At 42.7% G+C, this 576,716-nt stretch overlaps 2 protein-coding genes across 3 annotated transcripts; one reads left to right on the top strand and one right to left on the bottom strand.

The window, feature by feature from the left end:
* Positions 1–91,855: 91,855 nt before the first annotated feature.
* Positions 91,856–570,654, top strand: AFF3 (ALF transcription elongation factor 3). 2 transcript variants are annotated; one of them, XM_075852633.1, is made up of 19 exons: positions 91,856–92,124; positions 255,882–256,002; positions 262,426–263,238; positions 416,317–416,353; positions 422,466–422,517; positions 447,036–447,087; positions 456,795–456,835; positions 497,277–497,439; positions 502,277–503,284; positions 506,692–506,807; positions 507,909–508,092; positions 519,686–519,813; positions 521,628–521,691; positions 528,286–528,422; positions 530,008–530,079; positions 561,062–561,155; positions 563,765–563,814; positions 568,884–569,098; positions 569,921–570,654. In XM_075852633.1, the coding sequence occupies exons 1-19, from the start codon at positions 92,072–92,074 to the stop codon at positions 570,043–570,045; spliced, it is 3,525 nt and encodes a 1,174-aa protein (XP_075708748.1). In that variant the 5' UTR covers positions 91,856–92,071; the 3' UTR covers positions 570,046–570,654. The 2 variants fall into 2 exon arrangements, with proteins under 2 accessions (XP_075708748.1, XP_075708749.1); XM_075852634.1 differs by lacking the exon at positions 91,856–92,124 and adding an exon at positions 184,128–184,215.
* Positions 316,496–318,009, bottom strand: LOC142742650 (protein kinase C delta type-like). The gene is made up of 5 exons (XM_075852636.1): positions 317,951–318,009; positions 317,669–317,807; positions 317,371–317,562; positions 316,985–317,113; positions 316,496–316,839 (listed from the first exon to the last, which is right to left on the bottom strand). Exons 1-5 carry the CDS (start codon positions 317,995–317,997, stop codon positions 316,756–316,758), a joined length of 591 nt encoding a protein of 196 aa, XP_075708751.1. The 5' UTR covers positions 317,998–318,009; the 3' UTR covers positions 316,496–316,755.
* Positions 570,655–576,716: the final 6,062 nt, after the last annotated feature.

Here is a 576,716-nt window from a genome sequence, read left to right as displayed (position 1 = left end):
GTTACAAGGCTTAGAACTTTAGCAGCAATTTCTCATATTTTAAAGAAAATTTCAAAAGGCCATTTTTTCAGGGACTAGTTCAGTTCTGAAGTGGCTTTGAGGGCCTTATACATTAGAAATCCCCATAAATCACCCCATTTTGAAAACTGCACCCCTCAAGGGTATTCGAATCAGCATTCACAAAGTGTTTAGCGTTTTTAACCCTTTAGGCATTTCACAGGAATTAAAGCAAAGTAGAGGTAAAATGTAAAAATTTTTTTTTTTTTGCGGAAATTCATTTCTAATACAATTTTTTGTACCACAGAAGGTTTTACCAGAGAAACATAACTCAATATTTTATTGCCCAGTTTCTGTAGTTTTTAGAAATATCCCACATGTGGTCCTAGTGCGCTAATGGACTGAAACACAGGCCTCAGAAGCAAATGAGCACCTGGAGGATTTTGGGCCTCCTTTTTTTAGAATATATTTTAGGCACCATGTCAGGTTTGAAGAGGTCTTGTGGTGACAAAACAGTGGAAATACCCCAAAAGTTACCCCACTTTGTAAACTACACCTCTCAAGGAATTTATCTAAGGATATAGTTAGCACTTTGACCACACAGGTTTTTCGCTAAATATATTGGAATTAGTCTGTAAAAATGAAAATCTACTTTTTTTCTGAAAAACATAGACATTTTTAATATTTACAAGGAATAACCAAGAAAATGCACCCTAACATTTATAAAGCCATGTCTCCCGATTACGGCAATACCCCACATATGGTAATAAACTGCTGATTGGACCCACAGCAGGGCTCAGATGGGAACGAGCGCCATTTGGATTTTGGAGCACAGATTTTGCTGGAATGGTTTTTGGTGCCATGTCGCGTTTGCAACCCCAAAGGTGACCCCATTTTGGAAACTACACCTCTTAAGGAATTTATTTAGGGGTTTAGTTATCATTTTGACCACACAGGTTTTTTGCAGAATTTAGTGAAATTAGACCGTGAAAATTAAAATCTACTTTTTTTTCTGAAAAAACATAGAAATTTTACATTTTTACAAGGAATAAAGGAAAAACAGAATTACAACATTTGTAAAGCATTTTCTCCTGATTACGGCAATACCCCATATGTGGTAATAAACTGCTGATTGGACCCATGGCAGCGCTCAGAAGGGAAGGAGCGCCATTTGGATTTTGGAGCACAGATTTTGCTGGATTGGTTTTCGGTGCCATGTCGCGTTTGCAATGCCCTGGAGGGACCAAAACAGTGGAAACCCCCCAAAAGTGACCCCATTTTGGAAAATACACCCCTCAAGGAATTTTTCTAGGGATTTAGTTAGCATTTAGACCTCACAGGTTTTTTTGCAGAATTTAGTAGAATTAGGCCGCGAAAATGAATATCACAATTTTTCCCACTAAAATGTTGAATTTTCAAATTTTAACAAGGGATAAATAAGGAAAAAACAACCAATTTTTGTAAAGAAATTTTTCCCGAGTACGGAAATGCCCCACATGTAGTCATACATTTTTTCATTAGAAATGAATTAACCCTTTCAGGACTGATCAATTTTTTGCTTTCTTATTTTCGTTTTTCACTCTCCGCCTTCCAAGAGCCATTACTTTTTTCTTTTTCCGTCAGTAGATTGGTGTGAGGGCTTATTTCTTGCGGGAGGAGTTGTACAGGGTGGGCCATTTATATGGATACACCTAAATAAAATGGGAATGGTTGGTGATATTAACTTCCTGTTTGTGGCACATTAGTATATGGGAGGGGGGAAACTTTTCAAGCTGGGTGTTGACCATGGCGGCCATTTTGAAGTCGGCCATTTTGTATCCAACTTTCGTTTTTTCAATGGGAAGAGGGTCATGTGACACATCAAACTTATCGAGAATTTCACAAGAAAAACAATGGTGTGCTTGGTTTTAATGGTACTTTATTCTTTCATGAGTTATTTACAAGCTTCTCTTTGTTTACAGCCATTGACATGTCGCAGAGGTTAACAAGTGAGGAGCGGATAGAAACTGTGTTGATGTCTGGTGAACGCAGTACCCGGGTCATTGCAGCAGATTTCAATGCAAGACACCCTACGAGACCACCCATCTCCCATGCTACAGTTTGCAAACTGCTTGCCAAGTTTCGTGAAACTGGTTCAGTGTTGGATTTGCCAAAATGTGGACGCATGAAAACTGTCACTAATGAAGAAACATCAGTGGCTGTCCCAGCTTCATTCAGCAAGAGCCCACAGCGTAGCACTCGCCGCATGTCACTGGAGAGTGGCATCAGTCGAACCTCCCTTCGGCGGATATTAGCTACTCACAAATGGCACCCTTACAAACTCCAGCTGCTGCAGCATCTCAACGAGGATGACCCAGATCGGCGCACTGAATTTGCAGAATGGGCAAAACAAAAATTGGAACAGGACCCTCAGTTTACACAGAACATTTTGTTCAGTGATGAGGCAAACTTTTATGTGAATGGTGAAGTTAACAAACAAAACCACCGCTATTGGTCTGACACTAACTTGGTCGTGGATTGGTCATCGTGGGCCAGTTGAATGGCCCCCTAGGTCTCCCGATCTGACCCCCTTAGACTTTTATCTTTGGGGTCATCTGAAGGCAATTGTCTATGCTGTGAAGATACGAGATGTGCAGCAACTGAAACTACGGATACTGGAAGCCTGTGCTAGCATTTCTTCTGCAGTGTTGCTATCAGTGTGTGAAGAGTGGGAGAAGAGGGTTGCATTGACAATCCAACACAATGGGCAGCACTTTGAACACATTTTATAAGTGGTCAGAAACTTGTAAATAACTCAGGAAAGAATAAAGTACCGTTAAAACCAAGCACACCATTGTTTTTCTTGTGAAATTATCGATAAGTTTGATGTGTCACATGACCCTCTTCCCATTGAAAAAATACAAAATGTCCGACTTCAAAATGGCCGCCATGGTCAACACCCAGCTTGAAAAGTTTCCCCCCTCCCATATACTAATGTGCCACAAACAGGAAGTTAATATCACCAACCATTCCCATTTTATTTAGGTGTATCAATATAAATGGCCCACCCTGTAGTTTCTATTGACACCATTTAAACTACCATATAATGTACTGGGAAACTGAAAAAAAAATATTTGCGGGCTGAAATTGGAAAAAAATCTGATTCCATTATTTGGGGGTTTCGTTTTTACAGCTTTCGCCGTGCGGTAAGAACGAAAACTTTACTTTACTCTGCGGCTCAATAGAATTATGGTGATACCAAATTTATATAGTTTTTTTTATATTATACTACTTATACAAAGAAAAATCTAATTGTTAAAATAAAAATGTTTTTGTTTCACCACATTCTGAGAGCCGTAACATTTTTATTTTTCGGTTGATTGAGCGGTGGGAGGTCTTATTTTTTGCGGGACGAGCTGTAGTTTTTATTGGTACCATCTTTTGGTACATAAAAAGTGATCAAAAAGTTGTATTACATTTTTTTTGGAGAGCTAAGTTTACAAAAGAAAAACAGCGATTTTGGCAGTTTAAATTATTTACGTTTTTTACGGTGTTCACCATGCGTGTTAAATAATGGTATATTGTAATAGATCGGCCTTTTACGGACGTAGCGATACCAATTTTGTTTATTTTTTTTACATTACTTTAGAAGAAAAATGGGAAAAGTTTTTTTTTTTTTAACTTTACATTTTTTCTTTCTCACTACTAAAAACTTTAATTCTTCTACACATTTTATTAATCCCCTTAGGGGACTTGATCCAGCGATCATTGGATCGTGGGTACAATATACTGCAATACTAATGTATTGCAGTACATTGTTATTTTTACAGGCTTCTGTAACAGCACGATCGCTTTTCCTGTCCGTTAGTCCCGGGTGTCAGCACGTGAGCCCACTCCATACATCAACCCCCGCACCATGACATGCAATTAAGTCATAGTGCGCAAAGGGGTTAATGCACAGCGGATGGTTCAAAACGAATATTGCAATTTTCCACTGATATGCCACTTTAGTGCATAATATGTTGTGCCCAGTTTGTGCCACTGAAGACAGATACCTCATAAAACGTTAAGCGAGTTCTCCCGGGTATGGCGATACCATATATATGGGCGCAAACTGCTGTTTGGGTACGCTTGCTTGGTAGTAGATGTTTGGGGTTTTACTGGTGTTTCAGTTTATAATGAGGGGGCATATGTAAGCTGTGCGGAGTACATCAGGGCATAATAAGAGGGTATAATAATGCGGTAAATAAATAGTAATTCATAGATATGTGGCCGGTGTCGCACTGATAAATGGCGCCCGATCTTATCCGCTTTTTGAACACTGCGCATTTTGCATCGCGATATTCTGAGAGCCAGAACTTCTTTATTTTTTCTCCACCGGAGCGGTGTGAGGGCTTATTCTTTGCGGGACAATCTGTAGTTGTCATTGGTACCATTTTGGGGTACATGCGATTTTTTTGATCACTTTTTATAAAAAAAATTTGCAAGCCGGGTGACCAAAAACAAGCAATTCTGACAATGTTTTTTAGTTTCTTTTTTTGCGGCGTTCACCGTGCGCTATGAATGACAATTTTACTTTATTTGCAGGTTGACACGATTACGGCGATACCATATGTCTATAGGTTTCTTTATGTTTTGCAGCGTTTGCGCAATAAAATCACTTTTTTATCAAATAATTTATTTTCTGTCACCATATTCTGAGAGTCGTAACTTTTTTCGTTTTTAATCAAAAAAGCTGTGTAAGGGCTTGTTTTTGTGGGACCGGTTGTAGTTTTTATCGGTACTATTTTCAGGTACATATGACTTTTTGATCCCTTTTTATTCTCTATTTTGGGAGGGGTGGTGACCAAAATATAGCGATTTTGGTGTAGTTTTTTTATTGATTTTCTTTGGGGTGTTCATCGTGCAGGAAAAATAACAATATAGTTTTATAGTTTGGGTCGTTACAAACGCGGTGATACCAGATATGTGTACTTTTTTTAACATTCTTTTATTTATTTTTACATTTGAGTAATCAAAACAGCAAAATAGCAAACATACACTCCCGGCGAAAAGAGTACTAACAAAAGAAAACAAAATGGGCAGACACATTTCCAATTCACAGTGTACAGCAATCCTCTGACCTAGCAGAGTAAGGAAATACATTACAGCTGGAAAATAATAGTATACCAAACATATACATACTAAAGCACAACACATTGAAATAAGAGAAATGCAAACGAGGAAGTGAGCACCACAGCGACCAGAACCACCCATAATCGCAGCTCTGTGATAAACACACCATCACAGAGAGAGGATAAAAAAATGGAAATTTAACCAAAACCCAGATAACTCAAACCGCTACTATCTCCTAACCCACCAGAACCGACTCCCCTCCCCGGACAGGCTTCCCCTCTAGTACCATCAATTTGTACTTGTGCTGTATATATGTACTCAGCTTGGTTCTGTTACTGTATATGTGTACTGAGCTTGGTTCTGTTACTGTATATATGTACTGAGCTTGATTCCGGTGCTGTATTTATGTACTGAGCTTGGTTATGGTGCTGTATGTATGTACTGAGCTTGGTTCAGTTACTGTATATATGTACTGAGGTTGGTTCAGTTACTGTATATATGTACTGAACTTTGTTCTGGTGCTGTAATTATGTACTGAGCTTGGATCTGGTATTGTATTTATGTACTAAGCTTGGTTCTGGTGCTTTATGTATTGACTTTTGTTCTGGTGCTGTATATCTGTACAGAGCTTGATTATGGTACTGTATATACTAGTCCTTCTCAATGAATTAGAATATCATCAAAAAGTTAATTTATTTCAGTAATTCAACCCAAAAAGTGACACTCATATATTATATAGATTACACACAGAGTGATCTATTTCCAGAATTTTTTTTTTGTCAACGTAGCCGTCTACCAGGAAATTTTAAAGCACTTCATGCTTCTCTCTGCTGACAAGCTTTATGGAGATGCTGATTTCATTTTCTAGCAGGACTTGGCACCTGCCCACACTGCCAAAAGTACCAATACCTGGTTCAATAAACACAGTATCACTATGCTTGATTGGCCAGCAAACTCGCCTGACCTAAACCCCATAGAGAATCTTAGGGGTATTGTCAAGAGGAAGATGAGACACCAGACCCAACAATGCAGACGAGCTGAAGGCCGCTATCAAAGCAATCTGGGCTTCCATAACACCTCAGCAGTGCCACAGGCTGATCGCCTTCATGCCACGCCGCATTGATGCAGTAATTCATGCAAAAGGAGCCCCGACAAAGTATTGAGTGCATATACTGTACATACTTTTCCGTAGGCCAACATTTCTGTATTAAAAATCATTTCTGAGATTGGGCTTATTTATCATTCTAATTTTCTAAGATACAAAATTTTGGGTTTTCATTAACTGTTAGCCATAATCATAAACATTAAAAGAAAAGAATTCTGGAAATAGATCACTCTGTGTGTAATGAATCTATATAATATATGATTTTCACTTTTTGAATTGAATTACTGAAATAAATTAACTTTTTGATGATATTCTAATTCATTGAGAAGGACTAGTATGTACTGAGCTTGATTTTTGTGCTGTATTTTTATACTGAGTTTAGTTCTGGTACCATATTTATTACTTTGCTTCTTTTAGTGCACACAGTGAATATGCATGCCTATGAGGCTGGATTCACACGAGCACATTACATCCGTAATGGACGGAACGTATTTCGGCCGCTAATCCCGGACCGAACACACTACAGTGAGCCGGGCTCCTATCATCATAGTTATGTACGATGCTAGGAGTCCCTGCCTCGCTGCAGGACAACTGTCCCGTACTGTAATCATGTTTTCAGTACGGGACAGTAGTTCCAAGGAAAGGCTGGGACTCCTAGCATCGTACATAAGTATGGTGCTAGGAGCCCGGCTCCCTGCACTGTGTTCGGTCCGGGACTTGCGGCCGAAATACGTTCCGTCCATTACGGACGTAACATGCTCGTGTGAATCCAGCCTTATGCTGAATGTGCACAAATAAGTCTATAATGAATGAGTGTAATATAGTGAGTACAGGTAGATAGGTATGTCATTTATCTGCATGTATATATACACTGCAGATTTTATACAGGATGTGATCAGGATTTTTATAAATCCTATAAACTTGTATTAAACAGATTTTATGTGAACATAAAAATAAGTTTTTTTTCTTTGCTATGTTTCCTATATAACCCTGTAGGGCATGTGGGGGTACCGTTTCACTTTTCGCTTCAGGCAGCAGAAGGGCTAGATGCACCCCTGATAGTTGGTTTGGTTTGTAATTTCCAAATGTGTGTTATTCACCTTGCCTGGTTCATGCGCCGCTTCCCGGACAGTGTCCGCATTTCCAGACGCTTCTTTTCCTCCTGCTCCCTTCTTCTGCTACACCTGGTACTTGTGGTTCTTCTCCTTGTCCTGACCTCCGGCTATCTCCTAGCTACTGCACTTAGGGTGACTAATTCCAGCAGTGCTACACCCAGCCAATTCGAGACTATTCTGGGGTGCACGACTGGGAATCCTCTTGGAGCGATGTCCAAACCTCTATACCTCGAATTGCAGTTTCGAGAATCCACTATCCGATACGTGACTTATAACAATCTGTAAAGCAGTGCTAGATCTAATGAAAAAAATTCCCCACCTGCACCTCCTCAAGAGCTCCTTAGCAGTCATAGTGGCTGCCTGTATGATATGTATGCACCTGCTCAGACCAACTATTCCAGTTTCTTTTTATTGATCTGATTGACATAAAAATATGTATGTGTAAACCCAGCCTAATACATTGTATTTCATGTGATTTTGCTTTGAAGATGTTTTAAAAGGGTTCTCAACTTTCAGCCACCTCCTATATACAATGCTTCAGACTGTGGTTTAGAGTTATACTCTTGCGTAAAGGGCCAAAAGGACACAGTCTGCGGAGGAAGTTGAAGATATTTTGATTAACTTAGTAAAGAGGATGGCTGCAAGGTTTGTCGTACAGTACAGAAATAAATGGTAATCAGATTCCAATATATACGGCCTTTGCTGCAGCCATGGACACTAATGAGTTCTCTTGAGAACAGATTCTTTGTGAAATCATTCTACCTTTGCAACCTTCTACAGCTTGATAGAAAGGAGGAAGAATGACAAAAGGGCTGCAAGGTAAATATCAAAAGGAGACTATTAAAATTGTGAATAATATGTAGCAGAAATGATTAGAGCAAAAATGAGCAATGAATGTATACCGTGCAGCCTGTATCATCATACCTTTGGCCTTCTCTGGTGCCCAATTATGATACAACCATGCAAGTAGCCCAGCATAAACCAAGTAATAAAGTGTTTGTGTTGGTAGTATAATAAAAAAAAAACCTGAAAGGATAGTCATAACTGTATAGCAATATTTTATAGAATTCCTGGATAGTACTTGTCAGTCAACAATCTTCTAGTCTGTGCTGATGTTTCCTTTGCTATAATGGGAATATACTAGAAGCCGTGATAATGATTTTAAGGGGATATATTTAGTATGAGGCAGGGGCGTAACTTTAGGTGGTGCAGCAGTAGCAGGCAGACCTGGCACCGGAGCCTGAGGGGCCCAAAATATCCCTCTGTGCCACAAGAGAAGACCAGTACTATAAATTATGAATGATAGTTGGGGGGCCCTGTTACAGATTTTGCATTTGGGCTCCGAAGCTTTCAGTTACACCTTTGATCCGAGGTCAATTTTTTACCAAATTTTTGCTACTACATTATTTTACCTGGGCTGCCAGGAGTAAGTAGCTAGAATACTTAAGGGTAAGAACAAACATGGCAGATAATTTGCACTGCGGAATTTGCTGCAAATCTGCAATGAATCCACAGCAAAATCTGCATGTGTCACATGCAGATTTTGCTGTGGATTTTGCCCATGGTTTGCCACAAATTTCACCCTGTGCATTGCAATAAGTGAAATCCACAGTGAAAATCTGCGGCTTTTCCACACAAGAATGAGTATGCTACAGAATCAATAATCTGAAGCATGCTCTCATTTCCATGCAGAATTTTTTTCCCAGTGTACATGTGGATTGGGTTTTCAAAATAGCTCAAACCTTTGTATTTAAAAACAAACTTTGTAAGATTTTAAAATTAGTGATAAATGTGTTTTTATTTGTTGCTCTGCATAGCTTTTTTTGTGTGACAAATTGTACATTATTTACTAATATTTAGTACATGTGCATTAGTGTTTGCAGCATGTATCCTGTCTGCTATTGCTACCAGTTATCAGCCTATATCCAGTGGTCCGTTACCAGCCTGCTATTGCTAACCGCTACCAGCTTGCATCCAGTAATCTGTTACCAGACAGCATCCAGTAATCCGCAACCAGCCTGCATTTGTAATCCACTACCAGCCTGCACCCAGTAATCCGCTACCAGCCTGCATCCAGTAATCCGCTACCAGCGTGCATTCAGTAATATGCTACCAGCCTGCATCCAGTAATCCGCTACCAGTGTGCATTCAGTAATCCACTACCAGCCTGCATCCAGTTTCCTGCTGTCCACCAGTGATCAGCTAACAGTCTGCATCCATCTACCTGCCTGTGACCAGCTACCTGCCTGTGTCCAGTTATCCGCTGCCAACCGCTACTCTCACTGGGGAGGTAGCCCAGTGGGTCCACAACCCGCTGGTCGTTACACCGACATGTAGTTCATCCACATCGCGGCCGCTGTGTGTGTCTGTATCCTGACAAAAATTGATGGCCTTCCACATTCAAAAAAGCTAAGCAGAAGCAGCAATTCTATCTGAGAGTCTGGATTACAAATACAACTTCAGTAAAGGGGGTTTTACACTAGGCGATTGTCGTGCAGACAAGCGTTCATAGAACGCTCGTTGCCGATAATTGCCCTGTGTGACACGAGCAAATGAGCGCTGATGAACGAGGTCTCGTTGATCGTGGCTCACTGTACAAGCCGCTTATCGGCCGATGTAAAAGGGCCTTAAGTTCATATATCAAATGCGCTTAGCACTACTGATAAGCATTAGATGATGGCTCTTGTCTTCTGCAAGAGCTCTGCTCAAATCTATCGTGGTCCGTCCTGTGGTCTTCACTTCACTTGCCAGGGAAAAATAAAGAAAAAAAAACTCTTTATAATGGTAGTGCAGAGAGGTTGAAGATAAGTGCGAATACAGTTATAGACAGGGTGGTCATGAAGAACAGTTTTAGTGTACTGTGATATAGTGCCATGGGACATGTGAGTCTGGCTGGAGTAGGGACACTGGGAGTAAGCTGTGGGTGCTGTGCTGGCCCATGAGGTTCTGCTAGGGGGAAGTGGGAGATTTGCCTGACCACCAACTGGGAATAAGCAAGAAGCTGCCACGAGCAGGTCACTGAGTTTTTAAATAATAAAAAAAACAAAACAGATGCAAGTACTTTATATTTGGAAACATTTGCAGTATAGACACAATGCCAAAGAAGGCCTATAATGAGAAAAGCCCTTTAACAATACAAGTTATACGTGCTGTCACTAACTGTAGGCAACAAGGGTAGCAATGAATCCTGTGTAAGAATCAGATTGAGACTAGTAAAACAGAGATGCAGAGTCTGACAGATTCCCTTATCTTAACCCTTGACCCACTTACAGGGGTTGGGGCTCTGCTGCAAGTGAACCCCCATTTTGAAGTCCTCAGAGTAGTTTCTAATTGGTGACTGCTGGCAGGAGTGGGTGAAGTAGGCCTCGATTCTTAAAGAATGCAGTCCCAGGGGCAGGACCAAGAGACAAAAAAATAGTTTATTCTGCAAATGAACACTCCAGAGCGACAAGCCAAAAGATAATACAGCAATCAGGAACCAGAACATACCCAGAAGCCAAGATAATGGACAGTTGATACGATGAATGACAGCCTAGAAGAAAAAAGACACCAAAATAGAAAAAGAAGGCATAACTAGAACCTAAATAAAGTTCTTAATAACCTCATCAGGTTGAGTCACAGGTGAAGCATTGTATTAATATGGCAACATGCAGGTCCAGCTTTATGTTGGATGATGCCCTGTGCAGTAACTTCTGCTGGTGCCCTGCTCGGTGTACAAAGATCTATACCAGGGCTCAGCAACATGTGGCACCGGTGCCACAGCTGGTACGTGGAGAATGGTTCGCTGGAGCACTTCCCTCCCCGATGTCATTATGCACTTGGTGGCGCTGATCACAAGGAGAGAAAGCAGCACTCCATTGTGTTTGTAGCCGCTGAACACAATGCAGCACTGCTTTCTCTCCTGGCGATCAGTGCCGCAAAGATGGAGTTCAATAGCCGCTCTGCAAAAGAAAAAGTTTGCAAAGTTGGCAGCTCTCCCCTACATGCACTCCCACCCACCCCCCCAAGCTGGGGTTCAGTAGCCGTGGTAACTCCTATGTGCGCCCCCCAAGCTGGTGTTTAGTAGCCCTGGTCTGTCCTATGTGCACCTCCCTAAGCTAGTATTAGTAGTCGCGCTCCCTCTCCGGTGTGCAGCGCCCCAAGCTGGTATTCAGTTGCTGCAGTCTCTCCTATGTGCACCTCCCCAAACTGGTGTTCACTAGCTGTGGTCTTTCTACTTTGTATGGGAGCACGTCAAAAATGCGGGTGGCTGTCCGTGGCCGGCCGGGCTCATAATCGCAGGCCATGATTATGGGCATGGGCAGGGGACCTAAGAGTTTGTTTAATGATTTACCGGACTTGGAACACACAGCACAGCTGCTCAGCTCTTTATTTGCAGGAAGTCCTTCCAGAGAGGTTACTTGGTTTGACACCACATGTATTTCCTAACAATAGCAGATTTACACGAACGTGTAATACGTCCGTGCAACGCGCGTGTTTTTCACGCGCGCCACACGGACCTATGCTAGTCTATGGGGCAGTGCAGACTGTCAGTGATTTTTGCGCAGCGTGAGTCCGCTGCGTAAAACTCACAACAGGTCCTATATTTCTGCGTTTTTCGCGCATCACCCACCCATTGAAGTCAATGGGTGCGTGAAAATCACGCGCACCACATGGAAGCACTTCCGTGGGACACGCGTGATTCGCGCAACTGCGAAATCACGCAGCCGCACATCCTATGTGATGACACACGGAGCTGTTAAGTGCCTTTTGCAAACGCAAAAAACGCCGCGTTTTAAATTCACCCTAAATTTGCAACAGGTGTTTGATAATACAAGTTGAAGAACACTGATGAGAGTTGTGTAAGACTAACCGTACATTGACAGCCTTATAATAGTTACCCCTGGTTAAAGCAACCTCTGTTTTATACATGTTCTTAAAGGGTTTTTTTAGTCCTAAGAAATGGATAGCCTATCCTCAGGATAGGCCATCAATACCTGATCAGTGGGAGTCCGACTAAAGCACCCCCGCCCATCAGCTGTTTTGAAGGGGCCGCTGAACTACTTCCTCTTCATTTCAACGTGGTCGTTATGTGAATCGCTGACACACTAGTAGCGGCAGTTCAAAGTAGTACAGCCTTCTCCCATTCAAATGAATGGAAGAAGGCTGTAATAATGTGAACGGCCGCTACAAGTGTGTCGGCGATTCACAGTACGAGCAGGTAAGGAATGAAGAGGAAGCAGAACTGGTACGAGTGCCACGGCCCCTTCAAAGCAGCTGATCAGCTGGGTGCCAGGAGTCGGACCCCCACCGATCAGGCATTGATGGCCTATCCTGAGGATAGGCCATCAATTTCTTAGGACTGGAAAACTCCTTTAATGCCTGCCTGCCTGCTGTCGCAGCTTTGCTCTGCTCTACTAGCCATTGTTCGATGCAGAAAGGCAAATGTAGTCATGTGACTTTATTTACACATTGGCATAGCAACATATTTAAGTAATTACCCATTAAGGACATGTACTAAAGGGACCATTTCCTTCCTTGCACCACTCAACCTTAGGGCTTATTCAGACGAACGGGATATATGTCTGTGCAACGCGCGTGATTTTCACGCACGTCACACAGACCTATATTAGTCTATGGGGCCGTGCAGACATGTGCGTGATTTTTACGCAGCGTTGGTCCGCTGCGTAAAAGTCACGACATGTCCGTTCTTTGAGCGTTTTTCGCGCATCACGCACCCATTGAAGTCAAACGACCAGCGTGATTCGCGCAACAGCTGTGAAAAGGATGAATGAAAACAGAAAAGCACCACGTGCTTTTCTGTTTACAAACATCCAAACGGAGTGTCATAATGATGGCGGCTGCACGAAAAGCATATGCTGCTGCCACACGGAGCTGTTAAGTGCCTTTTGCGCAGGCAAAACGCCGCGTTTTTTGCGTGTGCAAAAAGCACACGTTCGTGTGAATCCAACCTTAGGGCTGATTCAGACGAACGTTGCGTTTTTGCGCGCGCAAAAAACGCGGCGTTTTGCGTGCGCAAAAACCACTTGACAGCTGCGTGTGTCATCCGTGTATGATGCGCGGCTGCGTGATTTTCGCGCAGCCGCCATCATAGAGATGAGTCTAGTCGACGTCAGTCACTGTCCAGGGTGCTGAAAGAGTTAACTGATCGGCAGTAACTCTTTCAGCACCCTCGACAGTGAATGCCGATCACAATATCGAGAAACCTGTTAAAAAAAAAGAAAAAGTTCGTACTTACCGAGAACTTCCCTCCCGGCCGTTGCCTTGGTGACGCGTCCTTGGTGACGCACCTCTCTTGACATCGGGCCCCACCTCCCTGGATGACGCCGCAGTCCATGTGACCGCTGCAGCCTGTGCTTGGCCTGTGATTGGCTGGAGCTGTCACTTGGACTGAATTGTCATCCCGGGAGGTCAGACTGGAGGAAGAAGCCGGGAGTTATCGGTAAGTCAGAACTTCTTTTTTTTTTACACGTTCATGTATATTGGGATTGGAAGTCACTGTCCAGGGTGCTGAAACAGTTTAACTCTTTCAGCACCCTGGACAGTGACTATCTCCTGACGTCGCGTACCGGAAATTTTTTTGCCGGGTTCGGCCAAAACGAGTTCGCCGAACCCGGTGAAGTTCGGTTCGGTTGTCCGGGTTCGCTCATCTCAAAGACACTCCGTTTGGATGTTTGGAAACAGAAAAGCACGTGGTGCCTTTCTGTTTACATTCATCCTTTTGACAGCTGGTGCGCTGTTTCAGTCGGTTCCTGCGACTTCCGTGCGACCTGCGTGGTTTTCACGCACCCATTGACTTCAATGGGTGCGTGATGCGCGAAATACGCAGAGATATTGAGCATGTCGCGCTTTTTGCGCAGCGGACAAACGCTGCGCAAAAAGCACGGACTGTCTGTACTGCCCCATAGACTTGTATTGGTCTGTGCGTGGCGCGTGAAAACCACGCGGCCCGCACGGACCCAATACACGTTCGTGTGAATCCCCCCTTACAGTGCGAACAGTATAAAGTGAGGGGATTGCCTGCAGCGGTGTTCTCAGTATGTATGGCACATGACCACTCAGTGATCACAGTTCCAGCTAGTGTAAACAGAGACTGGCGCGGGACTGTGGACTGGTGCCACTGGAGCAGCAGGGGATTAAAGGACAGGTGTCGCAAACTTTTTTTTTAATATATATATAAATTAGCTTTTAGTGTGTTATTAAAATAAATTTTATTTATTTGTGTGTTTGTGTTTTACTTTTCTTCTTTTTTCTAACTTTTACCTCACTATGGGGGCTGCCATTTTTTTTTCCATCTCTGTATGTGTCGATTAACGACACATACAGAGATGGACTACGGAACATACATCCCCATAGAGAATGCGAACGGGAGCCGTTCCATTCACTATGGTTTACGCCATCTGTGTGGGAACGGCGCATGTGCCGCTCCCACACAGTCCAAAAGGAAGGTCTTCGGCCGAGCGACATCCGGCGCCATTTTCATGTGGACCGGAAGCCACGGCCAGACAGTAAGATGACTACTTCCGGTCGTGGCTTCCGGACATATGTTCAGAAGCAAGGACTAGGAGCGGAGGGAGCGGACGCAGCGACGGCAGCGGTGGCGGCAGGAGCAGGTAAGTTATGTTTGTGTTTGTTCATGTTTTACTGTGTGATTACCACTGTACGTAAGCCCACTACACTGTGCATTCGCTCAAAAAATGGCGGCACAAAGTGTAGGAGGTTTGAACATTCAACCCCCTCCTTTCTCCTGGCACTAGCCAGGATAAAGGAGGGGGATTAATTGAGCACACTAGAGCGAGTGTGTTTTCTCAAATTTTGCAGCATAAAGCAATGTGGTTGCTTTACCACGTTGCAATGCTGCAATTTTGGGAATTGCTCCCTCTAGTGACCAGCACAAGGAAATGTTATAAATTAGAATCTAATTTATAATATTTCCTGATTTGTGAAAAAAGTAAAAAAATTAGAACAATGTCTTATCATTTATATACTAAATGTTTAACTAAAAAAAAAAATTTTTTATGGCGACACATTCCTTTTAAAGGGAGAGAATTAGCTTTTTTTCGCTAAATGATGCCATTTGCAGTTGAAATATTTTTTTTTTTTTAGAAAGCCCGGATAACCCCTTTGATCAAAACCAGACCCAAAAATTAATTCAGACCCCAGACCAAACTAAAAAATTCAGACCCTCTCTATTTGCTTCCCCCTCCTAAATCCTTTTTAGCAGCTCTTCTTCGGGTCCAACCACAGCTGTACAGAACATTACAAAGCCATTAATGTCTGGTTTAAAAAAAATTGCGGTGTCGTTTAGGGAGGGGCAATGGGGGCATGAATCCGCCCCTGCATTTTTGGGACAGTGGGCAGGACAAAAATTTGTGATAGACCTTTACAAATAGGCACAGTTACGCCAAATTCAGGCAACTATGATATAGCCATTACAGATTTGGTGGCCATTGTCAGGCCGCTAGCTGCCATGGCAATCCATCAGCTGCGATCGTATTGCAAGGGCACCCCCTCCCACTTTTAAACCACTTAAGCATTATTGTCGCTACTCATCATGGCATCTAAGGGTTAAAGAGACGGGATAAAACTTGTATTTGATATATATTCTAGCCAAAACCCACTGGTGACAGCACGGACCATAACGGACCCGTAGTTTTGCGGACCGTAAAACCAATACGGTCATGTGCATGAGGCCTTACTATTAAGGTGTCTACCCCTAGCAAAATGCAAAACAATCACCCTGCAAAGTGCAACCATGCTTCCAAGTCTTGCTCTAACATACTTGCGAACAGTCCCAAATTTGCAGGGAGTGTCCCGAATTCACAGAGTCAGTCCTGGCAACTGTTACGTTCAATTATATCTGCATCTTCAAGACGCAGATACAATTGAATACTATGGCAGAGCAGAAAACAATCCGCTTCCTGATCTGCCATTCACTCCTCCTGGAGCGCCGGAATCCCCAGCCAAAGCATCGCCGAAGCCCTGGCCCGGCGCTTCCGCTCATAGACGGAGCCCCTGACTTCACTGTCCATATAATGGCAGTGACATCAGGGGCACCTCCTGCAGCGTAATTCCCGGCCAAAGCATTGCTGATGCTCTGGCCTAGGATTTCGCTCATAGAGGGAGCCACCGTTGACGTCGCTGTCAATATATGATGTCAAGGGCTCCTCCTTGAGAGCCGGAATCCCCGACCAAAGTTTTGCCGATGGCCTGGCCGGGGATTGCCTGACTTCACTGTCCATATAAGGGCAGTGACGTCAGGGGCACCTCCTGCAGCGGAATCCCAGACCAGAGCGATGGCAACGATCTGGCTGGGGATTCCCCTCCTAGAGGGAGCCACAATGGCTCTATCTACAGGGTAGGGTGGCATAATCTACAGGGAGGCTGTGTGGCACTATCTACAGGAGGGGCTGTGTGGCACTATCTATGGGAGGGGCTGTGTGGCACTATCTACAGGGGGCTGTGTTGCACTATCTACAGGGAGCTGTGTGGCATCATCTACAGGGCGGCTGTGTGGCTCTATTTACAGGGGGCTGTGTGGCACTATCTACAGGGGGCTGTGTGGCATCATCTCAGGGGGCTGTGTGGCTCTATTTAAAGAGGGCACTGTGGTATTATCTACAGGGGGCCATGTGGCACTATCTACAGGGACACTTTGGCATTATCTACAGGAAGACGTAAGGCAATATCTACAAGGAGCACTGTGGAGCACCAACTACAAGGGGCACTGAGTGTGGCACTATCTACGCTGATTTTTATGCTGCCAATAGTGGTCAGCACATATCGCCTAGCCCTAGTGATAAAAAAAAGACATCATCTGCCTGTAGACAACCAGATAACCAGAGAGATACTGGGCACCATAGTAGTTGTCAGCCAAACTAGTGTTGAAATATTATTTGTATGTAGAAATTCTGGAAAGAAAGCCACGCCCACTAGCCACACCCACCATATAAGCCATGCCCTTATGAGATACACCCACCAAAGACTCCACACCCTAAGGGTATGTTCACATGCAGTAGTTTCAGACGTAATTCGGGCGTTTTACGCCTCGAATTACGCCTGAAAAAACGGCTCCACTACAAACATCTGCCCATTGCTTGCAATGGGTTTCACTGTGTTCTGTTCCCACGAGGTGTAATTTTATGCGTCGCTGTCAAAATACGGCGCGTAAAAAGACGCCCGCGAAAGAGAAGTGCAGGACACTTCTCGGGACGTTTTTGGAGCCGTTTTTCATTGACTCCACTGAAAAACAGCTCCAATAACGGCGGTAAAATACGCAGCAAAAAACGCGAGTTGTTACAAAAACGTCTGAAAATCAGGAGCTGTTTTCGCTTGAAAACAGCTCTGTATTTTCAGGCGTTTTTGAGTTTGCGTGTAAACATACCCTAAGGGTATGTTCATATGCTGAGTCAAAAACGGCTGGAAATTACGGAGCTGTTTTCAGAGAAAGCAGCCTCTGATTTTCAAGCGTTTTTGAAGCTGAAAATGAAGCTTCTTTTTTTTTCTTTCCTTATCAAAATTTTTTATTAGAAAATAAAACAGAGCAGATAAAACATTTCACAAAATTGCAAAAGTTTGCACGCAGTGCAATATAATAAAGTCAAACTGTATATGAACAATGGTAGGAGGTAGCCTCCCAAACATCAAAGTGAGGGCTCATTTACACGAGCGTGTTATACGTCCGTGCAACGCGAGTGATTTTCACGCGCGTCGCACAGACCTATATTAGTCTATTAGGCCGTGCAGACAGGTGCGTGATTTTCACGCAGCGTATGTCCGCTGCGTGAAACGCACGACATGTCCTAGATTTGTGCGCTGTTGAAGTCAATGGGTGCGTGAAAACCACGCATGTCACACGGAAGCACTTCCGTGGGACAAGCGTGATTCGCGCAACAGCACTGTAAAGGATGAATGAAAACAGAAAAGCACCACGTGCTTTTCTGTTTACAAACATCCAAACGGAGTGTCATAATGATGGCGGCTGCACGAAAATCACGCAGCCACGCATCATACGCTGACGACACTGAGAATAAGAGTATCCCGGTTGGAGGATCCCATGTAAATAGGACAGCACATGAGAAGGAGCAGAAGTCAAAGACAGATAATGTTCCAGAGGAGTCTTATCCTGTAGCAACACAAGACAATCACCCATGGAAGATATGAACGCAACTGAAAGTAGGGCCACCACATTGATCGTCTTCCCGGGCAGGCCTCCGAGACAGCAGTAAGCAACAAAATTGCACCATCAGGTGTAAGGGTCTGAGACAAATATCCACCATCCGGTCTCCCCCAACAGAGGAATGTGTCCACACCCACCGCCGGAGGGAAGGAAGAGTTATCAAATAGAGGAGTCAAAGGACCTGGACGGTGAGCAAGATCCAGAGAAACAATGATCCGTTCCCAAACTACAAGAAATTGACGTGTGAGGAAAGACAAAGAAGACGTTGGTCGCTGGGAGACAGTCAACCAAGGCAAGGAGGATAATGCAAGGGAAGACATACCCTTCTCAATGCGCACCCATTGCTTACCCGCATCTGAGCGGAACCAGTCCACCAATCTCATGAGTATCGCAGCTTGATGATACCGTTTAAAGTCTGGCAAACCCGCAGCCACCTTCACTTTCGGCCAGCTAAGGACAGAAAATCGAATGCGAGGCTTAGAGGAGCCCCAGACAAATTTGGTTATGGCCCTATGCAAGGTCTGGAAGAAATCCGCTGGTACTACAATAGGGACGGTCTGAAATATGTACATAAATTTGGGCAATATATCCATTTTAACAGTGTTAATACGCCCAAACCACGACATGCGGTTCCCTCCATACGCCACCAAGTCCCGTAAGGTACGCTGTAGGATAGGTGTGTAATTCAATGCAAACAAGTCAGACAAATGTGTGGGGATATGTATCCCTAAGTATTTTAAGGACCTGGATTGCCACTTAAACAGGAAATCCCGAGCGAGATGAGCAGCAAGAGGGTCGTCTAGAGATATATTCAGCGCTTCCGAGTAATTAACTTTAAAATTACTCAAATGACCAAATCGCTCAAACTCCCCAGTCAAAGATGGCCAGGAAATCATAGGAGTCGTGATGTACACAAGAAGATTATCAGCATAGAGCGCTATTTTGTGATGCTGCGTACCAACACATATGCCATTGACGTTCGGGTTCTTCCGCAGCGCCACGGCCAGGTGTTCCATGACCAAAACATATAACAGAGGCGAGAGTGGGCACCCCTGTCTCATTCCATTAGTAATAGACAAAGAGTCGGATAAAAGACCATTGACTCGAACACGAGCTGTAGGCCTGTGGTATAATGCCATAATCCTCTCCACCATAGTGGTGCCAAGGCCAACCTGAGTCAAGACACTACAGAGAAACACCCAGTGCACCCTATCAAAAGCCTTTTCGGCATCGACAGAGAGTGAACACATCGGTATCTTGTGTGCCTGGCAATATGATGTTAAAAGAAGGGTCTTGTTAGTATTATCCCAAGATTCTCTACCACGCACAAACCCCACCTGGTCATCCATGATCAAGCCAGGCAATAATGGAGAGAGATGAGAGGCAATCAATTTCGCAAAGAGCTTCACATCGACATTAATCAATGAGATGGGCCTGAAGTTTGCGCATATCGTTGGATCCTTACCCGGTTTTGGTAAGAGAGTAATATGAGCCTCGAGAGACTGACAAGAGGAAGACACAGAATTAAAGACTTTCGTCAAAAATGGAGCAAGTTGGTCTTTAAATGTCTTATAAAATCTATTATTAAACCCGTCAGGGCCTGGACTTTTGCCCAAGGGAGAATCTCCAATTGCACATTCCACTTCCGATTCCAAGAAATCCTCCTCAAGTCCCAAAGCCTCCCCATCGCCCAAGGATGGCAAAGCAGTGTCATGTACATAATGCTCAATTTTGCCCTGTAACGCATCAGCCTGCATATCATGAAAATGGCCTTTGAGATTATACAAGGCAGAGTAATATTGTCTGAAACAGCCAGTAATGCCGACCGGATCATGAACCTCAACGCCAGTGGGAGATGTAATTTTAGGAATGTAGGACGCTTGTGTATGGGGATGTAAAATCCTTGCCGAAGACCTGCCACATTTGTCTGCAAATTCGTAGGAATGCTTCCGCATCCGATCCCGAAACCTAGCATGTGATTGGTCTAGCAGAGAACGCAATGATTCTCTCTCTGTAGTAAGGTCCGAAAAAACCTGTGAGGAAGGAACGCGTTTGTGACAGGATTCCAAGTCCCGTATCTGAGTAAGGAGCCGTGCAATGGCTACCCCTTTTTCCCTCTTTAATCGTGCCCCCTGCTGTATCAGGACACCTCTAACTACACATTTCAATGCCTCCCACTTGAGTGGTAGAGGAGTGGAGTCCCGCTCATGTACATAAAAAAAAACTTTAAGCGTGTCCTTAAGAGCCGACACACATACCGCGTCGCGCAATAGATTGTCATTAATTTTCCAAGACTGGAAATTGGGCACCGAATTGGGAAAGGTAAGCGACAGAAATACTGGGGCATGATCCGACCAAACCATAGGACGCACCTCAGAAGTAGGGTGCCAGGTAAGCAAGTGGTGGCTAACAAGAAAGGTGTCTAGTCGACTGTACATATTGTGTAAGGGGGAGAAATAAGTATACTCTCTTGCCTGAGGATGGAGAATCCTCCACACGTCAATCAATGGAGTGCAGTGTACAGGGTGGGCCATTTATATGGATATACCCAAATAAAATGGGAATGGTTGGTGATATTAACTTCCTGTTTGTGGCACATTAGTATATGGGAGGGGGGAAACTTTTCAAGCGGAGTGTTGACCATGGCGGCCATTTTGAAGTTGGACATTTTGTATCCAACTTTAGTTTTTTCAATGGGAAGAGGGTCATGTGACACATCAAACTTATCGAGAATTTCACAAGAAAAACAATGGTGTGCTTGGTTTTAACATTACTTTATTCTTTCCTGAGTTATTTACAAGTTTCTGACTACTTATAAAATGTGTTCAAAGTGCTGCCCATTGTGTTGGATTGTCAATGCAACCCTCTTCTCCCACTCTTCACACACTGATAGCAACACCGCAGAAGAAATGCTAGAACAGGCTTCCAGTATCCGTAGTTTCAGTTGCTGCACATCTCGTATCTTCACAGCATAGACAATTGCCTTCAGATGACCCCAAAGATAAAAGTCTAAGGGGGTCAGATCGGGAGACCTAGCGGGCCATTCAACTGGCCCACGATGACCAATCCACTTTCCAGGAAACTGTTCATCTAGGAATGCTCGGACCTGACGCCCATAATGTGGTGGTGCACCATCTTGTTGGAAAAACTCAGGGAACGTGCCAGCTTCAGTGCATAAAGAGTGAAACACATCATCATGTAGCAATTTCAGATATCCTGTGGCCTTGAGGTTTCCATTGATGAAGAATGGCCCCACTATCTTTGTACCCCATATACCACGCCATACCATTCATTTTTGTGTTCCAACAGTCTTGGAGGGATCTATCCAATGTGGGTTAGTGTCAGACCAATAGCGGTGGTTTTGTTTGTTAACTTCACCATTCACATAAAAGTTTGCCTCATCACTGAACAAAATGTTCTGTGTAAACTGAGGGTCCTGTTCCAATTTTTGTTTTGCCCATTCTGCAAATTCAGTGCGCCGATCTGGGTCATCCTCGTTGAGATGCTGCAGCAGCTGGAGTTTGTAAGGGTGCCATTTGTGAGTAGCTAATATCCGCCGAAGGGATGTTCGACTGATGCCACTCTCCAGTGACATGCGGCGAGTGCTACGCTGTGGGCTCTTGCTGAATGAAGCTAGGACAGCCACTGATGTTTCTTCATTAGTGACAGTTTTCATGCGTCCACATTTGGGCAAATCCAACACTGAACCAGTTTCACGAAACTTGGCAAGCAGTTTGGAAACTGTAGCATGGGAGATGGGTGGTCTCGTAGGGTGTCTTGCATTGAAATCTGCTGCAATGACCCGGGTACTGCGTTCACCAGACATCAACACAATTTCTATCCGCTCCTCACGTGTTAACCTCTGCGACATGTCAATGGCTGTAAACAAAGAGAAGCTTGTAAATAACTCATGAAAGAATAAAGTACCGTTAAAACCAAGCACACCATTGTTTTTCTTGTGAAATTATCGATAAGTTTGATGTGTCACATGACCCGCTTCCCATTGAAAAAACTAAAGTTGGATACAAAATGGCTGACTTCAAAATGGCCGCCATGGTCAACACCCAGCTTGAAAAGTTTCCCCCCTCCCATATACTAATATGCCACAAACAGGAAGTTAATATCACCAACCATTCCCATTTTATTTAGGTGTATCCATATAAATGGCCCACCCTGTAGTCTTCAAAGCCAACAATTGCGACTTAGGAACAGCAGACCTGCCCGAGGAGGTATCAAATCTGGAATCAAATGTCAAATTGAAATCACCTCCCACAATTAAAACACATTCCGAAAACTCCTCCAATTTCCTCAAAAACAATCGGCACATTCGAGCCTGATCCTGATTAGGGAGGTCAAAATTAGCCAAAGTGAAGATCTTATTCCGTGTGGACAGTTTAAGAAAAACATAACGAACACCCGGGTCAACAAGGACATCTATAGTCTTGTTAGAAAGTGATTTGTGTAGACATATACTAGCACCTTTGGACTTGGATTCCGGGTTGGCACTGTGGAACCAAACTGGATAATACCGATTAGTAAACTGTGGTGTATGGCCCACCTGAAAATGAGTTTCCTGTAGGAACAAAATATGCACCCGCTCTTTGTGCATGTTATACAGTATCTGCGAGCGTTTTTCAGGGACATTAAAGAGGCTCTGTCACCAGATTTTGCAACCCCTATCTGCTTTTGCAGCAGATAGGCGCTGCAATGTAGATTACAGTAACGTTTTTATTTTTAAAAAACGAGCATTTTTGGCCAAGTTATGGCCATTTTTGTATTTATGCAAATGAGGCTTGCAAAAGTACAACTGGGCATGTTGAAAAGTAAAAGTACAACTGGGCGTGTATTATGTGCGTACATCGGGGCGTTTTTACTACTTTTACTAGCTGGGCGTTCTGACGAGAAGTATCATCCACTTCTCTTCAGAACGCCCAGCTTCTGGCAGTGCAGACAGCGTGTTCTCGAGAGATCACGCTGTGACGTCACTCACAGGTCCTGCATCGTGTCGGCCACATCGGCACCATAGGCTACAGTTGATTCTGCAGCAGCATCAGCGTTTTCAGGTAAGTAGCTACATCGATTTACCTGCAAACGCCGATGCTGCTGCAGAATCATCTGTAGCCTCTGGTGCCGATGTGTCCTCGCTCGTCTGACACGATGCAGGACCTGGGGAAGTGACGTCACAGCGTGATCTGCCAGAAGCTGGGCGTTCTGAAGAGAAGTGGATGATACTTCTCGTCAGAACGCCCAGCTAGTAAAAGTAGTAAAAACGCTCCGATGTACGCACATAATACACGCCCAGTTGTACTTTTACTTTTCAACACGCCCAGTTGTACTTTTGCAAGCCTCATTTGCATAAATACAAAAATGGTCATAACTTGGCCAAAAATGCTCGTTTTTTAAAAATAAAAATGTTACTGTAATCTACATTGCAGCGCCTATCTGCTGCAATAGCAGATAGGGGTTGCAAAATCTGGTGACAGAGCCTCTTTAAGCCCTCTAACATTAAAGGTACAAACTTTCAACTGTGCCATCCCCACCACACTCAAAATGATCAAGCCAATAAGAGGTACTACAGCAGCGAAGACAAAGACAAGACAGACAAGGAAGGGAAACCACGACAACAAAGACAAACAAACGGGCAAAACAATCACCCACTCCTTAACCCCTAACTGCCCGTCGTTGCGGGAGGTTACTTCCCGCACGAGGACGTACAGTTACTGAGTTTTTCCCGGTGCACACTGTCGGCGACAGTGTGCACCGGGAACCGGGAGGTCAGCTGTCACCGACAGCTGACACTCCCCTCTTGCCGGCCAGCAGTCCTTTGCCGCTGATTTCGGCGAATTAACTCCTTAAATTCGGCGATCGGGTGCAATCGCCGAATTTTGGGGGTTTCTAACATATCGGCAGACCCCGGTCCGAAATCGCGGGGTTTGCCGATAGTTACTATGGCAAACGGAAGCCAAACAATGGCTTCCGGGTTTGCCATGGACGGTAGCCCATCAGGACCAAACTTCGGCTGGTCCTGATAGGCTTCCTGTCAGAGTGACAGGAAGTCACTGTGTCGTTCCCGATGGCACACTGTCGGCGACAGTGTGCATCGGGAACTTGGAGATCAGCTGTCCTCGACAGCTGACACTCCAGTGTTGCCGATCAGCGGCTCATCGCCGCTGATTTCGGCAATTAACCCGTTACATGCGGAGCCCGATTGCGGGTTTGTAGCGCATCAGCAGCCCCCATGCAATCGTGGGGGCTTCTGATGCTTGTGATGGCACCCGGGGGCCAGACAACGGCCCCCAAGTCTGCCATGTATGTCAGCCTATGAGGATCAGCCTCTGCTGATCCTCGTAGACCAACTGTCAGAGTGACTGTGACGTCACACTGACAGTTGGAATACATTACACTACAAAGGTGTATTCTAGCAGCGATCAGAGCTGCAGGTCAAAAAATGAAAGTGTAAAAAGTAAAAGAAAAGTTAATAAACAAAAATATAAAGTGTAAAAAGTAAAAAAAAAGTTAATAAAAATGTTTTATAAAAGTGTAAAAATAAAAGGTTTTGTTTACCTATAATAAGTCATTTATTATAGGGAAAAAATGAAAACGTTAAAAAAAAAAGTACACATATTTGGTATCACCGTGTTCGTAACGACCCAAACTATGAAACTATAATGTTCATTTTTCCGCACGGTGAACGCCGCAAACAAAATAAACGTAAAACTGTCAGCATCGCTATTTTTTGGTCACCACCCCTCCCAAGATATAGAATAAAAAGTGATCACAAAGTCGCATTTACCCCAAAATGGTACCAATAAAAACTACAACCCGTCCCGCAAAAAACAAGACCTCCCACAGCTTTTTTGCCCGAAAAAATAAAAAAGTTACGGCTCAGAATAGCGTGTCTCAGAAAATAAATAATTTTATAGAAACGTAATTTTATTGTGCAAACGCTGCAAAAGGTAAAAAAAACTATACACATATGGTATCTCCGTAATCGTACTGACCGGCAGAATAAATTTAAATGTCATTTATTGCGCACGGTGAACGCTGTAATAAATAAAGAATTTAAAGCGCCAAAATCGCTGTTTTTTGGTCACCTTAGCTCTAAAAAAGATCCTGAGGGGCCAAAATGCTCACTATACCCCTAGAAAAATTGCTTGAGGGGTGTAGATTCCAAAATAGGGTCACTTTTGGGGGTTTCCACTGTTTTGGTCCCTCCGGGGCGTTGCAAACCCGACATGGCACTGAAAACCAATCCAGCAAAATCTGCACTCCAAAATCCAAAAGGCCCTCGTTCCCTCCTGAGCCCTGCTGTGGGTCCAAACATCAGTTCACGACCACATATGGGGTATTGCCGTAATCGGGAGAAATTGCTTTACAAATGTTGGGCGGCTTTTTCTCCTTTATTCCTTGTAAAAATGAAAAAATTCTATGTTTCCACAGAAAAATAGGTGATTTTCATCTTCACAGATTAATTCCACTAAATTCTGCAAAACAACTGTGGGGTCAAAATTCTAAGTATACCCCTAGAAAAATGCCTTGAGGGGTGTAGTTTTCAAAATGGGGTAACTTTTTGGGGGTTTCGACTGTTTAGGTACCACAAGACCTCCTCAAACCTGACATGGTGCCAAAAATATATTCCTAAAAAAAGGAGGCCCCAAAATCCTCTAGGTGCTCCTTTGCTTCTGCGGCCTGTGTTTCAGTCCATTAGGACACTAGGTCCACATGTTGGATATTTCTAAAATCTGCAGAATCTGGGCAATAAATATTGAGTTGCGTTTCCCTGGTAAAACCTTCTGTGTTACAGATTTTTTTTTTATTACAAATGAATTTTGGCAAAAAAAATTTAATTTGTAAATTTCACCTCTACTTTGCCTTAATTCCTGTGAAACGCCTAAAGGGTTAAAATACTTTCTGAATGTGGTTTTGAATACCTTGAGGGGTGCAGTTTTCAAAATGGGGTGATTTATGGGGACTTTCTAATATATAAGGCCCTCAAAGCCACTTCAGAACTGAACTGGTCCGTGAAAAAATGGCCTATTGAAATTTTATTGAAAATATAAGAAATTGCTGCTAAAGTTCTAAGCCTCGTACCGTCCTAGAAAAATAAAAGTACGTGAAAAAAAATGATGCACACATAAAGTAGACATATGGGGATGTTAACTAGTAACTATTTTGTGTGGTATTACTATCTGTTTTACAAGCAAATACATTTAAATTTAGAAAAATGCAAATTTTTGCAAATTTTTGCTAAAATTTGACGTTTTTCACAAATAAATATTGAATTTATCGACCATATTTTTTCACTAACCTAAAGTGCAATATGTCACGAGAAAATAATCTCAGAATCGCTTGGATAGGTAAAAGCGTTCCGGAGTTATTACCACATAAAGTGACACATGTCAGATTTGAAAAAATCATCTGTGTCCACAAGGCCAAAACAGGCTGTGTCCTAAAGGGGTTAATCTAATCAAGGAGAAACAAACCAATATACACCGGATACAACCAGTTAGTCCCTAAGAGGAGAAGTGTCAGGACAAGGTCTAGCCAGCGCCCCGCGCCCCCCAACCCAACAACACATAGAAAACATAGCTAAATAAAGATATAAAATAAAAAAGGAAAAGAAACCAAGGTATGTGGAATTACATCCCAAGATAAATGGCAAATGGCATATGGCATTATCAGGACCATAGAGAAACCCCAACAAAGAACCACCCGAAATACATTCATTGTCAGCATTAGGGCATGACCACACGTGGCGGATTTCCTCCGCAACTGTCCGCATCAATGCCGCACAGAATCTGCGTTGCAGATCTGCGGATCTGCACAAAATGTGCAGAAAATTGATGCGGACTAGCTGCTGCGGACTGCGGGAAAAGTGCTTCCCTTCTCCCTATTCAGTGCAGGATAGAGAGAAGGGACAGCACTTTCCCTAGTGAAAGTAAACGAATTTCATACTTACCGGACGTTGTCTTGGTGACGCATCCCTCTTTCGGCATCCAGCCCGACCTCCCTGGATGACGCGCCAGTCCATGTGACCGCTGCAGCCTGTGCTTGGCCTGTGATTGGCTGCAGCCGTCACTTAGACTGAAACGTCATCCTGGGAGGCCGGACTGGAGACAGAAGCAGGGAGTTCTCGGTAAGTATGAACTTATATTTTTTTGACAGGTTGCTCTATATTGTGATCGGTAGTCACTGTCCCGGGTGCAGAAACAGTTACTGCCGATCGCTTAACTCTTTCAGCACCCTGGACAGTGACTATTTACAGACGTCTCCTAGCAACGCTCCCGTCATTACGGGAGCCCCATTGACTTCCTCAGTCTGGCTGTAGACCTAGAAATACATAGGTCCAGCCAGAATGAAGAAATGTCAAGTTAAAAAAGCAAGACGCATCCGCAGCACACATAACATGTGCATGACAGCTGCGGACTTCATTGCGGAAATTAGAATCTCCATTGAAGTCAATGGAGAAATTCCGCCATGAGTCCGCCACTGCTCCGCAACAGACAGAGCATGCTGCGGACACCAAATTCCGCTCCGCAGCCTATGCTCCGCAGCGGAATTTTACGCATCGTCTAAACGAACACTGCTAAATTAAAGTGGAAGTCAATGGAGAAACGGCTCCGCTGCGGATTAACGCTGTGGAGTGTCCACAGCGGAATTTAAGTGAAATTCCGCCACGTGTGAACCCAGCCTAAATGTACATACAGGCAAATACAAAAGAAAAAAAAATAGATAAACATTCACGTTGAAGTAAATCCTATAGCCCATTGGCAGCAAGCAACCACTAGCAAGTGGCCAACCTGTTATCCAGAAATATCCACCTAGAACTAAAAAAAAAAGAAACAGGCGGCATTCTCTACATTTAAACACAGCAGACAACAGCCTCATATGATGGATACAAAAAATAAAATCCAACAGCAGACCGCAGAGGAGACATCGGGGAGGCATCACATTGGGTTAGCATGACGACCACCATGACGCCCCATAGGAGATGCAGGAGAGCGACCACGCCTGCGTATTCGTGGACGTGGAGGTGGAGGAGGAACATAAGGCCAATCAGGAAGAGAAACTCTAGGCAAATGGAGAGCAGCGCAAAAATCCGGAACATCTCCCGGGTCTCTAACAATCAGCAACACAAAGGGGTGACCCCACGAATAAGAAATCTCATGCTCTCTCAGAGCATCCAACAAAGGACGCAGCACTCAGCGTTTGTCCAAAGTCATCCTGGACAAGTCAGACAGCAGTTGAATCTTGACACCATTCAATAAAACTTCGCCTTTATCACGGGCCTTCCTCATGATCTGCTCTTTGAGAGAGAAAAAATGAACACGGCACAGAACATCTCTAGGGCTATCAGGATCCGGATTACGAGGACCAAGAGTCCTGTGAGCTCTATCCAGCTCCAGAGGATCATCAGCAGGGCGCTCCAGCAAGGAGTTAAACAGGGACTGTAAAGCGGGTATGAGTTGCCCAGGAGAAACATCCTCGGGAATGCCCCAAATATTATTACGACGATTCTGATTTTCATGATCCTCAGCCAAGTTAAAGAGCATATGAATCTGATGGGAGTGTTGATCCAAACGATCGGCATGTGAAACCTGATGCTGTGAAACAGTTGAAATATCTCCCTCCATTCACTGCACTTGATCAGACAATTGAGAGATTAGTGGTGAGAGATTGTATCTCTGATTTATAAGTTGTCTCCAGGCAGTTTACATAATGCTCCATGTCCTGTTTAGTGGGCAATGCAGAGAGCTGTAGTCTCAAGTAAACCTACAAAAGGACCTCAAAATAAGGTACAACAGGACAGAGGAGAAACCCCAAGCCAACTAGGAAAACAACCTATAAGCGCACGAGCGCCAGGGATATAACATCCCAATAGAATCTGAAAGTAAATACCATGGATAATAGGAAAATATATACTTTTATTAATGTATCACAATACATGGTATAACAATATCAAATGTATTAAAAGACTGTATATGGCGGATCATATATCAAGAGGAGTAACAAAGCGGTAAGTATGACAAAATACCATGGGAAGCACAGAAAACATAACCAAAAAATCCCCACATCTTAATGCGACCATACCAAAAGCACAGATGACAAAAAATAACAGAGAGAGAGAGACTCTATATCGATGTGAATGAAATACCCACATGGAAAGAGTACATGTCATAAGTCTGCAAGGAATGAATAACGTGCTTTGCACATCGACATATTAGGTGAACATAATATTGAGAACATAACTCATGCAAATACCTGTCGACATGATGGAAGCAGGAGATGAGGGGAAATGGCACAGGAACGCCTCGACGCGCGTTTCGCCCACGACCGGCTTCGTCAGGAGGCTACCGTATATACAGGACCGGGGGTTTATATACCGCCATATGTAAACCGATCATTGATTAATTCATTGGTGGCATCTGTGGGGTGCACGTATGGACGGCGCTCGCAGGCCATGATGCGAGCAATGCATCATCAGAAAGCGCCATGCTGTCTGCGGTGTGACAATGCGTCTCACGGCATGAGACGCACGTCACCATAGTAACGCAGACAAACAGAGTGAGGCACCCTGAGATACAGTGCCCACAGCGCATGCGCCGGAGAGCGTCTGGTACACATATACCAGCAGAGACCATCAGGGAATACAGGAAAGAGACTATTTTATAGCGTTCATACAAACATTGGCAGAAGAGAAATAATAATGAATAAATAGATAAATAACTATGTGATGAGCAAGCCCAAGAGGAGAATTTTAACAAATATTATAAGTGACCTAAATCGGTACAAGTATATAATAATAAACCTCTATATAGTATATGTATCACTAAATGGTTTTTTGATACAGAGTTCATCACAGACATAAACCAATTAAATAAATATATAGACACATGAAATAAAAATAAATATAAACTAAAACAAATAATTTTTATGTATAAAATAAATATGAATAAATATATAAATTAAAATTAAAAATGAAAAATAATAAATAAAAAATAAAAAATAAATAAAAAATAATAAAAAATAAATAGACTGAGAACGAGTATGTACCTACAAATAAAACAACAAAGAATAAAGTGGAACATAGAAACAGAAATATATATGTTGTGAGTAAAGTATAAGACAGTGCTATATATGGAAAAATATAAATATAATAATTAATTATAGTGAAAAGATGTGTATAAATATGTACAGAAATATATATCATATATATTACAGCGAAAAATCTAAATACAGAAATAAATCAAAATAATCAAATGATCAAAAATTAAAACAATAATATATAAAAAAAAAAATGATTTTGAAGAAAAAATTATAAAAGAATTTATAATACACAAAAACAAAAAATTGAAAGGTGAATAAGCAGAATGATAACGCAACACAAAAAGGCGTTAATATGTGAAAAAACAACCCTACATACGTAATATACAATAAATGCATAATAATAAAGTGAAAATGCACAATTGTGAACAATAATTATAAAATAAAGAATATAATAAAGAACAAAAAAATTTATTTAAAATATAAATAATAAAAGCAGTACAAAATAAAATATAAAAACTAAATGTACAAAGCAAAAAGGCCAGAAGTACGGACAGCAAGCCCAACAGATGGTCATTCAAGGTCCATACGATGAAAGATGTATTGCCCACATGATGGTAGATGTCACCAGTAGAAACAGCAGCACTAAAATATAACACAGCTGAAATTAGTAACATATCACAGAAAAAAAGCAGAATAGCGGTCCCCCAAAAGCTAAAATTAAAATTCGCGCTAACTATGATGGTTTATAAAAAAGGTTTGAAGCTAGTGGCCTCATTGAGACCAAATGGTGTGGTAGTGTTAAGCAGGGTAATCCATTTCATTTCTTTCCTTAAGAGAGCCTTGCGTACATCTCTGCCTCGACATCCCAATTTAACCCTATCGATCCCTCGAAATCTTATACCGCTAGGGTCACAAGAGTGGTATCGATAGAAATGTCTGGGAATCGGTTGAAGTTGGTCAATGTCTTTAGTGCTACATGCCGTGCGAATCTTACTGACATGTTCAAGAACACGTGTCTTGAAAGATCTACTCGTCATGCCTATATAGATAAGATCACAGGGGCATGTTGCAAAATAGATCACAGCCTCAGTTTTACATGAAATGTTATACACGATCTTGTATTCCTGAGCTTTTTTGGAGTCATGAAAGGTAGATGACCGTAAAATAAATTTACAGGCCATACAATTACCACAATTGAATGATCCCCATGGTGGACCACGGCCACCAAAAGGGCTCGTTGGAGTCTTGGAGATATAATGACTTGATGTCAAAAGATCCCGCAAATTTTTGGATCTCCTCCAAGTAATAGAGGGATGTCTAGACAGGCAAGTAGATAGATCCAGGTCCGTTAGTAGGACATTCCAGTGTTTCTGCATAATATTACGGATCTGGACCCATTGGGAGTTGAAAGTTGTAATAAACCTAACATTAGGATCAAACATCACCTTAGATTTAGGTTTACTCACCAATAATCCCTCACGGGATGTGTGTTTAGCCCTCAGATATCCACGTCTAATGTCCCTCCGGTTGTATCCACGATCACGAAAACGTGCTGACATATCTGAGGCCTGATTTTCAAATCTACTCATGTTCGAGCAGATACGCCGAGCTCTTAAAAATTGGCCTGTAGGGATAGCACTCTTGACCTTTGAGTAATGGGAAGATGTGGCATGGAGGAGTGCGTTGGTCGCGGTCTCCTTCCTGAAAATGTCTGTAGAGACAGTATTATCAGCATCCTTGGATATCAAGACATCAAGAAATTCCACCGACGACCTACTATATTTCCATGTAAGCCTGATGTTTAGATCGTTGGTGTTAAGGGAGGATAGAAATGATTCTAGATGGTCTGTGGAGCCTTGCCAGATAAACAAAATATCATCTATATATCTAGACCAGAGGAGTACGGCGTCATGTCCAGGAGTATTGAGGACCACCTCTCTTTCCCACAGCCCCAGGAACAAATTGGCATATGAGGGCGCACAAGTAGCCCCCATTGCCGTACCCTGGAGCTGTAGGAAAAAGCGGTCCTTAAAGGTAAAAAAGTTATGAGTAAGTGAGAACTCCAAAAGGGTTATAATGAGTTCCACAAGATCAGAATCATAGTTGGTCATACTCAGGAAAAATTTAGACGCACGCACCCCCTGGTCATGACAAATCGATGTATATAGCGACTCCACGTCACATGTAACTAGAATCATATCATCATCCAGATGTAGCCCATCCAAACGGCGAAGGACATCGGTGGTATTCTTAATGAATGATGGTAAAGTCTCTACACATTTTTGTAGATAGAAATCAATAAATCTGCAGACACTTTCGCAAAGACCACCGATGCCCGACACGATAGGGCGGCCAGGAGGATTGTTGGGGTCCTTGTGGATTTTAGGTAATAGATAAAGAGTCGGTATAATAGGACAATCTACCACCAAACCCTCCTTAAGTTTAAGACCAATGATGGATTCATCCACAGCTCTTTGTAATATATCATCTAGTTCTCTCTTGAAAGGGATGGTAGGGTCCCCAGAGAGACGGTGATAGCAAGTAGTGACTTTAAGCTGACGAAAAACCTCACCCTCATACATCTGTGCAGGCCAGATCACAACATTACCCCCCTTGTCAGCAGGCTTGATCACGACATCCTTGAGATCACGAAGCTGTTGAATAGCTTCTCTCTGAACGAAGTTAAGATTGTAAGAGCGATCAGAGTCGGAAATAGATTCCAGATCACGTTTCACGAGTTTAAAGAATATGTCAACTGGCGGACATATAGAGAGAGGGGGGAAATGTTGTGAGCGGCGGCACAGATGCACCGGAAATAAGGGGTCAGTGACACCCTCTTGTTCGTCAAGGAGTGATATAAGAGCATCGAACGCCTGCCTTTCAGCAGGTGTGTATGATGAATCACCACACTCACGCCTGCTGAAATGTTTTTTAAAAAGTAATTTGCGAGAGAATAACGCAAGATCTTTAATAGCGGTGAATAGATCGAATTTGCCAGTAGGTGAAAATGATAGCCCCTTCTGTAACACTTGAAACTGAGGGGGGGGTAAGAACGTAAGAAGACAAATTAATCACCTTCAAAGTCTCCTGTTTTTCTTGTCCCTGTTGAAAATCACTCCTGTTTTTCTCTTTACCGAAGGGGTTCTTAGGTTGTAAATAGGGTCTCCGTCTCCAGGAGGCCGGGGTCTGTCTAAAAAACCGCATTCTTCCTCAGAGGTCAAAGATGTCGAAAATGAAGAGCGTGAAACTGGTCTGCCCCTATCTCTTTGTTTATTATTCCAGCGATACACTCTGTTAGATTGAAAATCGCTCAGATCTCGCTGAAATTTCTTAGTCTTGATATCCAAGATGCTTTTCTCCCATTTGGCGAGATCTTCCTCCAGAGACTTGTCAAAGATAGCAAGATCATCCCTAGTGAGGGCAAATTGGATTTTGTCTTTAAGGAGATCAATCTCTTTTTCTAATGACTCGAGCTTCCGCCGATCCGCACCAATGAGCAATTCGAGTAGCGTGCGTGAGCATTTAGTTAGAGTCTCTTCCCATTTGGAGACGAAACTAGGATCATCATCCTCCAAAGTGGGAAAGACCTGCAACCGCAAACCTCTAGGTACAATCTCTCTCTGTAAATAATTCTCGAGGGCAACTTTGTTCCACCACACTTTCGTACGTTTTTCAAGAAGTATTCGAATATTAAGCTTCAAATCCCTAATATCACTGTTGTCAGTGCTCCCTGCTACTCTCTCTCCAAATATAGATCCAAGACGTGTAATCCAGTCTTTATCACGTTTTCTAAAATCCATATATCCAGAGGTGCTATCTGTGAACACAGACACAATTGAATAGTAAACCTACAAAAGGACCTCAAAATAAGGTACAACAGGACAGAGGAGAAACCCCAAGCCAACTAGGAATACAACCTATAAGCGCACGAGCGCCAGGGATATAACATCCCAATAGAATCTGAAAGTAAATACCATGGATAATAGGAAAATATATACTTATATTAATGTATCACAATACATGGTATAACAATATCAAATGTATTAAAAGACTGTATATGGCGGATCATATATCAAGAGGAGTAACAAAGCGGTAAGTATGACAAAATACCATGGGAAGCACAGAAAACATAACCAAAAAATCCCCACATCTTAATGCGACCATACCAAAAGCACAGATGACAAAAAATAACAGAGAGAGAGAGACTCTATATCGATGTGAATGAAATACCCACATGGAAAGAGTACATGTCATAAGTCTGCAAGGAATGAATAACGTGCTTTGCACATCGACATATTAGGTGAACATAATATTGAGAACATAACTCATGCAAATACCTGTCGACATGATGGAAGCAGGAGATGAGGGGAAATGGCACAGGAACGCCTCGACGCGCGTTTCGCCCACGACCGGCTTCGTCAGGAGGCTACCGTATATACAGGACCGGGGGTTTATATACCGCCATATGTAAACCGATCATTGATTAATTCATTGGTGGCATCTGTGGGGTGCACGTATGGACGGCGCTCGCAGGCCATGATGCGAGCAATGCATCATCAGAAAGCGCCATGCTGTCTGCGGTGTGACAATGCGTCTCACGGCATGAGACGCACGTCACCATAGTAACGCAGACAAACAGAGTGAGGCACCCTGAGATACAGTGCCCACAGCGCATGCGCCGGAGAGCGTCTGGTACACATATACCAGCAGAGACCATCAGGGAATACAGGAAAGAGACTATTTTATAGTCTCTCTCTCTCTGTTATTTTTTGTCATCTGTGCTTTTGGTATGGTCGCATTAAGATGTGGGGATTTTTTGGTTATGTTTTCTGTGCTTCCCATGGTATTTTGTCATACTTACCGCTTTGTTACTCCTCTTGATATATGATCCGCCATATACAGTCTTTTAATACATTTGATATTGTTATACCATGTATTGTGATACATTAATAAAAGTATATATTTTCCTATTATCCATGATATTTACTTTCAGATTCTATTGGGATGTTATATCCCTGGCGCTCGTGCGCTTATAGGTTGTTTAGCTGTAGTCTCAAGCCCTGTAAATCATCCCCAAGCACAGCAGAGCCAACTATATGAAGAGAGAAATGAGCATCCTGATCCCTGGGAGAGATGGTAGGCAGCAATGCAGGCCCCAGCACACGCGGGGAGGAAGAAGGGGAGACCAGGACCTCATGACAAGCACCATGTGGTGAGTGGTCCAGAGCAGGAGGCGCCATGACAGCCTCAGAAGAGCACATCTCTACCCCAGCCAACCGGCAAGGAAACTGCCGAAAAGAGGGTACAGTCGGTACCTGATGTAGCAGCGGTGGCCGCAGATGACATCTCCTCTGCAAGCGGAATCCCAGCTCCATCTCGTCTCCCCTCCAGCGGCGCCATCTTGGGAGGCGCTCCAGCAGCAGCGTCCATGAGGAAACGCTGAATGGAGCCGGCTGAAGACATCTGCCTTGTATAATAAGGAGTCCCAATTGTGGCGTTGGATTTCCTGACCATCAGGTAAGTGTAATTCTGCTTTTTAATGTGCTTATGGTCGGGTTAGGGAAGCGCAGGAACGGAGCTCTCAGGCAGCACGTCTGGTCAGCGCCACGTCCAAGCCACGCCCCATGAAGCTTCTTTTAAGGCTATGTTCACACAGAGTTTTTCCCCGAGTTTTTGGACGCGGAAACCGCGCCGCAAAACTCATCAAAAACAGCCCTAAAATGCCTCCCATTGATTTCAATGGGAGACGGGGGCGGTTTTCTCCCGCGAGCAGTAAAACCGCCTCGCGGGAGAAAGAAGGGACATGCCCTATCTTTGGGTCGTTTACACCTCCGACCTCCCATTAACTTCAATGAAAGGAAGAGAAAGCGTATTTCGCAGCGTTTTATGCCCGCGGCGCTCAATGGCCGCAGGCGAAAAACGCAGCAAATAACGCAGCGAAATTCGGCGTGCAGGGAGAGGAAAATCTGCCTCAAACTTCAAAACGGAATTTTGAGGCAGAAATTCCGCCTGCAAAAAACTCTGTGTGACCATAACCTAAGGGTATGTTCACACACAAACTCAAAGACATCTGAAAATACGGAGCTGTTTTCAAGGGAAAACTGATTTTCAGACGTTTTTTAAGCTGCTCGTGTTTTTTGCTGAGTTTTTTTACAGCCGTTTTTGGAGCTGTTTTCAATAGAGTCTATGAAAAACAGCTCCCAAAATGTCCCAAGAAGTGACATGCACTTCTTTTTTGCAGCCGTTTTTTTACGCGGCCATTTTTCATAACAGCCCGTCGGAACAGAACGCCGTTTTTCCCATTGAAATCAATGGGCAGATGTTTGGAGGCGTTCTGCTTCCTATTTTTCCTCCGTTTTTCGGGCGTTTACGGCCCGAAAAACGGCCGAAAATAGGCCGTGTGAACATACCCTTAGGCCTTATTCACACGGACGTGTCTGTTGTGTGCGCGCAAAAAAAGCTGCGTTTTGCGCGTGTAAAAGGTCCGTGTGGCATCAGCATGTGGTGCGTGGCTGCGTGATTTTCGCGCAGCTGGCATCTTTATGACACTCTAGTTTTATGTTGACAAAACATAAACGTAAAACTCACGACATTTCTTATATTTGGCCATGTTTCGCGCCGCACACAATGGGTGCGTGCAAATCGCACACGGAAGCACTTCCGGGTGCTGCGCGTGATGCGCGCTACAGTAGTTAAAAGAATGAATGAAAACAGAATGAAAACAGAAAAGCACCAAATGCGCCAAATATAACGGCACCGATATCTAAATAACGGAGGGAGGCAGAAAAAAAATGTAAAGTGCCCCAGAGTTTGCGCAGCCCTCCCCATTACATGCTGCACTCGGCTGCACATGTATGGGGAGGTGAAAGGCTCTCTTTAAAATCATTGCTTTCCCATTCTAGCATATCCAAACATTCATTTTTTTTTTTTTTCAACAATGTTCCATATTAGCAGGCACAAAGAGCTCAAAACAGTAAGAAAATACTGTATATTTCTCAAATGTAGCTTTTGCTAAGATCTGAAGAATCAACCTGAAGAACTGTTTGGATAATGTCCAAGATACTTGAAAGTACAATTTGTTTACTCAGCATACCCAAGCATAATACAGTGAAAATAGTAATTCATTTTGATCTGTCCAATATTGAGAGAGTGAATAAGCGGACCATGGAGACTGCAAATGTGCAATGCAAAGGTTTTTGATTTTTTTTTACCAACTTTCAAAATATGACTTCCCCTTTTGGAAAATAATAGCAGCACCCCATGTGAAATGAAAAAAAAATCTTTTTATTCACTCACACAATGTTTCAGTCCCTGGACTGGAACCTTTATCAAGAGTGGCATGTATAAATAAACAGATCAATGTTATCCGATTTTATTGAAAGTTTTAATTATTTTTTATGGTTGTTAGAGGGACTAAGATTAGGTTTCTGTAGGCTAGCACTTCTATATTGGTAATCCAAAGTTCTGCTTTCCTCAATTTTGGCTTCTAAGGCCCAGTTCACACTGAGTTTTAAAAAATGCTTGCAGGAAAAAAAAGCGACATGCCCTATCTTCGGGCGTTTACGCCTCTGACCTCCCATTAACATCAATGGGAGGCAGAGAAAGTGTATTTCGCTGCATTTTTGCCCGTGGCGCTCAATGCGCGCGAGCAAAAAACACCGCAAACATGGAAAGATGTTTTAAGCCACTCACGATTTTCACTGCGTTTTTCGCTGCGTTTTTTACGCCCGTTTTCTATAGAGTCTATGAAAAATGGCTCCAAAAACGTCTCAAGAAGTGACATGCACTTCTTTTTCACAAGAAAATTAGAATATTACATAAGCCCAATTTCAAAAATGATTTTTAAAACCGAAATGTTGGCCTAGTGAAAAGTTTGTACAGTATATGCCCTCAAAACTTGGTCGGGGCTAATTTTGCATGAATTACTGCATCAATGCGGCGTGGCATGGAGGCGATCAGCCTGTGGCACTGCTGAGGTGTTATGGAAGACCAGGTTGCTTTGATAGCGGCCTTCAGCTCATCTGCATTGTGGGTCTGGTGTCTCATCTTCCTCTTGACAATACTCCATAGATTTTCTATGAGGTTTAGGTCAAGCGAGTTTGCTGGCCAATCAAGCACAGTAATACTGTGGTTATTAAACCAGTTATTGGTACGTTTGGCAGTGTGGGCAGGTGCCAAGTCCTGCTAGAAAATGAAATCAGCATCTCCATAAAGCTTGTCAGCAGAGGGAAGCATGAAGTGCTCGAAAATTTCCTGGTAAACGGCTGCGTTGATTCTGGACTTGCTATAACACAGTGGACCAACACCAGCAGATGACATGGCTCCCCAAACCATCACTGACTGTGGAAACTTCACACTGGACCACAAGCAACTTGGATTGACGCCTCTCCACTCTTCCTCCAAACTCGGGAACCTTGATTTCCAAATGAAATACAAAATTTACTTTCATCTGAAAACAGGACTTTGGACCACTGAGCAACAGACCAGTCCTTTTTCTCCTTAGCCCAGGTAAGCCGCTTCTGTTGTCTCTGGGTCATGAGTGGCTGGACACAGGGAATCTGACAGTTGTAGCCCATGTCCTGGATACGTCTGTGTGTGGCGGCTCTTAAAGCACTGACTCCAGCTGCAGTCCACTCCTTGTGAATCTCCCCAAGATTCTTGAATGGCCTTTTCTTGACAATCCTTTCAAGGCTGTGGTTTTCTCTCGGTTGCTTGTGCACCTTTTCCTACCACACTTTTTTCTTCCTCTAAACTTTCCATTAATATGCTTGGATACAGCACTCTGTGAACAGCCAGCTTCTTTAGCAATGTCCTCTTATGCTTACCCTCCTTTGTGGAGGGTGTCAATGACTGTCTTCTGGACAATTCTCAAGTCAGCAGGGCAATAATTGCCTGATAAGACCTTGTTCACATCTACGCTGGAGGCTCCGTTGGGGCCCTCCATTGCAGATCCGGCCGATTTTACCAGAAACAATTGCATAGAATGCTGCACTATTGATTCTGGTAAAACCACGGACAACCCGACAGAAAACCAACGGAACCCATTAAAGTCAATCGGTACTGTCGGCTAATGGTGGTGTCCATGCTGCAACGGAACCGTTGATCCCGGTTTTCCTCTGACAAAGCAGAACAATGGAAATATCCGATGCAGGTGTGAACATATCTTAACACTTATATGCCTTCATATAACATACTGTATATTTTAAAGAGTACTGTAGGGAAGCCTAGTGGGTTTCTTTTTGTTTTATTCTGGTAGTGGATTCTTCATCCGTGGTAGTTGGTTCTCTCCTCTCAATAAAGAACCCTGGGGAAAAACCATTTGTAGAAATAAAAAATATTTATTTTGCCTTATGCTGAGACCCATAACTTTTTTTTCGTCAATGGAGTGGGGTGAGAGCTTATTTTTTGCAGGTTGAGCTGTCATTTTTATTGGTACCGTTTTCAGGTACATACGACTTTCAAAACACTTTTTATCCATTTTTTTTTTATTGGGAAGTGACAAGACAAAAAGGAGCAATTCTGGCATTGCAAATTTTTTTTTTCTTAAGGCGTTCATACGGCAGGTTATAGATATTTTAATAGCTTGGACTTCTATGGTCAGCAGCTGTAACCTGTTCCCTCAGTGAGCTAATAATCCGTCCTCATCTCTGCCTCACTGAATACAGATTTTACAAGTGAATTGAGAGTAAATATTAAGTGCAGATGACAGGGGGGAGTGGGAAGTCTGATAAGTGGAGAAAGAAGAATTTTCGGTAATAAGATATTTTACAAAGTTTCTTATCTTCGCTTGTACTATTGATTTATGGGGGGAAAATTTGAAATGACGATTACACTTTAAATTGGCATTAGAAGAGTAGCAACATCTACTGGAAGGAATCCTATATACAGGGCATACATGCTGCATCATCTGGCACAAATTATGTATATCATCCCTTATAACTTACGACTGTACTCCCAAAATATATTGCACCAAAAAGAAGAACCAAGGAGTCTCTAAGTCAAAAATTACATAATCTTTTTATTGGACAATATTACACTGTTTACAAAAAACAAGTTTCTAAAAATGAATCACAAATAAAAGCATGGCCGCCACATGGGTCAATATACATCAGATATGGTCATATATGTAAAGACACATTACAGTATACCTCAAAGACAACAATATAGGTAGTGTGATGTAGATGGAGTGAGGTATACAGGCTACAGGTAATATGTTTAAACTGCTTCAGGAAAACGGTAAGAGGGATGAGACTCCCATGTATGAAAAAATACAATAGAGAACAGGACTAGGAAACAACGTGTTATAATGTCCAAAAAAGGAAAGTTCAAGTGTATATAAATACCGGGGAGTTGTTCATACATATATAAGAGAGCCCAAATACCATGAACCAGCAAACAATGAACCAAGGAGCACTATCAAAGTACTAACCCATGTAGCTGAGACTCCAAAAATGGCGGCCGGCCCCAACGCGTTTCGGCTTCCGCCTTCGTCTGGGGGTGACATCTACAAGTATGTCCCTCCTATTTATCTAGCCTAAGGACCAATCAAAAAATGATTGGCCAGGTGAAAGCATTATATAATATAAATACCTCAATCAGCTGTGGCGTCATGTCCGCGTTTGTCAGTAGACAAACATCACATGGTGTGGGCATCATGTGATACGCGATGAGTGCGCCGCGTGATGATGTCACAGCGGCGCCCTTCATCCCGCGCACATCAAGATGCCGACTCCTAGTGAGTTGCCAAGGACGCCAGCGCATGCGCACTAGATTGAGGCATATTGATAATAAATCCACCAAGTGTAGTATGTACGTATAGAGAAAGATTACACATCGTGCAGTGAGAATTAGATGTTCAATGTTCATAAATGTTTATAATTATACAAAAACCATAGTAGTCTATGAATATATATGGTTTTTGACCCAGAGGGAATACCCATATGATATATCGCACAAAATCTTCAAGAAAATGCATAATGGATTAATATTAAAATACATGATTTTATATTAAGACATAAAAAAGAAATTAAACGTGAATTAGACCATTATGTCACAAAATATACTGTGTTAAACAATACAAATTAGTGTATATACATATATCTTTTGTAGTGAAAAAAGAAGATAAATAAATAAGTAAGTGTTATATATAACAGACAAAAATTATATACACATACATCCACATACATCCAAGTATATATCTCAAACGCATAACACCATACCATATAAAGTAAAAATAGAGATAAATATATATACTCTATAGTAATAAGCGTTTATTGTCATGCTCATATATCTGTATGTGCATAAATCATAAGCACATATAGTCAGGTGAAAGGATATATATATATGTATATATGTATAGAAATTTTCTGTGTGTAGGAGTGCTAACATAATAAGTACTTAGGAGTATAGAAATATATATTTCAATACTAAAGTGCAATAGTGCAAAAAAATCCATAAAATCTACAAAATTGTTTAAAAATTATACATTTCATTATTTTATTATTATTCTACGCTGCCATATATAGATTCCTATAGAAGTAAAACAACATCTGAAGAACAAATTGTTCTATATATATCAATCACTGTAACACAACGCTTCAGCATACATTGTTGTCTTTCACTGTATAAACAATGCATCACTGTATATCGATGGTATTTCATACACGTCTACATCTAGTAGACTAGGGAAGAGAAACTAGGAGAGAGAAAAAGGAACATATGTTAAAATCACACAAAATAATAATACATCACGAAATTAGTTAAAAAATGATGCCACACATACACAGTGATCAGAGAAACGCGGCATACCCATGCGATTCGTTTAAGCCTCTCGGCTGCATGGTCTTCAAAGTCCAAATCCATTTACTTTCCAATCGTAATAATTTCTTCATCAAATCTCCACCTCTTATATTTAATTCCACATGGTCTATTCCTCGTACCTTTAGTAGTCTAGAATTACAATTGTGATACTGTTTAAAATGGCGTGGAATCGTTTTCAATTTTTCTATTTTATCAGTATCATGGACCTCCTTTGCAGATTCAATATCCCGCACATGTTCACGTACTCTGATTCGAAAATCGCGTGTCGTCAATCCTATGTATATTTTATTACATGGACACACTGCATAATATACCACCCCGCGTGTAGCACATGTAATGTGCCATACAATTTTGAATATTTTACTATTCTCAGAATCAGTAAACTCTTCTGCACGTTCAATATTGGGACATGAAATGCATCCTCCACAAGGGGAACACCCCCATTTTGGGCCTTTGGTCCCAAAGAATCTAGTTCCCTGTGCAACTGGGGTATAAAAACTTCGGACCAAATGGTCTTTCAAGTTTTTGGCACGACGATAGGTTACAGATGGCTGTATAGGCAATATCTTATTGAGTATCGGGTCAGCTTTCAGGATCGGCCAATATCTCTTTAAATGATCTTTCATCTCTTCCCACCGGGAATGATATGGCGTGATAAATCTCACCTCGTTAATTTTATTTTCTCGAACCGCTGGTTGTAAAAGTTTGTTTCTCTCCGTTTCCTGAGCTCTTTTTTTCGCTTTCCTGATGCACCGATTGCTGTAGCCCCGATCCATAAACCTATATTCTAAATCCTTAGCCTGTTTCCTAAAATCTTCCTCTCTGGAACACGTACGCTTTAGTCTAAGGAATTGACCTGTGGGAATGGCAGCAATAGTTTGTTTAGGATGTGCAGAAGTAGCGTGTAAAAGAGAATTCACAGATGTCTCTTTCCTGAAAAGATCAGTTTGGACATCACCATTTTCATCACATTGGATTTTGATGTCCAAAAAATCTACTTGTTTTTTGTCACATTTGTATGTGAGTTTGATATTCTGATCATTCAGATTTAATTCTGCCATAAATTGCTGTAATTGTTCAAGAGTCCCCTGCCAGATCAAGAAGATATCGTCAATGAAGCGGGCCCAAAAAATGACTCGGTTCATTGACGTACCGTGATCTGACAGGAACAAATTTCTCTCCCACAGCCCCAGGAACAAATTGGCATATGAGGGTGCACAAGATGCCCCCATTGCCGTTCCCTGGAGCTGTAGGTAGAATGACTCATTGAACGTGAACACATTGTGTGTCAAGGCAAAATCTAATAGTACACCAAGCAGTTTAATGAGCCCTTCCTCCAAATTGCTCGTACTCAAGAAAAAATTGGTAGCTTTTATCCCATCGTGGTGTCTAATGCTGGTATAAAGCGATTCAACATCGCAGGTGACTAACCACATGTCGACATCTAGATGGGTGCATTCCAATTTCTGTAAGAGATCTGATGAGTCCCTGATATAGGAGGGTAAGCATTCCACTAGTGGCTTAAGATAATAATCTATAAATTTACAGATGTTCTCTGTAAAGTTACCTTGGCCAGAAATAATCGGTCTTCCTGGTGGAGTCTTTATATTTTTATGTACTTTTGGCAAAAGGTACAATGTCGCTACTACAGGTATTGGAACAAGGAGTGCATCATATAAATCCTTAGTCACAACTCCATCATCCATCGCTTGTTTTAGAATTTTGGCCAGTTGTTCACTATAAGAAGAGATAGGGTTGAATGTTAATTTTTTGTAGCATTTTTTGTCTCTTAACTGACGATTCGCTTCGTTTACGTACATCGTCCTCGGCCACACAACAATGTTTCCCCCTTTATCGGCGGGTTTGTAAATGACGTCTCTAAGATTTTTTAACTTATAGAGACTTTCTCTTTCATTTTTAGATAAATTGTCATTAACCAAAGTTGTTGGTATTCTATCAAATTCTTTGGACACTGTTTTCACGAATGTATCAATTGCTGGGCATAGGAATAGAGGTGGAAATTTGGCCGATTTTCTTTTTATACAGTCAGGAATGGCTCTTACCTGTATGTCATCTTGTTCGCCCATAAGTGTTTCAAGATCTCTTAGTGTAGTCCTTTCCTCAACAGTGTCAAAGATCTGATCCTCTTCCTTATAGTGCCATCTCTTGAACATCAAGGTTCTGGCAAACAGGTTCAGATCTTTTATGGCTGTAAAAGCATCAAATGGTGCAGTCGGTGAGAAAGTCAAACCTCTGCTTAATACATTTATATCAGTTACAGAAAGTATATGTTCTGACAAATTGATTACCTTGGGATTTCGATCCAAGGATTCAGCAGGTCTATTAGCTCTCCTTTTATTATAGCCACTATCTTTGTAATCAAATTTACGTTTGGATCTAGTGGGTCTTTGACTAAGTGTGAGGGACTGTAGTGTTGTTACTTCATTCTCACTTTGAAGTGAAGTAGATGACATAGAGGATGATCTGCTCAAATTTCCCTGACGTTCTTTTCGTCTCCAACGATACACTCTGTGTTGAGATGCATCATTTTGATCTCTTGAAAGTTTTTTGGTCTTCATGACTTGTATCTCCTTCTCCCAAATCTCAAACTGTTTATCCAAATCATGGCTAAAAAGTGAGAGATTTTCTGGTGTAGTGATCTCTTTCAATTCAATATTTAGTGCCTCAATTTCAACATCTATAGTTTCTAATGTTCCTTTATTGAGACCTATCAATAGATTCATAAACTTTTTAGAACATATATTACAGGCTTCTTCCCAATCAGAGATGAAACTCTCATTATCTATAGGGAAGGAGGGAAATAGCTGTATACGCAGCCCCCTAGGTATTAACCCTTTATGTATGTATTGTTCAAGAAAAGCTCTGTTCCACCAGGTTTTTGTTCGTCTATGAAGTAAATTCTTGAGTTTCCTTTGTATGTCTAAACTATTTCTCTGATCACTGGTGCTAGTATCTGTGGACTCATTGTTAAAAACAGATTCAATCTTGGACTGCCAGGCACGTTCTCTGGCTTTGTAGTCCATCGGGATTGTGATGCCCAATTCTGTAATAAATACAGACAAAAATACAATAAATCCTATATACAGGGCATACATGCTGCATCATCTGGCACAAATTATGTATATCATCCCTTATAACTTACGACTGTACTCCCAAAATATATTGCACCAAAAAGAAGAACCAAGGAGTCTCTAAGTCAAAAATTACATAATCTTTTTATTGGACAATATTACACTGTTTACAAAAAACAAGTTTCTAAAAATGAATCACAAATAAAAGCATGGCCGCCACATGGGTCAATATACATCAGATATGGTCATATATGTAAAGACACATTACAGTATACCTCAAAGACAACAATATAGGTAGTGTGATGTAGATGGAGTGAGGTATACAGGCTACAGGTAATATGTTTAAACTGCTTCAGGAAAACGGTAAGAGGGATGAGACTCCCATGTATGAAAAAATACAATAGAGAACAGGACTAGGAAACAACGTGTTATAATGTCCAAAAAAGGAAAGTTCAAGTGTATATAAATACCGGGGAGTTGTTCATACATATATAAGAGAGCCCAAATACCATGAACCAGCAAACAATGAACCAAGGACCACTATCAAAGTACTAACCCATGTAGCTGAGACTCCAAAAATGGCGGCCGGCCCCAACGCGTTTCGGCTTCCGCCTTCGTCTGGGGGTGACATCTACAAGTATGTCCCTCCTATTTATCTAGCCTAAGGACCAATCAAAAAATGATTGGCCAGGTGAAAGCATTATATAATATAAATACCTCAATCAGCTGTGGCGTCATGTCCGCGTTTGTCAGTAGACAAACATCACATGGTGTGGGCATCATGTGATACGCGATGAGTGCGCCGCGTGATGATGTCACAGCGGCGCCCTTCATCCCGCGCACATCAAGATGCCGACTCCTAGTGAGTTGCCAAGGACGCCAGCGCATGCGCACTAGATTGAGGCATATTGATAATAAATCCACCAAGTGTAGTATGTACGTATAGAGAAAGATTACACATCGTGCAGTGAGAATTAGATGTTCAATGTTCATAAATGTTTATAATTATACAAAAACCATAGTAGTCTATGAATATATATGGTTTTTGACCCAGAGGGAATACCCATATGATATATCGCACAAAATCTTCAAGAAAATGCATAATGGATTAATATTAAAATACATGATTTTATATTAAGACATAAAAAAGAAATTAAACGTGAATTAGACCATTATGTCACAAAATATACTGTGTTAAACAATACAAATTAGTGTATATACATATATCTTTTGTAGTGAAAAAAGAAGATAAATAAATAAGTAAGTGTTATATATAACAGACAAAAATTATATACACATACATCCACATACATCCAAGTATATATCTCAAACGCATAACACCATACCATATAAAGTAAAAATAGAGATAAATATATATACTCTATAGTAATAAGCGTTTATTGTCATGCTCATATATCTGTATGTGCATAAATCATAAGCACATATAGTCAGGTGAAAGGATATATATATATGTATATATGTATAGAAATTTTCTGTGTGTAGGAGTGCTAACATAATAAGTACTTAGGAGTATAGAAATATATATTTCAATACTAAAGTGCAATAGTGCAAAAAAATCCATAAAATCTACAAAATTGTTTAAAAATTATACATTTCATTATTTTATTATTATTCTACGCTGCCATATATAGATTCCTATAGAAGTAAAACAACATCTGAAGAACAAATTGTTCTATATATATCAATCACTGTAACACAACGCTTCAGCATACATTGTTGTCTTTCACTGTATAAACAATGCATCACTGTATATCGATGGTATTTCATACACGTCTACATCTAGTAGACTAGGGAAGAGAAACTAGGAGAGAGAAAAAGGAACATATGTTAAAATCACACAAAATAATAATACATCACGAAATTAGTTAAAAAATGATGCCACACAAACACATACACAGTGATCAGAGAAACGCGGCATACCCATGCGATTCGTTTAAGCCTCTCGGCTGCATGGTCTTCAAAGTCCAAATCCATTTACTTTCCAATCGTAATAATTTCTTCATCAAATCTCCACCTCTTATATTTAATTCCACATGGTCTATTCCTCGTACCTTTAGTAGTCTAGAATTACAATTGTGATACTGTTTAAAATGGCGTGGAATCGTTTTCAATTTTTCTATTTTATCAGTATCATGGACCTCCTTTGCAGATTCAATATCCCGCACATGTTCACGTACTCTGATTCGAAAATCGCGTGTCGTCAATCCTATGTATATTTTATTACATGGACACACTGCATAATATACCACCCCGCGTGTAGCACATGTAATGTGCCATACAATTTTGAATATTTTACTATTCTCAGAATCAGTAAACTCTTCTGCACGTTCAATATTGGGACATGAAATGCATCCGCCACAAGGGGAACACCCCCATTTTGGGCCTTTGGTCCCAAAGAATCTAGTTCCCTGTGCAACTGGGGTATAAAAACTTCGGACCAAATGGTCTTTCAAGTTTTTGGCACGACGATAGGTTACAGATGGCTGTATAGGCAATATCTTATTGAGTATCGGGTCAGCTTTCAGGATCGGCCAATATCTCTTTAAATGATCTTTCATCTCTTCCCACCGGGAATGATATGGCGTGATAAATCTCACCTCGTTAATTTTATTTTCTCGAACCGCTGGTTGTAAAAGTTTGTTTCTCTCCGTTTCCTGAGCTCTTTTTTTCGCTTTCCTGATGCACCGATTGCTGTAGCCCCGATCCATAAACCTATATTCTAAATCCTTAGCCTGTTTCCTAAAATCTTCCTCTCTGGAACACGTACGCTTTAGTCTAAGGAATTGACCTGTGGGAATGGCAGCAATAGTTTGTTTAGGATGTGCAGAAGTAGCGTGTAAAAGAGAATTCACAGATGTCTCTTTCCTGAAAAGATCAGTTTGGACATCACCATTTTCATCACATTGGATTTTGATGTCCAAAAAATCTACTTGTTTTTTGTCACATTTGTATGTGAGTTTGATATTCTGATCATTCAGATTTAATTCTGCCATAAATTGCTGTAATTGTTCAAGAGTCCCCTGCCAGATCAAGAAGATATCGTCAATGAAGCGGGCCCAAAAAATGACTCGGTTCATTGACGTACCGTGATCTGACAGGAACAAATTTCTCTCCCACAGCCCCAGGAACAAATTGGCATATGAGGGTGCACAAGATGCCCCCATTGCCGTTCCCTGGAGCTGTAGGTAGAATGACTCATTGAACGTGAACACATTGTGTGTCAAGGCAAAATCTAATAGTACACCAAGCAGTTTAATGAGCCCTTCCTCCAAATTGCTCGTACTCAAGAAAAAATTGGTAGCTTTTATCCCATCGTGGTGTCTAATGCTGGTATAAAGCGATTCAACATCGCAGGTGACTAACCACATGTCGACATCTAGATGGGTGCATTCCAATTTCTGTAAGAGATCTGATGAGTCCCTGATATAGGAGGGTAAGCATTCCACTAGTGGCTTAAGATAATAATCTATAAATTTACAGATGTTCTCTGTAAAGTTACCTTGGCCAGAAATAATCGGTCTTCCTGGTGGAGTCTTTATATTTTTATGTACTTTTGGCAAAAGGTACAATGTCGCTACTACAGGTATTGGAACAAGGAGTGCATCATATAAATCCTTAGTCACAACTCCATCATCCATCGCTTGTTTTAGAATTTTGGCCAGTTGTTCACTATAAGAAGAGATAGGGTTGAATGTTAATTTTTTGTAGCATTTTTTGTCTCTTAACTGACGATTCGCTTCGTTTACGTACATCGTCCTCGGCCACACAACAATGTTTCCCCCTTTATCGGCGGGTTTGTAAATGACGTCTCTAAGATTTTTTAACTTATAGAGACTTTCTCTTTCATTTTTAGATAAATTGTCATTAACCAAAGTTGTTGGTATTCTATCAAATTCTTTGGACACTGTTTTCACGAATGTATCAATTGCTGGGCATAGGAATAGAGGTGGAAATTTGGCCGATTTTCTTTTTATACAGTCAGGAATGGCTCTTACCTGTATGTCATCTTGTTCGCCCATAAGTGTTTCAAGATCTCTTAGTGTAGTCCTTTCCTCAACAGTGTCAAAGATCTGATCCTCTTCCTTATAGTGCCATCTCTTGAACATCAAGGTTCTGGCAAACAGGTTCAGATCTTTTATGGCTGTAAAAGCATCAAATGGTGCAGTCTTTTCTTGAACAATACATACATAAAGGGTTAATACCTAGGGGGCTGCGTATACAGCTATTTCCCTCCTTCCCTATAGATAATGAGAGTTTCATCTCTGATTGGGAAGAAGCCTGTAATATATGTTCTAAAAAGTTTATGAATCTATTGATAGGTCTCAATAAAGGAACATTAGAAACTATAGATGTTGAAATTGAGGCACTAAATATTGAATTGAAAGAGATCACTACACCAGAAAATCTCTCACTTTTTAGCCATGATTTGGATAAACAGTTTGAGATTTGGGAGAAGGAGATACAAGTCATGAAGACCAAAAAACTTTCAAGAGATCAAAATGATGCATCTCAACACAGAGTGTATCGTTGGAGACGAAAAGAACGTCAGGGAAATTTGAGCAGATCATCCTCTATGTCATCTACTTCACTTCAAAGTGAGAATGAAGTAACAACACTACAGTCCCTCACACTTAGTCAAAGACCCACTAGATCCAAACGTAAATTTGATTACAAAGATAGTGGCTATAATAAAAGGAGAGCTAATAGACCTGCTGAATCCTTGGATCGAAATCCCAAGGTAATCAATTTGTCAGAACATATACTTTCTGTAACTGATATAAATGTATTAAGCAGAGGTTTGACTTTCTCACCGACTGCACCATTTGATGCTTTTACAGCCATAAAAGATCTGAACCTGTTTGCCAGAACCTTGATGTTCAAGAGATGGCACTATAAGGAAGAGGATCAGATCTTTGACACTGTTGAGGAAAGGACTACACTAAGAGATCTTGAAACACTTATGGGCGAACAAGATGACATACAGGTAAGAGCCATTCCTGACTGTATAAAAAGAAAATCGGCCAAATTTCCACCTCTATTCCTATGCCCAGCAATTGATACATTCGTGAAAACAGTGTCCAAAGAATTTGATAGAATACCAACAACTTTGGTTAATGACAATTTATCTAAAAATGAAAGAGAAAGTCTCTATAAGTTAAAAAATCTTAGAGACGTCATTTACAAACCCGCCGATAAAGGGGGAAACATTGTTGTGTGGCCGAGGACGATGTACGTAAACGAAGCGAATCGTCAGTTAAGAGACAAAAAATGCTACAAAAAATTAACATTCAACCCTATCTCTTCTTATAGTGAACAACTGGCCAAAATTCTAAAACAAGCGATGGATGATGGAGTTGTGACTAAGGATTTATATGATGCACTCCTTGTTCCAATACCTGTAGTAGCGACATTGTACCTTTTTCCAAAAGTACATAAAAATATAAAGACTCCACCAGGAAGACCGATTATTTCTGGCCAAGGTAACTTTACAGAGAACATCTGTAAATTTATAGATTATTATCTTAAGCCACTAGTGGAATGCTTACCCTCCTATATCAGGGACTCATCAGATCTCTTACAGAAATTGGAATGCACCCATCTAGATGTCGACATGTGGTTAGTCACCTGCGATGTTGAATCGCTTTATACCAGCATTAGACACCACGATGGGATAAAAGCTACCAATTTTTTCTTGAGTACGAGCAATTTGGAGGAAGGGCTCATTAAACTGCTTGGTGTACTATTAGATTTTGCCTTGACACACAATGTGTTCACGTTCAATGAGTCATTCTACCTACAGCTCCAGGGAACGGCAATGGGGGCATCTTGTGCACCCTCATATGCCAATTTGTTCCTGGGGCTGTGGGAGAGAAATTTGTTCCTGTCAGATCACGGTACGTCAATGAACCGAGTCATTTTTTGGGCCCGCTTCATTGACGATATCTTCTTGATCTGGCAGGGGACTCTTGAACAATTACAGCAATTTATGGCAGAATTAAATCTGAATGATCAGAATATCAAACTCACATACAAATGTGACAAAAAACAAGTAGATTTTTTGGACATCAAAATCCAATGTGATGAAAATGGTGATGTCCAAACTGATCTTTTCAGGAAAGAGACATCTGTGAATTCTCTTTTACACGCTACTTCTGCACATCCTAAACAAACTATTGCTGCCATTCCCACAGGTCAATTCCTTAGACTAAAGCGTACGTGTTCCAGAGAGGAAGATTTTAGGAAACAGGCTAAGGATTTAGAATATAGGTTTATGGATCGGGGCTACAGCAATCGGTGCATCAGGAAAGCGAAAAAAAGAGCTCAGGAAACGGAGAGAAACAAACTTTTACAACCAGCGGTTCGAGAAAATAAAATTAACGAGGTGAGATTTATCACGCCATATCATTCCCGGTGGGAAGAGATGAAAGATCATTTAAAGAGATATTGGCCGATCCTGAAAGCTGACCCGATACTCAATAAGATATTGCCTATACAGCCATCTGTAACCTATCGTCGTGCCAAAAACTTGAAAGACCATTTGGTCCGAAGTTTTTATACCCCAGTTGCACAGGGAACTAGATTCTTTGGGACCAAAGGCCCAAAATGGGGGTGTTCCCCTTGTGGAGGATGCATTTCATGTCCCAATATTGAACGTGCAGAAGAGTTTACTGATTCTGAGAATAGTAAAATATTCAAAATTGTATGGCACATTACATGTGCTACACGCGGGGTGGTATATTATGCAGTGTGTCCATGTAATAAAATATACATAGGATTGACGACACGCGATTTTCGAATCAGAGTACGTGAACATGTGCGGGATATTGAATCTGCAAAGGAGGTCCATGATACTGATAAAATAGAAAAATTGAAAACGATTCCACGCCATTTTAAACAGTATCACAATTGTAATTCTAGACTACTAAAGGTACGAGGAATAGACCATGTGGAATTAAATATAAGAGGTGGAGATTTGATGAAGAAATTATTACGATTGGAAAGTAAATGGATTTGGACTTTGAAGACCATGCAGCCGAGAGGCTTAAACGAATCGCATGGGTATGCCGCGTTTCTCTGATCACTGTGTATGTGTGGCATCATTTTTTAACTAATTTCGTGATGTATTATTATTTTGTGTGATTTTAACATATGTTCCTTTTTCTCTCTCCTAGTTTCTCTTCCCTAGTCTACTAGATGTAGACGTGTATGAAATACCATCGATATACAGTGATGCATTGTTTATACAGTGAAAGACAACAATGTATGCTGAAGCGTTGTGTTACAGTGATTGATATATATAGAACAATTTGTTCTTCAGATGTTGTTTTACTTCTATAGGAATCTATATATGGCAGCGTAGAATAATAATAAAATAATGAAATGTATAATTTTTAAACAATTTTGTAGATTTTATGGATTTTTTTGCACTATTGCACTTTAGTATTGAAATATATATTTCTATACTCCTAAGTACTTATTATGTTAGCACTCCTACACACAGAAAATTTCTATACATATATACATATATATATATCCTTTCACCTGACTATATGTGCTTATGATTTATGCACATACAGATATATGAGCATGACAATAAACGCTTATTACTATAGAGTATATATATTTATCTCTATTTTTACTTTATATGGTATGGTGTTATGCGTTTGAGATATATACTTGGATGTATGTGGATGTATGTGTATATAATTTTTGTCTGTTATATATAACACTTACTTATTTATTTATCTTCTTTTTTCACTACAAAAGATATATGTATATACACTAATTTGTATTGTTTAACACAGTATATTTTGTGACATAATGGTCTAATTCACGTTTAATTTCTTTTTTATGTCTTAATATAAAATCATGTATTTTAATATTAATCCATTATGCATTTTCTTGAAGATTTTGTGCGATATATCATATGGGTATTCCCTCTGGGTCAAAAACCATATATATTCATAGACTACTATGGTTTTTGTATAATTATAAACATTTATGAACATTGAACATCTAATTCTCACTGCACGATGTGTAATCTTTCTCTATACGTACATACTACACTTGGTGGATTTATTATCAATATGCCTCAATCTAGTGCGCATGCGCTGGCGTCCTTGGCAACTCACTAGGAGTCGGCATCTTGATGTGCGCGGGATGAAGGGCGCCGCTGTGACATCATCACGCGGCGCACTCATCGCGTATCACATGATGCCCACACCATGTGATGTTTGTCTACTGACAAACGCGGACATGACGCCACAGCTGATTGAGGTATTTATATTATATAATGCTTTCACCTGGCCAATCATTTTTTGATTGGTCCTTAGGCTAGATAAATAGGAGGGACATACTTGTAGATGTCACCCCCAGACGAAGGCGGAAGCCGAAACGCGTTGGGGCCGGCCGCCATTTTTGGAGTCTCAGCTACATGGGTTAGTACTTTGATAGTGCTCCTTGGTTCATTGTTTGCTGGTTCATGGTATTTGGGCTCTCTTATATATGTATGAACAACTCCCCGGTATTTATATACACTTGAACTTTCCTTTTTTGGACATTATAACACGTTGTTTCCTAGTCCTGTTCTCTATTGTATTTTTTCATACATGGGAGTCTCATCCCTCTTACCGTTTTCCTGAAGCAGTTTAAACATATTACCTGTAGCCTGTATACCTCACTCCATCTACATCACACTACCTATATTGTTGTCTTTGAGGTATACTGTAATGTGTCTTTACATATATGACCATATCTGATGTATATTGACCCATGTGGCGGCCATGCTTTTATTTGTGATTCATTTTTAGAAACTTGTTTTTTGTAAACAGTGTAATATTGTCCAATAAAAAGATTATGTAATTTTTGACTTAGAGACTCCTTGGTTCTTCTTTTTGGTGCAATATATTTTGGGAGTACAGTCGTAAGTTATAAGGGATGATATACATAATTTGTGCCAGATGATGCAGCATGTATGCCCTGTATATAGGATTTATTGTATTTTTGTCTGTATTTATTACAGAATTGGGCATCACAATCCCGATGGACTACAAAGCCAGAGAACGTGCCTGGCAGTCCAAGATTGAATCTGTTTTTAACAATGAGTCCACAGATACTAGCACCAGTGATCAGAGAAATAGTTTAGACATACAAAGGAAACTCAAGAATTTACTTCATAGACGAACAAAAACCTGGTGGAACAGAGCTTTTCTTGAACAATACATACATAAAGGGTTAATACCTAGGGGGCTGCGTATACAGCTATTTCCCTCCTTCCCTATAGATAATGAGAGTTTCATCTCTGATTGGGAAGAAGCCTGTAATATATGTTCTAAAAAGTTTATGAATCTATTGATAGGTCTCAATAAAGGAACATTAGAAACTATAGATGTTGAAATTGAGGCACTAAATATTGAATTGAAAGAGATCACTACACCAGAAAATCTCTCACTCTTTAGCCATGATTTGGATAAACAGTTTGAGATTTGGGAGAAGGAGATACAAGTCATGAAGACCAAAAAACTTTCAAGAGATCAAAATGATGCATCTCAACACAGAGTGTATCGTTGGAGACGAAAAGAACGTCAGGGAAATTTGAGCAGATCATCCTCTATGTCATCTACTTCACTTCAAAGTGAGAATGAAGTAACAACACTACAGTCCCTCACACTTAGTCAAAGACCCACTAGATCCAAACGTAAATTTGATTACAAAGATAGTGGCTATAATAAAAGGAGAGCTAATAGACCTGCTGAATCCTTGGATCGAAATCCCAAGGTAATCAATTTGTCAGAACATATACTTTCTGTAACTGATATAAATGTATTAAGCAGAGGTTTGACTTTCTCACCGACTGCACCATTTGATGCTTTTACAGCCATAAAAGATCTGAACCTGTTTGCCAGAACCTTGATGTTCAAGAGATGGCACTATAAGGAAGAGGATCAGATCTTTGACACTGTTGAGGAAAGGACTACACTAAGAGATCTTGAAACACTTATGGGCGAACAAGATGACATACAGGTAAGAGCCATTCCTGACTGTATAAAAAGAAAATCGGCCAAATTTCCACCTCTATTCCTATGCCCAGCAATTGATACATTCGTGAAAACAGTGTCCAAAGAATTTGATAGAATACCAACAACTTTGGTTAATGACAATTTATCTAAAAATGAAAGAGAAAGTCTCTATAAGTTAAAAAATCTTAGAGACGTCATTTACAAACCCGCCGATAAAGGGGGAAACATTGTTGTGTGGCCGAGGACGATGTACGTAAACGAAGCGAATCGTCAGTTAACCCCTATCCGCACCAGGACGTAACTGTACGTCGTTGCAGGAAGTTACTTCCCGCACGAGGACGTACAGTTACTGAGTTAATCCCGGTGCACACTGTCGGCGACAGTGTGCACCGGGAACCAGGAGGTCAGCTGTCGCCGACAGCTGACACTCCCCTCTTGCCGGCCAGCGGTCCTTTGCCGCTGATTTCGGCGCATTAACCCCTTAAATTCGGCGATCGGGTGCAATCGCCGAATTTTAGGGGTTTCTAACATATCGGCAGACCCCCGTCCGAAATCGCGGGGTCTGCCGATAGTTAGTATGGCAAACGGAAGCCAAACAATGGCTTCCGGGTCTGCCATGGACAGAAGCCCATCAGGACCAACCTTCGGCTGGTCCTGATAGGCTTCCTGTCAGAGTGACAGAAAGTCACTGTGCCGTTCCCGATGCACACTGTCGGCGACAGTGTGCATCGGGAACTTGGAGATCAGCTGTCCCCGACAGCTGACACTCTCTAGTGTTGCCGATCAGCGGCTCATCGCCGCTGATTTCGGCAATTAACCCGTTACATGCGGGGCTCGATTGCGATCTCCGCATGTAGCGGGTTTGTAGCGCATCAGCAGCCCCCATGCAATCGTGGGGGCTTCTGATGCTTGTGATGGCACCTGGGGGCCAGACAACGGCCCCCAGGTCTGCCATGTATGTCAGCCTATGAGGATCAGCCTCTGCTGATCCTCGTAGACCAACTGTCAGAGTGACTGTGACGTCACACTGACAGTTGGAATACATTACACTACCTAGGTAGTATAATGTATTCTAGCAGCGATCAGAGCTGCAGGTCAAAAAAAGAAAGTGTAAAAAGTAAAAAAAAAAGTTAATAAACAAAAATATAAAGTGTAAAAAGTAAAAAAAAGTTAATAAAAATGTTTTATAAAAGTGTAAAAATAAAAGGTTTTGTTTTCCTATAATAAGTCATTTATTATAGGGAAAAAATGAAAACGTTAAAAAAAAGTACACATATTTGGTATCGCCGCGTTCGTAACGACCCAATCTATGAAACTATAATGTTAATTTTTCCGCACGGTGAACGCCGCAAACAAAATAAACTGAAAACGGTCAGCATCGCTATTTTTTGGTCACCACCCCTCCCAAGATATAGAATAAAAAGTGATCAAAAAGTTGCATTTACCCCAAAATGGTACCAATGAAAACTACAACCCGTCCCGCAAAAAACAAGACCTCCCACAGCTTTTTTGACGAAAAAATAAAAAAGTTACGGCTCAGAATAGCGTGTCCCAGAAAATAAATTATTTTATAGAAACTTCATTTTATTGTGCAAACGCTGCAAAACTTAAAAAAAACTATACACATATGGTATCGGCGTAATCGTACCGACCGGCAGAATAAATTAAAACGTAATTTATTGCGCACGGTGAACGCTGTAATAAATAAAGAATTTAAAGCGCCAAAATCGCTGTTTTTTGGTCACCCTAGCTCTAAAAAAGATCCTGAGGGGCCAAAATGCTCACTATACCCCTAGAAAAATTCCTTGAGGGGTGTAGATTCCAAAATAGGGTGACTTTTGGGGGGTTTCCACTGTTTTGGTCCCTCCGGGGCGTTGCAAACCCGACATGGCACTGAAAACCAATCCAGCAAAATCTGCTTCAAAAAATCCAAAAGGCGCTCCCTCCCTTCTGAGCCCTGCTGTGGGTCCAAACATCAGTTTACGACCACATATGGGGTATTGCCGTAATCGGGAGAAATTGCTTTACAAATGTTGGGTGGCTTTTTCTCCTTTATTCCTTGTAAAAATGAAAAAATTCTATGTTTCCACAGAAAAATAGGTGATTTTCATCTTCACAGACTAATTCCACTAAAGTCTGCAAAAAAACTGTGGGGTCAAAATGCTAACTATACCCCTAGAAAAATGCCTTGAGGGGTGTAGTTTCCAAAATGGGGTCACTTTGGGGGGGTTTCGGCTGTTTAGGTACCACAAGACCTCCTCAAACCTGACATGGTGCCTAAAATATATTCCTAAAAAAAGGAGGCCCCGAAATCCACTAGGTGCTCCTTTGCTTCTGAAGCCTGTGTTTCAGTCCATTACCATACTAGGGCCACATGTTGGATATTTCTAAAATCTGCAGAATCTGGGCAATAAATATTGAGTTGCGTTTCTCTGGTAAAACCTTCTGTGTTACAGATTTTTTTTTATTACAAATGAATTTCGGCAAAAAAAATGAAATTTGTAAATTTCACCTCTACTTTGCCTTAATTCCTGTGAAACGCCTAAAGGGTTAAAATATTTTCTGAATGTGGTTTTGAATACCTTGAGGGGTACAGTTTTCAAAATGGGGTGATTTATGGGGACTTTCTAATATATAAGGCCCTCAAAGCAACTTCAGAACTGAACTGGTCCCTGAAAAAATAGCCTTTTGAAATTTTATTGAAAATATGAGAAATTGCTGCTAAAGTTCTAAGCCTCGTAACGTCCTCGAAAAATAAAAGTACGTGAAAAAAAATGATGCAAACATAAAGTAGACATATAGGAAATGGTAACTAGTAACTATTTTGTGTGGTATTACTATCTGTTTCACAAGCAAATACATTTAAGTTTAGAAAAATGCAAATTTTTGCAAATTTTTGCTAAAATTTGAAGTTTTTCACAAATAAATATTGAATTTATCGACCAAATTTTTTCACTAACATAAAGTACAATATGTCACGAGAAAACAATCTCAGAATCGCTTGGATAGGTAAAAGCATTCCGGAGTTATTACCACATAAAGTGACACATGTCAGATTTGAAAAAATAGGCTGTGTCCTGAAGGCCAAAACAGGCTGTGTCCTAAAGGGGTTAAGAGACAAAAAATGCTACAAAAAATTAACATTCAACCCTATCTCTTCTTATAGTGAACAACTGGCCAAAATTCTAAAACAAGCGATGGATGATGGAGTTGTGACTAAGGATTTATATGATGCACTCCTTGTTCCAATACCTGTAGTAGCGACATTGTACCTTTTGCCAAAAGTACATAAAAATATAAAGACTCCACCAGGAAGACCGATTATTTCTGGCCAAGGTAACTTTACAGAGAACATCTGTAAATTTATAGATTATTATCTTAAGCCACTAGTGGAATGCTTACCCTCCTATATCAGGGACTCATCAGATCTCTTACAGAAATTGGAATGCACCCATCTAGATGTCGACATGTGGTTAGTCACCTGCGATGTTGAATCGCTTTATACCAGCATTAGACACCACGATGGGATAAAAGCTACCAATTTTTTCTTGAGTACGAGCAATTTGGAGGAAGGGCTCATTAAACTGCTTGGTGTACTATTAGATTTTGCCTTGACACACAATGTGTTCACGTTCAATGAGTCATTCTACCTACAGCTCCAGGGAACGGCAATGGGGGCATCTTGTGCACCCTCATATGCCAATTTGTTCCTGGGGCTGTGGGAGAGAAATTTGTTCCTGTCAGATCACGGTACGTCAATGAACCGAGTCATTTTTTGGGCCCGCTTCATTGACGATATCTTCTTGATCTGGCAGGGGACTCTTGAACAATTACAGCAATTTATGGCAGAATTAAATCTGAATGATCAGAATATCAAACTCACATACAAATGTGACAAAAAACAAGTAGATTTTTTGGACATCAAAATCCAATGTGATGAAAATGGTGATGTCCAAACTGATCTTTTCAGGAAAGAGACATCTGTGAATTCTCTTTTACACGCTACTTCTGCACATCCTAAACAAACTATTGCTGCCATTCCCACAGGTCAATTCCTTAGACTAAAGCGTACGTGTTCCAGAGAGGAAGATTTTAGGAAACAGGCTAAGGATTTAGAATATAGGTTTATGGATCGGGGCTACAGCAATCGGTGCATCAGGAAAGCGAAAAAAAGAGCTCAGGAAACGGAGAGAAACAAACTTTTACAACCAGCGGTTCGAGAAAATAAAATTAACGAGGTGAGATTTATCACGCCATATCATTCCCGGTGGGAAGAGATGAAAGATCATTTAAAGAGATATTGGCCGATCCTGAAAGCTGACCCGATACTCAATAAGATATTGCCTATACAGCCATCTGTAACCTATCGTCGTGCCAAAAACTTGAAAGACCATTTGGTCCGAAGTTTTTATACCCCAGTTGCACAGGGAACTAGATTCTTTGGGACCAAAGGCCCAAAATGGGGGTGTTCCCCTTGTGGAGGATGCATTTCATGTCCCAATATTGAACGTGCAGAAGAGTTTACTGATTCTGAGAATAGTAAAATATTCAAAATTGTATGGCACATTACATGTGCTACACGCGGGGTGGTATATTATGCAGTGTGTCCATGTAATAAAATATACATAGGATTGACGACACGCGATTTTCGAATCAGAGTACGTGAACATGTGCGGGATATTGAATCTGCAAAGGAGGTCCATGATACTGATAAAATAGAAAAATTGAAAACGATTCCACGCCATTTTAAACAGTATCACAATTGTAATTCTAGACTACTAAAGGTACGAGGAATAGACCATGTGGAATTAAATATAAGAGGTGGAGATTTGATGAAGAAATTATTACGATTGGAAAGTAAATGGATTTGGACTTTGAAGACCATGCAGCCGAGAGGCTTAAACGAATCGCATGGGTATGCCGCGTTTCTCTGATCACTGTGTATGTGTTTGTGTGGCATCATTTTTTAACTAATTTCGTGATGTATTATTATTTTGTGTGATTTTAACATATGTTCCTTTTTCTCTCTCCTAGTTTCTCTTCCCTAGTCTACTAGATGTAGACGTGTATGAAATACCATCGATATACAGTGATGCATTGTTTATACAGTGAAAGACAACAATGTATGCTGAAGCGTTGTGTTACAGTGATTGATATATATAGAACAATTTGTTCTTCAGATGTTGTTTTACTTCTATAGGAATCTATATATGGCAGCGTAGAATAATAATAAAATAATGAAATGTATAATTTTTAAACAATTTTGTAGATTTTATGGATTTTTTTGCACTATTGCACTTTAGTATTGAAATATATATTTCTATACTCCTAAGTACTTATTATGTTAGCACTCCTACACACAGAAAATTTCTATACATATATACATATATATATATCCTTTCACCTGACTATATGTGCTTATGATTTATGCACATACAGATATATGAGCATGACAATAAACGCTTATTACTATAAAGTATATATATTTATCTCTATTTTTACTTTATATGGTATGGTGTTATGCGTTTGAGATATATACTTGGATGTATGTGGATGTATGTGTATATAATTTTTGTCTGTTATATATAACACTTACTTATTTATTTATCTTCTTTTTTCACTACAAAAGATATATGTATATACACTAATTTGTATTGTTTAACACAGTATATTTTGTGACATAATGGTCTAATTCACGTTTAATTTCTTTTTTATGTCTTAATATAAAATCATGTATTTTAATATTAATCCATTATGCATTTTCTTGAAGATTTTGTGCGATATATCATATGGGTATTCCCTCTGGGTCAAAAACCATATATATTCATAGACTACTATGGTTTTTGTATAATTATAAACATTTATGAACATTGAACATCTAATTCTCACTGCACGATGTGTAATCTTTCTCTATACGTACATACTACACTTGGTGGATTTATTATCAATATGCCTCAATCTAGTGCGCATGCGCTGGCGTCCTTGGCAACTCACTAGGAGTCGGCATCTTGATGTGCGCGGGATGAAGGGCGCCGCTGTGACATCATCACGCGGCGCACTCATCGCGTATCACATGATGCCCACACCATGTGATGTTTGTCTACTGACAAACGCGGACATGACGCCACAGCTGATTGAGGTATTTATATTATATAATGCTTTCACCTGGCCAATCATTTTTTGATTGGTCCTTAGGCTAGATAAATAGGAGGGACATACTTGTAGATGTCACCCCCAGACGAAGGCGGAAGCCGAAACGCGTTGGGGCCGGCCGCCATTTTTGGAGTCTCAGCTACATGGGTTAGTACTTTGATAGTGCTCCTTGGTTCATTGTTTGCTGGTTCATGGTATTTGGGCTCTCTTATATATGTATGAACAACTCCCCGGTATTTATATACACTTGAACTTTCCTTTTTTGGACATTATAACACGTTGTTTCCTAGTCCTGTTCTCTATTGTATTTTTTCATACATGGGAGTCTCATCCCTCTTACCGTTTTCCTGAAGCAGTTTAAACATATTACCTGTAGCCTGTATACCTCACTCCATCTACATCACACTACCTATATTGTTGTCTTTGAGGTATACTGTAATGTGTCTTTACATATATGACCATATCTGATGTATATTGACCCATGTGGCGGCCATGCTTTTATTTGTGATTCATTTTTAGAAACTTGTTTTTTGTAAACAGTGTAATATTGTCCAATAAAAAGATTATGTAATTTTTGACTTAGAGACTCCTTGGTTCTTCTTTTTGGTGCAATCTACTGGAAGGAGCTTGTTATCCATTAAAGGGTAACTAAACTTCCAGAAAATGTCTGACATGTCATTGTGACATGTCAAAAGTTTTGATCGGTGGGAGTCTGAGCATTGAGAAGTGCTCGGGTGTGCGCCGACCCCCTTCGTTTCTGAACGGCTTTTCTCGCAAAGTGGAGCAGTTGGTGTACGGACTCAATAGAAAGTCTATGTGCCCGTATACCAACTGCTTGGCTTGGAAGTTTTCTGAAAGTTTAGCTACCCTTTAATTGGAGCAGAAAGAAGACAGACCTGGGGGCCTTCATTTGGCTGTAGTGACAACCATCGGCACCCTGCAAATGCATCACGAGGGGGCCATGGGCTGTCCAAGGGGACTAACCCCATCTTTCTAACAGCTTAGATGCCAAGGTCCCTATTGACCAAAATATCTAAGTTGTTAAACGGCCATGATCAGAGATCTCTCTCTTCCTGGCGGTTAGTACAAAGTGTCAGCTGTAATACGCAGCACATGGAGTGGGCTCAACTTGTAAGCCCGCTCCATACTTCAACCACTACTCCTTGACGTACAGTGTTGGCATGGTACATCAAGGGGTTAATACTATATCTCTGCTAACCTCAAAGTACACATATGTGCATGAGTAATATAACAAGAAAAAAAATTCTCACATATTTCTTAAAAATGTAGGCAGTTTTACTTTTATTTGTACAGATTCTCTTCTTTAAAATGTTATTGAATAGAGTAGAATGACATACTAAGTTTGTATAGCCAGGGAATTTAAAGCGTTGTTTTGACATTAGTAAGGGGTTACACTCACACTTGCTGTAAAGGTCATACAACCTTACAAAGCAATATAAAAACTGACTTATAGTTTGCAAAAATTTACAGCACATCACTGCCTTTGATAAATTGTTCTTACTGTGCTAGCTGGCAGCTTGTGTCAAGGAAAAAAATAAAACCAGTCATGAGAAACAAGAAGAAAGTCTGAGCACCTTTTTAGGGTTTAGCCTCTAATAGCTATATTTGCCCTTTAGAAAGAGCGTTCGCAGATTACTGCTTTAGTACACTATGTGTTAGTTCTATTTTCAGTCGTCAGTGTACAAAAGAAAGTGATTCAAAAGACTGAGAAATAACATAAGGTGAATTGAGATGGAAAAGGCCCAAGATGTTCCCTGAGTACAAATGAGCATCTGTGCACAAAAAGAAAATAACTGCAAAGATTTTTTTTTCATTTTTTTTTCTGGGAAGTGTCACGATGAGAAAAATGATACAGATAAAGCTTGAGCGGAGATGTTGGTAAAGAATGTCCTGTCTTCACCGTGGTTCTGTTAGCCTGGGGACATTTTTAATTAGGATGAGATTGCGGTTCTTTTTCAGGGAACTCCAGACGACATGCTGACTTTGAAATCACAGGCCGTGCCGATGCAGGTCTTCACAGAGGTTGGGGGAGGGGGACCAGTTTACATGAAAAATTGCTAGAATAATCAAAAGTAGAATTAAAGCACTGCTAGGCAATTACAAAGCACAATGATGAGCCCAGAATCCCTTTGCACATTACAAGAAGAAATAAAGTGGGATACAGGACATTTTTGTAGAGTGACTAAAAGATAAATAACTCCAAATATTTATACAAGTAAAACATGACAAATATAAAATTCAATAAAAACCGCTAACAGCAAAGTATATAGGGAAACATAAATTTTTGTGACTTTACTATTCATAATATGCGCTTAGGTTTTTAACTCTCAGTCAGTCAATACAAACTTACATCCAAACTACTCTTATTAGGATAGTGTAATGACAGGGTAGGGAGACAGGCAGGTGAGCCCTAATCTACCCGCCACTCAGTCCCTGCCTACTTGCAACGACCCGCCCTAGGCGACGGGGTACAACTGGGCGACGGTCCCTACACTCAATAGGTGCACGACAGACAAACAGACAAGGGCACAAAGAAGCCGGGGAAATTGGGAAGTTGCCCACGGGAACATCGTGAGCAACAAGCGAGGTGAACGAGCCGAGTCAAACCAGGAGATGAGCGAGGTACAAAAACGCAGAGCAGAAGAGTGGTCAGTAAAGCCAAGGTCAATAACAAGCAGAGGGTAGTAGTTCAAGAAGCTGCAGCAGGGCCAGGAAACAAGCATAGAAGAATCACAAGCAAAGGAGGAACAGGAAAGGCAGGTATAAATAGACAGAGGGTGGGAGCTAGCTCCGTCTCGCCAGGCTGTGATAGGCTCTCCCACTCCTAAGCCTGCCATCCTGAGTGGTGGAAGATGGAGTCAGTCTCACAGACATAGAAGCAGGTGCAGACTGATTACCTATGGGCGTTGACACAGAAGCTGTGTCTGGCAGATCCTTTACAGATAGAGGCTAAAAGTCCAGGATACAGTTTATCTTGTACAAGATGTGCAGCTGCATGCACGGTTGAGGAAGGCATTTATGCACGTATGTCATGCAGGTTGGGACCAACATGGGCGGCACATGACAAACTGTACCATGCTTTTTAAAGGTGGTCCTGGTTCTTATGCTTTCCATTCATCTCAATAGGTATAAAATAGTAGATGACAAATTAAAGCCTCAAACACATGACAGAGGTGTGCAAGATGATACAGTTAGGTCCAGAAATATTTGGACAGTGACACAATCTTCATGATTTGGGCTCTGCTTGCCACCACATTGGATTTGAAATGAAACAACTGAGATGCAATTGAAGTGTAGACTTTCAGGTTTAATTCAAGGGGTTGAACAAAAATATCCTGTGAAACGTTTAGGAATTGCAACCATTACAGCCTCCACTACTTCCAGGAGAGGGTTCTTCACTTTTGTAGATGTTGTGAAGGGGTTTTTCTTCACCATGGAAAGGATTCTGCGATCATCCACCGCTGTTGTCCTCCATGGACGTCCAGGCCTTTTGGAGTTCACGAGATCACCAGTGCGCTCTTTTTTTTTTCAAGAATGTACCAAACAGTTGATTTAGCCACTCCTAACATTTGTGCTTTCTCTCTGATGGATTTCTTCTTTTTTTTTAGTCTGTTTCACTTGCATTGAGAGCGCCTTTGACCTCTTGTTGTGGGTTCACAGCAACAGCTTCCAAATGCAGATGCCACACCTGGAATCAACTCCAGACCTTTTACCTGCTTAATTGATGATGGATTAACAAGGGAATAATCCATGCAGACCATTAAATAGTTTTTACAATAGTTAAAAAACATATAATAAAAGACAACCTCGGACAAGAGACTCCACCATAATGTAGGTAGCGAAGGTAGCGAAACGCGCGTCGGGGTGTTTCCTTGGATCAGAGACTGTCATCCATCAGCATGTCCACCATAGGTAAACTATCTAAATATTGAATTCTTTTGTTATTGTGGTATTTTTAAAGATCCTATGGTGTAACCTGAGAGACCATATTCTAGATACCTGGTCTCCTGTGTAAACTTTCAACTATATTATGGGTCTTCTCTATTGATTAATAACTTCATTACATTATGGCGGAGTCTCTTGTCCGAGGTTGTCTTTTATTATCTGTTTTTTAACTATTGTATGTAATTGTGGGGAAATATAGGGGGGGTTATTCCCGTAACGGGACAATAAAGATTTGTATTTTGGAAATTTTTTGGTCTTTTTTGATGTTTTCATGTCTTGCCTGATTATTCGAAGCTTTGAATACATTTTTGGTGGATACATTAAATCATTTTTGCGATAATTGTCCAATTACCTTTGGTCTCTTGAAAAAGAGGCAGCTACATATTAAAGAGCTGTAATTCCTAAACCTTTCCTCAAATTAGGATGGGAATACCCTCAAATTAAGCTGAGAGTCTGCACTTTAAGACCATATTGATTATATAACTGTATATTCAATATGTTTTGGTAAACAGCTAAAATGCCAAAACTTGTGTCACTGTCCAAATAATTCTGGACCTAACTGTGTATGGCAATATGCCGGAGTCCCTGTATTAACCCCTTAATGACCGCCCACCGTCTTTTGATGGCTGGTGGTGCATGTGCTTAGTCTACAGCGACGTCTTTTGGCATCGCTGTAGAAGAGGCTGATGGGCGCTGATCCTCTATCAGGAGCTGCAACTAACAGCTCCTGATCTTAGAGAAGCCTGCTGAATAAAGCTGGGGTCTGAAAACATTTGTTTAAACAGCAGCAAGATCAATGTGAATTTCCTTCTTTGATTGCGTCACTGGAAACCCGGTGACGTGATCAAAGAGCAGGGAATCCCTCTGCAGTCAGCCCTGGGGACCTAGAAAGGACCTGTGCAGTTTGCCTGCTGTTAGGGCACACTATATGCTGCCCTAACAGCAGCCTGTGTCATAGTGACACAGTATAATGTATTAGCATACAGGAGTATGCTAATACATTAAAAGTAAAAAAATAAAGTTATAAATAAAGTTATCCCTTAACCCCTTGCCTTTTTGGCCACTTTTGACCTTCCTGACAGAGCCTCATTTTTCAAATCTGACATGTTTCACTTTATGTGGTAATAACTTCGGAATGCTTTTACCTATCCAAGCGATTCTGAAATTGTTTTCTCGTGACACATTGGACTTTGTTACTGGCAAAATTTGCTCGATATGTGCAGTATTTAATTGTGAAAAGCACCAAAATTCAGCGAAAAATTGCATAATTTGCATTTTTCTCAATTTAAATGTATCTGCTTGTAAGACAGGCAGTTATAACACAAAAAATTGTTGCTAACGAAGATCCCCCATATGTCTACTTTAGATTGGCATCGTATTTTTGAACATCCTTTTATTTTTCTAGGACGTTACAAGGCTTTGAACTTTAGCAGCAATTTCTCACATTTTCAAGAAAGTTTCAAAAGGCTATTTTACAGGGGCCAGTTCACTTGTGAAGTGGCTTTGAGGGCCTTATATATTAGAAACCCCCCAAAAGTCACCCCATTTTAAAAACTTTACCCCTCAAAGTATTCAAAACAGCATTTAGAAAATGTCTTAACCCTTTAGATGTTTCACAGGAATTAAAGCAAAGTAGAGGTCAAATGTACAAATTTCATATTTTTTTGCAGAAATTAATTTTTAATCCAATTCTTTTTTATAACACAGAAAGTTTTACCAGAGAAATGCAACCCAATATCTATTGCCCAGTTTCTGCAGTTTTAGGAAATATCCCACATGTGGCCCTAGCGTGCTACTGTACTGAAGCACCGGCCTCAGAAGCAAAAGAGCACCTAGTGGATTTTGGGGCCTTATTTTTATTAGAATATATTTTAGGCACCATGTCAGGTTTGAAGGGCTCTTGCGGTGCCAAAACAGTGGAAATCTCCCAAAAGTGACCCCATTTGGGAAACTACACACCTCAAGGAAATTATCTAGGGGTATAGTGAGCATTTTGTGAGAACCATAACTTTTTAACTTTTTTGTCGACGAAGCTGTATGAGGCTTGATTTTTGCGAGACGAGCTATAGTTTTTATAGGTACTATTTTTGGATACGTGCGACTTTTTGATCACTTTTTATTCCAATATTTATAGTGCAAAGTGACCCAAAAACAGAAACTCTGGTACAGTTTTTTAAGTTTTTTTTTTATGCTGTTCACCGCGTGCAATAAATAATATAAGGTCGTTACGGTCACAGCGATACCAAATACGTATGGGTTATTATTATTTTTTCAATAATAAAGGACTTGATAAGGGAACATGGCGATTGTGTTTTATTTTATAACTTGAAACTTTTATTATGTTTTCAAACTTTTATTTTTTTCACTTTTTTTTACATTGTTTTTATACTTTTTTTTCACTTTTTCTCAAGTCCCACTAGGGGACTTGAAGGTCCAACTGTCAGATTTTTTTTTTCTAATACATTGCACTACCTACGTAGTGCAATGTATTAGATCTGTCAGTTATTCACTGACAGCAAGCCGATTAGGCTTCGCTTCCCGGCGGGGCCTAATCGGCTTCCGTAATGGCAGAGTAGGAGGCCATTGTGTCTCCTGTTGCCATAGCAGCAGTCGCCAGTCCTGATTGCCTGTCAGGGCTGGCGATCTGCTAGCAACCGCTTAGATGCAGCAATCACTTTCGATTGCTGCATCGAAGGGGTTAATGGCAGGGATCGGAGCTAGCTCCGGTTCCTGCCGTTACAGGTGGATGTCAGCTGTAAAATACAGCTGTCTTCCACCGCTGATGACGCCGGATCAGCTCCTGAGCCGGCGCCATCTTGTCTGCGGCTACAGAAGCCGATCAGGCTCCGCCGTCGGGCGGATGTTGACCGGCTTCCGTGCTAGGCAGACCAGGAGGCCGGTATTAGGCCTCCGGTCGCCATTGCAGCCACCGGAACCCCGGTATTTCATTGCTGGGGTCCCGATGAGCTGCAAACACCTTAAATGTAGCGATCGCGTTTGAACGCTGCATTGAAGGGGTTAATGGCGGGGATCTAAGCTAATTTCGGTCCCCGCCATTACAGCCAGATGTCAGCTGTAAGATACCGCTGACATCCGGCGATTATGGCACCGACTCAGCTTCTGAGCCGGTGCCAAACATTTGGTGTATGGATACGGCAAATTGCGGGAAGCACCAGCTTTCCATGGCGTACCAATATGGCAAATGTCGGGAAGGGGTTAATGGGATTTAAAAAATCTATATATTTTTTTTAAAAAGTCCAAAAAAATATAATTATTTTGCATAAAATATATTTTATTGCCCCTACACTAAATAAAAGAAAAACCTACACATATTAGGCATCTAAACTACTGTAATAACCTTAAAAAATAATCCAACTCATTATTTAGCGTGAAACGTGAACGGGATAAAAAATAAACAAGAAAAACGATGAAGAGAATCGCGTTCTCATCAAGGGGGGCTGTATGGCGTTAGCGCCATACAGCCCCCTCTGTAGATAATGCTATACAGCCACCCCTGTAGATAACGCCATACAGCCCCCCTGTAGATAACGCCATACAGCCCCCCTGTAGAAAACGCCATACAGCCCCCCCTGTAGAGAACGCCATACAGCCCCCCCTGTAGAGAACGCCATACAGCCCCCCTGTAGAGAACGCCATACAGCCCCCCTGTAGATAACGCCATACAGCCCCTCTGTAGATAACGCCATACAGCCCCCCTGTAGATAACCCCATACAGCCCCCTCTGTAGATAACGCCATATAGCCCCCTGTAGATAACGCCATGCAGCCCCCCGTAGATAACGCCATACAGCCCCCTCTGTAGATAACGCCATACAGCCCCCTCTGTAGAAAACGCCATACAGCCCCCTCTGTAGATAACGCCATACAGCCCCCTCTGTAGATAACGCCATACAGCCCCCTCTGTAGATATCTACAGGGGGGGGGCGTAAAAAAGGCACTATCTACAAGGGGGGTGGGGGGTTGTGTGACACCCAGGGGAGGGGGGTCCCCAGTCAAAAGTTTGCTATGGGGCCCAGGCTTTCCTAGTTACGCCCCTGGACATGTAGTCATGGAAAAAAGGGGGGAACCAGCGCAGTGTACCAGGATATAAAGTGAATCACAATACCAATATAAGTAAATTGATGTAATCGGTCATGAGGATAAATAACCAAACATGACACCCACTGTAAAGGGTTAGAAAAATCCTGATATAAACAATACCCGCAAGGTGCAACTGGGCTGGAACACAGGAAAAACCCAGACAGGACTAGTCACGCACCACCGCATTTCACCGTAGCTTTTGATTCTCTTCTTATACCCTCATCACCCCTCCCATTTGCCCCTAGTCCCATATCAGTTCGCACTGAAAACCGAAAGTCGGGCCACATCAAGGATGTCATAGTCCGGCGAAGGTGTGTCAGGCTCATTAGTATAGGTTACATAAAACAAAAGCCATAATTGGCTCACAGGAGCCACTTGACTAAACAAAGCCGTATAGTGTCCGGGACAAACCATAGGCACAAAAAAGGATTTTTTGATACATGTTAGGCAGAATACAATCGTTGTTGATTGACAGACACCAAACATTATAAACGAACAATAATCTAAGTAGGGAACATATAGTTCCTTTTAATAGATAAATGTGTATTTTCCATACAGAAAAATCCAGCTAATATATATACATGTGTCCATTCAAATCATGTATAAAAAAAGCGTACAAATAGACTTGTAGCATGAAAACTGAGTGGCATCCTTCATGTTATAAATATATATGTATACGCTGCTCATACCCGTACCTTTCATAGCTTCACTGGTACTGCCGCCAGCCCTTTCCAAGTGCATGGGTTTCTGCCAACCCCATTCCGATGAATGGGACAGTCGCAAAAATTTCTGCTACAAACCTCTCGTGTGAACTCACACTTAAAAGAACAGGCCTGTGTCAGCTGTTCAGCGGTTGATCACCTGCAGCTGATCACTTCTGATTATTTAAACCTGCTTAGAACTGACACCGACTGGCCTGAGTAACAAATTTCTTGGATCCTGTCCATTTGTAAATGCGTTTATTTGCTATTTTGGATTTTAACTGGACTGCTTCCTCACTACCTTGGGATTTCTGCCTCTCCCGACATGTATCTGTCTTATCATGTTGAATGAACTCTGCAAGCCTTGACATCGGAATTATACAACCACAATTGTGTTTATCTATTCTGGCACCTTGCTTCGTAAATACCATCTATTTAAAGAGTCTTCCGGGGACTCAACCTGGGGATTCCCTGCATTCCATACCCTCTGCGAGGGGCATTTTGAGGTGAAAATTCTCTTAGGACCTAATAGCCAAATCGAATAGTGACACAGTGGGTCTATACAGGTCCCAAGGCCTTACCAATAACCGTTTACTCAGGTGATGGGTAGTCACGATCTGTGGGTATGTGGACCCACTGGGCTGTCCGCCGTAGTCGTGTAGCAGCTGGCCAAGCAAAGTACAAAGTCTATAGTTCAGATAAAGGTACCTGTGGCAATACAGACCGTAGCGATGGCAGCAGGCAGACAACAGGTACGGTGAAAGAAAACCACCGAAAAAGGCCATACTTACAAATGGACACAGCCAGGTCAGAAACGCTGATGAAGGAGTGAGCAGGTGCTTTAAATAATAATAGCCACTCCCACTGGTCTTGAGGGGAGTGGTGTGTGTGGTGCATGGGATGTGTAGTAAGAAATAATAAATGAATAGTGTATGTGCAAGTGTAATACTATAAGTGAAATATAGGGGGCAGTAATGAGTGAAGTGCCTCAATAGAAATAAATGGATAATGGGGTGCAAGTGTGTGAAACATGGAGGGATAGTGTGTACGTCATGAGGCACAACGTGTATAGCCAGGTAGAAGCCTATTTGTGACGCCTTGATAGTTCATAGAGCGGGCTACCCTGCTTGCTATGCCAAACAACAACACACCATGCTCTCCCAGCATCAAAGACCCGGCTGTGTCCAAGAGAAGCGAATATACGTAGTAACGAAAAATACCTGGGGTATTAGTAATCATTTTGGCCTAAAGGACGCAAGCTCGCAATCCATGACAAGGATCCCCAGACTTGCGAGTCCCTAACTCCTTAAATGGAACATAATGTTCCTGATGCACAGACAGAACCGATAAAAACAAGGGGACATATACAAAACCACCGAAAAAGGCCATACTTACAAATGGACACAGCCAGGTCAGAAACGCTGATGAAGGAGTACGGTGAAAGACAGCGGGTATAGCAGGCGACACAACATGACTCCAACTCTGTACAGCACAGGAACACGGTGGCACGGGATACAGGATACAAGTAGCAGGAACGGGAACACTGGGAACTGGAAAACACTCAAGGGACTATTGCAAAGACTAACACGGGTAGGTACAAACAACGCTCAGGCAATGAAGGAATGGGCAGGGCCCTTCTTATAGTCCAGGGTGATCTGGGAGCAATCAGCTCAATCTCACATATGTGTGCGCTCTGGATCTTTAAGGCTGGACTGAGCTCCGGCCGCATGAGCTGGCATCACTGGAGAGAAAGGTGTCAACAGGATGAGAGGAGTTCGACCACGGACCACGACGTTACATGGTTCCTGCTGGGATTCCATTACCAGACGCCACAGCACCAAGACGTCTTCTGTCTAGTGTAAGATGTCACGCAACAGGGGGACCAACAACTAGAGATCAACCAAGCCCTGCATACGATTTCTGCGTAACCATTCTGCCAAGGTTTACACTAAAAGTGATTGCTCAATTGATCCATTTAGTTCCAATATCTGCTGTCACATCTGGATTGTCTCTGCACCTGCCTAGATACAGTGGAGGTCCTAAGACGTGTAGTGGCTTTCTAAACCTCTGCACCATTCAGTTCAAGGTTTTGGCACATCAGTTCTCCACAGATCGAGCAAAGGTGGTGTAAATGATATCACTCCTGTTAGGAAAGGCTCTTGCCTAGGCCACTCCCACAATTGGAACGCAATGACCTGTTGATGTCCTTTCTGTCAGCCTTCTTGTTTGCATTTAAAAGTTGTTTGAAGAACCAGGTCAGTCTTCATCTGCAGCATACGCAGTCTTGTGATTTAAACAAGGGACTTTATCTGTGGCCAGTATGCAATACATTTTCGGACTCTGGCATCTGAGTTGACCTGGAACAATGAGCCTCTCGTAGCAACCTTCTAGGAAGGCATGTCCAGTAGAATTAAAGGTGAACTTCAAGATTTGGAGGATTTGATCCTGTTAGCCACCAGCATTGATATTCACTCTCGAAAAAGGCTCAGGGTACTGGAGCATGCTCAGCAAGTTCAATTGGCTCCTACATTTTATTGACCCCTCCAGTCTGCTACTACTGCACACTTTGAAGAAATCATCCTAGTTGAACATCTAAAGCCTTCTGAATCTGAGAATTTTTTATCATCATTAGTAAAATCTCGGTTTGTACTGTGCTGGTAAAGAACATTTTTGTCTGCAATTGTCCCAATAAGCTGTGAAAACTCGGAGAATTGCTTTGTTTGTTCACATGTCTACCCAAAGCACCAACTTAATGATTGATGCCTTCCTTGCTGGAAATTTAATTTACCAGGCCGTGGTCAAACTTTATTGCATTCCGCTGAACACTGCCATCCATGGAATAAATGTAGAGGGGTTTAGGAAAAGTGTTACCTGTGCCATTATGTTTGTCACCATTCCTTTGACTCTGCAAGTGGGTGCACTTTGTCTTTTTTTACATCATCCAAAAGGTATGCTAATGATTAATTGTCCATAGATATCCTTCATTGGGGTCCTGGAAGCTTCCAAAAATGTGTCTCTGTAAAACCTCTTGTTACTGATCCCCTTGCTTTCCGTTCCGAACCCTTGCCGGGTCTTCCAGAAAAACTATAAAAACTATGCTGATGTGTCCTGTAAAGAGCAAGCAGAAGAACTTCCAACGTCCATATGACCTTTTCTTTCCCTGAAAAGGAGACCATGTACCAGTACATTAAGAAAATCCTTAAAAGAGGGTATATTTGATGGTCTCCACAGGGTTAGGATCTTCACAAGTCTATATCTGAGGGGAGCCTACAACTTCATATGCATTAACCAGTGGGATGATTGGAAAACAGCATTTAATATGACTTCTAGAGTATTTGATCATGCCATTTGGACTGTGCAATGCTCCTGTGGTCACAATGTCGTATAGGTACACACCTTTTTGGTTGTGTACCTAGATGACATTTTCATTTTCTCCCTAGATTTCTAGTCACATTGTTTTCATGTAAAGACTGTGCTTCTGTGGAAGTGCCTTTTTGAGGAGTCACAGCTGCCATTTCTGCGATATATTGTATTTGCAGATGGGGACATGTTTATTATTGCCAGTTTATCCATCACGTCTCCACCCTTGTGGCTCCCATCTCGACTCTGACTCCCAAGTTAGCAAATCCTAAAGTATAGCCGACTGAAGCGGTGAAAGCTTTGTAATTTGTACAACGGATACGAAATCTCGCGAGATTACGAGTTAAACGAGATTTCGTATCCATTGCTGTAAATCTCACAGAAAAGATTCAGAAGTGTCAGGATTCTGAATACACATGACGTCCAGGCTGGATGGTCATGTGTATTCATTATCAGGACACTGTAGTAATGTTAGGGCTTGTGTATGAGGCTGCACATAGCGATATAACTATATCGCTAGTGCAGTGTAAATGAATTGAGAGGAGTGCATGATGCCGATTGGTCAGCGTCATGCACTCCTCTGTACTACGCCCACTTGGTCGAAAGTAAAAGTACGCCCACTTGGGCATTAAGAAATTTCATTAGCATAAACTAAAATCGCTCATAACGTTGTGAAAAAAGATCGTTTTTTTTTAAATAAAAAGCATTACTGTCACCTACATTACAGCACCCATCTCCTTATGTAGGAGATAGGGCACTTATAATGTGGTGACAGAGCCTCTTAAAGTACAGGATCATTTAATCCATATCAATTAGATTTCAGTTTTTATTTTTAGAACAAATAACCTGCATTGTTTTTTATTTAGATATGCTTCACATGCGGAAATGTAAGAAGTATATATTTTTTTGTAATGCACATGCATGGTGAATTGCCATCCATCTTGTCCTGCCTGGTGACTTTAAAGAGGCTCTGTCACCACATTATAAGTGCCCTATCTTCTACATAATATGATCGTGTTTTTTATTTAGAAAAACAATAAATTTTGACGGAGTTATGACCTATTTTATATATTGACTTTCTTAATGACCGACTGGGCGTGTTTTTACTTTTTGACCAAGTGGGCGTTGTAAAGAGAAGTGTATGATGCTGACCAATCAGCGTCATGCACTTCTCTCCATTCATTTACTTAGCACATAGTGATCTTGCTGGATCATGATGTGCAGTCACATACTCACACATTAACGTTACTGAATTGTCTTGACAGTGAATAGACATCGCTTCCAGCCAGCACGCGATGTCTATTCACAATCCCGACACTTCGGTAATGTTTGTGTGGGACTTAATGACAGGAAGTGTGATCTCGTGAGATCACGCTGTAAATGGTATGGGAGCTTTCCCAGGGCATATTTCAAATATACACTGCAAATACAGTGTGAACTCCCCTTTTAAAATGGGGGAGTTTTTAACATGCTGTTTGAGGAGCGAAAATACCCGGTTTTCGTTGTTTCCAGATTTAAAAAATACTAATCACGCCGTTGACAGCTGAAGTGGAGAATTGAGATGTCCTGCAAAATATAACAATTTCAACAACTATGAAATATATTGTACTTGCTTTTTCAGAGTGAACAGTTATCAATACTGAGTCCCTGCTCGCATTAAAAAGCCCCCACCGTTTCACTATTCCTTTTATGTATACACAGAGCTATAAATTCTATCCAGATTTGTGTCTATTCATGCTGTAGATATTATTCCATTATTTATAATGCAAGAACAACAGGGGCCAGGGGTACATACAAACTATACACAGCCCAAATCAATTATTTTATTACTTAGCTTTGCAGAACATTAGTTCTAGTTTGGGACCACTTTAATCATTACATAAGGGAACTGTATGAGAAGCAACTATATAATATACTTATCAGTATTGCTCCCTTTTTAATAGTAAGCTTTGCAACAACCAAGTAGGCTGCACAACAATGCATATCTACCCACAGCACCCTGCAGGTGTCATCAATAGTATACAGAAGCAGGTTATGGCACCTGTATTTTCTCAATGCTCTGCTGACACAGCGCGTGTGAGCATTGTAATGACAGGACACAGTCTTCCATAAACACTGCTCTGCTGAAAGGCTTCTTCTCAGAGAAAAGTAAAATTATTAATAGCAGTTTATTGCTTTTTGTAATTCTCTACACATAAATAGTTATTTTAGTTGCAAAATTTGCACACATCAATATCCAAATATGCATTTAACTACAACCCTTTAACCCGTTAGTGACCGCCCCATAGTGTTTTTACGGCGGCCACTAACGGGCTTTGATGCGATGCAATAGCCTTTTTACGGCGCTGCATCAGAATAAATAAACAGAGCAGGGAGCCGTTAAATGTCCCTGCTCTCAGCTGCCAGAGGTAGCTGAGGGCTGGGGGCATCCTTGCTCGAACGGATGAGATCGATATTAGTATCAAGCTCACCCATTTAACCCTTCAGATGCGGCGCTCAATAGCGTGCGCCGCATCTGAGTGGTTTTGGAGAGAGGGAGGGAGCTCCCTCTCATCCCACTGACACCTGGCGATAAGATCGCCGAGTGTCTGTCTTCTATGGCAGCCAGGGGGGCCTTATAAAGGCCCCCAGGTATGCCTGTAGTGTATGCCTGCTAGATTATGCCTCTGGCATGACCTAGCAGACGCCTGTCCGTTTTACACGGTCAGGCATAATACACTGCAATACAGAAGTATTGCAGTATATTATAAATGCGATTGGAGGATCGCATAGTCAAGTCTCCTAGTGGGACTAGTAAAAAAGTAAAAAAGAAGTTTAATAAAAAGTGAAAAAAAAAGTGAAAAAAAAATATGAAAAACCAACTTTTTCCCCTTAGAAACGGCTTTATTATTAAAAACCAAAAAAAAGTAAAAAAAAGTCACACATATTTGGTATTGCCGCGTCCGTAATGACCTTACATAATTTAATCCGCGCAGTGAACATCGTAAAAAATAATATAAAAAAAATGCAGCCTTAAAAAAAATGTGATTAAAAAGTGATCAATAAGTCGCATCTACTCCAAAATGGTACCGATAAAAACTACAAGTCGTCCCGCAAAAAAAAAGCCCTCATACAACTCTATCGGCGAAAAAATAAAAAAGTTATGGCTCTTCAAATATGAAGACACAAAACACATAATTTTGAAAAAAAGTGTTTTCACTGCGTAAGAGTAGTAAAACAAACAAAATCTATATAAATTTGGTATCGTTGCAATCACAACAACCTGCTGAATAAAGTTATTGTGTTATTTATACCACACGGTAAACGGCGTAAATTTAGGACGCAAAAAAGTGAGGCGAAATTGCAGGTTTTTTTTCTATTCCCCCCCCCCCCCGAAAAAAAGTTAATAAAAGTTAATCAATAAATTCTATGTACCCCAAAATGATGCTATTAAAAATTACAACTTGTCCCGCAAAAAACAAGACCTTATACAGCTATGTCGATGCAAAAATAAAAAAAGTTATAGCTCTTTGAATGAGACGATGGAAAAACGTAAAAAATGGCTTGGTCATTAAGGTCTAAAATAGGCTGGTCATTAAAGGATTAAAGGAGTTATACAGTTAGGTCCAGAATAATTTGGACAGTGGCACAATTTTCATGATTTGGGCTCTGCATGCCACCACATTGGATTTGAAATGAAACAACTGAGATGCAATTGAAGTGAAGACTTTCAGGTTTAATTCAATTGGTTAAACAAAAATATCCTGTGAAACGTTTAGGAATTGCAACCATTTTCTACACAGCCTCCTCATTTCAGGGGCTCAAAAGTAATTGGACAAATTAACATTACCATAAATAAAATGTTGTTTTTTTAATACTTTGTAGAGAATCCTTTGCAGGCAATGACTGCCTGAAGTCTGGAACCCATGGACATCACCAAACACTGGGTTTCCTCCTTTGTGATGCTTTGCCAGGCCTTTACTGCAGCGGTCTTCAGTTGTTGCTTGTTTGTGGGTCTTTCTGCCTTAGGTTTTGTCTTAAGCAAGTGAAATGCAGCTCGATCAGGTTGAGATCTGGTGATTGACTTGGCAATTGCAGAATATTCCACTTCTTTGCCTTAAAAAACTCCCGGGTTGCTTTCGCAGTATGTTTTGGGTCATTGTCCATCTGTATTGTGAAGCGACGTCCAATCAACCTTGCTGCATCTGGTTGAATCTGAGCAGAAATTATATCCCTGAACACTTAAGAATTCATCCTTCTCCATACTTTCTTCCTCCCATCATTCTGCTACAGGTTGATCTTAGTTTCATGGTGTTCCAGAACTGGGCGGCTTCTTTAGATGTTGTTTGCCAAAGTCTAATCTGATCTTTCTATTTTTGAGGCTGATTAATGGACGTCCATGCCTTTTGGAGTTCACGAGATCATCAGTGCGCTCTTTTTTTTCAAGAATGTACCAAACTGTTGATTTGGCCACTCCTAACATTTGTGCCATCTCTCTGATGGATTTCTTCCTTTTTTTCAGCCTAATGATGGTCTGTTTCACTTGCATTGAGAGCTCCTTTGATCTCATGTTGTGGGTTCACAGCAACAGCTTCCAAATGGAAATGCCACACCTGGAATCAACTCCAGACCTTTTACCTGCTTAATTGATAATGGATTAACAAGGGAATTACCCACGCAGCTCATTATATAGCTTTTGAGATAATTGTCCAATTACCTTTAGTCCTTTGAAAAAGAGGCAGCTACATATTAACCCCTTAACGCACCTTGACGTAATTGTACGTCGAGGTGAGCAGTAAGTTTGCGCACCTTGACGTGCAGTTACGTCTGTGCTTTGACAGTTAACCGCCGCGCGGCGCTACACCGCAGCGGCGGTTAACTGTGCAGGGTGTCTGCCCTGCATTCCCCGTTGCCGATCAGCGGCCCATTGCCGCTGATTTCGGCAGTTAGCCCCTTAATTGCGGCGTTCGATTTTGAACGCCACAATTAAGGTGTTTAGCGCCGATCGGCAGCCCCCACGTGAAATCACGGGGGCTGGCGATGGTACCCATGGCAACCGGACGCCGGACAATGGCTTCCGGGCTGCCATGTACAGAAGCCTATGAGGACCAGCCGGAGGGTGGTCATCGTAGGCTTCCTGCCAGTGTGACTGTGACGTCACACTGACAGTTGGAATTCATTACACTACGTGTGTAGTGTAATGTATTCCAGCAGCGATCAGAGCTGCAAGTCTAAGTGTCCCCTAGTGGGACAAGTGAAAAAAGTAAAAAAAAGAATAAAAATGTTTTTCAAAACGTGTAAAAATCAAAGTTATAAGTGATATAAACAAGAACTGCTTTTTTTCCTATAATAAGTCCTTTATTATAGGAAAAAAATTAACATTTTAAAAAAAGTACACATATTTGGTATCACTGCGTTCGTAACGACCCCAACTATAAAACTATAATATTATTTTTCCCGCACGGTGAACACCGCCCCAAAAATTTTTGGTCACCACCCCTCCCAAAATATGCAATAAAAAGTGATCAAAAAGTCGAATGTAAGGGGGCGTGGCCAGGTACTGATGTGAGCGGTCGCACGGAACTTCGGCTCTGACCAGAGACCCCTATTATTTATCCTGCGGAGGAATTACTGTGGCCACCATTCCTTATAACTTGCGGAGGAAGGGTAAGAGACCCACGAGGAGCAAAATGGGTCCGTCAAAAGCGTCAGGAGCTGCGGAGAAGTTGAAGGAGTTTGCCCGGGGTGCGGTCCAAGATGGCGCCCGCGGCGAGTCCTCACAGCATGGAGAAGAGGGGCCGGCAAAAGTTTCTGGAGGGCAGTCGGAGTCACTCCCTGCGGCTGAGGTAACAGCACAGCCTGGTCTGACATTGCAGCAAGTATCGGAGACGCTGCTGGCGGCGATATTAGAGACCAAGACCTCGGTCACAACAAAAATAGAGGAGGTTAAGGTGGATGTGGGTCTCCTGAGGCAGGATTTGCACAACTTGAGGGACCGAGTCGCACATGCTGAAACCAGGTTGTCGGATATGGAGGACCGTACAGCTAATATACCCCACACACTTCGGGACCTCTCTGGCAAGGTGGATTTATGGCGCCAGAAAGCGGATGATTTGGAGAACAGGCTGAGGAGGAACAACCTTCGCATCATAGGCCTACCAGAACGAGCAGAAGTATCCCGCCCGGACGAGTTTACAGAGAAATGGCTGAGAGATATGTTTCCAGATACCGTGTTTTCGCAGGCTTTTGCAGTGGAAAGAGCGCACAGGGTTCCGGCGAGGCCGCCACCCCCTGGAGTGAACCCTCGACCATTCCTGGCGAGATTGTTAAATTGTAAGGACCGGGATATGGTCCTGCAGGCAGCCAGACGCAAGGGGGCTATTAAAGTGGATAACGTCACGGTGTCGATTTTCCCCGATTTCTCTCCGGAACTACAACGTCAACGCGCATCGTTTGTGATGATTAAACGAAAGCTGTGAGACCGACAAATTCCATATTCTATGGCTTATCCGGCCCGCTTGAGAGTCGTCGATGGAGATCGAGCGGTATTTTTCGCCAACCCTGAGGAGGTGGATGAATGGTTGCTGAGGAATAAGAGGTCGCCTAGAAGATGAAGATTTTCTTGGGGACTTAAGCGCGGGCATGGTGAATATGTATCCTGAACGGTCATTTGCTGTCTTGCATGTGGGGAGAGGTTATACATGGGGGGGACAATGTTTAAAGTTTCCTTTCATAATGCTTTATCTTCCTGTAATATGCCTATAAGGGGATCCGGAGTTCAGAATGGTTCCAGATCATATATTACTCTTGTTACGATATGTGATTGTAGTAGGTTACCGAAGTGTTAATAGGGGGATTCTGACCAACGGGTTGTTGTTCCTCTAATTCTGTGGCACAGTAAAGCACATTATAGGGGGGAATCTGCTGGAGTACGCAGCCTGATTTGTGATTCCACTGTGTATATTCCTTAGCGGTGGAAGCTACCCCTTTCATATATAGTATATAGCTCTTGAGCTCCTGTTGAGCTCCTGATGGCTAACTGGGTTTTTATGTGGTTCATGTTTTTGATCTCTGTTTTACACTATGTCAGACAACGAGTACCTTACATTTTGAGAGCTGCATATCAGGGAATGGCACTACCTAGGGAGAGGGGGAGGGGGGAGAGGGAAGGGCTGTTATTAGTACATAGAGAGTTTTCTAAGTATGGCGTCACTTAAGTTCTTGTCCTGGAATGTGAGGGGCATGGGGACTCCAAGGAAACGGAATATGATTTTCTCTGTGCAAAGAAAGTGAACCCACATATAATTTGTCTTCAGGAGACGCATCTGACAGCAGACACAGTACAGTTTTTAGGTAAGCCCTGGATTCAGTGGAGTAGACACTCTGTTAGAACTTCTGCCTCTAGAGGGGTATCTCTATTAATACATAGAACTCTTAGGTGGGAAGTGATGCATACCAGAATTGATCCTGAGGGGAGATACGTATTTGTGCATGCCAACATTAATTCCACACCTTATGTCGTAATGGGGATATATAACCCACCGCCAGGGTCTCTGGCACTACTTAGGGAGGCGGTTTCCTTTGCTTCCGCATATCAAGAAGCCAGAGTGATCCTCCTAGGAGACCTGAACCTTATAATGGATCAGTCTATTGATCGGTTCCTGTTGAGGGGAGAGGGTGACGCAAGACAAGGGGTCTCCCCATTAGCCTCATTAATGGAGGAGATAGGTTGGGTAGATCTATGGAGAGTTAGTCATATGGGACTTCGTGAATTCACATGTCACACACCACAATTTGATGCATTGTCTCGTATAGATTATATTTTTGGCACGTCCTCTGTATATAATTCTATGGAAAGCATTGAACATCTCCCCAGAGCAATTTCTGATCACAGTCCGATTCTCCTGCAAATGTCACTACCGGAGGTGGGTAGGAGGGGGGCCCTTAAAATTCACCCTTTTGGCTCCAATTAATCAAACCAAACGATAGGATCCCAGATCAGCTAGATGTCTTTCTTGAAGCACATAGGCAGGAGCAGAATGGGTTACTACGATGGGATACGCTGAAAGCGTATTTGAGAGGCTGCCTGAAATCATCAATATCATTTGTGAAGCGCTCCTCGGCCCAAAGGGAAAAGGATTTGGCGGGAAAGTGTGGAGAATTGGAGGCCGTGTTTGTGGGTGATCCCTCCCCACAAAACAGGGAGGCTTGGCTCTCGGTGGGGAGAGATTATCTTTTAGTACTGCAGGAGAAGGCGGACCGTAGAATCTTCTTCACTGGCCAATCCTTTTTTGAATTGGGTAACCAATCCGGCAAACTCTTGGCTCATGTGGTGAGACAGAATACCATGTCTCCTCCAGTGTTGAACATTCGAAATGCTCAGAATGTTTTGGTCCATACCTCCCAGGAGATAGTGGCTCAATTTGCAGACTTCTATAGGGACTTATATACGTCTAGGGCTGGGCACTCAATGGAAGAGTTGGGGAAATATTTGGATGACATGCAGTTTCCACAGTTGTCGGAGGAGGGTTGTGAGTTACTCGAGTCCCCCTTCACAGTGAAGGAGATTTCTGAGTGTATATTGGATATGACTAAGGGTAAGGCCTCGGGCCCGGATGGGATTCTTCTGGAAGTATATATTCAATACATTGAGGTTATGTCAGCCCAACTTCTTTCTCTATTTGAGGCGTGCTTATTGGCGGATGACCTCGCGGATTCTATGAAAGAAGCTACCATAGTAGTTATTCTAAAACCAGGCAAGAACCCAGAGGATTGTGGTTCTTACCGCCCCATATCACTGCTTAACATAGACTATAAGATACTGACTAAATTAATGGCCAATAGACTAGCGCGGGTCATCAATGATGTCATACACTCTGATCAGACCGGTTTTATACCAGGGAAATCCACTTCGGATAGTATTCGTAGAGCTCAGGTGGTTACTCAGATGGGGTGGTGGGAGCAGCAGGATTGGGCGCTGGCATACTTGGATGCAGCCAAGGCATTTGACTCTGTAGAGTGGACATACCTATGTGAGGTGCTCAGGAAATTTGGGTTCGGGACTACCTTTATCAAATGGATTACGATCATATATAAAGAGCCTCGAGCCTCGGTAGTGGTTAATGGGATTTTGTCCCCCTCCTTTTTGCTTCAAAGGGGTACGAGACAGGGGTGCCCATTGTCCCCCCTATTGTTCGCACTTGCCATAGAGCCCCTGGCTATAGGGATTCGAAGAGATATGGCCTTTCAGGGCATTCGGATCGGACCGCGAGAAGACCACATAGGACTTTACGCTGGCGATATGCTGCTGTTCCTGGCCAACCCGAATGCCTCATTACCTAGGGCTATGAGATTGATGGAGGTGTTTAGCAGTTTTTTGGGCCTGCATGTTAACTGGAGTAAGTCCTATCTCATGCCTCTCCATTCTAACAATTGTGGGTGGGGCTCACATTTTCAGGGTCTACAAGTGTTGCAGAGTTTTAAATACCTGGGAGTTTGGATATCTAGGGATAATTCACACTCATACGATATAAATGTGTACCCCCTACTTTCATATTTGAAAGATAAATTTGCAGTCTGGAAATCACTCCCCTTATCAGTGGCGGGTAGAATTAACCTAATTAAAATGGTAGTGCTACCTAAATTGCTATATGTCTTGGAACACGCGGACACAATGGTTCCTAAAAAGTTCTTTAATTTGGTCAACTCTATATTTACTCCATTTATCTGGGGAAAGAATAGACATAAGCTCAAAATAGACACTCTGCAGAGGCCCAAACAGAGGGCGGGAGCGGCCCTACCGGATGTGTTTTTGTACTATTTGGCAGGTCAACTTAGATATATTAGGCTGTGGATGTTGGATGATCCATTGCCCAATGCCGAACATCATCTAGCACATTTTCTCAGAGTACCTAACTTATGGCCCGTTTTAGAACCACATGATTTTAGCCCTAAGCATACGTTACCGTTGATTAAACTGGCGAAGCAGGTGTGGGCTCATGCAAAATCACTGTTGAAATTTAAAGATACGGTAGCGGAGTTGCCGTTGTGGTCCAACCATGGGTTACCTCACTTTTTGGGATTTCAGGATCATGCATTCTGGGAGGGTTTAGAGGTGACACAAATGAAACATTTGAGTACTGGAGATGGACACGCGTTATCAGCAAGGGAGATACAAGATACATTCCAGGTGCCAGAGAGGGATACATTTAGATGTGTACAGCTGCACCACGCTCTCAGGGCCCAATTCAGACACGCTCAGACTTTGATATCTTCCCTACCCCTTATAGGGGTGCTTCGAACACAAGGCCCGCGGGGCCTGATATCAGTAGTCTACACGTTCCTGCTGTCTCAAAGGTTAGCACATGCGGGATATGCGGTGGAACTCAGATGGAAGGGGCTGATTCTGAACCTGACTGAGGAGGATTAGCTTGATGCAATGTCTTCACATCTTGCGGTTTCACCAGCGGCTAATAATAAAATGACGCAGCTATATATTATCCATAGATGTTATATAACTCCTACCAGGCTATTGCATATGGGCAGATCTTCCTCGGCTAGTTGTAAAAGATGCCAGCATGGTCGGGCAGACTTTGACCATATGGTGTGGCACTGCCCGGTAATAGCTAAATTCTGGAGAGGGGTCACGGACTTTCTCTCATCAGTAACAGGTAAACGAGTCCCCTGTGAGCCTGGGCTATGTTTGTTGGGTCTGTTCCCACCGAACTCCTGGACACACTATGAAGGTATATTTCTACGGGAGACCCTGTTCATGGCCAGGAAGGCTATTGCACTTCGTTGGATGGGAGATCTTCACCCAACGGTTCCACAATGGAAATCACTGCTCAACTCAGTAATACCTTACGCTAATCTAGTATACAAACATCGGGGATGTCCGTATAAATTTCTGGAAGTGTGGGGTAGTTGGTGCTCATCGCCTCTTGCATCGTTTAATGTAGGTGACCTCAGGTCCTCCCTAAACAGTCTTGGGGTTTAATTGAGTAAGCAGGGATGGGGTAGCGGGCCCTAACTGGGGGGGGGGGAGGTTCCATAGGGGGTTGGACGAGATCAGTCCTGGATTGTACAACTATTTATAACAGGGTTGTATATATTTGCATTGCTTTTGTTCCTATAAATGTAATGGTTATACTCAGTAACATACCGGAAAAGGATGTACCAAATCTTATTCTCACTGTGTAACGGAGATCGATGTTGTTGTTTGTATGATTATGTTACATTGAAATAATGGGTTTCTTGCATGTCACCCAAAATGTTATGTTTATCATACCTTGTGCACTGTGTATTTTCAATAAAATGAGTTTAAAAAAAAAAAGTCGCATGTACGCCAAAATAGTACTGATACAAACTACAACCCGTCCCGCAAAAAACAAGCCCTTACACAGCTTTTTTGACTGAAAAATAAAAAAGTTATGGCTCTCAGAATATAGTGACACAAAAAATAATTTATTTTCTAAATAAGTTATTTTATTGCGCAAACGCTGCAAAACATAAAAAACCTATATACATATGGTATCGCCGTAATCGTATCGACCTGCAGAATAAAGTATAATGGTCATTTATAGCCCAGGGTGAACGCCGTCAAAAATAAATAAAAATCATTGTCAGAATTTATGGTTTTTGGTCACCTGGCTTGCCAAAAAATGGCATAAAAAGTGATCAACAAAATCGTATGTACCCCAAAATGGTACCAATGAAAATTACAGATTGTCCCGCAACATATAAGCCCTCACGCAGCTCCGGTGGTGAAAAAAGAAAAAAGTTCCGGCTCCCAGATTATGGCGATGCAAAATGTGCAGAGCGTTCCAAAAGTGGATAGGATCGGGTGCAATTTATAAGTGCGACACCGGCCACATATCTGTGGATTATTTATTTACCCCATTATTATACCCTCTTATTATGCCCTGAAGTACTCTGCCCAGCCTACATGTGCCCCCACATTATAAACTGAAATACCAGCAAAACGCCAGAGCTACTACCAAGCAAAATATGCGCTCCAAAAGCCAAATGGCGTCCCTCCCTTCTGAGCCCTACAGAGTGCCCAAACAGCCATTTACGTCCACCAATATGGCATCGCCATACCCGGGAGAACCCGGTTAATATATTATGTGGTATTTGTGGCACAAAATGGGCACAACATATAGTGCACTAAAATGGCACATCAGTGGAAAATTTTAATTTTCACTCTGCACCATCCGCTGCGCATTAAACCCTTTGCGCACCATGACTTAATAGCATGTCGTGGTGTGTGGGGTTATATATAGAGCGTCTCACGCATTGAGCCCGCGCCATACGCTGCGGGTGTCAGCTGTGTATTACAGCTGATACCCGGGACTAACGGACAGAAACAGCGATCACGCTGTTACAGGAGCCTGTAAAAATCACAATATACTGCAATACATTAGTATTGCAGTGTATTCTACCAGTGATCTAACGATCGGTGGTTCAAGTCTCCTAGCGGGACTAATAAAATATGTAAAAACAAAAGTAAATAGTTATTATTAGTGGAAAAAATTTAATAAATATTTAAAGTCCAAAAAGAAACCCTTTTCACATTTTTTCTCTAAAGTAATGTAAAAAAAATAAAAAAAATACACAATTGGTATCGCTGCGTCCGTAAAAGTCCAAGCTATTACAATATACCATTATTTAACTCACACGGTGAAGGCCGTGAAAAATAAAGAATTTTAAACGGCAAAATCTCAGTTTTTTGGTAACCTTGGCTCTACCAAAATTTTTTATAAAAAGTGCTCAAAAAGTCTGCAAAAAATAAGCCCTTACACCACTCTATTGACGGAAAAAGAAAAAAGTTGTGGCTCTCGGAAAGCGGGGAGGAAAAACGAAAAAGAAAAAAGCAAAACATGGATCAGTTCGGAAAGGGTTAATTACTTTCTAATGAAAAAACATTTATGACCACACGTGGGGTATTGCCGTACTCGGGAGAAATTGCTTTACAAATGTTGGGCGGCATTTTCTCCTTTATACTTTGTGAAATTGAAAAAATTCAACATTTTAATGGAAATAATGTTGATATTAATTTTCACAGCCTAATTCTAATAAATTCTGCAAAAGACGTGTGGGGCCTAAATGCTCACTATACCCCTAGATAGATTCCTTAAGTGGTGTAGTTTCCCAAATGGGGTTACTTTTGGGGGACTGTTTCGGTCTCTCAGTGGCTTTGAAAATTCAATATGACACCCAAAAACTATTCCAGCTAAATTTGTGCTCCAAAAGCCAAATAGCGCTCCTTCCCTTCTAAGCCCCGGTGTGGGTCCAAACAGCAGTTTATTACCACATGTGGGGTATTTACGTAATCAGGAGAACTTGTTTTACAAATGTTGGGGTTCTTTTTCTCCTTTATTCCTTGTAAAAATTAAAAATGTCTAAGTTCTTACAGAAAAAAAGTAGATTTTTACCTTTACAGACTAATTCCAATGAATTCAGCAAAACAACTGTGGGGTCAAAATGCTAACTTTACCCCTAGAAAAATTCCTTGAGGGGTGTAGTTTCCAAAATGGGGTCACTATTGGGGGGTTTCCACGATTTTCATCCCTCCAGTGCATTGCAAACGCGACACGGCACTGAAAACTATTCCAGCAAAATCAGAAATCCAAAATCCAAATGGTACTCCTTCTCTTCTGAGGCCTGCTGTGGGTCCAAACAGCAGTTTATTACCACATATGGGGTATTGCTATAATCGGAAGAAATTGCTTTACATATGTTGGGGTGGTTTTCTACTTTATTCCTTGTAAAAATTTAAAATTTCTAAGTTTTTTCACAAAAAAAGTAGATTTTCATCTTCATATACTAATTCAAATAAATGTAGCGAAAAAACTGTGGGTTCAAAATGCTAAGTATAGCCATAGATAAATTCCTTGAGGGGTATAGTTTCCAAAATGGGGACACTTTTGGGGGGTCTTTACTGTTTTGGTACCACAAGACCTATTCAAACCTGACATGGTGCCTAAAATATATTCTAAAAAAAGGAGGCCCCAAAATCCACTAGGTGCTTCTTTGCTTCTGAGGCCTGTGTTTCAGTCTATTACCGCACTAGGACCACATGTGGGATATTTCTAAAAACTGCAGAATCTGGGCAATAAATATTGAGTTACATTTCTTGGGTAAAACCTTCAGTGATACAGAAAAAATGTATTACAAATGAATTTTCGATGAAAATTTGTAAATTTCACCTCTACTTTGCTTTAATTCCTGTGAAACGCCTAAAGGGTTAAAACACTTTCTGAATGCTGTTTTGAATACTTTGATGGGTGCAGTTTTCAAAATGAGGTGACCTCTGGGGACTTTGTAATATATAGGGCTAGAGATGAGCGAACCGGGACAACCGAACCCGGTTTCGGTCCGAACATCGTGAAAAGTTCGGTTCGCAGCGAATCCGAACTTCACCGGGTTCGGCCGAAGACTTTTTGACCGAACCCGGCTTATGAGTCACTGATTTTCCGGTACGCGACATCAGGAGATAGTCACTGTCCAGGGTGCTGAAAGAGTTAAGTGATCGGCAGTAACTGTTTCAGCACCCTGGACAGTGACTTCCGATCACAAGATACATCAACGTGTAAAAAAAAATAGAATTTCCTACTTACCGATAACTCCGTGCTTCTTCCTCCAGTCCGACCTCCCGGGATGACGATTCAGTCCAAGTGACCGCTGCAGCCAATCACAGGCCGATCACAGGCTGCAGCCAATCACAGGCCAATCCCAGGCTGCAGCGGTCACATGGACTGCCGTGTCATCAAGGGAGGTCGGGCTGGATGCCGAAAGAGGGACGCGTCACCAAGGCAACGGTGACGCGTCCCTCTCTTGACATCCAGCCCGACAACCCTGGATGACGCGACAGTCCATGTGACCGCTGCAGCATGTGATTGGCCTGTGATTGGCTGCAGCGGTCACATTGGCTGAAACGTCATCCAGGGATGTGGGGCCGGATGTCGAGAGGGACGCGTCACCAAGGCAACGGCCGGGAGGCCGGACTGGAGGAAGAAGCAGGAAGTTCTCCGTAAGTACGAACGTCTTTTTCTTTTTTTTTTACAGTTTGCTCTATATTGTGATCGGAATTCACTGTCCAGGGTGCTGAAAGAGTTACTGCCGATCAGTTAACTCTTTCAGCACCCTGGACAGTGACTATTTACTGACGTCGCCTAGCAACGCTGCCGTAATGCCGGGTGCACACATGTAGCCACCCGTCATTACGGGAGCTCCATACATGATTTATTATGGGCTTTCTTGAATTACAGGTTCGGTCCGAATCGAACTTTTTCAAGAAATTCGGCGAACCAGCCAAACCGAACTTATCATAAGTTCGCTCATCTCTATATAGGGCCCTCAAAGCCACTTCAGAACTGAACTGGTCCCTGAAAAAATAGCCTTTTGAAATTTTCTTGAAAATGCGAGAAATTGCAGTTAAAGTTCTAAGCCTTGTAACGTCCTAGAAAAATAAAAGCACGTTCAAAAAACAATGCAAACATAAAGTAGACATATAGGAAATGTTAACTAGTAAATATTTTGTGTAGTATTACTATCTGTTTTACAAGCAGATACATTACAATTTAGAAAAATGCAGATTTTTGCAAATTTTCTCTAAATTTTGGTGTTTTTGACAAATAAATATTGAATTTAACGAGGACATTTTTTCAGTATCATAAAGTACAACATGTCACGAGAAAACAATCTCAGAATCGCTTGTATAGGCAAAAGCATTCCGGAGTTATTACCACATAAAGTGACACATGTCAGATTTGCAAAAATCGCCTGTGTCCACAAGGCCAAAACAGGCTTAGACACTAAGGGGTTAAAGAGCTGTAATTCCTAAACCCTTCCTCAAATTAGGATGTGAATGCCCTCAAATTAAAGCTGAGTGTCTGCACTTTAAGCCAATATTGATTATATAACTGTATATTCAATGTTTGCTAAACAGCTAAAATGCCAAAAATTGCGTCACTGCCCAAATAATTCTGGACCTAACTGTACATACCTTTTTAATGGGAATGATTCAAAGCAAATTTTTAAGTAGCTACATTTGCTGATTGGGTTATGCGGGGACCAAAAATGATTAGCAGTGTATTCACTGCAGTAAGCGGAAACGCAAGATAAATTGACATCCTTCGGATTTTAAAATATGCACCGCAGGTCAACTTATGTGCAGAAAAATTCTGCAATGTGTACATGAGATTAGTCTAAATCTTATTTACTTTGCTGGTACTGTATTATGCTGCAGATCTGTCGCAGGAAAATACGCACGGGAAATCCACACGTAATAAGCATCGTGTATATTTGGCCTAAGACTTTTCAAATGCAGAGCTTAAAAAAGGTGCAAAAGTATGGCTGATCATAGCAGGCATAAAAACAAATAGAGAATTCCAGATGCACCAGTTTTTTTTTTAAATGCATGCTCCGTTTAATAAATTAGGCAAATTTCTCACCAACTGCCCTCTCCAATTTCATTGGTACAAAATACACAAAATTAAATTAAAGAGGCTCTGTCACCACACTATAAGTGGCCTATATTGTACATGATGTGATCGGCGCTGTAATGTAAATTACAGCAGTGTTTTTTATTTAGAAAAACGATCATTTTTGACAGAGTTATGACCTATATTAGCTTTATGCTAATGAAATAAAAAAATAAATACTTATCCTTGCCCCCGTTGATCCAGCGCTGACGCTCTGTCGGCACTCGGCACTCCTGGATGTGGTTGTTTACATGCATGTAGCACGTAAACGCTGCAGCCAATAAGAGGGCTGCTGTAAAATCTGCAGCAAACCACCATGCGGATTTCAACTCTCAGGCCTTGTTCACACAGTGCAGATTTTCGGCAGATTTTGCATGCATTGTTTTAAAATCCTATAAGGCCTTCCTTTATATATTTCTTCTGTTTGGGTTCCAATCCCGGTTTTGGCTTAAAAAAAATATGTGAAAAATATGCAGCAAATCTGCACTGTGTGAACAATGCTTTACAATAGAGTAGCTGAACTTTGTGCAAATTCCATAACTGTGGTAAATAGAGCAGGCTGTGTGTGAATGGGGTTTTCTACACCCCCATTACTTTTCATTGTACTGTATTTTGCCATAGAGCAAAAAACCCTGACAATATCCTATATATATATATATATACCACACGTGAACGGAACCAGACAGGGGTTGTTACCCACCAGCTTTCCCAAAGTTTTGCAACTTTACAGGATTTACATTTTCCAGATTTCCCAGAAGTGGTCAACAAATAACTGAAGAATAAGGCTATGTTCACACGGAGTATTTTGCCGAGTTTTTTGACGCGGAAACCGCGTCGCAAAACTCGGCAAAAACGGCCCGAGAACGCCTCCCATTGATTTCAATGGGAGGCGTCGGCGTCTTTTTCCCGCGAGCAGTAAAACTGCCTCGCGGGAAAAAGAAGCTACATGCCCTATCTTCGGGTGCTTCCGCCTCTGACCTCCCATTGACTTCAATGGGAGACAGAGAAAGCGTATTTCGCGCTGTTTTATGCCCGCGGCCCTCAATGGCCGCGGGCGAAAAACGGCGCGAAAATCGGCGTGCAGGGAGAGGAAAATCTGCCTCAAAGTTCCAAACGGAATTTTGAGGCAGATATTCCTCCCCCAAAATACTCCGTGTGAACATAGCCTTAGAATGTAATTTTGCACTAGACAGAAGAGGATACCTCCGACATCACTTGGGACACGACCGTATTTTTCATCCGTAATTACGGACCCATTCATTTCTATGGGCTACGGACATTGGACACCTTGCCATACTTAAACGGATGGGTGTCCGTTCCATAGAAATTATCCGTAAAATATAGAACATGTCCTTTTCTTGTCCGTAATTACGGCACGGACTCCCCATAGAAGTCTATGGGCGCTTGCGTAATTACGAGGCTGATTTGAATAATACATATACACTGGAGTATTTCTCTGACAGGAATGAGTGTGCGAGCAGATAGCTGTCCCATTTCCCGCCCCTAGAAATGTGCCCTTTTTTTCACATGAAGATGGAGAGACGTTAGAGGGTAAAGATGCTGGAAGGTTGTACCTGGCAGTCTGGCAGCTGCTGCTACTTCAGCACAGGGCGGGAGGGAGGGACTCGTAGTCAGTGCAAGGAAGAGGGAGAAGGAGCAGAGCTGCCGCCTGACAGGAGAGCATCCTCCAGAGCTTATTGTCCACTGCTTCCAGCCAGGGACACAATAGGGTGCAGAAGAGACTACAGGCCCTGCAATACACAGACTGTGCTGGACAAGTATCCCTATTTTAAGGCTGCACCATGTGAGCAGCATCCCAGTACTACTTCATTCGGACTATGGACACCTTTGACTGGTCGCTGCTGCAGGAATGGGAGCTGACTGACTTGTGGTAGGTACAAATATCATGGCTAGTCTTTGTCACCTTTGTGTTATACAGCAAGCCAGACATGTTTCTCTATGTACTATTGCCGTGCGCCTCACTCCACACACTCTCTGGTGGAAGGAGAGGAACGAGAAGCCCCGGACGCAGGGAATCGTATTCTACAAATGCCATTGGTGCCTCAGGTAAACGGTAGTCCTAGAATGTTAGTAGTGTTTGGGATGTGGCAGCAGGGGGCGCTGTGCTACTGAAATAAACGTGATCAACCTTCAGTTAGTTCTGACTAGTAAGTTGACTTTTCTGCGGACTTGGGTATATTCGGTGTGTTTGTAAATGATGAATACTACAGAATTGTGTATTTTGTTGTGTGCCATACTCCTTAAAACGTTGCAGGTGCATGGTATAAACTCTTTTGTTTGTAAAGAGTGTATGCCTTTTTTTTATCAATACTTGCCAACTTTTGAGAAGGGACATCAGGGAAAAAAAAAGCGGTGAATGAAGCGACATACAAATGTCTTTCCTTGTGTCCCGCCCATTTATAAAGGACACTCCCCCAGCCTGCGCCATTTGAATCACAAATAGTGTATTTGACCACCTTCATCACACATTAAAATTAATACAGATCCCCTAAACTATTACAGACCCCAGATCAGACCCACGGGCGTAGCTAAAGGCTCATGGGCCCGGGTGCAAGAATTCAGCTTGGGCCCCCTACCCCTCCCCAACACCACCATCATCAGACCCCTGCGCGCGCCTCTGCCCAGATGCCTTGCCCAACAGCCCCCATAGAATAATGCCCCCACACAATATAATGCCCCATACAGTATAATGCCCCCATAACAGCCCCATACCGTATAATGCTCCCCATATCAGCCCCCACAGTATAATGCCCCCCATATCAGCTCCCCATACAGTATAATGCCCCCCATATCAGCTCCCCATACAGTATAGTGCCCCCCATATCAGCCCCATACAGTATAGTGCCCCCATACAGTATAATGCCCCCATATCAGCTACCCATACACTATAGTGCCCCCATACAGTATAATGCCCCCCATATCAGCTCCCCATACAGTATAATGCCCCCCATATCAGCCCCCATACAGTATAGTGCCCCCCATATCAGCCCCATACAGTATAATGCCCCCATATCAGCTAGCCATCCAGTATAGTGCCCCCATACAGTATAATGCCCCCCATATCAGCTCCCCATACAGTATAATGCCCCCCATATCAGCCCCCATACAGTATAATGCCCCCCCCATATCAGCTCCCATACAGTTTAATGCCCCCCATACAGTATAATGCCCCCCATATCAGCTCCCCATACAGTATAATGCCTCCATATCAGCTCCCTATACAGTATAATGCCCCCCATACAGTATAATTCCGCCATATCAGCCCCATGCAGTATAATGCCCCCATCTTATCAGCCCCCATGCCATATCAGCTCCCCATACAGTATAATGCCCCCCATATGAGCTCCCTATACAGTATAATGCCCCCCATACAGTATAATTCCCCCATATCAGCCCCCATGCAGTATAATGCGCCCATCGTATCAGCCCCATGCCATATCAGCCCCCCATGCAGTATAATGCCCCCCATATCAGCCCCATACAGTATAATGCCCCCATATCAGCTACCCATACAGTATAGTGCCCCCATACAGTATAATGCCCCCCATATCAGCTCCCCATACAGTATAGTGCCCCCCATATCAGCCCCCATACAGTATAATGCCCCCCCATATCAGCTACCCATACAGTATAGTGCACCCATACAGTATAATGCCCCCCATATCAGCTCCCCATACAGTATAATGCCCCTCCATATCAGCCCCGATACAGTATAATGCCCCTCCATATCAGCTCCCATACAGTTTAATGCCCCCCATACAGTATAATGCCCCCCATATGAGCTCCCCATACAGTATAATGAGCTCCCTATACAGTATAATGCCCCCCATACAGTATAATTCCCCCATATCAGCCCCATGCAGTATAATGCCCCCATCTTATCAGCCCCCATGCCATATCAGCTCCCCATACAGTATAATGCCCCCCCATATGAGCTCCCTATACAGTATAATGCCCCCCATACAGTATAATTCCCCCATATCAGCCCCCATGCAGTATAATGCGCCCATCGTATCAGCCCCATGCCATTTCAGCCCCCCATGTAGTATAATGCCCCCATCTTATCAGCCCCCATGCCATATCAGCCCCCCATGCAGTATAATGCCCCCCCATATCAGCCCCCCATACAGTATAATGCCCCCATCTTATCAGCCCCCATGCCATATCATCCCCCCATGCAGTATAATGCCCCTCCATATCAGCCCCCAATACAGTATAATGCCCCCATCTTATAAGCCCCATGCCATATCAGCCCCCCATGCAGTATAATGCCCCCCATATCAGCCCCCCATACAGTATAATGCCCCCATCTTATCAGCCCCCATGCCATATCAGCCCCCCGATGCAGTATAATGCCCCCCATATCAGCCCCCCATACAGTATAATGCCCCCATCTTATCAGCCCCCATGCCATATCATCCCCCCATGCAGTATAATGCCCCTCCATATCAGCCCCCCATACAGTATAATGCCCCCATCTTATCAGCCCCCATGCCATATCAGCCCCCCATGCAGTATAATGCCCCTCCATATCAGCCCCCCATACAGTATAATGCCCCCATATGTGTATAATAGAAAAATAGCATAATTACTTACCTATCCCCGTTCCTTCGCCTCCTCCGGTGTGTGCTATGAGTGACTCAGCGCAGACAGGCGCGATGATGTTGCTACATCCCGCCAGCCTGCGTCGAGCCGCTCAGGGCACAGTGAATGCTGGAGCAACACGTCTTCACACGACCACCCAGGGGGACGCGACCCACAGTTTGTAATATATTGTGTTGTTTTGTACAGTTTGCGGTGGAGGAGGGGGGGGCTGTAATTTAACGGGCCACCCCTCCACCGCAAACAGCACAATACATTACAAGACAACACAACGCAACACATTACAAGGCACACAATACATTACATTACAAGACAACACAATACAAATACAGACTGTGCAGCTCACCTGGAGTCCTCCGCATCGGCTCTTCCACTGCACTTGCTGGAAGACGTGTCGTGTGACAACACGGTCACACGGTACACTAAGTGTACCATGTGACCGTAACCAGGAAGTGCCGGCTTCACGGCACAGAAAATGTATGCTGTATGGCAACGGGGGCCCGTGGGCCCCCCAGGCTTAGGGGCCCGGTCGCAACTGCGACCGCTGCGTCCCCTATAGCTACGCCACTGATCAGACCCCCTAAACTAATACAGACCCCAGAACGGAATTCCTAAAGTAATATAGACCCCAGACCCTCTAGGCACGTACAGACTCTAGACCCCTAAAACTAATAGAGACCCCATAATCTACTAGAGATCCCAGACCAGACCCCCTAAAGTAGTACAGACCCAACCCACTAAACGCAGACCCCAAACTAGATGCTGCTGATGTCTGGGGCAGCCCCAGGGGGTAATGAGGACTAAAGGTACAAGGGGTGGTGAATATGTTTTAAAAAGGATGCAGAAACGGGAGATTGGTCTGCTCTTCCAGGAGGTCCTCTCTTTTTCTGGGAGTCTCCCGCACATTCAGAGAGAGTTCGCAAGTATGGCCTTATCGAGAGCATTAGTTTGTTAGTTTGCTAATTATACTGCATTGCATTAAACCATAACACTTTCTATTGTCTAAAAAGAAAAATGGCAGCCACAGCTATCTGCAGGTTCCCAGAAAATGTTCCCATCTTTCTGGGTGTACTTTGTGTGGAGTGCTGACATTTGCCCCTCTGTAGTTTCTCTAAAGAAAATGGAACGATTCCATTGATTGAAGAGGTAGACAATCTAAAAAATATGACTGTGGGTAAAAGTGGACCATGTGACATCACTGCTTAGTAGTCATGTGATCAGGTGACCATCCATCATGGTTTCTCGCTCTTTACCTGTATTTGCGGATGTAAGGATCACTCACAGGGCCTTTATCACATGGAGACAAAATGGTGACCGTGCAGATTACACAGTACAGAAGGAGAGGCCATAGACAATGCGGCCAAAGAATTGCATCACATGTTTACACATGGCTTCAGTTTAGGTATAACACCTACCAGGGGCCGGATAGGGGCAGATGTTATATGAGTGAGTGAATTATTTTCTCATTAGCAGCTCATTTATGCCTATTAAATACATTTTTATTTCATTTTAAAAATGCAGTGTTCATGGGGGGGGGGGGGGGGGGGGTGAGGGCACAGATAAACCTCATTTCAGGCAGACGGGTTCCCCAGCACAATTTATTCTACTTTTCCACACTCTGAGAATGTAGCCCCCCATTTGGTTAACTTAAGAAGCATCATCTGGACCCATACGATGACGCCAATTCCATGGTTAACTGACCTCAAAGTCCCAAACACCCTACACTATGGCCATCAGATGCAGTTTCACAGCCCACTGACCTGAGAGGTCGAGCTGCTACTTCAATTTAACATCCCCAGACATTGAGCAGGCTACGGTTCCTCCATAGCATCCAGCCTCCGTATCACCTAGGGCATGTAGCATGTTATGTAGATTCTTAATTCCAGAAGTACCCCTCTATCACGGATAATCTGCAGTCCATAAGGAAAAGGCTCCTGGCCAAACACAGCAAAGATTGAGGCACAAAGTCTACATAGAAACACCCTTTGCTGTGTCAAAATTACCTCTATTGAAGAGTACTTAAAGGGAACCTGTCATATTGCACATGTTGTCCTATCTGGAGGCAGCATGTTATAGAGCAGAAGAAGCTGAGTAGATTGATAAATAGTTTTTCAGGATAACTTGTAATATAGTTATTTAAATTCCTGCTCAATGTGGGGTAAAGAGTCTAGTGGGCGGTCTCAAACATTGATTGACAGCTTTCACTCTGAGTGGGAATACAGAATTAGCTGCCAATGACTGATTAGAACCGCCCACTGGACTATTTAACTGTAAAAATGACAGGTTAACCTGTATCTTTTCCCACATATCAGTCTGCTCTTCTCCTCCTGCTCTATAACATGCTACCCACAGATCAGACTACATGTTTGATGTGACAAGTTCCATTTAAACCAAATAGCAGAGCGGGTGTACCGCTTCTAAGATGTTTCAGTGGCACTCATGCTTAAAATTAAACAATTGCAAGACCTGCAAATTATGTATTTCTTTAAAGAGATTTGCTACCATCACTGAAAACTTGGAAATGTAAAACACAAGTAGTGGATTTGTTGCAGGTTTTACACAGCAAATCCGCCTTGATATATTGCAAAGGTTGAAACATTTGTCACCGAATGTGAACAGATGTGAACATCTGTAACAGAATGAGCATGCTGCAGATGTGAAAATCTGCGATGTGCTCTGACTTCTGTGCAGAGAATGTTCTGCAGAATGTGGATGAGATTTAACCCCTTAACGACAAGCGACGGATATATCCATTGCAAGCAGGTGTTAGTTCCCACATAGCTTCGGATATATTCGTCTCTCTGATCGGATGGGTACTGCCATTGTCCCCCCGCGATCAGCGGCAGGAGCACGGCTGTTATACACAGCCGGGCTCCCGCCCCAACTGCCGGAATGGAAGAGCGCTCCGATTCCGGCAGTTTAACCCATTGGATGCTGCTGTCAATAGCGACAGCGGCATCTAATGTGTTTGACAGAGGAAGAGAGCGCCCTCTGTCACCCCATCGGAGACCCCGCAAACATGGGGCGCCATCAGGTTTCCATGGCAGTCGGGGGCCTAACAAAGGCCCCCAGGTCTGCCTTCAGCATTTGCCTATTAGCCCATGCCGGAGGCATGGCCTAATGGATTGCCTGTCAGTTTTAAACTGACAGGCAATAATGCTATTGTATACAAATCATACCAAAGCATTATATAAGCGATCAGCAGATCGCATGGTGAAGTCCCCTAGTGGGACAAAATGAAATAAAACAGTTAAATAAAGTTTATAAAAAAAAAATAAAAAATATTACAGTAAAAATAAAATAAAACCACTTTTTTTTTTTCCCAAAAAAGTGGTTTTATTTAGTAAAAGTGTAAAAAAACAACAACACATACACATATATGGTATCGCTGCGATTGTAAGGACTCAAAAAATAAAGAAAACACATTAATTAAACCGCCGGGTGAACGGCGTCCAAAAAAAACGTAAAAAATAAGGGCAAAATTATGCCACATATTGCTACATCGTCGGAAAAATAAAAAATTTATGGCTCTTGGAATGCAGCAATGCAAAAACAAGTAATTTTTTATTTTTTAAAGGGTTTTTGTTTTGCAAACGTAGGAAAACAAAACCTTTACATATTTGGTAACCCCGTAATTTGGCAGACCCATAGAATAAAGGTAACATGTTATTTATGCCGCATAGTAAACATTTATAACGTGAAAATCAATGCTGGAATAGCTGTTTATTTTTAATTCTTTCCTAAAATAAAGTTAATAAAAGTTAATCAATATATTATATGCACCCAAAAATGGTGCAACTGAAAAATACAACTCGTCCCGCAAAAAAATAAACCTTTATACAGCTATGTCGACGGAATAAAAAAAAGTGACAACTCTTAGAATGCAACAGTGAAAAAAATAAAAATATTTCTTGGTCATTAACCTGCAAAATGGCCTGGTCATTAAGGGGTTAATCAAATCTCATCCAGATGGTTGGTACTGTAATCCGCTGTGGATTTTCTGCATTCAAATCCACAAGGAAAATCTCCGTCCTCTGTGCAGGGGGCCTAATGCTGCTCATTAAAAATTGACTAGCCTAAATAATAAAACTAACCTGGATAATATTAAAGAGAACCTTTCACTAGCCCATACATGGCCATCTGAGTGCACCATGTTATAGGCACTTTAAACTACCTGTCTAACCTCCTCCGTTTTTGAGATATAGGTGCCGTTAGATTTGGCGCCCGTATATAAATTACCCCCTGTACTGGAGGGAGGAGAACATGCGCGCCCGCACGTGCACAGCTCCGACTCCGCTGCTACAGAACAGAAAAGGAGAAGAAGAATTCACATTGGATTTTGGGTCCACGCTCTTCTCAATGGTCCTTTAGACCTCTTTTTTTAAACCACACAATGGACGATGTAAAAAAAATATGCAAAAAACAATGGTGGACTTGCTTTTTTTCCAGTACCCACCCAAAAAAAAAATCATAAAAGTTAATCAACAAATTATACCGTATGTTCCTCTAAAATTGTTCTGATAAAAAATATGACTCGTCCTGCAAAAAACAAGCCAACATACAGCAACATTGAAGAAAAAATGAAAAAGTTATGGCTCTTGTAATGCGGTGACATAAAACAATATTATTTGCGTGAAATGTGCTATTATTGTGCGAAAGTAGCAAAACATAAAAAAAACGATACATATTTGGTATAACAGTAATCATACCGAGCCATAGAATAAAGGTAACAGACTACTTATGCCGCACGGTAAACAACATACATTTTTTTTTTTTTTTCAATACCCCCTCAAAAAAAGTTAATAAAAGCTAATCAATGCAGAAAAGGACACACCAGGGTTGTCCACTCTCGCATCTTATGTTCAATATTGCTTTAAAAACTTTGTCAAGATTTCTTGCTAGACAGGAGATCTTTAATGTAATATCAGTGGTTCGCAAGCGGCTACACTTGGCGCTTTTTGCAGATGATGTTTTTCCACAGGAGTCTTACCTCGGGTACTTCAGATTCTTATTGATTTTGGGACATTCTCAGCCTTTTAAATAAATAAGTCAAAATGTAAGATTATATTTCTTGGAGGACAGGTTGCTAGAAGAGACAAATGCAGGTAGAGAAAAATGGATCTTTTCAAAGGCGCTGCTGTGTGGTGAGAATAATGTGGAACGAAGTCCCGGGGTATTGGTAATAAGATCAATTTATTAAGAGTGGCTACGCGTTTCGACGACGAACAATCGTCTTCCTCAGGCCATGTACATATCAGAAAGAACATATCTTATATAACATGTGGGTACAAATTAACATAATTGAAAAAAACCGCCAAATCTGACGGGGTCAAGGTGCGATCTTGACGTCACTCCCGGCTTTTTTACTCCACAGTGTTCCCATCGTGGGGCTCTAAATGCATAATGTATTTTGACAAACAAATTAAATGTTTATTCATAAAGATGAGGTACAGTTAAAGAATGATAGAAATAAATAAAAAATGAATGAAAGAAAAGGGGTAAGAAATGTAACTGGGTTTAGAGTTTTGGAGTGAATGAAGCCGGGACGCGGCCTCGTTACCAGGACAACCAAAAAGAGATCATAGCAAAGGAGCGAGTTGATAGAACTGTGCTTGACGAAGGTAAGATATTGCACCTATTAAAAGTTGTTTAAAAAGATATGTATTACTTAGATAAGAGAATGCACATGAATGCCGTATCAGGTATCGGCATTGCATATATGGCTTTGCTGATAAAACATTGGATATAGGTATTGCGTGTATGGATGTGCTGATAAAACGTTAGGTAGCTAAATTTAGCGTGGATAGCAACCTGGTTCGGTCCTGATTTAAGTTAGGGTATGCAGCATATTTTAAAACTTGAATGTAAATTAGTATGAGTGAGTTTGGACTATATGAAGCCGGGACGCGGCCTCGTTGCCAGGACAACCAAGCGGAGATCATAGTAAGGGGACAGATTGATAGCACTATGCTTACCATGGGTAAGTTATTGAACCCATTAAGAAGCATGTATTATTTAAATAGATAGGAGGATGCACCAGAATGCCGTGTCGGGCATAGGCATTCATATACGGCTGCGCTAATAAAACCTTAGGTAGCTAAATTTTAGCGTGGTTAGCAACATGGGTCGCTTCTGATTAAATTAGAGTATGCAGTATATTTTAAAAAATGGGGGGGGGGGGGATGTAAAATGATATAAATAGATTTCGGAGTGTATGAAGCCGGGACGCGGTCTTGTTACCAGGACAACCGAGCGGGGATCATAGTAAAGAAGCAAATTGATAGTGCTATGCTTACCGTAGGTAAGCTATTGGACCTATTAAAAGTTGCTTAAAAAACTTATATTATTTAAATAAGAGAATGCACATGGATGCCGTATCGGGCATAAGCATTCTTACATGGCTGCGCTTGATGAAACGTTAGCTGACTAAGTTTTAGCGTGTTTAGCAACCTAGTGCGGTCCTGAACGTAATTAGAGTGTGCAGTTTATTAAAAACTGGAATGTAAAATAATAGGAACTTATTTTTACCCTACTGTACATGAAAAGAATATAATTGCCGTTATATAACTCGGTCAGTATTGCGGAAACATAACTCAGTAGGATCCAAGGCAGAGTGGGCAATACATATTGCCGGTAAGTTAGTAAAAAAGGCTCAAGTAAGGTTAAAAAATATATATATATATATAAATATATATATATGCGCGAGAGTTCCGGTGTTTTAAAGGAAAATATTAGTGGACTATATATAAAAAGATGCCTGAATAAATAAATTGGGTAGACAGATTAACAATGTTTAATGATATGTGGTAATTAGGAGATCATTCAGCCTCAATTATTATCTAAAAAGTTTGGGGTGTAGGTTAGTCCAGTGATGATTCGGAGATGTCATTCAATCCTCTTGGATGTAAGGTCTGTAATTTAAAAATCCAAAAATTTTCCCTCTGTTTAAGTTTATTAAATCTGTTGGGAACGTCGTGATGTATCTCTTCAATGGGTGTAACTGTAATTTGGTTGAATTGGCATTTATGTATGTGAGCAAAATGACGAGATACACTATGTTTCAAGAAGCCTGTGTTCACATTGAATCTATGTTTGTTAATTCTGGATCTGAGTTGTTGTGTCGTTCTTCCTACATATTGGAGATGGCATGTACATTCTAATAGATAAATCACATATGTACTGCTGCAGCTTAGGAATGATTTGATTGGAAAGGACTCTTTTGTAACTGTCGATGTGTATGAGAATTTTTTATTATCAATACTATTACAGCATAGACATCGTGGGTGGCCACATTTGTAGGAGCCATTGGGTCTAGAAAGAAACGTAGATGCTATTGTTTTGGGTTTACGAATTCGGCTGGGGGCCAGAATATTTTTAAGAGTTAATGATCGTCGAAAGGTGATGCTTGGATGAACGGGTATCGCATCTTTAAGGTAAGGGTCACTTTTTATGATGTGCCAATGTTTATGCAATATTGACCTGATTGTTTTATTCCCTTGGTTAAACGTTGTGATGAAATTGGTATTATATTTATTTACTACTGGTTTTCTCTGTACGGGGATTAAGCAGGAGTCCTGGGATAATAGTGAAGCTTTTAGTCTTGCATCTTTGATAAGTTGTGGAGGGAAGTGCTTTTCTCTAAATCTCCCCTCTAAAATATTGCACTCTGTTTTAAAATTTTCGTTGGTACTACAATTTTTACGTACTCTTCTAAATTGGCCGAAGGGTACATTGGTTAACCACGGGCGATAGTGGGCACTTTTGAAGTCAATATAGCTGTTTACATCGACGGATTTGAAATGAGTTTTTGTGATAAAATGCTAGAAGAGAATTGCAGGGTAACTTCTGTGACATCCCCATAGCTGAATCCTTTATTAAATATTTGGGAAATCGGATGGGACAAACCTTAGAATCTATCTATCGCCTTAATTACCCCCCACTGTTCACAAAAATTATGCAGGAACTTCAGAGATGGCATACCCTCCCACTCTCGCTCCTTGGTCATAACTATTTGTTAAAAATGATGAGTATTTCAAAATTATTTTACCCAATGCAAACTATTTCCTTGTTGATTTGTCATGCAGATATAATGAAGCTTAACAAAGCAATGTCTTAATTCTTATGGCAAGGGAAGGGACCACAAATTCATTGCCATAAACTGATGGCCTCAAGGGGAGATGGAGGGATTAAATTCACAGATATCAGAAGTTAAAATTTAGCGTGTATTTCACAACATATTGTAGATTGGATAAAGGGCTCCACTAACTTTTCTGACCTGGAGCTTGAGTCAGAGTTTTGCCGCCCATGGGATTTGTGTACATTGCTTAATACTCGATATAGCAATCTTCTTCCTACAATTAAACACCCAGTGGTCATTGGAGATACCATTGTGACATGGAAGACGATAAGGTCTAAAAACAAATGATCTTTCCGTATTTTGAAACATTTAGGCTACATTCACACGAGTGTGCCCAATTTATATACGTAAAAACCGCAGCGTATTTCTTGCTTTCCATGTCCATGTGCCATCAGTGTGCTTTGCGTGTGGCATGCGTTTTTCACTTCCATGCAAGCACTTCTTTTTTTTTTTTACTTCATTTTATGTGAACCACGGACAACACACGAACACATTAAAACAAAACTTCTCCAAAGAGAAGTCTATTGGATACACACCCTAAATAGCCTCAGCCCAACAGGTCTTAACGAAAACTGTAACTTCTGAATCTTTCTATCTTCCGTTTTGTTCTAAATTTTTATATTCCATATATATATATAAAAAATAAAAAATAGATAGTTCATGAGAAAATAATCTAGAGCCATTACTTGCTTTTTTTAAATGAAACATAAAATCGAGACGTATAAATCTCCATATTGGATTAAATATAAATAAAAATACAATATAATTCTTACAGTAATAGAATTCCGATATGCGCGTTACATTACTACTCATTTTATCTATTGTATTTGCTACAAGTCATATATATTGTAAAAAAGACAAACATGTGTATATGTACATTCTAGAGATATTTATAAAACAAACTATCTATTGAATAATAATACGTACCAATAAATATACAGATACCTAGATATTTTCAAGCCAGTTTTTAAATGTTCACTACACATATATTTCACAATATATAAAAAAAACCAAAAACTTTCACTTACCTCATTAGTTCTAATCACAAGCTGTAAGCCCTCAATATGAACCGGCACTGAATGTAACTCCACATGCTTGACAAAAACGGTGGACCCCGAAACGTTGCATCAGCACTTGGCCCAACTAGACGCCTCACCTGTCTTCTCACGTGAACCTCTGGAGGATTCCTCTCTACAGATGTACCCGGAATAAGGAAACATCTACCGGACGATCGTACACATGAGGACTCCAGCATATTGGGTGACTTTTTCTATTGCACACTAATTCTTACGTGTGTTTGCTATGTATACAACAATTGTTATCTAAGGAAAATATATATATTTTTCCATCTTAGAAAAGGGTTGTCATCCTTATTTTGCGTGCATTTTTAAATTTTTTACCCTGTTGTCAACACAACTGTCTGCCTGTGATTCGTCCTACCCGACCTCCAGTGTAGCAGTTGCTCCCTGGTCTGCCTACGCAATATGCCTCCTGTACAGATGTGTTCAGCAAGAAGGAGGCTGAGACCTTGCCTCTGCATCGCCAATACGATTGTGCAATCGAGTTGCTTCCTGGGACTTCACCTCCTCATGGACGAGTATATCCTCTGTCTCTGCCTGAGACTCAAGCCATGTCGGCATATGTGAAGGAAAATCTCGAGAGGGAATTTATTAAAAAGTCGACTACTCCAGCCGGAGCCAGATTTTTCTTTGCATATAAAAAAGATGGGTCCCCCCGGCTTTGCATAGACTATTGTGATCTGAATAAGATCACTATCAAAAATAAGAACCCCTTGCCACTGATCTCCAAGCCCTTCGATAGAATCCATAGATCCAAGATTTTCACAAAGCTGGATCTACGTGGGGCTTATAACTTGATTCGTATCCGTAAAAGGTGATGAGTGGAAAACCGTATTCAACACCAAAGACGGTCACTACGAGTATCTCGTGATGCCCTTCGGATTATGTAATGCTCCAGCTGTGTTACAGGAATTTGTGAACGACATATTCTAGGATCTATTGTATGTCTGTGTGTTGGTGCATCTGGACGATATCGGAGGCATGTGTGCCAAGTCCTGTCACGGTTAAAGGGGAACAACCTGTACGCCAAATTGGAAAAATGCGCGTTTAAAAATAAATCCTTACCCTTCCTGGGGTATATAATTTCCAATCATGGACTCCAGATGGATCCAGAAAAAGTAAAGTCTGTCCCAGATTGGCCTCGTCCCCATGGTCTCCGTGCTATACAGAAGTTCCTAGGATTTGCAAAATTCTATTGTCCGTTTATCCCTAATTTCTCATCACTGACTGCTCCTATCTCTGCCCTCGCCAAAAATGGGGTGAGCACAAAAAGTTGGACCCCTAAAGCAGAATCTGCATTCATTAAGCTTAAAAGGTCCTTTACTTCTGCCTCCGTTCTTCATCATCCTGATGTTTCTAGGCAGTTCTCATTGAAGATGACGTACAGTTATGTCATATGTCGGTAAGGGGTTAAGAACTCTTGAGTGTAACCCACCTGGTCTCTAAGCCTTGTTCACATTCATTTTATTTACCTTAGCTTGAACCATTTGAACCATATCTTTTCTTTTCAATTTTCTTTTTATTGAAAGAGTTTTTTCAGTAATAACATTGAACAAACAGATAAAGCGATAAAGCGAGTAAGGGAGTACATATGTCCATAGTGTATTAACACATATTTTTATGAGGGTAAAAAGGGAAGGGAAGAAAGGGGGAGGAAACAGGACACATTAGAACGGATATACAAGACAAGCAAGTAAATCTGCACATTTTGAACGTTTCAAATCAGTAGTAAAGCATGAGAAAGTGAGAAAGGAATAGAAAACGTTGCAGAGTTAGCAACTACTTGGAGTCTGTTACGAGACCTCTATACTGAGAAGTATGCTTGAAACATATATACATTAAGCCAATTCAGTATATTAATTGATGTATTATCGGTATTGGCACCGCCTACGTCAGCAACTCCTTCTGTTTTACAGTGAAGGAAATAAGTATTTGATCCCTTGCTGATTTTGTAAGTTTGCCCACTGTCAAAGACATGAACAGTCTAGAATTTTTAGGATAGGTTAATTTTACCAGTGAGAGATAGATTATATAAAAAAAAACAAAACAGAAAATCACATTGTCAAAATTATATATATTTATTTGCATTGTGCACAGAGAAATAAGTATTTGATCCCTTTGGCAAACAAGACTTAATACTTGGTGGCAAAACCCTTGTTGGCAAGCACAGCAGTCAGACGTTTTTTGTAGTTGATGATGAGGTTTGCACACATGTTAGATGGAATTTTGGCCCACTCCTCTTTGCAGATCATCTTTAAATCATTAAGATGTCGAGGCTGTCGCTTGGCAACTCGGATCTTCAGCTCCCTCCATAAGTTTTCGATGGGATTAGGGTCTGGAGACTGGCTAGGCCACTCCATGTCCTTAATGTGCTTCTTTTTGAGCCACTCCTTTGTTGCCTTGGCTGTATGTTTCGGGTCATTGTCGTGCTGGAAGACCCAGCCATGAGCCATTTTTAATGTCCTGGTGGAGGGAAGGAGGTTGTCACTCAGGATTTGACGGTACATGGCTCCATCCATTCTCCCATTGATGCGGTGAAGTAGTCCTGTGCCCTTAGCAGAGAAACACCCCCAAAACATAATGTTTCCACCTCCATGCTTGACAGTGGGGACGGTATTCTTTGGGTCATAGGCAGCACTTCTCTTCCTCCAAACACGGCGAGTTGAGTTAATGCCAAAGAGCTCAATTTTAGTCTCATCTGACCACAGCACCTTCTCCCAATCACTCTCAGAATCATCCAGATGTTCATTTGCAAACTTCAGACGGGCCTGTACATGTGCCTTCTTGAGCAGGGGGACCTTGCGGGCACTGCAGGATTTTAATCCATTACGGCGTAATGTGTTACCAATGATTTTCTTGGTGACTGTGGTCCCAGCTGCCTTGAGATCATTAACAAGTTCCCCCCGTGTAGTTTTCCGCTGAGCTCTCACCTTCCTCAGGATCAAGGATACCCCACGAGGTGAGATTTTGCATGGAGCCCCAGATCGATGTAGATTGACAGTCATTTTGTAGGTCTTCCATTTTCTTACTATGGCACCAACAGTTGTCTCCTTCTCACCCAGCGTCTTACTTATGGTTTTGTAGCCCATTCCAGCCTTGTGCAGGTCTATGATCTTGTCCCTGACATCCTTAGAAAGCTCTTTGGTCTTGCCCATGTTGTAGAGGTTAGAGTCAGACTGACTAATTGAGTCTGTGGACAGGAGTCTTTTATACAGGTGACCATGTAAGACAGCTGTCTTTAATGCAGGCACCAAGTTGATTTGGATCGTGTAACTGGTCTGGAGGAGGCTGAACTCTTAATGGTTGGTAGGGGATCAAATACTTATTTCTCTGTGCACAATGCAAATAAATATATATAATTTTGACTATGTGATTTTCAGTTTTTTTTTAAATATAATCTATCTCTCACTGGTAAAATTAACCTAGCCTAAAAATTCTAGACTGTTCATGACTTTGACAGTGGGCAAATTTACAAAATCAGCAAGGGATCAAATACTTATTTCCTTCACTGTATATACAGAGCTAAAGAACCCATTAAGTAACTCTAAAGTGGAGCCCTCAGATTTGTATTTTTCAAATTTACTTTTAGCCTTTTTACAGTACAGTAGGTGAAAGACATGTGGGGTTTATTTTAGTCATTTATATTTGTTACCTATAGGAATAAATCTTGTAGTATAATTACCCAAAGTATATTTTAACTACTGTGCATTCGGAAGGTCTTCAGACACTTTTACTTTTTTTTTTTTTACTTTTTTTTTCGTGTTGAGGCCTTGTTCTAAAATAAAAAAAATTCAAGTCTTCTCCCAACATTCTGCACTCAATACCCCATAATGACAAAGTGAAAACAGAATTTTAAAAATTTTTTGCAAATTCATGAAAAATGAAAACCTCAGTTTCGCATGGACATAAGTATTCAAACACTTGAAATTTCGTTTTGGGCGCCTCCCATTTCTCTAGATCATCTTTGAAATGTTTCTACAACTTGATTGGAGTCCACCTGTGTTAAATTAATTTGATTGGACATGATTTGGAAAGACACACCCCTGTCTATATAAGGTCTCACAGCTGACCATGCATATCAGAGCAAAAACCAAGACATGAGGAGGAAAGAACTGCCTGTAGAGCTCAGAGACAGGATTGTGTGGAGGCACAGATCTGTGTCACTGTGCGGGGTGTGGTCCCACTGGGCCGTACCGCATAGCGGGGTAGCAGCTGGCCAACAAGGTACAAAACAATGTCTATAGTTCAGAACGGGTACCTTAGGCAATGTAGACAGTGGCAGGAACATGACTTGGCTTTCACAGCAGGTGACGCCGTGGATGCAGCGGGAAGACACAACTTGGCTTTCACAGCAGGTCACGCCGCGGATGCAGCAGAAGACACGACTTGGCTTTCACAGCAGGTGACGCCGCAGATGCAGCGGAAGACACGACTTGGCTTTCACAGCAGGTAACAATAGTATGGGATGCAGGGTACAGGCAGCGGGAACGGGTAACACTGGGAACTGGAAAACACTGGGAGACCTTTAGCAAGACAGACTAGGGTATACAACAATGCTCAGGCAATGAGCCAGTGGGCAGAGCCCCTTTTTATAGTCCAGCAGCCATTTGGGCTGATAATTGATTTTAGACAGCTGGACGCGTACTGGCCCTTTAAGGCCGTGCACGCGCGGGCGCGCGCGCCCTGTGGGAAACAGCATGAGGACCCGGGAGAGAGTGCCGGCGTCTGCCAGAAGGAGGAGGACGCCGAGCAGAGAGGTGTCTATGGCCGGGATTGTCAGGGGGTGAGTTAGAACGGCGACCCCCCGGCCATGGACGTAACAGTATCCCCCCTCTTATGCCCCCTCCTCTTGGGACCAAAGCAGGAAAGAAATTTCTTCACGAGGACAGGGGCATCAATGTTCTCCTCTGGTTCCCAAGACCTCTCTTCTGGACCAAATCCCCTCCAATCCACCAAGTAAAATGTCCTGCCTCCTACTTTCTTGGTGGCCAGGATCTCCCTCACTTCGAAAGTTCAGGATGAAACGCCAGGAGCCACTGCGGAACTAGGAGTCCTGGAGTAGCGGTTCAGAACCACGGGTTTTAGCAAAGAGACGTGGAAGGAGTTAGGGATCTTGAGGGTAGGAGGCAGTCGAAGCTTGTACGACACAGGATTGATCTGCTGAAGAATCTCGAAGGGTCCAAGGAACCTGGGGGCAAACTTGCAAGATGGCACCCTCAGCCGGATATTCCTGGAAGACAGCCAGACCTTAGTACCTGGAAGAAACTGGGGAGGTTCTCGTCTTCTAGTGTCTGCCTTTCTCTTCATGCGGTCTACCGCCAGCAGAATAGCAGATCGTGTCTGCTGCCATATTTGCAGAAAGTTCCTGAAGGTAGAATCGGCTGCTGGCACCTGAGACATAGTAGAGCCGGGCAGGGGTATTCGAGGATGTTGGCCGTAGACTATGAAGAACGGACTGGAGGTGGTGGACTCACTGGTATGGTTATTATAAGAGAACTCCGCCCATGGGAGCAGCTGCACCCAGTCATCATGTCTTCTGGAAACAAAGTGCCGCAGGTAGTTCTCCATAATTTGATTAATCCTCTCCACTTGCCCATTGGACTGAGGGTGGTAAGCTGAGGAGAAGTCTAACTTTACCCCGAGTAGGCCGCAGAGTGCTCTCCAGAACTTAGAAGTGAACTGGACCCCTCGATCCGAGACAGTATGCAGAGGTAATCCATGCAGACGGAAGATGTGTTGCATGAAGAGATCAGCCAGTCGAGCGGCAGAAGGCAAGCCAGTCAGGGGAACAAAATGAGCCATCTTTGAAAAACGATCCACCACCACCCAGATCACACTGCATCCCGCAGAGAGAGGCAGATCTGTAACAAAATCCATAGCAATATGCCGCCAGGGGGCATCGGGCACAGGCAGAGGTTGGAGCAGACTGGCTGGTCTGGAGCGGGCAACTTTGTTGGCTGCACACACCGTACAGGAGGATACAAAGTCCAAGACGTCTTTGGGCAGCGTGGGCCACCAGAACTGATGGGCAATTAGGTCTCGGGTCTTACGGGCACCTGCATGTCCTGCCAGCTTGGAAGTGTGACCCCAGCGAAGGATTCTTCCTCTGTCTGCCAGCCGTACGAAAGTTTTTCCTGGAGGAATGCCTTTAACCTGCAGAGGGTTGACAGAGTAGATGCAGGAAGGATCGATAATATTCTGTGGGGACTCCACAGTGTCCTCTGTTTCAAATGACCTGGACAAGGCATCGGCCCTCACATTCTTGTCGGCAGGTCGGTAGTAGAGTTCGAACCGGAACCGTGCAAAAAACAAGGACCATCTGGCTTGACGAGTGTTCAGTCGTTGAGCCGTCTGTAGGTAGGTCAAGTTCTTGTGGTCCGTGAAGACCAGGATAGGATGAGCTGCGCCTTCCAGTAGGTGTCTCCACTCGTGCAGAGCCAGCTTGATGGCCAGTAACTCCCGGTCCCCAATCGAGTAGTTGCGCTCTGCAGAAGAAAACGCTTGGAGTAGTAACCACATACCACCGTCTTGCTTTTCGAACCCCTCTGGAACAATAGAGCATCGGCACCAATAGAGGAGGCGTCCACCTCTAACGAAAATTGCAGGGACACATCAGGATGGTGCAGAATGGAGTCAGACGTGAAGGCTTTCTTTAAGGTTTCAAATGCGATCTCCGCCTCTGGAGTCCATACTTTGGCATTCATACCCTTCTTAGTGAGGGTGGAGATGGGGGTTGTCAGAGAAGAGACGTTGGGGATGAACAGTCTGTAGAAGTCGGCGAATCCCAGGAAGCGTTGTATGTTCCTTAAGCCTTGGGGACGTGGCCACTCCAGGACAGCCTTGACCTTTTCAGGGTCCATCTTGAGACCCTGATCAGAGATAATGTAGCCCAGGAAGGGTAGAGACTTCTCTTGGAACACACACTTCTCCAACTTGGCGTAGAGATGATTCTCTCTTAATCTAAGCAACACCTGGCGGACATGGCCCTGATGAGTCACAAGATCTGGGGAAAAAAATCAAGATATCATCGAGATACACCACAACACAGACATAGAGGAGGTCACGAAATATGTCATTCACAAATTCTTGAAATACTGCAGGAGCGTTACACAGGTCGAAGGGCATGACCAAATATTCGTAGTGTCCATCACGTGTGTTAAAGGCAGTCTTCCACTCGTCTCCCTGACGGATCCGGATTAGATTGTAGGTCAAGCTTGGAATTTTTTTTCGCCCCCCATATACGATCGAAGAGCTCAGAAATCAACGGCAAGGGATACCTGTTCTTCACCGTGATCTGATTGAGACCCCGGTAATCAATGCAGGGTCGAAGGGATCCATCCTTCTTTTTGACAAAGAAAAACCTGGCTCCGGCCGGGGATGAAGACTTTCGTATGAAGCCCCTCTCTAGATTCTCTTTAATGTAGGCCGACATAGACTGGGTCTCAGGCAAGGAAAGAGGAACTGAGAGTAACAAGGAGGTAGCCCTGTCAATGACTGAGGCGAAGAAGGCTGGGATGGATGGACATGGCCCAGACAGCGGTCTAGACACTTGGGGCCCCACTGAAGAACCTCTCCAGAGTTCCAATTCAGGACTGGGGTGTGAAGACAGAGCCAAGGCAAGCCCAGCAGCACGGGGTTGACGGCCTTGGGCAGGACATACAGAGAGATCAGCTCGGAATGAAGAGCTCCCACCTGGAGTCTCAACGGCTTGGTCACAGACAATACTGGGTCAGGCAAAGGCAGTCCATCTACCGAGGCAACGAACAGTAGGCAAATGAAGAAGATCCACAAGGTCCTGACAGATGAAATTGGCTGCGGAGCCAGAGTCCAGGTAGGCAGAGACTGGGTGAGGTCTCCCGCCAGCGACAATGGTCACAGGAATGAACAGCTTGGACGAGAATTCTCTATCAAGTGCAGTAGTGCCCAGGGTTGTCTCTCCAACCAATCCCAGACATTGGGGTTTCTTAGGCCTCTGGGGACACAGACGCACGACATGACCAGCAAGGCCACAATACAGACAGAGTCCAGAGGTGCGCCTGCGCTGTTTTTCCTGATCAGACAGTTTAAGCCGATCCACCTGCATCGGAACCTCGGGCGCAGCAGAAGAACAGGGCAAGAGGAGTTGCTGGAAGTTGGGCGCCAGTCTAGGAAGCCGTCTCTCATGAAGAATCTCTTGGGATCTCTCTCTGAGCCTTATGTCCACATAAAGTAACGTTTAAACCAAGCACACCATTGTTTTTCTTGTGAAATTCTTGATAAGTTTGATGTGTCACATGACCCTCTTCCCATTGAAAAAACTAAAGTTTGATACAAAATGGCCGACTTCAAAATTGCCGCCATGGTCAACACCCAGCTTGAAAAGTTTCCCCCCTCCCATATACTAATGTGCCACAAACAGGAAGTTAATATCACAAACCATTCCCAGGTTATTTAGGTGTATCCATATAAATGGCCCACCCTGTAGAATCAGATCATCCAGGGCAGCTGGGAGATCTCGAGCAGCCAGTTCGTCTTTGATCTCAGGCGATAGGCCATGCCAGAAGGATGCAACCAAGGCCTCATTGTTCCAAGACAATTCACCTGCCAGAGTCTGGAACTGGATGGTGTATTCGCCCACGGAGGCGTCCTCCTGACGCAGGTTAGAAATAGCAGTGGCTGCCGATGAGGCTCGTCCAGGCTCCTCAAATACAGAACGGAACAACCGCACAAACCCCAGGAAGTCTTTGGTCACAGGTCCCTGTCGTTCCCAGATTGGATTCGCCCACATCAGGGCCTTGCTGGCGAGTAGGGATACAATAATGGCGATCCTGGCTCCGTCCGAAGGAAATGCTTGGGCGTGCAGAGTGAAGTGGATTTGGCATTGGTTCAGGAACCCCCTGCACGAACTTGCGTCTCCATGAAACCGTGGTGGCAATGGCAACAAGAACCGAGAGTCCGAACTGGGGCTGCCAGGAGGTGTAGCAGGAGGTTCGATCGGAGGAGTTTGACTAGGAGCGATGACGGAAGAAGCTAGCGCACCAAGATGCTGCGCCACGGAGTCTACTGCCACAATGAGTTGATCCTGTCGCGCTGGCAGATCCTGCAGGCCCGCCTGCATGGCTTGGGAGTATGACAGGCTCTTGACTTGGCCAGCGGGGTCCATGGCCTGAGCGTACTGTCACGGCGCGGGGTGTGGACCCACTGGGCCGTACCGCGTAGCGGGGTAGCAGCTGGCCAACAAGGTACAAAACAATGTCTATAGTTCAGAACGGGTACCTGAGGCAATGTTGATAGTGGCAGGAACACGACTTGGCTTTCACAGCAGGTGACGCCGCGGATGCAGCGGAAGACATGACTTGGCTTTCACAGCAGGTGACGCCACGGATGCAGCGGAAGACACGACTTGGCTTTCACAGCAGGTAACGATAGTACGGGATGCAGGGTACAGGCAGCAGGAACTGGTAACACTGGGAACTGGAAAACACTGGGAGACCTTTAGCAAGACAGACTAGGGTATACAACAACGCTAAGGCAAGGAACCATTGGGCAGAGTCCCTTTTTATAGTCCAGCAGCCATTTGGGCTGATAATTGATTTTAGACAGCTGGACGCGTACTGGCCCTTTAAGGCTGTGCACGCGTGGGCGCATGCGCCCTGCAGGAAACAGCACGAGGACCGGCGTCTGCCGGAAGGAGGAGGACGCCGAGCAGAGAGGTGTCCATGGCCGGGATCGTCAGGGGGTGAGTTAGAACGGCGACCCCCGGCCATGGACGTAACAATCTGGAGAAGGGTACAACATTTTTTTCTGCTGCACTAAAAGTTCCCAAGAGCACAGTGCCCTCCATGATCTTAAATGGAAAAAGTTTGGAACAACCAGGACTCTTCCTAGTGCTGGCCACCCCACCAAACTAAGTAATTGAGGAAGAAGGGCCTTGGTAAGAGAGGTGACCAAAAACCCAATGGTCACTCTGGCTGAGCTCCAAAGATCATCTATGCAGATGGGAGAAACTTCCAGAAGGTCAACCATCACTGCAGCACTCCACCATTCTGGGCTTTGTGGCAGATTGGCCCTCTCCTCAGTAAAATACACATGAAAGCCTGCATGGACTTAGCAAAAAAGCATCTAAAGGACTCTCAGACTGTGAGAAACAAGATTCTGTGGTCTGGTGAAACCAAGATTGAACTTTTTGACCTCAATACTAAGCGTCATGTCAGGAGGAAACCAGGTACTGCTCATCACCTTCCCTGGTGGTGGCAGCATCATGCTTTGGGAGTGGGGGTGTTTTTTCGCAGCTGGGACAGGGAGACTGGTCAGGATTGAGGGTAAGATTAATGGAGCAAAGTACAGAGATATTCTTAATGAAAACCTAAACCAGAGTGCCCTGGACCACAGCTTGGGCCAAACGTTCACCTTCCTACAAGACAATGACCCTAAGCACACAGCCAAGACAACACAGGAGTGGCTTAGGGACAACTCTGTGAATGTCCTTGAGTGGCCCAGCCAGAGCCCTGACTTGAACCTGATTGAACATCTCTGCAGAGACATAAAAATGGCTATCCACCGACGGTCACAATCCAACCCGACAGGGCTTGAGAGAATCTGCAGAAAAGCAATACACAGAAGAAAGGGGGACATAGATATACTAAAAAAAAAACACTAAAACAGGTCATACTTACTTAATGGGTTGGTAGACACCAGTTCCCAACAGGATGCAGACAAGTAAAAAAATGCTACAGAGGGAGAGGGCTCAGGTGCATTAAATAGTGATATCCACTCCCACTAGTCTTGAGGGGAGTGGCTGCTCCAAAACCCCAAATTCAGGTATGAAAACCTTGTGGCATCATACCCAAGAAAACTGTTGGCTGTTATCACTGCCAAAGGTGCTTCAACTAGGTGCTGAGTAAAAAGATCTGAATACTTATGTCAATGCAATATTTTAGTTTTTCCTTTTTTTTAAATTTGCAAAGATTACTAACATTCTGTTTTCACTTTGTCATTATGGGGTATTGAATGCAGAATGATGGGGGAAAACTTTAATTTTTTTTTATTTTAGCACAAGGCCTCAACAAAATATAATGTGAAAAAAATTTAAATGGTCTGGAGACTTTCCAAATGCACTGTATTTGCTCACTGCTCATGGACTATAAACGACCTGACTGTCCACATCTATCTCTGCAGAGACATCCTGCGGAGTTCCCTAGACTTCACGCTCCGCCAGAGCTCCGTCACCTCACTGTCTCTAGACTGCTGAGATGAGAGTTTTACCTGGAGCCCAATCTGCATGGTCTCTGGGCATGTGATCCCTGTGGCATCCAGTCACAGCGATCACAAAAAAGTTTGTTAGTAAACAAACTTTTATAGTACAAATCATCTCCCTCTCCTCACAGCCTGTCAGAGTATGTCTTGTCCTAACATCACGCAACCCATTACACTTTCCCTTTCTTTTTTCCCCCCAATAATTATATTATGTTCTATCGATCTATCTATCAATCGATCGATCGACCGACCGACCGACCGACCGGTCTGTCTGTCTGTCTGTCTGTCTATCTATCTACCCCTTAATGCATCTTGACGTAACTGTCACATTAAGGCACCATGAAGTACAGTTATGTCATAGTGATTTTCTGTCACCATGTCAAAAGAACTGGTGACAGAACAGTGATATCGGCTGTCACAGGCAGCCGATAGACACTGGGACTATTAGGGAAACAATCGCGGCGCCGCCCGCGATCACTGTGATTGGTCAGTGAGTAGTAACTGATCAATCACAGCATTTCAGCATATATTCAAGAAATCAGCAGCACAGCAAAAGATATCCCCGGTCCAAGGGAAACAAGTTGTAAACAAAGCGAGGAAAGGAACTGCAGCACTCAAGATTATCCAATAAATGTGTTTTCACCAAGCATAAAAACACTTGCAACGTTTCAACCCAAGCATGGTTACATAGATTCAGTGCACACTTTATATAGTACACAGTACGTGACATTATTTCCTGTACACAATTACATATAAACAAAGTGTTTAATACAATAAAAAGATATTGTAACGTCGGGGTAGGGAAACAGATAAGTGAGCCCTAATCTACCCGCCACTCAGTCCCTGCCTACTTGCAACGACCCGCCCTAGGAGACGGGGTACAACTGGGCGACGGTCCCTACACTCAATAGGTGCACGACAGACAAACAGACAAGGGTACAAAGAAGCCAGGGAAATGGGGAAGTTGCCCACGGGAACACCGTGAGCAACAAGCGAGGTGAACGAGCCGAGTCAAACCAGGAGATGAGCGAGGTACAAAAACGCAGAGCAGAAGAATGGTCAGTAAAGCCAAGGTCAATCACAAGCAGAGGATCAGTAGTTCAAGAAGCTGCAGCAGGGCCAGGGAACCAACAGAGAAGAATCACAAGCAAAGGATGAACAGGAAAGGCAGGTATAAATAGACAGAGGGCAGGAGCTAGCTCCGTCTGGCCAGGCTGTGATAGGCTCTCCCACTCCTAAGCCTGCCATCCTGGGTGGTGGAAGATGGAGTCAGTCTCACAGACATAGAAGCAGGTGCAGACTGATTACCTATGGCCGTCGACACAGAAGTTGTGTCTGGCAGATCCTTTACAGTACCCCCCCTTTCATGAGGGGCCACCGGACCCTTTCTAGGTGGACCTGGTTTATTGGGGAAACGAAGGTGGAACCTCCTGAGCAATACCCCAGCGTGAACATCCCGGGCGGGTACCCAAGTCCTCTCTTCAGGCCCGTATCCCCTCCAATGGACCAGGTACTGGAGGGAGCCTTGGACCATCCTGCTGTCCACAATCTTGGCCACCTCGAATTCTACCCCCTCAGGGGTGAGAACAGGGACCGGAGGTTTCCTCGAGGGAGCCAAGGACGGGGAGCAGCGTTTAAGGAGGGAGGCATGAAACACGTCGTGTACTCGAAAAGACGGGGGCAACTCCAGTCGGAAGGAGACAGGGTTAAGGACTTCAATGACCTTGTATGGCCCTATAAACCGGGGAGCAAACTTCTTGGACGGGACTTTAAGGCGCACATTTTTTGACGATAGCCACACCAGATCCCCGACCACAAACAAGGGGTTAGCAGAACATCTTCTATCTGCCTGAGTCTTTTGTATGCTCTGGGACGCCTCTAGGTTCTTCTGAACCTGGGCCCAGACTGTGCACAGTTCCCGATGAACGACATCTACCTCGGGATTGTTGGAACTACCAGGTGAAACGGAGGAGAACCGTGGATTAAACCCAAAATTACAGAAAAAGGGGGAGACCCCTGACGAGTTACTGACCCGGTTATTAAGGGATAACGCGGTGAGGGGAATGAATGAGACCCAATCATATTGACAGTCAGAGATAAAACACCTTAAATATTGTTCTAGAGACTGATTAGTCCTCTTAGTTTGGCCATTAGTTTCTGGATGGAAGGCAGAGGAGAAGGACAGATCAATCTCCAACTTTTTACAGAAGGCTCTCCAAAACAATGAAACAAATTGTACCCCTCTGTCAGAAACAATATTGACAGGAACCCCATGGAGACGCAGGATGTGTTTGACAAACAAGGTAGCTAACGTCTTAGCATTGGGTAGTTTCTTGAGGGGCACAAAGTGGCACATCTTACTGAAGCGGTCTACTACAACCCACACCACCGACTTTCCTTGAGATGGAGGCAAATCGGTGATGAAATCCATGGAGATATGGGTCCAAGGTCTCTGGGGAACGGGCATAGAACATAGTAAGCCCGCTGGTCGGGACCTGGGAGTCTTGGACCTAGCACAAACTTCACAAGCAGCGACGTAGGCCTTAACGTCTTTGAGCAACCCAGGCCACCAATAGTTTCTGGCAATGAGGTGCTTGGTACCCAGGATGTCTGGATGGCCAGATAGTGCAGAGTCATGATTTTCCCTAAGTACCCTTAGCCGGAATTGCAGGGGAACAAACAGCTTGTTCTCAGGAAGGTTCCCGGGAGCTGAACCTTGATCAGCCGCAATTTCAGAGACTAAATCAGAATCAATAGAGGAAATGATTATACCTGGAGGCTAAACACAAGCAGGATCTTCCTCCGAAGGAGGGCTGGCCATGAAGCTACGCGACAGTGCATCAGCCTTAATATTTTTAGACCCAGCCCTATAGGTGACCAAAAAGTTGAATCTGGTAAAAAATAACGGCCATCGAGCTTGTCTCGGGTTTAGCCTCCGGGCAGATTCTAGGAAAACCAGATTCTTGTGGTCAGTAAGGACCGTTACCTGGTGCCTAGCCCCCTCCAGGAAGTGGCGCCACTCTTCAAATGCCCATTTAATGGCTAATAGTTCGCGGTTGCCAATATCATAGTTACTCTCAGTGGGCGAGAACTTCCTGGAGAAGTAGGCACAGGGGCGGAGATGGGTGAGGGACCTGGTACCCTGGGACAAGACAGCCATCACTCCCACCTCGGATGCGTCAACCTCCACGATAAATGGCTCCATTTGGTTGGGCTGAACCAGCATTGGGGCCGAGATAAAGCACTTCTTAAGGACCTCAAAAGCCTGGACAGCCTCAGGAGGCCAGTGGAGGAGATCAGCACCTTTGCGAGTGAGATCCGTAAGAGGCTTAGCGATGACCGAGAAGTTAGCAATAAATCTCCTGTAATAATTAGCGAACCCCAGGAAGCACTGTAACGCCTTCAGGGAGGCAGGTTGGACCCATTCCGCCACACAGCCTGGACCTTGGCGGGGTCCATGCGGAATTCATGAGGAGTGAGGATTTGACCCAAAAACGGTATCTCCTGCACCCCAAACACACATTTTTCGGTCTTAGCAAACAGTTTGTTTTCCCGAAGGGCCTGGAGCACCTTCCTGACATGCTCAATGTGGGAGGACCAGTCCTTGGAAAACACAAGTATGTCATCAAGTTACACTACAAGAAATACCCCCAGGTAGTCTCTTAAAACCTCATTTATGAAATTCTGGAAGACCGCGGGAGCATTACACAACCCAAAGAGCATGACGAGGTATTCGAAATGAACTTCGGGCGTGTTAAACGCAGTCTTCCACTCATCCCCCTCTTTGATGCGGATAAGGTTATAAGCCCCCCGTAGATCAAACTTAGAGAACCATTGGGCCCCCTGAACCTGATTGAAGAGATCAGGAATCAAAGGAAGGGGATACTGGTTCCTTACAGTGACCTTATTCAAGTTTCGTTAGTCAATGCATGGCCTAAGACCACCATCCTTCTTCCCTACGAAGAAGAAGCCAGCACCTACCCGAGAAGTAGAGGGGCGAATGTAACCCTTGGCCAGGCATTCCTGGATATACTCTCTCATGGCTTCACGTTCGGGACAAGAGAGATTAAATATCCTACCCTTAGGGAGCTTAGCTCCTGGTACCAAATCAATTGCGCAATCGTATTCTCTATGAGGTGGTAACACTTCGGAGGCCTCTTTAGAGAAAACATCAGCGAAGTCCTGAACAAACTCAGGTAGAGTGTTCACCTCCTCAGGGAGAGAAATAGAATTAACAGGAAAACATGACGTCATGCATTCATTACCCCATTTGGTAAGATCCCCAGTATTCCAGTCAAAAGTGGGATTATGCAACTGCAACCAGGGAAGGCCTAAAACCAAATCGGATGATAATCCCTGCATCACCAGTACAGAGCACTGCTCCAAATGCATGGAGCCCACAAGGAGTTCAAAAACAGGGGTATGCTGTGTAAAATAACCATTAGCAAGAGGAGTGGAGTCGATACCCACTACCGGGACAGGTTTAGGCAAATCAATCAATGGCATAGCTAGAGACATAGCAAATTCCACAGACATAATATTAGCAGAAGACCCTGAATCCACGAAGGCACTGCCGGTAGCAGACCTACCACCAAAAGAGACCTGAAAGGGAAGCAAGATTTTATTACGTTTCATATTTACGGGAAATACCTGTGCGCCCAAGTGACCTCCCCGATGGTTACTTAGGCGCGGAAGTTCCTCCGACTGGTTATTCTTACGCTTAGGACATTTGTTCACTTGATGCTTGTCATCCCCACAGTAGAAGAAGAGACCATTCTTCCTGCGGAACTCTCTACGTTGTTGGGGGGACACGGAGGCCCCGAGTTGCATAGGTACCTCCGAGTCTTCCGTGGAAGAACGAAGCAACGGAACCTTGGGAGGCATCATGGGGGAGTCAGAGGAGAAAACACAAAAACTTTCAAGTCGTCGTTTCCTGAGACGTCGGTCAAGTCGTACCGCTAAAGCCATAACCTGATCTAGGGAGTCAGAAGAGGGATAGCTAACTAGCAGGTCTTTCAGGGCGTTCGACAGACCCAATCTAAACTGGCACCTTAAGGCAGGGTCATTCCACCGAGAAGCTACGCACCACTTCCTAAAGTCAGAACAATACTCCTCAACAGGTCTCTTACCCTGACGTAAGGTCACCAGCTGACTCTCGGCAAAGGCAGTCTTGTCAGTCTCGTCATAAATGAGCCCGAGAGCAGAAAAGAAAAGATCAACGGAGGAAAGTTCAGGGGCGTCAGGAGCCAAGGAGAAGGCCCATTCTTGGGGCCCGTCCTGGAGCCGGGACATAATTATACCCACCCGCTGGCTCTCAGAACCAGAGGAGTGGGGCTTTAAGCGAAAATAGAGCCTACAGCTCTCCCGAAAGGAGAAAAAAGTCTTCCGGTCCCCTGAGAACCGGTCAGGCAACTTGAGGTGGGGTTCAAGAGGTGAGGTGAGGGGCACTACCTGGGTAGCATCAGGCTGGTTGTCCCTCTGAGCCAGGGCCTAGACCTGTAGGGAGAGGCCCTGCATTTGCTGAGCCAGGGTCTCAAGGGGGTCCATAGTAGTGTCAGGGACCAGGGTAGACTAGGTATATGGGCTTGTGATTATGTAACGTCGGGGTAGGGAAACAGACAAGTGAGCCCTAATCTACCCGCCACTCAGTCCCTGCCTACTTGCAACGACCCGCCCTAGGCGACGGGGTACAACTGGGCGACGGTCCCTACACTCAATAGGTGCACGACAGACAAACAGACAAGGGTACAAAGCAGCCAGGGAAATGGGGAAGTTGCCCACGGGAACACCGTGAGCAACAAGCAAGGTGAACGAGCCAAGTCAAACCAGGAGATGAGCGAGGTACAAAAACGCAGAGCAGAAGAATGGTCAGTAAAGCCAAGGTCAATCACAAGCAGAGGATCAGTAGTTCAAGAAGCTGCAGCAGGGCCAGGAAACCAACAGAGAAGAATCACAAGCAAAGGAGGAACAGGAAAGGCAGGTATAAATAGACAGAGGGCGGGAGCTAGCTCCGTCTGGCCAGGCTGTGATAGGCTCTCCCACTCCTAAGCCTGCCATCCTGGGTGGTGGAAGATGGAGTCAGTCTCACAGACATAGAAGCAGGTGCAGACTGATTACCTATGGGCGTCGACACAGAAGTTGTGTCTGGCAGATCCTTTACAGATATATAATAAAATTTATTAAATAAGTGTTTTTATGCTTGGTGAATAAAAACCAACACATTTTTGGGATAATCTTGAGTACTGCAGTTCCTTTCCTCGCTTTGTAAGTATTGCAGCATGGTTACCTGGCAAAAAGAGTCGGGCAGCCATGCTAGATGATTGACTGTTGTCAACAAGAGGCCTAACAATGGCCTCCTGTCTGCCAAGTACGGAGGCCTGTTACCAAGGTTTTCATGAACAGTTACATTCCCCACAAGTTCTGCATTGTTAGAAATTAATAGATCCAAAAGTGCTTCACTTCTTGTCGGCAGTGATGGTGAATGTTATTCATTTCTATGGCATGACCGTAAATATGTAAAGCCCAAAGTTTTCATAAATCAGTTTGAAACTTTTTTTCAGCCCAATAAACCATGGCAGCTCTTTCTTCAGAGGTCTTTTGAAATCTTCTTTGATTGGGGAATGTGATGTGTTAAAAAACTGTGTGGTCAAAAACAGACTTTTGACGGAAATTTTATGTTTTTGTAAAAAAACAAAGAAAAATGATCACACCTTTCCCAAAGACGTAAGAGGGAAAATATTCATTATAAAGTTTTGTTTTTTTCATTTTTTTTATTTAGTATGATATGCAAATTCCTGATTTCAAATGCAGAACATATCTATGTTAATAACATTTCCCCTTTCATCTTGGCTGATATTACTTACTGTCCACTTTTAAATTAGTCTAGTTTAACACTTGTATCTGCTTTGCCATGTTTGCCCCCGATCTTTGAATATTGCAATCTTTTGGAGCATGCTGGGAAATAATCAAAGTAGCTTCTCTATGTTGGCCCTGCTGAGATGAAAGCATTTACCAGCAGACCAGGTTTAGATATGGTGCATCAAACAGGGCTTATTAAAGGAAAGTGCTGGTACATTGTTAGCTTAATGCGTATTAAATCTATACTGTCAAGTATGCAGGTAAATGACATTAAGATAAGAGCTTCTGTATTGTCAGGTTTTCATTGTCAAGATCATGCAAAATTGACATTTTCATACCATTACATACACTGAATGGCCAATTTATTAGAGACACCTTCCCTTTCACGATCGGAGGTTCCCTGTATGGGAATTAAACACATGACCCCAGAGGGCACCATAAAATCAAGTGAGCACGTTTTCTGTGGATTAGTTTCATGGTGAATCCACATTAGAATGAGAAAATTGAGCGACTTTGAGCGAGGCATGGTCATCGGTGTAGACTAGGTGGGGCCAGTATTTTAAAAACTGCCAAGCTTGTGGGGTTTACTTTTGCAAAGGTGCCCAGAATATACAGAGAATGATGTGATCAAGGAAAAACTTTCATCAAAAGGGGATCCTGTGGACGTAAACATCTCATCGACGAAAGGGGTCAGATGAGGATGTCAAGTTTTGGATCTGTTTATTTATTTTTTCTATGCTTCTAGTTCCTAGTGTTTTTCTGGTGTTGTGTGAGGGACAGTGTCTGCAGATTAGGTACTCCATTACGGACAGTGTTTAAGACAGTGAGGGTTAGTGGTTAGGTCCAGTCCATAAAGAGAGATCCAGGAATAGTTCTAGAGCGAACTAGAGTTAGGGTCAGCTTGTTACCATCACCCATCATCTGTTTGTTACCATCATTCACATGTTACTATAACCCATTATCCATTTTTTCCCATCATCTGCCTTCAACATCATCTTATTATCATCCCTGTCTTCAATCGGTGAGTTCTTGTTTCCTATGTTCCTGTTGCCTGCTAGTATTGTGATACATGCTCCATATGTTTCTTTCCTTTGACAGTTCAGTTGGCTCACAATTTGACCCTATTGTAAGTCCTGGGTATAGGAGACGCTAAGTCCCTAGGGAAGAGGATTGCTATAGGTAAAGCCTAGTTCTGTCGCGTTGTGGGTAGCCGGTGACATTACCCTCTCCTCTTATGTGAAGACTTTTAGTGTATCTGGGCCTGAAGGTGGAGAGGGCTTCTGCTCATCCTCCAGCACAGCCCTGCCTACCTGCTTCACTATTTCAGCAGCATTTAAATCCCTCCTTCATATGCACTAGATGCTCCTCACCACAAAGGATTACACATACTTCCCTCATCCGCATAACATCATGGTCTGACTATAGTGCACCCACGATTTTATAATTGTCTTTAGTACCTAACTTTCCTCCACCTAATGGACCATGAATGATTCTCTGCTCAGTTACTCAGAGGTCCAACTGATAAACTGAAGGAAAAGTTTGATATTAACCAACACAGCAGTCTATCTTTGGGAAGCTCATAAAGTGGTCCTAAGGGGTCTATGTATAAAAGCAGCAGCTAGGAAAAAATATGAGAGAGCTAGAAGCTACAGATCAGAGACTTGAATCTTCCTTTAAAAGGTTATTCCCAGAATCAACAATCTACAGGAAAGGTGATAAGTGTCCGATTGCTGGGACCCCACTGCTAGGACCCCAAAGATCATTAATTGGGGGTCCTGAGCCCCAATTCCTCCTCAGTGCAAGACTGTAGTGAGGAGAACTTTAAATGAGTCTCTGACAGACAGCTGAGTACAGCGCTCATCTGTTTCCGTCAGTCCCATAGACAATGAATTGAACTGCAGGGCACATGTCTGTCCTCCACTCCATTTAAGCTCCTCCTCACTGCAGGGGGAGTGCATTAAGGAGCAACAGGGAATCTTGGACCCCTTTTTAGTGATCAGTGGGGGTCTCACTGGTGATACGCATCGTGTGCATTGACCCTAAAGCATAATCCTGCTGATATTTCTCTACATGTTTATTTAACTAGGGCCCAAACTGAATTGGACCACTGTCTAAATGATCACGCATTGAGTTATAAACCTTATATTCATCTGGCTTGGCAACCTAAAGTGTAGCTAAACGTTTGACAAACTTCTGACATGTCATAGTGACATGTCAGAAGTTTGGATTTTTGGGAGTTCTATCACTGAGACCCCCACCAATCACTAGAACGAAGCAGCTGAAGCGCTTGTGTGAGCGCTCAGCCGCTTCGTGTCAGTTAGGCTTTTACCGGAAATAAATGTATCAGTTCAATAGAAAGTCTATGAGCCCGTACTCCGATACATCGGCTTTCCGGAAAAAGCCAAACAGACACGAAGCACTGTTGTAAGTTATTGAATCTACCATGGGCCATTACCATGTGGTTGCATTTTTTTTGTTTAACCCCTTCCCGACATTTGTCGTAAGTATACATCATGGAAAGCCAGTGCTTCCCGCAAAATGTAGTATACTTACGACAAATGCATGGCACCGGCTTCCCCGGATGTCAGCTGTATCTTACAGCTGACATCCTGCTGTAAACGCGGGGACCAAAGTTAGCTTCGATCCCCGCCATTAACCCCTTAAATGCAGCCGTCAAAAGCGATCGCTGCATTTAAGGTGTTTGCAGCTCATCGACACCCCACCAATGAAATAGCTGGGGTGTCGGTGGCTGCAATGGCAACCGGAGGCCTAATACTGACCTCCCGGTGTGCCTAGCATGGAAAACTTCCAGCCCCCGCCCGGAGGCAGGGCCTGAAAGGCTTCCGTAGCTGCCGGCAAGATGACGGCCGGCTCAGGAGATGAGCCGGCGTCATCAGCGGTGGATATCAGCTGTATGTTACAGCTGACATTCACCTGTAACGGCAAGAACCGGAGCTGGCTCCGATCCCTGCCATTAACCCCTCAGATGCGGCGATCGGATGCGATTGCTGCATCTTTGTGGTTGCTAGCAGATCGCCAGCTGTGCTATGCAATCACACGACTGCCGACAGCTATTATGACAACAGGAGACCTAACAATGGCCTCCTATTTGCCATTATGGGGCGCCCGGAGGCGAAGCCTAATCGGCTTGCTGTCAGTGAATGACTGACAGATCTAATACATTGCACTACGTAAGTAGTGCAATGTATTAGAAAAAAAAATCTGACAGTTGGACCTTCAAGTCCCCTAGTGGGACTGAAGTAAAGTGTAAAAAAAAGTGAAAAAAAATATAATAAAAGTTTTAAGTAATAAAATAAAACACAATCGCCACATTTCCCTTATCAAGTTCTTTATTATTGAAAAAAATAAATAAACCATACATATTTGGTATCGCCGCGACCATAACGGCCCAAACTATAAAACTATTATGTTATTTATTCCACGTGGTGAACGGCTTAAAAAAAAACGTAAAAAATAATTCCAGAATTTCTGGTTTTTGGTCACTTTGCCCTACGAAAATTGAAATAAAAAGTGATCAAAAAGTTGCATGTATCCAAAAATGGTGCCTATAAAAACAATAGCTCGTCTCGCAAAAAAAAAGCTCTCATACAGCTCCGTTGACGAAAAAGTTAAATAGTTATGGTTCTCACAACATGGCGACAGAAAAAATACATTCTTTTTACAAAAGTAATTTTATTGTTCAAAAAGTTGTAAAACATAAAAAAGTGCCATAAATTAGGTATCGCCGGAATCGTACTGACCCGCAAAATAAAGTTAACATGTAATTTATAACGCAGGGTGAACGCTGTATAAAAAAAACCCTAAAAAAACTATGCCAGAAATGCTGATTTTTGGTAACCTTGCCTCTCAAAAAATAGAATAAAAAGTGATCAAAAAGTCGCATGTACCCCAAAATGGTACCAATAATAACTACAGCTTGTCCCGCAAAAAAACAGTTATTATACCACTACGTCTATGAAAAAATAAAATTAGTTAAGGCTACAATAAGTCAGGAAATAAAAAATATGCAGTTGTGCAGATCAGAGGGGAACATTGCGTCTGTTTCAAGAGGCGATTTATCGGGGCCCTAAAATTAGGGAACAAGGAAGGGGAGGGTCCAAACATATCTGCTAGAAGCGAGGGCGCCCGTATTATACCAGGACAACACTTCCTAGCAAAATTCCCCAAACTGCAAGACACCATTTATCAGTGCGACACCGGCCTGTGCAGAAAGGATTTTTTTCACAGCGTAACACACATCTATGGATTATTTTATTGTTTACCCCATTATTATATCACCTGACTATGCCCTTGATATACTCTGCCCAGCTTACATATGCCCCCACATTATAAGCGGAAACACCGGCAATACTTAAACAAAACTACTATCAAGCAAAATCTACGCTCCAAAAGCCAAATGGCGCTCCCACCCATCTGAGCCCTACAGTGTGCCCAAACAGCAGTTTACTTCCACATATATAGCACTACAATACCCGGGAGAACTCTTTTAACAATTTTTGGGGGGTGTGTCTACAGTGGCATAAGCTGGGCACGACATACTTGCCACTGAATTGGCATATCTGGGGAAAAATTTAAATTTAAATTTTGCACCATCCGCAGCGCATTCATTTATGGAAAAGACCTGTGGGGTGAAAATGCTCACTACACCCCTTAATAAATGCCTTGATGGGTTTAGTTTCTAAAATGGGATCACTTCTTGGGGGTTTCTTTTATTATTTCCCATCTGACCCTCTGCAATTGTGAACAAATTCTGTGTAAATCGCCAAATTAGGCCTCAATTTCGCATGGTACTCTCTCACTCCTGAGCCCTGTCAAATGTCCAGGTAAAAGATTAGGGCCCCATGTAGGGTGATTCTAAAACCGGTAAACACAGCATAATAATTAGAGAGCTGTCTTGTTATGGTGGCACAAGCTGGGCACTACATATTGGCATATCTATTGAAAAATCCCATTTTCACTCTGCAATATCGAGTGCACACTAATTTATGCAAAACACCTGCGGGGTTAACAAGCTCACTACACCCCTAGGTGAATACCTTGAGGGGTGTAGTTTCTAAAATGGGGTCACATTTTGGGGGTTTCCACTGTTTTGGTCCCACAGGGGTTTTGCAAATGCTACATAGCGACCAGAAATCCAGCAAAATCTGTACTCCGAAAGCCAAATGGCTCTCCTTTCTTTCTGAGCCCTGCCATGTGCCCAGAAATTAGTTTATAACCACATATGGGGTATTGCCATACTCTGGAGAAATTGCTTAACAAATGTTGGGGTTCTTTTTCTGCTACGTCTTATTGGAAAATATTTTTTTTATTTTCACTGCCCAATTCAAATAAAATCTATGAAACACATGTGGGGTCAAAATGCTCACTACACTCATAGAATAATTCCTCAAGGGGTGTAGTATCCCAACTGGAGCCCCTTTTGGGTAGTTTCCACTGTACTGGCACCTTAGGGGCTTTGCAAAAGCGACATGGTGTCAAGAAACTAATCCAGCAAAATCTGTGCTCCAAAAGCCAAATGCCGCTCCTTCTCTTCTGATCCTTGCCATGTGCCCAAACAGCAGTTTATGACCACATATAGGGTATTGCCGTACTCCAGAGAAGTTGCTTTACAAATGTTGGGGTTCTTTTTTTACTTTATTTGTTGAGAAAATGAAAAACTTAGAGCTAAAACTACATCTTATTGAAGAAAAAGGATTGTTTTTATTTTCACTGCCCAATTCTAATAAATTCTATGAAACACCTGGGGGGTCAAAATGATCACTACACCCATAGATGAATCCTAAAGGGGTGTAGTTTCCTAAATGGAGTCACTTTTTGGGCGTTTTCACTGTTTTGGTCCCTCAGGTGCTATGCAAATGTGACATGGCCGCCGCAAACCATTCCTGCTAAATTTGAGCTCCAAAAGCCAAATGGCGCTCTTACAATTCTAAGCCCTGCCGTGTGTCCAAACAGCCGTTTATTACCACATGTGGGATACTGTTTTACTCTGGAGAAATTGCTTTACAAATTTTGTTGTGCTTTTTCTCATTTAGTCCTTGTGGAAATTAGAAAAAATGAGCTAAACCTACATTTTCTTTGAAAGAATGTAGATTTTAATTTTCACGGCCTACTTCCAATAATTTCTGCAAAAAACCTGCGGCGTCAAAATGCTAACTATACCCCTAGATAATTTCCTCAAGGGGTGTAGTTTCCAAAATTGGGCCACTTGTGGGGGTTTCCACTGTTTTGGTCCCTCATGGGCTTTGCAAATGCGACATGGCCTCTGAAAACCATTCCTGCTAAATTTGAGCTCCAAAAGCCAAATGGCGCTCTTTCCCTTCTAAGCCCTGCCGTGTGTCCAAACAGCCGTTTATTACCACATATGGGGTATTGTTTTACTTGGGAGAAATAGCTTTACAAATTTTGTGATGCTTTTTCTCATTTAGTACTTGTGGAAATGAGAAAAAATTAGCTAAACTTACATTTTCTTTGAAAGAATGTAGATTTCCCTTTTTACGGCCTACTTCCAATAATTTCTGCAATAAACCTGTAGGGTCAAAATGCTCACTATACCCCTAGATAATTTCCTTAACCCCTTCCCGCTCCTTGACGTACTATTACGTCATGGCAGCTGTATCGTTCGCGCTCCATGCCGTAATAGTACGTCACGGGAGTAACGGCCGTTTCGGCCGTCCTCCCGACACATACAGGAGCTGTGACGCTGCTGTCTTGTTCAGCAGCTGTCACAGCTCCTACAGCGGGGACCGATCGCTGTGTCCCCGCTGATTAACCCCTTAAAAGCCGCGTTCTATAGAGATCGCGGCTTTTTAGGGGTTAAGCTGCCATCGCCGGCCTGCTACGCGATAGCGGCCGGCGATGGTGACTATGGCAACCGGACCCCAAACAATGGCGTCCGGCTATGCCATAGACGGAAGCCTAGTGGGTCCTGACAACGTCAGGACCCACTATGCTTGCTGTCAGTGAGTAGCTGACAGTTCTAATACACTGCACTACGCATGTAGTGCAGTGTATTAGAATAGCGATCAGGGCCTCCTGCCCTCATGTCCCCTAGTGGGACAAAGTAATAAAGTTAAAAAAAAGTTAAAAAAAGATGTGTAAAAATAAGAAAATAAAAGATTTAAAAGTATTAAAAGTAAAAATCCCCCCTTTTCCCTTATCAGTCATTTATTATTAATAAAAATATATAAACAAACAAATAAACTATACATAATTGGTATCGCCGCGTCCGTAACGGCCTGAACTACAAAATTATTTCATTATTTATCCCGCACGGTGAACGCCGTAAAATAAAATAATAATAAACCGTACCAGAATCACAATTCTTTGGTCACTTCACCTCCCAAAAAATGGAATAAAAAGAGATCAAAAAGTCGCATGTACCTAAAAATGGTACTGATCGAAACTACAGTTCATTACGCAAAAAATAAGTCCTCGCACGGCTTTATTGATTGAAAAATAAAACAGTTATGGCTCTTAGAATAAGGTAACACAAAAAGTGAATGATTGTTTATAAAACGTATTATATTGTGCAAACGCCATAAGACATAAAAAAAAACTATAAACATCTGGTATCGCCGTAATCGTATCGCCCCGCAGAATAAAGTGAATATGTCATTTATAGCGCACGGTGAACGCTGTAGAAAAAAAAGAATAAAAAAACAATAGTAGAATGACTGTTTTTTAGTCACCACGCCACCTAAAAATAGAATAAAAACTGATCAAAAAGTCGCATGCACCCCAAGAAAACTACAATGCATTCCTTAAGGGGTCTAGTTTCCAAATTGGGGTCACTTTTGGGGGGTTCCCAATGTTTTGGCACCACCAGACCACTTCAAACCGGACATGGTGCCTAATAAAAAAGAGGCCTCAAAATCCACTAGGTGCTCCTTTGCTTCGGAGGCCGGTGCTTCAGTCCATTACCGCCCGAGGGCCACATGTGGGATATTTCTCTAAACGGCAGAATCTGGGCAATACGTATTAAGTTGCGTTTCTCTGAGAAATCCTTTTGTGTTATAAAAAAAAATGGTATAAAGAGGATTTTCTGACAAAAAAAAATATGTAAACTTCACCTCTACTTTGCTCTAAATTTCTGTGAAACACCTAAAGGGTTCATAAACTTTCTAAATGCTGTTATGAATACTTTGAGGGGTCTAGTTTCTAAAATGGGGTGTTTGATAGGGGTTTCTAATATATGGGCCCCTCAAAGCAACTTCAGAACTGAACTGGAACCTAAAAAAATAAATAAATGAGGCAATACTTCGCTTCTTACATTATACTGATAATGAGCCGTGCCCACCCCGAGATGACCCCAGTTTTGACCGTTTGTATAAACGGAGACCCCTATTAGACCGTTCCAGTGCCCGGTTTTCCCAAGCATACACCCCCGAGAAGTGTATTTCTATTGATGAGTCCCTGGTACATTTTAAAGGGAGGGTTCAATTCCGCGAGTACCTGCCGGGTAAGAGGGCAAGGTATGGCGTGAAGATGTCTAAGCTGTGAGAGTGCATCAGGGTATACCTACAGGTTTAGGATATATGAAGGAAAGGCCACCCCCAAAACAAACTGCATCCTGGACTACAATAGGTACATGGGAGGGATGGACTTGTCAGATCAAATCCTGAAGCCCTACAGCTCCATGCGGTGTGGTATAAGAAGCTGGCCGTGCACATCATACAGATGGCTTTGTACAATGCGTACGTGCTGCATCGATGTGCAGGCCAGACGGGAACTTTCCTTGAATTTCAAGAGGTGATTATCAAGAACCTAATCTTTAGGGACCAAGAAGGGGGGGCACCCAGTACTTCTGGAAGCGGGGACACACGCATCGTACCAGGGCAACACTTTCCAGGAGAAGTTCCCCAAACTGGCAAGAAGGGAAATAGTCAATAGAGGTGCAAAGTCTGCTATAAGAGGGCGATAAGGGGTGACACAATATATCAATGTGACTCGTGTCCCGAATAACCAGAGCTCTGTATGAAAGAGTGTATTAAAATGTATCATACATCCCTTGGTTTATAATTTACCCCAATTTTACTTACCCTGATGCACTCCGCACAGCTTATCCCCCCTCGTCTTTCCCCTCTGAGCCCTGCTGTGTGCCCAGGCAGCTGATAACAGCCACATGTAGGGTATTGCCATACCCGGGAGAACCCACATTACAGTTTATGGGGTGTAGGTCTCCGGTCAAAATGCTCACTACACCTCTAGATGAATGCCTTAAGGGTGTAGTTATTAAAACGGGGTCACTTCTTGCGAGTTTCAACTGTACTGGTACCTCAGGTGCTTCTGCATACATGACTTCGCACTAGAAAATCCCCAGTAGGCCAAATGGTGGTCCTTTCCTTCTGAGCCCTCCCATGGGCCCAAACGGCAGTTTATCACCACAAATGGGGTATTGCCGCACTCAGGACAAATTGGGCAACAAAATGGAGTATTTTATTTCTTGTGAAAATAAGAATTTTTGAGCTAAAATGACATATTATTGGAAAAAATATATATATTTTTAATTCCCAGCCCAATTCAAATAAGTTCTGTGAAGAAACTATGTGGTCTAAATGGTCACATTACCCATAAATGATTTCCTTGAGGGGTGTAGTTTCCAAAATGGGGTCACTTCTGGTGGGTTTCCATTGCTTTGATACCTCTGGGGCTCTGCAAATGCGACTTGGCACCCGAAAACCAAACCAGCAAAATCTGTACTCCAAAGAACACACAGCGCTCCTTCCCTTCTGAGGCCTCCCATGGGCCCAAACGGCAGTTTATTGCCACAAATGGGGTATTGCTGCACTCAGGAGAAATTGGGCAACAAAATTGAGCATTTTGTTCCCTGTGAAAATAAGAAATTTTGATGAAATTTTTTCCAATAAGATGTAATTTTTTATTTTTTTAATGTCACAGCCCAATTGAAATAGGTGCTGTGAAAAAACTGTGTGCTCAAAATGCTAACAACAACCATAAATGAATTCCTTGAGGGGTGTAGTTTCCAAAATGGGGTCACTTTTGGTGGGTTTCCATTGCTTTGATACCCCTGAGGCTCTGCAAATGCGACATGGCACCCGAAAACCAATCCAGCAAAATCTGGACTCCAACAAACATATAGCGCTCCTTTCCTTCTGAGCCCTCCCATGGGCCCAAACGGCAGTTTATCACCACAAATGGGGTATTGCCACACTAAGGACAAATTGGGCAACCAAATGGGGTATTTTGTTCCCTGTGAAAATAAGAAATTTTGATCACAAATGACATTTTATTGGAAAAAATGAAATTTTTTTCATTTCACAGCCCAATTCAAATATGTGCTGTGAAAAAACTGTGCGGTCAAAATGGTAACAACAACCATAAATGAATTCCTCGAGGGGTGTAGTTTCCAAAATGGGGTCACTATTGGGGGATTCCTACTGTTTTGGCACCTCAACACCTCTCCAAACCCGGCATGCTGCCTAAAATATATTGTAATAAAAAAGTGGACTCAAAATGCACTAGGTGCTTCTTTGCTTCTAGGGCTAGTGTTTTAGTCCACGAGCGCAGTAGGGCCACATGTGGGACATTTCTAAAAACTGCAGAATCTGGACAATACATATTTAGTAGTGTTTCTCTGGTAAAACCTTCTGTGTTACAGAAAAAAAAATGAATAAAATTGAAATTCAGCAAGAAAAATGAAATTTGCAAATTTCACCTCCACTTTGCTTTAATTCCTGTGAAATGCCTGAAGGGTTAAAAAACTTTCTAAATGCTGTTTTGAATACTTTGAGGGGTCTAGTTTTTAAAATGGGGTGTTTTATCAGGGTTTCTAATACATAGGCCCCACAAAGCCACTTCAGAACTCAAGAGGTACCTTAAAAAAAAGGCATTTGAAATTTTCTTAAAAATATGAGAAATTGCTGTTTATGTTCTAAGCCTTGTAACGTCCAAGAAAAATAAAAGAATGTTCAAAAAACGATGCCAATCCAAAGTAGACATATGGGAAATGTGAACTAGTAACTATTTTGGGTGGTACAACCGTCTGTTTTACAAGCAGATGCATTTAAATTCAGAAAAATGCAATTTTTTCAACATTTTCTCTAAATTTTGCAATTTTTCACCAATAAACACTGAATATATCGACCAAATTTTACCACGAACATGAAGCCCAATGTGTCACGAGAAAACAATCTCAGAATCGCTTGGGTAGGTTTCAGCATTCCGACGTTATTACCACATAAAGTGAAATATGTCAGATTTGAAAAATGGGCTCTGAGCCTTAAGGCCCAAACTAGGCTGCGTCCTTAAGGGGTTAAAGAGGCTCTGTCACCACATTATAAGTGCTCTATCTCCTACATAATCTGATCGGCGCTGGAATGTAGATAACAGCAGTGGTTTTTATTTTGAAAAACGGTCATTTTTGAGCAAGTTATGAGCAATTTTAGATTTAGTTTCTTAATGCCCAACTGGGCGTGTTTTTACTTTTGACCAAGTGGGTGTTGTAAAGAAGTGTATGAGGCTGACCAATCAGTGACCAATCAGTGTCATACACTTCTCATTGTTCCAGCCCAGCTTCTTTCACTGCACAATCTCACTGTGCTGTGGATCATGCTGGGCTGGAACAATGAGAAGTGTAGGACACTGATTGGTCACTGATTGGTCAGCCTCATACACTTCTTTACAACACCCACTTGGTCAAAAGTAAAAACACGCCCAGTTGGGCATTAAGAAACTAAATCTAAAATTGCTCATAACTTGCTCAAAAATGATCGTTTTTCAAAATAAAAACCACTGCTGTTATCTACATTCCAGCGCCGATCAGATTATGTAGGAGATAGGGCACTTATAATCGGTGACAGAGCCTCTTTAAGGGGTGTAGTTTCTCAAATGGGGTCACTTTTGAGGGATTTCCACTGTTTTGGCACCGCAAGAGCCCTTCAAACCCGACTTTTGTGCCTAAAATATATTCTAATAAAAAGGAGGCCCAAAATCCACTAGGTGCTCCTTTGGTTCTGAGGCTGGTGCTTCAGTCCATAAACACACTAGGGCCACATGTGGGATATTTTCTAAACCTGCAGAACCTGGGCAATAATTATTGAGTTGCATTTCTCTGGTAAAACCTTCTGTGTTACAAAAAAAATGGATTAAAGATTATGTTGTTCAACAACAAAAAAATGAAATTTGTAAATTCACCTTTACTTTGGTTTAATTCCTGTGAAACGTCTAAAGGGTTAAGAAACTTTCTAAATGCTGTTTTGAATACTTTGAGGAGTGAAGTTTTTAAAATGGGGTGACTTTTTGGAGGGTTCTAAAATATAAGGCCCTCAAAGCCACTTCACAACTGAACTGGCCCCTGTAAAAATAGCCTTTTGAAATTTTCTTGAAAATGCCAGAAATTGCTGCTAAAGTTCTAAGCCTTGTAACGTCCTAGAAAAATAAAAGCATGTTCAAAAACCGATGTCAATCTAATGTAGACATGTGGGGATGTTAATTAGCGACTATTTTGTGTGTTATAACTGCCTGTCTTACAAGCAGATACATTTAAATTTTGAAAAATTCACATTTTTGCAATTTTTCGAAAATTTTGGTGTTTCTCACATTTAAATATTGAATGTATCGAGCAAATTTTGCCAGTAACATAAAGTCCAATGTGTCACGAGAAAACAATCTCAGAATCGCTTGGATAGGTTAAAGCATTCCGACGTTATTTCCACATAAAATGAAACATGTCAGATTTGAAAAATGAGGCTGTGTCAGGAAGGTCAAAAGTGGCTAAAGAGGGAAAGGGTTAAAGGCTATATAAACCGTTGAACACTTTTTAAAAAATAAATAAATAAAACAATGCATTATGGTGTTTTAAGCAACTTTTTAATTGTTTTTTCTAAAAAAAAAAAATGTTTTACTTTTTCTATCCTGGATACAAAGAAATTGTATCTTGCGCTCAAACCCGGAAAAAAAAAAGTGTTCAAAGGTTTACATAGCCTTTTAAATTAATACATTTATAATTATAAATAAAGTCTAGTTTCTCTTATTTGGTTGAGAGGGGCCGTCTTATGTACATGTTCTTCTTGTTTTTGGTATATTTTATATTTTGTTGTGGCCCATATTGGTGTACACTCTGATTTATTTTGTGGTGCTTTCCCTCCTAACATTTGATCTTATATTGTCTCATCAACTCCATTTCCACCATCTGTGCTTTTAAATATGCCTGTGTCCATAAGCCCAATTGTGGTGTGTGAATCCAGCCTTATACAGCTGCTTGAGGTGGGGAATCACCTGTATCGCTTGTCAGGACTCAACGCTTAAATCTTTTTATGTAAGATGAAATACATTGATGTTCGTATCAGAAGTGTCTCTTTGCCGACCTCTCTTAGGGTATGTTCACACGAGGTCATTACATCCGCAATTGACGGACGTATTTCGGGCGCAAGTACCGGACCGAACACAGTGCAGGGAGCCGGGCTCCTAGCATCATAGTTATGTACGACGCTAGGAGTCCCTGCCTCGCTGCTGGACAACTGTCTCCTACTGAAAACATGATTACAGTACGGGACAGTTGTCTGGCAGCGAGGCAGGGACTCTTAGCATCGTACATAACTATGATGCTAGGAGCCCGGCTCCCTGCACTGTGTTCGGTCCGGGACTTGCGGCCGAACTACGTCCGTCAATTACGGATGTAATGACCTCGTGTGAACATACCCTTAGGGTTCAGACAGAGTTTTTCGGAGGCAGAAAATTTACCTCAAAATTACGTTTGGAATTTTGAGGCAGATTTTGCACTGCCTGCACGCCGATTTTCACTGCGTTTTTCGCCCGCGACCATTGAGTGCCGCAGGCAAAAAACACAGCGAAATACGCTTTCTCTGCCTCCCATTGATGTCAATGGGAGGTCAGAGATGTAAACGCCCAAAGATAGGGCATGTCGCTTCTTTTCCCCGCAAGCCGTATTTCCGCTCGTTGGAAAAAACGCCTCCACCTCCCATTGAAATCAATGGGAGGCATTTTCGGCCGTTTTTGGGCGCGTTTTCCAACGCGGTTAACGCGTCAAAAAACGTGTCAAAAAACTCTGTGTGAACTAAAGTGTTTTGTCAATATTTATGGAATATTGAAAGAACAGACTAATTAAAATGTATCTAAACTTTCAACAAGCTTCTGACATGTCATAGTGAAAAGTCAGAAGTTTCGCTAATACAAAGCTGCTCAGGTGAGCGCTGAGCCGCTTTATTTCTGATCGGCTTTTCTCGGAGAGCCGATGTAAGGCTGGGTTCACACGAGCACATTAACGTCCGTAATGGACGGACGTATTTCGGCCGGAAGTCCCGGACCGAACTCAGTGCAGGGAGCCGGGCTCCTAGCATCATAGTTATGTACGATGCTAGGAGTCCCAGCCTCTCCGTGGAACTACTGTCCCGTACTGAAAACATGATTACAGTACGGGACAGTTGTCCTGCAGAGAGGCAGGGACTCCTAGCATCGTACATAACTATGATGCTAGGAGCCCGGCTCCCTGCAGTGTGTTCGGTCCGGGACTTCCGGCCGAAATACGTCCGTCCATTACGGACGTTAATGTGCTCGTGTGAACCCAGCCTTACGGTGTACGGGCCCATAGACTTTCTATTGAGTCCGTACACTGTTACATCCACTTCTCGAGAAAAGCCGATGATAAACCAAGCGGCTCAGCGCTTACCTGAGCGCTTCTGTACATTTCTTCTATCGATCGGTGGGGGTCCTCGTGGTCGGACATGACTACGACATGTTAAAAGTTTTCTGAAAGCTAAGTTACCTTTTAAGTTATATGAGAATTATGTATTTTAGGCAAGGTTCACTTTTAAGAATGAAAGGCATGACGCAAGTTTGAACAGAGCCTTAGACCGTATTCAGAGGGCCGTAATGCGGCCACATTTTAGTGTTCGGATTATGCCTGCAAGGGGAACCATGGGGGTACAGATTCTGCGGCAGTATTAGAGGCTAAAATTCGAAGCGTATCTCGGCTGTCTGAATGAGGCCTTATTCTCTACAAAAAGGAAAAAAAAGTAGTTCAATAAGGCATTACAGGGTAACTCAATACAATCTAAGGGTGGATGCACGCGAACGTGTATTGGGTCCGTGCGGGCCGCGTGGTTTTCACGCGCCACGCACAGACAAATACAAGTCTATGGGGCAGTACAGACAGTGTGTGCTTTTTGCGCAGCGTTTGTCCGCTGCGCAAAAAGCGCGACATGGTCAATATCTCTGAGTATTTCGTGCATCACGCACCCATTGAAGTCAATGGGTGCGTGAAAACCACGCAGGTCGCACGGAAGCACTTCCGTGCGAACTGCCTGTTTCGCGCACCAGCTGTCAAAAGGATGAATGTAAACAGAAAAGCACCATGTGCTTTTCTGTTTACAAACATCCAAACGGAGTGTCTTTGAGATGAGCGAACTCGGACAACCGAACCGAACTTCACCGGGTTCGGCCGAACTCGTTTTGGCCGAACCCGGCAAAAAAAATTCCGGTACGCGACGTCAAGAGATAGTCACTGTCCAGGGTGCTGAAAGAGTTAAACTGTTTCAGCACCCTGGACAGTGACTTCCGATCCCAATATACATGAACGTGTAAAAAAAAAAGAAGTTCTGACTTACCGATAACTCCCGGCTTCTTCCTCCAGTCTGACCTCCCGGGATGACAATTCAGTCCAAGTGACAGCTCCAGCCAATCACAGGCCAAGCACAGGCTGCAGCGGTCACATGGACTGCGGCGTCATCCAGGGAGGTGGGGCCCGATATCAAGAGAGGCGCGTCACCAAAGACGCGTCACCAATGCAACGGCCGGGAGGGAAGTTATCGGTAAGTACGAACTTTTTATTTTTTTTAACAGGTTTCTCGATATTGTGATCGCCATTCACTGTCGAGGGTGCTGAAAGAGTTAACTGCCGATCAGTTAACTCTTTCAGCACCCTGGACAGTGACTGACGTCGACTAGACTCATCTCTATGATGGCGGCTGCGCGAAAATCACGCAGCCGCGCATCATACACGGATGACACATGGAGCTGTCAAGTGTTTTTTGCGCGCGCAAAACGCCACGTTTTTTGCGCACGCAAAAACGCAACGTTCGTCTGAATAAGCCCTAAAGCAGATCGTTGCACATATTTTCAAGTCAACAGCCTCCGTCATCCACCTATTAATTGAAATGCAATTATCTGCGTAAGACAGGTAGGCTTCTCCTCAACAGATTATTGATTTTGGAAATAGGTTCTTTTTTTTGTTTAAGTTGCTGCTTCTTTCTCCTTGGTTCATTTGGAAGACTATAGTAAATTATAACTCAAGAAATTAAATCACTTGATTGTTTCAATTGAAAAATGAATGAACTGTTTAGCTAATACTATTCAGCAAAGTTACCAATTTGAGTTAATATTCACATTTCATCTACAAAAAGACGGATGCCTAAAGAGTACTCATATTTTTATTACAGTATTTCCCACAAGACTACTTAAGAGAATCCAATTTCCAAACTCATTATAACTGGCACAGTTTTGTCAGGCCAAATATAATTTAGTGCAGACTTGAGTTTAGCATATCTCACTTACATTATTCTCCCTGCCTCGTAGTGTCTGGATAATTACACTTCAATCACATTCTCACTATACCTTTGCGTACCATTTCTTCCAATTCTTACATTAGCATCTAAAGAAAACTTATTGGTTTGCCCAAAAGCTATTATAATAGCTCGGAGACTGTAATGTTATCCTGACACTGACAACGGTATCAGATAATTGTAGGTTCCAGTTTCTGTGAAGGTTACTGCAATCTGTTGCTTGGTATATACACAGCTGTGTTTTTTATCTGTACACTTGCGCTACCTGAAGTTAATGTGTTCCCCTCACGTATGGCAATACGATTTGTACAAAATATTAGAAAATGTAAAACAACAAAACACAAAAGGGCATCCCCCTGAAATAATAAGAAAAAACTGTAAGGCTGGGTTCACACGACCTATTTTCAGGCGTAAACGAGGCGTATTATGCCTCGATTTACGCCTGAAAATACGGCTCCAATACGTCGGCAAACATCTGCCCATTCATTTGAATGGGTTTGCCGACGTACTGTGCCGACGACCTGTCATTTTACACGTCGCTGTCAAAAGACGACGCGTAAAATGACTGCCTCGTCAAAGAAGTGCAGGACACTTCTTTGGACGTAATTTGAGCCGTTTTTCATTGAATCCAATGAAGAACAGCTCCAAATTACGGCCGTCAAAGACGCCTCGCAAGATGCGAGTGCATGCAATTACGTCTGCAATTACGGAGCTGTTTTCTCCTGAAAACAGCTCCGTAATTTCAGCCGTAAGGCTGGGTTCACACGACCTATTTTCAGACATAAACGAGGCGTATTATGCCTCGTTTTACGTCTGAAAATAGGGCTACAATACGTCGGCAAACATCTGCCCATTCATTTGAATGGGTTTGCCGACGTACTGTGCAGACGACTTGTCATTTATGCGCCGTCGTTTGACAGCTGTCAAACGACGACGCGTAAAATGACTGCCTCGGCAAAGAAGTGCAGGACACTTCTTTGAAACGTAATTTGAGCCGTTCTTCATTGAAGTCAATGAAGAGCAGCACAAGATTTACGAGCGTCAAAGACGCCTCGCATAATGCGAGGAGGAGCTTTTACGTCTGAGGGTATGTGCACACACACTAATTACGTCCGTAATTGACGGACGTATTTCGGCCGCAAGTCCCGGACCGAACACAGTGCAGGGAGCCGGGCTCCTAGCATCATACTTATGTACGATGCTAGGTGTCCCTGCCTCTCTGCAGGACAACTGTCCCGTACTGTAATCATGTTTTCAGTACGGGACAGTAGTTCCACGGAGAGGCAGGGACTCCTAGCATCGTACATAAGTATGATGCTAGGAGCCCGGCTCCCTGCACTGTGTTCGGTCCGGGACTTGCGGCCGAAATACGTCCGTCAATTACGGACGTAATTAGTGTGTGTGCACATACCCTGAAAGGACGCAGCTGTTTTCTCCTGAAAACAGTCTGTCATTTCAGACGTAAAAGATCGTTATCGTGTGCACATAACCTCAGGGTATGTTCACACGCTTACTAAAAAAACGTCTTAAAATTTGGAGCTGTTTTCAGAGAAAACAGCCTCAGATTTTCAGGCGTTTTTGAAGCTGAAAATGAAGCTTCCTTCTTTTAAGGGTATGTTCACACGGCCTATTTACGGACGTAAATCGGGCGTTTTTGCCCCGAATTACGCCCGAAAATAGCGCCTCAATAGCGCTGACAAACATCTGCCGATTGAAAGCAATGGGCAGACGTTTGTCTGTTCACACGAGGCGTATATTTACGCGCCGCTGTCAAATGACGGCGCGTAAATAGACGCCCGCGTCAAAGAAGTGACCTGTCACTTCTTTGGCCGTAATTGGAGCCGTTATTCATTGACTCCAATGAATAGCAGCGCTAATTACGGCCGTAATGGATGCGGCGTTCAAGCGCCTGCACATGCCGGTACGGCTAAAATTACGGGGATGTTTTCAGACTGAAACATCCCCGTAATTTCAGCCGTAACGGACGCCCTCGTGTAAACATACCCTTAGGGTATGTGCACACGTAGTGACCAAAAACGTCTGAAAATCCAGAGCTGTTTTCAAGGGAAAACAGACCCTGCTTTTCAGACGTTTTTTTACCAACTCGCATTTTTCTCGGCGTTTTTGGAGCTGTTTTCTTTGGAGTCTATGAGAAAACAGCTCCAAAAACGTCCAAAGAAGTGTCCTGCACTTCTTTTGACGAGGCTGTATTTTTATGCGTCGTCGTTTGACAGCTGTCAAACGACGACGCGTAAACTTACAGCCTCGTCAAAAGAAGTGCAGGACACTTCTTGGGACGTTTTTGGAGCCGTTTTCTCATAGAGGGTATGTTCACACGCTAGCTGTCATTTACGGCTGAAATCACAGCCTGTTTTCAGAAGAAAACAGCTGCGTCGTTTCAGCCGTAAATGCTCCTCATCGTAATATACGAGGCGTCTGTGACGCTCGTATATCTTCAGCTGCTCTTCATTGAGTTCAATGAAGAACGGCTCAATTTACGTGGCAAAGAAGTGCCCTGCACTTCTTTGCCGAGGCAGTCAATTTACGCGTCGTCGTTTGACAGCTGTCAAACGACGACGCGTAAATTACAGGTCGTCTGCACAATACGTCGGCAAACCCATTCAAATGAATGGGCAGATGTTTGCCGACGTATTGTAGCCCTATTTTCAGGCGTAAAACGAGGCATAATACGCCTCGTTTACGCCTGAAAATAGGTTGTGTGAACCCAGCCAGACTCTATTGAAAACAGCTCCAAAAACGGCCGAAAAAACGGCGCGAAAACGGCGCGAAAAACGCAGCGAAAAATGTGAGGCTGGGTTCACACGACCTATTTTCAGGCGTAAACGAGGCGTATTATGCCTCAAATTACGCCTGAAAATACGGCTCCAATACGTCGGCAAACATCTGCCCATTCATTTGAATGGGTTTGCCGACGTACTGTGCAGACGTCCTGTAATTTACGCGTCGTCGTTTGACAGCTGTCAAAAGACGACGCGTAAAATGACAGCCTCGTCAAAAGAAGTGCAGGACACTTCTTGGGACGTTTTTGGAGCCGTTTTCTCATAGACTCTATTGAAAACAGCTCCAAAAACTGCCGAAAAAAGCGGCGTGAAAATGCAGCAAAAACGTTGTGAAAAACGCCGCGAAAAACATGAGTTGCTCAAAAAACGTCTGAAAATCAGGTGCTGTTTTCCCTTGAAAACAGCTCCGTATTTTCAGACGTTTTTGGCTCAGCGTGTGAACATACCCTCAGGCTTCTTTTGAGGCGTTTTTTGAGGCGTTTTTCATAGTGTTCAATGGAAAATCTGCTCCAAAAAACACCTCAGGCTGGGTTCACACAACCTATTTTCAAGCGTAAACGAGGCGTATTATGCCTCGTTTTACGCCTGAAAATAGGGCTACAATACGTCGGCAAACATCTGCCCATTCATTTGAATAGGTTTGCCAACGTATTGTGCAGACGACCTGTAATTTACGCGTCGTCGTTTGACAGCTGTCAAACGACGACGCGTAAATGGACTGCCTCGGCAAAGAAGTGCAGGGCACTTCTTTGCCACGTAATTTGAGCTGTTCTTCATTGAACTCAATGAAGCACAGCTCAAGATTTACGAGCGTCTCAGACGGCTCGCAAAATGCGAGGAGGAGCATTTACGTGTGAAACGAGGCAGCTGTTAACAGTCTGTCTTTTCACACGTAAATGCCTCTCATCGTGTGAACATACCCTCGTGTGACATGCACTTCTTTTTACGGGGCGTCTTTTTACGCTCTGTTTTTTAAAACAGCGGCTTAAAAAGATGACCCGTATGAACTAAATGCTGTTTTTCCCATTGATTTCAATGGGCAGATGTTTGTAGGCGTTCAGCTTCCATTTTTTCAGCCATTTTTTGAGACGTAAACTCCCTGAAATACGTCTGAAAACACTGCGTGTGAACATACCCTAAGGGTATGTTCATACTGCCTATTTTCGGCCGTTTTTCGGGCCGTAAACTCACGAAAAACGGCCAAAAAATCTGAAGCAGAACGCCCCCAAACATCTGCCCATTGATTTCAATGGGAAAAACGGCTTTCTGTTCTGATGGGCCGTTTTTTTGCACAGCTGTTTTTCAAAAACGTAAAAAAATGGCAGCGAAAAAGAAGTGCATGTCCCTTCTTGGGACATTTTTGGAGCTGATTTTCATAGACTATTGAAAACAGCTCCAAAAACGGCTGTAAAAAAACTCAGCAAAAAACACGAGCGTCGTAAAAAATGTCTGAAAATCAGGAGCTGTTTTCCCTTGAAAACAGCTCTGTATTTTCAGACGTTTTTGGTTAAGCGTGTGAACATACCCTAAGGCCTCGTTCACACTGAGTTTTTTGCAGGAGGAAAATTATGCCTCAAAATTCCGTTTGGGATTTTGAGGCAGATTTTGTCCTTCCTGCATGTAGTTTGCCACGATTTTCGCAGCGTTTTTCGCCCGCGGCCATTGAGTGCTACGGGCAAAAAACTCTGCGAAATACGCTTTCTCTGCCTCCCATTGATGTCAATGGGAGGTCAGAGGCGTAAACGCGCAAAGATAGGGCATGTCCCTTCTTTCTCCCGCGAGGCAGTTTTACCGCTCGCGTGAGAAAACCGCCCCCGCGTCCCATTGAAATCAATGGGAGGCATTTTCGGCCGGTTTTTTACGTGTTTTTTGGAACGGTTTCCGCTCCAAAAAGCTTGTCAAAATACTCCGTGTGAACAGGCCCTTAGAGTATGTTCACACATAGCGTATACGCTGTGGATTTTCCATCCAGATCTGCGGGTGGAAAATCTGCACCGTATTACAGTAGTATTATAGCGGATGAGAACTCATCCACACGCTGCGGAAAAATTCTGCACTTAATATGTGCATAAATTAACTTTTATCTATGCTGCAGAAAAGTCTAGAATACGTCTCTGACCCGTGTGAACCCATGTTCAGAAGTCGCAGAATTGTTGCACATTTTGGCTGCAAATTGTGCACCGACAATTTAAGTCAGTGTACTGTCCAATACATGTGGATAGAGTTTTGAAAACCCTATCCACATGTAGTGGAAAAAATCAGCACGTAATTAAGAGCCTGCTGCGTATTGTCAATTCTGTGGGGGGAAATGTGGAGTTTAACCAATATCATTGCCTTTACAACTTCCAGTTTGTCATCCAGCTTTTCTGTGTCCTGAATAGCAAATTTGCTTATTTCTAAATAGATATAGGATAGGGGGGCATTGATTGACTAAGCACATTTGAATTAAGACTCCAGGAAAGCTGGGTGAAAAACTCTGAGGCAATTGTAAGGCTGTGTTCACACGGGGTTTTTGCACAGTGGTTTGACAAAAACTCGTCAAAACACTCGTCGAGGCGTTTTTTCCCTCTTTCTGACTTATTGAAATGGGGTTTTGGAGGCGGAAACCGCCTCAAGATGGGTCATGACGCTTCTTTTTACCGCGACGCGTTTTTTTAACTTGCGGTAAAAAAACTCGTCCAACTCCCATTGAAATCAATGGGAGGCATTTTTGGGCGGTTTTAGAGGAGTTTTTTGGCGCGGTTTCCGCGTCAAAAAACTCGTCAAAAAAACTCAGTGTGAACAGGGCCTAATGGTAGTTTTGGTTGTTACTCAGCTTTCCCAGAATCAGATATTAATAATAAAAAGCCTAATAGAAATCCAGACCTATATTTACTGGGGATTGTATTTGTTTCATTGTTAGGGTATGTTCACACGGCCTATTTACGGACGTAATTCGGGCGTTTTTGCCCCGAATTACGTCTGAAAATAGCGCCTCAATAGCGCTGACAAACATCTGCCCATTGAAAGCAATGGGCAGACGTTTGTCTGTTCACACGAGGCGTATATTTACGCGCCGCTGTCAAATGACGGCGCGTAAATAGACGCCCGCGTAGAAGAAGTGACCTGTCACTTCTTTGGCCGTAATTGGAGCCGCTATTCATTGACTCCAATGAATAGCAGCGCTAATTACGGCCGTAATTGACGCGGCGTTCAAGCGCCTGCACATGCCGGTACGGCTGAATTTACGGGGATGTTTTCAGGCTGAAACATCCCCGTAATTTCAGCCGTTACGGACCCCCGCCGTGTGAACATACCCTTAGACCTCATGCACATGACAATGCCTTGCGCACGGAACCTTTTTTAGTTCACACGGCTTTGTCATATGGAGTTGCAAGTTCTTGTGCCACATTATGGTACTTCCGTATTTAACTGTATTCTTCTCTAAAAGCAATGCATGAATCTGAGAAAAAAAAACTATGCTTGCCTCTGTATGAAATGAAAGTATATGGAGACACAGTATGGACTGAGTCACTGTAAATGAGATTTAAACCAAACCTGTTAGGCCCCATGCACACGAACGTGCTTTTGCGGCCGCAATTCCCCTGAAAATCCACGGGCGAATTGCGGCCCCATTCATTCCTGTGGGCCCATGCACACGACCGTGGTTTTCACGGTCCGTGCATGGCCCAGGAGCCTGGACCGCAGAAAGAACGGACCTGTCTTATTACGGCCGTGTTCTGCGGTCCTGGCTCATTGAAAATAATGGCCGCGGCCATGTCCACGGCCCATGATTTGCGGGCGGCTCGCGGCTGACACTCCGTGGCCGGCTGACCTGAAAATCACGGCCATGCACATGGCTACGGTCGTGTGCATGAGGCTTAGGGTATGTGCACACACACTAATTACGTCCGTAATTGACGGACGTATTTCGGCCGCAAGTCCCGGACCGAACACAGTGCAGGGAGCCGGGCTCCTAGCATCATACTTATGTACGATGCTAGAAGTCCCTGCCTCGCTGCAGGACAACTGTCCCGTACTGTAAACATGATTACAGTACGGGACAGTTGTCCTGCAGCGAGGCAGGGACTCCTAGCATCGTACATAAGTATGATGCTAGGAGCCCGGCTCCCTGCACTGTGTTCGGTCCGGGACTTGCGGCCGAAATACGTCCGTCAATTACGGACGTAATTAGTGTGTGTGCACATACCCTTAGTGAACCTGATTGGCTGATTGGCCATGAGGGATAACATGGCTGCACACCTTAGCAAGGCTGGTTTCCATCAAACTGGGGCGCCATAGTGACTTATCGCATGTGATATCTAGCAATGCAATCTCAAATAAGATTGCTCCGCAATTTGATGCAATATGACATTCCAGAAAATCTCATACATTAAAAGTTGAAGCCTCATTTAAAAAAAAAAAAAAAAAAAGTAAGTTGCATTGCTATATCACTTTAAATTGGGAATTCATAATATCGTATGCAATTTCAATATAAACCTGTAAAATTAAAAATATAACAATAACTTACTAAATAATTTAATCTGACCAATTTACCGTTTAGTCAAAGGCCTTGTTCTTACAGTGCAGATTTGCTGCAGATTTTGACAGTATTTTTCAAGTCAATACCAGGAACGGAAACTTAACAGGAGAAATATATAGAGGAAGGTATTATAGGTCTGCTCTCCTGGATCCTTCTGGTTTTGGCTTAAAAAGTGCAAGCAAAATCTGCACTGTGTGAACAATGCTAAGGGCTTGTCCGCACATAACGGAATTGCTGTGTGTTTTCTGTCTGGAATTGTGGATGGAAAATACATAGCAGAATACAGTAGCAGCATAGTGGATGAGATTTAACAAATCTCATCCACACGCTGTGTAGATTTTCCGAGCAGAAATTGACCTGCGGTGCGTATTTTTGTGCTGCAGCATGTCAATTCCTGCTGCGGAAAGTGGACAGAATTGTCACAGGAGATGTCACCATCCCCCAACATTGTGAAAAGCGCAGCACAATACGCACCATTTTCTGCAGTCAAAAACGCAGGAAATTGTGCAGTTTTTCCACACCGGAATGTCTGCTAGCTTTAATGGAATTGCTGCAGAAATTTTCGTGTGACGTGTGGACAAGCCCTATAGGGTGCAGTCACATGCGACAGATTTTGTATCAGAATCCATCTAAAGAAGACCGTATTGGTAGACCAACACAATAAGGGTATGTTCACACGCAGAGTCAAAAACATCTCAAAATCCGGAGCTGTTTTCAAGGGAAAACAGCCCCTGATTTTCAGACGTTTTTTGAGCAACTCGCGTATTTCGCTGCGTTTTTCGTTGCGTTTTTTTACAGCCGTTTTTGGAGCTGTTTTCAATAGAGTCTATGAGAAAACGGCTCCAAAAACGTCCCAAGAAGTGTCCTGCACTTCTTTTGACAAGCCATCATTTTACGCGCCGTATTTTGACAGCGACGCGTAAAATTACAGGTCGTCTGCACAGAACATCGTAAGAGCCATTGCAAGCAATGGGCAGATGTTTGCCGACGTATTGAAGCCATCTTTTCAGGCGTAATTCGAGGCGTAAAACGCCTCCATTACGTCTGAAAAGAGGTCGTGTGCACATACCCTAAGGGTATGTGCACACGAAATCGACCATTACACCTGAAATTACGGAGCTGTTTTCAGGAGAAAACAGCTCCGTAATTGCAGACGTAAATGCTCGTCCTCGCATTTTGCGAGGCGTCATTGATGGCCGTAATTTAGAGCTGTTCTTCATTGAATTCAATGAAAAACGGCTCAAATTACGTCCAAAGAAGTGTCCTGCACTTCTTTGACGAGGCAGTCATTTTACGCGTCGTCGTTTGACAGCTGTCAAACGACAACGCATAAATTACAGGTCGTCGGCACAGTACGTCGGCAAACCCATTCAAATAAATGGGCAGATGTTTGCCGACGTATTGGAGCCGTATTTTCAGGCATGAGGGCGGATTCAGACGAACGTGATTTTCGTCCATGCAGCCCGCGTGGTATTCATGCGGGTCGCACGGACCTAAACAAGTCTATGGGGCAGTGCAGACAGTCCGTGAGTTTTGCGCAGCTTGAGTCCGCTGCGTAAAACTCACGACATGTTCTATATTTAGGCGTTTTTCGCGCATCACGCACCCATTGAAGTCAATGGGTGCGTGAAAATCACGCATGCCCCACGGAAGCATTTCCGTGGGACAAGCGTTATTCGTGCAACAGCAGTAAAAGAATGAATGTAAACAGAAAAGCACCACGTGCTTTTCTGTATACAAACATGCAAACGGAGTGTCATAATGATGGCAGCTGCGCGAAAAGCACGCAGCCGCGCATCCATATGAACAGGACACATGGAGCTGACATGCTGCTGCCACGCGCACAAAACGCAGCGTTTTGTGCGAGCGCAAAACGCTCACGTTCGTCTGAATCCGCCCTTAATCGAGGCATAATACACCTCGTTTACGCCTGAAAATAGGTTGTGTGAACCCAGCCTAACATTTAGTTGGTTTGAATCAGTTAGGAAGATTATTATATTTACTCCACTGAAATGGGTATAACTGTAATATTTATTGTGCGGTACACAAAGGTCTGCTCCACCAGTTCTGTATCAGAAATAATTTTTGCAAATTGACCATTATATTAAAAGGACTAAAGCTAGATCGACATGGTAAACAGTGTTTTATTATTTTCTTTGAAACCTGTTTAAAATAAGTGAATGTGTAGATGGTACCTATCGCAATTTATCTTCATCTGTTTCTAAACATAAATGTTTATAACTTGACCATCCTCCCTATTCAGCACATTAATCATTTAAGTACATAGAATCCCACCGAACACTTTCCAGTGTCAAGTTAATGGAGCAGTGGTTATCTTCAGGCACAGTTACATCAGGAGTCTGATGACATAACATCGCATTACTGGCAAGCTTTTAGCCAACATATCCAGTTGCACTCTACTTGCATAGGTAATAGTGTGTCCATACTTACCCTATCAGGCTTTTATTGTCGCAGCAATATATAACAATTCAGCAATGTACTGATGAGAATAGTAGTGACTACCTGACAGTTGAACAGGAATAACTGGTCTCTGGTGCCGTGCACTGGACACCTTCTGTATTCTGTCCTTTAACCCAGAACAAAATACAATATGAATAAAAATGAAATAAAGCTAACGTAATGACTAAGGCAGCAGGTATCCCTGACCAGGTGTTTGTCTTCCGCTTATATGCTGCGATGTATATAGCAGGCGGACTAACACACATATATATTACTTAAACCTGCACCTCCCGCGCCATTCACTTCCCTGTGTCTTTATAGCCCAGGGCCTATGGTCTACTCAATCCGCCACTGAGACTTAGGCCTCATTTACACGAGTGTAATATACGCGCGTGCGACGCGCGTACTTTTCACGCGTGTCGTACGCACCTATATTACTCTATGGGGGCATGCAGACAGTCCGTGAGTTTTGCTCAGCGTGAGTGCGCTGAAGTCAATGGGTGCGTGAAAACCACGAAGGTCGCACGGAAGCACTTCCGTGCGAACTGCGTGATTCGCGCAAGAGCTGTCAAACTGAATGTAAACAGAAAAGCACCACGTGCTTTTCTGTTTACAAACATCCGAACGGAGTGTCTTAGACATGAGCGAACCGAACTTTACCGGGTTCGGCCGAACTCGTTTTGACCGAACCCGGCAGGAGACAGTCACTGTGCAGGGTGCTGAAAGAGTTAAACTGGTTCAGCACCGTGGACAGTGACTTCCGATTCCAATATACGTGAACGTGTAAAAAAAAAAAAGTTCTGACTTACCGATAACTCCCGGCTTCTTCCTCCAGTCTGACCTCCCGGGATGACAATTCAGTCCAAGTGACAGCTGCAGCCAATCATAAGCCAAGCACAGGCTGCAGCGGTCACATGGACTGCCGCGTCATCCAGGGAGGTGGGGCCAGATGTCAAGAGAGGCGCGTCACCAAGGACGCGTCACCAAGGACGCGTCACCAAGGCAACGGCCGGGAAGTTCTCGGTAAGTACGAACCTCTTTTTTTTTTAAACAGGTTACTCGATATGTTGATCGGAATTCACTGTCGAGGGTGCTGAAAGAGTTACTGCCGATCGGTTAACTCTTTCAGCACCATGGACAGTAACTGACGTCGACTAGCCTCATCTCTATGATGGCGGCTGCGCGAAAATCACGCAGCCGCGCATCATACACGGATGACACACGGAGCTGTCAAGTGCCTTTTGTGCACGCAAAACGCTGCGTTTTTTGCACGCGCAAAACGCACACGCTCGTGTAAATGATGCCTTAGGGTATGTTCACACGTACACGTCCGATACGCCTGAAATTACGGAGCTGTTTTCAGGAGAAAACAGCTCCGGAATTTCAGACGTAATGGCAAGTGCAGGCGTTTTTCGCAGCGTCCAATACGGACGTAATTGGAGCTGTTTTTCTATGGCGTCAATGGAAAACGGCTCCAATTACTTCCCAGGAAGTGACAGGCAGTTCCTTGACGCGGGCGTCTTTTTTACGTCTTTTGACATTGGCACGTAAAAAAAATGACCGTCGGCACAGAACATCGTAAAGCCCATTAAAATAAATGGGCAGATGTTTGCCGGCGCATTGGAGCCGTATTTTTGGGCGTAATTCGAGGTTAAAACGCCCGAATTACGTCCGTAAATAGGGTGTGTGAACCCAGCCTTATAGTTTTAATGCAGGTTTTGTGGCGGTTTTTGGCTCTGTTTTTTTAGCCAAACACAGAAGGGGACTCAAAAGAAAGGAGATGCATCAGTCTTTTCCTTATACCTTTCCTTCCCTTTGGATTGATTTCTGGTTTTGGCTAAAAAAAAATTGAGCCAAAAACTGCATCAAAACTGTGTGTGTGGAGGGGCGTGGCCTGGACATGGCGCTGGTGAGACGTGTGGTGTGAGAGCTCCGGCGTCCCGACTGACTTCCAGCCCGATTAATAGCGTCTGACAGCACTTTATATCGCACTAATGCGAAGGGGAACACGCGGTAAAGCTACCACACCGGCAAGAAGAGATCAAGGGAGAACGAGAAGCGGCATTCCTCACTACTTTACAGACCCTGGGTCACCTGCTTCCTCGCCTCAGCAAACCAACATGGCGGGTCGGGGTGCGGCCGCATCTGCAGCACCTTCAGGAGCGAGGTCGTCCTCGGAGCTGACACAGGACTTTCCAGCTCTCCTGGTCCGGGGTGAGTCTTCCACGGTCCCATCACAGGGCACTGAGCGGGGTCCCGATATGCAGGCACTCACGTCACAGATGGCGGCCATTCCCACTAAAACAGACATGGAGGGATATATCTCCCGCCTTGAAGCGGTGTGTAAAACAGAGATACGTTCTCTGAAAGAGGACATTCACCATATTAATACTGCTGTGGCGGCCATTGAAGTAACCACGCAGACACTCCAACAGCAACAGGTTTACCAACAAAGTTTATTAGATCAGCATTCTGCCCACATTCAATTATTATTTGATATGGCTGATGACGCTGAAAATCGCAATAGAAGGAATAACATCAGAGTTAGAGGTATCCCTGAAGCTACAGGACCCCAAGATCTCATTCCTACACTGATTGGGATTTTTAACACGCTATTGGAAAAACCAGTTGACTCCCGGTTGGAAATAGGTAGAGCGCATCGTACCCTGGGTCCGAAAAGCACAGATCTGGCGAGACCACGTGATGTAGTGTGCAGGATAAATTTCTTCCAAATTAAAGAGTCCATTATGCGTCAAGCGCGTAACAAAGGTGTTTTGGACTTTGACGGTGCTCCGGTGCAATTGCTGGCAGATCTTTCCCGCTCTACGCTGGCAAAGCGGAGAGCCTTGAGGCCGCTACTAATGGTACTTCGGGAGAAAGATATTCCGTATTCGTGGGGATACCCGTTTCAATTGCAAGTTCGACGAGGTTCGGCTACCTACTAGGTGTACTCCCCAGATTACATCCCCGAGTTCACAGCAGCCCTGGACTTGCCGGCTATTGTTATTTCTGAATGGCCGCTCTTCCCGCCATTACCACAGCGCCCGCCAAGGTGTAACTCCAGGGTGGAAAATTACTCAGCTCCGGCCCGCCGTAGACGACTTCAGGCGCCGATGGTCCCGGAATCAAATCGGTTGGAACCATGATGCGACATTAGCTTCTCCCATAGCTTCCTTGAACGTGATGTTGTTTTTTGAGGCTAGGGGTAATGTGCGGACATGGTCCTGTCCTAAACATGGGATTTATTATGTTGCTGCTTTCCTACTTTTCCCCAGATTTTGAGTTACAAAATGTTACTTGTCATGTTACAGTATGGTTTTACAGGCCCTGAGAGGGAGCAGGAAGGTATAGCTGGGGCGCGAGCTTAACTTGCTCTTATTGGTAGCCAGGCCCTAAAATGTAACAGTAAGTGGGAGTAGCCCGGGTTGCAATGGCTCATAGCCTCGAATTTCTTAATCCCTCGAAGTTCTTAATCCCTCTGATGCTTTCTGGGGAATGTCTATTTATAGCTGTTCCCTCCACCTTTCTAGCGGGGCCCGATATATTATATTATAGTATATATTATATTGCTTTATGTTCTGTTTCCTTCCCTTGAACGTGATGATGTCATGCATTTGTGTGGTTCTTTTACAGGTGCCCTTTAAGGGCTAAACATATCGTTGTCCCGCCGCAGTTTCTCTGTTTTCTTTTAATATGGCGGTTGTTTATATCAATGGGTTAACTGAAGTTGGTTGGGATCATCCTTCTTCCATAGTTCAGTCAACTCCGTACGTAGGTGGTGTTCTGCTACGCAGTGAACACTTTACATATACCTCTTTACCCTCAACTTAGTGGTTTTGGGGCTGGAACACCGTCTGTGGTGTTTTCCATAGTGTCTTAATTGTTTTCTGTCTCTCTTTGTTAATTGTCTTTTCTTTTCTCCCTCTCCGTCCCATTCCCTTCCCCACTTGTCGCCGTCCTCATTCCTGATGGAGTCTCTCAATTGCTGCTCGCTAAATGTGCGTGGATTTAACACGCCGCAGAAACGCTCTCAGATTTTGTATAATATGCACAAGCAGCGTGTCCAGATTTTGTTTCTACAGGAGACGCATTTTAGGAGTGAACATGTGCCTACTTTGACTCATAGGTACTATACACAGTGGTTCCATAGTACCAACCCGGAAGCTAGGTCAAGAGGAGTGAGTATTGCGATACATAGATCTCTGCCGGTGTCTATTGTAGAAACCTGATCTGATGCTCATGGGCGCTTTTTGTTTGTGAAACTTCAGGTCTGTGGGAAAATGTTCACAGTGGCTAATCTGTACCTCCCTAATCATGATCAGGTGCGCACTTGCAGGAGCTACTTGACAGAACTTGCCAACTTCACAGAGGGCCTCTTGATCACTGCTGGTGACTTTAACTTTGTCTTAGACCGAGTTATGGATTCGTCTTCGGGCAGGTCCTCGGTAGCAGCAACACAGCTATCTGCTCTTAAGGCAAAACTTTTTGCAATGCAACTGGTGGATGTTTGGAGGATACTTAACCCTCAAACAAGGGATTATACCTTCTATTCTGCGGTCCATAACATGTACAGCAGGATAGACATGTTCTTTGTGAGTCATCACTTATTGTCCTGGGCCCCGGCATCTCGGATTGGTTCGATGATCTGGACAGATCATGCGCCAGTTTTCCTCTCACTACGGTTCCCTGGGGGGGGGGGAGGCGAGGGAATGGCATTGGAAGCTACATCCTCTTCTTTTGAGGGATTCGGTGTGTCGAGCGGCTGTCACCCGTTCGATCTCCGAGTTCTTAGATCATCACAACCTAGATCCCACCCCCCTACCGATACAGTGGGAAGCGCTGAAAAGTGTAGTGAGAGGTATCTTTATCCAACAGGGCTTAAAAAAGAGAGAGCTTTTAAAATGAAGAAGTTACTGTCTTGTATTCAGTCCCTAGAGTCTGCACATAAACAGTCAAGACAGCCTCAAACATTAGCGGAACTATCAGAGGCCAGGAATTCCTTGAGAGAGTTGCTGGATCAGGCTCAGGCCTCTTTCAGAGATCGTGCTAGGGGTTTCTTTTACCAACACTCTAATAAGTGTGGCAGAGCACTAGCCAGAGCACTCAAGCCACGGGTCCCCACCTCTTATATTCCAACGATTAAGTCATGCTCGGGTGATATTAAACATAAGCCAGAAGAGATAGTGCAAACCTTTCGGGAGTATTACCACTCCTTGTATAATCTCAGGGGACCTTTACAAGATATGTCCTCTGCTGCTCTGCAAAAGAAAATTGACCAGTATGTGGCTAAAACAGCACTGCCAGAGCTGGAAAGGGCTGAGACCGAGGAGTTGAGCGCGGATTTTTCTGATGAAGAAATCCAGGGCGTTATCAAGTCCGCTCCGTCGGGTAAAAGTCCGGGCCCGGATGGTTTCCCGACGTCCTTCTACAAGGCTTTTCTTCCGCAGCTCCTTCCCTTTATGACTAAGGTATTCAATTCGGTCACATCGTCAATGCCCTTCACGCCGCAAACGTTAGAAGCTACCATTACGGTTATTCCTAAACCAGGGAAAGACCATTCTATCTGTGCCAATTACCGCCCGATTTCGCTAATAAATGTGGATGTTAAGCATTATTCCAAGGCAATTGCAAATAGATTGGCACCTCTGCTCCCGAGAATCATCCATACTGATCAAGCGAGGTTTGTCCTCCGGAGAGAAGCGAGGGACAATACCAATAAAACTCTTCTCCTGATGTCCCACGCGAAGAAAAAGTCCATACCCACTTGTCTGATCTCAGTTGATGCAGAGAAAGCTTTCGACCGAGTCCACTGGGTTTTCTTGAGATCGGCCTTACAACAAATGGGAATTGGCCCGGTAATGATAGAAAGGATCTTTGCTCTATATCAGAAACCCACGGCTAGAGTGAGGGCCAATGGCATTTACTCCGCAGCTCTAAAGATTGCTAACGGAACCAGACAGGGGTGCCCGCTGTCCCCATTGCTATATGTGATCACAATGGAACATCTGGCAGTGGCGATCCGTACATCTCCAGATATTTCTGGGATTCGGGTAGGTGGTGAATACCATAAGCTGGCGTTATATGCAGACGACCTCTTATTATTCATTACTAATCCTGTTATTTCCTTCCCGGTGCTTATTCGAGAATTTGAAGAGTTCGGAAGGGTCAGTAATTTCAAGGTCAATTACACAAAGACGGAAGCGCTAAATGTATCGCTTCCACAAGACTCGGTTGATCTTCTAAGATCATCCTTCTCTTTCAAATGGCAAGCGACATCTATCAAATACCTGGGGGTTCAGATTTCTGGCACTTTAACGGATCTGTACTCCCTTAATTATCCTCACTTAATGCAACGTACGCTGAAAGATCTCCAATCCTATGACAGTGCACAATTGTCATGGTTTGGACGTATTAATGCCATCAAAATGGATATCCTCCCTAGGTTCTTGTATCTATTTCAGGCAATCCCTGTTCTAGTTCCTAGGGCGTATTTTAAGACATTGGAGGCAGCGTTTCGTAAGTTCGTCTGGGGCACTCTGAGGCCTCGCATCAGTATGAGCTCATTGTCTTGCCCTAAACTGAAAGTGGGAGCGGGACTCCCAGATTTGGGGTTGTACCACCAAGCTGTAGTGCTTTCCAAAGTGATAGATTGGTTTCATAATGACACCAATAAACAATGGGTGGGGATTGAGAGGTCCATGGTGGCGCTCTCTCTGAGATCGCTGCCGTGGATTCTGCCGGATCATCGACCAGCCCTCTCGACCCTTCCTATGCTTACCCACCATTTTCTCACTCTCTGGGACAGATTGATGTTTCGAAAGGGGCTTTCCCATAGACCAGGACTTCTTAGCCCTCTGTTTGATAACTCCGAGTTTCCACCGACTGTTCACAAAGCTACCTTTTTGAGTTGGACCTCTTCAGAAGATACTAGGCTGTGTCAGGTGATGTCGGATGGGGGTCGCCTCCCTCCGCTACATATGTTGAGAGAGACCTGCCCGGAGAGGACTCTTTCATGGTTGGAATATGCATAATTGTCTACCTTTTTACACTCGGCCCTGCCGGATGGCATTTGCATCTCAGTGACCACGTCCTTTGAATCGTTGTTGCTTTTACAAGAGCCACCTACTCGTGTGATCTCCAAGATGTATGCCATCCTATTGGAGACTTCTGTCAATCAGCCCCCCGCATATGTTAGCGCATGGGAAGAGGACCTAGGTGTCTCCATATCTCTGCTTGATTGGGACAGGGTTTTCCTCCTGACCCATAAAATGCCAATGGCTTGCCGCGCTCAGGATTTTTTTTTTTAAATACTGACCAGATGGTACCGCTGCCCACAGATTCTACATAAAATGTACCCAGAAGTATCAGATGTCTGTTGGCGGTGTAGCAACGAGACTGGCACGATGTTGCACATTTGGTGGTCATGCCCAGTGTTGCAGACTTTTTGGAAAGCGGTGTTCGACATCTATGCATTGATGGAGTGTGCTCCTATCATACCCACTCCTCAGATGGCTCTGTTATCTTTGATTCCGGGTCCTCTGTCAGGCATAAAAAAAGGGCCTGCTCAGACATTTCCTGACAGCAGCACGGACAGTAATTCCTAGACACTGGAAGACTTCCGCGGTGCCTACGATTGGTGAATGGGTTGTGGAAATGGACCTACTGTGTAGAATGGAGTCTCTTCTTGCAGAAGACAGAGGCAGCTATGACGCGGTTCTTTATCTGTGGAACACATGGTCATCCTTCAAATCTGGTCCTCATTTCGCAGACTGGTTGAGCTAGAGTATTCCATATGGTGGTCTATATAGCTAGGTCCTGATTGGGCTTCATCAGAAATGGAGGCGGTACAATATTCCTCTTGTGGTAATGTCTCTGCTCCCAGCACTCATTAAGATTCCTCATTTTCTTTCCCTTGCTCTTCTTTTGTCCGTCTTCTCTTCCCTTTCTTTTTGTCGTCTTTTGGTTTGTCTCAATCTTTTCTCTTCTTACCTGTTCGGGGGGGGGGGGGGGGGTAACTTTTCATAATGTGTGTCAAGTCAGGGAATATGTGCCTTGCAAATATAGAGAGGCATTCTCTACCTCATGTGCCAAGTGCCCGACTGTATATTTTTCTAAATGCAGGTGACAACTGCCCCGGAGTAACAAGGATATTGATGTACATAAGCATTTGCTTCTATCTATATGATAGGATTTGTTTTTATTTGATGTGTTTTGTTCTGATCATTTACTAATGTATTCACGCACTTTATTCTTGTTCTCGTGTGTTTGTAAACTTTACAATAAAAATCTAAATTATGAAAAAAACAACAACTGTGTGTGTGTTCCTGGCCTTAGGTCCGTTTCACTAACAGCATTTTGCCACAACAATGCCACCAGATGCTTTTTAAGTCTACAGTTAAACATGACAATGTCTACAAGTATAGCGTTTTGGTTCGTGATGTTTTTGATGTTATAGCGTTTCTGTTTATTCAGTGGCATTTTAATCAAAATGTAGCATGCTCTAAGCCCTTATTCACACGACAGGGTTTCCCGGCCGGGTGACGGCCGTTCATAAATCGGCCGTCACCCGGCTGCATTAGGAACAATAGACCCCTAATGGGGCTATTCACACGACCGATTTTTTGACGGTCCGGGAAACCTGGCCGTCAAAAAATGGGACATGCCCTATTTTCAGCCGTTTACCCGGCTGCCCGGCTCCCATAGAAGTGTATGGGGCCGGGTAATACACGGTCATCACCGGAATGTGTCCCGAGTGATGACCATGTATTCCGTCGCTCGCGCTCTCCCTCCTCCTCCTCACAGTGCAGAGTGCATGTGAGGAGGAGGAGGGTCTTTTTTTGCTCCCTGTAGAAGTCGGAATCTCCAATCCCCGGCCGGGGATTGGGGATTCCGCTACAGGAGAAGTGAGTGACTACACTGTCCATATATGGACAGACACAGCGACGTCACTCACTTCTGAAGCGGAATCCCCGACCCCGTGGCCGGGGATGCCTCTCCAGGAGAAGTGAGTGACTACACAGTCCATATATGGACACAGTGACGTCACTCACTTCAGAAGCGGAATCCCCGACCCTGTGGCGGGGGATTCCTCTCCAGGAGAAGTCAGTGACTAAACTGTCCATATATGGACATTGAAGTCAGTGACTTCTCCTGGAAGGGGGTGGGATGGGTGCAACCTACAGGGGGCTGTGTGGCATTACCTACAGGGGACTTGGTGGCATCACCTACAGGGGACTTGGTGGCATTACATACAGGGAGCTGGGTGGCATTACCTACAAGGGGCAGAGTGGCATTACCTACAGGGGACTTGGTGGCATTTCATACAGGGAGCTGGGTGGCATTACCTGCAGGGGGCTGGGTGGCATTAACTGCATTAACTGCAGGGGACTGGGTGGCATTACATGCAGGTGGCTGGGTGGCATTACCTGCAGGGGGCTGGGTGGCATTACCTGCAGGGGGCTGGGTGGCATTATCAACAGGGGGCTGGGTGGCATTACCTACAGGGGGCTGTGTGGCATTATCTACAGGGGGCTGTGTGGCGTAACAGCGTGAAGATAGGGCATGTCCCCTCTTTCTCCCGCAAGGCGGTTTTACCGTTTGCGGGAGAAAATCGCCCCCGCCTCCCATTGAAATCAATGGGAGGCATTTTCGGCCTGTTTTTGACGAGCTTTGCGGAACGGTTTTTGCGCCAAAAAACTCGTCAAAATACGTGTGAACAGGGCCTAAGTCTGGATGGATTTTTAAGGAGTTTTCTCTGTAGGCTTCTCTATAAAACAAAATGCCTGTACAAAATGACCCAAAATTGAAAAACACCACAAAACATAAAAAAAAATTACTTCAAACATCGTTTTTAGTGACAAGGGCTTTCTAGTCATTTTTAAAGATCTATTGAGGAAAATGGCTGAAAAAAAACCATACCTGACTTTACTGTCTGCAAAACTGGCACTAACCAAAACATTTTGTATGTAGATATTTTTACAATTAGGGCTAGTCCACACGTGGCCAAATGAATGCGGATTTTCCACAATGTATTTTTTTTTTGCGGAAAATCCACAGCATATTACGGTAGCAGAGGAGTGGTTGAGATTTGAAGAAATCTCATCCACACGCTGCATACGTGATATGCAACGATTTCTCACACAAATTGACCTGTGGTGCGTTTTTTTAAAGCATTGTTTACGCCCCAAAAATCTTAACTAGAAAAAACAAAAAACACCTTATATTTACCTCTGACGTTCTGCAAGTCAGCCACCTGGGATGACCTTTAATCCCATGTAACCTCTGCAGCGAATCACAGGCTGTAGCAGCAGTCACATGGGATGAAACTGGTTTCAAGCCCCAAAATTCCCTGCGGCCGCCGGACGGATACGCTGTGTAACTTTACGCAGTGTATCCGCCCTGTGTAAACTTATCCTTTAGGCTTAATTTGCACCGCATTTGAGCCTGCCGTCAGAGGTATACATCCCAGAATATATGCAGTGGCATACGTCACCCATTAGGACCATGCAGTATATTTTTTTTACTGGAGGACACTCTTTTCTGTCATACGTAGAGTCATCCTGCTAGATATGCAAGACACTTTTCTTTATACAACCTATTAGTTAGCTTCGTTTCTGCAGTTTTTTGTGCCAAAAGTGTGGTGCATTTTTGGAGCACAGTGTCACATTTTAAGCCACACTCCTTTCCACTAGACCACACCCTTTCCTAATAAGCCACACTCCTTTGCCAAGCGTGTCAAAAAAAGTGTCTAAAACGGTTAATAAATGTAGCGCACAGCATGTACGGCAGAATTCTCTCTAAAGGACCTTTTATACAAATCTTTTGTGAACTCTCTTTGTCACTCAGTTGTTTTTTTCATTCTCAAGTGTGATTTAATTGGACTAACCCCAAGATTCAGCCACAGAAATATAGGTTTCCTGTAAACACAAAGTAACCCTGTCATGAGAGTCAAATATAACACATGAAAGTGTAGCTTAATAAAAAAAAATACAAAAAATGATTATGGGAGCTTGACCATGGGATTCCAGAGCTCGTCCAGTCAATATGTTTGTATTCTATTACTGTAACTATGAGCCACTATGTGACCCCAACTTACCCCACCAGTAAAACACACCGAGACATTAATTTGCATAAATTCGGCCACAGCAGCCGTTTATGAACAAAAAACATACATAAAATAACAATCCTTTTGTATAAATAAACAATGACAAAGAGGAGTCCTTGGATCTACAAAAATCTGGCTCCAAACTGCCCACCATATAGTATATTTATCCCCAGCCATTTCCCCACAGGCTCAGGAGCACCGTTATAAACCGCAGTTGGCTTGTAATGAGTGTAAACCACTCCCCGGGTCACCACCCAGCAGGAGCCCAAAATAAGCCAGTCTACTAAGCAATTGTATAATTTGGGAGGGACCATACCCACGATGAATCGAATCACACCAATTTACCACCAACTCCAAGGACCCCCGATCCGCCACCAAAGCCACTGTGACTCCTCCTTCAAGACACCCACATACATCCACCTGTGTAAAAAGAGAAAAGAAAGGGCAAAACCGGAACCACACTAAGAAAATGCATCCTAAAAATTAGGGAGGGAGGGCGGGACAAACTTCTACGCTGTCTTCCTGTCAATGGCTCTAAATTCCCCCGCTCACCCTATATATCCCCTGACCTCTCCCTTAGGCTTTATTCAGACGAACGGGAAAAACGTCCTTGCAACGCGTGTGATTTGCACGCGCGTTGCACGGACCTATATTAGTCTATGGGGCCATGCAGACATGTTCGTGATTTTTACTCAGCGTGAGTCCGCTGAAAAAAAGTCACGACATGTCCGTTCTTTGGGCGTTTTGCGTGAATCACGCACCCATTGAAGTCAATGGGTGCGTGAAAACCACGCATGTCGCACGGAAGCACTTCCGTCCGAACAGCGTGATTCGCGCATTAGCTGTCAAAAGGATGAATGTAAACAGAAAAGCACCATGTGCTTTTCTGTTTACAAACATCCAAATGGAGTGTCATAATGATGGCGGCTGCGCGAAAATCACGCAGCCGCGCATCATATGCTGCTGCCACACGGAGCTGGTAAGTGGTTTTTGCGCGCACAAAACGCCGCGTTTTTGCGTGCGCAAAAACGCCACGCTCGTGTGAATCCAGCCTCAAAGCCACACCCTAACTCATTCCTAACTCACCCACCTACTCCTCCCTCTTAAAATTAACCCTTTCCTCCCAGTCCCCCTGGTCATGCCGGCCTCCCCTGAGGCTTTCAGCCTGTGTCTGGGCATTACTTGATTCCAGAGCTCGTCCAGTCAACATGTTTATATTCTATTACTGTAACTATGGCCCCTATGTGACTTTGCCACTCTTAACTACAAAAGCACAATTAACTTTCCCACGAGCCTTGTTGAGGCATGTCACGGAATGAGCATGTCTCCACACTTTATGAGGGACAATTTCGGACCACACTACTATCACCCTAAGAAAACAGGACCAGAGACGCAGCAAATCATACTTTATATCCCTAATCAATTCCCGGAAGGGGCGTGTCCCCAGGTCATTACCCCCGACATGTAGAACAAATACATCCGGCGCCCTGACTAGCTGGGCATAAAGATGGAAGTCAGGGAGAACCCGATTCCAAACCATACCTCCAGAGCCCAGCTAATGAATTATGGTATCAGACCCCAGAAAACCCGTTTGGGGCGGACATCAGCCTGCACAGCTCCCCAGTGCACATATGAGTGCCCTAGTATCCACACCAACCTAGGGGTGCGATCTACAATGAACAGGTGGAAAAAAATTCATAATGGGGGGCAACAAAGACATGGGTTCAAACACAAAACTTTTACAATCACACAAAATCAGGACGGACATAAGACAAATCGCCTGGACTCCGCACGAACTATCCGTTTTACGACCTCTGGCCCTAACCCCCAAGCAGCCGCCTCAGTAGTGGCCCCAATACAGAAGGTGTGAGGAGAAAATACAGACCTATCCAACCCCATAGTAACTACACATTTATGGAAAACCCACGTAATCTGGTAGCAAGACAAAAAGGAACCATCCACGTGACATAAAATATGCCCCCCAGCATCTCTCTTAACAGTACTATAGCAATAAAAACAAGAGACCGGGCACATGCCTACCGCAGGAACCGCCCCCAACACCACCTGTTTTCCCCTACTCCCTTGATCCTTTTTTGAGCGCCTAATCCAAAACTCGACCCTTCCGTCAAATAACACCACATCCGCTGCCTGCAACCCACCTGCCCTACTAGTACTAGATGCCACCAGTTCCCCCACCTGCAGGGCCCCAAAAAACGCCCACAAAAAAGCCAATCTGTACAAAGTCACTTCAAATTCAGAGAAACAAACTCCAAGCAACAACTCCAATAACCATTCCAACATCAAGAAAGAAAGTGGACGACGCCCATCCGACACAACCCCGCATTTCTGGTACCCCCTCAGGGTTTTGACCACCAAGAAATCTTTCGTGACATCCCGAAGACCTCGAATTTTAAAGCCAAAGGCTAGAGCTGACACTAAACGAGTTACCTTAGACACGGAGCAGCCCGTCACGAGACCTGGCCCACGAACCCCACCAAAGCCACAACACGATCGCTGTCCTCCTCAACCCTGACAGCCCTCTTAACCACGCCTCCCAGTACTTCCACGCCGCATTGTACGCCGACCACGTACCAAGCGCTAGAGAGGACCGCATTAATCCTCCTGCTGCTCGTAAACCAGCCCCCAAAGTCGGCCCAGGCAGGCGATCCCCTCTAAGTCCGCTTCCGGAGCCAGCCGCCGAAACCGGTCCCACTGAAGCCGAGAAAGAGAATCTGTGATGTCATTCTGCACCCTGGGCACATGTACCGCAACAATCCACACATTAAGGGATAAGCAGCGCAACACCAACTGACACAACAGTCGCACCACGGGAGGAGAAGACGCCGATACATTATTAATGGCCAACACCACCCCAATATTATCAATGGAAGCGCACCTTGCTATCCCGAGAAACGCTCACTCCAAATCACAACCACCACCAAAAAAAGTTCCAAAAGAACAAGGTTCCTCACCAATCCAAGTTCGACCCAGTCCGCCGGCCACCGCGCTGCACACCAGTGTCCCTTACAATAGGCGCCCAACCAGACGCTACCAGAAGCGTCGGTAAACAACTCCCACTCAAAATTATCCACCCCAGTCAACATAAGAAGTTGTAAATTGTTGTAAATCTGCAGGAACTCCAACCAAACGGCCAAATCCTCCCTGTGAACCCTGTTTAACCTCACATAATGATGCGGAGCCATAACACCTGCCGTCGCCCCATCCAACCTCCTACAGAACACCCTGCCCATGGGCATAATCCGGCACGCAATATTAAGTTTGTCTAGAAGGGATTGTAACTCCTTGAGCGCTATCTTCCGCAAGTGTCTAGCTCTTCCAATATCAACCCACAAGGACCCTAACTTGCCAACTGGAAGGCAGCACTCCATTTTAACCGAATCAATGGTGATCCCCAGAAAAAAACGCTGTCGCAGCACACAAGAAGTTCCCTTACACATCCTAGCAATTCCTGCACTATCCCCCCATCCCTACGCTTCTGCGACGCACCACTAGCGCCGTCCCATCGAGTGAACCACCCCCTACCCCTGGGGACCGAAATATAGCCGGAAAAGAACATGAAGGAGATATAGACTCACCGGGCTGCGCAGGTGCTGTGTCCCCACCAGCCGGAGCGAAGGATCCGTCCAAACGATCATCCTCATCTTCTATGTCATCAGCCTCACCCGGACCAGCCTGGCCCGAATAGGCGTCTTCCACCCGACATCCGTGACCCCTTGCAGCGACATCACGGACCTCCACAGCCGACCGGGGCCTCGTCGCCCATCCTCCAGGAAGCACCTGCTCACCAGCAGAGTGCCGACCACCGCCTCCACACTGCGTCCCCGCCGATTGCAGCCCACGCGCAAATCCAGGGACATCCTCCGGACGACCGGCAAGCCGCCCGACTGGAGCATCGCCAGACCAGCCCGCCGCAGCTCCACGAGTGTGTCGACAGGAGACAGAGAGCGGTCCCAGAGGCAAGGGAGCCGGTCCCCCCATCTCCGCAGGGCCAGGCCGGTTCCTAGGATTCCTCTCAGACCGGACCCTGCGACCCCTGGCATCGGGACCGGGGGCCTGGCCTGTAGGGTCCCGAAAGGGGCTCCTAATCCTGCGCTTGACCCATGGCTGCACCTCAAGCGCTTGGGCGGACGAGCCCGACAAGAACCAGCGGAGCGCAGCTCAGAGCAGGACGGTGTCGAGGAGGGAGCAGAAGGCACCGGCAACTCCACATACCCAGCAGCCAAAGACTCCTCAGACAACCTCTATCCGGGATTGGTCAGTCCCATTTCCTCCTACAGCCATGCCATCCCCCGCTCAGCGACGGCAGCCCAAAGCTGTTCCATCAGCGTCTCCATAAGGTAAGTAAAAATAGCAGACTGGGAGATTACACAAATTTCTGCCACAGTTTTGCAACAATTTTTAAAAAATTGCTGCAAAACCGCTTGATTTGTACCGTGATTACGAAAATTTCATTCAAAAAAGGGTACAAAACATGATAAAACAGTTCTGTTAGGCAATAGTCGAAGGGCGGTAAAATCACGTTTTTGTTGCGATTTTGCAAAAAATTTGATTTGACCTCTGCAGATAAGTGCTATTTATGTAGCTTTCTAACTAGTTATATATTATAACTGTAGGAATTTGTGCCAAGTTTAAACAATGGAACTGGCACCACCAACACTTTACTGCAGCTGAGCTTAAGAACTGCTGAGTATAAATAATGACTAATTACTGTTCAGTGACTACAGTAAAAACCTCACTTGTTGCCATTATAACAGTTGGAAATGTTTCTCATGGGAGATGCACACAATGTAAAGATTGCGGAGATGTAATAACCATTGGCATGAATGTAGTGGAGGAAAGTGAATGGTTCTTTACACCCATAATTAAGACCAATGTTGAACATTTCATGTTTGTCAATGTAATTAGAATGGTAATCAATATTTATTATCATTGCACTTCTCATCTAGCGTTTAAAGCTGTGAGGCAACAGGATCAGTAGAATTTCAGTCAGAACAACATTAGTCAATGGTAGATTCCCAGTGAGAGCTATGATATTATACTGTCTTAGGCCCCATGCACACGAACGTAAAAACGCCATAGACTTCTATTGGCCACGGGTAGCTCCCCGTATGCTTACGGGAAGGTGCACGGGCCGTTAAAAAATATAGAACATGTCCTATTTCAGGCCGTAATAACGGCACGGGCAGGCCCATAGAAGTCTATGGGGCTCCCGTAATTACGGGTGACTACGTGTGTGCACCCGTAATTACGGGAGCGTTGCTAGGCGACGTCAGGGGATAGCCACTGTCCAGGGTGCTGAAAGAGTTAAACGATCGGCAGTAACTCTTTCAGCACCCTGAACAGTGACTACCGATCAAAATATAGATCAACTGTAATGACAGGGATAGGGAAACAGACAAGTGAGCCCTAATCTACCCGCCACTCAGTCCCTGCCTACTTGCAACGACCCGCCCTAGGCGACGGGGTACAACTGGGCGACGGTCCCTACACTCAATAAGTGCACGACAGACAACAGACAAGGAAACACAGAACAAAGGGAAACGGGGCAGTTGCCCACAGCAACACCGTGAGCAACAAGAGTAGTAAACGAGCCGAGTCAAACCAGGAGAGTACGAGGTGCCAAACGTAGAGCAGGAGAGTAGTGAACAAGCCGAGTCAAACCAGGAGTGTACGAGGTACCAAACGCAGAGCAGAAGAGTAGTCAGTAAGCCAGGGTCAATACGAAGCAGGGACAAGTAGTTCAAGAAGCTGCAGCAGGGCCAGGAAACCAACAGAGAAGAATCACAAGCAAGGAGGAACAGGAAAGGCAGGTATAAATAGACAGAGGGCGGGAGCTAGCTCCGTCTGGCCAGGCTGTGATAGGCTCTCCCACTCCTAAGCCTGCCATCCTGAGTGGTGGAAGATGGAGTCAGTCTCACAGACATAGAAGCAGGTGCAGACTGATTACCTATGGGCGTGGATACAGAAGCTGTGCCTGGCAGATCCTTAACATTAACCTGTAAAAAAAATAGAAGTTCATACTTACCCAGAACTCCCTGCTTCCTCCAGTCCGGCCTCCTGGGATGACGTTTCAGCCCATGTGACCGCTTCGCCAATCACGGGCCAATCACAGGCTGCAGCGGTCACATGGACTGCCGCGTCATCCAGGGAGGTCGGACTGGATGTCAAGAGAGGGACGCGTCACCAAGACAATGGCTGGGTAAGTATGAATTTACTTTTTCTACGGAAAGGGCTGTCCCTTCTCTCTATCCTGCACTGATAGAGAGAAGGGGCTGCCGATTACTGCAGGGCAATTTTGCAGCGAAAACGTGCCCGTAAATACGGGTGTAATACTGGTGACACCGGACCCGTATGTACGGGTACGGGTCCGTAAATACTGGTGTAATACGGGTCGAATACGTGTGACCAAGGACCCGTATTTACGCCAGTATTTACGGGAGGACCAAAATACGTTCGTGTGCATGAGGCCGCATTTTTTTCCCTCTCGTAAATACTGGCCGTAAATACGGGTCCATTGTCATCCGTATTCCACACGTATTTACGGACCCATAAAAAAAACGAGGGGCTGGAAATGATGTCACAATCATGTCCAAACGGGTCACATGATCGCTCAGAAGCCATTGTCTCTGCTTCTCTTTATTCAAAAATGTAAATCCCCTGACGTCGCCTCGCAACGCCTCCGTAATTACGGGTGCACACATGTAGCCACCTGTAATTACGGGAGCCCCATAGACTTCTATGGGCCTGCCCGTGCCGTAATTACGGCCTGAAATTGGACATGTTCTAGATTTTTCAACGGCCCAGGCACCTTCCTGTAAGCAAACGGGAAGGTACCCGTGGCCAATAGAAGTCTATGGGCCCGTAATTACGGCCCGTAATTACTGTCGTTTTTGCGGTCGTGTGCATGGGGCCTTTCACTGTCCTGGGCGCCTTACTGAGGAACATCATTATGCACATCATTATGAAGGCATTACGGTGTAGCACTGACTGGTATAATTACTATACATTAGTATTGCAACAAGGGGCTAAAAAAAAAAAGTTAAATAAAGTACCGTATATGTCGGCGTATAAGACGACTGGGCGTATAAGACGACCCCCAACTTTTACCCTTAAAATATAGAATTTAAGATATACTCACCATTTCGTGCAGGAGCGCTTCACTATGGCCATCGGCGGCAGGACCCAGGACTCTCTATCTCTTTGAACTCGCGCATGCGCAGATAGGCTGCTTCATCGCGCGAGATCTGAGAGGCAGGGAATGAGAGGAAAGGGCGGGCCAGAGGATCTTACAGAGATGTTCCCTGGCGGCTAATACCGGCTTCCCTCAGATCCGTGGCGGATTCCGTGCATCCCGGGAGCCTGTGTACCGGACTGCAGGCTCACAAGGTAACACACAACCTGTGTGTAGACAATATGTAGACTAGGGATGTCACGATACCAGAATTTGGACTTCGATACCGATACTTCGTTTAGTATTGCGATTTCGATACCAATTTCGATACTTTTGCCAACAGTAATAAAAAAAAAATTCTTACGTTTTCTGATGTGAGGCGCGACGTGTGATGAATTTTGAACGCGCCTCACATTAATAGTAATTAATCCCATCATGTTTCTCAGTCATATTGGGTTAATGTGCGAGGTACATGATGGGGTTAATTACTATTAATGTGAGGAACATGGAGGGTAAATTCATCGCACCTCGCGCCTCACATTAATAAGTGAATGAAAGCCGTGTTTATTTCATTTTTTTACAGCGTACACATCATAAATGATGCAAAAACATTGTTGTCCGCGCCATTACTGAATGTGTGTATTTTATGTATTGAGACTTATTTTAATGTTCATTGCAAAAAAGGTGAAGGTGTATTTTTTTTTAAAATTTAACAATACTTTGTTTTTACTTTATTTTTAAACTTTAATGTACTGACATATATCAGATATGTGCCAGTACATTAACCTGTGGACGGATAATACACAGGCAGTTTTTAGGACATACTTGGGTATGTCCTAACAACATGAAATATGGTAAGACAGCCCTGGGGTCCGTCAATAGACCCTGGGCTGTCTGCCCATATATGGTATGGCCCTCGATCGCGTCACAGGAATTCCCTGTGACGCGATCCAGGGGCATCCCCCCTTCTCACTTTCCCCTGAATGCTGCAGTCTGCTGTGATCGCAGCATTCAGGGGAATAACGGCGGAGATGAGCGGTTTCTCTGATCTCCGCCGTTATAGAGCGGGGCTGCGGCTGTGTAATACAGCCATTGCCCCGCTCCTGACAGGAAGTGCGCGCGCGGTCAGCATGAGGTGATGCGGCCGGCGCTGCACTAATGAGCGGCAGTTCAGGCACTGAAGACAGAACATGGGGGTGTTTTGTAGCGCGCCCGCCATGTTCTGTCTCCAGTGCCGCCGCTCATTAGTGCAGCGCTGGCCGCATTGCATCATCCTGACCCGCGAACTTATCATGACTCAGGAGCGGGGCTGTGGCTGAATTACACAGCCGCAGCCGCGCTCCCATACATTCATGTGTTACTATACTGAGCTGTGCGGCTGCGCAGCTCAGTATCGAAATACAGGAAATAGCGGTATCGAACCGTTTAGGGATGCACAGTATCGAAACAGTATCGAAGTTTCGATGCACCGTGCATCCCTAATGTAGACAATATCCGGCATATAAGACGACCCCACACTTTTGACATTTTTTTAAGGGTGTAAAAAGTCGTCTTGTACGCCGATATATACGGTATGTCTAAAAATACAAATGGAATCAATAAATTATATGTACCCCAAAATGGTGCCATTAAAAAAAAAATTGTTCCGCAAAAAACAAGCTTTCATACAGCTACGTCAGCGAATAAATAAAAAAGTTATGACTCTTAGGGCTTATTCAGACGAACGTTGCGTTTTTGCGCACGCAAAAAATGCGGCGTTTTGCGCGCGCAAAAACCACTTGACAGCTTCGTGTGTCATCCGTGTATCATGCGCGGCTGCGTGATTTTCGCGCAGCCGCCATCATAGAGATGAGTATAGTCGACGTCAGTCACTGTCCAGGGTGCTGAAAGAGTTAACTGATCGGCAGTTAACTCTTTCAACACCCTCGACAGTGAATGCCGATCACAATATCGAGAAACCTGTTAAAAAAAAAGGAAAAGTTCGTACTTACAGAGAACTTCCCTCCCGGCCGTTGCCTTGGTGACGCTTCCTTGGTGACGCGCCTCTCTTGACATCGGGCCCCACCTCCCTGGATGACGCCGCAGTCCATGTGACCGCTGCAGCCTGTGCTTGGCCTGTGATTGGCTGGAGCTGTCACTTGGACTGAATTGTCATCCCGGGAGGTCAGACTGGAGGAAGAAGCCGGAAGTCAGAACTTCTTATTTTTTTTTACACGTTCATGTATATTGGGATCGGAAGTCACTGTCCAGGGTGCTGAAACAGTTTTAACTCTTTCAGCACCCTGGACAGTGACTATCTCCTGACGTCGCGTACCGGAAATTTTTTTGCCGTGTTCGGCCAAAACGAGTTCGGCCGAAATCGGTGAAGTTCGGTTTGGTTGTCCGGGTTCGCTCATCTCAAAGACACTCCGTTTGGATGTTTGTAAACAGAAAAGCACGTGGTGCTTTTCTGTTTACATTCATCCTTTTGATAGCTGGTACGCGAAACAGGCAGTTCGCACGGAAGTGCTTCCGTGCGACCTGCGTGGTTTTCACTCACCCATTGACTTCAATGGGTGCGTGATGCGCGAAATACGCGGAGATATTGAACATGTCGCGCTTTTTGCGCAGCGGACAAACGCTGCGCAAAAAAAAAGGACTGTCTGTACTGCCCCATAGACTTGTATTGGTCTGTGCGTGGCGCGTGAAAACCACGCGTCCCGCACGGACCCAATACACGTTCGTGTGAATCCCCCCTTTGAATGTGGGGATAGTCTTTAATTGTACAAAAGTAATAAAACACATATTGTACGTGTCCTAGAGGCCCAAAAAAGGCCTTAAAGGGTTAATTAAACATAAAATATATGGATGACCGCTTCTTGAATTACAGTACACAATGGAAGTTACCTGATAATACAGAACAGTCAGTGTGATGCTCTCTGACCCAAACCAGTGAATATGTTCACCCAATTTAATTGTTCAGATAGTATTCTAAAGGCTTAAAGGGTTATCCGGCGAAAGAAAATTGTCTGCCAATCATCTAATTACCTAAAATTAGCTCACTTACTGACATACTAGTTATTGTTCTTGGGTTCCAATTCCCTGTTTGACAAGATTATCACGTGGTACCGTTAATTTAGTAGGTATTTTCTGTTTAATGACTCTACGACACAGGCCCACGTGATCGAGAGTGGTTTCCGCCACTCTTGTGTTGGAGCGTCATGAAACCACGGCTAGGGTGCTAGTATTGTGATGATGCATAGGAGGTAAGCCAGACCTCCTTCTTTCACAGTTAATGGAAAAGTAAGTGGTACATGGAAGCATGCCTCGGCTTGTGTTATCTTCCACGTGACCCGCTGCTACTTCCGTGTCATCCTGTTTGGTATTATTGTTTTGGCTGTTTTGCAGCTACAGGGAATTTAACCTTCCTTTCATTCTGTTTTTGATCCAGAACAATTGTTTTCCTGATGCTTTTTGCATCTACTATGTATGCCAATTTCATGTTCACATAATTCAGAGTATTCACTATACTCTTCTTTTTCCTTCAGCTCATCTGGTTCCAGCTCACTTACTACAAATACAGATGTGTTCCCCCCCCCCCTTTACTTATATGTAAACCCGACAAATCCCAAGATTTTTAAGATGTTGACAGTTTCAGACTGCCCGCTGTATATTTAAGGCAGGCAGCCCTGGTCTCTAAAGCCCGCTGTTTTCGCGGCCATTTTTTAACAGAACGCCGTCGGAACAGAACGCTGTTTTTCCCATTGAAATCAATGGGCAAATGTTTAGAGGCGTTCTGCTTCCGATTTTTCAGAAAAACGGCTGAAAAATCAGAAGCAGAATGACTCCAAACATCTGCCCATTGATTTCAATGGGAAAAATTCGTTCTGTTCCGACGGGCCGTTTTTTAAAAAACGGCTGGGTAAAAAAACGGCCACGAAAAAGAAGTGCATGTCACTTCTTGAGACGTTTTTGGAGCCGTTTTTCATTGACTCCATAGAAAAACAGCTCCAAAAACGGCTGTTAAAAACGCAGCAAAAAACGCGATTTGCTTAAAAAACTTCTGAAAATCAGGAGCTATTTTCTCTTGAAAACAGCTCCGTATTTTCAAACGTTTTTGAGTTTGCGTGTGAACATACCCTTCCTGTGTTGACTACTGTCTATGACTGATCATTAAACCATTTTGGTCAGTGGTTCTTTAAAAAGCCCTACTATATTATGAAACTGTATGTCATAGAGAAAACTTGTGTCATTCAGTGCAATACTTAGTCACTGTATAGATCTCTGCTCTGCACAGAAATCCCATCGGCTGCAAGGGGATGATGCAAGTGGCAGTTAATAGGATGGCTCAGTTGTAAGGTCATTGCAGCTGTACATTTAACTAATAAACAGCCTGTGATATTGATACATCCTGCTAAGCTGTTGGTATTTGATCTTCTGAAATATCAAGTAGGTGGCTGGCCTATTATGTACATTTTGTATTTTTATTTGCTTTTGCCATTTTCTATCTCTTTTATTTGATTTATAATAGATAACTTGACAACTTTCTTTTATGTTTGTAATCTGGCATTGTATGAATTATCCATGGAAAGTACTGATGCTGTCAAGCTGTTTACAAATACAGGACTTTACTGCTTTTACATTTTTATTCTATAGTATAATGTGTAATATAACTAACAAATGCAAATTTTCCTTAAAAATTACTTTAATAATAGCCCTGGTGTTCACTGGAATTCATAGCTACAACTAATTAATGAATTTGACTAGGTTAATAGAAGCGATCTACAAATTCACTTTTATGTAAGTGATAATATAAACACAAATTGTACCTATCTGGTTTATGCTGATTTAATTTCTTTTTTGTATGCAAATAGATGTTATTCAATGCGAATTTATGGATTTTTATTCAAATGTTGTATTAGTTGAATGTGCAGTTCTCGGCTGGTTATAGATTATGATATGTTTTTAAGCCACATCATGCCTTAGGTTCGGGGTTTTTCCACTTCAGTTGGGAGAAAACCCAATAGGATTACTGCATGTGTGTTTTATACATGTGCTACTGGACACTGTTTTCTTTAAAAAATAGTTCTAAAGACATGGCTACATTCACACGACAGTGAAAAAAAATGGCCATTAAAAACTGATCAAATGCCAGTTTTTCATGGCCATTTTGCAACAGTGTGTCTCCAATTTTTCATCCATTTCCAGTCCGTCTGTTCGTTTTTAATGGCCGTTTGTCACCTTTTTTCCATCCGTTTTTTATGGTAGTTAAAAAAACTGATGGATTTCATTTTTTCTATTTGTACACCTTTAGATTTTTAGTACTATTTGTAAGCAAATAATTTGTAATTACTATTTGTATGCATATCATTTTTTAGTACTGTCTGTACGTCTATAATTTTTGGGTCAGTACTTTGTTGGTGGTATCCTGTTGGGGAGGGACACCACAAGATGCTAACAGTGCCTACTGCACAGTACAAGATATACAATACACTATGGGGAATATATCAATTGGTTTACGCCACTTTTCTGGCATAAATAAAGTCGAAAATGTTGGCCTCCACCAGAACAACAGATCTATCATTATTTACGCCAGAAAACTGTTATGTTATCCCGCAAATCTATACTTTTTAATATATTTTCCGCATTCTCCGCCAACGTAAATTAGTTTAAGACTGGCCTTCACCAAGCCAGTCTTAATATATTTCTCCCACTGTTTTTCCAAAGTTGTTCACCTTTTTTATATATATATTAGATTCCTATCACTTTAAACTGTCACCATGTTAAGCGACACGGTGACAGAGTAGTGATGGCTGCGGTCAACAACAGCAGCCAACCACTAGTTACTGCAGGGGGCCCTCCACTGCCGATCCCTGTGATTGGTCAGTCAATGCTGATTGACTAATCACAGTACTGAAAGTGTCAAAAGGAAGGTACATACTTACCTCCCAAGCACTTACCGTTGCAGTTGACTCTGTGCCGCGGTTAGAGAGAGAGCCTTTTCGAAGAAAGAGAGATTCTGGCAAAAATGGTATATTAAAGGTGTAATCAGCCCCAATATTACCCCCTGATCACTCCCATCATCTGTCTAATCACACCCCATTTTTGTGATTACCCCCTGTAATCATCATCACCCATATCATCCCCGTGATCACTTTCCTGTGATCAACAGTTATAATCTTTTAGTACTATTTGTACGAATATAATTTTTTAGTACTATCTGTATGCCTATAATTGTACGCATATAATTTTTAAGTACAATTTGTACACATATCATTTTTTATTACTAATTAGTACATATTATTTTTTAGTACTTTTTGTACACCTATACATTTTCAGTACTATATGTACGCATAGTATTACGTAGTAGTATTTGTACGCATATAATTTTTTATTACTGTTTGTACGCCTTTACATTTTTAGTACTATTTGTACGCCTATTATATTTTAATTCGTACGCCAGTTAGTAAGTTAGTCAGCTAGCGAGGATGACACTTCTTTCCTCTTGTCATCCTCTTCATCTGCTAGTGACTGAGAAGAACACCTTAGAAGGCGTCCCAGGACTGCCACTGAAACGGCCTCTGACCCCATTTGAATAACCCCTTAAAAATGTTGAATCCTTGATCCCTGAGTTCATTGGGAACTCAGGGATACATTTTGACTTTGCAAGGCTCAGAGAACTAGACTTTTTTGAAATCCTTATTTTCAAATAAAATTATTGCTGTGGTGGTGGCCCAGACAAATTTGTATACCCAACAATTTAGATCCCATAACCCCAGTTCAATTTATGTTAAACCCGACAGGTGGCCAAACGTAGATGCGACAGAGATTAGTTACATTTTGCAGCCTTGTATTGGACATGGCATTATTGAAGAAGACGAGCATTCGGTGATACTAGAACATGGATATATTATACCACACACCAATGTAGTGCATGGCCATGCCCAGGACACGCTTTGAAGCAATCCTGAGATTCCTCCAATAGAATGATAATGTGCAGTGCCCACCGCGAGATCACCTGAGTTTTAACCGCATGTTTAAAATTAGGCCCCTCATAGACTATTTCAGTGCCAAGTTTGCTTAGGCTTACTCTCCCGAGAAGTGTATTTCTAGTGAGGAGTCCCTGGTACATTTAAAAGGAGGCTTCAATTCCACCAGCACCATCCAAGTAAAAGGGCAGGGTATATATAAGCTGTGCGAGAATTCATTAGGGTACACCCAGAGGTATAGGATTTTTTAAAGAAAGTACACCCGAATTGACCTCTTCCTGGCAGTTCCCGGACAAATAGTGTGATATAAGCTGCACCCACTGCGGGTTACCACCTCTACCTGGATAATTTTTACACCAATGCCTCCCTTTTTGAGTGCCTCGCTTCCAGAAGTAATGTGGCATGCGGCACTGTTAGAAAAATCAGAGTAGCCTCCCTAGATCGCTGCTTGGGCAAACACTCATTAGGGACGAGAGCAGGGCATTATGCAGTGACAACCTATTGTGTCAAGTATAAGGTCAGGAGGAATGTCCTTATATTTAGCACAATACACAGCGATTGTAGCACCATGTCACAGTGCACGGTACTAGGACAGAAACCCCAAGCCAGACAGCATCCTGGACTATAATATGTACATGGGAGGGGTTGACCTTTTAGACCAAGGGCTGAAGCTGTATAGCGCATTGCGGAACCTGCCCCACAGAGCCTGGCTTGTGCATAAAAGATTGTGTCAAAATATATTATACATTCCTTGAAGTTTAATGTCATTATTTATTTGCATATATGCAATATTATGTACCCTGATGTTCTCCGCACACCTTATTCCCCAGAGCCGCATGCTGCTCATTCTCTTCTGAGCCCTGCTGTGTGCCCATCAGCAGATTACAGTCACATGTGTGGTATTTCTGTACCCGCGAGAACCCACATAACAATTTATGGGGTATGTATCTCTGGTGGCACAAGCTAGGCACAACGCAATTTTCACTCTGCACCACCCATTGCGCATCGTGTAGGCTGCTGGAATAAGATGCAACAAATTTATTTAGAGATGTGCAGCTCCTCATAAATTTGTCGCATCCTGGGCTGTCAGTGCGCCCCAAAGTAAAACAGACCAGCTACGAGCTGATGTAGATTTTAGTGGGGGGGCTGTATGGCACTGTCTACAAGGAGGAGCTGGGGGCTGTATGAAACTGTCTACATGGGGGTGGTGTGGGCACTGTCTACAAGGGTGAGGGGGGGGCTGTATGGCACTGTCTACAAGGTTGATGTAAGGGGGCACTGTCCACAAGGGGGAGGTTGGGGGCTGTATGGCACTGTCTACAAGGAGGAGATGGAGGATTATGGGGTAATAATATATTATATTAAATATTATACTGTATGGGGGGCACTAAAGGAGCATTATACTTTGTGTTGGGCATTATACTATGTGGGGGCACTATATGGGGCATTATACTGTGAAGGGGCATTATACTTTTTTTGGGGCAATTTTTTATGATGTGGTGGGGCGCTGAAAGATAATTTTGCACGGGGCGCCATCTATTCTTAGGCCGGCCCTGATAACAGATACTAATTGAAGCCAACTGATGGTGTTTGCCATTAGAAAAATCCCATGGGATTCAGGTCTATATCTATTGTTTAATGGTCCAAAGCCGTCCACTTCTGACAGAGATAACAGGGAGGCCAGACTGAGCACCCCCCCTACCTCATTAGTTCATCATCCAAAGACTGTTTAAGGGGGAGTTCACACTGAGTGTTTTGAAGTGGAAACGTCCGAAAATGCCTCCCATTGATTTCAATGGGAGGCAGAGGCTTTTTTCCCGTGAGCGGAAAAAACGTTTCGTGGGAAAAAGAAGGGACATGCCCTATCTTCGGGTGTTTACACCTCTGACCTCCCATTGACATCAATGGGAGGTAGAGAAAGCCTATTTCTGCCTGCAAAAAACTCAGTGTGAACCCAGCCTATGGGTCCTCTTACACAGCCCGACGTGGGTCATGTATACGAGTGCTGATAAACGAGACAGCTCGTTGATCGGCGTTCGTTTGCTCGCGATCGTTACTCTGATCGCTCGTCCCCATACATTTCTATCATGTCGGCAGCACGTCTCCCTGGTTATACAGGGAGATGCCCAGCTGACAACGATAATATTTTGGGAATTTAAAACTATGCAATCAGCCTATGAACGAGCTTTTGCTTGTTCATCGGCTGATCTTTTTCCTGTTTACATAGGGCATTAGCGGGAATGAGCGTTCTCTGAAAGCTTGTTTGCCTGATAATTGTCCAGTAAAGGGGCCCTTAGTCAGTGGTGGCCAAACAGTATATTACAATTTATTGGTTGACCTCAGAACGAGTAGGTGAATCTTGATATTTAGCCATCTGGCTGCTCTCTTCTTGGCTTCAAAACAGAAGTGGGGAAACGACATCCTCATAGATTTGTGTTTGTGTGCCTTTTACCATCCTTTTACATTGAAGTTCTCATTCATGAATCATACAGGGACTCATGAGATTTGACGACTGCCATTAACTGGTATAGATCTCACACACTTCCTAACTGCTAATATATACTCTTGCACTGAGAAGAGCAAAGAGGTGGCGCAGCACATTCATGTACAAAGAAAGTATGGCAGTGGGACAAGTGCAATAAGTAACTAATAGCATTTCACGAATAAATGGTGGCTACTGTCACTATAAGGAGATATCTGCTAAATAAGCAAACCAAAAATTTGCAGCAGCATCATTTATGATCTACATGTGACTGTCCCTAGGCTCTTGGTAGATCACCAGGCTCCACAAAAATTAGATACCATACTGAAAAGTTTGTACCACTCTGGGTGTAAGTAAACATTATTTTTAATTATTTTTAGAGGTACACATTAATAAAGAATGCTTCTATTGAATAATGTCGAATTATGTTATGTTAAAATCTATACACGTTTGCATTATATTCGTATCATGCTTCTTGATCGCCTGTGACATGGACACATAACTTATTGATGTGTACAAGACTTTAAACTAATTTTCTGCATAAAGATTCCCCATTATTCAGCTGTTTGCCAGCTAACATAAATCTGCTTGAAAGACTAATAAGAATGGGATTTACAACTAATAAATCAACATGCACACATAATTGGTAGGTAATGCATAGTGCTAATTATTCTAATGGTAATTGTGTCTATTTGTTAGTTCAATGCACTCTTTTATTTGTATTATTAACTATCCATTTAATTCCACAAAACAACTGACCATTTTTTGTTGAGCTATATTTTTAATCCACTTTAAATTATTAGATATAACCTTTAACCTCTTGGAGACGCAGCCAATTTTTGGATATTCATGTTTCTTTTTTCCTCCCGCCTTCCAAAAGCCATAACTTTTATATTTTTCTGTTGACATAGCCGCATGAGGGCTTGTTTTTTGCGTGATGAGTTGTAGTGTTTCACACCATTATTTCATGTGCAATATAATGTACTGGGAAACTGAGAAAAAATTTGTGGGGTGAAATGGGCAAAAAACTGCAATTCCACATTTTTGGGGGGTTTTGTTTTTACGGCACCCATCAGGCGGTAAAAACTACACGTTAACTTTATTCTAGGGGTCGATACAATTACGGAAATACCAAATTTATATAGTTTTTTTCATGTTTTACGATACTTTTTTTTAAAGAAAAGACTATTTGTTAAAAATATTATTTTGTGTCGCCACATTCTGAGAGCCATAAGTTTTTAATTTTTCTGTCGATTTAGCAGTGTGATGGCTAATTTTTTGTGGGGCGAGCTATAGTTTTTATTGGTACAATTTTTGGGTACATGTGACTTTTTGATCACTTTTTATTAAATTTTTTGGGGAGCTAAGGAGACCAAAAAACAGCAATTTGGATGGTTTTACTTTATTTTATTACGGCGTTTACCGAGCGGGTTAAATAATATTATATTGTAATAGTTCTGACTGTTAAGGACGCGGCCATACTAGTTGTTAATTTTTTTAACATTACTTTAGGGAAAAAAATGGGAGGTTTTGTTTTTTTAACTTTCACAGACATATATTTTTTTTGTTCATTAAAAAAACTTGTATTTAACTGTATTTTACTTTTTTATTAGGTCCCCTTAGGACACTTGAATCAGCGATCGCTGGATCGCTTGCACTATATACTTCAATATTAATGTATTGCAGTATATAGTGATTGTGGGGCAGGGCTTAATAGCAGTACAAAGATGGCAGATCTGGGTGCTTTCAATAGGCCCCCATGCTGCTATATCAGCCATTGGCACCCCACGATCGCGGCGCGGGGGGGCGATGAGCGGTCAGAGTTGGCTACTCCCCTTATTTTAATGGCTTAGATGACTATTGACTGTTACATCTAAGTGGTTAAACGGGCGGATTCAAAGTTTTCAATTCCGCCCGTTGCAGTGGGGTACCGGCTGCAATAAACAGCTGACATCTGCTCAGCATGGAACACACTCAGCCTGTGAGCGCGCTCCATATTTCCCCTTGGCGGCTGTCACATACAGTTACGTGACATATCGCCAAAGGCTTTAGGATGCTGCCTACTTAGGCACTTGATGACGCTCTTATTTTTCCAGTTTTTTCATCGTTACATTCCAAGGGCGATAATTTTGGTATTTTTCTGTTGACAGCCATATGAGAGCTTGTTTTTTGCGGGAAGAGCTGTATTTTTAATAGCACCTTTTTTTACTTTTATAAAAAAAAATTGAGGGAGAGTGGAAAAAACAACACAATTTTTCCGTTGTTTTTTTTTGGAAATTTCGTTTGTATGGCATTCACTGTGCAGTATAAATGAGAAGATAGTTTTATTCTGTTGGTCAAATTTACAATTACAGAAATACCAAATTTTTGAAGTTCTTTTATGTTTTAGCTTTTATGTTTAACCTTTTTTCTAAACTTTTCCAAAAACGGCTCAAAAAGTGACATGCACTTCTTTTTCGCGGGCGTTTTTCACGCGGCCATTTTGAAAAACGGCCGCGTAGAAAAACGGCCCGTCGGAACACAATGCCGTTTTTCCCATTAAAATCAATGGGCAGACATTTGGAGGCGTTCTGCTTCCGATTTTTCGCCCATTTTTCGGCCATTTACGGCCCGAAAAGCTTCCGAAAAGAAGCCGTGTGAACATACCCTTAGGGTTTAAACTGCAGGGGTCATAGTTATCTCTAATCCTGGCCTTTAGAGCGGGGTGTCGGCTGTATAATATGGCCAACACCTGCATGTCATGTCCTATTTTCTCACGGATCCTTCATACGGTCCGTTGAAACAACGGCCGTGTGAACGGCACCATTGAATTACATAGGTCCGTGTGACGGCCGTATGAATTAGGCCTTACACTGACAGGCAGCCCACTAGGTCCTGCCACCGAGGCGCCGGTGGGCTTACAGATCGAGCCCCCTACCTCTGTCTGCTCTCAGTATTGATCGCAGCATCTGAGGTGTTAAACAACCGGATCAAAGTTATCCCCGATCCTGGCCTCTGCAGTAGGTTGTGATCTGTATGTTACAGCTGAAATCTGCTATAGGTTGATTTATTGGCTGAATGGCGAGTCGCTATCTCAGCTAGAGACTGTCTGATAATGGATGATCAAACCATCTCCTGCCTGAAGTAAAGACCATTGCGAAATATCATCACGGCATCCTGCCGGTGCCTTTGCCAACATTTGTGCCTCTGTGAATTAAACCATTAAGTGTAGTACTATAATTATTGTAACCGCCAATGAACTGTGCCTTGATAGTTGTAACCACTAAGCTTATGCCTCCTGTTGGAGTAAGTACTTGTTTTGCATCAGGTGCAAGTCCACGTATTTGCAGTACCATTCCTTAGTGGATTAACAACCTGCACCCCATTGCCTACCACTATGTCCATTACAACCTGAAGTGCTGTGAACAGCATCGCAACTAAGGATGGCGCAGCCACAGGCGTGGTGAGCATCCCCAGTTTTTCTCAAATTTGCTATCGATGTTATGGGCTTGCTGAAAGAACTTACAGCGGGAATTGCCCATCTGAAAGAGGCCAGCACCAGAGCATATCCAGGGCACCAGAAACATAACAGCCGGGCCTCACAGATGCTGGAAGTGTGACTAGCTGGAACACTTAGCTAGAGAATGCCAGGCCCCAAGTGAACACAGAGATAGCGGTACTCGTAAACTGAGAAGAGACTGCTGCAGGGGGCGAGCAGAGGTAAAATATATCTGAGGCTCTCAGGTGGCCTTGTAGAGACTTTACAGATGCTGCTCCATGGCATTAACAGGTTGGCAGATTACACTGTAGCTCGGTCAAATGGACATGAGAGTCCTCGCCACTAAGATGCAAGGAACAGTCAGATGGTTCAACCTACAAACTGAAATTAAACCAAAGATGATGTGTTTCTTCATCAGACTGCTATAAAGCCAAGTGGTCTACACAAGTATCCCCACAGTCTCAGAGAAGGGGGCTGGTGGAATTCGACTTGCTGGGAGAATAAAAAAGTCCCAATGCTGTCTGCATCTCAGTCCTGGTGGAGCCCCATTTAGGGAGTAGACTGGCTAATAACAGAAAGCAGTTTAGTCTGTGCTTCTATTGGCTGAAGGAAGTTAGCGCTGTGGTGAGGGTGAGAGCTAAAGACAATGTAGCAACTGATGAAGCCAGTCCATACCAGCGTAAGACCCTCCACTCCGGTATGACCGTCAAGCGTGGCTGGTGCCCCCTGTGTCTGGAGAGGTGAAACCATGTCGTCAATCCCAAGGCCTATGTCATAACTGTGTCCAGTTCAGTTCAGTCGCTTGAGTCCCAGAAGGCAAGTGAGGAAGACCACCTTAAAATGAGAGAGTTGCCTACAACAACACTGTGCCAAAAGCCCCTGTTCTAAAATACTTGTCCTGCTGACCAGTCATGTGAAGGACAAGACCAGTTAACAGTAGATGTTTAGCATGCAGTGGTGACTCCAGTTTCTCACAGTGGAGGAGCTACATGCCAAAAGTGCCCAGTCAGGCTATGTGCCTGATTGTCCAACAACAGGCATACCTCCCAACTTTTGAATTCGGAAAAGAGGGACATTTTAAGCCACGCCCCTAACCACACCCAATATCCGGCATAAACACATCAAATCGCGGCCAGATCCTTCTGCAAATAACACGCGCGCATTCTCACTGCGGATCTCTAGACTGTCTGGATATCACAGATATTATGGATCCGGTTATATCGTCTTTATGTTACTTTTCCTATCTTGGGTATAACATTTGCTCATCACGGCGGTAGCAGCTGCAGGACAAACCAAAAGGCTGAGAGCAATGAAAGTCAAGAGGGAGACCCTGTGGTGGATGACTTTTCAATTGACAGGTAGCAGAGTTACATGATGGGGATTTTTTTTTCCAGTTGTGTAACTCTGCTACCGGTCAATGGAAAAATCATCCACCAGAGCCCCCTGTAGATCACTCCACACACAGCCCCCCTGTAGATAGTGCCACACAAAGCCCCCCTGTAGATAGCTCCAGACACAGCTCCCCTGTACATAGCGCCAGATATAGCCCCCTGTAGATAGCTCCACACACAGCCCCCCTGTAGATAGCTCCAGACACAGCCCCCCTGTAGATAGCTCCAGACACAGCCCCCCTGTAGATAGCTCCAGACACAGCCCCCCGTAGGTAGCGCAACACACAGCCCCTTAGGCCTTATTCACATGACAGGGTCCAAGTGTCGGCCGATAAAAACGGCCATTTTGGGCCATTTTTCCAGGCCATTTTGCATCCGTACCGGTTCCGGGCCGTGTTGCCGTTTTTAACGGACGATTTTGACCCGTTTTGCATCCGTTTTTTTCCCTGTCCATTTTAAAATCGGATGAATTTAATTTAAATTTGTTGCCACACACTTCCCTCTGTAGATAATGCCATAGCACCACTGGTAGGTAATGCCACCCAGCCCCCTGTAGGTAATGCCACCCAGCCCCCTGTAAGAAATGCCACCAAGCCCCCTGCAGGTAATTACACCCAGCCCCCTGTATGTAATGCCACCCAGCCACCTGAAGGTAATGCCACCCAGCCCCCTGTATGTAATGCCACCCAGCCCCCTGCAGGTAATGCCACCCAGCCCCCTGCAGGTAATGCCATCGAGCCCCCTGCAGGTAATGCCACCCAGCCCCCGGCAGGTAATACCACCGAGCCCCCTGTATGTAATGCCACTCAGCCCTCTTCAGGTAATGTCACCCAGCCCCCGGCAGGTAATACCATTCTGCCCCCTGTAGGTAATGCCACCCAGCCCCCTGTAGGTAATGCCATCCAGCCCCCTGTAGGTAATGCCACCCAGCTCCCTGTATGTAATGCCACCAAGTCCCCTGTAGGTAATGCCACTCATCCCTGTAGGTTGCACGCATCCCCCCCCCCTCCAGGAGAAGTCACTGACTTCAATGTCCATATATGGACAGTGTAGTCACTAACTTCTCCTGGAGAGGAATTCCCGGCCACAGGGTCGGGGATTCCGCTTCAGAAGTGAGTGACGTCACTGTATCCATATATTGACAGTGTAGTCACTCACTTCTCCTGTAGCGGAATCCCCGGCCAAAGGGTCGGGGATTATGCTTTAGAAGTGAGTGACGTCGCTGTGTCCATCTCCGGCCGGGGATTGGGGATTCCGACTCCTACAGGAAGCAAAAAAATACCCTACTCCTCCTCCTCACATGCACTCTGCTTCCACTCACCGTCAGAAGAAGGCAGGAGTCTTGCAGCGGCGTTCTCACTGGTGTCGATACCAGTCCACTCCCGGGCCGGCATCGATCCCAGTGAGAACACCGCCGCAAGACTCCTGCCTTCTTTTGATTGCTGCTGCAGTCAGCAGCGATCATCTGTTTTGATGCAGCGCCCAGCGGGACATTTTCAAGACCAGCCGAGACGGCGGGACAGCGGTGAGAAACCGGGACTGTCCCGCCGGAATCGGGACGGTTGGGAGATATGACAACAGGATCCCCCAGGGGTAGCGCTAGGGGGGGGGCAGGGGGGGCATGTGACCCGGGTGGAAATAGGATGGAGGGGGGCGCTGACCCGGCCAACAGTCAGTGTCTCACAGTGCCGCCCAACCAGGCGGTCGCACACAGAGCTGGAGAAGGGCAGCAACATTACCCTATCAATATCTGAATGCTGCAGCAGCCACCTGGCACACAGAGCGTCTTTCAGTTGAATGAAACAGATGATTACTGCCGACAGAGGTTCTCTGAATGTTTGAGTAGCCAAGAACTGTTGACGTAAAGACTTATTTTACATCGGATTGTGTGTCCATGTACGTGCTGCGCCATTCCTCAGCCAACGGGTAACAGCCAACACCACATTGCTCACCACTTTGTCCATTATAGAGGGAATCACACATGATGTGTATCTGTGTACAGAGATGAAGAAGAGAACTTGCAGACACTCTGCAGGGGGAGGGAGGAGGAAATCACACTCTCCACAGCATCAGATTAATTTCCTAATATATCAGTATCAGTTTTTTTGATACACAGCTTTAAGTGGCGTACATTTGGCAGGTAAATATATGGATACATAATGCATCAAGACTTAAAATTTAGTTTCACAAAAAATAGGAAAAGTTTGAAGGGAGCAAAACTATTTCAGAACACTCAGAAAATCAGAAAGATAAAATATTCCAGACGGGGGTCACCAAAAATAGTATACTGTTGCTATTACATAGATATATTTTCACACGATAATACCAAAAATTTGAAACCATGCGTGAGTGAGATGTGACCCAATATGGCGGTCAAAGATAAGAAAAGGATGTAAGAGTTCAAGGTGTGGGGGTGAAATTGTTGAGCCAATTGTTAAAATTATCAAATCCACAGCAGAAATGTGTAATTCTGGCACATTTTATTTAATAAATCTCCCTAATGTGGGTAGGCAGTTAGATAGATAGATAGATAGATAGATAGATAGATAGATAGATAGATAGATAGATAGATAGATAGATAGATAGATAGATAGATAGATAGATAGATAGATAGATAGATAGATAGATAGATAGATAGATAGATATCTGTTTATTATGATTTCCCTGTTATATATTGTTCTTTTAGCAGAATGTATATAAGGATGAAATTCTACTTATATCCCTTTTTCAAAATATATTGTGGCTATAGATAGCAAAGCCATTATTGGGTCCATGCATGGCATTTAACCCCTGAAGTATTTCCAGCATTTATAAAACGTGATGTCTTTGTGTATGTTTTGGTAAAGAGATATTCGCAGCCTTCTCCATTCGGAATTAGAGTAGTGCTGGAAGCGCACGTCACAGAACTGAGAGCAGCCAAGCAATATGCAGGCTCTGTCAGTACTGGCTGTCCTATTTATATAAGTCCTCTCTGTTGTGTTATGCATGTGTGCTCACACAGCAAGACACTCAAAGGGAGGATTGTTTACATCTTAAAGGCTCTCAGAAGCTGGATACATCATATCACCGGCGCTAAGGATCCCTTCATGTTTGGTAAGAGCTCATTTTTCTTTGCTTGTTTTAGAAAACTGTAGGGATTTATCATTAGTGAGGAAATAAAAGGCACTGGTCTAGCACATAGTCATCTGTCACTTAAAAGAGAGAGCACATTGCCACCGCACACAAGCTCGATTTCTGGATTTCTAGGGAAGAAACTTTTTTTCTTTTACCGCTGAAAATAGTGCCGAAATTAAACATAGAAGCAAATAAAAAAAACGCCACAATTTATTAAACCTGTAATAATGCATCTAAAAGCACAATAGTGTTGTAAACCTGCTCTTGCCCTTTTCATTACAAGTACATTATAGGTATATTTTGGGCACAGAGAACCTCATCAGAATGCATTAAAAATGGCAAAAGTTCATGAGGCTTGTGGCTTATTTTGCCTTCTGCCAAAACAAGTAAATTAGAAAATAGATTATTACGACTGGCTGCATCTTTGGAGATGTGTGTTTTTTTTTAATGAAATTGAGGTAGATAAAAGGGTATGGCAGATTTAATGAGGTAGTTTGATGGCATGTCACATATAAAACTGGAGCAGGATGTAAAGTCAACATTCCCTTCTAATTAGCAATTGATGGAGCATTCCGAGACGTTCTGCAGGCAGATGATTGCTGCTTTAACAATAAAGGAAGCTGACATAGCAGGTGTAAACAGACAGAGTCTTCAAATGGCAAGCCTCAGAGGTTGCTTTCAAGGTGAAAGTCGATTATGAAAACCATATCCATAAATACAAGATCATTACATCCTCACCCACTGCATCAAATAAGACACCTCTGCATCATACATCTAAAAAATATACACACGCATTTCTACATTTTATACATATGTATTTATGTAGGTACACGCATAAATCTATTTGCTTTTTATAAACGCGGCTTTAATATCTAGAAATACATTAGCTTTGTGACATTTACATTGCTGCATAAAATGTAAGATTTCAATATTGTAACATGGCAAAATGAGAGCAGGTACATTGTGTTCAGTACAATATATTCCCATGAGAGTATTTTCACTGTGCTCTGCTAAGTGCTTGCCATTGATGTTTGTCTGCTCAAATATATATTACTTAAGTGTTTCCTGAGTAACTGGACAAATGCCGTGTACCCAAGAAGAGGATAAAGATGATGGATTTACTGGTATAGATTGCACTGCCCTGCGCATCATGAAGTTAGCACAAAGGGCATCAGATACACACTCTTGCTGTTATACATGCATTTGCTATTGAAACTGCCTTATTTCTGTATTCATGACTGTGGTAACCTGTAAATCCCTGGCTGTCCACGCTGTGCAGGGCATCAGAGGAGTACACACATGGTGGAAGTAGAAACATTTTCTTCTGCTATTTTGCACAGTTATACTAATAATTTAAATCATGTGCAAAACCTAAAAATTAAAGTGCTTACCTTTTGTGCACAATTTCCTACAATTTAATTTGACATGTTAGAAGATAGTATCAGTGTCAGTCCAGCTACTAGACCCCACTGTTCATGAGTGCGGTACCCCTTTGGCTTGAATTGGGTTCCCTTGGCAGCAAAGTTTTCAGGTCTTCCCATAGGCGGTAAAACAAAAAAGCGTTTAGGCCTTTCTAACAGAGTTGTTATTTTCATTGTTTTAAAATAGGATTTTGGCCCCCCAAATATGCAGTGAAAATCGCAAATGTGTGTGAAACTGGCCTTATCTGGTATTATTGGCCAGGGGCGGACACAAACTGCAGAGGGTCCCTGTGTAAAGAATGTGCCTGGGCCCCCCATAACCTAACCACGTTCGGGTGCATATAAAACTATAAAAATCTATATTGCACATTTTATTACTAGTTTAGAACACAAGTAACAAACATAAATAATGCAAATATTTTCCATATTTAACATCGGAGTATAAGGCCTAATGCACACGACCGTAGTCATGTGCAAGGCTGTGATTTTCGGGTCGGCCGGCAGCGGAGTGTCACCCGTGAGCCGCCTGCAAATCGCGGGCCGTGCACATGCCCACGTCTATTATTTCCTATGAGCTCCTGGAAACCACGGTCGTGTGCATGGTCCCATAGGAATGAATGGGGCCGCAATTCTCCCATGGATTTTCGTGGGAATTGCGGCCGCAAAAGCACGTTCGTGTGCATGGGGCCTAACACAAAGCACTAATGTAACTAACTTATAATGATTTTATCTTGCTCATTGCACTGTCACTTATCAAGCAAGACTAACTTGTGATATTTCACCTATATAAATGCAATACTGCTGAACCGGAAGTGATGACAGAAAAGTTGTTTTAACAATGTTTTTAAATAAATACTTGCAATTCTAATAACCAATACACTAGTATAAGTAAGCTTACTTTATATAGAAAAATACTATAACCAAAGTAGTAAACCAATAATTAAATAAGTTTATTTGTGGTGGTGAATTGGGGATGGCACCCCATACAGTGCTTGAGGAGGCTACCACAGTGTGGTGACCACACAGTGGGTGAAAGCTTTAAAGGGGTATGCCCATCCTGGACATCTGTGGTATATCCACAGGATATGCCATATACGTCAGATAGATGCGTGTCCCAATTCTGGGACCCACACCTATCTATAGAACTGGCCGCCTAAAGCCTGTTCTTTCTCGGCACCCGCTGCTTCCTGACGACTTCTTGATTAGATGGTCGGGAGTTACGAAAACAGCAAAGCTTGCTGAGCTACACTGATTCTGTAACTACAATAGAAATGAATGGCAGTTACAGAAGCAGCATAGCAGGCGTGCATTCCACTGCCGTCCTGCAGCCCCGCAAATACAATTGACATGCTGTGGATCAAAACAAACGCACCGCAGGTCAATTTCTGAGCTTTTTTTTCCGCTCAGCATTTATGCAGTGTGTGGATGAGATTTCTTCAAATCTCATCCACTCTGCTGCTTCTGTATTATACTGCGGATTTTCCGCTTACGCTACGTGTGAACTCGTACTAACACAGCGTATCCGCCCTGGTCCCCGCAGGGAATTCCTTCCGAAAAAAACGCACCAAATTGTGGTGCAGTTTTTCGGCCAGAATGTCCGCTGCAGAAAACAGTTGGGAAAAAAACCCTATATTTAACAGTAAAGCTGTAAAGGATCTGCCAGGCACAGCGGGGTTAACTCCCAGAACTAATCAGTCAGCACCTGAGAATACATCCCTGAGACTGACTCCTGCTTCCACCATTCAGGCTGGCAGGCTTAGGAGTGGGAGAGCCTATCGTAACCTGGCCAGACTCAGCTAGCTCCCGCCCTCGGTCTATTTAAGCCTGCACTTCCTGTCCCTCGGTGCTTGTTATTGCGTGTGGTTCCCTCCTTGTGGTTTCCTGGCCCAGCTACAGCTCCTGCTATTTTTGATCCTGCTCCATACAGACCCTGGCTTACCGACTACTCTTCTGCTTTTCGTTTTGTACCTCGCACACTCCTGGCTTGACTCGGCTCGTTCACCACTCTGGTTGCTCACGGTGTTGCCGTGGGCAACGGCCCCTTTTCCTTGCTTGTGTTCCTTGTATGTTTGTCGTGTTTGTCGTGCACTTACTGAGTGCAGGGACCGCCGCCCAGTTGTACCCCGTCGCCTAGGGCGGGTCGTTGCAAGTAGGCAGGGACAGAGTGGCGGGTAGATTAGGGCTCACTTGTCCGTCTCCCTACCCCCTGCCATTACATAATAACAAGCCACCATACCTAGTCTACCCCTGGTCCCTGACACCACTATGGATCCCCGTGAGACCCTGGCTCAGCAAATGCAGGGTCTCTCCCTACAGGTCCAGGCCCTGGCTCAGAGGGTCAACCAGCCTGATGCTACCCTGGTAGTTCCCCTCACCGCACCTCTTGAACCCCACCTCAAGTTGCCCGACCGGTTCTCAGGGGACCGGAGGGCTTTTCTCTCCTTTCGGGAGAGTTGTAGGCTTTACTTTCGTTTAAAGCCTCATTCCTCAGGTTCTGAGAGCCAGCGGGTGGGTATAATTATGTCCCGGCTCCAGGAAGGGCCCCAAGAGTGGGCCTTCTCCTTGGCTCCTGACGCCCCTGAACTTTCCTCCGTTGATTGTTTATTTTCTGCTCTCGGACTTATTTATGACGAGACTGACAGGACTGCCTTTGCCGAGAGTCAGCTGGTGACCTTAAGTCAGGGTAAGAGACCTGTTGAGGAGTATTGCTCTGACTTTCGGAAGTGGTGCGTAGCTTCTCGGTGGAATGACCCTGCCTTAAGGTGCCAGTTTAGGTTGGGTCTGTCGAATGCCCTGAAAGACCTGCTAGTTAGCTATCCCTCTTCTGACTCCCTAGACCAGCTTATGGCTTTAGCGATACGACTTGACCGACGTCTCAGGGAACGACAACGTGAACGTTTATGTGTTTTCTCCTCCGACTCCCCCATGATGCCTCCCGAAGTTCCGTTGCTTCGTTCCTCCCCGAAAGATTCAGAGATACCTATGCAACTCGGGGCCTCCGTGTCCCCCCAACAACGTAGAGAATTCCGCAGGAAGAATGGTCTCTGCTTCTACTGTGGGGACGACAAGCATCAAGTGAACAACTGTCCTAAGCGTAAGGTTGCAGCCAGAGAACTTCCGCGTCTAAGTGATCATCGGGGAGGTCACTTGGGCGCACAGGTATTTCCAGTAAATATGAAACGTACTAAGATCTTGCTTCCCTTTCAGGTCTCTTTTGGTGGTAGGTCTGCTACCGGCAGTGCCTTCGTGGATTCAGGGTCCTCTACTAATATCATGTCTGTGGAATTTGCTATGTCCCTTGCTATGCCTCTTATTGATTTGCCTAAACCTGTCCCGGTAGTGGGTATCGACGCCACTCCTCTTGCTAATGGTTATTTTACACAGCATACCCCTGTTTTTGAACTCCTTGTTGGCTCCATGCATTTGGAGCAATGCTCTGTACCGTTGATGCAGGGATTATCGTACGATTTGGTTCTAGGTCTTCCCTGGTTGCAGTTGCATAATCCTACGTTTGACTGGAATACTGGGGAGCTAACCAAATGGGGTAATGAATGTTGTACGTCATGTTTTTCTGTTAATTCTATTTCTCCCCCTAAGGAGGCGAATACGCTACCCGAGTTTGTTCAGGACTTCGCTGATGTTTTCTCTAGGGAGGCCTCCGAAGTGTTACCTCCTCATAGAGAATACGATTGCGCTATCGAATTGGTACCAGGAGCTAAGCTTCCTAAGGGTAGGATATTTAATCTTTCTTGTCCCGAACGTGAAGCTATGAGAGTGTATATCCAGGAATCCCTGGCCAAGGGTTACATTCGTCCCTCTTCTTCTCCGGTAGGTGCTGGCTTCTTCTTCGTGGGGAAGAAGGATGGTGGTCTTAGGCCATGCATTGACTACCGTGGCCTGAATAAGGTCACGGTAAGGAACCAGTATCCCCTTCCTTTGATTCCTGATCTCTTTAATCAGGTTCAGGGGGCCCAATGGTTTTCTAAATTGGATCTACGGGGGGCGTATAACCTTATTCGCATCAAAGAGGGGGATGAGTGGAAGACTGCGTTTAACACGCCCGAAGGCCATTTTGAATACCTCGTCATGCCCTTTGGGTTGTGTAATGCCCCTGCGGTCTTCCAGAATTTCATAAATGAGATTTTGAGAAATTACCTGGGGATTTTTCTGGTAGTGTACCTTGATGACATACTGGTGTTTTCCAAGGACTGGTCCTCCCATGTGGAGCATGTCAGGAAGGTGCTCCAGGTCCTTCGGGAAAATAAACTGTTTGCCAAAACCGAAAAATGTGTGTTTGGGGTACAGGAGATTCCATTTTTGGGTCAAATCCTCACTCCTCATGAATTCCGCATGGACCCCGCCAAGGTTCAGGCTGTGGCGGAATGGGTCCAACCTGCCTCCCTGAAGGCGTTACAGTTTTTTTTGGGGTTCGCTAATTATTACAGGAGATTTATTGCTAACTTCTCGGTCATCGCTAAGCCCCTTACGGACCTCACTCGCAAAGGTGCTGATCTCCTCCACTGGCCTCCTGAGGCTGTCCAGGCTTTTGAGGTCCTTAAGAAGTGCTTTGTCTCGGCCCCGGTGCTGGTTCAGCCCAACCAAATGGAGCCATTTATCGTGGAAGTTGACGCATCTGAGGTGGGAGTGGGGGCTGTCTTGTCCCAGGGTACCAGCTCCCTCACCCATCTCCGCCCCTGTGCCTACTTCTCCAGGAAGTTTTCGCCAACTGAAAGTAACTATGATATTGGCAACCGCGAACTCTTAGCCATTAAATGGGCATTTGAAGAGTGGCGCCACTTCCTGGAGGGGGCTAGGCACCAGGTAACGGTCCTTACCGACCACAAGAATCTGGTTTTCCTAGAATCTGCCCGGAGGCTAAACCCGAGACAAGCTCGATGGGCGTTATTTTTTACCAGATTCAATTTTTTGGTTACCTATAGGGCTGGGTCTAAAAATATTAAGGCTGATGCACTGTCGCGTAGCTTCATGGCCAGCTCTCCTTCGGAGGAAGATCCTGCTTGTATTTTGCCTCCAGGTATAATCATTTCCTCGATCGATTCTGATTTAGTCTCTGAAATTGCTGCTGATCAAGGTGCAGCTCCCGGGAACCTTCCTGAGAACAAGCTGTTTGTTCCCCTGCAATTCCGGCTAAGGGTACTTAGGGAAAATCATGACTCCACACTATCTGGCCATCCAGGCATCCTGGGTACCAAACACCTCATTACCAGAAATTATTGGTGGCCTGGGTTGCCTAAAGACGTTAAGGCCTACGTCGCCGCTTGTGAGGTTTGTGCTAGGTCCAAGACTCCCAGGTCCCGACCAGCGGGCTTACTGCGTTCGTTGCCCATTCCCCAGAGACCTTGGACACATATCTCCATGGATTTTATCACCGATTTGCCTCCATCCCAAGGCAAGTCGGTGGTGTGGGTGGTGGTGGACCGCTTCAGTAAGATGTGCCACTTTGTGCCCCTCAAGAAACTACCCAACGCCAAAACGTTGGCTACCTTGTTTGTCAAACACATCCTGCGTCTCCATGGTGTCCCTGTCAATATGGTTTCGGACAGAGGGGTACAATTTGTTTCATTGTTTTGGAGAGCCTTCTGTATGAAGTTGGGGATTGATCTGTCCTTCTCCTCTGCCTTCCATCCTGAAACCAATAGCCAAACGGAGAGGACTAATCAATCTCTAGAACAATACTTATGTGTTTTGTCTCTGACTGTCAATTTGATTGGGTCTCTTTCATTCCCCTCGCCGAATTTTCCCTTAATAACCGGGTCAGTAACTCGTCAGGGGTCTCTCCTTTTTTTTGTAATTTTGGGTTTAATCCACGGTTCTCCTCCGTTTCACCTGGTAGTTCCAACAATCATGAGGTAGAGGTCGTTCATCGGGAACTGTGCACAGTCTGGGCCCAGGTTCAGAAAAACCTAGAGGTGTCCCAGAGCGTACAAAAAACTCAGGCTGATAAAAAACGTTCTGCTAACCCCCTGTTTATGGTCGGGGATCTGGTGTGGTTGTCGTCTAGGAACTTGCGTCTCAAGGTTCCGTCCAAGAAGTTTGCTCCCCGGTTTATTGGGCCGTATAAGGTCATTGAGGTCCTCAATCCTGTCTCCTTCCGGCTGGAGTTACCCCCGTCTTTTCGGATACACGACGTGTTTCATGCCTCCCTCCTCAAACGCTGCTCCCCGTCCTTGGCTCCCTCGAGGAGACCTCCTGTTCCCATCCTCACCCCGGAGGGGGTGGAATTCGAGGTGGCCAGGATTGTGGACAGCAAGATGGTCCAAGGCTCCCTCCAGTACCTGGTCCATTGGAGAGGATACGGGCCCGAGGAGAGGACTTGGGTACCCGCCCGGGATGTTCACGCTGGGGTATTGGTCAGGAGGTTCCACCTGCGTTTCCCCAGTAAGCCAGGTCCACTTAGAAAGGGTCCGGTGGCCCCTCATAAAAGGGGGGGGGTACTGTAAAGGATCTGCCAGGCACAGCGGGGTTAACTCCCAGAACTAATCAGTCAGCACCTGAGAATACATCCCTGAGACTGACTCCTGCTTCCACCATTCAGGCTGGCAGGCTTAGGAGTGGGAGAGCCTATCGTAACCTGGCCAGACTCAGCTAGCTCCCGCCCTCGGTCTATTTAAGCCTGCACTTCCTGTCCCTTGGTGCTTGTTATTGCTTGTGGTTCCCTCCTTGTGGTTTCCTGGCCCAGCTACAGCTCCTGCTATTTTTGATCCTGCTCCATACAGACCCTGGCTTACCGACTACTCTTCTGCTTTTCGTTTTGTACCTCGCACACTCCTGGCTTGACTCGGCTCGTTCACCACTCTGGTTGCTCACGGTGTTGCCGTGGGCAACGGCCCCTTTTCCTTGCTTGTGTTCCTTGTATGTTTGTCGTGTTTGTCGTGCACTTACTGAGCGCAGGGACCGCCGCCCAGTTGTACCCCGTCGCCTAGGGCGGGTCGTTGCAAGTAGGCAGGGACAGAGTGGCGGGTAGATTAGGGCTCACTTGTCCGTCTCCCTACCCCCTGCCATTACAAAAGCAGAAATAGAAAGAGCGGCAGCACTTCCAAAAATATCAGCTTTTAATCACCTGTGCGACGTTTCAGTCTGACTGGACCTTTCTCAACCATGGGAAAGGTCCATTGCTGAGAAAGGTCCAGTCGGACTGAAACGTTGCACGGGTAATTAAAAGCTGATATTTTTGGAAGTGCTGCCTCTCTGTCTATTTCTGCTTGCCTGATATTGAGAACCGTGGACCAGGTCCTGTTGAGTCGTGCACCCATCCGTGTTCCAGTGCTGTGGAATCTTTTTCTTTGTTATATTTAACAGTAGTCATGGCGACACGTCCCCCTGACGTCATGTGACGGCTCCAGCCTGTGATGATTGGCTGCAGCAGAAACGTCATCCCTAGAGGCCAGGCTGGAGTGTAACTTTTTTTTTTCTGAGTTGCGATTTTTGCAGTGGAATCGCAGCTTTTCCACTGCAAAAATTACAACATCTGCTATTTGTTGAAAAGCAGCGATTCCGCAGCGTAAATTGACATGCAACGTAGGTCAATATATAAATGTTTTTTCGGCCTATTTTTTATGTAGCGTGTGGATGAGATTTGTTCAAATCTCATCCACTGCTGCTACTGTATCACGCTGCAGATTTTCCGCAATGAAATACGTTGCAGAAAATCTGGGGTTTACGCTACGTGTGGACATACCCTTTGACTCCTGATATCTCTGGAGGCCTTCCCCTTTAGAGCACTGTACATTGGGCAGATGATATGATGGCATTTGAAAATAACTCCTATATACTGTACCAAACCATTTGGCCTCTTTGAATTCAGGGCAATGGACAACAGCAATAAGCACATAGCACAAAGATGATACACAGTGGACTCCCATAAATCAGCTCATACCTGTTCTGCTTCTCCTTGACCCATCCCTTATTTAATCATTTATCATCCCCTATTGTTTTTGATTTGTGTATTGCTGTTTCTTTTCAATGTTTTTTAGGGACGTCCACATGGGATGAAAAAATTTGTTGTGGATATCACCACAAATTATGTGACTATTCCGCTGCAAAATCCGATGTATTTCAATAATGTTTTACATGCAAATTTTACTGTGGAATCTGTTGCAGACTTCATTGCAGATTTCACCCTCCATATTGAAAGGAGTAGAATCCTCAGAAAGTATTGACAGGCTGATGATTTATTCTGGAGCGGGTGGATGAGATTTCTTAAAATCTCATCTACTTTGCTGCGACTGTAATATGCTGCAGATTTTCCGCCAGCAGATCCGGACAAAAAAAATGAATACAATTTTTAATCAAAATGAATGAATATACTTATGTAATTCCTGAAACACGTTTTACTATGTTTACCATTTTATAATTTGGTGCTATAAGGGTTACGTCATTTTGATGCAATTAATACCGTAGTCGACTGTGCTATTCATTCCATCAAAACGATGGAACCCTTGCACAACGGGGACAAACGGAAACCATTTGCCCCGGATCCGACATCATTGAAATCAATGGTGATGCAAACGGAAAACTATGGGTTCCGTTTGTTTCAGTCAGGGTTCCGTTCATGGAGTCCCCTGACGGAAAGCTCAGACGGAACCCATAAACAGAGCCCTGATGCAGATATGAATGAAGCCTTAGTCTGTGCATTTTCTAGATAAATAAACTATAAAAAAAATTAAAGAACAGCAAAAAAACAAAAGTTACTATACAATGTGAGGAAATCAAAGCTTTCCTGGAGTGATGAATGCCCAATGAACGGGTGAACAAGCTTTCGCAAGAACACCTGCTCCCGATCATAAACAAAGCAGCGATTGGATCTTTTATGCAGCCCAAAAAAAATGGTCGCTTGTCGGTTGCACATCTCCCTGTGAAACAGGTACAAAATGTATTGGGTCAAATGATAATATTAACGATCATTCGTACTCATACCTGCAAGTATTACTCTATTTGAATGGAGGAAACGAGCACCGATCTACATTGTCATTCGGTGCCCGTTTAACAGGTAGAATATCTGCCCGTATAAAAGGACCTACCACTAAAATACATTATGTGAGGCTAATTAAATTAAGACAGAAGAATAAGAAATGGACTGAGTCAATGTTCTTATTTCTTTCAGTGAATTTTGTATGAAAGTGAACTTGGCGGGACTGTAGTATGGGGGAGTAGCGTAGTACCAGGAGGTTAGGGATAACAGTGTGCCAAAATGACACTGTGAGTCACATACAATTTCCAAATAAGTTTTGGCTTTGAACATAGGATTTGGACAGGCCTGGGAATGACAGCTGGGTGAACATAAGGCTAGCGATAGATACACTGAAGACCTGCAGTGTTGGCATTTATTTCCAAGATATATACTTAGTTATGAGGTGACCCCTTTTGATATTTGTTTTTTCTAAATTTGGGATTTTACTGTATTAGAATAGGAAAATATTAATACATCTGATTCCAGACAAAATACTAGAAAACTTCCCATTCAAAGCCATTGATAAATTTCCCCCAATAAGTTTCACCCTTTTTCTAAATTGCAAAAGTTTAACCATCTCTATTTTGCGTGACGGTTTCTGTAATTCTCATAGACATTGGATGGAGCGGCGGGCGACTGCTCGACCACCACTCCATTCAATGTCCTCCTTACTGCGGTCAAGCAGTGAGGAGGAACGGGTGGAATAGGACACCCGTTCTCACGATTGGTGGGGATCCCAGAGGTGGGGCCATCAGAGATGAGAAAATTATCACCTATCCTGTGAATAATTTTCACCTATCCTGTGGATAGTTTTCGGATAGGGGATAGTTTTTAGTAACAGATCTGGGGGAGGGTGATCTTCTGGCCTTCAACTGCCTCCCAGTTGAAGGCCAGAAGATCACCCTCCCCCAGATCTGTTACTAAAAACTATCCCCTATCCGAAAACTATCCACAGGATAGGTGAAAATTATTCACAGGATAGGTGATAATTTTCCAGGCCATATGCAGAACTGTAAGCAATTAGAAGAATATAATCTACATATTTGGAGTATCCCAGTAATTCTGCTAAGAATGTTGACAAAGTCTGCTATAAGACTTGTGTGGAAATCATTTCCTGGAGGCCCCTGACCTATAGGATGGTGAGCATGTTCTAATTGTTGAGGTTGTTGTCAACTGTTGTAAGTCGTATGATATGGGCATGCTTGAATAGGCCTCAAGCTTTGGTCTTATGACCTACTGGGCCTCTTATAGCTGATCAGTTCTCACAATTGTGATACTGAGATCCTCTTTGTGTACATATCTCCTCCCTACAGATATGTTCCTTGCTTTTTGAGTCTAGAGTTTTGGCCTCTATTCTAGAGTCTATAGGAAAAAAGGGTAATTAAAGTAGAAAACGACCTGTCTTCTAAGGGCAGAGTATTATCAAAATGCACTACAAAATGGAACTCCGGAATCTCTAGGTCAAGGGACAGTTCTGTTAGTGAGACGCTCGCAGATAGGATGCTATAGGTAGACGGTGAATGGAATGGGGTTTTGTGCAAGGTATGGCAATATAAGGGTCCACATTGGCCAGAGGCACCATTGTCACTGGAAAATATCATTGAACAATTGTAAAGAGGGAGCTAATTCTGATGAGCTTGGTGTTGAGGAGGAAACAGACTCATGAGGCATCTGTTCTCATTGGTCTAGGCTTGTTGAAGGTGCTCACGGGAGAATGGAGCATCTTGCCAATATAGGTCTCACAGGTCAAAATCACTAGATAGTTGCAGCCAACAAAATGTCGAGGCACCTCCAAAGTGTATGCACACCATAGCAGAACTCCAATAAATCTTAGGAAAAATTTTAGAACAAGGAGTCACAACGCCATATGTAATAGAAACAAGTACAACATTTTATTTATTACAATATCGTACAAAGTAGAGAAAGATAAAAACAAAAGCGAGAATCTAAAATAAAGTCTATGTGTGGACCACTCAAAAGATATTGATATCACCACGGGTATGATGTTTAAATCACACACTTTGAACGTGTTTGCACCAGGCGGCAACAGAAGCCGTTGGTCAGCGATATATCACCGCAGTGTCTCACCTGTGCTACAGAAATATGATCAACAAAAGTGAAATTCAGTAATGAGTAAAGCCCAAATGTTACAAATTTGGGACATAAAGGACCCTGCAGGAAAATATTGCGAACATAGGTCAAAAGGGAAGTATCCTGACATGCCCTATGATGTAAATCAATGCCTGCCTGGAATGCCAGGGAACTCAATACAAACAATCTTACCCATGTAAGTGAAGAAATTAAGGTGGTCCACACAGTACAACAAAGTGCAATAACACACCGACGCGCGTTTCGCTGGTACAGCTTCTTCAGGGGGCATTAAATAATGTATGTGAATGTCCAGTTTGTATATGTGTCCCCCAGTGATCAGCGGGTGTGTTCTGGTGTATCCAATCGTCCGGTCTCTGGCGCATGCGCGTGATTATACCTGAGGCCGCGAGATCTCCGTCGCCTGTCTTCACACCACCACTGCGCCTGGGCGTCTCCGAGGATGCATCTTTAAGGACATAGCGCAGGCGCAGCGCCCGTGTATAGACGAGAGGAGAACGGAGCGGGCCTTCAGTCTCACCACAACATGCGCAACCCCAGGGACAATAATAATACCGTGAGTATGTATGTGTCCATTTAGTCTAATAATATAGTGTGTTATTAATCAGGTACATCCAAAGGTAAATCCCTGACTGTGTCGAAATATCAATATATAACAATGACAACATGAAAAAAATTGTGCCTAATTAACCAAACAGATACACATATAGATTAGATCACTATCTTGAGATAGTGATAGCGCAAGGAGCAGCTTGCACAAACAGGAAAGAGCTGTTGTTTCTGTGAAAAAAACTTTACGGAACGGAAACAAACAGAAACCAACTGCAACGGAAGCATTACAATTTAAATCAATGGTAATGCAAATGGGAGCTATAGTTTCCGTTCGGCTTTCCATTCATCAAGTCTTCTGATGGAATGGATGAACGGAAACCTCAAACGGAACTCGATGCTGATGTGAACAGGCCCTTATGCCTAGTGTTACACTGTTTGCAACTAGATTTCATGCTTCGAATTTTCTCCTAAATGACCCATTCCCACTGCATAGTAGTTTGTCAATAGCCAAACAGTAGACGTCTTTAGAGGTTTAATACCTATATGTATGGAATTTAGATCACTGTCTAGATAAGGGGTAAGCAACCTGTGTCACCGGTGCCACAGCCAGCACGTGGGGCATAGTTTGCTGGCACACATTCTTCTCCTGGTACCCAGCGCCATTGCGGTGTTGGTGGTGCTGAACACATGGAGAGAGCGGCGCTTCATTTTGCGCTTGGCGATGCTGATCACCAGGAGAGAGACCAGTGCTTAATTGTTTTTGCCTCTGCTGAACACTTGCCAAGCACACAATGAATCACCCCAAATCTGGTAATCAGTAGCCACGGTCTCTCGTATGTGCAACCCCCCTGTCGTGGAAATCCATCGCTCAAAATATATTAGACTGAAATTTATACGAGTCCCAACAGACTCTCAAGGCCAGACTCCATTAGTCTGTATCCTAATTAGGATATTTCACCGATATATATCGAGAGAGGAGAAGAAAACACACAGACACGCTGATATGTTCAAAAATACTCCTCTGAAGGATTTATTACCAAACTCAAACTGTTAAACTGAAATTCAGAAGGTGTGTCGGTTTGAGGTAAACCAATCAGAGACAATGTAACAATATTTGTTATTCAATAAAAAGCAGATCATAACGTACATCCCAGATACATCATTATAATTCTTCACACATTATGTTTACAAGTTTCTTATCTCTCTTTTGGACAGAATGTCCTCGTGGAGATGGGGGGAGACCTTTCTTCACGCATACTTGCCATCCTCCCATCTCACTCCCTTCCCAACTTCGCATGGGAACCAAGGTCAAAGATAAAACATACGAAATCAACATTACTTGTATTAAAGGAACAATGACTTTCCTATTCACTACAAAAGAACCAAGATGGGAACTCCAGACAAGATGGCTGCTGCATGAAACTAAATCATTTAAACATTATCATCACTTTCACATAATACATATCTTAGTAATTCGGCATCCTGCTTGATAATTCACAATGTAATTTCATACAGAGAATATAAGCAAATAAATCATCCTTCACACCCCGATCTTGTGTTCCGTAGTCGCTCTCTCCATTCTGTGTGCAGCGCCCCCAAATCTGGTATTCAATAGCTACAGACTCTCCTATGTGCACCCCCTTTCTCCAGCTGGTCTTTAGTAGCCATGGTCTCTCCTACATGCACCCCCCTTTCCAAGCTGGTGTTCAGTAGCCATTCTCGGGTTTGTAGGTGTTCATGTTTGCATGGCACACTGGGTACTTCATCATTGATCATAGATTTTTTTTATCGGCACGCCATACTGAAAAGGTTGCCTACCCCTTGTCTAGATGCTTCTTTAGGTGAAAGGTTTGAGGCTTCAAGTTACTGCCTAATTTCTTGACTTCTACTTGACGCTACTGACCCTGTGTCTAATGTGAGACAATGCCTTTTGCTGCTTATTTGCTGTGTGTTCTGTTGGCGACCTGGATTTCTTAGTGATGAACTTTCTGTTTAACAATTTTGGAACTGTTGGATTCATCTTTATTGATCTGAATTTCTGTATTCCTTCTGGCCATGCATTTACTGATTGTTTCGTAATTCCCCTGTGATAGTCTGTAAGATTTTAATTTGCAACTTTTCTTGCTGTGACTGGTTGGTCTACAAAACCCAATGATTAGGAATAATAGCTAATCCGCAAGATTATTTTCCCTGATCACCGTATTCTACTCTGAACAAACATACGTTTGTCATACCCTCACAGGCAATATTCGTATTTAAACAATTATTTTTTAACTGTATTGTGTTGAGAAGATAAAAATAACAGATATAATTATTGCTAGTACTAGAGCCTGATCGCAAACACAATTTTGATGCAGATTTTGTGGCAGTTTTTGAGCCAAATTCAGAAGGGGATCCAAATGGAAGGAAAAATATAAAGAAAAGACTCCTTTCTTTGGAGTCCATTCCTGTGTTTGGTTAAAAAAAAAAACCTCACACAAAAACTGCATCAAAACTGTGTGTGTGATCCTGGCCTAAAACGGGTTGTATAAAGCTCATGAAATGTTTTAAAACCTGCTTACAATGGTGTAAAATAGCAAAAGAAGTACTACTAGACTTATCAATTCCCTGCCGCTCCTGTGCCGCTGCTTCTGATCTCCCACTGGTCTCTGTTCTTTCTGCTCACGATGATGTATAGACACGACATGCATCCGCTGCAGCCAATCACTGGCTGTAGCAGTGACCTCAGTGGCGTCGGCACAAACAAAGAACGGAGGACCAGGGGGAGCAGTGGCACAAGAGCGACAGGTGAGTATGACTTATTTTGTTATTTTAAACTATTGTAATCAGTTTTTAAAAAAATTTCAAAGGGTTTGGCAACCCCTTAAAATCTCAGCAACCACGGTAGAGCAGTGGAAATTTTTGCATACATACTGAGGTAGATTAAATCTTTGGTGTTACTTTGCTTTCATTCCAGTTGGATCAAGAGATGCAGTTAGAGTAGTGAAGGACGACATTCATTCACTGATTGGTGAATTCGTTTATATAGTTTGTTACCAATTGTTATAGTAATGAGGACATTTCCCTTCTAGTATCCAATGTTACATATATAGTGTTATATTATATAAATAATATTTAGTGTTATATACCAGCTGTTGTCAATAATATCTAGACAGAAGGGCTAGTTTGTTGGAGTAACAGGTCAAAAAGTGACTCAAATTTTGAAATTCAGGTTTGGCTATCCCGTAACTGTCAGTAAAGCAAGCTGCCAACAGGTGGCAGACCTTTCCTAGCCATGGGTAATAGCAGATAATGTTGGCCTATTTGAGTCTATTGAGCACGTTTTAGCTAGGCTACATGTGTTTTGAAGGGTGTTGTTAGAGGCCTTTACTTCTATTTTAAAGAAGCTTGGATTGTAATCTCTGGCTAAATAGATTATGCAATAAAGTTTACAGTTTTGATGTGAGCAAATTGCCTGCCATCTTTTACTTCAGCATCTTGTATGACATGTTCAATAGTAACAAACATAATGTTTATTGATTATACATTTGCTTTTATTACTGGTTCTGGTTTCTGTAGTCTTCGCCCTATTGTCCTTTCCTGGGCTGATGCCTTTCACTTATTTGTCATGGCTACAGTTTATAGTCATGACAAATTAATTAGAGTCATCTTAAAAAAGATGGCAATCATCTAGACCTCGAAAAGGAGATAATACTGTGTTCTTGTGACGCTTAAGGGACCTAGCACAAAATTGCCATTTGTCTTTATGTCTATTTTATGTGGCATCTGTTCTGTCTTTTGCAATTGCAAGAAAAGTTCTGGTTGTCTTTTATTGTATTTATTTGTTGTTCACTTGCATTTTAGTCTGAATAAAGATTGATATATTAACCAATGAATTCTAGCCTTGAAACACCTGTATAACAGCAAGCAAAATATTTGCTTAATTTATTTTGTTGAATTACTGAAAGAGAATACATACATGCATTCCAAAAGGAGGAATAATCTGGTATAGTATAATCTGAAAAATAAAGAAACAATGACAAATTGATATATTATGTCATTTGGTTTAGAGGAAGGTAGTGTATTTGAATGAGTTATAGCCTGTTGAAATCAATTGTATAGATAAATGGTTATCAAAGGATTCAGCAAAATAAATCAATCAATGAATTTTTCACACCATAATGATTTATGGCATATCCACAGAATATGCCATAAATGTTTGATAGGTGGGTTTTCCTCTTTACTATTGGAGAACAAGGGTCACCTAACCCCTTTTCTACCAAGTGAGGTGCCCTGTGGCCACTGCATCCAATCAGAGAATGAATGGAGAGGTGGTCACACAAGGGCTCATGCACACAGCTATATAATAGATCTCTGTTGTACTGATGCATAATAGGGCACCCACCTATGAGCCCATATTGTACCTCTCTATGTCTCCGGTCTCATACCGAGGCATACAAAGTATTTTTTTACTCACCGATTCCTATAGAATCCTTGAGAAAAAAAAAATGGTGGCACGTTCCATTGCATGTTGTATTACAGAGGTAATCTCCCCTAGAGACATTGCATAAATATATGCCGAGAGCCTTCAGCAGGTCAGAGTTTACATTGCCTGGACGGGCATATACTATAGATTGCCTGCCATTGTGTGATTGCTTACCCAAAATTGTCAGTCCAGAATCAGCCTAAATATAAGGTTGTTTTAACCCCTTAAGGACCAAGCTCATTTTGGCCTTCAGGACCAGACCCATTTTTTCAAATCTGACATATTTCACTTTATGTGGTAATAACTCCGGAATGCTTTTACCTATCAAAGCGATTCTGAGATTGTTTTCTCGTGAGACATTGGACTTTATGATAGTGGAAAAATTTGGTCGATAAATTCAATATTTATCAGTGAAAAACACCAAAATTTTGTGAAAAATTGCAAAAATTAGCATTTTTCTAAATGTAAATGTATCTGCTTGTAAGACAGGCAGTTATACCACACAAAATTTTTGCTAATTAACATCCCCCATATGTCTACTTTAGATTGGCATCGTTTTTTGAACGTCCTTTTATTTTTCTATGACATCACAAGGCTTAGAACTTTAGCAGCAATTTCTCACATTTTCAAGAAAATTTCAAAAGGCTATTTTTACAGGGGCCAGTTCAGCTGTGAAGCGGCTTTTAGGGCCTTATATATTAGAAACCGCCAAAAAGTCACCCCATTTTAAAATCTTCACCCCTCAAAGTATTCAAAACAGCATTTAGAAAGTTTCTTAACCCTTTAAATGTTTCACTGAAATGAAATCAACGTAGAGGTGAAATTTTCAAATTTCATTTTTTTTTTGCAGAAATTCATTTTTTATCTATTTTTTCTGTAACACAGAAGTTTTTACCAGAGAAACGCAACTCAATATCTATTGCCCAGATTCTGCAGTTTTTAGAAATATCCCAAATGTGGCCCTAGTGTGGTAATGGATTGAAGCACATGCCTCAGAAGCAAAGGAGCACCCAGTGGATTTTGGGCCTCCTTTTTATTAGAAAATATTTTAGGCACCATGTCAGGTTTGATGGGCTCTTTCGGTGCCAAAACAGTGGAAATCCACCAAAAGTGACCCCATTTGGGAAACTACACCCCTTGAGAAAATTATCTAGGGGTATAGTGAGCATTTTGACCCCGCAGGTTTTTTGCAGAAATTCTTGGAAGTAGGCCGTGAAAATTAAAATCTACATTCTTTCAAAGAAAATGTAGGTTTAGCTAATTTTTTCTAATTTCCACAAGGACTAAAGGAGAAAAAGCACCGCAACATTTGTAAAGCAATTTCTTCCAAGTAAAACAATAACCCACATGTGGTAATAAATGGCTGTTTGGACCCACGGCAGGGCTTAGAAGGGAAAGAGCGCCATTTGGCTTTTGGAGCTCAAATTTAGCAGGAATGGTTTGCGGAGGCCATGTCGCATTTGCAAAGCCCCTAAGGGACCAAAACAGTGAAAACGCCAAAAAAGTGACTCCATTGAGAAAACTACACCCCTTGAGGAATCCATCTAGGGGTGTAGTGAGCATTTTGACCCCACAGGTGTTTCATAGATTTTATTAGAATTGGGCAGTGAAAATAAAAAAAATCCTTTTTCTTCAATAAGACGTAGCTTTAGCTCCAAATTTTTAATTTTCTCAACAAATAAAGGAAAAAAGGAACCCCAACATTTGTAAAGCAACTTCTCTGGAGTACGGCAATACCCCACACGTGGTCATAGACTGCTGTTTAGACACACGGCAGGGCTCAGAAGGGAAGGAGCGCCATTTGCTTTTGGTGTACAGATTTGGCTGCATTTGGTTTCTGGTCGATATGTTGCATTTGCAAAGTCCCTGTGGAACCAAAACAGTGGATCCCCCCCAGAAGTGACCCCATTTTGGAAACAACACCCTCAAGGTATTCACCTAGGGGTGTAGTGAGCATGTTAACCCCACAGGTGTTTTGCAGAAATTCGTGTGCACACGATGTGGGAGAGTGAAAATGGGAATTTTTCCTTAGATACGCCAATATGTGTTGCCCGGCTTGTGCGACCATAACAACACAGCTCTCAATTTTTATGCGGTGTTTCCCGGTTTTAGAAGCACCCTACGTGTGGCCCTAATCTTTTGCCTGGACATTCGACAGTGAAAGAGTACCATGTAAAATTCATGCCTAATTTGGCGACATATAAAGTATTGGTTCACAATTGCAGAGGCTTTGATGTGAAATAAAAGAAACCCCTGAGAAGTGACCCCATTTTGGAAACTACACCCCTCAAGGCATTTATTAAGGGGTGTAGTGAGCATTTTCACCCCACGTGTCTTTTCCATAAATGATTGCGCTGCCGAAGGTACAAATTAAAATTTTGCCCTAGATATGCCAATTCATTGTCAAATATGTCGTGCCCAGCTTGTGCCACTGGGGACACACACCTCAAAAATTGTTAAAAAGGTTCTCCCGGGTATGGCAATGCCATATATGTGGACGTAAACAGCTGTTTGGGCATGCTGTAGGGCTCAGATGGGTGGGAGCGCCATTTGGCTTTTGGAGCGTGGAATTTGCTTGGTAATAGTTTTTGTTTGGAGTATCACTGTTTCCGTTTATAATGTGGGGCATATGTGAGCTCGGCAGAGTACATCGGGGCATAGTCAGGTGGTATAATAATAAGGTAAAAAAAATAATAAAATGATCCATAGATGTGTGTTACGCTGTGATCGATCCTTTCTGCACAGGCCGGTGTCGCACTGATAACTGGCGTCCTTCCTTATCCCCCTTTTGGTCCACACTCCGCACCTTTGCGGTTTGGGGAATTTTGCCGGGAAAGTGTTGTCCTGGTATAATACGGACGCCCTCGCTTCCAGCGGATATGGTTGGGCCCTCCCCTTCCTGGTTCCCTAATTTTAGTGCCTTTATACATCGCCTTTTGAAACAGAAGAAATGTTCCCCTCGGGCCGGCACAACCGGATATTTTTCTTTCCTGACTTATTGGAGCCTTAACTTATTTTATTTTTTCATAGACGTAGTGGTATGAGAGCTCTTTTTTTACGGGACGAGCTGTAGCTTTTATTGGTACCATATTGGGGTACATGCAACTTTTTGATCACTTGTTATCCTTTTTTTGGGAGGCAAGGTGACAAAAAAACAGCAATTCTGCCATAGTTTTTTTTTTATATATACAGCGTTCACCATGCGTTATAAACTACATGTTACCTTTATTCTGCGGGACAGTACGATTTCGTCGATACCAAATTTATAGAACTTTTTTATAACTTTTTGCACAATAAAATTACTTTTGGAAAGAGAATGTATTTCTTCTGTCGCGATGTTGTGAGAGCCATAACTTTTACATTTTTTCGTCGATGGAGCTGTGTGAGGGTTTGTTTTTTGCGAGACGAGGTATAGATTTTATAGGTACCATTTTTGGATACATGCGACTTTTTGATCACTTTTTATTTCAATTTTTGGAAGACGGTGACCAAAAAAACTGTAATTATGGCAGTGTTTTTGAGGTTTTTTTTTTACGGCGTTCACTGCGCTGGATAAATAACATAATATTTTTATAGTTTAGGTCGTTACGGTCGCAGTGATACCAAATATGTATGGCTTTATTATTGTTTTCAATAATAAATGACTTGATAAGTGAAAAACGGCGATTGTGTTTTATTTTATTACTTGAAACTTTTATTGTATGTTTTACAACTTGAATTTTTACTTTTTTTACACTTTTTTTTTTTTTACACTTTTTTTTAGTCCCACTAGGGGACTTGAAGGTCCAACTGTTTGTTTGATGTTCTAATACATTGCACTACCTATGTAGTGCAATGTATTGGAACTGTCCGTTGTTCACTGACAGCAAGCCGATCAGGCTCCGCCTCTGGGCGGGGCCTAATCAGCTTACGTACTGGCAGACATTTGCTACAAACCTCTAGGATGCAGCGATCACAATGGATCGCTGCATCAAAGGGGTTAATGCCAGGAATCGGAGCTAGCTCCGGTTCCTGGCGATAGACCGGGGTGTCCGCTGTAACATACAGCGGACACACACTGCTGATGACGCCGGCTCAGCTTCTGAGCCGGAAGCTGAGCCGGCGCCATCTTGCCGATGGTACCGGAAGCCTCCTGGGCCCCGCCGACGGGGCATAGGAGGATTCCGTTACTGGCGGACCAGGAGGTAAGTATAAGTCCTCCGATCGCTTTTGCAGCCACCGGCAACCCAGCGATCACGTTGCTGGGGTGCCGGTGACTATAAACTCCTCACATGCTGCGATCTCTATTGAATGCAGCATGTGAGGGGTTAATCGGCCGGATCGGTTGCTAGTTCCGGTCCTGGCCGATACCTCAGGGTAACAGCTGTAACATACAGCTGTCACCCGGCGGTGATGTTGCTGGCTCAGCTCCTGAGCCAGCTTCATCTCCATCACGTACAGTTACGTGAAAAGGCGGTAAGACATCAGCTTTAATCATGTAACTGTACGTGATTGGGCGGGAAGGGGTTAAGCACAGGTCACTGGTCAGAAGATTTTAATGGATTTCCAGGAGCAGCATCCTTTTTTATTAGATACTTCAAAAAACAACACTTTACGAGGCCCCAGACTTACCATTTTAATCAACTGGACCAGTTTGGTCTTGTGGTTGCACTTGTTTATCCAATGAATAGTGTGCTTGGTGTTTCTGCATGGCACAATACAGTATATTGCTGAATAATAGGGAGCGAGAAATATTCTGTGGATAATCACTTCAACATGTCTTCTCTCTGTGATGTTTGTCTATTGTACCAAGAATTGATCTCTTTGAAGACTGTGTTGAGACATCCAGTTAAAGGGTAGTGTGTTGGTGACATGGGCTAAGCTTTCTAATATTTGTATGATTTTTTTTTATCTGCAACTGATCTAAACTGATTACATCAGTGTGCAACGGTTTTCACCTACTGACCTCAATGATCATGAAAAAATCGTAAAAATAATGTGCATGAGTCATTCTGTAAAAAACTATCATGACTGAACTGATAAAGATTGAGGAGTCGACCGATCCATCACAAACAGAAAAAAACACTGCAAATAAAAAATAATAATTTCCAATGCATGCTGTTCTTTTATTACTTTCTTGCATCAAGATTGTATTGTGCTACAGTATAACGATAGTCAAAATAAATACTGTAGTTCAACCAAAAAGGACTTCCGACAAACATCTTTGTAACGCTGCTGACAAACTTATATAATCAAATAATTTTACTCTTTTTAGTATGTTGATTTGGCTATAGACAGGAAGAATGAGCTGATCTAACAAGTGTTCTCATATTTTTCCATATGAGGACATTGGTTGTTAAAGGGGCATATATTAAAAGATGTATGTAATAAAGGGATTGAATATTATGTAGGGACAATTATTCCTATTGTATTGCTGCACATGTAGCATGATGTAGCTTTCAATCAGCAAGATGTTAAACAAGCCAGTGGGTAGCACTGATGCCTTTCAGCACTAAGGGTGTGTTGATATCAGCGTTCGCTTTCCGTTGATGGATTCCGTCTGAGTTTTCCATCGGAGGAACCCATCAACGGAAAGGCAAACGCAAACCATAGCTTCCGATTGCATTACCATTGATTTCAACGATAATGCTTCCATTGCTAATGGTTTCGGTTTGTCTCCGTTCCATAAGCTTTCTGTTGTTTTTTTTTAATGGAATCAATAGCGCAGTCTACGGTTTCTGTTTGCCTTTCCGTTGATGGGTTCCTCTGACGAAAAGCTCAGACGGAACCTATCAACAGAAAGCGAATGCTGATGGGAACAGGCCATAAGTTCCTGGCTTCATGTTCAATTGAGGACTGTGTGTGTATATATATATATATATATATATATATATCTGTTCTCCTTGTATTTGCATGGGTTTCACTTCATGTACTCCGGTTTCCTTCCACACTCCAAAAACATACTAATATAATCAGCTTCCTATGAAATTTGCAATCGTATGTATGTGGGTTTGAGATAAGTAATTTACATTGTGAGCCCCATTGAAGACAAGGACTGAAGTGATGACAATGTCTGTACAGCACTTTGTATATGCTAGTTCTATATAAGCATCAGTTGATAAATATGTTAAAAGTAAATGGGGGAGGAATCCTCCTATGTCCGAGCCCACGCAGCGCACGGATCCTCGTGGTGGCACAAGGTGAAGATCAAAGCAGAAACTTGATCCAGTGCTGATAGATAGATAGATAGATAGATAGATAGATAGATAGATAGATAGATAGATAGATAGATAGATAGATAGATAGATAGATAGATAGATAGATAGATAGATATCATTATGTGAACGTTATGAAATAAAGCACAGTATGTACGTTTTTCTCCATGTTTAGTAAATTGTAAATTCTTTGCCAATTAAAATTGAAATGTCCTATTTCTTACATGTTTAATCTCCTTGGACAAGTAAATAGCATCTGAAATGCTACTGGGCTTTCTGCAAGTAGCTACAGTTTGTGAGCCAGGATGCAGTTTCACTGTAAGATAAGGAAGCATTAAATAAAAAGGCTGACATGCCACAGTCAAATTTAATCTCTTCAGTATTTATTTTCTGCTACACTGCGGTAATCACCACTTTGCTCAAGGGATCTTGAGTTACTATGCTTTGTGAGTGACGTGCTCCAAGCAAATTAAACTGTAGCGAGTTACACAACTTCATATTAATGCTTTTAGCTTTATCTTTTGTTGTTTTTTTTTTTTTGATAAGCAGATTTAAAGTGAGGCTCCACCTTAAAGTCACTTTGGGCCATTTATTAGTGAATTACATTATCAGTAATTTCCTAATATGTATCTATTACTAAATTACTTCCTTTATGAGCAGGACCAATTTGGGTTATAGAGCAGGGAAACTGCAGTGAATTCTAATTCCTCCTAGCTCCCCCACCCCCTGGGGCTCATCAGCAGTTTACTCTTTGTGGAGAGCAAAGGGGTTGTTAAATGCCTGCCAGATTATTGCAATGGTCCCACTGCTTTTCCATTTATGATAACTGTATTCACATGCAAACTCTAAATCGGCTGAAAATGACGGAGCTGTTTTCAAGGGAAAACAGCCTCTGATTTGTACCCGAAAACTTTTTAAGTAGTTTTTTACAGCTGTTTTTGGAGCTCCACTGACACAATTAAAAACAGCTACAAAAATGGCTCAAGAAGTGGCATGCTCCTTTTTACGAGTCCGTTTTTTTACCTATCGTTTTTTTAAAACCGCCGTAAAAAAGCACCCCGTCTGAACTAAACACAGTTTTTCTGAGTGAATTCAATGGGCAGATGTTTGTTGGTGTTTAGCTAGCGTTTTTCAAGGTCTATTTTGTGGCTTTTACGCCCCAAAATAAGCCTGAAAACTCTGCGTGTGAACATACTCTTACTACTCATAGTTCAGTTCGGCTACGTTGGCTAAACTTCTGCCTCTGCAGATGAGTTCAGCAGACACATGACCCCTGCTGGACACAGTGGAAGTAGTGTTTATGCAGGCAGACAGTACTTTGGAAATAACACGGGATCTTGCACGCATAGGATAATGCTGGTGTAAAAGGAAGAAATGCGTCTTCACTGAAAGGGTTTTGTATATGTATTTTGCATGATAACATTCATGAGATCTTTTGTTTACACAGGTTATGCCACCTATCAATGGGGGGGTATACATAGAAATTAAATAGGTATGAAGGACGAGATTTAAATGAAAGTACATTAGGGAGTTACTATTCTTTGTATGAAGGGTTTGATTGATAGAAGAATTTATGTACTTATCAAAGAGATTCAAGGAGTTACCTGAATAGAGATGCGCGGCTTGTATTCTTATCGATAAGGAGACATTATGGCAAATTGTCTGCCTCTATCCTGAATGACAGAGTTTTTATACATATTCTGAGAATAACATGTCTGGACTAGTTTGTGTTACATTTTGCTTCATATATCACAATTGACAACTAATTAAACTAATTAGACGTTAAACCTCTGTCTGGAAATTCTGATCTCCCTTTTTAAGAATTCAGCTACCCCCTCCTCATATATAATATCAGTTATCTTAACAATAAAACATATTAAATGTTTTGTTAGTCAAGGCTTTACAGATACACAATTTTAGTCTTCAAAAGATAAAGTAATCATAAATTTAAAACTTACCTAACATTCCCCCCTGTTGTAAATGTATCAAGGAATGTTTTGTGACACATATAAAACAGATTTTCTTATTTAAATTTTCACCAATTTTTTCATAAATCTGAATTTTGTCATAAGTCGTTTCCAAGCCATCGTATTAAGACCTCATTTTGAATCTCTTGGTACATTGTCTTAGTAATTGAAGTGTCAATGAGTCTCTGAATTAGTCCCCTTATGCAAGAAATGCAAAAGCATCCACGAGTTACAAGTATGGCTGCCACTGTTGCTAAGGAAATCAATAGACTGGATACGTGGTTACTCCACTTTCCAAACCATCCTTCAAGCCAATTAGTGAAGATGTAATTTATTCCAGAGTTTTCCGCAAGCTCTTCGGACAGGGAATTGAGTCATTCCAATGCCTTGGTAATACTACCATCAGGAGCTGTATTATTGGGAGTAAAAGTACAGCAGAAGATACAAACATTTTGCAGACGTACCCTTTTTCTGCTAGTAACATATCCAGACCCATTCTATTTTGCCATGTCATTAAAGATATAGATACCAACTCATCTGCAATGCCCTTTATTGCATCTCTGGTATAATTAACAAATCTCTGTTGATTGTAATAAATATAATGAATCCAGTCGACATTCTCATTTATTGTAGACCACCAGAAAAGTACAGACTCGAAGCCTGATGCAATCTGATTTTGAGCCTTAAACTCATTTGGTACCCCTTGGGGTAGCCCTACTTCATCTATGTATATTCTATGGTCAAATGAACGCCCAAGGATAGACAGCTTATAGCGATTCAGATAGTCTCCAGGGCTTTTTCTGATTCTCTGAAACTCAGGGGCTGAAAACAGGTGGAATGGCATCAGAAGCTGAACCAGAGTACAGCCTCCCTGCCACTTGGCTTTCCTGTCTCCACATAGCCATCAGAGATCAGTCCGTGCCCTTGTCTGGTTGGTAAACCAATTAGAGGAGTAATTAGCATTATCGGTACCAATATCTATGGTGGTTTCACAAAACTCTTCAGTGAGGTTCCCTACTTTCTTACCTTGCCTATTCCTCAGAAAGCAGGTGTAGTTGCCTGGGTAAGCAACTACTAAGGGAGGGATTTCATCTCTCCCCACAGGTTTGTACAATAAAGAGAATGTCTTACATAATTTATCACCTGGATTATATGATGCATTATATAAAGATAACATGCATTGCAGACCTTGTAGGTTCTCCTTATCTGATAGCCTGAAAGGTATAGTAGCCAGATGTGGCCTAGTTTTTGCACAAGCAATACAGTTAGTTCTATTATTTTGAATTGCAGTGTATCCTATCCGAGCTAACCATTCATTTTTATCACTGTAACCTGTTTCTAATGCCAATTTACCTTCATAAGTGAAGTTGGCCAGACAAACTATAGGGGGTAGGTCTATCTTCGGGGCTAAAGAACTTTCAGTTGCATCCTTTTCCTTAACATCAATAAAAAAAATGCCCTATAGGGTCAGTACCTGAAACATCAGCTCCTATAGCATATAATCCTTTTATTAGGATTTTGGAAGGTCAAAAATAACTAGTTACAGTTGGTGAAACTTGTACAGGGAGAGGTAAGTTTCTTCATAATAATTAACTTTTCTTTTAAAGAGGGATTAATGGCAGACATCATGGAATATCCATAATCATTATGGGCTGTGATCCATTTGGCCAAAGACCATGAAGAACACCTCATTTTCCCTAGAGTATTTACATAGATAGTACAAATGTACTTATCTGAATATGCTAGTTTATAAGCTATGTTTCTATCCGTGCATTGGTCTCTAACCACAGTGTAGAAATCTATTTCATATGTTGCAGTCTCACCTTCAGTGAGATTAAAGTATTTAACCCTCCAAGCTAAGTCTTTAGGGAATCCTTTCCCCTGACCCTGTTTCCCAGGGATCCCATACCTTGGGTTGACACACCTTGGACCCCCATAGGATACCTAGAATAACTAATAACATTTTGCCCTGTCTTCTCCCAGGCTCTGTATGTTTTCTTCGATGAAGTTTGAGACCAGTCACTTCTGACAAATGACCAACCTTTGTAATCAGTCTTTTATAGCCTAGGAGGATAGTGGTAATTCCCAAAATACCTTACAGTGTGATAAGTGTATCCAAGAGGTACGTTCGGCTATCTTTATGGCCGTAGGTGTGGTAAACAGAACCTGATATGACACAGCTTCTATGTCGACGCCCGTGGGTAATCAGTCTGCACCTGCTCCTAAGTCTGAGAGAGTGACACGATCTTCTACCAGTCAGGCTGGGAGGCTGAGGAGTGGGAGAGCCTATCACAGCCTTACCAGACGGAGCTAGCTCCCGCCCTCTGTCTATTTATACCTGCATTTCCTGCTCCTCCTTTGCCTGTGATTCTTTTCTGTTTCCTGGCTCTGCTGCTCCTGCTATGATTATTGACCTTGCTTCATTTTTGACCCTGGCTTTACTGACTACGCTCCTTCTCTGCGATTTGTACCTCGTGCACTCCTGGTTTGACTCGGCTCGTTCACTACTCTTGTTGCTCACTGTGTTTCCGTGAGCAACTGCCCCATTTCCCTTAGCTTCTGTGTACCCTTGTCTGTTTGTCTGTCGTGCACTTATTGAGCGTAGGGACCGTCGCCCAGTTGTACGCCGTCGCCTAGGACGGGCCGTTGCAAGTAGGCAGGGACTGAGTGGCGGGTAGATTAGGGCTCACCTGTCTGTCTCCCTACCCCGTCATTACAATACCAGTATTTTCTTTTTGCAAACTTTTATCAGGATCCAATTTCCTGGCTTCAAAAGTTCAGGTTCAGGTACAGGGTCACCTGGAATAGAATTAGAAATAGGAACTTCCTTGTTGGTTAACATTTTTTGCCATATATTCAGCAAGTGTAAAATCAGACTCCTCATCCTCCTCATCTATCGTAGGCCTCATGCACACGACCGTAAAAACTCCCGTTATTACGGGTCGTAATTACGACCCCTAATAACGGGCTCATAGACTTCTATTGGCGACGGGTGCCTTCCCGTTTTCTCACGGGAAGGTGCCCGTGCCGTTGAAAAAGATAGAACATGTCCTATTTCAGGCCGTAATAACGGCACGGACAGTCCATAGAAGTCTATGGAGCTCTCGTAATGACGGGTGGCTACATGTGTGCACCCGTCATTACGGCAGCGTTGCTAAGCGACGTCAGTAAATAGTCACTGTCCAGGGAGCTGAAAGAGTTAACTGATCGGCAGTAACTCTTTCAGCACCCTGGACAGTGACTACCGATCAGTATAAACCTGTAAAAAATAAAAATAAAAGACGTTCATACTTACCGACAACTTCCTGCTTCCTCCAGTCCGGTCTCCCGCCCGTTGCCTTGGTGACGCGTCTCTCTCGACATCCGGCCCGACGTCCTGGATGATGTTTCAGGCCATGTGACCGCTGCAGCCAATCACAGGTCAATCACAGGCTGCAGCGGTCACATGGACTGCCGCGTCATCCAGGGATGTCGGGCTGGATGTGAAGAGAGGGACGCGTCACCAAGACAACGGCCGGGTAAGTATGAATTTCTTTAACTTTTATTACAGAAAAGGCTGTCCCTTCTCTCTATCCTGCACTGATAGAGAGAAGGGGCTGCCGATTAGTGCAGTGCTATTTTGCCGCCAAAAACGTGCACGTAAATACGGTTGGAATACGTGTGACACCGGACCCATATTTACGAGCACGGGTTCGTAAATACTGGTGCAAAACGGGTGGAATACGTGTGACACCGGACCCGTATTTACGCCAGTATTTACGGATGGGAAAAAATACGGTCGTGTGCATGAGGCCTTAGAGAATGGATTTAACTGTGGTATTACAAATGGTCTATCATACATCATTTCAAAAGGTGTCAAACGTGATGCTGTAGGAGTCACATGCATATTTAGGACCACTAATGGTAAACAATATACCCTATTCTTCCCAGTCTCTTCCATTGTTTTCTTGAGTTTGTATTTTAGTATCCCATTGTCGCTGTATATTTTCTCAGGTATCCCAAACCTAGTTATTATCTCCTTTACCAATTCTTTAGCAACTATGATAGCATCTGGGCTTGCTGAGGGGAATACTTCTACCCAATGGGTAAATACATTAATAATCACTAAGCAATATTTCTTCCCTTTGAGTTTCGCATGAGAACCAAGGTCAAAGATAACTAACTTTAATAACACACGAAATCAGCATTAATATACTTGTCTTAAAGGAACAATGTCTTTCTTATTCACTACATAAGAACAAGATGGGGTCTCCAGACAAGATGACTGCTGCACAAAATGAATTCATTTAAACATTATTTTAATCACTTTCACATTTCCCTAAGCCAGGTACTTAAAAGAGGGCTAATCCCCCTTACGGACTTTATTTTCTTAGCTTGCTCTACGGTCATACTTGTCCTGCATAATGCCAAAAAGTTCTATACAGTGACTACAGGCTGGGCCAACTTCTTGGCAAATGGCCCCTTGGGCATCATTCAAAACATCAAACACATATTCTGTAACCGTGTCCAATCTGTCGGCCACTTTCTCTATATTATGAGCATTCTTTACTGCTAAACCTACTAATATTGGCAATAATCCAAACATGTCATGACATGGTACATATTGGTCATAATTGTCGCACTGTCACTTACTGTCCTAATGGGACTTTTACCCCTGCAAATATAACAGGTCCTGGGCAGCATCTTTCTCAAACCTAAAGACACCCAGGTAACATAACCTCAGGGCTCTCATTGCTGCCATGTATTTCTTACTTATGAGTGACAACAACCAGTGACCTTCACCTCATAACGCCACATAAAATACCTCAAGTTGTTATTGAGAATACCGTGGCATGTTTACAAACATTATAATTATAAACCTCAGACAATAGGGTCTCAACTAATAAAATAATACTATCACCAATCTCATGCTATCACCCCTCAGATTTGGGTCCCATTTGTTTGTTTTTTTCTTTATCAAAGATTTTTATTTTGAAAATACAAAAAATGTAACAGCATACACATTGTTTCATAAATTTGCAAACTTTGCACGCAGTGCAATATAATAACTTCAATATCGCAAAAAAATTTACAGAAACATAGAAACAGCAGTAGGAGGTAGCCTCCCAATCAGCAAGTATAAGCTAAGTAAGAAATGCAATGAGAATAACAGTACCATAAGTGCAGCGGAATTAGTGCAATATTTAGGGAAACCAGTCCCTACATTTGGATAAGAGTTGTCACATATAGGTGCACATTATACTTTAGACTAACACAGACACAAGACAACAAAGGGAAACATATACGGACATAGCACATAAATGTTGGCATATAGGTGTTTCAAAAGAGGCCATCCAGCGAGAGAGGTAGATCAGTACCACCCCGGAATCCGGACCACACTGCCCAAGCGCGGACAAAGAGCTCAGATTTACCCTGATCAGCGGACATCAACTCCTCCATCCTCATAATCCCGTTCACCTCCGTTACCCATTCCTTCAAAGAATGCACAGTACTGGACTTCCAATGACGAGGGATCACTGTTCTCGCTGCAGTCAAAAAATGCCGAAAGACACCCTTTTTGAGGTGTGGGAGTGATCGAGGAACCATGGAAAGTAAGCCAATGGAGGCTGAAGTCTGGACCTCAGTATGAAAAAGTTTGTTAATAAGATCAAAAAAATTTTCCCAAAAGGGACGGAGCTTGGGACAGTCCCACCAAATGTGCAACATAGTTCCAGGAGCCTCCCCACACCTCCAACACTCATCAGATACATTAGGAAATATCCTATGCAGCAAAGCAGGACAGCGGTACCATCTGGTGAGTATCTTATAATTTTTTTCCTGAGCGAAACACGAGGTCGGTAATTTGTTCGCCAGGAAGAAAGATGTGCCCCACTCTTCAGCAGAATGTCGAGTCCCCAATTCCTCGTCCCATGCTGTAGTGAATGTCAACTGAGAGTAATCGTATTTAGGTAGAAGGAGAGGGGGCAGCAGTCAACAACAAATAGTGCTCCAGAGGAGTCTTATCCTGCAGCAATACAAGACAATCGCCCATGGAGGAAAGATAGGAGCGCAACTGAAAATAGGACCACCATATTGAACGTCTCCCCGGGCAGGCCTCAGAGACAACAGTCTGTGACAAAATTTCACCCTCAGGTGTAAGAGTCTTAGCCAAATAACCACCGTCCTGTCTCTCCCAACAGAGGAATATGTCCACACCCACCGCCGGAGGGAAGGAAGGGTCATCAAAAAGAGGAGTCAGAGGACCTGGACGGTGAACAAGGTCCATCGTAGCAACGATCCGCTCCCAGACTACAAGAAACTGACGTGTGAGGGAAGGCAGAGAAGATGAAGGTCGCTGGAGAACAGACAACCAAGGCAGAGACGACAGTGCTAGGGGAGACATAGCCTTCTCAATGCGCACCCATTGCTTACCCGCATCTGAGCGGAACCAGTCTACCAGTCGCATAAGGACCGCAGCTTGGTGGTAGCGTTTAAAGTCCGGCAAACCCGCGCCCCCCTCCACTTTTGGCCGACTAAGGACAGCAAAACGGATACGAGGCTTAGAGGAGCCCCATACAAATTTGGTTATGGCCCTATGCAAGGTTTGGAAGAAACTTGTTGGTACTATGATAGGGATGGTCTGGAATATGTATAGGAATTTGGGCAGAATGTCCATTTTAACCGTGTTAATGCGCCCAAACCACGATATGCGGTTCCCGCCATACGACATTAGATCCTTCAAGGTACGCTGCAGAATGGGTGTGTAATTAAAAGCGAACAAATCCGACTGTTATGTGGGGATATGCACACCCAAATATTTTAGAGATTTAGATTGCCACTTAAACGGGAAGACCCGAGCGAGATGAGTGACTAGAACAGTGTCAAGAGATATATTTAATGCCTCCGATTTAGAATAGTTTACTTTAAAATTACTCAAATGACCAAATCGCTCAAATTCCCCCATCAAAGATGGCAAGGAAATCATGGGATTCGTAATGTACACAAGGAGATCATCAGCATAAAGCGCCAATTTGTGATGGTGTGCGCCAACACATACACCATTGATATTAGGGTTGTTCCGCAGTGCCACGGCCAGATGTTCCATGACCAAAACATAGAGTAGAGGTGAGAGTGGGCATCCCTGCCTCGTTCCATTAGTAATAGACAAAGAGTCAGATAACAAACCATTAACTCGAACACGGGCCGTAGGCCCATGATACAATGCCATAATCCTATCCACCATAGTGGCGCCAAGGCCAACCTGTGTCAGGACACTGTGGAGAAACACCCAATGTACCCTCTCAAAAGCTTTTTCGGCATCGACCGAGAGTAAATACATCAGTATCTTACGGGTTTGGCAGTATGATGTTAAAAGAAGGGTCTTATTAGTGTTATCCCGCGCTTCTCTACCACGTACAAACCCCACCTGGTCAACCGTGATCAGGGCAGGTAAGAACGCCGAGAGTCGAGAGGCAAGCATGTGGCAGAAGCTCTTATAGCTCTTATAGCTTCTGCAGTGGCTACAACTGATTGAACACGGGGATGTAAGGTTCTAGCTACCGGGTCAAGTTTTGATGAGTAGTAAGCTAGAGGTCTATCCTTTCCCACACACTCCTGTGTTAGCACTGAAGTCATGTATCCATTTTTACAATCTACAGTTTGAATAAAGGGTATTGAATAATCAGGTAGTCCAAGCACTGAAGATCCTACAGGAACCTGTTTTATCTGCATAAATCAAACACATCAATGGTCCTGTAATAGCAGCATAATTGGTTATCCAACTTCTGCAGAAGTTAGTCATACCCAAAAAGGACATAATTTGGCTTTTTGTCAGAGGTTTCGGTGCTTGGATTATTTCTGACTTTCTTCCTTCATCTAGATGTTTACCTTCTCGGGTAATATGGTGTATGGAATGCCTGTGTGATGCTGAGGCTAGTATATATAGTATATATATATATATACCCTAGTACTTCTCCTGTGAAGTGGGTTCCTCTGTCACTCTTAATTACTTCAGGGACCCCATATCGGCATACTACTTTACTAAGTATTTTCCTAGCAGTGTTTTTTAGCTGTGGCTTTGGTTACTGGCCATACCTCAGGCCAATTTGAAAACACATCAGTACATATGAGGACATATTCATATACACCTACCTTGGGTAGCTGTATGTAGTCCACCTGCAGTCGCTGGAAGGAGTAATCAGGGCGAGGCATGTGCTTACTGGGTGTTTTTGTAATTTTACCGGGGGTTGTGTCTGGTGCATATCAGGCAACCCTCTACATGTCGAGCAGCTGCGTTCTGAAATCCAGGGGTAAACCAGTGTTGTATTGGTTTGCCTGCTGAAGTCAGGAAGCCTCTTGCTCGCCATATTGTATCATAATCGTGTGCGACTCCAAAGCTGTACCTTGAGTCTGTAGACGTTCACCCATTTACATGTGCCCAACTTACATGCTTCTGCGAGTGCCATGATTTCTGCCTCATGGGCAGAGCTGCTGGAGGGCAGTGACTTTTGCAGCACTGTCTTACCTTCCTGGACTACTGCATATCTGGTGGTGAAATGTCCTGTCTGCTCATTCCAGTATGTGGATCCGTCTACAAAATACTGAACATCATAGTTAGTCAAGTTAGGTACATCAGTGACACCCGGTAACCCTTGGGCTTCAAGTTGCATTAAACTGGGAAAATCAGGCTCATGTTCCATATCAAACAAGACATTGTCATTTGCAAGTTCGTACATTAAGGGTCTGGCATCGCCCCTTCCCCTCCTTTCTCTACAAGCATAGGCATAGTGATGGTTGTGTGGGACTGGGTGGTCTTGGATAGCAGTAATCCTATATGGGAAAATTACCAACAATAATGAGACTGTTTCCTGAGCACATATATCAACAGAGATACAAAACAAAATTATCAACATATTGCAATAGACAAGTGATGGACTGTTTGGGGGACCACTTATCCAACAGCTCTTTCATTGCACGGATGACAATATCAGGGGAATTTTCAGACCCTGAGGAAGCACCATCCAGGCATACTCTTTGCCTCTGTGTGTAAAGGCAAAATATTAGTAACAATCCGGAGACAGAAGGATAGAGGAAAAACTGAATATTATAGGGAGACACAATGGGAGTTATCAGTTTATTACCTGATAACTTAGCACTCTATCATTTATGCAGACCATGCTTGTTAAATATTTCAATAGAGAGAGAGTGAGCAGCAGCATTTTACATTCCTTCTAACATTCTCATACACTGCATTCAGCTGCGGCCTACACCCTTTTCTTTTAGCACTATAAACTTCAGCGAACCAAAATGCTGAAAGGAAACTAAATTTCTGCTATATTTATAACTCTAAAACCTGACTGTACACAGATAACTTTAATTTATTTAAACCTTATAGATACAGTACATAAAAACAATAATAAAACAGTCTTTTTACAAAACCTTATACTTAAGTTCATTAGCCATATTAACAAATGAAAGCCTATATAGCCAAGTATGCAAAACAAAATAGTTTGGAACACAGTTTGAAGTATACCCATCAGCCGTCCTGCTATTCCCTTAAATCAAGTAGCTGGATTTAAGAAAGAAGAGGTATTCTTCCACCAGGAGTCTTTGTTAACCTCTTGTTCGTGTAGCCACTTCTCTCTGAAATCAGCTATTTTTGTTAGACTAGCTTTAACACGTAGATTGCCCACAGGATGAATATAATATTTATTATTATTATTATTATCTTTCTCCTTGTTTCTTCAACTCCAACAATTTAGTACAAGTTCAAGGTTTTCTATAATCACTTAGACTTAAAAAGTCACCACATTATAAGTGGCCTATATTGTACATGATGTGATCGGCGCTGTAATGTAGATTACAGCAGTGTTTTTTATTTAGAAAAACGATCATTTTTGACGGAGTTAAGACATAAATTAACTTCATTGTCATGACACATGAGTAGCGTTATAGTGTGTTTATGTGACTGCACATAGCGATATAGCTATATCGCTATTTGCAGTGTAAATTAATGGAGAGAAGTGTATGACGCTGATTGGTCAGCGTCATACACTCCTCTGTACAACGCCCTCTGGCTCATATAGTAAAACACGCCCAGTTGTCCATTGAGAAACTCATTAGCATAAAGCTAATATAGGTCATAACTCCGTCAAAAAAGATCGTTTTTCTAAATAAAAAACACTGCTGTAATCTACATTACAGCGCCGATCACATCATGTACAATATAGGCCACTTATAATGTGGTGACAGAGCCTCTTTAATCACATTGGAGGTATCTACATTAATGTACCCATCAGTCATCAAACCTTCTTTTACTTGCTGTAACTCACAAACTGGATATATTCCCCCTGTTATAGGCTTTGGCATTCTGCTTATCATGGTTAGTAGATCATCATCATCATCATACATTGGTGAAGCATGTAGGGTTATAATTGCTGTAAGAGCATCACTCTAATATCTGTGCTAACTAAATCCAACCTTTTATAATACATTTTCTTTTCTACATCCTTTTTACAATACAGAGCAATAGTTTTTAGCAGTTTAATATCTAGAGTACTCCCAAATGTGGAGCTGGAAGCACAGTTCTCCACCCGTTCCACATTTTGTATACTTTCTTAACTTGTGCCTAGATCATTATGATCATATGGCTTCCTTTTGGATGTGCCACACACCATGTCCCCTGCGGTGGGGCTTTACCATAACCCCAAATTTCACTCTCATCTACGGAAGTCCCAAACTACAGGGACACAATATGGATGTTGTCAGAGTACCTTTAATAGACAAAATAATCGTACTAAGCCTTACTACTACACGTCATATTTTGCTTCTATAGCATAGAAGTCAGAGATTAGTAACTCAAGCACAGGCACAGAAATATACAATAGAGAAACACTCTTATAGATACAAAGGCTCAAACCATGAGTCAGTACACAAACATTCCCTGCTTCACTCTCTACTAACTCCTGCTACTAAGTGTAACACGGAGCATTAGATTAGACAGCGGACCTTTTATGGGATTCAGAGATTTTTACCGTTCCCTCATAGCAGACAGACAGTTCAGGGGTAACCATTCACTTGCCTCATACATACACACACCTTTCAAAGGTCCTTCTATTACCCATTCACTGTATTGTTAGTGAGAGCACAGTCCATACATCCACATCACAAGGGAACACAATATAGAAGTATAGTAGAAATCGATTATAACCCCAACAAAAAAGATGCAGAACTTATGTATACAAAACGAGTCATACATACACTTCTATCTTACTTTTCTCAATTGTTAACTCGCTAACTCCCTCCTGACCATGAGTGCAATAATAGTCACAACGTGGACATGCAAGAGTGTCGTCCAGATTCGCGGATGGGAGTGGTTACCCGCCACTTCACACACAGAGTTTATAATAAAGTGTCTCTACTTACACCCACGTTCTGGTGGATAAGTCTGTAAAACACAGACTATACCATATACTTCCGTTCATTCAAACAGCAAACATACAGTTAGCATAACAATTCTACATATTTTACAATATTACTCATATTTTTACAATATTACACATATTTTACAATCTGTAATATAAACCAAAATCTTCCTATGGAGATTGGACATCAAATAATTAATTACAGCAGTTTATAGAGCCAATATGACGTATGCACACCAGAAGATAGAGAGACTAAATATACAATACCACGGGCACATGTCTATATAATATAATGCGGTAAAGATAAGGGTTAATTTATTATATGCAATGGTTAGTTGAACAGATGGAATTCCTGTGATTCCATCTGGTAATTCACACAATAGAATCAGTAGAACTTCTGTTCTCCAACAAGACACGTCATCATTCTCCATGCTAATACATTAGTAAAAAGTTTAATTTCCTAATTTTTTCCTATCACGCTCACACCAATATTTACAAGTATTATGCTGATCAGTCATATACATAATGTTCCTAGGTGTTTTAACAGTATTTTTCCTACGAATTTGTCCTGGTAACAATTTTACCTAGGACCATACCTAATTGAACTCCCATATACACACAGGGTTTTATTTATTTAACCTTCATACATTCATTCTTCACAGTCAAGGAGTCTCATATATGTATCATATCATACATTCACAGAAGCATACACCGATACACATCACAATTCAGACACTTACAAAGACAAACATCTGTTCCCCTCATATCTCAATCATTCAATACTTATTATCCTATTATTTTACTTTTTAAGTATACTTCTCATATATGTTTAATCTATAACAATAATTTCTTTCAACTTTCCACAAACCATTCTATTCATCACATGCAAATGACCATCTTTTGGCTGCCAGCCTTTTCAACAATTTTTCTCTCATATCAACTTACTCTGTAACCACCTGTAATCACTTACTTTGTTATTTAAAGTACGCCCAATTAATGGAGTTAACACCTGGCCATACACAATTCCTTATTCAACTTTTTTTTTTTAAACAAATAATCCTATTACTCTATAATCCTTAATCTATAGGAGATCCTCCAAATCTCCAAGTACTTTATCTCTTATGTGCTGCACGAAGTTATTTTTTACCTGTAGCCTTCTCACACAGGATATGGACTTCTAACCTCGAGAACCGTTATTCCCAGGTTTTTATATTAAGACCTGTGCTTAATATAACTAAGACCCAGTCTTAGTACCTAAGATCCAACTTAGGTTTTTATCACATAACCTTATAACATCTAAATATGAAAAATACTAAAAACATATACACTACCGTTCAAAAGTTTGGGGTCACCCAGACAATTTTGTGTTTTCCATGAAAACTCACACTTATATTTATCAAATGAGTTGCAAAATGACTAGAAAATATAGTCAAGACATTGACAAGGTTAGAAATAATGATTTTTATTTGAAATAATAATTTTCTCCTTCAAACTTTGCTTTCGTCAAAGAATGCTCCATTTGCAGCAATTACAGCATTGCAGACCTTTGGCATTCTTGCTGTTAATTTGCTGAGGTAATCGGGAAAAATTTCACTCCATGCTTCCAGAAGGCCCTCCCACAAGTTGGATTGGCTTGATGGGCACTTCTTGCGTACCATAAGGTCAAGCTGCTCCCACAACAGCTCTATGGGGTTGAGATCAGGTGGCTGCGCTGGCCACTCCATTACAGATAGAATACCAGCTGCCTGCTTCTTCCCTAAATAGTTCTTGCATAATTTGGTGGTGTGCTTTGGGTCATTGTCCTGTTGTAGGATGAAATTGGCTCCAATCAAGTGCTGTCCACAGGGTATGGCATGGCGTTGCAAAATGGAGTGATAGCCTTCCTTATTCAAAATCCCTTTTACCTTGTACAAATCTCACACTTTACCAGCACCAAAGCAACCCCAGACCATCACATTACCTCCACCATGCTTGACAGATGGCATCAGGCACTCTTCCATCATCTTTTCAGTTGTTCTGCGTCTCACAAATGTTCTTCTGTGTGATCCAAACACCTCAAACTTCGATTCGTCTGTCCATAACACTTTTTTTCCAATCTTCCTCTGTCCAATGTCTGTGTGCTTTTGCCCATATTAATCTTTTCCTTTTATTAGCCAGTCTCAGATATGGCTTTTTCTTTGCCACTCTGCCCTGAAGGCCAGCATCCCGGAGTCGCCTCTTCACTGTAGACGTTGACACTGGCGTTTTGCGGGTACTATTTAATGAAGCTGCCAGTTGAGGACCTGTGAGGCGTCTATTTCTCAAACTAGAGACTCTAATGTACTTGTCTTGTTGCTCAGTTGTGCAGCGGTGCCTCCCACTTCTCTTTCTACTCTGGTTAGAGCCTGTGTGTGCTGTCCTCTGAAGGGAGTAGTACACACCGTTGTAGGAAATCTTCAGTTTCTTGGCAATTTCTCGCATGGAATAGCCTTCATTTCTAAGAACAAGAATAGACTCGAGTTTCACATGAAAGCTCTCTTTTTCTAGCCATTTTGAGAGTTTAATCGAACCCACAAATGTAATGCTCCAGATTCTCAACTAGCTCAAAGGAAGGTCAGTTTTATAGCTCCTCTAAACAGCAAAACTGTTTACAGCGGTGCTAACATAATTGCACAAGGGTTTTCAAGTGTTAGCCTTCTAACACAGTTAGCAAACACAATGTACCATTTGAACACTGGAGTGATGGTTGCTGGAAATGGGCCTCTATACACCTATGTAGATATTGCATTAAAAACCAGACGTTTGCAGCTAGAATAGTCATTTAGCACATTAACAATGTATAGAGTGTATTTCTGATTAATTTAATGTTATCTTCATTGAAAAAAACTGTTATTTTCTTTCAAAAATAAGGACATTTCTAAGTGACCCTAAACTTTTGAACGGTAGTGTATAAACAAAATTAGGCCGGATTCACACGAGCGTGTGCGTTTTGCGCATGCACAAAACACGCCATTTTGAGCGCGCAAAAGCTCCGTGTGTCATCAGCATATGATGCGTGGCTGCGTAATTTTCGCGCAGCCTCCATCATTATGACACTCTGTTTTTATGTTTGTAAACCGAAAAGCACGTGGTGCTTTTCTGTTTTCATTCATAGTTTTGACTACTGTAGCGCGCATCACGTGTGGCACACGGAAGTGCGTCCATGTGCCGTGCGCGGTGTTCACGCACCCATTGACTTCAATGGGTGCGTGATGCGCGAAAAATTTCCAAATATAGGACATGTTGTGCGTTTCACGCATCGGACATACGCTGCGTGAAAATCACGGACTGTCTGAACGGCCCCATTGACTAACATAGGTCCGTGCGACGCGCGTGAAAATTTTCACGCGCGTAGCACAGACATATTATACGTTCGTCTGAATAAGCCCTTATATCACCTTATATTACCTTTATTCAGATGAAAACTCGAATCCTCAATTCTTCTCTATAATTCTTTTAGAATCCTTCACTCCACCCTGTCCGTCCCATCAGACTGGCCTCAGTTTGACGGCAATTCAGCCGGAGGTCTTTAGATTTAGTGAGTTCATTGAATAACTCACCCTCTATCCTGAATGACAGAGTTTGTATACATATTCTGAGAATAACATGTCTGGACTAGTTCTTGTTACATTTTCTTCATATATCACAATTGACAACTAATTAAACTAATTAGAAGTTAAACCTGTGTCTGGAAATTCTAATCTCCCTTTTTAGGAATTCAGCTACCCCCTCCTCATACATAATATCAGTTATCTTAACAATAAAACATATTAGCCATTTTGTTAGTCAAGGCTTTACAGATAAACGGTTTTAGTCTTCAAAAGATAAAGTCATCATAAATTTAACTTCCCTAACATTGATAGTGTTGAAAAAGGTTAAATGATAGTTACCCTTTAAATATATATACACAGCTACAGTGTATAGTATCTAAGATGATTATAATACAGGTTAAAACATTTATATTGACAAAACATAAGTCATATTTGAAATGTACCCCGGAAAATGCAGACAAATGTAGTTTTCAGTTGAATGGATCAAATAAATGGAATTACATTTTAAGAAAGCTACTTGCTATTAGCCCTGGTAATCACAAAAGCAAAGAGTAAACCATTTTGCTCCTTTGCCAGGCAAAAACTCAATTACAGCATTTAAATTAAACCATGTCACTAAGAAATAAACTTGCAGTATTAGTAATTCATCCACTCTCTGTGCTGTATATTTCTTTTATTGCCATACATTTCACTCTGAACGCAGATCAAACCATAATAATGGACTTCTATTAATTTTATTTTCAGTAAGTGTTTTTATTATGTCGCAGGTTAGGCTTCGCTCACATGTGCGCTAGGGTCCCATTCCGCCAGAGCTTTCCATCGGAACGGGACCCTGACTGACACAAACGGAAACCAAAGGTTTCCATCACCATTTAGACTACGCTATTGATTCCGTCAAAACGACGGAATCCCTGCACAACTGAGACAAATGGAAACCATTGGCACCGGATCCGAAACGGAAACCTTTAGTTTCTGTTTATGTCAGTCAGGGTCCCGTTCAGACGGAAAGCTCCGACGGAACGTCGGAACGGGACCCTAGCGCAGATGTGAACGAAGCCTAACCTGCATGTGGGGGGCACTATGGGAGCATGATACTGTGTGGGCTGAACTGGGTGTTTATGGGCGGGGATTGGGTGGGATTAGAGGCGTGGCTTAAAAGAGTGTCGCTGCATCGATTGTCCCTCTTTGTGATACTTGAAAGTATAGCACTGTCTACACGGAGGGCTGTATAGCACTGTATGGGGAGGCTGTATAGCCCTGTCTACAGGGGGCGCTATATAGCACTGTCTACAAGGGGGGCTGTATAGCACTGTCTACAGGGAGGGGCTGTTTGGATTAATATATTGTGCCTTCATTGGGCAAATGTTTTGAATTTTTATTGTCACACCTACCAGTAATGATGTGGCATGAAGCCATACCGCAAAAACTAAATGTATATACATGTTTTATTGCCTTAGTCCCTGTCTTCGTTTTATTAAAGAAACCATTCAAGAAAAATTATTCCAAAACTGTTCTCTTTTTTAATTTAATGTTTTAGCTGCAAAGTGGGACCAACTCTTATTAATGCCTATAGATTTAAAAGGGAATGCCATTAAAGCTTCTGTAGGTGTAAAGTGTAATACTTTTGTCCATTTAGAGTATTTGTGGTACCCCAGAAATCAAACAGGTTGTCCAAACCACAAAATGGTAAGACCTACTGTGTCAAGATCATGGTCCTTTGAAAATAGGAGAATGCTGGGGTGTGCTTTGGTTGATCAGAGCACAGTAAGGGTATGTGCACACGGTAGCAGGCTTTTAAGTCTGAAAAGACAGACTGTTTTCAGGAGAAAACAGCTGCCTCGTTTCAGACGTAAATGCTCCTCCTCGCATTTTGCGAGGCTTCTCTGACAGACGTAAATTTTGAGCTGTGCTTCATTGAGTTCAATGAAGAACGGCTCAAATTACGTCTGAAAGAAGTGTCCTGCACTTCTTTTGACGAGGCTGTATTTTTACGCATCGTCGTTTGACAGCTGTCAAACGACGACGTGTAAATGACAGGTTGTCTGCACAGTACGTCGGCAAACCCATTCAAATGAATGGGCAGAAGTTTGCCGACGTATTGTAGCCCTATTTTCAGGCGTAAATCGAGGCATAATACGCCTCGTTTACACCTGAAAATAGGTTGTGTGAACCCAGCCTTAAGGGAAACTGCTAAGAGTGCTTGGTTTCATAGTTAGCTGAAGACGGCCCTACCTTTCATTACAGAAATCCGGCAGCGTATTATAGTAGAATCAAAGTGAATGAGATTTGAACGAATCTCATCCACACGCGACGGAAAACATCTGCTGAGAAGACGTTCATAAATTGACCCATGTGAATTTATGCTGCGGAATCACTGCAGTTTTTTGCATTGAATTCATTGGAAACTAAAACACACAGCATTTTCTATTTTTGCGTTGGAATAGCTGCAATTCTGCTGCAAGAATCGCAGATTATGAATTAAATAACTTTTTTTTGTTTAAAATGAATAAAAAAGCCAATAAATACCCCCTGAGCATTGTCATAGCGACGCGTCCCTCTGTTTTCCGTTTCATCCCATGTGACTGCTGCAGCGGTTACATGGGCTGCAGCGTCATCACAGGAGGACCGGCTGCATGGAATACAGAACGACGCGTCGCTATGACAACGCCCAGGGGTGGTGTAAGTATTGGCTTTTCTTTTTTTCCCAGCACTGTTTTCTGCAGTGGAGATTCAGCCTGAAAATTTCCACCAAACTTTAGTATAGTTTTTCGGACGGAATTCCCTGAGGATTCTAGGTTGGATACGCTGTAAACTATTACGCAGCACATCTGCCCTGTATGAACATACTCTGAGATACCAGAATAAATACTTGTAGTTTTTAAGTTCATAATCGAATACTGTGAATGAGTAACCAAAACCGTATGCTGCACATGCTCAAAGTATAATCCTCTCAGAGATGTTTATCTGAGAATATCACTCTAAAGTGAAGCACACAGCAGATGTTTTTCAAATGATACAGGGAAAGTGAAGTACAACAGGGCATCTCTTCTGTTGGAAAGTAATTTATGGGTTGGAAGAGAGAGTAAACATCCATCTCATCTCAGGCCACTGTCGCAGATTGATGTCTGCTTCAAGCATCTGCCTGGGGGTAAACTCTGAAAAAAAACAACAGCATTCAGTGTACTTTATCTGTCCGTGAATTTGTCAATTTTCCATGTTTTGTTTCAACTCAGCTCCATCTTTATTTTCAATTGCGATTGCAGTTGTAAATCTGAGTAATAGCTTCACCCTGAGGTGTCTCTATTTATACACATAATATCACATATGTGCAGTCACAGCGCTGCTTAAAATCATTTACCATCATTCAAACAGAAATGAAACTTTTTGATGTGTTTATACTGTTGTTATTGTTTTATGTCTTTGTGCGGCCGCTGGACTTCCTACAAAGAAAAGTTATTGATCAAGTTCAAAACTCATCAGCGTGTAACATCATGTTCTAAGTGCACAGAGGTTTTCAATTTCATTAGGAAAAGCATTTCGCCATGTGAAACCTAACACTGTCATGCTGCAAGCCATTAGCACTGTGAATCTCAATCCATCATCATTTTTTATAGAGTTAAAAGTGAAACTGGCACCTATAAATTGCTCAGCAAAGAAGGAGAGTTAAAAAAAGACAACACCATACAAAACATACGGTGATGATTTAATAGATATCATTAAAGGATTAGAAATAAAAATGTTACAAATGTATTATAGTAAGATTCAGGAGCAGACAGACAGCTACGGGTATGTTCACACAGAGTTTTTTGGCGCTGTTTTTGATGTGGAAACAAAGTTGGAAACGGCACAAAAAAAAAGTCAGAAAACGCCTCCCATTGAGTTCAATGGGAGGCGGAGGCGTTTTTTACCCCCGAGCGTAAAAAAAAACGCTCGCGGGAAAAAGAATCGTCATGCCCTTTCTTCAGGCGTTTCCGTCTCTGACTTCTCATTGACATCAATGGGAGGCAGATAAAGTGGTTTTCACCACGTTTTGTACCCGCGGCACTCAATGGCCACAGCCGAAAAACCACAACGAAAAACGCGGCAAGTATTCTGTCGGCAGGTCAAAATATACCTCAAAATTCCATTTATTGTACCATATAATGTAGTGGGAAACTGGAAAAAAAATATTTGTGGGGTGGAATAGAAAAAAAGACTATGATTCCTCAATATCTTGGGTGGTTTTGTTTTTACAGCGTTCACCGTGTGGTAAAAATGACATGTTATCTTTATTCTGTGGGTCAATACGTTTACAGCGATACCAATTTTTTTTTTGTTTTACTTCTTTTACAATGAAGAAACTGATTGATTGTTAAAAATAAAATTTGAATTTTGTCGCCATGTTCTGAGAGCCATAACTTTTTCATTTTTCCATTGATTTAGTGGTATGTGGGCTTAGTTTTTGCGGGGCAAACTGTAGTTTCTATTGGTACCATTTTGGGGTACATGAGACTTTTTGATCACTTTTTATTTCATTTTTTTGTGGGAGATGAACCAGCTAGCTAGTTTGACGGTTTACATTTTTTATTTATTACGGCGTTCATCATGTGGACTAAATAATTCTATATTGTAATAGTTAAGACATTTACGGATGTGTCAATACCAGTTATGTTAATTTTTTATTTGTTTTACTTTGTGCTTTATTTAAAATAGATAGATTTTTTTTTTACTGTTTTTTACTGTCAATACTAATGTATTGCAGTATATCGTGATACTGACAGTATCCTAAGGAGCCCTGCATAGGAGTACAGAGATGGTGGACAAACCAACGGCGCCCCCCAATCACGGCGCACCCCCATCTCACTGTGGGGGGGGCTTTGGAACGTTTACAGGGGGTCGACCCCCAGTTTTTAGTAATTATAATGCCGCAGTTGCTATTGACCGTAGCATATAACGGGTTAAACGAGCGGGATCGCGCTCGAACGGGATCCTGCTCATTACCCGGAAGTGTTGGCTGTAACACACAGCCGACACACTCATTCTATGGAGCGGGCTCAGCCCGTGAGCCAGCTCCATACTTCCCCATCCGACGTGCGCAGTATATATACGACGGATGTCGGGAAGGGGTTAAAATAGATAACTATTAATAAAATACGTTTTGCTGTAATGTCTCTGGAAAATGGCTAGAGAGTGCTACTAGCAGTGGGCTACGTAGGTGAAGAGGTTAACGGTAATATACCTGGTTGTCTAGGTCAGGGAAGAGATTAATGATAACAGCACTGGTGGTCTAGGGAAGTGTAGTGAAAGTAGTTAACGCTCTGTGAAGGGGTCATCTGCCTGTACAGGAGGCGGCAAGACTCCCTTCTGTCATTTCCGCCTTAAAGAATTGACAAGGCGCTACTTTTTTTCAGCAACGCTGTTTTGAAAACCACTTTGGAAAATTCTGCCCTGTGTGATTCACCGCATATTTTTTAAAAGTATCCACTTCAGAAATCCTCATTGCTGCTGCAGATGTGCAGCCCATTGTTATTCAATAGGGCTAATCCACGACTTTACTGTACTGTTCAGGCTGGAATCTCTTTAGCTGAATATAAATTCAATATGATACGACTGATACCTGTGTGCATATATTCACAACATTTGAGGGGCAATTAAAAAAAACGCATCAAAACGGCATCATGAAAAACCACACACGGTTTTACAGTGATTTGCCGCAATTTTGCAATTCAGTAATTTTCCGCAGGTTTCTATTTACAGGTGAAACACACTTATTTTACATGTTTCACCTATGAAAATCACGTGGTCAAATATATTTTTGACTGCACCTTGACCTCAACGTGTACATATACATTTAGGTCCAGAATTATTTGGACAGTGACAAGTTTTGGCATTTTAGGTGTTAAAACATATTAAATATACAGTTATATAATCAATATGGGCTTTAAGTGCAGACTCTCAGCTTTAATTTTAGGGTATTCACATGCAAATTTGAGGAAGGGTTTAGGAATTACAGCTCTTTAATATGTAGCTGCCTAATTATTTAAAAAGCTATTTAATGGTCTGCATGCGCTGTTCCCTCGTTAATCCATCATCAATTAAGCAGGTGAAAGGTCTGGAGTTGATTCCAGGTGTGACATTTGCATTTGGAAGCTGTTGCTGTGAACCCACAACATGAGGTCAAAGGAGCTCTCAATGCAAGTGAAACAGACCATCATTAGGCTGAAAAAAATGAAGAAATCTATCAGAGAGATAGCACAAATGTTAGGAGAAAAAGCCCTTCACAACCTCTACCCAAGTGAAGAACACTTTCCTGGAAGTAGGTGTTTCCGTATCTAAGTCTACCATAAAGAGAAGACTCATGAGAGCAAATACAGAGGATTCACCACAAGGTGCAAACCATTAATCAGCCTCAAAAATAGAAAGGCCAGATTAGACTTTGCCAAACAACACCTAAAGAAGCCAGCCCAGTTGTGGAACAGCATTCTTTGGACAGATGAAACTAAGATAAATGATGGGAGGAAGAAAGTATTGAGAAGGCTTGGAACAGCTCATGATCCAAAGCAGACCACATCCTCTGTAAAACATGGTGGAGGCAGTGTGATGGCATGGGCATGCATGGCTGCCAAAGGTACTGGGTCACTAGTGTCTATTGATGATGTGACTGAAGACAGAAGCAGCCCGATGAATTCTGAAGTGTTCAGGGATATACTTTCTGCTCAGATTCAACCAAAGCAGCAAGGTTGATTGGACGGAGCTTCACAGTACAGATAGACAATGACCCAAAACAAACTGCGAAAGCAACCCAAGACTTTTTTTAAGGCAAAGAAGTAGAATATTCTACAATGGCCAAGTCAATCACCAGATCTCAACCTGATCAAGCATGCATTTCACTTGCATAAGACAAAGCTTATGGCAGAAAGTCCCACAAACAAGCAACAACTGAAGCCAGTTGCAGTAAAGGCCTGGCAAAGCATCACAAAGGAAGAAACCCAGTGTTTGTTTATGTCCATGGGTTCCGTACTTCAGGCAGTCATTGCCTGCAAAGGATTCTCTACAAAGTATTAAAAAAACACAATTTATTTCTGGTCATGTTAATTTGTCCAATTACTTTTGAGCCCGTGAAGGCTGTGTAGAAAAATAGTTGCAATTCCTAAACGTTTCTGTCACGGTGCGGGGTGTGGACCCACTGGGCCGCACCGTGTAGCGAGATAGCAGCTGGCCAAACAGGTATAGGCAATGTCTATAGTTCTGGAAAGGGTACCAGAGGCAACGTAGACAGTAGCGGTGGATTCAGGCTGAGACAGGTGCCAGAACAAGCTTGATCTCTGAGGAGAGAGGAGTGTTTTCGGTGTGGTGCACTGTGCTTAGAGCAACTACCGTCCCAGGGACTCTGCCTTTTTCACCTGCCCAGGTTTATTACACCTGCCTGGGCTAGCAGAGTGCCCCGAGGGGGGCTCCATCTGGAGATGGAGTCCCGGTCCTCCACCCTCCGGAGAAGGCCGGTGGGGGGTGGAGGGACATCCCAGCCGGCTGGGAAAGTGGAGCCAGCCCTGGGGGAGAGAATGACATCTCGAGGCAGTAACAGCGTGGCCTCGTCCTCTCCCAGGGTTGGGGCATCGCAGCATGCCATGAGGAGAGGAGGAGAAGGACAACTGGGAATGGATCAACAAGGCTGCAGGGACCCGTCCGAGTGGGGGTCAATGAGGCCAGGAGAAGACGCCGCCACGTTTGGCTCCCGCCTGGTGGCCCACATGGAGGAGTATAAAGACCTGCGGAGGTCCCTGCAGCGAATCCGCAGTGACCTGGCCGTGGCCCGGCAGAGGGCGGCCAAGTCATCGGGCAGCAAGCGGGCAAAATTCGCTGCACAGGTCCGTGCCCTGCTAAGGGAAGTGAAGGAGGTGGAGGAGCAGAGGGGAACGATAATGACCGGAGGGGGAGTCTTCGCCGAAAAACTGAAAAACGAAGACAGGTTCCAGGCAATGGCTGACGCAAGCCAGAGAGGGGGGAAGCAGCAAGAGGAGGCAGCTGAGACCAGCATGGAGACCAGCATGGAGGTCACCGGGGGAGAAACCCCTGACATTCCGGTGCCGGTCCCTGACAGTGAGTCGGACTCTGAGGCACCGCGCGAGTCCGGGGAGCTCACAGTGAGGGAGGAGATCTCTCCCAACACGGCACGCCTGCCAGAGTCCAGTTCCGGGTCAGAGGGAGAGCATCCCCCCGGGATACTAACACAGATCCGGGATCAGGAGTCCCCCGTGTCTCTGGAGAACTTCTGCTTTGGCCCGGATCTGCCCCCGGAGGAGGAAGCACGAAGTGCGGCAGCAGAGAAGCGGAGAAGGAAGAAGCTGAGACAGAAGCAGAGGGAGGAGAGACGGCTAAAACAAGAGGTGAGGCTCGTATATGTTCATGGGTCTCCCCTGCACTCCGGGTCAGAAGAGATTCTGGTCCAGAGTGCAGGTCCCGCAAACCCCCCAGCCCCGGCTTCTGCAGTGGAGTCGGGGCGGGAGAGCGGGAAGATTGAAGCGAGGACGGGCAAAATGGCGCCGGATGCCGCTCACTGTGAAGTGGGTGGTGCTAGCAGCCGGAGCGCAGCAGGGGGCGTGGTCCCAGACCCGGCGGACGGCGAGCCCCGGAGACCGGTGAGCGGTGTGAGCCATGCATCGGAGGAGGGGGCGGACCGGAAGTCGGCTGCAGCACGGTCCCGTGGGTCGGGTGCCTGTAATGTGGCCGGTCCTGTCACACCGGGACCGGCCAGCGTGATAGGTCTGCAGGCACCCGATGCCTCGGATAAGGGCGGAGTCAGAGCCTCTGCAAGGGGCGGAGCCAGCCACTCGGGAACGGAGGAGGGGAGTGGCCTGACAAGAATAAGTGCAGAACGGCCGCTGCAAAGCAGCCCTGCAAAAGAAAAAGAAATTGCAGATAAAGTTAATGAAGAACGTAAAAGTAAAAAAAAAGATATCGAAAAAAATGTTTCTGCAGATAAAGAAGTGTCTTTTCCTGCCCTGGCAAGTGATATGGACACCAATGACGCGTAGGGTCGCGTGGAGGTGCCGCTTATGTCAGCTGGCGGCCCCTCCATAGCTGCACCTGATGATGCAGAGGTAGGGGTTGGGGTCAGGGCAGGAAAGGTAACAGAAAATAAAAAAAATAAAGAACCTGGCTTGGCCAAGAGAATGGTAGGATCGTGGGTGAATGTATCAGCCGGTGATGTGGGGGGGCCTGGTGCTCCTCTTCCGAGTGCCCCAAGCAGGACTTATGCTGGGGTAGTGGGGGGAGGACCACCAGCCCACCCATCCTCGTCATCTGGCCCTGGGGAAGGTCACTTGCAACAGCACCTCCTGCAGGCCTTAAGGGAGGGGAAGCAGTCCCTAACTGTAGGGGGTGTGCAGAGGGACCTATCTTTCTGGATAGATAGGTACGGGTTGGAGGCCTTCCGAGAGAAAAGAGGGGATCAGTGGTCACTCCCGACAACCGGGCAGGCTGTGGTCAGGAGGAATGTGGTCCGTCTCCGGTGGCGCGGCAATGAGATCTGTCCCCCCAGAAAGACGGTGGTGGAGCTGTTGCTGGGGATGGGCTTCAGGGCACGTGACATCTTTGCCCTGATACACCCTCATGGCTCAGCTGAGTTTGACATCAGCTTTGTTCAACCAGGAGGCCTGGAGGTCTTCTGGGGGAATTATGAGCTGGTGAAGGACGAGCCCGGCTGGCGGGATTTTGCTGCACAAGCAATATCCCGCCAGAATGGTCTCAAGAAGGTGACCGTTCTCACCCATAACGAGTCACTTTCTTGTGTTGACATCATGACCTGGTTAAGTCGGTTTGGAGAGGTAGCGGAGATGCCCAGGAAAAATCTGGATGAGTTTGGCATCTGGTCGGGGGCCTGGACGTTTATGGTGAAACTTAAGCGTCTGGGGCAAACTGTGTCCCACATTCCATCCTCTGCTTTCCTTGGGAGGGATCGCATCCTGGTCTTCTACCAGGGACAGCCGAGGCTGTGTCACCGGTGTGGCGACCCCTCGCACTTGAGCGCAGCCTGCACGGTGCAGAAATGCGCTCATTGTGGGGGGGTAGGTCATCTAGCTACATCGTGTAGCCAGATTAGGTGTCATCTGTGTGGTGACTTAGGTCACCCATTCAGTAGGTGTCCTCGCTCCGTGGTCAATGCTGTCTCCAAGCCTGCAGGAGAAGAGAGTGGGGTGGCTCCTGTGGGTGAGGAGGCATGCAGAGATGGCGGGGCAAAAGGGCAAGTGAAGACATCAAGGAAAGGGCTCCAGCCTTCCTACCATCGAAGGCTGGAGAAGAGGCAAAAGGAGAGGGAGCTGAGGGAAGCCCAGGTAACTGGGGGGACCTCTGGCCAGAAACCCGGAGCCTGCCCTGGAGACAGATGCCCTTGGGGACGCTGAACTGGATGAGGAGGTCAGGAAGATCCAGAGGGAGCAAGCGGCTGAGGACTCTCAATCCTCCCAATATGAAAGTGTTGGTGAGGAAGAGAGGGTACAGCCTAAAAAAACATCTGGGAAACAGGATAAGATCTTGAGGGGGCCAAAGTCATCTGGCCAAGCCCCGGCTACAGAAGGGAAAATCTGCACCCCTCTGGTGCTCTCCCCCAACCGCTACCAAGCCCTCATGGATCTTCCAGCTCCTCAGCAAAGTGAGGAGGAGGGTGAGGTAGGGGTCTCAGGGGGTGCTGGGCCCCTTCCCGCGAGAGGTACAAAGGCCTCTGGGGTAGGGGTCAACCTGGGACAAGGGGACGAGGATGGGAGTGTGAGTGAGGGGGCGGAGGTCCGCCAGGAGGAGATGGACTCCACTACCTCCAAAAAAAGAACTAAAGAGAAAGGGTCTGGAGGGTCCTCTTCAGATCACGACAGGGGAGGGAAGAAGAAAGCCGTCTAATTTTATCATCCAGGATGGCGGTACCTGCACCGTTGACGCTGGCTTCCATTAATGTCGCCAGCATTAAGTCAGATATGGCTAAATTTGCAGCCTTTGATTTTCTCAGCCGAGTTGAAGCTGACGTTTTGTTTTTGCAAGAGACCAGACTGTCACTTTTGGCAGATGTCATAAAAGCCAAGAGGGATTGGCGACGTGGACCCTCCTACTGGTCTCTTGCGGCTGATCCATATAGCGGTGTGGCGGTTCTTTTCACCGCACCGGTAAAATGCCGACGGATGATAGAATTAGAAATGGGGAGGTGCCTGATTTTAGATGTTCTCATGAAGGGACAAGAATTAAGGCTAATTAACATCTATGGTCCCCAAACAAAGTGGGACCGAAAAAGTCTCTTTATGAGGATTAAGCCTTTCCTTTTTTCCAGTCGGCAGGTCATCTTTGGAGGGGATTTTAACACTGTCGTTAGACCCCGTGATAGAGGAGGTTCCAAAGATAGACTGGGCTATGATAGCGTGGCCTTAAATGGCATAGCTAGTGAGGCTCGCCTGGTGGATATCCACATTAGGCATACCCCAGGTCACCCCGGGTTCACCTATCAAAGAGGTAGTTGTAGGTCTAGGATAGACAGGTTTTTTTTGAAGGAGGAAACCATCTCTTCACCAGTGTCCGTTGTTGAGGTGGAATTCACCGACCACTGTATGATTTTGTTTTCTCTGGACATTGCAGAATCCCTCCGGATGGGACGAGGTATATGGAGGCTGAATTCCACTCTCCTGGAAGAAGCAGAGATAAGACAGGCCTTTGAGGATTTTCTTCAGGACCAGGTACCTTTGTTGGATCTAGGTGGCACTAAGTCAGAGTGGTGGGAGTTGTTCAAATATAGGGTGGCAGGATTTTTCCGCCGGCTTTCAGGCCTCAGGTCCATGAGCAGGTACCGCCTGTATCGGGAACTGAGGAGGAAACTCGAACATCTGGTCTCGGCCGGAGGTAGCCAGGTGGAGATCTGCGGGGTGAAAGCGTTGCTCAAGAGGTGTCAGTATGATAGGCACGCATCTTTGGTTCTTGAGAGGGATTTCGGGAGGTACCGCTCGCCCGACCCCTACAGGAACTGTAAGATGTCAGTGAGTCGTAAAATAGTGACTGGACTAATAGACAGTACAGGGTCCCTGAGGAGATCCAAGTCAGGGATTCTGGAGATCGTTAGATCCTTCTACTCTCACCTTTTGGGTAAGCAGGATCCAGACCGAGAGGAGATGTCGGCTTTCCTGGCTGAAACTGTTCCCGAGCAAGGAGAGGATTCCTCTCTTAATGTTTTGATAGATCCAATCAAAGAAGAGGAAGTAATGCTGGCGATTGACGGGCTAGGTCTGAAAAAATCGCCAGGGCCGGATGGCTTAACATCCAAATTCTATAAGACCTTTAAAGGAACCCTAGTTCCCCTCTTGACATCGGTGTTTAATGAGTGTCTATCCTCGGGCACTCTGCCAAGGTCAATGAGGAGCTTTGATTGTTCTATCAAAGGGTAAGTATTCGACTCGTATTGAGAATTGGCGTCCCATAGCGCTCCTCAATACGGACAGAAAGGTTCTCGCCAAGGTGCTGTTTAATCGGTTGGTGAAATTTGCACCCCGGCTCCTTTCACCTGTCCAGCATTGTTCCATTCCAGGCCGCAGCACATTTAGTGCTGTCCTCAGTGTCAGAGAGGCAGTGGAGCGGGAAAATTCTGGCCAGTGGAAGGGGTACGTCGTGTCCTTGGACCAGGCCAAAGCGTTTGACCGGGTGAATCATGAGTATCTATGGTCGGTCCTTCTGAGGTATGGCCTGCCGGGTGGGTTTGTCAATTGGCTCCAGACCTTATACGCTGGGGCAGAGACTTTTGCACTGGTTAACGGTTGGGTTGGAACCCCCTTTGAGGTTGGGTCTGGTGTCCGCCAGGGCTGTCCTCTGAGTCCCTTGCTATATGTGTTCGCGATTGACCCTTTTCTTAGAAGGGTTGACCGTGGACCAATGGCGGGGATCGGGATCGGCTTGGAAGGGCCAGAAGCCACTCAGAGGGTGGTTGCATACGCAGATCACGTCTCCATCTTCGTCTCCTCGCAAGGGGAGGCAGAGTGGGTGTTGTCAGAAGTGGAATGTTACTCGCGGGCATCTGGGTCCAAGATTAACCATGACAAGTGTGAGAGTCTCTGGCTGGGAGGAGGAGATCCTAGTTTTGGTCTCCTGGACACCCTTCCTGAGCCTCAGGGGTCTGCAAAGATCTTAGGAGTGGAATTTGGCCCGGGTAATTATCCCAAGAAAAACTGGGATGGCAGGCTAAACTTAGTTGCCCAGAAGGTCGGCCAATGGAAGGGTTGGTCCTTAACTCTTAGAGAAAGGGTTCATTTGGCCAAAGCTTACCTGATGCCCATGTTGCTCTACCTTGGCAGTGTGTGCATCTTGCCAGAGCCTTTCTGAGCTCGGGTCTATAGCCTGTTCTTCCAACTGTTGTGGGGGAGCAGGCTTAACCTAATTAAGAGAGAAGTCACGTATCTACCAAGGAGACTAGGAGGGTTAGGTATGGTTAACCCAGTGGTGTTCCTAGTGAACACTTTTATTAAGATTAATCTAGCAAACCTCAGACAAGAGAGGGCTCCTTGGTGGATTCTCTCCTGCAGGGAGTGGGTTCAGCCCTTCTTCCAGGAATGGGAGAGAGGAGGCCAAGTGAAAGACCTGCGTACACCCCACGGGCATCTCCCGGCTTATGCCGCCCTGGTTTTGAAGATGGTGCGCCGGTGGGGTCTGGAGGTGTGGGAGATCGGGACCATGCCGAGAAAATTTCTCGACAGAAGGGTTCTGATGACCCACTTCCAGAAGCCCCTGGCACTCAAAGACTGCCCAAGTAGTGACCTCGGGGAGGGATTAAATCTTTTAAATTCAGTGAGGATTCCCCAGAAGTTTTGGGATCTGGCTTGGCGCTGCTTCCACGGGAGACTGTATGTAAGGGGCAATCTGAAGTACAGAAACACTGATGACAGAGGATGTCCTCGGGAGGAGTGTAGCAATACACTGGAGAGTATGGAGCATTTCCTGCTTCATTGCCCCTTTAATGCAGAGGTATATAAAAGGGTGGGTACCTCCATCGGCTGGCCCGGGTTAGCCAACCTCTCCTATGCCGGGTGGGCTTATGGGATGTTCAGAGACCTAGGTGGTAGGGACCGTAACACTTCCTTTTTAGTTAGCATAGTGGTTAGGCACTTTACTTGGAATGCACAGTGTTTAGTATCTACGCAGAGCAAAATCCTCCGGGTTGATGAGGTCGTTGGGAATATCATCGGTGGCCTGGTGAAGGTGCGTTCTTTGGAGGTCGATAGACTGGGAGCACCCAAAGCCTCTCGCTTATGGAGGGGCTTTTCATTTAGGGTGCCTTAGGGTATCGGCCTTCAGGGGGGGGGGGCTCATCCGGCTCGTCTGCGGGGGGGTTCGCCCTCGTTCCGGCACATAAAACGATGCGATAGGGAGAATAATAGGGAAAGGAGGATAAGTTTAGGGCTAGATTAAACATGGGGTAAGAGAAGGGACAGCAATAGGGGAAAGCGATAGGGGAAGCGATAGGGAAAGTGTCGGCGTGGGTGGGACCTGGCCTTGGGGGGGTCGGGTGGGTCTCCTTTCTCCTTCCTTCTGGGGGTAGGCTGGTTTAGTGCACTTCAGGTTTTTGTTTTTTGATACGTAAAGGCAGTATAAAGGCTTACAGGAACCGAACTTGGTGCTTTCGGGTTGTGGTTTTGTTGTTTCGTTGCTATGAATATGTGAGGGATAGTGAAAGGGGTTTAGATAGGTTGGGTGGGGGAATTGGGGGGAGTGGGGAGGGGTGTGGTTAAAGTTTATTTTCCCGCTCAGGCCCGGACTATGCAGAACATGAGAAGACATGGGGCGAGGGTCTGCGTGGGAGGTTTAGGGTGAGGTGGTGGAGGCCAACGCCAGGACTAAGCGGACATGAGAGGACATGGGGCGGGGTGTTGGCCTGGTGTGGTGATGGGTTAGTCTAGATAGAGTTAGGGTCAGTATATTAATATAAAAAAAAAAATATATATAAAAATATATATGTGTAATTATATATATATATATATATATATATATATATATATATATATATATATATATATATATATATATATATAAAAATAAAAAAAATATATATAAAAAAATAAAAATAAAAATGTAAGGGTGTATATAATGTGTGCGGTGTATTGTGTTTCACCATGTATATAGGTTATAGGTATGTATGCCGGGGGTTTGAGACATTTCCGGCTGATTGTTTCAAATGAGTACGGAAGGGAGTGGGGGTGAGTGGATTCTGGTGGGAGGAGGGGGGAATATGATAAAGGTTGAATGTGGATGAGTGCAAATGGATGAGGGAATTGGCCAAGACCAGGGATGGGAAAAAAATGCAGTAATGTATTTTGTGTATATAATGTATATACTGTTGTGATTTATGTTATGTATTAGTTTTGTTGTTATGTTTTTCTATTTTTCTAATAAAACAAAGAGTTTCAGGCTGAGACTAGTGCCATCAGCCACAGGAAGAGGCGTTTGGTGGTGCTGGTGTCAGAACAGGCTTGTTCCTGAGTGGAGGTGGAGTGTGTTTTGAGTTTGTGTGGTTCCGGGGACTCTGCTTATTTCATCTGCCCAGGTTTATTACACCTGCCTGCGCTTGCAGAGTGCACTGAGGCAGGTTCCATCCCGAGATGGAGTCCCGGTCCTCCACCCTCCGGAGAAGGCCGGTGGGGGTGGAGGGATATCCCCCAGCCGGCTGGGAAAGTGAAGCCAGCCCTGGGAGAGAGAAGGCCATCTCGGGGCTCCAGCAACGTGGCCTCATCCCCCCCAGGGCTGGGGCATCGCAGCATGCCACAATGAGAGTAGAGGTGATGGAGTGCTCCCCAGGAGAAGGAACAGCAGGGCCGGGCCCGGAACATCATGGCTGCATGGACCCGTCCGAGTGGGGGTCACTGAGACCGGGAGAGGAGGCTACCACTTTTGGCTCCCGCCTAGTGGCCCACCTCGAGGAGTACAAAGACCTAGGTAGGTCCCTGCAGCGTCTCCGTGGAGACCTGATGGTAGCCGGGCAGAAGGCAGCAAAGTCCTCTGGCGGCAGTACGCCGCAGAGGTCCACTCCCTGGTCCGGGTGGTGAAGGAGGTGGAGGACAGGAGAGCCATAATAATAAGTGGAAGAGTTCCGTCGGGTTAACCCCTCAATAGAAAGGCAAACTGAAACCTCCGCTTCAGTTTCCCTCACCATTGATCTCAATGGTGACGGAAACGTTGCTAAAGATTTCCGTTTGTCACCGTTGTGGCAGGGTTCCGTTGTTTTGCATTGCCGACTGCGCTATTGATTCCGCCAAAACAACGGAACCCGTTCACAACGGTGACAAACGGAAACCATTAGCAAAGTTTCCATCACCATTGAGATCAATGGTGATGCAAACTGAAGCTAAGGTTTCCGTTTGCCTTTACGTTGAGGGGTTAACTAGACGAAACCAGGCGGTGATGTGAAGAGGGCCTTAGATAAAGGGCCCTAGATACCGGGCCCATGTGCATGTGTTATACTGTTTGTTGGATCCTGTATCTAAGCATAATGTAGGCTTAGATACAGTGTCCAGCAGACAGTAATCTTATGCAGTATAAACTGGGGCCCTGTATCTAAGCCTAACACATGGTAGACTTTAAAGGTTGTCCAGTCCCTAAACATTGATGGCCTATCTTCAGTATAGGCCATCAAGAGCTGATGTGTCGGGGTAAGACTCCCGGGTCCCCCGCCAATCAGCTGTCTTGTAGGGGGTGCAGAGCTCGTACGAGTGCTGCTTCCCCTTCATTTCCCTTCCTCAAGTGTCACAATCTGTCAGTATGTGGATTCACTGGGCCATAGCGCCGTAGTGGGATAGCAGCTGGCCAAACAGTGTACCAAGTCAATGTCTATATAGTCCAAGCACAAGGATACCTGTAGCAGTTCAGACAGAAGTAACGGCTAGGCTCAGATGGGACCTTGGCAGCAGACACCATGCATGGTGTCACACAGCAGGTGTGACCGATGGCACAACACGACTCCAACTTTCTAAGGCACAGGAACAACGGTAGCACGGGATACAGGTAGCAGGTATGGGAACACTGGAAACAGGATAACACTAAGGAACAATTTGCAAGACTAACACGAGTAAACAGAACAACGCTCAGGCAATGAGTGAAAGGGCAGATCCGTTTTTATAGTCCAAGGTGATCATGGGTTAATTGATAATTATTTTCATGTGCGTGCGCTGGCCCTTTAAGCACGAGCGTGCACGCACAACCTATGGGACACAGCAAAACGGAGTGGAAGTTAACGCTGGCGTCTCCTGGGGAGGAGATGCGGGCCAGCCTTCACAGATCCGTGGCCGTCGGGGGGGGGGTGAGTAATCCCGACGGTCCGCAGCCGTGGATGCCACAGTATCCTCCCTCTTACGCCCCCTCTTCTTGGGACCAGAGCGGGAGAGGAACTTTTTAATGAGGGCAGGAGCATTGAGGTTCTCTTCTGGCTCCCGGGACCTCTCTTCTGGACCAAACCCCTTCCAATACACCAAATAAAACGTTCTTCCTCCTACATTTTGAAGTCCAGGATCTCCTTAACCTCAACTACATCGGAAGAAACGCTGGGAGCAACTGCAGGGCTAGGCGTTCTTGTGTAGCGGTTCAGGACCACAGGCTTCAGGAGGGACACATGAAAGGAGTTGGGGATCCTTAGGGTAGGAGGTAGCCGAAGCTTGTATGTGTCAGGGTTGATTTGCTGTAGGATTTCAAATGGTCCGAGGAACCTGGGAGAAAACTTGTATCACGGCACCTTCAGCCGGATATTCCGTGAGGATAGCTGGAAGATACAGAGGTGGCTCTCTTTTCTTAGCATCTGCTTTTCACTTCATGCGATCGACTGCCTGCAGAATAGAGGACAGTGTTTGCTGCCAGACCTGTAGAAAATCTCAAAATGCAGAGTCAGTAGCGGGTACCAGGGATGTAGCCGGAACAGGAAAAGGAATTTGTGGATGTAGACAATGTAGAATGGTAGGGAGGTGGTGGACTCACTTGTGTGGTTGTTGTACGAGAAGAAGCTGTACCCAATCATCATGCTGCATGGAGATGAAGTAGCGAAGATAAATCTCCATGATTTGGTTAATCCTCTCGACTTGGCCATTAGACTGGGGATGATAGGCTGAAGAAAAGTCCAACTTCATGTCTAGGAGTTTACAGAGGGCTCTACAGAATTTCGAGATGAACTGAACCCCCCGATCAGACACGATATGAAGAGACAAACCATGCAAATGGAAGATGTGCTGGATGAGGAGATTCGCCAGCCGAGGAGCAGAAGGTAGGCCGGTCAGCGGGATAAAATTAGCCATCTTCAAGAACCGGTCCACCACCACCCAGACCGTATTGCATCCTGCAGAGGAAGGAAGGTCAGTCACAAAGTCTATTGCTATATGCTACCAGGGAGCATTGGGCACAGGCAGAGGTTGGAGCAGACCGGCAGGCTTGGAGTGAGCAACTTTGTTGGAAGCACACACAGTGCAGGACGAGACAAAGTCCACAATATCTTTGGCCAGTGTGGGCCACCAGAAATTATGGGCAGTCAGATCTCGGGTCTTAAGAGCACTAAAGTGCCCTGCCAGTTTGTAGCTGTGCCCCCAGCGAAGGATTCTCCTTCTGTCTGCCAACCACACAAATGTGCTCCCCGGTGGGATGTCTCTAACTTGCAGAGGATTAGCAGAAATAATACAGGATGGGTCAATACTTTGCGGAGGCTCCACAGTGTCCTCTGTTTCAAATGAAACCTAAGGGGAAAAAAAGAATACACAGCGCCACATGGTGCAAGATAAACCTGGTGGATAAGGTAGAACAATTGTAAGGAGAGGTGATTGCGCTCATCTTTACGGGTTGCACAAGTCAGATACAACATGTAAACATGTAAAGATTTAAAAACAGCAGCAGCTCCCCAATCCAGATGCCGGTAAACGGCATCTGTTTATATGATGACATCACTGACAGCTGCTCTCTCCATGAGCTCTACTTTCGTGCTTTTTTTGGGCTCTTCTGGATTTCATGTTTGGATTTTAATTTAAGATGTCTATTTGTACTGTTTGTTCTTCCTTGGCCTGACGAAGACACATGTCCTGTGTCGAAACGCATTGCTTATATCAAATAAATCAAGGAATCTACCATTGATAATCGTTTTATTACCAGTAGCGCTCTCCTGTATATCCATACATTTTCCTGTTTAAAATGACCTGGACAGGGCATCGGCCCCCACATTTTTGTCCGCGGGCCGGTAGTGGAGCACAAATTGGAATCGGGTGAAGAACAGCGACTACCTGGCTTGACGGGGGTTCAGCCGTTGAGCCAACTGGAGATATGTAAGGTTCTTGTGGTCGGTGCATATCAGGATGGGGTGGGCTGCGCCCTCTAGCAGATCTCTCCACTCCTCCAGAGCCAATTTAGTGGCCAGTAACTCCCGATCCCCAATAGAGTAATTTTGCTCGGCGGGAGAAAAAAGTCTCGAAAAATAGCCACATATCACTGCCTATTCTTTGAGACCTGCACCAACAGAGCAAGCGTCCACCTCCAACAAGAACTGTCGGCATATGTCAGGATGATGGAGGATTGAGGCTGAGGTAAAGGCATTCTTGAGGCTATTAAATGCAGATTCTGCCTCTGGAGTCCACATCTTGGCGTTCACACCCTTCTTGGTAAGGGTAGAGATGGGAGCCGTCAATGATGAGATGTTTGGGATAAACTGCCGGTAGAAGTTGGCAAATCCCCAAAAACGCTGTATGGCCCGCAGGCCCTGAGAACGTGGCCATTCCAGGACGGACTTTATTTTCTCAGGATCCATCCTGAGACCTTGATCCGATATGATGTAAAACAGGAAGGGCAGAGAGTTATGTTCAAAGACGCAATTCTCCGGCTTGATATACAGACGATACTCCCTTAATTGCAGTAGAACATGACGAACATGCCTCCGATGAGTCGTCGGATCTGGAGAAAAAATCAGAATATCATCATGTAAAGGATTTGCCTGACACAGCTCGGTCTGCTACCACTCAGGCTGGTAGGCTGAGGAGTGGGAGAGCCTTTCGCAGCCTGGCCAGACGGTTCTAGCTCCCGCCCTTGGTCTACTTATACCTTCATTTGCTGCTTGTCCTTTGCCTGTGATTCTCCTTTTTCCTGGCTCTGCTGTTTCTGCTGTTACCATTGACCTCTGCTTAATATTGACCCTGGCTTGACTGACTATTCTCCTGCTCTGCATTTGTTACCACGTACACTCCTGGTTTGACTCTGCTCGTTCACTACTCTGTTGCTCACGGTGTTGCCGTGGGCAACTGCCCCACTTCCCTTGCTTTTGTGTACCCTGTCTTGTTTTGTCTGTCGTGCACATATTCAGCGTAGGGACCGTCGCCCAGTTGTACGCCGTCACCTAGGATGGGCTGTGCAAGTAGGCAGGGACTGAGCAGCGGGTAGATTAGGGCTCACCTGTCTGTCTCCCTATCCTGTCATTACATAATCACAGGCTCATATATCTTTTCTACCCTGGTCCCTGACACACTATGGACCCCCTTGAGGCCCTAGCTCAGCAAATGCAGGGTCTCTCCCTACAGGTCCAAGACCTGGCTCAGAGGTGCAACCAGCGTGATGCTACCCAGGTAGTGCCCTCCACCCCACCTCTTGAACTCCACCTCAAGTTGCCTGACCGGTTCTCAGGGGACCGGAAGACTTTTTTCTCCTTTCGGGAAAGTTGTAGGCTCTATTTCCGTTTAAGGCCCCACTCCTCAGGTTCTGGCAGCCAGCGAGTGGGTATAATTATGTCCCGGCTCCAGGACGGCCCCCAGGAATGGGCCTTCTCCTTTGCACCTGACGCCCCTGAACTCTCTTCTGTTGACCTTTTTTTTTCGGCTCTCGGACTCATCTATGACGAGACTGACAAGACTGCCTTTGCCGAGAGTCAGCTGTTGACCTTACGTCAGGGTAAGAGACCCGTTGAGGAGTACCGTTGTGACTTTAGGAAGTGGTGTGTAGCTTCTCGGTGGAATGACCCTGCCTTGAGGTGCCAGTTTAGATTGGGTCTGTCGAACGCTCTGAAAGACCTGTTAGTTAGTTATCCCTCTTCTGACTCTCTAGATCAGGTTATGGCTTTAGCGGTACGTCTTGACCGACATCTCAGGGAACGACGACTTGAACGTTTTTGGGCATTCTCCTCTGGCTCCCCTATGATGGCCCCCGAGGTTCTGTTGCTTCGTTCTTCCACGGAAAACTCGGATGAACCAATGCAACTCGGGGCCTCCGTGTCTCCCCAACAATGTAGAGAGTTTCGCAGGAAGAATGGTCTCTGCTTCTACTGTGGGGATGGCAAGCATCAAGTGAACGACTGTCCTAGACTTAAGAATAAGCAGCCGGAAAACTTCCGTGCCTAAGTGACCATCGGGGAGGTCGCTTGGGCGCACAGGTATTTCCCGTATACATGAAACCTAATAAGATCTTGCTTCCCTTTCAGGTCTCTTTTTATGGTAGCTCTGCCACCGGCAGTGCCTTCGTGGATTCAGGGTCTTCTGCTAATATTATGTCTGTGGAATTTGCTATGTCTCTAGCCATGCCATTGATTGATTTGCCTAAACCTGTCCCGGTAGTGGGTATCGACTCTACACCACTTGCTAATGGTTATTTTACGCAGCATACCCCTGTTTTTGAACTCATTGTGGGCTCCATTCATTCGGAGCAGTGTTCTGTGTTGGTAATGCAGGGATTATCGTCTGATTTGGTTTTAGGCCTTCCTTGGTTGCAGATGCATAATCCCACGTTTAACTGGAATACCGGGGATCTAACTAAATGGGGTAATGAATGAATGACGTCCTGTTTTTCTATTAATTTGCTCTCTCTAGCTGAGGAGGTGAACACTCTACCTGAGTTTATTCAGGACTTCGCTGATGTTTTTTCTAAAAAGGCTTCCGAAGAGTTACCTCCTCATCGAGAATTCGATTGCGCTATCGATTTGGTACCAGGAGCTAAGCTCTCTAAAGGTAGGATATTTAATCTCTCTTGTCCCAAACGTGAAGCCATGAGAGAATATATCCAGGAAAGCCTGGCCAAGGGTTACATTCGTCTCTCTACTTCTCCGGTAGGTGCTGGCTTCTTCTTCGTAGGGAAGAAGGGTGGTGGCCTTAGGCCGTGCATCGATTACCGAAACTTGAATAAGGTCCCTGTAAGGAACCAATATCCCCTTCCTCTGATTCCTGATCTCTTCAATCAGGTTCAGGGGGCCCAATAGTTCTCTAAGTTTGATCTTTGGGGGGCTTACAACCTCATCCGAATCAGAAAAGGGGATGAGTGGAAGACAATTTCGAATACCTCGTCATGCTCTTTGGGTTGTGTAATGCTCCCGCGGTCTTCCAGAATTTCATAAATGAGATTTTAAGAGACTTCTGGGGATATTTCTTGTAGTGTACCTTGATGATATACTTGTGTTTTCCAAGGACTGGTCCTCCCACATTGAGCATGTCAGGAAGGTGCTCCAGGGCCTTCGGGAAAACAAACTCTTTGCTAAAAGCGAAAAATGTGTGTTTGGGGTGCAGGAGATACCATTTTTTGGTCAAATCCTCACTCCTAACGAATTCTGCATGGACCCTGCCAAGGTTTAGGCTGTGGCTGAATGGGTCCAACCTGCCTCCCTGAAGGCTTTACAGTGCTTCCTGGGTTTGCTAATTATTATATGAGATTTATTGCTAACTTCTCGGTCATCGCTAAGCCTCTTACGGACCTTACTCGCAAAGGTGCCGATCTCCTCCACTGGCCTCCGGAGGCGGTCCAGGCTTTTGAGGTCCTTAAGAGGTGCTTTATCTCTGCCCAGTGCTGATTCAGCCTAAACAGATGGAGCCATTCATCGTGGAGGTTGACGCCTCCGAGGTGGGAGTGGGTGCTGTCTTGTCCCAGGGTACTAGGTCTCTCACCCATCTCCGTCCCTGTGCCTACTTCTCCAGGAAGTTCTCCCCCACTGAGAGTAACTATGACGTTGGCAACCGCAAACTCTTAGCCATTAAATGGGCATTTGAAGAGTGGCGCCACTTCCTGGAGGGGGCTAGGCACCAGGTAACGGTCCTTACTGACCACAAGAATCTGTTTTTTCTAGAATCTGCCCGGAGGTTAAACCTGAAACAAGCTCGATGGGCGTTGTTTTTTACTAGATTCAACATTGTGGTCATCTATAGGTCTGGGTCTAAAAATATTAAAGCTGATGCGCTGTCGCGTAGCTTCATGGCCAGCCCTCCAGAGGAGGAGGAGGATCCTGCTTGTGTTTTGCCCCCAGGTATAATCATATCCTCTATTGATTCTGACTTTGTCTCCGAAATTGCGGCTGATCAAGGTTCTGCTCCCGAGAACCTTCCTGAGAACAAGCTGTTTGTTCCCCTGCAATTCCGGCTAAGGGTACTCAGGGAGAATCATGACTCTGCACTATCTGGCCATCCAGGCAACCTGGGTACCAAGCACCTCATTTCTAGAACCTATTGGTGGCCTGGGTTGCTTAAAGACGTTAAGGCCTATGTCGCCGCTTGTGAAATTTGTTCTATGTTCTTTGCCCATTCCCCAGAGACCTTGGACCCATATCTCCATGGATTTTATCACTGATCTACCTCCATACCAAGGCAAGACGATGGTGGTTTGTAGTAGACCCCTTCAGTAAGATGTGCCACTTTGTGCCCCTCAAGAAATTACCCAATGCCAAGACGTTAGCTACCTTGTTTGTCAAACACATCCTGCGTCTCCATGGGGTTCCTGTCAATATTGTTTCTGACAGAGGGGTACAGTTTGTTTCACTGTTTTGGAGGGCTTTCTGTAAGAAGTTGCAGATTGATCTGTCCTTCTCCTCGGCCTTCCATCATGAAACTAATGGCCAAACTGAGAGGACTAATCAGTCTCTAGAACAATATTTAAGGTGTTTTATCTCTGACTGCCAAGATATTTGGGTCTTCTTCATTCCCCTCGCCGAATTTTCCCTCAATTACTGGGTCAGTAACTCGTCAGGGGTCTCCCTCTTTTTCTGTAATTTTGGATTTAATCCACGGTTCTCTTCCGTTTCACCTGGTGGTTCCAACAATCCCGAGGTAGATGTCATTCATCGGGAACTGTGCACAGTCTGGGCCCAGGTTCAGAAGAACCTTGAGGCGTCCCAGAACATACAAAAGACTCAGGCAGATAAAAGACGTTCTGCTAACCCCTTGTTTGTGGTCGGGGATCTGGTGTGGCTGTCTTCAAAAAATTTGCGCCTTAAAGTTCCGTCCAAATAATGTGCTCCCCGGTTTATAGGGCCATACAGGGTCATTGAGGTCCTTAACCCTGTCTCCTTCCGGCTGGAGTTACCCCCGTCTTTTCAAATACACAACGTGTTCCATGTCTCCCTCCTGAAACGCTGCTCCCCGTCCATGGCTACCTCGAGGAAACCTCCGGTCCCTGTTCTTACCCCTGAAGGGGTAGAATTCGAGGTGGCCACGATTGTGGACAGCAGGATGGTCCAAGGCTCCCTCCAGTACCTGGTGCATTGGAGAGGATACGGGCCTGAGGAGAGGACTTGGGTACCCGCCCGGGATGTTCACGCCGTGTTATTGCTCAGGAAGTTCCATCTTCAGTTCCCCAACAAGCCAGGTCCACCTAGGAAGACTCCAGTGGCCTCTCATAAAAGGGGGGGTAGTGTGAAGGATTTGCCTGACACAGCTTCTGTGTCGACGCCCATGGTTAATCAGCCTGCATCTGTTCCTAGGTCTGCTAGAGTGACTCGGTCTGCTACCACTCAGGCTGGTAGGCTGAGGAGTGGGAGAGCCTTTCGCAGCCTGGCCAGACGGTTCTAGCTCCCGCCCTTGGTCTACTTATACCTTCATTTGCTGCTTGTCCTTTGCCTGTGATTCTCCTTTTTCCTGGCTCTGCTGTTTCTGCTGTTACCATTGACCTCTGCTTAATATTGACCCTGGCTTGACTGACTATTCTCCTGCTCTGCATTTGTTACCACGTACACTCCTGGTTTGACTCTGCTCGTTCACTACTCTGTTGCTCACGGTGTTGCCGTGGGCAACTGCCCCACTTCCCTTGCTTTTGTGTACCCTGTCTTGTTTTGTCTGTCGTGCACATATTCAGCGTAGGGACCGTCGCCCAGTTGTACGCCGTCACCTAGGATGGGCTGTGCAAGTAGGCAGGGACTGAGCAGCGGGTAGATTAGGGCTCACCTGTCTGTCTCCCTATCCTGTCATTACATCTAGTTTAGAGAAGATCTTGACTCCTCGTATGCGGTCAAATAGTTTGGAAATTAGTGGCAAAGGATATTTGTTCTTGACCGTGACTTGATTGAGATCACGGTAGTCAATGCAAGGCCGAAGTGATCCGTCTTTTTTCCTTGACAAAGAAGAACCCAGCCCCGGCCGGGGAGGAGGAATTTCGTATGAAACCGCTCTCCAGATTCTCCTTGATATAGGCCGACATAGACTCCATCTCCAGCAAGGAGAGAGGGTAACCCCGACCACGGGGAGAGGACGCATTTGGAAGCAGTTTTATGGAGCAGTCATAAGCCCAGTGTGGAGGAAGTGTCTCAGCCTCCTTCTTGCTGAAGACATCCACAAACTGAGAGAAATGAGGGGGTATTCCTGCCAATCACTGAGGCAGAGGAGGCTGGACAGGATGGATCTGTAACAGACAGCGGCTGCCACATTTGGAGCCCCATTGGAGAACTTCTCCGGAATTCCAGTCCAGGACTGGGGCATGTAGTCGGAGCCAAGGCAGGCCCAGTATGACAGGATTAACGGTTTTAGGCAAAACAAGAAACAAAATTAGTTCCGAATGAAGGGCTCCAACTTGGAGCTTCAGCGGATTGGTCTCAGATACGATTGGGTCGGGCAGAGGCAGTCCATTCACTGAGGCAACAGGCAAAGACGTTTCCAGAGGGACTGTGGACAACTGGAGAAGATCCAGTAAGTATTTTTGTATTATGTTTGCTGCGGACCCTGAGTCCAGATATGCAGAGACCTGGTGCGTCTTTTCACCAGACACCATGGTCACGGGAGTGGACAGTTTAGAGGAGAACTTTCTATCTAGCGCCGTTCCACCCAGGGTTGTCTCTCCAACCAATCCTAGGCATTGGAGTTTCTTTTGCTTCTGAGGGCACAAACTCACAACATGGCCTCCGAGGCCGCAATACAGACAAAGTCCTGAGGTGCGTCTGCGGTGTTTCTCCTGGGCAGATAGTTTGAGCCGGTCCACCAGCATAGGCTCCTCTGGTGGGACATACTGTGAACAAGTGTGTCAGCGATTCACAGAATGAGCAAATAAGGAAGAAGCAGCGATCGTACGAGCACTGCCGCCACTTCAAAACAGTTGATCGGCTGGGGTGCCTGTAGTCGTACCCCTACCGATTAGATATTGATAGCCTATCCTGAGGCCATCGATTTTGTATTACTGGACAACCGCTTTAATGTACAGTGCTAAAGAATCATGGATTGAGAAAACTCATTTCAGTATTAGTAATTTAAGTGGATGAAAACTGGGATTTGCTATTAATAATTATATTATAGAATTTTGATATGTCAAGTGAGGGCATTCAGTAGGTACAAGTGTCATAAAAAATAGTTAACATATACCAAGAAGATATTTAAAATAAATAGGGTCCTTCTGGAAAAAAAAATCTGAGCAGATATGGTCTGTTACCATTAAAATATCGTTACCAGTGATCTGCAAATGGAGAAAAGAGGAAGACAAAGGTAATTTGTTTCTTGCTAAACTGAGCTCCAATAGTGTAAAGTTAATAAATAAATGTAGCATATTGTAAAAAATAAAGCCTCAACACCAAAAAATATGGGTATGTGGACTGTAGCGGAGTGGCAGCTGGCTAAACAACAGTCTATGCAAAATTCTTTAGCACAAGAGTACCTGTAAGATTCCGGACAGACACGTGGTGTAGCAGACGCTTTGGCACAGATTGTTTGTGGAACAGTTGACACTGGTGGTGGCAGAAGACACTGGACGCGGCAGATGACACTACACGACTCCAACACTAGACTTCAGCTCAGGAACCAACACAGTTACAGGATACAGGATACGGGAAGCAGGATACAACTAAGGGACAATTTGCAATGCGAACATGGGTAGACAACAGCAACGCTCAGCAAGGAGTGGAAGGGCAGGGCTCTTTGTATAGTCCAGCATGATCTGGGGGTGATTAGGTAACTTTTTGCATGTGTACGCGCTGGCCCTTTAAGGCCAGGGATGAGCACGCATGTGCACCCTAGAGGACACTGCCGAGCAGTGCGGCCGCGTGTGCTGCCGTCTCTGGGGAGGGAGATGCTGGCAAGGAGACGAGTTAAGGCAGCGGTCCATGAACCCACATCCACCAGTATCTTTCGTGACATGAATGCTTTGTGTGTGCATCAGGTGCTCAGACATTACTATATTTATATCATGCAGAATATATTTTACCACAAACATACAATAATTAACCCCAATCACCAATTTCTGGCTGTTCATTTCTGTATAATTAGGATCCATGTGCAGCGAGAGAGAGAGAGAGAGGGAGATGCACGAAAAACTAAAATAGGGTCTTTGTTCTCGACACTGCAGTGACGTCATACGTTACATAATAAACTCATATTTGGCATTGATATGCAAGGGAGAATTAGAGGATTAATATGTAGAGTAAATTATTATTAATTAAATAACTTACCTTTAAACAGAATGTGACATTTTTTCGACCATTTCTAACTAAGAACTACAAAATTAAAGGATATCAGCCCCCAAAAATCAGTACCCAAAACACTTTAGGTCATGAAAGGGTTAAATAAACATTTTGGTCAAAACTGTTATGCCTAGTGCAGGACATGAGGGATGGAGCATGACACAATGATTCTCTCTTTGGTTTTCTTTGAATCTCTTTGTCATGCACTGCCCACTCAGGCTGTGCAATAGGCATAGCACAGTGTATTTCTTCTGGTTTTAGGCCCTGTTCACACAGAGTTTTTTGACGTGGAAACAGCGTCGGAAAACGCGCCAAAAAACTTCAGAAAATGCCTCCCATTGATCTCAACTGGAGGCCGAGGCATTTTTTAAATGCTCGCGGGAAAAAAGCGGCATGCCCTATCTTTGGGCGTGTACATCTGTGACCTCCCATTGACATCAATGGGAGGTAGAGAAAGCGTATTTCGCAGCATTTTTGCCTGTGGCATTCAATGGGCGCGAGCGAAAAACGCGGCAAACGGCATGCAGGCAGATCAAAAGAACTTACCTATCCTTCCCTCGGCGATCCAGAGATGACGCTCCAGCAGCACTCCCGGTGATTGGTCCCATGCTGTGTGCATGTAAACAATCAGAGGACTGTGCGGGGCTCAATGCTGATAAATCGTATTTCTGCCATTATGCCAGAAATACAACGCGTGACTGCCGAGCCTCGCTGAGCGCTCTGATTGGTTGCAGTTGTCACATGCTATGGAAATGTAAACAATAATCGGCAGTGCCGCCAGAGCGTCAATACTGGATCGCCGGGGGAAGGATAGGTAAGTACTGCTGCCAGGTTTTGTCAGAGAAAATGGCACCATACATTTGTAATGTGCACCAAATGACAGTACACTTATAGCCTGAAATCTAAGCAACCAATCATCAAGTTGTATGTTATTTAAAAATGCATTTCTTACCATAGTTTTACACCATTTCCAAGCCGTGACCCCTCCCCCCCATTAAATAAACCCCTAATAAACAGTAACATTTCGATCTCCTGGGTCATTCTTTTTTCTGTAATGTGAACACATCTTCCTCTATGTAGGAGTACTTGTAGTCCCTATAGGCACAAGGGAATGACATTAGGCATTACTGAGGCTGGGTTCACACAACCTATTTTCAGACGTAAACGAGGCGTTTTACGCCTCGATTTACGTCTGAACATACGGCTCCAATACGTCAGCAAACATCTGCCCATTCATTTGAATGGGTTTGCCGATGTACTGTGCCGACGACCTGTCATTGACGCGTCGCTGTCAAACAACGACGTGTAAAAAGACGGCTCGTCAAAAGAAGTGCAGGACACTTCTTGAGACGTAATTTGAGCCGTTTTTCATTGATTCCAATAAAGAACAGCTCCAAATTACGGCCGTAATTGACGCCTCGCAAAACGCGAGTACATGCAATTACGTCTGAAATTACGGAGCTGTTTTCTCCTGAAAACAGCTGCGTAATTTCAGACGTAAATGCAGTTATCGTGTGCACATACCCTGAGAGTAACAGGCGCAAAATTGACAAACATAGAGAGGAGATGAAGTGTCGGCAGACTGTAGATGTGGGCATCTTGGAAGTAAGGCAGGCAAATACTTTTGAGAATAATGCCCTGTTCACACAGCGGAAATTTAGTGGTGGATTCTGTCGCAAAATTCTGCCTGCCATTCATTTCAATGGGAGGTGGAAGCTTTTTTTTTCGTGCTAGCTGATTTTTTTCAGCTAGCGGACAAAAGAAGCGTCCTGCTTGATCTTCGGCCGGATTCTGGCCAAACCTCCCATTGAAGTGATTTGGAGCAGGAATCTTCCTGCTGGCGGCAGGAATAATTCCACGACAGATTTTGCGGCGGGACTCGCCAAGCAAAATCCCCCGTATGAACATAGCCTAAATCATTGGCATTGGTTGGAGGTGTGTTGTTGCTTGATGTTGCAAAAAAATGCATGAGAAATCAGACAACAGAAGAAGTAGATGGCAGAAAAAAAACAGCATTCCTGTGTGAATGAGGTAAACCTGGGGAAACAAGCAGCTTAAGATATCTGCTACAGTGTATTTGCATCTCCAGGTGACATTCACAAGACATACTATTTATCAGCAAGCGTCAAATATAAATCCCTTCTTCTGTACAGATGAATGACGTGTTCTCTTCTTTTTGACGGTGCCTTTAGTTAAATAACCTCCACATTTCCATCACCTCAGATCAAAATCACTCAGATGTGCAGCGACACAATTCAGTCTCCATGCATTTTTCATGTTCAGATCTTGCACTCAGTCACATCAGTCACATTAGTCACATCAGTCGGAGAAAAGTGGATTGATTAAGAAGCAGTTTCACGACTTGGCTGATCACCAGAGATCAGAATATAGATGTGTGGCTGTAAAGAAATCTACTGCTGCACATAATTGTAACAGCTCTTCAGGGAACAAGCTAATAAGAGATTCGCCACAAAAACAGACGTTAGCATGACGTTGATCACACATAAGACATTTCACAAAGGAGAAATCTGTTTAGAATTTACATTCTGAAATATGTATCTGTCTGAGAGCACTAAAAACATATAGGGGCACATTTAAAGAAAGTGACATTTTTCTGGCAGGTTTCCTCAGAAAAATTGGCACCATTCGTTTGTGATGTGCACCAAATTCATAAATATGTCACTCGGGCGTATGTGAATTTGGCACTAGACTGCACTTGTGAAAACCTACCTACAGTGTACAACTGGTTTAACTTGGCATAGACTGTCTGGCAGCTACCCACACCCCAATTTGAAAATTATTGAACATGACGAAAATATGCCAGATATACTGCCCAGATGCTTTATAAATATGGCTTGTGCCATTCTCTATTCCATATCTATGCTAAGAAAACTGTCAGTGACTTTTATAAATGTGCACTGTAGTGCGCATTGACACATCAAATTGCTTCAGTAGAAGTTCTAACTAACTAAGGTTACATTTTCCTTTATAAAGCCCAGACTCTAAACTTAATTTTTTGAGGTCTGTCAAAGTTGTGTTTTTTTTTATCATTTTGACTCGCAGTGTTTCTTGGATTCTTTTGTCACATCACAAATCAGCAGAACTCAGAACACGCTGATCTACTCTAAAGACTGTGCGTTACTTTTTTTTTTCCTGAAGATTTTCAATTATCTGTTCACTGTGCAAAGAAAACACAGGCTTATCCAGAAACCAGAGCTCATTCAGTCTGCTAGTACTGGCATTAATCAGATTCATGTTTCTGTTCTCTTTGCCATCTGTTTGATGACTCCTTTTCAGCTTTGTGCACAGCGTTATTACTAATTTTAACAAGTAAATGACTAAATTATTACTTGTCATTTCCTTTCGACAGCGGGTATGAACAGGACAAAAGTGCGTTGCGTAGAAAAGAATGGGAAAGGAGAAGTCAAGATGCTCAGCCAGCTGAGGATATCTTTTTTGCCAATTATCCCCTTTTCAGCGAACCATACAAGGTAAAGTGTGTGTGTGTGTATATATATATATATATATATATATATATATATACATATCAGTTATCATTACATTAAAAAAACGCTTTTATTACCTATAGACCCATGTTAAAAATAGTGAATTATTTTTGGCACCTGCATACCTGTATAGAGGGGAATGCAGTTCTTTCTACTTCTACATCGTCAGGTTAGTTAGGCTGGAATCACACGAGCACATTACGTCCGTAATGGACGGAATGTATTTCGGCCACTAATCCCGGACCGAACACACTGCAGGGAGCCGGGCTCCTAGCATCATAGTTATGTACGATGCGAGGAGTCCCTGCCTCGCTGCAGGACAACTGTCCCGTACTGTAATCATGTTTTCAGTACGGGACAGTAGTTCCACGGAGAGGCAGGGACTCCTAGCATAGTCCATAACTATGATGCAAGGAGCCCGGCTCCCTACAGTGTGTTCGGTCCGGGATTAGTGGCCGAAATACGTTCCGTCCATTACGGACGTAATGTGCTCGTGTGATTCCAGCCTAACAGTTCAATGATATTACTACAAAAGAAACCATGGAAGTGGGATATCGACACTAGCACCATTAGATTTTGGGTTTCAGAATAATAGATGCGGAAAACTGTGGCTTTTTAAAGGGGGTTTTTCAAATTTCAACTCCGACAACGAAGAAATCTAATATCCACAAATTATACAGAAGTTACATTAAACAGGGGTTGAAGTTCTGGTTTTCTGGCTTGCTTCCCTTCCCAAAGTCCAAGAGTTAAATTATGTACGCGGTCGCTGACCGCCGGTACATCCTATTTACTGGCTACCGCGACCGCAGGACACTCTCTTCATGCCGACGTCTCCCTCCCAGAGACGCTGGCACACGCGGCTGCAGCTCTCTTAATAAATCCTGTAGGGATCTTAAAGGGCCAGTGCGCGCACAATCTTCCCTTCCACTCCTTGCCTGAGCGTTGTTGTGTCTGCCCATTTTAGTCTTTGCAAATGGTCCCTTAGTTGTAGTCTGTATACAGTGTTCCTGTATCCCATACCCAATAATTTGCTTGTACCAGTGCGTAATCTAGTGTCTAAGTCGAGAGCGTCATCTGTGCCAAGTGTCATCTGTGCCAAGTGTCATCTTTGCGAAGTATGTGCTACACCAAATGTCTGCCAATCTGGTGTCTGCCACGCCGAGTGTTTGCCAAATCATCTATCCAGGTACTCTTGTTCTAGAAACTGTTATTGACTATTGTTTGGCCCACTGCTACTACGCTACGGTGGAGCAGCCTAGTGGGTCTACGTACCCCATAGCCGTGACAAATTACATGATAAAATCAGGTCTCCCTGCAACTACCACTAGAGCGAGCTCACTGCATAGGGATTTATACAGCTCCCATTGAACTTAATAATAAATTCATATGTAGTGCTCCCCCTAGCTAACAGAATATTAGCACCCCTGCCTATGAAGTCATTAGAGAATTCTGCTGTGGTAGAGGTTAGAGAGCAGGTTAGACACCTGTGTCTTATAAAAACTGAAAAAGTATTTCTTAACCCCTTAATGACTGCCGATAAGCCTTTTCACGGCGGTCATTAATGGGCTTTATTCTACAGCGCCGCCATTCTACGGCACTGCATTTGAATAAAGTAAACAGAGCAGGGAGCTGTCAAATCTCCCTGCTCTCAGCTGCCAGAGGTGGCTGAGGGCGTCCCTACTCTGCCGGGTGAGATCGATATAAGTATCGATCTCACCAGTTTAACCCCTCAGATGCGGTGCTGAATAGCGTGCACCGCATCTGAGTGGTTTTGGAGAGAGGGAGGGAGCTCCCTCTCATCCCACTGACACCCGGCGATAAAATCGCTGAGTGTCTGTGTCTCCGATGGCAGCCGGGGGCCTAATAAAGGCCCCCAGGTCTGCCTGTCGTGAATGCCTGCTAGGTCATGCCAGAGGCATGACCTAGCAGATGCCTGTCCGTTTTAAACGGACAGGCAGTAACTATTATTATATTATAATAGCGATCGGAGGATCGCATAGTGAAGTCCCCTAGTGGGACTAGTATAAAAGTTTAAAAAAGTTGAATAAAGTTAATTAAAAAAAATGTGAAAAAAATGAAAAACCCACTTTTTCCCCTTACAAACTGCTTTACTATTAAAAAAAACCACAATAAAGCAAAAAAGTTGCACATATTTGGTATCGCCACGTCCGTAGCGACCCCGACTATAAATCAATTACATTATTTAACCCGCACTGTGAACGCCGTAAAAAATAAAAAACTATGGAAGAATTGGTGTTTTCTGTTAATCCTGACTTTAAAAAAATGTGATAAAAAGTGATCAAAAAGTCGCATCTACTCTCAAATGGTACCAATAAAAACTACAAGTCGTCCCGCAAAAAACAAGACGCAAAAGTAAAAAAGTTTTAGCTCTTCGAATGTGACAATGGAAACATGTAGAAAATGGCTTGGCCATTATGGCCCAGAATGCAAGCAGGAAGGGGTTAATAGAATGTTATCATTAATGTTTATGTTTTGAAGTAGGAAATACAAAGTAAAAAGGAAATATTCAAAAAACACAAATGATTCTAAAATTATAAATATGTTTAGATTCTTCTGCAAAGTAGAGAATATAAATTGTGTAAGGAAGTTCTTTTTAAGGAAGTATAAGAAACTTCAAGGTAAACAATTATTTGTATCATGAAGTGGTTTTCTGCATTAGGGTATGTTCACACGCACTAATTACGGATGTAATTCGGGTGTTTTTGCCCCGAATTAAGTCCGAAAAATGCGCCTCGATAGCGTTGACAAACATCTGCCCATTGAAAGAAGTGGGCTGACGTTTGTCTGTTCACACGAGGCGTGTATTTACGCGCCGCTGTCAAATGACAGCGTGTAAATAGACGCCCGCGTCAAAGAAGTGACCTGTCACTTCTTTGGGCGTAATTGGAGCCGTTATTCATTGACTCCAATGAAAAGCAGCGCCAATTACGTCCGTAATGGATGCGGCGTTCAAGCGCCTGCACATGCCGTTACGGCTGAAATTACGGGGATGTTTCCTCCTGAAAACATCCCCGTAATTTCAGCCGTTACGGACGCTGCCGTGTGAACATACCCTTAGGGTTAGGCCGGATTTACACGAGCGTGTGGGTTTTGCACGCAAAAAGTACTTAACAGCTCCGTGTGTCAGCCCCGTATGATGCGCGGCTGCGTGATTTTCGCGCAGCCGCCATCATTATGACACTCTGTTTGTATGTTTGTAAACAGAAAAGCACGTGGTGCTTTTCTGTTCTCATTCATACTTTTTACTACTGTTGCGCAAATCACGCGCGTCACACGGAAGTGCTTCCGTGTGCTGCGCGTGATTTTCACGCACCCATTGACTTCAATGGGTGCGTGTTGCGCGAACAACGCACAAATATAGGACATGTCGTGAGTTTTACGCAGCGGACGTACGCTGCGTGAAACTCACGGACTGTCTGCACAACCCCATAGACTAACATAGGTCCGTGCGAGGCGCATGAAAATCACGCGCATAGCATGGACGTATTATAGGTTAGTCTAAATAAGCCCTTACTTGTACAAAAATCAAAATTTAGCTGTGCTGAGAACATTTATAGATCTAGCTATTCGTTTTTTTTTCCCTAGGACAGTCAGTTATGCTGCTAATCTTTTCTTCCTCTTGTAGCCGAGTCTAGAAAATAGCTAACAGCAGACATTTTTAGCAGCTATCATGCCAAAAACTTGTCACAGGGTCAAAAATTCTACATGCAAAAATGGTTATGGTCTCCTATCAACCATATGTATTGTTGTAATGACTAACAATAAACTTTTTAAAAAAACTAACTAAAATAACACATGAATGATGATGTATTTCCACAGTGAAAATATATAAAGTAACATCTGTAATAATGCCACTGAATAATCTCATCCTACCGCTTACTACGACATGTCTACTTTAAATTGAAATTTGCATAATTAAAACGCACACAGAAAAGAAATGTTCTTCGCAGTGAAGGTCGTGTTGACCTAATTAAACGTTTTTTCCATCTGTCAGAAGTATAGTAGCTTAGATTACACTATAAGCATTTGAGAATTCAGGTGTCCATTGCCAGGTCTGATAAGAAATGACTAAAGCTAAATTTTCTTATCCTGTGAGCAAAAGGTGCCAAGTACATATTCTCTTAGCGTGCCTTGTTCATTTCCTTTTAAAATCTTCTAAATGTTAAAGAGTATCTCCACCAACATCTAGTTTAAGAAAAATCTGATTAGGGTATGTTCACACGCAGTGTTTTCAGCCTTAATTCGGGCGTTTTACGCCTCGAATTACGCCTGAAAAAACGCCCCTAATACGCCTACAAACATCTGCCCATTGCTTTCAATGGGTTTTACGGTGTTCTGTTTCCACGAGGTGTAATTTTACGTGTCACTGTCAAAATACGGCACGTAAAAAGGCGCCTGCGAAAAAGAAGTACATGTCACTTCTTGGGACGTTTTTGGAGCAGTTTTTCACTGACTCTATTGAAAAACAGCTCCAATAACGGCCATAAAATACGCAGCGAAAAACGCGAGTTGCTACAAAAACGTCTGAAAATCAGGAGCTGTTTTCGCCTGAAAACAGCTCCGTATTTTCAGAAGTTTTTGGTCACTGTGTGTGAACATACCCTAAGGGTATGTTCACACAGAGTGTTTTCGACCGTTTTTTACGCATACGAACAGAATGCCGTTTTTCCCATTGATTTCAATGGGCAGATGTTTGGAGGCGTTCTGCTTCCGATTTTTCGGCCGTTTTTTGGGCGTTTATGGCCCGAAAAATGGCCGATAACACTCTGTGTGAACATACCCTTATGGTGCATTCACACATACCGTACTTGCTTTGTTTTTCCGACACGTATATATGCTGCAAAAAAACATTACAATATATGCCTATATGGTAAAAATATTCCCCAACGCAAGAGCTAGACAAATCTGTTGGCCATGAAAACGAGCGCTGATCAACGAGACGGCTCGTTGATTGGCGCTCGTTTGCTCCTTTCACAAGGAGCTATGTTTGGAGACGAGCGATCGTTAGGGTATGTTCACACGCAAACGCAAAATACGGAGCTGTTTTCAGGCAAAAACAGCTAGTGAATTTCAGACGTTTTTGAAAGTACTTGCGTTTTTCACGGCGTCCATTACGAACGTAATTGGAGCTGTTTTTCAATGGAGTCAATTAAAAACGGCTCCAAAAATGTCCAAAGAAGTGACATGCACTTCTTTGACGCGGGCGTCTTTTTACGCGCCGTCTTTTGACAGCGACGCGTAAAATTACACCTCGTCTGAACAGAACATAGTAAAACCCATTGCAAGCAATGGGCAGATGTTTGCAGGCGTAACGGAGCCGTCTTTTCAGGTGTAATTCGAGGCGTAAAATGCCCGAATTACGTCTGAAAATAGGCAATGTGAACATACCCTTAGGGTATGTGCACACGACCAATTTTCAGGCGTAATGGAGGCGTTTTACGCCTCGAAGTACGCCTGAAAAGACGGCTCCAATACCTCGGCAAACATCTGCCCATTGCTTGCAATGGGTCTTACGATGTTCTGTGCAGACGAGCTGTAATTGTACGCGTCGCTGTCAAAAGACGGCGCGTCAAATTACGGCCACGTCAAAGAAGTGCAGGACACTTCTTGGGACGTAATTGGAGCTGTTTTTTCATTGACGCCAATGAAAACCAGCTCCAATTACGTCCGAAAAGACGCAGCGAAAAACGCGTGCACTTTTCTCCTGAAAACAGCTCTGTAATTTCAGACGTTTTTGGCATTGTCGTGTGCACATACCCTTACGTACAACGTCCTGACATTGCTCGGCGTCAGGATTTTGTATGAGCTGCAGCCTGCTGAGAGAGCCATAGGGGAGCCGGATAGGAGGTGCAGTGAGGTGAGTGTACCTTTTTTTTTTTATTATTTATTGTCTAATGGGAAAGGGGGGTGTCTGATTAGGAGGACACGGGCCTCTACCTTCCTACGCCACTCAGAGTGAAATTTACACTAGCTAGGAGATGGCGCAAATTTCCGCTGTAATTTACTCCAGTTTTCTGGCGTAAATTATAATAAATTTCTTGGGCTTTGGTGGCCTGCTCCCTTTTGTTAAGCCACTACCCTTTTCCCATAAGTGCCGAGGCCGGTGTAAAATGTCCAAAAGTTGCAATTTTCAACGCAACTTGCGCCTTTTGGGCCTTTTGCAACTTTTTTACCTAGAAGACTGGCATAGAAAGGTTGATGAATTCCCGCCGTAGTATTTTGAGTATGGATGAACTTTATTTTTACATACAACTTGTTGAAATGGTTATTTTATTACAATTTATACTAGTCTTAAACAATTTCCTCAAATTGAATGAGCTAAATATGTTTTGAAAATGTTTGTGCAGAGAAATCTCTGTTAACCTTATGTTTTTCACTTTTTCTTAGACCAGTAAGGGTGATGAACTTTCGACCCGTATACAAAGTACACTTGGAAACTATGATGAAATGAAAGACCTTTTGACTGAAATATCAAACCAAAGTCAGCTAGTGGGCATTCCAAAAGTTGAAGCAGTTGGTATATCTATCGGAAATAAAGAGGAACATTACCAACAGGACACAACAAAAAGCTGTTACTCAGTTTGTCGTGGTCTACAGATTGGTATCACACCTGGAACTTTACCCGTAAAGTTAAATAACAGAGCCACCATGGACTGGCAAAAAGCTGGAAATTCCTCTGAGGGGCAGAAAGCATTAGGTAAAGCTAACCAAAGAACAATTGGTTCTCCTAATACTGATTTTAAATATGGACACCAAAAACACAAAACAGAAAATATTAAAAGCTGCTTATTAAGCGCAGCATCATCTGGAAATTCTAATGACCATCATGTGAACATTTTAACTTGTACATTGGACAAGCCTCTCAATAGACATATACCAAATTCACAAGTAAATTGTAGTCCAGAAGTGGATCTCTCTAACAAAGAGAAGACTTGCAACAAAAACAGCAATAGCTCACATTGCTTGCAGAACTTTCCCGCTTCCATTGTCTCTAAGCTAAATCCAATCCAACAAAAGCCAACTGCGTATGTTCGACCAATGGATGGTCAAGATCAAACACCCAATGAATCACCGAAGCTTAAATTATCAAGTGAACTTAACATGCTTTTCCCATTATTCAGAGGACTTTCTAACAAAGTAGACTCAGACAAGTTACCAAATGATAAAACAGAAACATTTCCAGAGCTTGAAGAAAGAGAGGTTGGTGTAATCACATTATTCTTGTTCTTTATTTTTTAATTATTTTTTTTTATGCCGATAGTAAATTAGCATGCGTCTGTACAGATGTGCCAAATGAAGTAGTCTATGACTTTCTGTATCTGCAAATATGGTATAGGCATAAAAAGATATGCTCATTACCAATCTTAAAAACAGTAGCCTTTACATTTTCGTCCTTTACCAATTTGCTCCATGAATTATTTTCTGTTGTACTTATTCCAGACTAGGGCACTTGACTTAAAAGGGGTTCTCCACTTTGAAGAATCCCTTACTTGTAAGAAGGGTCTGTTGACAATAAGCTGATCACAAAATGTCCCCCTTTTTGGACCCACAGTGATCAGTTGTTATGTGTTTGGAAACCTGGCAGTAAGTGTTTAATTTCTCTGCAGCACCACCACAGAGGAAATGAAGCATTAGATAGGATCTATTCATATCAATATGTTGTCTGTGAAATGCAGGACTGGTCCTCCAGAGCAAGAGACGCTCTATGTAAACAATCCACGCTCTGTCCAAGAGGTGAGGATCCTGAAAAGAGGATCCCCCCTCTATTAACTCAGAATTCTCTGAATGGGTGTAGGGAAATAAGTTTTGTAAACTAGACAACCACTTTAAGGGGCTGCAGCCAATCTTTATTACAATAAAATGCATATAAAATATATATAAATGTATAAATATAACAGGGGATGGTGGGAACCCTCTATGCTACCAACGGATTGCCAGGTGTTCTCCCTTGTGTGTTACAGCCGACACTTCAGGGTAACGAGCGAGATCCTGCTTGTTTAACTGCAGTCAATTTAAATTACTAGAAACCGGGGGACGGCCACCTGTAACGTTGCAACGGACTCCCAATGTCGTTGGTTGGCATGGCAGTCTGCAGGGTTTCATAAGAGTGTGTCAGTCTCACGATATACTGCAATACATAAGTATTCCAGTTTATCATGCAAGCGATCCAACGATCGCTGGTTCAAGTCCCTTTGGGGGACAAATAAAAAACAGTAAAATAAAGTTTTTTTTAATAAATATATATTTTTTTAAAGTTAAAAAAAACAACTTTTCCCACTTTCCCTCAAGCACAATGTAAAAAAAATAAAAAATAAATAACATAACTGGTACAATAAATCATTATTTAGTCCGCACGGTGAAAGCCATAAAAAATTAAAACCGTGAAAATCTCAGTTTTTTGTCATCACTTCATCTTCCACAAAAAATTAAATAAAAAGTCATCAAAAAGTATCAAAATAGTACCAATAGAAACTACAGCTCGTTCCACAAAAAATAAACCCTCATATGGCTCAATCGTCGGAAATATAAAGTTATGACTCGCAGAATATGGCGACAAATTTTATTTTTAACAATCATTTTTTTCTTGTAAAAGTAGTAAAACATAAAAAAACTATATAAATTTGGTATCACCGTAATTGTATTGACTCACATAATAAAGTTAACATGCCATTTTTACCACACAGTGGACACCGTAAAAACAAAACCCCCCAAAACTTTAAGGAATTGCTGTTTTTCTCCTATTCCACCCCACAAAGATTTTTTTCCAGTTTTCCACTACATTATATGGTAAAATAAACGGTGCTGTAAAAATATACAACTCGTTCCGCAAAAACAAGCCCTCATACGGCAATATGGATTGAAAAATAAAAAAGTTATGGCTTTTGGAAGGTGGGAAGGAAAAAACGAAAGTGAAAATCAGAAAAATGGCTGCGGCGGGAAAAGGGTTAAGCTCTGTACAGAGATGTGGATTTGGCTGTTAAATATCCCAAGGTCACTACCAGAGTAGTCGCTGTTGACAATGTCTGACGTGAACAGATAAAAAACAGTAACCAAGATTCACAGTAAGAGCAGGCGTCAGGTGATCACTCACAGTTAGACAGGCTGAGGGTCAGGGTAGCCAGCCAGGCTCCCGGGCGGTCAATGGCGCCTGCCAGGACAGAGAAGATGCAGAATAAAGATGAGTATACAACAAGAGCCAACAGCCGGCGATATGGCCATGATGCACTGATTTATTACATGTGTAATTAACACAGATTAGGCAAAATTATGGAGGTATCTTGACATCTAAGTAGCACTTGCTTAGTTGCTTTTATTTGACATGATCATAACTTACTAGAGATATTGGAATCCTGTCTCTGTAGCACCACAGAGAACCAATTTATCCGCAAGGAGAAAAAAAAACATTTGAGATCTGATTCACTGTCACTCTTGGTTACTTTACTATGAAAATAGATAACATTCAAATTAAGGTTGGCACCAGCTAGTCTAGAGGAAATATATACATCTTGTGTTTTGTATAATACATTACATTTTCATGTGACCTAATGCTTTAAATTATATTAGATATGGTCCATTCTTTAATTTAGTCTACTATGACAAGTACTTTAATTACTTCATCAATTAACATTAGGCAAATCCTGAACTAAGGCTAAACTCATTCATCTCTTGCTACATGCGTCGATGCTACTAGTTTAATAGAGATCTTTGTTTATTTAACAGATTTAATATAACCATTAATATCTGGGGGGTTTTGTACGATATTCTGTCATTGAATATTTAGGAAATTTAATCGCATTACTGTTACAGTACTCAAGTGTTCATCACAGAGAAAAAAAATTACCACTAATAACATTTACTGCTGTATTGTCAACTGTTTGTTCATGCTGCAGGTATCCCACTGAATCACATCCCAAAGATGTTCTATTAGATCAAGCTTTTGGTAACTGTTTGCAAAAATAATGGCAAAAACCATGATCTGACCGTGATGCATGAACACACCCTTAAAGAGGACCTGTCACTAGGTTATATAACTTGAACTGGTTTACTGACCAGAATAGCGCTGTCTTCCTGATTTTAGCACTGTTTTTCTTTTTTCCTGGACCCCTAAATTTCAGAGATATGGCCCACTATTGTGTTGGCTCCCTTAATACTAATTTGCTGTAGTTAGCTACCCTCAAGCTGCCTTGCGCTGATTGGTCAGCATCAAATGCAGGGAAGCTAGCTCCACCCTGTTGGCTAACCACAGCAAATTAGCCTATAGGGAGCAAACACAACAGTGGGCCATATCAGGGGCAGATTAATAGTACCATGGGCCCCGGGCAGTTCACAAAGTGTGCCCCCCCCCCAAACTCTGAAGACACTGTACCGTATATTTGCAGATTTCTGATTAGGTGGCCACAGTTCTGGCACGGTTTTGAATTCGCTGTAAAAGCAGATTGAGCCATACAGAAGAGAAAAAGCAGAATACTTTAAAACCCTAAAGAGGTCAGGAACTTTAAATTGTTTGTGGTTTCCAGAAAATAATTCTGCTGTGTAACCTTAAAGAGGTTTTCCACATTTGTAAAACTATTTGCCAACATATTTTAAATATGTATTAAACTAACATTGTAACATACTTACCAGTGTAAAGATGTTGATGTCTTCTAATAATGAGTAGTGTCTCTTCCGCTGATGTGACGACCGGTCTTCTATGTTCTTTACGTCCGGACGAGCTCCTCTTCCTGTCTCCTCCATGAATGGCGCATCATCAGTGTAGTGGGCTGTTCTGAACGACGAGTTTGTAAACTAGCGCATTAAAAAAATCTGTATTTGAATCATGCATGAGCTGTAAATGAAAGAGCGATGGAAGACTGACGGCAGAAAAACACAGAGGTAAATAAAACTCTGAATGCAAATAAATAATCATAATGCTAAAAGAAAATTAAAAAAAATAAAAATACGATATTCAGGGCACTTTATTATTAAAAATAATAAGGGGTGCAGAGATAATTTTTTTATATATATATATATATATATATATATATATATGTGTGTGTGTGTGTGTGTGTGTGTGTGTGAAGAAATGATCACAGCACTCCAATAGGTTGATGTTAACCCCTTTAGGACGCAGCCTGTTTTGGCCTTGTGGCACAGCTGATTTTTTCAAATCTGACATGTGTCACTTTATGTGGTAATAACTCCGGAATGCTTTTACCTATCCAAGCGATTCTAAGTTTTCTCGTGACATATCGTACTTTATGATAGTGGAAAAATTTGGTCGATAAATTCAATATTTATTCGTGAAAAACACCAAAATTTCGAGAAAATTGGAAAAATGTGCATTTTTCGAAATTTAAATGTATCTGCTTGTAAAACTGATAGTAATACCACACAAAATAGTCACTAGTTACCATTTCCCATATGTGTACTTTATATTTGCATCGTTTTTTGAACATCCTTTTATTTTTCTAGGACGTTACAAGGCTTAGAACTTTAGCAGCAATTTCTCACATTTTCAAGAAAATTTCAAAAGGCAATTTTTACAGGGGCCAGTTCAGTTCTGAAGTGGTTTTGAGGGCCTTATATATTATAATACCCCAATAAATTACCCCATTTTAAAAACGGCACCCCTCAAAGTATTCAAAACAGCATTCAGAAAGTTTCTTAACCCTTTAGGCGTTTCACAGGAAATAAAGCAAAGTAGAGGGGAAATTTACAAATATCTCCTTTTTTTGGCAAAATTCGTTTGTAATAAAAAAAAATTGTGTAACGCGGAAGGTTTTTTTTTAACTTTTTACACTTTCTTTTTTTACCTGCAGCTCTGATCGCTGCTAGAATACATTACACCACCTAGGTAGTGTAACGTATTCCAACTATCAGTGTGACGTCATAGTTACATAGTTACATACATAGTTACATAGTTACATAGTTTGTACGGTTGAAAAAAGACACATGTCCATCAAGTTCAACCAAGGGATGGGAAAGGGGAAGTGGGATGGGAACGAGGAAGTAAAAAATTTCTACACATAGCAGTTAATATATTTTTGTTCTAGGAAATTATCTAAGCCTTTTTTAAAGCCATCTACTGTCCCTGCTGCGACTAGCTCCTGCGGTAGGCTATTCCATAGATTCACAGTTCTCACAGTAAAGAAGGCTTGTCGCCTCTGCAGGTTGAACCTTTTTTTCTCCAGACGGAGGGAGTGCCCCCTTGTTTTTTGAGGGGGTTTTACATGGAACAGGATTTCACCATATTTTTTGTATGCGCCATTCATATATTTATATAAGTTAATCATGTCCCCCCTTAGTCGTCTTTTCTCAAGGCTAAATAGGTTTAGTTCTTTTAATCTTTCCTCATAACTTAGATTCTCCATGCCCCTTATTAGCTTCGTTGCTCTTCTTTGTATTTTTTCCAACTCCAGGGCATCCTTTCTATGAACTGGAGCCCAGAACTGGACTGCATATTCTAGATGAGGCCTCACTAATGCTTTGTAAAGTGGTAATATTACATCCCTGTCCCGCGAGTCCATGCCTCTTTTGATACACGACAATATTTTGCTGGCCTTTGAAGCAGCTGATTGACACTGCATGCTGAAATTTAGTTTATGATTTACAAGTACACCCAGATCCTTCTCAACAATTGACTTCCCCAGTGTAGCTCCCCCTAGGACATATGATGCTTGCAGGTTTTTCGTACCCAGATGCATAACTTTACATTTATCTACATTAAACTTAATTTGCCAAGTGGACGCCCAAACACTTAGTTTGTTTAAATCTGCCTGCAATTCACAAACATCTTCCATAGTCTGAACTATATTGCATAGCTTGGTGTCATCTGCAAAAATAGAAATAGTGCTATTAATCCCATCCTCTATATCATTAATAAATAAGTTGAATAATAGTGGTCCCAGCACTGAACCCTGGGGTACACCACTTATAACTGGGGACCATTCAGAGTAGGAATCATTGACCACAACTCTCTGGATACGGTCCTTGAGCCAATTCTCAATCCAATTACAAACTATACTTTCTAAACCTATAGTCCTTAATTTACCCATTAGATGTCTATGAGGGACAGTGTCAAATGCCTTTGCAAAGTCCAAAAACACTATATCCACAGCGGCCCCTCCGTCTAGGCTTCTGCTTACCTCTTCATAAAAACAAATCAGGTTGGTTTGACAGCTTATGTCCTTTGTAAAACCATGCTGGCTGTCACTTATAATACTATTTATTGTCACATAATTCTGTATATAGTCCCTCTGACAGTTAGTCTATGAGGACCAGCCAGAGGCTGATCCTCATAGGCTGACATACATGACAGACCCGGGGGCCGTTGTCTGGCCCCCGGGTGCCATATTAAGCATCAGCAGCCCCCACAATTGCATGGGGGCTGCTGATGTGCTACAAACCCTGTACATGCGGGGATCGCAATCGAGCCCCGCATGTAATGGGTTAATTGCCTAAATCAGCGGCAATGAGCCGCTGATCGACAACTAGTGGAGTGTCAGCTGTCAGGGACAGCTGACCTCCCGGTTCCCGATGCACATTGTCGCCGACAGCGTCACAGACACTGTCATCGACAGTGTGAATCGCGAACGGCAGTGACGTCCTGTCACTGACAGGAAGTCTATCAGGAGGCTGATCCTGATAGGCTTCCGTACATGACAGACACGGAGGCCATTACTTGGCCTCCGATCGCCATGCTAGCCATCTTCAAACCTCACGATTTATCGTGAGGTCTGCCGATGAGCTAGAAACCCCTGAATGCGGTGATTGCAATCAATCACCGCAATCAAGGGGTTAATTGCCGATATCAGCGGAAATAAGCCGCTGATCTGCATACATTGGAGTGTCAGCTGTCAGGGACAGCTGGCCTCCCGGTTCCCAGTGCACACGGTCGCCGACAGTGTGCACCGTGAACCACTCAGTAACTGTACGTCCCTGTGCGCTAAGACACTGGCCGCATGGACGTACAGTTGTGTCCTCGTGCGCCTAGGGGTTAAACAAAAACGTGGTTTATTGTTCCATGTTTGAAAGGATAAGCTACGTTTCAGTCCTCTCACAGGACCTTTTTCAAGCTTGAAAAAGGTCCTGTGAGAGGACTGAAACGTAGCTTATCCTTTCAAACATGGAACAATAAACCACATTTTTGTTAAAACATCAACCTATTGGAGTGCTGCGATCATTTCTTCACATGTCTATAGGACCGTTTTGGATTAAGGTCAGGCATAGCACCAACCTATACAGTCACGAAGTGCTGCTTCTTTCTTCCACCTTCTGTATATATATATATATATATATATATATATATATATATAGGTATCGGAGAACCAGCCTCTGTTGTTTAAATCTACATTTACCTTAAGATAAAGTAAATATTTACAGCACCAGAACCAAGCTCAGTACATATGTATACCACCAGAATCAAGCTTAGTACATATATACAGCACCAGAAGCACAATACATATATACAGCACACACCACAACCAAACTCAGTACATATATACAACACCAGAACCAAGCTCACTAAATATATTTAGCCCCAGCACAAGTACAGCTCAGTACAGAGATCATTTGCAAATTCAGTTTAACCCTTGCAATATAAGTTTGTACGACATAAAATGACAGCTCCCAGTATAGCCTGAACATATGCTGGGAGTTGTTGTTTCACAAAAAAGAATGCTATACCATCCATCATCTCGCTGCATATCATGCAGTGACTACAGTACTGATCAGTTAGAGGGAGAATAAACATTTACATTTAGTGACTCAGAGGTGACATCTTCTGAGATTCTTTGGGCCTATTCATATCAGCGTCAGGGTTCCATCAGACCTTTCCGTCAGGGGATCCCATGAAAGGAAACCAAACAGAAACCATAGCTTTCCGTTTGCATTACCATTTATTTCAATGGTAATGCTTCCGTTGCAAATGTTTCGCATTTGTCTCCGTTCCATAAGGTTGCTGTTTTTTGGCAGAATCAATAGTGCAGTCGACCACCCTGATGCTGATGTGAACACACCCTTTCGTTCTTTTTCAATTTTCTTCTCCATCCGGTCTAGACCTCTATGATGACTTCTCCTGACCAATACCCATTTCTGCAGAGTTTGTCACTCAAATGTCTATGGCTCCTCACTTTTCCAACATTTCCACACCTATAAACGAAGATAAAATTCTCACGGTGCCACACTCTATGCCCCTGAATATAATAGTATCATACACTGTGCCCCTGAATACAATAGCACCATACACTGTCCCCATGAATAAAATTGTGTCAAACACTGTAAAGTAAAAGACCACACAAACTTACAATAGCGCCACTCACAAAGCCCCCTGTAGAACACACCACTCACAGAGCCCCCTGTAGATAGCGCTACTCACAGAGCCCTCTGTAGATAGTGCCCCCCAGAGAGTCCCCTGTAGATAGTGCCCCCCTAGATTGTCCCCTGTAGATAGTGCCCCCCCCAGAGTGTCCCCTGTAGATAGTGCCCATGTAGATATTGCCCCCAATGCTACCCACAAAAAAAGCATTACATGCTCAACTGTCCCCATTCCCACGTCGTCCTCCAGCAACGCAGACCTGGTCAGAGACCAGGCGTCATCCAGCGTAACGGCGCAGTCGGTGTAATTATGTCAACGTACCAACTGCGTCATTGCTAAAGCACCGAATTGTAAGGCTTGGAACTGATAGTTGCCGTCTCGCCAGCGCTAGAGTAATCAATTTTATCCACGTCCTAAGGACGCGGATACAATTGGGTGCAGGGTCCCGCTTCCACCCGGTTCTCTGAACCGGCTGTAATTTTAACAGCCGGTTCGGGAGAATCGAAGCGACCTTGGCCCCCTTTCACATTGCACTTGCCCAAATTGCACTAGTTATAAATAGCCTCTAGGTCATATCTCTAGAACGGGGGGGGGGGGGGGGGAGTCCAGGGAAAAAAGAAAACAGCGCTGTTATTAGGGAGACAGTGCTTTTCAGGTCAGTTAACCAGTTCACCTTATATGACCTAGTGACAGGTCCTCTTTAAGCTCTTTCGTGATAACTTGCATTTTTTATAAAATTAGATTGACTGACTTTTAAAAATAGTTTCTTTAACTGTAATTTTTCCTTTTCTTTAAGGGCTGTCCAATTTTAAAAATTAGCACTTTGTAAATAAGAATTGGAATACTCCTATTTTAGTCAATAATTTCATGCTGTTGGTGGCTTCCTGTTTGGTAGCATATCCATTTTTATTCAGTGAATGCTGTAGTATTGTTAGTTATATGTATAATGATAAACAGGCAGTTGAGGATTTAGTACACAAACATTAAAGCTGGAAGATATATGAAAAAAACAGTACGGCAGACGTTGCTTTCAAATAGATGACTTTATTAAATTGATGTTAAAGAGAACCTGTCATCTGCCCAAAAAACTGCAGCTAGCATCTAAGTTAGATTGCAGGCACCTCACAGATTCTTTTGCTTTTTAATTGTTTCTTCTAGCCCCCACCGTTGCTGAAATATCGGTGCCTTTAGTTTTGGTGCCCGATATGCAAATATGGTCTTTGACTGGTTGGTAAAACCTGTCACTTGATAAGGGGTAACCGCTCGCTTGACAGTCAAAGGCTTTATTTGCATATCGGACACCAGAACGAACGGCCCCGATATCTCAGCAACGGTAGGGGCTAAAAGAAAAAAGCATCAGAATCTGTGAGGTGCCTGCAATCTAGCTGATATGTAAACTGCAGTTTTTTGGGCAGGTACTGTCCAAGGATATGAACACCATTTTGCAAAGACCATGCAAAGTTTAACCCCTTAATGATCAGCCTATTTTAAGCCTTAATGACCAAGGTATTTTTTACGTTTTTCCATCGTCGCATTCCAAGAGCTATAACTTTTTTATTTTTGCGTCGACCTAGCTGTATAAGGTCTTGTTTTTTGTGGGACAAGTTGTGTTTGTTAGGTACATATTATTTATTGATTAACTTTTATTAACTTTTTTCTGGGTGGAATAGAAAAAAAACAGAAATTTCGCCACACTTTTTTGCGTCCTAAATCTACGTCGTTTACCGTGTGGTATAAATAACACAATAACTTTATTCAGTGGGTTGTTACTATTGCAACTATACCAAATTTGTATAGATTTTGTACGTTTTACTACTTTTACACAGTAAAAACTCTTTTTTTTAAAAATTATATGTTTTTGTGTCTCCATATTTGAAGAGACATAACTTTTTTATTGTTCATCCGATGCAGTTGTATGAGGGGTTTTGTTTTGCGGGACGACTTGCGGGGAGTTTTTATTGGTACTATTTTGGAGTAGATGCGCCTTTTTGATCACTTTTTATCAAATTTTTTAAAGTCAGGATTCACAGAAAACAGCAATTTTTCCATTGTTTTTATTACATTTTTTACGGCGTTCACTATATGGGTTAAATAATGTAATAGCTTTATAGTTACGGACGCGGCAATACCAAATATGTGTAACATTTTTACTTTATTTTGGTTTTTTAATAGTAAAGCCGTTTGTAAGGGGAAAAAGTGGGTTTTTCATTTTTTTTTCACATTTTGTTTTTATTAACTTTATTAAACTTTTTTTTTACTTTTTTACTAGTCCCACGATTCTCCAATCGCTTTTATAATACTCCAATTCTTTTGTATTGCAGTGTATTACTGCCTGTCCATTTAAAACGGACAGGCAACTGCTAGGCCATGCCTCCGGCATGACCTAGCAGGCATTCACTACAGACAGACCAGGGGGCCTTTATTAGGCCCCCGGCTGCCATCGGAGACACAGTCACTCGGTGATCATATTGCCGGGTGTCAGTGGGAGAGAGAGGGAGGGAGCTCCCTCTCTCCAAAACAACTCAGATGTGGCACACGCTATTGAGCGCCGCATCTGAGGAGTTAAACGGGTGAGATCGATACTTATATCAATCTCACACGTTCGAGCAGGGATGCCCCCAGCCCTCAGCTACCTCTGGCAGCCGAGAGCAGGGAGATTTAACGGCTCCCTGCTCTGTTTATTTATTGTAATGCAGCGCCGTAAAAAGGCTCATGCATCAGAATAAAGCCCATTAGTGGCCGCCGTGAAAATGCTTATTGGCAGTCACTAACGGGTTAAATTAGCAGTACACCAGTCACCCAATACTTTATCTAATGCAAAAAAAGGACATTTATGTAAAGTGTTCTTGAAGCTATAGCACCTGGAATGTAATTTATATTATATGAAATTACATTTAAGTAGCTATTATAGTGGTACTTATAACTCTCTGCAAGGTCTTAAGCAGCATAATGTATGTTTAAAAAGAGTGTGCTTCGTGAATGTATTCTTGATATGCTTAGCTCTATTCTCACTTTGCTATTTCGTGCACTTCTTTTTTAGTCAAAGCTTGAAATTGTTCTAAAAGAGGCTAAGTTCAGATTTTGTATGCGCATGGCCGTTTTTATGGCCCTGTTTTGTTGTAATAGGGCACCCACAGAAGTGCATGGGGCATTAATGTACCAATATATGCCTCCGATATATGCCTCCGATTTGAATCTGACAGAAAAAGAATTGCAGCAACTCATCTGATGCTGTATTGTGGAGTTGTTCTCCTGGCTTGTAGGTGGAATATACATAGAATCACAGAGAATTTTCAAAGCTTTATTCTTGGAACCAAGCAACCGGTTACCCACAGACACCTCCATCGAAAACGGTGGTAGCCAACGTTTCCACATGACCAATCCAGAAGCCGAATCTATGCCCCTCAACCCCTGGGTGCGCCAGGAACCCCTGTACTTTGCACTCCAACTTCTGCAAGTCCTTTTGGTAGCTCACCGCTACATACCTTTCGCGAAGGCTGGCCTCGTCCTCAGTGAGCACACCTGAAACATTCCTATTGCAAAATACAACACACCAAGCTCTGGAGGTGGATATGTACTTTTCTAACCTAGCCAGCACAACACTCTGATAAGGCTCAGTGTAACATTAGAGGCATAGTAAAACTTGACTTCAGCATTGCAATACTCCTAAAATCCATTAGGGAATATATTTCTGTACAGCTTGGTTTCTTTGGTCAGCAGCAGGAGGAGGACCTCTGGGGAAAAGCCACCCATGAAGAAAGTTCAGGGCAGAGTCTCTAGATTGCAGCAAACCCCCAAGGGCACTGTGTCCTGTTCATACTTCCTGTCAGGGTGAGCAGGCTTTCTTACAGCGCCGCCCACTCCCGCCTGCTCCCTCTCCTATATCGACTCTTTTACTCCATCCCTCTGGCTGCAAGCTCAACATCCATTGGACACCACTGCATCCACTGTTCCTTCTGATTTACTGAATTGAGGACATACGTCTAACTTGCAGATACAGTTGCTCCCCTGTTAGCAACGGTGGACGATGTTGGTGCAGGAAAGAGTAAACCCCTCTCGCTGCTTGTGACGTGGGTGTCCGCAGCCGCCTCCACTGCAACCAATCAGTGGAAACATATACTGGACACACTAGGAGGGAACAGACATAACACTGGACAGGAGGACACACGCACAGGACAAGGCATAGGAAGACTGTGCGTGAGTGGGGAAGGTTGTGCTCACTCACACCTACCTCTTACATGCTGCCACGGTAACCCGTGCCAATTGGCAAACAGAGAGGGCCCCCTACCTCTGTTAAACTCTTCAGGTTCTGGGGTCACTATTAACCGTGAAATCAAAGGGCTCAAACATCCGTGATAGGAGGTTTCTCTGATCCCAATCATTACATTACACAGCCAGACTCTCGTGGTGATCACATGGGCATAGCTTCTGTGTACACACGATTGTCAGGTCATACCATTATTTCCTATTGCAGCTAGAAGACGTTAATAAGAACGTAACGGTAGGTACATTTGCAGGAAGGGGATAAATGTTACTTCTTATGGAACTGTAGTATAATCAATGATTAGAAAAGTATCAATTTACTTCTGCTACACAGAACATCATTCTAATATGATAATGATTCACATCTGTGTATTAGTTTGACTTTAAACAAATCAAGAACACGTGAATGAATAAAATCTGTTCCTAATTGTTATAGCAGCTGTTGACATAGCTGTCATTAGTCTTCTGCTCAGGCTTCTGCCCAATGAGCATTTTTAGTATTGCCAGCATATAGAGTCGTTTTTATTTGCTTGACATAGGCGTATGAGGGCGGATTTTTGTGGGACGATTGTACCTGTGAATGGCACCATTTTGGGGTACATTTAATATATTGTGTTACTTTTCTAAAAAAAAATTTGGGCGGGAGGTAGAAAAATCCATCAATTCCGCCATTATTTTTTGGGGTTTTGCTATTATGGCGTTCACCGTGCGGTATAAATTACATGTTAACCCTATTGTATGGGTCAATACGATTACAGTGATACTAAATTATATAGTTGTTTTTTTTATATAGTTAACTACTTCAACACAGTAAAAACACTTTTTGAAAAAAAATTATTAGTTCTTCTGTAGCCACATTCCAAGACTCATAACTTTTTTTATTTTTCTGTTAACGGAGCTTTATGAGGACTTGTTTTATGCAGGACGAGTTGTATTTTTTACCAACTATGTTGGGTTGCATACAACATTTTGATCCCTTTTTATTCCGTTTTTTTTTTAGAGATGAATGAACAAAAAACAGCAATCTTTCATTGTTTTCCTTGGAATAAATAATAGTGATCATTTTATAGTTGGGTCATTACGAAAGCAACAATACCAATTATGTGTAGTTGTTTTACATTTTTTGTTCTAAAATAAAGGTCTTTGTTAGGGAAAAAGGTGTTTTGGGGATTTTTTACTTTTTCCTTAGTCCCAGTAGGGGACTAAAATAGGCGATTCTCTGATCGCTTCTATACTATATTGCAATACTTCTGTATTGCAATGTATTATCCTAAACTGAGTGGGAGTCTATTAGAGTCTGCCTCTGTCAGGGCCTAATGAGCATACGTGCATGGCAGAGCTGGAGGCCATTGTTAGGCCTACAGCTGTCATGGCAACCCATCAGCACTGAAGGTCTTACATAGGTAGCCTCCTTCCTCTGTAAACTTCTTAGATGCTGCGGTCGCTATTGATATCCAAGAGGTTAAGGACATCTAAGGGGTTAAATGGCCAGGATCGGGGGTTCCTCCAATCCCAGCCATTAGAACTGGAGCTCTAGATGGCCGACACCCGTGCAGGGCTTAGACTAGGCTGCTGTGAAAAGGCGGCAACCTAGCCTAAGGCTCCTTAGTGATGAACGTAAAAAGACGCATTGGCAGTTACTAAGGGGTTAAGATATGAGCCAGACAAGAGAGCCACTCTGTAAAAGTATTACATTGTATTTGCCATGAAACAAGATTCTGGAGCATCTTATTTTATAACTCTATGTTGTGCTATTCCTCCTAGAAATTCATGGATAAATTGACAACTGGGTATAACGGATGTGTCCCTGTTGACAATGTCCAATCAGTGCTAACAAAGTCAGAGTGTGTAGGGACACGCCCCCTTAAGGGGAATGGTAACACCCAATTGTAAATTTAGTCATACATTTTTAAGAGGAATAACAGAGGAACATCACAAGGCAGAGTTCTTAGAAAATGTTTTCCGGAATTGTTATTTCATGAGGAATGCAAGTATTTACTAAAATAGGCATGTCAGGAGAGGTTACAGGTCCTCTTTTCAATGGTGAAACTGTAATCATCTTCAGCCACCCCTAGGGGGAGCATACAGAATACATATAATATAGTTCTCAGTGAGTTCAATAGGAGATGGGAGATTTATAAATCCACCAACAGTCATCTCCCCTTTGTGGTGACAGCAGGCACACAGAATTGTATAATTTAACTCTATGGTTGTTGGAAGGAAAGAAGAGAATTAGGAGCTTTGCATCAGAAAAAGGGATAATAAATCAGCATTAGGGGTTGCAGCTTTTGACTTAAAAATGTAATGGTGTTCAAAGGTGGAAGTGCTTGTTTTTGGTGCTGTCGGAAGACATACCTATTCGTAGACAGCTATCTAATGTGTAGGGCCAGCTGTTGGATTGCCTTAGAATATGCAGAATTTAATGGATCACTTTCTTATAGCCACTAGATAGCTAAGATATGTTTATAAAAATGTACCCTCTGACCATTATTCTCCGTAACACCATGGAGGAAGTGTATTAAAGTCTTGTTACATGTATTGTGTCATATCTATAGCCAGCTACCCCACTGCTAACCTCGCCCACTGTTTTTTTCATGTTCTCTCACTTCTTTCCTTTATCAAATTATTTATTACTTATTAAATATTACTCTGTTTTTTAGTTCCTTTATTCAATGTTGTGTGCTGCCTTGTACACCCACTCTCTTTAATGTTTTTTCAATGGGATGTGATTTTGATATATTGCAGATGTGTAATGTGCAACACAGATGCGGTTTGTTGTTGCTAGTGCAGCTTTATTTTTATTTGCTTTTCATACAGACTTCTCAGATTTTTAGATTGCATTTATTAAAATTCAGAGATGGATGTAACACAGTATGAGTCTATGAATCTTAGGATTTTCTGTTGCAGGATACTGCTTTAGTTACAGTAGGATCATATATATCTTTGGGTTGCAACATGCAGAAAGTTTCATAAAGACCGGCTGGACCGAGATGCAGGCCTAAGGGGAGGCCCCATGATGAGGGCAAGAGGAAGGGTAGGAGCCGAGGGACTTGAGGCTAGCTTAGACGGCGCTCTGTTCTGAGAGCCAGTCTAACCGGAATCAGCGATGGAGCAGTTGTAGCCTGCTCGCTCCAGCCCTCCAGTCCTCATCCTAGTGGACAGCACAATGGCGGGCGCATCAGAGCTGCTGAAGCAGCTTTATGGGATGGCCGACGAGCGGGGCTCTGGATGGCTAAGGGCCCTGCTCACAGGCCCGGTAGGGGGAGCAGCAGCACACAGCGGCAGCACCCACTGTGGCACCAGCACAGGCATCTCAGGCAGGAGATGGAGAGGCTGCAGGCGGATCGCAGGACCGCGATCCCCAGAAAGAGAAGCTGCGGCGGTCCAGGAGGGCCCGGCCACCACCACGATTGAGCCTGGAGGCTTCTGCCCTCTCACCCTGGGCGCAGGTCCCGGCCTGGCAGGAATCCTGTTTCCCGGCTGGAGCCAGCGGGGTCAGGGGGTCTGGTCCCTAGAAGGAGGGGGATGCCCTCAGGCCCCAGAATGAATCTATTTCCTGGATCTACGGAGGGGCGACCTGGCGAAGGACCAGTCGGGCGGCCTGCCTGTCTACAGGAGTAAGGCGCCATGATCCCCAGATAGCCGCATTCGGTGGTAACCCGGGGCATTGGCAGCGGGTGGCGCTCCTCTGGTTCAACGATGGAGGATCAACGGCCAAGGACAGCTTGTTCAGGGATGTTACCGGCATGGGCGGAGCGTGGCAGTAGCAGCCCTCCAGGTGCGGCTGCAACGGGATACGAGACACACGAGGAGGACCGTACAGGAGAACATGAGGTACTTTGCGGAGGTCGACTGGATGATCCTGTTTCCCCGGCTGGTGGTCCCACTGCTCCTGCGCAGCCCAGTGAGTCTTACACATAACCTTATTTTAGTCCCGCTAACCTTAGGTCTCCAGGGTGGGGCGGGGTGTCCCAAGGGGGGGTTAGTAAAGGAATCATGTGCGGGTAGGTTGGGGCAGGGGGCGGACAATAGTTTGCATGATTGTTGGGTAGTGTGCGGGAATTAATGTCGCGGTGCGAGAATTTTGGGTTGTTGGGGAGTCCGTCGCCAGGTGCTGCGTGGGCGAGTGCCACAAGAGCACCGCTGAGATCAGTGGGGGGCGGCACCAGGGGCAGAGGGTTACTGTTCGGGAGTCTGGGGTGGCGATGTCGGTTCAGACGGATAAGGATGGAGAGGTTGATCGGGTATGGTTAGACAATAAGGCAAAGGGGGAGGTTTACGTTTGCTTTGAGTGCCCCTGGGAGCGCATTTAAAACCCGAGGTTAAGGAGAAAATATGGAAAGACGAGTATGTTGACATTTTTTCACTGCTACCACTACCAAAATTTAATTTGGACAAACCAAAGCGTATGGAGAGTAAGAAGGAGAAGGAGGAGAAGCGTAGGTACAGATTAATACCCCAAACTTTGCCAAACTGGTTGCAAGTGTCATAGGGGAGAAGGCGCCGATAATTTTCGATAATTGCTCCGGCCTCTTCTGCTACTTAGATGCCATAGGGGAAGCTTACAGGGTTTACAGTGGGATGACCTGGCTCAGATACGACGAGCAGATCAGGCAGCGGAAGGCCTGAGTATACGGTGGGATCAGAAGGACATTGGGTTATGGCTGACAGTAATGGCACCGGTGAGGTTTGGCAGGGAGTCCTTTCCTGGTTGGGCCGTGGGGTCTGGCCAGTATAAACAACAGGGAGGGGGGGTTCAGTTGGGTGGGGCTGCAAGCAGCAAAACGGGTTTGTGCTGGCAGTTTAATGACGGCCAATTTAAGTTCGGAGCAGGATGCAAATTCAAGCACTCCTGCTAACTTTGCGGAGGGGCGTCCCATGGGTCATCCCGTTGCTTTAAGAAGGGAAAGGGGGGCAGTACAGGTGGCCATGGGGGAGACACTGGTGAAGCTGGCAGAGATGTTGCCGTATCTAGATAGATACCCGGATAAGGAAAAGGCAAAGCTACTGGAGTCTGCGTTTAGGGCCGGATTTTGTATGTCCCTCCTCAACATGAGGTCCCTTTTTCGTTGCGTAACCTAAAGTCGGCACGGGAGTTCCCATTGATAGTGATAGTGAAAACAAAGGGCCCCAGGTCAGTGATGGTGTTTCTGGGTATCACCATTGACTCTGAACATATGGAATGCCGCCTTCCCCCGGAGAAATTTCAGGATTTAAAGTTGCTGGTGGGCAATACGCGGCACGTGCGGAAAATCACCTTGCAGGATTTGCAATCTCTCCTGGGGAAGCTTAATTTCGCTTGTCGGATTATGCCGATGGGCAGGATATTTTGTAGGCGGTTTGTGCAAGCTAAGGCGGGGGTGAAGGCACCTCATAATTTTGTCTGCTTGGTCAGGTAACATCGCAATGACTTAAAGGTGTGGTCAGAGTTTCTGGACCAGTATAATGGACAATCAGTTATCATGGCACCAGTGGTTAATAGTTTTGATTGGATAGCTTGGGTTTTGGCGCCTACAGCGGGGGGCAGTGGTGTGTAAGTCAGTGGTCCGACACCTGGGTAGAGGAGGGCTGGGTTCGTAACCTGGCTTTCCTGGAATTGTTTCCCATTGTTGTAGCGGTTACAATATGGGGGGAAGGTGCAGTTTCACTATGACAACATGGAAGTGGTGATGGCAATTAATGTTTCAGCGCCGTCTCCCCGTTGTCTGTTTTTTGCGACATTTAGTCCTGTTGTGTTTGTCCTTAAATGCATGGGTTACTTCAGTGCACGTACCGAGGGCCAACAACTCAATTGCTGATTCTCTCTCTAGCTTACTGTGGGATCGGTTCCAGCTGTTGGTCCCAGAGGCGGAGGGTCTTGTCTGTCCTGCGCACTTGTGGGATCTGGTCTGCAAGGAGCGGGTCGGCCGATCCATTCGGCATTGGCTCCAGGGACGTGGTTAGCTTACAAGGCAGTTTGGAGAGATTGCGAAGAGTGGTTAAGTGAAATGGATGGGGTGGTAACAGATGAAGATTGGATGGTTGTGTTGCTTGTGTTCTTGGGCTATGAGTCAGCTGCGGGTTGGTCGGTGGCGAAGGTGAATCGCTTTGTGGCGGCCTTGGCTTTTGGATGCAAATGGCGGGGATGGCGTGACGTAACAAAGGATTTTCTAGTTGGCGAGGCCCTAAGAGGGTTTGGACGGGGATGGGTGGTATCTGACAGGCGTTGCCCGGTGTCACTTGCGTTGCTCGAACAACTGGGATCGGCAGTGGAAGGTGTGTGCACCTCCGGGTATGATGTGAATTTGTTTAGATTGGCTTTTTCCTGGGCATTTTTCAGTGGAACTGGTGTCACCAAGTGGCTCGAGACCTGGGGGGGGTGTTAAGGGACGATGTTATGCAGCTGAAAGGGAGGGTGGAGTTCTGGATTCGCCGTTCTAAAACGGTCAGGAAGGGAAAAACGGGTGGTGTTAGATACAGTATCAGGGGCAATCATGTGTCCAGTTCGCACATTGATGTCTTATTTGGGGGGTAACAATATAGTGTCCGGTCCATTGCTGCGTCATGCGGACAGGGTTTTATTGTCTCGTTTTCTGTTCATGGCAGTTTTTAATAAGTGTCTGACGTCCATTGGCCTAGGGGGTAGATCTTTCGCGCCACATTCATTTCGGATTGGTGCGGCTACAGAGGCGGCCAGCTGGGGGTGGGACCAGATGTGGTGCGCCATATCGGGAGGTGGGAATCTCAGCGTTATCTAATATACGTGCGTCTGCAAAGGAAGGAAGGATAGGATCCAGCGCTGAGTTGAGTTTAAAATGGATTTTCTGTTCCAAGTTTAATGGCATCGGTTTAAAAGGAAGTCCAGTTGTATATGTCCTGGGTGTGTAAGAAAGTGGAGGTATTGTCCTCGGGGCCTACGCGTTTCGGACGACTGCCGCGTCCTTAAACTTGGCTGTAGTGATTTTGAAAAGCGCGCGCTGTCAGATTTTGTACTGAGTCAGTGAGATCAGCTGATAACTCGTTGCGTGTCAATGTGTGTATTACTTTGGAACGCAAGCCGGAAGTGAAAGTCGGGTCCCGTGTTTTGATCTCGGCTATCTTGTGAGTATTGAGGTTGTTCAAAGGACTCGCTTGATCTAGATATTAAATAATTTGTATATTATATGTGTCCATATCTGAACCATATAATGAAATGTGTTTATATTTTAATTAGTTTTGACGTTTCAGATTTCTGTTGGGGATGTCGGACAGCAGCGGTGGCCGGCTTGGTTGGATTACTCGAGCCTGGTATGTCACCCGAGAACCATCATGAACGTCCTGATTGAGGGTAAGTCCAAGGTGATGAACACTCATCTTGTGTGAAGGTTGTGAGTGTATTTTGTATGTATCTAGGTACTGGGAATGTTTTTAGTTAAGTCTTAGTTGAGTAATCACAATTATAACATTAACCCGTTAGGACCAAGATGTAGTGGTTACGATTATTATTGATGAGAATGTGAAACAACTGACTGTCGAATATGAATGTGGCAGCGCGCTATATGAAAGGATGAGGATCTCGTGGGGAAAGTGCAGGAAAGGACACAACTGAATCTATACGGGGATTCGGAAACATGTATTGAACAAACGAGGCTGGGTGGTGTGAACATTAAAATGTGTACATGGCAAAAAGCAAATATTATGCATGCAGCACTAAGTGGATTATGTACCTTGGAAGATAATGCATGAGTAGGTATATCATGTTTTTTTGAGAAATATATATAAATATATAAATGATATAGGTTTATATAATTATTTGTATAAGTATCGTGCCATGTCAAGATTACTAAAACCTTCAATGATTCCACACAAACCAACAAATTTAATATACAAAATTACATCAATTGCAATTCTGAATCGGTCATTTATATCATCGAGTGCATAGATTGCAACTTAAAATACGTAGGCTGCACCAATCGGAAATTTAAAATAAGAATTCTGGAACATCTGAGCTACGTGAGAAATGAAAACATCTTGAACATATCAAACGTGTCCAAACACTTTATCTCCAAACACAATAGATCAATCAAATCCTTCCGGTGTTACGCCATTGAAAAAATCCATCCGTGTAAAAGAGGAGGTGATATAAAACACAAAACCCATCTTAGAGAAGCCTTTTGGATCTATAGATTAAACACAAGATTTCCAAAGGGTTTAAATTTAAGAAAAGAATTAATGTACTTATATTAGATGGTCAATGATTAAAAGCACCTTCAATTTTACACGTAAAACGCAGGACACAGGCACGATACTTATACAAATAATTATATAAACCTATATCATTTATATATTTATATATATTTCTCAAAAAAACATGATATACCTACTCATGCATTATCTTCCAAGGTACATAATCCACTTAGTGCTGCATGCATAATATTTGCTTTTTGCCATGTACACATTTTAATGTTCACACCACCCAGCCTCGTTTGTTCAATACATGTTTCCGAATCCCCGTATAGATTCAGTTGTGTCCTTTCCTGCACTTTCCCCACGAGATCCTCATCCTTTCATATAGCGCGCTGCCACATTCATATTCGACAGTCAGTTGTTTCACATTCTCATCAATAATAATCGTAACCACTACATCTTGGTCCTAACGGGTTAATGTTATAATTGTGATTACTCAACTAAGACTTAACTAAAAACATTCCCAGTACCTAGATACATACAAAATACACTCACAACCTTCACACAAGATGAGTGTTCATCACCTTGGACTTACCCTCAATCAGGACGTTCATGATGGTTCTCGGGTGACATACCAGGCTCGAGTAATCCAACCAAGCCGGCCACCGCTGCTGTCCGACATCCCCAACAGAAATCTGAAACGTCAAAACTAATTAAAATATAAACACATTTCATTATATGGTTCAGATATGGACACATATAATATACAAATTATTTAATATCTAGATCAAGCGAGTCCTTTGAACAACCTCAATACTCACAAGATAGCCGAGATCAAAACACGGGACCCGACTTTCACTTCCGGCTTGCGTTCCAAAGTAATACACACATTGACACGCAACGAGTTATCAGCTGATCTCACTGACTCAGTACAAAATCTGACAGCGCGCGCTTTTCAAAATCACTACAGCCAAGTTTAAGGACGCGGCAGTCGTCCGAAACGCGTAGGCCCCGAGGACAATACCTCCACTTTCTTACACACCCAGGACATATACAACTGGACTTCCTTTTAAACCGATGCCATTAAACTTGGAACAGAAAATCCATTTTAAACTCAACTCAGCGCTGGATCCTATCCTTCCTTCCTTTGCTACTACACCGTGTGCCGACACGAGGATCCGAGTGCTACTCTACAAACACACTGGAGTGTGTTAGGTGAGCTGGAGGTTCCCTCCCCAGTTTCTTTACTTGCAAGTTCGGCTGATCATACCTCTCGAGCTCCCTGTATAACAGTGTTCTAGGAGGAACACTGGCAAGTCCTAAACATATATACAAAACGCAAGTCCTGTCATATATTATGTGTTGTAACAAGTGAGGTTAAGATTAACAGCTACTTCAAAATAAGTGGCCACAACTGACTAATATATTAATACCTTTCAGCATTAGTCTACATAATATTGTTATCAATGAGCTGGTTGACGCAATCAACAAATCTTTGATTTTAACTCACTTGCACCTTGCATATTTACCTTGGATAACAGAAATTCTAATTGTCTCTGCACACGCAAATCATGACTCATGATATCCAATCTACACGCATAGAACTGGCGGAAAAAGTGTTTGGTAACTATGACAATTATACGGAAAACAACCAAGACATGGAGGATCTATTTCACAAGCTTGAAAAAAACTTAGCTCAACAAGCTAAAATCTGGTGGGACCTCACAACACTTAAAAACTATATTACAAAGAATATGATCCCCAGAGGATTACGACTACGGAAAATGCCAAGTTTTATTTATACAGAGGAATTTCTCAAGGAATGGAATGAGACACTTTCCACATGCTCTATCAGTCTAATGAAATTGATTACAAAACAGGAGGAACTCAAATTAAAAGAATTAGACACTAACATCTTGGACTTAAAGAAATCATTAGAAGTTTTCTCTGACTCACCTTCATTTATTCTTCTCCAAACCAGGATGTCATCTGCTACTGACAAGCTGGATCACACTATAGCAGATATAAAGAAAAATAAATTTCAAAGGGACATCAAAGATTATTCCAATAACGAAGTCTACAATTGGAGTCAAAATTCAAGGAATTACAATAGACCGAGACCTATCCTAAAAAACAGAAATCAGTCGCACAAACAATACCGGGATCTACCCAATAGAGTTAGCTTCAGCTCCACTGAACCTGACTCCGCGGATGGTATATTAGAAGACGAAAATATTCGAACACGTCCCCATCCAAGCTATAGACCAGAAAACAACTCATTCCAGTCAAAAAACGGGGAAGGAGGGGCGGCAGAAAACATAAGTCGAACAAATTTAGAACAAAACCGCCGCCTCCGCTCAAGGAAATTTCAGCAGCATTAACCACAAATGTCACCAATCTTTCCTCCACACCCCTCACAGCAGAACAACAGGAGGTGTTGTCTCTAGGCCTCAACTTTGCCCCCAAAAAAAATTTTAACTTGTTTAACACCATACTCGATATAAACAAATTTATCCGAAACTTGACTGTCCAAAAACATTTTTTTCGTCATGATGAAACAACACCAGGGGACACCGAGGCAGTATTACCATCCCCAACGTCAGATAAAGAACACACTGAAACGTCATCTCCAGATACAGCTGTCCAGTTGTCCAAATTCTCTTTTGAAGAACTAACAACCCTCGTAAGCCTTGATCACTTACGATGTGAAACCCCGAACCAAACAGTGACCACAGCTCTTAATTTTAGAACCACAAATCCAAAATTCTACCCCACCAGCTCACGCACTGATTCCATGGATCGGTTTCAAATGATTATAGAAAAAGAACTTCATCAACTTGCTGACAGCCTTAAAGGCCAACGTCCAACGAAAAATATGTCAACCAAACTCAAAGAAGCCACAAAATCGCTACAAGAAAATAAACAACTCATTATAAAAATGTCGGACAAAGGGGGCAATGTTACAGTTCTGAACAAAGAAGATTACCAACAATCTATTTTGGACATGCTAGCAGATGTCACAACGTATAAAAAACTGGACAGAGACCCAGTAGAAACAATCAAAAATAATATGAAAAAATTACTCAATGACGGTTATCAGGGTGGGTTTATTAGCCAAAAACAAATGGACTTCATCTATATTGACCAACCAATCACTCCAATCATCCATGCACTCCCGAAGATTCACAAACAGATTTTTCCTCCACCAATGAGACCGATTGTTTCAGGCATTGGATCGATTCTAGAGAGATTATCAGAATGGCTAGATACATTATTACAACCACTGGCACAAACAACACCTGGCTTTCTTAGAGACACCAAACACGTCCTAAATCTGTTGCATAACAAATTTTGGGACAATAAATATAGCTGGCTCACATGTGATGTTGTGGCATTATACACATCAATTCCACACCATATAGCCCATGCTGCCCTCGTTTATCATTTGACAAAACACAGTACCTATGATAAACAATTTCAATTATACATACTAGACGTACTCATGTTTCTCCTCACTAATAACTATTTTCAATTTGATACAAAATATTACTTGCAACTCAAAGGCGTATCCATGGGGGCCAAGTTTTCCCCCTCAGTGGCAAACCTGGTCATGGCTTGGTGGGAACAATTCCATATTTTTTCAACCGAAAACTCATACAGCCACAACATTGAATGGTACGGTAGATATATCGACGATATATTGATTATTTGGAAAGGAGACACAGAAATCATCCCTAAATTTGTGGAAACTCTTAACATTAATGATTGTAATCTCAAATTCACTTATCATTTTGATGACACCAATATAATTTTCCTTGACCTGGAGCTGAAAGGTGTCAATGGTCAAACCATCTCGACCAAAACACATCGCAAACCTACAGCCACAAACAATATATTACATGCAAACAGCAACCATACCAGGCATACCATCAAAGCCATACCGGTGGGTGAAATGCACCGGGCTAAAAGGAACTGCACCTCTCAAAGTCAATTTGAGATAGAACAAGATGCAATCAAAACAAGACTCCATGAGAGAGGTTACCCCCAATGGTCACTCAATCGGGCCTGTAACATCATGACAAAAAAATCAAGAGCCCAACTTCTGAGTCACCACAACAGAATAATAGATACAATACAGAATACTGAAAACCAACCCACGTTAATTTTGCAACAGAGCAATCAGTTTACACAAATTAAGAAAATAGTAAACAATTACTTACCTATCCTCATGGAGGATGATACTTTGCGTACTGTGTTAGCTGGAGGCTGCAGAATAGTGGCAAGAAAAGCCGCATCTTTGGGAAATGCTCTGTCTCCATCCCTGTTCACGGCCAACGAAAAAACAAAAACAACATGGTTAGAGACCACAGGTTTCTACAAATGTGGCCAGCATCCATGCAAAGTTTGTTCCCATGTCAAGATTACTAAAACCTTCAATGATTCCACACAAACCAACAAATTTAATATACAAAATTACATCAATTGCAATTCTGAATCGGTCATTTATATCATCGAGTGCATAGATTGCAACTTAAAATACGTAGGCTGCACCAATCGGAAATTTAAAATAAGAATTCTGGAACATCTGAGCTACGTGAGAAATGAAAACATCTTGAACATATCAAACGTGTCCAAACACTTTATCTCCAAACACAATAGATCAATCAAATCCTTCCGGTGTTACGCCATTGAAAAAATCCATCCGTGTAAAAGAGGAGGTGATATAAAACACAAAACCCATCTTAGAGAAGCCTTTTGGATCTATAGATTAAACACAAGATTTCCAAAGGGTTTAAATTTAAGAAAAGAATTAATGTACTTATATTAGATGGTCAATGATTAAAAGCACCTTCAATTTTACACGTAAAACGCAGGACACAGGCACGATACTTATACAAATAATTATATAAACCTATATCATTTATATATTTATATATATTTCTCAAAAAAACATGATATACCTACTCATGCATTATCTTCCAAGGTACATAATCCACTTAGTGCTGCATGCATAATATTTGCTTTTTGCCATGTACACATTTTAATGTTCACACCACCCAGCCTCGTTTGTTCAATACATGTTTCCGAATCCCCGTATAGATTCAGTTGTGTCCTTTCCTGCACTTTCCCCACGAGATCCTCATCCTTTCATATAGCGCGCTGCCACATTCATATTCGACAGTCAGATGTTTCACATTCTCATCAATAATAATCGTAACCACTACATCTTGGTCCTAACGGGTTAATGTTATAATTGTGATTACTCAACTAAGACTTAACTAAAAACATTCCCAGTACCTAGATACATACAAAATACACTCACAACCTTCACACAAGATGAGTGTTCATCACCTTGGACTTACCCTCAATCAGGACGTTCATGATGGTTCTCGGGTGACATACCAGGCTCGAGTAATCCAACCAAGCCGGCCACCGCTGCTGTCCGACATCCCCAACAGAAATCTGAAACGTCAAAACTAATTAAAATATAAACACATTTCATTATATGGTTCAGATATGGACACATATAATATACAAATTATTTAATATCTAGATCAAGCGAGTCCTTTGAACAACCTCAATACTCACAAGATAGCCGAGATCAAAACACGGGACCCGACTTTCACTTCCGGCTTGCGTTCCAAAGTAATACACACATTGACACGCAACGAGTTATCAGCTGATCTCACTGACTCAGTACAAAATCTGACAGCGCGCGCTTTTCAAAATCACTACAGCCAAGTTTAAGGACGCGGCAGTCGTCCGAAACGCGTAGGCCCCGAGGACAATACCTCCACTTTCTTACACACCCAGGACATATACAACTGGACTTCCTTTTAAACCGATGCCATTAAACTTGGAACAGAAAATCCATTTTAAACTCAACTCAGCGCTGGATCCTATCCTTCCTTCCTTTGCTACTACACCGTGTGCCGACACGAGGATCCGAGTGCTACTCTACAAACACACTGGAGTGTGTTAGGTGAGCTGGAGGTTCCCTCCCCAGTTTCTTTACTTGCAAGTTCGGCTGATCATACCTCTCGAGCTCCCTGTATAACAGTGTTCTAGGAGGAACACTGGCAAGTCCTAAACATATATACAAAACGCAAGTCCTGTCATATATTATGTGTTGTAACAAGTGAGGTTAAGATTAACAGCTACTTCAAAATAAGTGGCCACAACTGACTAATATATTAATACCTTTCAGCATTAGTCTACATAATATTGTTATCAATGAGCTGGTTGACGCAATCAACAAATCTTTGATTTTAACTCACTTGCACCTTGCATATTTACCTTGGATAACAGAAATTCTAATTGTCTCTGCACACGCAAATCATGACTCATGATATCCAATCTACACGCATAGAACTGGCGGAAAAAGTGTTTGGTAACTATGACAATTATACGGAAAACAACCAAGACATGGAGGATCTATTTCACAAGCTTGAAAAAAACTTAGCTCAACAAGCTAAAATCTGGTGGGACCTCACAACACTTAAAAACTATATTACAAAGAATATGATCCCCAGAGGATTACGACTACGGAAAATGCCAAGTTTTATTTATACAGAGGAATTTCTCAAGGAATGGAATGAGACACTTTCCACATGCTCTATCAGTCTAATGAAATTGATTACAAAACAGGAGGAACTCAAATTAAAAGAATTAGACACTAACATCTTGGACTTAAAGAAATCATTAGAAGTTTTCTCTGACTCACCTTCATTTATTCTTCTCCAAACCAGGATGTCATCTGCTACTGACAAGCTGGATCACACTATAGCAGATATAAAGAAAAATAAATTTCAAAGGGACATCAAAGATTATTCCAATAACGAAGTCTAAAATTGGAGTCAAAATTCAAGGAATTACAATAGACCGAGACCTATCCTAAAAAACAGAAATCAGTCGCACAAACAATACCGGGATCTACCCAATAGAGTTAGCTTCAGCTCCACTGAACCTGACTCCGCGGATGGTATATTAGAAGACGAAAATATTCGAACACGTCCCCATCCAAGCTATAGACCAGAAAACAACTCATTCCAGTCAAAAAACGGGGAAGGAGGGGCGGCAGAAAACATAAGTCGAACAAATTTAGAACAAAACCGCCGCCTCCGCTCAAGGAAATTTCAGCAGCATTAACCACAAATGTCACCAATCTTTCCTCCACACCCCTCACAGCAGAACAACAGGAGGTGTTGTCTCTAGGCCTCAACTTTGCCCCCAAAAAAAATTTTAACTTGTTTAACACCATACTCGATATAAACAAATTTATCCGAAACTTGACTGTCCAAAAACATTTTTTTCGTCATGATGAAACAACACCAGGGGACACCGAGGCAGTATTACCATCCCCAACGTCAGATAAAGAACACACTGAAACGTCATCTCCAGATACAGCTGTCCAGTTGTCCAAATTCTCTTTTGAAGAACTAACAACCCTCGTAAGCCTTGATCACTTACGATGTGAAACCCCGAACCAAACAGTGACCACAGCTCTTAATTTTAGAACCACAAATCCAAAATTCTACCCCACCAGCTCACGCACTGATTCCATGGATCGGTTTCAAATGATTATAGAAAAAGAACTTCATCAACTTGCTGACAGCCTTAAAGGCCAACGTCCAACGAAAAATATGTCAACCAAACTCAAAGAAGCCACAAAATCGCTACAAGAAAATAAACAACTCATTATAAAAATGTCGGACAAAGGGGGCAATGTTACAGTTCTGAACAAAGAAGATTACCAACAATCTATTTTGGACATGCTAGCAGATGTCACAACGTATAAAAAACTGGACAGAGACCCAGTAGAAACAATCAAAAATAATATGAAAAAATTACTCAATGACGGTTATCAGGGTGGGTTTATTAGCCAAAAACAAATGGACTTCATCTATATTGACCAACCAATCACTCCAATCATCCATGCACTCCCGAAGATTCACAAACAGATTTTTCCTCCACCAATGAGACCGATTGTTTCAGGCATTGGATCGATTCTAGAGAGATTATCAGAATGGCTAGATACATTATTACAACCACTGGCACAAACAACACCTGGCTTTCTTAGAGACACCAAACACGTCCTAAATCTGTTGCATAACAAATTTTGGGACAATAAATATAGCTGGCTCACATGTGATGTTGTGGCATTATACACATCAATTCCACACCATATAGCCCATGCTGCCCTCGTTTATCATTTGACAAAACACAGTACCTATGATAAACAATTTCAATTATACATACTAGACGTACTCATGTTTCTCCTCACTAATAACTATTTTCAATTTGATACAAAATATTACTTGCAACTCAAAGGCGTATCCATGGGGGCCAAGTTTTCCCCCTCAGTGGCAAACCTGGTCATGGCTTGGTGGGAACAATTCCATATTTTTTCAACCGAAAACTCATACAGCCACAACATTGAATGGTACGGTAGATATATCGACGATATATTGATTATTTGGAAAGGAGACACAGAAATCATCCCTAAATTTGTGGAAACTCTTAACATTAATGATTGTAATCTCAAATTCACTTATCATTTTGATGACACCAATATAATTTTCCTTGACCTGGAGCTGAAAGGTGTCAATGGTCAAACCATCTCGACCAAAACACATCGCAAACCTACAGCCACAAACAATATATTACATGCAAACAGCAACCATACCAGGCATACCATCAAAGCCATACCGGTGGGTGAAATGCACCGGGCTAAAAGGAACTGCACCTCTCAAAGTCAATTTGAGATAGAACAAGATGCAATCAAAACAAGACTCCATGAGAGAGGTTACCCCCAATGGTCACTCAATCGGGCCTGTAACATCATGACAAAAAAATCAAGAGCCCAACTTCTGAGTCACCACAACAGAATAATAGATACAATACAGAATACTGAAAACCAACCCACGTTAATTTTGCAACAGAGCAATCAGTTTACACAAATTAAGAAAATAGTAAACAATTACTTACCTATCCTCATGGAGGATGATACTTTGCGTACTGTGTTAGCTGGAGGCTGCAGAATAGTGGCAAGAAAAGCCGCATCTTTGGGAAATGCTCTGTCTCCATCCCTGTTCACGGCCAACGAAAAAACAAAAACAACATGGTTAGAGACCACAGGTTTCTACAAATGTGGCCAGCATCCATGCAAAGTTTGTTCCCATGTCAAGATTACTAAAACCTTCAATGATTCCACACAAACCAACAAATTTAATATACAAAATTACATCAATTGCAATTCTGAATCGGTCATTTATATCATCGAGTGCATAGATTGCAACTTAAAATACGTAGGCTGCACCAATCGGAAATTTAAAATAAGAATTCTGGAACATCTGAGCTACGTGAGAAATGAAAACATCTTGAACATATCAAACATGTCCAAACACTTTATCTCCAAACACAATAGATCAATCAAATCCTTCCGGTGTTACGCCATTGAAAAAATCCATCCGTGTAAAAGAGGAGGTGATATAAAACACAAAACCCATCTTAGAGAAGCCTTTTGGATCTATAGATTAAACACAAGATTTCCAAAGGGTTTAAATTTAAGAAAAGAATTAATGTACTTATATTAGATGGTCAATGATTAAAAGCACCTTCAATTTTACACGTAAAACGCAGGACACAGGCACGATACTTATACAAATAATTATATAAACCTATATCATTTATATATTTATATATATTTCTCAAAAAAACATGATATACCTACTCATGCATTATCTTCCAAGGTACATAATCCACTTAGTGCTGCATGCATAATATTTGCTTTTTGCCATGTACACATTTTAATGTTCACACCACCCAGCCTCGTTTGTTCAATACATGTTTCCGAATCCCCGTATAGATTCAGTTGTGTCCTTTCCTGCACTTTCCCCACGAGATCCTCATCCTTTCATATAGCGCGCTGCCACATTCATATTCGACAGTCAGATGTTTCACATTCTCATCAATAATAATCGTAACCACTACATCTTGGTCCTAACGGGTTAATGTTATAATTGTGATTACTCAACTAAGACTTAACTAAAAACATTCCCAGTACCTAGATACATACAAAATACACTCACAACCTTCACACAAGATGAGTGTTCATCACCTTGGACTTACCCTCAATCAGGACGTTCATGATGGTTCTCGGGTGACATACCAGGCTCGAGTAATCCAACCAAGCCGGCCACCGCTGCTGTCCGACATCCCCAACAGAAATCTGAAACGTCAAAACTAATTAAAATATAAACACATTTCATTATATGGTTCAGATATGGACACATATAATATACAAATTATTTAATATCTAGATCAAGCGAGTCCTTTGAACAACCTCAATACTCACAAGATAGCCGAGATCAAAACACGGGACCCGACTTTCACTTCCGGCTTGCGTTCCAAAGTAATACACACATTGACACGCAACGAGTTATCAGCTGATCTCACTGACTCAGTACAAAATCTGACAGCGCGCGCTTTTCAAAATCACTACAGCCAAGTTTAAGGACGCGGCAGTCGTCCGAAACGCGTAGGCCCCGAGGACAATACCTCCACTTTCTTACACACCCAGGACATATACAACTGGACTTCCTTTTAAACCGATGCCATTAAACTTGGAACAGAAAATCCATTTTAAACTCAACTCAGCGCTGGATCCTATCCTTCCTTCCTTTGCTACTACACCGTGTGCCGACACGAGGATCCGAGTGCTACTCTACAAACACACTGGAGTGTGTTAGGTGAGCTGGAGGTTCCCTCCCCAGTTTCTTTACTTGCAAGTTCGGCTGATCATACCTCTCGAGCTCCCTGTATAACAGTGTTCTAGGAGGAACACTGGCAAGTCCTAAACATATATACAAAACGCAAGTCCTGTCATATATTATGTGTTGTAACAAGTGAGGTTAAGATTAACAGCTACTTCAAAATAAGTGGCCACAACTGACTAATATATTAATACCTTTCAGCATTAGTCTACATAATATTGTTATCAATGAGCTGGTTGACGCAATCAACAAATCTTTGATTTTAACTCACTTGCACCTTGCATATTTACCTTGGATAACAGAAATTCTAATTGTCTCTGCACACGCAAATCATGACTCATGATATCCAATCTACACGCATAGAACTGGCGGAAAAAGTGTTTGGTAACTATGACAATTATACGGAAAACAACCAAGACATGGAGGATCTATTTCACAAGCTTGAAAAAAACTTAGCTCAACAAGCTAAAATCTGGTGGGACCTCACAACACTTAAAAACTATATTACAAAGAATATGATCCCCAGAGGATTACGACTACGGAAAATGCCAAGTTTTATTTATACAGAGGAATTTCTCAAGGAATGGAATGAGACACTTTCCACATGCTCTATCAGTCTAATGAAATTGATTACAAAACAGGAGGAACTCAAATTAAAAGAATTAGACACTAACATCTTGGACTTAAAGAAATCATTAGAAGTTTTCTCTGACTCACCTTCATTTATTCTTCTCCAAACCAGGATGTCATCTGCTACTGACAAGCTGGATCACACTATAGCAGATATAAAGAAAAATAAATTTCAAAGGGACATCAAAGATTATTCCAATAACGAAGTCTAAAATTGGAGTCAAAATTCAAGGAATTACAATAGACCGAGACCTATCCTAAAAAACAGAAATCAGTCGCACAAACAATACCGGGATCTACCCAATAGAGTTAGCTTCAGCTCCACTGAACCTGACTCCGCGGATGGTATATTAGAAGACGAAAATATTCGAACACGTCCCCATCCAAGCTATAGACCAGAAAACAACTCATTCCAGTCAAAAAACGGGGAAGGAGGGGCGGCAGAAAACATAAGTCGAACAAATTTAGAACAAAACCGCCGCCTCCGCTCAAGGAAATTTCAGCAGCATTAACCACAAATGTCACCAATCTTTCCTCCACACCCCTCACAGCAGAACAACAGGAGGTGTTGTCTCTAGGCCTCAACTTTGCCCCCAAAAAATTTTTTAACTTGTTTAACACCATACTCGATATAAACAAATTTATCCGAAACTTGACTGTCCAAAAACATTTTTTTCGTCATGATGAAACAACACCAGGGGACACCGAGGCAGTATTACCATCCCCAACGTCAGATAAAGAACACACTGAAACGTCATCTCCAGATACAGCTGTCCAGTTGTCCAAATTCTCTTTTGAAGAACTAACAACCCTCGTAAGCCTTGATCACTTACGATGTGAAACCCCGAACCAAACAGTGACCACAGCTCTTAATTTTAGAACCACAAATCCAAAATTCTACCCCACCAGCTCACGCACTGATTCCATGGATCGGTTTCAAATGATTATAGAAAAAGAACTTCATCAACTTGCTGACAGCCTTAAAGGCCAACGTCCAACGAAAAATATGTCAACCAAACTCAAAGAAGCCACAAAATCGCTACAAGAAAATAAACAACTCATTATAAAAATGTCGGACAAAGGGGGCAATGTTACAGTTCTGAACAAAGAAGATTACCAACAATCTATTTTGGACATGCTAGCAGATGTCACAACGTATAAAAAACTGGACAGAGACCCAGTAGAAACAATCAAAAATAATATGAAAAAATTACTCAATGACGGTTATCAGGGTGGGTTTATTAGCCAAAAACAAATGGACTTCATCTATATTGACCAACCAATCACTCCAATCATCCATGCACTCCCGAAGATTCACAAACAGATTTTTCCTCCACCAATGAGACCGATTGTTTCAGGCATTGGATCGATTCTAGAGAGATTATCAGAATGGCTAGATACATTATTACAACCACTGGCACAAACAACACCTGGCTTTCTTAGAGACACCAAACACGTCCTAAATCTGTTGCATAACAAATTTTGGGACAATAAATATAGCTGGCTCACATGTGATGTTGTGGCATTATACACATCAATTCCACACCATATAGCCCATGCTGCCCTCGTTTATCATTTGACAAAACACAGTACCTATGATAAACAATTTCAATTATACATACTAGACGTACTCATGTTTCTCCTCACTAATAACTATTTTCAATTTGATACAAAATATTACTTGCAACTCAAAGGCGTATCCATGGGGGCCAAGTTTTCCCCCTCAGTGGCAAACCTGGTCATGGCTTGGTGGGAACAATTCCATATTTTTTCAACCGAAAACTCATACAGCCACAACATTGAATGGTACGGTAGATATATCGACGATATATTGATTATTTGGAAAGGAGACACAGAAATCATCCCTAAATTTGTGGAAACTCTTAACATTAATGATTGTAATCTCAAATTCACTTATCATTTTGATGACACCAATATAATTTTCCTTGACCTGGAGCTGAAAGGTGTCAATGGTCAAACCATCTCGACCAAAACACATCGCAAACCTACAGCCACAAACAATATATTACATGCAAACAGCAACCATACCAGGCATACCATCAAAGCCATACCGGTGGGTGAAATGCACCGGGCTAAAAGGAACTGCACCTCTCAAAGTCAATTTGAGATAGAACAAGATGCAATCAAAACAAGACTCCATGAGAGAGGTTACCCCCAATGGTCACTCAATCGGGCCTGTAACATCATGACAAAAAAATCAAGAGCCCAACTTCTGAGTCACCACAACAGAATAATAGATACAATACAGAATACTGAAAACCAACCCACGTTAATTTTGCAACAGAGCAATCAGTTTACACAAATTAAGAAAATAGTAAACAATTACTTACCTATCCTCATGGAGGATGATACTTTGCGTACTGTGTTAGCTGGAGGCTGCAGAATAGTGGCAAGAAAAGCCGCATCTTTGGGAAATGCTCTGTCTCCATCCCTGTTCACGGCCAACGAAAAAACAAAAACAACATGGTTAGAGACCACAGGTTTCTACAAATGTGGCCAGCATCCATGCAAAGTTTGTTCCCATGTCAAGATTACTAAAACCTTCAATGATTCCACACAAACCAACAAATTTAATATACAAAATTACATCAATTGCAATTCTGAATCGGTCATTTATATCATCGAGTGCATAGATTGCAACTTAAAATACGTAGGCTGCACCAATCGGAAATTTAAAATAAGAATTCTGGAACATCTGAGCTACGTGAGAAATGAAAACATCTTGAACATATCAAACGTGTCCAAACACTTTATCTCCAAACACAATAGATCAATCAAATCCTTCCGGTGTTACGCCATTGAAAAAATCCATCCGTGTAAAAGAGGAGGTGATATAAAACACAAAACCCATCTTAGAGAAGCCTTTTGGATCTATAGATTAAACACAAGATTTCCAAAGGGTTTAAATTTAAGAAAAGAATTAATGTACTTATATTAGATGGTCAATGATTAAAAGCACCTTCAATTTTACACGTAAAACGCAGGACACAGGCACGATACTTATACAAATAATTATATAAACCTATATCATTTATATATTTATATATATTTCTCAAAAAAACATGATATACCTACTCATGCATTATCTTCCAAGGTACATAATCCACTTAGTGCTGCATGCATAATATTTGCTTTTTGCCATGTACACATTTTAATGTTCACACCACCCAGCCTCGTTTGTTCAATACATGTTTCCGAATCCCCGTATAGATTCAGTTGTGTCCTTTCCTGCACTTTCCCCACGAGATCCTCATCCTTTCATATAGCGCGCTGCCACATTCATATTCGACAGTCAGTTGTTTCACATTCTCATCAATAATAATCGTAACCACTACATCTTGGTCCTAACGGGTTAATGTTATAATTGTGATTACTCAACTAAGACTTAACTAAAAACATTCCCAGTACCTAGATACATACAAAATACACTCACAACCTTCACACAAGATGAGTGTTCATCACCTTGGACTTACCCTCAATCAGGACGTTCATGATGGTTCTCGGGTGACATACCAGGCTCGAGTAATCCAACCAAGCCGGCCACCGCTGCTGTCCGACATCCCCAACAGAAATCTGAAACGTCAAAACTAATTAAAATATAAACACATTTCATTATATGGTTCAGATATGGACACATATAATATACAAATTATTTAATATCTAGATCAAGCGAGTCCTTTGAACAACCTCAATACTCACAAGATAGCCGAGATCAAAACACGGGACCCGACTTTCACTTCCGGCTTGCGTTCCAAAGTAATACACACATTGACACGCAACGAGTTATCAGCTGATCTCACTGACTCAGTACAAAATCTGACAGCGCGCGCTTTTCAAAATCACTACAGCCAAGTTTAAGGACGCGGCAGTCGTCCGAAACGCGTAGGCCCCGAGGACAATACCTCCACTTTCTTACACACCCAGGACATATACAACTGGACTTCCTTTTAAACCGATGCCATTAAACTTGGAACAGAAAATCCATTTTAAACTCAACTCAGCGCTGGATCCTATCCTTCCTTCCTTTGCTACTACACCGTGTGCCGACACGAGGATCCGAGTGCTACTCTACAAACACACTGGAGTGTGTTAGGTGAGCTGGAGGTTCCCTCCCCAGTTTCTATACGTGCGTCTGCACTTGCTTGGATAAAGGTGTGGGGGTGGAGGTGGGAACAGTATTACGAGGGTTCATGTTCTTGTGGATGTTAACGGTTTTCTTGATTTTCTTTCAAACCTTTCCCCGTGCCTGGTATGGATCTTTGGGCACTCGTATGTAAATTGGCGGGCGGTTCAGCCGGACGGGCGCCAGCTCGGTTTTGCAAGATCGGTGGCCACGTTGCGGTGGCTCGGATTCTGGGGCATGTCGTGGTCGAGGGTTATGACAGAGTTCGGCGCGGCTGGACAGTGCGCCCGATGTCCTGTTGCTTCATGTTGGGGGGAATGACCTGGGCGTCCGTCCTTTTCGGGATCTGATTCGGGACATAGGTCTCGATCTGCTGCGGCTATGGTCCTGTTTTCCCAGGGTGGTGGTGGTATGGTCGGAAACCGTACCTCGTAGATCATGGAGGGCCGTCAGGTCCATGTCTGCAATTAATAGGGCACGGGTGAAGGTGAATCGGGCTGTGTATGCATTTGTGGTGAGAAATGGTGGGGTGTTTGTACGTCACTTTGATTTTGAGGATGGTGTGGGTAATTTTTGTTTGGCGGATGGTGTACACTTGAATGCAGTGGGTGTGGATCTGTGGGCGATGAGGATTCAGGAAGGAATCGAGCGGGCCATATTGTTGCGGGGGAACTTGCATATTTGAGGGGGTCAAGATATGCTCGCTGTGGCGGGGTTAGAGGGCCTTGGAGTTGGTCAAATTTGGTGGGGGAGGGACTTATAGTAGGGATGGTCCCTCCCAAAATTAAGTTATTGGGGATCTGGTTGATTTGGGCTCCTGCTGGGTGTTGTCCCGATGAGTAAATACATGTGACGGTTACCCATCTGCGGTTGGTCACGGTGCCCCTGAGCTTGTGTTTTAGATGGCTGGGGTAAAATTACAGTTGTATGGGCAGAGTGACACCAGCTCCTCCTTCCTGAGCTTCAAGGACCTCTCCAATTTTATTTCAATTGTGGTTATTTATTTCCTGTATATTGATTTGTGGAATTGTTTTTTGTTTGTTAATAAAATGGCTGCTGTGGCCAATTCATTCCAAGCAAAGTCTCTGTGTTTTATTGGACTAGTTAGCGTTATGGTAAGTGGGAGATATAAGGGGGTGTGAATTGGTACAGTAGCGTGATGTAAGGTAAGACAGGACCACACTCTATTATCCCTTGTCAAGCAAATTGTTAAAGCAATTGTCCCATTAGGACCCATTATGTCTATATGCCCAATAGGAGATTTATTAGTGTCTCCAATAAAAGTTGTGTAAAAAACGATCTAGATAGAAGAAGCAGTTATAAACCACTGTGCCTTTGTAGAGAGAGCCTGGTTGTCCGTGACAGCTGGATCTTTCTTGTATCTGTATGATTATTTGTTAGCCACCATAGCTACATGTAGCAAAATATAAACCCTTCTAAACAGGAATACCGCACATGATCGCTGAGGTCACTGATTGGCTGCAACTGTCAAATGCTTGCCGCATGTAAACAAATACTAGGGGTACTGCCGGAGCATCAACACTGGTCCACCGGAGGAACGAATAGGTAAGATTTTTTTTATCTTTTAGGTCATATGCAGCTGCTTCTAAAAAAAAATTAAAGAAGCAAGGCAGATGTATAGGGCCTTATTTTTTTGCGGGATTACTTTTCGTTTTTATTGGTACCATTTTGGGGTACATATGATTTTTAATTGCTTTTTATCACATTGTTTTGGAAAGCAGGATGAACAGCAATTTTGACATTGTTTTTTTATTTAATTTTTTTATGGCGTTCATTGTGCAGGTTAAATAACGTACTAGTTTTATACTTTGAGTTGTTTTACGGTTTTTCCCCAAAAAACTTTCACTTAGGATTTTTAATTCATTCTGAACTTTATTAAACAATTTTTTACTTTTTTTTTTAGTCCCGCTAGGGGACTTTACTTCTGTATTGCACTGTATTATGCCTGTAAGTGAACTTAATAGGCATTCACTGAAGGTAGCCTTGGGGCATTTGTCAGGTATAATATGATGAAAGATCCACTTTGACAAATCTTATAACATAGAGTGTAGAAAGATAAACTATTAACACATTAAAACAAGTTGTAATGTAAATTTTTTAGTTTATCTGCACTTTTTGTAAGCATTGTAATTCTTTCCTTAATCAGTTCTAGGGCTAGGCTCCCATAGGAATTGCTTGGATAAAGATTAGAGATGGCAGTTCATGAAATTAATGAATGTATCTGTCTGTTTGTATGTTTCAGTTATCTGATTATGAGTCTGATGTGCTCTCATATTAGAAAGTGCCTCATTAATGCAGTGCTTCAAGGCCTTGGCAGAATCCGCAGCATGCGTTTTCTCCTCCCTGCAGCACATCAGAACACAGGGCCTAAGTCACATCCATTGAAATACCAAATTAAGGTAAACTACCTCATTAAAATAATACCATCAAAAGCTAAATTATATATTCATAAAGCAGAAAATAAAAGACCAGTATAAATTGCACTAAAAAAATAATAATGTTCAATTTAAAATCATTAGCCAGTGTTAATTTGCCATTAGCAAAGATGCAACCCATTGTTCCTTGATGATATGTCTATATGTGTGTCAGATAGTGGCTTTCCTTTTCCAATGTACTCGTTTTGATCAACTTACATCCAGCAAAATAAAAAGTTACATATTTTTTTATTGATCATTTGCTTTTTACTTTTATTGTACTGTATGACAATTCTATTTTGTCTGTTCAGGTTGTACATCAAAGATATTGTTGTTGTCATAAGGTTGATAACAGAAGAATTTACAGGAAAGTGCCTAAGAAATCTACTCGATGAAGAATATAATTTTCTATGCACTTACCTAATTTTCGGACTATTATAACAATTATTGTCCTAAAAACTGTGCTTTAATCTTCTGGTGTGTCTAATAGTCTCAATGCAGTCAGCTGCCAGTGTATGAATAAGTAGGAGACTGAGCGCCATGATTCAAAGGTCCTTGCAGTGCAGTGTTATGAAAGACTAGAATGTTCTTGCAGATCAGTACCTGCAAAGATTTACTGAGCTGTGTCTAGAAATGTCTGATATCTGCTCCTTGAACACAGACTGAGGGCTTATTTAGACGAACGTGTAATACGTCCGTGCAACGCGCGTGATTTTCACGCGCCTCCCACGGACCTATGTTAGTCTATGGGGCCATGCAGACTGTCCGTGAGTTTCACGCAGCGTGTGTCCGCCGCGTAAAACTCACGACATGTCCCATATTTGTGCGTTGTTTGCGCATTACGCACCCATTGAAGTCAATGGGTGCGTGAAAATCACGCGCATCACACGGAAGCACTTCCGTGTGACGCGCGTGATTCGCTCAACAGAAGTAAAAAGTATGAATGAAAACAGAAAAGCACCACGTGCTTTTCTGTTTACAAACATACAAACAGAGTGTCATAATGATGGCGGCTGCGCGAAAATCACACAGCCACGCATCATACGCGGCTGACACACGGAGCTGTTAAGTACCTTTTGCGCGCGCAAAACGCACACGCTCGTGTAAATCCGGACTTAGGTCAATTCTAACTCTTCAGTGAGCAAACAACATTTGTACACACAGCACAGTAAATCTTTGTAGGTACTGATCTAAAAGAACATTCTAGCCATGTCCCCTCCAATAAACGAGCAGCAGCTACTCTCAAGCAGTGACCTGAGCAGATTCGTCACCATTAACCCCTGCCTCTCCACACCTCTGATGTCTGGTGAGGGCACTATAACTGCCAATATGATGTATCACTGTGGCTGGCATTGTATTGGGACACTGTGGCTGGCATTGTGGGGAGCACTGTGGCTGGCATTGCATTGGGGCACTGTGGCTAGCATTGTAATGGGGCACTGTGGCTTGCATTATGGTGGGGCACTGTGGCTGGCATTCTGGTGGGGCACTGGAGAACTGTATCTGTACCATATCGCCTGAATATTATAGGAAATGTAAAGTTAAAACAAAAACTTTTATGCTTCAAATGGGTGCGTTTTATGCCCAAAGATATTGCAGTATGTATCACCTGTTGTCTGAGATGAAAGTTGTACATAACGTACAGAAAATCAGACAGATCGTGAACTCTGTCTCCTATGCTCTCATATTCAGTACAAGAGCCTTGTTGTACAGCTCCTATTATAATGAATAGATGATTGATGCTACCATACTGAATACAGGAACCTACAATACAGACCACAATGTCTCTTCTACCTACTACTCCTCTCATTTGGTCATCTTGTTTTACACTTAATTCAAAACAACACATTGTGTAGTACTTTTAATGCTGCACCAGGGACAATACTATACATCTGTTAGTCAAAGATAGCAAATTTTATGACTGGACTTACTGAGCACATTGTACTACCACTACTTCTTCCTTTGTAGTTGCTCTAGTTCTGTGTTAACTAGGAAACAACCACTACGCTCCGCTGTTTCATTACTCCCATAGAGTTTGTAAGGAGCAACATTGTGTACGTATGATCAACTGCCACTCCATACAAACTCCTCCTCACTGCAGTCGTGTGGGTGAAGAGTTACAGGTGACTCAGGACCCCCCTCCTAGTAAATTGAACATTTATCACCTATTCTTAAACGTGATAGACGTTTATTGTGAGTAAATCCCCTTAAACAGTGGTGTAACTAGGAAAGACTTGGCACCCTTCGCAAACTCTTGACTGGGCCCCCCCAGGTGCCACAAGCAGCACCCCTTATATATAGTGCCCCCTGTAGAATGGGCCATACAGCCCCCCTGTAGACAGTGCTATACAGCCCCGCCTATAGACAGTGTCACATCCCACTTGTAGATAGCGCCCCCACCACCCCCTTGTAGATAGTGCTTTACAGCCCCCCTGTAAATATCGCCATAAAGCCTTCCTGTATATAGCGTTATACAGCTCCCACTGTATATAGTGCCACACAGCCCCCTCCCTTGTATATAGTGCCACACAGCCCCCTCTTGGTAGATAGTACTGCACAGCCCCCCCTTAGTAGTGCCACACAGCTCCTTGTATATAGTGCCACCCAGCTCCTCCATGTGTATAGTGCCACATAGCTCCCCCTTGTGTATAGTGCCACACAGCTCCCCCTTGTGTATAGTGCCCCACAGCTCCCCCTTGTGTATAGTGCCACACAGCCCCTCCTTGTGTATAGTGCCAAAAGGCAATGGCGCATCCGAGAAAGTTGTATCAGCCAGGGGGGTGTCAATCAAACATGGAAAGGTGGGTTTGGAGGCAGGACTATGTGATTCTTCAGGATAGCGGCACCGCCCCATGACCCTTTAATGAGTAATTAGCATAAAGTGTGCACCGTTTTAAAAGTGGATTTTAAAGCTTTTGCTGCATCTGAAAAAAACATACATTTGGAAATATTATCAGGTCATGTATTACCGCATGGTGGCGGTTCAAGGGGTTAGAACTACCAGACAGGTTCCCATTAAATATACAATGAATTGAGAACAATTCCATCATGCCCTGAAATTTTGTTATTATAAATATATCCTATATAATTACAGCTCCAGAACCAAGCTCATACATATACAGTGAAGGAAATAAGTATTTGATCCCTTGCTGATTTTGTAAGTTTGCCCACTGTCAAAGACATTAACAGTCTAGAATTTTTAGGCTAGGTTAATTTTACCAGTGAGAGATAGATTATATTTAAAAAAAAAACTGAAAATCACATAGTCAAAATTATATATATTTATTTGCATTGTGCACAGAGAAATAAGTATTTGATCCCTTTGGCAAACAAGACTTAATACTTGGTGGCAAAACCCTTGTTGGCAAGCACAGCAGTCAGACGTTTTTTGTAGTTGATGATGAGGTTTGCACACATGTTAGATGGAATTTTGGCCCACTCCTCTTTGCAGATCATCCTGAAATCATTAAGATTTCGAGGCTGTCACTTGGCAACTCGGATCTTCAGCTCCCTCCATAAATTTTCGATGGGATTAAGGTCTGGAGACTGGCTAGGCCACTCCATGACCTTAATGTGCTTCTATTTGAGCCACTCCTTTGTTGCCTTGGCTGTATGTTTCGGGTCATTGTCGTGCTGGAAGACCCATCCACGAGCCATTTTTCGGTTCAATCATTTTTATTGATTTTTCAAAGTTAAAAAACAAATGCATAAATCAACAATACAACTTTACAGCAACGTTACATAAGAAAAACAGCAGCATAGGATAACTTTTACAACAGATATCTTGTCGTGGTTAATCATGTTTAACATTGGTCAACTACTTCTTATAAGAGCTAAACTTTATGGCATAGAGGACTATCCAACCAGCACTTCCATATTTCAGTGAATTTAAGAAAAGAAAAATTCCCATAAGCTATTATTTTTTAAAATGCATAGGAGGTATTTACTAGAGTTATTAATTCGTCTAGGTTAGGTGATTCTGTACTCTTCCAATGTCTGGTCACTACCAATTTAGCCATAACCAAGATTTTACAATCTAACGATCTGTATTTGGTAGGAATATCATCTATTCGGAGGAAAAGTAAAGCTAGGTGAGGGGAAGATGGAATCCGGGTACCAATCAATGACCCCATCAAATCAAACACCTCGTGCCAGTAGTTGGTTATCATAGGGCAGTCCCATAATATATGTAATAGCGTGCCTTTATGTCCGCATCCTCTCCAACACATATCCTGTACATTTGGGAACATTATGTGTAACCTATCAGGAGTGTAATACCAATGTAAATGAGTTTTAATAGCTGCCTCTACCTGAGAGCTACATTGCAAGGAACTGTGGATTAATTTATATGCTTTCTTCGATTCAGCTTCATTAAAGGTTGTGGCTAGGGATCTTTCCCATATTCGCATATTACGAGTTTTAGAAAATTCTGCATTTATGGTTAAAACATTAAGTATCCCTTTCAGGATTTTAGAGGATTTGCCCAGCATAGCAAACAATGTGAGATTGCATATTGGATGTACATTTTGCAGAGTAGCGACGTAATGTCTGATCTGTAAATATTTAAAAAATTCTGTCTGAGGAAGAGAAAAAGTAAGCTTTAGATAGTCAAAGGAACCAAAGCCTACGCTTTCGTATAGATGTGACATCAGGGATATTCCTCCCGACTTCCAAGTCATTAAATTTAAATCAGGTATAGCTATTTCTAAAATGTCAATAGGAATGTATGAGTTTGGAAGAGGACGGCGATCAGATGAGTTTTTGTGAATATAGGACCACCAGTCTAAGACCGCTTTAGTTAGGGGGGAGATATTGGAGGGTATGTTAATATTCCATAATTCTAAAAACAGAAGTGTTTTCAAACTTGAGGGGAAAACATAAGTCGATTCAATCTGAACCCAATGTGTAAAGAGATATCTTCCCTCCATCCCGGGCCCAAGAGTGCCACTAAAGTTGACGAGTAGTAATTATAGATGTCAGGGATCCCCAATCCTCCTATCCTTTTATCCCTGGCTAAAATATGAGAGGTGATACGTGGTTTTTTATAAGACCAGATAAATTCTAGTATAGCTTTTTGAATACATTTGAAAAAGGTTTTAGGAACCGCAATTGGAACAGTTCTAAATAAATATAAAAGCTTGGGTAGAAGCAGCATTTTAAATGCAGCGATCCTGCCTATCCAGGATATTTCCGTTTTGTGTAACCTAGTCATTTCTGATTGAACACTTTGTAGAAGGGGTTTGTAGTTAGCTCGGTACAAAGATTTGTGCGGCCACGAGCCATTTTTAATGTCCTGGTGGAGGGAAGGAGGTTGTCACTCAGGATTTGACGGTACATGGCTCCCTCCATTCTCCCATTGATGCGGTGAAGTAGTCCTGTGCCCTTAGCAGAGAAACACCCCCAAAACATAATGTTTCCACCTCCATGCTTGACAGTGGGGACGGTGTTCTTTGGGTCATAGGCAGCATTTCTCTTCCTCCAAACACGGAGAGTTGAGTTAATGCCAAAGAGCTCAATTTTATTCTCATCTGACCACAGCACCTTCTCCCAATCACTCTCAGAATCATCCAGATGTTCATTTGCAAACTTCAGACGGGCCTGTACATGTGCCTTCTTGAGCAGGGGGACCTTGCGGGCACTGCAGGATTTTAATCCATTACGGCGTAATGTGTTACCAATGGTTTTCTTGGTGACTGTGGTCCCAGCTGCCTTGAGATCATTAACAAGTTCCCCCCGTGTACTTTTCGGCTGAGCTCTCACCTTCCTCAGGATCAAGGATACCCCACGAGGTGAGATTTTGCATGGAGCCCCAGATCGATGTCGATTGACAGTCATTTTGTATGTCTTCCATTTTCTTACTATTGCACCATCAGTTGTCTCCTTCTCACCCAGCGTCTTACTTATGGTTTTGTAGCCCATTCCAGCCTTGTGCAGGTCTATGATCTTGTCCCTGACATCCTTAGAAAGCTCTTTGGTCTTGCCCATGTTGTAGAGGTTAGAGTCAGACTGATTAATTGAGTCTGTGGACAGGAGTCTTTTATACAGGTGACCATTTAAGACAGCTGTCTTTAATGCAGGCACCAAGTTGATTTGGAGCGTGTAACTGGTCTGGAGGAGGCTGAACTCTTAATGGTTGGTAGGGGATCAAATACTTATTTCTCTGTGCACAATGCAAATAAATATATATAATTTTGACTATGTGATTTTCAGTTTTTTTTAAATATAATCTATCTCTCACTGGTAAAATTAAGCTAGCCTAAAAATTCTAGACTGTTCATGTCTTTGACAGTGGGCAAACTTACAAAATCAGCAATGGATCAAATACTTATTTCCTTCACTGTATATAGCACCAGAACCAAGCTCAGTACATATATACCGTACCATAACCAAGCTCAGTACATATATACAGTACCAGAACCAAGCTCTGACATACACCGCATTCCAAATTATTATGCAAATGTTATTTTTCGCTGATTTTCCTAAATAGTCTATGCAAATGCCAGTCAGTATAATCTTCAAGCCATCAACCGTTGGAGTATAATGCAAATTTTATTGAACAAATCTCCTAATGGTAACAGATTTTTTTTTAGAACTATAAAACTCAAAATGCACTGTTTCAAATTATTATGCACAACAGAGATCAAAACATTTTAAAGGTTGTAAAGGGAACTAAAATGGTCATTTGTTGAATTTGCAGCATCAGGAGGTCATATTTACAGAAATCAAAAGCTCTTTCAATCAAAAAAAAAATTAACAGGCTAAGTTACATGTTAACATAGGACCCCTTCCTTGATATCACCTTCACAATTCTTGCATCCATTGAATTTGTGAGTATTTGGACAGTTTCTGCTTGAATATCTTTGCAGGATGTCAGAATAACCTCCCAGAGCTTCTGTTTTTATGTGAACTGCCTCCCACCCTCATAGATATTTTGCTTGAGGATGCTCCAAAGGTTCTCAATAGGGTTGAGGTCATGGGAACAAGGGGGCCACACCATGAGTTTCTCTCCCTTTTATGCCCATAGCAGCCAATGACACAGAGGTATTCTTTGCAGCATGAGATGGTGCATTGTCATGCATGAAGATAATTCTGCTACGGAAGGCACGGTTCTTCTTTTTGTACCACGGAAGAAAGTGGTCAGTCATAAACTCTACGTACTTTGCAGACGTCATTTTCACACCGTCAGGGACCCTAAAGGAGACTACCAGCTCTCTCCCCATGATTCCAGCCCAAAACATGATTCCGCCACCTCCTTGCTGACGTCGCAGCCTTGTTGGGACATGGTGGCCATTCACCAACCATCCACTACTCCATCCATCTGGACCTTCCAGGGTTGCACGGCACTCATCAGTAAACAACACGGTTTGAAAATTAGGCTTAATGTATTTCTGAGCCCACTGCAACCGTTTCTGCTTAAACCTGTGGCCTGCTTAATAATGTGGAACGTCCTTCTTAAGTAGTTTTCCTTTGATTTGGCACACCTGGCAAACTAATTATCACAGGTGTCATGTGTAAAGGATCTGCCAGACACATCTTCTGTGTCGACGCCCATAGGTAATCAGTCTGCACCTGCTTCTATGTCTGTGAGACTGACTCCATCTTCCACCACCCAGGATGGCAGGCTTAGGAGTGGGAGAGCCTATCACAGCCTGGCCAGATGGAGATAGCTCCCGCCCTCTGTCTATTTATACCTGCCTTTCCTGTTCCTCCTTTGCTTGTGATTCTTCTCTGTTGGTTTCCTGTCCATGCTGCAGCTTCTTGAACTACTGATCCTCTGCTTGTGATTGTCCTTGGCTTTTCTGACCATTCTTCTGCTCTGCGTTTTTGTACCTCGCTCATCTCCTGGTTTGACTTGGCTCGTTCACCTCGCTTGTTGCTCACGGTGTTCCCGTGGGCAACTTCCCATTTCCCTGGCTTCTTTGTACCCTTCTCTGTTTGTCTGTCGTGCACCTATTGAGTGTAGGGACCGTCGCCCAGTTGTAACCCGTCGCCTAGGGCGGGTCGTTGCAAGTAGGCAGGGACTGAGTGGCGGGTAGATTAGGGCTCACTTGTCTGTTTCCCTACCCCGACATTACATAATCACAAGCCCATATACCTAGTCTACCCTGGTCCCTGACACTACTATGGACCGCCTTGAGACCCTGGCTCAGCAAATGCAGGGCCTCTCCCTACAGGTCCAGGCCCTGGCTCAGAGGGACAACCAGCCTGATGCTGCCCTGGTAGTGCCCCTCACCTCACCTCTTGAACCCCACCTCAAGTTGCCTGACCGGTTCTCAGGGGACCGTAAGACTTTTTTCTCCTTTCGGGAGAGTTGTAGGCTCTATTTTCGCTTAAAGCCCCACTCCTCTGGTTCTGAGAGCCAGCGGGTGGGTATAATTATGACCCGGCTCCAGGACGGGCCCCAAGAATGGGCCTTCTCCTTGGCTCCTGACGCCCCTGAACTTTCCTCCGTTGATCTTTTCTTTTCTGCTCTCGGGCTCATTTATGACGAGACTGACAAGACTGCCTTTGCCGAGAGTCAGCTGGTGACCTTACGTCAGGGTAAGAGACCTGTTGAGGAGTATTGTTCTGACTTTAGGAAGTGGTGTGTAGCTTCTCGGTGGAATGACCCTGCCTTAAGGTGCCAGTTTAGATTGGGTCTGTCGAACGCCCTGAAAGACCTGCTAGTTAGCTATCCCTCTTCTGACTCCCTAGATCAGGTTATGGCTTTAGCGGTACGACTTGACCGACGTCTCAGGGAACGACGACTTGAACGTGTTTGTGTTTTCTCCTCTGACTCCCCCATGATGCCTCCCGAGGTTCCGTTGCTTCGTTCTTCCACGGAAGACTCGGAGGTACCTATGCAACTCGGGGCCTCCGTGTCCCCCCAACAACGTAGAGAGTCCCGCAGGAAGAATGGTCTCTGCTTCTACTGTGGGGATGACAAGCATCAAGTGAACAACTGTCCTAGGCATAAGAATAAGCAGCCGGAAGAACTTCCGCGCCTAAGTGACCATCGGGGAGGTCACTTGGGCGCACAGGTATTTCCCGTAAATATGAAACGTAATAAAAACTTGCTTCCCTTTCATGTCTCTTTTGGTTGTAGGTCTGCTACCGGCAGTGCCTTCGTGGATTCAGGGTCTTCTGCTAATATTATGTCTGTGGAATTTGCTATGTCTCTAGCTATGCCATTGAATGATTTGCCTAAACCTGTCCCGGTAGTGGGTATCGACTCCACTCCTCTTGCTAATGGTTATTTTACACAGCATCCCCCTGTTTTTGAACTCCTTGTGGGCTCCATGCATTTGGAGCAGTGCTCTGTACTGGTGATGCAGGGATTATCGTCCGATTTGGTTTTAGGCCTTCCCTGGTTGCAGTTGCATAATCCCATTTTTGACTGCAATACTGGGGATCTTACCAAATGGGGTAATGAATGCATGACGTCATGTTTTCCTGTTAATTCTATTTCTCTCCCTGAGGAGGTGAACACTCTACCTGAGTTTGTACAGGACTTCGCTGATGTTTTCTCTAAAGAGGCCTCCGAAGTGTTACCACCTCATAGAGAATATGATTGCGCAATTGATTTGGTACCAGGAGCTAAGCTCCCTAAGGGTAGGATATTTAATCTCTCTTGTCCCGAACGTGAAGCCATGAGAGAGTATATCCAGGAATGCCTGGCCAAGGGTTACATTCGCCCCTCCACTTCTCCGGTAGGTGCTGGCTTCTTCTTCGTAGGGAAGAAGAATGATGGTCTTAGGCCATGCATTGACTACCGAAACTTGAATAAGGTCACTGTAAGGTACCAGTATCCCCTTCCTTTGATTCCTGATCTCTTCAATCAGGTTCAGGGGGCCCAATGGTTCTCTAAGTTTGATCTACGGGGGGCTTATAACCTTATCCGCATCAAAGAGGGGGATGAGTGGAAGACTGCTTTTAACACGCCCGAATGTCATTTCGAATACCTCGTCATGCCCTTTGGGTTGTGTAATGCTCCCGCGGTCTTCCAGAATTTCATAAATGAGGTTTTAAGAGACTACCTGGGGGTATTTCTTGTAGTGTACCTTGATGACATACTTGTGTTTTCCAAGGACTGGTCCTCCCACATTGAGCATGTCAGGAAGGTGCTCCAGGCCCTTCGGGAAAACAAACTGTTTGCTAAGACTGAAAAATGTGTGTTTGGGGTGCAGGAGATAAAGTTTTTGGGTCAAATCCTCACTCCTCATGAATTCCGCATGGATCCCGCCAAGGTCCAGGCTGTGGCGGAATGGGTCCAACCTGCCTCCCTGAAGGCGTTACAGTGCTTCCTGGGGGTTCGCTAATTATTACAGGAGATTTATTGCTAACTTCTCGGTCATCGCTAAGCCTCTTACGGATCTCACTCGCAAAGGTGCTGATCTCCTCCACTGGCCTCCTGAGGCTGTCCAGGCTTTTGAGGTCCTTAAGATGTGCTTTATCTCGGCCCCAGTGCTGGTTCAGCCCAACCAAATGGAGCCATTTATCGTGGAGGTTGACACGTCCGAGGTGGGAGTGGGGGCTGTCTTGTCCCAGGGTACCAGGTCCCTCACCCATCTCCGCCCCTGTGCCTACTTCTCCAGGAAGTTTTCGCCCACTGAGAGTAACTATGATATTGGCAACCGCGAACTCTTAGCCATTGAATGGGCATTTGAAGAGTGGCGCCACTTCCTGGAGGGGGCTAGGCACCAGGTTACTGTCCTTACCGACCACAAGAATCTGGTATTCCTAGAATCTGCCCGGAGGCTACACCCGAGACAAGCTCAATGGGCGTTATTTTTTACCAGATTCAAATTTTTGGTCACCTATAGTGCTGGGTCTAAAAATATTAAGGCTGATGCACTGTCGCGTAGCTTCATGGCCAGCCCTCCTTTGGAGGAAGATCCTGCTTGTGTTTTGCCTCCAGGTATAATCATTTCCTCTATTGATTCTAATTTAGTCTCTGAAATTGCGGCTGATCAAGGTTCAGCTCCCGGGGTTCTTCCTGAGAACAAGCTGTTTGTTCCCCTGCAATTCCGGCTAAGGGTACTTAGGGAAAATCATGACTCTGCACTATCTGGCCATCCAGGCATCCTGGGTACCAAGCACCTCATTGCCAGAAACTATTGGTGGCCTGGGTTGCTCAAAGACGTTAAGGCCTACGTCGCCGCTTGTGAAGTTTGTGCTAGGTCCAAGACTCCCAGGTCCCGACCAGCGGGCTTACTATGTTCTTTGCCCGTTCCCCAGAGACCTTGGACCCATATCTCCATGGATTTCATCACCGATTTGCCTCCATCTCAAGGCAAGTCGGTGGTGTGGGTTGTAGTAGACCGCTTCAGTAAGATGTGCCACTTTGTGCCCCTCAAGAAACTACCCAATGCTAAGACGTTAGCTACCTTGTTTGTCAAACACATCCTGCGTCTCCATGGGGTCCCTGTCAATATTGTTTCTGACAGAGGGGTACAATTTGTTTCATTGTTTTGGAGAGCCTTCTGTAAAAAGTTGGAGATTGATCTGTCTTTCTCCTCTGCCTTCCATCCTGAAACTAATGGCCAAACTGAGAGGACTAATCAGTCTCTAGAACAATATTTAAGGTGTTTTATCTCTGACTGTCAATATGATTGGGTCTCATTCATTCCCCTCGCCGAATTTTCCCTTAATAACCGGGTCAGTAACTGGTCAGGGGTCTCCCCCTTTTTCTGTAATTTTGGGTTTAATCCACTGTTCTCCTCCGTTTCACCTGGTAGTTCCAACAATCCCGAGGTAGATGTCGTTCATCGGGAACTGGGCACAGTCTGGGCCCTGGTTCAGAAGAACCTTGAGGCGTCCCAGAACATACAAAAGACTCAGGCAGATAAAAGACGTTCTGCTAACCCCTTGTTTGTGGTCGGGGATCTGGTGTGGCTATCGTCAAAAAATTTGCGCCTTAAAGTCCCGTCCAAGAAGTTTGCTCCCCGGTTTATAGGGCCATACAAGGTCATTGAAGTCCTTAACCCTGTCTCCTTCCAACTGGAGTTGCCCCTGTCTTTTCGAGTACACAACGTGTTTCATGCCTCCCTCCTTAAACACTGCTTCCCGTCCTTGGCTCCCTCGAGGAAACCTCCGGTCCCTGTTATCACCCCTGAGGGGGTAGAATTCGAGGTGGCCAAGATTGTGGACAGCAGGATGGTCCAAGGCTCCCTCCAGTACCTGGTCCATTGGAGGGGATACGGGCCTGAGGAGAGGACTTGGGTACCCGCCCGGGATGTTCACGCTGGGGTATTGCTCAGGAGGTTCCACCTTCGTTTCCCCAATAAACCAGGTCCACCTAGAAAGGGTCCGGTGGCCCCTCATAAAAGGGGGGTACTGTAAAGGATCTGGCAGACACAACTTCTGTGTCGACGCCCATAGGTAATCAGTCTGCACCTGCTTCTATGTCTGTGAGACTGACTCCATCTTCCACCACCCAGGATGGCAGGCTTAGGAGTGGGAGAGCCTATCACAGCCTGGCCAGACGGAGCTAGCTCCCGCCCTCTGTCTATTTATACCTGCCTTTCCAGTTCCTACTTTGCTTGTGATTCTTCTCTGTTGGTTTCCTGGCCCTGCTGCAGCTTCTTGAACTACTGATCCTCTGCTTGTGATTGTCCTTGGCTTTTCTGACCACTCTTCTGCTCTGCGTTTTTGTACCTCGCTCATCTCCTGGTTTGACTCGGCTCGTTCACCTCGCTTGTTGCTCACGGTGTTCCCGTGGGCAACTTCCCCATTTCCCTGGCTTCTTTGTACCCTTGTCTGTTTGTCTGTCGTGCACCTATTGAATGTAGGGACCGTCGCCCAGTTGTACCCCGTCGCCTAGGGCGGGTCGTTGCAAGTAGGCAGGGACTGAGTGGCGGGTAGATTAGGGCTCACTTGTCTGTTTCCCTACCCCGACATTACATCATGTGTCTGAGATAGATTACAATGATCCAAAGAGCCCTAAGACACAATACCATCCATGAGTTTAATTGAAAAACTAATAATTACATGTTTATGACACTTAAATCCAATGTGCATAATAATTTGGAACACGGTGTATTTTCACCAAGTTATGACCTATTTTAGCTTTATGCTAATGACTTTCTTAATAGACAACTGAGCGTGTTTTTACTTTTGACCAAGTGGGCGTTGTGGAGAGAAGTGTAAGGCAAAAAAATCAGCCTCAAAATTCCTTCAGGAACTGACAGCGTTGTATGACCTTTTTTTTGTGTTTTTTCTTAAGACGTTGAAGCGAATGCAAAAGACGCCGGCAAAAAAGCTCTAAATGGGCGCCGCAGGTATTTTCTGCCTCCTATTAATTTAAATTGGAGGTCAGAGGCAGAAACCACTTGAAGACCATCAGCCCCTCACTCACAATAAAATGACCATCAGCCCCCCCACTCACTATAAAATGACCATCAGCCACCCACTCACAGTAAAATGACCATCAGCCCACCACTCACAGATTCCCCCTGTAGGTAGCGCCACACAGACCCTTGTAGGTAGCGCCACACAGCCCCTTGTGGGTAGCGTCACACAGCCCCCTTGTGGGTAGCAGCACACAGCCCCCTTGTGGGTAGTAGCACCAGACAGCCCCCTTGTAGGTAGCGCCAGACAGCCCCCCTGTTGGTAGCGCCAGACAGCCCCATTGTAGGTAGCGCCAGACAGCCCCCTTGTAGGTAGCGCCACACAACCCCCTTGTAGATAGCGCCACACAGCCCCTTGTAGATAGCGCCACACAGCCCCCTGTAAAGAATGCCACACAGCCCCCTGTAGAGTGCGCCACACATCCGCCTGGTAGGGAGTGCCACACAGCCCACAGCCCCCTGGTAGGGAGTGCCACACAGCCCCCTAGTTGGTAGTGCCACACAGCCCACAGCCCCCTGGTTGGTAGTGCCACACAGCCTACAGCCCCCTGGTAGGTAGTGCCACACTGCCCACAGCCCCCTTGTAGGTAGTGCAAGGACTACTACATGACCCTGATAGCTGGCGGGCAATAGACATTCAAAAAAGGACAAATGTGCAGGAGCACACAAAATCCCCAGCTTTCCCAGCTACCAAATAAATGTGTGGAAATAAACTAAGATATAACTTTTATTTAGTCTAGCTAAAGGATTAATCTAGGTAGTGCCACACAGCCCACAGCCCCCTTGTAGATAGCAACCCCCCCCTTCCAGTATAGATAGCGCCACTGTAGCTCCCTGAAGGAGCGGAATCCCCGTGTGGCCCGGGATTCCGCTCCTGGAGCACTCCTTGATGTCTCTGTCCATATATGGACAGTGACATTTAGGGAAACTCCTGAAGCGGATTGCAGATGCTGTGACCGGGGATTCCACTCCAGGTGAAGCTCCTGTAATCTGTGTCCATGTCTCAGCTGAGCCACAAGTAGAAACATTTGTGAATCAAAGTTCATTTATTTCACAAAGACTCCTGGTCTGGTTTGTCACTGTGTCTCAGCAGAGCCATAGACAGTGACATCTGTCGTACTTTGTGAGATTATTTCATAAAGACTCCATGAAATTAGATCTATAGTCCAAAGATAGGTCAAATCTGGGATGGCACTGTGACCCAGCCGAGGCACAGGCAGAGACCATCTTTTGAGTTGTTAATTTACAAAAAAATCTGTGAATTTGAATCTATAGTCCAAAAAACTGGTCAAGTCCGAGTTGGAACTGTGACTCAGCCGAATCACAGGCAGGGACATTTGTCATTCAATGTTTGGCCAAGTCACAGGCAGTGATATCTGCCATTCCTTGTGAGGGAATTTTATAAAGACTACAGGAAATTGAATCTATAGTCCAAAGACTGGTCAAGTTTGGGTTGGCACTGTGACTCAGCCAAGCCACAGGCAGAGACATGTGTCATTTATTGTTAGGTTATTTTACAAAGTCTCCTGGTCTGTGTTTTCACTCTGGCTCAGCCGAGCCAAAGGATGAGACCATCTTAGAGAGGTTACGTCACAAAAACTGGGAATTTCGATCTATAGTCCAAAATTTGGTTAAGTCTGGGTTAGCACTGTGACTCAGCCGAGCCACAGGCAGAGATGTCCAGTTGTGAACTTCCCAGGATCTAGTAGTCTGTAGATGAAGATGATGGTGATGATGATGTTGATGTTTGTCTTATCCTTTGCAGTACTGGACAGTTAGGTGGTTGCTGTAAGAAGACACACAGACATTTTCAGATCAGTATCTCAAATTATTGCTTTACAGTCATGAAGTTAGATCATAGGCTATAATAATTCTAATTACATGTATGCGTGGATATCACAGAGCAGGATAATACTATGTATTATACTTACAATGTCCATCTGAAAAGGTGGGTGGGCGCTGCCGGACTCCACATCCTCCCAATTTACTGATCTAAAGAACCGGTGGGATCTGATGGATGATGTTATTGCCAGACGGCTACATGGGGACTTGCTGAGGAGCTAAAAATGTAATGAGAGACCATTAACCATAACGTGTATGGATTACTACTGACATATATATATATTGATTTCTCACTTCACTAAGGGTGTGCTCACATATCGCAGTCAATTTGCTTTTTTTTGCAGTCATTTTCACAACATTCAAGCAAAATCGTTGCAAAGGATGGGATTTGGCCATGATGTGAAGACACCCTCCCCTGTCCACTAACTGTTCTTCTATTTTCCTCCCTTCATTCTCTTTAGCTGATCCTACTTACCCCTTTTATGATGTTGATGGCATCTGGGCACATCTCTGCTGGAAAACAAGGGTCCTCCTCTTGCAGTGATAGATTGTACTGCATCCTTGTCCCATAGCCGTAAAATGGCTGTTCACCTGTTATCATCATAAATAAGGTGACACCAAAGGCAAAGGAATCCACCAAATGGTTGTAAGGTTCCCGGTTCATCATCTGTAAGAACATTAGATTAGAGATCATGTAATGGCGGTGAGTGGATGTACACACAGTAATATATTAGATTATTATTTGTTATTTTCCTATAATGAATGCTCTTTACCTCTGGGGCGATGTATCCCACTGTCCCTGCATTGCCTGTCTGCATGTCCTCCCCAAATGCGCTGATGGCAGATAATCCAAAATCAGCAATTCGAAGGTGTCCGATGTTGTCTAGGAGCACATTGCCTGGCTTTATGTCACTGGAGAGAGAAACATTGTTGTGGCAGTTTATGACATTTATTTTGATAATTAGAGCTCTAGGTTACACAGTTCTTATCCACAAATAGAGAAATATATTCCCCGGTTTTCCTTCTTTGGTCTGTCTTATAACATAGCTGCTTACCGGTGGATGATGCCGTGTTCATGCAGGAACTGGAGTCCGCAGACCATTTCTGATGCAAAGAATCTGTGAAGTAAAGGAGAGAGTTAATCAGTGGTCACATTGATGATCATACACACAACGTACAATGATGAAACAGAAATTTACCTTGTCATGTCCATATTGAGAGGCAGTTTTCCTGCCATGAAATGGTGCAGGTCTCCTCCGGCCATATAATCCATAACAATCAAGAAATATTTTGGTGTCTCCAAAGATGCCCGCAGGTAGGTCAGGAAGCGACAACCGATGGCCAATTCCATGATCTCAAGTTCTACTGAGATTTGGGCCTTCATGCGCTTTTTCTCCATAATTTTGACTGCCAGTAGCTCTTCGGTGTCACGATCTTGTGCCAGGACAACCTGGAGAAGACGCAAGACGGATCAGACCAGACACAGTGATTAATAGTATTACATCCCAGTTACTCAGAAATTATGTACTTCTCCAGCTGATTATTTGTTTTGGTTGGGACATTGATGATCTCTGAGTATCATGAATATGTACTGGTCACTTACCTTTCCATAGCCTCCCTTTCCAAGCTCTCTTAGGAAATGGAGATCCTCAGGGTCAATAGATGACTTTGTGATGATACGTCCAGAGGATTGGGAAAGGCTTTCTCCTTCTGGCATGTCCCAGATGTTTGAGCACTCTGCTGGCATGTCCCAGATATTTGAGCCCTCGGCTGGCATGTCCCAGATATTTGACCCCTCTGCAGGCATGTCCCAGATGTTAGAGCGCTTGGCTGGCATATCGAAGATGTTAGAATGCTCGGTTGATAGGTCCCAGATATTAGAGCCTTTGGCTGCCATGAGCCAGCTGTTAGGGCATGGCTTAAGGCTTTCACCTACTGAGGTTATAAACACATTATTAACTCCTTAATACCACTGGTATTTTAAATCTTAAAGGGGTATTCCCAGAATCAATAATTATCACCTTTCCACAGGATAGGTAATAATTGTCTAATGGCTGGGGGCCTCACCACCAGGACCCACAATGATCGCAAGTACAGGGATCCTAAACCCCCTGTACCTCGTAACCCGAACCCCCTGTACCTCGTAACTGCTTGACCACAGTGAGGAGGACATTAAATTAAACGTCAGTCGAGCGTGCACGCAGCCGCTCCATTTTCATCAGTCCCATAGACATTGATAAGAGCAGCGGGCGCATGCTTGACTGCTACTCCATTCAAATCCCTCCTCACTGCAGGGGTATGCAGTGAAGAGAATCAAGGGGTTCGGGATCACCTTTCTCACAATCGGTGGAGGTCCCAGCAGTGGATCCCCTAGCGATCAAACAATTATCACCTATCCTGTGGATAGGTCATAATTGTCGACTCTGGGAATGCCCCTTTAATGACGAGAGCAACACTCTAAAGGATTTTTTCTTATACACATGTATACAAGCTTGCTTTTTGTGGAATAAGTTGTATTTTTCAATAGCACCATTCTGGGTTACATATAACCTTTTGATTAACTTTTATTAACTCTTGCTGGGGGGAATAGAAAAAAACAACGCCATTGTTTATTTGCGTTATAAATTTTGCGTCGTTCTTTGCCTCGCTGCGCCTGCGCCATCCGCTGGACATAACTCTACGACCATTTGCGAGAAGGCACTGCTAAAATGGACGTACAGTTGCGTCCAAATGCGGGAAGGGATTAAATAAAATTTGAGGATAGTTAAAAAATATTATTGACCGAATGAAGAATAAAAAATAGTACAATGGAAAAGTGGAGTTAGGTATACTGGTAGTATATTCAAGAAAAATACTCTTTGCCTTGTCAAAAGTATACACCACTTACAAATCAGTATCATTTAGAAGAAAAAGGAAGGGTAAAGTATGGGGGAAAGTTAAGCAAGGCTAAAATATAACTTTTATTGCTTCAATTAAGATATCGCATGCCAGAGAAAAGAGAGTGTATGTAAAAAAATAAAAATAAAAAAAGGGCAAAAATATGGGCTATTTATTGTCTCTGCCCAGGGAAAAGTGGAGTTACCCTGATTGTATTTATTTATCTATATATGACTATGCAATGGGTGCAAAAGCTCTCTACAATAAGGCATACAATGTTCTCTATATATTAATAATATACAGAATTTGTGAAACTTAGGGGGAAGAGTTATATTTGTTTTTTTTATATCAGTTAAATCACATTATTATTACTGTATAGTTTAGAGAGTAAATAGTGATTGGATACTATAGAAGTGATAAATGTGTTCAGGAATGAAAAATATACATGGAATATCAGTGATGAACAAGTATTTGTAGGAGCAATGCCTCAGTTCTATTCAAGTCAGACAGTAAAAAAAGAAACAGGATAGAGGCGAGAAAACCCAGATTGTAGACAATAGATTGTAATCTTGACACCCATAGAACATAGGATTAAAATGTAGGTGCAAATTATCTACATTTAAAATAAAATATTGAAATAAATCCCTATCCCATATATTATACGTCATGCTATGATACAGAACATTGACACTACAACCCCCATCATCCACCTACAGGATAATATTGCCCTGTTCCCATCTTACCTGGTGCATTGGCTGGAGAAACCATGCAGTTGTGTTGCTTAGATTGTCTGGATGCGGTGTTGATAGTTGATGGCCTGGACCATTTTGCACCATTTCCGTCCTCCACTGGGCTCAGATATCTGAGTCTCCTCCTACTCTGGAGAACCCAGTCTCTGTTGTTCTTAATCCTCTTCTGGGTTTCCACTCTTTGGAGGTTTGGACTCTCAGAGCTTTCAGATCTGGGGTAAGTGATGCGTTTTGGTGTTTCATGGAGATCCTCTTCTGATTCTAAGTCTGCGCTGTTAATATTTCTGCGTTGTTTCAGAATTTTCTCCTTGTTGATCCTCCGTCTTGCAGGGACCTGTTCTCTCATGTTATTTCTGGTGTTGAGAATGGTCTTCTGCAGTTGTTCATAGGCAGAGGTTGCAGAGTCAGACACTTTGAGGTTCTCCATCTTCCTCTTCTCGGTGAGGATTGCATCTCTCTTGATCTTTCTTCCTCTTTTCAGATCTTTTCTATTGGACACCACTTCTGAGGTGTCCATATCCATATCCAGTGGTTTCTGATTACCTTGTCCAACAGTGAACAAAGGTTCCGGATCTTCCACGATCCCTCTCCTCCTTCCAAGAATCCTTTCCTTTAGGATTCTTCTCCTTTCATTTTTTGAAGTCATTGTAGTTTTATAATGGCTTCGTTTATCACGAAACACAGAGCGAAACACCTCTCCTATAAGAGGGTCGCAGGAAGTAGTGATTTTTACCTAGTGGTTTGACCAGGATATGGAATGTGATGAAGTCATCACATCACTTATGACATATTTCTTGGTGACTGTGGTATCACAGTCCGGGAGTTCTACAAGGGCCTAGACATATCTCTGGTTGTGATGTCACATTTCTTTACATAGGAGCACAATTTAGATAGGCACTAACTTTTCAGACAACTTGTTCTCATTTGATAGCAGCAGTAATAAGCATCAAAAGAGTAAATCACATTATATTAAAGCGTAGAAGACCCTTCAAAATTCTGTGTAAAGTACTGGCCACTAGAGGTCTCACTTCCTCCTATTCTGCCATCTACCGCTGGTTGTGAAGGAAATTCTATGTCTATCAGCATATTTTTGATTCGTCCAGCGTAGATATTGATTGTAATTAGCACAGTTGTGTTGTTTGTGATGGCTTGTCATCCAGCTTTCCTATATGTAATGCTATATCACCCAGCTTTCCTATATGAAATTCTGTCACCCAGCTTTCCTATATGTAATACTATGTCACCCAGCTTTCCTAAATGTAATGCTATGTCACCCAGCTTTCATATATATAATGCCTTATCACCCAGCTTTCCTATATGTAATGCTATCTCACCCAGCTTTCCTATATGTAATGCTATGTCACCCAGCTTTCCTATATGAAATTCTGTCACCCAGCTTTCCTATATGTAATGCTATGCCACCCAGCTTTCCTATATGTAATGCTATCTCACCCAGCTTTCCTATATATAATGCTATCTCACCCAGCTTTCCTATATGTAATTCTGTCACCCAGCTTTCCTATATGTAATGCTGTCACCCAGCTTTCCTATATGTAATGCATTGTCACCCAGCTTTCCTATATGTAATGCTATGTCACCCAGCTTTCCTAAATGTAATGCTATGTCACCCAGCTTTCATATATGTAATGCCTTATCACCCAGCTTTCCTATATGTAATGCTATGTCACCGAGCTTTCCTATACACTGCATTCCAAATTATTATGCAAATGTTATTTTTCGCTGATTTTCCTAAATAGTCGATGCAAATGACAGTCAGTATAATCTTCAAGCCATCAACCGTTGGAGTATAATGCAAATTTTATTGAACAAATCTCCTAATGATAACAGATTTTTTTTTAGAAGTAAAAAAACTCAAAATGCACTGTTTCAAATTATTATGCACAACAGAGATCAAAACATTTTAAAGGTTGTAAAGAGAACTAAAATGGTAATTTGTTGAATTTGCAGCATCAGGAGGTCATATTTACAGAAATCAAAAGCTCTTTCAATCAAAAAAAAAATTAACAGGCTAAGTTACATGTTAACATAGGACCCCTTCCTTGATATCACCTTCACAATTCTTGCATCCATTGAATTTGTGAGTATTTGGACAGTTTCTGCTTGAATATCTTTGCAGGATGTCAGAATAACCTCCCAGAGCTTATGTTTTGATGTGAACTGCCTCCCACCCTCATAGATATTTTGCTTGAGGATGCTCCAAAGGTTCTCAATAGGGTTGAGGTCAGGGGAACATGGGGGCTACACCATGACTTTCTCTCCTTTTATGCCCATAGCACCCAATGACACAGAGGTATTCTTTGCAGCATGAGATGGTGCATTGTCATGCATGAAGATAATTTTGCTACGTAAGGCACGGTTCTTCTTTTTGTACCACGGAAGAAAGTGGTCAGTCATAAACTTTACGTACTTTGCAGAGGTCATTTTCACACCGTCAGGGACCCTAAAGGGGCCTACCAGCTCTCTCCCCATGATTGCAGCCCAAAACATGATTCCATCCATCTGGACCATCCAGGGTTGCACGGCCCTCATCAGTAAACAACACAGTTTGAAAATTAGTCTTCATGTATTTCTGAGCCCACTGCAACCGTTTCTGCTTGTGAGCATTGTTTAGGGGTGGCCGAATAATAGCTTTATGCACACTTGCAAACCTCTGGAGGATCCTACACCTTCAGGTTTGCGGGACTCTAGAGGCACCAGCGGCTTCAAATACCTGTTTGCTGCTTTGCAATGGCATTTTAGCAGCTGCTCTCCTAATCCTATTAATTTGTCTGGCAGAAACCTTCCTCATTATGCGTTTATCTGAACGAACCTGTCTGTGCTCTGAATCAGCCACAAATCTTTTCACAATACGATGATCACGCTTATGTTTTCTTGAAATATCCAATGTTTTCATACCTTGTCCAAGGTATTGCACTATTTTACGCTTTTCGGCAGCAGAGAAATCCTTTTTCTTTCCCATATTGCTTGAAACCTGTGGCCTGCTTACTAATGTGGAACGTCCTTCTTAAGTAGTTTTCCTTTGATTGGGCACACCTGGCAAACTAATTATCACAGGTGTCTGAGATTGATTACAATGATCCAAAGAGCCCTAAGACACAATAACATTCATGAGTTTAATTGAAAAACTAAAAATTAAATGTTTATGACACTTAAATCCAATGTGCATAATAATTTGGAACACTGTGTATATATTAGTACCACAACTAAGCTCAGTGTCATGTCCATAGCTGCAGGCCGTCAAGTTCACTCACCTCCTGATGGCCGCAGCCATGGGTCGGCGAGCGCTGACCCCAGTCTCCTCCTCAGGAGACGCCAGCGCTCACTTCCACTCACCTCGGCCGGGTCCCGTAGTACCGGACTTTAATGCTAAATTAGTCCATGAGCCCCCTGGACTATAAGAAGGGCCCAGCCCCTTCCTGCAGTGCCTGAGCGTTGTTTGTAATTTTCTAGTTTGTCTAAGCAAATGGTCTCCCGGTGTTTTCCAGTTCCCAGTGTATCCTGTATCCCGTGCTATCCTGGTCAAGTGCCATGTTGTGCTGTGGTCATGCTGTGCTGTATTCCATGTCTGTCCTGCTAATCCACGCCTGATGTCTACCCGCTGCCTAGCCCCAGCCGAGCCTGCCTTGCTACTGTCCGAGCTGCCACAGGTACCCCATACAAACTGTAGACTTTGACCTGCGCCCTTTTGGCCAGCTGCCATACCGCCAAGGCGGTATGGCCCAGTGGGTTCACGAACCCTACGTGACAGTACGCTCAGGCCATGGACCCGGCTGGTCGATCCAAGACCAGGATGACGTCACAAGAGATGCGGACAGATATGCTGGACCTCCGGTCTCGACAGGATCAGCTCCTCCAGGCCTTGAACATTCTCGCACGTCGGCAGGAAGCAAGAGCTGCCGTTCCTCCTACTACACCTCCTGACAGCACTGATCCTCAGACTACACCTCCTGGCAGTGTTGATTCTCGTTTTTCTTTGCCACTTCCTGATCCGTAAAACCTATATCCTATATCCCATATCGTTACACTCCCTCCTTTATCGCTGGTTTTGGCAGCATGGGCGATACGTCCGTGGCTTCCACTGCGCCTGCGTGTTCTTCTTGATGCGGTCGATGATGGTTCCGGGTTGTCAGCTGACGGCCGGGAGTCACATGGACAGGCGTCACGAATTCGGGGGACGCATGTGATTGGCTGGTTCGGGTAGCGCTGCCGAGAACAGGGGGTGGAGCTAGGTGTTTAAAGCAACTCATAGCCCCGTTACGAAGCATGCCGCGGACATCAATGCGAGCATCCTTCCGTGATGTACAGCAGAATACCTGCTGCTGGAAATATATATCGCTGGCAATCGGACCAGAGTGACCAAGACACAGACCCCTGAGGATAAGTATTTGAAACGCGTAGGGTCTTTTTGATTTAGGAATTTTTTGCATAGGGAACGATAGCATTGTGTTATACCCAGCACTGGGAGTTTCCGGTGTGTAAATCTCGGACTCTGGTGTGTACCTGGGATTCAAACTATTGTTGTGCCCAATATTAATGCTGATCCCGAATGTATATCTGCAAAAACACTGTGCTATGTTCATGAAACTTAACAGTGTTCAATGTTTAATACGTTTTTAATACACACGGTGGGGCTTTTCACAGTGGTGATTTACCCCTGTTTTTAGTGAGTTACAAATAAAAGGTATTTTTTACTCTATTGTCACTTCAGTGAATTTACTGAAATTCCTATATTGTGGGAGCACAATTATATTTATCCAAATTAATACAGTGAATTCTATAATTTAATACAGTTCATTATACAATACATATCTGGGTATGGCAGCTTTTGCACTCTCCGATTTAAATACAGAAGGTTGGATAAGTGAAGCCAAAAGTGTTTTTTCTGAATGTGAACTGGTGTATACAGCGCAGGGTGCGTCCCTTAAATCTACCTTCAAGAACCTAACTAGATTACACAAGGATTACACAAGGAGCTGGAGATAAAATAGTCCCCAGAGGCCTGAGAATCCCTATTGTCCCAGCCTCCAGATTAAAAACAACTAACATAAAAGAGAGGTGGGAACAGGAGATTACAGGGAGCTCACTGAGATTTATGCAAATTTTAGTTGAGGAAGAAAAAGTCCAGTTTGATCACATCAGTGTCGAGCTTAAAGGCATTGTGTTGCCAGAAAAACATGTTTGTTTTTTTTTAATTAAACATTTAGTGTGTGGGTGATTAAACATTGTTCAAATTTTTTTTATTTTTTTCACGAGTCAGGAAATATTATAAATTAATTCTAATTTATAATACTACCCATTTTTGGTCACTAGATGGAGCTATTCCCAAAATTGCAGCATTGCAACATTGGGTTAAAAGCCCTCGCTCTAGTGAGCTCTCAGCATCCCCCACTCCTTTATCCTGGCTAGTGCCGGGATAAACGAGGGGTTTGAACGGTGTAACCTCCTACACTGTGTGTCGCCATTTTTTGAGCTAACACACAGTGTAGTAGGTTTACATACAGTAGTAAACACACACAAACACGAACATACATTGAAATCTCTTACCTGCTCCTGCCGCCGCGGCTCCCTCCGGCCCGTCCGCTCCGTTTGCTGCCGCTGGTCCAAGTGCACAAATCCGGAAGCCGCGACCGGAAGTAGTAATATTACTGTCCGGCCGCGACTTCCGGTCCACAGGAAAATGGCGCCGGACGGCGCCAATTTCGAATTGGACTGTGTGGGAGCGGCGCATGCGCAGTTCCCACACAGACGCCGTACACGGAAGTCAATGGGACGGGAGCCGTTCGCAGTCCCTATGGGACTGTGGCTGCCGTATTCCATGTCTGTATGTGTCGTTAATCGACACAGACAGAAATGGAACAAAAAATGGCAGCCCCCATAGGGAAGAAAAAGTGTAAAAATAAGAAAAAGTAAAACACAAACACACAAATGAATATAAACGTTTTTAATAAAGCACTAACATCTTTAACATATAAAAAAATAATTTGTGATGACACTGTTCCTTTAAGAGAGAAATCGAGACGGTTAAGCCTCTGGTTGATACCCCTGGGTTTGAGAAGAAAGATAAAACCCTACAACAAACTCTAGAAAGGTTCACTAGTCATCTAAAAGAGCGTAAGCACTTCCAGTTCCAAAGAGATCTACAGGAATTTAGGGAGAAGAAAGCTTACGACTTTGTTAACGATCAACAACAGCAGCACCAACAGCTAAATAGGGTACCAAGAGAATCTGATCCATCTACATCAGAGAGTGAAACAACAGACTCTGAAAGAGTGGGCCCTTTCTTTGGAACTGGTGGTGGGAGACAGAAATTTAGGGGAGGGGCCAGAGGTAGGAATAGAGGCCGGGCAAGAGCTTCATCCAACACTGGGAGTAATTTTTTATCCAACAATCCACCCATTTCCCGCTACATGTTGAGGGGACAAAAGGATTAGTAAAGGGAAAAGGTACAGATAGGCTATAAATCATTAACCTGTCTGAATATAATCTGAGCGCTTCTGAGACCATGTTACTAGAGAAAGGACTTTCATTTGTCCCCACGGTGAAGTTTGATTCATTCACTTGGATAAAAGACTTGAATTTGTTCGCTCGAAAGCTTAAATGGATAAAATTTTTCAAACATCATAATAGAAAAAAATGTATAGAAATGGGGGTGGAAGAATCGGATTTGGAAGGCCTTGAGGCCTTGGAGGGGTTACTTGAGGAATCTGATAGAACCCCAGGTTTAGGCCCTTTCACCAATCTCAAAATGAAGAGTAGAAAACTGCCACCAATAGGAAACTTCACCAATGTGGATTTATTTGTAGACATGGTGGGAGACGAGATACAAGGTTTGAGTCAGGATATGAGGGGTATTGACAACAATTTGTCTTGGTCTGAACGGTTAGCTCTGACCACCTTGGAGAAAAAACAAAATATTGTTTTAAAAGCATCTGACAAAGGTGGTAACATCGTAGTTATGAGCAGGGAAGACTACAAGAAAATTTGTGAGGACATTTTACTCAATCCTGACTGTTACACCATCTTAAAAGACAATCCCACAGCACGGTTCAAAAAGGAGCTTTTGGGCATTCTGAGTGATGCCAAGAGCAGATACCTGATCAGTGCTAGTGAGTTTGGTTTTTTGTATCCACAGTTTCCCATCATGGCATGTTTCTATAGCCTGTCCAAAATCCACAAAGGGTATCCCCCCTTACGTGGCAGACCGATTGTTTCAGGCATCAACAATTTAACACAGAACGTGAGTACATATATAGATCAGGTGCTGCGTCCGTTTGTACTGGGTCTCACATCATATGTACGTGACACCATGGATGTTCTGAAACAAATTGAAGATATTACTTTGGAGCATAACACACTATTGGCTAGCTTGGATGTAGAGGCGTTATACTCGTCTATTCCACATAAACTTGGTTGTGAGGCGGTAGAGTACTTCCTTAGATCCAGAGGTACTCAGTTTGTGGCCCATAACCAATTGGTATTACAGTTATTACATTTTGTTTTGGAAAAAGATATATTTATCTTCGAAGACACGATCTTTCACCAGCAATGCGGTACAGCTATGGGGAGTCCCACTGCTCCCACCTATGCAAATTTATTTCTTGGCTGGTGGGAAGAGACAATTGTCTTTGGGGACAAGTTTGCCAAATGGACCTCATCAATAGGAATATGGATAAGATATATTGATGACGTGCTGTTGTTCTGGAACTCAACAGTTGAGGAGTTCAATAGTTTTGTAGCAGCCCTTAACAAAAATGATCTAGGGCTGAGGTTCACCAGCGAAATTAGTGATCAACAACTATCCTTTCTAGATCTGAAAATCACAAAAACAATCGAGGGCACAATTAGTACAAAAGTACACCGGAAGGAAACAGCAACCAACAGTTTCCTACAATGGAACAGCTGCCATCCCTATCCCCTCAAACGTGGTATTCCTAAAGGCCAGTTCATGAGAATACGCCGTAATTGTAGCTCCATGGATGATTTCGAGAGACAAGCACAGGAGCTCAAAAATAGATTGAAGGATAGAGGTTTTCCCATGGGAGTAGTTAGAAAGGCCTACGAGGGAGCGAGAGATGCGGATAGGCAGAGTCTTCTTGTCCCTAAAAAACGTAAAGAAGAAAAAGTTACGAGACTCATAGGCACTTATGACTCTAAACAGGGTGAAATTATGCAAATCCTCAAAAGGTACTGGCGTATCCTTAGCACTGACACAGACTTAGCAGATCAGATCACATCATGGCCTTCAGTCACGTTTAGGAGAGGGAAAAACATTAGGGATAGAGTTATGCATAGCTGTTTTGACCCTATCACATCAAAGGGCACATGGTTGGATAGACAAATACCAGGCACATATAGATGCGGTAGCTGTAAGGCTTGTGACTTCATCCTAAGGGGAAACAAGTTCAGGAGTGTCGTCACAAAAGAGGAGTACGACATTTGTGATTTTGTCAATTGCAAAACAGCAGGGGTGGTTTATCTGATCACATGCCCATGCCCCTTAAAGTATGTGGGCAAAACGATGCGACAATTTCGGCGCCGGATAAGGGAGCATGTCGGTGATATTGTCCATACAAGGGATACTCCGATATCTAAACCTGTACATGCCAAACACCAGGGTCATGCAGAATGTTTAAAGTTTCAAGCAATTGAACTTATAAGACCTCCCAAACGGGGAGGCGATTGGGACAATCTCATTCTACGCAAAGATGCCCAATGGATTTACAGATTGGCATGTACACAACCAGCGGGTTTAAATGAACAGACAGACTATACGTGCTTTATATGAACATACATTTATATCATCCATTATCGGGCAGCCAAGTCCATATGGCTGTTTTTCTTCGTAAGGTGGCTTTCAAGCGAATTGATATGGCCAGTGGGTCAGCTTGTGTGTAATCAATACTTTACAATGTGAGGGACATCGCACTTATCCTTTCAATATGTACTTACAGTGGAAGATTTGTTTTTAAAGGCAGTCTTTTTGCGGTTTGGAACTGATCCGTAAAACCTATATCCTATATCCCATATCGTTACACTCCCTCCTTTATCGCTGGTTTTGGCAGCATGGGCGATACGTCCGTGGCTTCCACTGCGCCTGCGTGTTCTTCTTGATGCGGTCGATGATGGTTCCGGGTTGTTAGCTGACGGCCGGGAGTCACATGGACAGGCGTCACGAATTCGGGGGACGCATGTGATTGGCTGGTTCGGGTAGCGCTGCCGAGAACAGGGGGTGGAGCTAGGTGTTTAAAGCAACTCATAGCCCCGTTACGAAGCATGCCGCGGATATCAATGCGAGCATCCTTCCGTGATGTACAGCAGAATACCTGCTGCTGGAAATATATATCGCTGGCAATCGGGCCAGAGTGACCAAGACACAGACCCCTGAGGATAAGTATTTGAAACGCGTAGGGTCTTTTTGATTTAGGGATTTTTTGCATAGGGAACGATAGCATTGTGTTATACCCAGCACTGGGAGTTTCCGGTGTGTCAATCTCGGACTCTGGTGTGTACCTGGGATTCAAACTATTGTTGTGCCCAATATTAATGCTGATCCCGAATGTATATCTGCAAAAACACTGTGCTATGTTCATGAAACTTAACAGTGTTCAATGTTTAATACGTTTTTAATACACACGGTGGGGCTTTTCACAGTGGTGATTTACCCCTCTTTTTAGTGAGTTACAAATAAAAGGTATTTTTTACTCTATTGTCACTTCAGTGAATTTACTGAAATTCCTATATTGTGGGAGCACAATTATATTTATCCAAATTAATACAGTGAATTCCACTTCCTGACCGCTATGATGAAGACGCAGGTACCTGTCATGGATTTTTGAACCAGTGCCAGATCCACTTCAGCCTGTATCCTAGGGCATTTTCGTCTGATGGCGCAAGGGTCGCTTTCATCATCTCTCTTCTTACTGGCCTTGCATGGGTGAACCCTATCTGGGAGAGACAAGGACCAGAGACCCGTGACTTCCAGGGGTTCCTCCGGACATTTTGCACGGTGTTTGAGGAGCCTGGACGAGTCTCCTCTGCAGCGGCTTCCTTGCTGAACCTACGCCAAGGAGACATCTCTGTGGGCAAGAACTGTTGTAGAACAATGAGGCCCTGCCATCTACCCTGGATGACCTCATCATTCTAGTTATTTTCTTCTCCCTCCGGTCCAGACCTCTATGATGGATTTCTCCTGGCCACAAAAAAAATTCTGCAGTTTTCCGCTCAGATGTCTTCAGCTTCTCAATTTAAAAAAATTTCTGCACCTATAAACGAAGTTAAAATTCTCAACACCTCTAAATATAATAAAGCACCATACACTGCACCTCTAACTATAATAGCGTCATACACTGTGTTCCTGATTATAATAGTACCATACACTGTGTCCCACACACACACACACACACACACACACACACACCGTGACCCCTGTAGATAGTGCCCCCCTAGAAGCTCTGTACATAGTGCCCTACATAGATCAAAGTTCTTTATTTACAAAAACTGTATATGATTTTAAAATAGATAACATTCTTCCTAAATAAAATGTAGGCTATTTCCATTTACTCAATTATTGAGATTATTTGTTCTATAAAATATTCAATTCCACATGCTCAAAAAGGGAAATCCTAAATGGGAATATAATTAGTATATGCCACCAGCACTTCTGCAGAACAGCGTGGAGAACAGAAACACAGAAATCCAGAGTCAGTCAAAATGATCTTTTGCTATGTCATGGTTACATGAATCTCCATTAGTGAAGCCTGTGATCTCAGACCACCACTGATTTTTAGAATGAAGACTCTATGGAGCGCTTTCACCTCTTTAGCACTACAAATCTTAAACAACATTTTAAGCGCACTCCATTGATTTGAATGGTCCTTTGCTTAGAATGTTGTCCCCAATAACATCTCTAAGTCCGGGCTCCCACGGGTCGGATACGCTGTGTAGAAATTGCGCAGCGTATCCAACCTGGAACACACAGCACCTTCCGTCCGAAAAAAACGCACATTACAGATTTCAAACTGAATTTTCAATGCGGAAAGCAGCGCTGGAGAAAAGAAAAATTGTTCATAATTACCCCCTCCCTTTCTTCTGTGCGTAGTCTTTTTTCCTAAGGTAACGTTGCAGGCCATGTGACACTGTACGCCTGTGATTGGCTTCAGCAGTCACATTGGATAAAACGGTACCCCAGGAGGCCGGACTGCAGGAAGAGGCTGGGAGTTCTGGGTAAAGTTCCTGAGTTGCGATTTTTGCAGCGAAATGGCTGTGATTCCGACGCAAAAGTCGCAACACAATGGCTTTCTGTTGCGGGTTTTGCATCCCATTGAATTCAGTGGGGGAAACCCGCAACTGAAAAGCAACGAAAACACAGCATAAATTCACACGCTGTGGATTTAAATTCCACACCACAGGTCACTTCATTAACGTTTATGCTGCGTTTTTTTTCTGCATCATCGGCCTGAGATTTTCTAAATATAATACACTTTGCTGCTACTGTAAATGCTGTGGAATATCCACACAGAATTCCATTGCAGAAATTCTGCTGCGTTTACGCTACATGAGAACCTGGCCTAAATGAATTACAAGATTTCTAATAACAGGATTTTATAATCTGTGCTAAAGGAATTAAATACTTCTACAAAAAAATTTCATGCTGAAAAAAAAGTGGTGATCTAAGGGCCTGTTCACATCACCATTGCCCTTCTGTTGAGGGGTTCCGTTGGAGGTTTCCGTCGGGTTAACCCCTCAATGGAAAGGCAAATGGAAACCTAAGCTTCCGTTTCCCTCATCATTGATATCAATGGTGATGGAAACCTAGCTAATGGTTTCCATCTGTCACCGTTGTGACAGGGTTCCGTTGTTCTTGACGGAACCAATAGCACAGTCGACTGTTGGCTTTTGAGGCAGAAAAATCGAATGTGGATTTAAAGGCAAAATGTTGTTTTTTTTGTGTTTTTTTCAAGCTGGTTTTAAAAATGTTGAAGTGGAATTGACTCGGATTTTGATATGCATTCTGATGCGTGTTTGAGATGTCATTTTTGAGGCTTTTTTGTAAAAACTGCCCTGACATTAAAGTACAGCTTTCGGTGGCCCCAAGTGGGGTTTTGGTGGGTGATTCTACCATGGTGAACAGGCGAGGGATAACTTCACGGACTACATCATGACTCTCGAAGGTGCTGTGCCCTGGCCATGTGCCTGCCTGAATGATGAGCAGCACAACGTGACTGATAGATCTCCACTCTTTTCTGCAGGTCTCCACACTTCCATGGACTGTAACCTGTATGGACTTACAGCCCTTTTTCACTTTTTGGCCTGTATAGACTTACTTCTATTGTGACTCAGGCCTACTCACACGCCCCCCCGCCCGTTAAAAAAAAGTTGGCCAATAGGGTATCAAATAATTATTTATCCTATTTTCTTAACTCTAAACTGTATCTGTCTTTTTTCTACAACGTATGTTGTGTATAGATGGTAGACATTTAAAACATTAGGCTATGTTTGTTATACATTTTTTATTTAAATTATTTATTTTAAAGCCCCATTAATTCCTGGGTGCTGTACATATGAAAAAGAGTTTAAGAACAACATGAGACAATACAAACAAGTACAATAAACATGAACGTCAAGGGATTGTGCATGATTTGAAGAACATGATTGCTTTTTTGCAGAAAGAGAGCTACACCTGTCTACAGGTTGTGTGTAATATTGCAGCTCAGCCTCAATCATTTTAAAGAAGCTAAGCTGCAATACCAGACACAACCCATGGACAGATGTGGTGCTGTTCCTGAAAGAAAGCAGCCTTGTTCTTCTGATCATGGACAAACCCTTTAATGAATGACAGACTAGAACAGAAGGAGAGAGGACACTGTCCGCAAGGGATTTACAAACTACAAGGGAAGGGGAAGGAGACAGTAGATAAGGGTAGAAGCTGTACATCTGGTAGAGTAGTGGCACCAGAGTTATTGCAGGTTGTAAGCTTTTCTAAAGAGGTGGGCTCACAATCACAAGTTATTACCTATCCACAGGATAGGTGATAAAAGTATAATCCATAGGGGTTCCACTAGTGGGACTATCTCAGACCATAATAGCAGGGGTCCAATGTCCGTCGGTTGAAAGAAGCAATGGTTGTGCCCCTCCATTCAATTTTTATAGAAGTGAAAAAGATGAAGCCAAATACATCGCTAGGCTTTCTTCATCAGTACCATCGAGATTTAATGGAGCAGAACCATACAAGCCCGACAGTCCTTTCAAACAGGAGACATTCAGCCACTGTTATCATGATCAGAGAGGGTCCTGTGCATAGTTTATTACTTGTGATAGTGACAGGAACCCTTTAAGCACTATAGGCAGCTTGCATCAAATTTCCATCTGGTTGTTATTTACATAACCCTTATTTTTCAAAAGTGCAACTTGATTTTCCAAAAATATATATATCATTGGTCCCAGGACAACATTTTAAATATGATGGTGTATAAGGAGTAATAATACCTGGTGCCCTTCAGTTGTTCCTCTCTGTCGTGGATCCATGGCTTGGGGTCCCCCCTGTGATGTCCCAAAATGGCTTCAGCTCTTCTTAGACTATGAGTCTGTGACACTACCACTGTTCCCGGATTGGCCAGAGCTGTTGAATAGAGGGAGTGTCTTAGACTCAGTTTGAGAAGTGCTGCGGCTATTTTGAGACAACACAGAGGGGACCCTAAAACGGCAGATCCATGGCAGAGGGGGGCAACTAGAGAACACCAGGTAATATTAGTCCATATAACCCATCACATTTATCATTTTGTCCTGGGACCGGAGGGTCGCTTTAATCTTTTTTATCAGTTTGCAGATGAAGAGGTGTTTTTTTTCATAAAGGCCAGTTTTACTCAATCGTATTATAGGCGTATGTTTGAAGCTGTAATACGGCCAAGTGTCCAGGAGATTGCACGGGTCTTCTAAACCCTATAGCATTAACAGAGATCTATGTGGCCAGGACACTTGGCCATATGGGTAAATGCACCCGTAATACGCTGCTATGAAAATGTCAGTACACATTTGTTTGTGTGCAGCAGTACACTGAGTAACTCAGTGGCAGCACATGTATGGCCCTAGATCTAGATGTAATGACAGTTTCCCAAGGGCATATTATGGGTGTGTGCATTTATATTACGGTCAAGTGCACTGGTCAGACAGCGGGTCTGCTGACCCTAAGTTATAGCATTAATAGGGATCCATGTGCCCCTGACACTGGGCCATGGCTGTACGCACCAGCTTGTGTACAGCAGTACACTGAGTAGCTCAGCCGCAATAAAAGTAGTGTAAACCCAGTCCCATTTTCTGTGCAGTAACTGTAGCTGTTCCATTTCAATTGAAAATGTTTACTAGTACGTACCTACAGCAACATTTTCTTTAAAATGTGCAATCTTGTACTTGTGTGCATGCACATTGACTAAGATGTGAGCACTCTTACTGTATATCAACATTTACATTCTGAACAATAAATACATTTTCAAAACCACATCATCTAGTTAAAAGAAATATAAATGTTACTGTATAAAAGAAAAGTATGCCTTTTTTAAGTTATGTGCATGCGCATTGAGTATGATGCAACACATCAATATAACATCTACATGATGCACAACAGAAAGTAGTTTAAAAACATATCTGCTAGTTAAAAAAACAAAACATCTGAGACACTTTAATGACAATTACCTTGGAAATAAGTCCACCAACATTAATATTCGTTCTCCAGGTAAGCAATGTCTGCCATTTTGATGCTGCCACTCTCCTTCCCAGGTGGCAATATGGCTGCACTTTTGTTTCCATCCCTTTTTATGGTGTGTTTAATTTTTTTCAGGCCTAAAAATCAGGTATATTTAAGCGTGCAATTCTGCACAAAAACGTGTCAAACTCTTAAAAAAGAAAGGTGCCAGATCGTATTTGGCGTGATTTTTCTGCCTTCTATTCGTTTCAATGGAAAAACTTGACTCAGTTTCCTTGGAGGCACAAATAGGACAGAAGCCTCATGAGCCACAGGCTGAAAGAAGTCTTGTGAGGCACAAAGGGAACCCTGCGAAGCACAGAGGAGACAGAAGTCTTGAGAGCCAAATCATGAAATAATAAACTATGGGCAATTTTAAACAAAACTTTGATCTGGTCAGATATGATCCAATACTTATCTCACTTGCATGGATAGTTTGTGACAAGCAACTGATGTAGCTGGATACTATTGGAATATGATCTTTTATCAGCACTTGCGATTGTTGACAGAGCAGATTCAATGCTACCTGATGGTTGATAGGACTCAGGGTCCTCTGATGGCTAAAAGTACAAAGGACCTGCTGGAGTCTGACAGGACTATGGAGACTTCGGCAGGCTGGGACACCGGAGCCTTGGCGGGTACCAGCATAAAAGACTTGACCAGAGGATCCTCTTACATCATGGGTAGAGAGAAGAAATCCAGAAATCTCAGTATAAACTGTAGTCTTGAAAGTCTACATAGAATAAGCAGAAGCCAAATGGACCTTCTTTGAGGGTTGGCTGTCACAGAGTTTGCAGCACCTCCAGAGATGCTATTTTGGTATGGCATATTAGGTATTGGTCTAGGGTAGAGTACCCAGGATACGGCACAACAAGTCTTCAAAATAATGCAATTCTGCCCAAGTCTAACTAGGACTCAATTAAACCCACCACTACAGACTAATTTGCAGCTTTCGAGTTCGGTGGAATGTTCAGACAAAAATTAGGGAAGCCATGAAACACTGCAGGTCAATAAAATGGAACAGGTGCCATCCTGTAGCATATTATGCTCCCATAATAATGCAAGCCTCTTTCACTATCATGCAGTGTCAGCCACAGTACCCTTTATACAGTGCCAGTCACAGTCCACCTCCCAAATAGTGCAATCCGCAGTGCCCCCTATATAGTGCCATCAACAAATGACCCTATACATTGCCAGACTGATACAGTATCAACCAGTGCATCTCAAAGCGACTTTCCTATTGTTGCAATGACCTAATAAAAAGTGTTGCATTTCCTTCTTCTATGTAGTCTTTTTCCAATACTTTTGTGCACACTAAGGAAAACAAATAGGAAAACAAGTCTGAGAACTATTCTTTTATTGAGTTACGTGCCAGAACAGATGCAGGAATATATAGTTAGTGCTACTGCAAGCAGTACATTGTTTATTCCCTCTAGATGTAAGTATTCAACTTAATTAGAAAATTCCTTTATAAGAATTGATTGTGTGCTGGCACTAGATGATAGCGGACTAACAACTCTTATTTGGATTATAAGCATTTCATGTTTCTTTCAGAAAAGGTATTGAGGAAAAAGAAATACATCATAACCCACACATCCAGGAAAATATAATAATTAATTTTCAGATTAAATACTACTGTCAATTTTTTATTGTCATGAAATTGGATAAATTCTGTACCATTGTAGTTTAATAGTTAGCTTCAGGAAAATGTTTATAGTTAATAGTTATGGATCTCAGAGACTTTTAGTTAGAACTAAGGAGTACTAACATTCTGTGTGAGCACGCAGAAACTCCAAGTCACTGCAGATATATGAGCATCTTAATGTTAGAGATATATTATATTATAGGGATACAAAAGCTCTTATTATCAAAACAGACCAATGAGCTCGATACACTATGTTATCTCTTATATAATTTATATTCCATATGTTTATATTACCTTGCTGAATTACTGTACCTTGCTGAATTACTGTATGAAGATGAATTGCTATAGACACTGATTTTATTTTTATTTATTTCTTTGCAATGTATATATTTGGGAAATGTCCTCAAGAGCTGAAATCACAATATCGTCATGTGACGTAGTGTTAGTGATATTATTTGCTTTTATATTCCATATGCATTGTATTTATTTTGGGGTCCTCTATGATGTAACATTTGAAACTAATAAAACCTGTATATTAACAAGCCACTATGTTAAATCATAACGTATACATATTTTTATTAGGGGGGCTGTCCATGGTCATGTGGTGGATATAGGTGTATGGCTCATTACAGTATGAGTATTAAATAATAGACACTGAGAAAAAGGAGTCAAGCACTATAAATATTGAAAAATGAAAAAATATCAATTTTATTATACTCATATAAAAACTACACAGGATCTAAAGATAAAATCTATATATGGACCACATTAATAATAACAGTAGCACCACAATGGTTACAAAACATAAAGTGATTATGTTCATGATGCAAAATATATACTGTTAAGGGATAAGCATTACCGCAGATAAAAGTGCACACATATTAGCCACAGAAAACATATTAAATATCCAATTTACTAAGTAAATAACCAATGTATGATCATGGACAAAAAGGAGCTTAGCCCAAATGAGGTTATAGGAAGGTCAGTGACCTAATGGGATAGTAAGTAAGAAATGTCCATTGAAAAGATTGAAAAATAAAGATGAATAGTCAAAAACACAACCTTACCTATAGATATGAGAAGAAATCAAGTGGCCCAGATAGTAAGGAAGCGCCCCGACGGGCGTCTCGCCAGTACAGCTTTCTCATGTTTCTCATCAGTGTGCAGTATATTTTAACAACAGACAGCGCACTGACCCTTGCAATTCAATAAGCCTATTCACACATCTGCTTTTTTCACAGAGCATTGTCCGTTGCGAGAAACTTACAGCATGTTTTATTCTGGTTCATTTTTGTGGACTAGTTGGTTAAGAAATGCAGAAAAAAAAGTAGTGGAACCATAAATGGGTGGGTGAATTGAAATTGATGCAAACTTGTTTATAGTAGGCTCTGTTCACATCTGCTTAGGAGGCTCCGTTAGGGGCATTAGCCACAGATTCCATCGTTTTTGAAGGACCAAATAGCGCAGCATGCAGCACTATTTTGTCTAGCAAAATGATAAAAACCATGATGGAAACTCAACGAAACACATTAAAGTCAATGGATTCCGTCGGGCGCGGTTGGATTACGTCATGCAACAGATCAAGCACTTCCATTTTTCCCATTATTCTGTTCCAGTGACGGAACAGAATAATGAAAATCGTAGTGCAGATGTGGAGAGAGCCTCAACAGTTTTTTGATCAGTGGATTAAAAAAAACATACTGAAAAAAATGTACATCCACTAATGCCACAAACAGTGATCAATTAATACCCCCACTCCCAGTACTCAATTAATGCACATAATGCAGTGCTCCATTAATACTACCATACAGGTCTGCCATGCAGTGCTCAATAAATACAACAATATAGTTGTAACGTCTATGGCCAGGGGCCGTCTTTCAGACTTACCCTCTGACGGCCCCGGCCATGGACATCTGTCTTCGCCACGTCAGCTCCCTCCAGGGAGACGCCGGCACTCACTTCCGGGTCCTCGGACTGTTTCCCGCAGGGCACGCGCGCCTGCACGGCCTTAAAGGGCTAGTACGCGTCCAGCTTTCACCCATCAATAATTAGCCCAAATGGCTGCTGAACTGTAATAAGGGGCTCTGCCCACTTGTTCCTCGCCTGAGCGTTGTTGTTTACCTAAGTTTGTCTTGAAAATGGTCTCCCAGTGTTTCCTAGTTCCCAGTGTTACCCGTTCCTGCTGCCTGTACCCTGTATCCCATGCTATCGTACCTGCTGATAAAGTCAAGTCGTGTCCGAAACGGCATAAATTCTTCTAGGTACACTTGCAGAAAGTCATGATTAACTGTATGATTAACCAATTATACCAAACAGGTGATAATGATCATCATTTTCATATGTAGGTTGAAACACAGTCATTAACTGTAACAGAAACAGCTGTGTATGAGGCTTAACCCCTTAATTACAAGTCATGTACTAGTACGTGACAGCCGTTGAGGGAAAGTATGGAGTGGGCTTACGGGCTCAGCTCACTCCTTACTCAGCGGGTGACGGCTGTGCTATACAGCTGACACCTCACTGCAACAGGTGGAATCAAAGATAACTTTGATTCCGCTCATTTAACACCATAAATGCCGCGTTCAATCGCGACCGCGGCATTTAAATTGTTAAAATCAGGGGAGATGCCCCCTCAAACACGCCATCGCCCCCCCCCCCCCCACACGGCGCGATCGGCCGCTAACAATGGCTGTCATGGCAGCCTGGGGGCCAAATGAAGGCCCTCAGGTCTGCCATCTTTGTACTCTCTTGAAGCCCTGGAGACTGTCAGAATCACGATATACTGCAATATATGGTTCAAGTCCCCTAGGGAAAAATAAAAACAGTTAAATAAAGTCGTTAAAAGTTCAGAAAACTCCCCTTTTCCCATTTTTGCCCTAGAGCAATGTTAATAAAATAAATGTTAACATAACTGGTATCGCCGTGACCGTACAAGTCTGAACTAACACAATATTGTGTTGTGAACGCCGTAAAAAAAAATATATCTAAAACATGCAAACCGCTATTTTTTGGTCACCTTAGCTCTCCAAAAAAATGGAATAGAAAGTGATTAAAAAGTCGCATGTACCCTAAAATGGTATCGGTGAAAACCACAGCTCTCTCCACAAAATTTAAGCCATCACACCAGTTAATTGATCGAAAAATAAAAAGTTATGGCTCTCAGAATATGGCGACACAAAACATCTTTTTTTTTGTTAGCAAGTAGTTACATTTTTTTAAAAGTGGTAAAACATAAAACAAAACATATATAAATTTGTAATCGTATCAACCTGTAGAATAAGGTGAATATGTCGTTTTTACCGCCTGATGGATAACTTTTTTCAGCTTTCCAGTACATTATGCGGTACAATAAATGATGACATAAAAAACTACAACTTGTGCCACAAAAAAACAAGCCCTCATATGGCTATGTAGACAAACAAATAAAAAAGTTATGGCTTTTGGAAGGCGGGAATGAAAAAAAAAAACTGAAAAAACTCAAATTGGCCGTGTCCTTAAGGAGTTAAAACTGGGTGAGGAACAGCCAAACTCTGCTACAAAGGTGAGGTTGTAGAAGACAGTTTTATGTCACAGGTCCAGCATGGCAAGACTGAGCACAGCAACAGGACACAATGTAGTTATACTGCATCGGCAAGGTCTCTCCCAGGCAAAGATTTCAAAGCAGACTGGGGTTTAAAGATGTGGTGTTAAAGCTCTTTTGAAGAAGCACAAATAAACGGACAATGTTAAGGACCGTAGATGCAGTGGTCGGCCAAGGAAACTTAATGCAGCAGATCAAAGACACATCGTGCTTACTTCCCTTCAAAATCAGATGTCCAGCAATGCCATCAGCTCAGAACTGGCAGAAATCAGTGGGACCCAGGTACCCCCATCTACGGTTTGAAGAAGTCTGACCAGAAGTGTTCTTCATGGAAAAATTACGGCCATAAAAGCTATACCTTCGACATGGAAACAAGGCCAAGCGACTCAACTATGCACAAAAACATAGAAACTGGGGTGGCAGCAGGTGCTCTGGACTGGGTCAAAATGTGAAATATTTGGCTGTAAGAAAAGGCAGTTTGTTCGCCAAACGCCTGGATAGGTAAAATAATGAATGTCTGCAGGCAGCAGTGAGGCATGGTGGAGTTGGGGATTTGGTCAGGATTAATGGTGTCCTCAATGCTGAGAAATACAGGCAGATACTTATCTATCATGCAATAAGGCATCTGATTGGCTCCAAAAAAATAAATTTATTTTCAATAAAGTTTTTGTTGAGTTTAAAAGTCATAGAAAAACATAACAAGGAGCCTCTAACAGGAGGCAATTACACATGAAGACATTTTTCACACAACTTATAGTTAAGGAAAACAAAGTAACATTTGCAGGTGCAGATGATAATAAAGATCACATAGAAAATCCAACACAGTAGCATAAACAGAAAAGAGTATTCAATTGCATTGCATAAAGTTGACATTATATGATTAGTATGTCATGACCTCACTATCTGTATACAGTTAGAAGAGAATTGTACTGTTAAAGAAAGGATTACGGGAGAGAAATGGGTAAATTAATTAGTAGGATCAGTCCCCAAGAATACCTACCAGTCCCTCCACTGCATGACAAACTTTTCAAACACATGTGTCCTAACAGCCCAAGCTTTTTCCAATTGCAACGAATAATTAATCTGGTTCAGTAGTTCTGCTTCAGTGAACACATCAGCACATTTCCATTTACAGGCAATCATTAGTCTAGCAGCCAAGAGAATATGGCAAACCACAGTCCTTCCCTGCCGTGGAATACAATCTATATTCATGAAACATAAAGATAATCCGGCGTCCAAAGAAATTTGCGTACCCAAAGCCCTAGATAGGTGATTAGGTAGGTGATTAAGCCCTAGATAGATTAGGTGGGTATCAATATCCCATAAATTGCGGCCCAAGCTACACTCCCACCAGGTATTTAGATATGTACCCCTCTCTCCACATCCTCTCCAGCACAAGTCCGAACAGAAGGAGATATTTTCGAGAGACGAACTGGGGTAAGATACCATGGCAAAATGATCTTCTGCGACATCTCCCAGTGGACAGAGCTTTTGGACACTTTTTTCACAATTGCCATAGATTGAAACCATTGGGCAATGATGACACAAGGTTCAGCTCCAATTCCCATTTAACTATGTAAGAAGGTTTAACCTTTGGTATATAGGCAGTGAACACACTATAGAATAGTGAAATCCCCCTCGCTTTAGGGAGTTTGTTAGAGAAAAATAATAAACCCTGGTGGACCAATAAGGGGCGGGAAACATCGACAGATTCCAACGCATGTCTAATACATAAAAAACGTATAGAAATCCATGTGGGAGAAACCAAGTGAAGACAAATCAGTAAAGGTGCACACCACAGAGTCCTGAAATAGACAATGGATTTGTGTGGTCCCAGCCACTTCCCAGGAGTCTATATTAATATTATCGATGAAGGTATATAGAAATCTAAGCGGGAGTTCACGTAGAGGCGCGCAATCAGTAAGGGCAGATTTGCGTACAATGTATTTCCATGTAGAGATGGAGATTGACATCCCCAATAGCGGTATTAACGGTTTGCGAAAAATGGATGATGGATTACATAATGCAGAAATAAGAGGAGCTCCCAAAGCGCAATGTTCAATATCTACACACGGTCTATCGCACATTAAAACCCACCATGATTTAAGTTGTGCAAGAGTAGAGGCCATAAAGTATCTATGAAGGTCGGGTACCTCCATCCCACCCATCTGCCATGGTCTTATCATAGCGGAGATACACACCCTAGGATGTTTCCCACACCAGATAAAGGACATCAGCAGTCTCTGCAATTTCGGGAGGAAGGAGTTGGGTAATGGAATAGCCACAGTGCGAAAAGTATATAAAAATATTGGTAAAACAAAGATTTTAATTATAGCAATCCTCCCCGCCCATGATACTAGAGAGGAGGAGAAATTGGCCAACAGCCGAGAGACCCTCGGGACAAGAGGGGAGTACTTATGAGTAAGCAACAAAGCACTAGGGGAAGACAATTGTATACCCAAATATGTATTGCTATGTTCAGTCCAGACATAGGGAAATCGGGACTGTAGGATAGATTGAGTATGATGATCTATTCCCATATTATGATCCCTTTCGTCAATGACTTGTTGATGTCCCCTGGATGTAAAAATATCAGTTCCTATGTCAATGTGCAGAATTTTTGTTTCATTTCATCCCTTCCCCTTCTCCTATCCTTTGGTTGAACTTGATGGACATTTTTTCAACCGTACTAACTATGTAACTATGTAACATCAATGACCATGCCTTGTTTGATGTCGCTCAGATCGCTAGATTTTCCCATTCTAATGTGGATTTACACTGAAATGGATTCAGGATAAATTTCCCCACTTGATTTTATTCCGCACTCTAAGAGTCACGTGTCTAATTTCCATACAGGGAAGCTCCAATTGTGAAAGGGTAGGTGTCTAATAAAGTGGCCAGTCAGTGTATGTGTTATATTTAAATTAATATTTTATTATTTTCTATATTGAGATAGTATTTTGCTGTTCTCTTTCTATAGCAAAGCATGCAGATACGCTTTTACAGAATTAAGCATAAATCCTAATAAATCCATAAATAAATATTTTCTTCCAACTTAAAATGTCCTTTCATACAGTGTAATGTGCATAAAAACATGAGGATTAGTCTTTTTGTTCAATAGTGCATTTGTACAGGTCTCTCATTACTTTTCTAGAATTATCAGCATATAACACATTGACGGTTGCCGCCTATAGCCAGGCTCCGACTTTTCATTCTCACGCTATGAATGTCTCGCCTCTAATTTATTTAAATTCCAATTTCCCATATTAAACTTTGAAAGTTCCTTCTAAATTGTGAGATTATAAGGTTCTTATCCAGCATAGTAGTTACTCAGATAGTAAAAACACTCTCTATATATTTTTTTAGCTCCCACAAACAGACATTTTAGTATAACAGACACTATTTTAGATTTGTAATCCTGAGTTTGGAAAATTAATTCCTTGTTGGTAAATCCTAGTATTTATTTTTCCTCTGGACTATATAACATGTTTATTAAATAAAATGTATTAAAGGGCATTTGTCACAGACTTTTGAGTTATAATAAAGGTTATCATATAATGTATACTGCTGAGACTCTTCTGAATGATGTCTCACTATTTAAAGTGTCTAGATGACACCTTTTTTCCCCAAAATTTAACCCACAAAAATGGTTGAAATTAGTTTTATAGATCTAATTTCTATCATGTAGGCTATAGGGTGGAGCTCATAGACATGGTCCATGAAGAGTTTGACCAGTCCCGTTCACTGTTGCTTAGCAGTGAACATCAGGTTAGATAAGAGGCCAGTCAGCTGTCAGCATTTATATCAAGCAGATGAAGTTTTCGTAATGCCACGTTGTTTAAAAGTCAGCCACAGTTTCTCAACAAGTATTAGCCACAGTCCTTATTCACACAGCAGCATTAAGGTCAGTAATTTGCATCAATATTTGGAAGCCAAAACCAGGAACAGAACCTAAAAACTAATTTAGTCTCCTTTTAAATGTAGTGTGAGCGTTACTTATTATAGAAGTATGCCCTGGCGATCATATGCGCCATTCTGCCTTTTTTATTGCGAGTCACATGACCATGGATCTCCATTCACATGCAGCTCGAATCCCTCCCTCTCCTTCTCTCCATCCATGAAGCCTGAACCCCCTCCATCTACTCCTCTTCATCATGCAACTCGCAGCCCAAAACCCTCCTTCTTTTTATTATAATACATGCGCTGTTCATAGACACATCAGCACATTGGTCACATTCTGCTATGACGCTCCAACCACTGGGGGCGTGTTAAGGTCAGTGATGTGGAGGGCAGAGGGTCGTTACCACTGTCTACCAATGAAGTGATAGAGTTGACGTGGTCATGTGACTAGCACTGATAACGATGGAATGGCGCTTCTGATTACTGGGGGCGGGGTACACCTATAAGTAAGTAACACTAATGTAACATTTAAAATAAGCAAAATACTGACCAGAAAAACTGCTGTGTGAAAGTGGCCTTGGGGTGTATTCTAATGTGTCGAATTACTGAGGTTTTCACATTTTGATGCAGAAAGAGGTGCAGATTTATTTATTTTTTGCGGATTTGGGTGCGTTCTTTTTTATAAACTTGTTCTTAAGGAGTTAAGGTCCTTTTTTACTGTCTGGTCTCATGAATTTAGGCCAGTCAGTACATTTTCTTTTACAAAAAAAACTTGTGTATTATCTATTGATGGGAAAAAATAATAATCTCATGCCCCTGTTATGTATATAATTTGTATTGAGCTATAATTTACAGATTTCTTGCATGTTTATTCTTTATTGCTATGTAAATTACCCAGCGGAACACTAAATGTAGTAAAAGCAATATGAAAGCAACAAGCTAATGGCAGTAATATAGTATCATGCGTCATGTTCATTTAAAGAGCTTTCTACTGGGATTACAGAAGCAAAAAGATCCCGGCAAATGTATAAAAAGGAGGACAATACATTTCTATACACTTCAGAAGAGTATGATAAGTAATACAATGTGATGCATGGAGTGTGTCTAGATGATATGACTTAGTGGTTAAAAGCTTAGAATTACGGAAATGCTCACTCAGCAAACCTGTGTATACCACTAGAATATAAATCCTCACCTTATTTTCAGTATTGATGCAATCAAATGAAGCCTAGTGTATTTCCTTTTCTTCGTAAGCAGTGATTATACATTTTAACCGGTAGCTTTAACCGAGCAAAGTTTATTCTATTTTGTCTTAAAAATATGTCAGAAAAGATGAATGGATCAATTGACCCCGATAGCAGTTTATTTATCCCTTTAGTCACACTTCAGCGGCAAAATCAATATCCTCCTGAAATACCTGATTCTCCAGTGGCTTCTAGTAAATACTAACAACTCTAAGCTTTGTGCAAACTGAACAAGATCAGCTTAGATTTTTACTACCTCTATCGATTGCACCAAGTCTGCCTGTGGATTTCTATTTATCTGAGGTAAACCCAAAGACCTTTGGTTTAGAAAACTACAGTTTTACCGTATACAAAACATATGTAATAACTCACAAAAAGATATTATTTTTGAACAAAGTGTCAGATCTTTGCGTAATGTCATTTTTTATGGAGCTTGTATATCAAACCTTTAGACCCTGTTCACACTGAGGTTTTTTTGCGGCAAAAATCTGCCTCAAAATTCCTCCAGGAATTTTGAGGCAGATTTTGACCTGCCTGCAAATTTTTGCCATGATTTCCGTGGAGTTTTTCGCCCGCGGCCATTGAGCGCCTCGGGCAAAAAACGCAGCGAAAAATGCTTTCTCTGCCTCCCTTTAATTTCAATGGGAGGTCGAAGTCAGAATCGCACAAGAAAGAGCAGACCTTTTTTTTTTTACCGCAAGTGACTAAAAATCACTGCGAAAAAAAACGCCTCCCTTTGTAATTTTTTTGCCACTGATTCTGACGCAGTTTCCGTGGCAAAATCAGCATAAAAAAACTCTGTGTTAACTGGGCCTTATACTGGTAGGTGTGCTTACGATTGATTTTTATTGGACAAGATCGGAATGAAGTTTTATGCCCAGAGTCAAATGTAGTTGTGACATATCAAGATAGTGAAATATTTATGATGACAGATCATGTCAGTTTATGTTTGGTAAAATCATGGGAATAAAGTCAAATAGAAATATAACAGAATTAGTACTACTACTTGTTACTAAAAGTAGAGTTTCTAAAGAAAAAAAAATCATGTGCCTTTATTTTCATTTTTCCTAAAGAAATGTAGGGGGCAGAAGTCATGATGGCACATCATAAATATGTACCACAACCACTTCTGCATACTGATAGGGGGTGTTCTGGCTTTCTTTTATAGGGAGCACTGTAGCTGACTCCTATGGGTGGGCACTCTGGCTGACCGTTAAGAGAGGTGCACCGACTGGTTTATATTCAGAGCACCCTGGATGGTTTTTATGGGGCACTCTGGCTGGTTTCTATAAGGAAACGCAGGCTTATATGGGTAACAATGGCTGTTAGGGTGGCACTGCGGCTGCCAGTGTTATAGAGGACACTCGGGTTGTCTGCAATAGAGGTGGCGGTGCTTTTCACGGGTTATGCAGGCACTACTCTGTAACTGTTCTCAGTTGACTATGGCTGTAATTTCTATGGAATTACTGTTGCTGTCACTGCTATCTGGGTTGCTGTGGCTGATTCCTATGGGGGCACAAAGGCTGTCGCTTTGATGGGGATTTGTTGTTGTGTTTTAGGGATCACAGCGGCTGTAACTGCTATGGTGGCACTGTGGATGTCTCAGTTAGGGCATGGCCCCACGTGGCGTATTTCTTCCGCAACTGTCCGCATCAATGCCGCACGCATGCTGCGTTGCAGATTCTGTGGCGGATCTGCCCAAAATGTGCAGTAAATTGATGCAGACTGGCCGTTGCGTATTGAGGTAAAAGTACTTCCCTTCTCTCTATCAGTGCAGGATAGAGAGAAGGGACAGCACTTTCCCTAGTAAAAGTAAAAGAATTTCATACTTACCGGCCGTTGTCTTGGTGACGCGTCCCTCTTTCGGCATCCAGCCCGACCTCCCTGGATGACGCGGCAGTCCATGTGACCGCTGCAGCCTTAGACTGAAACGTCATCCTGGGAAGCCGGACTGGAGAAAGAAGCAGGGAGTTCTCGGTAAGTATGAACTTCTATTTTTTTTACAGGTTGATGTATATTGTGATCGGTAGTCACTATCCAAGGTGCAGAAACAGTTACTGCCGATCGCTTAACTCTTTCAGCACCCTGGACAGTGACTATTTACTGACGTCGCCTAGCAACGCTCCCATAATTACGGGTGCACACACGTAGTCACCCGTAATTATGGGTGCACACACGTAGTCACCCGTAATTACGCGAGCCCCATTGACTTCCTCAGTCTGGCTGTAGACCTAGAAATACATAGGTCAAGCCAGAATGAAGAAATGTCATGTTAAAAAACCAATACGCATCCGCAGCACACATAAGGGTATGTTCACACGAGGGCGTCCGTAACGGATGAAATTACGGGGATGTTTCAGCCTGAAAACATCCCCGTAATTTCAGCCGTAACGGCATGTGCAGGCGCTTGAACGCCGCGTCCATTACGGACGTAATTGGCGCTGCTATTCATTGGAGTCAATGAATAACGGCTCCAATTACTGCCAAAGAAGTGACAGGTCACTTCTTTGACGCGGGCGTCTATTTACGCGCCGTCATTTGACAGCGGCGCGTAAAATACGCCTCGTGTGAACAGACAAACGTCTGCCCATTGCTTTCAATGGGCAGATGTTTGTCAGCGCTATTGAGGCACTATTTTCGGACGTAATTCGGGGCAAAAACGCCCGAATTAGGTCCGTAATTAGTGCGTGTGAACATACCCTAACATGTACATGACATCTGCGGACTTCATTGCGGAATTTAGAATCTCCATTGAAGTCAATGGAGAACTTCCGCAATGAGTCCGCAACCAGTCAGCCACAGGTCCGCAACATCCATTGTATGCTGCGGACACCAAATTCCGCACCGCAGCCTATGCTCCGCAGCTGAATTTTCCACCTCGTCTAAACGAAGCCTACTAAAAAGAAGTGGAAGGCAATGGAGAAACGGGTCTGCTGCGGATTAACGCTGCGGAGTGTCCGCAGCGGAATTCCAGAGTAATTCCGCCACGTGGGGCTTTGCCCTTATGGTGGCACTTTGGTTGGCTGGAGTGAAGATAAGAGGTAGGCATATGTACACATATACAGCTTATTTACATATTTGCAGCCCATGTTGCCTATGCATCTATTCTGCTAAAATAGCATCAGTTATGGGTAAAAGAAAGTAGAAAAACCTAAACTTTGTCCATTTGTTTGGATAGAATTCTTTTATTGGGGAAAAAATATATACAGACAGAACATAAACTGCAAACATGGTGGTATAAGCTCTGGATGTGTGCATGCCTGTCCCTTGTCATGACCCAGGGTAAACGTGATGTTCAGACCCAAAGAAGCCCACAGCTCTGAGGACCCCTTAAAGTGGCAGATTGACTATCACTTTGTTAAACTGGAACTAATAGGTAAAACTAATCTTTAATATAAAATCTTACTTCTCTTCACCTCCTGAATGTTATTTAACCCCTTCCCGCAAAATCACGTACAGTTACGTCATGGGAGATGGACTGTTCCCGCATCTCGACGTAACTGTACGTCATGGAGATGAAGCTGGCTGCAAAGGCGATCGGAGGGCTAATGCTTACCTCCCGGTCCGCCAGCAACGGAATCCTCCTATGCCCCGTCGCCGGCGGGGCCCAGGAAGCTTCCTGTACCATCGGCAAGATGGCGCCGGCTCAGCTTCCGGCTCAGAAGCTGAGCCGGCGTCATCAGCAGTGGGTGTCCGCTGTATGTTACAGCGGACACCCCGATCTATCGCCAGGAACCGGAGCTAGCTCCGATTCCTTGCATTAACCCCTTCGATGCAGCGATCCATTGTGATCGCTGCATCCTAGAGGTTTGTAGCAAATCGGCAGCCTTGCCACGCGATGGCAAGGCTGGCGACTGCTACCATGGCAACAGGAGCCCTAACAATGGACTCCTGTCTGCCATTACGTAAGCTGATTAGGCCCCGCCCAGAGGCGGAGCCTGATCGGCTTGCTGTCAGTGAACAACTGACAGTTCTAATACATTGCACTACATAGGTAGTGCAATGTATTAGAACATCAAACAAACTGTTGGACCTTCAAGTCCCCTAGTGGGACTAAAGAAAAGTGTCAAAAAAAGTGTCAAAAAAGTCAAAATAAAAGTTGTAAAAAATACAATAAAAGTTTCAAATAATAACACAAAACACAATCGCCCTTTTTCCCTTACCAAGTCATTTATTATTGAAAAAAATAATAAAGCCATACATATTTGGTATCGCTGCGACCGTAACGACCTGAACTATAAAAATATTATGTTATTTATTCCGCACAGTGAACGCCGTAAAAAAAATAACTAAAAAATACTGACATAATTGCTATTTTTTGGTCACTTTGTCTTCCAAAAATTGAAATAAAAAGTGATCAAAAAGTCGCATGTACCTAAAAATGGTACCTATAAAAACTATAACTCGTCTCGCTAAAAACAAGCCCTCATACAGCTCCGTCGACGAAAAATTTAAAACCGTTATGGCTCTCACAACTTGGCGACAGAAAAAATCCATTCTCATTACAAAAGTTATTTTATTGTGCAAAAAGTTGTAAAACATAAAAAGTGCTATAAATTAGGTATCACCGGAATCGGACTGACCCGCAGAATAAAGGTAACATGTAATTTATAACACGTGGCGAACGCTGTATAAAAATAACTAAAAAAATATGCCAGAATTGCTGTTTTTTGGTCACCTTGCCTCCCAAAAAAAAAGGATAACAAGTGATCAAAAAGTCGCGTGTACCCCACAATGGTACCAATAAAAACTACAGCTCGTCACACAAAAAAAAACAGCCCTCATACCACTACGTCTATGAAAAAATAAAATTAGTCAAGGCACCAATAAGCCAGGAAATAAAAATATGCAGATGTGCCGGCCTGAGGGGAACATTTCTTCTGTTTCAAGTGGCGAATTATCAAGGCCCCTAAACATATCTGCTGGAAGTGAGGGCGCCCGTATTATACCAGGACAACACTTTCCCAGCAAAATTCACCAAACTACAAAGGTGCGGAGTGCGGACCAAAAGGGGGATAAGTAAAGACATATCTGCTGGAAGTGAGGGCGCCCGTATTATACCAGGACAACACTTTCCCAGCAAAATTCCCCAAACTACAAAGGTGCGGAGTGCGGACCAAAAGGGGGATAAGTAAAGACCATTTATTAGTGCGACACCGGCCTGTGTAGAAAGGATTGTGTCACAGCATAACACACATCTATGGATTATTTTATTGGGTTTTTTTACCCCACTATACCACCTGACTATGCCCCTTATATACTCCGCCCGCCTTACATGTGCCCCCACATTATAAACGGAAACACCAGTAAGACTCCAAACAAAACTACTACAAGCAAAATCCACGCTCCAAAAGCCAAATGGCTCTACCTCCCTTCTGAACCCTACAGTGTGCCCAAACAGCAGTTTACTTCCACATATATGGCATCGCCATACCCGGGAGAACGCTTTTAACAATTTTTGGGGTGTGTGTCTCCAGTGGCACAAGCTGGGCGCCACATATTGGCATATCTATTGAAAAACCATTTTCACTCTGGAATATCACGTGCACACCAATTTCTGCCAATCACCTGTGGGGTTAATATGCTCACTACACCCCTAGGTGAATACCTTGAGGGGTGTAGTTTCCAAAATGGGGTCACTTCTGGGGGGGATCCACTGTTTTGGTCCTACAGGGACTTTGCAAATACGACATAGCGCCCAGAAACCAATCCAGCAAAATCTGTACTCCAAAAGCCAAATGGCGCTCCTTCCCTTCTGTGCCCTACTCTGTGCCTAAACAGCAGTTTATGACCACATATGTGGTATTGTCATACACAGGAGAAGTTGCTTTACAAGTGTTGGGGTGCTCTTTTACATTTATTTCTTGAGAATATGAAACATTTTCAGCTAAAACTACGTCTTATTGAAGAAAAACGATTTTTTTTATTTTCACTGCCCAATTCTAATATAATCTATGAAACACCTGTGGGGTCAAAATGCTCACTACACCCATTGATGGATTCCTCAAGGGGTGTAGTTTCGTGAATCGAGTCACTTTTGGGGAGTTTCCACTGTACTGGTACCTTAGGAGCTTTGCAAATGTGACATGGTGTCAAGAAACCAATCCAGCAAAATCTGTGCTCCAAAAGCCAAATGGCACTCCTTCTCTTCTGATCCTTGCCGTGTGCCCAAACAGCAGTTTATAACCACAAATGGGGTATTGCCGTACTCCAGTGAAGTTGCTTTACAAATGTTGGGGTTCTTTTATTCCTTTATTTGTTGAGAAAATGAAAAATGTTGAGCTAAAGCTACGTCTTATTGGAAAAAAAGGATTTTTTTTATCTTCACTGCCCAATTCTAATAAAATCTATGAAACCCCTGTGGGTTCAAAATGCTCACTACACCCCTAGATGGATTCTTCAAGGGGTGTAGTTTCCTAAATGGAGTCACTTTTTTGGTGTTTTCACTGTTTTGGTCCCTTAGGGGCTTTGCAAATGCGACGTGGTCTCCGCAAACCATTCCTGCTAAATTTGAGCTCCAAAAGCCAAATGGCGCTCTTTCCCTTCTAAGCTCCGCCGTGTGTCCAAAAAGCCGTTTATGACCACATGCGGGGTATTGTTTTACTCGGGAGAAATTGCTTTACAAAAGTAGTGGTGCATTTTCTCCTTTTAGTCCTTGTGGAAATTAGAAAAAATTAGCTAAACCTACATTTTCTTTGAAAGAATGTCGATTTTCATTTTCACGGCCTACTTCCAATAATTTCTGCAAAAAACCTGCGGGGTCAAAATGCTCACTATACCCCTAGATAATTTCCTCAAGGGGTATAGTTTCCAAAATGGTGTCACTTTTGGGGGATTTCCACTGTTTTGGTGCCGCAAGAGCCTTTCAGACCCGACATGGAGCCTAAAATATTTTCTAATAAAAAGGAGGCCCCAAAATCCTCTAGGTGTTCCTTTGCTTCTGAGGCCGGTGCTTCAGTCCATTACCGCACTAGGGCCACATGTGGGGTATTTCTAAAAACTGCAGAATCTGGGAAATAGATATTGAGTTGTGTTTCTCTGGTAAAACTTTCTGTGTTACAAAAAAAATAGATGAAAAATGAATTTCTGCAAAAAAAAAAGAAATTTGAACATTTCACATCTACTTTGCCTTAATTCCTGTGAAACATCTAAAGGGTTAAGAAACTTTCTAAATGCTGTTTTGAATACTTTGAGGGGTGAAGTTTTTAAAATGGGGTGACTTATCGAGGGTTTCTAATATATAAGGCCCTAAAATCCACTTCACAACTGAACTGGCCCCTGTAAAAATAGCCTTTTGAAATTTTCTTGAAAATGTGAGAAATTGCTGCTAAAGTTCTAAGCCTTGTGATGTCATAGAAAAATAAAAGGATGTTCAAAAAACGATGCCAATCTAAAGTAGACATATGGGTGATGTTAATTAGCAACAATTTTGTGTGGTATTACCATCTGTCTTACAAGCTGATACATATAAATTTAGAAAAATGCAAATTTTTGCAATTTTTCGCTACATTTTGGTGTTTTTCACAATTAAATACTTAATGTATCGAGCAAATTTTGCCAGTAACATAAAGTCCAATGTGTCACGAGAAAACAGAATCACTTTTATAGGTAAAAGCATTCCGGAGTTATTACCACATAAAGTGAAACATGTCAGATTTGAAAAAATTGGCTGTGTCCTGAAGGCCAAAACAGGCTGTGTCTTGAAGGGGTTAAAGGGGATTTGTGAGTTCACAGATTCCCGTCGTTCCAGCACCGCAGCTCCGTTCCTCCCTGAATCTGTTTATTGACATAGCTGCAGCGATGACGTGCCCGTATATCCACTTGATTGCTGCAGCCAAGCACTGGCCTCAGCGATCATGTGCTGTATACCAACTGAGACCAGTGATTGGCTTCAACGATCATGTGGGTATACAAGCACATCATCTCTGCAGCTATGTCAATACACAGCGGTGGCGAGGAACGGGAGCGGCGGCGCTGGAACGACCGGGAACTGTGAGGTGATCAATGACTCTTTTTTTTTTTTTTTTTTGCATCCCTCATACTATGGCCAATTTTTTAAATAACTCAAAGAACCCCTTTAGGGTTGAAGTTCAATAGAAAAATGTACTTTGTAGGTACAATGAAATTGGTAAATCAGCATTTATAGTAGTTTCTTTGCCTCTGTTTCGAGAATAGCCAAACTAGCAGTAATCATTAAGATGGGAATACCCCTTTAACATATCGTTTAGTACCAAATATGGTACTCTTGGATATGTCTTCAATTTGGCTACAAATATACATATGGTTGATCCTTCTGTAGAGAGAGTCTCCTAATGTGTCCTTGTGGACCAACCTAAATTTAAATGCAGGCTGAACTTATCAGGGATATCAATAAGGCTTCGTTCACATCTGCGTTGGGACTCCGTTTAGACGCAATCGACTACGGTATAGATTCCGTCAAAACGACAGAACCCTTACACAACAGTGACAAATCGAAACCATTTGCACCGCATCCGTCACCATTGAAATCAATGTTGATGCAAACGGAAGCCTATGGTTTCCATTTGTTTCAGTTTGGATTCCGATCATGGGTTCCCCTGACAGAAAGCTCCGACGGAACCCATGAACGGAGTCCCGACCCAGATGTGAACGAAGCCTAACATGGCCACGTTATTAACCCCTTAACGACCAAGGACGAAAATGAACGTCATGGTCGGCTGCTAGTTCCCGCACCATGACGTTCATTTTCGTCCGCATTTCAAACTGTCACTCTGTGTAAACACAGAGTGACAGACCCGCGCTGACAGTTGTCCCCGACAGCTGAGACATCAGTCTTGCCGGACAGCGGACCATCGCCGCTGATTTCGGCAGTTAACCCCTTAAGTGCGGCGACGGATTGCCGTCGCCGCATTTAAGTGGTTTGAAGCACATCAGCAGCCCCCACGAAGTGATCGTGGGGGCTACCGATGCTTGTCACGGCAATCGGAGGTCAGATAATGACCTCCGGGTTGCCATGCACGGAAGCCTCGGAGGAACAGCCTCTGGCCGTTCCTCCTCTGCTTCCTGTCAGTGTGACAGTCACGTCACAATGACAGTTAGAGTACATTACACTACGTGTGTAGTGTAATGTACTCTAGCAGCGATCAAAGCTGCAAGACTAAGTGTCCCCTAGTGGGACAAGTTAAAAAAGTAAAAAAAAGTAATAAAAATGTTTTAAAAAAAGTGTAAAAATAAAAGTTATAAGTTCTATAAACACTAAATGCTTTTTTTCCTATAATAAGACTTTTATTATAGAAAAAAAATGAACACGTTAAAAAAGTACACATATTTGGTATCACCGCGTTCGTAATGAACCCAACTATAAAACGATAAAGTTATTTTTCCCGCACGATGAACACCCCAAAAAAAATCAATAAAAAACTACGACAGAATCACAATTTTTTTGGTCACCACCGCTTCCCTAAATAAAGAATAAAAAGTGATCAAAAAGTCGCATGTACCCGAAAATAGTACCAATAAAAACTTCTATCCGTCCCGCAAAAAACAAGCCCTTACACAGCTTTTTTGACTAAAAAATTAAAAAATTACGGCTCTCAGAATATGGTGACACAGAATTATTATTTTTTATAAATAAGTCATTTTATTGCGCAAACGCTAAAAAAAAAAGACCAAACCTATATACATATGGTATCGCCGTAATCATACCAACCCGCAGAATAAAGTAAAAATGTCACCTATAGCGTACGGTGAGCGCCGCAAAAAGAAAACCTAAAAAACGGTGTCAGAATTCCTGTTTTTTGCTCAGGATTGCAAAAAAATTGAATAAAAAGTGATCAAAAAAAATCGCATGCACCCCAAAATGCTACCAATGAAAACTACAGATTGTCCCGCAACAAATAAGCCTTCACAGGGCTCCGGTGGTGAAAAAATAAGTTCTGGCTCTCAGAATATGGCGATGCAAAATGTGCAGAGTGTCCAAAAGCGGATAAGATCGGGCGCCATTTATCAGTGCGACACCGGCCACATATCTGCGGATTATTATTTATTTACCCCATTATTATACCCTCTTATTATACCCCTTATGTACTCCGCACAGATTACACATGCCCCCCACATTATAAACTTAAATACCAGCGAAACCCAAAACAGAAACCTACCAAGCAAAATCTGCGCTCCAAAAGCAAAATGGCGTCCCTCCCTTCTGAGCCCTGCAGCGTGCCAAAGCAGCAGTTTGCGCCCACACATATGGCGTCGCCATACCCGAGAGAACCCGCTTAACGTTTTATGAGGTATTTGTCTTCTGTGGCACAAACTGGGCACAACATATTATGCACTAAAATGGCGTATCAGTGGAAAATTGCAATTTTCACTTTGAATCATCCGCTGCGCATTAACCAATTTGCGCACCATGACTTAATTGCCCGTCATGATGCGGCGGTTGATGTATGGAGCCGGCTCATGTGCTGTGCCTGCTCCATACGCTGCGGGTGTCGGCTGTGTATTACAGCAGGCCCCCTCGGTACTAACGGACAGGAACAGCGATCGCTCTGTTACAGAAGCCTGTAAGAATAACAATATACTGTAATACATTAGTATTGCAGTGTATTGTACCAGTGATCCAATGATCGCTGGATCAAGTCCCCTAAAGGGATTGATTAATAAAATGTGTAGAAGAATTATAGTTATTAGTAGTGAGAATTTTTTTTTTTAAAGTTAAAAAAACAAAACACCTTTTCGCATTTTTCTTCTAAAGTAATGTAAAAAAAATTAACAAAATTGGTATCGCTACGTCCGTAAAAGTCAGAACTATTACAATATACCAATATTTAATTTGTACAGTGAACACCATAAAAAAATGTAATAATTGAAACCGCCAAAATCGCTTTTTTTTTTTTTGTCACCTTCGCTCTAAAAAAAATGTAATACAAGTTTTGAATCACTTTTTATGTACCAAAAAATGGTACCAATAAAAACTGCAGCTCCTCCCGCAAGAAATAAGCCCTCACACCGCTCTATTGATGGAAAAATAAAAAAGTTATGGCTCTTGGAAAGCGGGGAGTGAAAATCTAAAATATGAAAGAAAAAAATGGATCAGTCCTGAAAGGGTTAATTCATTTCTAATGAAAAAACGTATGACCACATGTGGGGTATTTCCGTACTCGGGAGAAATTGCTTTATAAAAAATGGATGTTTTTTTCCTCCTTTATCCCTTGTGAAAATGAGAAAATGCAAGATTTTAGTGGAAAAAATTGTGATATTAATTTTCGCGCCCTAATTCCAATTAATTCTGCAAAAGATCCGTGGGGTGTAAATGCTCACTATACCCCTAGAAAAATTCCTTGAAGGTTTTTCCAAAATGGGGTCACTTTTGGTGGGTTTCCACTGTTTTGGTCCCTCCAGTGCATTGCAAATGCGACATGGCATCGAAAACCATTCCAGCAAAATCATAAATACAAATGGCGCTCCTTCCCTTCTGAGCCCTGCTGTGGGTCCAAACAGCAGTTTATTACCACATATGGGGTATTGTCGTAATCGGGAGACATTGCTTTACAAATGTTGGGGTGCATTTTCTTCGTTATTCCTTGTAAATAATAAAAATTTCTATGTTGTTTCAGAAAAAAAGTACATTTTAATTTTTACAGACTAATTTCAATATATTTAGCGAAAAACCTGTGTGGTCAAAATGCTAACTATACCCCTAGATAAATACCTTAAGGGGTCTAGTTTTCGAAATGGGGTCGTTTATGGGGAGTTTCTATCATTCTGGCAGCTCAAAGCTTCTCCAAATGTACATTGGGGCCTAAAACATTTTCAAGCAAAATATGAGTCCTGAAAGCCTCCGGGTGCTCCCTTCCTTTTGGGTCCTGCCGTGTGTCCAGGCAGCGCATTAGGGCCACAATGTTGGTATTTTTGAAAACAGGAGAAACAGGGTGATAGATTTTGTGGTGTGTTTCTTCATTCTCATGGTCGCTTTACAAAGAAATTGGTCTTCAAACTGATACTTTTATGAAAAAAAGTGAAATTATTTTTTTTTTCACCTGCTATGTATTAAATTTAGCAAAAAACTGTGGGGTCAAAATACTTACTATACCCTTAGGTAAATACCTTAAGGGGTCTAGTTTTCTAAATGGGGTCATTTGTGGGGGTGTCCACCATTCTGACACCTATGAGCCTCTGAAAACCTGGCTTGGTGCAGGAAAACAAAATGTACTTCAAAATTTATAAAATTATTATTCAGTTTGTAAGTCCTATAAATTGCTGAAAATTTATTTTATTTTTTCAAAAGTGCTGCCAAAATGGAGTAAAGAGATAGAAATATATATTTAATTAAAAAAATTGTACAGTATGTGTGTACATATGTGACATATTGCAGTTAAAAATAGGGGAAAATGGTAATTTTTACAAAATTTCTTCCATTTTTCTATTTTTTAATTAATTTCCGCAAATCGTATCAGTCTACTTTTACCACTAAAATAAAGTACAACATGTGACGAAAAAACAATGTCAGAATTACTTGGATATTCAAAACTTTCACAGAGTTATTCTCTGATAAAGTCAGACATACCAGATTTGACAAATCTGGCTTGGTCATTAAGGTACAAACATGCCCGGTCATTAAGGGGTTAAGCTTTTATTGTTTAATCATAAATATTAACACTCTGCATCTGAACGGCATAAATCTGTGGTGGTAATCTACATTAAAAGAAGCCGTGTTCCAGATTAATCAGCGGTTCCTGACTCATTTACATTTTGAGAGCTTATTATAATAAGGAAAGTTAATTCAGTAAACAAACAGCTTATATGAACAAGTACTGTAATATAATAACCTGTTTTATTAACAGCTCACACATCTATCAAAAATGAATGAAATTTATCCCTGTGGTTTTGTTAAAGTCATTTTATTGTGCTTTGTTCTGAGTACTCTACAGGGAACAGTAATTCAGAGTATGACATGCACTTATTAACTTCAGTGAAGTATGTAGCGCAGGGGCCTCCGGTATTTACATTATTCTCAGCAGTAGTGGTTTTATTGCTGCAAGCTACAAGCATAATCACTGTTTATATACAATCATGTTGTAAAGGGTACAATATGATAACCTTCAGATGTCTCTAATTCATCAAAGCAGTAACATTGTGGCTAGGCTATAGTTTCAGAAGCCCATCGAATTAGGAAATATTGTCATGTTGAGAGCAGAACGGCTGAGCAATGTAACTGCAATTATGCAACACGCTAATAAGCCCATTAAGTCACATCTAGCATCAATGGCTAAAACAGAAAACTGTTATTTTCCGCCTGTTAGATTCAATTGTAATATTGCATAATTCCAGCTAGGAGAACACAGTTATATGTATGAGGGATGTAAGTAGGTCTTTTACTGAAGACAGCATTATTTTTCTTTAGTGGCCCTTTTAATTTCCATATAGAGCAAACAAGCTTGGTCAGCTCACCCTAGTGTTTTGTACATGTCCCAGCGATCTCCTTAGCAACAACTCTTCAAAAAGCAATGAAGGCCAACACCAGTATCTTCTCTATTTAGTCCATATAAAGGCCTGTTCACATCACCGTTGCCCTTCCGTTGAGGGGTTCCGTTGGAGGTTTCCATCGGGTTAACCCCTCAACGGAAAGGCAAATGGAAACCTAAGCTTCCGTTTCCGTCCCCATTGATATCAATGGTGATGGACACGTTGCTAAAGGTTTCCGTTTGTCACCGTTGTGACAGGGTTCCTTTGTTTTTACGAAAACAATAGCGCAGTCGCAATAGCGCTACCTTATCCTCTGGGTCATACCACTACACTACAGAAATATGGGTAAGCACACCATGGAGGCTATGTCAGGTCATTTAGACACTATTTACGTTGCTTATGCTTATTAGGTGTAGACTTCAATTCTACTGCTTGTTTTACCTGACATAGACTTTCTATTTTTGAATACCTTGCATACCTTGCTGGCTTAGGATAAAATATATATGTGTTCCTTGGTATACTATACATTGTTTACCTATATCTGTGATATACTGTGTCATACTGTGATCCAGTTATAAAGACCTGTTTTAGATTCTCATGTTTCTGACTTGTAATAAAGATTTTCTACTTTCAACTTCTTTTGATATTCATGGACTTCTTGCTTCTCTTGTTTATATAGTAATGATTTGGAGTCTTTATCTTCAATAAAGTGGGTGGTTGCTACTTTTGTTTCCCACCCTTACAGTCATATGTCCTGTGAGACTGTTTTGTCTAATAATAGCGCAGTCGCAACTGTAACAAAGGGAAACCATTATAGCTAGGTTTCCGTCACCACTGAGTTCAGTGGTGAGGGAAACGGAAGCTAAGGTTGAGGGGTTAACCCGACGGAAACCTCCAACGGAACCCCTCAGCGGAAAGGAACGGTGATATGAACACAACCTTAAAGCAGCCAGACATCACAATAGAAAAATTTAAAAAAGTCAGACGCCCTTACAACCTACATTTTTTTTCACTTGTATCCCAATAATAATACAAAAGTTTGGGCCTAAAAAACCCTAGTGATTAACACACACACCCCACACCAAAAACAATGTCAGTCTGAAATGCATCAGCGTTTTTTTTTAGTTTTTTTTTATGTGGTATCTGGCTGCTTTTAGCTGGTTTGAATAAAGAAGATACTTTTAAATCATCTGGTGCCAATTATCATTGCCTTTTGGAGACTTTTACACTTCATTAATGTCTAGTACTTACAGTGCCTTGCTGAAGTATTCACACCCTTGCGGTTTTTCCTGTTTTGTTGCATTACAATTTAAATGAATTTTTGGGTGGTTTGTTCCTTTTGGTTTACACAACCTGTCTACCATTTTGAAGGTGCAAAATATTTTTTACTTTGACACAATGATTAACAGAATTAATACAATAATTAAGATAAAAGAACTTTAATGTGCAGAAGTATTCACCCCCTGAAAGTCAATACTTTGTGGAGCCAACTTTGTTGCAATTACAGATGTAAGTCTCTTGGGATATGTCTTTATTGGTTTACAACATCTAGACACTGGGATTTTTGCCAATTCTTCCAGGAAAAACTGCTCCAACTCCATCAAGTTAGATGGGTTGTGTTGGTGTACAGCAGTCTTCTAAATCATGCCACAGATTCTCAATTGGATTGAGGTCTGGGATTTGACTAAGACATTTAACGGTTTCCCCTTAAACCACTCCAGTGTACAGTAGCTTTAGCAGTATGTTCAGGGTTATTGTCCTGTTAGATGGTGAACCTCCACCCCAGTCTCAAATGTCCAACAGACTGAAACAGGTTTTTCTCAAGTATTGCCCTATATTTTCTGCCATCCATCTTTCCTTCAATCCTAACCAGTTTTCTAGTCCCTGCATATGAAAAGTATCCCCACACCATGATGCTGCCACCATCATGCTTCACTGTGGGAATGGTGTTATTGGGGTGATGGGAAGTGCTGGGTGTGAGCCACACATAGCGTTGTGGTAGCCTGCCACATGCTGTTTGGTCAACTCAAAGTGTGTTTTCTTATGGTTTTCTTTAAGCCATGATTATTTTCTGGCCATTTTTCCATAAAGCCCCACTCTGAAAAATGTATGGCTTATAGTGGTACTGTGGACAGATACTGTACTTCCAACTCAGCTGTGGAGCTTTGGAGCTCCTTCAGTGTTATCGTTGGTGTCTTTGTTGAATCTCTGACTAATGCCCTCTTTGTCCGGTCTGTACGTTTTCGTGCCTTCTCTTGTCAGGTTTGTAGTTGTGCCATATTCTTTCCATTTTGTTGTGATGGATTTAATGGTGCTCCATGGGATGTTGAAAGTTTAGGATATTTTTTATAACCCAATCCTGATCTAATCCTCTCCACAATTTGGTCTCTGACCTGTTTAGAGATTTTCTTGGTCTTCATGTTGCTTAGTGGTGTTACGGGTCCGTTGTCACCAGTATTCCACCCGTATTTACGGACCCATTTTCTCTACACTAATTGGCAGCCCCTTCTCTCTATCAGTGCTGGATAGAGAGAAGGGGTAGCCCTTTCGGGCGGAGTTTCCGCAGCGATAGAAAGTAAAAGAAGTTCATACGTACCCCGGCCGTTGTCTGGGTGACGCGTCCCTCTTTTGACATCCAGTCCAACCTCCCTGGATGATGCGGCAGTCCATGTGACCGCTGCAGCCTGTGATTGGCTGCAGCGGTCACATGGGATGAAACGTCATCACGGGAGGCTGGACTGGAGGAAGAAGCAGGGAGTACTGGGTAAGTTAACTTTTAATACTATTAACTCCAGCGGTAGTCACTGTCCCGGGTGCTGAAAGAGTTACTGCTGATCAGTTAACTCTTTCAGCACACTGGACAGTGACTATCCCCGGACGACGCCTAGCAACGCTCCTGTAATTACGGGTGCACACACGTAACCTTCCCGTAAGCAAACGGGAAGGTACCCGTGGACAATAGAAGTCTATGGGCCCGTAATTACGGGCGTTTTTACGTTCGTGTGCATGGGGCCTTATTGTAAGGATCCGTATATACAGATTGTATACGGATGCAATACGGACCATATTTACAGACACCCTTCTGTATATACTGATGAAATACGGAGGCTTACTAATCCGTATTTACTGTCAGTATTTCGGGATAGATGAAAATACTGTCATGTGCATGAGGCCTTAGTGATTACTGGATGAGGTAGGGTTCAGGAGTCTATATAAAATTATATACTCTACACATTGTATGTCTTATATCTTCAGGAACGCAAAATTACTGAGCTTTACTAGTACAAAAAAAAATCTATTAGTCGTACATGTGGATGCAAAAGTTCCCATATGCTGACGGATAATTGACTATGTGTTCATGGTTGCTGAGTTTATGTACTTGAAAGCTACTGTTCTCTGCAACCTACCATTTTTTAGAAGTTGGAAGTTAGGTGGATTCTTTCTGAAAGGAACCTGTTAGTGACTTTATTCTGCCTTCTCTGAGAGCCTTAAAGTAGTGCCAGATACACGCTGATTTTAGTGGTCTGTCACTTTCTATGTCTGATAGTTAGATTTTTGTGAACTTACATTTAGAACGTTGCAGCTCTTGCATTGTGCCTGGAGGATGGAGTCCGGGTATTCATGATATTAGTATAGTGTGTATTGCCTGCTGTAAAAAAATTTAACATTTGATAGTGTAATAGTAGTTTAGGTAATAAACACAGTCATCTCACTCAAAGGTAAGGCATACAACTTCTCAAGCATTGATATGAAAACAGTGGCCAAAGAGACAGTGTTTAGATTTCATTACTTTCCACACAGTCCAGCACAGACCCTCGGGAAAATTGTCTGCAATATACAGTATAAGCAATCAGTAAAGCAAAATATTTTGATCAATATTATTGAAGAGTTAAAAATGTAAGACTTGGCTTATTCATTCCCCCCAGAGAATTCTAGTTTTGTTAAATTCATCCTCCCTCTCATTATATTTTTCTGGTCTGATGCCGCCATCACATTATAGGTTTCTAAACATGAAACAAAGCAATTATGAGTATGTGCTGTACATATGATGCCTGTTGTCATTATGTAATCTATTACTGCAAACAACTCAAATGCTACAGTTTTTAATAGGTAGGAATTACGTGTAGGAAACTGTAACTCAGTTTAAAAAAACATCAATACAAGAGTGAATTATGGTATTACTTTGACGAGACTAGTGCTCAATAAAATAAAAATAGATAATTTTTTTATGCTGGGCCCTAATTATTTAAGCCGCTCCATTAGAGCTACTGTATTACATCCAAGTGACATAAGAACGCATATAGATAGGGGTTTTTGATGGCAGAAAACCCCTTTAAAAATGTTCTCCAACTAAGTGTTCACATGCACAGCCTCCACTCCATCAATCTTCCCCCAGTTGGCAGAGGCCGGTGGCCACCTCACCTTGTGAAACTGTAGTAAGGAGATAAATAATAAATGTCTATGGTGGCAAAAAAAATAAAGCAAAGGAAAAACAAAAAACAAAGATACAGTTATCCTTATTGGATGCTTAGAGATCTCAGAGCCATTTTTATTTTGCTTACTTAGCAGCCACAGGAATCATTTTTAATACATTTTAAATATTTAACCACGATAACTCCTATGGGTCAGACTTTATCTTGCTCCTCTGTAGTAGTTTGTCTGTGAGCTTCTGCTAAATGATTGCTCAGTATAAATTATTGCTAAAGTAGTAAAAGTGGTACTGGAGTTACAAATGAGAAATCTGATGTTACTCATAGTATATGTCCTTTGTTCAGTAAGGCTCCTTTCACTGTTAAGCTCCGTTTAGCTTTCTTCTGTCAGAGGAAGAGATGAACAAAACGGAAAGCATCACTTCCGTTAGAATTACCATTGATTTCAATGGTAATTTTTTTGTTTCAGATGCATTTCGTTTGCCTCCGTTCGCTAGGTTTCCGTTTTTTTCATGGAAGCAAAATGCTGTATACTGCTTCCGTTAAAAAAACGGAAACCTAGTGAACGGAGGCAAACGAAATGCATCTGTAACAAAAGAATTGTTTCAGAACTTAGCCTAAGCTTCCGTTATAGTAACAGGATAGTAACATAGTAACATACTGTAGTTGGTCAGGTTGAAAAAGGTCAATCAAGTTTAGCCTATAATTATACAGTGTTGATGCAGAGGAAAGCAGATAAACAAAAAAACATATTACACAGTTTCCAAGAGGGGGAAATTCCTTCCTGACTCCAAATATGCCTATCAGAATCAATCGCTGGATCAACGACCCATCTCCAGTAATGCAGTACAGTTAAACCTCTCCAAAAGACTCCCTCTTTGAGATGACCACCCACTTATTCAGACCAAATTTTCTGTGACAGATTTTTCAATTTTTACCATATATTTTGCATACTGCCCATCTTCTTTGAGAACAACACCCCCCTAAAAGACCACTTTTTAACTTCTTAATGCAATTTTAGGGGCTCATCTCAGGGAGGTTTTACTAGACTTACATTGAACTGGTGATATTATATCTTTCAGGTAGGGGCATCTAGGTGCCTCTGGAACTTCTTTAACAAATTAACCATTAATACATTCTGCGGCGGAGATAGTTTCATAGTCTCACTGCTCTTACAGTAATTAAACCCTCTCTTTGATGTTTCCCGAGATGTAAAAGATGCCCCCTTGTTATAGTTATAGGCCTAGGTATTATAATATCATTAGACAGATCTCTGTACTGTCCATTAATATATTTGAACATAGTATTTTTTCCAAACTGAATAACCCTAAGATTTAAGATTTTTTGGTACTGCAATCCATCTATTCTCCTAATTACTTTTGTTGCCCGCACTACAGGTCAGCTATATTCTTTTATAAACAGGTGCCCAAAATTGTACACATTATTCCATGTGGTCTGACTAGTGATTTGTAGAGAGGAAAAACTATGTCTATACTTCTTTTGATCCCATCCCATCATTTTTTTGCCTTGCAAGCAGCTGCTTGGGGTTGGTTGCTAAAGTTAAAATTACTGTCCACCAATATCCCCAGTTTTACTACTTAATACATAATTGTAAAATTTGTTTTCTTGGCCTAAGAGCATAACCTTACGTTAATCTACATTAAATTTATTTTTCAACTTCTCTGCCCAAACCTCCAGCTACCCCAAATCCCTCTGTAATATTATATTATCCTCCTGTGTTGATTACTTTTCATAGCTCAGTATCCTCTGCTAATATTTAAATTGTACTCTATAAACCCTCTACAAGTTTTAACAAACATAATAATAAGAGGACCCGATACTGACCCCTGTGGTACCCCACTGGTAAGTGTGAACCAATCTTCCATCAACAACTACCCTCTGCTTTCTAGCCTTGAGTGATTACCCGACAGTTATTACTCAAATTACGCATATTTTCCCTTAGTCCAAGCATTTTCATCTCATGTACCAACCTTTTATATAGCACAGTATCAAATGCCTTTGAGAAGTCTACATACACAGCAACTATAGCCTGACCTAGGTTGCCAGAATTCAGAGACGCCTGTGTCCCAGACAGTAGCTTTTTTCATTGTGCTATTGCTAGACAGCTCCAATGCTGAATTTAGTGTCTAGCTTCTTTTGATTCTTGCCTCTTGAAAATCCTTTCTTTGATTACCTTGATTTCCTAATTAGCCTTAACCTTTTGGCTCTAAATAAGCCTGGACCTAATACTTCCTCCTTGCCAGACTATTGAGTTACCTGCCTTCAGTCTAGTTCCTTTCTGCCTCTCTACAAACTTAATGCTTACATATGTAATGAACTTGGATTGTTTCCTGATCACATCTCTGCCTCACGATATAACCTGTTACCACTTATCTGTGTATCGATTTGGATTGTTTTCTGACCACGTCTCTGCCTCGCACTACAACCTGTTGCTGCTCATCTTTGTACTGAACCTGGATTGTTACTTGACTACAAATTTTCTCAGCTACAAAATCTTGTGCAAGATCAACAAAGAGATTATGGAATAAAAAAAACAACTTCTGGCTGTGCATGGCTCAGCTGTATAATCAAGTTCATGCATGCCACTGCCATCAAAGTTTAGTGGAGATCGTCGCTAATACCAAGGTTTCATTAATCAATGCCATATATATTTTCATATGCAACCTGCCGTAATCAATCTTCTGACAGATGTAGCTCTAGCATGGGCCTCTCCTTATGTAGAAAGTCACCCAGAGCGTTACATGAAAGGCTTGGACTTCCGGGTTCTGTGTCTGGCTTATGTGTTTGGCAGCTCCATAGAAATGAATGGGATTCTTCTGTGCATGCGTGACCAGCTCTTCTATGGAGCTGCCGAACACATAAGTCAGACACAGAACCTGGAAGTCCAGGCTTCTCATGTAGCGCTCTGGGTGACTTTCGGTCCCCCATTCTCCTTATCGCTGGGGGTAACAGCGGTCGAACCCTCAGCAATCACACATGTATCCCCTATCCTGTGGATAGGGGATACATGTGTTTTATGGCACAACCCCTTTAAATTGGACTGTTTCCTGACCATTTCTCTGCCTCACGCTACAATCTGTAGCTGCTTATCTGTGTAGTGAACTTGGACTGTTACCTGACTACTCTTGTTGTTAGCACCCTCCTGTCTGATCATTTCAGTAACTAGACTTCAAATCTGCCACAGACCTTGACACAGGACTTTTTAATTGCCTATAAATAAATAAATACAATAGTCTGACATCACTCTAGACCCAAGTGTAAAGGATTATAAGAATTATACTGTAACTAGTGCTGCAGTTATTTAACAAAAATGTGGATGCAAATAAACTAATAGTACTTGCCTCTCTCTATCAGGGTGCTTCTGTGCTTTGCAGTTGAGCCTGTTCCAGTGTCACAATCTATGGGTATGTGGACCCACTGGGCCGTACCGCCGTAGCAGTATAGCAGCTGACCAAACAGGATACAAAGTCAATGTCTATAGTTTGGATAAAGGTACCTGTGGCAATTCAGACAGTAACAATGGTTTAGGCTCGAATGGAACTCTGGCAGCAGGCAGACAACAGGTGCGGTGAAACACAGCGGGTGTAGCAAGCGACACAACACGACTCCAACTCTGTACAGCACAGGAACATGGTAGCACGGGATACAGGATACAGGTAGCAGGAACGGGAACACTTGGAACTGGAGAACACTCAAGGGACCATTTGCAAAGACTGACACGGGAAGGTATAAACAACGCTCAGGCAATGAAGGAAGGGGCAGGGCCCTTCTTATAGTCCAGGGTGATCTGGGAGCAATTAGCTCAATCTCACACATGTGTGCGCTTTGGCTCTTTAAGGCTGGACTGAGCTCGCGCATGCACCCTAGTGGTAACTGTGGTCATTGCGGGACAGGATGGCCGCATGTGCTGGCATCTCTGGAGAGAAGGGCGTCGGCAGGATGAGAAGAGTTCGTGGTCAGCGACCGCGGACTTTACAGTATCCCCCCTCTTATGCCCCCTCTTCTTTGGGCTAGAACGAGAGAGAAACTTCTTAATGTGGGTAGGAGCATTGAGATTCTCTTCTGGCTCCCAGGACCTCTCCTCTGGACCGAACCCCCTGCAATCTACTAAATAAAAAGTTATTCCTCTTACTTTTTTGGTGTCTAGGATTTCCTTAACCTCAAATATCTCGGTAGAACCGCTGGGGACAACTGCAGGGCTAAGAGTCTTAGAGTAGCGGTTCTGGACCACAGGTTTCAGAAGAGACACATTAAAGGAGTTAGGGATCCGGAGGGTAGCGGGCAGCCGAAGCTTATAAGGGACCGGGTTGATCCGCTGCAGGATCTCAAAGGGTCCGAGGAACCTGGGAGCAAGTTTGCATGATGGCACCCTCAGCCGGATATTTCTTGCAGACAGCCAGACCTTGGTACCTGGAAGAAACTGAGGCGGCTCTCTTCTCCTCGTATCTGCCTTTCACTTCATGCGATCGACCGCCAGCAGAATAAAGGACCAGGTTTGCTGCGAGATTAGTAGAAAGTCCCGGAATGCAGAGTCAGCTGCAGGTACCTGGGTCGAAGCAGACACAGAGAGAGGAATACGTGGATGTTGGCCGTAGACTATAAAGAATGGTGTGGAGGCGGCGGACTCACTTGTGTGGTTGTTATAGGAGAACTCGGCCCAAGGAAGAAGCTGCACCCAGTCTTCATGCTGCCTGGAGATGAAGTGTCATAAGTAGTTCTCTATGATCTAATTGATCCTCTCAACTTGGCCATTGGACTGGGGATGGTAGGCTGTGGAAAAGTCCAACTTTATATCAAGGAGTTTACATAGAGCCCTCCAGAACTTTGAGGTGAACTGAACCCCCCCGATCAGACATGATATGCAGAGGTAAGCCGTGCAGGTGGAAGATGTGTTGGATGAAGAGGTTGGCCATTCGAGAAGCAGAAGGTAAGCCGGTCAGCGGAACAAAATGGGCCATCTTTGAGAATCGGTCCACCACCACCCAGACCCTACTGCATCCAGCAGAGGGAGGCAGATCCATGACGAAGTCCATTGCAATATGCCCTGTTGTTTGGCCAGCTGCCTTCTGTGGGACTTACACAGCACAGCGTGTTCTCGCGAAATCACGCTGTGATGTGTGAGTAAGTCCCACAGAAACTTTACCGAAGTGTCGGGAATGTGAATAGACATCGCATCGTGGCTGGAGGTGATGTCTATTCACTCTCAAGGCACTCCAGTAAAGTTAATGTGGGTATATGTGACAGCACAGCGTGATCTCACGAGATCACGCTGTGCTGAGTACAAATGGACATGAATGGAGAGAAGTGTATGGTGCTGATTGGTCAGCATCATAGACTTCTCTTTACAATGCCCACTTGGTCAAAAGTTAAAAAACGCCCAGTTGGGCATTAAAAAAGTATTTAGCATAAATCTAAAATTGTTCATAAATTGCTCAAAAATGATCGTTTTTCAAAATCAAAACCACTGTTGTTATCTACATCACAGCGCCGATCAGATTATGTAGGATTTTCACACATATAGAAATGTGTGCATTGTACTGTTGACAAGTGTGACCCTTTACTGCTATCAGCTTTATGCAGATATACAAATGAGTGTTGAGGTCTATGTTGAGTAGGTGGCATTAACAGTTGTCTATCAACTACATTTATAGCACTATTATAGTCCTTTAGCAGTTTTCTTTCATCTACGTTATATTGTCTTACAAAGGTAACAATACCTTCACAGTCTGCTTGTATTTGTTTCTTTTCAAAAGGTTGAATTAGGTTCACAGGAAAAGAATGATTACATATTTATGTTTCATTTACTTATTTATTTGGGTAAGGAAGAAAATACAATTACTGTGTTTACTTTCCATTTCAATGTTGCATTACAACATTTCAAGTCATTGTTTTAGACGTGTAATCACATCTGAAAAAATTTCTGAGATCTTGAAATGATCATTAGCTTGGCACTAATGTAATCTGCAATAAGTGATTGCCCAAAACAAAAAGATCTTCATAATAAACACTGGAGTGCCATTAAAGTCCATTCACCTGACGGTTCTTTGCAGCTTACAATGACTTTGATATACTGTGGTTATTACTACCTTACATTGTTTGCAGAGCACAATGACCCAGATTTATCAAAGGTCTGTACATTTTAGCACTGTTGTATTTTTCATTTATTTCACTGGAATTGAAAGGAAGGACTAAATATCTTCACCTTTAAAAAAAAAAAAAAAAAATGCAGTTGTATTCTTTTATATATATATTATTATTATTATTATTATTATTTATATAATGTAATAAATTGTACTTTTTGTAGAAGGTCTGCAGTATTCACCTGAAAAATATTTCTGATTATTTCCTAGAGAATATTATTCTCCATGCCTCATTCTACAGGAATTCATGTATAGAAAATATTGACCTGCATACAAAATAATCCCATTAATAACAATGTCTGCATTTCTACACTGATAGAAATGTTAGAGGGGCAGCGCTTAAAGGGAAGGTGTCACGAAATTATTTTTTTTATATATACTATTGCTTTTAGTATGTCATTAAAATAAATTTTATTTATTTGTGTTTTTGTGTTGTACTTTTTACTTTTTTCTTTCTTTTACTTCTCTATGGGGCCTGCCATTTTTTTTTCATCTCTGTATCTGTCGATTAACGACACATACAGAGATGGAATACGGCACATACATCCCCATAGAGAATGCGAACGGGAGTTGTTCCATTCACTATAGCATACGCCGTCTGTGTGGGAACGGCGCATGCGCCACTCCCACACAGACCAAAAGGAAGGTCTTTGGTAGAGCGACATCCGGCGCCATTTTCATGTGGACCGGAAGCCGCGGTCGGACAGTAAGATGACGACTTCCGGTCGCGGCTTCCGGCCATATGTTGAAGGCAGCGCAGACGCAAGGACTAGGAGCGGAGGCGGCAGCAGCGGCAGGAGCAGGTAAGTTATGTTTGTATACGTGATGTGTGTGTATGTTAGTGTTATACTGTCTGATTACCACTGTATCTAATCCTCCTACACTGTGCATTCGCTCAAAAAATGGCGGCACACAGTGTAGGAGGTTTGAACATTCAACCCCCTCCTTTCTCCTGGCACTAGCCAGGATAAAGGAGGGGGGATTGTGTGAGGACAGTAGAGCGAGTGTGTCCACTCAAAATTTGCAGTATAAAGCAATGAGGTAGCTTTACCACATGCCAATTTTGCAATTTTGGGAATTGCTCCCTCTAGTGACCAGCACATGGAAATGTTATAAATTAGAATCTAATTTATAATATTTCCTGACTTGTGAAAAAATTTTAAAAATTAAAACAATGTGTAATCATTTATGTTTAACTGAAATAAGAAAATAATAATTTCTAGCGACACATTCCCTTTAATAGGAGGCAGCACTTAATAGGAGCACAAAGATGGCGAACCTGGGGGCCTTCATTAGGCCCCCAGGCAGCCATAGCAACAATCGCCACCCCATGATTGCATTGCGGGGGAGCGCGATGAGCTGTTAGAGGGGGTCGCCCCCTCTTTCTAAGGGTATGTTCACACGGCCAAATTTCAGACGTATACGAGGCGTATTATGCCTCGTTTTACGTCTGAAAATACGGCTCCAATACGTCGGCAAACATCTGCCCATTCATTTGAATGGGTTTGCCGACGTACTGTGCAGACGACCTGTTATTTACGCGTCGTCGTTTGACAGCTGTCAAACGACGACGCGTAAAAATACAGCCTCGTCAAAAGAAGTGCAGGACACTTCTTTGGACGTTTTTGGAGCTGTTTTCTCATAGACTCCAATGAAAACAGCTCCAAAAACGGACGTAAAAAACGCCGCGAAAACGGCGCGAAAAACGCCGCGAAAAATGCGAGTTGGTAAAAAAACGTCTGAAAAGCAGGGTCTGTTTTCCCTTGAAAACAGCTCTGGATTTTCAGACGTTTTTGTTGACTACGTGTGAACATACCCTAACGATTTAAATGCTGCAGTCGCTATTGATCGCGGCATTTAACGAGTTAAACGAGCGGGATCGCGCTCGAGCGGGATCCAGCTCGTTACTCTGAAGTGTCGGCTGTAACATACAGCTGACACCGGCATCGTATGGAGCGGGTTCACTCTGTGGGCCCGTTCCATACTTCCCCTACCCGACTTTGGCGTATGGATATGTCAAATGTCGGGAAGGGGTTAAAGAACTCCTTTCAGTTATTTCTGTCCCCATGTTTATAATATTTCTGGATTCTCTAGTGACTGGTGTATGGTATGGTGCAGGGCAAATGTGGTGCCCATTTTCAAAAAGGGATCTAGGCCTTCCCCAGGTAATTATAGACCAGTAAGCTTAGCATCTATTGTGGGAAAAATGTGTGGCTGTTAAGGAACTATATACAGGAGTATGTGACAAAAAATAGTATCATAAGTGACAGCCAGCACACTTTTACCAAGGGCAGAAGCTGTCAAACCAACCTGATTTGTTTTTATAAAGAGGTGAGCAGAAGCCTATACAGAGGGGCCGCTGTGGATATAGTGTTTTTGGACTTTGCAAAGGCATTTTACACTGTCCCTCATAGACGTCTAATGGGTAAATTATGTTCTATAGGTTTAGAAAATATAGTTTGTAATTGGGCTGAAAATTGGCTTATGGACGTATCCAGACTGTCCTTGAGTATTTTTTGGGGGGATTGTAGAAAGAAAACAGAAATTCCGTGATAGTTCTTCGGTTTTGTTTTTGGGTCATTTACCATGCAGCATAAATGACATGTCTAGGGTATGTTCACACGCTAAAGTAAAAACAGCTGTAAAATACAAAATTTCAAGGGAAAACAACCCAAAATGGGTTTTTTTAGCCGTTTTTGGAGCTGTTTTTCTATTGACAAAATGAAAAACGACTCCAAAAATGTCTCAAGAAGTGACATGCACTTCTTTTTACGGGGCGTTTTTTTACGCGCTGTTTTTTCAAACAGTCACGTAAAAAAAACGCCTTGTCCGAACGAAACACCATTTTTTTCCAGTGAAATCAATGGGCAGATGTGTGGATGCGTTCAGCTTCCATTTTTTCAGGCGTGTTTCAAGGTATTTACACCGTGAAAAACACCTGAAAACACTGTGTGTGAACATACCCTATCTGTAACTTGCGGGTTACTATCATTACAGCAAAACCAAATTTATAAAAAAAATTTATGTTTTACTATTTTTGCACCATAAAAACGTTAAAAATATTATCTATTTTTCCATTAACAGAGCTTGTTTTCTGCGAGATGAGTTTTAATTTTTTTATGTTGCCATTTTGGAGTACACTTAGGGGAGGTGGAAAAAATACAGCAATTGTGCCATTGTTTGATGCGTTTTGTGGCGTTTATCGTGTGGGTTAAATAACTTGATAATTTTATAGTTATGGTCTTTACACACGCGGCGATGGTAATTATATATACTTTTTTTTAAAACCATTTTTTTATTGGGAAAGGTTTTTTTGTGTTATTTTTCTCTTTTTATTACTATTTTGAAACATTTTGTTTAACTTTTCATTAAAAAAAAATGTTTTGTCCAACTAGGCGACCTTACAGTATGTACAGTATGAGCCTGATCGCTTATATAACACACTGCAATACTTCTGCATTTTAGTGTATGTAATACACAGACGGGCATCCTATTAGGCTCTAAAGAGTTAAATGGCTGGGATTTGCGTTATTGCTAATCTTGGATGCTAGAACGGGGTGACAGCTGTCTAATACAGCCTTGCACATTTAATTTAATTTTGCGGGAACTATTTTTTTTCCACGACGTAAATGTACATCATGAGGCGGGAAGGGGTTAAACAGATTCTCCAGCTGAATTAATTATTATTATTTTTATGGTAAATGCAGTAGTAACAAGTGGAGAAACTTTTTTTTAAACTGACTCTCTGCAGCTCTTTCCCAAAAGGCAAAAGCACAAACCACATCGCTAAAGTTATACTTACATTTAAACAAGTGACTCCTTCATCTTGAGCTCACTGCTCATAAATACGCTGGACTCCATGCACACATCACTTGCAGCATGCTGCAACTGATAAACTGAAAGTTCCGACAAACTACAGCATATTTCCACGTAAAAGGAAAATAGTTAAAATCAGCGTACCTGTCACTATATCATGCTGCTCTCAGAGAGGGCAGCATAAAGTAGGTGACAGATTCACCTGTAATTTTTTTCTATAAAGTTGTTGTCTGGGATTTTAAAAAATGTTGCTAAAAAAAAACCTAGACCTGTTCAAACACTCTATCGCCGCGGCTTATAGCCGTGCCGGTCGATTGCCTCACTGCAGCAATGAGACCGCTGAGGCCAGTGATTAGTCGCCGATGTTGCATGCATGTATAGCACGTCATCACTGCAGGGCAAAGATTGTAAGAGACCGGCGCTGGAGCTGTGAGAAATGAACAGGTGAGTATTTTTTATTTTGCTTTCATTTTTCAACTTTCCTGGTCTTAGCAAATTTTTTTTTCAATCCCAGACAACCCTTTAAAGAAAATATCACCACTACATCTCTATTTTTATCTCAATGTAAGAAATTCACTGGCTACTACTTTCTTGCCTTCATTATCGGCTTAGCATAGACAAATTAAGGATCCTGCATACAGGAGTACAGATCTCAGTTTTTTGGACATTATGCCTTGGAGGGAGGAAACATATTGGGGTTTTCACGCTTGACTCGAGGTGTGCTTTAAGATTTTCTAAAAGTCCCAACAATCTTGTATACTCAGTAATCTGTTTCTTCCTAACCACAAAACAACAGATATGACACATATTATAATGTAAGCAGTTATTTCTGTATTGAATAGGTTCTTAAATCTTGCCCTTATAGAAGAAAAGGGAATTATACATTTTCCTCAGAAATTGGACAATTTGGAATAGCAGAATTATAATGACAGACCAGCATGAAGGTAAAAATTATAAATCAAAAGTCTCTCTGTAGGGAAGAAGGGAGAGAAAATAGAAATCTGTGAACATTGTCATATTGACTTACTTTCCAATGCAACCCACCGATAGAACAGAATCACAATACACCAAGTACCATTTGGCCTTTGTCTTGTTCTCTGGCACAGAACACCCACTGTGAGGTAAATAAAAGCCCTGCATAAGAACTTTTCTATGATGTGAGCAATACAATAGGCATTTCAATTGCTTTAGCAACTAGTATAGTTGATTGAACAAAAGTAAAATATTTAATAAAAGCCAAAAGTAATTATATAAACAGCAGGAGTATAAGAAATAGCATTTCTGTATTCTATCATGTATGTATGTATGTCCTTTCTAAGCTAACATTAGATATGTCAATGGAATCTGATTATTTTCCGAAATAAGTACTTGCTTGTCCAATAGTCAATGGATGTGTATGCGGTGAAACATAATTATCCTAGGATGTATTGTCAGATTGCCCCTTAGACTAAATCTTCACTCTGGAAAAAAGAATAGATTCATATTGTACTCACATGTCCTATCATCCCCTGTATCCATTAAAATACAGATCTGGCGGCATCAACTTGGGCATAACTAAAAGGGCTAAAATTATTCTCTTTCGTATAACAGTCTAAGCAATTAATATAAAGCCCAACTTTTTATTTTTTGATGAAGGGACACAATATAAAATAAGTTGACTCTCAGAGACCTCAATCTCAATGTCTGCTCACTTTCACGCAAAATATTGAAAGGCCTTTGGTATACAATTCTGAGTTTGAGCAATTTAGGTGGAGAACCTCTTTAAAGTGTAATTTGCATTCCAGGTGAAACTTTATCTGTATTTGAGTAATAACAGTATTTCTGACCTTAATGCCACCTGTACTGTACATGTATTATTCACCATTGTTTCCCCTCTGCAATCTCAAATTGTTGTTTTTTTTTCTGGGCTACTCTAAAATTCTTCCACACTTAAGGTATGTTCACACGCGTAACAAAAAATGTCTGAAAATACGATATGATTTTCAGACGTTTTTTAAGCCACTCGCGATTTTCGCAGCGTTTTTATGTCAGTTTTTTGGAGCTGTTTTTCTATAGAGTCTATGAAAAACTGCTCAAAAAACGGCTGAAGAAGTGACATGCACTTCTTTTTCGCAGCCGTTTTTTTACGCAGCCGTTTATAAAAACGGCCACGTAAAAAATGGCCCGTCGGAACAGAACGCCGTTTTTTTCCATTGAAATCAATAGCCAGATGTTTGGAGGCGTATTGCTTCCGATTTCACGGCTGGAAAAACAGTGTGAACTGAGTAGTTCCCATCTATTAAGGTAATGCTTGCTCTGTTGTCATACATGTACCCAATGGCTGCCCACTGTCTTCTATGTACCAGCAGTATTACGCTACATTAAGCGGCCTCTTTCTTGTACATCAAGAAAGGCAATTGTAGTCAACCGACATCATCTATAGATTGGTGTAGCAACATATTTAGATAAACCCAAGAGGAGATGTTCTCAAGGGACAATTTTCTTCCCTGCATCCCCCACCATTTATGTTATATGATGGAAGAGAAACCATGTTAATTATGAATGCATAAACCAGATAAAATATGGCTCTTGGGTCAATGATAGAAACTTTTAGAGGTCTTGAGGCTGTTGTATCTGAAAGTCCCAGTGTGTCTCGGCCTGGATCGGGGCACAATGCCTCCCTGGGCTGTGGTGACATTTTTTAGAAGTTTGTTCAGCTCCACATCTACATGTGTTAACAGCTGTAAATAATAATGGCTGTTCTGATGCCAGGCTTTGAACCTGCAAATAACATGATCTCTGCAACACTCCATCACTGCAGCCAGGAACACTGAGCATCAGCACTGATGCGTTTGCCATAATTTCCTTTATTCAGAAATCTGTGTTTTTATGCAGCCAACTGGGAACTTGAGACCAGCTCTATGTATATGCTGTCCCCGGCTGTGCAATTCCCTGTACATCTTCATGTTCATTACATGTTCACAAGGAAAAGAAAAGCTACTGCATAAGACAATAATCAAGAATGAGCTTCTGTTTATACCCATATACCCAGTGCTGCTCTCTGAATGCTAGAAATCCAAGTCAGCTTTAGGCCATCACAATCAGCATTACTATACACACCAGTCACAGCTATAGACGTTTTTCCTATGGATGAGTTGTATTTTGACTGCGTACATGAAATTCCATGTGCCGGCCATCCATAGAGTAGAACTGAGTTAGTGAGCTGTACACATTTCTTAATCACTTTTGTCAGTCCCTATCCCTAGTGCAATGCACAATTGCATACAACATGGACACTCTAAAGCAGGGGTCTCAAACATGGGGCCCGCAGGCCTGCATGCGGCTCCTGAGGCTGTCATCTGCAGCCCGCGGGGCACCGTAGCTCCCTCGGGAGGGGAGAGATCAGGCCAAAGGAGGAGTGCGCCGGCGCTCTTTCATGGCATCCGACTCCTGCCCTGAGGAAGCCCAACATCACAGTCCATATATGGACAGTGATGTCAGGAGCAGAGCTAAAGTCCCAGTCACAGTGCTAGAAGCGGCTCTGCTCTGAGATTCCGGCTGGGGAAGCCCCGGTCATCACTGTCTATATATGGACAGTGATGTCAGGAGCAAACGTGGAGTCCCAGGCAGAGCGCTAGTAGCGCTCTGCCGAGACTCCGGCTTTGGGATTTCCCCTGACATCACTGTCCATATATGGACAGTGATGTCAGGAGCAGACCTGGAGTTCCAGGAAAAGCGCTACTAGTGCTATGCCGGGGACTCCGGCTCTGGGGTTGCTCTTGACATCGCTGTCCATATATGGACAGTGATTTCAGGGGCTTCCCCAGAGTTCTGGATCAGAGTCTATACTCGTGCTCCGCTCTGGGATTCTGGCTCTGGGGTTTCCTCTGACATCACATTCCGGTCCAGGAGAATGAACAGTGACATCAGGGGCTCCTCCAGCAGAGGAATCCCCGGCCTAAGCGTCTGCAGCGCTCTGGCTGATGATTCCACTCCTAAAGGAAGCCACAATGGTGCTATCCACAGGGAGGTGTGTGTGTGTGTGTGTGGCACTATAGGGTGTGTGTGTGTGTGTGCGTGTGCGTGTGGCACTATCTACAGAGGGCATGCTGGCATTATCTACAAAGGGCACTCTGGCATTATCTACAGAGGGCACCGTGACAGTATCTACAGAGGGCATTCTGGCAGTATCATCAGAGGGCACTGTGGCATTATCTACAGAGAGCACTGTGGCATTATCTACAGGGGGCACTGTGGCATTATCTACAGAGGGCACTGTGGCTTTATCTGCAGAGGGCACTGTGGCACTATCTAAAAAGGGGCTGCCCAATCTTAATATTCTTGTGTCTGCCAAACGCTGCCTACTGAGCAGCCAGACTGGATTGTTAAAATAAGCACGTGGAGTAAACTTGCAAATTTCCGTTAAGTTTAAACCTAGCGTTATTATAATAGTAATGCAGTATTGTTATAGTAGTGTAGTATTATATTAATGTAGTATTATTATAGTAATGCAATGTAGTATCATAGTAATGTAGTGTTATAGTAATGTAGTATTATTATAGTAGTTCGAATAACTAATTGATTAACAATAATTTTATATTGTATCAAATTTGAAAGTAATGCGACCCGTCAACTTCCCATTTTTTCTATGTCCGGCCCATTTACCCGGCAGAGTTTGAGACCCCTATTCTAGAGCAAAGGTGCACAACCTTTTTTAGTCTGTGGGCCTCATTCTCATAATCTCTACTTCAAGGGGCCGCAAAAAAATGTAAGCAGCAAAATACATTCACAACCAAGTGTATGAGTCCATTTAGAAAGATACAGTTTTACTTACATTTTGGCATACTACGGAACCTAGAAATAAAAACTTGTTAAGCTTGGTTGTCATGTATCATGCGGTCTAAGAAACTACGTTTATATATTTGGCTGGATTCACACACAGCGTTTCGCTGCATTTTTTGTGGTGTTTTTGTTGACGTTTTTCATAGTAGTTTTTTTTAGGTCTAAACCACTGTGGCCAAATATTACTTTAAAGTCTACGGTAAAATATTGAATCGTCTACATAAACATAATTGAGGTTGGTGGCGTGTTTGGGTTTAGTGACTTTTTTTTCGAAAACGTAGCATCCTCTGGGTATGGCATTTTTTTCAAATAAAATGTTTCAAAATAAAAAAAATGGCACCAAAAAGTAATGTAAAAAAAGCCATAAAAATGCATGTTACTTTTAAAGATAACTTTTCGAGGCGTTTCTACGTGCGGTTTCTCATGCAGTTGAAGGCACCATGACCAAACCCTGCGTGAAAGAAGCCTTAAGCTAAATTCAGACGAACATGGGAAAACTCGGACGTGAAAAACGTTAGTTTTTCACATCCGAGTTTCCACCGTGCGGGACCCATTTTCACTGATTCCCGTAGACTTGAGTCTATCGAGGGATCCGTGAAAATGGAACAAAATAGGACATGTTATATTTCTCAACGGACCCTTCACACGGTCCATTGAAACAACGGCCGTATGAACGGCCCCATTGAAATACATGCGTCCGTGCGACGGACGTTGTTTTAACGGCTATCACACGGACGTATACAGTACCACATTTGTCTGTCTTCAGCCTTAAACTAATTTCATAGCCTGACTGTAGCAAGGTGCTCCCTATAACTGTAATTTAAACTTTATTCCCCCTTTGTGTATTAAATGTATTGGCTGCACCTGACAGTGATGCTAGGCATCAGTTTAATGAGGGCGGCCCCCTCTGATCATGACTACTGTGCAAATTTCATGTTTAAAGTGTACCTGCTGTTTCATGGGTCCATTAAGGATTTAATGGTAATAATTTCTGTAGAGCCATGAAACCGCAGGTACACTGTTCTAAATGTTTCCTTTAGTTATTGACTGAGTACATCTCTTATTATTTCTGCCACTCTGTCTTATTTTGACACACATCCTACCAATAACTAAATAAGCAACAGAGAGTTCTTTAATGTGTCAAAACATTGTGGGTATTATTACAAACGCCCAGGTTTCTTTGTTTTTCCAGCTGTGTCTTTCTATCAGGATGATTCATTAGAAGTCCAATCAATGGGTTTCTGTTCAGAAAGTGCGTCTGACATCATACAATTAGGAAGCACCCCGTATCTATACATGAAACACTAAGAGGTCATTAAGTAAATGCATATTGTCTTCTAGTGCTCAGAGCAGCAAGCGTTTTCTTTTGTAAGTGAACTGCATAATATAGCCTGGAATTAATTCCGTTTGACATTATCTCGTCTGCGCTCCTCAGTGGGTAACCTATATCTATATGTGAAGAAAAAGAACAGCACCAATTTCCTTTCTGATGTTGCTAAGCAACACATCTAACTAACATATCATAAAAGGTATCAGCTTTATACTTCGGAGGTGGGTTTTAGCTTTGAATTTTTTTAAATTCTGCAATTTATTTTCCCATTCTTTCTCGTATGCTTATTGATTGAGGTTTTTGCCATTATCTTACCAGGAAATAAACAGTGAGAATATTTATAACACAAAGTAGATTATGTGACTGAGAACATTAGGGGCAATCATTAGTTCTTTCATGGATCATCATTGTTTAGTTATTGTATACAGCAGCATAGGGAGTATGGAGATCAAGAGCTTCGTGAAGATATTGACCGTATTTTCTAAATTTTTGGGGGAAATTTAAATTTCTTATTTTTCTATATTCTTTGTAAAGCATTACTTGTTTTAATACCTTATTTTTTAATACAATACATGGTAAAAATAGTAAATGTAAAGCCCATCACCATAGAAAGGATTACATAATAAATCTACTCCAGTACATAGTACTAGCACTGCAAGACCAAGACCAATCTGCGTCACATCATCTTATCCCCTTTCTGCCGCAGCCGTTTTTTGGATTTTCACTTTCGTTTTTTTCCTTCCACCTTCCAAAAGCCAGATTTTTTTTTTATTTTTCTATCAATATAGCCATATGAGGGATTGTTTTTTGCGGGACGAGTTGTAGATTTTCACGTCACCAGTTATTGTACCATAAAACCGGAAAGAATATGTGTGTTGGAATGGGGAAAAAAAGAGTGATTCCTTCATTTCTCGGTGGGTTTCATTTTTATGGCGTTCGATGTACGGTAACAATTACATTTATTCTGCAGGTCAATACGCGATACAAAATTTACATAGTTTCTTTTATGTTTCACTATTTTCACAGGGAAAAAAATTTGTTGTTAAAATAAAGTAGTTAATTAGTTTTGTGTTGACTTATTCTGAGGGCCATAACTATTTTATTTTTCCATCAATTGAGCGGTATGGGGGCTTATTGTTTGCAGGGCGGGCTGTAGTTTCTATTGGTATCCATTTTGCGGTAGATGAGACTTTTTGATCACTTTTTAATTCCATTTTATGATGAAAATGAAGTGACCAAAAATCTGTGATTTTTTTTCTTTTATGGTGTTTACCATGCGGGTTAAATAATGTTATAGTGTAATAGTTGTGACTTTTCCAGATGCAGCAATACCAGTAATGTTAATTACATTTTCTTTTTTACATTGCGTTTTGGAGAAAATGGGAAAAGGACAGTTTTTAAACTGTTAATATTGAAAAAAAAATTAGATATTGCATTTTTTTTAAATTAAACTGTATTTAACTTTTTTTATTAGTCCCCCTAGGTGACTTGAACCAGCGATCGTTGGATCTCTTGCGTTATATATTGCAATACTAATGTATTCCAGTATATCGTGATACTGACAGTCTCCTATGAAGCCCTGCTGGAGGCAAGTACAATGATGGCAGACGTGGGGTCCTTTATTAGGCTCCCATGCTGCCATGCCAACTATCGGCACACTGCAATCGCGTAGTGGGAGGGGGCAGATACAACCTCCTGTTTCTAATGACTTAGATGCCTTGGTCGCTTTCGACTGCAGCATCTAAGGGGTAAAACGAGCAGGATCCCGCTCGAGCGGTATCTCGCGAGTTACACTGAAGTGTCGACTGTTACATACAAATGTAAATTTGCAGCTTCACCATGCTCGTTTTTATCACCTGTTTTCTTTTTTGGAATCAGAAGAGAAATGTCACAAATTTTTGCTTAAATCTGGCGCAGTTTTAGATTCTAGTTTTTAACCTGTGCAATTTCCACTAAAATCAGGTGTAAACTGATTAATGAATGTGGGCCATTATGTTAAAATAAATAAAATATACACTACCGTTCAAAAGTTTGGGGTCACCCAGACAATTTTGTGTTTTCCATGAAAGCTCACACTTATATTTATCAAATGAGTTGCAACATGACTAGAAAATATATTCAAGACATTGACAAGGTTAGAAATAATGATTTTTATTTGAAATAATAATTTTCTCCTTCAAACTTTGCTTTCGTCAAAGAATGCTCCATTTGCAGCAATTACATCATTGCAGACCTTTGGCATTCTAGCTGTTAATTTGCTGAGGTAATCGGGAGAAATTTCACCCCATGCTTCCAGAAGGCCCTCCCACAAATTGGATTGGCTTGATGAGCACTTCTTGCATACCATACGGTCAAGCTGTTCCCACAACTGCTCTATGGGGTTGAGATCTGGTGACTGCGCTGGTCACTCCATTACAGATAGAATACCAGCTGCCTGCTTCTTCCCTAAATAGTTCTTGCATAATTTGGAGGTGTGCTTTGGGTCATTGTCCTGTTGTAGGATGAAATTGGCTCCAATCAAGCGCTGTCCACAGGGTATGGCATGGCATTGCAAAATGGAGTGATAGCCTTCCTTATACAAAATCCCTTTTACCTTGTACAAATCTCCCACTTTACCAGCACCAAAGCAACCCCAGACCATCACATTACCTCCACCATGCTTGACAGATGGCGTCAGGCACTCTTCCAGCATCTTTTCAGTTGTTCTGCGTCTCACAAATGTTCTTCTGTGTGATCCAAACACCTCAAACTTCGATTCGTCTGTCCATAACACTTTTTTCCAATCTTCCTCTGTCCAATGTCTGTGTGCTTTTGCCCATATTAATCTTTTCCTTTTATTACCAGTCTCAGATATGGCTTTTTCTTTGCCACTCTGCCCTGAAGGCCAGCATCCCGGAGTCGCCTCTTCATTGTAGACGTTGACACTGGCGTTTCGCGGGTACTATTTAATGAAGCTGCCAGTTGAGGACCTGTGAGGCATCTATTTCTCAAAACTAGAGACTCTAATGTACTTGTCTTGTTGCTCAGTTGTGCAGCGGGGCCTCCCACTTCTCTTTCTACTCTGGTTAGAGCCTGTTTGTGCTGTCCTCTAAAGGGAGTAGTACACACCGTTGTAGGAAATCTTCAGTTTCTTGGCAATTTCTCGCATGGAATAGCCTTCATTTCTAAGAACAAGAATAGACTGTCGAGTTTCACATGAAAGCTCTCTTTTTCTAGCCATTTTGAGAGTTTAATCGAACCCACAAATGTAATGCTCCAGATTCTCAACTAGCTCAAAGGAGGTCAGTTTTATAGCTCCTCTAAACAGCAAAACTGTTTACAGCGGTGCTAACATAATTGCACAAGGGTTTTCAAGTGTTTTCTAATCATCCATTAGCCTTCTAACCCAGTTAGCAAACACAATGTACCATTAGAACGCTGGAGTGATGGTTGCTAGAAATGGGCCTCTATACACCTATGTAGATATTGCATTAAAAACCAGACGTTTGCAGCTAGAATAGTCATTTAGCACATTAACAATGTATAGAGTGTATTTCTGATTAATTTAATGTAATCTTCATTGAAAAAAACTGTGCTTTTCTTTCAAAAATAAGGAAATTTCTAAGTGACCCTAAACTTTTGAACGGTAGTGTATGAAACCGCTGAGTTCTATACAAATCGCCTATCCTTTATTTTATCACTGACTACAGAGTTCCAATATGCCTCTAGAAGTGACATCAGCACAAGAACTATGCATCAGGAGCTTCATGAAATGGGTTTCCATGGTCGAGCAGCTGCACACAAGTCTAAGGTCACAATGTACAATGCCAAGCGTCAACTGGAGTGGTGTAAGGCATGCCACCCCTGGACCCTGCAGCAGTGCAAACATGTTCTCTGAAATGATGAATCGCGTTTCATTATCAGTTAGCATGACAGACTAATCTGGGTTTAGTGGATAACAGGAGAAAACTACCTACTGGAATGCATAGTGCGTACTCTAAAATGTGGTGGAGGAGGGATAATGGTCTGGTGCTGTTTTTTAGAGTTTGGGCTAGGCCTATAGCCCAAGCGTTTTAGACTATTATATGCTTCCAACTTTGTGGCAACAGTTTGGGCAAGGCCCTTTCCTGTTCCAGTGGGACAAAGTGAGTCCATAAAAACATGGAGCAGATTTACTAATACTGATGTTTCATACACCTGTTTTAGAAATCTGCTCCACCGGAGTAAGATGCAACAGATTTATTTAGAGGTGTACGCCAAATCTGTTGCATATTCCCACTTGCCATGACCGTGGCCATGCGCTACCCCCCCCCCCCCCCAATTAGACATAAAATAAAAATTTTATACTCACCTCTGCGCTTCTCCCATCAGGGTCCCTGATGCTTGCTGCGGCTCATACAAGGTCCAAGCCGAGCAGCGTTAGGGCACTCAACATCATTAGTGCTACGTCGCATACAACGCCTTGACGCTGCCAACATCAGTACATTGTATGAGCACGTCATGCTGAGGGTACCCAGAGGGGAGAAGAGGAGAAGTGACATGACCATGATTTATTTTTATTTATTTAATTGAACGTAGGGGGGTGGTTGGGGTGCACTCCGATAGGGGGGGGCACAATATTAAGAATGATTGACATGCTCGCATTATTGATTGCCATATACGAGCCTAATGCAAAACACAACTCACCTCTACCTTGCTGCGCTTCACAGATTGAAATCTATGCTAGCTAGGAGCTAGCATACATTTCCGCTATCATTTATGCCAGCTTTCTGGCATTAATTCTAACAAATTGATTGTCCTGCGGTGCCTTTGCCAAGTTTTGTGCCCCTCAATTTTTCTATGCCCAGAAACTAGTGTAGAAATGTTGATAAATTCTACTCATGGTGTGATGATTTTGGTGTGGGGTAACTCGAGTGGCCTGCACAGAACCCTGACCTCATCCCCATCCAACACCTTTGGGATGAATTGGAATGCTGATTGCGAGCCATACATTCTCCTCCAACATTAATGCCTCATCAAGAATGGAGGCTGATATAGATGCAGAAGGGACCCAACTCCATATTAACACTCATGGTTTTCGAATAGGATGTTCAACAAGCCGATAAAGGTGTGATGGATAGGTGTAATTTGTCACTTTTGGCCATATAATGTACATGTGCCCCAAAACTATTCCTAAATAAAGTTGTCCTGCAAAAAAAGAAGGCCTTATACAGCTATGTTAGAGTAAAAATAAAACAATTATGACTGGCAGAATGTAGGGAGTCACAAATGTCTTTGGATCCTGGAGGCCAAAACTAGCTGGGTCCTTATCTATTATGCTAAGTTTCTTTGGTTATCTGACATGCTGGTGCAGGTGATCAATACTATTGTATTATAGCATGTAAATGGCAGTCTACTGATACTTTGGGTATCATTGTTCTCACTTCAAGAGTGGGAAAAATGTATAATTCCTTGGATACTGGTAGGTAATGGCCATCCTTCCCCCAAGGTCTGATGGTAAATTCATGTATTTATTGATACTAAGGCTGGAATCACACGTGCAGTTTTTGTGGCTGTTTTTTTTCAGTCAAACACAAGAGTGGATACAAAAGTGAGGAGAAATATCAGTCTTTCCTTTAAACTTTTCTTTCTTTTTGGATCCACTACTGGTTGGCTCGAAAAACTGCATCAAAAGCTGCATGCGTAATTCCAGCCTTAAGGAACTAGAATTCCCAAACCAACAACCATGAGCAAGGGGTGACTCATCTTAAAGCAGGATTCTCCCCTTGACTACTCTCTGCATGATTTGAGATCTGATCTTTGAGTTTAACAGGCTGAAGGAATTACCTCACATATATATTTTAATTGAGACTGTAAACACCAAAGGATTTTTTCTCATTTAAAACCATTACATCGATCATTAAGTCTTTCAGAGAACAGCAGTTGAATCTAATGATGGCCTCTAGCATTGACGCAGGTACTTGACTGTGTTAATATTGCTATATATGTAGTTGCTGTAAATTGTGCTTAGGTAAGCTAGTATATGAATTGATTACTATGTCAATATAAATAGAATCTCTAATTAGAGCAAGAATCAGCAACTTCTCCGATAAAGGACTTATTTGAGTTAAAAAACAAGAGTCGAAGTTGTATTTGGTGGAATAATTATTTGCATTACTTTAACCCCTTCCCCCTGCATGCATTCTGGGCCTTAATGACCAAAGCAAAATTAGCACTTTCACTAGGTTCACTTTTGCAATAGGAATCCCTCCCTATTTTGGCTTTCGCTAATTCAGTAATTTGCTACTGTATGGTAGGTCTCAAAGCATGGCTAATTACACAGTCTTGGTTTTGAAGGGGCAATAGCGGCAATAAAAACGTGAATCGCTTCTTCGGCCATGTTTTCGGCAAACTCTGCATCTCTTCTGCCGATACTTTTGCGTCTCAGTAGCAGGGACAGGATGTAAAAAGTGACGCTCCGTAAGTCTCTTGACGTCTTCTGATTCATGGCGTCCTACTTCCCCTCCTTCAAATAAAAGATGTTCAATAATTTTTTATTGGAATTCCAGATAGGTCCTGGTTCCCTGGGCCTTTTTGAATATTATATAGGAATTGAAAGTAGAAACCTGCATCAGATAAATTGCCACTTTCTTGTACCAGGCTCTAGTTTTAATTTTGATCAAATAAGGTTGGAGAGCCTGGTCTGAAAGGTCGACGCCACCCATGAACCTGTTGTACTCTGTAATACAGAGCGGTTTCTGTCTGTTCGCAGTAGCGCCTCTCTCTCTGACAGTGACCTTGGTGTTAGTGTGTATAGAGCTCAGCATAAAAACCTCTCTCCGATCATTGCACTTAAGTGCAAGAAGTTCATCACTTGCGAAAGCAATTGATTCCCCCTTTGCCAGGCGCATTGAGAGAAGTTGTGGTGGCAATCCTTTGCGGTTTCTGCGAACCGTCCCACAGGCCCCTGTTTTGTCAGCGCGAAGACTTTTGAAAAGTGGCACGCTAGAATAAAAATTGTCAGTGTATACTCTGTAGCCTTTTTGAAGGAACGGCTGCATAAGGTCATAGACGATTTTTCCACTGACACCAAGGTTATGTGGGCATCCTGGGGGATTTATTTCACGGTCTCTGCCCTCATATATATTGAAGCCGCATGTGTAACCGGTCTTACTCTCACATATTTTATATAGCTTTACGCCATATCTCGCTCTCTTTGATGGTATGTATTGCCTGAAACACAATCTCCCCTTAAAATTTACAAGGGATTCATCCACACTCAAGTTCATGTCAGGAGTGTAGGATTTTAGAAATGACTCTTTTAGCGCAGTAATAAAGGGCCTCAGCTTGTGAAGGCGATCGTGCCCGGGATCACTTCTTGGGAGGCTTTCTAAATTATTACTAAAATGCAGGAAACGCATTAATGCCTCATACCTGCTCCGGGACATTATTGATGAAAAAACTGGGGTTTCATGAATAGGACTTGCTGCCCAGTAAGAATGGGTAGACGTTTTTTTTACAATGCCCATATTCAGAATGAGCCCTAAATTTTTTTTTATCTCGCGGACATTGGTGGGACCCCAGACCCTTGCATAACCACATGCAGGCTTTTCCGTCAAAAACTGCCTCGCAAAAAGGTTCGTCTGGTCCACAATTAATTGTAACAGCTCATCCATAAATAAAATATGAATAAAATTGTGTGGGGCAAAATTCGTGGTGTCAAGGTTTATGCCCAGAGTTGACATAAATTGGGGCACCTGAGGGATAAAGTTTGCTGCAGGATCCCAAAAAATTGGCGGTACTATGGGATTACTCGTTCCCGCAGTTGCGCCTGTGGATTCGGCAACAGCGGCATCTTCCATAGGGAGAGTTGTTGCGGAAGCGTCCGAAGCAGTACTTGTAGTTTCATCATAGCATATTTCCGCTTCTGAAGCGGTTCCTGTGTCACTCCCTGAATCAGGGCACAAAATAGCATGAGCTTGCTCTGCGCTGTAAAGCTTGTGCGCCATTCTAATATGTTTCCTCTCCTAATAACAGTTTTTTGTAACTAAATATTATTATTTTTTTATAATTATTATTTTTTTTTCTTTTTATGAGATTTACTATAAAAATTTAAATAAAACCACTAACTAAAAAAACAGGGGGGGGGGGGTTGTTACAATATAATGTAATGATTCTTCACTGTAACGATTTGTTTCTTTCACAGGTCTCTGTCTCTCCTCTCACAAAACCACAACTGAGAGGAGAGGCGGAGAGCAGAGGAGAGAGCCCGCTGTTTACACTCAGCGGGTGGTAATCTCTGTGATAGGGTGTTCACAGCGATCACCTCCTCCTATCAGAGGGTCCCCTGACGTTGTCTCCAAGCCTCAGCTGTCACCTAACAGCTGAGGCTTGGAGATATCCGCGCTACTTGCAGCATGATCTCATTCTGAAGCGCCACCGTGGAATGGCGGCGCTGTAGAATAAAGCCCACTAATGACCGCCATGAGAGGCTTATCGGCGGTCATTAAGGGGCTAATTTAGCATCTGTGACCATAGAGCTATAACAAAGGTTACATAAACTTTCCTTATCACTTTCCTATACACTTGTCTGGCTAAGGCCAGACGAATATGGCTGCATTTTAGTGTCCATATTATAGACACAATACCCGGACCTACTGCAGTTCTACTGAACGTAACTTAAATCACCATAGAACCTAACCTAAAGCAGTCAAATTTGATCCATATTGTCATCTGCTATTTTAAGCCGAAGTCAGGAGTGCGTGAAAAAAGAAAGTGTAAATATCCAGGATATACCATAACATTATAATTGGTGAAGTCAGACCTCTGAAATCCCAGCTGATCATGAGAATGAAGGGACAATTAAGAGTCCACTGTATTCATTTTTGTGCCGTTCTTTATAATAGGAGTATGGACCTGTAGCTGTGATATGATGGCCTTACATAGGGCAGCCTATTCAGCTGATATCTCTGCTTTAAAGCATGCGAGGTGAAGCCTCAAACTTGTTTTTCCAGCCAATCCCCCAGCTGATCAGATTGAGATCTGTAGAATCCAGTGTTATGGAATCGCTAGTTGAGCAATTGCCAGAGTAATTGTTTATGGAATTGCTAGGTGAGCGATTCCCCAAAGGTTGCTGGAGACTGTCAGGATCAAGCGTGCAAGTAAATCCAAAACCTTAAATCCGTCACAACTCTGATCAACAGAGTCTAAGGCTACACTATGGTTTACGCCAGAGCCCACCGCAAAGCAAGACTGTTTTTGCTGCATAGAACCCAGGTTGTTTTAACAGAGTTCAGCATTGAATAAGAGGTGCAATGCAGGCAATACCAGAACAGATAACAAGACAGCCAGAGGGTAACAGAAAGTCCAAATCACAAAGCTAGAGGCTATCAGAAAGGGCAGAGGTCAAAACCAGCTGGGAGCAGAATGTCCAAATCAGTAAGCAAAGAGGTAAATCCAGAGACAAGCCGTGGTTCAGTTCCAGGAAGTCAAAAGCCAAACGGTACAGGGTATAGTGAGTAGCTTGATCAAACACAGGGAAACCAGGAAATTCACAAGCAAAGAAAAAGGGGAGGAAGCCAGGTATAAATACTCCACCCTTACACCTGAAAGGAAGAAAGACGGAGAAGTGGGATAGGCTCAACAAGTAAAACCAGAACCGCCCAGAAGCTAGACTAGTAGTCATGGCGATCTTAAAAGAATAGATGTTTCCTAACATCCAGATCTTTGTTATGTTCCTCAAACCATTCCTGAACAATTTTTACAGTGTGGCAGGATGCACTGTAAAAAAAGATATATAAAATTGGTATTACCGTAATTGTATTGACCTACAAATAAAGTTAACAGGTCATTTTTACCGCAGGATGAACACCGCCCTCATACAGTTATGTGAATGAAAATATAAAAAAGTTATGGCTCTTGGAAGGCAAAGAGGGAAAAATGAGAAATGGCCTGGTCCATAAAGGGTTAAATGATTAATTAATTTATTAAGGAAAAAATGCTGTTCAGCCCTCCTGTACCTGGCCCTATGTGAAAAAGTAACTTCCTCCTTAGCTACTAAATCAACCAGTTTATTAAATTAATTTGACAATTGGGATCAATTTCATTAGCATCAACCAGGCATGATTACTAGCAGACCTGTTGAATCTAAACATCACATAAATGGAGACTAACGTTTCAAATAACTTCTGCTAATCTAATAGCATACCCGGTATATATCATCTTTGACATTTTCTTGCTCACAGAAGAATTTATTTTGTTGTATTATTCATGCAAGTTCTGTGAAGTTACTGCAACTATGTGTCTCCCTTCCTGTAATCTGCAGTCCACCTCCTGTTGTCAAACAAAATCTGTCTCTAGTTACAGAGCAGAGGAGACGAACTGCAGGAAGTGGAGGTGTTTCTCTTCACAGCCTGCCAATAGACATCTATGGAGATGGAAGGGGAGCAGGAGGAGGGAGCAGAGACAGAAAAACACAGACACGCTGTGCATAGGAGCATGGAAGAGATATAGGCTGCTGGTAAGAGTTCTATCTCCCCCAGTGCTGGATTTTCAACTATACTGTTCATTACTGCTGTGTACTCTCCTCTATGCTGCTTCTTCTACTTCTTCTATACATATATGTGATAGATAGAGATATGAGAGCAGGAGTCTCCTATTCTGTGTGTGCAGTGTATAAAAGACACGATAGCAGTTAGGCTCCACCCACTTGTTCGGAGGTAACTAAGAATTAGAGATGGAACCTGCAAAGGGGACAACTGCTAAAAAATTCAAAATACAAGTTATATAATTGCCAGAAATAGTATTATTACTCATGTACACGTGACAGCTTTTTCTGAACAGTCACCTGAAAAGTTATGTACGCTTTAAATAGAACCTGTCTGGCAATGTGAAGCATGCTAAAAGCAGCACATGATGCCACATTCTAAAGGGTTTCAAATACAGATTCCATACAAAGTCAAAGAAATATACCAGTCTGGAAAGGATTACAAAGCCATTGCTAAGGTTCTGGGACTCCAGCAAACCACAGTTTGAGCCATTATCCACAAATGTAGAAAACTTGGAACAGTGGGGAACCTTCCCAAGTGTAGGCGGCCTACCAAAATTTCACTAAGAGCGCATCGAAGACACATCCAGGCAGTCACAAAAGAACCCAGACAAACATCTAAAAAACTGCAGGCCTCACTTGCCTGAGTTAAGGTCAATGTACATGATTCCACAATGAGAAAGATACTGGGGAAAAATTGCATCCATGGGAGAGTTGCAAGGTGCAAACCAGCGCTGACAAAAAAGAACACAAAGGCTCATCTCGCAGTTGCCATAAAACATCTAGATGACCCCCAAGATTCTTGGCATAATAATCTGAACTAATGAGTCAAAGGTGGAACTTTTTGGAAGACATGGGTCTCGTTACATTAGGCATAGAGCTAGTGCCAGCTCCAGGTTTATGTGGGCCCTTGGTTGATACAGACTTAGTGGGCCCCTTTGCGGGGGAAATTATGGCTGCAGTAAAATGGCAGAAAACATCACTTTGTGACTCCATATACAGTGGAGGAAATAAGTATTTGATCCCTTGCTGATTTTGTAAGTTTGCCCACTGTCAAAGACATGAACAGTATAGAATTTTTAGGCTAGGTTAATTTTACCAGTGAGAGATAGATTATATAAAAAAAAAAAAAAGAAAACCACATTGTCAAAGTTCTATATATTTATTTGCATTGTGCACAGAGAAATAAGTATTTGATCCCCTACCAACCATTAAGAGTTCAGCCTCCTCCAGACCAGTTACACGCTCCAAATCAACTTGGTGCCTGCATTAAAGATAGCTGTCTTACATGGTCACCTGTATAAAAGACTCCTGTCCACAGACTCCATTAATCAGTGTGACTCTAACCTCTACAACATGGGCAAGACCAAAGAGCTTTCTAAGGATGTCCGGGACAAGATCATAGACCTGCACAAGGCTGGAATGGGCTACAAAACAATAAGTAAGACGCTGGGTGAGAAGGAGACAACTGTTGGTGCAATAGGAAGAAAATGGAAGATATACAAAATGACTGTCAATCGATATCGATCTGGGGCTCCATGCAAAATCTCACCTCGTGGGGTATCCTTCATCCTGAGGAAGGTGAGAGCTCAGCCGAAAACTACACGGGGGGAACTTGTTAATGATCTCAAGGCAGCTGGGACCACAGTCACCAAGAAAACCATTGGTAACACATTACGCCGTAATGGATTAAAATCCTGCAGTGCCCGCAAGGTCCCCCTGCTCAAGAAGGCACATGTACAGGCCCGTCTGAAGTTTGCAAATGAACATCTGGATGATTCTGAGAGTGATTGGGAGAAGGTGCTGTGGTCAGATGAGACTAAAATTGAGCTCTTTGGCATTAACGCAACTCGCCGTTTTTGGAAGAGAAATGCTGCCTATGACCCAAAGAACACCGTCCCCACTGTCAAGCATGGAGGTGGAAACATTATGTTTTGGGGGTGTTTCTCTGCTAAGGGCACAGGACTACTTCACCGCATCAATGGGAGAATGGATGGAGCCATGTACCGTCAAATTCTGAGTGACAACCTCCTTCCCTCCACCAGGACATTAAAAATGGCTCGTGGCTGGGTCTTCAAGCACGACAATTACCCGAAACATACAGCCAAGGCAACAAAGGAGTGGCTCAAAAAGAAGCACATTAAGGTCATGGAGTGGCCTAGCCAGTCTCCAGACCTTAATCCCATCGAAAACTTATGGAGGGAGCTGAAGATCCGAGTTGCCAAGCGACAGCCTCGAAATCTTAATGATTTACAGATGATCTGCAAAGAGGAGTGGGACAAAATTCCATCTAACATGTGTGCAAACCTCATCATCAACTACTAAAAATGTCTGACTGCTGTGCGTGCCACCAAGGGTTTTGCCACCAAGTATTAAGTCTTGTTTGCCAAAGGGATCAAATACTTATTTCTCTGTGCACAATGCAAATAAATATATATAATTTTGACAATGTAATTTATTTATTTTTTATTTTTTATATAATCTATCTCTCACTGGTAAAATTAACCTAGCCTAAAAATTCTAGACTGTTCATGTCTTTGACAGTGGGCAAACTTACAAAATCAGCAAGGGATCAAATACTTATTTCCTTCACTGTAGAAGTTAGGCCCTGTTTATGCCCCCCCATAAAGAAGTTAGGCCCCAGTTTGTACCCCCATAAATTTAGTGCCCACTGTAGATAGTGTCACACAGCCCACCTCCCAGGTAGGGCCACACAGCCCCCTCCCTGGGAGTGCCACACAGCCTCCCTCCGTGGGAGTGCCACACAGCCCTACCTCCCTGGGAGTTCCACACAGCCCCCCCTCCGTAGAAGTGCCACACACCTCTCCTCCCTGATAGTGCCACACAGCCCACCACCCAAGTAGTGCCACACAGCCCCCCTCCCTGGTAGTGCCACACAGCCACCCTCCCTGGTAGTGCCACACAGCCCCCCTACCTGTAAGTGTCACACAGCCCCCTCCTTGGTAGTGCCACACAACCCACCTCCCTGTAGGTAGCGCCTTTGGGGCTCCCTCTAGGAGTGGAATCCCCAACCAGAACATTGTCGACTCTCTGGCTGGGGATACCGCTTCAGAAGAACCCCCTGACGTCACCAGCCATATATGGACAGTTATGTCAGGGGGCAATCCCAGAGCCATAGTCCTGGGCAGAGCCATAGAGGTAAAGGTAGCACTCCTTCTCTCCTCCTGGCATCACTGTCCATACATGAACAGTGATGTCAGAGGCAACCTCGGAGTCCTGGGCAGAGCACTAGTATAGGCTCTGCTCCGGGTCTCCGGCTCTGGGGAAGCCCCTGACATCACTGTCCATATATAGATAGTGATATCAGGGGCAATCCCAGAGCCAAAGTCCAGGGCTATTATCGCTCTGCCTCGGATTCCAGCTCTGCTCTTGACATCACTGTCCATATATGGACAGTGATGTCAGGGAAAACCCCAGAGCCGGAGTCCCAGAGCAGAGCGCTAGTATAGGATCTGCTCCGGAACTCTGGGGCCCTGACATTACTGTCCATATATGGACAGTGGTCAGGGGCTTGCACAGAGGCGGAGTCCCGGAGCAGAGCCGCTTCTAGCCCAATGCCTGGGAGTCTGTAGCCTAATAAATGGCAGAGTAGGGAGCTACCTCCCTGCTCTGCCATAGCGATGGGGGCTCCCTCCAGAAGCAGAATCCCATCGGCAACACTCTGGCCGAGGGATTCCACTCCTGGAGGAGCCATGCAGTGGCAGCACCCAGAGGCCGAGTAGGCCCACCGAAGGGTAGTGGGCCCTGGCACTTGCCCGGGTTCGCCGGGTGCTGATGCTGGCCATGCATAAAGCTAACACCGTATTCCACCAGAAGAACATCATACTAACAGTCAAACATGATGGTGGTAGCGTGATGGTCTGGGGCTGCTTTGCTTCTGCAGAACCTGGATGACTTGTCATAATTGATGGAACCATGATTTCTGCTCTCTATCTAAAAATCCCGAATGAGAATATCCGCCTATCGATTCTTGACCTAAAGCTCAAGCGCGCTGGGTTATGCAGGAGGACAATTAAAGTCCACCTCTGAATGGCTGAAAAGAAACAAAATTAAAGTGTTAGAATAGCTCAGTCCTGACTTGTACCCCGTTGTGATTCTGTAGCAAGACCTCAAACAGGCAGTTCAGGCTCAAACCCTCCAATGTAGCTGAAGTAAAACAATTTTGCAAAGAAGAGTGGGCAAAGATTCTTCCATAGCAATGTAAAAGACTCATCTCAAGTTATCGCAAATGTTTGATTGCAGTTGTTACTGCCAAGGGTAGCACAACCAGTTATTAAGGGAGCAATTACTTTTTTACTTGGGTGATATAGGCTTTGAATAAGTCTTTCTTCTTAATAAATGGAATGATCATTTAAAAGCTGTATTTTGCATTTAATTGTGTTGGCTTTTTTATATTAAAACTAGTTGGATGATCTGAAACATTTAAATGTGAAAAATTTTTCATAATAGACAAGGGCAAGCGACAAATATTTTTTGACAACACAGTAAATGGTTTTTTTAGGCAGTTTTTCCCTCTTCAGGCTCGTTTTCTAATTCTCCGTTTTCCCCAAGCCAGTGGGTGGAGCCTAACTGCAGAGATGTCTCCCATAGAAGCACACATAAAGAAGAGAACATCTGCCCTTCTGTCTCTCAAGCAGCAGCAATATGGAGCACATTAGACCGTAGTAATGAGCAGTTTAGCTGTAAATACAGCACTAGGGTGAGACATAACACTATGAGCAGCAGCATCTTTGTATGTCTCTCTCTCTCTTTCACTTTGCTCCTGCTCTCCTCCCCTCTCGATAGACTTCTATGGGCAGCTGTAACCTGATCCCTCAGTGAGTTGATAGTCTATTTCGATTTAGCAGAGAAGGGGGTTTTACACTGGCAAATTATCATGCAGACGAGCGTTCATAGAACACACGTTGCCGATAATTGCTAAAAAATTACTAAAAAATGACTAAAAAAGTAAAATATTATCGATGTCGGCAGCACATCTCCCTGTGTAAACAGGGAGAGGCACTGCCGACATGATAATAATGCATGGGGACGAACGATCGGAGTAACGACCGCTCGTCCCCAACTATAGCTCCGTGTGACTGGAGCAAACAACTCGTTGATCGGCGCTCGCTGCAACGGCCGAATATCGGCCGGTGAAAAAGGCCCTTAAATTCATAGTAAGTAAACATTTAGAAGGGGTGGGGGTGGGAAGGAGCCTGACAAGTGGATAAAGAGACATTTTTCTGTAAATAGATACATACGAGGTGCGTCCCAAAAATAATGAGAATGATTTCCAAAAAAATCCTTTTATTCAAAAACCATACAATTAGGCTTGATCACATTCAAAGTAAGCCCCCTAGGACTGAACACAACGATTCCAGCCACACTGCCATTCTTCGTAGCAGTGCTTGAAGTCTTCATGTGAGGGGTTGTTCAGAGCCCTCGGTGCGACTGACTGGACGTTTTCAACAGTACCAAAATGGTGTCCTTTCAGGTGAGTTTTGATTTTGGGGAACAAAAAAAGTCACACGGTGACAAGTCAGCGCTACAGGGTGGGTGAAGAAGGGTAGGGGTGTTTTTTGTGCCCAAAACTCCATCATAACCAATGATGTGAGACTCTACGCATTGTCATGGAGGATCCACGTTTTGACAATGTCAGGGCGCACTCAAAAAATCCTTCTAATTTAAACGTCGTTCCCGATCCAGACCAGCCTTGATAACGGCCACATTTCCATCGGTTCTTGAAGTTGAAGGTTGCCCTGAGCGCTGTTAATTCTCAACAGCTTCCCCTGCATCTTTGAAGGCCTTGTGTCATCTGAAAACTTTGGCTGACAACAAAGCGGTTTCCGCAAGGTTTCTGAAGCAATTTTTTCAAGTTTTACGCAAAAACGGGTGGGAAGCGTAAAAAAATCATTCTCATTACTTTTGGGACACAACTTGTACAATGTTTCTTAAGTTTGCTTATACTATTGATTTATGCAAAGACTGTTGAAACGACAGTGCCTGTTTAATGCTTCACTCTTTAGGCATTTAGGTTGTAAGTTGTAATCTGTTAAAAAAATATGTTATATATTTAAAGGACATTGAAAACGTTACTTCTGGGTTTTACATTATGGTTTTACTTTATATATAAACTCTAGGCACACACTGGCACTGAGGCAGATTGATTCATCACCGACAACAACAGTGTTTCAGATACCTCTTTTAGAGATGCTACCGCAGACCAACAAACTGATATTTTAGAACTCGCAGGGCTCAGTCTGGTGCTGCATGCCAGAAATACCAGTCCCTCCCATTGAAGTTGCCAGTCTTGTGTGGACACCCACCACATAATTTGCCCAAATAATACCTGACTTCACTGGTACACGAGGGATAAATGTGGATGGCCCAAAATTTTCCCTAGTTGATTATTGTACACTTTTTATGTTACAAACTCCTAACTGACTTCGTCCATCAAATAATTTGTACACGAACAACTATATTGCAGGGCATCACTCATCGACTTATTCCAGTAATTGAAAACCAATAAGCATTCATGAATTTAAATAATCCTTGGGGCTCAGATTAAGGCCCTCTTTACCTTGCGTTTATGAACTGCGTTTATCGTGTACGTGGGGAAAACTCCCGACGTAGACACAAAAAGTGTCCATAGGGCTCCATTAGCCCGACGGAAGTCAGAAGAGTACCTTTTTAACTTCTGTCAGGCTAGTATACGTCGATATGCTTTTTTTTTTGTTAGGCATCCATCACAGGTATACGTTAAAAATATACGTCAGGAAGCTCCAGTGACGTAACAGTCCATATATGGCTTGGGACTATTGTTATATTTTTTGGGGGGTTTTGTTTTTATGTCTTTATGTAGTTTTTATTATGTTTCACTACTTTTACAAAGAAAAAACAATTTGTTATAAAAAAAATTTGCGTCACCATATTCTGAAAGTCATAACTTTTTTCATTTATTGTCGATTTAGCAATGGGAGGGCTTATTTGTTGTGGGATCAACTGTAGGTTTTTATTGGTAAGATTTTTTGGTACATACGATATTTTTGATTACTTTTTATTCCATTTTTTGTGGGAGGTGAAGCAATCAAAAAACGGCGGTTGAGTATCGCAGTGTCTTATCATTTTTACAGGCTCATGTTAAGCACTGGAAGACGTAGGGCTTAGCAGGAACAGAAAGAAGGCAGACCTGGGGGCCTTTATTGGATCCCCAAGCTGCCATGACAACCATCGGGCATCTTGTGATCGCTTCGCGCGGGGGGGGGGAGCAATGGGCTGTCGGAGGTGGCCGTTCCCTCTTTCTAACGGCTTAGACATCGCTATTGGCATCATAACAAAAAAGGCGAACATATTGGGTATCCCTGTACCCAAGAGAATTAGAAGAAAGTGTAGAGAGGTCACATTTCCCATTGTGTCATGCTATGTGTAAAAAATGCTTGCTTTAATTCACGATTTTCAAATAAATATTCCATTTTAATTTTGTGTAGCCTTCTTCTGACAAGTGCCAAAAAACAAATTGTGAAATTTTAGTCCTAGATATACTCTGTGACATGTCTAATATTTAAAATAGGGTGTTTTATAGTAGTTTTTCTTTAAAAGGAATCGGTCGCGAATTAAAAACATATTTTTAGTAAGTTACTTACTACTTACTTTTTAGGTTTTTTTATGTATTCTTTTTTTCTTGCACAAAGTGGGAAGTATTAAAAATTTAATCATAATTTGACATGTTTTCCTATGTTGGCCACCAGAGGGAGCACTTCCCATAATTACGGCAAGGTGAATCAGGCAAAGCAACAGCAACTGCTGTAAATGTGGGAGGGACACTCTCCCTACTAGTGACAACACTCACCACCACTCCCTATTTTTGGCTACAAGCCAGAAAGAGGTGTCTTCAAATTGCCAAGTATAGTGCTGCTTTATTTTGCGAGTGATTGTATAATGGTAGGACGTGCTAATCACGGCAGCAGCAGCAGCTACAGCACACACCAAAAAGCTGAGAATGATGACAAGTTCACACAGCGTATATTTGACAGTGTGTAAAATTCGCCAAATGTTTACACATTTAGAGTGTTTTGTGGCCCAATTTGAAGCTTTAATCCAGGTATCTTCAGAGAAAACGGATCCCAGTTCCCTTTCCCATTTTAACATGTAACTTGTTTAACCCTTATTATCCAAAGCAAGGATCAAATCATAAAACTGTGGTAAACCCTTTGAATATCCCTGCCCTTGTTACTTATGTGTATTTTTGTTTGGTTGTAATGTATAAAAATCTTTCAATAAAAATTTAAGATTTAAAAAAAAAAAATGTTCCCCTATTCAATGAGAGTCCTAATTACGTGCCAAAAAGCGCACAAAATACATTAAAAAAAAATGCGGAAAACGCATAAAAAATGACTTTATTTTAAAAACCGCTTCACAAGAAACACTAGTGTATTTCACATGTTTACACAATGTTTTTTTTAGCACCGTAGATTTGTTGGACTACTTCGATGATCTACATTTTTTTACATCTTTTTTTTAATGGTTAACGAGGGTTGTGTGGGGGAGTTTATATTTCAATAAAAAATATTTTCTTAGGGTGTGTTCACACAGTGAGGGAAAAAACGTGGCAAAGTTTTTTTATACTTTATTAGTGCCTTAGTAATGGCAGTTGTCTGTGGAATCGGGAAGAGTCGGGTACGATGCAGTACCCGACCATCAGAAGTGATGGCTAGGCACTGGATACTGGATTATACCCGGCTCTTCCCGATACCCTTGATGGTGGTGGGTACATGGTATTAATGAGGAGTTAGTGCTATTCTTTTTACTGGATAACACTAAGCTCCGCCTTAGTAATGGACGTCGTCAAACAGACAACTGCCATTACTAAGGTGCTAATAAAGTATTTAAAAAAACACAGACACATAAAAAAATATTTTTTTCTTGAAATAAAAACTTCCCCACACAACACTCATTAACCATTTTATTTAATTATTTAGAAAAAAAACAAAAAAAACACCATCGAGGTAGTCCAACAAATCTATGACATAGTCCAAACGGTCCAGTGGAACCTGCAAAACAAAAAAAATAAAGATAGTATGAAAAATAAAAAAAAATCAAGACTTCTGTCTTCTCCCCTGCGCCGCAATAGAAATAGATGCCAATGAATTCTAGTTTCTATTGTGGTGCATGGGACCTAGAGGTGCGCCACAAATATTAATAGTTATTAATAATTCTGGCGCATCTTGGAGGTCCTATGCACCAGAAATAGCTAAAACTCCTAAAGGAGTCCCTGCATTAGCCATGTGACTGGGATTACTAGCAATCACATTGAACTCTCCATAAGAAATTGATGGCCTATCCTCAGGATAGGCCATCAATATCTGATCGGTGGGGGTCCGACTCCCAGCAACCCCAGCTGCTTTGAAGGAACAGCGGCGCTCGTACGCCGCTGACCCTTCATTCCTTGCTCCTACTGTGAATCCCCGTTATGCTTGAAACGGCAGTCCACAGTATTACATCTTTCTCCCATTCCTTGAATGGAAGAAAGCTGTAATACTGTGTATGTGTCGTGCAGAGTCCATAACTTAAACCACATCAAATAAATAAATAAAAAAAATTGTGACACCTTCGAAAGTGTTTTTTTTTTGTTGTTGTTTTTTTTAAAAATAAAAATGTCAGTCGGTGTGTTTGGTGCAACTTTCAAATTTCTTTTCATTAAAAATTATTTTTACTTTTTGAGATACAGCTGTTCTGTATACTGTATAATTAGCTGAATCCTGTATCTGTCAGGTCTGCGGGACTGACGGGTTCAGTGTCAGCGGGTCCTGCGTAATCCACCTGTTATCCATCACATCTAAGTTCATTACTTAGATGTGATAGATTACAGGTGGATCCTGCGCGTCACCTGACGGATTCAGTTCTCAGTGCACGATACAGCTGCTCTGTATGGAGAATACAGAGCAGCTGTATCTCAAAAAGTTAAAAGAATTTTTAAGAAAAACTAATTTGAAAGTTTCACCAAACACACTGACACTTTCATTAAAAAAAATGTTTTTAACCCCTTCCCGCTCCTTGACGTACTATTACGTCATGGCAGCTGTATCGTTCGCGCTCCATGACGTAATAGAACGTCACGGGAGTAACGGCCGTTTCGGCCGTCCTCCCGACACATACAGGAGCTGTGACGCTGCTGTCTTGTTCAGCAGCTGTCACAGCTCCTACAGCAGGGACCGATCGCTGTGTCCCCGCTGATTAACCCCTTAAAAGCCGCGTTCTATAGAGATCGCGGCTTTTTAGGGGTTAAGCTGCCATCGCCGGCCTGCTACGCGATAGCGGCCGGCGATGGTGACTATGGCAACCGGACACCAAACAATGGTGTCCGACTATGCCATAGACGGAAGCCTAGTGGGTCCTGACAAAGTCAGGACCCACTATGCTTGCTGTCAGTGAGTAGCTGACAGTTCTAATACACTGCACTACGCATGTAGTGCAGTGTATTAGAATAGCGATCAGGGCCTCCTGTCCCCCCAGTCCCCTAGTGGGACAAAGTAATAACGTAAAAAAAAAGTTAAAAAAAGATGTGTAAAAATAAGAAAATAAAATATTTAAAAGTATTAAAAGTAAAAATCCCACCTTTTCCCTTATCAGTCCTTTATTATTAATAAAAATATATAAACAAACAAATAAACTATACATAATTGGTATCGCCGCGTCCGTAACGGCCTGAACTACAAAATTATTTCATTATTTATCCCGCCCGGTGAACGCCGTAAAATAAAATAATAATAAACCGAACTACAATCACAATTCTTTGGTCACTTCACCTCCCAAAAAATGGAATAAAAAGAGATCAAAAAGTCGCATGTACCTAAAAATGGTACTGATCGAAACTACAGTTCGTTACGCAAAAAATAAGTCCTCGCACGGCTTTATTGATTGAAAAATAAAAACGTTATGGCTCTTAGAATAAGGGAACACAAAAAGTGAATGATTGTTTACAAAACGTATTTTATTGTGCAAACGCCATAAGACATAAAAAAAAACTATAAACATCTGGTATCGCCGTAATCGTATCGCCCCGCAGAATAAAGTGAATATGTCATTTATAGCGCACGGTGAACGCTGTAAAAAAAAACGAAAAAAAAAACAATAGTAGAATTGCTGTTTTTTAGTCACCACGCCACCTAAAAATAGAATAAAAACTGATCAAAAAGCCGCATGCACCCCAAGAAAACTACAATGGATTCCTCAAGGGGTCTAGTTTCCAAATTGGGGTCACTTTTGGGGGGTTCCCAATGTTTTGGCACCACAAGACCTCTTCAAACCGGACATGGTGCCTAATAAAAAAGAGGCCTCAAAATCCACTGGGTGCTCCTTTGCTTCGGAGGCCGGTGCTTCAGTCCATTACCGCACTAGGGCCACATGTGGGATATTTCTCTAAACTGCAGAATCTGGGCAATACGTATTAAGTTGCGTTTCACTGATAAATCCTTTTGTGTTATTAAAAAAATGGTATAAAGAGGATTTTCTGACAAAAAAAAAATGTAAATTTCACCTCTACTTTGCTCTAAATTTTTGTGAAACACCTAAAGGGTTCATAAACTTTCTACATGCTGTTGTGAATACTTTGAGGGGTCTAGTTTCTAAAATGGGGTATTTGATAGGGGTTTCTAATATATGGGCCCCTCAAAGCAACTTCAGAACTGAACTGGAACCTAAAAAAATAAATAAATGAGGCAATACTTCGCTTCTTACATTATACTGATAATGAGCCGTGCCCACCCCGAGATGACCCCAGTTTTGACCGTTTGTATAAACGGAGACCCCTATTAGACCGTTCCAGTGCCCGGTTTTCCCAAGCATACACCCCCGAGAAGTGTATTTCTATTGATGAGTCCCTGGTACATTTTAAAGGGAGGGTTCAATTCCGCGAGTACCTGCTGGGTAAGAGGGCAAGGTATGGCGTGAAGATGTATAAGCTGTGAGAGTGCATCCGGGTATACCTACAGGTTTAGGCTATATGAAGGAAAGGCCACCCCCAAACCAGACTGCATCCTGGACTACAATAGGTACATGGGAGGGATGGACTTGTAAGATCAAGCCCTGAAGCCCTACAGCGCCATGCGGTGTGGTATAAGAAGCTGGCCGGGCACATCATACAGATGGCATTGTACAATGCGTACATGCTACGTCGATGTGCAGGCCAGACGGGAACTTTCCTGGAATTTCAAGAGGTGATTATCAAGAACCTAATCTTTAGGGACCAAGAAGGGGGGGCACCCAGTACTTCTGGAAGCGAGCCCACACGCATCGTACCAGGGCAACACTTTCCAGGAGAAGTTCCCCAAACTGGCAAGAAGGGAAAAAGTCAAAAGAGGTGCAAAGTCTGCTATAAGAGGGGGATAAGGGATGACACAATATATCAATGTGACACGTGTCCCGAATAACCAGAGCTCTGTATGAAAGTGTTTTAAAATTTATCATACATCCCTTGGTTTATAATTTACCCCAATTTTACTTACCCTGATGCACTCCACACAGCTTATCCCCCCTCGTCTTTCCCCTCTGGGCCCTGCTGTGTGTCCAGGCAGCTGATAACAGCCACATGTAGGGTATTGCCATACCCGGGAGAACCCACATTACAGTTTATGGGGTGTAGGTCTCCGGTCAAAATGCTCACTACACCTCTAGATGAATGCCTTAAGGGTGTAGTTTTTAAAACGGGGTCACTTCTTGCGGGTTTCAACTGTACTGGTACCTCAGGGGCTTCTGCATACATGACTTCGCACTAGAAAATCCCCAGTAGGCCAAATGGTGGTCCTTTCCCTCTGAGCCCTCCCATGGGCCCAAACGGCAGTTTCTCACAACAAATGGGGTATTGCGGCACTCAGAACAAATTGCGCAACAGAATGGGGTATTTTGTTTCTTGTGAAAATAAGAAATTTTCAGCCAAAACTACATATTATTTGAAAAAAATAATTTTGTTTTCATTCCCAGCCCAATTCAAATAAGTTCTGTGAAAAAACTATGGGGTCAAAATGGTCACAACACCCATAAATGAATTCCTTGAGGGGTGTAGTTTCCTAAATGGGGTCACTTCTGGTGGGTTTCCATTGCTTTGATACCTCTGGGGCTCTGCAAATGCGACATGGCACCCGAAAACCAATCCAGCAAAATCTGTACTCCAAAGAACACACAGCGCTCCTTTCCTTCTGAGCCCTCCCATGGGCCCAAACGGCAGTTTATCACCACAAATGGGGTATTGCCGCACTCAGGACAAATTGGGCAACAAAATGGAGTATTTTATTTCTTGTGAAAATAAGAATTTTTGAGCTAAAATGACATATTATTGGAAAAAATATATTTTTTTTTAATTCCCAGCCCAATTCAAATAAGTTCTGTGAAGAAACTATGGAGTCTAAATGGTCACATTACCCATAAATGAATACCTTGAGGGGTGTAGTTTCCAAAATGGGGTCACTTCTGGTGCGTTTCCATTGCTTTGATACCTCTGGGGCTCTGCAAATGCGACATGGCACCCGAAAACCAAACCAGCAAAATCTGTACTCCAAAGAACACACAGCGCTCCTTCCCTTCTGAGGCCTCCCATTGGCCCAAACGGCAGTTTATTGCCACAAATGGGGTATTGATGCACTCAGGAGAAATTGGGCAACAAAATTGAGTATTTTGTTCCCTGTGAAAATAAGAAATTTTGGTAAAAAATTACATCTTATTGGAAAAAATGTCATTTTTTTAATGTCACAGCCCAATTGAAATAGGTGCTGTGAAAAAACTGTGTGGTCAAAATGCTAACAACAACCATAAATGAATTCCTTGAGGGGTGTAGTTTCCAAAATGGGGTCACTTTGGGTGGGTTTCCATTGCTTTGATACCTCTGAGGCTCTGCAAATGCGACATGGCACCCGAAAACCAATCCAACAAAATCTGGACTCCAACAAACATATAGCGCTCCTTTCCTTCTGAGCCCTCCCATGGGCCCAAACGGCAGTTTATCACCACAAATGGGGTATTGCCACACTAAGGACAAATTGGGCAACAAAATGGGGTATTTTGTTCCCTGTGAAAATAAGAAATTTTGATCACAAATGACATTTTATTGGAAAAAATGAAATTTTTTTCATTTCAGAGCCCAATTCAAATACGTGCTGTGAAAAAACTGTGCGGTCAAAATGGTAACAACAACCCTAAATGAATTACTTGAGGGGTGTAGTTTCCAAAATGGGGTCACTATTGGGGGATTCCTACTGTTTTGGCACCTCAACACCTCTTCAAACCTGGCATGCTGCCTAAAATATATTCTAATAAAAAAGAGGACTCCAAATGCACTAGGTGCTTCTTTGCTTCTAGGGCTTGTGTTTTAGTCCACGAGCGCAGTAGGGCCACATGTGGGACATTTCTAAAAACTGCAGAATCTGGACAACACATATTTAGTAGTGTTTCTCTGGTAAAACCTTCTATGTTACCGAAAAAAAAATGAATAAAATTGAAATTCAGCAAGAAAAATGAAATTTGCAAATTTCACCTCCACTTTGCTTTAATTCCTGTGAAATGCCTGAAGGGTTAAAAAACTTTCTAACTGCTGTTTTGAATACTTTGAGGGATCTAGTTTTTAAAATGGGGTGTTTTATCAGGGTTTCTAATACATAGGCCCCACAAAGCCACTTCATAACTCAAGAGGTACCTTAAAAAAAAGGCTTTTGAAATTTTCTTAAAAATATGAGAAATTGCTGTTTATGTTCTAAGCCTTGTAACGTCCAAGAAAAATAAAAGAATGTTCAAAAAACGATGCCAATCTAAAGTAGACATATGGGAAATGTGAACTAGTAACTATTTTGGGTGGTATAACCGTCTGTTTTACAAGCAGATGCATTTAAATTCTGAAAAATTCAATTTTTTCAAACTTTTCTCTAAATTTTGCAATTTTTCACCAATAAACACTGAATATATCGACCAAATTTTACCACGAACATGAAGCCCAATGTGTCACGAGAAAACACTCTCAGAATCGCTTGGGTAGGTTTAAGCATTCCGACGTTATTACCACATAAAGTGAAATATGTCAGATTTGAAAAATGGGCTCTGAGCCTTAAGGCCAATTACAATTTCAAACCTAAAATACTATATGATTTTAAATACTATGATGGCCTGTAAACATGAACTAAGACTACAAATTTGTCAGTCTTGTAATCAGGACAAATAAAAAAATACCTTTAGACACACAAGTTTATAAAAGCACCTTTTATTTTTAACATGTTACACTTAAAGTCTATGTACAACTTTGAATATTTTTTTTTTTTTTTTTTAAATGTGTTTTGTGATTCTTTTTTAATTAATTTTTTTTATATATTGTTTCTGTGTACTTTATACATAGAATCTGTATCGTTCTCTCTCAGCCGATTCCGTCAGTTCAGCTGAACTGTCGGCTCGGCTGAGGGCTGGTCCGGTGTATCCACCTAATATCGATCACATCTAAGTTGATGCCACATAAAAGATGTGATCTACTGACAAACAAGCACTTGCTTTATTGTCAGCTGATTGCTGGGCCCTTTTTACATTTTAGGTCAATGATCGGGAATGAGCGTTCCATTTTTCCGATCATCGGTCCCTGTAAAAGGGCCTTTTGACAGCATTACTAAATCTGCCCAATGGTGGATCATCATTGGGCGTTTTGGTCGGCTGCCCAGGGCCCGAGGCCCCCAGGGGCCCATGGCCACCACAAGTATAATGCGTTTTTGCAGCGAATTTCGGCAAAAAACACGACAAAACTGCATTATGTATGTCCTGTAAAGGACCTGCAGACATAAAGGTCATATGACCTTATCTCTGCAGTTCTTGTTAGTGATTAGAGACCTGCTGGTCACATGACCGCAGGTCCTACAACAGCATTAAGAGAGAAGACTGTGAAGTGAGCTGCTAGGTAAGTATAAGGGGATCATGAATTTGTTTAATGGGCCTGTATTTAGGGGGTCTGCATTTAGGTGGTCTAGTGTCTGTATTTAGGGGGTCTGGTGTCTGTATTTAGGTGTTCTGGGGTCTGTATTTACGGGATCTGTATTAGTTTAAGGGTTCTGGGTTTCCGTATTTAGGTGGTCTGGTCTGGGGTCTGTTAGTTTAAGAGGTCTGTATTTATGGGGTCTGGGGTTCTGTATTAGTTTAAGGGGTCTTGGGTCCGTATTTAGGGGTTCTGGTCTGGGGTCTGTATTTAGGGCTCTGGTCTGGGGTCTGTATTTAGGAGGTCTGGGGTGTGTATATGTAGGGGGTCTGGTCTAGGGTCTATATTTAGGGGTCTGGTCTGGGGTCTGTATACTTAGGGGGTCTGGTCTGGGATCTGTATTTAGGGGCCTGGTCTGGGGTCTGTATTTAGGAGGTCTGGCGTCTGTATATTTAGGAGGTCTGGTCTGGGCTCTGTATTAGTTTATGAGGGTCTGTATTTAGGGGGGGGGTCTGGGTTCTGTATTAGTATAGAAAGTCAGGTATGGGGTCTGTATTAGTTTATGGTGTCTGTGTTTAAGGGGCCTGGTCTGGAGTCTGTATTAGTTCAGGAGGTCTGGTCTGGGGTATGTATTAGTTTAGGGAGTCAGATCTGGGGTCATTAGTTTAGTGGGTCAGGTCTGGGGTCTGTATTTAGGTAAGTGGTGTGGGGTTTGAATTAGTTTATGGGGTCTGTATTTAGGTCTGGTCTGGGGTCTGTATTAATTTATGGGGTCTGTATTTAGGGGGCCTGGTTTGGGGTCTGTATTAGTTGTTGGGGTCTGGTCTGGTGTCTGTATTTAGGGGTCTGGTCCAAGGTCTGTATTTAGGGTGATTGTTCTGGGGGTCTGTATTTGTTTAGGGTGCTTGTTCTGGGGTCTGTATTTGTTTAGGGGGTATGGTCTGGGGACGGCAATAGTTTAGACCAGGGGTCTCAAACTCGGCCGGGTAAGTGGGCCGCATATAGAAAAAATGGGAAGTTGACGGGCCGCATTACTTTCAAATTTGATACAATACAAAATTATTGTTAATCAACTAGTTATTTGAACGACTATAACACTATATTACTAGAATAATAATACTACATTACTATAATAATAGCACTAGGTTTAAAATTGGAGATATTTCTCCACGTGCTTATTTCAACAATCCAGCTTTCCCGTTTAAGTGTCGCTAAATGCAGTCCGGCGGCTCAGTTAGCACACATGTCAAGATTGGGCAGCCCCTTTTTAGATAGTGCCGCAGTGCCCTCTGTGGATGCTGCCGCAGTGCCCTCTGTGGATGCTGCCGCAGTGCCCTCTGTGGATAATGCAACACACCCCTAGATAAGGCAACAGTGCCCTCTGTAGATAAGGAGACAGTTCCCTCTGTAGATAAGGCCACAGTGCCCTCTGTAGATAAGGACACAGTGCCCTCTGTAGATAAGGCCACAGTGCCCTCTGTAGATAAAGCCACAGTGCCCTCTGTAGATAAGGCCACAGTGCCCTCTGTAGATAAGGCCACAGTGCCCTCTGTAGATAATGCCAGTGTCCTCTTCAGATACTGTCACACACCCACTTGTAGATAATGCCACAGTGCCCTCTGTAGAGGCTGCTACAGTGCCCTCTCCAGAGGCTGCCACAGTGCCCTATGTAGAGGCTGCCACAGTGCCCTCTGTAGAGGCTGCCCCAGTGCCCTCTGTAGAGGCTGCCCCAGTGCCCTCTGTAGAGGCTGCCCCAGTGATGTCAGGGGCTTGCCCAGAGCTGGAGTCCCAGGCAGAGCGCTAGTAGGCTCTTCCTGGGACTCCAGCTGTGCTCCTGACATCACTGGGACTCCTGCTCTGGGGAAGCCCCTGACATCATTGTCGATGTATGGACTGCGATGTCAGAGGCTTCCCCAGAGTCCCGGAGCAGAGCCGATAATAGCGCTCTGCCCGGGACTCCGCTCTGGGGAAGACCCTGACACACTGTCCATATATGGGGAGATATGTCAGGGAATTCCGCAGCGTCCCGGAGCAGAGCCTATACTAGCGCTCTGCCCGGGACTCCGCTATGGGGAAGACCCTGACACACTGTCCACATATGGGCAGCGATGTCAGGGAATTCCACAGAGTCCCGGAGCAGAGCCTGTACTAGCGCTCTGCCCGGGACTCCGGCTCTGGGGAAGCCCCAGACATCGCTGTTCATATGTGGACAGCGATGTCAGGGAATTCCACAGAGTCCCGGAGCAGAGCCGACACCAGCGCTCTGCTCGGGACTCCGGCTCTGGGGAAGCCCCAGACATCGCTGTTCATATGTGGACAGCGATGTCAGGGAATTCCACAGAGTCCAGGAGCAGAGCCGCCACCTGCGGTCTGCTCCGCTCTGGGCAAGACCCTGACACACTGTCCATATATGGGCAGCGATGTCAGGGAATTCCAGAGTCCCGGAGCAGAGCCGACACCAGCGCCCTGCTCGGGACTCCGGCTCTGGGGAAGCCCCAGACATCGCTGTTCATATGTGCACAGCGATGTCAGGGAATTCCACAGAGTCCAGGAGCAGAGCCGACACCAGCGCTCTGCTCTGCTCTGGGCAAGACCCTGACACACTGTCCATATATGGGCAGCGATGTCAGGGAATTCCACAGAGTCCCGGAGCAGAGCCGACACCAGTGCTCTGCTCGGGACTCCGGCTCTGGGGAAGCCCCAGACATCGCTGTTCATATGTGGACAGCGATGTCAGGGAATTCCACAGAGTCCAGGAGCAGAGCCGACACCAGCGCTCTGCTCCGCTCTGGGCAAGACCCTGACACACTGTCCATATATGGGCAGCGATGTCAGGGAATTCCACAGAGTCCCGGAGCAGAGCCGACACCAGTGCTCTGCTCGGGACTCCGGCTCTGGGGAAGCCCCAGACATCGCTGTTCATATGTGGACAGCGATGTCAGGGAATTCCACAGAGTCCAGGAGCAGAGCCGACACCAGCGCTCTGCTCTGCTCTGGGCAAGACCCTGACACACTGTCCATATATGGGCAGCGATGTCAGGGAATTCCACAGAGTCCCGGAGCAGAGCCGACACCAGCGCTCTGCTCGGGACTCCGGCTCTGGGGAAGCCCCAGACATCACTGTTCATATGTGGACAGCGATGTCAGGGAATTCCACAGAGTCCCGGAGCAGAGCCGACACCAGCGCTCTGCTCGGGACTCCGGCTCTGGGGAAGCGCCAGACATCGCTGTTCATAAGTGGACAGCGATGTCAGGGAATTCCACAGAGTCCAGGAGCAGAGCCGACACCAGCGCTCTGCTCCGCTCTGGGCAAGACCCTGACACACTGTCCATATATGGGCAGCGATGTCAGGGAATTCCACAGAGTCCCGGAGCAGAGCCGACACCAGTGCTCTGCTCGGGACTCCGGCTCTGGGGAAGCCCCAGACATCGCTGTTCATATGTGGACAGCGATGTCAGGGAATTCCACAGAGTCCAGGAGCAGAGCCGACACCAGCGCTCTGCTCCGCTCTGGGCAAGACCCTGACACACTGTCCATATATGGGCAGCGATGTCAGGGAATTCCACAGAGTCCCGGAGCAGAGCCGACACCAGCGCTCTGCTCGGGACTCTGGCTCTGGGGAAGCCCCAGACATCGCTGTTCATATGTGGACAGCGATGTCAGGGAAGCCCCAGACATCGCTGTTCATATGTGGACAGCGATGTCAGGGAATTCCACAGAGTCCAGGAGCAGAGCTGACACCAGCGCTCTGCTCCGCTTTGGGCAAGACCCTGACACACTGTCCATATATGGGCAGCGATGTCAGGGAATTCCACAGAGTCCCGGAGCAGAGCCGACACCAGCGCTCTGCTCGGGACTCCGGCTCTGGGGAAGCTCCAGACATCGCTGTTCATATGTGGACAGCGATGTCAGGGAATTCCACAGAGTCCAGGAGCAGAGCCGACACCAGCGCTCTGCTCCGTTCTGGGCAAGACCCTGACACACTGTCCATATATGGGCAGCGATGTCAGGGAATTCCACAGAGTCCCGGAGCAGAGCCGACACCAGCGGTCTGCTCGGGACTCCGGCTCTGGGGAAGCCCCAGACATCGCTGTTCATATGTGGACAGCGATGTCAGGGAATTCCACAGAGTCCAGGAGCAGAGCCGCCACCTGCGGTCTGCTCCGCTCTGGGCAAGACCCTGACACACTGTCCATATATGGGCAGCGATGTCAGGGAATTCCAGAGTCCCGGAGCAGAGCCGACACCAGCGCTCTGCTCGGGACTCCGGCTCTGGGCAAGCTCCAGACATCGCTGTTCATATGTGGACAGCGATGTCAGGGAATTCCACAGAGTCCAGGAGCAGAGCCGACACCAGCGCTCTGCTCCGTTCTGGGCAAGACCCTGACACACTGTCCATATATGGGCAGCGATGTCAGGGAATTCCACAGAGTCCCGGAGCAGAGCCGACACCAGCGGTCTGCTTGGGACTCCGGCTCTGGGGAAGCCCCAGACATCGCTGTTCATATGTGGACAGCGATGTCAGGGAATTCCACAGAGTCCAGGAGCAGAGCCGCCACCTGCGGTCTGCTCCGCTCTGGGCAAGACCCTGACACACTGTCCATATATGGGCAGCGATGTCAGGGAATTCCAGAGTCCCGGAGCAGAGCCGACACCAGCGCCCTGCTCGGGACTCCGGCTCTGGGGAAGCCCCAGACATCGCTGTTCATATGTGCACAGCGATGTCAGGGAATTCCACAGAGTCCAGGAGCAGAGCCGACACCAGCGCTCTGCTCTGCTCTGGGCAAGACCCTGACACACTGTCCATATATGGGCAGCGATGTCAGGGAATTCCACAGAGTCCCGGAGCAGAGCCGACACCAGTGCTCTGCTCGGGACTCCGGCTCTGGGGAAGCCCCAGACATCGCTGTTCATATGTGGACAGCGATGTCAGGGAATTCCACAGAGTCCAGGAGCAGAGCCGACACCAGTGCTCTGCTCCGCTCTGGGCAAGACCCTGACACACTGTCCATATATGGGCAGCGATGTCAGGGAATTCCACAGAGTCCCGGAGCAGAGCCGACACCAGCGCTCTGCTCGGGACTCTGGCTCTGGGGAAGCCCCAGACATCGCTGTTCATATGTGGACAGCGATGTCAGGGAAGCCCCAGACATCGCTGTTCATATGTGGACAGCGATGTCAGGGAATTCCACAGAGTCCAGGAGCAGAGCCGACACCAGCGCTCTGCTCCGCTTTGGGCAAGACCCTGACACACTGTCCATATATGGGCAGCGATGTCAGGGAATTCCACAGAGTCCCGGAGCAGAGCCGACACCAGCGCTCTGCTCGGGACTCCGGCTCTGGGGAAGCTCCAGACATCGCTGTTCATATGTGGACAGCGATGTCAGGGAATTCCACAGAGTCCAGGAGCAGAGCCGACACCAGCGCTCTGCTCCGTTCTGGGCAAGACCCTGACACACTGTCCATATATGGGCAGCGATGTCAGGGAATTCCACAGAGTCCCGGAGCAGAGCCGACACCAGCGGTCTGCTCGGGACTCCGGCTCTGGGGAAGCCCCAGACATCGCTGTTCATATGTGGACAGCGATGTCAGGGAATTCCACAGAGTCCAGGAGCAGAGCCGCCACCTGCGGTCTGCTCCGCTCTGGGCAAGACCCTGACACACTGTCCATATATGGGCAGCGATGTCAGGGAATTCCAGAGTCCCGGAGCAGAGCCGACACCAGCGCTCTGCTCGGGACTCCGGCTCTGGGCAAGCTCCAGACATCGCTGTTCATATGTGGACAGCGATGTCAGGGAATTCCACAGAGTCCAGGAGCAGAGCCGACACCAGCGCTCTGCTCCGTTCTGGGCAAGACCCTGACACACTGTCCATATATGGGCAGCGATGTCAGGGAATTCCACAGAGTCCCGGAGCAGAGCCGACACCAGCGGTCTGCTCGGGACTCCGGCTCTGGGGAAGCCCCAGACATCGCTGTTCATATGTGGACAGCGATGTCAGGGAATTCCACAGAGTCCAGGAGCAGAGCCGCCACCTGCGGTCTGCTCCGCTCTGGGCAAGACCCTGACACACTGTCCATATATGGGCAGCGATGTCAGGGAATTCCAGAGTCCCGGAGCAGAGCCGACACCAGCGCTCTGCTCGGGACTCCGGCTCTGGGGAAGCCCCAGACATCGCTGTTCATATGTGCACAGCGATGTCAGGGAATTCCACAGAGTCCAGGAGCAGAGCCGACACCAGCGCTCTGCTCTGCTCTGGGCAAGACCCTGACACACTGTCCATATATGGGCAGCGATGTCAGGGAATTCCACAGAGTCCCGGAGCAGAGCCGACACCAGTGCTCTGCTCGGGACTCCGGCTCTGGGGAAGCCCCAGACATCGCTGTTCATAAGTGGACAGCGATGTCAGGGAATTCCACAGAGTCCAGGAGCAGAGCCGACACCAGCGCTCTGCTCCGCTCTGGGCAAGACCCTGACACACTGTCCATATATGGGCAGCGATGTCAGGGAATTCCACAGAGTCCCGGAGCAGAGCCGACACCAGTGCTCTGCTCGGGACTCCGGCTCTGGGGAAGCCCCAGACATCGCTGTTCATATGTGGACAGCGATGTCAGGGAATTCCACAGAGTCCAGGAGCAGAGCCGACACCAGCGCTCTGCTCCGCTCTGGGCAAGACCCTGACACACTGTCCATATATGGGCAGCGATGTCAGGGAATTCCACAGAGTCCCGGAGCAGAGCCGACACCAGCGCTCTGCTCGGGACTCTGGCTCTGGGGAAGCCCCAGACATCGCTGTTCATATGTGGACAGCGATGTCAGGGAAGCCCCAGACATCGCTGTTCATATGTGGACAGCGATGTCAGGGAATTCCACAGAGTCCAGGAGCAGAGCTGACACCAGCGCTCTGCTCCGCTTTGGGCAAGACCCTGACACACTGTCCATATATGGGCAGCGATGTCAGGGAATTCCACAGAGTCCCGGAGCAGAGCCGACACCAGCGCTCTGCTCGGGACTCCGGCTCTGGGGAAGCTCCAGACATCGCTGTTCATATGTGGACAGCGATGTCAGGGAATTCCACAGAGTCCAGGAGCAGAGCCGACACCAGCGCTCTGCTCCGTTCTGGGCAAGACCCTGACACACTGTCCATATATGGGCAGCGATGTCAGGGAATTCCACAGAGTCCCGGAGCAGAGCCGACACCAGCGGTCTGCTCGGGACTCCGGCTCTGGGGAAGCCCCAGACATCGCTGTTCATATGTGGACAGCGATGTCAGGGAATTCCACAGAGTCCAGGAGCAGAGCCGCCACCTGCGGTCTGCTCCGCTCTGGGCAAGACCCTGACACACTGTCCATATATGGGCAGCGATGTCAGGGAATTCCAGAGTCCCGGAGCAGAGCCGACACCAGCGCTCTGCTCGGGACTCCGGCTCTGGGGAAGCCCCAGACATCGCTGTTCATATGTGGACAGCGATGTCAGGGAATTCCACAGAGTCCAGGAGCAGAGCCGACACCAGCGCTCTGCTCCGCTCTGGGCAAGACCCTGACACACTGTCCATATATGGGCAGCGATGTCAGGGAATTCCACAGAGTCCCGGAGCAGAGCCGACACCAGCGCTCTGCTCGGGACTCTGGCTCTGGGGAAGCCCCAGACATCGCTGTTCATATGTGGACAGCGATGTCAGGGAATTCCACAGAGTCCCGGAGCAGAGCCGACACCAGCGCTCTGCTCGGGACTCCGGCTCTGGGGAAGCCCCAGACATCGCTGTTCATAAGTGGACAGCGATGTCAGGGAATTCCACAGAGTCCAGGAGCAGAGCCGACACCAGCGCTCTGCTCCGCTCTGGGCAAGACCCTGACACACTGTCCATATATGGGCAGCGATGTCAGGGAATTCCACAGAGTCCCGGAGCAGAGCCGACACCAGCGCACTGCTCGGGACTCCGGCTCTGGGGAAGCCCCAGACATCGCTGTTCATATGTGGACAGCGATGTCAGGGAATTCCACAGAGTCCTGGAGCAGAGCCGATACCAGCGCTCTGCTCGGGACTCCGGCTCTGGGGAAGCCCCAGACATCGCTGTTCATATGTGGACAGCGATGTCAGGGAATTCCAGAGTCTCGGAGCAGAGCCGATACTAGCGGCTCTGTGTCCCGCGGGCCGCAGATGACAGCCCCAGGGGCCGCATGCGGCCCGCGGGCCGCGTGCTTGAGACCCCTGGTTTAGACGGTCTGAGGTCTGTATGCATTCTAATTTATTAGTCTGGGTAAAAGGGCTTGTCCGGGGACATCGATAGGTCATCAGTATGAAAAACCAGTCCGTGCCCTGTAATGTATGGTCCTGGACCTTAGTGTCTGAATTTTTGTGTTTCTATAGAGGCTGGAAATGGCTGCAGAAGAGAGGAGCAAAGATGTCTCATCAGGAGAAGTCGCCATACCAGTCTGTGTTAGTTGGAGAAGAAAAGGGAACGACTCCCATCAGAGAAAACGTCACTTGTCAGTCACTGGATCTATAAAGGATCTGTCCCCTCTCCTGACATGTCTGTTGTAGCGAATCCATCCTTGTATTCCACATATAGTCTTTGTCTATACAGGACTAATAGACAAATGTGTGTTACCATTCCCATTGTCAGGAGGATGTGTTTTACTGTCAGCGATGGTTGGAGACTGTCAGTATGTAGGGACACAGCCCATAGACAAGCAGATTCGTAATACCCATTTGTCAATGCTCGCACAAAAAGATGGTGTTCACTATAGACACGGCAGAGCGGCAGTGGGGAAGGGGGGCCCAAGTTTGTGAAACAGCCCAAGGCCTATGGTCTACTTAATCCACCACTGAATCTGCCCCATAGATTAGTCACTTAGGAGTAATGTTTAGGGTATGTTCCCTCAGGCAGGAGACGCTGCAGATTTTAAACAACAGCAAAATCTGCAGTGGAATTTTAAAAAACCTCAGGTAATTCAGTCACAGAAATCTGCAGCAGTGCATATTGCTGCGGAGATGCTGCAGTATTTCAAGCATTGAATATAGCAAACATTTTGTGCAACTGCAAATAAAGGAATTCGATTTCTCTGCTGGCCTATTACCAATCACTCCAGGGATTGTCCCAGAATTAATGAAAAATAAAATAAAATCAGACATAATATAGCGAATGACAATCTCTTTCTACCAAAGAACCAGCCCTGTATCTTACATGGATCTAGAGATCTCCTCATTAAGCGCTCCAATTGCTCTGCTAGATTCTCTTCAGGCCTGCAGCTCAGGGGGCGTGTCCTTTCTGCTGTAGCCCCTCCCCCTCCGTGTCATAGCTTGTATAGGCAGATTTCTAGTTTAGTGCCTCTGTCTCCTCTTTAGGAGAAGCTCTACAAATACCCCCCCCCCCCCCCCATTACGTGTCTTTTTAGAGGGAGAGCCAAGGCCTATATAACTGAAGAAGACCAATTGTGTTTCTGGATTAAAGCTTCTTCTCTACTTCTTTACTGACAAGCAGAGGAGGCATTTTCTATTGGCTGGTGGCAGTTGGAGAGTGGAGAGAGTGTGTGCGTCCTAACTCAATCAGCTCAGTAGGAGGACATGCACATTACTGTACAGATTAAACACCAGGGATGTCATTATAAGGCCCTGTTCACACAAAGTTTTTTTACACGTTTTTTGATGCGGAAACCGCGTTGGAAAACGTGCCAAAAAACGGCCGAAAACGCCTCCAATTGATTTCAATGGGAGGTGGAGGCGTTTTTTTTCCTGCGAGCGGTAAAACCGGCTCGCGGGAAAAATAAGCGATAAGCCCTATCTTCAGCGATAAGCCCTATCTTCAGGCGTTTACGTTTCCGACCTCCCATAGACATCAATGGGAGGTAGAGAAAGCATTTTTGCTGTGTTTTTGCCAGCGGAGCTCAATGGTCATGGGAGAAAAAAGTTGCGAATAACGTGGCAAACGGCATGCATGCAAGCAGATCAAAATCTGCCTCAAAATTCCAGACGGAGTTTTGAGGCAGAATTTTCAGCCTGCAAAAAAACTCTGTGTGAACATACCCTTAAAGTAAAGGGAATAACACGCAACTGAAAGTTTTTTGTAACATAAGATAAATTACAAAATTTATATATTTCTATAACATTTAATACTGGGACAACCCCTTTTAAGGAATTGCTGCATGTGCAGTTTTTTTTAATAGATAGATACACTGTACCTTCAATTTAAACATTTATAAAAGCAATGTTTTTTTTTTCTTTTGCAGGGTTATCTACATAGCAGCATGGGATTTTGCAGTCAAAGTAAGAAACTTTTTCCTTATTTATATTTCATAGCATATGTTGTGATCAGGTAGGCAGCAGATGTTCTGAGTTTGATATGAATTCATTTGTTATATCTATAATACATATGTCTCACTACAAATAAGCAGCAACTGCATATACTAGCACATTTGTAATATACTATTACATCTAAAAATGAAATTATGTGAAATCTTTTCTGTTACATGTTTATTACGTGAGCCATATCTGGTGGCAAGTTTTATATACAGGACCATATCCGATCGAAGACTAACAAACTCAACCAAAACATAGGGTATGTTCACATGCTTAACCAAAAACGTCTGAAAATACTGAGCTGTTTTCAAGGGAAAACAGCTCCTGATTTTCAGACGCTTTTTAAGCCACTCGCGATTTTCGCTGCGTTTTTTACAGCCGTTTTTTGAGCTGTTTTCAATAGAGTCTGAGAAAACGGCTCCAAAAACGTCCCAAGAAGTGACATGCACTTCTTTGACGCGGGTGTCTTTTTACGCGCCGTCTTTTGACAGCGACGCGTAAAATGACACCTTGTGGGAACATAACATCGTAAAACCCATTGAAATGAATGGGCAGTGATTTGTAGGCGTAATGGAGCTGTTTTTTCAGGCGTAATTCGAGGAGTAAAACGCCCGAATTACGTCTGAAACCAGTGCGTGTGAACATACTCTAACAATTCCAATGGAGGTGACATAAATATACTGTAAGAGGGGTAAAAGCAAATAATCATCTTTATTGACATATAACCTAAAAAGTCATCACCACCCAAACAAAATCTATGAAAAACACCCTAAAAAGTGGTGGTGTACAAAAATCACTCTGAAAATAAATGTTTGTGAGTAAAGTATACATAATCCAGTATCACAAATTCCTCTAAAATGCATTCTTAACCAATTGAGACCTGCGGCTGATAATGATATACACATCCACCTCAGACCCCGACGCACATTTCTGCTAACAGCTCCATCTGAGAGTGATATGCACACCCATATCTGGTGCCGAGCTTCTTCGGTGGATTTGCACTTAATGCCCTATTTTTCAGTAATATGTTAGAAATTTACCTGCTAGGAATACAGAGAACTTTCAATAAACCTTTATAGCAGATCATTCCCCATGTACAACCCATTTATCTCTATGAGCATAAAGAAAATAATTTATTAAATTATCTCTTGGTATTTTTTTAAGCTTTTTAACAACAATAAGAAAATAGATATTCAAATCGAAAATCGCCCATAGGGTTAAAAAAAAAATCTAGATTTGATTTTTTGGCAAAATTGCCAAGCCCTAAATTGGTAAAAGAAAAGTTCTGTTGGTAAACAGCAATAAAGAATTAGTAGAATGAGCTATAATTCCCTCGGTTAAAGTCACAGTTTACTTTGTGTGGATATTAAAAAATGAAGAGAGATATAAGAGCTCCATCCATAAGACATTCACATTTTAAGGCCAATTTAAAGTTTGTTTATGTGTAACGTAAAAACAGGAATTTAGCTGTAAATATAAAGGCCTTTTATGCTGTGTTGATATAATGACTAATTTAGAATTCAGCCTGTTGTAAAACTGGATTTATAACTAGGGCAGTAATTTCATGTTCTCGATCATTAAAATGCGCTGTGGACTATGTGCGGATTCATTTTGTTTAATAAAAAGTCATAGATTTTGATTGAAAACGGAATAAAATAACCAAATATTGTTTATAAAGTTGCATCAAATAACAGCAAAATTATTTTTCACGGCTCTTTTCCTCCTTGAAAATAAAATAAAAGATAAAGAAAGGCATGTTAAGCAAGGGCCATATTACATGTTAACAAATCAAAATGTTACTATTTTCTTGAAAAAGGAAAGGAGGACATTCATAATCTTCTTGCTTTGTCATGGTATAGTCTGGCTTAAAAACTACCAAACATAAAAATCCAATTTTCTGTATCGAGCATTAGGATGAATTCACATACATCATTTATGTCAGTTTATTGTGTCGTTTTTTCAACTTTTTATTGCAAGTAAAAATGCAGCAGCCAGATGCGTACTGTTAGTCAGTATAAAAATATGAAGTCCTCAACACACAAATGGGCAGATTTATTACTTTGTCTGGGTCTAGAAAGTGTCAAAAATGTGGCAAATGTTTGCATAAATTGGTTCAGTTTGTCACAATTTTGATGTTTGCACCTCACTAGACAATTTTTTCAAAAAATAAGCCAAATCAAAAAGTGGTTTAAGGAAGAGAAAAGTGTCTAACAGGTCATGCAAGATGCCCCAAAATTATCATGTACATTATCATGTACCATTGTGATAAATTTGGCGAATTTGTGCCTGCCTGGTCTTAGTTTACGCTATCTAACTATCAGACGGCACTAGTAAATGTGGGAGAATGCATTTTTGTTTGTGGTATTTTTAGCCCCAGTGGTGTTTTTTAAAATGCAGCATTCTCTACGTGGGAAGTTTTTGAGGGTGCGTTCCCTGAATTTTAGCAAAAATTGCACTAAACACTGCAAACACCTTTTTTAAGAGTTGTTGCTGTTTTTGTTGTTCAGTGTTAGTTACGTTTTAACACCCCAGATATTCAGGCATATTGATAAGAAATGCCGATATGCCACCAATGTCTGTTCTTAGGAGTGCCAGAAGATGCCTGGAATGAAGTTGCAATGGCTAGGTTGGCTATTTTCCTAACAAAGGCAATCTTGACCCAGTTTTATGTAGAAACTGCAGCTGAGTCTCAATCACTTAACTGGAGCTGTGTTGCAATTCTCTATGCAGCTCAATATTTTGAGTAGCGCAGCATCACAGCAAAGCTGAAGGGACCACTGAACTTCACCTAGTGTTGTGGCCCCTTCGTTCTAGGCATCATGGGGTTCCAAGTGGTTGTATCTCCACCTGTCAGACATTTATTGCATATCCTATCAGTATGCCATCAATATCTGTAGTGGAAAATACCCTTTAAATAATACTATTCCAAAGGTAGCCCTTGCAAAGCTCTCTAGCCTGTTATACACATTTTCTCTTGTTTCCTCAAGTGGACAGTGGGCACTATACCACTGGATACCAGAGACTTGGCCAGAAAACTACCAAATACAATTTACTAAGCCAATAAACCAGGGACTGGTTAACCACAGGACATCAAGGACTAGTTTAAATAGGTTGTCTCATTAGAGACAATTCCGTTTAAAATCCTGCTCCCTTCTCCCCAGGGGAAAACAGCTGATTTTTCCAGGGGAAGCCGCAGCCAGTCAGAAATGCAGTATTACATGGCGGCCATTTAGATGATTGGCCTTCCTATCAACAAAAGGACTTGTCAAGTCCACCCGAATGGGAGCCGTCTCAACATAGCGCCTCTCCTTTCTGACTTATAGAGGGGACCCCCCTCTATGATGTCCATATCACCTAATAGGACATATGGGCAGAGCTTGTCTTCATAAGACAATACCTTTATGTGCTCAACGCCTAAAGACTGGTTTAACAAGCTGCTGAAAAGCAGAAAAAGCAGATATAATTCACCATATTTTGGTGCCTTTTTAAAGAGACTCTGTCACCACATTATAAGTGTCCTATCTCCTACATAAGGAGATGGGCGCTGTAATGTAGGTGACAGTAATGCTTTTTATTTAAAAAAACGATCTTTTTTCACAACGTTAGGAGCGATTTTGGTTTATGCTAATGAGCTTTCTTAATGCCCAAGTGGGCGTACTTTTACTTTCGACCAAGTGGGCGTTGTACAGAGGAGTGCATGACGCTGACCAATCGACATCATGCACTCCTCTCCATTCATTTACACTGCACTAGCGATATAGATATATCACTATGTGCAGCTACATACACAAGCCCTAACATTACTACAGTGTCCTGATAATGAATACACAAGAAATCCAGCCTGGACGTCATGTGTACTCGGAATCCTGACACTTCTGACTCTTTTTTTGTGAGATTCCGGCAAGTGAAACCAAATCTCGTTTAGCTCCGTGATCTCGCGAGATTTGGTTTCACTTGCCGGAATCTCACAAAAAAAGATTCAGAAGTGTCAGGATTCTGAGTACACATGACGTCCAGGCTGGATTTCATGTGTATTCATTATCAGGACACTGTAGTAATGTTAGGGTTTGTGTATGAGGCTGCACATAGCGATATATCTATATCGCTAGTGCAGTGTAAATGAATGGAGAGGAGTGCATGATGCCGATTGGTCAGCGTCATACACTCCTCTGTACAACGCCCACTTGGTCGAAAGTAAAAGTACGCCCACTTGGGCATTAAAAAAGCTCATTAGCATAAACCAAAATCGCTCCTAACGTTGTGAAAAAAGATCGTTTTTTTAAATAAAAAGCATTACTGTCACCTACATTACAGCGCCGCTCTCCTTATATAGGAGATAGGGCACTTATAATGTGGTGACAGAGTCTCTTTAAACCAAAGCCAGGGGTGGACCATGTAAGGAGGAAAATGTAAAAGACAGACTTATACTCTTTTTTTTAGCTGCTTCTTGTTTTGGCTAAAAAAGATACATTAAAAACTGTACTGTGTGAACCTGGCTTTAAAATTTGAGAAAACCTCACCATTAGGCCTCATGCACACTTCCGTGACGGTTCCGTAAAACACGGACCGAACACGGATGGCTTCCGTGTTCAGTCCATTGTTTCACGGACCAAATCAATGAGAAGGCAGAGACTGTTCCATCAAAAATGGATAGGAGTAGGACCTGTCCCATTTTTGACGGAAGTGTGCATGGCCCCATTGAAATGAATGTGCCAGGGTGCTATCAGTTAAAATAAACGAATAGCACCCTGACGAAAAAAACTGAAGTGGGCATGAGGCCTTAGGGCTTATTCACATGAACGAGTGCAAACTCTTGGATGTGAAAAACTGCAGTTTTTCACATCCGAGTTGCACCTGTGCGGGACCACGTGCTTTTCTGTTTACAAACATCCAAACGGAGTGTCATAATGATGGCGGCTGCGTGAAAATCACGCAGCCGCGCATCATACGGGGCTGACACACGGAGATGTTAAGTGCCATTTGCGCACGCAAAACGCTGCATTTTTTGCGTGCGCAAAACGCACACGCTCGTGTAAATCCGCCCTAAGTTTCACGCAACGGACACTCGCTGCATGAAAACTCACGCATGTGTGAATAGCCCCATTGACTTCAATAGGTCCGTGTGCTGTGCGTTGTTTCAACAAACAGCACACGGAGGAGAGTCACGCTCGTCTGAATGAGCCCTTATAGCGAGGGAATGCAAGTGAGTAAAAAGATAAAACTTACAGATTCGGAATCAGCGTCTTTTAAGCTATTAGCTGATTTTTGTAGTTTAGGGGTCTTTTGGAGGTAAAGGCGTCCCTTTAAGAGAAGCACCAATTGGAGTGCCACAGTTTACTCTCCGATCAAATATATTTGATATTTTCAGATACAGTATTTTTTATGAACCTTAACCACGCAGAACAAATGAGTCATGACAATGGGTTGAAAACTACTGATGTAGTGTGAAATCTAAGGAATTAAACATTGTGTTACAGGACTAAGGTCATGGCTTGCAGTAAGATAAAGCACTGAAACATATTCTGCAAATAATGACAGAAATATAGATGTGCAAATTATAAATATAATAAACCATTGAATGTTTCTTTATTCTCATTATTTTAGGGCACATTCAGACATGGCGGAATTGCTGTTGAATTCCGCTTCGGACAGTCCGCAGTGGAATTCTGCAGCAGCCGTTTTTTACATTTGTTTCTATACATTTTTAGGAAACTTAGTTCAGATGTTGCGGAAAATAACTGTGCAGAAATTAGGCTGCGGTGCAGACTGTCCCCTCCGCAGCATGCACATTATGTTGCGGAGAAGAAGCGGAATTTCACTGCGGATTTCAGATTGCAAAGGGTGAAATCTGCAGCAAGTCCGCTGTGATATCTGCAACGTCTGAATTACCCGTCGAATATGCAAATGTTGCTGCAAATTCGCAAAGAATCTGCAGCAACATTTTCAGTGGAAAAATTCCGCCACGTCTGAACATGGCTTTATAGTAAGTTTCATTAAAAAGTTTTTAACAACATTTTCAAACCATTTTATTCCGTATTTGTTTATACTAACTATTCTTTCCTCATATCTTTTTTTGAAGAGCATGATGATTTAAAAGTTCAAAGTCTAACGCACTGTGCAGCGCAAATATCGTAAGTACTATTTCTTCATTTTTTGCAGTTTTGCCTTTATTGCATTGACATATTTAATGGAATATTATGGAAAGCATAAAACTACAGAGCATGTACAGGAATAAAGAAAGAAAGAACGGCACTCACCCAAGTCAGCATTTTCTTCTTTGTTGCTCAATCGTAAGAAAACGGGTACATACAACTACAAAGCATTTAATAGAAATATTAAATCCATAAATCTGTCTCTTTGTATATTGAAAGAAAATACATTTTAGGGGAATTTATGAAACAATCTACGCAATTTCATCAAAAACTTTTTGTACGCTACAATTTTGCGACTTTTGTTTGTTTGTTGTTTGCCACCCCTGCCACTTTAAAAAAAAGTGGGCGGGGCTTAGAGAAAATCGCGTAAATGATAGTGGAAATCTATGCCATCTTGTATCTGGCGTAGATTTCCGCTTCTGGTGAATTGACAGCAGAAGATATGACAAACGTATTCAGCGGCTGGTCCTCTTGATAAATTTATCACATCTTACTCCAGCGGACCAAATTCTTAGACTGGCGTTTGAAACGCCCGTCTAAGTAAATCTCCCCCATTGTTTTCTTTAAATATAGTCATAATGAAATCTGCTATATTGTATATTCTACTTGAAATGTCTCGGTTATGATTGATACCGTATCTCAGGTATGTGGTTCTAATAATTTACACCGATATTTACTTGTATATTTGTAATTGTAGAGGTATATAAACTTATCTTAATTAATGTTAATCATTTTGTCAGCATGTTTGTAAAATAAATGGCATTTTCCCAATGTCAACTTGGTGCCAGAGGTGGGAAACAGCATGTGCAGCCAGCAGGCTATCTAGGTGAATGGTGCTGTGGTGAATGTCTCACGACCCATGTTCATTTATTGTCAGAACTTTTTAGTTGTGAAAAGACAGCCATCATTATCGGTTTGGGTTGTGGACAATAATAATCATTGGTAAATGGACCAAGGTCCTGTCAGTAAATACAGCGTACGGTATGTTCCCATCCCATTAGTTAAACACAGTATATGCTAAATCCTAGGTCATCCCAATGACTCAAGGACAATATCTTTTTCATGCCATAAGAAAAAAAACGTTAAAACAGACCAAGCAGCAAGCAAAAAACAATGCTTATAGATTTGGACCTCTGAAATAAATTAGTATTACAATGTCCTAATGGTAAATATAAATGTACGAGTTTCTTGCTTTTCTGATGATTTAGTCATAGAAATAATAAGGCCTTGGCGAAGTTTGGCGAAGAGTTATCAGAAAACCTGGTAGTCAGTCAGCAAGTTCATTTCCTAGACCGTTGTATGCCACAGTGCCTACAAAGTTTCATAAAATTGTAGTTTCAAATAGGGAAAGGGTTGGAAGCATGAACTGCAACGAAGAGTTGTATTGCCATCTGGAAGAACAAGTACAAAGAAGGAAAATAGTCTTATTTTAATGAACTACATTATATTTTATTTTGATTCATGTTAAAAGGGCTTCTCCACGACTTCCATATATTTCATAGACTTTAGTGTAGTTACTGCACATGCTCAGACACTTTTGCTTTAGGTATTGGCTCCAAGCACCCCAGGGGGAATGAGCACTTGTATGTGATGGGGATTCCAGTGGGCCCCAATGCATATGCCATAAATATCTGCCATGGGAATACACCTTTCATTTTCATATATATTCTAAAGGATAGTTTATGTGTATATCACGGCTATGGGGTATGTGGACCTACTGGGCCGCTCTGCTGTAGCGGAGTAGCAGCTGGCCAAACACGGTTAACCACTTAAGGACGCAGCATTGTTTTGGCCTTAAAGAGGCTCTGTCACCACATTATAAGTGGCCTATCTTGTACATGATATGATTGTCACTATAATGCAGATTACAGCAGTGTTATTTATTTAGAAAACAATCATTTTTGACGGAGTTATGACCTATATTAGCTTTATGCTAATGAGTTTCTCAATGGACAACTGGGCGTGTTTTACTTTTTGAACAAGTGGGCGTTGTGGAGAGGAGTGTATGACGCTGACCAATCAGTGACCAAATCAGCGTCATATTCTCCTCTCCATTCATTTACACAGCACATAGCGATATAGCTATATCGCTATGTGCAGCCACATAAACACACTATAACGTTACTGCAGTCTCCTGACAATGAATATACATTACCTCCAGCCAGGACGTGACGCGTATTCAGAATCCTGACCACTTCTCTGCACTTCTCTGTGATTTACAGCAAAGCAGGCATAGTCTCGCGAGATTACGCTGTAAGTTGTCATTTACAGCGAGATCTCGCTGTGCTGTGGTCTCACACAGACACTACAGAAGTGGTCAGGATTCTGAATACACATCACGTCCTGGCTGGAGGTAATGTATATTCATTGTCAGGACACTGCAATAACGTTATAGTGTGTTTATGTGGCTGCACATAGCGATATAGCTATATCGCTATGTGCTGTGTAAATGAATGGCAAGAAGTGTATGACGCTGATTGGTCAGCGTCATACACCCCTCTGTACAACGCCCATTTGGCCACAAAGTAAAACACACCCAGTTGTTCATTAAAAAACTCATTAGCATAAAGCTAATATAGGTCATAACTCCGTTAAAAATGATCGTTTCTCTAAATAAAAAAACACTGCTGTAATCTACATTACAGGGCCGATCACATCATGTACAAATTAGGCCACTTATAATGTGGTGACAGAGCCTCTTTAACCCCTTAAGGACGCAGCCTAGTTGGGCCTTAAGGCTGAGAGCCCATTTTTCAAATCTGACATATTTCACTTTATGTGGTAATAACGTCGGAATGCTTAAACCTATCCAAGCGATTCTGAGAATGTTTTCTCGTGACACATTGGGCTTCATGTTCGTGGTAAAATTTGGTCGATGTATTCAGTGTTTATTGGTGAAAAATTGCAAAATTTAGATAACATTTTGAAAAAATTGCATTTTTCTGAATTTAAATACATCTGCTTGTAAAACAGACGGTTATACCACCCAAAATAGTTACTAGTTCACATTTCCCATATGTCTACTTTAGATTGGCATCATTTTTTTAAACATTCTTTTATTTTTCTTGGACGTTACAAGGCCTAGAACATAAACAGCAATTTCTCATATTTTTAAGAAAATTTCAAAAGCCTTTTTTTTAAGGTACCTGTTCAGTTCTGAAGTGGCTTTGAGGGGCCTTTTTATTAGAAACCCCTATAAAACACCCCATTTTAAAAACTAGACCCCTCAAAGTATTCAAAACAGCATTTAGAACGTTTTTTTAACCATTTAGGCATTTCACAGGAATTAAAGCAAAGTGGAGGTGAAATTTTCAAATTTCATTTTTCTTGCTGAATTTCAATTTTATTCCATTTTTTCTGTAACACAGAAGGTTTTACCAGAGAAACACTATTAAATATGTATTGTCCATATTCTGCAGTTTTAAGAAATGTCCCACATGTGGCTCTAGTGTACTCGTGGACTAAAACACAAGCCCCAGAAACAAAGAAGCACCTAGTGCATTTTGGGGCCTCTTTTTTATTAGAATATATTTTAGGCAGCATGCCAGGTTTGAAGAGGTGTTGAGGTGCCAAAACAGTAGGAATCCCCCAAAAGTGACCCCATTTTGGAAACTACACCCCTCAAGGAATTCATGTATGGTTGTTGTTGTTGTTACCATTTTGACCACACAGTTGTTTCACAGCACGTATTTGAATTGGGAAATTTAAAAAATGAATTTTTTTCAAATAAGATGTCATTTTTTATCAAAATTTCTTATTTTCATAAAGAAATAAAATGTCCCCATTTTGTTTCCCAATTTGTCCTGAGTGTGTAAATACCCCATTTGTGGTGATAAACTACCGTTTGGGCCCATGGGAGGCCTCAGAAGGGAAGGAGCGCTGTGTGTTCTTTGGAGTCCAGATTTTGCTGGATTGGTTTTTGGGTGCCATGTCGCATTTGCAGAGCCCCAGAGGTATCAAAGCAATGGAAACCCACCAAAAGTGACCCCATTTTAAAATCCACACCCCTTAAGGCATTCATCTAGAGGTGTAATGAGCATTTTGATCCCACAGGTATTGTCTAAAAGGTAATGCGCAGCAGATGGTTCAGTGTGAGATTTGCAATTTTCTATATATGTATGCCATTTCAGTGTCCAATATATTGTGCCCAGCATGCGCCACTGGAAATATACACCCTATAAATTGTAACGTGGGTTCTCCTGGGTATGGCAATACCATACATGTGGCTGTTATCTGCTGCCTGGGCACACGGCAGTGCTTAGAAGGGAAGGACCACCATTTGGCCTTCTGGAGCTTTTCTGGTGCTAAGTCGTGAATGCAGAAGCCCCTGAGGTACCAGTACAGTTGAAACCCCCAAGAAGTGACCCCATTTTAAAATCGACACCCCTTAAGGCATTCATCTTGAGGTGTAGTGAGTATTTTGACCCCACAGGTATTGTCTGAAAGGTAAGGAGCAGCAGATGGTGCAGTGTGAGTTTTGCAATTTTCTATATATCTATGCCATTTCAGTGTCCAATATATTGTGCAAAGCATGTGCCACCGGAGATATACACCCCCATAAACTGTAATGTGGGATCTCCTGGGTACGGCAATACCCTACAGGTGGCTGTTATCAGCTGCCTGGGCACACAGCAGGGCTCAGAAGGGAAAGGTGAGGAGGATAAGCTGTGCGGAGTGCATCAGGGTAGAAATCTATGGGATGTATGATACATTTTAAAACACTCTTTCATATAGAGCCCTGGTTTTTCGGGACACGTGTCACATTGATATATTGTGTCCTTCCTTATCCCCGTCTTTGAGCAGACTTTGCACCTCTTTTGAGTTTTTCCCTTCTTGCCAGTTTGGGGAACTTCTCCTGGACAGTGTTGCCCTGGTACGATGTGTGTGGCCTCGCTTCCAGAAGTACTGTGTGCCCCCTCTTCTTGGTCCCTAAAGATTAGGTTCTTGATAACCACCTTTTGAAATTCTAGGAAAGTTCCCCTCTGGCCTGCACATCGACGTAGCACGTACGCATTGTACAATGCCATCTTTATGATGTGCACAGCCAGCTTTTTATACCACACCGCATGGAGCTTTAGGGCTTCAGGACTTGATTTGACAAGTCCACCCCCCCATGTACCTATTGTAGTCCAGGATGCAGTCTGGTTTGGGGGTCTCTGTACTGGTACCTCGTACAGGTACATGGGTACTGGTGTGGCCATGTATTGTTGTCAATACAAGGACATCTCTACGGTCCTTGTACTTGACACACAATATATTGCTGCTAGATTGTGCCCTGCTCTCACCCCTTCTGAGTGTTTGCCCAAGCAGTGTCTTAGGGAGGCTTCTCAGATTTCTTCTAGCAGTGCCGCATGCTGCAGTACTACTGGAAGCGAGACACTTGAAGAGTGGGATTCTGGTATAAAAATTATCCAGGTAGAGGTGGTAACCCTGGTGCAGCAGTGTGCGCACCAAATCCCACACAATTTTTGCATTACCTCCCAGTAAGGGGGGGCATTATGGGGGCTGAATACTGGTGTCCTTCCCTTCATATATCCTAAATTTGTAGGTATACCCTGATGCACTCTCGCACAGCTTATATATCTTCACGCCATACCTTGCCCTCTTACGCGGCAGGTACTGGCGGAATTGAAGCCTCCCTTTAAAATGTACCAAGGACTCATCAATAGAAATACACTTCTCGGGGGTGTAGGCTTGGGAAAACCGGGCACTGAAATGGTCTAATAGGGGTCTCCGTTTATACAAACGGTCAAAACTGAGGTCATCTTGGAGTAGGCAATGCTCATTATCAGTATAATGTAAGAAGCAAAGTATTGCATAATGTTTTGTTTTTTTAGGTTCCAGTTCAGTTCCGAAGTTGCTTTGAGGGGCCTATATATTAGAAACCCCTATCAAACACCCCATTTTAGAAACTAGACCCCTCAAAGTATTCATAACAGCATTTAGAAAGTTTGTTAACCCTTTAGGTGTTTCACAGGAATTTAGAGCAAAGTAGAGGTGAAATTGACATATTTCTTTATTTTTTTTTTGTCAGAAAATCCTTTTTATTCCATTTTTTTCTCTAAAACAGAAGGTTTTACCAGAGAAACACAACTCAATACTTATTGCCCAGGTTCTTCAGTTTTGAGAAATATCTCACATGTGGCCCTACTGTGAAAATGGACTCAAACACTGGCCTCCGAATCAAAGAACCACCTAGAGGATTATGAGGCCTCCTTTTTATTAGGTACCATGTCCGGTTTCAAGAGGTCTTGTGGTGCCAAAACAGTGGAAACCCCCAAAAAGTGACCCTATTTTGGAAACTAGACCCCTTGAGGAATTCATTGCAGTTTTCATGGGGTGCATGCGACTTTTTGATCCGTTTTTATTCTATTTTTAATTGGCGTTGTGACTAAAAAACAGCAATTCGACTATTGTTTTTTATTCAAATTTTTTTACAGCGTTCACCGTGCGCTATAAATACATATTCACTTTATTCTGTGGGACGATACGATTATGGCGATACCATATGTTTATAGGTTTTTTTATGTCTTATGACGTTTGCACAATAATATACGTTTTCTTTTTGTGTTGCCATATTCTTTTTTTTTTTTGTAAATTCTTTATTTTAGGGTTTTCCAACAAACAAAAAGGAAGGAAGGGTACAAAAATAAAAAAGGGAGGGGGCAACAGATCATCTTCACAATGCGAAACATCTATTAATATAATAATGCATCTCAAACAATACAATCCGGCATAATAATGTTATATTGAGAAATCAATATGGTGTTGACCTTAAAACATGTGGCATTAAATCCCTTGAACCAATATACGGAAAATCTTGTGAGTAGATGACTTGCCTCAGGAAGACAATTTGATGGTTATCTAAATGTGGGATCAGGCTGTAGTATTAGCTAATTAGGATAAATCTACAGATTTATAAAATTGTATCCAATTGTCCCATATATGTTGGAATTTGTCTAGGTCTTGGTTCAAAAGCCATTTAGTTTTTTCGTACGATTGTATTATATTTATTTCTCTTAACCACTCAGTTATTGTAGGGGGATCAACCTCTTTCCAGTGTCTAGCTATTAAGGTCTTTGCTGCACTTATAAGATGTGGTAAAGCAGAGTTACGATTTATATATTGATACGACATGTCTAGGTTAAGTAGTGTTAGTTCTGGAGTAAGAGTAATGTCTATGGCTAGAAATTTTCTTAAGATGCCTTGGACCTTTTGCCAAAATGGGAGTATTAAGGGACATTCGTACCATATATGCAAAAGCGCCCCCTTTGCTGTTCCACATCTCCAACAAGTGGGAGAATAAGACGGATCAATCTTATTGAGAACCTCTGGAGTTTTATACCACCTCGCTATGATTTTATAATTAAGTTCCTGGATTCTTGTTGAGATTGAGAAAGAGTGAGAGTGGTTTAAGATTATTTTGGTTTGTTCTGCTGAGAATTTAGTGTTTAGGTCTTTCTCCCATCTTGAGATATAGGAAGGTGGATCTGAGGTTAATAATAATGACTTGTATAATTTCGATATCATACTCTTGACCGGTTTTGGTTGGGGACCAAATTTTGATAATAAATTATATGATGTTGAGTCAGTAATCTCTGGTGAGAACAGTCTGACTGCTTCCAGGATCGTTTTGTCGTCTTGTTCACTTAAGTTTGAATCCTTAAACTCGGGCAGATCCGTTAGTTGGTGTACAATTTTGTTGTTTTTAATTAAATGTTTTACCGCTAAGGTAGCTAATGTTGGATTATCAGAAATGGTCTGTTTCAAGGATCTGAATTTGTTAGGTATGAGAAATGAGAAAGGCGTCAGTTCACAGATATTTGGGACCATCAGGTTTTTCTTGTTAAGTTTGTGCCAAGTCCGTAGAGTGAAATTTGTCAGAGAGTTTCCGATTGTGTTGTATTGAATTCTATTGTGGGGGGTGATCCACATATATCTTTCAAATTTTTGGTTAAGCATATGCAGTTCTATGTCCGTCCATAATTTGCGTTTTGGATAAAAGTATAGTTCTAGGACTCTGTTGATATGGGTTGCGTCTCTATACTTCTCAAAATCAGGTAGTCCAATCCCTCCCATTTTCCTAGGTTTAGTCAAGGTGTCATATTTGACTCTAAATCCCTTTGAATGCCAAATAAACTTTGTTGTTATTTGTTTAAGGTTTTTAAAAAAGGAGTGGGGAATGTTAATGGGGAGGGTCTGTAGAAAGTAGAGGACTTTGGGTAGAATTATCATCTTCACAAGATTAGTTCTTCCGAACCATGAGGTTTGTATTGAGTTCCAATTTATAAGATCTTTTTCTATTTTTTCCAACAGAGGTTTGTAGTTCAGATCAAATAGTTTTGTCAAGTCTGGATCTATCTTAATACCTAGATAATTTATGCTAGTGCAGGTGTTTTTGAAAGGGGACATCTTAGATAATGAGGTCCAATTTCTTGTACACACGTTTATATTAAGGAGTTCCGATTTTGAATTATTTATTTTAAAATTGGATATTTTCCCAAACAGTTCAAATTCCTTGAGCAGAATCTTAAGCGATGTGTTCGGATTTGTCATAATAATGAGCATATCGTCTGCGAAGGTCGCAGTTTTATGTTCAGTTTTATTGCATAAAATTCCTTTAATTTTTGCATTTTCTCTTATTCTTTGGGCTAAGACTTCCATCGTTAAAATGAATAACAAGGGGGATAATGGACAGCCTTGCCTTGTTCCATTTCTAATTTGAAATGGCTGTGAGAGGACTCCGTTAATTTTAATTCTAGCGGATGGGTTGATGTACAAGGCCATAATTTTGTCTAATAAATTTTCTGGTAAACCAAACTTTACAAGAGTAGATTTTAAAAATTGCCAGTTGACCCTATCGAACGCTTTTTCTGCGTCTGTTGATAGGAGAGCTAACGGTATATTTTGTTTTTTAGCGTATTGTATAATATTAATTATTCTCAAGGTGTTGTCTTTTGCTTCCCTGTTGGGAGTGAAACCCACTTGCTCAGGATTTATAAGGGAGGGTAGTAGGGGTTGTAGTCTGTTTGCAATTATTTTAGCATAGATTTTAACGTCATTATTAATTAATGAAATCGGTCTGTAATTGCTACAGAGTGTGGCATCTTTGCTTTCTTTAGGGATCAAGGTGAGGTGAGCAGTAAGAGATTCTTTACGGAATGGATTGGAGGAATCTATGCTATTTAAGTAATAAGTCATATGGGGGATGAGGATGTCTTTAAACTTTTTGTAATAAATACTGGAGAACCCGTCTGGTCCTGGGCTTTTCCCATTCGGACTTGCTTTGATCGCGTTTTCGATTTCTTGGGTTGAAAATGGCTTGTTAAGTATTATTTTGTGGGTTTCGCTGATACATGGTAGGTGTACCTCGTCTAAGACCTCTTATTGTGCTTTCCTTTTCTTGGACATTTTGGTTATCTAAGTTATATAGTTCTTCATAGTATGTATTAAATACTTTGGATATTTCGTCTGTCGTATGTACCAAGTTATTTTGTTTGTTTTTAATCTTTGGAATAAATGTTGCAGACTTGTGTTTTTTTATCAGAGAAGCTAATTTTTTACCACATTTGTCAGATTGAGCATATGATCTAAATTTTGAGTAGAAGAGGAACCTTTCTGTATTCAAATTAAGAAGCTCTCTGAGTTCTGATCTAAGTTTAAAGAGACCTTTTTCGGCATTGGGGTTTAGAGTTCTCTTGTGTGTATTTTCTAACCTCGCTATCTCCTTTATTAATACCTTATATCTTAGTTCCTTTTCCTTTTTTTTCCTCGAGCCTAGTTCAATGAGTTGACCTCTAATAACAGCCTTATGAGTTTCCCATATAGTAGCCGTACATTTGCCCTCTGGGCAATTATCTGTAAAAAAGTTTTGAAGACCTTTTAATAAATATTTGACATCCTCTCCATCATTTAACAGATTTTCGTTAAGTTTCCAGTTAAAGGCGGACTTAGGTTTGGGGCTCAATTCTAGGGTCAAAAAGTGCGGTGCATGATCAGAATGAGTGATTAATCCATAGTTCACTTCCCTCACTGAGCTTAATAAACTATGTGGGATTAGTAGATAATCTATCCTTGAGTATTTTTTATGTACTGCCGAGTAGAAAGAGTATTCCTTGGTGGATGGGAATTTTAATCTCCAGGGATCCATTAGTTGAGATTCAGAGAATAATTTTTTAATAGATTTAAGTGTTTTAAATGACATAGTTGAGAAGTTGTTGGACGTGTCTAAGGATGGTTGTAGAGGAGTATTGAAGTCTCCTCCTAATATCAGTGAGCCTTCCTTGAATTCCTCTAATAACTCAAATATGTGTTTGAAAAATTTGTCCTGACCTACGTTGGGCGTGTAGATGTTTGCGAAAGTGAATAATTTATCATGGATTGAGCCTTTAACAAAAACATACCGTCCATCTCTGTCTGTTTTACAAGCCATCATAGTAAAGGGTAATTTTTTGTGTATTATAATGGAAACTCCTTTATGCCTTTTAAGGGGTGAGGCTGAGTTGTACCATTGGGTGTAATTTTTATTCTTCGTGATAGGAGTATAAGATTTCTTAAAGTGTGTCTCCTGTAGGAAGACTACGTCTATTTTCTGTTTCTCCAGAAATTGGAGAATTTGCAATCTCTTCTGAGGGACATTAATACCTTTCACGTTATAAGTGGCTAGTTTAAGTTCAGCCATTTAAAACCAAATTGATGGAAATTATATTTAGAATGCCTTTATGCAGTGAGATGCATCTTGATTTAGGTAGCAAGAGTGAGTGTGATGAAGGAAGGTTGGAAAGGGAAAAAAACAAATTATAATGTAAACATTTTCCAAAGGAAACAACAATTATCATGTTATGCAGCTGGGTGGAAATAGTGGGGGGACCCCATTCCACACCAGAGTAGATTGCATTAATTAACATTCCCGGGGGGGCCAGGTATAGTGAGTATTCCCTCACAATTAGGCTTTGAGGAGATCCAGTGCTCCTCCCAGCAAAATCTCTAGAAACATAGAGTATGGTTAACAGGCAAGTAAGTGGTATAAGTACAAAAGTTTACCTCAATTATGGTATGAACATAAAGGTATACAATATCACTCTGTCCATGCAGAGTTGCAATTTTTGGAAGAACATTTTCCACAAGATAGATATGCTCACCTATAAGAACAGACACCATTTTACAGCATAGTAGTCCTATCCCTAGGCCAAATAAGCATTCTACCTATTTCTAATGTATCAAACACATAACTAAACATTTATTATTCAAACATATATAGACCCATGTTTAAAAAGGATATATCAAAGGACATCTTCTTTGTCCTGTAAGAACAGCCAGAAGTCCTCGTGCGTAACGGATGAGGTGTTCGAATGGTCCTTGATAAAATGAATGAGAAATTTGAAGTCCATGAAGTATGACATGAGTTTAGTTGTGAGTGGACTTGTCTTTTCCCCTTGGGGTTTTTGTGAAGTCTGTATCAGATTTTTTCATTCTCTTGGTCTTTTGTGGAGTGATGCTTTCCCAGTTTCCCAGACTGGGTAATGGCGGAAGGTCCAGTTTCTCTTCCGAAGTAATCCAGTCCGGAATTTGTAAGTGATTGAGATCCAGCTTATTCAGAACAAAAGGTAGATCATCTGGGGTTTTGATTATTAATGACTTATTAGCCAAAGAAATTGTAATTCCAAATGGAAACATGCATCTGTACGGGATGTTTTTTTCTCTGAGGGCCCTAGTAAGAGGCTGTAGTTGTCTTCTTAGATCCAGTGTAAATCTGGATAGATCCTGATAGATCTGGATATCGTTGTTCTCGTACTCAATTTTTTTTTGCAATTCTTGAATTTGTTAGAATTTCTTCCTTCAGCCGAAAACTCTGGAGGCAGCATAAAATGTCTCTAGGTTTGTCGTTACTTATTGATTTCGGTCTATAGACCCTGTGTGCTCTCTCTAGGCCCATATCACAAGGTTCCTCTTTATGGAGCAATTCAGAGAAGATTTGAGTCAAAACAGATGATATGTCTTTATCCGGAATATTTTCAGGGACGCCCCTTACACGGATATTGTTACGGCGTGATCTGTTTTCTAAATCATCTATATGGATTTTTTGTAGGTATGCTTCCTTTTGTTTCTCCACAAGTATTCCTGACACTTTCTCTGAGTGTTGAATTATTTGAGAACATGTCTCCTCTAATGTATTTATCCTGGTAAAAACTTGTCTAACATCACTTCGCAGTTCTGAGATGTCGTCTTTAACCGTTTGAGTGAACTCTTTGAAGAGATTTCTAATGCATTCAGTAGTAGGTAGTGATTTTATATATTCTCTCAACTCTATCGGTTCCTGTAAGGATCCTTCTTCCTCCTCACTATCTGTCCAATTTGATGCTTGGAAGAGATCGTGCGATCTATCACCTGTCTTGGGTTTGGTGCTAGTGTCATAGTATAGTTTTTTACTTGCTTTCTCGCTTTCAGGTCCCTTTTTAGGGGTTTTACTACTCTTGTCTTCTGTAGTTTTCCCTGGGATTTTTCCCATGATTGCCTGTCTTGTTGTAATTTCGCTGGGAGGTGTAATGTTTATCCTTATTGCATTATCATTTATTTCAGTATAGATGCAAGCCTGTCCAGGTGGCTCTGCAACAGGATATATAGAGTAATAGAATAATAGAAGGGGGCTTAGCTTGGTATATTATGAGAGAAGTCAGTGCAAATTAGTGCTGTGTCCCTGTTCTGTTTATGTGCAGATACACTTTATTATCAGAGACTGTAGTTTTGCTGGATGCTTATATCACACAGTGCTAATAGGAAGTTATATATAGGGAGTTATATTTTTTTCTTCTTGTTCACCCCTGTTATATTCCCTACTGGAGGGTCAAGACAGTCTCTGTAGAGGTCAATGGTTGCTATAAATCTTGCCACTAACCTCTTATTGGAACTTTCCCTGTTGTCCAGATAGCTGTTAAATAGTGTAAAATGGCCGCCGGCACAATTTTTCTCCTGTTTCTTCCTCCTAAACTGGCAGAATCCTCCTTCTTGTCAGCGTTCTTTTGTCCATGAGATCTTTCCTCCCAAGCGGTGTGTGACAGGCCGTTTTTCGGGCCGTTCTGGGGTGGTCGGGTGCCACGTCCGGGACTCTGCCTGCAGGAAAGACCGGGGATCCAGTGTGTGTACTAGGCCTCAATAGGCCGCGGATGTCGCCGTGTCTCAAATAAAAAAATGAGGCCTGCTTTCTCCTCCTCTGGCTATGGTGAGTCCTTCTGTGAAGGTGGTTCGACTATATTAGTCTTTGTTTTCCGTGGATGGAGCTGGATGTAACTTCTCCATGCAGAGCTCCCTAATGCACATCTGTCTCCTTGCTCAGCCAGGCCACGCCCCCCTGTGTTGCCATATTCTAAGAGTCATAACTTTTTTATTTTTCCATCAAGAAAGCCGTGCGAGGACTTGTTTTTTGCGTAACGAACTGTAGTTTCGATCAGAACCAATTTTAGGTATATGCGACTTTTTGATCTCTTTTTATTAATTTTTTTTGGGAGGTGAAGTGACCAAAAAAATTTGATTCTGGTATGGTTTATTGTTATTTTCTTTTATGGCGTTCACCGCGCGGGATAAATAACTAAATAATTTTGTAGGTCAGGCCGTTACGGACGCGGCGATACCAATTATGTATCGTTTATTTGTTTATTTATTTATTTTTATTAATAAAAATGAACTAATAAGGGAAAAGGGGGATTTTTACTTTTATTACTTTTAAAACTTTTAATTTTCTTATTTTTACACAACTTTTTTTAACTTTTTTTTAACTTTATTACTTTGTCCCACTAGGGGACTTGAGGGCAGGAGGCCCTGATCGCAATTCTAATACACTGCACTACATGCGTAGTGCAGTGTATTCGAGCTATCAGCTACTCACTGACAGCAAGCATAGTGGGCCCTGACTTTGTCAGGACCCACTAGGCTTCCGTAGATGGCATAGCCAGACGCCATTATTAGGCGTCCGGTTGTCATAGCAACCATCGCTGCCCGCTATCATGTAGCAGGCCATCGATGGTGGTTTAACCCCTAAGAAGCCGAGATAGCTATTGAACGCGGCTTTTAAGGGGTTAATCAGCGGGGACACAGCGATCGATCCCCGCGATAGGAGCTGCGGCAACTGCTGTACGAGACAGCAGCTGTCACAGCTCCTGCATGTGTCAAGAAGACGGCCGAAATGGCCATTACTCCTGTGACGTACTATTAGGTCATGGAGCGCGAACGATACATTTACCATGACCTAATAGTACGTCCAGGAGCTGGAAGAGGTTAATTATAGTCTTTAGGACAAGAGTACCTGGGTAGAAGATTTGGCACATGTGACACTTGGCACAGATGACACTTGGCACAGTTGATGGACTTGACTCCGACACTATATTTCGCACTGGAACAAACACAATTACTGGATACGGGATACGGGAAGATAGGAAACAACTAAGGGACCATTTGCAATAACGAAAATGGGCAGACACAACAACGCTCAGGGAAGGTGGAAGAGGGCAGAGTCCTTTTTATAATCCACGGTGCGCTTGGGACAGGATAGGCTGCTTTTTACAGGTGCGCGTGCTGTCCCTTTAAGGCCGGGAACGAGTGTGCATGCGCACCCTAGGAAGGACAGTAGAGCAGAGCGGCCACATATGCTGGTGTCTCTAAAAAGGCAGATGCTAGCTGGAATTCATCGGTCTGCGGTCGTGGCCGCTGTAGGATAAGAGATACCGGTCCGCGACCACGTCCATTACAGTGTATAATATATGACCGCAATAAAATACAATAAATGGCCAATAGAACTGGTAATAATTTAGGGCCCTACCTTCTAATCTTTGTTTGGCACTTGGCAGTTTAGAGTATTAAAAGAGCAGACATGTTGGCTCTAAGGATGTCCACTGAATGGGCCCTCAAACTGCCATTACGTAACAAACACCCATTTTTCTGCATATGCTAATGATCCCTCATGGTGCCATAGATTAGATTGAACCCCTAGGTTTCAAGGGATTTTTGAGTAAACTACATTTACTAACAATACATCCGCAAACTCAATATTCACTCTCTTGAAATGTCGGAAGTTAACTTTATCTTATTTTCCACAGTTCCAGTAATGTCACTTCATCTCTTTGACCAAATGACATGATGGCTTAGAAGCCATAACTGCTGCCGGTCTGTGCTATGTCACGCCCTCAAAGTGTAGTTCCACTTTAAACCAATTGAAACCAAAAAATATATAACGGGTTGGGTTGATTATATGAAGTAATGAAATAAAAATGTAGCTATTTTTTTTCTTCAGAAACTGGGAGAATTTTGCTCACAGCCACCAGGAATTAAATATCTGGCAGCAGAAATGGAGACTTTTATATATATATATATATATATATATATATATATATATATATATATATATATATATATATATATATATATATATATATATATAAAAGTGTGTGTATATGTGTATGCGTATATTTATATATACATATATTTATATATATATATATATATATATATATATATATATATATATATATATATATATATATATAAAAATACATGTGTGTATGTGTGTGTGTGTGTGTGTGTGTGTGTGTGTGTGTGTGTGTTTTGGGGTAAAACTCACCACAAGATGCTTACTTTATAATAATTCAAGTTTTAGCTTGTGATAGCACTGAGCGCAATGCTTTTCTCTCATGGTCCATCCAAAAATATGCTGAAATCTGTATAACTGACAGTATGCTAGTGGTAGATAATCAGGTAGCAAGCTTAAGTGCAACAGAAATCAAAGTGAACTTATTCTCTGTACAATATTGTACAATATATTATCATTATAAAGAAGAACAATTAAAACGTCTCTGAAATGCCGCCATCTTGCCTGACAAACACCATCACTATTCTGGGAATGCAGATTCAGTGACACTTTTGTAGGCTGCTAAAAGGACATTCAACAGAACTCAACATAGTAAATCTTTGAAAAAATAATATATTTTTTCCCCTTGACATTTGTTAAAATAATGAACAGCTCTTCTAGAATTGGTACTTTATAAATGCTATGTAGTGCTACTGACTACCTAAGTACCTTACTATATGTGATTGTTACTCAGCTGTATAGGAGGTAAGTGTACATGTTTGGTTATCAATATATTACTTATTTGGCATCTGTTTTTACCTTTCTTCACTGTATATAGATCTTTTACTCTTAAAGCATACCTATCATACCAAAACAAAAGTGACAAACCCAGCTTAAGGCTGTGTTCACACTGAGTTTTGCAGGAGGAAAATTCCTCCTGCAAAAACAGCTCCAGACGTTTTTTGCACAGTGGTTTGACAAAAACTCGTCAAAACACTCGTCGAGGTGTTTTTTTTACCCTTTCTGACTGATTGAAATGGGGTTTTGGAGGCGGAAACCGCCTCAAGATGGGTCATGTTTTGTTTTTTTACCGCAACGCGTTTTTTTTGCTCGCGGTAAAAAAACTCGTCCAACTCCCATTGAAATCAATGGGAGGCATTTTCGGGTGGTTTTTGCCGAGTTTTGCAGAGCGGTTTCCGCGCCAAAACACTAGTCAAAAAACTCTGTGTGAACAGGGCCTAAGTGGCTGTCAATGTATATGTAAAGGGTTTGCCAGACACAGGTTCTGTGTCGACGCCCGGGGTTAATCAGCCCTCATCAGCTCCAAGGTCTGCTACAGTGACGCGATCTGTTACCACTCAGGCTTGCAGGCTGAGGAGAGGGAGAACCTATCACAGCCTGGCCTGACGGTTCTAGCTCCCGCCCTTGGTCTATTTATACCCTCACTTGCCGCATGCTCCTTGCCTGTGATTGTCTGGTTTCCTGGCTCTGCGATCCCTTATATTCACCCGATTGACTGCTGTTACTTATTTGACACTGACTTGCCTGACTATTCTCCCACTCTGATTTGCTACTCGTACTCCCGTGGTTTGATTCAGCTTGTTCACCACTGCCTATTGCTCACGGTGTCTCGTTGGGCAACTGCCCCTACCCACCCCTTGCTTCTGTGTGCCCTTGTCTTGTGTTGTCTGTCTTGCACTTACTGAGCGTAGGGACCGTCGCCCAGTTGTACGGCGTCGCTTAGGACGGGCCGTGCAATTAGGCAGGGACTGAGTTGCGGGTAGATTAGGGCTCACCTGTCCGTCTCCCTACCCCGATTCATTACAGTATATTAGGCAAATTTTCTGCAAATCCGTGGGGAATTGGCAGCAAAATCCTAATGTGTTGCATGCAGATGTTGCATGCGGATTTCACCCTATGCATTGCATAGTGAAAATCTGTGGGATTTCCGCAACATCCGATTTAAAAAGTCCACAGCATGCTCTGAGTTCCACGTGTCTTTTTTTAAAGGGGCTTTAAAAGCTCCATTATCATGTATTGTACAGTAAGTTGCTGTACTGAAAATCCATGGCTATTCTGCTAGATGAGGAATATGGCGTGTTCTCCTAATTAAATATATTGCAAAGATTAATATATTCACATGTACTACAGATTTACGTGGGAAAAAAAACAGGATTTCTGAAAGAATACGGCGAACTCATAGTTATGAGTCTGCCGTATTCATAAGGGGAACCCTCTACTTACCCCTCAGGCCAGTGATTGAAGAGCTGTATATGCGCATATATAGCATTGTACCAGTCACAGCAGAGAGGAGCAGGGGGAGTGCTCCCCTCATATATACAGCGGACTTATACCTTCGAGTTCACTGTATTCTTTCAATGATACTATTAGCCAAACAGCATAAAATATTTTTGTACCGTTTTGACTACTAGGAGTACGGACCTGAAGCTGTAATATGCTGCCCGTAAGATTTTTCCATCTCACCAGTGTCCAGCATCTTCAGTGATCCAGTGCATGAACCCTGCCCTGGCCCAGGCGTCTTCTACAGTAGCAAAAAAAGGTATGATCCAGCACTTTGTGAAGAAATCTCAGGACTTTATTTCATAATCATTAAAAATCCACCTAGCACATAAAGACAAAGTACCCGTACGCTTACGCGTTTCAAACGCCAACTGTGTTTTTAGCCATGACTAAGAACACAGTTGGTGTTTGAAACTCGTAAGCATACTGGTCCTTTGTCTTTATGTGCTGGGTGAATTTTTAATGTTTATAAAATAAAGTCCTGAGATTTCTTCACAAAGTGCTGGATCTTACCCTTTTTTCTTTTTTGCAAGTATATTAAACTGACAGATCTAATTTAATCTTAATTTCTGATATACTTCTACATACATTTTTTTTTAGTTATATATAAAGTTAGCAGAAGAGGTTGAGAAGTGATCTAAGCTTTAATCTTTCACTTTAATCCCACACTATCGGGCTGACAGTAGACAAATGATGTCTTGTGCATGCATCAGTTTACTTTAACACTGTCTTGGATAAACCACTCCATGAATCAGGCAGGAATTCACTCAAAGGGCTGATTCAATCTTTCTGAGCCAAAGAGATTTCTAAAATAACCCAAATAAACACACATCGTGTTCTCAGACATTTTTTTCCTTCCTCCTGACAAATTTTGTTCGTGACTTGATATTGATGGTCATTTACATTGCAAAAAAAAATGGACGGGTAGGATTTTATTTAGTATGACCAATCTTATTTCTACAAATCAAATATGAATACATTAACACTCCAAAGCCTATTTTATTTCTCCATCTGCTCAGTTTCTTAATGCGATCATTCCATATTTCTTATGTTTTGCTGGGAATCATACCAAGTCTTATTATTATTTGGACCTCTTCCAAACCAATTAAACCCTTTATTTTTATATCCAAGAACCTTTTTTTTTTTTTTTTTGCTCATGGGTAAACTAGAGCTACATTCTGCTTAATCCTTTAAGGCAAACATTGAAATTGAACCATGTTGCCTGCCATGCACTTACGTCATATAAGTTCACCACTGCATGTGTATCCATGCGATTCCATTATTACCAATACAAATAAAATATGTAAGTATGTACTAAGGAACATGCATTTTCCCATATGTTATATTAGATTATAACTAGCAGAGTGCAGTAAATTGTGACATTTCTTAGCACCTTAGCAATATCTTAGGCCACTTACCACCAGCATTAAGGTGACATAATTTGTGGTCCATGGCTCATTCACATATGTTTTACACATCCCATTAAAGCATTGCTATTCAAACTTTTAGGCGGACCTCATTTGTGAGACACCCCCCAGTTTTTTGTGAGGCGCAGCTGGGGAGGCAGTTATGTCAGAGGGAATTATAAGCTGCAAAGAAATGATAATTATTTATACATCCTGTAGACTCAGTAAGGACTGTTGGAAAATGGTAGGTATATCCACTGGACAGGAGCCGAGATCCACTATGTCACAATTGAATATGGCCTACGGCTAAAACAGAGGACATAGACTAAGGGATTTTGCGATTTTTACTTTAAAACACCTCTTACGGGGTAAGGACTTTGCGCACTGAATCCCCTGGTTGTGCCCCTAGAGTAGTCTATAATAGCAACATCTTGCAGATGGTATTGCCGATGCGAGAGTTGATAAACAGAAGTGTGGTCATACAACTCTGAGGTCTGGGCTGGCAGAGTTTATGTACAAAATTGACATATACAGGTAAGGGCTAGCAGCTATCAAAATGGAAAAAAATCTGTGTCAAATTCTAAATAGCAAACAATAAACATCTTCACAAATGAACAGGAACCAAGAAACCTTATTGCTCAGGCAAGGTGTTGCAGTTCTGAGCAGGTTTAATAGACAGAGGTACTCAGCCATTGGCTGAGCACCAACCAGCTGACCTGAACCTGTCCCTTTAAGATGTCACACGGTGCGCTCACTGCTACGGAGAGCCTGGTGGCCCAGTAAGATAAACGTCAAAAGTTCAATTGTTGCTATCTAAACTAATGTTATATAGATAATATATATATTACGTTTGGGGCACAGAGTTTTAAATCAGATAAAAAAAATTTCTTCTTTGTTCAACATTTTATTCACGGTAACACCCTACCCACTGAAATTTCTGTTACGATTTTATTATAGATAAATAGGGGGTCAATTTGGGACCATGCAGTACATCATTGTATCAGGGCATCTCCCTAGTATTACTGCAGCTATAGTCTAATGTGTGACCAGGAGATGAGAAAGCCTGGTCTTTTGTGCATTACCAGGGCTGGATTTACCAGGCCTGTGCCTATAGACGGGCATAGGGGTAGGGCGACTGCTAAAGGGAATATTTACATACACAGAACAGTGTGTATTCATATATGTATATTATGTATATGTTAAAGGCAATGAGTCGCTAGAATTTTTAATTTTTTTTAGTTAAACAATTATTATTTAAGTGATTACACGTTGTTTTAATTTTTTCACAAGTCAGGAAATTTTATAAATTAGATTCTAATTTATAACATTTCCATGTGCTGAGCACGAGAGGGAGCAGTTCCCAAAATTGCAGCATGGTCAATGTGGTAAAGCAACATCATTGCTTTATGCTGCAAATTTGGAGTAGACACACTCTCTAGTGTCCTCACACAATCCCCCTCCCTTATTCTGGCTAGTGCCAGGAGAAGGAGGGGTTTGAATCTTCAAACGTCTGACACTGTGTTCCGACATTTTCTGAGCGACTGCACAGTGTAGGAGGATTAGATACAGTGCTCAGACGACAGTATAACACGAACATACACAAACATAATACACACATCACATACACGAACATAAATTACCTGCTCCTGCCGCCGCCTCCGCTCCTATTCCTTGCGCCTTCGCTTCCTTGAACATATGGCCGGAAGCCGCGGCCGGAAGTCGTCATCTTACTGTCCGGCAGCAGCTTCCGGTCCACAAGAAAATGGCGCCGGATTTCGCTCTGCTAACGGGCTTCGTTTTGGTCTGTGTGGGAGCGGCACATGCACCGTTCCCACACAGACGGCGTACGCTGCAGTGAATGGAACGGCTCCCATCCGCATTCTCTATGGGGTTGTATGTACCATATTCCATCTCTGTATGTGTCGTTAATCGACACATGCAGAGATGAAAAAAAAATTGCAGCCCCCATAGAGAAGTAAAAGTAAGTAAAAAGTAAAAAGTAGAACACGAGAACACAAATAAATAACATTTATGTTAATATCATATTAAAAGCAATATGATAAAAAAAAAAATTGTGCTGTGGGAATGAGAGGAGGACACCCAGAGAGGGACAAGGGGAAGGCTGCAGATTGTGCTAAATGTTGTGAGAAAAGTACAGTAAAGTTCCACTTTAGCAGACAAACATGTTAAAGCCATATATGAGTTTATGTGCAGCATTCAGACCTCCACAGGTCAGCAAGTTATAGTTTATCGTAGCGATATTCCATCATTTGCTAAGATATGAAAACCCCTTTAACTAAAGATAACTGCTCCCAAGTACAGTTCTATTTTCATTCCCCTCAGTATAATAACCATTGTATTGCCTAAAATTATTTCAGGCAAAGGAAGAAGTGGCGCATGAAGAGCTGAATACAGCTACAATGTGTAATTGTTTATAGAGACATTCCAGAGCCTAAGGTTAAAATATTAAAAAAATCGGGCGTCATGGGTCTTCTAAGGCTCTGTTCACTACTGCGCCGAGGGCTCCACGGAGCTTCTGTCGCAATATTTTATCCAGTAAAACGATAGACACCTTCACGGATATCCAACAGAACCCATTAAAGTCAAAGGGTCTGTCAGGCGCTGTTAGGGTCCGTGCTGCAATGTCTCCGGCACGTCAGTTTTTTCCTTCCTCTGTTCCTATGATGGAAGAGAACGGAAAAAATTAACACAGATATGAACGAATCCTAACCTACAGGAATTGACCGACACCTGTCAACTGGACTGTAACATTAATGAATTGTCTACAATTCGGCTTACTAAAGAATACCATGGTATATCTGCAGTCTTAGGGTATGTGCACACGATGAGAGGCTTTTACGGCTGAAATTACGGACTGTTTTCAGGAGAAAACAGCTGCCTCGTTTCAGCCGTAATTCCTCCTCCTCGCATTTTGCGAGGCTTCTCTGAGAGCCGTAAATTTTGAGCTGCTCTTCATTGAGTTCAATGAAGAACGGCTCAAATTACGTCTGAAAGAAGTGTCCTGCACTTCTTTTGACGAGGCTGTATTTTTACGCGTCGTCGTTTGACAGCTGTCAAACGACGACGCGTAAATGACAGGTTGTCTGCACAGTACGTCGGCAAACCCATTCAAATGAATGGGCAGATGTTTGCCGACGTATTGGAGCCGTATTTTCAGATGTAAAACGAGGCATAATACGCCTCGTTTACGTCTGAAAATAGGTCGTGTGAACCCAGCCTTAACCTGCGAATTAGATTGTCTGTTCTTTTGTGACATGCTTTATATCTCTAGAATATAAATGAATAAGAAATCTCTAGTCAACATGTTCACGCAGCTTGAAAATTGAATGAAATCACACACTAGGAAAACTCCCATGTTATCTATAGTGCTGTCACATGGAGTTAATTTAGGGTATGTTACCTGATGGAGCCTTGTGGTTCCCCAGGTCATTTATCACTCTAGTGCAATCTAGTGCACCGCTGTCCAGCAATCATTGGATGAAACTTTCCGATTAAAACCATCACTCCTGTAGACTTTATAGGCTCATTTAAAAATTTCTAGGACAAGATAAATGTATTTAATATTTTAGCTGACAAAAAAAAAGTTACAGTGCTTATGTGCTTATGTATAAGTAATGTTCTTAGAAGGTACACTTAAAACATACAAAAATGAAAAGATTAAAAAACAGTATAAAACACTGGTGGGATCTATAACCATACAATGCTCAAATCCTCAGCTATATTCCAGAATCCTCCATAATCCACATACAGGTATCCAGTACTCTAGCTGTGGAACAGGAACTTGAATATACTGGTGACACCGTAGGTTTGGAAATACACTTTTGTGATTCTCTTTGTGGGGGAAGTATTATCTATATGTAAGAGTGTGGGGAAGAATCCTAACTCTTAAAGGGGACTTTGCTTTATTTAATATTTATGTGGCCAGTAATGGTGCCTAATATTGTGCACTGTGTGCTATTTTTGTTGTTTTTCAATCCCTAGGTGACGTACCACATGAGGTGTGGCCTGTCCGGCCTGTTGTACTTATGTTGTGCTGCTATTTTGTTATTGCACTATAACGTTATATTTTATTTGTACAGGCAAATGATGGTTGGCACACTGGATAGCCTAACTGTTATGGTGAAGGGATGAGCGGCCCGGACGTCATCTTAGCTACCGTACTGCCTCGCCATAACAGTGCCAGAACACAGCAGCATGGTTACGCCACGTCCTGATGCTGGGGGTGGTGCTTACTTTATAAAAAAAGAGGTGTTCCCGCCAATGTTTGTTCAGTGTTCAGGTGGAAGAAAAGCAATCTGGCTGGTGTGAGAACTGCTGAGACGGCACGAACGGCCTAAGGAATGTCACCCATGGGCCGTCTGCAGTCACGGACCGTGCACACACAAGATGTGCATTGATTTTAAGGAGCCCGGACCGCAAATGCGGCCCGTAAAATGACTTATCCTATTTTTTTTTTGCGGTACTAGCTCACGGACAATGTACGTACGGTGGAAACCATAGTCGTGTGAATTGGCCCATAGGTTAGAATGTGTCCTATACTATCTACAATAGCGGCTCCACAATTGCGGATAGTATGCGACCGCAAAACTACAGTCGTGTGCATGAGACCTAAGAGAGATTTACTGTCCAAAGTTCCTGTTGTCAGGGCAAATTATGATTGCAAAAGTTTCAAAACAAGAGTCCTACTGTGCTTCTATGCAGATTTAAGCCAATCAAATAACCATGACTGCTTAACACGTGATTGGCTAGAATGCTATATTGACAGCAGGAAAGATTTTAGCGCTCTGATTTCACATATACTGCAATAGATAAAATAAAAAGAAGTAGAACTTGTATTATTTAGAGCCTAGGTTCTCAACCTAGAGACGGCTGGTGGCATGCCTTTATCATTTTTGCACCCTATGCCAAGGTAAAACATGTCTGAGCTGGACCATAGTCGTTTTTTCATTGTAATGCTACAGTTTTGATTTACACTCTTTCTTGTTAGGTACCAGCTCATATTTTACATGTTTAGTATTATGTACATTCTTTAATTATTGAATTAAAATTAATTATTGAATGACAAGTGTTTCTATTGACTTTCTTATAAGGATAATAGAATCCACAAAGCTGTTTGTAAAATTAATTTAGCCTTTTCTTGTTCTACAGTACTTAAATGCTGTTTGATCTGTTATATCCTGCTCAGAAGCCACTTTAGGTCTTGGATTTGTTTCCTCAGGTAATTATAATTTGTCAAACACCAACAAGGATTGTGCTGCGACTGTAATAATATACTAATTGGTCTAACTCCGATGTCCTGTAGCATTTGGATAATAAAGCTAACACTGACAGTTACTAACATGATTACTGGTTACTTAATAAGATCCTTTATACCATTTAAATTAAGCTTTTATTCAACAGTCTGTAATATTTTTTCATTTTGTCATTTATAGAACATTAGCAGATGACCTGAAGCTAAGCAGTGACGAGGATGACTGTGTTCAGGTAACATTCTTCACGTCTATGTAAGAAAGTATTGATGTTTACATACAAGTGTAGCATGTATGTATGCTATATATATATACATATATATATATACATACTTAGCAATAACATAAAGGATGCAACAGAGAATTACAACGCCCTGCAGCAGTCAAATCTGGCCTTGAATAAAGGAATTGCATCACAGGCTGGAATTTGGACTGCACCCACGCCATTAGTGCAATGATAACCAAGGAAGAAAGAGAGTTATCCTATTCTCCTTAATATTGCCTCGTCATTTTTATAAGTGTCAACAGTTTCTGTTGGTCATATTGTATTGGATATAATATTTTTATAATTTTCTTGTATATTGTATAAATTGTCTTATTACGTCAACTCCTGTCCATATGCCACCTAGCGAGGGACCCCCCTTTATGACCCAGCCCTTCAATGTATTACATGGACGGCCTCTAATTTGAATGGCTGGCATGTAATACAACATTTCCCCTTCAGTGGCCGATACAGGTGAAATGTATGGCCGCTGGAGTTTCCAATCGTTCGAGGTCCTGTATTCTGCTTTCCCAAGGCAAAGCTTCATTCTCCAGTAGGGAGACAATAGCATATGGCAGTCTATGAGTGAAGAGATCCTATTTTTGTAACACTGCATGTCTCAGAAAAGTGCTGAGAAGGTAAATAAATGCAGTAATTTATACGTTACTGATGATTAAGTTCCTAACTTAGCATACTTAGGGAACCTAGACTATTTCTATTAATGCCTGCATTGTTTTTCTATAATTAAGGATTGTATGATCTTTAATAAGATTGTGGTCTGGTTATATCGTAGAGTGGGGGATAAGTAACAGAAATAGGTATGAACTGGTAAGATTTCTTCTTATATACAGATAAAAATAATGGTGTAAATAAGCACAAGATAATTAGTGACCATGTATATAGAATATATAAACACTGTATGTACACTCTCAGCGCCCCACATAAATACTACTCGATTTCTTCTGACACTGAAAATTCTTAATAAATAAGAGTGTCCATATTATACTATCCAACATCCATTTTTAAATGCTCAATAATTTAAATGTGTCATAACAACAGAGATACAAAACAAATGATTAGTAATTGTATATTATAGATCACCTCCATCTGATGTCCTTGCACCGTTCTATATACTGTAGCATAGTATATCAGTGTAATGGTCACATCCTATAGAGTGTCTTTTCTCTAAGCAGTCATTTTCAATTATCTGCTGAGTGATCAATCAGATAGAATGTGCCTCTCCGGAAATTTTTGTTCCTGCACATATTTCACCCACATTGAAAAAGGAACGGGCAACTTATTGCCAGTCACAAACTTGAGAAAGCACAAGGGCAACGCAGTAGAGGAAGCAAAAATATGACCAGTGAACGTGGCAAATCCATGCATTATTTTTTATACCCGTGGCTACAACTTTGTCATCACTTTCTTTAAGAGCGTCCCTTGGGCTGTGTAACATTAGAACAGATTTGTCCTCTTGATTGTTCTGTTCTTTACCGGAGGTTATATTGCATTCTGTATCCACGAGTGGGCAATAGCTTAGTCTTTTTATAGGGTCGGTGAACTCTGCTATGGGAACAATATGAAAAACAGATTGACATTTCAGTAGTACTCATTTTTCATAGGGCTGCTTTTTAGCACAAGTCCTATTATAAATTCCTGCATTAATCCATAATGTTCAATAGTCCTGTATGACTTGTCAGAGGAAAGTAGGAGAAAAAAAGCACCTGTTCAAGTCATAACCCAACTAGTAGACAGGAGACGATTCCTGGCTGGTGTGCCATCTCAGTTTTGTTAGTTCTGTATGCCCCATACAGTATGAGCCTTTTTTTTTAAATAAAAAAATAAATATTTGCTTTAAAAAAAAAAAAAAAAAAATGTTCTTATATAGCAGCTGTTAATACATTACAAGCACTGTATAGTGACACCTATGTTTCGGCATGTTCATCCGTTATCCTACCATTGCGAGCTGCAATTTTGTTTTGTTCCCTATTGTAACACTATTATCCACCTCACTTTATGTTTACGTGTTATGAAATTGACTCTTCTCATAAAACCTTCTTGTTTTGTGATATAATTTTATACTGTAACTGACTACAGTGACAGAACCACAGTTGAAGCCCGGTGCAAATAGATGGAAGCATAATAATGTGTTGTTTTTAATATGCTATGACATGAGATTTTTTTTTGGGCTTTGGTTACCTTGTTTGAAATTATGTGAAAATTTATAGCCTGGGCAGTCAGATGTGTATTCGGTCTGCCAAGACTGAATAAATAGTCCTTTGTGCTTGGTTGTTATGTGTAGAGCATGTTCATCTGTATGGCCCGAACACAAGTTCCACAGGGATTCATAAAAGTCAAAGCACTGGTATGTGCTGCTGAGAACTGCTAGATAAATGTATAAATTAAAGCTAGAAAGGAAATTGCACAGCAGTGTCAAGTAGCGAGCACCAACATGAGACATCACCCTTGCAAATAAGCAGTCATCTGTAATGAAATATCATTCCACTAAGTAATCTTTCACAATAAAGAGGACAAAAAATCACATTTGATTTAAGATTATTTATGAGCTAGTCTATGTAATTGCAATAACGCCAGATCAGGGTAACCCTAACAGAAGGCAGCACCATATTATTTGCATAATTCTATACTCTTCTGCATCTGTGGATATGTGTTACCTTGTGCATGATTTGTGCTTCGACTATGATAGGATAAAGCACTGACTGCCTATGACTTTTACATGACCAGTCTTACTACAGTAGGAAGCTTGTCAACTACGTGTGCCAGTCAGAAGATGGACAGATGGGCAAGCAGTTTACGCTCACACATACATCAGCTCGTAGTCGCTGTCCACACATCCATATTGTTTGGTTGCTGTTTCACAGTATATCGCACATTAAAAAAAGACCTGTCAGCTCTCCTGCCATGACAAGTTTAGTAAATAACAATTCTGGAGCATCTTTCCTTAGAACTCCTCATAGTTCCATTTCTCTGTTATTCCTCCTAGAAATTTATGAAAAAAATTACAGCTGGGCATAACCATTACTTTTGTCAGTGAGATGTGCTCGCACGCATTCTTATAATGTCCAATCACTGCTGACAGTTTCAGACTATATAGGCTTGTCCACACATAACGGAATTTCTACCGCAATTCCATAGAAACTAGCAGGATTTCCTCTGCGTAAAACCAAACCATTTCCTGTATTTTTACTGCAGAAAATGGTGCGGATTTTGCTGCGTTTTTCTCAATGTTGGGGGATGGTAATATCTCCTCTGAAAAACGCAGCAATTCAGTCCACTTTCCGCAGCAGGAATTGGCATGCTGCAGTACGAAAAATACGCACCGCAGGTCAATTTCTTCTCTGAATTTTTACATAGCGTGTGGATGAAATTTGTTGGTTCAAACCCACTTTGCTGCTACTGTATTCTGCTGCATATTTTCTGTCCGGAATTGCGGACGAAATATACACAGCAATTCCGCTACATGTGGACAACCTCTATAGGGACACACCTTATTAACAAGGGAAATGGTAAGCCCCAGTTGTCAATTTAGTCATACAATTACATACATTTTTTCTTCTGCGGCTCACAGTAACTGCACAAAATGTTTTCCATTGTCAGTTAAGGTTGTCATTTAATGGGTTCCGTCGGAAGCCCTTGGTATCTGTTGTACTACAAATCCGGCAATGCGACATGGAAACCACTATGCAAGTGTGAACATAGTCTAAGTGAAAAGTCTTGTCTCAGTCACATGGTAACTTTTGAATTATGCTAATTATTTTTCTTGGCCAATGGAATCGTCACCTTATTGCTTAACCCAATAAGGACTGAGACAATTTTGGTCTTAAAGTGTATCTCCAATTATATAGAGAAAAAATTATAATGCAGGAGTGTGCTGAATAATAGTTTTTCTAAATAACTTGCATAGCAGATTATGTCTCTGAATAGTAGCACGGACTGACCGCAGTCCATGCTGTAGGTTGCTCAAAACTATGCATTAGGGGACAGTGTCATTGTAGAATCACGCTACATCTTACGGTGATGTTTCACATACTGGAGACGGGAGCCTATGAGACAGGCAAGAAGAGAGACTGTACAGTTATGTTTCCGAGAAATTAAACGCAAAGCCCGGGCAGCATCGCCAGCGATGAGTACAGCATATTCATGAGCTTCCGCTAGATCCGCCCACGACAGATGATTACTGTGCATAGGGAGACATCTGTCAATCAGTGGAGAGTGGGCGGAGCTAGTGGAGAGTGGATGGAGCTAGTGGCAGGTCATGAATACTCTGGACACATCTCTGGCGGTGCTGCCCATGTTGTGCATGTTAGTTCTCAGAAACGGCTTAACCAAATAAGTGACAGACCACTTAAATCAGCATGTTTGTCACTACACTATGCTGCCCCCAGTGAGGGCTGTATTATGTGGTTGACAGGTTCCCTTTAATGACCAAGATATTTATTATTTTTGCCTCCTTGGATTCAGTTAGCCATATCGTTTTGATTTTTAAAGCTAAATAGCTTTTAAAAGCCTTCTTTTTTTTTTGCGGGATGAGATGTACATTTTTAGGAATGATTTTCAGGTGCATATATGGCATCATTTATTTTATCAGAATTTTTTATAGTGTGGGAATGCATAAAAAAAAGCAATTCCACTATGGTGATTAAATAATTTTTTTCACAACGTTACCGTTAAAGCTAAAAGATTGCAAAGCTTTATTGTAGGGGTAATTATGAGTATGTGGATACCTAATATGTATGTTTTTTACGATTTATTGTTTCTTAAATAAAACTGATAATAACAAATTGTGTTTTTTGTTTTTTTCATCTTGCATTGTAAACTTTTAAGATCGGTTATTTTGATCAGTTATTTTTTAAATTTTTATTTTTGTCCTATTGGGGACATTTACTTTTAATTACTTTTTTTTAAGCCATGACGTACGGTCATACAAAAGTTTAGGGTCACTTAGAAATTTCCTTATTTTTTAAAGAAAAGCACAGTTTTTTTTCAATGAAGATAACATTAAATTAATCAGAAATACACTCTATACATTGTTCATGTGCTAAATAACAATTCTAGCTGCAAACGTCTGGTTTTTAATGCAATATCTACAGGTGTATAGAGGCCCATTTCCAGCAACCATCACTCCAGTGTTCTAATGGTACATTGTGTTTGTGGTACATTGTGTTTGCTAACTGTGTTAGAAGGCTAATGGATGATTAGAAAACACTTGAAACCCCTTGTGCAATTATGTTAGCACCACTGTAAACAGTTTTGCTGTTTAGAGGAGCTATAAAACTGACCTCCTTTGAGCTAGTTGAGAATCTGGAGCATTACATTTGTGGGTTTGATTAAACTCTCAAAATGGCTAGAAAAAGAGAGCTTTCATGTGAAACTCAACAGTCTATTCTTGTTCTTAGAAATGAAGGCTATTCCATGCGAGAAATTGCCAAGAAACTGAAGATTTCCTACAACGGTGTTTACTACTCCCTTCAGAGGACAGCACAAACAGGCTCTAACCAGAGTAGAAAGGGAAGTGGGAGGCCCCGCTGCACAACTGAGCAACAAGACAAGTACATTAGAGTCTCTAGTTTGAGAAATAGACGCCTCACAAGTCCTCAACTGGCAGCTTCATTAAATAGTACCCGCAAAACGCCAGTGTCAACGTCTACAGTGAAGAGGCGACTCCGGGATGCTGGCCTTCAGGGCAGAGTGACAAAGAAAAAGCCATATCTGAGACTGGCTAATAAAAGGAAAAGATTAATATGGGCAAAAGCACACAGACATTGGACAGAGGAAGATTGGAAAAAAGTGTTATGGACAGACGAATCGAAGTTTGAGGTGTTTGGATCACACAGAAGAACATTTGTGAGACACAAAACAACTGAAAAGATGCTGGAAGAGTGCCTGACGCCATCTGTCAAGCATGGTGGAGGTAATGTGATGGTCTGGGGTTGCTTTGGTGCTGGTAAAGTGGGAGATTTGTACAAGGTAAAAGGGATTTTGAATAAGGAAGGCTATCACTCCATTTTTCAACGCCATTCCATACCCTGTGGACAGCGCTTGATTGGAGCCAATTTCATCCTACAACAGGACAATGACCCAAAGCACACCTCCAAATTATGCAAGAACTATTTAGGGAAGAAGTAGGCAGCTGGTATTCTATCTGTAATGGAGTGGCCAGCGCAGTCACCAGATCTCAACCCCATAGAGCTGTTGTGCGAGCAGCTTGACCGTATGGTACGCAAGAAGAGCCCATCAAGCCAATCCAACTTGTGGGAGGGGCTTCTGGAAGCATGGGGTGAAATTTCTCCCGATTACCTCAGCAAATTAACAGCTAGAATGGCAAAGGTCTGCAATGCTGTAATTACTGCAAATGGAGCATTCTATGACGAAAGCAAAGTTTGAAGGAGAAAATTATTATTTCAAATAAAATTCATTATTTCTAACCTTGTCAATGTCTTGACTATATCTTCTAGTCATTTTGCAATTCATTTGATAAATATAAGTGTGAGTTTTCATGGAAAACACAAAATTGTCTGGGTGACCCCAAACTTTTGAACGGTAGTGTATATTTATTTTTATAATCATAGTCCACAGGAAACTATATTCACTGAACATATCTGTAGGGCTCCAACATCCAATGGAAGCAAAAAGAGTGGGGCCAGTACACGTCTGCATACTTTTATTATCAACTGTATGAAATAGTGTAGTTGACTGCCCCGTGATAAATGTTTTTTCACAATAGAAGCCTGTGGGCGACCTATGCCACTATATTCACCGCAATTAGTACTGATTGTGATGCACGAGATTAAATATCCGTGGTCAAAGTTTACTGTGAATCACAGTCAAATTCCCATTGGTGAATGTGCGGGCATAGCTGAGTAATCCTGTTGACAAGATAACCTTCCAATAATTTTCAGTACTTATGAAAAAATTTACAATACCACACAATATCAATAACCTCAATGCAACCCATTTGTATCCCTGCTTAACATTTCTTTGTTTCTCTAGTTTTACAGAATATTTTAGATAATTATTCTTGACTTTTAGTCCACATAGTAGATTCTGTAGCTTAGATGCTAATTTGGAAAGAAATTTGGTTGAATATGTTCTATGAAATGGCATATTTGCAAACTGATTATCTAATTATTTAAAGTACTTTTAATTTATTTTTTTGGACATCATTTTCATGATGATAGATAGATAGATAGATAGATAGATAGATAGATAGATAGATAGATAGATAGATAGATAGATAGATAGATAGATAGATAGATAGATAGATAGATAGATAGATAGATAGATAGATAGATAGATAGATTTAAAAAAATATAAAAAGTGTATTTGGAGATAAAGTCAAATGTATTTACTAGTAAGGGACTAAATACAGCACCATTCAAACAGGACAAGCATTTGGATCATCAAATCATCAGGCTGTTCAGCTGGAAAGAACTTATTTTGTGATACAGGGAGGGAGACATGGAAGGAGTTGGGGATCCTGAGGGTAGGAGGCAGCCGAAGCTTGTAGGCGACAGGGTTGATCTGCTGCAGGATCTCGAATGGTCCGAGGAACCTGGGAGCAAATTTGCACCCTTAGTCGGAAATTCCTAGAAGACAGCCAGACCTTTGTGCCAGGAAGAAACTGAGGAGGTTCTCTTCTCCTTGTGTCAGCCTTCTGTTTCATGCGGTCGACTGCCATTAGGATGGAGGATCGAGTAGTCATCATTCTGCTTGGAGATGAAGTGGCGTAGGTAGTTCTCCAAGATCTGATTGATCCTCTCGGCTTGACCATTGGACTGAGGATGTTAGGCTGAGGAAAAGTCCAACTTCACACCGAGGAGTCCGCAGAGGGCTCTCCAGAACTTCGAGGTAAACTGAACCCACCAATCAGACACAATAGGTACCGTGCAGGCGGAAGATGTGTTGGATGAACAGCTTGTTGCTGAGGAGCAGAAGGAAGACCGGTCAGAGGAACGAAGTGGACCATCTTCGAAAATCGGTCCACCACCACCCAGACAGCACTGCATTCAGCAGAGAGAGGCAGGTCTGTAATAAAGTCCATAGCTATATGCTGCCAGGGAGCATTGGGCACAGGCAATGGCTGGAGCAGACCAGCAGGTCTGGAGTGAGCGGCCTTGTACGCTGCACATACAGAACAGGAAGAAACAAAGTCCATAATGTCCTTGGGCAAAGTGGGCTACCAGAAATAATGAGCAATCAGATCCCGGGTCTTACGGACCCCCGCGTTACCTGCCAGTCTAGAGGAGTGTCCCCAGCGGAGGTTTCTTCCACGAACAGCCAGGCGCACAAAAGTCCTCCCTGGAGGAATGTCCCCAACTTGCAGGGGATTGACAGAGACAATGCAAGATGGATCAATAATGTTCTGTGCAATCTTCATGGTGTCTTCCGTCTCGAAGGACCTGGACAAGGCATCGGCCCTCACATTGTTGTCGGCCGGGCGATAATGGAGCTCAAACTGGAACTTGGTAAAGAACAGTGACCACCTGGCCTGACGAGGGTTCAGCCGTTGGGCCGTCTGGATGTAGGTCAGATTCTTGTGGTTTGTAAAAATTAGCAACGGTTGAGCTGCCCTCTCTAGTAGATGTCTCCACTCCTCCAGAGCCAATTTGATGGCCAGTAACTCCCGATCCCCAATCGAGTAGTTGCCTTCTGCGGAAGAGAAGAGCTTAGAGAAATATCCACATACCCTTGACTTGCCCTTGGGACCTCTCTGGAACAGGAGTGCACCAGCACCGACAAAGGATGCGTTCGCCTCCAATGAGAACTGCAGAGAGACATCCGGTTGATGGAGGATAGAGGCTGACGTGAAGGCACTCTTCAGGCTATTGAATGCGGACTCTGCCTCGGGAGTTTAGAGATGGGAGAAGACTGGGGCCAGCCCTCGCCGACTCGTGGCTGCGGCTGTCAGGAGGAGATTGGAGCTGATGGCCCGCAGCCACGGACATTACAGATAGATTAGATAGATTAGATAGATAGATAGATAGATAGATAGATGATAGATAGATAGATAGATAGATAGATAGATAGATAGATAGATAGATAGATAGATAGATAGATAGATAGATAGATAGATAGATAGATAGATAGATAGATAGATATTCCAAAAATCAGGCAGCACTCCAGAGATGTAGCAAAAATAGAAAAATGTGCTTTATTCCATCAGTCAAAACAGTAAGGTTTCAGCTATGGTAGAGCTGAAATCTTGCTGTTTTGACTGATGGAATAAAGCACATTTTTCTATTTTTGCTACATCTCTGGAGTGCTGCCTGATTCTTGGAATATACATTTTGGGTGACTTTGGTCGTGTCCCTGGCGGGCTTGCACCCTCACCCTTATGAACTGACTGTGCAGTTAACATTTTTTTGTTCGATAGATAGATAGATAGATAGATGATAGATAGATAGATAGATAGATAGATAGATAGATAGATAGATAGATAGATAGATAGATAGATAGATAGATAGATAGATAGATAGATAGATAGATAGATAGATAGATAGATAGATAGATTAGATAAAATAGATAGATTTTGCATGTGGTTGTGTTTTGTGTTAATCAAAAAGTACAATCTGTTCATGTTTGAATAAGAAGGGAGATGATAAAGTTGCTGCTTTGTTTTGGAACATAAAATTAATTTTCTGTTGTATTTTTTTTCTCAGCCAGCAACCGAGGGACAAGCCATTGGACTCCAAAATGACAGGTATCTTTTATCATTTTTATAAACTCCATGAAGCATAGAAACTGGTTTATAGTAGCATATAAGTCACAGTCAAACTGTGTACACAGAGTGCCTTACTTACTAAAATGTATTGAGCAAGCCTAAAAGGGAGGTTTCAGCCAATTAACGGCAGTGAACTAGTTTATGTATTGTATTATATCATGTATGAAATGTATTGAATCGAATGTCAATAGTGACAACCTACAGTATTACTGCTATTTGGAATACCCATGTGTTTTAGTGTATCAAATGTATATTTTAGTGGTTTCACAGTTATGGTTACTTAAGCACAAATGTACAAAATAAGAAATATGTTCCGGCTCATGGAGGGAGGTCCTGGGTAGGGAACCCTCTCCTCTATAATATCCTCCTTTTTTGTCTAATATTACATTTCATTTAATGATTGGAAACCAGAGGGTACATTGTGAAGGGGCGAAATAGTTTTTCATACAACTGTGCCATGATTAAAGCCACTTAGGTCATTCATTTTACCCTTTTGGTAAAATATGTAAAGCTGTTTTATTTTAGTGGTATTATATTTGGGGTAAATACAAAATTAATTCGTTTTTTGCTAGCAAACATAGGCACAAACTACTAATTCTAGTAAAATTATATTAGCTAAATAAAGTCATCTAAACGGACGAATAGTCGTAACATTAAATGTAGTGATTTGTTATGAAAGTTTGCTCCTGTTGGTGTAAATGTATAATAATATCACATAAAAAGTCGTGATTGCAAGATTTTTATATATCCAATTACTTTGAGTAAACCATGCATAGCAAAACTATTGACATACTGAGCGATTTTGCTGATGGTAAACTGCTCAAGCCTATGTCAGCAGAACCCTTGTGTAACACAGTTCCTACAATTCATCATGCATTATAATGATCCAAATTGCACAGAAAATGCACAAGGGCAATTGTTTATTTTTCTTTGACCAATGAATGCTACATCATTTACAAAAATAAAATTCAGCATTTGAGGAATTTGAAAAAACTACATTACTAACATTTTTATTTCATGGACTGGGAGAGGGTTAGAGGTACGTAAACTGGCTGAATATAGCAAACACAGTATTACTACATTATAGTGAAAATCTTTTACCTTGAGGGTTAATGGGAAATAAGCATAAGATTTTTTTTTTCAGAAGTATTAATATCCACTGTTTGCTTCCGTAAATTAAAGAAAGGTTGTTCTTAGTTGCTCTCAGAAAATAAACTAATGGAACTATCCACATGCTAGGATTGTTGGGGATTTTGAGAATGGTACACGTAGAATGCCCTATCTGTTGAGTGTTTCCACAGAAATTGAACTACATACATAAGGGGCTGTTCACATCATGTTTTTTTAACCTACATTTGACGTATACACCAGGAAAAGCTCCCAACATAAGCATTAAATGTAAGCTGTGACAAATGCCTAACAACGCCATTCATCACCTGTAGGCTATAACGGTATTTGTTTAATAGATACGTCATAAACTCTCATGACCCTTTTCATGATGTATCCGTTAGATGGACAACATTAGCCTATGAGTGACGGATGCTACAGTTAGGCATCTGTTTAACACATTCCCTACCCATAGGATATAATGGCATCCGTTTAATAGACACGTCATTAAAAACTATTGAAAAGCTTATAATGTATCATTTATGTATAATGGAAGAAGTTTGGAACAACCAGAATTCTTCCTAGAGCTGGCCGTCCCAACAAACTAAGTAATCAGAGGAGAAGGGCCTTGGTAAGAGAGGTGACCAAGAACCCAATGGCTACTCTTTAACGTTCCGGCCCCAATTCTAAGCGTCATGTCTGGAAGACACCAGGCACTGCTCATCGCCTGCCCAGTACCATCCCTATAGTGAAGCATGGTGGTGGCAGCATCATGCTGTGGGGGTGTTTTCGGTGGCTGGGACAGGGAGACTGGTCAAGGTTGAGGGAAAGATGAATTGAGCAAAGTACAGAGATATTCTTAATGAAAACCTGATCCAAAGTGCTCTGGACCTCAGACTGGGCCGAAGGTTCACCTTCCAACAAGACAATGACCCTAAGCACACAGCCAAGACAACACACGTGTGGCTTAGCGACAACTCTGTGAATGTCCTTGAGTGGCCCAGCCAGAGCCCTGACTTGAACCCAATCGAACCTCTCTGGAGAGACCTAAGAATGGCTGTCCACTGACAGTCCCCATCCAACCTCACAGATCTGCAGAGAAAAATGGAAGAAAATCCCCAAAGCCAGGTGTACAAACCTTGTGGCATCATACCCAAGAAGACAGGAGGATATTATCACTGCCAAAGGTGCTTCAACTAAGTGCTGAGTAAAGGGTCTAAATACTTATGTCAATGCAATATTTTAGTTTTCTTCCCTTTTCAATAAATTAGCAAAGATTACGAACATTCTGTTTTCGCTTTGTCATTATGGGGTATTGAGTGCAGAATGATGGGGAAAAACTTGATTTTTTTTATTTTAGCACAAGGCCTCAACATAACAAAATGTGAAAAAAGTGAAAGGGTATGAAGACTTTCTGAATGCATTGTAGTGCCATCCATCATCCATAGGCTACTATGTTAAAAAAAAAAAAAAGTATATGTTTAAAGTATACTTTTTCTTACTGGACTCCGCGGGTTGGATTAGTGTAATCTACTTCGCTATTCGACACATTTTTCTTTTTTGAAACATTGTTTTTTATTGAAAATTTCAGCATGTTTATACAAAAACTGTAAATAATGATATCATTATATCACAAAATGACACAGTAGTCACAGTTGAGTTGAAAAAATAACAAAATGAAATAATAAAACAAAAATAACAAAATGGAAAAAGACATCATGTTTTTCATGGTCAATCGTTTATTTTGAAAAACAAGTATTCAGGTGGAACAATACATTTTTTTATGCGGTATACTGACATATACAGGCCAGATGGAGCCCAAGTAAGCACACTTTTACCCTTCGTCTGACAATGGAGCCTAATGGAGGCGTTTATTGTGTACATTGGGAGTTTTCCCAACGTACAGAATAAATGTAAGCAAGAAAACGTGATGTGAACAGCCCCTAATGGTTTTGATTTTTTAATATTGGTATTTAATACTGCTGCAGCAACATTGGCCCACATTTACTAATGCTGTCTAATAGTTATACAACGTAAACTTAGACCAGGCAGGCACAAAATGCACCAAATTAAACACAGTGGTGCGTGCAGAATGACCTGTTAGACACTTTTCCTTATATCCCTTTAATTTGGCCTATTTGGCACCAGAATTTTGTGCTAGTTTTTTTTGGCGCACTTTCTAGACACAGATACAGTAGTAAATCTGCCCCATTGTGTTTTGGAACAATGTAAACATTGTCATTAGTTTGACATATGTCCTCAAAACATTTATTAACCCCTTCCCTCTTTAGCCACTTTGACCTTCCTGACATAGCCTCATTTTTCAAATCTGACATGTTTCACTTTATGTGGTAATAACTCCGGAATGCTTTTACCTATCCAAGCGATTCTGAGATTTTCTCGTGACACATTGGACTCTATGTTACTGGCAAAATTTGCTCGATATATTCAGTATTTAATTGTGAAAAACACCAAAATTTAGCGAAAAATTGCAAAAATTTGCATTTTTCTCAATTTAAATGTATCTGCTTGTAAGACAGGCAGTTATAACACACAAAATTGTTCCTAATTAACATCCCCCATACTTTAGATTGGCATCGTTTTTTGAACATCCTTTTATTTTTCTAGGACGTTACAAGGCTTTGAACTTTAGCAGCAATTTCTCACATTTTCAAGAAAATTTCAAAAGGCTATTTTTACAGGGGCCAGTTCACTTGTGAAGTGGCTTTGAGGGCCTTATGTATTAGAAACACCCAAAAAGTCACCCCATTTTAAAAACTTAACCCTCAAAGTATTCAAAACAGCATTTAGAAAATTTCTTAACCCTTTAGACATTTCACAGGATTTAAAGCAAAGTAGAGGTGAAATTTACAAATTTCATATTTTTCTGCAGAAATAAATTTTTAATACAATTTTTTTATAACACAGAAGGTTTTACCAGAGAAATACAACTCAATATTTATTGCCCAGGTTCTGCAGTTTTTGGAAATATCCCAGATGTGGCCGTAGCGTGCTACTGGAATGAAGCACCGGCCTCAGAAACAAAGGAGTACCTAGAGAATTTTGGGGCCTTATTTTTATTAGAATATATTTTAGGCACCATGTCAGGTTTGAAGGGCTCTTGCGGTACCAAAACAGTGAAAATCCCCCAAAAGTGACCCCATTTGGGAAACTACACACCTCAAGGAAATTATCTAGGGGTATAGTGAGCATTTTGACCACACAGGTTTTTTGCAGAAATTATTGGAAGTAGGCTGTGAAAATTAAAATCTACATTTTTTCAAAGAAAATGTAGGTTTAGTGATTTTTTTCTCATTTCCACAAGAACTAAAGGAGAAAAAGCACGTAAAATTTGTAAAGCAATTTCTCCCGAGTAAAACAATACCCCACATATGGTAATAAACGGCAGTTTGGACACACGGCAGGGCTTAGAAGGGAAAGAGTGCTATTTGGCTTTTGGAGCTCAAATTTAGCAGGAATGGTTTGCGGAGGCCAGGTCACATTTACAAAGCCCCTGAGGGGACAAAACAGTGTAAACCTCCCACAAGTAACCCCATTTTGGAGACTACACCCATTGAGGAAATTATCTAGGGGTATAATGAGCGTTTTGACCCCACAGTTTTTTCCCAGAAATTATTGGAAGTAGGCCCTGAAAATAAAAATCTACATTTTTTCAAAGAAAATGTAGGTTTAGCTATTTTTTTTTCATTTCTACAAGGACTGAAGGAGAAAAGCACCGCAAAATTTGTAAAGCAATTTCTCCCGAGTAATAACCAGCTGTTTGGACATACGGCAGGGCTTAGAAGGGAAAGAGCGCTATTTGGCTTTTTGAGATCACATTTAGCAGGAATGGTTTGCGGAGGCCAGGTCGCATTTGCAGAGCCCCTGAGGGGACAAAACAATGAAAACACCCAAAAAGTGACTCCATTTAGGAAACTACACCTCTTGAGAAATTCATCTAGGGGTGTAGTAAGAATTTTGACCCCACAGATGTTTCACAGAATTTATTAGAATTGGGCAGTGAAAATAAAAACAATCCTTTTTCTTCAATAAGACGCAGCTTTAGCGCAAAATTTTTCATTTTCTCAACAAATAAAGGAAAAAAAGAACCCAACATTTGTAAAGCAATTTCTCAGAGTACGGAAATACCCATATGTGGTCATAAACTGCTGTTTGGACACACGGCAGGGCTCAGAAGGGAAGGAGCGCCATTTGGAGTGCAGATGTTGCTGGATTGGTTTCTGGGCGCCTGTGGGCCCAAAACAGTGGAAACCCCCCAGAAGTGACCCAATTTTGGAAACTACACCCCTCAATGCATTTACCTAGGGGTGTAGTGAGCATTTTAACCCTGCAGATGTTTTGCAGAAATTAGTGTGCACTCGATGTTGCAGAGTCAAAATGGGATTTTTTTCCATAGATATGCCAATATGTGGTGCCCAGCTTGTGTCACCATAACAAGACAGCTCTCTAATTATTATGCAGTGTTTCCCGGTTTTGGAAACACCCTACATGGGGCACTAATCTTTTGCCTGGACATTCGACCAGGCTCAGGAGTGAAAGCGTACCATGTAAAATTGAGGCCTAATTTGGCGATTTACAAAGTATTGGTTCACAACTGCAGAGGCTCAGATGTGAAATAATAAAAAGAAACCCCTGAGAAGTGACCCCATTTGAAAACTACACCCCTCAAGGCATTTATTAAGGGGTTTAGTGAGCATTTTCACCACACAGGTCTTTTCCATAAATGATTGCACTGCGGATGGTGCAAATTAAAAATTTATATTTTTCCCTAGATATGCTATTTCAGTGACAAATATGTCATGCTCAGCTTATGCCACTGGAGACACACACCCCAAAAATTGTTAAAAGGGTTCTCCCGGGTATGACGATGCCATATATGTGGAAGGAAACTGCTGTTTGGGCACATTGTAGGGTTCAGAGCGGAGGGAGCGCCATTTGCCTTTTGGAGAGCGGATTTTGCTTGGTAGTAGATTTGTTTGATTATTGATGGTGTTTCCATTTATAATGTGGGGGTACATGTAAGCCGGGCGGAGCATATAAGGGGCATAGGCAGGTGGTATAATAATGGGGTAAGAAAACAATAAAATGATCCATAGATGTGTGTTACGCTGTGACACAATCCTTTCTGCACAGGCCAGTGTCGCACTGATATATGGCATCCTTTCTTATGCCCTTTTTGGTCCACACTCCGCACCTTTGCTGTTTGGGGGAATTTTGCTGGGAAAGTGTTGTCCTAGTATAATACGGGCACCCTTCCAGCAGATATGTTTGTGCCCTCCCCTTCCTGGTTCCCTAATTTTAGGTCCTTGATAAATCGCCTCTTGAAACAGAAGAAATGTTCCCCTCGGGCCGGCACAACAGCATATTTTTTATTTCCTGACTTATTGGAGCCTTAACTAATTTTATTTTTTCATAGACGTAGTGGTATGAGGGCTTTTTTTTGCGGGATGAGCTGTAGTTATTATTGGTACCATTTTGGGGTACATGCGACTTTTTGATCACCTTTTATCCTATTTTTTGGAAGGCCAAGTAAACAAAAAAACACAATTCTGCCATAGTTTTTTTTTGTTTTTTTTATACGGCGTTCACCACGCATTATAAACTACATGTTCACGTTATTCTGCGGGTCAGTACGATTGCGGCGATACCTAATTTATAGAACTTTTTTATGTTTTACAACTTTTTGCACAATAAAATTACTTTTGGAAGAGGAATGTATTTTTTCTGTCGCCAAGTTGTGAGAACCATAACTTTTAAATTTTTTTGTCGACGGAGGTATATGAGGGCTTGTTTTTTGCGAGACAAGCTGTAGTTTTTATAGGTATCATTTTTGGATACGGGCGACTTTTTGATCACTTTTTATTCCAATATTTGTAGGACAAAGTGACCAAAAAACAGAAACTCTGGTATCGTTTTTTACGTTTTTTTTTTACACTCTTCACCCCATGCAATAAATAATATAATATTTTGATACCTGAGGTCGTTACGGTCCTGGTGATACCAAATACGTATGGTTTATTATTATTTTTCAATAATAAAGGACTTGATAAGGGAAAAAGGGCGATTGTGCTTTATTTTATTATTTAAAACTTATTGTTTTCAAACTTTTATTTTTTTCACTTTTTTTACACTTTTTTTTATTTTTGTTTTTTACACAAGATGTTTTTTTTCTAATACATTGCACTACCTACGTAGTGCAATGTATTAGATCTGTCAGTTATTCACTGACAGCAAACCGATTAGGCTTGTTCCTCCCGGCAGGGCCTAATCGGCTTCCGTAACGGCAGAGCAGGAGGCCATTGTGTCTCCCGTTGCCATAGCAGCAGTCGCCAGTCCTGATTGCCTGTCAGGGCTGGTGATCTGCTAGTAACCGCTACGATGCAGCAATCGCTTTCGATTGCTGCATCGAACGGGTTAATGGCAGTGATCGGAGCTAGCTCCGGTTCCTGCCATTACAGGTGGATGTCAACTGTAACATACAGTTGACTTCCACCGCTGATGACGACGGATCAGCTCCTGAGCCGGCGCCATCTTGCCGGCGGCTACGGAAGCCGATCAGACTCCGCAGCCGGGCGGATCTTGACCGGCTTCTGTGCTAGGCAGACCGAGAGGCCAGCATTAGGCCTCCGGTTGCTATTGCAGCCATCGGAACCCCGGCAATTTCATTGCTGGGGTTCCGATGAGCTGCAAACAGCTTAAATGTAGCGATCACGTCTGAACGCTGCATTGAAGGGGTTAATGGCGGGGATCGAAGCTAATTTCGGTCCCCGCCATTACAGTCGGATGTCAGCTGTAAGATACAGCTGAGATCCGGCGATGATAGCACCGGCTTAGCTTCTGAGCCGGTGCCAAACATTTGTCGTAAGTATACAACATTTTGCGGGAAGCACTGGCTTTCCATGACGTATACTTACGACAAATGTCGGGAAGGGGTTAACCTCTGTAGGAAGCAGCTTCTTTTTTTTTCTTCCGATATTACGGTTTCAGCAAATAATTGTTATACTTTGTTTAATCAAAAGTTATGCCATTTTTCAATATACTTTCTTTATCAATTCCTCGCGGTTTTAACAATCTCTGCTTGCTGTCATTCAATAGGAACCTTTATTGTTTACTTTCAAGGGATACAAATCCATCCATGTTCATGTGAAGGACACACAGTTGCAGAAACGATTAGGCTGGGTTCACACGACCTATTTTCAGACGTAAACGAGGTGTATTATGCCTCGTTTTACGTCTGAAAATACGGCTCCAATATGTCGGCAAACATCTGCCCATTCATTTGAATGGGTTTGCCGACGTACTGTGCCGACGACCTGTCATTTACGCGTCGTCGTTTGACAGCTGTCAAACGACGACGCGTAAAATTACTGCCTTGTCAATGAAGTGCAGGACACTTTGAAACGTAATTTGAGCCATTTTTCATTGAATTCAATGAAGAACAGCTCAAGATTACGGGCGTCAATGACGCCTCGCAAAATGCGAGGAGGAGCATTTACGTCTGAAACGACGGAGCTGTTTTCTCCTGAAAACAGTCTGTAATTTCAGACGAAAAGCCAGTTATCGTGTGCACATACCCTTAGAGTTACTGTTTGTGTAATAGAATTCAGTCTTCTAAAGAGCTGATCGCCTGTGTCTCCATCACGGGATTCATATTGAATGATTGCAAGCAGAGATCTTGAAAACAATTGGGAATTAATGCAGAAAGTGTAATATAATTTTTTTTAACTGTTCACAATATAAAAAAGAATAACATTTATATACTGAAACTTTTTTGTTTACATTTTTTTTATTTACATAACTATATGGTAACATTTTATCTAGTTCAACCTATTATCCTGTAGTGTTGATCAAGCAGAAGACCAAAAAAACAATCCCATGTGGCCAAAGCCATTTTCTTTATCTTAGGGACAAAATGCCTTTTAGACTCCAATGTGGCAATCAGAATAAATCACTGGATCAGTGACCCATCCCCAAGCAATTCATAACTTGTCATTTTATTTCTTTCAAGAAAGGCATCCAGGCCCCTTTTAAAATATTTTAACAAATTAACCATGACAATTTCCTCCGGCAAAGAGTCCCATAGTCTCACTGCTCTTACAGTAAAGAAATCCCTTTTATGTTGTGTAGAGACGGTCTTTCCTCTAAACATACTGTAGTGGAGAGTTAGGCTGGCTTCACACGACCTATTTTCAGGCGTAAACGAGGCGTATTATGCCTCGATTTACGCCTGAAAATAGGGCTACAATACGTCGGCAAACATCTGCCTATTCATTTGAATGGGTTTGCCGACGTACTGTGCAGGCGACCTGTCATTTACGTGTCTTCGTTTGACAGCTGTCAAACGACGACGCGTAAATTGACTGCCTCGGCAAAGAAGTGCAGGGCACTTCTTTGCAACGTAATTTGAGCCGTTATTCATTGAACTCAATGAAGAGCAGCTCAAGATTTACGGCTGTCACAGACGCCTCGCATAATACAAGGAGGAGCATTTACGTGTGAAACGAGGCAGCTGTTTTCTCTTGAAAACAGTCTGTCTTTTCACACGTAAATGCCTGCTATCGTGTGCACATACCCTTACAGTCCTGGGCCTAAAAAGATAATTTAACAGATTTCTGTATCGACCTTTGATCCAATAATACATAGATATTAGGCTAGCTCTAAGCCTCCATATCTTCAAACTAAATAACCCCAATCTTTCCCGGTACTGTAGTCTATCCATTGCATTTATTACATTGGTTGCCCTCCTCTAAATTCCATATGTGTTTAGTGATTTCTATACACTGTTCAGCCATAACATTAAAACCACTGACAGGTGAAGAAAATAACATTGATTATCTTGTTACAATGGCACCTGTCAAAGGGTGAGATATATTAAGCAGCAAGTGAATAGTCAGTTCTTGAAGTTGATGTGTTGGAAGCAGGAAAAATGGGCAAGTGTTCGGATCTGAGCGACTTTATCAATGGCCAAATTGTGATGGCTATACCACTGGGTCAGAGCATCTTCAAAATGGCAGGTATTGTACCCCTGGTATTGAGTAGTCAGTAGCTACCAAAAGTGATCCAAGGAAGGACAACCGGTAAATGGGCGACAGGGTCATGGACGTCCAAGGCTGATTGATGCTAGCGAATGCTAGCACGTCTGGTCCAATTCCACACAAGAGCTACTGTAGCACGTCAGAAGACACTGTGCATCGTAGCCGCAGACTGGTCAAAATGCCCATGCTGACCCCTGTCCTCCACCGAAAGTGCCTACAATAATCGCGTGAGCATCAGAACTGGACCATGTAGTAATAGAAGAAGGTGGGCTGGTCTAATTAATCACGTTTTCTTTTACATCATGTGAAAAACCAGATGTGTGTGCATCGCATACCTGAAGAAGGCAAGCAAACGGAAGCAATGTGATGCTCTGCGCAATGTGCTGCTGTTACTTTGACACTACAACCTACCTAAACATTTTTACAGATCAAGTACACCCCTTCATGGGAACGGTATTCCCTAATGGTAGTGGCCTTTTTCAGCAGGATAATGCGTCCTGAGACACTTCAAAAATTGTTCAGGAATAGTTTGAGGAACATTACAGTGTTCAAGGTGTTAACCTGGCCTCCAAATTCTCCAGATTTCAATCCGATAGAGTATCTATGAGATGTGCTTGAAAAACAAGTCTGATCTTTGGAGTCTCCACTTCAGTGGTATAACTATCCACCGGTGCCACGGATCCCCAGACAACTGCCACTTTTAATTCCAGCTGCATTCTCAGGACACAGATACAGTTAAATACGATGGCGGGGCAGGGAGTTGCAGTCTATGAGACACCGGGATAAGTCCCCTGCTCATGCCGGCGCGATTCATTGACATCATCACGCCTGCCTTCTATGTCATCAGTGTAGCCAGGCGCAATGATGTCTGCATCGCGTCGGCCTGAGCAGTGGTTCCTTCTTGGTATCTCTTAGGCTACAGGCCTAAAGCGGCTGAGGAGGCCTGCAGTCTAAAACTGAGCAGTTCCATTCTTATTGGGAAAGGGGCTAGGTGAGTATAAGTTTATTATATGTAGTGGGCACTATTACCAAGTAGGAGCCACTAATAGGGGGCACTATTAATGAGTGGTAAGCACCATCACTTAGTCGCAGCTCTAAGGGGCACTATTACTGAGTAGTGGGCACTAGGTTGACACTAATTCTGTGTGTGGGGGCACTCTCACTGTGGGGGGAACTAAGGAGGCATGATTACTGTATGTGGGCACTATTACCAATGGCAGATCATCATTAGGGCGTTTTGGGCGGCCACCCAAGGGCCCATGGCTGCCCAAAGTACAATGCAGTTTTGTCTCGTTTTTGTCGAGAATTGCGGCAAAAACCGTGATAAAACTGCATTGTGTATGTCCGGCAAAAGGACCTTAAGATTTAAGGTCACGTAACCTTATCTCTGCAGTTCTTATTACTGTTTAGTGACCTGCTGGTCTGTGTTCACTATGCTTTTTGAGAAAACTCAGGCTCTCAATACATTCCTATGGGAGCCTCATTCTGGCAAAGATGTCTCATCAGAAGTCACCATAACGGTCTGTGTTAGATGGAGAAGAAAAGAGAATGACTCCCATAAGAGAAGACATCGCTTGTAAGTCACTGGATCTATAGAGGATCTGTCCCCTTTTCTGACATATCTGTTGGAGGCATCATTGTATTCCACATAAAGTCTTTGTGTAGTCCAGGACTACTAGACAAATGTGTGTTACCATTCCCATTTTCAAGAGGATCTGTCCCTATACAGTGTGATACTGTCAGCCATGGTTGGGGACTCTCAGGATGTAGGGACACAGCCTTTTGACAAGGGGAATCGTAACACCCATTTGTCAATTTTTCACCTTCACAAACGGAGTGCTGCCTGATTTTTGAATTGGGATCTTGGTCTATCCCTTTGGGCTTGCACCCACACTATACCGGTGCTGCTGGATCCATTTATCTATATATACAGGGTGGGCCATTTATATGGATACACCTAAATAAAATGGGAATGGTTGGTGATATTAACTTCCTGTTTGTTGCACATTAGTATATGGGAGGGGGGAAACTTTTCAAGCTGGGTGTTGACCATGGCGGCCATTTTGAAGTCGCCCATTTTGTATCCAACTTTAGTTTTTTCAATGGGAAGAGGGTCATGTGACACATCAAACTTATCGAGAATTTCACAAGAAAAACAATGGTGTGCTTGGTTTTAACATTACTTTATTTGTTCATGAGTTATTTACAAGCTTCTCTTTGTTTACAGTCATTGACATGTCGCAGAGGTTAATACGTGAGGTGCGGATAGAAATTGTGTTGATGTCTGGTGAACGCAGTACCCGGGTCATTGCAGCAGATTTCAATGCAAGACACCCTACGAGACCACCCATCTCCCATGCTACAGTTGGCAAACTGCTTGCCAAGTTTCGTGAAACTGGTTCAGTGTTCGATTTGCCCAAATGTGGACGCATGAAAACAGTCACTAATGAAGAAACATCAGTGGCTGTCCTAGCTTCATTCAGCAAGAGCCCACAGCGTAGCACTCGCCGCATGTCACTGGAGAGTGGCATCAGTCGAACATCCCTTCGGCGGATATTAGCTACTCACAAATGGCACCCTTACAAACTCCAGCTGCTGCAGCATCTCAACGAGGATGACCCAGATCGGCACACTGAATTTGCAGAATGGGCAGAACAAAAATTGGAACAGGACCCTCAGTTTACACAGAACATTTTGTTCAGTGATGAGGCAAACTTTTATGTGAATGGTGAAGTTAACAAACAAAACCACCGCTATTGGTCTGACACTAACCCACATTGGATAGATCCCTCCAAGACTGTTGGAACACAAAAATTGATGGTATGGTGTGGTATATGGGGTACAAAGATACTGGGGCCATTCTTTATCAATGGAAACCTCAAGGCCACGGGATATCTGAAATTGCTACATGATGATGTGTTTCCCTCTTTATGCACTGAAGCTGGCACGTTCCCTGAGTTTTTCCAGCAAGATGGTGCACCACCACATTATGGGTGTCAGGTCCGAGCATTCCTAGATGAACAGTTTCCTGGAAAGTGGATTGGTCGTCGTGGGCCAGTTGAATGGCCCCCTAGGTCTCCCGATCTGAGCCCCTTAGACTTTTATCTTTGGGGTCATCTGAAGGCAATTGTCTATGCTGTGAATATACGAGATGTGCAGAAACTGAAACTACGGATACTGGAAGCCTGTGCTAGCATTTCTTCTGCGGTGTTGCTATCAGTGTGTGAAGAATGGGAGAAGAGGGTTGCATTGACAATCCAACACAATGGGCAGCACTTTGAACACATTTTATAAGTGGTCAGAAACTTGTAAATAACTCATGAAAGAATAAAGTAACGTTAAAACCAAGCACACCATTGTTTTTCTTGTGAAATTCTCGATAAGTTTGATGTGTCACATGGCCCTCTTCCCATTGAAAAAACTAAAGTTGGATACAAAATGGCCGACTTAAAAATGGCCGCCATGGTCATCACCCAGCTTGAAAAGTTTCCCCCCTCTCATATACTAATGTGCCACAAACAGGAAGTTAATATCATCAACCATTCCCATTTTATTTAGGCGTATCCATATAAATGGCCCACCCTGTATATATATATATATATATATATATATATATATATATATATACAAAAGAAAATCTTGCAGGAGTGCTGCAAGATCTTCTTTTGAGTGCTGGGCACCCTGACATTTATTATCCTGTTGTGAGTGCTGCTACTCTGACGTTTTTTTTAAACAAATATATATAAAACAGTAAGGCAGGTAGGAGCAGCACAAGTGCAAATTACCAAATAAATGGTCGGTGCTAAAATTCAAATGATAGGAGTGACTTCTCCCCATATGATATATAACAAAAAGACAAGAGCATGGAAGCAGCACTCACGAAAAAAAAAGTGACGTTTATTCACCCAACAAATGCAACGTTTCACTTCCTCAATGGAAGCATTTTCAAGCAAACAGTGATAGTATCACACGAGTATAAATACAGAGAACACAGTTAGAAAAACAAGGGTTGTGATTAATAGCAATTTATACAAAACATATAAAAATCGCACAATGTAACAATGTGACCATGTGCAAAAAACATGTGATTTAAGAGTCTCATCTGGACATATAATAATAAAGATTACAAATGTGTACTGTCTACCATATCCATGTAAACACGTATGTTCTGTAGATTAGGTGTCATTAGTGATTAAATAATAAAACATAAAAACAGCTGACACTCACCACACTGAGTTGAATGCAAACCTCATGGTCTGAATGACTCATGTGCTAATTACTTGAATCTGGGCGTTTCACACGCCGGACAGCACATGCCCACATCCTAGCTGTCTATTGGGTAAGGCCATCCTCGTGTTCCAAGGTTGCCATGACAAAGTACAACAACATGGTGTCAAGATTAAACACAGCAGCTGAAAATGGCCATTCTGGCCGTGCAATCATTTCTAGGTAAAATGTGCCGTGTACCACCATCTTTATTAAGGGCAAAATGCCAGTATACATTAATCTATATGGATTACGTCATGACGGGACAGTATCTGAATCAGGGGTAGTGTGTTCCGCCCACGGAGTACATGTACATGTTAACCCCTTAAGGACGCAGCCTAGTTTTGGCCTTAAGGCTCAGAGCCCATTTTTCAAATCTGACATATTTCACTTTATGTGGTAATAACGTCGGAATGCTTAAACCTACCCAAGCGATTCTGAGATTGTTTTCTCGTGACACATTGGGCTTCATGTTCGTCGTAAAATTTGGTCGATATATTCAGTGTTTATTGGTGAAAAATTGCAAAATTTTGAGAAAAGTTTGAAAAAATTGCATTTTTCAGAATTGAAATGCATCTGCTTGTAAAACAGACGGTTATACCACCCAAAATAGTTACTAGTTCACATTTCCCATATGTCTACTTTAGATTGGCATCGTTTTTTAAACAAAATTTTATTTTTCTTGGACGTTACAAGGCTTAGAACATAAACAGCAATTTCTCATATTTTTAAGAAAATTTCAAAAGCCTTTTTTTTAAGGTACCTCTTAAGTTCTGAAGTGGCTTTGAGGGGCCTATGTATTAGAAACCCTGATAAAACACCCCATTTTAAAAACTAGACCCCTCAAAGTATTCAAAACAGCATTTAGAAAGTTTTTTAACCCTTCAGGCATTTCACAGGAATTAAAGCAAAGTGGAGGTGAAATTTGCAAATTTCATTTTTCTTGCTGAATTTCAATTTTATTCATTTTTTTTTCTGTAACACAGAAGGTTTTACCAGAGAAACACTACTAAATATGTATTGTCCAGATTCTGCAGTTTTTAGAAATGTCCCACATGTGGCCCTACTGCGCTCGTGGACTAAAACACAAGCCCTAGAAGCAAAGAAGCACCTAGTGCATTTTGAGTCCTCTTTTTTATTAGAATATATTTTAGGCAGCATGCCAGGTTTGAAGAGGTGTTGAGGTGCCAAAACAGTAGGAATCCCCCAATAGTGACCCCATTTTGGAAACTACACCCCTCAAGGAATTCATTTATGGTTGTTGTTACCATTTTGACCACACAGTTTTTTCACAGCACGTATTTGAATTGGGCTGTGAAATGAAAAAAATGTCATTTTTTCCAATAAAATGTCATTTGTGATCAAAATTTCTTATTTTCACAGGGAACAAAATACCCCATTTTGTTGCCCAATTTGTCCTTAGTGTGGCAATACCCCATTTGTGGTGATAAACTGCCGTTTGGGCCCATGGGAGGGCTCAGAAGGAAAGGAGCGCTATATGTTTGTTGGAGTCCAGATTTTGCTGGATTGGTTTTCGGGTGCCATGTCGCATTTGCAGAGCCTCAGAGGTATCAAAGCAATGGAAACCCACCAAAAGTGACCCCATTTTGGAAACTACACCCCTCAAGGAATTCATTTATGGTTGTTGTTACCATTTTGACCACACAGTTTTTTCACAGCACGTATTTGAATTGGGCTGTGAAATGAAAAAAATGTCATTTTTTCCAATAAAATGTCATTTGTGATCAAAATTTCTTATTTTCACAGGGAACAAAATACCCCATTTTGTTGCCCAATTTGTCCTTAGTGTGGCAATACCCCATTTGTGGTGATAAACTGCCGTTTGGGCCCATGGGAGGGCTCAGAAGGAAAGGAGCGCTATATGTTTGTTGGAGTCCAGATTTTGCTGGATTGGTTTTCGGGTGCCATGTCGCATTTGCAGAGCCTCAGAGGTATCAAAGCAATGGAAACCCACCAAAAGTGACCCCATTTTGGAAACTACACCCCTCAAGGAATTCATTTATGGTTGTTGTTAGCATTTTGACCACACAGTTTTTTCACAGCACCTATTTCAATTGGGCTGTGACATTAAAAAAATGTCATTTTTTCCAATAAGATGTAATTTTTTATCAAAATTTCTTATTTTCACAGGGAACAAAATACTCAATTTTGTTGCCCAATTTCTCCTGAGTGCAGCAATACCCCATTTGTGGCAATAAACTGCCGTTTGGGCCCATGGGAGGCCTCAGAAAGGAAGGAGCGCTGTGTATTCCTTGGAGTACAGATTTTGCTGGTTTGGTTTTCGGGTGCCATGTCGCATTTGCAGAGCCCCAGAGGTATCAAAGCAACGAAAACCCATCAAAAGTGACCCCATTTTGGAAACTACACCCCTCAAGGAATTCATTTATGGGTAATGTGACCTTTTAGACTCCATAGTTTCTTCATAGAACTTATTTGAATTGGGCTGGGAATTAAAAAAGAATATATTTTTTCTTATAATATGTCATTTTAGCTCAAAAATTCTTATTTTCACAAGAAATAAAATACTCCATTTTGTTGCCCAATTTGTCCTGAGTGCGGCAATACCCCATTTGTGGTGATAAACTGCCGTTTGGGCCCATGGGAGGGCTCAGAAGGAAAGGAGCGCTGTGTGTTCTTTGGAGTCCAGATTTTGCTGGATTGGTTTTCGGGTGGCATGTCGCATTTGCAGAGCCCCAGAGGTATCAAAGCAATAGAAACCAACCACAAATGACCCCATTTTGGAAACTACACCCCTCAAGGAATTCATTTATGGGTGTTGTGACCATTTTCACCCCATAGTTTTTTCAAAGAACTTATTTGAATTGGGCTGGGAATGAAAACAAAATTATTTTTTTCAAATAATATGTAGTTTTGGCTGAAAATTTCTTATTTTCACAAGAAACAAAATACCCCATTCTGTTGTGCAATTTGTTCTGAGTGCCGCAATACCCCATTTGTTGTGATAAACTGCCGTTTGGGCCCATGGGAGGGCTCAGAAGGAAAGGACCACCATTTGGCCTACTGGGGATTTTCTAGTGCGAAGTCATGTATGCAGAAGCACCTGAGGTACCAGTACAGTTGAAACCCGCAAGAAGTGACCCCGTTTTAATAACTACACCCTTAAGGCATTCATGTAGAGGTGTAGTGAGCATTTTGACCAGAGACCTACACCCCATAAACTGTAATGTGGGTTCTCCCGGGTATGGCAATACCCTACATGTGGCTGTTATCAGCTGACCTGGACACACAGCAGGGCTCAGAGGGGAAAGACGAGGGGGGATAAGCTGTGCGGAGTGCATCAGGGTAAGTAAAATTGGGGTAAATTATAAACCAAGGGATGTATGATAAATTTTAAAACTGACTTTCATACAGAGCTCTGGTTATTCGGGACACGTCTCCCATTGATATATTGTGTCATCCCTTATAGCAGACTTTGCACCTCTTTTGACTTTTTCCCTTCTTGGCAGTTTGGGGAACTTCTCCTGGAAAGTGTTGCCGCCTTGGTACGATGCGTGTGGCCCCGCTTCCAGAAGTACTGGGTGCCCCCCCTTCTTGGTCCCTAAAGATTAGGTTCTTGATAATCACCTCTTGAAATTCCAGGAAAGTTCCCGTCTGGCCTGCACATCGACGTAGCACGTACGCATCTGTATGATGTGCCCGGCCAGCTTCTTATACCACACCGCATGGCGCTGTAGGGCTTCAGGATTTGATCTGACAAGTCCACACCTCCCATGTACCTATTGTAGTCCAGGATGCAGTCTGGTTTGGGGGTGGCCTTTCCTTCATATAGCCTAAACCTGTAGGTATACCCGGATGCACTCTCGCACAGCTTATACATCTTCACGCCATACCTTGCCCTCTTACCCGGCAGGTACTCCGGAATTGAACCCTCCCTTTAAAATGTACCAGGGACTCATCAATAGAAATACACTTCTCGGGGGTGAATGCTTGGGAAAACCAGGCACTGGAACGGTCTAATAGGGGTCTCCGTTTATACAAACGGTCAAAACTGGGGTCATCTCGGGGTGGGCACGGCTCATTATCAGTATAATGTAAGAAGCGAAGTATTGCCTCATTTATTTATTTTTTTAGGTTCCAGTTCAGTTCTGAAGTTGCTTTGAGGGGCCCATATATTAGAAACCCCTATCAAACACCCCATTTTAGAAACTAGACCCCTCAAAGTATACACAACAGCATTTAGAAAGTTTATGAACCCTTTAGGTGTTTCACAGAAATTTAGAGCAAAGTAGAGGTGAAATTTACATTTTTGTTTTGTCAGAAAATCCTCTTTATACCATTTTTTTTATAACACAAAAGGATTTATCAGAGAAACTCAACTTAATACTTATTGCCCAGATTCTGTAGTTTTGAGAAATATCCCACATGTGGCCCTAGTGCGGTAATAGACTGAAGCACCGGCCTCCGAAGCAAAGGAGCACCTAGTGGATTTTGAGGCCTCTTTTTTATTAGGCACCATGTCCGGTTTGAAGAGGTCTTGTGGTGCCAAAACATTGGAAACCCCCCAAAAGTTACCCCAATTTGGAAACTAGACCCCTTGAGGAATTCATTGTAGTTTTCATGGGGTGCATGCGGCTTTTTGATCAGTTTTTATTCTATTTTTAGGTGGCGTGGTGACTAATAAACAGCAATTCTACTATTGTTTTTTTATTCTTTTTTTTTTACTGCGTGCACCGTGCGCTATAAATGACATATTCACTTTATTGTGAGGGGCGATACGATTACGGCGATACCAGATGTTTATAGTTTTTTTTATGTCTTATGGCGTTTGCACAATAAAATACGTTTTGTAAACAATCATTCACTTTTTGTGTTACCTTATTCTAAGAGCCATAACGTTTTTATTTTTCAATCAATAAAGCCGTGCGAGGACTTATTTTTTGCGTAACGAACTGTAGTTTCGATCAGTACCATTTTTCGGTACATGCGACTTTTTGATCTCTTTTTATTCAATTTTTTGGGAGGTGAAGGGACCAAACAATTGTGATTGTGGTTCGGTTTATTATTATTTTCTTTTACGGCGTTCACCGTGCGGGATAAATAACGAAATAATTTTGTCGTTCAGGCCGTAACGGACGCGGCGATACCAATTATGTATAGTTTATTTGTTTGTTTATATATTTTTATTTATAATAAATGACTGATAAGGGAAAAAGGGGGATTTTTACTTTTAATACTTTTATTTTCTTATTTTTACACAACTTCTTTTAACTTTTTTTTTACTGTATTACTTTGTCCCACTAGGGGACTTGAGGGCAGGAGGCCCTGATCGCAATTCTAATACATTGCACTACATGCGTAGTGCAGTGTATTAGAACTGTCAGCTACTCACTGACAGCAAGCATAGTGGGTCCTGACGTTGTCAGGACCCACTAGGCTTCCGTCTATGGCATAGCCGGACGCCATTGTTTGGTGTCCGGTTGCCATAGTCACCATCGCCGGCCGCTACCGCGTAGCAGGCCGGCGATGGCAGCTTAACCCCTAAAAAGCCGCGATCTCTATAGAACGCGGCTTTTAAGGGGTTAATCAGCGGGGACACAGCGATCGGTCCCCGCTGTAGGAGCTGTGACAGCTGCTGTACGAGACAGCAGCTGTCACAGCTCCTGTATGTGTCGCGAGGACGGCCGAAACGGCCGTTACTCCCGAGACGTACTATTAGGTCATGGAGCGTGAACGATACAGCTGCCATGACGTAATAGTACGTCCAGGAGCGGGAAGGGGTTAAGATCCATATTAGATCCCAGAGGTCAAAAGCTGCATTAAAAGCATTGCGTCCCTATAGACAAAAAGTTCCCCCACAAATAAACCTGCGGGGAGACTGAAGTCTCAATCCTCACTCAACCAACATACTGATATATAATCAACAAACAGGTATATGGTGGAGATCATTCCGCGATCTCTAGCTAAGCAGCAGAACCTGTACCATAAAAAGGCAGAGCAAACCCTGTGTGCAGAACACACATCATCGACTCAAAAGGGCCAAATTATCCCAGCTGACATAAAAATTATTTAGGTATATGTAAATTTATTGAAGTTGTACCCAGTCAAAGCAGCCTTATAGAATACACGAAAAAAATAAAAATACTTCAATATTTTATTTAATAGCAATCATAAAGACAGAAAAATTATTGTCCACGAGGATTCAGTCCTTCTGGGTTCAGTCGGAGAGTGTTCATATAAATCATAAATCAGACATCGTTCTACCAAGAGAAAGAAGATAAAATAAGTTAAGAAATATACATCTGTTACAATATAGTTATTGTTCTCCACTCCAAACACCACAGACCTTTCAAGAACGTCGGATGAATCCTGAACTAATATCACAGGGTTAGGCCTCATGCACACGACCGTATTTTTTCACACCCGTAAATACTGGCGTAAATACGGGTCCGGTGTCACACGTATTCCACCCGTTTTGCACCAGTATTTACGAACCCGTGCTCGTAAATATGGGTCCGGTGTCACACGTATTCCACCCGTATTTACGAGCACGTTTTTGGCAGCAAAATAGCACTGCACTAATCGGCAGCCCCTTCTCTCTATCAGTGCAGGATAGAGAGAAGGGACAGCCTTTTCTGTAATAAAAGTTAAAGAAATTCATACTTACCGGCCGTTGTCTTGGTGACGCGTCCCTCTCTTCACATCCAGCCCGACATCCCTGGATGACGCGGCAGTCCATGTGACCGCTGCAGCCTGTGATTGACCTGTGATTGGCTGCAGCGGTCACATGGCCTGAAACGTCATCCAGGACGTCGGCCCGGATGTCGAGAGGGACGCGTCACCAAGGCAACGGGCGGGAGACCGGACTGGAGAGTTGTCGGTAAGTATGAACGTCTTTTATTTTTATTTTTTACAGGATAGGGGATACATGTCTTGTTTATGGCAGAGCGGGGAGATACCTCCCCGCTCTGCCATAGTTTTCATTGTAGTCCCGGCGGTAGTTACGCCACTGGGCTGTGGCCTGCAGACCGGGTAGTCCCCTGACCTCGCCTCACCTCGCAACGCTCCCGTAATCACGGGTGAACACACGCAGCCACCCATGATTACGGGAGCCCCATAGACTTCTATGGGATGCCCGTGCCGTTATTACGGCATGAAATAGGGCATGTTCTATCTTTTTTAACGGCACGGGTACCTTCCCGTGAGCAAACGGGAAGGTACCCGTGGCTAACAGAAGCCTATGAGCCCGTTATTGCGGGTCGTAATAACGACCCGCAATAACGGGTGTTTTTACGGTCGTGTGCATGAGGCCTTAAAGTGGCAATACCTCAAGGAGCGGTAAGGTTTAAAACAAAAGAAGACCATATATATATGACAGATAAAAATCAAAAATATGACAACTGAGATCATCATTTAAATATATATATATATTTTTTTTTTAAATCAATCCAATTTTATTGATACGAACACAGAAATGAAATAACACATTAACATTCACATTTCAATTTTCCAACATCGTATACAATGGTTACAGCATATCAGAAAAACCCCAACATCCCCCCTCCCCCCCCCGCACAGCCCCCCATCATATCTCCACCTATTGTTTCTAGTACCGTTCCTGGCCAGAGCTCATTTCTCTTATCAAGTTTCCCCACCACCCCTTCTTTGCTCCCAACTCTATCACCTCCAGTTCCTCAGACGACTCTTGCCCTTAATCTACTCAGTTCAGGTGACAGCACCTCAGGATAGGCCAACCATCTGCTCCATTGTTTATCAAATTTTCCTTCCGTGCCCCTTTTCGAATATATCTTATGCTCCATCAGGATATTATAATTCAACATTCCTACAATTTCCCTCATCCCTGGTGGCTCCGCGTCCAGCCAGTGTTTAGCAATTCATTTTGCCAGACTTGCCATTCTGTCACTCTCCAATTCTCCCACTGCTCCCAACAACATAACTTTAGGGTCTGCCGCCAATTCCCGACCATACACCTGCTTTATCAGGTCCAATATTTCCCCCCATAGGGTCCTCAGGGCCTCACATGACCAAAACATATGCAATATGTCCGCCTTCTCCTCCGTGCACCTAGGACATTTAGCATCCGCTCTAATACCCATCTGTTTTAATACCCACGGGGTGCGGTACACTCTATGTATCAGGAAGAGTTGTGATCTCCTCTGCGCCAGACTGAGTGATAAGTGACATGTGGACGCTAATATCTCCTCCCACTCCTCCTCGGTCAATGGACCGACATCCTGTTCCCATTTCGCTTTTACCAGCACCATCGGGTTTCCCAGGTGTTTGGACAGTAAGCTCCTGTACTCCATTGAGATCAGGCCTTTGGTCGTGTCAGCCCGTCCCACATACTCTAGGACCCCAAGAGCACAGACCGTCAGGTCCACTACATGCGCCTGTAGGGCATGACAGATCTGCAAATATTGGTAAAACATATTGTGCTCCAGTGGAAATAGGTCTTTCAACTGCTGAAATGATCTCAGCACGTTATCATCATACAGGTGTTGTAATCGCCTAACCCCTGCCGATTCCCATTTTTGCATGCCCTCTAATTGGTATAGTTCCCACAAGACCGGATTATGCCATAGGGGAGTATATTTAGTACACATTCCCACTCCCAGGATCTGTTTGCATTGCCACCATATTTTATATATTAGGAGTAATGTCGGTTTAGCCCTTGCCAATCTCTTAAAGGTATGTGCTTCCAGACCCTCTAGTGGGTTGAGTCCTCCCCCCAAATATGACAATAAACGTGCGCTGGAGCCCCATGTCTCTGTGTCCTCCCACCCCTTAAACTGTTTTCTCTGGGCAGCCAGATAATATATCCAGGCATTTGGCAGCGCGACCCCTACCCCCCTTCGTCTTTAGGCGATTGCAATTTCTCCAATTTAATCCTTGGAACCCCTTTTTTCCAGACCAGATCCCGAAAGAGATTGTGCAATCGTCTGAACCATTGCTTAGGTATCCATACTGGGGAGTTATGAAGAATATATAAAACTTGAGGCATAAGGATCATCTTGATTAGATTAGTCCTCCCCAGAGCAGAGAGCGGGAGCCTGTTCCAGGCATCTACCTTATGTTTCACCTTGAGCAGCAGTGGTAAAACATTCAAAGACATATAGTCTTGGACCCTAGCCGTCACCTTAACCCCTAGGTACGTAAATTCAGAGACTATCGGAATCCGGGGTCCCCCTCCAGTATCTACAATATTCACCGTGTCAAGTGGCATCAGAGCAGACTTGGTCCAGTTAATATTTAATCCCGAGAACTCCCCAAACCTTGTGATCGTATCCATTGCTACCTTCAGAGTGTTCTCAGCGTCCGTCATATATATTAAAATATCGTCTGCATATAGTGAAATTTTTTCCTCCATTTCCCCATAATGCAAGCCTCTTATGCGCTCCTTCTGTCTTATGAGGCACGTCAGTGGCTCTATCGGCAAGGCGAAAAGCAATGGTGACAGTGGGCACCCCTGGCGCGTACCCTGGGCCAATGAAAATCTCTCGGACATTGCACCATTCACCCGTATGCGGGCTGTAGGGGCCACATACAGCAACTGTACCCATTTCACGAAGTTAGGGCCGAATCCCATCTTTTCTATTACCCACCATAGGTACCCCCATTCTACACAATCGAACGCTTTTGCGGCGTCTAACGTTAGCACCGCCCTTCCTCCTTGATCATCCGGTGTCGCCTGAAGATTTAAAAACAACCGCCTGAGGTTGACAGCCGTCGATTTGGAGGGCATGAACCCCGCTTGGTCTTCATGCACAACATGCTGTACCACCCTATTCAGCCGCAGCTCCAATATCTTTGCCAAAATCTTGACATCCGATGTCAACAAGGATATTGGTCTGTAGGACTCCGGTAATTGACTGTCTTTAACCTCTTTTGGGAGAACCACTATCGTCGCCTCATATAGGGAGTCTGGTAGTTTACCTCTGTCAAAGCTATCCTGCAAAGTACTCAGGTATTGTGGCGCTAATTCCGTCCCATATTCCTTATAGATTTCCCCCGGTAACCCATCTGGACCCGGAGCTTTCTCATTTGCCATATCCCTTATCGCCTGTTCCAACTCCTCCAGCCAAGGTAGGCAAATTAATGTTTCCCAGGTACTCGTCCAATTGCTGTGTGTCGTAATGCACTTTGGATGTATATAGGTCAGTATAAAACCGCTGAAATATTTGCAAGATTTGCCCCGTGTCTGTCTCCACCCTCCCCCCTAAGGCCATGAATGAAATTATTACTCCCATGCGGCTTTGCCATCCTAGTGAGTACTCTCCCCGCCGTTTCCCCTTCTTCATAATATTTCTGTTTTAGGAATAATCGTTTATTATCCGCCATTGTTAGTTGGTGATTTTTTAACAACGTCTGTGCCTCCACCCAATGTCTAAGTGTCTCCTCGGACCCCTCTTCTACATGTCTCTCTTCTGTTTCTGTCACCTGATCCTCTAAACTTTCTCCCAATTGCCTAGATTTAGTTTTTATTCGTTTAATATGTTGAATGAATACTCCTCTCAACCATGCTTTCATGGCGTCCCATAACACCCCTCGCGGCACTGACTCAGTATTAAAATTGAAATATTCTTTTATCAAGTCCCGTATTTCCCCGCCATCCATCAATCTTAGCCAAAACGCATTCAGCTTCCAATTCCCGGGGTTCCTGGTAGGCCTTACACCCACATCCAGCGTCACCGCCATCAAAGAGTGGTCTGACAACGCCCTCTGTAGGTATTCAATTTGAGCTATGTACGGTACTGCTGAAGCTGAGCATGCTACCAAGTCTATTCGTGAAAGAGACTGAAATGTGGACGATGCACACGAGTACTGCCTCACCCCTGGATGTTTATCTCTCCAAATATCCAGCAAGCCCAGTTCTTCCATTAATCTTCCAAAGGCAGTCAGCTCACCCCTTTGCCCTCCCCCTCCTCTGTGAAACCTATCCAACCCTTCAGACATCACTGCATTAAAATCCCCCATCACGATTAGCGGTACCTCAGGCCACCTGGAGAGTTTCTCCGTAACTCGTTTAAGTACAATGCTAGAATAAGGCGGAGGGATATACAGCACTACTAGAATACACTCCCAGTGATATATAGTACAGTGCACTCCCACATACCTCCCCTCCTCATCAGAGAAAGACAAGTGACAGACAAAGGGAAGACTCCTGTGTATCAGCAAACTCACCCCCCTGGAATAAGTCGTATGAAAGGAGTGAAACCCATGTGCGATCCACACTCTCTGCAATAAGGACACAGATTCTCTAGTCAGATGCGTTTCTTGCAGCCCCACTATCGGGCATTTTGCTGTTTAACCCAGTTAAAGATTGCCTGTCGTTTCCTAGCTTCCCGTATTCCCCGGACATTCCAGGATAGACATTTAACCGATCCCATCAGGCGCCATATCTTTGAGAAATTTGTTACTATTCCATCCTGCTCCAGTCAAGATATTAGGCCGTGCGTTCCCTCCCTCCTCCCCTCCCCCCCCAACAAAACCTCCCCTCCGAAAAGGGTCAGAGCGACATGTACTGTCTCTCCTATCCAGCAGAAACGCACCATAGTGCGAACTTTTGACATGCCCTATTGGCATCTCCCTTTGAACCATTTAACTTTCTCACCACTTCCAGTGAGCACTGGCTCCCACTGCTATTCGTATGTAATAAACAATCCCACACAATCAGCAGAGTTTACAGATACATTAGGTACCCAGTAACAATCCCAAAATAACATTGCCATCAAGTGCGGCCACTCTGTTAAAGGGATACCACCCTGCTGTTTTTCAGACAAGGGTGTTCACACACTTCGGAGAACTGCATAAGAACATATAATGTGCTACAGTCCCGTAAACGCCAACATGGCTCCAGACTTCACCGCCCAGGCGGGCTTTCACGCATCTTCTTCTCCAGCCGGTCTCCGCAGCCGTGCCTCATTGCTATCCAGCCATCTGGCAGCCTCTCTGGGGTTCTCAAAGAATGAAGCAGTCCCAAATGCAACCACCCGCAATTTAGCCGGATACATCATGGAGTATGGTATGGACAGGTTCCTCAGACGTTTCTTTACGTCCCAATATTGCAGCCGCTTCTTCTGTACTTCCGCAGAGAAATCCGGATAAAAGGATATTTTGGCGCCATTGATGGAGATATCCTGCCGTTCCCTTGCCTTCCTCAGTATCTTATCTCTGTCCTTGTAGTGTAACAGCTTCACTAAGACCGGTCTCGGGGGCCTCCCCGGTGGTCCCGGTCTGGTTGGTACTCTGTGCGCTCTTTCAACAGCATATAAAGGAGACAGCTCTTCCCGGCCAAACTGCTCCAGCCGCCATTTTTCAAAAAACTCATCCTAGTTATTGCCCTCCGTTTTTTACGGCACTCCTACCAACCGCACGTTGTTTCTGCGTAACTGATTTTCCAAATCATCCGCCTTAGCCTGCAGGGCTACCACCTCCAAGGACTGAGACTGCACATCCCGCCTGAGCTCCGGCAGAACATCTTCCACTTCAGACACTCTCCCCTCAATAACTGTGGTTCTTTCTGCCACTTTCTGTAAATCATTGCGTAACAGCAGAATATCCTCCTTCAGGCTTCCCACCTGCCCGGTCAGCATAGATAAGATCAAGGAGTTCTGCTTCACCGCAGCGAATATATCTGTGAGGGAAGACTCCTTCACCTGGTCTCTCCTGCTATGCGTTCTGCCTCCATCTTCCTCAACACGCCTGTCCCGCCGCTGACTCCCCAGCTCTTCCTCCTCCTCACTCACCGTGTCCCCTCCCAGCACGGAGTATCTGGAGCCCGAGGCCATGCTGTCTCCCTTCCCACTGCCAGCCACCGGCGTCTTGCCTGCTGCAGATCCGCTCGCACGAGGGGTTCTTGCAAATCTCTCCAGCCTGTCTGCTGCTTCAGACCACATGTGCCTGTTCCTGCATTCAGTCTCCTTGGCGCCATCTTGTCTTCTCGGCCCCGGACTCGCCGGCGGCGTTTTTTGTTTCTTAGAACGGGTCATTGCAGCTGTATTAAGCCTCCCAGCCTCCAGATCGGTGAATATTACCGGGTAAATCAGGGATAATCAGTACTTTCAGGATGGACACAGCAGGAGCTCTAGCCACACACGTCCTCTTACATCTGCTACTAGGCCACGCCCCCATCATTTAAATATATTTAGAGGGTAGTCAACATTAAGCCCACCCGGATGTAGTGAATTCAATTTATTAATCCAGAAGACTTCTCGTTTTTTTAGGATCAATTCCCTATCTCCCCCCTCCCCCCACGTTTCAAAGGAGGGACCCTGTCAAGTATGGTAAACCTGAGTTGACGTACAGTATGTCCCATCTCCACAAAGTGTCGTGGTATGAGGAATTCGACTTTTTCAGTCCGTATACTGGATTTATGCTTATTTAACCTTAATCTACAGTCTGTTGTGGTTTCCCCCACATAGATAAAGTTACACGGGCATTATAGCACATATATAACAAAGTCACTTCTACAGGTACACAGGGTGGGCCATTTATATGGATACACCTAAATAAAATGGGAATGGTTGGTGATATTAACTTCATGTTTGTGGCACATTAGTATATGGGAGGGGGGAAACTTTTCAAGCTGGGTGTTGACCTTGGTGGCCATTTTGAAGTCGGCCATTTTGTATCCAACTTTAGTTTTTTCAATGGGAAGAGGGTCATGTGACACATCAAACTTATCGAGAATTTCACAAGAAAAACAATGGTGTGCTTGGTTTTAACGTTACTTTATTCTTTCATGAGTTATTTACAAGTTTCTGACCACTTACAAAATGTGTTCAAAGTGCTGCCCATTGTGTTGGATTGTCAATGCAACCTACTTCTCCCACTCTTCACACACTGATAGCAACACCGCAGAAGAAATGCTAGCACAGGCTTCCAGTATCCGTAGTTTCAGTTGCTGCATATCTCGTATCTTCACAGCATAGACAATTGCCTTCAGATGACCCCAAAGATAAAAGTCTAAGGGGGTCAGATCGGGAGACCTAGGGGGCCATTCAACAATTGCTACATGATGATGTGTTTCCCTCTTTATGCACTGAAGCTGGCACGTTCCCTGAGTTTTTCCAGCAAGATGGTGCACCACCACATTATGGGTGTCAGGTCCGAGCATTCCTAGATGAACATTTTCCTGGAAAGTGGATTGGTCGTCGTGGGCCAGTTGAATGGCCCCCTAGGTCTCTCGATCTGACCCCCTTAGACTTTTATCTTTGGGGTTATCTGAAGGCAATTGTCTATGCTGTGAAGATAAGAGATGTGCAGCAACTGAAACTACGGATACTGGAAGCCTGTGCTAGCATTTCTTCTGCGGTGTTGCTATCAGTGTGTGAAGAGTGGGAGAAGAGGGTTGCATTGACAATCCAACACAATGGGCAGCACTTTGAACACATTTTATAAGTGGTCAGAAACTTGTAAATAACTCATGAAAGAATAAAGTAACGTTAAAACCAAGCACACCATATGTCCAGATGAGACTCTTAATCACATGTTTTTTGTACATGGTCACATTGTTACATTGTGCGATTTTTATATGTTTTGTAGAAATTGCTATTAATCACAACCCTTGTTTTTTGAACTGTGTTCTCTGTATTTATACTTGTGTGACACTATCACTGTTTGCTTGAAAATGCTTCCATTGAGGAAGTGAAACGTTGCATTTGTCGGGTGAATAAACTTCACTTTTTTTCGTGAGTGCTGCTTCCATGCTCTTGTCTTTTTGTTATATATATATATATATATATATATATATAAAATGGTTTCAAAGGTGTACATCGCCTTTAAGATCATAAGTCAATGTGTAATGTTATTAATTAAATTTTTCATGTGGCGTTATGATGTTATTTTGGGACATTTCAGTCATGTCTTGGCACAGAAGTGTACCACATATCATGTGGGATAGACGAGACAGAGGCACCAAAAATAGCTCCTGTAGATGAAAACAAATCTGCTGCGGCCATGTAGAGTTTGTCGCTTAACTGCTGAGGGAATCTTTATAAATACCATGTTGAAACACCGGCTTTTATGGGGGGAGGGGTCTTGACACCTGTCGCACTGTTTCTGTGCTCTTGATTTAACGGCACATGAGCATATTTTAACTGTAGGCGATACAGAAAGACCCAGTCTATGGGGTTACACTGCAAGCAGAGTAGTGTTACTGTATATCAATCACCTGTCATCTGCTGTCAGGCTGATGTTATTTTTTCTCCCTGTCAGTCCTGCATCCTATCAGTGAAAGTCATGAATGTTTTATGTTCATGAACCTTGCAGAAAGCTCAAAGGGAAGCTCTCAGAAATATTTCTATTGTTGTCTTCCACTAAAAACTTGCAAGGAATTACAATGAGAATATCTTCGATGCTAGGAAAGGTAATTTGAAATTGGAAAATGTCATTTTGTGCTCCTATCAGACTTTGTCTTTACTGTTTTACCCTAAGGGTATGTTGACATGGCCTATTTTCAGCCGTTTTTCGGGCCGTAAACACACGATAAACTGCTAAAAATGCGGGGGCTGGACACCTCCAAACATCTGGTCATTGATTTCAATGAGAAAAACGGCATTCCGTTCCCACGGGGTGTTTTTTACGTGGCTGTTTTTAAAAAGAAGTGCATGTCACTTCTTGAGCCTTTTTTGGAGCTGTTTTTCATTGACTCAATAGAAAAACAGCTCCAAAAACAGCCAGAAAAAAAACGCAGCAAAAAACGCAAGTTGTGTAAAAAACGGCTGAAAATCCGGAGCTGTTTACCCTTGAAAACAGCTCCGTATTTTCAGCCGTTTTTTGTTAAGTATGTGAACATACCCCTAACTTACCAGTACAGTGGTTATTCCCCTTTTTTTTAATATAAAGTTTGGAGTTCTTTTAGTTTTTTTTATTGCCATTAAGAAATTATAGAAAAACTGAGACATTCACCCATGTTGATCAATGCTTTTGCGCCATTTTGGTGCATTTTACGTCAAAATGGTGTCTAATCTGCTGTGCAACATATTTATTTACCATTTGCAGCAGAATTTAGAACCATTTGTGCCATGCATGTCCGTTTGTAAAAGTGGAGTAAAAAGCAGGTGCGGCTTGCTGCTCGACAAAAAAAGTTGTATCTTTACTCCCCACGGGCCCTGGTGTAAGAAAAGTAATGTAATTGTAGCCAGTGTAAGGGTGGAAATGATTAAGATTGGCATTTCATGTGCCAGTCTTAAACTGTACTGTGATTCAGGAAAATGTGTCAAATTTATCAAGAGACGTGTGCCTCTTAATAAGTATTTAAAAACTTTGCCTGTCCATTGATGCAAGAAAAATCAAATCTATGCTTGCCATGAGCAAGCATAGATTTGTGCTATAATTTACGCCAATTTCAGTGGGTCTCCCGCTAAACCTGACCAAAAACAGCAATTTGCACCATAATTTGCAACTTTTTAACACCACAAAATTGCCGTAAGCTCGTTAATAAATTCCCCCTGAAAGTTAATGGCAGTGATACAAATGCAGACATAAATTTGTCGCAAAACATTTCCATATAGTAGCTAAACATTAACTTAGAAATTGGCTAAAATGACACCACTTTTGATAGTTGTGGGCCTATGTGTTTTTTGCTTGGTGGACGGAACAGCATGTAACAAAACACTATTTCTATCTATGACATGCACCACTCGGGCGTCTGTGAAAAACATTGGGGGCTAAATCATTCTCCTATTGCCCTTGATATCTGACATTTCATTTTAAAAATGTTCCTAATATGTCGGTAAGCTCTTGAATGATGAGTTTACTGATAATAAACATGCATTTTTATTTACCTCACCCCCCACTCAGACTATAAATGTGCTGGGTCTTTAAACAGACCTCCCCCTTTTGAGGAATGTTGTTCCTAAGGCCTTATTCACACGAGCGTATTTCACGTCCGTGTTAATACAATGGATGTCACACAGACCTATGCAATTCAATGGAGCCATTCAGACGTGTTTTTCACACAGCGTGTGTCCGCTGCGTGAAACTCACTGCATGTCCTATACTTGTGCGTTTTTTGCGCATCACGCACCCAATGAAGTCAATAGGTGCGTGAAACAAACGGAGATAACACGGACGTCATCCGCGTGCTGTCCGTGTTTTTCACGCACAAGTTGCTAAAGAAATGAGGAAAAAATAAAAACACCTCCTTCAGGTTTTTTTGCTGACGTAATAACCGCATAACATACGGATGACCTACGCGCGTAAAAAAAAAAGGGGTGCACCATACACAGATGTCACATGGAACTGCAACGCAGGAAAAACTCTGCGTCTTTTACGTGCACAAAACTGGTTCGTGTGAATAAGGCCTAAGACCCAGACTCCACATAATGTGGGCCATTTTTAGCTTACAGATTTATTGTAAAGATATAATACACACCAAACACTTATACACATTCTTAAAGGTATTATTTGGTATGACATTAGAGGGCTTTCATGAATATTTATAGGCATTTCTAGGCCATCTATTCTGTGCCAGAAATATTACAAAGCACATTCTATTTATCGAGTTGAAAAATTTGCTGTACTCCATGTGGTCAGTTTGGGAAATGTAAATAAATGTCAAAAGAAATTATAGGGTGACAAAAGTTATTCATTCCCTTCACGCACTTTCACTGTATTTTAAAGACCGGTCTGATGTAGCTGGAACTCCTGGAACAGAAGATTACAGTCAATGCCTGTCACTGGCAGCCTAACACGATGCTTGATAAGTGGTTTCAGTGGGTTTTAGATAGCGGATGTATCTAAGGATGTTGTGCTGTAAGAAACTTCTACGTTTATTATGATGCTCTGTAGGATATATACAAAAGTATAGTAGTAAAAATAACGCATTCAGGTGATTTGGACACTCTTTTACAGGTTTCATACAGAATAAACTTTCTCTGATTACTGAAAATCATAGAAGTGTAGTCTTTACATTAGACAAGTATAGTTATCTTATAGAGGCTCTGTCACCAGATTATAAGTGCCCTATCTCCTACGTAATCTGATCAGCGCTGTAATTTAGATAACAGTGGTTTTTATTTTGAAAAACGATCATTTTTTAGCAAGTTATGAACAATTTTAGACTTATGCTAATTAGTTTCTTAATGCCCAACTGGGCATTTTTTAACTTTTGACCAAGTGGGCGTTGTAAAGAGAAGTGTATGACGCTGACCAATCAGTATCATACACCTCTCTCTGTCACGGCGCGAAGTGTGGACCCACTGGGCCGTACCGCGTAGCGGGATAGCAGCTGGCCAACTAGGTGCAAAACAATGTCTCTAGTCCAGAACGGGTACCTGAGGCAATGTAGACAGTAGCGGAGACACAACTTGACTTTCACCGTAGATGGCACAGTAGATGCAGCGGAAGACACGACTTGACTCTCACTGTAGATGGCACAGTAGATGCAGCGGAAGACGCGACTTTACTTTCACTGTAGATGCCACAGTAGATAGGATAGCACGGGATACAGGGTACAGGCAGCAGGAACGGGTAACACTGGGAACTGGAAAACACTGGGAGACCATTTGCAAGACAAACTTTAGGTATACAAAAACGCTCAGGCAAGGAACAAGAGGGCAGAGCCCTTTTTATAGTCCAGCAGCATTCTGGGCTAATTACTGATAATAGAGAGTTGGACACGTATTGGCCCTTTAAGGCCGTGTACGCGCGGGCGCGCGTGCCCTGCGGGAACCAGTCACAGAACCCGGAAGTGAGTGCCGGCATCTCCCTGGAGGGAGATGCCGCCGGGAACACAGACGTCCATGAATGGAGCCGTCAGATGGTAAGTCTGAACGACGGTCCGCAGCCATAGACGTTACAGTCTCCATTCATGCCCATTTGTACTCACAGCACAGCGTGATCTCGCGAGATCATGCTGTGCTTTCACATACACCCACATTAACTTTACTGAAGTGTCTTGAGAGTGTATAGACATTGCCTCCAGCCAGGATGGGATGTCTATTCACACTCCCGACACTTCTGTAAAGTTACTATAATGCCGGGGTAGGGAGACAGACAGGTGAGCCCTAATCTACCCGCCACTCAGTCCCTGCCTACTTGCATGGCCCATCCTAGGCGATGGCGTACAACTGGGCGACGGTCCCTACGCTCAATAAGTGCACGACAGACAAACAGACAAGGGTACACAGAAGCAAAGGGAAATGGGGCAGTTGCCCATGGCAACACCGTGAGCAACAAGGGTAGTGAACGAGCCGAGTCAAACCAGGAGTGTACGAGGTACCAAACGCAGAGCAGGAGAGTAGTCAGTAAAGCCAGGGTCAAATTGAAGCAGAGGTCAATAGTACAAGCAGGAACAGCAGAGCCAGGAAACCAGACAGAATCACAGGCAAAGGAAAAGCAGGAAATGAAGGTATAAGTAGACCGAGGGCAGGAGCTAGCTCCGTCTGGCCAGGCTGTGATAGGTTCTCCCACTCCTCAGCTTACCAGCCTGAGTGGTAGCAGATCGAGTCACTCTATCAGACCTAAGAGCAGATACAGGCTGATTAATCACGGGCGTCGACACAGAAGCTGTGTCTGGTAAATCCTTTACCGTTACTGTGGGACTTAATCACAGCACAGCGCAATCTCACGATATCACGCTGTGAATGACAGCACAGCGTGAGTAAGTCCCACAGAAACTTTACCGAAGTGTCGGGAGTGCGAATAGACATCGCATCCTGGCTGGAAGTGATGTCTATTCACTCCCAAGACCATTCAGTAAAGTTAATGTGGGTGTATGTGACAGCACAGTTTGATGACCTATTGTTTATATCAAATTGTAAACATATTTTTTAAGAGTTTTTGAGTGATATATTGATTTTTTTTTATTTTTTTTTCCACGTCATTATCTATATTGAAAAATTATCCTAAAAGTTTTCACTCTGGCCACTGAGTCTCACAATACACTGAGACTTCCTGTTTTGTAAGATCACTTCATAGCAGTCATCTTATTATCATTACAGGCAGGATTATAATGAAATGTTACACCTATATATTGATAGCACAGGATCCACCATTGACAATATGTGAAGGACACAGCTCCCCTCCTCCCCCTTCCTGCATAATGACCTCTACACAGGTAATAGAGGATGCTTCTCCTATAGAAATCAATAGGTCCTCTCCTGTTCACAGGCTCCTATGGTCAATGGTGGCTGCTGTGAAACGTATCTTTAAATAATGTTACCACAGCTTAGGCAAGATGGCTGCCCTCATAATCATGGACAGAAAATAAACTAAAAAAATCTGCAATCAAAAAATAAAAACAGATCAGAATTTTTTTTTCACTATCTGGTTTTATTTAGGAAAAACAATATAGTTGACACTTTACCTTTAAACTAGTGCGCACTAGGTGTGCCACCGCTATACTGTACAACCCCTTGATCTGGAGTTTAGGACGCTGTTCACTGTTGAGACGGCTCAAAAGAATTTGTCATGTAGGTGGCACAACTTGAGTAGGGCCCTGCCTGTCAGCATCACTCAAGGTGCTTTTGGGGAAACCCACTTAAAATACGTCAAATTGTATGTTCCTTGTGAGCAGAGGCTTTATTACGCAGTGAGAGATGATTCTGGGGTTATGATGACTAATAATTTATCATTTATATTCTATTTAGAATTTCCATGATTTCCTTGGGCTTGCATGTGTTTCCAATTTTCTCCCACCCTCCAAAGACATACTGATAGGTCAGTTGCTTAGCCATAAAATTGTCCCTAGCCTACTGTATGTTAGATAGGATGTGCACAGTGCTTAGAATATGTTGGCACAATACATATAACTAAATAAATACAATAATAAAATATTTCCCTGGTCTAGGTTTAATTAAACACAGATTTTTTTGTGGGTTTTCATCACTTTAAAAGTGTATCCTGCTGAAACTGCACACAGGTTTCCTGTGACATTCCACATAGTCTCTAATGTACACATTTGTTGGGTTAGAATTCTTGTGTAAGTGATGAATCTGGAGTATTTACATAGACACTGCTCTACACACGGCAAGTGATATGCAGGTTACAGAACTGTGCTTTCAATTAACATTTGTAGAAGGGTTACTGAGACATTCAAGAGCAGCAAAATTGTAAATCAGATTTTTTTAATTTTTTAATAAATGGATTTTTTCACTTATTATATAAAGTATTGTTCCTATTATGAAATTATGACATCAGGTTAAAGGAGTTATCTGGGTTCCAAAACTTTTTTGTTAATGGCTGAAAATTAACAAAAAAAGTAGTACTCACCTATTCTTTCCCCCGGCGATCCAGCGCTGACGCTCCCCCAGCACTCCTGCTGATTGTTTACATCCACGTAGTATGTGACAGCTACAACCAATCAGGGGGCTCGGCGGTGACGAATCCTATTTCTGGCATAATGTCAGAAATACAACACATGACAACTGAGCCCTCTAAAGATAGCCGGGGGGAGGGGGGATAGGTGGGTATTTCTCCTTATGTTAGTTTATCTCATTTTGAGCCATTAGCAAAGAATTTTCGGAACTTGGCGAGCCCCTTTAATTCCTTGGTTAGGGCGCTCGCCCTCACTATAAACGGACGTAAACAAATGCTACAGAAAGTGGATGTTTTATAGAATCACCAAACATAATATTCATTCTATGACTTTAATTCAACCAATATCATCAAATGACTGCCTACGTACTTTACAGACAATCCACATATATAGAAATAACCTTTGAACAACATAAGTCTGACCCTGGAATTCTAGAGAATTGTTTACATTCTGCGCATTCCTGACATTTACATTTTTAATACATAAGTAAGCAGACACTGGACATTCCTTGGGGAAGAAACATAACCCGATGTAACATTTCGACTATGCCAAAAAATATCCTTTAGTTTTAGACTGAGCTCTTCTTTAGGCCTCGTTTACACGAACGTATTATACGCGCGTGCGACGCGCGTGCTTTGCACGCATGTCGTACGCACCTATATTAGTCAATGGGGCTGTTTAGACGATGCGTGAATTGCGCTCAGCGCGTGTGCGCAGAAAAAAACTCACGACATGTTCTATAATCGTGCGTTTTTCGCGCACTCACGCACCCATTGAAGTCAATGGGTGCGTGAAAACCACGCATGCCGCACGGAAGCACTTCCGTGCGAACTGCGTGATTCGCGCAAGAGCTGTCAAACTCCTGAATGTAAACAGAAAAGCACCACGTGCTTTTCTGTTTACAAACATCCAAACGGAGTGTCAAATTCGAGATGAGAGCAGCACCGAACTTCACCGGGTTCGGCCAAACTCGTTTTGACCGAAACCGGTAAAAAATGTTCGGGTACGCGACGTCAGGAGACAGTCACTGTCCACGGTGCTGAAAGCGTTAAACTGGTTCAGCACCATGGACAGTGACTTCCGCTCCGAAAATCCATGAACCTGTAAAAAAAAAAAGACGTTCTGACTTACCGATAACTCCGGTCCGACCTCCCGGGATGACAGTTCAGTCCAAATGACAGCTGCAGCCAATCACAGGCCAAGCACAGGCTGCAGCCAATCACAGGCTGCAGCGGTCTCATGGACTGCGGCGTCATCCTGGGAGGTGGGGCCGGATGGCAAGAGAGGGACGCGTCACCAAGGCAACGGCCGGGAGCCCGGACTGGGGGAAGCAGGAAGTTCTTGGTAAGTATGAAAGTCTTTTTATATTCACAGGTTGGTGTATATTGTGATCGGCATTCACTGTCGAGGGTGCTGAAAGAGTTACTGCCGATGAGTTAGCTCTTTCAGCACCTTGGACAGTGACGGGCCTCGACTACCTCATCTCTATGATGGCGGCTGCGTGAAAATCACGCAGCCGCGCATCATGACACACGGAGCTGTCAAATGCCTTTTGCGCGTTTAAAACGCAACAAGGCTGCGTATACGCAGTGCATACGCCATACAAACGCGCGCAAAACGCAGCGTTTTTTGCGCGCGCAAAACGCACACGCTCGTGTAAATGAGGCCTTAAGAACAGTGTTATTACTAGTAGCGATAATACTTATGTTGTTTTAAAGTACAGTCCATTATATATAATTCCTTATATTATCCACAGTTAGATATGATTCATATTTTTTAGATATCAGTCAAGCAGTTATGAAATCATTCCGATTCCTTTAAGAACAGAGGTTTGTCTATTAAAATGATTTGGAATGACATTCTTACAAGCAGTGTAAACTCTGCCAGCTTTTTGTGCCATGTAGACCTCTTTGTGACTATCTGGCAAGCTTTCAAAGTCATAAAGTTTTATAGTTTATTAGATGAAACCATAAAGTATTGAAATTAAAAGACTTTAGGGAAGCTGGTTATGTGTCCTCCAACAACACGTGAGCAGCCTCCTTAAAGATATTTAATACAATCAGTTTTATATATCGTACACAATTCTCCATGATACATCCTCATTAAAGCTGATTAAAGCCACTGTGTTACCGGCAAATAGTCGCGTCAGCCATTCTGGGGTAAAACAATGCGTCCTTCATGCCTCAGGGATGGTATTTATTTCTATGAAATTGGTGTGAAGTTTTCAATATTAAGTGAGGACATGCAATGCCTATAGAGTAACAAGGTTTTTTGCTTTTAGAAGATCATGATCTATAGAGATGTCGTAACAATAAATATCAACCATCTTCTCCAGTTCACGGTGCATATTAAGCCATGTTTTCAATTTGACCTTGCTTTATTTAGAAATGCTATATTTCCACTATGAAGCACTCCAATCCACCCTGACTATTTAACCTAAGAAAATGCAATGCATTCAATGGGTGTTCTATGTGAGGTATGGAAACAGACGAGCAAGCGTGCTTAGCTGTTTCCATAATTCCCATAAAAGTGAAGGGAGAGATACGCACACATGCGGCAGTTACCTCAGCTGGGACCCATATCTATTTAACTCTAGAAAAAGTACCCGGTGCTGCCCAGGTATAACGTGTCGGTCTGTCTGTTTGAGTGTTCATTGGATTTGTTCCAAGGGTGCCCAGGAGTCTAATCCATGCCCTTATATTTTCTTGGTTTCTGGGGAAATTGCTAGTAGCCCTATATACCCCAGCAGTTACACACTGTTTATTTAAATTTTAACTTCCTAAATACCTAACAGCTAAACTGGTAGGAAATGGAGTCATAAGACTGTGACAGAGCCTGTTGATTTACAACATTGGCAGTTTTATTACCAGTTGGCCATATACTATGGTTGGATCATAATTGAAAACAGCATCATGCATGAAAGTCCACTCATTAGCACGTTGAACATGATGGGCTCTATCAGCTTGCTGACTGGCCTTGGTTCAGACAGGAGTCTTTGCACTTCTGAGAGCCACCTGTCTGATCTGTTGCTGAGAAAGCCAGAGATTGCTGAGGAGTTGCAGCAGCTCGAGCAGGAGTATGACGCATTTGATCAGCTTGCAGCTGGACAAGAGGAGTCTCTACTGCTAGTAATGCATCTTTCCTCCTGGCCATCAGTAATCTGATTGGTTGCTGTGGGTAACCGCTCCACTGTACCTTCCCATCTAGGATTATCTTGTAAAGTGCACTACCTGCTACTGCAAGATAAAAACATCTTTACTATAAAAGCGAATGTCTGTATTCACTTTTATAGTATTGGATCGTGATCATGTGATAATGGCTGATAACAGAGAGCGACAGCAAGGTTGGGACATTTACAAAAACCTTCCGGAACACCCGATGTACCTATGTGCCAAATTTGAGGTCAAACAGTTCAGGTGTTTGGATGCCTATAGAGGATGACAAACAGACATTTGCTATAATGGCTGATAACAGAGAACAATGGCAAAGTTTGGACCTTTGCGAAAACCTTCCTGAACATGCGATGTACCTATGTGCCAAATTTGGGATCAAATAGTTCAGGTGTTTGGATGCGTATAGGGGACAGACAAACAGACATTGACTTTTATAATATAGAATAGCAGAGTTACCCGGCTTTACACTTGTCCATTTGTTTGTTGTTTGTGTGTTTGGTTAAAAATTTCATTTCCTACTGATATGAAGCCGACATATCCAATAAAGTCCAAGTGCAGGGTTCCTTTTTGGAGGAATGACTGGTCTGAAAGGGGTTCAATTTATGGGAATGCTGAAATCCACGGGCTTGGTTCTGTTGAGAGATTTCAGCAGCTCGGGCAGCAGCCATTCTCTTTGCCACAGGAGTCTTTTGTCTAAGTGCAGGGTTCCTTTTTGGAGGCATGACTGGTATGAAAGGGTTTCAATTTATGAGATTGCTCAAATCCAGTATAGGTACAGTTCATTTACAGCGAGTAACACGTCGAGTAAAGAAAAATGGCTTGGTTATTCTGGAAACCTGGTCTAAAACTGTGTGTATTTGAGTGAGGCTAAGAATGAAGGACCTGTGAGCTTCTATTGGCTAATACGGGTCATGTGATATGGAGGAAGGTCCTTGATGTGGAAGCAAGTGGTGTCATATTTGCTTTTGTGAATACGTCGAGAACGGTAGGTCCTAGAGAGCTGAAAACTGGTCTAAGACCCTTCGGAAGCGCGTGATTTACTTATGTGCCAAATTTGATGCAGATTGGTCCAGTCGTTTGGCCGTGCATAAAGAACATGCAACAGACATCAGACAACAGAAATTTATTTAGATAGATAGATAGATAGATAGATAGATAGATAGATAGATAGATAGATAGATAGATAGATAGATAGATAGATAGATAGATAGATTTTCTGTCATGGGAATACCTCAGACTGATTGTTAGAGAAGCGCTATATGACAACCCCATTGAAAAGACTGTGGTTGCTAGTTAGTGTATCCCTATCAATTGTCAAACTTTTCGAAGATCATTAATATGGCCAAGCTTTCCACATATGGCAGCAATAGCAAAAAGCTGTGCACGAAAAGTCACTACGTAGCTATAGCACAAAATGAGGAATAAAAAACCCAACTTGTGATGTTTACCTTTGGAAGACGTGTGGTTCTTAACTTTGTAACTTTTTATTTCATTTCTTGAAACCACTAAGTATAGTTTAACATATTTTTTTCTCTCTCTCTCCTCTTTGGCACTAGTGGTGACATTCAGAAATGCAGTAACAGAGCCTCAGGAGTCTCCATCAAAGGGTCAAGCAGCAGCTCGAGTGAAACTGACACCAGCTCTGAATCAGACTCGGAGAGTGAGAGTAGTTCCAGCGAGAGTGAGAGCAGCAAGCCATCTGCATGTACCAGCCCCGAGGTAAGCAATTCTCCAGAGTTTTCTCATAAAGACGTGGGTAGTCTTTGTACACCCATCCACTGAGAATGTTTGAGTCTCTAAGTGCCATATGTAGACTGCTAGTTCACATGCAGGTAGCATGTATCCTGTATGTTTGATGATCCTATTCCTAAAGTGTGGTGGAGATGAGATTTCTGGCTGCATTCTGATATAACAGTTCAATGTAGCGGGAGATTAATAGAGTTCATCCATTTATTACAGAAAACGGTGAGGTTATAGATAGAGCTCTGTGTAGTAATAATACACACAATTGGCAAGTATTTAGTAGTGATCCATTTAATGTGAATGTTTAAATGAAAAAAGTTTAGACGTTTAGACTACAACATTTTGTGTGTAACAGTAAAATAGTAACTTCACAAATGGAATATATATAAAAGATTGCTATGTATACTAAATAATTTCTACCTTGGAAGTGTTAAAAGAAACCTTAGCGTGCACCCCTTAATGATAAACTCATGTCCCCTGAAGATGTATGGAATACACACAATGCGACCTCTTGTTAAATATCTCTTCTACGGTTACAGAGAATCTCTTAAGTCTGCAGCTGGTCACATAGTGTGACTCTTTTCTACTGACTTAAAAGGATTGTAGATCTTTCAATAAATAAATTGAACTAGAGGAGCATATACACTATATGGACAAAAGTATCGGGCCACCTACAGCAGCTTTTATGACATCCCATTCTAAATCCATAGGCATTAATATGGAGTTGGTCCCCCCTTCCCCCTAGCTTCCACTCTTTGGGAGGGCTTTCTACAAAAATTTGGAGAGTTTCCGTGGGAATTTTTATTCTCATTCATCTAGAAAAACATTTGTGAGGTCAGACACTGATGTTGGATGAGAGGGTCTGGTTCGCAATCTCTGTTTTATTTAATCCCAAACGTGTTCAATGGGGTTGAGGTCAGGGCTCTGTAGGGGCCAGTCAAGATTTTCCACACCAAACTCCCACAACATGTCTTCATGGACCTTTATTTGTGCACTGGGGCACAGTTATGCTGGAACAGAAAAAGGCCTTCCCCAAACTGTTCCCTGAAAGTTGCCAACATACAATTGTCCAAAATGTCTTGGTATACTGAAGCATTTAGATTTCCCTTCACTGGAGCAAAGAGGCCTAGGACAACCCCTGAAAAACAATCCACTAGCATTATCCCTCTTCCACCACACTATTCCAGAGCTGTGTTGCTAAAAATTTTGAATGTGCTGTATATAAAGTTTTTTTTAATTAGAGGGTCGTGTTGAAAGATTTTTGCGCATGCTCAGGATTAGATGTGCCGAGCTGCGCTGCAGTGAGGAAGTGAGATATCACATGCCCAGAGAACCGTACAGACAGCAGCACTGGAGACTCTACTGCACATGCTCGCCCTGTACATTCAGGATGAAGCCAGTGAGCATACCCGATTGTCTAATGTTGCACTCTCTGTATACAATGCCTAGATAGAATCTGCGCATGCTTTTCCTGAAACAATTGGGTTGTTCTATAAATTAGGACATGATCTTTATTGTGGGACTATCACTTTAAATGCTGATCTTGGAGAATGCAGCTGCAGAGTGGGGGCAGGGGACTGAATGTTTATGCATGCTTCTTCATACAGGCGGAACTATGGACAGGATAGGAACAGAATATGGATGCATTCCATGTTTAGAGAAGCCTGTATGACAACTTTCTATAAACAATCCTCATCAGCAGCCCCTGAGATGAGACAAAATTTTAATAAAGAAAAACATATACTTTTAGGAGATAGAAATTGAATATTAATGGGTTCTCTAGGATTCAAAATAGATTTTATAGCAGTAGTTTACATTTAGCAAAATACTCTATTTGTGGATTCAGACCCCCCAGCTTTCAAGTATCGCAAAGCGGGACAACCGATGCGGCGCGTGCAGCGGCAATTTGTTTACTTTTAAGCCACACCTCTAACCCCAAGCAATCCCCACCCATACACACCCGGTACAGCCCAGACAGTATCATGCTTCCATAGTGCCCCCCCCCCACAGTATAATGCCCCCATATACTGTGTGGGGTTTCTAATGTGACTAAGCTGCCCCTCACTCAGTATAATGCCAAATAGCTGCCCCCGCACAGTATAATGCCCCCATACAGTATAATGCCCCAAAGATGCACTCATACAGTATAAGCCAACACAGATGCCCACATACAGTAAAATTCCCAAATAGCTGCCCCTATACAGCATAATGCCCAATAGCTGCCCCATACAGTATAATTCCCACACAGAGGCCCCCATACAGTATAATGCCTCATAGTGCGACAATACACTGTAGATAGCGCCTACATAGATGACACCAGTGCCCACATACCACCACAATGCCCACATAGTGCCACAGTACCCACATAAAAAGTGCCAGTGCCCACTTATAAAGTGCCAGTGCCCACATATAAAATGGCACTGCCCACATATAAAATGGCACTGCCCACATAGTGCCACAGTGCCCATGTAGATAGTGCCCATATAATGTCTCAGTGTCCATGTAGATAGTGCCACTGTGCCCACATAGTGCCAGAGTGCCCACATAGTGCCAAGGTGCCCACATATAAAGTGCCAGTGCCCACATATAAAGTGCCAGTGCTCACAGTGCCCATGTAGATGGTGCCTACATAGTGCTACAGTGCCCAGATATTAAGTGCCAGTGCCTACATATAAAGTGCCAGTGCCCACAGTGCCCATATAGTTCACAGTGCCCATGTAGATAGTGCCACACCCCCTTGAAGATAGTGCCACCCTTCCTGTAGATAGCACTAAACCCCCTGTAGATAGCTCCACCCTGCCTGTAGAGAGCGCTAACACCCCCTGTACTGGAATCCCCAGGCAGAGCATCGACCACGCCGTGGCCAGGGATTCCGCTCCAGGAGCAGCTCCTGACATCACTATCCATATGTATAGTGATGCCAGTGGCTTCTCTATGGGGGGAATCCCCGGCCAGAGTGTTGTCAATGCTCTGGCCGAGGATTCCGCTTCAGGAAGAGCCCCTGACGTCACTGTCCATATATGGACAGTTCTGCCAGGGGCTTCTCCAGTAGTGGAATCCCCAGCCAAAGCATAAAATTAAAAAAAATCACGTCTTCATTCTGCACTTAATACCCCATAATGACAAAGTGAAAACAGATTGTTCGTAATCTTTGCTAATTTATTGAAAAATAAAGCCTAAAATATTGCATTGACATAAGTATTCAGACTCTTTACTCAGCACTTAGTTGAAGCATCTTTGGCAGCGATAACAGCCTCCAGTCTTTTTGGGTATGATGCCACAAGGTTTTTATACCTGGATTTTGTGCCATTTTTCCAGATCCTCTCAAGCCCTGTCAGGTTGGATGGGGACCGTTGGTAGACAGTCATTTTCAGGTCTCTCCAGAGTTGTTCGATTGGGTTCAAGTCAGGGCTCTGGCTGGGCCACTCAAGGACATTCAGAGTTGTCCCTAAGCCACGCCTCTGTTGTCTTGGCTGTGTGCTTAGGGTCATTGTCTTTTTGGAAGGTGAACCATTAGCCCAGTCTGAGGTCCAGAGCACTCTGGACCAGGTTTCCATTAAGAATATCTCTGTACTTTGCTCCATTCATCTTTCCCTCAACCCTGACCAGTCTCCCTCTCCCAGACACTGAAAAACACCCCCACAGCATGATGCTGCCACCACCATGCTTCACTGTAGGGATGGTATTGGGCAGGTGATGAGCAGTGATGGTTGACCTTCTGGATGTTTCTCCTATCTGCACTCAGGATCTTTGGAGCTCAGCCAGAGTGACAATTGGGTTCTTAGTCACCTCTCCTACCAAGGCCCTTCTCTGCGGATTACTTAGTTTGGTGGGACTGCCAGCTCTAGAGTCCTGGTTAATCCAAACTTCTTCCATTTAAGAATTATGGAGGCCACTGTGATCTTGGGAACTTTTAGTGCAGCAGAATTTTTTTGTATCCTTCTCCAGATCTGTGCCTCCACACAATCCTGTCTCTGAGCTCTACAGGCCGTTCTTTCCTCCTCATGGCTTGGTTTTTGCTCTGATATGCATGGTCAGCTGTGAGACCTTATATAGACAGGGGTGTGTCTTTCCAAATCATGTCCAATCAAATGAATTTACCGCAGATGGAGTCCAATCAAGTTGTAGAAACATTCCAAAGATAAACTAGAGAAATAGGAGGCCCCAGAGCTAAATTTCAAGTGTCGTAGCAAAGGGTCTGAATACTATGTCCATGCTAAATTTTAGTTTTTCATTTTTAATAAATTTGCAAAAATATCTAATATTCTGTTTTCACTTTCAAGCACAAGGCCTCAACATAACAAAATGTGGAAAAAGTTAAAGGGTCTGAAGACTTTCCCAATTCACTGTATATGATTTTTTTTGGCACAGTAGTTTTTTAGAGTAGTATTTTAAAAGGTTGCACATATAAGTTTAGTTATAGAAAAATATAATAAAAGGTGTTATCCGGGGAAAATTGATGGAGTGTCCTCAGGATAGGCCATCAATGTCTGATTAGTGGGAGTCTGACTCTCTGCACCCCTGCTAGTTAGCTGGTTAAAGGGGCTGTGGCGCTGCTACCCCTTAATTTGTTACACAGCTCCGCATTTCACAACGCTGTCACATTCGTAGCAGGAGAGCACAGTATTGCAGCTTTCTTCCATTTAGTTTGATAGCTTAAAATTAAATTTTATCTCGCAGCTACGATGAGTGATAATTTTATTGCTTAGGGAAAGATGGATTGTCTGAATTTTCTTTGTGGATATGACTAGTTACTTGCCTCTTCTTAGATATTTTTATTGATATCATTTGACTTCTAACATTTGTCTTACAGACGCAACAGGCAACAGCAAACAAATGGCAGTTGGATAAGTGGTTGAATAAAGTCAATCCAAACAAGACCACTATTCTCAGCCACGCATCAAGCTTAAATCATGGGGAAGTGAATGAAAGTGAACATTGCTGTGAAAAAGTGTCTCAGGTTGATCAGGCAAGTCACAAGGATGAGAGGAGCCCCATCAGAGAAGACCGGAGTGCTGGAGCAGCGTGCACAGTTATAGGAAACAGAGGTGTGAAACTTCAGTCTCCTCCACCGGTTGCACGTGCTGCTACAGTTGTGGTTTCAATCCCTTCTGAAATTACATCCCGAAGAAGACCAGTGTGCAGAAAGCTTACAAGGAGGACAGAGAGGACATCTTCTGGTGATAATACGAACTGCCACAAGCTTGATGATTATTCTCTCAGCCAAGGAATTCTTGGAAGTGAAATATCTGAACAAACTAAAAATAAGTTGACTTGTTATAGCAAAGGACTGTATAGAAAAGAGATTAGACCAACTCTGCTTGATAGCAAAAATAGGCGATCTCAGATTAGTAGATCTGTCCCAAAATCCAAGGAGAACATTGAGCTCTCATTGCAGTCTTCCGACCACAGCACAGAACCGGACATACCTCCTTTTTGCAAAAAAAATTTGGCCTTTTCAACAGAAAGTAATCACAGGAATAAAGAGTGTGGGAGCGATAATATAAACCAAGCTAGTTCTTATAGTACACAACATTTTATTAATAGGAGGACTACAATTGAGGTTGCCCCTGAGCTGGAAGAGCAGTTTTATACTCTAGTTCCCTTTGGGAGGAATGAATGCTCGGTGAAGGGCAACAATGACATCAAGTCACTTTGGGTACACATTGATTTAATGCTTCTGTCAAGAATACCACACGGTGTTCCCCAGGAGAACCTCAATATGAATAACTGCACAGACAAGATACCGGCTTCACCCCAAAGTAATTGTTTACTATCAACAACAGATAACCCTTTATTGAAAATGCGACGGAAACGTAAGGTACGTTGAGATCTGTGCCACTTAAAAATATATTGGTTGCAGTATATGACAACTGAGACAGAGTTACATACAAATGCAAAATAATTGCATTGAAAATGTGATGTCAACACAGCATATGAGCCCATGTTCCATACTTGATCATTCTAATGTATTTAATTCATGATAATATATAAAATATGAAGACGCTAGTTCTAAATAGAAATAAATACAGTTACTTTTTAAATTGTCCCTGCTTTCTGTAGATCCTGCAAACTTTTCTCCAAACTCTGCAGTTGTCAGAGAACAGATGTTTCACACTTTCTGGCACACGGCCATATTATGGTTACGGTTTTGTAAGGAGCTGTAATAGGGCTGCCAAATCGGTGCATCAGTACTCTACTGTATCTCTGTATACCTCCGATTTCATACAGAGACATTGATAGGTTGTTTTTTGTTTTTTTAGTCAGATTCAATAAATCTGACAGATGGAAAGTTGTAGCATGAGCCATCGGACTCTGTATGTATGGAGGTATTCTCTGCTAGAAGCATTGTAATTGTTTCTAGGGAGAAATATGGCCATACACAGGGCTCTACTGTGTTCATAAGCACTTGGATTACTTCAAACTTTGCGTAGTAGAGATGCACAAAACTGATGCTAAACACTATTGCAAAACCACGTAATTGAATGTAGTTTTGCGACAGTTGTGCCACAATCATTGTTGCATTCCTTCCTAGACAACCGTTCTAGGAAATTACCTCTTTTCATTTTATCCCTATACCTGTATGTCAGCATACATATATAATTAAAAAAATGTGGTGCAAGCCTATCAGTAGCAGAGTGCAACAGACTGGAACTAACAAGAACAGAGTCAGTACATTCAGCTGAATCCCTTTGTAAAAATGTGCTTTAGGCCGCTTTCAGACGAGCTTAAAGGGGTTTGCCAATCAGGGACATTTATGACATATCCACAGGATATGCCTAAATGTCAGATAGATGCGGGTCCCAACTCTGTGACCCGCACCTCTCTCTAGAACGCTGCTTCCGTAACTGCCATTCTCTTCTACGGGAGTTACGGAGAGTGTAGCTCAGCGAGTTACGTTGTTTTCTTCGGCCCCGTCGGAAATCACTAGTGTCAGCGGTAACACAGAAAGGTAGAACAGGGTTTAGGGGGCCCCGTTTAGAGATAGGTGTGGGTCCCAGAGGTGGGATCCGTATCTATGTGACATTTTTGGCTTATCCTGTGGATATGTCATAAATGTCACTGATGGAAAAACCCCTTTAAGGTAACATAATTTGTGGTCTATCACTCATTCACATATATTTTACAAATACCATTAAAGCAGTGCTGTGAGACGGGCCTCATTTGTGAGGCGCCCAACAGTTTTTTATGAGGCGCAGTTGGGGAGGCAGTTTCCGTAACTCCCATAGAGGTGAATGGCAGTTATGGAAGCAGCCTAGCACATGAGCTATGCTGTATTCTGATTACATTATCGGAAATTACAAGTGGCAGCGGGAACCGTGAAAGGTAGAACGGGGTTTAGGGTGCCCCGTTCTAGACAGAGGTGGAGGTCCCAGAGGTGGGACCCGCATCTATCTGACATATCCTGTTGATATGTCATATCTTGTGTCTGTATTAAGGACACAAAACCTGGACCTTCCGTAGTTCATGAGAACCAGAGTTAGAGCACCATAGAAGGTCCAGGTGTTGCATCCATAATACGGGCGCAGAAAGAACCTATATTATGCTCGTCTGAAAGCAGCCTAAGGTCACTTCCACACTTTATATATTTTGGTCAGTATTCTGCAGCAATATTTGTAAGCCAAAACTAGAAGTGAAACTTACACAGACAAAAAGTATAATGGGAACATTTGTGCTTTTCCTTGTTTTGGCTTCTAAATACTGACTTGAATGGGCTCCGTTGGGTCTCTGTCAGGTGCCTGTAGTTTTACCTGAAACACCAGCACAGCATGCAGCGCTATTGTTTTTGGTATTTTCGACCAGAGTTGCGACAGAGAACTCTAACGGAGCCTCCTATGCAGATGTGAACAAGACATAAGTGGTTGTGTGTCATGTAGTTTTACTGAAAACTACTATAGTTTTTCAGTACAAATTTACAGTTTTTCAGGTCAAGGCACCTTAAGGGGCACCGCTCCAGATTTTGCCATGAATCCGCTGCGTAACCACATATTTTGTTTGGGATTTTGCTGTGGATTTCACCCTTTGCGTTGCAAAGGGTTAAATGTGCAATGCAAATCGGCTGCAGTTCTACGACAGAACTTGCATGCTGTGGATTTGTAGCAAATCCGTAGCATGTCCTAATTTTCAAGCAGATTTTTTCTGCTACATGTGGATGGAGTTTTGAAAACCCCATCCACAAGTATTGTAATGTAAATCAGTGCAGAATCCTCACCAAAATTCTGCAGTCTGAACATACCCTAAATTTGATTGAGCTGTTTCATATCATTGTATGCAAAAATAAAAATGTATCAAGTTGAAAAATGGAACAAACAGCAACCCTGGAAGTTTCGTTTGGACCCGATGTACACATTTTATTTTTGTCTATCCATCGTTACCTGGGAAATAATTGTGTAGCTGCCAGTGACATGTCAGAAACCTTATATATGCCTAGAAGGACTAGTGGATAAACAGGTTTTATATTTGAAAGTGAATCAAGTGTAATCACGGTACAGTGAAAGGTTATGCAACTTTCTAATATACGCTGGGCCTCATTCATGAAAACAGCAGGTGTTGCCCATTGCAACCAATCAGATTACAGCTTTCATTTTTCCATAGCGGCTATGAAAGTGAAAGCAGTGATTTGACACGGACACTTTTTGTCTGCACTAATTTTCAGAAATAAGGCCCTTTGTGTTTCAATTCCTCACCATTTTCAAGATCTCTGTTTGCTGTAAGTGAATAGAAATGTTCTTGTTTACATCTGGAGGCTGAAAACCTAATACAGATGTAGCAATCCTTATATTGCTGATAACTTGCTGCAGCGTGATAACTTATCACATAAACTATTGACTTGAACTTTTTTTAATGGAATTCAAGTTACATTTTTTTTGCCGCTGTGTATTTAATGCGTTAAAAGTCAAGTTAAAGACTGCTACATCGGTACTAATCACAGCTGAGTTTTTTCTTACAATTGTATCCACTGTAAATTAAATACTTCAGCAGCACATGTCCTTCTTATGTCCTAATATGACATGAGGGATTGTCAGGTCGGTTGCCATGTTTATTATAATTTGGAATCCTTACCAGGTAGTGATAAAATCTCGACCATTCACAGTTGCTCTCCCTCTCTCTTGTAAGTGTCCCTACATTGTAAGTGTCCCTGTCCTGACATGAAAGTTATATTTCTAGTTATCTATATAAGTATATTATGTGTAACATGCAGACACATTAACTGTTTATGTTATGTAGTGTGAAAGTGAAGGATCTCAGGAGATGAAGAAGAAGCCTGTGGAAAAGGAAGATAGCGTACGATTTCCAATCGAGAGTCATCATATGGCAAACAGTGTGAGCTTAGACCTCAACAGGTATGGAATTCTTTTCTTTCCTTGGTAGGGTGCATAGAGAGGACTTTCTCTATATTATCTTTATACCAAGAACAAGTCTGATGGAATTGAAGCCTGGGTGCTGGAGAAAGGTTCTGCTGTTTTTTAGAGGCACATTTACAGCGTGATCTCGCGAGATTACGCTTGCTCTGCTGTAAGTACCAAACAAACGTTAACGAAGTGCAGGGATTGTGAATAGACATCCCGTCCTGGCTGGAAGGAATGTCTAGTCACTGTCTAAACACTTCAGTAACGTTAATATGTCAGTATAAGGGTATGTTCACACGGCCAAATTTCAGACGTATACGAGGCGTATTATGCCTCGTTTTACGTCTGAAAATATGGCTACAATACGTCGGCAAACATCTGCCCATTCATTTGAATGGGTTTGCCGACGTACTGTGCAGACGACCTGTTATTTACGCGTCGTCGTTTGACAGCTGTCAAACGACGACTCGTAAAAATACAGCCTCGTCAAAAGAAGTGCAGGACACTTCTTTCAGACATTTTTGGAGCTGTTTTCTCATAGACTCCAATGAAAACAGCTCCAAAAACGAGTTGGTAAAAAAATGAGTTGGTAAAAATGCGAGTTGGTAAAAAACGTCTGAAAAGCAGGGTCTGTTTTCCCTTGAAAACAGCTCTGGATTTTCAGACGTTTTGGTTGACTACGTGTGAACATACCCTTAGGCAGCACATAGTGAAAAACGCAGTGTCACTATGCGCTGACTAAATGAATAGAGAGAAGTGCATGATGCTGATTGGTCACTGATTGATCATCGTCATACACTCCTCTGTATAACGCCCACTTGGTCTAAAGTAAAAACACGCCCACTTGGGCATTAAGAAACTAATTAGCATAAAGCTAAAATCGCTCCTAACGTGGTGAAAATAGATAGTTTTTCTAAATAAAAACCTCTGCTGTCACCTACATTACAGCGCCCATCTCCTTATGTAGGAGATAGGACACTTATAATGTGGTGACAGATCCTCTTTAATGTTGTAGTTGAAAGTTTGTCTGCTACCAGCAATTGTCATATGAAACATGGTATTCACACTATGTTGACGTCTATCATTTTTCTACAGCTTTGAAACGTCTCTGTTAAAACCAGAGAAATGTCTGTCTCCATTACCTTTCCTTTCTGATGAGCCTACACCAAAATTCACAAGTGAGGAACTTGCTACAAATAAATGTGATGGGGGTATATTGCCTACGTATACATCTTGCAACCGACATTGTCAACAAGAGAGGCGCTCACATTCTCGACAGGTAGGTTTTACTACGTTATAAAGCTAAATTCTAGTTAGAAATTCAGATAAATTAGTCTTTATTGTGGTTCATTTTGAGGGTATGTTCACACAACCTATTTTCAGCTGTTTTTCGGGCCGTAAACGTCCCAAAAAAGGCTGAAAAATCGGAAGCAGAACGCCTACAAACATCTGCCCATTGATTTCAATGGGAAATACGGCGTTCTGTTCCGACGGGGCGTTTTTTTTTGCCTCATTTTCAAAAACGGCGTGTAAAAATACACCCGAGAAAAAGAAGTGCATGTCACTTCTTGAGCTGTTTTTGGAGCCGTTTTTCATTGAGTCTATAGAAAAACAGCTGCAAAAACGCCCGTAAAAAATGCAGTGAAAAATGCGAGTTGCTAAAAAAAGTCTCAAAATCAGGAGCTGTTTACCCTTGAAAACAGCTCCATATTTTCAGAAGTTTTTTTGCTAAGCGTGTTGAACATATCCATATTGTTTCAGAGTTGTATAGAAACTATAGTAAAATGCTTGGTCCAACAACGCTTAGTGTATGTTCACACCAAAAACGGCTCAAGAAGTGACATGCACGTAAAACACGCCCCGTCGGAGCAGAATGCCGTATTTCCCATTGAAATCAATGGGCAGATGTTTGGAGGCGTTCTGCTTCCAATTTTTCAGCTGTTTACGGCCCGAAAAACGGCCGGAAATAGCCTGTGTGAACATACCCTTAATGTAACATACAACCACGAATATAGTGCAGAGCAGTTTTCACATCCCTTTTCACTAGATGGCAGTGAGGAGGAATGGACTTGAAGTTTAGCATCTTGGTGCCAAAATCTTAGGGGCTCATTCTGTTATGTATAGCACCTCAGTGAGAGAAGCATCTGTAATAAAGCAAGTGATGCAGCATACCACTATTTTTACTCTGATTTTATAGGGAGGAAAACAAAGGCACAGTATGTAGAATTACGTCTCTGTACAACATGGCCATGTGCATGATGCCTTAGTGCTGCATTTCTGAATAGATGTCTATAGATAGATATAAAATGGAAATACTTTTTAGTGCTGCTTCACTTGCTTCTCTTTGTTGATACCCAAACTTTAATAATTGATCATATTTTTCACATATAGTTGATTAATGATATTGAAATCTGTCATCATCTGTCTGTTTCCATAAATCTCTAAATTAAAACCTATAATAATTATTTGTGATCAGATTTTTATCATTTTACAAATGCTCTGATCTTCCAATTTACCCTCTTATGTAGCATTCTGCTTACATTTAAAGAGAGTCTGTCAAGAGATGTCCGTATTGAACTACCAACAGGCTATTATAGATTAGGCTAACCTGATTCTGACATGTATTCTGTTTTTCCACAGAGTGCCTCCTCTGAAGAGAAAAAGCTTTTATTATATTTATGCAAATGAGCATTTTGGAGCAATAAGGGCGTCACCGTTGCTCCAAAATGCTCTTTCGTCATTCCCCAGTTCCACTCTTCCTCCCTCCTTGCTTCCTTTGATTGACAGGGGCCAGGCAGCGTACTAGGCGAGTTTACACTGGGCCCCGTAGTGTAGTGAACGCGCGCGCGTCCTTACATCCTAATCGGCGCATGCACAGTAGTGCCGATTAGAATGATGAGCACAAAGATTAAACTGTGCATGCATCGATTAGGATGTAGGGACACGCGCGCGTACACTACGGGGCCAGGCATGAACTCGCCTCGTACCTGGCCATGCCTTTTCATCTTTAGGGCTCATACACATGGCAACGATATGTGCTCAGACCCTGTACTCATACACATGGATTCCTTACCTGTCTGTAGTATGAATCTGTAGGTACTCTATGTGCCGCTGTATACTACCTCCCTGAGGCACTGTATTCTCCCTTTGGAGTAATGCTTCTAGGGGAGAATACCTCCATAATACAGCATGCGATAAAGCAATGTACAAAACCTCTCTGTGCCTCTGTAAAACATGAAAGTCACACGGTTCTTTATAGACCTACAGCAGTCTATAGGCATTGTATTACAGATCTGTACCATATGGATCCATAATAGGTCTGCGTGCATGAGGCCTTACTGTCACCTTTAATTTCTTATTTGTTTTCTACTAAAAATGCTTTTCTATTAAATTCTTCAGTATTCAATTTCCTACAATTGTGAGTTACCCTTCAGGGAAAAGCTAAAATATTTTTTATTAACGCCATTGATGGTTGTCATGGCAGCTTGAAGTGCTCCTATTAAAGGTGTTTTACTATCAGGGACAATTATAACATATCCACAAGATATGCCATAAATGTCCCACCTCTGGGACCTGCACAAATTTCTAGAACGGGGCCCCCTAAACCCTGTTCTACCGCTCTGTGATTCGGCTGACGCATGTGATTCCTGACCTTAGATAGTTACATAGTTAGTACGGTTGAAAAAAGACATATGTCCATCAAGTTCAAGCAAGGAATGGGAAAGGGAAGGGAAAAATTTCTACACATTGACATAGGAGCTAAGATTTTTTTTGTTCTAGCAATATATCTAAGCCTTTTTTAAAGCCATCTACTGTCCCTGCTGTGCCCAGCTCCTGCGGTAGGCTATTCCATAGATTCACAGTTCTCACAGTAAAGAAGGCTTGTCGCCTCTGCAGATTGAACCTTTTTTTTCTCCAGACGGAGTGGGTTTTACATGGAACAGGATTTTGCCATATTTTTTTTATGTGCCATTCATATATTTATATAAGTTAATCATGTCCCCCCTTAGTCATCTCTTTTCAAGGCTAAATAGGTTTAATTCTTTTAATCTTTCCTCATAACTTAGATTCTCCATGCCCCTTATTAGCTTCGTTGCTCTTCTTTGTATTTTTTCCAAATCCAGGGCATCCTTTCTATGAACTGGAGCCCAGAACTGAACTGCATATTCTAGATGAGGCCTCACTAATGCTTTGTAAAGTGGTAATATTATATCCCTGTCCCGCGAGTCTATGCCTCTTTTAATACACAACAATATCTTGCTGGCCTTTGAAGCAGCTGATTGACATTGCATGCTGTTATTTAGTTTATGAGCTACAAGTACAACCAGATCCTTCTCAACAAGTGACTCCCCCAGTATAGCTCCGCCTAGGACATATGACGCATGCAAATTGTTGGTACCCAGATGCATAACTTTACATTTATCTACATTAAAACTAATTTGCCAAGTGGATGCCCAAACACGTAGTGTGTTCAAATCAGCTTGCAATTTACGAACATCTTCCATAGACTGAACAATACTACATAGCTTGGTGTCATCTGCAAAAATAGAAATAGAGCTATTAATCCCATCCTCTATATCATTAATAAATAAGTTGAATAATAGTGGTCCCAGCACCGAACCCTGGGGTACACCACTTATAAAAGGGGACCATTCAGAGTAGGAATCATTGACCACAACTCTCTGGATACGGTCCTTGAGCCAATTCTCAATACAATTACAAACTATCCTATTTTTCGGACTATAAGACGCAGTTTTTAGCAAAAATAAATCTTGCTAAAAAGTCCCTGTGTTTTATAGTCAGCAGTGAGGGGAGCCGGCAGTGCCGAGCCCCCTGACCACTCCTTACTTAACCCCTTCCCGACCCGTGATGTGCCGCCACATCATGGAGCGGGGAGGGGATGATGTATGGAGCGGGCTCACGCGCTGAGCCCGCTCCATAGATTGCAGGTGTCAGCTTCTGCTGCACTAACGGCTAGGAACAGTGATGGCGGCATTTATAGTGGTTTTCCCATGAAGGACATTTATCCACAGGATATCCTCAGAAAAAGCATGGTTGAACAGCAGCACACGTCTCCCAAATTTCAATCAATATGTTCTTTTATTGGTCAAACATCCAGTAAAAAATGGCAAGGCTTGAGAAAGACCCTCCACTTGTCACAGGTCGAAACGTCGCCGTTTTTTACTGGATGTTTGACCAATAAAAGAACATATTGATTGAAATTTGGGAGACATGTGCTGCTGTTCAACCATGCTTTTTCTGAGGTTTACATTACGTCAGACTGGGTTTGTCTGATTTTACAGCATGACACCGCTCCTGATATCAGGATTTGTGCTGCTTCAAATACTTTATTTTTTTGATTATATCCACAGGATATGTCATAGATGTCAGATAGACGCGGGTCCCACCTCTGGGACCCACATCTATCTCTAGAATGGGGCCCCCTAAGCCCCGTTCTATCTTACCCGGCTCCGCTGTTTTCTGGCCACTTACTGCTTACATGGTCAAGTTACGGAAACAGTGTAACTCGCTGAGCTACGCAGTTTCCGTAACTCCCATAGAACTGAATAGTAGTTAGGGAAACAGCGTAGCATGCTATGCTGCTTCTGTAACTGCCATTCACTACTATGGGAGTTACGGAAACAGCATAGCTCAGCAAATTACGCTGTTTCTGTAACTCATACATGTATTGAAGTGTATTGTACCAGCGATCTAATGATCGCTGGTTCAAGTCCCCTAAGGGAACTAATAAAATGTGTAAAAAAAAAAAAGTTAGATAAATCTTCAGGAGTGTAAAAAAAAAAAAACCTTTTCCCATTTTTCCCCAAGCACAATGTAAAAATAAAAAAAAAATAAAAAATTGGTATCGCTGCATCCGTAAAAGTCCGGAACTATTACAATATAGCATTATTTCACACACATAGTGAACGGTGTAAAAAAATGCAATTTAAAACCCCAGAATCGTTGTCTTTTGTTCACCATAGCGCGAAAAAGAATGAAATAAAAAGTGATAAAAAAATCGTATGTACCAAAAAAATTGTGCTAATAAAAACTACAGCTTTTCCTGCAAAAAATAAGCCCTCACACCGCTCAAATGATGGAAAAATATAAGTTATGGCTCTCAGAATGTGGTGAAAATGAACAAATTTTTTTTTTAACCAATAGTTTTATCTTTGTAAAAGAAGTAAAATATGAAATTTTTTCCTATTTTCTGTTGTCTAAAACCTGGTGCGCCTTATAGTCAGGTGCGTCTTATAGTCCGAAAAATACGGTATATTTTCTAAACCTATAGTTCTTCATTTACCCATTAGACGTCTATGAGGTACAGTGTAAAATGCCTTTGCAAAGTCCAAAAACACTATATCCACAGCGGCCCCTCTGTCTAGGCTTCTGCTCACCTCTTCATAAAAACAAATCAGATGGTTTGACAGCTTCTGTCTTTAGTAAAACCGTGCTGGCTGTCACTTGTAATACTATTTTTTGTCACATGATCCTGTATATAGTCCCTCAATAGCCCCTCAAACATTTTCCCCACGATGGATGTTAAGCTTACTGGTCTATAATTACCTGGGGGAAGACCAAGAGCCCTTTTTGAAAATAGGCACCACATTTGCCCTGCGATCTCTAAATATTATGAAGAGGGGGACAGAAATAACTGAACTAAGCTCTTTAAGAACTCTAGGTTGAAACCTATCTGGTCCCAGGGGCCTTGTGTATATTTATTTTATTTAACTTAGCTTGGACCATATCTACATTCAGCCAATTCAGTACATCAACTGATATATTAACCCCTTAATGACCGGGCATGTTTGTACCTTAATGACCAAGCCAGATTTGTCAAATCTGGTATGTCTGACTTTATCAGAGAATAACGCTGTGAAAGTTTTGAATATCCAAGTAATTCTGACATTGTTTTTTCGTCACATGTTGTACTTTATTTTAGTGGTAAAAGTAGACTGATACGATTTGCGGAAATTAATTAAAAAATAGAAAAATGGAAGAAATTTTGTAAAAATTACCATTTTCCCCTATTTTTAACTGCAATATGTCACATATGTACACACATACTGTACAATTTTTTTAATTAAATATATATTTCCATCTCTTTACTCCATTTTGGCAGCACTTTTGAAAAAATAAAATAAATTTTCAGCAATTTAGAGGACTTACAAATTGAATAATAATTTTATAAATTTTGAAGTACATTTTGTTTTCCTGCACCAAGCCAGGTTTTCAGAGGCTCATAGGTCTCAGAATGATGGAAACCCCCATAAATGACCCCATTTAGAAAACTAGACCCCTTAAGGTATTTACCTAAGGGTATAGTAAGTATTTTGACCCCACAGTTTTTTGCTAAATTTAATACATAGCAGGTGAAAAAAAAAATAATTCACTTTTTTTCATAAAAGTATCAGTTTGAAGACCAATTTCTTTGTAAAGCGACCATGAGAATGAAGAAACACACCACAAAATCTATCACCCTGTTTCTCCTGTTTTCAAAAATACCAACATTGTGGCCCTAATGCGCTGCCTGGACACACGGCAGGACCCAAAAGGAAGGGAGCACCCGGAGGCTTTCAGGACTCATATTTTGCTTGAAAATGTTTTAGGCCCCACTGTACATTTGGAGAGGCTTTGAGCTGCCAGAACGATAGAAACTCCCCATAAACGACCCCATTTAGAAAACTAGACCCCATAAGGTATTTATTTAGGGGTATAGTAATTATTTTGACCCCACAGTTCTTTGCTAAATTGAATGCATATCAGGTGAAAAAAAAAATAATTTCACTTTTTTCATAAAAGTATTTGTTTGAAGACCGATTTCTTTGTAAAGCGACCATGAAAATGAAGAAACACACCCCAAAATCTATCACCCTCTTTCTCCTGTTTTCAAAAATACCCACATTGTGGCCCTAATGCGTTGTTTGGACACACGGCAGGGCCCCAAAGGAAGGGAACACCCGGAGGCTTTCAGGACTCATATTTTGCTTGAAAATGTTTTAGGCCCCACTGTACATTTGGAGAAGCTTTGAGCTGCCAGAACGATAGAAACTCCCCATAAACGACCCCATTTCGAAAACTAGACCCCTTAAGGTATTTATCTAGGGGTATAGTTAGCATTTTGACCACACAGGTTTTTCGCTAAATATATTGAAATTAGTCTGTAAGAATTAAAATGTACTTTTTTTCTGAAACAACATAGAAATTTTTATTATTTACAAGGAATAACAAAGAAAATGCACCCCAACATTTGTAAAGCAATGTCTCCCGATTACGACAATACCCCATATGTGGTAATAAACGGCTGTTTGGACCCACAGCAGGGCTCAGAAGGGAAGGAGCGCCATTTGGATTTATGATTTTGCTGGAATGGTTTTCGGTGCCATGTCGCATTTGCAATGCACTGGAGGGACCAAAACAGTGGAAACCCACCAAAAGTGACCCCATTTTGGAAAAACCTTCAAGGAATTTTTCTAGGGGTATAGTGAGCATTTACACCCCACGGGTCTTTTGCAGAGTTTATTAGAATTAGGGCGCGAAAATTAATATCAACATTTTTTCCACTAAAATGTTGCATTTTCTCATTTTCACAAGGGATAAAGAAAAAAACAACCATTTTTTTATAAAGCAATTTCTCCCGAGTACGGAAATACCCAACATGTGGTCATACGTTTTTTCATTAGAAATGAATTAACCCTTTCAGGACTGATCCATTTTTTGCTTTCATATTTTAGATTTTCACTCCCGCTTTCCAAGAGCCATAACTTTTTTATTTTTCCATCAATAGAGCGGTGTGAGGGCTTATTTGTTGCGGGACAATCTGTAGTTTTCATTGGTACCATTTTGGGGTACATGCAATTTTTTTTTATCACTTTTTATTCAATTTTTTTGCAATCCTGAGCAAAAAACAGGAATTCTGACACCGTTTTTTAGGGGTTTTTTTTCCGGCGCTCACCGTACGCTATAAATTACATTTTTACTTTATTCTGCGGGTTGGTACGATTACGGCGATACCAGATGTATATAGGTTTTGTCCTTTTTTTTAGCGTTTGCGCAATAAAATGACTTATTTATAAAAAAAAAAAATTCTGTGTCACCATATTCTGAGAGCCATAATGTTTTAATTTTTTAGTCAAAAAAGCTGTGTAAGGGCTTGTTTTTTGCGGGACAGATAGAAGTTTTTATTGGTACTATTTTTGGGAACATGCGACTTTTTGATCACTTTTTATTCTTTATTTAGGGAGCGGTGGTGACCCAAAAAATTGCGATTCTGTCGTAGTTTTTTATTGATTTTTTTTGGGGTGTTCATCGTGCGGGAAAAATAACATTATAGTTTTATAGTTGGGTTCGTTACAAACGCGGTGATACCAGATATGTGTACTTTTTTAACGTGTTCATTTTTTTTCTATAATAAAAGTCTTCTTATAGGAAAAAAAGCATTTATTGTTTATAGAACTTATAACTTTTATTTTTACACTTTTTTTAAAACATTTTTATTACTTTTTTTTACTTTTTTTACTTGTCCCACTAGGGGACACTTAGTCTTGCAGCTTTGATCGCTGCTAGAGTACATTACACTACACACGTAGTGTAATGTACTCTAACTGTCATTGTGACGTGACTGTCACACTGACAGGAAGCAGAGGAGGAACGGCCGGAGGCTGTTCCTCCGAGGCTTCCGTGCATGGCAACCCGGAGGTCATTATCTGACCTCCGATTGCCGTGACAAGCATCGGTAGCCCCCACGATCACTTAGTGGGGGCTGCTGATGTGCTTCAAACTACTTAAATGCGGCGACGGCAATCCGTCGCCGCACTTAAGGGGTTAACTGCCGAAATCAGCGGCGATGGTCCGCTGTCCGGCGAGACTGATGTCTCAGCTGTCTAGGACAGCTGTCAGCGCGGGTCTGTCACTCTGTATTTACACAGAGTGACAGTTTGAAATGCGGACGAAAATGAACGTCATGGTGCGGGAACTAGCAGCCGACCATGACGTTCATTTTCGTCCTTGGTCGTTAAGGGGTTAACAGCACTGGCACCGGCTACATCAGCTGTTTTATATACAGAGCTAAATAACCCATTTAGTAACTCTGCCTTCTCTTAATCCCCTGTGAACAACTCCCCATTACCACTATCTAGGGGTCCTACATGTTCAGACCTTGGCTCTTTTGCATTTACATACTTGAAGATTTTTTGGGGGATTTGTTTTACTATCATTTGCCCACCTGCCTTTCATTTTGTATTTTTGCTGATTTTATTACCTTTTTACAGATTTTATTAAGCTTTTTATAATTTTCAAAGGCTATAGCTGTACCCTCAGATTTGTATTTTTCAAATGCCTTTATTTTTGTCATGTATTGCTCTTTTCACAGAAGGTATAAGCCATGTGGTGTTTAATTTTAGTTGTTTATACTTGTTACCTATAGGAATACATTTTGCATTATAATTACCCAAAGTAGATTATAAAATCTCCCATCTATCATTTGTGCCATTATTTGACATTAGTGCTTCCCAGTCTATATCCTGAATTGCAGCCCTCATCCTGGGGAAATTGGCATTCTTAAAATTAAGTGTTTTTGCCCTCCCAGCCTGTGTTTGTTTTTTTACAGTATAGGTGAAATATAACTATATTGTGATCACTGTTACCGAGGTTTTCACGAACATTGTCATTCCCAACAAGCTCTTCATTATTAGAAATGACCAGATCCAACAGAGCTTCAGCTCTAGTCGCGTCTTCCACAAACTGGCCCATAAAATTTTTCTGCAACAGGTTGAGGAAATTTCTCACCTTTACAGTTGAAACCGAAACATGACCCCAATTAATATAACTGTAATTAAAGTCTCTCATTATCACTACAGTACCGGCCTGTGCAGCCCGCTCCATCTGTTTATATAGCTGACCTTCTATCACCTCAGTTATATTGGGGGGTCTATAGATTACACCAAAAGTAATTTTTTCAGTGTTTACCTCCCTTTGTAATTCCACCACAAGGTTCCAACCTCCTCACAATCTTCACCCACTATTGTCTCTTTCACACTCGCCTTCATATCACTTCTCACATACAGACATACGCCACCGCCTTTCCTATTTGTCCTGTCTTTACGAAACAGTGGAAAACCCTGTAGATTTACAGCCCAGTCATGTGAAGAGTCCGGCCATGTTTCAGCAACACCAACTATATCAATATGTTCCTCCAGTACCAAGGCCTCTAGCTCCCCCATTTTGCTTGCTAGACTTCTGGCATTTGTGATCATACACTTTAACTTGCCTTTCAGTTTTTCACTTTCAGTATCAGAAATGTGATTATTTGACATTATTTGGGCATTTTTGTTTTCAAGGCTGTTTTGTAACAAAAGAATCTCCCTATCCTGTTGTCTAGTCCAATCCCCACAGTCTGCTTCTCCCCCACCAATATAGTCTGACCCCTCTCTAACCTAACTACCCCTTTATTTTCTACATTGACCTCCCTCCTCAGCCCTAGTTTAAATACACCGCCACCCCAGCTAGAATTCTCCCCAGCACAGCAGACCCCCTTCCATTTAGGTGCAAACCATCTGCAGAATACAGTTTGTACCCCAATGAAAAGTCAGCCCAGTGCTCTAGGAACCCAAAGCCTTCTCCTTTACACCAAGACTTCTACCCAACATTTAATTCCCTGAGCTCTCGCTGTCTTTCCTGTGATGCGCAAGGCACAGGCAGTATTCCTGAGAATACAACTTTGGAGGTCCTTCCCTTCAGCTTGTAGCCTAGTTCTTGAAAATTATTCTTAAGGCTCCTCCACCTACCATTTATTCTGTCATTGGGTCCCACATGGACCACGACAGCTGGATCATCGCCAGCCCCTCCCAGTAGTTTATCCACCTGTTCCACCAAATGCCGAACGCTGGCACCAGGGAGACAGCAGACAGCAAACAATTCGGTTGAGGCGGTCTTGGCAACAAATTATTCTATCCGTCTTCCTGATTATAGAATCCCCTACAACTACTAATTGTCTTGCCTTACCTGCATTACCATCCTGCCAACTACTAGATGGGCTGTTCTCCCGATTGTTAGGGAGATCAGTGTCCACTAGGGCTGCCATTTCTGAGACTGACACCCTCGCATCATCACCCAGCTTGGCAATTTTGCCTGGAATATAAGAAACAGGATTGGCCTTCCTTTTCCTGGACCTCTTTCTACTGCCCCTAACTACATTAACCCAGCTACTTGCCTGATCCTGCTGACTCTTGTCTTCACCCTCCAGTTCTACCCCACTAACGGCTTGCTCAGTGAACAGCATGCTCCGCTCAAGTTTGTCTATCGCCCTCAGTGTTGCATTGTGCTCCTCCAGATCTCTAATGCGAGCTTCCAGGTGAACAACTTGCTCATATCTGCCACAGAAGTATTCACCCTGGAACTCCAGCTCCAGTCGTGCATACATTTGGCAAACTGTGCACTGAAGAAAACCTCCAATCTTGCTATCCATTATCCCTGTTACAAAAAAACAGTGGAAAATTGTAAAGTAGAAGAAAAGAAGAAGAGTATTTAGAGGGACTTTAACTCCTCTTTTTAACTCCGGTTTAGTAACTCCACTTGATATACAAACCACTTAATTTAGCAAGCCCAAAACAGAGCAAGAAGACCTTGAAGAAGAAAATAGCGTAGCTCGTTGAGTAAGTCCCATATAACTAAAAGATAGTTACGGAAACAGCGTAGCTCATATGCTACGCTGCTTCCATAACTGCTATAGGACCTACGGAAACATTGATGTGCCATGAATGGCGTTAATAAAAAATATTGAGCTATTCCCTATTCCTGTGGATATGTCATAAATGTCCCTAATGGGAAAACCCCTTTAACTTACAGCATGTTTATTTTTTTTCTGTTTTTAGAGATCACAAGCATCAGACAACACAAGCTTTGTATGTAAAAAAGACGATTTAAATTCAAACCTTTGGTCATCTGCACTGAATGGACATACAGATACAAGGATGACTAAGCAGCTGCTTGATAGCACAAGGTATAGATATACAATACAAAGTTGCATATATAATTGACTTATTATATATCTTATGTTGTTAGAAGCTGAATATCAGAAAAAATATATCACATGTGGATCACGACCCAGCTTGTACACCTATCCCCAGTCACATGCAGCAGATTTTGTTGCAGAAATTTCTGCGACTGAAAATCAGTTCCATTCATCTCAATGGAACGTGCAGAAATCCATGCCCCTGCTACAGAAACAACCACATTCAGATGAATGGAACTGATTTTCAGCCACATAAAATTTCTTCAATAAAATTCTGACGCGTGTGACTGTACCCTTAGGGCATGGCCAGACGTGGTGTACTTCTACAGACACTGTCCGTATCAATGCCGCACATATTCTGCGTTGCAGATTCTGTTGCGGCTTTGCCTAAAATGTGCAGTAAATTGATGCGTATTAGCCGTTGCGTATTCAGGTGAAGAGTACTTCCTGCTGTCTTTTAAAACATTTCATCTCAGTCTGGCTATAGACCTCGAAAACCATAGGTCCAACAAGAATGAAGAAATATCCTGTTCGTAAAACCAATACGCATCGTAACACACATAACATCTGCGGATTTCATTGCGGAATTTTTGAATCTCCATTAAAGTCAATGGAGAAATTCTGTAATAAGTCCGCAACAAGTCCGCTACACGTCCGCAACAGCCAGTGCATGCTGCGGACACCAAATTCCGCACCGCAGCCTATGGTCCGCAGCAGAGTTTTCCGCCACGTGTGCACAAACCTAACTAAAAAGGTGTGGAAACCAATGGAGAAAATGTCCGCTGCGGATTTCCGCAAAAGACTGGCCGCAGTGGAATTCCAGAGCAATTCCGCCACATCTGGCCATGCCCTTATTGTTCCCCTCCTATGGGATGAGGCTGCGATCCACAACTCCAGGATACTCTACCAAAGCTGGGGTTTCAGCTTTTAGTTTAAATTCTCATGTAAAACAGCTACACTGTTAGTGCAAACTTATAAACCAATAAGGAAAGCATATATTTTGGGTAAAGTTCCACGTAGCCTAACAGCCGGGTTCCCACGTAGCGCAAACTCTGCAGAATTTCCGCAACAAAATTCTGTGCGGAAATTCCGCAGAATTTACAGCAGCTGCAAAGTGGATAAAATTCAGAAAATCTCATGCCCACGCTGCGGGAAAAAAACTGCAGCATAAACGTTAATAAATTGACCTGCGGTGCGGAATTAAATTCTGCAGCATGTCAATTTATGCTGAGTTTTTGTTGATTTCCCGTTGCCTGTTTTCCCCATTGAATTCAATGGGGATGCAAAACTCGCAATAGAAAGCCAGGTGTAGCGGCGTATTCGCAGCGATTACGTCACAAAAATCACAACTACGGGAAAAAAATCATACTGAGGCCTTATTCAGACAAACGTAGAATACGTCCATGTGACGGACGTTAAAACAAAAGCCGTCACACGGACGCATGTATTTCAATGGGGCCGTTCACACGGCCGTTGTTTCAACGGACCTTGTAAAGGGTCTGTTGAAAAATTTAATTTTGTGTGATTTTTACGCAGCGTATGCGCCCCGTGGGAACCCGGCCTTATGAATTCCTAAGTTCTGAGGCGTTCCAGGTGACGATGAAGGAAGGAATCAGTTTGTAAACTACTAATGATCAGCCCTTTAGCTATTATAATGTTATATGTAATCTAATTTATCTATCTATGATGGGTGATGATAAATATGAATTACATTTTACAGACCGTTATAAGCAGGGCAAAACACCCTGCAAATATCACTTTATATAAGAATACTTCTGAACATTCTCATTCTCATTTCGTAGACCTCACAATGCAGATTACTTTATGCAGGAGGCTAAACGAATGAAGCATAAAGCAGATGCCATGGTAAGTACACTTTCCTCCCAGATACAGTATGCTAAATTAATTTTGTCCTGGTATTTTATGGGCATGAAGTTATCATCAGCACAAACCACCAAACATAATTATGAAACCTATTACAAGCATGACTGGCTTTGTTAAATTATGGAATGCTTGTATCATTGAGTGTTTTTGTCAAACAATTACTTTGGAAATAAGTAATTTTACAGTCTCAGCGTAAGAACATTTTTAAAGCTAGAGTTATATTATTTTACAAGCACGGCCAGCGGGCTAGATATGTGGATGACTTGCGGAATACTACGGATTCGTATTTGCGGACAGTAAAAAATATTACATTTGTGTGCATGGGCCCTAACTGAACAGGTGTGCTGCTTCACTGACAGATATTCTTCCAAATAGCCCTCCTGGTCACCCAGGCTGTATTTCCTTATACGTGCAGTCACGTGGCAAAGTGTTACACGTTTAGGCCTCATGCACATGACCATAGTGTATTTTACGGTCTGAAAATACTGATCCGTAGTCATCCGCAAGTCATCCGCATATCTGGCACGCTGTCCGCAAATACGGTCCGTAGTGCATCTGTATTTACGTATCCGCAAAACAAAAGTGAGGCTACAAATAATGTCAGCAACACGTTCCAACCCCTTCAAAAGGTCACATGATCACCCAGGCACCATTTTCTTGGGGAATCCCCTGCCGTAGCCGTCCGCAATTTTGCACGCGCCCATAGACTTCTATGGGTGAGTCCGTGCCGCAATTGCAGACAGAAATAAGACATGTTCTATATTTTGCAGATCATTTCTATGGCCCGGACACACATCCATAAATATATGGAAAGGTGTCCGTGGCCTAAAGAAATGAATGGGTCCGTAGATTATCCGTAATTACGGATACATAATTACGGATAAAAACTATGGTGGTGTGCATGGGGTCTTACTGTGATTTTCATGACAGCGCCTGTAAATACAGCCTAAGGCCAGATTTACACGAGCGTGTGCCTTTTGCACGCGCAACAAACGAGGTGTTTTGCGCGCGCAAAAGGTACTTAACAGCTCCGTGTGTCAGCTGCGTATGATGCGTGGCTGCGTGATTTTCGCGCAGCCACCATCATTATGACACTCTGCTTGTATGTTTGTAAACAGAAAAGCATGTGGTGCTTTTCTGTTTTCATTCATACTTTTTACTGCTGTTGCGTGAATCACGCGCGTCACACGGAAGTGCTTCCATGTGCTGCGCGTGATTTTCACGCACCCATTGACTTCAATGGGTGCGTGATGCGCGAACAACGCACAAATAACGGACATGTTGCGAGTTTTACGCAGCGGACACACGCTGCGTGAAACTCACGGACAGTCTGCACGGCCCCATAGACTAACATAGGTCCTAATAAATAAAGTATAAAAGAAAGAAAACGTTATTTTATTTTTTTTATTAAAAAGGTGATTTTGTGTATATTAAGGCCTCATGCACACGACCGTAGCCATGTGCACGGCCGTGATTTTCGGGACTGCCGGCCGCGGAGTGTCACCCGCGAGCCGCCCGCAAATCGCGGGCCGTGCACATGGCTGCGTGCATTATTTTCTATGAGCCTGGACCGCAAAACACGGCTGAAATAAAACATGTCCGTTCTTTTTGCGGTCCAGGCTCCTGTGCCATGCACAGACCGTGGAAACCATGGTCGTGTGCATGGGCCCATTAAAAATAATTCACAGGAAAAGAAGAGGAGATCGACAGCAGGCAACAAGCCCAATTTCCCAACTACCAAAATGATTAGAATAAACTTTATTAGGCTACGTATAGCAAGACAGACCACATACACACATTTTAAAATTCTCACTACCCAAGACCGGACAGAAGATAGTCTACCTGTAAAGGTACAGGTATACAATAGGTATTAGTAAGGAACGTATTCCTAAATTTGGCAAGTTAGATTGTTAAATTGGCTAGTAGAATAGTGAGCCGGTCAATGGTAGGTATTAAAATATAATTAGAAGCCCCGCCGACATGTTTCGCTACCAAGTAGCATCCTCAGGGGTAGCGAAACATGTCGGCGGGGCTTCTAATTATATTTTAATACCTACCATTGACCGGACTCACTATTCTACTAGCCAATTTAACAATCTAACTTGCCAAATTTAGGAATACGTTCCTTACTAATACCTATTGTATGCCTGTACCTTTACAGGTAGACTATATTCTGTCCGGTCTTGGGTAGTGAGAATTTTAAAATGTGTGTATGTGGTCTTTGTCTTGCTATACGTAGCCTAATAAAGTTTATTCTAATCATTTTGGTAGTTGGGAAATTGGGCTTGTCGCCTGCTGGCGATCTTCTCTTCTTTTCCTGTGAATCATATATCGTGCCTGCCAACTACCTGGGGTCTCCTCTTTCTGCTTTGTGTCATTGAAAATAATGGGGCCGCAATTCTCCCGTGGATTTTCGGGGGGGAATTATGGCCGCTAAAGCAAGTTCGTGTGCATGTGGCCTTAGAATATATACATAAGCATCAGATTTGTTGCAGAAATTTCTGCAACAAATCTGGCACTTGTGAATATACCCTAAGGGTCGGAATGTGGCCACCAACCGCGCTGCCACTATGTAAGCGCGGCTGTCAAATACCTCGTTAAGGGGTATTCCGGTTATATGCTCATGCGCACTGCCTCTCCATTCATTCTCTATGGGAGCGTCGAAGATAGCCGAGTGCAGTGTTCGGCTTTTTCTGGTGCTACCATAGAGAATGAATAGGGGGTAACTTGTTGTAACTTGCAAAATCGTGCGGCCATAAAGAGTGTATTAATTCATGGCCGCACGATTTTGCAGATAAAGGGACGGTTTACCCGCATAAACGTGCGGCCACTATTAACAGGTTATTTGACAGCCGTACCGAACATGGTGCCGGCGCGGTTGTTGGCCGTGTTGCGACCGTGTCAGGGCCGCTCCGTATGTCCTTACCCTTAGGGCTTATTCAGATGAACGTATAATACGTCCGTGCAACGCGCGTGATTTTCATGCGCCTCGCACGGACCTAGTTAGTCAGTGGAGCCATTCAGACAGTCCGCGATTTTCACGCAGCGTGTGTCCGCTACGTAAAACTCACGACATGTCCTATATTTGTGCGTTTTTCGTGCATCACCCACCCATTGAAGTCAATGGGTGCATGAAAATCACGCGCAGCACACGGAAGCACTTCCGTGTGACGCGCTTGATTCGCGCAACAGCAGTAAAATTATGAATGAAAACAGAAAAGCACCACGTGCTTTTCTGTTTACAAACATAAAAACGAAGTGTCATAATGATGGCAGCTGCGCGAAAATCACGCAGCCACGCATCATACGCGACTGACACAAACGGATCTGTTAAGTACGTTTTGCGCGTGCAAAACGCACATGCTCGTGTGAATCCGGCTTTACAGGGAAAAAAAGCATTTCTGGGTATACTAAAAAGATTTGTCTCTTTAATGAAAGGGCCAGGGCATGATCGACTGCTATTTGGTTACATTGCTCCTGACAATTTATTACCACCATATGCTCGTCGTTATACCAACCAATCAAACTTGTTTTTATGGTTTAATTTGCACCAGACATAGAAAAGCTAATTGATGTTTCAGTATATTGGCTTAGGGAATCTAGATGCCATGTTAACAAATTAGCCTATTCTATGGGGACCTTGAGATATGTGACATCTGACTTTTAAAAAGCAACAGCATCCAATTTGTTTTCAGTCGTCAGTGTCATAAAACTTCTTCGATGCCTATTTTCATTATGTGCCCATCTGGATGAAAAAGAGGATACAAATTTTGTTCCCGTTATTGTCATTGGAAATGAATTACATCAATAGATGGAATACATTGTAAAAAACGCAAATCTCATTGAACATGCCAAGCAAATCATATATGGAAACTAGCGCTGACATTACTGCATGTCAGGTTTACTACATGAATCTTTAATATTTGTCTATAAGGTTGGCAAGTAATAGTGTTTTAGCTTTGCATCAATAGAGATATGCCACCATCTATTGGCGGAACAGTTATTTACAACATAGCAGCATCTAGCCAAGACTGGTAGTGGACCAAAAATAGAAGAAAACCATAAAGGAAAGACATTTTTGTTTTGGATCTACACCTGATTTTGTCTTAAAAAAATATGCATGCAAAATATTCAGCACCGTGTGAACAAGGCCTTAGCCTTTTTTGGTTGACTTGCTAAGGTCTATGCAAATTTCTGTAAAGCCTTATGCAGGAGGGTCTATGGCAGCACACGAAGTACGTATGATGTTCTGTCAGGTTCACATTAGGCAGCCACAATTTTTTTTCCTTTGGATACCATATGAAAAAACTACGGGTGCCATGAAGTTGTAGGTATCTGGCAAAAAGTTAAGGCAATATACAGTACCTCTATACCTCTATAAGTTCCCTATTACAGCTCTGTACAACAGAGCCAGAATACAGTAGTGTGCATGAGGTGGAAAATCCCCAGCAAATACAGTAGCAGCAATGTGGATGAGATAAAACAAATCTCATCCACATGCTGCGTAAACACTGTGCGGAAAAAAAACGCTCAGAAATGCACCTGCGGAATTTTATTTCGCAGCATGTCAATTGTATTTGCGTAAACGCTGCTTATTTGTTGCAGGTTTTCCCCATTAAATCCAATGGGGAGGTAAAACCTGCAGCAAATAGCAGTTGTTGCATTTTTTGTGGTGGGTTCGCAGAGATTCCGCCTCAGAAAACGCAGCTCATAAAAAAAAAAAAATCTCATACTTACCCAGAAGTCTATGTTCCTCCCTCCAGCACGGCCTCCTGGGATGACGTTTCATCCCATGTGACCGCTGCAGCCAATCACAGGCTGTAGCGGCGGTCACATGAGATGAAATGTCATCCCAAGAGGCCGGCATGGATGATGTCAGAGGGCTGGCCTCCTGTGAGGATGCTTCATCCCATATGACCGCCGCTGCAGCCAATCACAGGCTGCAGCGGTCTCCTGGGATGAAACTTCATCCCAGGAGGCTAGCCTGCTAGCAAGTCGGCTAAGTGCTGTAGTTTTCCACAGCGGGTGAAAAACTGCGCCACAGATTGGTGCGGTTTTTCGCCCGAAATTCTCTGCGGCGCACATGGCGAATACTCTGCGTGCTTTTACACAGCCTATGCGTCCCGTGTGAACTTAGCCTAGCAGTGAATAAGCCCAATTTCTGCAACTGAAAATAAGTTCCATACATTTTAATGGGGTTGTTTCTGCAGCAGGTGCATGGAATTCTGCAACCCGAATTCAGATGAAAGGAACTGATTTTCAGTCGCAGAAATTTCTGCAACAAATCTGATGTGTGAACAGTATTGGTTTTGTGGTCGGCAAAACCACGGGACCGTTGTCCGCTGGACCGCAAAAGAACCCTTATCATCCGGACTCACGGATCCAAAACAATTCACCAGTATTGGTGAATCCGCAAATCCGGACTGAAAAATGACTCCGCACCGATCCGTGTAAATCATGATTGTGTGAATGGGGCCATAGAATAGAATAGGTCCGCAATTCATCGGCAAAAATGCGGATAAATTGCGGCCGCAAAAATATGGTCGTGTGCATGAGTCCTAAGAGACTAGTGAATTATCCAGCACCACAACCTGTATGACCTCATGTGACCCCTGACAGCAGCACTTAGGCAAGAGAATCTCAGAACTAAGAGACAATTGTCATCACATCCTGCCAAAACCTGCGGAATCCACCAACAAAATATAATTGTTGGTAAGACATGTACACAAGAGCCTTCAATAAAAGTATGTTCATCTTAAAAAAAAAGTGCCGCAAGGCCCCTGCACACGTGGGTTGTGAGGGAAGTAATTACTTAAGGATTCTTTTTTTTGTGCTTCCTTTTTAATTTTATATACTACTAAATGGCAGCATAATTCAGGATTGAACTATAGGGAGGGCCAATGGGGAAAATCCTCAACCCCTAGGGGCCTCCACTACCGAGTTCCCGACAGCCCTTTCCAGACACTCCTAGCTACAATCATGATATATCTAATGATATCAGAGTTTTAATATGTGGCAGAAGAAGTGGTTATGAAGTTATTACCAATGTATATCACTAAGGGCGAGAGTTCTGCTCATCTTGCATAGAGTTTGCTTGCACTGCACTACTAAAATATATCTGGTAGTCGAACTTCATTTGTACTGGGTAGAGTAGGATAAGCAGTTGCTATTCACCTCCCTCTCTATGTCTCACCCAATGGAACAAAAGATTTTGCAAGATTTAAGCCAACATGTCGAACCTTATTTTCCCCAACAGCAGACGTTGGGGTACCGTGGCATTGTCCTCATACACATTAGATTATTTTCATCGATAGGATATTTTTACAATTATCTGATGTTTGTGGCCCTCCATTTTTTATTTGTCAATAACATTATGTAAAATCTAATTCACAAGAAATTAAAAAATGTAACCATCTACGTAGTGTAAAGTATCTCTGATTTTCTATAAAAAATTTTGATTTATTGTACTACAAAACTAAAAGAAATATAGCGACCTGGTAGTATACACATTTTATACTTTTGTATATGTTACATTTCACCTCGTGCATTTGATATTTTGTATTTTTTGCTTACAAGGTGGACAAATTTGATAAAGTACTGAACTATACAGACGCAGCCCTGGCATTTATAGAATGTGGGAATGCTATGGAGCATGGGCCAATGGAATCCAAGTCCCCCTATACAATGTACTCGGAGACAGTAGAACTTATAAGGTAATTTCTGGAATATATCAGATTGCAATCACATCTTTAAACATGGATGTACTGACCAGTACTGGATTTAGCTCAGGACCCTGTAGGCACAGACTGTCTTGCACCTTAAACTCTTCCATGGCTTTCAAATTTTTGTCTGCTGCTACAAAAAAAAAGATGAACATTGCATTGCACAGCATCTAGCAGCCCTGTAACCTTCCATCGTCCTTCTCTCAGCCCCACAGCACTGTGATCTACTAATAAACATATAAATACACATCATTTGTATATGAAAACACACTGTTCAGTACATTGTTATCAAAAAACAAATATGGACTCTAAATGATATGTGATCAAAGCAGTACTGATTCAATATTGCTATGTAACATTTTCCGTTAGCATGTGCACATACCTCCGGGGACCTACCAATAGGTAATTCCTGTCCTGAGACTCTCTGAGCTTCTCCTCCCTAGTTATTATAGGAAACTAATAGTTATTAGTATGAGACCATTAGTATAGTCTATATAGGTTTCTATGCTGGGAAGTGACCCATTACCCTGGCTGCCAAAAATCACTCCTTAAAGGGGTTTTCCCAACATAGACATTTATGGCATGTCCACAGGCCACAGGTTGCAGAATATAGAAGGGGACTAGTGGAGAGGGGGCTGCGCAGCTCTATTTATTCTATTTGAATTATGGAAACAGCCGAGCAAGCATAGCTCAGCTGTTTCCATAACTCCCATAGAACAGAATGGAGAGAGGCAAGCAAATTCCCAAAGCTGGGACTCGCATCTGTCAGACATTTATGGTATATCCTGTGGATATGCCATGAATGTCTAAGTTGGGAATAACTTTTTAACATTTAAGCCTCTGTGTTTAGATTTGAAAAGTATAAAAAGTGTTGACAAATAATGGATAATTCCAAGACCTAAGGGGTTGTCCAGGATTTAAAAAAACATGGCTGATTTCTAAAAAAAACAACAAAACGTGCCACATCTGTCCACTGGTTGTGTGTGGTATTGCAGTTCAATTCACTTCAATGGAGCTGACCTGCAATACCACACACAACTCATGGAAAGGTGGGACTTTCTGGAAAAAAGCAACCATGGTTTTCTATTCTGGGACAACCAATTTAATGCTCAGAAATCATTCTGTGTGACAATTGTGCAGTAAAGTGGGAAATCCAGAAAGGGGCAAATAGTCTATGCCATAAATGTGTGATCGGTCCAACTGCTGGGACCCCCACAAATCACAAGAAAAAGGGAACAGCAGCCATGGACACTCTTGTCCATGTGCTGTATCTGGCATTGCAGCACAGCCCACTGTGACGTGAATAGGATATGCCATCAATCTTGAAACATACAGAACTCCCTTAACTAAGATTCTATTTGTTTTTTTTTTTATTTTTTTGCCACTGTCTTTTTGTGTCCCCAACTATTATTGTAAGAGTTAATAAGATATTTTTTATATCTAATATTTTATTATCAGCAAATCATGCAGTAAGCTGCATTTGTAAGTGCAATCTATGGTGGGGCCTGGGATAGCTATTTATTTTTGGTATGCTGTGTTGTCTATGCATATTTTATATATTTATTTAATGTCTTAGGTATGCCTTGAGGCTGAATTCGCATTTGAGTCACAATGCATCTACTCAGGACAAGAAAATTACAGCTTTATGGTTTGTAGCTTAACAATAATTTCCTTTTATTTTTCCCATCAATTGTATTGTACCCATGAATTGCAATACATTATATTGCATTCTAGACCTCTAATTTATATAGCTGACATGTTATGTAAAAAAAAAAACAGCAGGTACTAACAAACCCTTGTTAGGTGCAACATTGGATTAAGGATTTTTAGGCCTTTTTGAGCTCTTAAATGGTCACAAATTTTTCAACAAACTTTGCATAAACCAACAGTAAAGTGAATATAAAAAGCTTTGTAATATATCTTATTAGAGAAAAATGTCTCTTTCTCCATTTATCAGGGTCCTACCCCCACCCCACTCACTCTGAATTTATTGCTTTTTTCATCTCATAAAGTGGAAAGAGACCATCAGCTCACTGATAGAAGTCTATGGAGAGGGGAGGGGGAGGAGGAGAGCAGGAGCAGAGTGAGAAAGAGCCAGATAGACACAGACACAGAGACGCTGCTGCAGCTTTCTAGTAGGTTTTATATCTCACCCTAGTGCTGGAGTCACAACTACACTGCTCAATACTGCTGCATAGTTTTCTCCATGCTGAATATATATATATATATATATATATATATATATATATATATATATATATATATACATACACACCAGCAGAGAGCAGCGGCACTCACCATGGGAAAAATGATGTGAGCCATGCAAGAGGTCCCGATCCACAGACCATATAGATATAAAGAAGAAAATCTTGCAGCACCACGATTATGAATATGAAAAGATGCGGTTTATTCAGCCAACATCAAATAGTGCAACATTTCAGTCCAACATTAGGACCATTATCAAGCATGGTGATACATACACACACAGTGGTTTATATAGTATGTGTCCAATACATGTAATCAAACTCATTCTAATAATTTAAAATATGCAAAACACAATAAAGTGCAATAAAATTGTCATAGGTTATGAAAAGATACATATTGATACAGAAGTGAAAAGTGGCATATTAATAAAAGAATAAATATTTCATATAAACAAATATATCATAGAGAAAATGCATAATTAACATATAATTCGATAATCAACAACTAGGCTGAAGATTGAGACTGTAGGACCACTCACCAATCAGAAACTCAGACACTAATTAACATTAAACTAATGAATATAAAGTAGTCAGACGATAGTGTCCTAATAGTTCGGCGTTCCTCAATATTTAACGCGCATGCGTCAAAGTGACGGTAGCAACCAGCTGATCACATGCCTGACAGAAAGGGATCTCAAATCATCATGTTACTAAGTAAAATAAAAAGCGCTCATTGCGCATGTCAAGAATCTCATGTAAGCAGAGTATGGAAGCGTCTTGTATCTTATAACAAGCGGTTTATGTGAACCACCAAATACAGAGTTTACTGTAGGCATATGAACTGGCTAACATTATCCATAATGTGCCGGACTAATTCAAAAGGGAAAGTGGTAAAAAAACAAAATAATATACAGGCATAAGCGGGGAATCACAAAGATACAAAATAACATATAGCAAATCAATGTATATAGACGGATTCCTGGCCACACTTACATGGTCAGAAATATCTTCAATTCGGGTGAGTGGAAAAATCGTGTCACACTTTCGTGTCCACGGTCAGACACACTACAACCACCTATCGTGTACCGGACTCGCAAGGGCCTGCTCCGCAGCGGCTCATTATTGCAACATCATAAAAACACTATAATAAATGATAATATATGTATCGTTATGTCCCCACTCAAAACCATAAAAAAATATATAAAATAGCAATATTCCTCATACATGTTGTTCACAGGACATGATATGTATAGCTCAAATCAAGCTTCCAATATCAATTCCATATTCACCTAAATCAGGCTATTGAAAATGGTATAGAGTGGTCCTGAAGTCCCATAGTTATCTAAAAAAGAAAAAGGTTTGTTTAGATGTATAAATACATGCATGTATATTATATTAATGTATCACATAACATATCTGAGGAGGACATTGCGAGAAGTACGAATACAGTAATCGGAGACATTATCCAGAAGTAACCCCAGCCACATTAAATTCCACATTGAGGCCTCTAGGTCTCAATGTATCTAGTAAAAATATCCATTTCAATTCGAATTTGTGTGATATCATATGTCTATCACCTCCTTTATGGTACAATGGGATATGATCCAATATCATGAATTTCAAATCCTTCTGTGTGTCCATGTTCAGCATAGTGTTTCCCTACCGGCAGATCCCGTTTCTTTTTCCTAATGGAGTACCGGTGATTATTTTAAAATCGCAGGTGACGAAGTGTCTAATGTTGTATTGTCTATGTGTAAGGGGGTGAACAAATACATTACCCCTACACATCAGAGGACATTTGACACAATTGTGACAAGGGAAGTTACCCAGTTTACGTGGTCTGAAAAATGTTTGTTGTCCACAATGTACATTTTTCCCACTAACGTTCTAACCAGTTTGTCGCGTAAATTTTGTGGTCGTTTATATAACATAATAGGCAGTTCATTTAATTCCTCTATATGTTCATAGCTGTTCTTAATTAATGACCAGTGCCTATTCAAAATTTTAGAAATATCCCCACTAAGATCGTTACAAGTGGAATTAAAAGGAATTTGTTTTTGTCTACGGTGTCTCGAAGTATTAAACAATCTCTCTCGTGGAATGATACTGATTTTATCCTTATGTATCTGTAACAGCTGTCTCGGATACCCTCTCTGTAATATATTGAAGATCATCAAGTCAAGAGACTGATCAGTTTGGTCATCCACAATACGCTTAACCCTGATCATTTGACTGTATGGCAACGATCATAACATATTCTTTGGATGGCAGCTTTCAAATCTTAAAAGTGTGTTACAGTCAGTATCTTTGTGTACAATCCAGTTGTTAATATATTTTCATAAATCGTAACCGTAACGAACAAAAATGTGATCTTTTCTGTAGAATATGTCATGGTGAATTGTATATCTTTGTCTATCCCATTGAGAAAGTGATGGAAAGACATTAAAGAAGCTTCAGTGTCCGTCCAAATATGGAAGATGTCATCTATGTATCGGCAACACTCCAAAACACGAGTGAAGTAGTGGGACACATAGATGAACATCTGCTCCATCCGTCCATGAAAATATTGGCATAAGTCGTGGCCATGTTGGACACCATGGCCGTACCTTTGAGCTGAATATAATATTTATCCTCAAAAGTGAAATAATTAGATGTCAGAATGAGGTTCAAAATAGAAATAATGAACTCACAAGATGATGCTTTATAGTCTGATTTGATAAGTTTGCGTCTAACTGCCACAATGCCCTTGTCGTGACTAATAGATGTATAGAGAGACACCACATCGAAGGACACTAAAAGTGACCCCCGAGGTGGTGTCATCTGTTTAACTTTGTGTAGAATGTCCGAAGTGTCCCTAATATAAGATCTAGTCTCAATAACAAAATGTCTAAGAGCTCTGTCCACAAATATAGAAATATTATTAAACAAATAGCCCCTCCCCGATACGATGGGATGACCTGGGGGATTCACGAGAATCTTATGTATTTTGGGGAGCAAATAAAGGCAAGGTGTATTCGGATGGTCAATAATAAGAAAAGTTTGTCACGCCTGATCAATGATACCATTATCAAATGCTTGGGTTATAAACGTTTTAATTATTTTTTATATATCCCATTAAGGGTCAAGATTTAGTAATCTATAAATATCTGTGTCATTCAACTGTCTATATGCCTTATTGGTGTAAGTGCTGGTGTCCATAACCACAACCGCACTCCCTTTATCAGCGGGTTTAATGGTGAGGCTGTGGTTATGGACCAACTCATCAAGTGCCAGCATTTCAGATGTAGTGATATTTGGATGTTTCAAATCGCTCCCCTGAGTATGGGATCGTAATGCAGAAAGATAATTTTTAACTAATTCCATAAACGACTCGATAGAGTGGGATGTAATAGGAGGTTGGAATGTACTATAATTGGATAAACCAATGTTCTTTAAACAAATATCTCTTGACTCAATACACGGATGAGAATCAAACCAGACTTTTAACTTAATAGATCTAATAAAATTAAATAGATCAACTTCCAACTGGAACAAATTCATATGTTGGCTAGGACAAAATGTGAGGCCTTTGGCCAACAATTGCAATTGAGGATAAGATAATACATGTGAAGAGATATTTACCACTGTTTCAGAAAGTCTTTTTGTGGTTGTGGGGGGTCTTCTAGCTTAATTGTTGTTTCTGTGAACGGGTTCTTCCTTCCTATGTCTTTTGCGTCCTGCTCTCCTGGTGGTCTTTCTTCTAAAACTACCATGTTGCTGGATCCTCTTTGTTGAATAATATTTCTATATTTGTGGACAGAGCTCTTAGACATTTTGTTATTGAGACTAGATCTTACATTAGGGACACTTCGGACTTTTTACACAAAGTTAAACAGATGGATGACATTACCTCGGGGGTCACTTTTAGTGTCCTTCGATGTGGTGTCTCTCAATACATCCATTAGTCACATCAGACTATAAAGCATCATCTTGTGAGTTCATTATTTCTATTTTGAACCTCATTCTGACATTAATTGATTCACTTTGGAGGATAAATATTATATTCTGCTCAAAGGTACGGACATGGGGTCCAACATGGCCCCCACTTATGCCAATATTTTCATGGATATGATGGAGGAGATGTTCATCTATGTGTCTCACCACTTCACTCATGTTTTGGGGTGGTGGCGATACATAGATGACATATTCCTCATTTGGACGGACACTGAAGCTTCTTTAATGTCTTTCCATCACTTTCTTAATTGGATAGACAAAAATATACAATTCACCATGATATATTCTATGCAAAAGATCCAATTTTGGATGTTATGGTCAGGATTAATACAAGAGATTACTGTGTGGAGGTATACGTTTAAATTACTAAGGTGTAATTATTCTGCCTGTATAAACGTTTAAAATAATTGTTTATTATCAAAATTATTAAAATTGGTAGGGCACAGAGTGCCAAAAGATCCAGGTACAGGCGTTGGCAATCAGATCAAGAGCGCAGACTGAGATGTATGTGACAAAAAGATAGAGAATCAGCAAGCACCCATTCATGGATGCCTGATTGTATCAAAGGTGAAATGATCACATAGAAACTGACTCAGAGTGCTTGGCAAATATTGATGAGATCTGATTGCCACAGATTAGTTAACAGGCACACTCCCAACGCATTTCTGCACCTTGTAGGGGAGCGTCCTCAGGGGTACGAGTTGCCTGAATTTATTAACGTACAGTTGCCTGTCAGCTGATATTCAGCTGTTCGTTTTAGTGTAACGGCACATATGAGACATCTGATGGTGGTCTGACGCGCGCCGTGGAAACTCGGAAGTTTTATTCACCCAAGCCCCACCCATAGGGGCGTTGCGTAGTATCGGGCCGTCCAATGAAGGAATAAGGCGTGTGAAAACACACGCCCCTACAGGGGGCGGGTCCATAGTAACCACGCAGCCTATGAGAGAGATGCATAGAGCATCAGTGGTAACAAGGGGGAGCTAAAGGTGGCCAGAACATACAGCGCCGATACCAAGGCTGGAATAAGCGCTATGTATGCAAAACAAGGGATCTAATGAGCAAAACAATGCACAAAATCCCACAAAGTAGTATATCAATAGTCAGGATCAGACAGACTATGGATCATCAGATCCAATATAGGTAAACAGTGCAGGAAAGAAAGCTGAAAACAGTACAGGAATGAGCTCTTAAACAATCCCATAACATATCAATGAAAGATACATGCAGAAATACAGTGATTGGGCAAGGCAAATTATAAGAACGGAAGGTAGGATATAGACTCATTGAGGCCCAGTGGCTTGATGGTTTGCATCCTGAAAATCCACTGGGCCTCCTTCTGTAGAACACGTCTGTCCCAATTTCCTCCCCTGGCAGGAATACTGACATGTTCTATACCTTGGAACTTAATAGAAGAGGGGTCTCCCTTGTGGTGGTCCCATACATGTCGAGAAATAGAGGTGTCAGCTTTATTCTGAATGTCACAAATATGGTCCCGAATCCTGCGTCTGAACTCCCTTATTGTCTTACCGACATACTGCATGCCACATTGACACGTAATCAGGTACACCACCCCCTTGGTGAGGCAGTTGATAAACGACCTATTGGAAAACGTGACTCCTGTCACAGTACTTTTGAATGTTTTGCTTTTCCAAACAGAGCTACATGCTTTGCATCTACCACACTGGAATGACCCAGTGACATTAGTCGAAAGCCAAGTGGTGACAGCAGGTGTCTTCAGATGGCTGTGCACCAATCTGTCCTTAAGATTACGGCCCCTCCGGAAAGTGATCTGAGGACGGTCCCCAACTAAACCACCTACGTCCGGGTCTGCTTTAAGGATGTCCCAGTATGAGGTAAGAATATTTCTAACCTCAGCGTGCGCAACATCGTAGGTACCAATTATCCTCATAACGTTGTCCTTCTCTGGAGATACTTTAGGGTTCAGTAGGGACTCCCTATTTGATGTAATAGCATGTTGGTATGCCGATTTCAAGACACCACTGGGATACCCTTTGTGCTCAAATCTCTTTCTCAGACCATTGGCCGACATTTGAAAGTCTGACAGTGTGGTACAGTTCCGCCTCGCTCTAATATATTGACCCTTTGGGATGCCCATCTTCAGGGGTTTAGGGTGACAACTATCCCATCTGAGAAGGCTATTGGTGGCCGTGCTTTTCCTAAAGATTTGTGTCTGGATATGTCCCTGGTCAGTCTTCTCTATTTGGATGTCAAGGAATGTGATATGATTATCCTTGATTTCAGAGGTAAAGTAGAGACCCAGGTCATTGATGTTCAGAATAGAGACAAATTCTCCAAATTCTGCTGTTGTACCTGACCACAGTATCAAAATGTCATCAATGAATCTTAACCATAACACAATGGAAGAGACATATTTCTCCATTCTGTCACAAAACACAAATTCTCTCTCCCACCAGCCCAGATAGAGATTGGCATAGGTGGGAGCACAGGGGCTACCCATGGCAACTCCTCTGAGCTGGTGAAAGAACTTCTGTTCAAAGATGAAGAAGTTGTGCTCCAACACAAAACGCAACAGGATGAGCACAAACTGATTATGCACACCAAACTGAGCCCCTCTCTCATTGAGGAAGTATTCAACAGCACCACATCCCAAAGAGTGGGGGATGGAGCTGTAAAGGGCCTCTACATCAAGACTTGCCAAATGGACATTGGATTCAACTTTGATCCCTTCAAGCTTCCTGAGGACCTCCATTGTGTCACGCACATAGGACGGAAGTGCCGTCACGAAGGGCCTCAAAATCCTGTCCAAATAGATGCTAGCGTTCTGAGACACACTATCAATCCCAGAAACAATGGGTCTTCCTTTTAATGGACTAAGACCCTTATGAATCTTGGGAAGACTGTAGAAAGTGGCTATCTGAGGGCATTGTCCCACAATAAATGACAACTCTCGAGCATCAATGATCTTCGCTTGTTTAGCCTCCCCCACAATCTCTTTGAGTTCAGCCATATATTTTGCAGTAGGATTGGCACTCAGGATGCTATAGCAAAGTCTGTCCTTCAGGATGTTATGACACATGGTGACATACTGCGCACGGTCCATCACAACAACATTACCCCCCTTGTCCGAGGGTTTAATTATGATCCCCGTGTCATTCTCCAGTGCCTTGAGTGCAAGTGTTTCATCCCGTGACAGATTAAAATGTGGATGTTGGTCTGCCCCTAGTTTCTGCAGTTGATTTGTAACAACCGTGAGAAAAACATCCAGCAGAGTGTTGTCATTGATTGGGGATTGGTGGTTGAGGGAGCCCTCAGATCAGTGAAGGGGCCCTCACCCACTCCCCGTTGCACCTCATCCAATAATTCCTGCAGTACCCTGACATTTGCAAGATCTTCCTCCTGAATGCCAAGTTCAGCACATTGTCTTCTATCATGTGTACAAAAGAACTTCCTCCACTTCAATTTCCTAATAAATAAATTAAGATCCTTCACCCAGGAAAAGAGATCAAAACGATTAGTGGGAATAAATGATAGACCCTTTTTAAGAACGACAGTCTCATAGTGCGATAAGGTTCTCCCAGACACATTGATAATTTGCATTTCCTCATCAACACAAGGAGCACCCAGCGTTAAATGTCCCTGGGGTCCCTGTGTAGGTAGTCGAGGATGGGGTGGCTCTTGCCTAAAAAACCATCCCTAGTGGGGGCTCTTCCCCTAGTTCTCCCTCTTGGGGTACCCCGGGAAAACGCTTTACCCTGGGTCCTATTATTCCGAGTTGTCCTAAGAGGATATCTCTGAGTGTCCGTATCTGATAGATCTGGTTCAGAGGAGGATAACTCAGTCTCTACCTCCTGATGCCCCGGTTGTCTCAGGCCAAACTCAAAAATTCTGCCCTCCTTAAAATCAGTTGTGTCACGAACGTATTGGAAATGCTTGCGTTCCTTAATATGTGCGGTGAATTTTTCTACAGTTTGTTGAAGAGTAGTTTCTCTTCTTTCAAATTCAGCAGTGCCAGAGAACTTCTGGGCAAGCTCAATACCGTCCCTCAAATCCTTGGAGCTACGTGAGAGCAGATTTTTTTCCTCTTCTAATAGAATACCCATAAATCTGAGAGACGAATCAATCGATTCTTTCTCCCATCTCTTGAGTAAATCCACTGAACGCAGTCTAGCTGCAGGGGTAAGTGAAATTCTAAGCCCTCTTGGGACAATGCTATTCTTGAGATATGTCTCAATGGTCTGGACCTCCCACCATGATCTGATGTGATCCTTGTATGACTTGGTGAGCTGTTTAAATGTACCATTGATACTTAAATTGTGTGATTGTGGCAGTAATTCACTCTCAGAGAACACCTCTCTCGCATCACACATCCATCTTTCCACATTGATATCAGTTGTGAGAAAGCCTGCCATCCCCCTTAGAGAATGAGATTTAGAGAAATAATACAAGAGATTACTGTGTGGAGGTATACGTTTAAATTACTAAGGTGTAATTATTCTGCCTGTATAAACGTTTAAAATAATTGTTTATTATCAAAATTATTAAAATTGGTAGGGCACAGAGTGCCAAAAGATCCAGGTACAGGCGTTGGCAACCAGATCAAGAGCGCAGACTGAGATGTATGTGACAAAAAGATAGAGAATCAGCAAGCACCCATTCATGGATGCCTGATTGTATCAAAGGTGAAATGATCACATAGAAACTGACTCAGAGTGCTTGGCAAATATTGATGAGATCTGATTGCCACAGATTAGTTAACAGGCACACTCCCAACGCGTTTCTGCACCTTGTAGGGGAGCGTCCTCAGGGGTACGAGTTGCCTGAATTTATTAACGTACAGTTGCCTGTCAGCTGATATTCAGCTGTTCGTTTTAGTGTAACGACACATATGAGACATCTGATGGTGGTCTGACGCGCGCCGTGGAAACTCGGAAGTTTTATTCACCCAAGCCCCACCCATAGGGGCGTTGCGTAGTATCGGGCCGTCCAATGAAGGAATAAGGCGTGTGAAAACACACGCCCCTACAGGGGGCGGGTCCATAGTAACCACGCAGCCTATGAGAGAGATGCATAGAGCTTCAGTGGTAACAAGGGGGAGCTAAAGGTGGCCAGAACATACAGCGCCGATACCAAGGCTGGAATAAGCGCTATGTATGCAAAACAAGGGATCTAATGAGCAAAACAATGCACAAAATCCCACAAAGTAGTATATCAATAGTCAGGATCAGACAGACTATGGATCATCAGATCCAATATAGGTAAACAGTGCAGGAAAGAAAGCTGAAAACAGTACAGGAATGAGCTCTTAAACAATCCCATAACATATCAATGAAAGATACATGCAGAAATACAGTGATTGGGCAAGGCAAATTATAAGAACGGAAGGTAGGATATAGACTCATTGAGGCCCAGTGGCTTGATGGTTTGCATCCTGAAAATCCACTGGGCCTCCTTCTGTAGAACACGTCTGTCCCAATTTCCTCCCCTGGCAGGAATACTGACATGTTCTATACCTTGGAACTTAATAGAAGAGGGGTCTCCCTTGTGGTGGTCCCATACATGTCGAGAAATAGAGGTGTCAGCTTTATTCTGAATGTCACAAATATGGTCCCGAATCCTGCGTCTGAACTCCCTTATTGTCTTACCGACATACTGCATGCCACATTGACACGTAATCAGGTACACCACCCCCTTGGTGAGGCAGTTGATAAACGACCTATTGGAAAATGTGACTCCTGTCACAGTACTTTTGAATGTTTTGCTTTTCCAAACAGAGCTACATGCTTTGCATCTACCACACTGGAATGACCCAGTGACATTAGTCGAAAGCCAAGTGGTGACAGCAGGTGTCTTCAGATGGCTGTGCACCAATCTGTCCTTAAGATTACGGCCCCTCCGGAAAGTGATCTGAGGACGGTCCCCAACTAAACCACCTACGTCTGGGTCTGCTTTAAGGATGTCCCAGTATGAGGTAAGAATATTTCTAACCTCAGCGTGCGCAACATCGTAGGTACCAATTATCCTCATAACGTTGTCCTTCTCTGGAGATACTTTAGGGTTCAGTAGGGACTCCCTATTTGATGTAATAGCATGTTGGTATGCCGATTTCAAGACACCACTGGGATACCCTTTGTGCTCAAATCTCTTTCTCAGACCATTGGCCGACATTTGAAAGTCTGACAGTGTGGTACAGTTCCGCCTCGCTCTAATATATTGACCCTTTGGGATGCCCATCTTCAGGGGTTTAGGGTGACAACTATCCCATCTGAGAAGGCTATTGGTGGCCGTGCTTTTCCTAAAGATTTGTGTCTGGATATGTCCCTGGTCAGTCTTCTCTATTTGGATGTCAAGGAATGTGATATGATTATCCTTGATTTCAGAGGTAAAGTAGAGACCCAGGTCATTGATGTTCAGAATAGAGACAAATTCTCCAAATTCTGCTGTTGTACCTGACCACAGTATCAAAATGTCATCAATGAATCTTAACCATAACACAATGGAAGAGACATATTTCTCCATTCTGTCACAAAACACAAATTCTCTCTCCCACCAGCCCAGATAGAGATTGGCATAGGTGGGAGCACAGGGGCTACCCATGGCAACTCCTCTGAGCTGGTGAAAGAACTTCTGTTCAAAGATGAAGAAGTTGTGCTCCAACACAAAACGCAACAGGATGAGCACAAACTGATTATGCACACCAAACTGAGTCCCTCTCTCATTGAGGAAGTATTCAACAGCACCACATCCCAAAGAGTGGGGGATGGAGCTGTAAAGGGCCTCTACATCAAGACTTGCCAAATGGACATTGGATTCAACTTTGATCCCTTCAAGCTTCCTGAGGACCTCCATTGTGTCACGCACATAGGACGGAAGTGCCGTCACGAAGGGCCTCAAAATCCTGTCCAAATAGATGCTAGCGTTCTGAGACACACTATCAATCCCAGAAACAATGGGTCTTCCTTTTAATGGACTAAGACCCTTATGAATCTTGGGAAGACTGTAGAAAGTGGCTATCTGAGGGCATTGTCCCACAATAAATGACAACTCTCGAGCATCAATGATCTTCGCTTGTTTAGCCTCCCCCACAATCTCTTTGAGTTCAGCCATATATTTTGCAGTAGGATTGGCACTCAGGATGCTATAGCAAAGTCTGTCCTTCAGGATGTTATGACACATGGTGACATACTGCGCACGGTCCATCACAACAACATTACCCCCCTTGTCCGAGGGTTTAATTATGATCCCCGTGTCATTCTCCAGTGCCTTGAGTGCAAGTGTTTCATCCCGTGACAGATTAAAATGTGGATGTTGGTCTGCCCCTAGTTTCTGCAGTTGATTTGTAACAACCGTGAGAAAAACATCCAGCAGAGTGTTGTCATTGATTGGGGGATTGGTGGTTGAGGGAGCCCTCAGATCAGTGAAGGGGCCCTCACCCACTCCCCGTTGCCCCTCATCCAATAATTCCTGCAGTACCCTGACATTTGCAAGATCTTCCTCCTGAATGCCAAGTTCAGCACATTGTCTTCTATCATGTGTACAAAAGAACTTCCTCCACTTCAATTTCCTAATAAATAAATTAAGATCCTTCACCCAGGAAAAGAGATCAAAACGATTAGTGGGAATAAATGATAGACCCTTTTTAAGAACGACAGTCTCATAGTGCGATAAGGTTCTCCCAGACACATTGATAATTTGCATTTCCTCATCAACACAAGGAGCACCCAGCGTTAAATGTCCCTGGGGTCCCTGTGTAGGTAGTCGAGGATGGGGTGGCTCTTGCCTAAAAAACCATCCCTAGTGGGGGCTCTTCCCCTAGTTCTCCCTCTTGGGGTACCCCGGGAAAATGCTTTACCCTGGGTCCTATTATTCCGAGCTGTCCTAAGAGGATATCTCTGAGTGTCCGTATCTGATAGATCTGGTTCAGAGGAGGATAACTCAGTCTCTACCTCCTGATGCCCCGGTTGTCTCAGGCCAAACTCAAAAATTCTGCCCTCCTTAAAATCAGTTGTGTCACGAACGTATTGGAAATGCTTGCGTTCCTTAATATGTGCAGTGAATTTTTCTACAGTTTGTTGAAGAGTAGTTTCTCTTCTTTCAAATTCAGCAGTGCCAGAGAACTTCTGGGCAAGCTCAATACCGTCCCTCAAATCCTTGGAGCTACGTGAGAGCAGATTTTTTTCCTCTTCTAATAGAATACCCATAAATCTGAGAGACGAATCAATCGATTCTTTCTCCCATCTCTTGAGTAAATCCACTGAACGCAGTCTAGCTGCAGGGGTAAGTGAAATTCTAAGCCCTCTTGGGACAATGCTATTCTTGAGATATGTCTCAATGGTCTGGACCTCCCACCATGATCTGATGTGATCCTTGTATGACTTGGTGAGCTGTTTAAATGTACCATTGATACTTAAATTGTGTGATTGTGGCAGTAATTCACTCTCAGAGAACACCTCTCTCGCATCACACATCCATCTTTCCACATTGATATCAGTTGTGAGAAAGCCTGCCATCCCCCTTAGAGAATGAGATTTAGAGAAATAATACAAGAGATTACTGTGTGGAGGTATACGTTTAAATTACTAAGGTGTAATTATTCTGCCTGTATAAACGTTTAAAATAATTGTTTATTATCAAAATTATTAAAATTGGTAGGGCACAGAGTGCCAAAAGATCCAGGTACAGGCGTTGGCAACCAGATCAAGAGCGCAGACTGAGATGTATGTGACAAAAAGATAGAGAATCAGCAAGCACCCATTCATGGATGCCTGATTGTATCAAAGGTGAAATGATTACATAGAAACTGACTCAGAGTGCTTGGCAAATATTGATGAGATCTGATTGCCACAGATTAGTTAACAGGCACACTCCCAACGCGTTTCTGCACCTTGTAGGGGAGCGTCCTCAGGGGTACGAGTTGCCTGAATTTATTAACGTACAGTTGCCTGTCAGCTGATATTCAGCTGTTCGTTTTAGTGTAACGGCACATATGAGACATCTGATGGTGGTCTGACGCGCGCCGTGGAAACTCGGAAGTTTTATTCACCCAAGCCCCACCCATAGGGGCGTTGCGTAGTATCGGGCCGTCCAATGAAGGAATAAGGCGTGTGAAAACACATGCCCCTACAGGGGGCGGGTCCATAGTAACCACGCAGCCTATGAGAGAGATGCATAGAGCATCAGTGGTAACAAGGGGGAGCTAAAGGTAGCCAGAACATACAGCGCCGATACCAAGGCTGGAATAAGCGCTATGTATGCAAAACAAGGGATCTAATGAGCAAAACAATGCACAAAATCCCACAAAGTAGTATATCAATAGTCAGGATCAGACAGACTATGGATCATCAGATCCAATATTTCTGCATGTATCTTTCATTGATATGTTATGGGATTGTTTAAGAGCTCATTCCTGTACTGTTTTCAGCTTTCTTTCCTGCACTGTTTACCTATATTGGATCTGATGATCCATAGTCTGTCTGATCCTGACTATTGATATACTACTTTGTGGGATTTTGTGCATTGTTTTGCTCATTAGATCCCTTGTTTTGCATCTCTCTCATAGGCTGCGTGGTTACTATGGACCCGCCCCCTGTAGGGGCGTGTGTTTTCACACGCCTTATTCCTTCATTGGACGGCCCGATACTACGCAACGCCCCTATGGGTGGGGCTTGGGTGAATAAAACTTCCGAGTTTCCACGGCGCGCGTCAGACCACCATCAGATGTCTCATATGTGCCGTTACACTAAAACGAACAGCTGAATATCAGCTGACAGGCAACTGTACGTTAATAAATTCAGGCAACTCGTACCCCTGAGGACGCTCCCCTACAAGGTGCAGAAACGCGTTGGGAGTGTGCCTGTTAACTAATCTGTGGCAATCAGATCTCATCAATATTTGCCAAGCACTCTGAGTCAGTTTCTATGTGATCATTTCACCTTTGATACAATCAGGCATCCATGAATGGGTGCTTGCTGATTCTCTATCTTTTTGCCACATACATCTCAGTCTGCGCTCTTGATCTGGTTGCCAACGCCTGTACCTGGATCTTTTGGCACTCTGTGCCCTACCAATTTTAATAATTTTGATAATAAACAATTATTTTAAACGTTTATACAGGCAGAATAATTATGGTCAGGATTGATGAAAATATATTAACAACTGGGTTGTACACAAAAGATACTGACCGTAACACACTTAAGATGTGAAAGCTGGCATCCAAAGAATATGTTACGACCATTGCCATACAGTCAAATGATCAGGGTTAAGCGCATTGTGGATGACCAAACTGACTTGAACCAGTCTCTTGACTTGACAACCTCCATTTTTTTACAGAGAGGGTATCCGAGACAGCTGTTACAGACACATAAGGATAAGATTAGTATCATTCCACGAGAGAGATTGTTTAATACATCGAGACACCGTAGACAAAAACAAATTCCTTTTAATTCCTCTTATGTCATATAGACAACCACAAAATTTAAGCGACAAACTGGTTAAAATGTGTGTGGGAAAAGTGTTCTTTGGTAGACAGCAAACATTTCTCAGCCACGTAAACTGGGTAACTTCCCTTGCCAGAATTGTGTCAAATGTCCTCTGATGTGTAGGGGTAATGTATTTGTTCACCCCCTTACACATAGACAATACAACATTAGACACTTCCTCACTTGCGACTCGGATTGGGTTATCTATGTTTTATGGTGTCCCTGTTTACTTCTATATGTGAGCGAAACCACCTGCAATTTTAAAACCTGGTTGAATAATCACAGGTACTTCATTAGGAAAAAGAAACGGGATCTGCCAGTTGCGAAACACTATGCTGAATAGGGACACACAGAGAAGGATTTGAAATTCATGATATTGGATCATATCCCATTGTCCCACAAAGGAGGTGATAGACATATGCTATTACACAAATGCGAATCGAAATGGATATTTTTACTAGATACTTTGAGACCTAGAGGCCTCAATGTGGAATTTAATGTGGCTAGGGTTGTCACGGTCACAGGGTATGTGGGCCCACTAGGCTGCTTCGCCGCAGGGGGGAGGCAGCTGACCAGGTCACAGTCTATACGAAAGTCAATAGCAGATAGTAACGCTTGGGTACCTGAACTAGTCCAGATGGTGGCTGTGGCTTCAGCACGGATGGAGGCCAGTGCGGCAGGTGGCGCCAGACATGGCGGGCAGTATCCGATGTAGCAGAAGACACTGGACGTGGCAAGAGACACTGGACGTGGCAGAAGACACTGGACCTGGCAGAAGACACTGGACGTGGCAAATGACACTGGACGTGGCAGCAGACACTGGACGTGGCAGCAGAGACTGGACGTGGCAAACGACAGCAGGAGCAGTAGACACGACTCCAACGCTGGTAGGCACAGGAACAAGAACACTACGGAATACAGGAACGGGTAACAGGGCGTTCACACCCTTCTTGGTAAGGGAAGAGATGGGAGCCATCAGAGATGAAAAGTTCGGAATAAACTGCCGGTAGAAATTGGCGAATCCCAGGAACCGTTGTATGGCCCTTAGGCCTTGAGGGCATGGCCATTGCAGGACAGACTTTAGTTTCTCAGGGTCCATCTTAAGACCTTGATCCGAGATGACGTAGCCCAGGAAGGGCAAAGACTTTTCAAAGACGCACTTCTCCAACTTGGCATATAAGCGATTGTCTCTTAGTCGCAGAAGAATTTGACGGACATGCCTACGATGGGTCATCAGATCTGGGGAGAAAATTTAAATATCATCGAGATAAACCACAACACACATATAGAGGAGATCTCGGAAAATATCATTGATGAATTCCTTAAATACTGCGGGAGCGTTACACAGTCCGAAGGGCATCACTAGGTATTCGTAGTGCCCATTGCGGGTGTTAAATGCCGTCTTCCATTCGTCACCCCGGCGAATCCGGATTAGATTATAAGCCCCCCGCAGATCTAGCTTAGAAACTTTTTTCGCTCCTCGTATGCGATCAAAGAGCTCAGAAATAAGTGCCAACGGGTATTTGTTCTTGACCGTGATCTGATTGAGAATACGGTAGTCAATGCAGGGTCGACGAGATCCATTTCTCTTCTTAACAAAGAAGAAGCCTGCCCCAGCCGGGGAGGAAGATTTTCGAATAAAACCCCTCTCCAAGTTCTCCTTGATATAGGCTGACATCGATAAAGTCTCTGGCAAGGAGAGAGGATATACTTGTCCACGGGGAAGAGAAGCATTAGGAACCAGTTCAATGGGACAGTCATAATTCCGATGTGGAGGCAACGTCTCAGCCTCTCGTTTGCAGAAGACATCCGCAAAACTGGCATACTGAGATAGTAGAGTCAGTGGCGTAGCTATAGGGGTCGCAGCGGTCGCAGTTGCGACCGGGCCCCTAAGCCTGAGGGGCCCACGGGCCCCCCTCGCCACACTTAGAGTGTCCGTATCATTGCTTCTTAGATAAAATCGATCTTTACACAGCGCAGGTGCAGCAGCGTGTGTACTCCCCCTCCCTTCTTGTGCTCTGAGGCACTGGATTGGAGGAGACAGGGGAGGAGGAGTCTAGATACACACACTGCCGCACGCTATGTAAGGAGAAGCTCATGTCTTATCGCAGCTCGTTTCCCCCACATCTATGTGAGTTCTGGACAGGCGTTACTCATTCAGTTACATGGTCTTTCTTTAGTGTGCTTTCCCTATACTGTTTGATCTTTGCTGTCTCTCTCTGTTCTTTCTATCCTGCAAATAGAGGACAGAACGGGAGGATTCAGCAGTGAGAGCGGCACAGACAGGACACTGATAAGAGGTTACTGAGGGTCATAATTCATTACAGGACAGCTCAGCCTCCAGTTATCGGGAAGACACTGATAAGGGGGCTAGAGGTTACTGTGGGTCATGAATGATTGCACATTACTGGAGGTCTGGAGCTGTGCTGTAATGTGAAGCACACAGCTCTGCTATGCCAGTGTCTATTGGAAACTATAGATAATAAAGAGGCTGCTCCTACAGATTTGTTAGATAATATCTAGTAACGGGCATTTTCTTAAGGTTTTTTCTTTGACAGAATCATAAATTATCACCTATCCTTAGGATAAGTGATCATTTTGTTATCGCTGGGACCCACTGGCGTAGCTATAGGGGTCGCAGTGGTCGCAATTGCGACCGGGCCCCGAAGCCAGGGGTGCCCACAGCCCCCCGCACCACATCAATAAAAAGTTACTATAGTAACTCGGGCCACAGGCCCGTTACTATAGTAACAGACTGTACTTACCTTCCTGGTTCCGGATCGCAGCGGAGGTCCTGACGTCAAGCGCTGTGTGCAGCGCATGACGTCACAGCGCTATGCGCCGCGCACAGCATCGAGGACAGAACTTCTGCCGCGGCTGAAGAGGAAGGTAAGATTAGTAGCCCTGACTGGCGGGGTCCAACTCCCGGGACCCGCCAATCAGCTGTTTTGAAGGGGCCGCAGCACTCCTACGAGAGCTGCGGCCCCTTCATTCCGGTCACACTGTGAATCCGTGTCGGCGATTCACAGTGTGGGCGAGTAGTGAAATGAAGGGGAAGCAGCTCTCGTACGAGTGCTGCGGCCCCTTCAAAACAGCTGATTGGCGGGTCCCGGGAGACACATCAGCTATTGATGGCCTATCCTGAGGATAGGCCATCAATGTTTAGGGACTGCACAACCCCTAAGCCTACGATGTAGCAGGCTTAGGGGGCCCATGAGACAGGATCACAGATTGTGTGATCCTGTCTGCTGGGCCCTGTATCTAAGCCAATCACATGGTAGGCTTAGATACATGGCCCATGCGTGATCCTGTCTGCTGGGCCCTGTATATAAGCGTACCACACTGTAGGTTTAGGTACAGGGCCCCAGCACACAGTAATCTTATACTGTATAAGATTACTGTCTGCTGGACCCTGTATCTAAGCCTACGTTGTGGTAGGCTTAGATACAGGGTCCCACAGACAGTATCACACATGGGCCCTGTATCTAATCCTAACACATGTGTTACTAATCCTTTTTCTTGTGTGTTTTCTTACAGGTTCGATCGTTGGACTACGTCGGATTCCAGGACTACTTCGATGACGGCTTTTTTATTTATGATCAATAAAATGGTTAATGAGGGTTGTGAGGGTTTTTTTTTTTATTTCAATAAAATATTTTTTCTATGTCTTTGTGGGTTTTTTTAAACTATATTCTTACCGCCTTAGTAATGGCCGCCGGCTGATTGACAGCATCCTTTGCTAAGGTGGGGCTTAGTGTTAGCCGGTGCAGAGGCGAACACTAACCCCCTTTATTACCCCGGTACCCACCGCCACCAGGGGTGCTGGGAAGAGCCGGGTACGATCCTGTACTTGACCATCTGTAGTGATGGTCGGCCACTGGGGTGGCCGCAGGCTGGTATTATCAGGAGGGGAAAGGCCAAAAACAGTGGCCCTTCCTACCCTGGTAATGCTAGGCTGCTGCTGCTTTATTGTATCTGTCTGGTTATGAAAAATGGGGACCCCGCGTCATTTAAAAAAAATAAAATAAAAAATAATTGAAAAGAACGATGTCGGGTCCCCCCCAATTTTCATAACCACCAGATACAACACAGCAGCAGCAGGCAGCATTACCAGGGTGGTAGGTGCCAATGTTTTTGGCCTTCCCCAGCCTAATACTACCAGCCTGCGGCCACCCCGGTGCCTGCCCGTCACTACAGATGGTCGGGTACTGGTTCATACCCGGCTCTTCCCAGCACCCCTGGTGGCGGTGGGTACCGGGGTAATAATGGGGGTTAGTGTAGCCTCTGCACCGGCTAACATTAAGCCCGCCTCAGTAATGGAGGTTGTCAATCAGCCAGCGGCCATTACTAAGGCGGTGATAATAAAGTTTAAAAAGATACAAGCACATAGAAAAAATATTTTATTGAAATAAAAAAACAACCCCCATTAACCATTTTATTGAGAATAAAAAAACGCTGTGATTGAAGTCCTCGTATCCGAAGTCCAACAACCGAACCTGTAAAAAAAAACAAACACACAAAAATAATCAGTAACGCATAAAGAAGCAAAATTATTATTCTTACCTTTCCTGGGTCCAGCGCTGGAGCCGCAATGTCAGCGAGCTGAGCCCTGTATCTAATCCAATCATGTGTGATACTGCCTGCTGGGCCCTGTATCTAATCCTATCATGTGTGATACTGCCTTCTGAGCCACTGTATCTAATCCTATCATGTGTGATACTGTCTGCTTAGCCACTGTATCTAATCCTATCATGTGTGATACGGTCTGCTCAGCCACTGTATCTAATCCTATCATGTGTGATACTGTCTGCTGAGCCAATGTATCTAATCCTATCCCTAGTTTATAGGGTCGTCATGCTATAGATATATTCTATGCTGTCTCCTATACACACATTTTTTTTGGGGCGGACACATATATATTGGGGCTATTTCCCCTGACATTTTAAGCCCTTAGTGACGCCCCTGGCTGCTAGTGCTGCATTGGTGAGTCACTTAGGAGACCCAGCGATACAGCTGAAAGTTGCGGACCGTCGGCCATGAGAAGATTGCGGGGGGGGGGCCCAATAAGAACTTTTGCATCGGGGCCCATGAGCCTTTAGCTACGCCCCTGAGTAGAGTGGAGAGTGATTGAGGCAGAGGGGGCATAACAGGACGGACTTGTGACAGGCAATGGCTATGGCATCTGGAACCCCATTGAAGAACCTCTCCAGAATTCCAGTCAAGGACCGAGGCATGTAGGCGGAGCCATGGCAGACCCAGCAGGATAGGATTGATAGCCTTAGGTAGTACCAGGAAGGTGATCTGTTCTGAGTGAAGAGCTCCGACCCGTAGTGTCAACGGCTCCGTGATGAGCACGATCGGATCCGGCAATGGTAGACCATTCACAGAGGCAACAGCCAGGGGTCTCTCCAGACGGACTGTGGGTAGACGTAAACGATCCACTAGATCCTGCTGGATGAAATTAGCAGCCACTCCAGAGTCAAGATAGGCGGAGGAAGGATGTGATGTTTCTCCGGAGACGATGGCCACAGGAATCGATAATCTGGAAGAGGTTTTAATGTTTGGAGACGTGGAACCTAGAGTTGCCTCTCCAATCAACCTTAGGTACTGGAGTTTCCCGGTTTCTGTGGGCATTGGCGCACAAAATTACCCTTAAGGCCACAATACATACATTGTCCAGAGGAGCGTCTGCACTGCTTCTCCTGTTCAGATAACCGGACTCTGTCTACCTGCATGGGTTCTTCAGGTAGCGCACTAGGGGAAGACAATAGTGGTCTCCGGACCGAGGATGCTGGTCTGTGGGCCCGGCTCTCCTGTCGAACCTCTTGAGTGCGCTCCCGGATTCTCATATCAACCCGGGTTGCTAACAGGATGAGGGCATCCAAGGTAGAAGGAAGGTCGCGGGCCGCCAGTTCGTCCTTGATGTGAGAGGACAGTCCCTGCCAGAAGGTCGCCACCAGTGCCTCATTGTTCCATGCGAGCTCGGCTGCTAGGGTACGGAAGGAGATAGCATACTCCCCTACTGTGGAGCCCTCTTGCTTGAGGGTCAACAGAATGGCTGCGGCAGAGGATGTTCGACCCGGCTCCTCGAACACGGCACGAAAGGACTGCAGGAACAAGGCTAGGTCCACGGATACAGGTCCTTGTTGCTCCAAGATTGGGTTTGCCCATGCGAGGGCCTTGCCAGCGAGCAGGGAGATAATAAACGCCACTTTGGCCTCCTCGGAGGGGAAGAGATGAGGCCGTAGCCTAAAATGAACCGTGCATTGATTAAGAAATCCTCTACATGCTCTTGGATCACCGTCGTAGCGAGGAGGAAGAGGCAGAGGAACTGTGGATCCGGAACAAACAGGAGGAGCAATGGGCAGTGGCACAGCAACAGCCTAAGGGGGAAGAATTGGAGGTGGAACAGCGAGTAGATCCAGGCGGACCAGGATAGAATTCACAGCCTCAAGGAGTTGATCCTGACATGTGCGTAGGTCATGCATCTCTGTCTGTATCTTATGGACTGCGGTCTTGGGCTGGCCAGCGGGTTCCATGGCCTGAGCGTACTATCACGGTCACAGGGTATGTGGACAAACTAGGCCGCTCCGCCGTAGCGGGGAGGCAGCTGACCAGGTCACATTCTATACGAAAGTCAATAGTAGATAGTAACGCTTGGGTACCTGAACTAGTCCAGACGGTGGCTGTGGCTTCAGAACGGATGGAGGCCGGCGCGGCAGGTGGCGCCAGATGTGGCGGGCAGTATCCGATGTAGCAGAAGACACTGGACGTGGCAGGAGACACTGGACGTGGCAGAAGACACTGGACGTGGCAAATGACACTGGACGTGGCAGCAGACACTGGACGTGGCAGCAGACACTGGACGTGGCAAACTACAGCAGGTGCAGTAGACACGACTCCAACGCTGGTAGGCACAGGAACAAGAACACTACGGAATACAGGAACGGGTAACAGGGCACGGGTAACAACTGGGAAACACTAAGGGACCATTTGCGAGACAGACTGGGATAGACTAACAACGCTCAGGCAAGGATCAGAAGGCCTGGGGCCTTCTTATAGACCGGGAAATCATGGCAGTTGATGATGATGACGATCCTTTTGTGTGCGCGCTGGCCCTTTAAGGCCGTGCACGAGCGAGCGTGCGCACCCTACGGGACATGGCAGAACGGAGCGGAAGTGAGCGCTGGCGTCTCCTAGGAAGGAGACAGGGGCCAGCGCTCACTGATCCATGGCTGCGGACGTCGGGAGGCGAGTAAACCCGATGGCCCGCGGCCATGGACGCTACAAGGGTTACCTACTGATAATGTCTCCGATTACTGTATTCGTACTTCTCGCAATGTCCTCCTCAGATATGTTATGTGATACATTGATATAATATACATGCATGTATTTATATATCTAAACAAACTTTTTTCTTTTTTAGATAACTATGGGACTTCAGGAACACTATACCTTTCTCAATAGCCTGATTTATGTGAATACGGAATTGATATTGGAAGCTTGATTTGTGCTATACATATCATGTCCTGTGACTAAAATGTATGAGGAATATTGCTATTTTATATACTTTTTTTATGGTTTTGAGTGGGGACATAATAAAGATACCTATATTATCATTTATTATTGTGTTTTTATGACGTTGCAATAATGAGCCGCTGCGGAGCAGGCCCTTGCGAGTCCGGTACACAATAGGTGGCTGTAGTGTGTCTGACCGTGGACACGAAAGTGTGACACGATTTTTCCACTCATGCGGATTGAAGATAATTCTGACCATGTAAGTGTGGCCAGGGATCCGATTTCCTCATGTGGACTCTATTCTTTGATTCATCCATCATGAAACTCTTTAGAATATGTAGATGTAGAAGTCTATATACTGTACAATGATTTGCTATATGTTATTTTGTATCTTTGTGATTCCCCGCTTATGCCTGTATATTATTTTGGTTTTTTACCACTTTCCCTTTTGAATTAGTCCGGCACATTATGGATAATGTTAGCCAGTTCATATGCCTACAGTAAACTCTGTATTTGGTGGTTCACATAAACCACTTGTTATAAGATACAAGACGCTTCCATACTCTGCTTACATGAGATTCTTGACATGCGCAATGAGCGCTTTTTATTTTACTTAGTAACATGATGATTTGAGATCCCTTTCTGTCAGGCATGTGATCAGCTGGTTGCTACCGTCACTTTGACACATGCGCGTTAGATATTGAGGAACGCCGAACTATTAGGACACCATCGTCTGACTACTTTATATTCATTAGTTTAATGTTAATTAGGCTCTGAGTTTCTGATTGGTGAGTGGTCCTACAGTCTCAATCTTCAGCCCAGCTGTTGATTATCAAATTATATGTTAATTATGCATTTTCTCTATGATACATTTGTTTATATGAAATATTTATTCTTCTATGAATATGCCACTTTTCACTTCTGTATCAATATGTACTTTTTGATACCCTATGACAATTTTATTGCACTTTATTGGATCTTACATATTTTTAATTATTATAATGAGTTTGATTACCTGTATTGGACACATGCTACATAAACCACTGTGGGTGTACGGATCACCATGCTTGATAATGGTCCTAATGTTGGACTGAAACGTTGCATTATTTGATGTTGGCTGAATAAACCGCATCTTTTCATATTCATAATCGGAGTGCTGAAAGATTTTCTTATATATATATATATATATATATATATATATATATATATATATAAAGAAGAAAATCAATCAGCACTCCGATTATGAATATGAAAAGATGTGGTTTATATAAAAAGATAAAGATTGGAGAGCAGGATTCCCATCTTCTTTGTGTGCAATGTATAGAAGACATCATAGCAGTTAGGGTCAGTTCACACAGAGTTTTTTGGTGCTGATTTTGACGCGGAAACCGCATTGGAATCAGCACTAAAAAACTGCCGAATTTGCTTTTAATGGGATGCAGAGGCGTTTTTTTTACCGGGTGGCTTTTGGCAGCTCACATGAAAAAAAAGCTGCATGTCTGCCTATGACCTCCCATTAAATCAATGGAAGGCAGAAAAAACATGCAGCGCTCGTTTCGGAGTGTTTTTTGCTGCGTATTTTTGCCCGCGGTCCTTGCATTAGCTTCAATGGCTGAAAAAACTATTAGCATTGAAATCAATATTTGGGTTCCTCAAAGAAATAAGTAGTATCACAGAGTGGGAATTCTTAAAAAAAAAAACCTTTATTCATTCTTCAGATTAAAATACTCTAGGTGATTATTTTGAGTACAAATACCCGACACAACCAGGGTTGAATCAAATAAGCAATCCACAATAATCACCTGGAGTATCCAGAAATTTATATCTAGATGGCGTGGCACCATATGCCACCTATGGATACTACTTGTTTCTTTGAGGAACCCACATATTGATTTAAAGAGGCTCTGTCACCAGATTTTGCAACCCCTATCTGCTATTGGAGCAGATAGGGGCTGCAATGTAGATTACAGTAACGTTTTTATTTTTAAAAAACGAGCATTTTTGGCCAAGTTATGACCATTTTTGTATTTATGCAAATGAGGCTTGCAAAAGTACAACTGGGCGTGTTTAAAGTAAAAGTACAACTGGGCGTGTATTATGTGCGTACATCGGGGCGTTTTTACTTCTTTTACTAGCTGGGCGTTCTGACGAGAAGTATCATCCACTTCTCTTCAGAACGCCCAGCTTCTGGCAGATCACGCTGTGACGTCACTTCCCCAGGTCCTGCATCGTGTCAGACGAGCGAGGACACATCGGCACCAGAGGCTACAGTTGATTCTGCAGCAGCATCAGCGTTTGCAGGTAAGTAGCTACATCGACTTACCTGCAAACGCCGATGCTGCTGCAGAATCATCTGTAGCCTCTGGTGCCGATGTGTCCTCGCTCGTCCGACACGATGCAGGACCTGTGAGTGACGTGAGTGACACAGCGTGATCTCTCGAGAACACGGCTGTGTTTGCACTGCCAGAAGCTGGGCACTGCCAGAATACTTCTCGTCAGAACGCCCAGCTAGTAAAAGAAGTAAAAACGCCCCGATGTACGCACATAATACACGCCCAGTTGTACTTTTACTTTTCAACACGCCCAGTTGTACTTTTGCAAGCCTCATTTGCATAAATACAAAAATGGTCATAACATGGCCAAAAATGCTCGTTTTTTAAAAATAAAAACGTTACTGTAATCTACATTGCAGCGCCTATCTGCTGCAATAGCAGATAGGGGTTGCAAAATCTGGTGACAGAGCCTCTTTCAGTGATATTTCCTGGAAAGTGATGGCAGGTTTTTGTCTGGCAAAGTCATTAGTTTACATGGTTTACAGATGCTAGGGAGGCTTTTTCAGAGAAGCAATTCATGCAACAGTCCGATGCAACACCTACCATTAAAGTTGCATTTAAGGAACTGGAAAAATCCTATAAGGACAATCTGAAATCCTGGTGGGAGACACAGTCTCTAGATAATTATATTAGAAACAAAATTGTTTCCAATGGTCTGTGGATACATTTTCAACCAGCTACCCGTTCCCGTACTCCCCTACTACTTGAAAGGTGGGAGAAGGAGGCTACTGATCGCTCCATTCGATCTATGCAAATAATATTAGAAGAAGCAAAAACCTTATCAGTGACAACTAATCGATTGAATGTGCTACTAGAAAGAATCCAACAGTTTAAATCGGATCCAGACTTCAGTAGGAAGAAAAATGTCTAGAATGTATGAAAGAAAGGAAACACAACCAATTCTTAAATGACCTAACAGACTTTAAAGAAAAACGTGCCTACCAATTTGATAAACCAGATTTCAAACAGTCAGAAAGTGACATATCAATGTCCGATTACGATATTTCGGACACAAAGAAAAAGGATAAAAAGAAAAATTACAACTCACGACAAACTACTAGAGGAAGGAACAAGACGTAGAGAAAACAATTACAGATACAGAAGATGGGGCACAGATACACATACATCAGAAACTGGAGAAATGCAAGAAAGGAAAATTGGTTTTATCCAATCAACCTACCTCTCAATCTTCATCTCAAAAATTTGCCCCTCCAACTGCATCTGCTCAAATGATTCCTCAAACAGACTTTTACCAAGCACTTCCTTTTTTAGGGAACAATTAACCACCATACCAAGTAAGAGGAAAAACACGTCAATAAGAACACGTTAACCACCATACCAACTAAGAGGAAAAACACGTCAACAAGAACAACAGAATGTTTAATAACTAATGACTAATTACAGGTTATTAACCCCTTCAGGACTGAGCCTGTTTTGGCCTTCAGGACGAAGCCGATTTTTCAAATCTGACATGTGTCACTTTATGTGGTAATAACTTCGGAATGCTTTTACCTATCCAAGCGATTCCGAGAATTTTTTCTCGTGACATATTGTACATTATGTTAGTGAAAAAATTTGTTTGATAAATTCAATATTTATTTGTAAACAAACACCAAAATTTAGAGAAAATTAGCAAAAATTAGCATTTTTCTAAATTGAAATGTATCTGCTTATAAAACAGATCGTAATACCACACAAAATAGTTACTAGTTTACATTTCCCTGTTCAAATTTAATTTTTTTTTGGGAAAAATTCATTTGTAATAAAAATAATTCTGTACCACAAAAGGTTTTACCCGAGAAATGCAACTCAATATTTATTGCCCAGATTCTGCCGTTTTTAGAAATATCCCATATGTGGCCCTAGTGTGCTAATGGACTGAAACAGAGGCCTCAGAAGCAAAGGAGCACCTAGTGGGTTTTGGTGCCTTTTTTTTTTAAGAGTATATTTTAGGCACCATGTCAGGTTTCAAGAGGTCTTGCAGTGCCAAAACAGTAAAGACCCCCCAAAAGTGACCCCATTTTGGAAACTACACCCCTCAAGGAATTTATCTAAAGGTATAGTTAGCAATTTGAACCCACACTTTTTTTGCTAAATTAAATAAAGGAATAAAGGAGAAAAAACACCCCAACATATGTAAAGCACTCAAAATATTAGTGGTTATGTAGACCAAGTGCTTAGTAAGTAAGCATACAGGGAGGTACCCGTGGCCAATAGAAGTCCATGGGCCCGTAAAAACGTGCCGTAATTAAGGGTATTTTTACGGTCGTGTGTATGGGGCCTGACTGAACAGATTATTTACCTACGTGACTTTTGCAAATGTCGGAGTAGGGGGGTTGTTTACCTGTGTCAATGTACCTGCCCTAAATATTATATAGGAAAGACCTTCAGGGAATTCTGTAGAAGGATAGGTGAACATCTCAATGACATAGAAAATAAATGTGATAAAACTATCCCCAGACATATGCATGAGTGCCACAATGGTGACCCAGCATCAATTTCATTCCCAGCAATTGAATTGGTTGGACCTTCCGCCCACAGTGGGGACTGGGATGGAAGAATTCTTTAAAAAGAGACCAGTGGATTTATAGGTTTAGATAATTTAATCCTAAAGGACTTAATGAGGCGCTTTCCGTTGTAAGCTTCCTGTAACTTCGTTATTCCCTGGAAGGAATTCTGAGGCAGATTTTTTCTGCCTGTAAAAAACTCTATGTGAATTGGGCCTTAGGCTCCACACACTAGCTCAGAGAAAACTGAGAATTAGAGGAGCCACCAGAGGAGAAAACTGTCATAAAATGGCCAGAAATAGTGTTATTCCTCATGTACACGCTTTAAAGGGGTTTTCCAATCAGGGACATTTATGACATATCCACAGAATATGTCATAAATGTCAGACAGTCCCCATCTCTGGGACTTGCACCTATCTCTAGAACGGGGTCCCCTAAACCCCGTTCTACCTCTCTGTGTAGCGGCTGAAGCGTGCAATTTCCGACCATGAAGAAGAAACAGTGTAGCTCGCTGAGCTACGTTGTTTCTGTAAGTCCCATAGAACTGAATGGTAGTTACGGAAACAGCGTAGCTTGCATTCTACACTGCTTCCGTAATTGCCATTCATTATTATAGGAGTTAAGGAAACAGCTCAGTGAGTTACGCTGTTTCCTACTTCATGGTCGGAAATCACACGCTTCAGTCGCAACACAGAGTGGTTGAACGGGGTTTAGCGGACCCCATTCTAGAGATAGATGCAGGTCCCAGAGGTGGGACCCTCCTCTATCTGACATTTATGACATATCCTGTGGACATATCCTGTGGATATCCTTTATAAATAGTCTGGTTTAAAAACTTCCTACCATTTTGCTGCTGTAGAGTCTGTGCAACTCCTGTATATAACTGTCTGTGCTGCTGCTTCTCACACTGCTCCTGTCGGGTATGATGTCATCTGCTTTCTCTGCTCTCCCTATCCCTTCTCTTTGTTAGAGATACCAGAAGAGAGGGGAGGAGGTTGTACACAGCAAAGTGAGTAGAAAGGATCCAGAGACTGCAGGGTGAGAGATCACACAGGATAAGTAGAGCGAGAACCTACGGAAGAATCTGCAGGGGGAGGGGGAGAGAGTACACATACAGACAGCACCAGTGTATGCAGGGGTGTAACTAGGAAAGACTGGGCTTCATAGCAAACTTTTGACTGTGCCCCCCCCCTTGGTGCCACACGCAGCCCCCCTTATAGATAGTGCAACCTGTAGATTGTGCCAAACAGCCCACCTGTAGACAGTGTCACACCCCACTTGTAGATAGTGCCATACAGCCCCCCGTGTAGATATCACTATAAAGCCCCCTGTATATAGGACCATACAGCTCCCCCTGTATATAGTTGCACACAGACCCCTCCCTTATATATAGTGCCACACTTCCCCTCCTTAGTTGATAGCGCCACACACAGATCCCTGTAGATCGCGCCACACACAGCCCCCTGTAGATAGTGCCACAGCCCTCCCCTTGTAAATAGTGCCACACAGCCCCTTGTATATAGTGCCACACAGCCCCCTTAGTACTGCCACACAGCCCCTTGTATATAGTGCCACACAGCTCCCCCTTGTGTATAGTGCCACACAGCTCCCCCTTGTGTATAGTGCCACACAGCCCCACCCTGTATAGTGCCACCCAGCCCCCCTTGTATATAGTGCCACACAGCCCCCCTAGTATATAGTGCCACCCTGCTCCCCCTTGTTTATAGTGCCACCCTACCCCCCTTGTAGATAGTGCCACCCTCCTCCCCCTTGTATATAGTGCCACCCTGCTCCCCCCTTGTATATAGTGCCACCCTGCCCCCCCCACTTGAATATAGTGCCACACAGCCCCCCCAAAAAAATATATTGTACTTACCTTGCCCCGTTCTTGCGATGGATGGAGCGCTGCACAGGCTCCGGTCGGGACACATGCGCAGACCAGCGTGATGCAGTGAAAAAAGCCCCAACCAAGTATTGAGTGCATATACTGTACATACTTTTCAGTAGGCCAACCTTTCGGTATTTAAAATCATTTTTGAAATTGGGCTTATATAATATTCTTATTTTCTGAGACACATTTTGTGTTTTCATTAACTGTTAGCCATAATCATCAAAATTAAAAGAAAAAAATGCTGGAAATATATCACTCTGTGTGTAATGGATCTATATAATATAGAAATTTCACTTTTTTAATTGAATTACTGAAATAAATTAACTTTTTGAAAATATTCCAATTCATTGAGAAGGACTAGTATATACAGCACCAGAACAAAGCTCCGTACATAAATACAGCACCAGAACAAAGCTCCGTACATAAATACAGCACCAGAACAAAGCTCAGTACATAAATACAGCCCCAGAACCAAACTCAGTACATATATACAGCCCCAGAACCAAGATCAGTACATATATACAGCACCAGAACAAATATAGCTCAATTTAGTGCAACCCCTGCCGTATAGGTTTGTATACCGCTGTTATCTTGATGGCTGGGGGTCCCACCGCTGGGACCCACAGCGATCAAGATAACAGCGGTCCCGAGTCCCCTAAATGAATATAGTGGTGGTTACCCATACATGCTTTCACTCTATTCATTCTATGAATGGATCCCCAGAGATCAAACACGTATCACCTATCCACAGGATTGATGATAATTTGCTGTGGTGGTATAACCTCTTTAAGTGGTTCTAGTACAAACTATTTCAGTCGTTCCTTCAGAACACCTCTTGCTCCTCATGTGAAAAGGAGATGAGCTTAAAACGAATGTAAAGGATCTGCCAGACACATCTTCTGTGTCAACGCCCGTGGTTAATCAGTCTGCATCTGCTCCTAGGTCTGATAGAGAGACTTGATCTGCTACCACTCAGGCTGGTAGGCTGAGGAGTGGGAAAACCTATCACAGCCTGGCCAGACGGTTCTAGCTCCCGCCCTCGGTCTATTTATACCTTCATTTCCTGCTCTTCCTTTGCCTGTGATTCTGTCTGGTTTCCTGACTCTTCTGTTCCTGCTAGTACTATTGACCTCTGCTTCAAATTGACCTTGGCATTACTGACTCCTGCTCTGCGTTTGGTACCTCGTACACTCCTGGTTTGACTCGGCTCGTTCACTACTCTTGTTGCTCACGGTGTTGCCGTGGGCAACTGCCCCATTTCCCTTAGCTTCTGTGTACCCTTGTCTGTTTGTCTGTCGTGCACTTATTGAGCGTAGGGACCGTCGCCCAGTTGTACGCCGTCGCCTAGGACTGGGCGTGCAAGTAGGCAGGGACTGAGTGGCGGGTAGATTAGGGCTCACCTGTCTGTCTCCGTACCCCGACATTACATAATCACAGGCAAAGGAAGAGCAGGAAATGAAGGTATAAATAGACCGAGGGCGGGAGCTAGAACCATCTGGCCAGGCTGTGATAGGTTCTCCCACTCCTCAGCCTACCAGCCTGAGTGCAAGCAGATCGAGTCACGCTATATTTCACAGTTTGTCATTATAGCCTATAACTATTCTACAGAAATTTAACTGCTGAAGTAATCTTATCCATCACATTTTTAACAGAATGGTTGCATATTGGGTGTGATGTAATTTCTGGATTTTACTGTTATATTCATATACTTTCTGTGCTCATAGTTACCGCTGTCTGGCTCTTCTGTACTGGAGAATGTTTCGCCTCAAAAGGGATCATGCAGTGAAGTATTCTAAAGCTCTCATCGATTATTTCAAGGTAGGAAGTTGACTAATATGTTAGCTTTTATGACAAAAAACATATTTTTTGGGGAAAAACAAAGTGCCAGAGACAAAGTTTCAGGATGGCCAACAGACCACTAAGTTTTGGTAAATGTATCATAATGGTGGGGAGATGCCACAAGCAGATAATGGATTTTCCAACAAGACGGTTTATGACACGCTAAAAGGGCAATGATCAGTGGGGGCCTCACTGGTCATGGGATAGTGCTGGATTTAGTCCCAGAAACACATGTGTTTTTTCCCTTGATGAAAGTTATGGAGAATTCTTTGTGAGTTAGTTAGTAATCTAAATAATTAACTAATTGATTTAGGAAAAGAACTGACATTTATTCATTTTACTGTACAGTAATATAAGATGATCTAGTTCTAGATGATCTGCTTTCTGCAGATAGAGCAAAGGAACATGGGTACTTACCCCAGCATAGCACGCATAGGTTCCAATAACTAAATATTTGCTACTATGAACTGAATTGTCACAAATGCATGAGTGCTTTTTCTTTTCCAGTGTATTCTCACGTGCCAGTTTTGTGTCTTTTTCAACTGAGATTATTGCAAAACCACAGCAAAAAACTAAACTACTGCTATTTTTTTAAAGTGATTTTGTGGTAATTGTGGTGAAAAAAGGACACGTGAATGCACCTTTAAGATTATTCCGATCTTAAAAAATGTTTTGGCATATCCACAGGATATCCCATTAACATCTGATAGATGTGGGCCCATGCACCTATGTCGATAATCTCTACCCCCCCCCCCCCCCCCACAGTCTCACAGTCTTCTCTCTGGAGTTTTGTTGCTGTCCTAGGACCTGCGGTCATGTGACCTTTATAAACAAGAAGACCATATAGGACCATATAGGAAAAGACCTATAGGAAAATAGGAAGAATAGGAAAATCCTCCAGCTCACCGTTTGTAGACTTTATCCAGGTAGCACTCAGATCTCCACACGGTCAGTGGTCAATAATGGAAAAGAAAGAGACTGTGATCCAGCGCTTGTGCGTAAATAAAAGGAATCAGAGTTCCAATTTTATTATATATCGAATTTAAAACTATGAATCAAAGTGCTGAGGGGTGATACACCCCTCAGCACTTTGATTCATAGTTTTAAATTCGATATATAATAAAATTGGAACTCTGACTCCTTTTATTTACGCACAAGCGCTGGATCACAGTCTCTTTCTTTTCCTATGTGACCGTCATGTCTGCAGGTCCTTTTGCAGGACATACACAATGCTGTTTTGTCAAGTTTTTGCCGAATCGCCCTGGGCGGCCGCCCAAAACGCCATAATCATGATCCGCCATTTCCCATAGGCTCCTATGTTAAAAAACACATATACTGCGCGGTATATTTTTTCTTGCGGGATCTTTCAGCTTTGAATAGCGTAGTCAAATGTACACTCTTTTGGCCTTTGTCGGGCTAATGCAGCCCTATGGACACGTTTATCGTGTAAGAACTTTCCCGATGTACACGATAAGCATAGGGCAATAACATGATGTGAAGGGGACCTAAGCAAAGGTTGCTATTACCTATAAAAAAAATAATAGAACATTATATGTGAAGAGAATATGATTATTCTCAGTCACTTAATGCACTTAATAGTGGTAAATTTCTTATGCCATACAACGGCACTCCACACTACGGATTGATAATAACCCAAAACATACCACAAAAGCAACCGAATAACTTTTTACGGCACAGAAACTAAATATTCTTCAATGGCTGATTCAGTCATCTGACTTCCACCCGCTTGAGTATTTTCACTTGCTGAAGGCAGAAAGACTCACAAACTGCTGCAACAGAAAAGAATCTCAGGGGAGGAAACTCAGCATTTGGTGATGTCCGTGGGTTTCAGACTTCAGGCGGTCATTGACTGCAAAGGATTTGCATAAAAGTATTAAAAATAATCCTTGTACTTAGAATTATGTTAGTTTGTCCAACTACTTTTGAGCCTGTGAGAATGGAGGGACTATGTAAAAAATGGCTGGAAGTCCTTAACAATGAATGCAATATTTTTGTTAAACGCCTTGAATTAACGTGTAGCTAAGCGTTTCACAAACTTATGACATGTCATAGTGACATGTCAGAAGTATGTATTGGTGGGGGTCCAAGCACTGTGACCCCCACCAATCGCTAGAACGAAGCAGCTGAAGCGCTCAGCTGTTTTGTGTCTGTTCAGCTTTTTCCGGAAAGCCGATGTATCGGAGTACGAGCTAATAGACTTTCTATTAAGTCCGTACTCCGATACATTTATTTCCAGAAAAAGCCGAACAGACACAAAGCGGCTGAGCGCTCACACGGGCACTTCAGCTGCTTTGTTCTAGCGATTGGTGGGGGTCTCAGTGTTCGGACCCCCACCAATCCAAACTTCTAACATGTCACTATGACATGTCAGAAGTTTGTCAAACGTTTAGCTACACTTTAAAGCTGAAAATCTCAGTCATATCTTCATTGCTGTGTTTTAAATCCATTGTGGTGGTGTACAGAGGCTACATGATGAACATTGTCTCACTGTCAAAAAGCTTCTGGACCCGACTGTATAGCATAGCAAAGTATGCAGTATACTAAGAGTATAACGCTTTACTTTTCAGAATTCCTCTAAAGGGCCACGAATACCGTCACCATGGAATACCAATGGAAAGTAAGGAATTATAGTATTGCTCGATAAAAGTGTTCCTCAGCTCGATCAAGCAAAACAATGTATTACTGGGCAGTTTCTTTCTTTCCAGTATTGTTTCCATGCGAATATACCAGACAGAGCAACTGGGAAGTATGACTTGTTTAAGTCTTAAGTAGATATTCTTCACTGCAGGATCGTTTTAAGATTAATTTAAAAAGCAGGAAAATGTCACTTCCCCCAGGAAATCCCTTACATGCCAGCTCAATGTCAATCACTTATCTTATTGTATATCATCTTATGACTGGCCACAGAGATGTGAAAAACTGCTGACATTACCATTCCCTTGCATTGCCCCCATGTAGTTTCTCACACTTCGGTCAATGCTATTTATGTATATTACCTCTGACGACATAGAAATATTTTATACCTGGTAAAATAAATGTTCCCACACATTTATCTATGCCAGGGCGCTATATGAAGAGCCAGAGCCAGCAACATATTAATTGATTCAGTAGTCTTAAAACAATTCAAGATCAGGCCTGGCTTGGTTATAGACTCTCTTAATAAATGTGTTGCATCTTTCGCATTCCCCTCTTCGGCCACAAAATTTAAAAAAACACAAACTCAACTCACTGCTCCTCTTCTCCTTTCCCCGGGGTCCCCTCATTATTCAAGAGCAGCTCATACAAAGCCCTGACGCCGAGCAGGGCCTTATATGCGATACAGCACTTCAACACCATCAGTGGTGCGTCGCATACAACGTCCTAGAACAAACACGAGTGTGACCCCTAGTGGCTTGCGGGCACAATATACATTTATACAAAAAAGGGCTGCCTGCAGACAACCAAGCCCAATTTCCCAGCCACCACTGATGTGTAAAAATAATGAACTTTATTAAGCTACGTGTAGCTGGACAGACCACATGAATTAATTTAAAATTCTCACTAGCCGAGAGACGGACACAGGCATGTGTTACCTGATTTATCAGGCAAATGTAGTTTCTGATGTAGGAGTATTAGTATTTTCCCTAGTCAATTAGATTTGTTAAGGTAACTAGTAGGCAACAATAGGTCCGATCAGCGGCAGTGTATTAAAATATTAGCAGCCCCCCCGACATGTTTCGCTACTAAGTAGCGTCCTCAGGGGTACACGGGGCTAATGGCGGCGCGGAATGAAAAAGATCCTGATATAGACACGTCAATGATGCATCTGAAGGTGTGTCGAACCAGATAACCAATGGCAATGAGGGAGACACAGAGGTTTCTCAGCTGTATGTAGCCGACGAATGACCAACAAGATGAAATAGTCCAATTATAGGCAGAAAGGCGGCGCATGCGCAGAAACATAGAACAAGGACTAAGTGCGTACAGCCTAGCTCGGACCGTAATTTTCCGAGTGAGTCACCAGCGCATGCGCAGATGCACAGAATAGCGACACAGAGGTCTCTCCGCTGTATATGGCCGACGAATGAACAACAAGATAAAGTAGTCCAATCATAGGCAGAGACGCGGCGCATGCGCAAAGACCTAAAACAAGGACTTAGTGCGTACAGCCTAAATAGGACCGCAAATTTCGGAGTGAGTCGCCAGCGCATGCGCAGATGCACAGAATAGCGACATAGTGCCAGAGAGCTTCACTCTGGCTGCTCGTAATTAACACTGTGTGCAATGGTACTGCTTGCCTTCATCGTTATAATGACGACGCTTAGCACGCATGTATCCACGGGTTTATCCGGTATTAGGGGTAAATGGGCAAATGGGAGACCGTTATTGATTAATTGAGCTAGCGCCGATATATAGCTAGGGTACGGTAAAAGACCAATAGAGAGGGACCTATATGTGTCCCGTCCCCATGTAACCCTAATGTGCACTCGGCAATCTGCTGTCGTGTCACGATCAATGTCACGGACTGTATCTACAAGCCACAAAACTGACCTACTCAGAATCAATAATCCCAATAGGGCAAATACGCAATACTGTAAGCACAGAAGGGCACCCTCCCCTACGTAAATACATATTAGTTCCCCATAATAAAATGGTCACTCAGGACTAAAGAATGCCTCAAAAATCCCATCTTAGGGACATACCATAATTCTGGAGGTAAACACAGGATCACTAACAATATATATGATATGTCAATGACAGTAAATCGCCGCCAACATGTGGTCAAAGTCACAATAGATATAGGTACGTAGATTAGTCTAACCTCCTGATTAGAATGGTTATGATATTATTTAAGAGAATTTATTTAAGAGAATTCTCCACGTTGGTGTAGAGAGCTCAATAAATGGCAGACAAACAATATTTTAATTATCAGTAGTTTTTATATGTATATGTATAATTCTACAGAGGTCCAATAGTGTAGACACAGACAACAAAGAGAATAAATTCTCAATGTCCAACTGTAGAGTCAAAGAAACGCACTGAAGGTAAAACCCTCGTTCAGACCTGAGGGAGACATAGTATTGAGTCTATGGATCCACCTCGCTTCCTCTTGCAAGAGTTTACGATCCAAATTGCCCGCCCTGGGACCCATTTTAATTTGGGTAATGCCGCAGAATTTCAGCAACTTAGGGTTACCTCCATGAAACTTAACAATGTGTCTGGAAAGAGCGGTATCCTCGTTACAGGTCACGGCACTCATATGTCTAGACACACGTCTTCTCAACTCCTGAATGGTTTTGCCCACGTATAACTTGGGGCAGGGACACTTAGCAATATAGACCACCCCACTGCTCTGGCAGTTCAAAAATTGTTCTATTCGATATAGCTTACCGTCGACAGGATTGGAAAAGTTCTTAACGGTCGGCATTAGGGGGCAGAAGGAACATCTGCCGCACGGGTGGAAACCCTTTAATGGTGATTTAAGCCATGTAGAAGGAATGTTGGATTGTCTAGAGTAATGGCTATGCACCAAGAATTCCCGTAGGTTCCTACCCCTACGGTAAGTAACGCTCGGATTAGCCATCACTGCATCCCTTACGGCCGACCCTGACCTCAGGGATGCAGTGATGGCTAATCCGAGCGTTACTTACCGTAGGGGTAGGAACCTACGGGAATTCTTGGTGCATAGCCATTACTCTAGACAATCCAACATTCCTTCTACATGGCTTAAATCACCATTAAAGGTGACCACATGTTGGCGGCGATTTACTGTCATTGACATATCATATATATTGTTAGTGATCCTGTGTTTACCTCCAGAATTATGGTATGTCCCTAAGAGGGGATTTTTGAGGCATTCTTTAGTCCTGAGTGACCATTTTATTATGGGGAACTAATATGTATTTACGTAGGGGAGGGTGCCCTTCTGTGCTTACAGTATTGCGTATTTGCCCTATTGGGATTACAGTCCGTGACATTGATCGTGACACGACAGCAGATTGCCGAGTGCACATTAGGGTTACATGGGGACGGGACACATATAGGTCCCTCTCTATTGGTCTATTACCCTACCCTAGCTATATATCGGCGCTAGCTCAATTAATCAATAACGGGCTCCCATTTGCCCATTTACCCCTAATACCGGCTAAACCTGTGGATACATGCGTGCTAAGCGTCGTCATTATAACGATGAAGGCAAGCAGTACCATTGCACACAGTGTTAATTACGAGCAGCCAGAGTGAAGCTCTCTGGCACTATGTCGCTATTCTGTGCATCTGCGCATGCGCTGGCGACTCACTCCGAAATTTGCGGTCCTATTTAGGCTGTACGCATTAAGTCCTTGTTTTAGGTCTTTGCGCATGCGCCGCGTCTCTGCCTATGATTGGACTACTTTATCTTGTTGTTCATTCGTCGGCCATATACAGCGGAGAGACCTCTGTGTCGCTATTCTGTGCATCTGCGCATGCGCTGGTGACTCACTCGGAAAATTACGGTCCGAGCTAGGCTGTACGCACTTAGTCCTTGTTCTATGTTTCTGCACATGCGCCGCCTTTCTGCCTATAATTCGACTATTTCATCTTGTTGGTCATTCGTCGGCTACATACAGCTGAGAGACCTCTGTGTCTCCCTCATTGCCATTGGTTATCTGGTTCGACACACCTTCAGATGCGTCATTGACGTGTCTATATCAGGATCTTTTTCATTCCGCGCCGCCATTAGCCCCGTGTACCCCTGAGGACGCTACTTAGTAGCGAAACATGTCGGGGGGGCTGCTAATATTTTAATACACTGCCGCTGATCGGACCTATTGTTGCCTACTAGTTACCTTAACAAATCTAATTGACTAGGGAAAATACTAATACTCCTACGTCAGAAACTACATTTGCCTGATAAATCAGGTAACACATTCCTGTGTCCGTCTCTCGGCTAGTGAGAATTTTAAATTAATTCATGTGGTCTGTCCAGCTACACGTAGCTTAATAAAGTTCATTATTTTTACACATCAGTGGTGGCTGGGAAATTGGGCTTGGTTGTCTGCAGGCAGCCCTTTTTTGCATACAACGTCCTGACACTGCCCGGCATCAGTACCTTATATGAGCCTCGTCATGCTGAGGGGACCTGATGATGAGAAGTTGAGTGGTAAGGTGGGCATAAATGATATTTTTTATTTAACTGTCCAATGGGGGGCATGGGGGGGCAGTCTGATCGGGATGGGGAGGGAATGTACAAGGCCCAGGACGGGGCTCTACCTTACTGCGTTCCAAAGGGTGAAATCTGCGCCAGATAGGAGTTGGCGTAGATTTCCACTACAATTTTCGCTAGTTTTCTGACAAAATTATAATATATTTGTCATGCCACAAAGGGAATTAGGACAAACATCTGTGGTTTTTTTTCTAAATCCTACAGTAACCTGGTGGTGTAAAAAGTAAATAAACCCACCTATCCAGAAGTTTATTAAAAAATTATAAATAAACCTCACAATAGACTATTGATAGTGATAACATTTCTAAAACCAATAAATGTACATGCCTATGATACAAGCAATATGTATTGAATAGATACCATAGTTCCAAAATACTATTTTAAAAGTTATGTGATGGTTTAGGAGGGTTCGTATATTCTGGGCAAAATGTTTTTAAATAACATGATATTGGTATATACATTTATATGCATTAAACAAAGTGTTTATTTTATGTATTATGTAGAACCACAGGAACTTCATCACCAATGTCCCCCACTACATCTCCAGTGAGCTCTCAAGGAAGCATCTCCAGTTCTGGTGCCACGAGCTCCAGTTCTATTATAAGCATTCCCCAGCGCATTCACCAGATGGCAGCCAACCATGTCAGTATTACCAATAGTATCCTGCACAGCTATGACTACTGGGAAATTGCTGATAATCTTGCCAAAGAAAACACAGGTACATTGTCTCAGTTCATAAGTTTTATTTCTATTCCCTTTACTTCTAACACACTGTACAACTTATGACCTTGAGTACAACCTATGACCGTGCAACCCGCAACACCATTCTGTACACATAGTGTGCCCTAACAAAAGGGTTTCTGTGAGGACAGCCCCGGGGTCCTTCCTAAGTCCACAGGGCTGACTGTATGGGAGATTTCCAAAGTTCAGTAACCTCATCAAAGGAGGAGACCCCTTTAATTATGCCGTGGTCAATACTGGTCGCGGTAATCAAAGCATTACTCGACTGGATTCCTCTGATCCAGGTCATTAGAGGAAACGAATCAGTCATTAAAAATGTGCGCATCCGCTACAGGGGCAGCATGGGACACCCTTGTATGGTTTATTCTACAATACTGTAGAATTAGGCCCCTTAATGACGTCATAAATAGGTTGCCATATGTTTTGTAAAGATAGCTTATTGATTGTAGAACAAAAATCTCTACAACTATCTAATATGCTTTGTCTTTCAAACAGATACAACTGTAGCAACCCTTCAGCTGTTAGGAGTATTAGGCCTGTAGTAATATTTTTAAGCAAGCAGAGATCTTGAGGGAATGAAAGACAAAGTTTATTTACATTTTTTCTACCTTTATATTATACAAGACTTACATAAGAATGAAAATTCCCTTTAACTCTTAATTCATATTCTGAATAAATGGAGACTATTTGGGGAATATAAATATTTATAGAGCTTCACAATAAAATGTTACAGACCCCTAAACATGTATTGAAAAAAGTGGAACGTAATAACCAAAACAATTTTGATTTTATTTAACAGAATTCTTCAAGGAGCTTGATTCATCAATGGGACCCATCACACTGCATAGTTCAATGGAGCACCTGGTCCAATACACCCGACAAGGACTTTCCTGGATACGACATGGTACACGCCATGCAATGTAGTGGCTTTTTACCACTGCATCTGTTAAAACTTAACTGCTACTTCTCCAGGTATTAAGCTTATGAACGGCTCCCTCACTTCCAGCACTACTTTACAATTCTGTAAATCCTTCATCAGCATTGATTATATATATGTACATTCCCCATGCCTGCTCCCTGTCACCATCAGTAGAATACATACACCATTTACAGTGTATGAATTTTCTCAATGGAGATATAAAAGTCTGTTCTAATGTGCTGACAACCATCATGACAACACGTCTTCATAATTTGAATAATAATTGGGCCAATGAAATAATTGTCTGTTAACAGCATTGAATCAAAGTGGATTTAAAGAGGAGATGTAATGGGTTTTCTTTTTTTAAGCCATAACTCCTTTATTTTTCTGTCGATATAGTACTATGAGGGCTTGATTTTTGCGGGACGAGTTGTAGTTTTTCGTAGCACTATTTATTTTGCCATATAATGTACTAGGAAACGGAAAAAAAATATTTGTTGGGTAGAAAATTTAAAAAACAGCGATTGCTCCATGTTCTTTTGCGCGCCGTTTTTACGTAATTCACTGTGCAATTAAAACAACATGTTAACTTTATGGTGTGGTTCAATACGATTACGGTGATACCAAATATATATATTTTTTTCTATATTTTACTACTTTTACAAGTAAAAACCTAAGTGTAAAAAATAAAATTTATTTTATGTCGCCAAATTCCGAGAGCCATAACTTTTTTATTTTTCCGTCGATTAAGTGGTATGAGGGCTTATTTTTTGCGGCATAAGCTGTAGTTTTTAATAATGCCATTTTCGTGTACATGCGACGGTTTGAACACTCTAAGGCGAAAATGGGAAAAGGCTTTTTTTTCGAACTTTTAATCAAAATTTTTTTTTTTTACACAAAAAAAAACTTTATTTAACTAATTGTTATTTTTTTTATTAGTCCCCCCAGGGGACTTCAACCAGTGATCGTTAAATCGCTTGCACGATATACTGCAATACTAATGTATTACAGTATATCGTGATTCTGACAGGCATCTATTAAGCCTTCATTAGGCCCCAAAGCAGCCATGGCAACCATCGCACCCCCGCGATTGCATAGCGTCGCCCCCCACTTTCTAACGATTTAAATGCTGCGGTCGCTATTGACCGCGCCATTTAACGAGTTAAACGAGCGGGATCGCACTCCATATTTCCCCTACCCGACTTTGGCATATGGATATGTCAAATGTCGGGAAGGGGTTAAACCACATTCTTCCCATTATTCCCCAGCAATGTCCTCTTTAAATCCAATTTAAATCATTGAAGTCAGGGAATAAGGTAAGGTATGTAAAGCTACATTCAGACGAGCATGTCCGATTTGCGCGAGTGAAAAACGCACCGTTTTCCTACATTTCATGTCCGTGTGCCATCAGTGTGCGTTGCATATTCGCATCAGCGTGCTTTGCGTGTGGCATGTGTTTTTCACGTCCATGCAAGCACTTTTTTTGTTTTTTCACGCACCCATAGACTTTAATGGGCAACTAGGTGCGCAAAAACGCCAATATAGGACATGCAGTGAGTTTCACGAAACGGACACACGCTGTGTGAAAACTCACGTATGTCTGAATAGCCCCATTGAAATGAATGAGTTATTTCAACGCACAGCACACGGACGAGAATCCCGCTCGTCTGAATGAGCACTAATGCTACATCTTCCATTTTTCACATAGCACTAGCTGCAGGGGAAGTGAGTGGCCGGAAGCAGGTTCACCCAGTGATAACTGCTGATGGGTGGGGGTTATAGAACATGGCTTTGTTTTAAAAAGGGTTTGTCTTGGTAAGACAACCCCTTTAAGAAATGTGTACAGCTCAATCATAATGCTTGCTCTGTGGATGGCACTGTACATTGAACTCAAATGATGCTTAGAATTCATCTAGGAAGATGTATAGATAAAACAATGCAGGGACTGAATTCTTAAAGGGGTTGTCCAGTTTTTATTTATTTATTTTGACTTATTTGGAAATAGAAAATCATACAGTATTCTAATATAAATGTATTAGAAATTCTGCTCAGATACCTTTCATATGGTACACGAGGCCCCTGTCACAGTAGAATGGTACAGCCCACAGATTAGTCCTGTGTAATGCAACTAGACTAACTGACTATGACTAATCATAGCGTCAGTTATATTAAATACAACAACACTACTGAACACAAAAATGGCGTCAGTAAGACTTAAAAGCCACACCCCTTTGTCCAACACAAACCAAAATGTCACTATATTGCATGAGGTGATAAAAATGGTGGTTGTCGTACTCAATTTTTTTCTATGGAAGAATGTTAGAAAACTGCCATGACTGCATTGATACTTTTCCCTCATTGAGGAGATTCCTGGTGATTTAGAATGGTGAAGAGATAAATCGTATAATTTGTGGGATTCTGAATAATGAAAAGTTATGTAACTTTCTAATATAAGCAAGGTCTATTATAAGGTCTATACAGGTTCTAAGCCTCTGGGTGTAAACAAGAATGTTTTTATTTACTGACAGCAAGCAGCCTAAGAATGGTGAGGATTTGAAACACAAAAGAATACTAGAATGTAGCCTAACTTTTTATTATGCAATGACCAAAGGCTAGCTGAACTATTGAAACCATTCTTTTATTGCTCCAATCTAAAAGAATAAAAGCAACTTTGCATAAAGTTTGATTAAAAATATATCCAAACATTATTCGTCTACATCTCCTATGAAGGCCTATGTGGCTCCATGGTTACAGACTACAAACAAACCCTGTGTAGTCTGATCCTGTCCTTTATTTTTGGTGAGCATGCTCATAACAATCTGCCAGTGAGTTAAAGCAGTGTGCACCAATCTGGCCATATGGTATCGTGTGGTCATCTCTACCAGTTCAAACATGATAAGGCCGGATTTACACGAGCGTGTGCCTTTTGCGCGTGCAAAAAACGTGGCGTTTTGCGCGCGCAAAAGCTCCATAACAGCTCCGAGTGTCAGCATCGTATGATGCGTGGCTGCGTGATTTTCGCGCAGCTGCCATCATTATGATACTCTATTTGTATGTTTGTAAACAGAAAAGCCCGTGGTGCTTTTCTGTTTTCATTCATACTTTTTACTGCTGTTGCGCGAATCACGCGCGTCCCGCGGAAGTGCTTCCGTGTGCGGCACGTGATTTTCACGCACCCATTGACTTCAATGGGTGCGTGATGCGCGAACAACACACAAATATAGGACATGTCGTGAGTTTTACGCAGCGGACACACGCTGCGTGAAAATCACTGACAGTCTGCACGGCCCCATTGACTAACATAGGTCCGTGCAAGGCGCGTGAAAATCACGCGCGTTGCACGGACGTATTAAACGTTCATTTAAATAAGCCCTAAAGATAACAGCCATGACAGGGGTCTAATCTGCTCAATGGCCAGAAATTATTAATAAGTACATATTGCAAAAATAATCATTCCAGTATTTTAGACTCATCTTTTGTGTATTTAGCCATAAAGGTTGATCATTTCTACTGGCAGTAAGCCCAGTCATTTAAGATTGCAGACACGCCGGGGTCTACTTTTTACTGTACATTACTGGATCAAACAAAACCTGGTCTTTGTCCATGGAATATCTATTTCAATATAATAAGGCCAGTTGGCTTGGGAAACCGTCCTAAACTTTTGTGAACTACAGTACAATGGAGGCAGGAACCGATCTGAGGGAAATCATTCTGTGTATATAAATAATGGAAAATATGTCAATATTCATCATATCACTGTGTTATGTTGACAGCCGGCTAAGGCTACATGTACATGACTGTTTGTATTTTGCTGTTTGTAAACAACGGATCTGCAAAACACGGACAGCACACGTATGCCATATTCGTGTGCTGTCCGTGGTTTTCATGCGCCATGCGCTTAAATGGATGAGACTGAGCCGCAAACATGGACAGGAATAGGGCCTGCTCTGAGTTTTGTGGCTCGGTTCCACGGCCCCTACACGGAACCATGAAAACCTCGGTCGTGTACATGGGGCCATAAAAATGAATGGGTCAGTGTGCTATCCGTTAAAAAAACTAAAAACGGATAAGAACACTGAGGAAAACAACGGTCATGTGAATGAGGCCTAATAGTCATTAATATTCTTTGCCCACAGTTATCACTATACACCATGTATAGTATTAAACATGATATTCTACAATGCTGATGAAAAGATTAACAGTGAATTCTTAATGCTTTGATCTGTGTATATTCTCATAGTAAACCTATGTAGCACACTTTCTAGAATTGTAACATAACAGAATGGGCCTTAATTATATATAAAAAAATGCACTTTTATATTTAAAAAAGAAATAAAGATCTATGTTCATCTGTGACAAAACTTTTTTCTAAATGTGATATTAGAAATAAAAAACAAATCTATTATAAGAGTTGTCGTTCTTGTGTATTTTTGTCATATTTCTGTTCTAGTTGAGCTATTGCAACTCGAGATGAGCGAATCGATTCTTCAAAAATCGAATTTGGTCCGAATTTCCAAAAAGTTTTAAAATTTGTCAAAATACGAAACTTTTTATGGCGCACGAATCACAGCAAAATGGTGCTGGCTTGGCTCTAAAGGGGGTTGTCACTTTATGTTTATTTTTACTCATGTATGGAAAACAGCATTATGTGCCACATACAAGTACAGAGTTATTAGAAGATCAGACTGTATTTTTTCCTCAGTGAAGCGCCACCCCCTTGTTAGTACAGCCATCTACACGGACTGTACGGCACGCCCATTCTGAACATATTCTGAAAATATTTTTCCGATGTCTTCCTCTGTGAAGCATCGCCCCTTTGTTAGTACAACCTTCGTCATAGACTGCGCTCCCGTTCTGAACAGGGCCGCTGATGGAGGGGCATGTGACCAGGCACGTCCATCAGCAGCCTCCATTGAATAACACTGTGCACATTACGGGAAACTAGCACAAGTGCAGTGCTGGGCGCATTGTTATTCAGTGGAGGCCGCTGATGGATGTGCCTGGTCACATGACCCTCCATCAGCGGCCCTGTTCAGAACGGGAGCGCAGTCTATGACGAAGGTTGTACTAACAAAGGGGCGATGCTTCACAGAGGAAGACATCGGAAAAATATTTTAATTATTATGTATTAGTAAGTGGCCCATAATGTTGTTTCCCACACATTATTGAAAATAAACATGATTTACGGTGAATTTATTCGGTCTGAATCCAAATGGCCGATACATTGGAAACCCGGATGAATTTCGGGAAATTCACTCAACTCTAATTGCAATTTAAAATGGTTATCCTATTAATTATTTTCTTAGCAAGTGTGCAGTAATGCTGTTAACAGCTGTTTCACATCTTTTTTTGCTTTCGTGTACCCATCTGCGCTGCTGGGGGCAGGCCCTGAGCAGAATCAGTCTTCTTTCCTCTCTGGCAGCTGACGATATAGCAAACAAAACACTATTGGAGTTGAATAGTAAAATATACATCTCACCGCCCCGCAGTCTACTTGATTTCCATGAATGCAGATGTATCCACTTTTATCCGTATCCCTCCATTAGTATCCAGATGTCTGACTCGAACATGTCCCTATGCCATCTCTACATATTTCCTCACACAAATCCAGGGTTGCCGACCGTGTGTAAATTTAAGGACAGTCCACAAAAATGGGTGTTTTTTTTCCGTCCGTAGAGTCCGGCAGAAAAAGCACCGTCCGGGATTTTTTCTCATTCGCCCGAAACGTTGCACTGCGCAAGCCCCAAAATGTACATGCGCAGTGCAAAGGGAAGAGTAGGCCGTGGGCATATTTTTAGATTCTGCTTGACTTCTGCGGAATCTGAAAATATGCAGGCCGCTGCCAATTCTGAGTGAGTTCGGTGCCAGGAGTGGACCAGTGACATGTCACTTGACTTCGCGTCGGTGACTTGAGGTCAAGTAACCCAGGTCAGGTGACTGGACTGATGCACTCCCGGGCCGGCACCGACCTCACTCAGATCTCCACCGCATGACCTGCTCCTAATGGTGAGTCACGTCAGGCAGAACAGAGACTGGTAACAGTAGGCTACCACTATCCGCTCTAGGGGCGCTGTGTCTTGTTGTGTCGGGCACTGAGGGATCATTATTACTGTCTGGGGCACTGTGGACTACAAGTTCGTTTAGAGGATGGGGTATAGGTGTGGAAGGTGCAGGAAAAGCGAGAAACCGACATGTCTGTGTGTCAAATTCTGCAGAGACGAGTCGTGGCTGGAATAAGTCATCACAGTGGTCTGGGCCGGATGGAGACAAAAAGGGAAAGTGAACTCTAATTAGAGAAAATATCCCCTAAGTTAGCGTGGGCAAGCTACAAGCTGAGCTGTGATTGGTGAGTCACTCCTTTCACACTGCACAGTCCACAGGCAATGATGATTTTGTAATGTGTTCGTAAAAATTTTGGTCTGTCCGTGATTTTTAGCTCAGTCGTCCAGAAATTACTGAAGTGGAGGTTGGCAACCCTGCACATATCTGAGGTACATCAGGGGATTTACAGTAGTTGAGGTTATCTAGGTATAAAGGGATTTATACAGGCAAAAATCACGGAGCTGTTCTATGTTTCTTGTATCCCTGCCTCCCCTGACACTGCTATAGCGGTTATCTGCAGCGACCACTAGTGGGAGCTGACTGCATATAGATGTATACAGCTTTCATTGAGTTG

The sequence above is a fragment of the Rhinoderma darwinii genome, chromosome 2, assembly GCF_050947455.1.
Source record: "Rhinoderma darwinii isolate aRhiDar2 chromosome 2, aRhiDar2.hap1, whole genome shotgun sequence".
In the NCBI taxonomy this organism is placed as follows: Eukaryota; Metazoa; Chordata; class Amphibia; order Anura; family Rhinodermatidae; genus Rhinoderma; species Rhinoderma darwinii.
This window is presented reverse-complemented; position numbering and strand designations above follow the sequence as displayed.

What these genes read in the sequence shown, in the direction of transcription:
- AFF3 (XM_075852633.1), top strand. Translation starts at nt 92,072, where the DNA reads ATGGACACCTTTGACTGGTCGCTGCTGCAGGAATGGGAGCTGACTGAC. An exon ending in TTTTCAGCGAACCATACAAG is followed by an intron (nt 256,003 to 262,425) that starts GTAAAGTGTGTG and finishes ACTTTTTCTTAG; the next exon opens with ACCAGTAAGGGTGATGAACT. An exon ending in GTGAGCTTAGACCTCAACAG is followed by an intron (nt 506,808 to 507,908) that starts GTATGGAATTCT and finishes ATTTTTCTACAG; the next exon opens with CTTTGAAACGTCTCTGTTAA.
- LOC142742650 (XM_075852636.1), bottom strand. Translation starts at nt 317,997, where the DNA reads ATGGTCTGCGGACTCCAGTTCCTGCATGAACACGGCATCATCCACCG. An exon ending in TGGGATACATCGCCCCAGAG is followed by an intron (nt 317,563 to 317,668) that starts GTAAAGAGCATT and finishes ATGTTCTTACAG; the next exon opens with ATGATGAACCGGGAACCTTA. An exon ending in CCATCAACATCATAAAAGGG is followed by an intron (nt 317,114 to 317,370) that starts GTAAGTAGGATC and finishes TTACATTTTTAG; the next exon opens with CTCCTCAGCAAGTCCCCATG.